The sequence below is a fragment of the Enoplosus armatus genome, chromosome 15 (genome assembly GCF_043641665.1).
Source record: "Enoplosus armatus isolate fEnoArm2 chromosome 15, fEnoArm2.hap1, whole genome shotgun sequence".
In the NCBI taxonomy this organism is placed as follows: domain Eukaryota; kingdom Metazoa; phylum Chordata; class Actinopteri; order Centrarchiformes; family Enoplosidae; genus Enoplosus; species Enoplosus armatus.
Genome location: NC_092194.1, coordinates 18633270 through 19207906, shown reverse-complemented (window position 1 = coordinate 19207906; position 574637 = coordinate 18633270). Strand labels below are relative to the sequence as shown.

The 574637-nt window shown below is 40.8% G+C and overlaps 31 protein-coding genes, 1 non-coding gene and 1 gene segment (V, D, J or C); 12 read left to right on the top strand and 21 right to left on the bottom strand.

The window, feature by feature from the left end:
* Positions 1-9523: 9523 nt before the first annotated feature.
* On the bottom strand, positions 9524-19955 carry LOC139297720 (stress-induced-phosphoprotein 1). 2 transcript variants are annotated; one of them, XM_070920497.1, is made up of 18 exons: positions 19837-19955; positions 19496-19548; positions 18739-18814; positions 17335-17486; positions 17045-17128; positions 16892-16951; positions 16592-16792; positions 15485-15688; positions 15022-15076; positions 14812-14902; positions 14585-14726; positions 14204-14308; positions 13624-13732; positions 13353-13539; positions 12752-12826; positions 12250-12352; positions 11006-11112; positions 9524-10571 (listed from the first exon to the last, which is right to left on the bottom strand). In XM_070920497.1, the coding sequence occupies exons 1-18, from the start codon at positions 19862-19864 to the stop codon at positions 10430-10432; spliced, it is 1974 nt and encodes a 657-aa protein (XP_070776598.1). In that variant the 5' UTR covers positions 19865-19955; the 3' UTR covers positions 9524-10429. The 2 variants fall into 2 exon arrangements, with proteins under 2 accessions (XP_070776598.1, XP_070776599.1); XM_070920498.1 differs by having other exon boundaries at positions 15485-15685.
* Positions 19956-23391: 3436 nt separating this feature from the next.
* Positions 23392-35867, top strand: alms1 (ALMS1 centrosome and basal body associated protein). Its single transcript, XM_070920763.1, has 17 exons — positions 23392-23395; positions 23542-23766; positions 23830-25385; positions 25606-25765; positions 25965-27161; positions 27413-27528; positions 27929-28856; positions 29222-29344; positions 30042-30197; positions 30970-31937; positions 32503-32620; positions 33372-33563; positions 33657-33919; positions 34211-34392; positions 34674-34715; positions 34941-35040; positions 35244-35867. Exons 1-17 carry the CDS (start codon positions 23392-23394, stop codon positions 35286-35288), a joined length of 6375 nt encoding a protein of 2124 aa, XP_070776864.1. The 3' UTR covers positions 35289-35867.
* Positions 35868-37790: 1923 nt separating this feature from the next.
* dctn1b (dynactin 1b) lies at positions 37791-74020 on the bottom strand. Of its 2 annotated transcripts, XM_070919804.1 has the most exons (30): positions 73988-74020; positions 69539-69790; positions 67744-67822; positions 65793-65806; positions 65420-65440; positions 62948-62968; positions 56081-56101; positions 54646-54813; positions 51752-51949; positions 50518-50722; positions 49748-49826; positions 49436-49595; positions 49073-49177; positions 48138-48329; positions 47896-48012; positions 47507-47659; positions 47223-47383; positions 46730-46898; positions 45929-45997; positions 45464-45676; positions 45112-45273; positions 44815-44946; positions 44590-44718; positions 44142-44284; positions 43866-44050; positions 42517-42668; positions 38947-39133; positions 38664-38737; positions 38458-38547; positions 37791-37928 (listed from the first exon to the last, which is right to left on the bottom strand). In XM_070919804.1, exons 1-30 carry the CDS (start codon positions 74018-74020, stop codon positions 37791-37793), a joined length of 3822 nt encoding a protein of 1273 aa, XP_070775905.1. The 2 variants fall into 2 exon arrangements, with proteins under 2 accessions (XP_070775905.1, XP_070775906.1); XM_070919805.1 differs by lacking the exons at positions 62948-62968; positions 65420-65440; positions 65793-65806; ... (1 more) ...; positions 69539-69790; positions 73988-74020 and adding an exon at positions 58520-58549.
* Positions 74021-79776: 5756 nt separating this feature from the next.
* Positions 79777-82419, bottom strand: LOC139298078 (probable N-acetyltransferase camello). The gene is made up of 2 exons (XM_070920914.1): positions 82336-82419; positions 79777-80779 (listed from the first exon to the last, which is right to left on the bottom strand). The coding sequence occupies exon 2, from the start codon at positions 80768-80770 to the stop codon at positions 80096-80098; it is 675 nt and encodes a 224-aa protein (XP_070777015.1). The 5' UTR covers positions 80771-80779; positions 82336-82419; the 3' UTR covers positions 79777-80095.
* A 1822-nt stretch (positions 82420-84241) lies between these two features.
* On the bottom strand, positions 84242-95160 carry slc39a8 (solute carrier family 39 member 8). The gene is made up of 8 exons (XM_070920474.1): positions 94936-95160; positions 94143-94305; positions 90015-90184; positions 89773-89895; positions 89222-89392; positions 87049-87256; positions 85682-85866; positions 84242-84388 (listed from the first exon to the last, which is right to left on the bottom strand). Exons 1-8 carry the CDS (start codon positions 95158-95160, stop codon positions 84242-84244), a joined length of 1392 nt encoding a protein of 463 aa, XP_070776575.1.
* Positions 95161-96549: 1389 nt separating this feature from the next.
* On the bottom strand, positions 96550-106371 carry manba (mannosidase, beta A, lysosomal). The gene is made up of 17 exons (XM_070920634.1): positions 106156-106371; positions 105167-105261; positions 104983-105088; positions 104714-104887; positions 104137-104260; positions 103386-103555; positions 103019-103129; positions 102601-102752; positions 102336-102453; positions 101923-102009; positions 101513-101680; positions 101129-101347; positions 100403-100567; positions 99604-99748; positions 99247-99389; positions 98222-98482; positions 96550-97438 (listed from the first exon to the last, which is right to left on the bottom strand). The coding sequence occupies exons 1-17, from the start codon at positions 106369-106371 to the stop codon at positions 97214-97216; spliced, it is 2679 nt and encodes an 892-aa protein (XP_070776735.1). The 3' UTR covers positions 96550-97213.
* Positions 106372-107728: 1357 nt separating this feature from the next.
* Positions 107729-114275, bottom strand: LOC139298147 (ubiquitin-conjugating enzyme E2 D2-like). 2 transcript variants are annotated; one of them, XM_070921026.1, is made up of 7 exons: positions 113866-114275; positions 112670-112733; positions 111997-112028; positions 111713-111790; positions 111228-111333; positions 110632-110725; positions 107729-108796 (listed from the first exon to the last, which is right to left on the bottom strand). In XM_070921026.1, the coding sequence occupies exons 1-7, from the start codon at positions 113887-113889 to the stop codon at positions 108751-108753; spliced, it is 444 nt and encodes a 147-aa protein (XP_070777127.1). In that variant the 5' UTR covers positions 113890-114275; the 3' UTR covers positions 107729-108750. The 2 variants fall into 2 exon arrangements, with proteins under 2 accessions (XP_070777127.1, XP_070777128.1); XM_070921027.1 differs by lacking the exon at positions 107729-108796 and adding an exon at positions 110375-110423.
* A 1739-nt stretch (positions 114276-116014) lies between these two features.
* On the bottom strand, positions 116015-124102 carry LOC139298146 (RING finger protein 145). The gene is made up of 10 exons (XM_070921025.1): positions 123934-124102; positions 122847-122955; positions 122126-122217; positions 121772-122013; positions 121415-121590; positions 121175-121315; positions 120264-120446; positions 119958-120105; positions 118950-119306; positions 116015-117379 (listed from the first exon to the last, which is right to left on the bottom strand). Exons 1-10 carry the CDS (start codon positions 124100-124102, stop codon positions 116468-116470), a joined length of 2529 nt encoding a protein of 842 aa, XP_070777126.1. The 3' UTR covers positions 116015-116467.
* A 3811-nt stretch (positions 124103-127913) lies between these two features.
* cpxm1a (carboxypeptidase X (M14 family), member 1a) lies at positions 127914-138993 on the top strand. 2 transcript variants are annotated; one of them, XM_070919766.1, is made up of 13 exons: positions 127914-128232; positions 129486-129595; positions 130431-130570; positions 130749-130833; positions 131965-132115; positions 132276-132364; positions 132540-132663; positions 133449-133645; positions 134407-134586; positions 136141-136435; positions 137147-137286; positions 137422-137524; positions 137970-138993. In XM_070919766.1, exons 1-13 carry the CDS (start codon positions 127914-127916, stop codon positions 138305-138307), a joined length of 2271 nt encoding a protein of 756 aa, XP_070775867.1. In that variant the 3' UTR covers positions 138308-138993. The 2 variants fall into 2 exon arrangements, with proteins under 2 accessions (XP_070775867.1, XP_070775868.1); XM_070919767.1 differs by lacking the exons at positions 127914-128232; positions 129486-129595 and having other exon boundaries at positions 130518-130575.
* Positions 129875-129946, bottom strand: trnae-uuc (transfer RNA glutamic acid (anticodon UUC)). The gene has a single exon. It is a non-coding gene; the product is annotated as a tRNA-Glu (tRNA).
* A 4561-nt stretch (positions 138994-143554) lies between the features above and the next one.
* Positions 143555-149481, bottom strand: wdr32 (WD repeat domain 32). The gene is made up of 7 exons (XM_070920459.1): positions 149015-149481; positions 147574-147687; positions 147093-147290; positions 146016-146218; positions 145490-145570; positions 145235-145380; positions 143555-143926 (listed from the first exon to the last, which is right to left on the bottom strand). The coding sequence occupies exons 1-7, from the start codon at positions 149479-149481 to the stop codon at positions 143555-143557; spliced, it is 1581 nt and encodes a 526-aa protein (XP_070776560.1).
* A 2714-nt stretch (positions 149482-152195) lies between these two features.
* On the top strand, positions 152196-159748 carry hhipl2 (HHIP-like 2). The gene is made up of 9 exons (XM_070920762.1): positions 152196-152555; positions 153455-154107; positions 154632-154775; positions 156034-156365; positions 156501-156627; positions 157377-157522; positions 157601-157682; positions 158478-158560; positions 159204-159748. Exons 1-9 carry the CDS (start codon positions 152196-152198, stop codon positions 159746-159748), a joined length of 2472 nt encoding a protein of 823 aa, XP_070776863.1.
* Positions 159749-163334: 3586 nt separating this feature from the next.
* Positions 163335-168369, bottom strand: marc1 (mitochondrial amidoxime reducing component 1). Its single transcript, XM_070920546.1, has 7 exons — positions 168101-168369; positions 167065-167235; positions 166185-166347; positions 165740-165880; positions 165336-165397; positions 165026-165097; positions 163335-163917 (listed from the first exon to the last, which is right to left on the bottom strand). The coding sequence occupies exons 1-7, from the start codon at positions 168349-168351 to the stop codon at positions 163791-163793; spliced, it is 987 nt and encodes a 328-aa protein (XP_070776647.1). The 5' UTR covers positions 168352-168369; the 3' UTR covers positions 163335-163790.
* A 6531-nt stretch (positions 168370-174900) lies between these two features.
* On the bottom strand, positions 174901-177740 carry kcnk3b (potassium channel, subfamily K, member 3b). The gene is made up of 2 exons (XM_070920519.1): positions 177350-177740; positions 174901-175793 (listed from the first exon to the last, which is right to left on the bottom strand). The coding sequence occupies exons 1-2, from the start codon at positions 177630-177632 to the stop codon at positions 174901-174903; spliced, it is 1176 nt and encodes a 391-aa protein (XP_070776620.1). The 5' UTR covers positions 177633-177740.
* A 1569-nt stretch (positions 177741-179309) lies between these two features.
* On the bottom strand, positions 179310-190056 carry ezra (ezrin a). 3 transcript variants are annotated; one of them, XM_070921076.1, is made up of 14 exons: positions 190045-190056; positions 188185-188268; positions 186925-187020; positions 186252-186526; positions 185878-185961; positions 184919-185065; positions 184456-184552; positions 183940-184103; positions 183693-183823; positions 182793-182953; positions 182188-182280; positions 180950-181030; positions 180716-180862; positions 179310-179717 (listed from the first exon to the last, which is right to left on the bottom strand). In XM_070921076.1, the coding sequence occupies exons 1-14, from the start codon at positions 190054-190056 to the stop codon at positions 179553-179555; spliced, it is 1737 nt and encodes a 578-aa protein (XP_070777177.1). In that variant the 3' UTR covers positions 179310-179552. The 3 variants fall into 3 exon arrangements, with proteins under 3 accessions (XP_070777177.1, XP_070777176.1, XP_070777179.1); XM_070921075.1 differs by having other exon boundaries at positions 180716-181030; XM_070921078.1 differs by lacking the exon at positions 190045-190056 and having other exon boundaries at positions 180716-180874; positions 180959-181030; positions 188185-188277.
* A 1617-nt stretch (positions 190057-191673) lies between these two features.
* On the bottom strand, positions 191674-193045 carry nenf (neudesin neurotrophic factor). Its single transcript, XM_070920964.1, has 4 exons — positions 192905-193045; positions 192753-192813; positions 192371-192474; positions 191674-191850 (listed from the first exon to the last, which is right to left on the bottom strand). The coding sequence occupies exons 1-4, from the start codon at positions 193043-193045 to the stop codon at positions 191674-191676; spliced, it is 483 nt and encodes a 160-aa protein (XP_070777065.1).
* A 1331-nt stretch (positions 193046-194376) lies between these two features.
* On the top strand, positions 194377-198981 carry pacc1 (proton activated chloride channel 1). Its single transcript, XM_070920665.1, has 8 exons — positions 194377-194490; positions 195484-195595; positions 195842-196051; positions 196748-196902; positions 197065-197207; positions 197517-197658; positions 197736-197843; positions 197932-198981. Exons 1-8 carry the CDS (start codon positions 194455-194457, stop codon positions 198091-198093), a joined length of 1068 nt encoding a protein of 355 aa, XP_070776766.1. The 5' UTR covers positions 194377-194454; the 3' UTR covers positions 198094-198981.
* A 2676-nt stretch (positions 198982-201657) lies between these two features.
* Positions 201658-215884, top strand: znf106a (zinc finger protein 106a). The gene is made up of 21 exons (XM_070920255.1): positions 201658-201711; positions 202117-202178; positions 203812-204006; positions 205627-207537; positions 207637-208108; positions 208375-208444; positions 208630-208784; positions 209317-209377; positions 209575-209874; positions 210345-211140; positions 211400-211449; positions 212133-212278; positions 212404-212538; positions 212879-212995; positions 213283-213474; positions 213724-213786; positions 213936-214055; positions 214209-214280; positions 214535-214606; positions 215424-215570; positions 215678-215884. The coding sequence occupies exons 1-21, from the start codon at positions 201658-201660 to the stop codon at positions 215729-215731; spliced, it is 5244 nt and encodes a 1747-aa protein (XP_070776356.1). The 3' UTR covers positions 215732-215884.
* Positions 215885-218704: 2820 nt separating this feature from the next.
* Positions 218705-230051, bottom strand: capn3a (calpain 3a, (p94)). Of its 2 annotated transcripts, none has more exons than XM_070920346.1 (21): positions 229800-230051; positions 229244-229313; positions 228033-228151; positions 227707-227840; positions 227125-227293; positions 226738-226821; positions 225927-226021; positions 225646-225723; positions 225218-225378; positions 224489-224658; positions 224195-224206; positions 223820-224028; positions 222348-222384; positions 221778-221903; positions 221562-221619; positions 221089-221153; positions 220584-220652; positions 220403-220481; positions 219716-219832; positions 219395-219453; positions 218705-218731 (listed from the first exon to the last, which is right to left on the bottom strand). In XM_070920346.1, the coding sequence occupies exons 1-21, from the start codon at positions 230049-230051 to the stop codon at positions 218705-218707; spliced, it is 2190 nt and encodes a 729-aa protein (XP_070776447.1). The 2 variants fall into 2 exon arrangements, with proteins under 2 accessions (XP_070776447.1, XP_070776448.1); XM_070920347.1 differs by having other exon boundaries at positions 221826-221903.
* A 1415-nt stretch (positions 230052-231466) lies between these two features.
* On the bottom strand, positions 231467-240631 carry ganc (glucosidase, alpha; neutral C). The gene is given in 26 exon segments (XM_070920027.1): positions 231467-231964; positions 232431-232534; positions 232728-232840; positions 232972-233085; positions 233398-233472; positions 233567-233643; positions 233732-233796; positions 234052-234120; positions 234451-234625; positions 234818-234919; positions 235014-235110; positions 235317-235460; positions 235697-235776; positions 236032-236158; positions 236260-236495; positions 236938-237082; positions 237332-237515; positions 237629-237725; positions 238081-238150; positions 238256-238277; positions 238372-238548; positions 238827-238954; positions 239362-239464; positions 240290-240352; positions 240508-240568; positions 240571-240631. Coding segments are annotated over 26 exon segments (2799 nt in total). The 3' UTR covers positions 231467-231854.
* Positions 240632-241715: 1084 nt separating this feature from the next.
* LOC139297539 (transmembrane protein 87A-like) lies at positions 241716-253932 on the top strand. The gene is made up of 20 exons (XM_070920254.1): positions 241716-241826; positions 243436-243493; positions 244460-244557; positions 246104-246220; positions 246350-246397; positions 246514-246555; positions 247609-247741; positions 247860-247921; positions 248236-248419; positions 248494-248593; positions 248749-248842; positions 250602-250673; positions 250811-250919; positions 251676-251734; positions 251885-251988; positions 252095-252171; positions 253069-253133; positions 253227-253279; positions 253617-253647; positions 253800-253932. Exons 1-20 carry the CDS (start codon positions 241716-241718, stop codon positions 253839-253841), a joined length of 1659 nt encoding a protein of 552 aa, XP_070776355.1. The 3' UTR covers positions 253842-253932.
* A 2516-nt stretch (positions 253933-256448) lies between these two features.
* Positions 256449-280600, top strand: vps39 (VPS39 subunit of HOPS complex). Of its 2 annotated transcripts, none has more exons than XM_070920242.1 (24): positions 256449-256567; positions 256786-256851; positions 256986-257050; positions 257498-257540; positions 257698-257792; positions 259170-259268; positions 259390-259482; positions 259953-260136; positions 262170-262290; positions 262907-263027; positions 263355-263484; positions 263985-264127; positions 264368-264508; positions 265615-265756; positions 267539-267625; positions 268344-268417; positions 268673-268889; positions 270520-270648; positions 270998-271100; positions 271464-271509; positions 272407-272556; positions 275735-275869; positions 277679-277770; positions 278271-280600. In XM_070920242.1, exons 1-24 carry the CDS (start codon positions 256495-256497, stop codon positions 278350-278352), a joined length of 2631 nt encoding a protein of 876 aa, XP_070776343.1. In that variant the 5' UTR covers positions 256449-256494; the 3' UTR covers positions 278353-280600. The 2 variants fall into 2 exon arrangements, with proteins under 2 accessions (XP_070776343.1, XP_070776342.1); XM_070920241.1 differs by having other exon boundaries at positions 256950-257050.
* An 8527-nt stretch (positions 280601-289127) lies between these two features.
* On the top strand, positions 289128-321039 carry galnt16 (UDP-N-acetyl-alpha-D-galactosamine:polypeptide N-acetylgalactosaminyltransferase 16). The gene is made up of 15 exons (XM_070920211.1): positions 289128-289328; positions 296305-296486; positions 297400-297498; positions 297592-297659; positions 302181-302246; positions 307350-307471; positions 312861-312948; positions 313181-313265; positions 313560-313663; positions 314670-314796; positions 315707-315799; positions 316075-316158; positions 317138-317264; positions 317927-318043; positions 320896-321039. The coding sequence occupies exons 1-15, from the start codon at positions 289128-289130 to the stop codon at positions 321037-321039; spliced, it is 1707 nt and encodes a 568-aa protein (XP_070776312.1).
* Positions 321040-324570: 3531 nt separating this feature from the next.
* On the top strand, positions 324571-361790 carry numb (NUMB endocytic adaptor protein). Of its 5 annotated transcripts, none has more exons than XM_070920080.1 (11): positions 324571-324704; positions 346279-346415; positions 351079-351153; positions 356290-356322; positions 357043-357117; positions 357900-358040; positions 358331-358535; positions 358713-359009; positions 359313-359456; positions 360205-360342; positions 360981-361790. In XM_070920080.1, the coding sequence occupies exons 2-11, from the start codon at positions 346290-346292 to the stop codon at positions 361739-361741; spliced, it is 1995 nt and encodes a 664-aa protein (XP_070776181.1). In that variant the 5' UTR covers positions 324571-324704; positions 346279-346289; the 3' UTR covers positions 361742-361790. The 5 variants fall into 5 exon arrangements, with proteins under 5 accessions (XP_070776181.1, XP_070776180.1, XP_070776182.1 ...); XM_070920079.1 differs by having other exon boundaries at positions 358710-359009; XM_070920081.1 differs by lacking the exon at positions 356290-356322.
* Positions 361791-365481: 3691 nt separating this feature from the next.
* exd2 (exonuclease 3'-5' domain containing 2) lies at positions 365482-371622 on the top strand. Of its 2 annotated transcripts, XM_070920507.1 has the most exons (9): positions 365482-365631; positions 365740-365904; positions 366593-366854; positions 366971-367092; positions 367416-367726; positions 367885-367991; positions 368635-368770; positions 369227-369595; positions 370171-371622. In XM_070920507.1, exons 1-9 carry the CDS (start codon positions 365509-365511, stop codon positions 370385-370387), a joined length of 1812 nt encoding a protein of 603 aa, XP_070776608.1. In that variant the 5' UTR covers positions 365482-365508; the 3' UTR covers positions 370388-371622. The 2 variants fall into 2 exon arrangements, with proteins under 2 accessions (XP_070776608.1, XP_070776607.1); XM_070920506.1 differs by having other exon boundaries at positions 365482-365919.
* Positions 371623-375216: 3594 nt separating this feature from the next.
* On the bottom strand, positions 375217-385392 carry LOC139298125 (BRD4-interacting chromatin-remodeling complex-associated protein). The gene is made up of 12 exons (XM_070921000.1): positions 385352-385392; positions 385092-385134; positions 384812-384877; positions 383072-384613; positions 381987-382220; positions 381223-381868; positions 380938-381095; positions 380205-380266; positions 378786-378934; positions 378001-378095; positions 377476-377578; positions 375217-375938 (listed from the first exon to the last, which is right to left on the bottom strand). Exons 1-12 carry the CDS (start codon positions 385390-385392, stop codon positions 375217-375219), a joined length of 3861 nt encoding a protein of 1286 aa, XP_070777101.1.
* A 4051-nt stretch (positions 385393-389443) lies between these two features.
* LOC139297984 (enhancer of rudimentary homolog) lies at positions 389444-393339 on the bottom strand. The gene is made up of 4 exons (XM_070920801.1): positions 393237-393339; positions 392346-392433; positions 391478-391598; positions 389444-389708 (listed from the first exon to the last, which is right to left on the bottom strand). Exons 1-4 carry the CDS (start codon positions 393237-393239, stop codon positions 389606-389608), a joined length of 315 nt encoding a protein of 104 aa, XP_070776902.1. The 5' UTR covers positions 393240-393339; the 3' UTR covers positions 389444-389605.
* Positions 393340-393598: 259 nt separating this feature from the next.
* On the top strand, positions 393599-402514 carry psen1 (presenilin 1). Its single transcript, XM_070920501.1, has 11 exons — positions 393599-393674; positions 394983-395068; positions 397004-397347; positions 397703-397844; positions 398488-398555; positions 398680-398900; positions 399829-399927; positions 400197-400289; positions 400382-400558; positions 401914-402032; positions 402246-402514. The coding sequence occupies exons 2-11, from the start codon at positions 395033-395035 to the stop codon at positions 402399-402401; spliced, it is 1455 nt and encodes a 484-aa protein (XP_070776602.1). The 5' UTR covers positions 393599-393674; positions 394983-395032; the 3' UTR covers positions 402402-402514.
* An 8447-nt stretch (positions 402515-410961) lies between these two features.
* On the top strand, positions 410962-434072 carry paplna (papilin a, proteoglycan-like sulfated glycoprotein). The gene is made up of 29 exons (XM_070920761.1): positions 410962-411011; positions 411111-411258; positions 414218-414280; positions 415094-415197; positions 418239-418299; positions 418567-418669; positions 418806-418936; positions 420404-420527; positions 420700-420780; positions 420867-421039; positions 421550-421673; positions 421795-421921; positions 422101-422166; positions 423532-423736; positions 424482-424658; positions 424762-424912; positions 425422-425502; positions 426548-426743; positions 427013-427097; positions 427363-427489; positions 428137-428653; positions 430336-430494; positions 430598-430725; positions 431623-431677; positions 431814-431960; positions 432404-432531; positions 432778-432886; positions 433419-433594; positions 433912-434072. The coding sequence occupies exons 1-29, from the start codon at positions 410962-410964 to the stop codon at positions 434070-434072; spliced, it is 3957 nt and encodes a 1318-aa protein (XP_070776862.1).
* A 3268-nt stretch (positions 434073-437340) lies between these two features.
* Positions 437341-464730, bottom strand: LOC139298171 (T-cell receptor beta-1 chain C region-like). The segment is given in 8 exon segments: positions 437341-437642; positions 437807-437913; positions 438096-438122; positions 438219-438578; positions 440557-440596; positions 450277-450281; positions 464239-464547; positions 464688-464730. Coding segments are annotated over 8 exon segments (918 nt in total).
* A 7144-nt stretch (positions 464731-471874) lies between these two features.
* Positions 471875-497648, bottom strand: LOC139297998 (immunoglobulin lambda-1 light chain-like). The gene is made up of 7 exons (XM_070920815.1): positions 497597-497648; positions 497148-497465; positions 476272-476307; positions 472729-473088; positions 472606-472632; positions 472317-472423; positions 471875-472152 (listed from the first exon to the last, which is right to left on the bottom strand). The coding sequence occupies exons 1-7, from the start codon at positions 497646-497648 to the stop codon at positions 472126-472128; spliced, it is 927 nt and encodes a 308-aa protein (XP_070776916.1). The 3' UTR covers positions 471875-472125.
* Positions 497649-507472: 9824 nt separating this feature from the next.
* LOC139297946 (solute carrier family 2, facilitated glucose transporter member 1) lies at positions 507473-512211 on the bottom strand. Its single transcript, XM_070920759.1, has 10 exons — positions 512197-512211; positions 511558-511656; positions 510748-510908; positions 510411-510651; positions 509788-509950; positions 509329-509513; positions 508961-509062; positions 508575-508676; positions 508258-508461; positions 507473-507652 (listed from the first exon to the last, which is right to left on the bottom strand). The coding sequence occupies exons 1-10, from the start codon at positions 512209-512211 to the stop codon at positions 507473-507475; spliced, it is 1452 nt and encodes a 483-aa protein (XP_070776860.1).
* An 8917-nt stretch (positions 512212-521128) lies between these two features.
* Positions 521129-564429, bottom strand: smoc1 (SPARC related modular calcium binding 1). The gene is made up of 15 exons (XM_070920559.1): positions 564340-564429; positions 547377-547542; positions 546840-546923; positions 544431-544543; positions 544155-544254; positions 542197-542247; positions 541567-541614; positions 538908-538997; positions 538365-538445; positions 533343-533535; positions 531385-531467; positions 528195-528300; positions 527295-527539; positions 526358-526391; positions 521129-521168 (listed from the first exon to the last, which is right to left on the bottom strand). Exons 1-15 carry the CDS (start codon positions 564427-564429, stop codon positions 521129-521131), a joined length of 1524 nt encoding a protein of 507 aa, XP_070776660.1.
* Positions 564430-574637: the final 10208 nt, after the last annotated feature.

The window sequence follows — 574637 nt, the reverse complement described above, 5'->3', positions numbered from 1 at the left end:
GAGAGCACAGAGGAATATATCAAACATAATCAGAACTGGGAAAAGGGGGCTCTTACACACAAATAAAACCTTGGAAAAAGGTCCTCTAAAATCTGCCCGGTCTATCCATCCGGACCTTCACCTACAGCCCAGATTCCTGTCATTCTCCAGTGAAGGTATTGGTCTCCAGCCGCACAGCCAGCCCTCCATCTGCCCATGAATAGGACCAGTCACATTTCTGATAGCATTTAATGAAAAATCCACCCGGGCTTTGGAGGGGAGGGGAGGGGAGGGGAGGGAGGTGGATGAAGGGTGGATATGGAGGGAGGGTTGGGTTGTGGGGGGGGGGGGGGTGGCAGAGGAGTGCTCAACAAAGACTGCCTTTCACTGGAGTGGAAAGCCTAGATTGGTCCCTCTCCCTCCCCACTCCCTCCTCGCTCTCTCATTTTGTCTTTTTTGATTCAACATCAAAAATGTGCCAAATGACTGGGCAGAAACCCCCAGAGGTTTTCAATGGGTGTGTGTGTGTGTATGTGTGTGTGTGTGTGTGTGTGTGTGTGTGTGTGTGTGTGTGTGTGTGTGTGTGTGTGTGTGCGTGTGTGTGTGCGTGTGTGTGTGTAAAGTGTCACACAAAGGGACAGGTGTCTTGCGGTTTAAGGTGGCAGCAGTGAGGACACAAAGGTAAAAGCAAACAATTGGTGAGGCCTCCATTGAGAAAGATCTGCTCCTTAACTTGTTCCTCCGCTGACGTTCAAGCCTGAAATCAGTGGAAGAATCCGGAGCTTGTTTCTGCATGACATAATCATAATCAAACATTATACCTGTACCAATATCCCTAAAACCTTAAAGGATAAGGATTTTTTTTTACAACAAATCCCATGAAAAGACCAAAAACAACAACATGTTAGTCCGTCTCTCCATACTTTCTGACATACTTCTGTAAGACCACTGGTTCTTACTGAACATATAAATCTTTAAAAACAGGTTGTAAATATATAGTTTCATTTGTTAAAAAGGTTTGATAATATCCTGAAGAAGCTGGGCATTGTAGTTTTTAACAAATGCTACTCAAATAGAAGTAAATACTGTATTTGATGGGGACTATTTTCATCTGTGGATTAATACACAGTTGGTTCTCCGGTGAGTATTTACGGCAGCAGGACAGTGTGTGTGTGTGTGTGTTGGATTATATCAAAATAAACTACAGTGTGTGTAGAAGAGGAATAAGATAAACAAAGACTTGTTAGTGGATCAATTGATTGATGGTTTTGATCTTTTTGTGTGATTTGTTGACATTAACAAAAATATAGAATATCACCAAACAAATCTTTTAAAGCAGTTTTTTACCCCAACTTGGTTGCCTGGAAAAAAGGATGAATGTATTTTTAAAAAAATCAAAAACACTACAGACAGTCAGCAGTAATATAAAGATTACTGTCCTCGTAACAACCATGTTTTTTTTATGTTTCTGCACATAACGTATGTTCAGTAAAACTGTCTGACTGCATCCATAATTTACATCCCTGCATTTCTTTTCATTTGACTGAATTATTCAAGTGTGTGTTCAAGGTTTTTATGTGTGTTTGTTTATGTTTATGTTCACACACGGGGACTGTAGGGTGACGGGGAGGATAATGGCGTTGACTCCCCGTCTTCCCTGATGAATGGCAGTTTAAAGGGTATAATCTCAGGATCAGTTCACGTTCAGTTAGCTTGGGGTGTTTTTATGGGATTTGTTGGCAATAATGTATGTCAAAGACTCACAACACTGTTGAAAGCTCCCTTTAAAATTTCTATTTTTATAACATTAGCACAAAGAGCTGATTTGGGCTCGAAACATACTTTTTTCTGAGCACCCAGACAAGAAAGATGTGTGAGTCTTCAGCACACTGATCTGTTGACATTAAGAAACATACAGAATATCACTTGTGTGCCGACATGCCGTCATTCTGTTCTGTCTAATTGACCCAAATCAGACGAGGTTCCTGGCTCCGTACCCTTAGATTACCCTTTTAGATTTCTTTCTGTGCATGCATGAGTGAGTCTGCTACACTGGATGACGACACTGTCAGGACATCTTCCAGCTGCTTCCTCCTTTGTATACAACACACAACCCAACAGGTGCAAAACAAACCTACCTAAGAAGAAAAGCTCTCTTCCCCTCTCTGACATCAGATAACAGGCCGCTGCGCTCACTCATTTCTCATTTCCGACAGGCGGGAAACAAATGTCTTCAGCATACTTTGACATCATCACGATCTCTGCTTTTTGTTGTTTTTTTTTTATCAAGGAAAACAAACAACAGCACGGTCTTGTTTGAGTTTGCTTTTGTTCTCCTTGAAGGAGGTCAACCAGACTAAAACTATCTCCTTGTCTGCTGCAGCCTTTAAGCTCTGGGTTTATCTTCATTCAAATTACAAACAACAAACCGCTGAGGGCACGTTTCGCTAATAGAACGGCACACATTGATTCTCTTCTTTGCTCATATCTGAAATGTTAATCAATACCCCGAGAGCTCGTGGCTGCTCTTTAGAGGAATGTGCAACAGATCAAGAGTCTTCACAGTTTCCCTTGATTCTCGTGTTTTTTTTAAATCTGCTGAATGGATGACTGACCGGATGCTTATTTGGGGAACTACAGCTTAGGAGTTTTGTTGAAAAAACATTTCTAAAAAGTGACACTTACCGTTAGAAGATGACTCATAGCAGAAAGCAAGAGGAACATGGTTGGATGTATTTAAGATAAGGTTTGCTTCTAAAGGAAAAATCCCCCTTAAAGAAATAAATGACTAACATTTAGAGTCCATATGCAAAGTTTTCTGTCTTAAACCTTCATGTTGCACCGAGATTCAACTGTCAAAATGAGAGTTGTGACCTTCAAACACACATTCTGGTACATTTCCTCCTTCTGTGGGTGCACACATTGATCTTTGTCTTTATGCCTTGGATTTCTCCCTGTTTCTCTCCACCTGTATGTATGAGTATAACCTGCAGCTCAGGAACATTCTCCGAATTAGACAAGGTAGTTTTAGGCAAAATGTACAGCAAAAGTAAAATGACAACACATATTAATGAGTAGCATGTACTGAGCACATTTCTCCTTTGTCCTTTTTTTGCAAATCACAGCAGTTTTACTGACTGTACATTTAAGATATATTGTTTGATAAATGATAAAAGTAAGGCTTTATTATTTCAGTATGGAAATTTTATTCCCCAGGGAATTATATGCAGTTTGCGTTATTATTACACTTTCAACTAAATCTACCAACAGCCAAGCTTGTATTCTTCTCCATTTCTTTACTGGGATTTGAATAATTGTTTCCATTCATTATAATAGTTTGGTCTATAAAACAGAAAAGAGTGAAAAATGCCCATCACAATTTTCAGAAATTGCTTGTGTTGTCCGACCAACAGTTAGAAAACCCAAAGATATCAAGACATAAAGATATTAAGACTAAGAAAAGCAAATATTCTTATTTGAGAAGCTGGAACCATTAAATATTTTACCATTTTTGCTTAAAACAAGACTAAGACTCTACAGCTATCAGCTCTGTGAGGCTGTACTTAGGCACAGCGATACTTTGAGCTAAATGCTAACATTAATGTTCACCATCTTGATTTAGCAAGCTAACATTTGCTAATATGCACTTAACATAAAGTAGAGCTGAAGCTGATGGAAATGTCATTCATTTTGCAGGTTTTTGGTCATAAAGTATTGGACGGATTAAAGTTCTGATGGCACTAGTAGAAAAGTCATTAATGTCTGTATCAAATTTCATGGCAATCCATTCAGTAATTGTTTCAGACTGGACCAAAGCTATGCTGCTAGCACGTGTAAAAAATCACTTAAATATCAACATTGTTAAAGGATAAATATATTGATTAAATGAGTTCTAAATATAAACATTTCCACTATCATAGCTCTCCATGTTTTCAGTGTCAGTAGGAAACCCTGGGTGATGAAGTCATCCGTCTCTGCGTGTCCCTCTGCAGCTACAGATGGTCTCTTTCTGCTTGTTGCTCCTGAAAATCATCCATCTTGTAATCTGTCCATTAATCACAATCATAAACGGCAGGTGAACAGTAGGCTCCAGTAACTGTGCAGCACTGACAGCTGGATAGTGTAAATGTTTGGAGGGGGCCCGGGGAGGCGGAGTCGGGATGTTTACTTGTTTGTACAGGGGACACAACTGGAGCCAAATCTTACTGGACACAATTACCAAAACTCTTGCGGTTCAGTTACCAGGACAAAAAAAGGAAAAAAGAAAAAAGGGCGTCTTTATGGTGCAACTGGGACGCACAGTTACAGTTGGAGGAGGGTAAACAACAGTGTAAGGGGGTAGATTTGCCCCTGCATGGAAGCCTCAGAGGAGCCCGCACGTCTGAATGATGATTAACTGTAATTACCAAAGCAGTACCTGGCCTGCATGCCAGGAGGCAGCCCAAGATTAATGGGGCTCTGCTGAAAACGGAACAAAAGCTCACATTTCCGAGGTAATGAATCGCTCTGGTACTAAGGCGTCTTCACATGGTGCGCCCGGGCCCCCAGGGAGGTTCATTACAACGGGAGGAATAGATGGATCCTCTGCAGCACTTTCAAACAGGGAAGGCAGGCGAGCGGGAGGAAGTCTTAAATCGTCCCAGACATCCTGGTTGCTACACAGCCTCTATAACCAGAAGAGAGATAAACAGCCTCCTCAGTGCAGCTTAAATGGCTGATAAACATTACACAGCAAACCCCCTTGTTTGCGTTGTCTCACTCATACACAAGGTGATGTAACAATAAAGCTTAGCGTTGTTCAAACTGGTTAAGTAACAAAGATACATTTAACTAGATTGATGGTTTTAAGGAGTGAGTGACAAAAATCAGCAGTGACTTGTATTTCCACACCCATTCACAAACACCAATCCTTTTTCATAGAGGACTTTAAACTGACGTGCCACTCAGCATTATCTGTATTAAAGGAAGCAGGTTTCATTTGTACAGGAAGCACGCAATTTGGTAAAGCCTGGAGGGCAAAGTTTTATTACAAGTGTCTCCTGTTATAAATCACAGTCATAGGAATAACCCGTAGATTAACGGTGACATTATTTTGTTCGGTGTTGCAGAGGTTAATCTGTGGTTTGGAAGACAGCCACTGGACAATGTGTGAGGTTTTGCATAAAGAGTTCTGCAGGAATGAAGGTGATGTATGGAAATAGGCATCAATTATCGGAGGTCAAACTCCTTGAGGCAACAATGAGAGGATTTACAGGCCACGACATTTTTCATGCCCTTGAACATGTTACCTCCAGATATGTAGGTCGATAGCAAGATGAAATACAACCTGACGGGAGGTTTTAATGATTACAATGCACACAGGACCCATATTTCTTGCCCCATTAAGTCACGTAAATACTTGAAGGAAACACAAGTTGAGGCATGCCCAGCTTTACATTACATTGTGTGTGTGTGTGTGTGTGTGTGTGTGTGTGTGCGGTGGTGCCTTTAAAACCCAAAGGCCTTCTTTTTTGTTTACAAGCTTCTAATCATGTTAATGACACTTTGCTCCCATGCAGGCCATTTCTCAATCGATCACAGAGAGAAAGACCAAAATAAAGTGACAACGTGTAGGATTTGTGCCTGTGCACGTCTTGACGGAGATGAAAGAGATGTGAGATTCAACCTTTAAACTGCCATTCATCAGGGAAGACAACAAAGGGAGTCAATGCCATTATCCTCCCCGTCACCCTGCAGTCTCTGTGTGCGAACATAAACATGCACATATACACATAAAACCCTGCACACTTTAATTATTCATTCAAATGTAAAGAAACAGAAGTGTACTTTATGGATACTTTGTGGTTGTGGTGAACATACTTTATGTGCAGAACCGTGAAAACATGGGTGTTATAAGGACCATACCAATGTGTTAACCCATTAACTACAACTAGTGTAATCATTACATAACTGCTGACCATTGTTTAAAGCATTCTGTAGTGTTTTTAAATTTTAAATTTAAAATTAACATTGTCAGCTTCACGATGGACAGTTTTTAAAAAAGAAGTATCAAAATCATGCAGCAGAACCGGAGATCTTTTATGTTCTTCTTCCTTGTCAAAACCTGACGCCTACATTACCCACAATGCAACTCACCTGCCGACAGTTCAGTCAGAGATTCGTGTGTTAGTGTGTTATGCCAGTAGCGGCTAATGTAGCCTCAAGCTGCTAGCCTCATGCAGAGATGAGGAGCGGGCTTCAGAGGTCTGGTACGCTCACTTCTTTCTAATTCAACACCCCGAGATTTATTTTCATTTTCAGACTTCAGATTTTCAGATTTTCAATCTTCATCACTTCAAGTCACATATGTCACTTCCCGAGACCTGTAAACAGACTTTGTTGTGTGAAATTTGTGGAGTTCCCCTTTAAGATGAACATGTGCACCGTTTATTTTGACTCAGTCCCACATTCACCATCCTACTGCTGTAAATAGTCCCAGTGCACCTAATGTGTATTAATCCACAGCTGAAAATAGTCCCCAACATATGGGCGATTTACTTCTATTTGATAAGCGTTTGCTAAAAACAACAGTGCCCAGCTGTTTTAGGAAATTACTGAGCCTTTTTTAAATGAGAGTAAAATTTACATATTACGTAGGAACCGATGGGTTTAGGGCTCGGTGCCATGGACAGGGCAGATGGACTAATGCATTGTTGGTTTTGGCCTTTTCATGGGATTTGTTGAGAAAAATGTATCCTTGAAGTCTCTACAAGTGTAGTTTTGTTATCATAGTGAAATTAATGGAAACCACTAAATATGATTATTACAATTAAAACCTGTAATAAGCTTTTAAATGTGGCTGGCAAAGTATACCTATGCTGAATGGTTGTGAACAAGCTAAAACACTGATATTGCTCTTTGAATTATCTCATTACCATAAAAAAAAGTCTATTTGTACAGCAGTGTGAAAGAGTGAGGACATTTTAATCTCCTATAGGTCTTTCTTTCTGTAGGTGTTTAACAGCAGATTATCAGAGATGAGTTCGTCAAGAGTCAAGAGACAAAAGGCTTTTCTCCTGCTCATTTCTTAGCAATAGATACTGCACAACCAGGAATGACAGTGTGGACAAAAGACCAGACATTAATTTATCTTCCCTATATGACCCTGATGCAAATGAGGAAAATGAAAGCAAGCAATCAATTCCCTAATTGGGTTTGCGCTATTTTAACTTGTTAAAGGGGCCTCTGTCGAGATTAAAGAGAAGGTCAATTTCTCATTGTGACAATTACTGTATTCATTTCACAGTGCAACAAAGGAATCCAGCACGGGAAGAGGGGAAGAGGCTGCAGTGAACCAGATGCCCCATTGTGTGAGTCTACCATCATAACATCTTGTTGATCTCAGTTATCACGCTCTTTACAATCTGCAGACACAACAGTTTGGTCCAAAATGACATGTCAACATTTCAAAATAAAGATTACTATAGGTCGCTTTTTAAATTATTTGTCATGTTGGCATTTTTATAAAAGACGTTTGACAGAATTTAAAGTAGCAACAAACCAAAATACTGATATATCTTCAAATATTTTATTATATTGAGGAAAATTCTGGATATCTCCAATGAAGAATGGGCAATGTTGTCTTTTCATATATGATGTTATGATCCAAAAAGATGAGTTTGGTGTTGACACAGACTCCAAGCTAACTCCTGGGACTATAATAAAACCTTAAATCCCCTAAATCCTTGGTTTCATCTCGAGTACTCCTCTATAACAGTAAATATTCCTTATTAACTAAATTAAAATGTATGAAGAAAAAACACTCATAAATCCATCTTATCTTCTTCTTTGGGACTTTGTGGATGTGTTGCGATCACATTTGACTAACAGCATTAGGTAATATCCCTACAACTGGTGGCAGATTTTGATTTAAATATTGCAAAATCTTACCCTGCCCACTTTAAACCACTGAGCACAGACAAAACAGTACAGGCAGACGTTTTCTTCTGTGAAATAACCAAAACTGTTCCAACTTTATCGTAAAACGGCGAGCTCATGTCGGACCACATCACTCATAGTGAGAAGCTGATTGAGAAAATATGTTTTCGGGGGCCACATTGTTCAAAAGTGTACTTCGGTGTGCTGCTCCAAAACACACACACACACACACACACACACACACACACACACACTATGTTTTGAAGTGTCATTCCTTTAAAGAGGACAAGCAAACAGCAGCAGCCCCGCTGGGAAGGTTATGAAGTTCGAGCAGAGGCCTGAAAGCCGAGCGACTGCAGCGGAGCATTTATTTTGGCTTCCTGAGCAACAAATCAGACTGTTGATATACAGCTCGAGTCAGCTACTCCCTCATGTCACATCAATAGTTTATTTACTGGCGGAGAGAAAGCACAGAATTAGAATAAAAATTAGTTTATGTATCCCTGCGCTAAAAGCGATGCATTCAATTACTCCAACTCAAAACCTCTCTTGAGGAGGAGTGAGGAGGATTTCTGCTGCATAGCCATATATCACAAAGCAAGGAGTGGGAGAGCAACATGTCACGTCTGCTGGTTAATTTCTGTTACTGCGTTCCTTTTTCCTCTTACTGGGAGGGAGAGAAATCTGCTAAAAGCTCTACAAACCACGCAGCCTTTTAACAAGATGCACTTAATCTTGCTGGTGTTTGCTTTAGTTAAGTGAGGGATTGGCTCTGTCCGGGCCCGGAGTGGCGGGATGTTGATTCCAGGCGGTTTGTGAACCCTAACCTCTTATCAGCCTTTATCTGCATGTGAACAGGTTTCCAAGCAGGGTAAAGCCAAGCGGACCAATAAGATTTAATATAGACCCATATTGCAAGTTGGTAATGTATCAACTGCTTGTCCCAGCGCTGCCTATGGGTTCAAGCAGAGTTCATGTTATTAGTATTACAGGCCTTTCATGCTCTCAAATCTCACACAGATCAAAAGGGCTTTGTGAGGTATGCCACCATCAGCCAATTAATGCCCACGAGTGCAGCTGCTCTGTCTAAGGTTAAGACTAAGCACATTTCACAGCTAAATGCCTCAACTTCTTTCACCGCTCCAACCTCATTTTTAGGCAATTATTCAGCTCTTTGGGAAGGTTTTGTAATTCACACCCCACACATTGCATAACAGGAGTCACAAAAATGACCTTGAACCGTTTGAGTCAAATAACAAACCTGCTGGGCTTTAGCAAAAAAAAAAAAAAGGGGGGGGGGGGATCTACACAAATCCCACCCACATTAACGGCAAGGAGACACAGTCAGGGAGATTGAAGAGAGGTATTTTAGGCTTAGAAGAACCTCGCTTTAGATGAAATCTCAGGGACAAGAGTTACTTTTCAGGCATTCAACTGGCGCTCTACTCTTAACTCAGGCTGGCCTGAGACGACCGCAGAGGGCTTCGCACTCAAGGACACTGCAACAGGATCCACAGCTGCTGCCAGCATTAATGTGGTGATGTTTTGGTGGTGGGACAGCGGAAAATCAGTCGGCTTCTCATCCTCAAATCACGGCTTCCTCTGACCGCACAGTGATGGCCCAAAATCACACAGAGTTACATGCTGAGGCTTGAATAATCATGCTCACAAATCGTGCTTTGGCCGATTATGCAGTTTATCATGAGGCTGACATTATTATTCTTTGTAGTGACTCACATCCAGGCCCATCTATAATGTTCCACCTACACCCAGTCTTTGGTCTTGTACTGTATATATTAATGTGCATGGCACGACATTAGTGCTCTCAACGTCGAGGCTTTAATTCCCTCTGGGCTGACCCGTGATAAACTGCAGCCACAGTGCTACTAAAAGGCACTTATTGTTTGACAGTTTATGTCCACACATCACTACACTTGAACAGATTCTCCAACAGACATGGCATTACAAAATGTACACATAATGTACATAACTACTGAATTGAACCATTAGGCACCCTGCACATTAAAGAATCCCCCAGCAATCTAATTACAGAGTACAGTTTCAAAGTTAAACATGGCACATTAAATGTGCCTTCCTAATCATCAATCACAGCCTTTAAAATGAAAGTAGAACAGTTTGCAGCCCCAAAGTTAAGGGATAAAGGTAACAGTGCCACCTCTTGGTGACTGAAAAATCAACAGCAAAATCTGTTTAAATTAATTTTAAAACTGTAAAAATCAAGTATTTTAACACAATCTTTAAACAGATCAGATAATCACATAATCCCTGACAAAAAGCTATTGTAAAGGAATGCTCAAAGCTTGACGCACATGAATTATTACTATAACACAGTAGTATAATGTAGTTTGGCCTATCATTTGCATTCATACAACAATGTTGGGCCATCATGGAGCAAACATTTCCAAAAACAGAATGTGACAAATCCAAACAATCTTTCTTTTTTGAAGCCAAAACTTCAGCCCAGTTTGGTACCATCAGTGTGTTAAATGTCAAAGGAAACCATGCATGCTTGTCATTTTTGATAACCTAGATTTCCCAGTCTACTAGTGAATTTGTCCTTGTCAATGTTCTTGTGCTCTGGGACATGTTTGTAGGTGCAGTCCTGCCTCGTGCAGCCCGTGGTCCTCCAGAAAAAGCACTCCTTCTTGAACAGGCTACAACAACAGAAAAATAAGAGGCGTTAAAAGCACAATTTTACTTTGGTTTATTTTCATTGTTGAGATCAGGAGGCCTGAAATTGTTCCTTTTCAGCTCTCAATAATAGTAACAATCAAAATAACTAAACAGAACATGTAATACTAGTTACTTCATACTTTGCATTTAGAGGTATGTTTTTTAGAACAGGTTTTGAAAAACTAATCTTGTCGAGCACTGGAAACTATAAGTCCTCAGAGTGTGAAGTTAACCATTAATGAATCTCATGCACATGTGGTCAAAACATCCACTGTGTTTTAAAGTTGCAAAACAATAAAATACGACTGACAATAATATAATTTAGAATATAATAACATTTCTATGATTTTAATCATCTAAACTCACAACCAAAGCGAAACAGTACCTTTATGAACACGAGGCAAAATGTTCTTACCTGAGGCGTGAAAAGGAGTCCGTGGCAGCCGATTTGGACATACCCAGTCCAGTGTGGAATTTACTGGGGTGTCGCACCGACAGTGGAGCCCCCTCTACCACCATCCCCTGAAGAGGAAACATTCATTTAACGTCTGACACACATGTTCAAATAAACAGCAGTTAAAAATCAGTAATGACGTTCTGTAAATTAAAACTCCTGGCCAGAGCTGGACTTAGGTTTCCATCATACCAACTGATTCTGAACATCTGCTTCACTACTGCTCCTCCCTGTAGTGTGTCTTGCTCATGAGGCCTATGGATACTAGTATTTACTGTGCTTTATCTAGGGCTGCAACTAACAAGTATTTTCAATGTAGATTAATCAGAGTTATTTTCTCTAATAATCGATTCATCATTTGATCTATAAAATGTTAGAAAATGGTGAAAAATATCCATCACAGTTTCCCAAAGCCCAAGGTGACGTCTCTAAATGTGTTCCCCGAAATTTCAAGACATTCAATTTATTATAAAAAGGACTTTAAAAAAAAAAGAAGAAGCAAATATTCACATTTGCAATCAGAACGTTGAGGCTGTAGCCAATGAATTATTACTTTAAAAATGACTTATAATAGTTGCAGATTAAGTTTCCCTGTTTCAGCTCTAGTTTCTTCCATCACGGCTTAACAATTATTATATTGCACTAATTTACACAGCAGTGCACAAAAGCAGTCAGTCACAGCTGGGACATGGCTTAAGTTCAGGATTTATGTCACAGTGGATTTGTGTGATGGGAAAATAATGCTTCAGTTTTAGAGAAGCAGACATTAAAGCAGGAATAACTTTACCGTTGTCAGTCACTGCTTTAATAACACACGACCAAAATAAGTTTTCCCCAAGTCTCCAACTTCCTGCTCTACTTAGAACCTGCCAAGGTGTGAATACAAACAACCTAAAATATTTTCAGGTTTACTTCTTAACTTTGCACTTCTTACAGGAATACAAATCCTTGTGCCTTTGTGGTCTGTAATGTCAAGGGAACCTACACATTTTTAAGTTCAGCAATTTCTAAGTTCAAAACTCTGTCAAGGCCTTTGTTTTGTAGCTCCAGCTGAAGATTTTGGTTAATACCACTCCCTAAATTAAGATTACTGTCAGGAAATATCACAATATGCAACTATTTTAACATGGCTAAAGATTGACACATAAGCTAAATGCCTGAACATATATGTAAATAAATATAATTCAGAGTAAACAGATACATACATTAATACACTGGATGGCTCTGTCACAGTCTTCCTTTCTGCCGTAGTTCACAAAGGCACACTGTTGTTCCAGCAGCATCTTGATGCTGTAGACAGTCCCAGCTCTGAGAGAGAAAGAAAAGAGTGTAAGCACATGAGCCGAAATCTTTAATATCCCTGCGGGGCAATTTGCTTTGCGGCTTGGAGTCAATAACAGCAAATCAACACATCAATTCAGCAGCAACAACACATAGCGAGCTCAGAGTCGACACATTCGAGCCTTCTGGTGGTCATATTCCAGGAACACAGCGTCAATATGTCAGTGTGTGTATATTGAGATTTCTTTATCCAAAATATTTCATGGAGTCTAAATCAAATGCTAAAATGTGCCGAAACCTTCTGTATCTACTGTGAAACTGAACTCAGACAACATCTGATTCTGACAAAGTGCTGAATGACATCCTCAAAAAAAAACAAAAAAAACCCTGCTCAGGGGCTTGAAGGAGATCAGACTGGTGCTTCACCTGCTAAAGAGCTCGTGGAGAGTCGTGTAGGTGACAGCAGGGGCCAAGGATCCAACCCAGACGGAGAAAAGCTCCCTTTATACAAAACAGAAGAGATAAAACAGCTATTTAAAATGGTGTATAATTCAAATTATCCTTAAAACCCTACACCCAAATCTGTCAACATGCCACATTAATGTCTGGTGTTGCAATTAAGCACCACACTTCCTGTTCAAGGCTGATTATTACTGCAAAAAATACAAATATACAGTAGTGAATGGATGATCTTGTGGATCTGTGCATATTTCAACATTTCAAGTGAGACAAAAAAAAGTAAAAATTGAGATCTGCAAATCAACTGCGGTATGCAAGAACAACCCAAACCAACAGAATATACATCACAGCAACTTCAAATATTACACATATACAATAGCCATTAGGGCAGTTATTCCCAACCTGGGGGTCAGATCATCCCAAGGGGTTGCACCATAAATCTTTTAAATTGGTTTCTAAAAACCTGCTAAAACAGATCATTTCCAATTTTTCTGACTTTTTTCGTTTTAAAAATCGAGTAGTTAATGGTTGCAGGCCTTCATAAAGAGGTCACAATCTGTCAACTTACGGTTTCACAGAATTCCTTGAATGAGGGGTCGGTGACTGAGATTTCGATCTGCTGTGGTCAAAAGCATCAAACTCTCTGACCTGCTGCGTTCTAGGACGGCTCGGTTGTTGGACAATCCACTCTCCTTCATCGCCGTCATCGTCCAGCACCACTGGTTGGTCTGCATTGTCGACACTGGCACTGGCATCTGAAGAGAGCGGAGACGCAGTCAGAAAGTTCAAATACCAGGACATCACTGAAGTGACTTTGAGACACATTTTGTGACATTTACCTCCAGGACCCGGATTACTGTCAACACCGAACAGGGCTTCAACAGCTTCCTCCAGTGTGGCGTGGGTTTTCAAGGCCTCAGAGCTCTGCGCCCAGTTGAATCCCATTTCCTAAAATGGAAGTCCAAAAACAACCTCCTGAGCTGCCATGATACCAGCATACAGACATTAAAAGCCACGAATGGCCGATAAACTGACTTGGTTGATTTATTAGCATCTGAAACAAACAAACTAGCAGTAGCTTAGCCTTGTAGATTCACCCTAACTGCATCACAGCGTTGGACATGTACACATCTCCATCCGCAGAGACATAACAAATTAAACTTGTGTGTCCAAAACAAACTGTGTGTTGGAAACATGAAGTGAAACTACTGCATGGTGAAATATGAACCAGGCAGAGGAAACACACGGATCCAGAGGTGAGTAAGCGCTCAGTCTATGGAAAGTTGGACTCTCTGACAGCACTTCTTTTTTCTGTTGGGGATCCTCCATCATTGAGGATGCTGTGTCATATTATCTGACATCACACTGTGTTGAGTTTTTTTTTCCCCTTGTAAAGTGTTGTACATAAGCATCTCCTACCATGAGGTGCAATGTCTGTGCTCGTTTCAGCTCTTTGGTGGCTTCAGCGCTCGAACTTTCCAGCTTCAACACCTCCTTGTAGATCAGCGAGGCCTCGTAGTATCTCTGTGTATTTGCCACCAGTATAAAATGAAAATTATTGACTTGCAAACAAAAATATTTAGTAACCATCTCACACCTGTATATTGTATTGTAAGTTTGATCTGTAGGGCAGGTTTTACCATATTGTTCTGAAAATGTCAAGCTGGTTGCAACATAAAGAGATATATACATGAAATGAAAACAAAAGCATCTTGAAGCACAGACATAAAAAAAACAAAAAAAACAAAACAAGCAGCACAGTGTAAGCAAGGTTAGCTGGATACAGGATCTGTGATTTACCTTGAGCCCACAGAGAGCTTTTCCTTTCCTAAATAAACCTTTTATCCAGTTTGGCTCCATGGAGAGAGCTACGTCAGCATCCCTGAGAGCGTTTTCATACTGCTGCATTCTTTCATAACAGAGGGACCGATTTCCAAATAATCTGAAAGACGGGTAAACATAATTCACGGTCATTAATGGCCACTGCCTCTGGGTGTTTTAATGAAGTCTGAAGTCCATCTTCTTACTTTAATTCCTTTGGGTTGTATTTTATGGCGTCTGTAAAGCATTTTACTGCCACCTCATACTGTCCAGAAGCAGCCATACGATTTCCAATACCTGAAATGAAGAGCGAGGTGAGTTGAGTCTGCTTCAGTACTTTTACGTTTGTTTTGTCAAAGTCTCAATAAAAAAATAAAATAAAATATACATATATATAAAAAAAAAAAAAAACTTACCAGCAAGCTCTCGACTTCTTTTTGCCAACTCTTCTGCAGTGGAATCCACTGTTTTCTGTTAAAATTACAGTTAGCACATTAGTCTGTGAAGCATGCCGAGCACTGCAGGAAACTGAATTTGCTTACTTTCTGACACCTAATCCTAACACCACGTTATGATGATTTTAAAGCTCCAACCAGTTATCATTTGACCACATAAAATACAAAAGGCTACTGTAAGGGAAAATACACATATTGCACATGTTAGAATACCTTCATGCAATCATGTTGATTTCCTAAGTTTGGTCTTGCTGGATCTACACGTTAGGTGTTAAAACCACATACAGACACTCTTGAGAGACTTCTCACAGAGATGTTACTAGATGAGCCCTTTGTTTTGAGAGCAGAAGTTGGGGGTTGCATATGACAAACTGACCTTTACCTTGTGTACCATGTGTGACAATACTGTAAGAGATGTTCCCACCTCTTTATTTGGTTCATGTTTCTCCTCTTTCTTCTTTAGAACTTCAGGTTTCGCAACAACTTTTGTCTTTTCCTCCTTCGACTGCTGGACTTCCAGAAATTTTGTTTTTTCCTTTTTCCTCTCTTTTGCAGGCCTCTGGTTACACGTCTCCTCAGGCACAGGTTTTGCCTTAGAAGCATATAAATTACTTAAATCCAAATCCTGCTGAGGATAATGAAATACAAAAAGGTGGTGGTTTTAAAGACGATCATCCACAATTATTTTGTTTAGATGCAATTACCTAACACGCTGATACAACTGGGCCAATATTTAAAAATCTGGAAGTGGTTTCACAAAGACGGACTTTGATGATGGCTGAGATCAAACTAATAGTAAGACGTCTACACTCATCCGTTCGAGCAACTGCCTCAAAAGTCTCAGTTCCCATCGCTCCAGCAGAAAATGTTTGTCTTCTGGAAGAACTCTTACAATGACATTTTATTGGTATGAATTCAGCGAAGAGTGTAAAACAAAATACACTGAACCGACTGACCATGTCCTCACTGCTCTGAGCTTACTGCAGTCTCTAAAAACGCTCTTTTTTGTTTTACTGGTCAGCAGGTGTCACTGACTGTTACCATGGATATTTTCCGTGTATATATTTATTTTGTTCCCCATATTTTTTTATATCTGTATTTATTATATGTATATTGTTTTTTTTTAAAAAAATACTTCTGGTTTTTATCGACACAGTGCTTGTCTGCTGTGTGTTTCTGCACCTTTCTGTCTTTGCTGCTGTGACTTGTAAATTTCCCCGCTGTGGGATAAATAAAGTTTATCTTCTCTCTTATCTTATCTTACCTACGAGCTAGCCTGGGCGTAGGGTGGCTAACGTTCTAGGCTCAAAATGAGTCATTATTTTTATGTTTATTTTTCGTGAAACTGTCTAACTTACATTGGACTAAACAAAGAGCAAATTTATGACTGGCCGATCACCACAGACCAGTCTAAAATATCAGCCCTTGTTGTCATCAGCTGCTGCTGCTGCTCTCTGCATGAAGCAAAATACAAATAACTGTAGAGTTCACAACCACATTTAGAAGAGAACAAACAGTAATCTCCACAAACCTTTTGCTCCTCATCTTCTTCCTTGTTCATCTTCACAACATTGTCTTCTTTATTATTACCACTGCGGTCATCACATCCCGCTGCCTCAGTTGCATTTTGTGTTTTACCAGATTCAGGAGATTCATTTGCTTCTTTGTTACTTTCAATAACAGGATTTTCTTCCTGATTTTCTGAGGAGTCTGACTTCCCTTGTTCTTCTTCCTGAAATGACAAAAAAAAAAAAACCACACATTACAAGTGATTAGCGTGGCTTTGAAAAAGACCTTGCAGTCACAGCAATATGAGTAAAACAAGACTTACAGGTAAAATTGTGTCTTTAACTGCATTCTCTTTTTCTAGTCGTTTCTTTTCTTTTTTACGCTGCAACAGAAACAAAATGTGTTGTGAGCCACTGTCAAAGAAAAACCCCGAATCAAAATGACGATAAATCCTAAAAATTATACCAACACTGACCAATTTCTTACGCTTGTTCTTCTCTGTTTTCTCCTTACGCCGTTCCTCTTCTTCTATCAATTCCTTTGCATGTTTATCAGCCTCCTGAAAAAAGAAAGCCAAGCGTTGAGCCAATGTTTGAATTTGTTTAATTTTGTGAAATTCACAAAAGGATAAAAAAACAACAACAACACACTGTCTGAGAATAAAACACCACATGAGTTATATCGTGTTACAAACCAGTGATAAAAAAAAATAAAAAGGGAAGTTTTTGGTTTCACTTTCAACAAAGTGTAACAGAAGAGTAATACCTCGTCAGTGAGTTGTCTTATTCGTGGATGTGGTTCTAAAGGCCTGTGAGCAACACTGTGTGGATAGAAATGATCATCGTCCTCATCATCTTCATCAGAATATATGAGGTCGTCCTCCAGGCCTCCATTGAAGGTCCTTAAAAAATCGAAACCTGGGAGATTTAGACAAACGCATGTATCATCACCGAGATTTTAATATTAAAAAACAGTACATAATCTGTTTCATCACTCTCTTCGAGATATTTACTAAAAGTCTGATCTTGATGGAGCGTGGTCCGACAGTCAGACCGTGTCCCACAATTTCGGCAAACTTTCTGAAAGTCAATCTCACATTCACACGCACTTTGAACTTCTCTCTCTAGCCCTCGTTTTTATTTGTTATACAACTATGTCTGTATGTCTGTCAATTCTCATGTGAACAACAAGTGCAACACTATGAGCGCCTTCAGGGGGAGACTGTGTGAAAATGTGCGTCATTATCCCCACATTTAAACAATATCCTGTCACCCCCTCTCTATGACAACATGCTTTTCCCTCCACCTGAGAGCGTAGCCGTTGATTACAGCTATAAACAATTTTGCCTTCCAACAAGGTCGGACATGTTGTACCAATTCCTCCTTTTGCGTTTGTCTTCTGACTCATGTTTTCCAAATGAATTAAGGCCTCATACTCTCATCTCAACATTTCTCAATAAGATGAAAGGTTAGCCCACCCCTCTTAACTGAGAATGCAATGCACATGGTATCAAAAGCTCCCCATAACCCTTGAGAAAAAAAGAACATTAAATAGGATGCAATCTGTGGTTTTCCAACACAAGAAGGTGGTGATTGCCTTCCACACCCTCATAATTGGTCTCCATGCATGACTGTTCTGCTGTTTACTTACAATATGTAGAAATCAGTAGTGCTGTCTAATAACCTAGTGGAGATATTCTAGCATTACTCCTTGTAGCTCTAAACTGATGTTGACCCAAAAAAGAAGAGAAGGGTTAAGTATATGCTTTTAATGTTACCTTCTTTTAGATCTGTAATGAACAATTTTAGGAAGCATTGCACTGCAATAGAGATCACATCCTGACCTCTTTTGTACAACAAGACTTACCGGGTAACCTGGTAACTGGGGTTTAGGGGCACAAAGCAATATGGATGCAACAGATATAACTAATATATTCACAGAATGATTAGGGAACTAACTAAGAAGGAACTATATTTTTGTTTCCTGCTATCAGCCTGTCTAACAGTCAGCATTTTAACTTATGTAAAGTTTAAATGAGTACCAGCACACTATTCTGTTTTGTTTCCCTGGTTTTAGATCCAATAATGCTGCGAAGTGTTTTATCTCCAGTTCTCTTCTCCATCATCACTTTGAAATAACTTTCAACGGCCAGTTCAGAAAATGCCTCACCTAATAAGCCAGAGGCAAAGACATCCAGGATAGAGCTCCCAGGATGACGTCCATTTATGAAATCTACCATAGATTCCTGAGAAGGAGAAAGATCAGTGACTTAAAATGCATCCATCACTGTGCCCATAATACAATCGCACTAAGGCTTGTCTACTGTGCAAAAGCATTAACTACTTACTGCCATAACATACATCATTTGATGTGTGTGAAACAAAGCAACCTGGAGATGTCAGCTTTGTGCTTTAGGGAAATTGTGATGGACATGTATCAGCATTTTCTGACATTATGTAGCCCAAACAATTGATCAAATAGTGGTTAGTTGCCGCCCTACTACTGTGCAAAAGTGTTAACTGCGTACTGCTGCAATACACTGTGTATTATTTTATTCATTTATATTCTACATGACCTTATGTTCTGCCTGCTTTCTGCAGCAATTACCACAAGAGATGGTAGTTAATATTGATGTTATAATTTTGAGATATGATGTCCCCTTAGATTTTATTCTTTGACACACATAATACAACGTAAATAGTGTTTTCCTTCTTAAAGGCTGCATTACAGGTCATTTTTACCTTTTATCTGACTGTTGTGAAAATAGCTGCCATAACTACCCACCTGATAACAATTAGTCATATTCCAATGACTTATTGTGTTAGCAGCGGTAGAACTGGTGGCATTTTCCCAGCATCACATTACAAACTGGAAAGACCCGTTATGCCACAGCAACAATAAAACAATCTGCTTCAATCATACTCACATGTGTGTGCATGAGTCTCGAACTTTCTCGAATTCTAGCTATAGGAGCTCCACCTGAAAGGTAAAAAGAGGGTAATGATCAAACACATAAAATACGTGGTTTAATTCAGACCATGGCTTCAACATTACAAAGCTACGGCCAGAGTCAGTGGTCAAGGTATTCCAATTAGCTGACACTGACACTGTTTTGGTGCTCACCATACGTCACAAAGTTAGCTGGCTAGCTAGCTAGAAAGCTAACTAGCAACACATTAGCCGAAATAGGTTGTGTTCTCAATAAACGAAACTCAGCGACGATTAAGATATCAAATTACCAAATGAAAATCACTGGTTTGTTCTTACCTTTAACATTGTCTTTCTTTTTTGGCATGATGTTAGCTTATTTCTTTGTACTGGTGTCCCGCAGGTGTTTAACGTTATACGAGTCTTTCTGAATGCAGATTTTTCAGAACCGGGACGTGTGTTTCCTTCTTTCCGCGTTTTAACTATGGATATTTCGTGTCCCTGGTTTAGGGCTATGATTGGATGTCAGGCCTGCCAATCCTGATAAAGAAGGCGGGATTTGAATGTGGCGTGCTGCCTGAATAGAGTGGATAGGGCAAAAAGACCCAAAACAAGGTCGGTTTGTCTGAGCTGTCATGTGCCTTTTAGCTAGGTTTAAAATAATGTCAATAATAAATATGACTATTAAAACCGACAGTGATGTAAAGTACAAATATAAAACTATAACTGCAATACAAATAGAAAATATAATTTATATATTTCTATCAGTTGTATTCAATTTAAACTCATTGGTTCATGGTAATCTGGTTAAATGCAAATTATTTTGGGAATATGCACTGCTAAAGCACAATATCAACTCAAATAATGAGGCCCTTAATTATTACCTGGCTTGTCTACCTGTTTTGGTGGATTAACCTGTTAGCAGGGCCTGAGGTAAAGATTTTATGTCAGGGCCCCTTACTGACTCCCTATTTACCGCCCTCTGTGCAATGTATACTGTTGTTGTCAACCAGTATAAGACAGAGGTTCTATGCCGACACTTTTTCTTATACAAAATACCCCTCTAATGTATATAAAGTTAAAAATTCAAAAGATTCATTTGAAATGTTAACAGATAAAATATTCTTATTACATCTAATTAAAAGCATGTAGCTCTAATGTATTATTCTAATTTTAATCTTTATGAAGATATAATACAGTTTTTGTTTCACTCTAGGTATTTCTAATATTTTATCATTTGTCCACTATTAAACATTTGGGAACATGTTTTAATGTTTTATACCATATAATAGCAAACGATTCACTACAGCAACACCAGAAACCACTTCCTCAAAAATTACAACACACAGTTTGCACAAAAACTACATAACTTCGTCAGTGACAGGACATTACCAGGCTGTTGGATTAAATTGTACAGGACTTTGTATTTTGTTGATTAGTCAGGGTATTTCACAGTCTATGGTATTTCACCAGTAGCCAGCTTAAATGTAGGACAAAATGTATTATCTTGTATAATAATACACAAAAAATAAATATAAAAACAATTCAGGAATGTGTGAAACATGACAAAAACAGTTAAACTCATTGCTGCAACTTTTTTTTCAATTCTGAGAAGGGCAAAAAGTAAAGAGCTTCACTCTGTTTTATTTTTGATACATGATGAGAAACGTGTTTCTGCATTTCAGCTGCCAAAATAGAGTAACTGAACAGTTGACAACAATCACAAAATAACAGCATATTCAAATATTAGGTGAAATTTAACAGTGACAACAGAAACTCGAAGGGGGGTGGGGTCGATTCCCACTTTAGAACCGGAAGAATTTCATTTTTTTTAATGAAAGCGAGTGATCCATCTGTTTAATAAACGATCTTTTGCGTTCATCATTTCAAACGTCTCTCGCGCCCGCTCGAGTTTCCGGGGGTACTTCCCTACATTTCCTAGCAACGCACCCTGGATACGAGCTGGAGGAAGCACGGTCGCTGTGGCGGACTGACAACAACATCGACAACATGGAACCTCCAGAGGTAATTGCTTTAACTTTAACTCAATTCCTGGTGTGAAATTATGTTAAAGTATGTAATTTTTTACTGTCGTTCTTCGGCGCCCTTTCACACAATTCTGAGCGGGGAAATCTGGCTAAAGTTTACCCAACGTTGGCCGTTGTCGATAGCTAGCTAACTGCTAACTGCTTTGCTAGGTTGTTAGCTAATGTATCGGCGTATTAACACACAGTTAACCCAACGTTACTCCTTTTTAAAAGTTATGTAATTGTCAGACAAAATATTGCTTTTCCGGTGGTAACGATGATAGCATAGACGACTGGCGGCTACTCATTTGCATGATAACGTTAGCAACTTATTTGCAGATTGTACAGAACATAGTCATGTGTCTCACTAAGCTAGCTAAGACTAACCTGTTGCTGTTAGCTAACTTTTTGCTACGCTTGTCAACTAATCTATAAGATAATGTGCTTAAACTCCTCATTGAGAAGAACTGTAACCATTGCTATAAAGGTGGATCAAATTAAATTGACTGCCCTTTATTAGCCCTTGACAACTATTCAAGAGGTCTGGCAGTCATCGATCTCTTTAACTGTCAGAATTCCAAAAAGAGCTGATCTGCAACAGAAGTGCAACAGACAGAACTACATAACTGATGACAAACTGTATAGATGAAGAGAAACAGCAGTTTCAAGCTGAAACTAACACTGTTTACATTATTCTGTCTGTCATCATATGTAAGCAATTGAGATTAGTCACAGGAATATTTAGATAGTCAAGTTAGTTTTATTTATGTATCCCAATATCCCAATTAACACATTTTTGAACCCGCACAGCATATGACACCCTCTATCCTTAGACCTTACTTGGATAAGGAATAACCCCCAAGAATTATTTAAAAAAAGGAAGATATCTCAGGAAGAGCAACATAGGAGGAATGACTTCCTGTAGTGTACCTTAACAAGTTTCTTCCTGAATGTACTCTGCTGTTTGACCGGCAGGTTGTGTGAGACATCTTCCAGGATGGATAACCTTTTATGCAGCATACTCTCCACTACCAAGTCCAGAGGCTGCAGAGTTGTTACCAGCTGTTATTGTTTTAAGCCTCCAAAGAAACTGTTATATGTTCTCATGTTTTAGGTTACACAGCAGCAGTGTTAAATGGCTCAAGAGGACAGTAACAGTGAGTTCTGTTATTTGGTCATTTGGTTCACAGAGGGTGGCGACGTCTCCTCAGGAGCCAGCAGATGAAGATGTGAGTCAGTCTGTAGGAGAAACATCCATAAACCAACTGGGTCAAAGTCACAGCCGTGCCAGTCTGGATCAGAAACAGCCCCAGATGGAAACAGATGGCTGGGAGCTTCAACAACCATGGGGGCACTGTTTGCAGCCAGGTGTGTTCAGTGAATAAAACAATGAATTTCACTCACTCTGCTGCTTTCTTTTGTCACAGTGTTGAATATGATTAGGTTATTCAGAACAAAATGTGTTATAGGAAATCTGTGGTTCTGAAAAATATATCATATATCATATATTCAAAATATAAGCTATTCTTTATGGTATGTATTTGAAATATATGTTTGTCTCATGATTTCATGATGTGTAGGTATGGAAAATCCCATTTCAAGTTATCAAGTTGATAATTCATCACATTGGATCTAATGATAATGGGGAGTTGAAGGCTGGTGATGGTTTGCATAGATTAAGTTTGTGGGATCTATACTTCAGTTGTAAGCTGTAAACATGATGACTGTGCCTGTGGATAACATTCAGCATTTTCTGTATAATCAGAATTTCAGGACAGTAACCTGTCTCCAGCCCTTCCTCTGTTTCCTGCCCACTCTGGAGCGGAACACATCTTTACCGAATACTCTTTATTCCAACAAAGTGACAATGAGTTTGCCCCTTTAAGGTAATCAATTAACAGTCAATTATTGGTTATGTGGACATAGTTTTCTACAACATATCACTTTAATGTTATCATTTTATTTATTTATATTTTACTTTTTTAAAGGGCGCTCCCTGACATTTCCATTGCATCAGAGAGGTTTCACTTTCCACCCCAGGATCGCACCACTCAGGCCTCTGAGGCCTCACTGTCCCAGCACCCTTTGGCCCAAGCAACCATTCTGTCCGAAGAGGGAGTGAGCAACTGCTGCTCTCTGTCCCAGCACAGTTGGTCACCAGGGGACGAAGGCAAACACAAGGAAACTGATCACTCTCCACTGATTGCCACCACCGACAAACAGCGAGTACCATCCAGAGATGGTACGGGTAGCAGAGAAAAGGACTCAGAGACACTAACTGACCCTCCAGACAAACCAGTAGGAGAGTCTGCTGAAGATGAGACATTCTTTCTGAGTAAGGATATTCCTGCCCAGCATCTTCTGGAGCTCCTTCAGAAAGATATCGGCATGCCAAGCAGCAGCAATAGTGCTGTGTCCTCTGCCTCTGAGATCTCTGTGAAGAACGCTTTTGCCAAAGAGTCTGAAAGCACTAAAGTTTGCAAACCAGGCATTGACCAAAAAATGGTTAGAAGAGAAGGTCCTCCAGGTGAAGCCTCTCTTCCCCAGCAGCAGACACAACAACCTGAGACAGATGTATACCCTGACAAATCACGAACATTTTCATCTGAGGTCTGTAACATCACCATGGGGCTCCGCAGCACTCAACCTGATGACAGAAGTGAAGTGTTACATAGAGAGCTGCTGTCGGAGGTAGAGAGGCGCACCAGCCATGAAGCTGAATCTAAAAACCAACGGTGGAAAAATCCGACACCACCTAGTCAGTCTCTCACACCATACCCCACAGAGACGTCTGAAGGAAAGCCAAGTGTGACCAGAGCAAATCTTGTGCCATGGACAGGGCCGTTTTCAGCAGGTGTCGAACGGGGTCACAGAGAGCAAGACCTCTGGTCCTCAGGGAACCAAACAGGGATTGATGGGTCCTACCTGGGCTTCCTTCCACAGTCTCAGTCCACTCCAGGGGTTTTTAAGGCCCCACCCAAATCCAGTGTCAAGGCTAAATTAGGGCAACTTTCTGCTATAGAGTCCGATAAAGACAACTCCTATCAGTCAAAAACGGGGATCTCTCCACAGCCAGCTGTTCCTGTGGCTGATGTCCATTACCCAGACACGACAAATCAGTGCCAAGAGGAAACTACCTCTGCAAAAGTCCAGTCTCTCCCAAGTCTCAACTATATGCAGAAAGTAGACGCTTGGAGGGCAAATCACAGTTCAGGCAAGACGTCATTATTTGATAGCTTGGCACTGCAAGGATTTTCTGGCATCTCTCCTAAAAAGAAAGCTTACGATGCAGTATCTGACTCCCTGAATCGCATCCTGAGTCAGCAGGTGAGGAGTTTACAACAGCCTGCCAGTGCTGCCAATCAGAATGTCACACAGAGCTCCTCCACGGCTCCCTCTGCCCCCACTTCTTCAAGAAGAGGGGAGGCTGTGGGCAGTGCTCCCAGTGACAACACTGGGTCTGCAACAAGAACCTCTGCCTCACCCTTTGGCAGGTCACAGTCCCACTCCTCTCTCAGCACGGTTGTCATGTCGGTTCAGAAAGATCAGCAGACAGAGAGACGTGTAGAAAAAGAGAAGAGTCAGACTCAGGATGATGTCCATCGTCAGCCAAGCTCTACAGTTCAACCCTCGCCTCTCGTGAGCCTCGGTCAGTTCAGTGATGTGTCGCTTGATCGAGATTTGACACTCTCAAGTTCCCAAGATAGTAACAACAGTGGAATTAAATTGGGAACTTCCATTGGAGCTTCTTCTGTTGTCAGCCTAGAGGTCGATAACTACGCCCCGTACTGGACTTCAAAACTATCAACACCACCATGTCTGGCCAGGCCTCGAGAGCTCAACATTGAAGAACGAATTCCGGTAATTGAAAAACTGAAAATTGTATATAAACAAGCATAGGATTTCTTTAGAATATTATTTGAAATATGTTTAGTATCTGTTAGATTGTCTGTTATTGCAGATTCAGTTTCAGCAGATAATAAATAGAAATATGTAGCAGTAAAATCTCAGCATGTAGTGCTGTAAAAGCGTAGAGTTGTATTCCTGATTCTGACATGTTCTGTATTTGTCTTTCTTGCAGTTATATCTCCATAACCTGGGTATTGACCAATCTCCCTCAACAATCTTAACTCCATTTGCACCCAGAGGGCCAATCAGAGAGCCGGAATTCTCTCCAACTGACCTGTGTACAATTAAAGGATCTATTGGAACCCCAACCAAGAGCACCCAAACCTCTGAAGGTACCTTTGAAACTGATGTTCCAAACAGAAAATATAACTGATGTTTTAATTCCAACCACTATGTAGGCATGTTTTTCAAAACATTTATTATAATTTTAAAAGATGAATGGATCATTTTTATCAGCTGCTAATTGGTAAATGTACCTTTTATTACCCATAATGAGCTAGTGTGGTTCATACTCTCATATTGTATTTTCAGGGGGTAGTCCCCATAAAGGAGAGTTTTCCAGGTCCAGCATTCTGTCTGTGGACTCCAGTATATCCATACCATTCAGCCTTGACAGTCTTGGCCCAGCTATATCTATCCCAGAGTGGACCAGGCGGCCTTCTCCTTCATCAGATACAGAAGCTTTCCAGAGTGAATGCAGACTGGCAACCTCCAACCAGCGTGATGAAGACTCGTATCCCTTCACACTGCAGACCACCCAGCAACAGCAGAGGCATAGCAGCTTATCCAGCAGCCAGAATACCATCCAGCTTGGAGACAGGTTTGACTCTGACCCCTTGTTAGCTGCTGAGGCTAGGTGTGGGGATAGAGACTTGGAGTCACCCTTGCAAACGAGCCGTAGTTTGGAGCAAAGCGCAGAAGTTTCTTTTGTTAGCTCCAAGGCCTTGTTGGAGATTCGTAAACTACTCTCTCAGGCAGAGAACGTCGTATCTGCTGAGAACGTCATATCTGCTGGGTCTTCCGTGGCTTCCTCAGCCTCCCCTGCAGCACCCCGTCTGCTCTCAGATAATGACATATTCCTCTCACTGAGGAAGAAATCCAGCAGACTCCCGGACTCCTCTTTCTCCTCTTCCTCCTCCGCTACTGGAGATCCCAGAACTCGATCCTCCCTGCTGTGGGCCAGGTCCTCGTCCGACTCCATGCTGACCTCAGAGAAACCAAGAGAAAGCTCTATTGGTCAAGAGAGTATGACTTCAATGGCGCAACCTAATTATCCATCCACCCAAGCTCTTATCACTGCACCAGCCACAAGGCCACAAGGTAGCACTGTTAGTAGAGGTGCAGGGTCGTCCCTTGTCCTCTCCCAATCAGCCCAGCGGGCAGAGCCTGAGGGCTGCAGTGCTGCTCCCCCTGACAGCACAGTCCCACCACAGCCATCAGTCATCCAGCCTTCACCAGCTTTGAGCACACAACAGCTCACCTCTACTCCTACAGAGTGTGTTACAGAGTGTGTTACAGAGGAGGAAAACCAGACTACTCAGGAAGGTCCTGTACAGAGTGGCTCCTCCTCGCCCATCCTCGAGGACACTGATCAGGGAGTGATGAGTGATGGGAGCAGCGAGAGCTCGCTAGCCGTCAGAGTGGCCAAGTTACTGCAGAGTGAATCTCCGGCCACCATGGTGTCCAGTACACCCAGCATCACTGACCAAGAAGAGAGCAAAGCCAGAGGTAAGAGGATTCACATGTTACAAACTAATCTCGAGTGATAAGATTAAAACATCCAAAACAACTTTTCAAACAACTCCTGCAGCATAATTATCTTCCTTGTAGTTATGTAGGTCTGTCTGTCTCATTCATGTGCATTGCTTTGGCCTCCTGTTCCTCTTGAATGCTATCCCAGCTCACTCATTGGCTGTGTATATTGACATACTGTCAAATAAACTATCATCTGCACAAGCGTAAAAGTGTCTATGTTGCAGAGTGGATTAAGCTGAAGATATCGGGACAGCAGTGTGAGCCTCTGGAGTTGGACAAAGAAGACAGAAAGCGGATTGAAGAGATCAAGAGAGAGCTGCTGTTAAAAAATCCTATAAAGGTAAACCACTGATGAAGAGCTGTTTGTCATTACACTTCACATAGCAATCAGTCATATTGATAAAAGCTTCATTTGTAGCAATTTACTACATTTATAAAGGACTGTAAATTATCAATAATAAATGTTTATTGTCACATTTTAAATCATGTAAATATTTAAAAATGTATTTTATGTCTACCTCCAAACTCTGGACAGTACAGGTCTTAAGGTAACTGGTGTGTTGCAGGCATGGTGTGTCAACAGGTGCATGTTAGACTTTTGGAACATTTGAATTTAAAATGTTTGCCGTGCAAAAGGCTTTTCTTTGGTGGATGAATTGATTCACAGGACAATGTAAACTTGGATCTTGCCTGGTCTCTCAGTTTGACACAGACCTCTTGTTTTTTACTTCTCTGTTCAGAGTCAGGGGAGCACAGATACAGAGAGCAGTGCAGCGTCCAGTGTTAGTGTCCCAAGGGGGCAGGATCCGCCTCACCAAGCGGAGACATTCACTGCCCTCCATGATGCTAACAACCAGCCATCCCAGCTGCTGCAGGGCCTCAGCACAGGTCTTGAGGCTCAGGTACGTGAGATCGCTGCCAGAGAGGGGGTAACCCTCCCTAGGACAAACCCTCTGGCCCTCACATCTATCACCATTGCCACACGCAGGCGCTCCACCTCCCCTTCTCCCTCCACGTCGCCCGCACCTCCTATCAGTCCGTCATCAGAGCTGCTCCACCTGGCTGAGCTCTCCACAGGAACAGTCGAACACCCTAAAGCTAATAGGCAGCTTCCCCCTACCATGGATGAAGAGAAAATCACAGAGCCTATAGGAGCTGTAGGAGGCCAGTTTGAAAAACCTCCCCCGGCCTCACAGGGTTTAGGTAGAAAGGATGTGAATGCTCACGACGACAACACACAGTCTTTGAGGCAGGATGACGTGTTATCCGTCCAGAACAGCTCTGTTTCAGGTGTTGGTCATGATTCTGAACAGACCACAGGTTCATCCACCTCTGACTCTCCAGCCAGGACAGGTCACGTCTCACATGTCCATCTCACTCTGTCCCCGAAAGCTACTGATCACAGCTTGGCCTCTGCTGTCCACTCCAGTCGTGCTGATGCTGTTACGGGGCTGCCACGTAAAGAATTTGTCCCCCTCAGACACGCCTCTTCTCCTGCTAGCAGTCCTGATGAAGGTGTCGGTTTGTCCAGTCCACCAGAGTGGTACGACACCAGAGAGCCAATAAGACAGCAGGGACCTGAAAGAGCCGACACCTCCACATCCTCTCAGTCTTTTAAACCACTTCGAGTTGTGGTGTCGCCAAGACCCTTAACCACTGAAATACCAGGTAGGTTTGTTGTGTAATATAACAGTATATGATAGACTTTACTCATGTTATTTTTAGTTCTGCTGAAAAAGAAAACCAAACCTTCACTATACTGTTTATTATTTATTTATCACACTATAAATGAGAGCAGAGGTCTGTTCTAGGGGATGGATGAGAACGTACAGTGTAAGTTTATTTGTGTTTTAAAACTTTTGCTTCCATGTGGCCAGTGATTAAGAACAATACGAGCTTATGGTGTGACAGCAAAAATAGAATTTGCCGTTCCACTGAGAAACACTTGACTTGACTGTCAACATGGCTGTAGTTCAGATTATCTGTGGTAGGTAAAGATGATAGCATGTTCCTTCTCACCTTTCCTCTTACAGCAGTGCCTGTTCTATTGCCTTATAAACCTCGTGGGAGTGAGGAGCTCTTCTACATCCCTCAAACAGAAGCTGACTTCTCCTCTACCAACCCTTCTGACACCACTATGGAGAGCTCCCACACAGGTACATTTGTCTCAAATATAACCTTATTGAGCAACTTGGATCATATTCAACATTGGGTGCACTCCACAATTTCCACTCCACTCCAAATTGTAGGCCCCCCTAAAAGTTTGAGCCATCTGTCAAGAAAATCTGAGTCAAAATGTATTTTGTCAATCAAATCAATCAAATATGTTTGTAGATAAGGTGCATTGAAGAAATCATCTGTAATACTGTTGAGTGTTAAAATGATAAAGAATTATGTAAAAACATGTCTGATAAGAAAATGCATGAACCAATGAAGACAAAATGGTCTTGGAAAATAACTGGACTCAAACAAAAATAGAGCAAATAGAAAAAAAGTTATTATTAAATTATTTAAAAATTAAAAATAGAATTGAATTGTCAGTTGAATCTGCGATGAATGGGGAGGCTCTGCTCTCATTTCCCCTGTGCCTGTATGGGTAGCAGCTGGTCTATTGTAACATACACCAGGCAGAGCATTAATTATTCATGTTCAGGGCCCGAGTGAGACAAAGGCAGAGCTGGAGCCTCCTGAGACGGAGAGAGAGAGAGAGGACTATAGACTCCATGTCTTTGAATGGCTTCTGTTCATTTCTGGCTGAAAGTGAAGGATTTTGGTCACTTGTCCAGCAGCGTTATTCATCTGTTTTCTCAGAAATCATCTTAAGGTAACAAGCCACTTTTAAATTCTGACCAGGCTCAGACGACGCTGTGCCCCCTCGCTTTAGCAGTGAGGTCCTCGGGAACCGTGACCCGGGGTTGGACCGTGGCGTCACCATCAGACACGCAGAGGGCATCTACAGCAAGAGGCTGAAAGCCACCACCTTCAAAATGCAGGAGCCAGGACACAGAGGTGAGCTGAACATGAAGACAAACCGTATGCCTATTCACTGTAGTTACCTCCTTCATTTCTTCGGTTGTAACATAACAAGAGTCATCTGTCCATAAATTGCAAAAATAAATAAATTGTCTGGTTAATTTGAACAGATGTCACTCTGGTTAAATTAATTCACTATAATGGAAACGTGTTTGGAAATCCAGAAAATATAAAACTCCTTTGGGAAGAGGTAAGAATTACCGTGGAGGAACGTATTTATAAAAGCTTTCCAATGGTTGCATCCAGCAAAACACAATTTAGTGATACATCTTTGTTTTCTGCAAGCAGGTTTTACTGTTTTAAAAGACGACAGTGGGCTTCAGTCCCCCACCCTCACAATGGTTCTTTACGTATATTAAAGGAAAAACAGGATATGTTTGAAAAGGTTTGGGGACTATTTATTGCTTTTGTGAAGTGTAAGGAGGAGAAATGAATGCTCCTTGCAGCATGTTTTGTTTGAGCTCTCTAAAAAGTAACTGTGTGAAGTTAATTAAAGAAATATTATTTGATCATTTTATTTTCATTTTAGAGATGTTTTATTTGGGATTGTATAAAATTTGTCTGTGAAGCAACTTTGTGTTCTGTGTCGCTTTCTGTTTGTTTGATTTTAAGTTTGTTGACACAGCTTTACTTTGTTTTTCTATGTGTTTGTGTGTACATGAGGCAGTGAATAATACATATATTGTTTAGAAAAAGTCTGATCCAAGTTCAGTCTTAACACGTGTTATCTCTCTCTCTGTATCAGCAGCTGGGACCTCAAAAGCTAGTGTGACTGGAGCTCCAGAGCTGTCCTCTCATGTATCAGTTGCTTTTACCAGAGTGCCTCTTTCGAGCAACCAAGAAGCCTCCAAGAGAGACCAGGGGACCAGCCCAGTGCAGTTCCTTAGCTATGATCAACCAGAGCCAAGACGTCAGAGATTTCAGCCAGTTCATGTGGACATGGACTACAAGGTGAGCCATCACCTGGACCAAAGTCCTCAGACAGGAGGGGAGGGAGACCAGGAGAGGAGGGACTCTGACCTCCCTCACCCCGCAGCCCAGCAGAGCAGCAGCACTCTGGACCAGCTGTGGCAGAGGTTCTGTGATCGGTGGAGTCTGGAGGAGTCCCGACCGACCAGTGACAGAGAATCATCGCTGCTGGAGCGGCTTGAGCGGCTGTCCCGTCTTATTCACAGCACAAGGGCTGCTAACACGTCAGAACTACAAGAGGGGGCACGTTGTCATCCAGAAGAAAGGCCAGGAAGGAGAGGAGAAGATGCTACAAGGAAAGAAAGAAAGACACACAATAGAGAGGCCAGAGACATGGAGTGGAAAGTCAGAGGAGGCAGAAAGATTGAAGGTGAACCTCGTCAGGCCTGGACTCAGAGGCTCCAGGTAGAAGAAGCTTCTAAACCTGCAGACGAAGACCGCCGTGACTCATTCACCTCCAGCTTCTCTCATGACTCCTCCCAGAGTCAGCACCTCTGTCCTGCAGACAGAGACGAGTCAGAGACTCTGTCCACCATGTCCGGCTCCATGTCCACCGTGGACACGGCGCGGCTGATCCGAGTCTTCGGCGCCCACAGAGTCCAGCACCTGAAAACCAGCTCCAGCCTCAGTAAACTGTACAGCACCATCAACAAGCAGAAAGAAGGGAGGGAACCGAGGAGAGGACGAAACAAAGAGCCGCCTCACATCATCACACTGTCGGAGACCACCGGCACTGATGAATCCACAGTAAGTCGTTATATCTGCATATTATTGCCCTCATTCCCATTCTGAAGTAAATATGTCATATTTAAATGTCGCTCTCTCATCACCCTTCAAAGGTTGTGGATTTTAGAGGCTTTAGGGTTCAAACTTTTATCAGAGACAAAGAAACATTTATCAGTACACCTTTCTCTGTGTTGAAGATCATTCAAAAGTCTTTGAATTTTATGTCTGACTGGAATAAATGAATAAAACCACAAACATCTATGTAGGTTGCATTGTTGCAGAGGTGTATCATCACCTAACAGGCCTTTTGACTTGTCATAATAGGAAAAGCACAGGTGTTACATTAACAATGGCTCTGTTGTAAGTGTCCCAGTAAATCATGGCAGTGTGACAGTGAGCCAGCTGAATGGAATTAGATGTACTTACAATTACACCTGTGCTTTTCCTACTGTGACGTGTGAAAATGTCCTGTTCCTGTCAAAAACACCCGTTGGAGCACAGAACAAAGTGACTCACAAATGTACCAGCTTGTAATCACAGGTATTGAACAGCTCTAAAGTTTTGATGTCATTGCATTGGTCTTCAGATTGCTGCTGATTCTACATCGTCAACCAGCACTTACACCCTCCCGTCACACCGTGGCCCCTCCAGGACTCTGGCAGCCAAGAAGGCTGTTAAACTGGTCAGCAAAGGCATCCAGGCAGGTCAGTCCAGGAGCCGCTTTTCAGGAATTTATTTACTACAAAACACATCACACAAGACACCACCTTATGTTAAATGTTAAACTGAGCTTAATTACCTCTTTTAGCGTTGACTAACTCACACAATCAACTGAAACTCATTCGCCAAACATTACGTTACTACAAACAACCCATAATGCATTGCTGTGTAGAAGCTGCTACTCTCTCAAAAAGAACGTCTACTGTTGTGAATATATGTTGTGCCTAATCCTCCAAAATAAGACGACCCCAACTTTTTCAAAAACATTTTCAACAAATAATATCCTCTTACATGCGGGTGAATAACATTATTAAAATTATATTATTATGAGTTCTTTACAAATGTAAAACATCTTGGAGCCTTCATTCAGATTCATTTTGTTATCAGGGGTTACCATTCAATTTATTCAGATTTTACTTGTTGAAAATTGTTAAAAATGAAGAGATTGTAAACTGTGACTTTGTTTGCAAAAATCAATAGTTTATTGCTATCCTAGAGTTACTAGTCTCGTCTTCCTAAGATGGAAGAATGAGGCAAATAATTCATTTTATTTATTTAAAGGGGCAGTGCATATTAATCAATAATCAATAATGACATTCAAGAAGTAAATGTGCCGGAGTTAGCTCAACAGCTAATTTATGTCTCAACATAACAAAAAATTGACAATGGATAAAAAAACATTATACAAATAAAGTTGCAATGAAAGTAATTCTTTGTTGTATTCTTTCTCCTCAGGTGACCTGGAGCTGGTCAGTAATGGGACTCGACGCCACACCAGAGATGTTGGAACCACATTCCCTTCGCCTGGTGAAGCCAGAACATCATCTTCGTCATCCAGCTTAGAGAGAGGAAGAGGAGGGCGGAGGACTCAGGGGCTACAAAAGCAGAGAAAGAGCAAGAAAAGCCCGTCACAGACCTACCCTGAAGGTACGAGGCTCATATCTATATACTACATTGTTTTACAGTAAAACGAAATCTTTGTATTGATTTGGCTGGTTTGAATTTCTGGTCCTCTTCCAGCTGTTTCATGGTTCATCTCTGCTGACGACGTGAGGTCAGAGGCAAGGAAGGAGAACCGTCCAAAGGAAGAGGAGTTGGCGTGGAGGCCGAACACTGCCTGGTTTGAACCGTACAGCAGAATCGATCCGTGGAGAGAACCGCTCAGACAGAGACAAGTCCAAGAAGACGGAAACAAACAGCCCAGTTTAATACATCAAGCTGAACCCGATTTAGATCCAAGAACCAAAACGATGTCGACTGGTCTGGCACGGATCTCTCTCCAGGTTGGTTTGTATTTGTCTTTACAAAGCATCACTTAACAGGCTGTTTATTTGTAGATTTATTCATAGAAGTGAGAGACTTGTTACTAATTGGCTGTTTGAAGGGAAGTGTTTCAGTAAGTAAAAAAAACTTGGATATTTAGGTCCGTGCCCATTCTAATCTAAGAATAAGATTTGAATTTTACCATCACAAGACCTTTCCAAATCGACAGTAAATGGTGCCCTTTTTATAATCTCTTACTGTTGTCTCTTTTTGTGGTTTAAAAACGTTAATGCTCGTCTTCAATCCTGCAGGAGGCGCTGGAGATGCGTCGTCCGGAGTTCATCTCTCAGTCCAGGCAGCGGGTGAGGCGCCTGGCTCTGCAGGCGGAGGAGAGGAAGCTGCAAGACGTCTTCAGCAGAGAGAGAGACCAACTCTTTCGCTGGCCTGGAGGACCAGAGAGGCTGCCGAAGCCTGCAGGTACTCGACCACAAACGCCAGGAGGGAAAAAGAGCGACTGTAACATCAAATCTGATGAATACTTAAGCTCATGGCGGCTCACAGAATCACAAATGTCTCTATTTTCTCTATACTCCTGATACATATTCTATGTATCCAAACTGTGTCCAACATTATCCTGTGATTGACTGGTGAACTGTCCAGGCTGCACCCCAGCAGTTAACATAATGAATGAATGAATGAATGAATGAATGAATGGATTAGAAAAATTTAACTTATTACTTTTTCTGTTATCTGTGAAGGCACCGCTCTGCTCAGGAGGGCTGTTCCCAGGAAGGAGATGATACAGAGGTCCAAACAGTAAGCGTTTCATGTATTCAAATTGTAAATTAAGAGGATTCATTACACTTTATTGTAATAAATGTTTTGGGAACTAATAACATCCAGATGTATTCAGTGTTCAGGTATTATGACTGAGAGCTGTGATGTGAAGTTAACAAAGATGTTGCAGAAAGGCCTCAACTATATAACGATATTAAGTTTGGCGTTGGCAGACTTTTTGTCTTAACACCGTCTCTTCGCCAGGATTTATGAGAGTCTGCCGGAGGTGCAGAGGAGGAAGGAGGAGGAGAGAAGACGAGCAGAGTATCGATCTTACCGGCTGAACGCACAACTTTACAACAAGGTACAACACAAACAGCTTTTCTCATTCACAAAGTCTAAAATGTGGATCTGACATTCCGGTAATAAGTCACATTTCTTTTAAGTGGCTTGTAGACATTTTGACCAGCAGAAGTGAGTCAGAATTAATTTCCTGAGCTGTTCTCAAAGTGGATCGAAGACAAAAATACATTTTAATAATCAAATGAACCGTTTTCTGTCTTTCAGAGAATCACCAGCCGTGTCCTCGGCAGACGAACAGCGTGGCCGTGATCAAACTTTTTACTGTAGATCAAATCAGTGATGTGAAAACATTTTTAGTTTTAATAGCATTAATAACAAAACTACCTGACTAAAAATGAGCTTTTATTTATTTGTGACATTTTTTTAGTTGCTATTTGAAAGATTATGTAGAAAAGTAAAAATCTACTCATTAGATAATTTTTTACTTCTTACTTACAGACCAGTGGAATGTTTTTAATTGGTTAAAAACTTGAAAATGGGTTTTAATGTAAAAATAAACCATGTTTCTTTAACAGTCTTGCTAAATTCCATGTTTTGATTCAAGGCAGTGAAGGCTGACAAAGATACACTGGCTGTAATGTCTTTATTGATCAGTTATCGGTTGTGCAAGAGAAGGAAGCCACAGGAGGAGAAGGTAAGACGAGTTAGACAAGCTGCAGATTCAGCACATCAGCTGCTCACTGAGAGAAAAACATAAATAACATGATGAATAAATAACATCTGCATTTTCCCTACTACAGTTATGTAGATGCACTATGCCCATTAATTAAATTAATCATAAAATAAAACTTCAAGTTATGACAATACTGTGTAAACATAAATACTCACAAATCATTCAATAAAATAATTAGAATTCATTAATAAACTAAAAGCCTTTTAAAATCAGCCATGGCAAACGTGGTGAACAGAAACAAAGGTTCTTTGGCAAAGATGTCGTTTTGCTTTAAACAAATCAGAAATAAGGCAGGTGACCGCTCTTAACCACAAGGCTCTCTGCAGGTTTAAGGCTCGGACAAAGTTTAAGTCTGAAACAGCAACAGGAATCTCAGCAGAACAAAGGTAATACAGTCGTCTCTGGATCGTTTGTAAATCAGTAACTTTACCATAATACAACCGGTGTGTCATTTATATCAAGCATGTAAAAGTAGACTAACGACATACTGGAATTTACACCACGAGTGTAATAAATACTAAATAATTTAAACCATATAATGCTTCATCTGTGGTTTTTTTAAATAAACATGAAAAATCTGCAAAAGCAAAATAATTTTTTCGGCGTTTTACACAGTAAATCCCTTGAGGTTAATCAGCTTTTCCTGTTCTGTGCAGTCCACAAGGTTTTAATCAAACCGCAGAGCAAAATACAAACTCTTCAACGCACACCGTGGTTCGCTTGCATGTGACTTTCGACCGTTGGTCAAAGTTACATCAAAGCAAAGCGACTGTGCAGGACTTTGTTCTCCTCTGTGGTTTCTCCGGTCACTCAGGACTCGTAATATGTGCAAAAAGTCTCTTTGATCAAACCGCAGTAAAATGCCCACTGCTTTAACTGGACAAAGCACATGTTTGTTCAGCATCATTTCAAAATCACATGACCGTTCTTTCCCTTTAGACAGTTACGTTATAAAAATGGAGCATACGACAGTGAGGCCTGATTTTAAATGTACAACACAGTCATGATCCTTCGTATCCTGTGTAGTGGTAACAGTGGCGCCAATAGTGTAACATAGAAACGTGGAGCAACATCCAATGTTGTGGCCTAATATAAACCACACTGCAGGTTCCACACCAGGGCCGAAGAGGACTTTGATAAATACTCTGCACAGCTAAAGCAATCAGTGAATCTGGGCAGCATGCAGTGCTGTTGTATCTCGACTTCTTTTCCTGGTCGTAACACTAAATTTCGATGTGTAAGTTACGAGGAGATGATGGAGTTCTGATCCCTCACCCAGTCTGTGAGTTACAGTATGCAGGGCTGCAGTCAAGAGCACAACAGCCTCATCAAGTCGCTTCAAAAACCAAGTTGAGTCGAATTTGATTTATATTAGTTTCAGGTTCCTCAGGAAGGAAAAGGAGATATCCGATGGTGGTGGTCTAAATAATAAACAAATATGCCGTTTTTTTCAGGGGATTTTTGCTTTAAAATGTTCAGAAATTAACAGTTCTAGTTACGCCTACAGGTAGTGATTATTTTCATTAACAAGTCATCTCCTGATTATTTTCTCGATTAATCGTTTGCCAATAAAACGTTGGAAAACAGTGAAAGTTTCCCATTAGAATTTACCAAAGTGGCATCTTAAGGTTTCGTGTTTTGTCATATGACAAAATCTTCACATTTGAGAAGCAGCAATCGGGATGATGAAAAATGACTGAAACAAAGAATCAATTAGCACAATAGTGTCCAATTCATTTTCTGGAGATTGACTAATCGATTAATTGACTAATCATTTCAGCTCTAATTGTAGTCCTCACCCAAAATGGCTGAGACCGGCAGCGTCAAAACAGGCCCAGACAGACCACAATCGTTCTAGATGTCTAAAATCCAAAGTGACATTGAGTTAAAACTTGTTGCACACCTGACGCTCACAGATCAACTTGCTTGATTTCCTGCAGGCTGTAATCTCACCACTAATGATCTGAAATCCTGGATTGACTCGTTTGGCCCTGGAGTGGAGACCAGGCTACCAAGCTGATGATGGGGGTGGGGGCGTTGTGTTGGTGTAGCAGGCAGGATCGCAGGGCAGGTGAAGCTTAGGTCCGCAGCAGACTGTGAACTCTCTGCAGCTGAAACTGTGACAGGACGAGGCGGTGGACCTGCTCCTGACCGCGGGGACACGGCACCATGACCCGACCCACCAGCACCGCGTCGCCCTGCTTCTCCTCCTTCGCCTAGAGACAGAATAGGGTTCAATATTAGATCTGCAGAGAGATGGTGTAAGAGTGTGGTAAGTCCCCTGAGACTGAATCCTGCTCTTCTTCACTATTCTCTCCTTTGAGACATTGAAAACAAAAGTTGCCGACTGGATAGTGTTTACACAAATAAGTACTGACAAAGCTGAATTCAGAAAAGGTTTATGGTCTCTAAACGGCAAGTGTGAAGAAGTTAAACAGCTGAAAATATAATTTAGGAACACTGGACTTCAAAATAAATGTCATTATTTGAACTAAAGCCTTAGTAAACATGATTTAATCATTGTTGACTTAATCATGTTAGTTCATTTTTATACTTTAGAGCTGTCTTTTTTGTGGAAATGTGTGGTTAATTCTTAAAGTGGCTTGATGTGTGTAAACAATTCAGAATAATCTTCCAAAACTCTGGTCAGGAAAAACCTGGATAAGCTTTCATTCACCTCTTTACGAAACCCAAAGAAAGAGTAAAATAAGTGATGATCTTTGACGGTGGCAGCGGCGCTCTTACCTTCACAAACGAGGTCGAAGGGAACGTCGCAAAGTCAGACGAGACTCGAGCTCCAGGTTGCTGGTTGACGACGTGCTCTGCTACTTCATCCTGACAGAGAGGAGGCAAAAGAGAAGAAATGTGGAGAAAGAAATATGAATTATCACTGAATTAGCCTGTAAGGTGAGTATTTCAGGTTTGAACACAGTGATGTGAGCTGTGTGTACCTTCAGTCTGCCCAGAGTGTCACTCAGGGACTGCAGTCTGGCCGTCTGTTCCAGGAGCTGAGCACTAGGTGTCACTGCAGGACAAACAAAAACACATCTGTTATTAGTACAGGGAGTAAACTGTGATAAACTCTTCTTTTCTCTCATCTGGACTTTGGCAGCTGGACAGTCAGATGACACCATTTACAGAGATTTTAGTGAGTAAGTCAAACAAACTGTAAAACAAGACAAAAATAGGATTTTGAAGACATTAACACGTCTGCTTTATGGTGCACTCGCATACCTGGAGACTTCCCAGTGATGTCCACCACTTTGACGTTGGCACTCATTTGCAGCAGAGTCTCCAGGAGCTGGTCGGTCTTGCGGTAGAGGGCGCTGGAGAGCACTTCAGGACGACCTCCGTCTCTGGAGGGAAGTTTGGTCACATGAAGAGGAGGCAGAGAGGCGAGCTGAGCGCGCATCTTCTCAGCCTGCGAGGGACAAGATGTTACTGCAGCCACGTGGACGCACAATAGAGCCAGACATAACAGCAGCAAACAACCTGTCTAAATTTCCACAGAATCCTTTGTTATCGGACCATTATTTAATAACTTTTGAATTCCTATTGGACTACACGCCATTAGGCAAAAAAGTCTACACCAGATATCTATCTGATAGTGCTGTAGCTAAATTTAAGGAAGTGATTCCATCGGCATTAAATTCAATGCCATGTCTCAATACAACTGAGGACTCCTATGCTAACCTTCGTCCCTCTCAAATAGACAATGTTGTTGACAGTGCTGCAGGCTCAATGCGATTGACACTTGACTCTATTGCCCCTCTTAAAAAGAAGATAATAAAACAAAGAAAGTCAGCTCCATGGTATAACACCCAAACCCGCAAATTAAAGCAAACAGTGCAGAAACTTGAAAGGAAATGGCGCTCCACCAAACTAGAGGAATCACGTTTAATTTGGCAAGATAGTCTTAGAACTTATAGGAAGGCCCTCTGTAAAGCCAGAGCAGCCTATTACTCATCATTAATAGAAGAGAACAAGAACAACCCCTGGTTTCTCTTCAGCACTGTAGCCAGGCTGACAGAGAGTCACAGCTCTATTGAGCCATGTATTCCTATAAGCCTCAGCAGTAATGACTTCATGAGCTTCTTTAATGATAAAATTCTAACTATTAGAGACAGAATTGATCACCTCCTGTCTTCAGGTGGTACCTTACCTTCAAACACAGGAATCTCAGAAATAGCTGTAAAACCTGATGTATATTTAGATTGCTTTTCTCCCATTGACCTTCACCAAATTACTAAAACTATCTCTTCATCTAAGCCATCAACTTGTCTCTTAGACCCCATCCCAACTTGGCTGCTCAAAGAGGTTTTACCTTTAGTCAGCACTTCTTTACTAGACATGATCAATCTGTCTTTATTAACAGGCTACGTACCATAGTCCTTTAAAGTTGCTGTAATTAAACCTCTTCTTAAAAAGACCACACTTGATCCAGAGGTTTTAGCCAACTATAGACCTACAGTATATCTAACCTTCCCTTTCTCTCCAAGATCCTTGAGAAAGCAGTCGCCAACCAGCTGTGTGACTTTCTACATGACAATAGGTTGCTTGAGGACTTTCAGTCAGGTTTCAGAGCTCATCATAGCACAGAGACGGCACTGGTGAAAGTTACAAATGACCTTCTCACTGCATCAGACAAAGGACTTGTCTCTATACTTGTTTTGTTAGATCTTAGTGCTGCATTCGACACCATTGACCATCATATCCTATTACAGAGACTGGAACATTTAATTGGCATCAAAGGAACCGCACTAAGCTGGTTTAAGTCGTATTTATCAGATCGATCTCAGTTTGTACATGTTAACGATGAATCCTCCATGTACGCCAAAGTCAGTCATGGAGTTCCACAAGGTTCTGTGCTTGGACCAATACTATTCACCTTATATATGCTTCCTTTAGGGGATATTATTAGAAAACACTCCATACATTTTCATTGCTATGCTGATGATACCCAGCTATATTTATCGATCAAGCCAGAAGAACCTCATCAGTTAGCCAACCTCCAAGCATGCCTTAAGGACATAAAGACCTGGATGACCTGTAATTATCTGATGTTGAACTCAAACAAGACAGAAGTTATTGTTCTTGGCCCTGAACACCTCAGAAATACAATATCTAAGGATATTGTTACCCTAGATGGCATTGCCCTGGCCTCCAGCGCCACCGTGAGGAATCTCGGAGTTGTCTTTGATCAGGACATGTCCTTTAACTCCCACGTAAAACAAACTTCACGGACTGCCTTTTTTCACCTCCGTAATATTGCAAAAATCAGGAAGATCCTGTCTCAAACAGATGCAGAAAAATTAGTCCATGCATTTGTCACGTCTAGGCTGGATTATTGCAATTCCTTATTATCAGGCTGTCCCAATAAGTCCCTGAGGACTCTCCAGCTGATCCAGAATGCTGCAGCACGTGTACTGACAGGAACCAGGAAAAGAGATCATATTTCCCCTGTATTAGCTTCTCTGCACTGGCTCCCTGTAAAATCTAGAATAGAGTTTAAAATCCTTCTCCTCACCTACAAAGCTCTTACTGGTCAGGCACCATCATATCTTAAAGAGCTCATAGTACCTTAGTACCCCACTAGAGCACTCCGCTCCCAGAATGCAGGGCTGCTTGTGGTTCCTAGAGTCTCCAAAAACAGAACAGGAGCCAGAGCCTTCAGCTATCAAGCTCCTCTCCTGTGGAATCAGCTCCCAGTTTGGGTCCGGGAGGCAGACACACTCTCTACTTTTAAGAGTAGGCTTAAAACTTTGCTTTTTGATAACGCTTATAGTTAAGGGCTGGCTCAGGCCTGCCTGGACCAGCCCCCTAGTTATGCTGCTATAGGCCTACACTGCCGGGGGACTTCCCATGATGCACTGAGCTTTCCTCCTCTCCGTCTTCATCTTTGCACATTCATCACAGTCCAATGCATGTTACTAACTTTATTTCTTCCCCGGAGTTTCTTTGTGCTTTGTCGACTCGTAGGTCGCTGTGGATCGTGGTCCTGGTACGCCTGGGTGCTGCTGCTGCCATGGGCCTGCCTGACTCTCATCACTACAGTTATTATGTTTAGTCGTAGTTCTGTCACTATTAAAGCTCCTATTATTAATCTCAGCTAATATTACAGCTATTTCTACTGTTAGTGCTGCCATACATCTTTGCCTACCTATCTGTCTGTCTGTCTATCTGTGTCTCTATGTCTATCTCTCTCTCTCTGTCTCTGTCTCTCTCTCTCTCTCTCTCTCTCTCCCTAAAACCCAACCGGTCAAAGCAGATGACCGCCCACCTAGAGTCTGGTTCTGCTCGAGGTTTCTGCCTCTTAAAAGGAAGTTTTTCCTTGCCACTGTCGCCAAAGTGCTTGCTCATGGTGGGAACTGTTGGGTCTCTGTAATAACATTATAAAGAGTCGGTCTAGACCTGCTCTATTTTGTAAAGTGTCATGAGATGACTTTGTTGTGATTTGGCGCTATATAAATAAAATTGAATTGAATTGAATTAAATGTAGGTGTGATGGTCATAATCTGACAAATTCAAAGAGATATTTATGTGACTGTAGAGATCAAGGTGCCATTATATATTAGCTTGTCTTAGCCTTGACAGTGAGACAATCAGGTTGGTTAAACGGTATTATAGGATTCATTCAAGAAAAATGATTCAACACTAAGAATATATCTTGCGAAGTTTGTTAATCGAATATTGGCTACTTTTAAGTAACTTTACTGGTTACTTTTACTATTGTAAACTATTTCCATGTCTTTGAGGGGTCAAGTGTCAAATCTGTTAAACAACTGGTGGAGAGATGATTGGTACCTTCAGTCTGTTGTTGTCGTTCTTCAGGTGTTTGATGCAGAGTCTCTGAGCTTCAATCTGCTGAGTCAGCAGAGGAGAGTCGATCACCTGGACACCTGAACCTGAACCGACGCCGGACACCATGTTTGCTGCGGGAGCGAGAGCAGGTATACGTCAAGTGTTAAATACAAACTCTATATTCTCGGTTTAAACAAATGAAAAATGATGTTGAACTGTTCTTTGACTGCAGGACCTTTTAGATGTGAGGGAGTAGTACTGTAGTACTGATACTTTTACTTAGGTAAAGAATCTTAATACTTCTTCCACCACTTTTTCTATTAGTTCAGAAGAAGTCGAACCACCGTCAATCAGTTTGTCTTCCCCTCTGGTGTAATTATCAATGATTACAGCCAACATGTCAAAAACAAAGAAAATAGTGTTTAACTGAACAACTTGATATTATTTTCACTTATTTTTAAAAATACTGAAGCTTGTAATTGACTCACATCCTGAGCAGAGTTGCTAAATATGGATTAAGACCATGCAGGGAGATGATGTGCATGCAGACTTATGAGATGAATATCACATTAATAGTTATAATATACACATAAAACCTTTTCAACCTTAATGGTTTAATAACATAGTTTCTGCAGAGTTTTCCAAGTTAAATTTAATACCGTTTTCCACAATTATACTGTCCAGTATGAAAGTATGATGGAGACCCAGTAGGGACGACATGGCCTAGATTTATTTAGTTTTTTTTATAACAATAATTCCTAATGATGTACTTAAATTAACGCGACCTGGACCCAGACAAGCAGCGTAGTGACAGTGTTTGTATCCACTGTCACAACTATTGTACTTCTAGTTTATAAGTATGCAACGTCCCCTGAAAGCCTGCAATCAAATACAAAACCATTTTATAACTTGCATAAAGAAAATATTTAAGACTTCTGTAAGTTATATTTAAGACTTTTTCACACCTTCCAAGGCTTTTTTATTTTTGAGAAAACTGGATTCAGTGCATTTTAAGGATCTGCAGATACTCTGAATAACACATGCATGTAGTATTTAACTGCCGTCAAACCAAGCAACACTGAAACACAGGCAGGTCCTTTTTGTGACAAAAATGAGCATGCGGGACCAACAGCAGATGTCAACACAAGCAGGTAGATACCTTTTTGTTCCTCTGCAGAAGGTAAAACCAGACAAACAGGAGGTTTTTAAGGTTGTCAAAAGGAAGAATTAAACACAGTCATTGAAGTTTAAAATTAGTTTTTTTTAGCCTCGTTAAATGAATTGCTAAAAACAACAATGATATACAGCCACTAGCATGTGTAGTAATGTTGTTGGTAAATGTACGGTCACATAGTTTTCCTGCCACTCACCTCCCGCCATTCCTGTGACGATGGAAGCGATTCCTGACGGGCCGGTTCCCCTCAGCCCGTCAATGGTCATCTTTGATTGGCTGTTGATTCGCTGCTTCAGCTCGGCCTTCTCTGACTCCAGCTGGTCGATGTCGGCCTGCAGAGCGTCCATCGTCTCCTCAAACTCCCTGCAGAGAGGAGGACAACACGGCACAGCTGTAGACGTCCGTTACAGAACATGACTTTGTGTCTGGATCTACGGTCAGACGTCGTTCTTACTTCTCTTTCTTCTTCAGCAGAGTCTGAGCTTCGTCCAGTCGAGTCTGAATCTTTTCAACGCGCTCGTCTGCGTCTTTGGATGAACTGTCCAGCTTCTTCTCTAGCAGACTGAGACGGACGTTTGCCTCGCTCAGCTCCTCTCCCTGAAACACACAAACACAGGTTTCATTCACTCTTTTTTCATTTCTTCTTCATTTGGTCCTTTGGATGTCAGAAGATAATTAAAAACTGCCCGTTGTGGGGTCTTGTTTGGTCTTATCTGTAGATATCAGAGACTAAAGTGTTTATATTTGCTTTTAAAAATGGCTTGGACGAATAATCAACTATCCAAATACTTGCAGATATTTTAAAATACAGGTATTCTGTTGATGGACTGGTTTAATTTTATGTACATCATAAGTACCTAAAGCTGTGCCTCTGTGCCACCATCAACTCAGTGTTCACCTACCTTGATCTTGAGGGACTTCTTCAGCTCTTTGATGACCGTCTCTCTGTCCTCCAGCTTCAAGCCGAGACCTTCTGCGTCGGTGATTTCAGCTCGAAGAGCCGCCGCTCGCAAGTCCACAGGCGGAGGGTTCTGACGACAACAGAAATCATGTCAAGGTGAGAAGTCAAAGTGCTAAAACACTTCCAGACCTGCACAGTAACCCCACACAGAGCTAGTTTCTGACACCTTGTTTTGAGGCTTGTCTGAGTCATATTCTCCCTCCTGCATGGCGGTGGCCATCTTGTTCATGGTTGCAATGACGAAGCCACAGGACTGCCGCAGATACTCGTAGGGGTTGGCGCCCTGGGATCCATAAATCTGAAAGTGATAGTATGCTTGTCAATAACCAGAGCAGTCGGATCATTTGCGTTGGTCCTGTTCTTGTTTTGTAAGTAAATACCAGTTCGTTTAGATTGAGACACTTCACTCCTCTTGTTTTTTTGTGTTTTTCCAACACAGATAAACTGAAGTATTACAGTATACCTGCTCTCCTGCCTTGAACGCCACATCCTCCAGTTTGACGGCCGACAGTCCCTCCTGTTCACCAAGAGGCGACATCATCTGAGCTCCAGCTGCTGCCACTTCCTGCAGCACCGCCACCACCCAGGTCAGGTGTTTCCTACAGTCTGAGAGGGTGTCTGACACCTGCGGGCCACAACATGACTTCAGTTATCACAACCAGGTGAAGACAAATCTATATATTCTACTTAAGGAGTTTTGGTAAATCATAAAATACTATAACTGAAATGATAGTAATGGAAGCTTTGATTTGAACGAAAACGTCGACCAAATCAATAGCCAGTGGACAGTTAAGAGGTTTGGTTGCCTTGGTTACCTGTTGTCCGAAGTTGAGCGCCGCTGGGATGCCCGGTGCGTCGGTTCCTGGCATCCTGCGGCGAATCTTCTTGCAGAACTGTCGGATGTCGCTGCAGGACGTCTCCAGGTCCTTCAGCAGCACGGCGAGGTCGGCCTTCTCCTGGCCCGCGTGCAGGAACGCCCGCAGACGACCCACCTCCACCGCCATACAGTCCAAGGCACTCTGGGTAAACTGCACGTGGACACAGCAGGTGACGTTCAAATACAAAGCCATAAAGTTCATAACACACAAGCTGATTGGACTCAACAGAAGACGCAGCATCCAAACTCATAATCTACAGATAAAAAATGTGACGTAAACAGAGTAACCCTCTGAAAAGTCCAGGAAGAACCAGGAAGGAGCACATTCACAACAATATATCAAAGAGCGTGTCTACTTCCTTTATTTTAATGGATGAAGTGGGACGTGGTTGTTGATACTCACTCTGATGTGATCAGCCAGCTGCATGGTGCAGTCCTCGGTCTGATCCGTCAGGTGGATGCTGTACAGGTGCTGAGAAAGGAGTCATTTTGTAGATAAGTTTAAATTCACATACAGTATATTATGATTTGTGTCCAATGATAACATATCTTTTTCACACTGGCACTGTAATGTACTTAGGTCCAACATGGTACATTACATAAACTACTTCTCTGCTTAACAGAAAATCAAGTCATGACTACTCTTTCAGACAAACACTTTTCTTGATAAGTGAGGTTCCCAGTGGAGTTTTCTTGTAAACAAACAAAACTTATGCTTTATTCAGTGTTTCTCACCAGAACTCAGTGTGTGCATCCTTGAGGTCAAATAAACATGTTGAATGTATTTCCCTCCTCATGAAGCAGATTTTTTAAGTACATTAAATCCTGTATGGTTTAAATCCATGTTTACGACCTGACATTCTTCTTCTTTCCTGTCTTTGTCAGTGCATTGCAGCATATTTTGGCACATAACCACCACCTGTAATGTCCTGTAGGACAAAAATAAACTGCTGCATAGCTGCTACTAGGGGTCAAAAACTCCCCAGCGAAGCTTTGAGTATAAACAATTTTCTGTCAGTTGACAAAGCTGACTGTTTGAGCTCTAGCTGTATGTCTGCACACACTTTATGTAAAAACAACACAATAAACACATGGAGAGATGGACCTAAATACCATATAAATATGTCCTCTTTTCATGTGAAATTGTCACTGCACTGAGCTAATCATCTGTAACAGTGTGTGTTTGTGTTATATGTGTGTGCACCTGATAGTATTTAATGGCCTTGGTGAGCGGCTCCACGTTGACCGTCTCGTCCAGCTGGTCTTTGTGCAGCAGGTCGATGAGGAAATCCAGAGATCGTTCGTGGACGCTCATCTCCGGGTACAGAGAGCCGATCTTCTTATAGACATCAACGCTGCACTGAGCCAGAGCCCTGACACACACACACACACACACACACACACACACACTTGAATATCAGTTTTAAATGTAAGTGTTAAAAGGTGCCTTCATATACACTTTTTCACATATACATGAAAATACATTTTTAGAAATGAATCTGCATTTTCAGTTAATGTCATGCACATATTCATTAATCCTCGTTTCCAATGCTTGATTTTAAGTTATGTGGTAATAATCAGAAATATATTAAATCCAAGGAAACCATTTAGACTGAGGTGCCATGGAGTTTAGTGATTTAGTGCTCAGATTCTCTCCAGCCGTGTTTCCTTGATTTAGGGACCGAGGTGAAACGTACTGCTCGTATTTATGTAGTGTGGCCTGCAGTAGACTGAGCGAGTAGACCAAACCGCCGGCGAAGCTCAGCTGCTCCCCGACGGCTCCCTTCAGCCCCGCTCGCTCCACACAGTTCTCATTCAGGTCAAACTTCTCCTGGGCCTGTTTGCTGATCAGCTCGGCCTGCGGACGCAAACACGTCGTTCAACATCATGCAGAAATACACTTTGCAGCCCCCTGTGGAGCAATCCACATCTCAGTTGTCTTCAGCTTCTGAAGTCCCACAATGCATTTGTCTCTACTGACCTTGCAGATGAGCCGGGGGATGAGCAGCAGCACCAGGATGCAGTCGTGGTCTCCGCCATGACGAAGGAAGGACTCGGGCATGAAGGAGGTCAGAAGAGAAACATGTCTGTTGGCCTGACCCACCTCCATCTTCCTCAGCTCCATCTCAATGGCCTGAACACACACATAACATAAAACACACCTTAGATCTAATCTATATAGTACACATTTGACAGACATCAGAAATAATATATAGACCCTGAGTTACAATCTAGCTGAGGTGCTTTTCACTTTTAAAGTTTTAACTTTTAAAAAAAGGACATTCAGACTGATACTAAATCACATTTAACGTTATCGCACCACTTACAACTACTCATTATTCAGACCAAAGAGCTCTTATTGTCTCTGACCTTGGCGTAGGCCTTTGTCTCTGCAAACTTAATCTTGAAATCAAACATCTCTGCTGGCGGCTGCTGCTGCAGCTCTGCTGAGGCTTCCTGCTGGCTGGTCAGCTCTCTGTTCACCTCCTGCAGCAAACACAACGGGAGAATCAGGACAGGTCACGAGACAGAAACGTAGGCTCAAACAACGTGCTACATGCTAAATATGCCACAACTAGAAACTAGGTCTAACCCATTTTGAGTGTCTGTACCTGCAGGTGAGCCGTGAGCTCGCGGTACTTCTTGATGGTCTGCTGGTAATCAGCTACAGTCTCTTGTGCAGCTTCAACGCGTTTCTCAGACTCTCGGACTCTCGCAGCGCCCAGATCCAACATCTCCCTCAGCTCCAACTCTGTCTCTCTGGCGTTCTCTTGCAGCTCGTCGTTCATCTCATTTATAGCTTCCTGGAGGGAGGAGACAACAAACAGGATCAGTCCTTTGCTGGAATACTTTCTCATACTTTCGAGTTTTTCTGCTGCACCGCTGGATGATCACCTGACTTCTGTTGAGGTTTGAGTTTCTGTAGTTGCTGTTCACACTAACTACCTGACTCTTCCTCCGTTTAATGCAAACAAATTGTTAACGTCTGCCAGAAATGCAAAATATTTCTACTCCTGGATGTATTTAGTTAGTTTTTTTCTAGAAAAGCTTAAATTTCTTTTTGCTGGTTTTTACTATCCTGCTGATCCCACTGATGTTGGTGAAATGCTCTAAAATGATTTAAATTACTTTTTTAATCTAATTTTATTTTAAATTTAAAGCCACAATGTGTATAATTTGAAAACTCTCAGGATTGCCACATTTTTCTTGCAACAAAAGCTATAAAATTCTACGGTGTCGTTTGCTCCAACAGAAGTGGACTTCAACCTAATTAAAATAGTAGCTCAACAATGACTGCAGTGATGGCGAACACCAGAGGGCAGCACACACATATTAACGGCTGAGGCCCATATCAATAATGAAATGAGTCAGCAAACTGTGGCACTTTAATTTTCTCTGACCTCAGTCCTATAAATATACAGAGGGGCTGAGCAGGAACTGCATGAATCTCTCGTTGTTAGTGTTGGATACTGAATCATCATCATGTTTCTGTTAACTTAATCTCATATTAGCGTTTGCGTATTTGCTTGACACAGAATGAACTCACCAGGTCAGTGACCGTCTCTCTCATCTCCCTGACTTTCTCCTCCAGGTCCAGGTTCCTCTCTGTCAGCATCTCCACCATCTCCTCCGCCCCCAAGGCCGCATCCACCTGAAGCAAAGCACACATCAGCTTAATCAGAAATGGCAGTATTTTCTGTCTCTTTGGCATTTGACCCCTTAATCGTCAATCACCTTGCCAATAGCAGCTTTAAAAGAAAAACTGCGAATGTGAGAAAGAAAAAAGAGCCACTAGTGAGTAAAGAGGTGGATGCTGGTGGCCAGCAGACTGATTTATGTCACTGCATAGCTGCAGCAGCTCAGCCAGTCAGGGTTGAGTTTTAAACAGCCTGTGCGTTAAAACTCTGACCTGTTCTTTGAGCTCGTCGATGGTCCTTTCTGCCGCCGTCATCTCTTCCTGCAGTTTTTCCTTCTGGCTCCTCAGAGCGTCCAGCTCCACGTTCTTCTTCTCCATCTGCTTCTGCAGCTTCACGTGTTCCTGCTTCTCTGACGCCGACAGGTCGCGCATCCTGACACGCAGGAAAAATAGATCTTTGTTGAATTTCTTTCCCTTCTCTCTTTTCTCTATTTATTGTCAACTTTAATGAAGCACAATTACACCAACATAATCAACTTCCCTGCAGGTTGAAGAGTCCATTTAAGGACGTGTCGACACACCTACCTGACCAGCGCTTCCTTCAGTCTGCCATTCTGCTCTTCCAGCTGTTTCACATGGTAACTGGAGGCAGCACCATCTGAACCTGAGACAAACCCCAAAACACAACTGAGCTCTAGAGTATCCAGCGAGTGAAATATTTTCTGCAGGGGTTAAAAACACCAAGAACAACTTTTAATTTATGTCACCAAATGACACTTGAAGAGAACTGATGTTGCTGTGTGCTATTGCCAAAAGAGACGATGGCAAGTTTCAATTAAACAAATGGGACTGTTCACTCAACTCGATAAATCAGCCATGATCACGGTGCACTTGGAGGTCGCTGATGACAACATTTCAACAGTCTAACCATGTTGTTGGCCAACATTTGTTATTTCTGCTGCTTGTAACTGAACACAGAATAACTCATCCATATGTATACAACCTTGATGTTTTAAACTTCAGAGTGCAGCTCAGACAGAAACTCCCTTCTGAACAAAGCATTTTTAAGCCTTTCACTATTTTTTAACAGCTCACAGGTTTATTTCTGATACTGTGTTAAAGGTTTTCTTATTAAGGCCTTGAAGATTGAAACAATTACGTATTAAAGCAGAAGGAATGGCCTATATCGCCTTAATAAAAATGTTTTTCAGTCACTACCTGCAGCATGAGATGACTGACGCAACATCAACATGTAATAAGAATTATTTTGGGAAATATGCAGGGTTAAGAAACTGAGGCTCTGTTGTCATAAAATGATATTAAAACGTGTTTTCATCTCTGTGTCTTAGCTGTACCTTTCTCCTCGATCTCGTGCTTGAGGATCTCCAGGTCCATGGTGAGCTCGTCCACTTTCTCCTTGAGGGAGTCGACCTCCAGCTGCAGAGACTCGGCCCTCTCCTCTGCCATCTCCTTATCCAGTGTGGCCATCTCGATGGCGTCCGCCGTGTCCGACATCTCCTCCATGTAATGCTCCTTCGCCTCCAGGGCTTCTTTTGCCTCCTACACACACACACAGGAAAACTCAGTCTATATAGTCTTAATACAGTCTTTAAAACCTGCAATAACATTTTTCATACATTTTATTTTTTAGTTCATAACTTGCTTGTGTTAAGTTAATTATTCATTTAAAGGCAGTTTAATGTTGGCCGTGGTTGGCCATTCTGCTAATATCTAATCTTCAAAAAATTAAATTAGTGTGGGTTCACCTCATATTAGTTGATCTTGGATCAATACTCTTTCAAGGTTACTTGTCATTTGTTATATAAAAATGGTCATTGTCTGCCATCAAAAAGTCTTTTTAGCTGAACTCTAGTACATCGTTTGATGAAATTATGTTACCTGCATGCTACATATTGTTTTGTATGTCAGCCCAAAACCATAAACTTTGTTCGTCACTATTAAAAGTTAACACTTAAAGTCCTTGAAAACGTACTGGTTTTTGGTCTTTCGCTATAACATAACATTATATATTCATGAAAAACATCCATCCTTAGGTGTATTAAAACTCAGCTTCATCAGGACTGTGTTGGTGTGGTTTGTTCAGATTTGATTGACAGTACCATGGCAACATAAACAATCAGCCCCGCCCACTTCAAACCAGACAAAAACACAAACACTGAAATCTCTCATGTAAAATAACCAATACCGAACATGTAGGATCCAATTGTTCATAGTAAGAAACTGATGGGAAATTTTGTTTTTTAGGTTCTTTAAAAGCAACAGCACTGCAAAGTATCAGACATCAGATTCTCCGATATAAAATATCAGCATCTGTCTTTAAAACCTATTTTAAGCCGAATCCTAGCATATGGTTTGGAGAGATCATGTGATCTTTACTTCATAGTCAACACATAATTATCAATTTTTACACTTAAACTCAGTTTAAGCTTCATGTCCATCATCTTGACTAGTTTCTGCAGCCATTTTGTGGATGCACTGATAACGTGTACTTCCAATCCAATCCTCCACCCATACGCTCATCAAGCAACATCCACCCATCCATCTACTCCTTCATCTGTCGCTCCTTACCCTCTTGGCCTCTTTGAGTTGTTTCTGCAGCTCGGCCTGCTGCTCCTGCATCTTGGTCTTCCACTCCTGCAGCTGCTCCAGCTGGATCTTGTGCTTCTCCAGCTCCTTCAGCTTGGCCTTGTCCTCCGTCCGCTTCATCTTCAGCGTCTCCAGCTTCTCCTCCAGGTCCTTCACCTGTGCTCGCAGCGCCTCCTCCTCCTGGATACGGGACATATTTAATTATTCTCAACACATGATGCAGCTGCACAACTCTTTGATGTTTCTTTAAGCGTCTCACTTTCATGATTCCTCAGGTTTTTTTTCTCGGTGAATAATGAAACCAACTGATCAGGTATAAAGTTTTCACTCCGACAGCACTTTCATCTTTTCATGTGTTAGGAAGCTTTAATTTCACTTGCCATGCAGTGACTCAACCTGTGGAGAGGAGGACGTCAAGACACAAACATGCCCTGTCGGGGAGGACACACAGTACAGTACGTATCTGCACACACACATAATCACACACAGCAGAAGATCACTCAATAAACTGAAATAACTGAAATAAATGTGCATTTTTGTTTTTAAATCCAGCCTGTGAACAGAGACGGTGCCACCTCACACACCAATTAAAGAGGAAGTCACACTTTTGACAGCCTGTTAAAATGTTAGTGAGAGGAAAACAACACTTCAGTATCAAGCGCAAAAACATCACGCCACATCACTGCACCTGTGTTTCCATAGTGACGTCCTCCTGTGGGGATAAAATACGAATCAGGCTGATTATGTCCGCCTTGAAATTAAAACACCAGACGTCAGCTGACTTTTACAAAATGTTAAAGTGATAACGCCTGGCATTTATCTACAAATGAACGTAAATGTTGCTTCCCTCTATTGCCAGCACAAATAACACGCAAGAGATTCAACGTGTCCCCCGGTTCGTGATTAATGAAGAGTTCACAGAAAATGAAGCAATTTTATTGGTTCAAATCGAGTAACATTTGGGTCTTAATCATGCTTAACTGGCCGTGTGCTCCAGAGCTAATCACTTCAGAGATTACTGCTTCATCTCATTTCTGAGAAGCAGCAGACTAAACTGCATCAGCTGCAATGCAGACGCTTCCTCTTTATCTCTAGTTAATGGCATTTTTTGAAATGTACTACACAAAACACAGTAGCAGTAGATTGTACTATTGCATGCAAAATGTATTATAGTTAAGAAAGTATTTATTTATGTAAATACTAGCTGAGTAAACTGTGTTGAGTGTGGTGTCTCTCAGAGCTCAATTCTGGGCCCACTTCTCTTTGATTAATATGTTTTATCACTTGGCAATGCTACATTTTCACACCTATGCAGATGACACCCCACTGTATATCCCTGAATCTCCACATGATTTTAGTCTAATTAACGCCTTAGTTGAATGCATTCATAATATATATTTTTGGATGACTCAAAACTTCTTACAGCCCAAAGGGACTCTTTTGAAGGAAACCTTTCGACATGCAGAAGAACCACATTAAGATTGCTTTCAGCTAAGGTGCTTTTTGCCCTTTTACCAATTATTTAATTAAGAACTCCACACTCAACCTCCAAATAACTAACTAACCTCTGTACACTGAAAGGTAGGAACATTTTATTGAACCTCAGGTGTGGTCTGTTGTACTTGTGACCACAACCAGTTGAACCCTATAGCTCTAAAATCCATAAAACCTACTAATTCTATATAGTGTGTAGTATGTACTAATTGTCATAGTATGCCTTTTTGGCAATTAGTATACAAAAATGCTTTTAAATGCTTTACCATTTTATACTAACAGGAAATGATATAATACATGTGACGTCAGATGTCAAGCAAACTGCAACTTTGGAAAGCTGCTGGCAATAAAACTGAAGCTGTTTCATCACCACAGGAGCAGATCCTCCATTTCCTACACATAGTATCCATCAACAGCACAGTACATTTACTTTGTCGCTTTTCTATTGTGAACACACAACATACTAAAAACCTGCTTAGAATCACAATGTAGTATGGACTTGGGAAATGGTAATTGTCTCACATGTATAAACAACACGTTTTTCTGTCTGAATCACTTCCAGCTGAACACAGTGTGTGGAGAGAGCACTGATTCACCACTAGTTGGCAGTACAAGCAAGTTGCCTGCATGTACAGTTACTCACATTAATCTATTTCTATTTTTTGCTATTTTAAATTAGAAATAATAATTTAAATAATAATCAGCCCTGGATTTACCCTGCCTCATACCCAGTGCATGCTGGGATACGCTCCAGCCACCTGTGACCACAAAGAAGATAAGCTGTTTGGAAAATCACTGGATGGATGGATTATATGACTAATTACAACCAAATATTAAGTGTTTTTCCGTTTCTATTCGACTGAAATTTCTTTGATGGTTTGTTTTATGTTACCTATTTTAAGACACCAGTTAAGGCCTCAGGCTCATTTCAGATCTTTTTTTTTGATGACTCTTGGATGACACCAATACAAAGTGACAGCTGTGTCAAAAAAGCTGTATATTTAGAGGAGCTATAGCAAAGAAACGTCACATCTGATTTAACTGCCACACTTCTGCTACTATGGCTTACTATGGAGTCCTAAGACGTCTTTGATCTGGTTGGCACATTGTGGCACTCTGTTACAAAACCACAGTGTCACAAGCCATCGTCCTTATTCCTGATCACAGACGTATAATCATTGTCTTTTACAGAGTAAAATGTATCCTCATAGCTGGCATTAGTCACCTGTTTCCTACAAAACCAAAAACATCTCTCTGTAAGCAAGTACTGCATAAAGAATGGAGACCTGGTGGATTCAACTTGTTCTTAATTCATTGACAAGCGGCCTTTCCCCTTTTCATGGAAAACATCAGATCTGTGAGAACTGAGATGTGATACTGACCTTGCTGGGGACGGGGGCCGGAGGGTTTCCAGGGGAGTGGAGGGTGGGGATGACCGGAGCGGCCAGAGGGGTCTGGGCCGGCGTGCTGGGCTCGCTGCTGCTCATCTCCCCAGCAGAGGCCGAGGCCGAGCCAGACGCAGCCCCCTTCCCACCGGCAGGTCGGCTGGGCTGCTGAAGAAAGCAAGAGGGAAAAGTAATGATGAGAAAAACAGTGTTTACATAAGAAATGTGGATAAAAAGACAATGAAAAGATCCCACTAGGTACAAATGGATGTCCGGTGATGTAATAGCGGCCATAATGGAGGTCCCTCAGTATGTTTACATGCACATAGTATCCTGGTTTTGACCTGATTCAGGATGTGACTGAACATCGTCACTGTCCAACACCGTTTAATCTCTGAATGCCTGAATTTGGCTGGATTTAGCTTCTACAACTGATTACAATGGAAAATAAAGAATAAACCAATACAATTTATATTAATTTATTTACCATCGTATCTTTTGTTTTACTGGTTTAGGACCATCTAACTGAAGTTGATGACGCACTTGGCAGGAAATGATCAGATCCAGATATGATGTTTACATGAGCAACATATAACCAGGAAACTAATGTCCATGTAAACACAATCATTATAAAAACACTTGTTTTGCACACCTGACCTTAACACATACTAGCATCAGTAGAAGCTAGCAGTTGCAGGCTAACTTACATCACTTACTTTCCTCGATCACTCGCTAGTTTTCAAGCTAACTGGCTGGTTAAGTTGTTGCCTCTCAAGCTACAACTGGTGAACTTTAACAAGGACTAGGACGGCTCACAGCCTTTTTCACAGATTTACACATTTAAGCTATTCACTGTCCCTTATATACTTACCAAACTGACCTATACCCACCCACATCAACCCATTTTTATTTTAGATATGCCTTATTTTCTTGTCATGTTGAGAAATTAACTCTTTTATGGACCTCCATGATAGCCACACACCTGATTTAGGACGCAGATACAAAACTGCAACAAAAAATACACTCAAAAATGAAAGAATACATAAAACCAAAATAAGAAAGCAAACAAAGCAATTAATGTGTTGAAACTAACAGCAACAAAAAAAAGGACAAAAGTGAACAAAAGCAACAGTAACTACACCTGCTTCAACAGAAAAAGGAAATGTTGAACACATGAATGCTGGATTACTCGGTGGAGACGGGACACAGTGTTTGTGCTGTAAATATCAATGTGAAGAAGATGGATGACAAAAGGAACAACAGCAATGTGTCTATGGCATAACTAAGTTGAAATAAAATGAATTGTCACTCTTGTCTTGGCAACACTCACACACACACACACACACAAACTGCTGCATGAAGTAAAACAACAATCAAGTGATTAAAACTGATCGCGATGGGAAGCCCTGAAGACGTTGAAGACTGGGCTCACCTTGGGCCTTCTGGCCGTGGTCTGAGGAGCAGACGGAGGAGAGGAAGTGGAAAAGGTCAAAGGGCAGCGGAGGAGGATAGGAGGAGAGGGGAGGAGAGGAGGGAAGGAAACAAACAGCCAGGGTTAGTATTTCAAGTTCATATTAAACTGGAAACCACAGACAAAACGACAAAATGGATGCATGGAGCCGATATGACCTGGAAGCCTGCTGCTTTACCAACAATAAAAACCAATAAAAGTCTCTCTCTTTTTGCTCTGAAAAGTTCCACAATGAACTCATTATAATGCGACATCCCTACAGATCTCTGCTCAGTTGTTTTCCTCTCGGATCTCTCTTGTCCTGGCTGGTCTCCAGGGCCTCGTCTCTTCCATCCACGTGACCAAAACCCTCAGTAACGACATGGACACTGAGACTGGTACGGCCGCTGTGACCTAAATGACTGCATTGTGTCTCAGAGGACGGGAGAGGGAACCCAGTTCTGTTGTGCTGCCCTCAAACTGTAGACAGCGCTGAGATAATAGCTTGTTATCCTGCGACATCGCATGTTTCAGACATTTCACGCAGCCGGCTGGATGAGCGGAGTTTCACTGAAGTGTGCTGGGAGATATTCACACTCTTATCTAACTTCTACAGAGTCGGTCCAGCAGACCTGGGTCACATTGTTGTAACTTTGGAGTAAAAACCTGCATCTCTATTTGTGATTGATTTTTATATGTTAACTCATATTTAAAAGACAAGCCAAGCTATTTTTACAACCTTTAGGTTTATGAAATCTTTCCACATTCAAACTGTATTACCTTCATCACGCATGGGTGCAGGGCCAGACAATTAATCCAAAGTATAATCTGTAATTTCTCCAAATTATTTTCTGTACAAATCAGAAATAAACTCTGTCACTGGGTAAATGTGGTCTCTGTTATTACATTTGATGAAATGTGGTGAAAATTAATTTGAATTTGCATTTCAAAGTTGATTCTTGACTTTGGATCTCACCTCACAATCCGTTTAGTAGCTGTTCTGGAGCTTTCAATCTTATGAGGGCCGCTAACTAACACATTTTCATTACTGATTAACCTGCAGATAAGTTTCTCAATGAATTGTTTAGTCTATGAAATGTCAAAATCCTAGTTTACCAGAGTCCAAGCTAACTTCTTCAAATGTCTTGTTTTGTCCGACCAACAGTCCAAAACCCAAAGATATCCAGTGTACTCTGATATAAAACTGAGAAAAGCAGAAAATCCTCACACTTGAGAAGTTTTTGGCATTTTTGCTTGAAAAAAATAAATTAGCAAAAAGGTTGCTAATTGGAGTTTGCTCAGTTGTCATGAATTTGCACTGTAGATGCTCTAATTATCACTATCTCTAATTTTAAGTTAATTGTTAATTGTATTTATTTACAGGAAGTGAACCAGTTGAACTCTGTCTCTGTTTTATTTATGATTAGTGCCAAATTACATTGTTCTCTCAAGGAAATCTTCTGGGACATTATCAGAAAATGTGAGGAATTTCTGGACCCATTAAAAAAAGTGTTACTTAATAAATAATCAATAATGAACTAACTCAATCTACAGATAGCCACAACAGCCACTAAATGGACAATGAGGTGAGAGTAAATGTTCTTTGATGTTGAGGTGAGTCTTTGAAGATTATCGCTATGTACATTTTGTCCACATAAGCCGTCACTATATGGTGATTAAACTAGAAACAAGTCTATTCTGTTAGTTGTCAAACCAGGTCTGTGCAGGCACTTCTATCTTTTCTACATTTATGCAAAATGATCTGAAGTCCTTCACTTCTCCTGTCCTTTGCACACTGACTCTCTCTCTCTGCCTCAGCTTGGGCACGGCCATCACTTTGGCTAGTTACCCTCCTTTATTGGATTAGAGCTGGACCATTCAGCAGAAATTAGCCCAAGCTAACAGCTGTACCAAATAAGAGCTGACAGCCCTCTTAAGCCATAGTGTCGTGCTGTAAATACAAGAACAGGCTGTACTGAGATCACATCAGCCTGTTTGCTAAATCTGTAACCAAGAAACGCTGTGGAAGGCATGACTTGTGCATGCTGATGCCAAATAAAAGGTAAAAGCTTGCAGTGTAGACAGAGAAATACAACCCAACTCCAAGGAAATTAAAAAAGCTACTGCACACACATGTATAGGCGTGAAATAATTCTGCAAAAAAAGGCACTGTGAGTTAGCAAAAATCAATACTGAGAAAAAGATCAAAAATGAGCACAACCAAGCTGCAGGTACACTTCTACTTCCTCACTGGGAATATCAAATACCACTTGAGAGAAAACAAAAGGGCGATTCCCACCAAAACGAAATGAGGATTAACTGAAACTTCCAAGCATGACCTGTTACAGCAGCAACAAAACAAATGCATGGTGACAACAACAACATCCCAACAGAGAAGGACGATCGTATGGAGTTCAGTACCTTCCGGGGTGCTGGAGTCTGTCTCATCATATTTGCAAGAGAAGAAGACACACACACACACACACACAGTCACCAAGAAATACACACACACACAAACACACAGGAAGGTGATAAAACGGGCAAAGATGCTGGATCCACGGACACCGGGTTTAGGGCAGACAGACAGACAGCTGAAGCCGGACAGTCAGACAGGCAGCCACTCAGGCCGGGAAGCTGCAGTGGTGCAAATGGCCGCAGCAATTTTTTCCCAGGCTCCCCCTCCCTGCCTCCGTCCGTCCCTTCCTCCTGCTGTCGTCCTCCTTTATGTCCTCCTTCTCAGCTTCTCTCATAATCCATTTGCCGGAGCCTCCCTTTCCTCTCCGCCCCGATTACGACTCTGACATCTTGCTGCCGCGAGCCTCCGACCTGCTACTGACGCCTCGCCTCCCCTCTGTCTCATACCCCCCCGCCCCCCCTTCTCACTCTGCTTATTGTGATTTGTCAGCCCAGCCAATGCCCTGCTCCTGCATTACATCACTGTGCACCCTCCCTCCTCCCTCCCTCCTCCCTCCTTTCACATGCTCGCTGCTGCTCACCCACTCATCGCCACCTCTACCACAGACAGACAGGCAGACAGACAGACAGACAGACAGACAGGGAGGGAGGGATGAGTGAGACTGTCTGTGTGAAGCAGTGACTGGAGACAGACAGATGGGAGAATGTGAGACGGAGGAGGGCGGGGCTGTAAACGGAGGTGAGCATCAACGCTGATGCAAGCCTCTCTTGTCTCCTAGCAACACTCGCAGAGGCCTCCTATGGGCTCATTAAAATGAGACAAAAACAGTGAGGAGACCGACACCTGGTCTGCATCACAAATGAAGAGAAAGAGATTCAAGTTGTTGTCTTTTTACATTCTTACTTGATTATATTTAAAATGTGCTGCTGGAAGAAACACAGAGGGACTTAACATAGTTTTTGTTTTTGATCATTTTTGGTGAATTAAAGTCAATTTTAAAGGGTGTTTGCTTCTGAATTGTTGTTTTTACTTAATTTTGATAGTTTTCATACCTGTTAATTGTATTTATTGTTTATTAGAAGTTTATTAAGTCTTTAAAAAAGACATTTTTCTTACCTGGTTATTAAACAAAGGGAAAATGAGAAATTAAGCTATCATGTCATTTAATGTATTATATGTATTTTTTTCAAATCGAGATTTCCTCCTGACTTTAGTCTCAAGTATAAATCAAGCCTCCCCAAAAACGGGATCCTACATTCCTACATTTCCCATAATTCAATTCAATAGCATCTTTAGACCCACACTGCCGGGTTAATGCCCACATCATTCAGCCTTAAAGAGTGCAATCTTTGAGGCCAAGCCGACATTTTAACACTTAACACAACAGTTAATCAGTGGAGTCCACCTTTAAATCCAATACTGGCCTGACACAGAGCTCGTGGATTTGCAACATTGATCACAATGGCCTAATAAAACCAGAGATATTTAAGGGATCACTACCACAGCCTGGTAATCACACTGAATTGCCATTTTAAGTTTGCTTTATTATTCATACATTATGCTACGGGAAACACTGAAAAAATCTATAATGCGGGCAGCAATCTGGAACGAGGCTACCACGGATATAAAAAGTACATGTTGTCTCATGGTAAATACCCTCAGATTGCAGAGTCATATTGTTTGATACTGGTTACCTGTTCTAATAAAGGAGAACACAAGGAGGCAAAATGGGTGAAAACATCCAGTATCATAGCAGCCAGAGTTAAGACTCAAACAAAACAGCAGCCTTGAGCTCTTGAGATAAAACTGCTTGTAGTAAAAGGAGTTTTTAGTGTAAAAAAGGTGATTTAATAGGTCAATTCCTTCCTAAACGTTTGAGTAGCTATCGTAATATCTTCCCCAGCTCCACTAATCTCCTTCTCTGCACCATCAGCTCAGCAGGAAGAGAGAGGGATGTAAGAGGATTAATTCAATGGGGATACTCTGATTAGCTGTGAGCTTTAAACCTGAAATACTTTCACATTGTGGGCATGACAATTGGCAGAGGCAATTTGAGATGGCTGTGATGAAACTCGCCGTGTCGCGTGTCTTCGTATGGTTAAATGATAGCGAGTATTTAGGAATTGATTATAGAAGAAAAGAGGTTATTATGAGAAAGATGGGAGCAGAACTTCTGAGTCCGGGCTGCTGAAGCAGAAGGAAAAACTGTTTATGTGTATCCATTACAGAGCAGCAGAGGGAAATCTGTCCTGTTGAAATATTAAACATCTTTCTCTGTAATCCCCTCAGTTTCTCTCCACCGCACAGACTAAGTGCTGCTCCGAGAGAGACAGACAGACAGAGAGGATGATGGGACGGGTGGAGATGTATCAGGTTCCTGCTTTCACAGCACAGACAGGGAGGATGGCTGCCTCAGAGGTCACCGCTCTGCAGCCTCCAGCAGCACAAACGGGGATAAAATTACTGCCCAGGAAGCAGAACACAGCACGCTCGGCTTGAACTGCCCGGACAAAAAAAAAACTGTTACTTCGCGTACTCGAGGAACCGTGAGAAAGACTGAAGAAGTTTATCACACAGGACAGCAGTACAAGCACAAAAATCAAGGTAAATTATCTGAAAGTTATATTACTTTCAGATATATTTCCACTGGGGATGAGGCGGACATGTGCCCCTCACTTTTTAATGTCTTATTGTTGTCAAGAAAGCATGAAGTGTCACCATATTTATAGCTAAATGAACACTTTGGGGCCCAACAAGCAATATATACACTGTACCCCTCTATCTCTTTAGAAATCCCATCATCCTCTCTGTCCGCATGTCCCATTTTCTGAAGTTTCAGTTAGTGATTTACTCACTAAAATCTCTGCAAACAGCGTCCTTTTACCGCCAGCATCCAGAGGAGCGAAGATGTGAGTTAGTGAATGTTGAGTCACCTTCAGTTAGACTTTTTTCGCCCTGGGTTTTCCCTCTCAGGCACCATAAAGGTTGCCCTGTCTCATTTAGGGGATATGCAGTTTTTTATGTACAGTAAAAGGAATAATATGACATTTTTTGAGTTTTATTTTTATACTTTTAGAGGACAAATTAAAATATAGTGATAACGAGGTCCCACCGTATTCACTTGGCTTTTTCAGTCCTATGACCTTCAGCTGGAGGATCGACTTAGTTTTAACTTAGTGGTGAACTATTCCTTTTAGAGGACAGTTTGCAATTCTTAAATTTATGTTTTTCAAGAATTAACTGAATTTGGTACATTTCTGTCTCGTCGGTAAACAGGCTGCATCATCTATTTCCACATTTCCCTGCATGTTCTGAAACTCTTATGTGACATTTACTACCGGCATCCTTCAGTTAGATCTGGACTCCTACGATTGAACCGAGCTGCTTATTTTTAAAGTCAGCCTGCTGAGGAGGAGACGACAAAGTAGAGCCGAGCTGACAGGAAATCCATACTCTGCAGGTCTGTTCTCGGATTTCACCTCGGTCACAGTCTGACATTTTCAAGACATCGCAGCCGAGGAACGCCTGCATGTATGACTCGGCCCAGGACGATTGTTAAAGAGCACTGGACTGTCAGCATGAACCCCAGGTGGCACGGCATAAAAAGTCTCAATATATTAGATCATATTGTGTCACTATATTTTTATTGCATCTTGTTCGGTGTACGTTCAGCTGAAAGAAGATCTGATCAAAAGTGACATTAACAAAGAAGAATAAGAATAATTGAAAAAGTAAAATATGCTCATATTCTGGATCTAAACACTGTCAAAAGTCCAGCTGGTAGGATACAACAGATGTGTCTCAGGGACAAAAATCCACTACTGTACTACTAGCCTCTGAATGTCCCTTCACAGACACTAAAAGTTATCTAGAGCTCAGCGCTGAATATTATGGGAGGAACTGACAAGCAGATTCTCTCAAAACCTCAAAAATGTATGTGTTCTCCTACTGATACACCACCAACAGTTTTATCCTGGAGGTTCTTGGTTTTGCTGAAAAGAATAAAAGGATCATTCGGTATATCTCCATGTGACTCGGCAACCAAGATGAACGGTGACTTCAACATGCTTTAAAATGCACAGAAAGCTGACAAACACAGAGAAAACACACCACAGAGCTGAACCGACGCACACGGACTACAGCAGAGAGCACGGCGAGGTGATAGGTCAGCTGACAGGAAGTGGGCGTGGCTCTATGGCGGACACAGGCGTCACCTCTCGCTCTTCTCGCCAGCTTCCATTCACTCTCACACAAACACAGAGCAGCTCGATAACAAGATGAAGGATGGCGCTGAGAGGAATCATGGGTACATGAGGGATGGGAGGCGCTGTTGCCATGCAGCAGCGAGGCCATTCAGAGCCACGGTTACCACGGTTACTACGGTCATCATCATAACATTACCACTGTACGGAGGTTAGAGAAACATGCACCACCTTTTTGGGCTTCAGTCCTCGCTGCGTGGTCGAGGGAAAGAAGGGAAGGAAGTGAGGAAGGAGAGGAGGGAAGGAAGGGAGGGTGGAGGTTAAAGGTCAAGACTTGGTCAGAGGCATGCTGGAGGTGACGGGGACGTCGTGAGACGGTGCTCTTCACTGGCGCATCAAATACCTCAGTCAAATATACAGTGCACACATGTTCACATACACACCTTCATTTCATTTTCACACATTTCTTCCTTCCGTTCATTTTCACACAAACATAAAAGATCCCATTAAAAATGTGTCAAACATGACTTTAAATAGTCTCTCTTCACAGTAATTACACAAGAACATATGATATGACTCACATAATGATGCATTTATTGCATAGATTAAATTTTCCTCCTTATAATACTCAACACATTTAGAGCTCAGTGAAATGAAAATGTTTTTCACTCAGCGTCAACTTGTTTTTTACAGGACAAACTGATAAAAGATCAAACATATTGAGCAGGTCTGTACAATGACACGTTTGGTGAGGAGAGAAGATAATGAAGGTGTTTATATACTGTAAATGTCCATATAACTATTTACTGTTATTTATATTATTTTACATCTAATTCTAATATCTCTGTTTTTAAACAACTCTCTCTCTCTTTCTCTATTTTTCTGTTGATAAATGGGACTCAATGAGACTTTTACCCTGTTAAATAATGTAAAATGAAAGAACATAATACTTCTGAGTTTAAAAAAGAACTGAAGGTTCAGTGAAACATCTAGCAAATGTCAGGTGTAACATTGTGAAGGTTCTGACATTTAATGAGACCTGATTGGATGTGATAAACTTCAGGAGGGCAGAATACTTATTTCTTTTACTAAATTTTGAGTCAAGAAAGAACTGAAAATTAAAAAATAATGGACACTGGCATTAGATCAACCATTTGAGATTACAGTATGTTAAAATCTATTAACCTCCAAGGGTCAGGAGGTGAGGTAAGTCTGGCTGTTAAACTCCATATTTTGTATTTCTGACGCATAAAAACGAGGTCAGAAAATTAAATAGTTCGTGAAAAGTGAACAATGAATACATGACAGTGTGGGTGAGCATTTAATCAGCATGTTTAATTCAAAGAAGCATCTTCCAAGTTTACTTTTAGTCCTCTATCCTTCCAAAAAATCCACTTTGCTGCATATGTGATGAGGTTATTAGTATTATAATTCATCTAAAACTTTTGTGTTAAAAAATTACATGGTGCAGTTCAAACTCAAGGTCACCAGGATGTTTCAGGTCTCAGAAGAAGAGATATTATTATCTACTGAGAAGAATAATGGCTGCTGTGACTCAGCACAAAGTTTCCTCTAATAGCGACACAAATCTTTTTATATTCATAGCCATGAATATAATAATAATTTTAGTAATTTCTGTGTCAAGTAACTACTCTTTTCTTGTGTGATTCTTATAGTCTTTTGGTTTCACTGTGTCATCTCTGGAATATAAAATCTAAAATTAATTAAAACATTTGAAATTTAGCTGCTTTAACTGCTGAATCTAATTCTTGGAGATTATTTATTTGAATTTTTTTGTCCAAAAAAAAGAAATAATTTGTGGCCCAGATTCATACAGAAAATAATAGAATAGAAGAATATTAAAGGCGCCACACATTATTCAGATTTAAAAGGTTAAACTGACTTCTATTTGTTTCACCTAATAAATAATCAATCGATGTATTGCAGTACACAGCTGGTGTATTTATGAGTAAACGTTGCCCCCTGCTGGTCATATAGAAAAACAGAACTCCGGATTTAAGAAGATCTGATTTGGTGTAACACTGTTGGTCTAACAGTTTGTAAACTCACAATTTTAGGGATTCTTTAAGAAATACTTATTTTGTTAAACTGTTTCCTTAACTTCTTTCTTAAAATCTGTATTTTAATTATGGAGGAAGGCGATGTGTAATTATGAATCTTACAGATTCTTTTATGTATAAGGCATGTATAAGAGAATCTATATTACTCCTTTGTACTGTAAGTTACCATCTCTTAGCTGCACATTGTCAGAATGTCCACCTCAAAATACTGAACATTTAATGCATTGAGAGATTTTCAGTAACTCTCTTTTAGACTGAATTATAAGATGCTATTGAGCAAAAGAAAAGCACTTAATCATAAAAATACTAAAAGTAAATGTCACCATAGTCATTGAAGAGCTAACAAGCATCTTGCCACACAGTTAAGAGATTTTTTTTGACAAAAGCATCCAGAAGTGGCTGAACTGTGGCTTAAACAACAGAGCAGGTCATTATTTCCTCCAACAGTCAACAGGAACACACAGGGTTTACTGTGTGTGTGTGTGTGTGTGTGTGTGTGTGTGTGTGTGTGTGTGTGTGTGTGTGTGTGTGTGTGTAAACGTCCAGGTGTCTGCTGCCTTATCTGCTCCTGATTTCCTGCAGAGAAACTTTGTGTGTAACAGTGCAGCGTGATCTGACTCACCAGTTTAGTGGACTTGGGCGTCTCCAGGATCTCTGAGGAGATAAAAAGAGAAAACAAAGAAAGTGAGAGGCGAACTTCCATATTATCATCAATGTTTATCTTTGCCTTTTACAAGGTTTAAAGTCCTACAAAGATCCCGGTGCAAGTCAGCATGATTTATTGTCTTTTCCACCAGGTGGTCAACACTGATACTGAATTGAATGCTGTCAGATTGATATCAGCTCAAGGTTAAACATGCATGAGAGAAAGAGAAATCTGAATCTAGTTCGATCCTCTAAGGACTGTAATAAATGCATTATCTCAATCTTCATCTTCTATGCACAAGAGCTGCATTCCCTCTCATCCTTGGTATTATAATATTTTATCTCTCCACTTTGTCTGCTCCCTCTCAAGCACCAAGTTTGTAATGACTATTATTATATTATTATAAACGTCCTGTCATGTCTGAATGAAGCTGTAACCAACGTTAACGTACGTCACTTTGACTGATGAAGATGAAGCCAGCTTTGTTGCATGTATTGCATTCTAAGTTGCCCTGGAGACGAGCGTCAACTACACTTCTTGAAGTGTCGACATTAAATTATACTCTGTCGTTGCTTTAATCTGAAGAAACATCTCATTACCATCTGAATCAACTACTGCGCCTCATCTTGGTTTCCTGTTCCTGAAACATCAACCTTGCCCAGTAAAGCGCCTTGTATGTCACCACTCACAGTCCCTCTCTCTGCTCCAAGAAGTGGACTAAACTGAATACAATGCACCAACGAATCCCCCCCCCCGCCCCGAGGTGTAACCATGGAAACAGAGAGCAGCTCCATCCCCTGGAGGATAAAACGTATTGGTGACCAGATGTGGAAAAGATTTATTTTCTCCTGTTGAAAGTAGACAGAGGACAATAATTCAGTGTTTATCAACTTTTAAAAGAGTAAATTTAAATCTCTCTTACAATTAATTAGGTAGAACATATACTTATATATATTATGTATGTATAGTATAAATAGTACTTCTATATATAGTAAGTAAGAGTTATCAAGTATTTAAAACATACAATTGAATCGTTACAAACTTTATAATTCTTTCAAATCAGTATCATATCTTGTTGAGATTTAAAGCGCATTCTTGGCCTTGGAAACAGCAGTGGACAAAAAAAACTCACCACGAGGTCCATTAGTAGCTGTTCTGGAGCTTTCGACTGTATCACAGAATATTCCTCAGCAGATGAGATGATGATGATGATAATGATGATGATACAATCAAAAGCTCCAGAACAGCTACTAACGGCCCTTGTGGTGAGATTATTTCCTCAACTGGTGTTAAATTAATTTCTCATGACTTTAATTTTGTCCTGCAGCCCTTATTGAAAGTGAATTACGATGCTTAAACACTTCTTCTAAAAAGAGAGATAAATGTGTCAACACCAAACAACTGTTGTTTACTCTGACGAAGATGTTTCCCGTCAACAGGAAGCCAGATGACGTGATTTGTTTGACATTTAAGAAACATTTACAGCTGGCAGACACGCTTTACTGGACCAGGAGTGTACAAAGAGGAATTCAAACCCACAACCTTGGCAGTGTTGGAGCCACATTCTGCTTGATCAGCGACCAAAATGAAACCAGATAGTGTCCCTGTAATGAGATATTTTACTGAAGCACATTTATATTTCAGGCCTTCCGCAGAAACTCTAAACCACAGCGACTTACAGTGGGTGAGCAGGTGGGGTTACACTGCCTTGCTTAAGGACACTCAAACACTGATGGCTGATGTGGTGATCATCGTCACATCTTGTAGAAAGATCTTACCTCTTCAGATGCAAAAATAATCAGTTTATTTCATGAGAAAAACGCGACACGAGGTGAAAAAACGTGACAAAAAAGTGAATGTCATGAATAGGCTATTACATAAAGAGCCAATCAGGAGAAAGGAGCTAAGATGGAGACGGTGTTTTGCATCGCAGCTACCAGATGGGACTGTTTATTTTGGCTAAAAGCACCTGACGCTGTTTCTTGAAAACTGGATCTGCATTCAAGAGCGTTTCACAGCTGTGGTGATAAAAGCAGTGACCTGTCAGTTACATAAAGATGTCTGTTTGACCAGAGTGTCCGGACCGTCCTGTATCAGCTGATATTGTTCTTATCAATGTCACAAAAACATGATCTGTTTACCTTCGTGCTCTCATATTGCAGAAATTTTCATATGTCTTTGAAATACCACTGCATGTTTAATGTTCTGAGCACGCACGTCCCCCCAGACGACTTCCATTTCAAGAAGGTCAGGACTGACATGATGACCAAGGACAAAACCACCTGAATGTGTGTCTTTACCTCGTTTGGGAACCTTGCCGGTGCCGGGCTCAGGTGTCTCCGGAGACGTCGTGTCTGCCCCATCATCAACCAGCTGGATCTGAGACAGAGACAGAAAGAAAGACGGCAAGAGACACTTAGTCATGTCTTCAACTATCTTATTCATCAGCAGAGCTGGCAGAGGGGAAGTCACAGATGTTAAATAGGAGCCACAAAAAAACAAAATTGGCTGGTTTATTAGTGTTTACTCAAATATAGCACTCGCTAAGTGAGTCGTAATTGTTCCATCTCCATAGCAACCTCTACTTTAGCAGCACACGGACCGCCAGGGTCAGACAGTCTTTTACGACATAATGAAGAGGATTAGAAATACACCACCTAATCGATTCTGAAGCCGAGCAGCTGGGTCACAGGTAGCGTTAACACCGTTTGTGTTGTCGTGAAGTATTTACTCTCACTCAACAAAGCGGGCCTCATGCAAGAACCACTCCAACAAATAGATTCTTAAGTGCCAGGTGGAAATGATTCAAGGCATTCGCCAATTTTCTCTTTGGTACGAACGAAATTCAAGTGAGGTCCAGACCTGTCGTACACGCCCACTTGTTCGGCTTAAGAATTATGCACACATCTATAAAACAGGACACCGAAATCAAAATCGGTGGTAATTGGTACGAGTATTTTGGAACGAGAACTTCTACGATTTATTAATTACTGGTAATGTTCTCACAGTCCAACAGCTGCCTCGGGGTCTGTATGCAGGCCGTTGCCCACGGTAACGTCCTCTGCTGCTCTCAGCGATGTAACATCACCTGTGATGGAATATCTTCTCTGTCTCCTTGGCTGTCACATTCCCTTGACTGCCTCTCGTTTCAGTGATGGACTGCTTTGCTTTAGCTTTAGACGTTTTCTGTATCCAACTTCACGTCAGACCGTGATGACACAGCATTTACAGCTGTAGTAACTTCAAAAACGTCAAAATGTTTATGGTGCCCTTATGCCACCACTGATACTGCTACATGTGTTCTGTCTGCTGATTTCCTCCTTTTGTATTCTGACATTTTTGCGAATGAAACGATTATGCTAGCAATCAAATCTCCAGCAAAGACAGGGAAGAAGAAGACTGCTAGGTGGCAAACATGGAGGTAAACAATGCAGGATTTAAAATACTTTAAGATTCAGCTTTGCAAATGTTTTATGAAGGAAGGAAATGCACTCAGCATGTTTGCTAGACCTCAAGGATACACACAGTGCATTTTGGTAAGTAACACTGAATGTAAACATAACTTTTGTTTGTTTACAAGAAAACTCCACAAGGGATCTTTAACTTTTACTGTTTGCTTTACACCAAAACTAAATATCTGCTATTTCAAACAATTAAAACAATGAGAAAGTAGTAGCATTAAATGATATTTCACCCATTTTCCTTTTTTGGGATGTATTTGACTGTCCCCTCCAGGCCACCATAGCTAATCTATGGTCACTGCAACACTCAGGGACAATTTGCAGTATTTTTCTGTTAGAACAAAATAGAGCTGTTTTTGATCAGAAAACAAGCAAGCACGCAGCCTGAAGCAGCAGAAAAATGCTGGCATCATTCAGACAGCAGAGGAAAATATCAACCCCCACACAAATCCACTGCGTCAGATAAAAAGAAAAACAAAATCTCAAACATCTTACAAAATAAGGACCTAAACAATAGATAGATGATGGGGGTACTGGGTACGACAATGGTATCATCCTCTGCTTTAGGTTTCTAGCACTGGACATCAAGTGTAATATAAAGTATATCTTCATTTACTAGTAGTTCTGTAGTTACCTGTGATTGTCTCACAAATATTCCGCGATTCTCCTCGCAGGTGAAGTAACGCTTGCCCTGCACGGTGCCGTCGTTCTTGCCCTTGGCCTCGTCCAGGATGACTCCCACCCATTTTCCGGAGGCAAAGAGCGTGTTGCCGATGTAGGCCACCGTGCCACGCTGCCCCTTCCCGATCACCTCCACCAGGGAGCCCACTTTGACGGGCCGCCCGCCCCCGTCGGAGCTCATCCTGCTGCTGCCGCTGCTGTAGGTCTGGGTGGGACGAAGAAACACAAACACATACAGAGGGGGCTGGAGGGTTAAAACAGGAATTCATTTCATTTGTACATTTAAAGGGGGCACTCCACTAAATATACATATCTGTGTAGGTTTACTAGTCACGGAGAGCACGTCTCAGGCTGTGAAAACAGTTGTATAATATCTTCATCTGAGAGTCTGAGGACATAACCCTGATGACGTCATAGTGATGTCATCACCTTGGGCTTGCAGACAACAAATTTACACAAGGCGTTACAAACTGGAGAAGTGGAGTTTGAAAGATGTGGGTGTTTACCAGACAGGGAAGGCCCAACGAAAGACCAGTTGTGTTGTGGATCTAGTGTTTCTGAAGCTTGATGAAAACCAGGGACTAAAAGTAGCAGCACCAAATTTAACCATTCCTCTTTTAAAATCTGTGTCACGAGTTCCCCAAACTTTATGGAAGTGCAATATTAAATAGCTGTAGCAACCCTTCAGGATGGTCTCTCTGACTCTCTGGACATTATGAATGGGATTTAAGATGGCCTCCAAAGAACGTTCAATGTTTATGAGGACCGTCCTATCACAACTAAGTACATATCTAGACTTTCCCAACCAGTAAATTCCTGACAATTCAATTTTAGCTTCATGTTCCTGTTAAGACCCAAGCTGCCTGGTCCATGTGTGTTCCGCTTGCATCTATGGTCAGATCAGTGCGCAAAAGTTTCTTTGCATTCATGAAACTTGTATTGAGACAGTCTGCATTTACACTTTTTGTCTCCAAATGCATCACTTGAAAATGTTCTCCGGAAATAGTTTGGGGGAATCAGATTATAACTTGTCCTGAGTGCATTTATAGGCGTACTTGTGCTGTGCTTGAAACTGAACCTGACTTCCATCGGTTGTTATTAAAATGTCCAAACCACGAGAAGACGTCTAACTTCAGACGATAATGTTTACCATATGGATTATATATACTGTAAATGTTAACAGCTTCTAACACATGTTGGGTGTTCATTTCTCTTAAAGCACTATCTAATACCAATCGGATCACGCTAGACTTGCAAGAGTTAAATGAGTTATGTTATGGTTATCACAACTTTACAGTAACAGTAAAAAAAAAAAAGCAAATGAGAGAGTAGGCTATGGTACATACAATGACTACACTGCAAAGTATCACATAGTGAAGGTGTTCAGCGGACATTTGCAGTAAAAGGGGCCAGCTGCTGCGGGAAAACACAGAACAAAAAGTAGTTTTACTGTCATTCTGACCCACTGAGCTGTTCAGGACCACACAAAAAGTCGACGCAGAGCCTTGTCCTGCACTCTCTAAATGTCAGTGCATGCTAAAACAGCACTGCTCTTGCTTTCTAGCTGAGAAGACACATTTTGTTTTGGTGATAACTCCATGACAACAATGAACTGAGATTTCATAAAGCAGCTCTGATGTTTGGAGAACAAATCGCACAGTAAAACGCTCCAACAGGGGCAAATTTACTTGAGCTGCAATATTTTGTAATCAAATTATCCCAAATAACCCAATTTACAGTGTGATGTCCTAGAACTGATGGTGACTCAGCAGAAGAGCCGAGAGAGGAGCAGATATTATTACACTGTGAGAGAACATGCTCTGACTCTCCTTGAGCTTACTATAAACACACAGTGTCTTTGTGCTGCTGTTAACTTAAACAACCTCCGCAGGACAGTGAAGTAAAACAGACAGAGAGCAGCAACATTTAAAGCATAAAATGTTAAGTATTATATGCTAATCTGTCCCATCCACTGCAGGTTTCTGTGGTCACGTTACACCGTTCTTGTCGTATGATCCAAGCAGTTTTATGTCTGACACTACTTTGAACAAGTCTCCATTGCTAAACCTGTTGACAACTTATAAATATACCTTTTATTAACTCTACAATAAATATCAAACCAAGCTTCAATAACTCATTTTGTTCATATTAATAACAAGTTCCTTGGGGCTCCTTGGATTTTTGAGGCTAATGCCAATATTGATAGTTGAGATTTTTTTTTTAATGTGATAACATATCAGCCAAGGACCCCTTAAATAATTGTGAACATTTTACAGTTAGAAAATAAACTTGCTCTCTGGTAGACAAAGTTTCTGAACAACCTAAAACATATCCTTTACATTTCTCTGCTACAATTTCTTGTTCCATGCCACATACACTAATATATCTGCAACAAGCTAATATCTGTCAGACGTTTCAGTCTAGCTCTAATGACCATATCATCACAATAAAACCTGACTAAAAGTTGATAAGCAATAATACTTAATTATCGTCCAGCCTTACACAGGTTCAACCCCTGGCAGCGGTACTTCCTGCTTGGTCATGTGTTCAAATTAACTTAACTGGCAGTGTCCACACATCAGGGGGAAGCCAGTGAGGGATCATATCTTTGCTCTCCTTGACCTGCTGCTGTCCACTCCCTTCCTAAGCCAACAGTGGAGACACCAGTGACATGGAAAGCAATACAAGGGGATTGGCCATTCCAAATTGGAAAGGAGAAGAGGTCAAATGTAATATTTGGTTAAACCGCATACCTAAAGGCCTTAAGAGTCAGGCATCCATATTGCACAAAGTGAATCAAAGGTATTAAATCTAAGCAAAGTATAGGCTGGAATGTGGTAATATAAAGATCGTTTTGTTTAACATAAGCTCACTTCTTAAGATTTTGAATTGTTTACATTTCTCAACCATAGCCACTGAACAATGGATTTACTGGTCAATATACAGACATGTACATAAAGACAAATGTTCTCAGGGAGGTGAAACCTAATTGGTTCTCTGCTCAGACATAACTTAAATATATCCACACATTTTGTTGCCAACAACAATATTATCAAGATAAGAAGAAATTATCAGCTCTTCCTCTGGCAGCCATTTATCTTCACTTTCTTACTGCTTATATATAAAACCAGACATCATATATTAAACCAGACACAAGATATTCATCTATGTAGCAGCAGTTATGAGAGCCATGAATTCCCATGATTGCTTAAAGTTGAATTAACCCAGTTTATAATTCATGACCAACATGGAAAGAGACATTTTAACTCGTCATGTGCAGCGTCCTTGAGACTTTTGTCTCTTTGTCAAGTCCTCAGATCTTTTATTCAAGCTTTAACATCTGTTTAAAGCCAACAGAAGTCCTTGGTTTACAGGGCTGCACAGCTCAAATGCACCTGCCAACAATCTGCAATCAAACATCCATTGGGGTTTATAATTCATGCCTTCCTTAAAGTCATAAAATAATTAAAACTAAGCGTTGTGAACGGGCTGCCTTACTCCTTCCAACAGTCTGTAATGAAGCTTTCAGTGTTGTTTCAATCATTGCTCCGACCTGTTTGCCATATGCAGAGAGGACCCGGCGAGGACGTATTGAATTATTTAGTGCCACTCTACTCTTAAAACACACGCAAGCTCATACTGACTATAATGTTAAAAGAAGATAAAAACACTCACTCTGCCTCATTTGCTGCACTGTAACACTCATGATGCTATGATGAAGGCGCTGATGAAACTTGTCAGCCTGGTGACGGTATTGCTTTGTTTTCTTAAAAAAGTAAGCTACCGACATGCCGTCCTGCACATGGTTTTAATAGATTATCACTTTAGGCAGGCAAAGTGTACAATCTAAGGACTGATCTTGATAATAAAAACGGGGTTTTCTGTGATCTGAAGGAAAGAAAAGAGTAGCTGAAAGGTACTGTATGTGGCTAAAATCAAAGAGCGAGCACTGATGTCATCCCTCCCGGTGACAGGGAAGCTGCCTGACTCAGAGACGGATGACAAACAGGAAGTCTTCTGGGGCTCAAGGATTGTGTGTCCAGTGTCTAATGATAACAAAAAGCCTCATGAACCTGTAATGTATCATCTCTGTACTTCACAGGTCCACAGAGTTGAGTCATCACAGAGGTCTGAACCCTAACATCACAGCAGCAATGTTGAACCCGGAGGGGCATCTGAGCCGAACAAAGAGGCGACAATTCAGACAGAAGAATGCAGCGCTGAAATGGATTAGAAACCCTTCTATTCAAAGTAGAAATCGACATGGAGCAGATGACAGAGTGAAACAAATTGAACAGACGTAACAGGAACAATGGCGCACCGATCAGGACTAACTTAAACACCCCAGTCTGGCCCATTCATTCAGCTAAATGGGATGTATAAACACCTTGTACACACTCACCCGGGTGTACGTGTTCCTCCTAGACTGTGACATGTTTCCTGGTCGCCCCCAAACCGCCTGTCTTGACTGAAGGAGCGTGTTATTGGAGAGAGCGTCAGCCAGACAGAAGGGGGTCTGGGAGAGGGGTGGGGGGGATTCGGTGATGCTGCTGGAGCGTCTCCCTCTTCCTCTCTATTTCTCTCTGTCTCTTTACAGAATCACACCATCCCTCTCCTGATCCACACAGCGCAGCCGGAGCTCTTAAAACTCCCCGTCACTCCTCTCTGCTGCTCCCAGAGGAAAGCCAGCAGGAGCTTTCAGCTCTGTCAGAAAGTTTCTGAGGGGCGGATGGCGCCGATCCACCCCTCCGATGAATGGACCAGAGGAAAACAGCAGAGCAAAGAAGGGGAAAAAAACAGCCAGGCTCTGGTCTGCTGTGAGTGCATCAGCTGAGCGGCAGCACTGCGATGCGCTAGTGTCTGCGCTGGCTTCTGCAGGAGGGAGGGTGCTTTAGGCCCAGACTGAGGTGCTGGGTCCTAAAGCCTGCAGATACGCCTCTAAAAAGCTTCCCATGCATGTCCTCCTAATGTGGCATGATGCAGAGGTTTGACGTTGTTTTGGACTTCTTCAGGACTTCTCTGCGGCTGATCAAAGAGCATTCTCCTGACAAGACAAATCATTGAAGTACAAAATCCTATGATAACCACTACAGTTGCAAATGATCAATGAGTCAACAAACACAACTCCTTTATGGCCATCAATACAGCAAAGAAATGTTGTAAAAGAGCCCAGATGTATCCTAAAACCTTGCGCTGCAAATTAACTTTCTTTCTTTTGCTAAAAGCGTGAACGCGGGGAGGAGACAAAATACATCTAGCCTCGAAATTAAAAATCCCAAAACACAAGCATTTTTCGACCAGAGGGGAGTGAACCAGTTCAACTCAATCTGATGCCGTTTCATTGTGGTTGAACACAAAAGGCCCAGGTGATGCTCTGTAATGCAGCACGCTGTAAGCAAAAGCCAGCAGATTGCATTAGGGCCCCGCCTGATGCTGTGGCCCGTCACAGAGCGAGGATTAACTCTCCTTTATCAGCTTTTATCAGCTAACTGCGTGGCTGGGGCTTTTTTAACTCTTAGTCCTCTCTATTTCTGTGTTGTCATCTTTTTGCAATGGAAGCAAAGGCTGCAGGGTTTCTGTGTAAAAGCTTTCAGCTTAGAAGCCGACAAGAGATGTTGTAAGAGTACGCATTTCAGCATCAGAACAAAAGAAACGCAGCCTTCAGGAGGGGGGAGATATTTCCCCTCCCGAATAATGCATCGCTCATAAAGCTTCAGCAACCAAACATGGACCAGGACAACAAAATGTACAGTCTGTAGGCTCAGTATTATCCCTAGGGATATACTGATTGAGGCAGTATATATGTTTGCGGCTTCAGGGCCTAGATAAAACTCCAAATTTGCATATAAAGTCTAGAAAACAGCCTAAGATTTCAGACGTGGGAGAGTTAAACACAGTTGGGGATGTTTAGGGACACAAAATAAACCTCTGCAGTCTCTTTGCACCCTTTTATGCAAATGACAAAGGCAGAACCAAAAGAGGGGGATTTGTGGGAGGAAAGGAAAGGGGGAGTCCTTATCTCTCACAGAAGAAATAATAAGGAGATGACCAGCCAACAGCCAAAATCAAAGAACTGCCTCTTTACAGAAGACGAGGACAATGGCAGAGAGGCGTCACAAGCTCAGCCAAACGGCGCCTGCTGCTGCGAGTCTTTTCAGACCGGTGCACAGGAAGGTTGCAGGAACGGAGGTGACACACAGGGATTTGAGGAGGAACATTACGACGAAGCGGTCTGCCGATCCAGGAGGAACAAACAGACGTCACTAAACAAGGTAAAGACGAGCATGTTTACGTCCTGGAAGCTGGCATCGATTAAGACTATTTAGGAGGAAAAGGATTGAAGTTTGGCATGTGTGAAAGCGATTGTACCTACATAGATAACTGAATCGTGGGCTGAAATGCAAACTGCTGTGTCAGGAGTGACCAAGGTATCATCATTATGTCACCAAGGTAAAGAATTCTTCAGTACATCACAAAAAAAACAGTTTAATTTAGGGCTGCAAATAACAACTAAATTTAATTTCTTCTTTTAATGAAGTCAATGTTTAGTAATTTGTTCATTTTAGATAAAACATAATGATAAATGCTGAATGTTAGCTTCCAGATCTCAAAGTGACGGCTATTTAATAAGACCTACAGACGTAAAAACCAAATGATTCAGTGTATAAAGATGTGAAACTAGCATCTTTTCACCACTGTTAACTACTAATATTTGTGCTTTTACCTGATAACTGGTATAAACTATTGATTAAAATTGGAATCAATTCCTTTCTAGTAGTAGTTGTAGTAACTGATGTCACTAAAGTTCAAAGTAAACTAACATGTATTCACTATTTTGATTAACTGATTATCTATTATAATTATTTGGTCTATAAAATGTCAGGAGATAGTTAAAAAAGTTCCCAGAGCCCAAGTTGACATATTCAAATGTATTGTTTTGTCTGACCAGCAGTCCAGCACACAAAGATACTAAGTTAATGATCATTACAGCTTAAAAAGACTAGTAAATATTGATATTTGAGTAGCTAATCATGTTACTCAATATAACCATGTAGTCCACATAAATTCAATACTTCATTGGAAGGCTTATATGTAGTGATTTCTAAATAAAGGAGTTGGGAAATTATTATGCAACAGTTTTGGTTATCAAGAAATTGCCTCTCTAACAATAAACATTCACTGGCTCCAGTGTCTCAAACGTGAAGATTTACTGCTTTTTTTATTGTAAATTAAATATCTTTGGGTTTTGAATTGTTTGTAATCTGAGGGGCTTTGACATTTAAAAAAACATTTATTTTATTATTAATTAATTTTAAAAAATTATAAATAGATGAATTGATAAAGAAAATAGCTCTGCTTACAATAGTGGATAAATATGAGCTAATCATACGCTGGACTTCTTCTCCACTACATACATACTAATAATATCAGCCTGGTCTCAACCTCTCAACACTATAGCATGCATACACTCACTCCAGTGTGTATCAAATTATGAAGGTTTCCAATTTAACAGCATGGTCAATAAAATAAACATACAAAATATAAATAAAAACATCAAATGTGACATGTAAGAGCTAAATCTGTATTTTGGTGCCATCTAGTGAGATCAAAGCCGAGAGACCACTGCTCCCCCATTGGCCAGAATAATGTTATTTCAGTCATTTATTTAACATAGTGAGCAACTACTAATCCAAAAAAGAAAAGCGAAATAATACTAATATTTAGCCTGTTATGTCTGGTGGGAATCAAAATAAATCACAGCATGGGTGTGGCTGCAGCCTGACATGACATTTTGACCCGACAGATTAACCACATTGGATGAGAAATTAGGGAAAACAATCAGGATTGGAGGTTAATTAATTTAAACCAGAATAAAGCCCATTCATCTCATTAGGGCTGGATATCCGGATCCACACCGCCTCCATTAATCACCAGCCAACGCTAATTAATTATTTGTAATGGCCTCGACTCAGTAATTAGTCGTTTTAATGCGCAAATGTTGCCTTTTAAACAGCTTTGACTGGTATTAAAACCATCATTTTTAACGCTGATATTTGGTGCTGTCAGCTGTCAGTGGGACACTCCCTGACCAGCTGCTAGCAAAAGTAGCCGTTAGCCTCGGTTGGCTTTCTCAATAAAAAAACCTCTTACCGAGTTAATTTTAACAAGACACACACATATATATTTCTAAACAGGTCTGTATATGCACTTTGAATTTATCTCCCACTGTCCAGGTGACATATGTGTGCTAAATCGTACCTATTTGTGTCCTGAAATCCGGCTAACCGCTCAGCTTCGTCCCTGACAGGCTACATCCATCCATGGAGGTCTGTCCGGACACATCCGTCCTGAGGTGTCCGAGCTGCTGCCTGACCCAGCCCGCCTCACAGAAACCGAGGAGCCGGGTGATATTTTTCACACTGTATCAGACTATAAAGATGTTGAGTATATTACTGTGTTCACTGGTGAATAGATAACAGCTGGTGATGTTTAAACGCAGACAGACAAAGTCGTGTAAATAATATATTTTTATTAGGAGATAATTTAGCAATTCCTCTGAAATATGTCTCATTTTCCTGAGTAGCTACAGTAGGTTTCTCCTTTGGCATATGAAGCATTTCTCGTACAAGTGTGGGTAAATTAATGATGTTTTATTATGTAAAAAAATATTGAAGGGGTAAGAAGATGAAGGGGTAAGAAACCAGAGAATCAAGGAAGGTAGCAGGTGAAGTAGACAAGGGAATATCACAAAAAACACACCCAATGAGAAGTAAAACAAATCATTAGAGAATAAAAATCAACAGTGGAAATGAAAAGGTAATTAAACTAGAGCACTCATGTATTCCCATTTGTTTTATGTTAGCGTGTGTATGGTGTTTCAGCAATTGGTTTACATATTTTTGTAATAAGTTTTATGTATTTTATATTTTTAAGTCTGAGTGTGTTTCACCTTTTCACCAGGCTGTAAGACAAATGTATCTTTTGGGACAATGAAGTTTAAGTTGAATGTTGACAGCCCAAACTCTTACATGTACCTTGAATCCCAACTGAAACCACAAATTTCATATGAAGATATTCATGAGACAAGTTCACAGCTTGTGAGCATCAATCTGTAACACCCTGTATGCAAAACAAGCCCGAGGGGAGAACCTCAGTATTGTCCGAACACATCAATATCTGATTCAGTTCCTGGCAGGACTCTCGCCCTGTGGCCACAACCTTCCTCTGGCTCTCATAAAGAAGGAACTTGTTCTTCCTGTTTGGCTGAATTCTCTTTTAGGCCTCCAGCAGCACAATTGTGGTTAAGGAAAATATGAAAAATCTGTAGCTGTAGGGCTCAGTTTCAGTTTCAGAGTACTGAAACACATCATTCAGATAATCAGAAAAAAAACACTAGAAAATAGTTCCCTGACCACATTACATACCTGAGCCTTGTATGAACAAATCTAATAATAGGTCATCGAGATTGTTCTGGAGATATAACAAAGCTCACTGGCAGAAAAAAAAGAACTGTGTGGGTATATTTTTAGATGAAAGGGTGAAGTACAAAGTACACATGCATGTCAAAAACTATGTCAGAGGACAATACTGTTAAATATCTAAAAAAAGAAAAAGAAAAAAAAAGAGTAACTTCTGCAAAAACTCACAGTTGAGAGCAGCAGAGGATGTGTTCCCTCAGGTCACGTTTTTGGTTGATATGAAAAGAATATGAAACAAGAAGTATGCTATTAAAGTAGGCTATTAAAACCCTAAAATCAGACTTATGACTTATCATTTATCTCGAGCACCTTTGTGTTCACAGATTCACAACCACCTAATTTCTATTGCAACATAATCTCATACATGGTTTGGGTAAATTGACCACATGACAATAACAATACTAGGGATGCACCAATTCAACTTTTTCTCTCCTGTTATCTCCAGAGTGCTGATCCGAGGTAACATGAGGCCACGAGGGATTAAAGTGGCACTAAAAAGTGAGTTGGCTGCCTGCCACGATTTAACAAATCTAACCGATAGCAGAAACACTGACAAAAACTATTTAATGTGGATTGGTCATGTCGTGGCCGATACCTGATCCGCTTAATAAGGATCAGATCCCTAATGGTACTGCCCTAATGGTAAAAAAAAAAAAAGAAAAGAAAAAGAAAAAGGAAATGAATGCTACAAAATTGTAGAAGCATGTTCAGATCTATCAATTTATTCTTAGTATCAGGTAGAAATTAAAACCTTTACAAAATTAAATAATCAAATGACTTTCAATAAGCTCGATCAACACAAACTCTTTAACTGCATGACCAGGGAAGGAGAAGATATCTCTATCAACTATGAAACAAAATACAATGATCAATCTGTCCTGTGTGTGTTTGTAACAAGAGAAAACATGCCTACCCAGCTGAGTGTTTGGTTGCCTTAACTGCAGTGCATGCTGGGTAAACAAAAGGGTGAATGGACGGTACTGTTGCCCTGAAATGTTACACAGTCTTTGTGTGTCTAAGTTTAAGACCACTCAGTCCCTTTTATCATCTCTCTGTAAATCGAGTCTGTACTCAAACAGAGTGAAGTTTGTGACTTTGGCAACGAGCTCAGGAACGACAAACTCTCTTATCTTCTCGTAGCCCATGTGCTCATAGAGCTTCTGAGCGTCCGTCTGCACCACAGAGGTGTACAGGAGGACTGCTGCATAACCCCTGTCACGAGTAAAATCAGCTACTGTCCGACACAGAGCCTTAGCGATGCCCATCCCGCGGTGACTGCGGCGTACAGACATGCGTTTCAACTCCAAGCACTGGGGCGCATTCTCATTAGGGAGGCAAGCCACGGTGCCGACTACCCGGCCGTCACTTTCAGCCACCCAAAAACACGAGTCCTTGTGGTTCAGGTAGGTCTCACTGATGCTGTTGAGGTCCTTCTTGAGGGAGGTGTCGATGTAGCTGTTGAACATGTAGACGACAGACTGCCGGGCCCCGGCCAGGAGGAGGGTGACGGCCAGGATGGGTAGCAGGAAGGACTTGGAGCTGGTCAGGAGGGCGCAGAACGTGCACATGAGCACCATTTGGGTCAGCGGCTGTTTCAGAAGGTGCATGAAGGACGACGGCACATGCTCGCTCATCCCCAGGGTGAAGATCTCCTTCACTGCCTCATCATCGTCATCCTGATACTTCCGGATCTGAATACTGGCCATGACTCAGCCCTGCATTTTAAAAACAACAGTCTGCAATCATATGTTCATTCTTTTGTTCCGTCTTGTTTCTTTTCAGCATCACAGTGTGCTGAAGTCTGTCCCTACGTCTCTAAACCGTAGTGCGTAATGTATAAAATCATTACTGAGATTTTTTAAGTAAAAATAATAACCATTTGCTAGCATATTCTCCATTTGAGTCATGATGAATTGAATCATTTGGATTTTTCGGTTGCTGGTCCAACTAGACATCACTTCGTGCTCTGGTAACTTGTAATGTATGTAACAGAGGTGTTAAGTATACAGTGCCATATGCTGTGGTATATTTACTGGCACTTATAGACTTCTTTCACTTGACAACATTTCATAGGAAAATACTGTACATTTTGATCAATTCATCTGACAGCTGTAGTTCCTACTTACTTAACCGATAAATATTTTCCATGCTAAACTAATAATTAGCTTGTATGCTGGGAGGCTTTGCTATTAGAGCCTGACTGATAAACGGTGCCAGGAAATATACAGGCTGATTTCAGCTCATCACAGACATATATCGATGTAGGTGTATACGATAGCCGATGAGTTACAATAAATTGTAGAAGTGAAATGCCAAAGATCAGCTTGAGGTAAATGAAAAACAGTGTCTCCATTACATTGTTTGTCCCCGCAGGAGCCCTGACATGTATGTCAACTGTAAAATGACTGGCTCTGCACATATATTGGTCAAAATTCTTTAATAATTCAATTTGAGGGATCCCCATCAAAAGAGTTTATGTCACGAGTTTATGTTAAAAGAGTAATCAGTATGGCTCTTATTGCTATAGTTTAAAGTACCCAATAGTGGAGTAAGTGGGGTACTTAAACCACAAAATATAGATAATATAGAGCTTACATTGCAACACATTAATAAAGGTCTTAAAGGGACCCATTTCAGAATAAGACCATCTTTTACTGTAACAGACAAACTATTAATAAATACTTATTTTCTTTTACATACTGTATGTGACTTTATGAATGCAGGACGTTTACTCTTATTGCGTATTTTAGACTTTTTCCACTCATCCGTCCTTTTTTCTATTTTATAAACTCAATAGTCAATCAAAACGGATTGTAATCATTACGTGCAGCCCTGTGTTGTGCGGAAGGCAGAGAAACACTCATTGGGGAACCAACAACTTACAGTAAACACTAAACCAACCATGAAATATCATTGCTGCAGGCTGAAGCATCACGTTTCACCTGTGATCCCAATGACAGTGGAATGTCACGCGAGAGTCAGTTTTAACGGTTTAAACAGAATAACTATCGTTAGTAACGCTAACTTTGCTAGCTATCGACCATCTTTAGCACGTAATCATTCAGCATTAAACTAAAAGAATATTCAGAGCATACTTTAAGACAATGTCCACAGACGACAAGACTTTAATTCCACTGATTAACTGTCAGCTAACAGCAGCTAGCATTAGCGCTAGCCTCACAAAGCTGCTAAAGATTTGATTGCGCTGCTTTGATTTGATTTGCTCCGAGATTCTCCGGAGGAACAAACTGGGTGAATAATCATGACTTACGTGTTTTATTTCACTGTTTGACAGCAGGGTCTGAATGTGCTGAACGCTGCAAAGTTGCCAGAAGTCAAAATCGTCTCATATCAGTTCACTTCCTCGCCTCGGGTTTGCTGCGTTCAACAAAATCAATCGTCCCGGACTTCCAGTGCGGATCTTCGTTAGCTTAAACTCCATCCATTTTGCCATATGATTCTTAAAACGTCTCTAACTGTCACTGTTAAATTTCCTGATATATTCGATGCAGAAAGACAACCAGGCTGCTGATGTGAAGTGTTTTCCCACTGGGCTGCTGATAATTTCACCACGGATATAGATAATTACGAGCTGTACGATATGACCTGAACGCAGCTTGATTCACTTCCTGTTAAATGCGGATTGGCTGCCGCTTGCTGACCAACTGTCTGCATAATTTTGTTATTGTGAATGGGAGATAAATTACCAAGTGGAACATCTGAACCTATTATGATGTAACTTTACATGATTGGTTAACACTGGCACCGTGTTCATATTACTAGATTAACAGTTAATATTTTGTTGTTGCTATAAAGACACAAGTCTAAGTATAAGTTTAGCTTGTGATCCTTTAAATCAGACTAATGTCTACTTGTAAGCCCTTGTCACCTGTTTGTTGGCTGTGACCGGTTCAACCAAGAATTGTTTTTTTTACCCTGTTTTTCTGTTTTAATTGAATATTTATTAGAGACCTGAAAAGGTAAATTATCCAATAATTCACAAAAAAAAAGGCTAACACTAAAGGAAAGTCTAAAATGAATGTAGCAGAAATACACAAAATCACCAAATTTGGAGATACAGAACCACTGGCCTACAGTACATGGTTGGAAATGTATCATTTTATAGAAAAAGATATCCACAAAATACTATGCATGCTATAAAACAGCAATTTTACCATTTGTTTTTACCTTTACAGGTAATACAAAATAAAATGAAAAACTTTAGTTTAAAAAGTTTAACAAATAAAGTGGTTTGCATACGAAGAGAATATCATTTTGAGAGAATTGAACGGAGTACATAGAATAAAGGGGGGAGGCCCAGGTCAGAGGTCAAGTATATTACTGAAAAATGCACATATTGTACATAATGGGTCCATTTGCATTGTGTCTTTAATTTGTCTTTAGTATTTGTGGCGTCCCATGCTGGTTATTGTACTAATCTTACAGCCACAGACAGAAACTGTCAACTTAATAAAACCCTGAGGGTGGAAACTCAAACGATACATAATATAATGGATATATGGCGACCTCTGATGTAGAGCAAACACTGCCAGGTTCATGTACTTCAAACCTGGCAACAGGGCTCATCAAAGTTCATGTCATTTGAAGTCGTGGTGGTGATTTGTGTTATATTTTGCCCTACGGGAGTACAAGGTTCCACACAGGTTTCATTAACACCTTTACAGTGTCTAAAATCTGACAGACAGCAAAATACATACTATGTTTAAAAACTCAGGACTCAAAAAAAGCCTGTGAAGGACATGGAGGTCACAAAACTCTGAGGTCAAACACTGCTGCCATAAAAGGCAAAACAATAACTGTTGTCACAATAACACAGCTCATGTTAGTTTACACTACAGCACCAGTGAGGTTGTAAATGTAAGATGTTTCACACTATATGAAGACTGAAAAAATAATTTATTGTCTTGACTAGAGTTCATACATCAAATGATTGTAAAGATTTTCCCTTTTTATACGTAGTAAACATCCCACTAAATTGATAGTCAAAAGATATAAAAGCATTATTTTTCCTTTAAACATTTGGTTTTGTTTGTACAAAACATTCATTTTATATTCACTTTCCTGCCCAGCTGAGTGAGCTGTGAGCAGAAACAGAAGCAGCTCATATTTTTATTTATTTTTCTTTCCAGTTTGTGTTCCTCTGTCTCGCCTCCCCTCTAGCCCAGGTTGATCTCCCCTGCAAACAAGGTGATCAGCAGTATGATGGTGAACCCGGTGAGCAGCCCTGCGTTCTGGATCAGGAAGAAGATGATCTTGGTGGATGTCCGCTTCTGTTCCCGTGCTATGCTGTCCATCTCTGGAAACTGAGATGAAGAATGACAATCAGATGTCTGTCTCTCGCACAGACAAAATACAATGACCGTATTGTTCAACAGTACAACACATAATGGGAAGTAATAGTATACAAACAAGAAGTATGAATCAGTTGGTTTGTGTGAGCTACAATTATTATTTAGTTCCCATGTGATGAAACTGGAGAAAAGATGTTGACTGCTGATGTTGATAAAATTACGGTGGGCCTGATGGGAGTCAAAAAGAGGTCATCATTTTATCAAAAGGACATTTTTTCTTATTGCCAACAAATTCCATGAATGAATTGAGCCTACCATCGATAATTCTCTTTGTACCCAAAGCCTGAGGTCGAGAGTCGAGTAACAAGTTAAGAACTAAAAAAAATTTCTCCTCCATAAAATCATGTTTATTTTTTAGGATATCTTTAGGCCTCTTAAGTTATTAAAATGAACCAATCTGAGACGGTAAAAGAAAAATCACTCTGCTTGCTTGAAGTGCTCACAGCTTCGATGAGTTGACTTGGTGTTATTTTGAATGTACTTCTTTTTTGAGAAATGTTTCCTAAAACGGACAGTGCCCAGCTGTTTTAGAACATTTGAGCCTATTTTAAATAACAAAAGGACGTATTTTTGCTCAATTTTAAAGGTCCCATATTGTAGAAAGTGAGATTTCTTTGTCTTGTTTGATTACAAAGCAGCTCTGGGTACTATGTAAATACTGTTTCAGACAGAGGCTGAACTGACGGGCTGCATAAAGAGCCAGTATAAGATAAATCAGGACTTTTTTGAGCTGTGAATCATGCAGAGCTACTCAAGTGAAGTCCCAGAATAAAAATATAGAGCTGATATGAGCTTAACATGGGACCTTTAAACTAGCATTCATTTATATTTTTGGCCACTTGGGGGCAGCACAACAAGCTGCAAACACAACATTGACGTGGTATCTCTCTAGAAAGTTGATATGTTAGCAAACAGTTGCCTATTTACAGGCATAGAGCAACATTAGCATTCATTTGGAGTCGTGTTTCAGGCCACCCAATGAATGTAAGTCCAATATTTCTGCTGATATTTCTGTTTGGTGCTGGGCAGGTAGTGTACAGTGTGTTTTTTCCTGAAAACAGATGAGAGATTTTAAAGATTTTCATCTTGAGTGCCACAGACAGAGAAGGGATGTCAGAAACTTTCATGGGATCTGTTGACAATAACAAATATATAGAATAACACTAAAAGAAGATTTGCAGAAATAAAAATGCAAACATGAACCGCAGTCTGCACTTGTAACTCAGGTGGCGTAATCTAACTCACCATGTCAGCCAGTGCAATATACAGGAACATTCCTCCTGCGATGGCAAAGATTGCATTGGGGGCAAAGTTGCTCCCGAGCAGGATGCCGAACACGAGACCGATGTAACACGACACAGCTGACAGCAGGTTGAAGAAAATGGCTTGTGGGACGCTCATACCAGCATTCAGCAGGATAACAAAGTCGCCTGCAGAGGGAACAAAACACGAGGTTGATACAACAATAATGGGCAGTTTGAACATTATATCAAAAGCAATGTGTGTCATTTTGCTCTGGAAAATAGTTTGTAATATAACGGCTTATCTTTATGCTTTCGACTTCACTTGAAACAAAGATACTGACATTATTTCTGTAACAAAGCAAACAGCGAGCCATGGTTTTAAAACAAGCTAAATGTGACGTCAATTAAACATTCTGTGGATCATTTTTGCAAACATTAGGTTTGAGTTTAAAAGTGCAATTCGTAAGACTTGTAGCCCAAACCAAAAAATAATTACGAGGTGTTGGATAAGACTATACAGGAATGACATTTTCAACATGTTTCAGCTAGAAGCCTCGCTCTCATAGTAACATGAGTCCATCTTTTCTGTAGAAATACACATTATTCCTTCTTCAGCAGACATTTCTGCTGAGTAATAATTAGCAAACACGTGCATTTTCATTTAGAAAAAAGGTGCGTTGCAGGCGTCCTGGTAGCTGAATGTTCAGAGCGAGTGATAAGACGCAGACCATATAACCACAATGTCCCCACTTTGATTCCAGCTAGAAGCTAGAGCTATCTCATTTCCTGTCTACCCTGCATCAGCTGTTCATTAAAGCTGAAAAATGCCTTTTTGTTATGTCACTTGTGTTATTAAGATAAGTCCAAAGCATATTCTCTGTAGCATCATATTTAAGAGACCAGAAGAACAGAAACTATGGTGTTGTGTTGGACTTAATATTCAAAGGTGTTTCTAATATTGTCCACCTCGTTTACATACATGGAAGAGCAAAAACATCAGAAAGAAATAGCCTCAAAAATAACCTTTGAGTTGAATTAACACCTTTATGTCAACAACAATTCAAGCACTATATACATCTATAAGTGTGGGGAGTTGAAACACACCAAAGAAGATAAAAGGTTTTTGTGCAATTCTGTAGCATGTCAGTAGAGGTCGATAAAGATCATAGATTGCTAAATGGCCCTTTTAGTTTGAGATATAACCTGCTTTTTGTTTAATTTCCCCTTAAATGGCTTGAAGTGTGTAAACATGTGATGTCTTGTGTCATTTTATACACATTTCCCCAAAGTTCAACCTGAAATGTCTTTGGGGACTCTGGGATCTCCACCAGCCCACATGGGGTTGAACAGGATAACAGACTCACTCACCCAGCTCATGGGGAAACTCCTCACACACAATGGCGGTGGATGTACTGAACCCCGTCAGTACCGACACAGTGAACGAGGCACCGATAGCGAGACCGTCAATGAAGTTGTGCAGCGCGTCGCTCAGCGTTATCATCCACGCCACCGTCTTGATGTTGGAGATGCGCTGCCCTCGCAGCCAGTAGCACATCACATCAGACGCCTGGACGTCCTGGAGGAGTGACAGGACAGGTTAAAGGCATACTCGTGCTGCTGTTTGATCGTAATGTGGAAGAGTCGTATGCAAACAATAACATGTGGAGTCAACGAGCCGCAAAGATGACACACAATGTTATCTCTATGTTTAGAACCCAAAGTTCAAATCATCCAGAAAATAAAGGACAAAGTTGAACATCTTGCTTAAGGTATTTTCTCATCAATATTACCAACTAGAGCACAACAAATGTTCAGATTTTAAGTTAAGATTGGACGTGATTGCTTTAATACCTTACACGTTTAGGTTGCACATCACTGCAGAGACAAAAGCTTGTTTTTTTAAACGGCTGTATTCAAAAATGGATCTCGATTTTAAACAAGACAAAGAGTCTACAGTCATGCCAGCAGCTCTGAGGCTAACATCAGCATGTCAGCATGTTAACAGCTGCTGATTATCACCACACACAAGGTAAGGCTGAGGACCTTGTGACCGAGATACCTACTTAGAGGGCCATTTTACAGTTGATAAATGAAGTTGTCAGTGGTCTCTGGTGGAGAAACTATGTAATGGTGGCACTGATTGGCATTGCCTATTTACTGGTCCACCTCCTCTGAGGAGTCTTCTGAAATCTCGTCCTGATGATGGTGCTAGATTTGGTCAAGAGATCAACAAAGTTATAACGATTCATCCTGAGGGGGACGTGAATGTCCACTACTAAATTTAATGGGAATCCATCCGATAGTTGTTGAGACATTTCACACAAAACCTCATGGTGGTGCTAGCGGTACGTCAGGGGATCACCAAAGGGATTCATCCTCTGGAGACCTGCAATGTCTGAATAAATGTTTCACAACAATCCCTCTTAGTTGGACCAAAGCGGTGACAGACTGACCACCAGTCACTGCCATCCAAAGAACCATGGCTCCACTAGCATGGCTAAAAATAAAGACTTTGAGGAAATCTTACTCACTAAAGGCTTTAATCAGCCAGGCATGTCCATCTTGGATCCACAAAACGCAACAGATACTGATTAATCAACTACAGGAAATATTTTCCCTAAATGGACGTGCAGCATTTGCAGCAGAACTCTTCACTTACAGATATAATGGCGCAAGTGTGTTTAATGGGAAACCTGAGAACAGGTGGACATAAACAGAGCCTTTGGGCTTCGGTTGAGGATACTCTGCTGTGACAAAATGCCCCTTTTATTAGCAGCAGCCAAACAAGGAGTCTTTGTGCTCAAGTCAGACAATTCCAGCATTTAGCATGAGGGGAAGGAACTGAGGCCTTCAGCTCGGTTTCGCTGCTTGATCCGTCTGTGACACCGGCATGTCTGTTTGTTTAGTATTTTGATCCCTTCAGAGCCAGACTCCTCCATAGGACACGCGAGATTTCACTGTTAAATATTAACAGCGGCTCTAATCGCCCTGTGTCACCGATAACAGCTCAATAAATTACTCTTAAGCAAAAGCTAAACATCTGAGCTTATTAGAAAAACAAAATAACTGCATTAAAGTACAACCTCTTTCTGTGGGCTTCATCTTCTTTGGACACATTTTGACTGGCCATATCATTTGCACAATTTCACTCTTTGCTTGACAACACTGTAAATCACACCCGTACAACTGATGAGATGTTTTAAATACAGTAATCCATGTCCATGATGAATTCCTGTCAGGTGTGTCAGTGATAGTGAACCGTGGTGAGGAGCAAATCTCTATCAAGCACACAATGACTTAAAGATAAGACTTCAGGGAAGACTGAGTGTTTCTACAAACTTATCTCAAGAGTTAACTACTCATTAGATAAAATTATTGAGTACAAGGTTGATTGCTCTCTAGGTTAATGTGACATGTGCGTAGAGAGAGTTGATCAATCCCAAGAGGTGGACTTTAAAGTAAAATACAAGTATAATGTACTGTTTAATTCAGCCTCTGTATATTATCACCGTTAGAGATGACGTGGCGACGGCACTGGTACCTCAGAAGCTGTCACGTTTGTGTGTGGAGGTTCGGGGTTTGGGCTGCTCTTGTCTGCGGCGATGGTGTTGATGCTGGTCAATACGATGGAGTCCTTTTTCTCCAGTATGTCTCCGTTGTGGAGGGAGTTTTCTTGAGGCGGCTCTGCGGGAGTGAAGTGGCTGTGGCCATGCTGAGGACAAGAGAGACACATATGCTAACATACTGATGTTTAGCAGGTATAATGTTTACCATGTTCACCATCTTAGTTTAGCGTGTTAGCATGCTAACAGTTGCTAATTACACTAAATACAAAATACAGCTGAGGCTGATGGGACGTTAGTTTAGCAGGTAGGTCACAATCTGTGACCCTCGTGTCCCTGACCCCTAATAATTGATATATATTAGCAAATAATGTACGTGACATAAAAGTGTAATTGCCCTGATGGTAGTCACTTAAAGAAAATTAGCCAATAAACCAGCTATTCGCTGGCAGTTATACAACTGGAATAAATGATGCAATAAAATTTAAGTGCTTTGCACCTAAACTCACTCACTGCACTTTTATCTTACCTCATGCTCAGCCCCGAGAGCCATTTTCAGTATCTTCTCCACGAAGAAAAGGATATAAAACCCTCCAAATATTCCAACTGCATTTGCCACATAGTTATCCAATTTGGGATCAAACCCCAGGGCCTGTGGATCAACAGGAGAACGTGAGAGGCATGTTAGTACACGACAGCTCCCCTTATGAAGCAGTAAAACATCTTCAAAACATGGACCTTCTTGATCTGGTGGCTCCACTGCTAACAAACCTCTGGTATGAGCTGGAGCACAGCGTTGGAGAAGAGCGTCCCGATGGCCAGGCCAATGAAGTAGGTCAACACTTTGGGGAAATAAGGCTTCTTGGCGAAGGGGATCAGTAGGAGACCAAGAAGAGACGCCAGGTTGATCACAGTGACCGCCAGAAACCCATAACCCCAAACTGTCAGGGCAGAAATTAAGGATAAACAGTGACTTAACATTATAATGCTAAAGTTTTGTTTACAGCTTTAATGTTTTAGGCTCATTGTTGTGGTGTTCCTGCATCCTTTTTGGGAAGAGACATCATCTAACTTGAATGTTCTCATCTTTTCTACCAATTATTCTTCTATTAATCAAAAACAAACTGTTGTTGCTGCTGCGCCACTTTTCTCAGAAATGTGTTTAAAACGACAAATGTAAAAGATTTTAAGAACTGGGCAAATTACTTTTGAATGTAGAGGATTTAGGGTCATGCAGGACATCTACTGGTGGCCATATTGGAGGTCCTTCGCTGTCTTGGGAGTTTTTTTTTTTCCCTGAGTTGAGTCTAAGAGTCAGGACATCCTTTCAGGCTGCATTTAAAATCCTGCCTCCTTTGCCAATTTTAGCAGACCCTAAAGCTAACCATGGACCTGACCCCCACATAAACAAAGAGGAGCTGGGGGCAGTGCACAAGCTGAGTAACTGCTGCCTTTAAGGCTGTACTCAGGGCGCCAAAGTCTCTGTAATCCAGCTCTTAGATAACAGTGACTGAAGTGTGTTTCTTGGTGTGAAAAGTCAGACATGGTTAATTTCATTGTTTGTCTCATTGATAACTGATGAGTAACTTGTCTGTTGATTAGTCACATAGATTTTGTCAGTTGGCTCACAGCTGAGAGCATCACTGTCGCTTTTTAAACATATAAAATAAACATAAACATATTTTCTCAATCAGCTTCTTACTATTAGTGATAGGATTATACTTAAACACACAATTATCTGCCAAAGTTAGAATAGTTTTAGTTATTTTACATGACAGAGGGGTTTTTGCGCCCCACACAGTCCTGATGGATCAGATTAGATGAGTCTTTGAACTCTTAATAAACAGTATATGAAATTTAATGAAATCCAGTCATGAACATTTAATGTTTCGGAGAAATACTAGATTTGAAGCCACATTTTTCAGGGTCTTTAAACACATCTGACTGTTTTCATAAACGTCTTAAAATATAAATATGAAAATATCTAGTTCTTGTACACATGAGCAAAATTAGTTTTGGCTCAACAATGATATTTCAGTGAAAGCTTAATATGCAAAATGTATCTGCTGGTACTAAGAGTAAATATTAGCATGGGAACTAGCATGTATAGCTAGTGGCTAGTGAACACTGTTTAATTAGCTTCCTAGCTGGTGAGCAAACAAAGACTGAGCTGACTCACACACGACTCAGTGTTTTCTGTGTGATAGAAACTAAATATATCTTCAACTACAGAGACCATTATCAAGGCATCTATATACTACACTCTACTCATACTATTATATCTTATATTCTGTTATATTGCTTTTACTATACTATATATTATATTATACTATATTACAACATTTCACCTTATATTTTATATCCCATATTATATTATACTGTACTGTATTATTCTATATAATGTTAATATGACATACAGTCTGTTTTTATTACATTGCATACTATATTTCTATATCAATACAGACAAACGCTGACTGTCATTATTCCAATCATATTATAGATTATTCTGGTGTAAGCTGTTTACATATACTAGACTTGCTATGACACCACTATGTCACTCTCAGCCTTGTAATTTGTATAGTTTATATTTTTATGATTTTTATTTTTGATTCATATCCCTCTAATTACTCATTTTTTACTTTCTCTAATTATCTGTACTTATGTAAGTCCTTGTGCTGCTGCAACAACTGAATTTCCCTTCTGGGGATCAATAAAATCTTATTTTATCTTATATAATTTGACATTATTTGGGCAGAAAATTAAAAAAAAGCACCTCCATGATGGAGACATTTCCGCTGGAAGGTTTCCAACTTGAAAACCCACATTTTGTTTCCAACAGAGTTTCCAAACAGATGTTTAACTCAACAAATGACGCAACACTATTTATTTGCAGAGGAGAAATTGTGTTCACGAGGCCGCTGAAGAAACAGCATGCATCATGAACAACACACGAACAACAGTCACAGTTGGCTGTAACTGTGTCAACAGCACGAGGAGGACTGTTCGACGGTGAATCTGAGAGGTCAGTGGCTCTGTGAGTCAATCCAGGACATGGTGGAGCGTTAAGGCTCCTCCACAGGAGGTGACGGTGTTTTTGACTTTGACAGTCGTGAGTGAAGACAGACAAGTTAGACTGGGAGACAGAGGGTGGCCACCTGCGACAAAAGGTCCAGATTCAAACATGAGGATCCACCAGGACACCCATAGACTAGTTAGGAACAAAGTGAGGACTTCAGATTACCAGTAACTGAGCCATATTACAAATCTACTCCTACAGTAAAACCTTGTGGAATGAAACCCTAAATATTCGTTTTTTTGATCTACATTTTATCGACTTGTGCGAGGACACAAGGGGACGAGAGCAGAGGTTGAGGTCAGAGAGACGTCCTGCTGTCTTTGCACCATATTGTGTCCGTATGTGCTTTAATTCTCTGTCCACATACTGTACATCTACTCAAGACAAATGTCTGAACATCCATTAAACCTCCATGTTTAAATGTTTCCAGTTTTGCTTTCTGGAGACAGAAGTAGCCTCAGACTCAAATTTCATTCTTGACCTTGGAAACAGCAAAACAATCTCAGCACGGGGTCCGTTTAGTAACAGTTCCAGAGCTTTTGATCGTGTCACACGATCTTCTTCAGCAGATGGAACTGGCCCAGTTTAGCCCAGCGTAGATGTTCAAATGTCCTTCATTTCTTTCCTTCCTTCTGAGCTCTTTCGGGACTTGACATTGAAAGTTTGCTCTTGACCTTTAAAACAGCAGTTGACTAAACAATCTTAAATCTTGTCCTTAAAATGCACAAAAAATAGAAAAATACATTCCACGACAAGAGGGCAACAGGGAAGATTGTGTGATACGATTGAAAGCTCCAGAAAAGCTACAAAATTAGATTAGATTAATTTGCAATGTAAAGTAGGATCAATTGTCCTTTCTTTTTCCATATCCTAATTTCCTGATTTGATTTTAACAGCTATTCTGTGGATGAAATGTATTCCTAATATTATCAGGAAATGTGGGGAAACAAAAACTGGGAAAAACTAGGATTGTGACACCATATGTAAACTAAGATAAAACATACAAGTTTTAAACTTAACAAGACCTGGAAAATACCAGACTTTAGTTTATTGACTTTATGTAGTAACTCTAGCAGTAGTCAATAAAGCGTAATAATCTAAAAACATGTGATGAACTGAATTACTATGTCTCCTGTCATTTGCTTCTTGCAGTGATGAAAAAGTAAAAGAGTCTATAAAGAAAAGCTTGTTGTTCAGTGTCATCGGTTTTAGTCGTTTGTTATCGGGGATTCTGCTGTAAAAAAAATAGGACAGATCAGAGACAGAGAGAAGAAAAGACCTCTGACAGGCCGGATTTGAACCCTCGACTTCACATCTGAATCAAGGGAAACTTCAGCCAACACACATCCTCTTGTTTTTTAGGGTTTACAAGCAAAACCCGATTGGCAGCCACTGTCCTCAATGAGCGTTTCCCACCCACAGTGACTGTAATAATAATCTCTTTGGGTCACAAGTGTCTGTCTCAGGAGAGGACGTCAGAGCTGGTTGGCTGAACCTGCTGTCCCAGGAGCAGCCAGGACGCCTTCCACGTGGCTTTCGCTTTAGTTTGTTTTTGTGTTATTTTCCTTTACTTCGACTCCCCCCCCCAAGCCCACATCTGATGCCTAACATTCCCATATTTCACAATCAGTTGTTATCCTTAGTTTAATAAATACCTTTGTGGATTTTCTTAGTTGTTGCAAGTTCTGAACCAGGTTTGTAACACCGAGGATTAAAGCACTGCCAGATCTAATTCAAGGCAACAAACCCTCCCATGAACTTGTGAATTATTTGAGTTGCGGGGGTCTTAACAAATAAACCAACGTTGTGATGAAGCAACTCACCAGTGAGGTCGAGAGGCAGCAGAGCCTTGGGGGCGGTGTAGGGGCAGGAGGGCAGCAGCACCTGGGTCAACACAGCGGGACAGATCCTCCCCAGATGTCCCACAGTCAGCTGGCTGATATTACTGAACCCGAAGTGGGACAAGATCTGCTCTGCAGAGGGACACTGAGGGGCAGGAGGGCGTTATTAGACGTCTTCCTGCTTTGTTTAATGCTCTTGCATCTGTCTTCTCTTCATGTATATTTCATCTTTTGCATGAAATGTGCTATATAAAGCTTTATTACTATTATTAATGGCAGGGGATAAAACAGGAACCATTAATGGCATTCATTATGAAGTTAGCCTAATCATACTGTAAAGCAGAGAAGAGCAAAGGTAAAGCATGTAGCTTAATGTGATTATTCAACCTAATTCAATACAGAAGGGCTTTCTTGCATCTTTAAATGTATCAGTTACATCAAAAAGCAAAAACTATTAGCGACAAAACAAAGAAATAATGGAAAATATGACATAAAATATGCATTAATTACATCAATTAGCCCAATCATTTACCTACAAATGCCTACAGATTATTTATAATATTAGACAGGCACTATTACAGTATTTATTACTATACAATGTCAACAACAATTTAATTTACGACTAAATTTAGATTTCCATAAATAAGCCTTATAAACTGGGTAAAACTACATGTTACACTGTAAGCAATGAGTGTTGTGCGGTTCGGTAAATGACCATTAATCTGTTTAAACAGTAATAAAAACAGTAATAAATATAAATAGTTCATGTGCTCACCTCTTGGTTTGCCAGTGGATTTTCTTCATTCATTGACGCGGGTCTCCTGGCTGAGATCAGCAGCAGTAAATCATCCAGATTCTCCGTTGAGATGGTTTTATTTTCTCCATAATATCGTAAAATATTGTCTAGAAAGCTCTGCGCATCCCGCCCAGCCACATGAGTACTCTGAGACTCTGAGATAAACACCAACAGGCACGAAATAAAACATCTTAAGTTAAACATATCTGGGTTTTAAGAGTCGTTTCCTTCAGTTAATGAATCTCTGAAAGCATTTCACTCAAAACACACAAGTCCTGATGTCCCTGGAGTTTGTCCGCAGTCCAGAATCACATCCATGACAGAGTCCGAGAGAAAAACCGGGTTTGTCCTTTTAACGTCTGCAGCCTGATTAACTTATTTTTTCGGGAGCAGCGGTCCCCCTTCTGATGTGGTCTGAGTGATCTATCGGGACTATCTGAGGTAGACCAGGTTCAAAGATCAGTCTGCAGATCCATGAAGGAAAAACATGGAGGTGACCGACCGCGTGCACTCAAAGTTTCAATGCTTTCTTTTGTGGCTGACTTTCTCACTTGGTATGCAACGTGCTCACAGACACACGCACACACACACACACATGCACGCCTACTTGTTTAATGTCTCCTCGTGTGTGTGTGTGTGTGTGTGTGTGTGTGGGGGGGGGGGGGGGGTAACAGTGTTAAATGGGAAGAACACGCAGGATGTGTGTGTGTCTCAGTTTACAGCTGTGTCCCCCCGTTAGTTCAGTTATGAAACAGCTGGAAAGAAAAAAAAAATCATAAACATGAGAACATGTGAGTGGACGGTCGAGTTTAAAGGTCCCTGTCGCCGCCTAGTGGCCGCTGGCGATCAATGCAGAAAGTCTTAACCAGTGTCCATTCTAAAATGCTCAAATTAAAGCTGCTGTATTGAGAAGCGCGTTTGTTCCCTGAGGTGGAAGAATCTGATCATTTACTAAAATAAAAGTAGCAGCATCACACAATAAAAATAAGTAATAAGTAACTTTAGCTGTTAAATTAATGTTGCGCAGTAAAAAGTGCAATATTTCCCTCTGAGGTGTATAGAAGGCAAAGTATTCAGTAGCAAAGTTTGTAAATATTAAAGTAAAATACTAAAAAGTACCTCAAAAATTGTACCTGAGAACACTACATGAGAAAATGTACTTGGTTAGATTCCAGTATTGTAATGATCAATACAAATCAATTGAACATTGTGATGCAACATAGAGCTTAAACGATGAATCACCTGGTCCATCAACTGAAATAATAATAATAATAATAATAATAATCTATCAAGCAAGAACAGCAATCTCTGGTTCCAGCTTTATCATTTAAATGTATTCTGCTCTCCTCTGTTTTATATGATTGTAAACTGAATATAATTGAGTTTTGAACTGTTGGTCAGACAAAACAAGACATTTGAATATGTCACCTTGGACTCTGGAGACTTGTGATGGCCATTTGTCAGCATTTTCTATTGTTTCATAGACTAAAAAAGAATCCATTATAATTAATTTATAATGAAAACAATCATTAGTTGCAGCCCTAATTCAAAATACCGTATATAATACTGTGCATGCCTTAGATTCTAAAAACGTCTAATTAAGAGTTGTTTATTTGAGCAGAAAGTGTTTTTTACAAAAAATACTTGTCAAATCAATAACTTAAAGATGTAAAAATCATTCAACCCCACGACTGATGCATTGAGCACTGACTGACAGAGCAAACACGGATTAACAGCAAAATACTTCAAAGTCAAAAAAGAATTGATCTGAATTAAAGAATCAGTGTAACATAATACAAAGCAGATTTTGTACAGTAATGTGTGTATAATGATACTTCCAAGATGTCAAAAGTCTTATTTATGATGTGCAAACAAAAGCAGAAGGAGAAGGTTCGGGTTAGGGTTAAAAGCTACAGTACAGCTGTATTTGATGGTAGCTGTATGTAAAGGCCTGATGTGTCCCAGAGGTTCCCGTCTAGTCAATAGTCAGTCTGTTGTTAACAGCTTGGTTTGGGGTAGATGTTTGGACATTTTCAATGAAGAGTTTTAGTGTCCCACGATGGTCTGAGTGACGTCATCTGAGGCTTTTCTGCTCTGATAAGAAATGACGTATGGGGACAGAAACTCTCTCCTTTGGCAACAAAACCAGTTTGGAAAATATCAGCTTCACCAGCTACAATCTGAAAATACCAGTCTGGCCTTCAAAACTCCAAACCTCAGCCATAGTATCTCAACATGGAGGCTGGCTGGTCTCAGGTCAGTACACGTCCCTTAAAGACGTGATGGTGAGGGATCTGGAGAGTTCTGCGACGCTTGTGGGACGCCACGCGTTAAAACTGACCGTCCTGTTTCTAGAAACCATCAGGAAGCCGTTGGAGCTGAAGCGTCCGGGGATGTTTCCCACGTCGAGCCAGACGAAAGGAGCCACAGAGGCAGAGTGGAGGGTGACAGAGTATCCGGTCTTATCCTCCTGCACCTTCGCCTGCAGGGGGGGAAAAAACACTGCATTTATAACAAGTATAACTCTACTGTCACAATCAAAATAAAATAATGTTTTGATGGACAAATTAACAGATTAAATGATTTGTCTCTCTTTGAAATTCATGATGAGGGACAAAAATGATGAGTCTCATTATCAGTATAATAGAGGAATCCTGTTCCTGAGATCAGGAAAGCCACGAGCACAGATTAAAATTCATATCCTTCCATTATAGTAAAGAACTTCCTTTCTTTGCCTGTTATTACATTGTTATTTCTTCAGTTTTGTCTGCTGCTATACAAATATCCCAACTAGAACATCATCCTTTAACTCTACAACCAAATTCCTTTCATTATTTTACTGCTTTATACAGTATTGTTCGCTTAATGACAAATTCTGATAAACCAAGTAATTAAATTAAGTATTTATTTATCTTTGTGTCCTCTAAATGAAATGTAGTGACGTTGTTGTTTGTTTTTCTGCCTCGTCTTCAGGGGCGGCCTTCACCATTAGGAACCAACTGCCACGGGCCCCTCAACTACGACGGCCCCTAATAGCTATAGATTTGTAATGTTTAGATATTAAACATATATAATCATGTTACTATTCTAATTCATATAATGTTTACGCTCTGCTGTAACTTACAAAGTGCCCTCCCTCAATGTGTCACCCCCCCCTACGCACTATAGAGTAATGGACTATTCCATCACTAGACAAGCCCCACTGCTTCGAGTCTGTGTATAAATAAAGAAAACAATGGTCAAACTCTCTTTAACAGTGTCTCACTGTGATGTTGGGTCTCTGGAGTCCCTGAGCGTCTTTGAGTGAGCAGAGGAAGTGGTGGTTGGTGGGACCCCGCTGGCCGCCAGCGTCCTCCTCCAGGTGAAAGGTGAGCAGGCAGTTGAGGCGGCTGCAGCGTCCACATCCTGCCAGCAGGGCGGCGACCGGCTGTTTAAAAATGGCCACGGCTCTGCCTCCAGGGACCAGGAGCAGGTCCGACTTCAGCGTGCACACTGGATCCAGATCAGTCCACGAGTACAGGGTCACCTGATCCACAAAAGAATAGACCCGTTTCTGCCGATGTATCAGACCAACGACCGCACGTTTAAACCAAAGTGAGGATTTAAGCAAGAAACTGTTGTTGGCATCGACTTGTAATGCAGAGTTGAGGTGATCTACAGTTTTTACAGTACATTTTCAGGTTGAGACCTTTTAAAATTGAATGTAGGACTGAGAAATATTTCTTTCTACTTTTTTTAATTAATGAGAAACTTTCTCACAAAAAGAGATTTGAAACTAACTTGGCAACAAGTACAGTTAGTACAAGTACTCCACCTTCATTTTATTTTGCCAAACACTGCAACATATTAACTAGATTTTGTGTTATTATTTAGCTCTTAGTGGATAAAGTGAGATATGGATAACAAAGTAAAGGCTGCTTTGTAATATGAATTTAGCCTCTAGTGCCAAAATTGAGCCTTGAAATGTCAACATGTAACCAGTCTCATTAAAACTTCAAACTTCAAAAATAAGTTAGTATGAACTACACAAGGAGGAAACTGAATGAAACTCATTATGCTGCAAACTTTTGATCATTTCTATCAACTGAGGCAAGCAATTAATTGAAGGATTAAATGTTTTTTAATCCTGTTTTCTATTCGTGCGTTCTGCACAGAAACTGTGAGCACTTCCGTTTTGTTAATGACATCTAGCTCTTGTTCCTTTGGAGTTTAAAAGCACTTATTGCAAATCATTTGGTCAAAAGCGCCTGAACGTAAAAGTAAAGACAGTGTGAACTACTGAAAACACACCACAGCCCTGAGCTTCAGGTCGTGACTCAGGTCCGAGACGGCGTAGATGAAGAGCGTGTCGTCATCCTCAAAGCCGACAGGAACGACGGCGGCAAAGAAGCTCTGTGCAAAATAATGCAGCATTTTCCACTTCCCACCGAACTCTGCGCACACACACATACACACAAGGAAATTACACACGATTATTATAACAGTGACATAAGCACATTCATTCCACCACAAATTATTTCCATTGATCATAAATATATTTCCATTGTAACATACTTAATACTTAATGCCACATCTCTACAAAGAGCTGAGTAAATATAAACAAGTTCAACCTGAAAGTGTGTGTCTGCTGAGTGGGCGTTCACTCACCGATCGACGACCAGGAAGGCGCCTGCCAAATATCATTGAGCTGCCAGTAGAGAGCGCCCATAGTGTGACCTTTGCCCTCAATGATCTCACTCCGACTTCGCAGATAAAACTCGGTCTGAGTCTTCACACACTGAGCCTGCATGACCTGGACATGAAATATGAATCATTACTACGTGTCGTGGAGCGTTTACGTTATCGGTTTGACGGTTTACAGGAAGGAACCATTTTAATATTGCTCACAAGATCTGGTGAGGGAAAAAACGCAGCACAGGATGCTAAAAGATCAAAGTAACTACCACAGAAAATACCCTGAAATACCCTATAATGTTTTTTTGTTCCCAGCCCAGAAGCAAATGTTCCGAAAATGTTTACCCCGATTATATTCAGTTGTTTGTGTATGATGTTCTGAATATCTCTCTGTACGAAGGAAGCATAAAACCTGAAGGAAAACTCCTCAAGAGAATCTATATTTTTAGTATTTACCTCTGTAATTATATTCTGAAACTGCAGCAGTTAAATGGAATTCAGCCATCATTCATTTGATAATTAACACCTGCGCTTTTCCTACTGTGAGACGTCAAAATGTCTGTCAATGCCTGTCAAACCTACAGGGGTGAGTGTTGGATACTAAAAATAAACATTTTGAATATTGTTAAAGCAAAATGCAAAACGTTCTTTTTTACAGGAGCGAGGACGCTCCACCCAGAGAAACAACATAATGGGTTATATACAGAACAGAACTGCCCCATGCAGCTTTCAAAGTATCAGACATGAGGTGAGGGTGTTTTGTGAGTTTCACCTGAGTGATGTAGAGAGTATCTGTAAATCTCTTCGAGGGATCTGTGGAGTTCGGTAGGTTGAGGTGTAAAGCAGCCTGCTGTAACATCTGCCGGTTCCCACTCTCATGGTGTTGACGATGGGAAGAGAAATTACTGTTGTAGCTCCAGTCTTCTTTTATGGAAACCTGAAACATCACAAAACAGACGGAAACTTTACACCACCTAAAAAACAAACAAACAATAAAACTAAAGAGTTCTGTGGGCGTGATGGACAAAGGCAGCATCATCCTCTTTATCTGCGTCTCCTGTTTCAGTTTGTAACGCTTTAACCTTTCTTATTGTTTAATTTTCATTTTATAACTTTCACATTTTACCTTCACTGTTAGTCTGTTATTTTCTCTTCCTGTGTTGATATTGTGTCTTTTATTACTGTAATGTACAGTATACAAACATTACTATAAACAATTAGGAGCACTAGTACTTGTAGTCGGCATTTTATTCCAAAAGACTGGATTAAAGTAGCCCAATTAGGTGTTTCTCAAAGCACTGCAGACATTTGACCACGGTGGCATCTTTGGTCTTTAATCAGTTAAAAAGAAAATTGAAAAAAAACAACAACAGAAAACTAAAAACTAGCACAAAAGAGACAGAATCCTATCATGTCTGAAATTCTCTCCAGTGAATATTTAAGAGGATGTCTCAGATTTTAAATACAAATCTTCAGGTAAAACGGTTCATTCAGTCACCGGCTGCAGGGTGGAGAAGGAAGGCCAGGACTGAAAGCCATATTCAGAGGCGAAACGCGTTCGAGGGAAAGTCCTCCAATCCCAGCAGTCCAGGATGTAGCTGTAGAAATGCGTGTCCCCGTAGTGAGGGTCGTAGGGGTTCGCTGCCACCCATCCTTCCTGCTCCGATTCAGCACCGTTTGTCGGACTGGAGACGAGGAACGGGCGACTCTGGTCCTCCTGGAGGAGATATCAGACACTTCTGAGCCTTTTGTTTCTACAGGGTTTTAATACAATTATAAAACAATAAAATCACCATACTGCATATCATCAACCATCAATAATCTTTTAAAAACAGGAATCCTGGCAACTTCTCTTAAACATGACATGTGGTTTGACTCTCACCTCTTCAACTGTCGCCTTTATGTTGTTCACATACAGCGTCACGTAGTCTTTCAGGTACGTAGGCCTCTGGGAAACCGGGATGCCGAACCAGTCTGTCGCCAGAGCAGCTTCGTTTTCATTGTTCCCACTCCAAATGATTATGGAAGGATGAGACTTGAGGCGCTGAACCTGATGAGTACGTTTACAGGATGCAACAACTTTTGGGAAACTTAAACTGACTTGAAATGCAGCAACTCTCGTTATTTTTGTTGGCTGTTTGGTTAATTTTGTGTGCTTTGATTTAACATACTTTGGATAGAAACACTAAATATAAAAGTACCCCTTTTCTTAATCCTTCCATGTGTGTCTATAAAGTGTCCAGATATGACATCTCCTAAAATCAAATCAAATCAAATCAAATCACTGTTTACCTGTTGGATGACCTCTTCTCTTACTGTCTGTATGAAGTCGTCCTCGGTGGGATACATGGCACAGGCAAACATGAAGTCCTGCCAAACCTAAAGACACATGTCTGAACACTTTGAGCATCCATCTGTTCTACAATATGTTCAGGAGTCATGGTGGAGTGTTACGCAATCACAATCAGACAGAAATATAGTTGTCTGTCCTAAAATGGCACCACGTGTCTCCAGTGATGATACGTAACAGGGATGCTTCAGGGGCGGGTTTTACTTTTGGAGTTAACCCTTCCTGATTTATCACTAAATCAAAACAATAAAATGCTTTATATTCTTTATCAATCTGTCAAAAAGATGAGAGTCATTGATAAGTAAAGTTATACTGATACGTAATATTGGTATCACTAGAGGATGACAGTAGTTACCATGATTCCCATCTCGTCACAGATGCTGTAGAAGAGATCCTGCTCGTACACCCCTCCTCCCCAGACCCTGAGGGCGTTCATGTTAGCGTCCACGGCCGACTGCAACAAGTTCCTTAAGCTGCAGGACAAACGGAGAGCAGGTGGCTTCAGAAACAAAGACCTGTCCTGCGATTACAATATATCATTATCATTATTAGTGATCAGTATTCACCAGGCAGGACTCAAGTGCAACAATTTAAAAAGCAGATTTTCACATTAAACTCACACAGCAGGCTTGACTTGGTCCTGGAAGGAGTGGGCCGGGATCCAGTTGGAGCCTTTGAGGAAAATTGGTTTCCCATTGATGCGGAAATAAAAGCTCATGCCTGGAGACCCAACAACTGGCTCCTGGACAAGTTCTACTGTGCGAAAATACACCTGCAGGAGACCTTTTCATCAAACACTGAAACACTAGAGCTTTATTCAGTTTCAGTTTCATCTCTGAGGCACATGTGCCCAATGTAAAGCCCAGGCTTGGAGCATAAACAGGACCAAACAAATACGTCACGTTGGTGAAGAAGTGTGCAAAACAACACCAGAAGTTTAAATACACTGCAAGTCCACTGTAATGGATAAATACATCATCTAAATGCCTAAATAGAATATGAGGAGGATGTAAGTGTTGACAGGCAGTGAACTCTGACCTTAATTTCTGTATTCAGGATTAAAAAGCCATCCTGAAAACCTCTGACAGTGAGATGGTAAAAGGGTTGGTCGCCGTGTCCGTTGGGCCACCACAGCTTCACCTGGTTACTCTGGAAGAAGAAGTGGTTAACAAAGTGAGATACTAAAGAAAGTCACAACTGTCACAATAGTTTCAGTATTGTTTAGTAAGAGTGTTGCTCACACAGTTGCAACAACATACATTTCTTAAGATAAAGGTAACCAACATTTGAACATTTCAGTCTCTTTAAAACTTTAATTCACTGCACTGCTTCTTTGGCAGGAACCTGAATGACACACAACTTCAAACTGAAAATATAAAAATCTATAAAAAACTGTTTCGAGTACCGTGTTGACGTGTAAGGTGAAATTGTTCTTGGTCTTTCCTGCGAGAAACTGTGTCTGGAAGGTCTGCTCCGAGTCCAGCTCAGGTACGGAGAGCGTGATTTGGCCATTTGTTGTCTGAACCGCATCAACAAGAAGCTCAACCTGGACCATCCACTGAGAGAGGCTGAAATCTAGACAGACACACAGATTAATAAGTAGACTTTAAATAAAAAGACAGAAAAACACTTTTCATTATTCCACAACATAGGGTGAGACAATGCTGGTAGGAAAAGGTGCAACAACTTCTAATCAAGTCATCAATCAAGTACTTATTTCTCGGTTATACAAGTACACAAATATTTGTATTTGTATATTTGTAAAATAAAATTCCCATCTATTCTCAGCTGCAAGTTTATTATGAAGGTTATAATGTTTAGTTGTTGTTGAAACTGTTTTAGGGAGGCGTTGATTCAAGGCTGCAGGTTGTTGTGCTGTTGAACAGTACAGCGTTATACTGACAGGTGTTTCTATTATTTTGTTCACCCCATTTATATCAATGAGGGTAGGCAACGTAACAGAAACACCTCTCTGTATAATGCAGTACATTTTATTTCATTTCAAGGCAACACTCCAGAAAAATCAGACCACCTTTATTTGTTGCAACAGATAAATAATTTAAATTCTTTTAACACTTAGAATGCAGCTTATGCCTCAAAGCATCTCTGTTTATGTTTAACAGTATTCCTTTTTTTCTGTAGTAGATGGGACGTACTGTAAAGAGGAACAGAGGAGACCTGGATGACATGCAGGACATCAAACGCCTCCAGCTGAACTCCCTTCCACAGTCCCATCGTGGGGAACGAAGGCCCCCAGTCCCAACTGAAAGAGCTTTGCTCCTTCGCCAAAACAGAGACACTGAATTTTAGATGAACAATGACGGGAATACTGTTACAATGTAAGTGTGAGACTTTGTTCTGCATGTTTAGTTTCCTTATTAAAATCAGAAAATGAGGAAGAAAGTGCTGGTCGGGGTCAAATGAAGGTTATTAAATAAGTTAAAGGTGGGTGTCCAAAAATATAAAAATATTTAGTAAATATTTTATCTACAAGATTTTTTTTAGTGCTCTGAATAAAATGTGAAACTTGATGACATGGTGTGTTACTGGCTATACATGAAGCCCTTTGTCTCTAAATTCACGCTTCAAATCAGATGGAGATCTTTTAGCATCAGAACCATCCTCTTCCCTGCCTCATCATTTTGGGGAAAAACTGATTTAAAAGAACAGGATCTGGTGGATAAAGATGTTTCTGTTTTGACTCAAAAACAAGATTCAGTTGGACATACTCACTTTTCTGATGAAGTTGACATGACATTCCCCCTTCTGGACATCTGGAGGACACTCAGGAGGAACTCTGTAGGCAGAGTGAGCTTTCCTCCGCTCAGACGCGTAAAGAACTGGAGACAACAAGCTCACTTTCAGCACATTATCCCCATCCTTCAGCAAGTCTCTGACAGGGAAGTCCTACACACCAAGAACAGATGGTATTTCAAAGAAAGCTAACAAATGATGCACTGATGTAGAAGAAAATGTGTAACTTAATTTTCCAGTAAACACACATATCTACGAAACATGTTGTCCGTCTTCCCGACGATGAGTCCGTTGAGCCAAATCGATGCTACGGTGTCAACGCCGTCAAAGACAAGCAGCACCTTCTGTTTGGTCCTGTTAGTGCAGAGGAGGCGAGTCAGGAGCAGGAACCAGAAACAGCTTTTAAAATATAATATAAATCCTCATACTGACCTCAGCTGGGTAGAACCAGTAAACGTTGTTGTGTAAGTCCAGTTGTCAAAGGCGACCCACCGATAAGACACATCGTTGAACCTGAAATATGGGTCCTGAAAGAAAAGCAAAGGACTTAACTGACAGATAAACTTTAAAACATTTTTAATTAAGTTTAATATGACTTTTTACTGACATCTGCTGCTGATACTGCAGCATGTGTTGACATTTTCATGCCAAAGAAAAGGGCCGTAGCCAGGATTTAAGAAATGCTGAGGTCTTGAGGTTTGCGTCTGCACTATACCACAAAAGAAATGTGGCCACACACCAAACTTTGTTTTAAAAAGTCTCTAATATGTATAAATTATTTTTGTTGTTCCTCAAAATTATTAAAAATCTTCAGACGCTGGAACCATGAAATGTTAGGGCCTGTGTCCACATGGCAGTGCAGCGCTTTTCTGCCAGAAAAAAAATGCTATGTGGATGCAGGCCCTTAAATGATTATCAAAATAGCTGCCAATTAATTTTCTGTCAATCAATTAATCCATTAATCAAACTGTACTTGTGTAAATTGTTGGGTAGTTTAAGTTTTAACAAAACATCACATTTTAAAATCTTAATCTGCGAAGTAACTAAAACTGTCAAATAATTATAAATTATAAAGTAAAAAGTACAATATTTCCCTGGAGTGGAAGTTGAAAGTGGCATGAAAAGAAAAAGACAAGTACAGTAAGTACAAGTACCACAAATTTGGGCTTAAGTACAGTACTTGAGTAAATGTACCTTATGTAAAATGTTTTACTTCAAAATAGCAACTAGAGCTGTCAAATAAATGTAGTAAAGTACCCCAAATTCAGTACTCGAGTAAATGTACTTAGCTACTTTCCACCACTGCTGCCTTCATAAAAAAAAAAACCTTCAAAGTAAAATAGTTGAAAACATGAAGATGTAGTTATATTCAGTTATTATTATTATTATTATTATTATTAATAAGTCATTCATTGATCTACCTGGATGAATCCCTGTTGCTGCAGAGCTGAATGGACACATCCGGGCACCTCTGCAGCCAGAGACAGTGAGCCGTTGCAGTTTGAAAGACTCCATTTACCGTTCAGACTCACAGTTTGTTGCTGTTCTGTTACTGAAGAAAGTCCGGATAAAACTCCGGAAAACAAACACAACAAAACGCCAAAAACACAAACACAAGTGTTTCCAAACAGAGTCATCGCTTCCGCTTTGTTGTAGACGTAGTAAGTAACGAGAATACTCAAAAGTATATTCAAAAGTGTACTATCCGGGGTTTGTTGTGTTTACTGAGCGGGCGCTTCCTTGTTTGTCATGTGACCCCCCCACGTGCCAGTCAGCTGACCGGAGTTGTTGCACGAGGGACTCGGCGCGAAAAGGTTTGACTTTTTCGGACATGTTTGTCTGAACTTTAAACTTTAAAGACAATCATGTCACGAAGAAGTATTCAGATACCTTTATTTAAGTAAAACTGAGATATTAAGTACTAATATCACACTGTGAAAATACCCCACAACAAGTAAAAGTATGTCAGCATTATCAGCAAAATTCAAAAGTAAAAGTACTCATTCTGCAGAAAAATGGTACCTGTCAGTGTTTTACTATTATATCTATATCTTACTATTATATATTATATTTATGTTTTTGCCAGTGGTGGAATGAAAGTACATTTACTACATTTCCATTTTATATATACTTCTACTGCTACTTAAATTTGAAGGCAAATATTGTAATTTTTACCATTTATGTGGAAGCTTTAGTTAATTTGCTATTACTCAACTATTATTAATACAAAATATAATCAACTAATAAATGATGGTGTATTATTATGATCACACTACCCTGCAATATATAAAATGAGCTCCACCTTCACCAGCAGCAACATTACTGATGCTTTCAAATTAATGCATCAATAATTATAATTCAATAATAAATAAAACTCATGTAAATATTTTTTTTAAACTACAATGAATTAGAATTTGTGTTAAAGTTTTTGCCATGTGGATCAACTGTTTAAGATTTTTAAATATTAAAGCGGACTAAATAAGGTAACCAATAGAAAAGAAAGGGCATTATTTATCTTTATATTTAAAACTACCCTAATGTAACTAAAACTGTCAGTATTGAGCCATAACAGAAGGTGTTTTACAAACTGGTGTACTTATACTTTGTTGACAACAGATGAACTGGCTCTTGTACAACTTCCAGATGCGTCTTTGGCCCAGTTATCAATCAATTCTTTATACTCCTTCATAAATTAGTTATTTTTTTCCCCATGGAAAAACTGAAATTGTTTTTATTTGCCAGAAATGTATTTAGTTATCTTTAAGAGCAAATAAAAATATTCAAACCAGCCTCGACATCGGAGGATATTTTCTACATGTACACAAATGTCTCCAAAACATTCAAGACTTTACTACATAAGACTGAAGATGACACTACTCCTTCAAAAAGGTTTATGAAAGTATGAAACAGGTATAGACTCAACTTCAAAACACATGCACATTAACAAACGTTCACTTTAAATGAAAATCAAAAAGAAGCGCCACTCTTGATTAGTTTTATGGTTTAAGTAACTTTATTGAAGGGAAAAGTAAAAAGAAACAGAGCCACAAGTTGATTATCAACCATCAGCTTTGCATCAATATTTTAGGGCTACAAGAAGACAGTGTTTGAGTGGGCATAAAACTAAAAGCTCATCTACTGGCTTCTAAATAACGAAAAAGAAATAGAACGCCTTTGAGGGGAACCAAATTTTTCCAACTTCCAGCCTTACAATCCACTTAATTTTCAGAAACATATCAGATATAATAGCCTACCTTTATTAACATGCATAAAATACAACATTGAAGTTCTTATATTTTGTTTCCTTAACATTGATATATACTGCTGTGCTTCTCTGTACACACTTTGATAGTGGAATAAGATACAAATCTTTCCTCAGGTAATAGATTCCTATACTAATGATCAGAAGAACATATGGACGTCACTCTAGATCCAGGAGCCTAATCTTTCAGAGAACTGGCATTTTCCCCCCATTTGAGATTTTAACATTTTCAAATAAAAATGCAGCAGAATTTTGCCAATTTTGAAACTTTAAAATTCTGAATTTACGTGTGACAAAAGACAGGCTCCTCTACAAGTGCTCTGAGAAATCCAGTAAATATCAACCGCACAGGATCCAGCCAGTTCACCAGCCGGATCATGATGGGGTTCATACAGTGTTCAGTCGCATCAGATTCTACTAAGTGTGTGCAGAGTAAATGACTATCACCAATTTTGGGTTGAAAAACTCTTACTGGTGCATGCTCAAGCCGAGTGTTCAGAACCATGGTGATTTTTTTTTTTTAACTCCATACAAAATGGGAGCAATAACTTCACAGAAACTGGCACATGTCCTAGAGAGAAAACACTATCTTCTTATGAGCGCGCAGGTGGAAAAAGGAGGGGGTAAAATGCTCTGATTAACAAAAAAAAAACAAAAAAAAAGAAAGAAGAAAAGTGAAAAAGAAAAAAACAGAATCCCAGAATTTTGTTGGAACCAGCAACGACATTTTCCACCAGCTTTCCAAACGATGCCATCACATTGCGTATTTGTTTGTCCATTCTTTTGCCGTTTTGGTGTATCTGCAAGGAGAGGAAAACAAAATTTACTTTATGAAGTCTCAAGCCAACACATCACTGATCAAATTATGGCATAAAAACCTATCGATAACTTCTATAGATGAAGTGGCCTTTTATTCAAGTACATGCACTTGAGCACACTGCTTTTTAACACTGCAAGCCAAGTTAGTAGCTCAACAAAAACATGTCCGTAATTGCACAAAAATACTGGACACTTTGCACAAACTAAACGTTGTAATTTTAAACAACTTATGACAACTGTGGTTACATCTATTTTTACAAGAACAAACCTTTTCATGCTGGAGTTAGAGGCTGCAATTACATGCACGGAAAACTCTGCTTCTAAATTTGTGACCCAAGTGATTTGATTTTGGGTTAATCTGCCATTTTAACACTTACAATAAGAAATAACTATGCTCATACCCAGGTTATATGAAAAACTATTAAATGACTGTTAGTTCTGTTCCCTTACAGACTGAATGCCAAATACATGACCAGGGCCGTATGATGAAAGCCTTGACGGCTGCATTTCCATGGAAACTGCTCTCACGCGAAATATGACAGCTACAGTAGCTGGGATAATAGCAGTAGTTGGTGGTTATGTGCCCCATATCGCTAACTGTAGCTGCTTTTAGCTAGTTAGCTCATTTAGCCAAGCAGCTAGCAGTCCAGAATGAGGAGCGAGAGGGAGGTTGGGCATAAGTTAGGGCCCACCCTAACGCCCAGGAAAACTACCTCAGTCAACCAACTGACAACCACACAGTTAAGGTTGGATTGATTACGTTATCCATCATGGTGATCAGTTGAGTATTTGTTTTTGTGAAGTAGGAAGTTATTTATTCCCATGTTTGCATGCATGACGACTTGTGTAATGTTATACGGCGTTGAAATAATGTTCAGTCCCCTTGCTGGTTGTTCCGACACATTCAGAATCATCACCGCTTTTAGTTAGTATTAACAGGCGGCTCAAGTCGTACATGCGCTTGTAAAATGTAAATTTGACAGGCTCATTTCTACGGTTTTGTATTTCTCTGTAATGTAGCACAGTGTTAACGTTATAACATTCTTTCTCAGCTCTGGAACTCAAACCATTTTCGGATGCCCCCAAAATACATATTCAAGTAATTAAATTAATATCATAAACATGTGACGACTAATGGCTTGAACCAACGACTACTAGTGGACTAGGAAGGTCTTTGGTGGGGGGCATCTCTAGTGTGTTGACACATGGGGAGGTTCGGTCTGCTCGAACAGCAACCTTTTCATACAAGAAACCCAGTTCGCATCATGCTTCTTGTTTGTCTGCAAGGCTTCATTTTCAGACATCATAGCTCATGAATGCAGTTCTTTTTGGCAGCCAAATGTTGGCGTGTCCTCAAATGCACCACCAAGAACATTTTTCAAGGTCTCTGCTGACAACTGCTGAGATTAGTATAATCACAATCAAATCCCACACTGCAGTCATATACTTCATAACAGAGATACAAGCCTCTGGTTATGCCAGTCAGACCAGACCATCACAAAACAACTAACCAGTCCCATAACACTAGCCAAGATGCAGCACTGCCTCTTGGCCTTACCCTAAAGCATGGCATACTTTGTTGTCCACTCCTGAGCTAGTTTATTGTACCTGACGGAGTGAGACTAGGTTACATAATAGGCTCAGTTAATTTAATTGATTCATTGATACAAGTATCCATGTTGGATAAGGGCCTATTGTGGATAATGTACCATACAAAATATACTACAGGGTGTTCTTTTTTTTTTGGGGGGGGGGGGGATAAGTGTTATTTCACATGTTAAGAGAATAATTTCTCACATATGGATTATACACTTACTTCGTAGTATCTGTTTTGTAGATTCGTGCGATCTCTGGCACTAGTGGGTCATCGGGGTTTGGGTCACATAGGAGTGAGCAAATGGAGAGAAGAACTGCAAGAAAAAGACAGACATTAAACCAATTTTTCCTGCACAATTTTCCAATGAAATAAAATTGTCGCATTTTAACCTTTCTACGCAACTTACTTTAACCTTATTCTGAGAGATTTAATGCTGAACTTATCTTCTTAGATCAAGGTGTCTATGAATAGCTAACCCAAAACTGTGCATATTTGTTATTGTTAAGAAATTTGATAATAAATAAGTCAATTGTACTACTTCCAGTGTCCAAAATAATTAAACGTATGTTTTAAAAAAAAAGGCTTCCAAAAACATAGAATCAGATACTGTTTATCTAAAACTCAAACTGCAGTAAAAGAAAATGAAATCTACAGGAGAGTGTTTTGAGACTTGCATGTTGTTACTAGCCAGTATCCTCCTTCATTTGTCCCATCAACAACCTCTATATGTATTTGGCAGCTTGTGGGTGTTCATTTCAGACACTGCCGTCAACTAATAATTAACAGGTTTATTGTCCTTTCATGATTATCCATACCTTTAGAAATAGTAAGTGCAGGAGACCACTGTGATCTGAGAATATCCAGACAGATACTGCCATTACTGTTAATATTTGGGTGGTAAATTCTTGTTGTAAATGCAACCTGAAAAGAAAGAAAAACATAAGTGAGGAGAAGTAAAATAAGGCTCAGACAGACACCAGGTCAATGTTATGCAATTCAAATTCTAGGCAGTGACGTTTGATGCTCATGATTTCTGGAATGACTGGTATTACTTCATGAGGACTGTCAACAGATAAACGTGTTCATGGTGTCAAACTGCTGAGCTCGGTTTCATTTACAAGAATTGTCTTTGTTGTTTCTCTAACTTTTACAAAAATTTCATGTATAAAATAAGTTTCTGAATACTGAAGTTGTGAGGCTTGATAGACAAATGACAATATATCTTTAGTTACCCAAATGTATCCAAGCAAGAAGGAAAAGGAACGTGGAAAAACCTTCTTTCAGGTGTGATTCAGCTTACCTTGGGTGGTTTGAATGGGTAGTCTGTTGGAAAATGAATTGTCAAGAAGAAAACACCTCCCTGATATGGACTGTCGTTCTGAAAGCAGAAATGACATTTACATATTTCAGAGAAGAGTGATCTTTAACCTCCTGTCCACAGTTTCCCATTATCAAGTCAAATTTCAACCTTTATCTCATGAATACATTTAAAGCAGCCAGGAACACAACCCCAGTGACTTATTTCAACATCATGCTGCTTTAAAGTACAAAGAGAGCAACAATTATGTCAAAATATCTACTCACAGGTCCCATGATTGTGGCTTGCCAGTGAAACACTGCAGAGAACAGAAAGTAAATGTTAGGAAACAAAGTTCACAGGTATGTAATCTGACAGGAACGATGCTGCTACTGCAACTTTCTCTGCAGATTTCAAGAAACACTGTTTCCCTTTTTGTATCATTCCATAAGCATATTAGTTTGACTGTAGTGTCCATCACTCTTATTCTACTCTACTCTAGGGTGGAGGTATTCATGTCCAATATAACCAGTTCCCAGCACTGGACCTACATCCATCTGTGCTTTTAGTGTTAATATAATTTCTCTTAAATTCTAACTTTCTGAAAAGTTGGCTTTCACCCCAATCTTCAAAATGTAGCTCATTCAGTTTTAGTTTTGCATTTAATTAATTTATGCCATTGCTATATTTGCTGTTTCTTTGCTTGCTTCTCAAATGTGATTTTATGTTTTTCTTTGCCATGCATGGTAAACTGAATGTCTTTGGGTTTTGGACTGTTGGTTTAACAAAACCAGACATCTGAAGAAGTCACCTTAATCTGTGGGAAATCAAAAATGGGTATTTTTCACTATTTTCTGGCATTTTAGAGTCAAAATGATTACTAAAAAAAAAATGGGCCGTTTAATTGATAATAAGTTAATTGCTGTCCTAAAAACTTTTGACCAGTTCTAGGACACTTACTGTCATCACCCACTGGGCCGGCTGAGCACTGTGCTGGAGGGTCACGAGCCAGGTCATTAAGCTCCTGTAATGAAAAGAGGTTTAGAACAATAACCAATTAGACCACAGTAATCTTAAGAGACAAAAACAATGAGGAGACAGATCTGAAATCAATGTGCCAGACTGAGTAGCACTTAACATCCTAAGTATAAATGCCAACATGGGAACTGGGAGATGCTACATGAGAAGGTCGTGTGTTTCATTTCTTTCACAACACCCGCCGGTGTTATCTACTGCAACTCTCCTCCAGGTTCAACTCTGCCCCAGCTCAGGGGGCCACCTTGTAATCGTCTCCACAACAAGATGAGCCCGAAGCACACACACACACTACAGCCTCTACTGTTATTTTTAGGTCTACAGCTACTTTAGAGTTAGGTGGAGGCCACTGCCCCACCCCGGCCTTCAGACACACACCATTTCACAAGTAAGTTTATGTATTTCCTTAGAAGACGACTATAGTCAACAGCAGAGTGAAGAAATTATGCCACAGTTTGAACACTTACTGCCATTCTACTACTACAACCACTATTACTACATTTAACTTCCAGAACACACCCTCTGAAGAGCACAGGCACAGAACAAATACGTTCACATACCAAGGAAATTCATCATGAATACAGCTCTGCTAACAGATTCTGTGAGTGATATGAGTCATGGGTTCTGGTAACTGAGTATCGCCGATATTATGAAATGTTTAAACGATTGGCTAGTTACCAAACACACATCCACTCGAGGCACCAGTAAAGGCGTAACGTTAGTACTGTAACCCGACAGCATTCAAATGTGTGTGTGTGTTTATGTAAAGGTATGAAGTGTTGGGCAATTCATGCGGCCTCTTTTTGCCGTCAAACCACTTCGACGAACACAGGGAACCTGTAACTGAAACTGCTAATGTTAGCCGGCTAGCTGAATGGTGTTCGAGCGTTGAGCCGTGTCCGTGTGTGCTAGGGGTGCCGAAAAATAAAAAACTATAGTCAATTCACTCAACCCAAAGCACACCAAATGATTGTACACACGGATGATCACAAACTTAACACTTCCGCGAACATGTTTCACCGCCATGTTTCCCAGGATACAGTATCAAGAACAGCGCTACATTGTGGGAGGCTAGCGCGGTGAGCTAATACAGTTAGCTAAGGCTAACGACGTTATCTTACCTTGTGGATCCTTTTCAGGGCCATCCTCTCTCGATGATGTTCACTTTAATTTCAAGGTTTTCCGATCCAAGCAGAGAGGGGCAACCGTGATATGCCAGGATGATTCGCTATTTCTTAAATGATTGACGCTGGGTCAAGTCGACGGCCTTTCTTCTCGAGCTAGCGTAGTTAGCTGGCTAGCGAGCTAAAACTACGTATGCGCGGAGTTGGTAACAAAGCTAGCTGGCGATCTTAACCAGCTTATTTTCGCCGAGCGACAGACGTTACACTGCCCTTCGATAACCCTCACTTTCCGCGTAGTGGATTATTTGTATCCCCGCTTGAGGCTGAATAAGTGCGTGTGCCAGGTGAAGTAACTCGGGCGACAAAGCTCCTCTTCTTTCGCTTTCGGTCGATACCGTTAGCTAACTAGCAGCTGTCTACACGTATTTGAAGCTTTATGATGAGAAGGCGGTCCGGTTGGCTGCTGAGTGACGGGGCGGATGTGGTGGCAGATTGGTTACCAGCCTGCTGGAAAAAAAAACAACATGCATGACAGACCAGTCAGGACATGTCAGCGTTTAATTGTTAAATTAGTTTATGTCATGTAACTTAAAATGTAGCCACATATTCACAACTTTAAGAATATTATCACAAAGCCGGATTACCATCTGATAAAAGCACCATGGCCCCCAGAACCTCAGCGGGCCCCAAAAGTCCAGGGTTGGCTTGTGGTAATAGGCGTTTTCACTGGATTCATTTTAACATGTAGTAGCAGGAAAAGCACAGATGTAATTAATAACATTAATGATGTCTGCAGCTCCTTCATCCCGTTGTTACAGGCTTGCTTACTGTCACGGCCAAGTGGGACAATAAATCATCATCAGTGTTATTTAGAGCTGCTATGATGGTCAATATCAACATTCACTGATTCTAGTTTCTCAAATGTTAAGATTTTCTGCATTTCTTTGTCTTGTATGAGTGTAAACTTAATATCATTCGGTTTTTAACTGTTGGCCTGACAAAACAAGTGATTTGAATTTGTTAAATTCGGTTCCAGGAAATTGAGGGGCATTATTCACTGGTCTATGACATTTTACTGTCAAAACGATGAACCCATAATGAAAATAATTGTTAGCTTCAGCCCAAGTCTATTTTATTAATTGTAACTTTTTTTTGTGAATATGGGTGTATGCATTACTGAAGCAAAATATCTACTGGCATGATAAGGGCCTTTGGGTGGGTCCTGCTTTATTACCTGATCTTGAGGATCTTTTGGGTTTTACACTTCAACTCCTTTCAATGCTTAAACTGCAACTGACACTAAACTCAAACTTCAGTGTTTCAACTTAAGCTCTCATTCAATATTTCACATGCAATGAATTCACACACAGTTGAAAAGGTTGGCAGACGGATTTGTCTTTTTTTCCTAAACGTATTACCTTAATTTCATGTTTGATGAAATATACATGTTAAAAATCGACATTATTTATATTTTGTCAGTTAAGATCCAACAAAAAGTTAGCAAAGACGTTGAAAAGAAAATCCTTTGTATGTTACTAGCTGTTATTTCCACATTGACAAAGCTCTGATGAGCGTATTCTATCATGCTTTTATTGAATCAATTTTATCTTTTTCTTCGGTGTCATGGTTTGGAAACCTATCTTTAAAGAACAGGAACTCTGAATCAAATTGTTGAATGGTCTTGTAGGCTGATAGGTGGGTCACAGCTTAACCCAGAGTCCCTGTACACCAGACAGTTACAGCTGATAACCAGCTCGACTCCCACCCTTTGCACAGTAAATTATATCTTCTTCCTTCTGGACAGAGGTTTATAGTCCCAAGCTGCTATTTTGTTATCATTGTTATTTTTCTCTTTTTAAGTCCACTGGAGCCTTGAGTAATTTTATCATGTTTGTCTATTGTCTGTGTTGTTTTTAAAATGTGTGTCAAGATGGATGCCTCGTCTACAGCAAACCAAATCTACCTACGGGTACAAATAAAGTAACCTGACCTGAGCTGTGTGTTTGGGACGACATGGCAACAATACAATCTGACTTTTGCAGAGTTGTTTTGAGAAAATGGCTTGGAGAAATACATTTGATCATGATTATGATTATTAATATAGAAACTACAGGAAAAAAAAAGAAAAGTACATGTTCACAGCAGTAATTTAATACTGGGAGACAGAGAAGCTTTGCAGTACAAAAGGCTGATTCATGAATAACAAAGACCGAGTGCTGAAGCATTTCCTTTTGCAACACTGCTTTCACAAAAATGCTAAACGTGAACTACCAGGACACTGGAAAAAAAATGAAATCAAAATGCCATTTCATTTCTCTAAGTAAACATCTTTACTTGTAACCTGCTAGAATTTAGTAAATATTGACGAAAGATAATTGCTTTACACATAATTTCTATGATGATACAGTTGTACAATAAGGGTATTATTTTAACCCAACACAATTTAGTCTCCATATTCAATACCAGATGCATGTTATTTGCTCCACTGAAGCACATTCAGTACACTGTCTGGTAAAAGACAGAGAGAAGGCAAATGTGTTTAATTCCCCATTATGGAGAATCACCCTTTTTCACCCTTCAAGGCACTGAAGCAGGGCAGTCAGTCACTGTTGTCTGTGCTTGTGCAAGAGAAGGTGGCATCAGTTTCTGCCTCTCTGAGCCTGTCCAGGTCCAAGTCTGAACATGCGCCGTTATCTTTATGACTGTGAGGATCGTCCGTGCAGACTAAGAGTTCTGAGTTACGTGATTTGACGGACATTTGGCTGTCCACAAGGCTCGTACCAGATGCCTCAAGATTTCTATCAGCATCGTTTGATGATTCAGGTGAATCGAGGCTGTTCCATGATTTAGGTGTCCCATCACCACTGTCATGTTTACCATCGCCGTTTTGTGGCACTCTAGAATAGAAAGTAACTTCAAGTTCTGCTCCTTTAGAGTCACATGGGGCCTCCAACGTGTTCTCATTCACAGCATTAGGAGTCAATGGCAGAGGGGAGTCCTTGTCAATCTCCTCACCTTGGTCGTGCATGTTAGGAGGAGAAGTTTTACCCAGCAGCACATGGGAACTAGAAATGCCCCCTGAAGAGCAGCTTGACACTGGGCTGACAAATCCAACAAAGTCTCCACTGGAGCTGAAACGAAGACCTTGGACAACTTCCCTGTGAGGTTCAGCTGGCTGTTCTTTGTCTTCTGTCCCACAGTGTCCATCCCCAAAGCTTTCCGTCACCTCCTGCTGCTGCTCGGTGGGATCAGGAGTTACAGCATCGCTCTGTGTCTCTTGGGACGTGCCGTTGTCCTGGTTCTGATCCTCCTCTTGTGCACCCGGTTCGGGCCCTGTGTCGCTCTGAGTTGGAGCTGCCGGAGCATCGCCTGAAGCCTGGCTGTGACCTGGCGGGGTGGGTCGCACCGTTTGGTGGCACATGGGGCAGGTCTCTTGCACATACAACCACTTGCGAAGGCAGTTGCCGTGGAAGAAATGTCCGCAGTATGTTATCACAGCAGAGCTCATTTCCTGTGAGGAGAGACACATTTGACTTGAATAATACCTGTGAACCAGTATTTGGCCTAATGTAGTAGTATAAAGTAGTAACATATCTGTAATACTATTACATGGTATAATACACACACACACACATATATATATACACATATACATATATATACATATACATATATAGAGAGAGATATTGAGATATATATATGTATCACCATACACATAACAATACTATATTATATTATTGTTGTGGTTTTATGTTATTATATTATATGCTATATCATAGTATTCTTTTCGATTTCCATTATATAGTGTATAGTGTGTGTACGTATATTACACTTTTTGTATAATTTATAGTATAATTCATACCTATACCTATATATAGTTCACGCATCATGGCCGCCAGATTTGCACTACTAGACTTCTTTTGCACAAATAACTTATATAGTTTAAGGTAGTGTAATGTGTGTATTTTATGTTTTTTTTTTTAATGTTGTCTCTCTTCATTCTCTCTTCTTCTTTTATTTTTATATAAAAATATTTTTATTATATGTTTTATTACCTCTCAGTTTGTCTTAAACCAGCAAATGGCAGGGCTAACATCATCACTGCAACTGTTCTCTGTTATGTCATCAAGATTTTTTTCTGTAGCTGCTTTCTTGATAACAAACTCGACATAAAAAAAAAATGTATGAACCGGTTTTAACAAAAACCATGGCTGAAGGCCAAAGCATCGTGCCTGAACAGCGCAGGTAGAGGAAGCTAAACTGGAAGAACAGGAACAACATGCCATAAAGCTACACCCAATGTTGAGTATTACATATACATAGTACTGTATGTCACATGTTAGGCCACCTGCTGGGCAATACTGTCAAATATCAAGCATCACAAAATGAAGAACACTACACTAATGTTGATATTGTGATGATATGAATATATTTTGGGATATAGATGTTCATACAATGATTAACATTTAGATGGTCATTAGTTTCATATTGATACTGTGGTTTCAATATCATACTGATATATCTCATTCACACCAACAGGAAGCCTTGACTGTCATCTTGGTACAAACTCACGATGAAAAGATAAACATCTTAACATGTCACAATGGTGGCCATGACAATTTTAATTTAGCTGTTTGTTGTAATCTCTGTTTGTCACACATTAAAGCTCTGTGTGATAACTTCGGATAACAGCGGCAAGCTAGACAGACATCACTGGGAAAAAGTTTGATATTAACTTTAACTCTTCTTAATTCAGAGAGAATCAATAAGTTTGTAAGTCAATATTGTAAGAAAAAGTGTGAGGGACCAACTAGATGACTCATACAGGGGCAAAACATTGGCGTGTATTAACTGAACTGACAAATAAAATTCAACATGGATGATATAATTATGGCACTACAACTGGTCTGAAGCTGAGCCAGTAGGCGATGAGTTAAAAACCAGTACAGCCTACCCTATCAGTTGTCATGGCCAAATCAGGGTTCAGATGGGGCTGGATTTTAGAGTGTGTTGTAGTTTGTTCCCAGCCTTAAATACACCCCACAAACACTCACTGACCTGCCCATGACAGTGACACTAACCTGGAAGCAGATGGAGCAGACGTCATTGTGCTGCTGCAGCTGTTGAGCCGTGGCTCTGGGGAGGGAGTTGATCTTCTTAGCCGCTTCCTGTCTGAGCAGGAAGCTCCTCCAGCCGGACTGAGCTCTGAGCCAAACGTTGAAGTAGGAGTGGATGATGATGACGGAGGCGCCCATCCAGCTCCATTCCCCAAACAGGGACTCCCAGGTGCCGTAGGCCACCACGCAGAGCGCCACCACAAACTCCAGCACCCGGCTGACGGCGTTCACCCAGTAGATCACTTCGTCCAGGCTCTCGATCGGGTCGCTGCGAAACAGCTCCACCATGAAGAGGGAGTAGATCAGCATAGTGCCTGTAACCTGGACAAACAGTACACATGTCCATTCAGAATATTACAAATAATCGACTTCATGGGGGAAATGATGTGACTTGTCTTTTTGTTTTACTACACAGGTGCTGTATGTACAATTTAACATCTTTCATATTAAGTTTTTGGTTTGTAGGTGGTTCACTGCGTCTGCCACAGTGTCTTTTTTGATAAGACCAAAGTCAAAAAAACTACCATGACTGCACACATAGTTACCTCACATCATGAAGGATTAGTACCATGGGTATTCACTGAGCTGCACAGGTCCAAATGAAGGGTGTAGGGTATGGCGGGTATAAATAAAAAGAAATGAAACACTGAATCTTTCACTGAATGAAATGCCACTGATGAAGTGTTTTAAGTGTGTCATTGACTGAGCAGACTGCAAGAAAGCCATCGAGAATAGGTGATGGAATAAGTCTGACAAATGAGACCTATTACTCAGTTTACAGTAAAGTGCTCCTGAACTGATTGAAGTTGTTGGAAATAAAACAGTCAGCAATTCAAAACATTACGCATGTGAATAATGTGATGCACTTAATGCCAGAGTCGCTTTATCAGTTGATTAGTTATTTTACTTAATTTAGTTGTCATGGAAGTTAAATTTTATTTCATTTTATTCAGCGAATGTCACTGTTCCTACCTGAAGGGAAGTCAGCATGCAGCTAGACACCAGTATAAGGAGCCAGAAGTCCATGTGGAAGAACTGGGAGATTTTATAAGCCATGAACACCGGGAAAACCAGCAAAAGCAGACACATGCTGAGGCCACGGAAGTGTTTCCACAGACTCCTATAAGCGCAGAAGAAACAGAAAAGAAGGGAACAATGCGAAATCCTCAGAGAACGTTTGACAGCTTTTGTACTTAAGAATAAAACTTCTTCTTCTAACTCTGCAAGCTTCACTTGCATCTCGCCAAAATAAATGAAATTCACTGTTGTTGCTGTTACCTGTTGCGTGATGCACCCAGGGCCAGAATAACAGGATCTGTTATTTCGATCATTGACTGCAGGGTTGAAGTCACCACGATGAAAAGGATGATGCTGAGGAGGAAGGTGCGCTGCAGTGCCTGCATATCTAACAGGCCCGTCTGAAGAGCGAGGAGGAGCAGCGTGACGCCCTCGGTCACACCTCTGAAGACGAGGAGGGTTTAGTCATAACAGAGCAGAAGTAACACAGCACTCCGACTTTAGACGTGTACAGTACATTTATGATTTCAGCTGCTTTTTGGAAGATCATACATAAAGAAACGATACAACACAAAACTCCCTTCATATGAATCAACGAACAAAAAAAACTCCTGCAAACGTAATTTTTGTTTGCACCAACTACAACACTTTATCCTTATTATTACTTTTGTACATTGTTTTGCTTAATATTATATATTCTAAATTGACAGATAATGAATCAGCAACTACCTTTACAATCAATCAATAATTAAATTTATTTTTAGGCATACATATCTGACATTAACAACTTCCAGCTTCTTCATCTTAATGTTGACAATGACAGTAATGCTGCCAGGTAACCTATCCCTGAGCACAATTACAAGTAATTTGTTCTTGGAAATCGCCTGCAATGTTTGCTGCCACTATTTGACTTGGGCGCCCCCAAGTGGTCACTAATAACACCAGAAAGATGCTTCAATCACATAAACACACAGGGTCTCTAAACAAAGACAATAAAACACAAATATTGAAGCAGCTGTTGAAAAAAAGCTCCAAAAACCCACAGACACAGTTAGAGACGAGCTGGTGAACAAAATGGTGTACTTAGCAGCTAAAGAGACTTATTTCCCTCAGAAAGTTTAAATGTGGAGGAGTTAATTGTTGACAGTATAAACCTGGAGACAACATCTCACCTGTGCATGACGTTCTCGTTCTGAACAGCTACATAACCTCCCAGGTAGAACTTGCATAGGTTGAGCAGTCCAAGAGCGAGATAGGACACCACGAAGGTCAGACCCAGGAGAGAGTACGGTGTGGCACAACATTCAGAGACACTGTAGGGTTCAATAAATGAAGCAAAGAAAACACCACATTATAAACAAAATACAATGTGTATACTGTCAGGTACAAACATACAGTACACATAATCACACCTTGTGAGCAGGAAGAACATGATTCCCTGATGGCCTGCTGAGGGGTTGCTGGACATGGCGTCTGAGCACAGCTGGACGATGAACAGAACAAACCAGAAGACACTGAAGAGCACTGGGACGGCAAACTGGTTCCACAGAGAGATTCCCACAGCCAGAAGTCTGTACAGCTCGATCACCTGAGGGACAGGAACCCAGTGACGTGATAAGGAGTGTAAAAATAGGGAGAAAAGTGTGAGTGTGCAGCATATTTTCGTCTTGTGTGACAGAGAAATTATGGATCACGTTCCATTAATGAATAAATAAAAATCCAATGTGCTAAACCATAGAAAACTAACAGGGATTTCAGAATAAGAGTACCTCCAGCTGAAGCAGCTCTGAATAGGCAGCCCTTGCGAGGCGATATGGCAGAAAGAGATGTGAGAGGAGGAACAAGGTGATTCCTGCTCCAGTCAGTCCCATTGAGAAAGTGTTGACCGTTAACAGTGTGGCGTGAGGAGCAGCGCAGAGTCTGGCCACCAGGGGGAGCATGTGGGCAGAGAACAACCACACCTTTCTGGTCTTCATCAGGAAGGCACACAGTGTGCTGAGAATAATCTGACCTGGACAGAAAATAACATTTAGAAATATTGCAAACAAAAGTAGTCTATGAATATGAACCTAAATGAGCCTACATGCTATGTATTTACATGGAGGTTTGGTTTCAGGACTCACTAGTCATTGCAGAGACAAATCTGTTAAAGGCCAGAGAGTCAAGGTACACTGCTCCTTCATAACCGTACTGCAGCTCCTCACGAACATAATCCCTGTAAAATGAAAAGAAAAAATATATGTACAGTGTATGTTGTCTGTTTTCAGCAGAACACACAGCAACACATGATTGTCTGAGCTGTTATCTTACGTTTGCATTTTGCTCACATTGGCTTGTTTTTTTGGAGTTAGTATCTGTCAAACAGGATTTATTATTTAATATATTTAAAGAAATTAAAAATAAATGAAATGCTCAAATAACTTGTGCAATTCATAAATTAATTAACTGAGCAATACATGAGTAGATGCACAAATATTTGAGAGGAAAATATCCTCAGGTGGCAGTAAAAGATCAAATTTACAAATCTAATTTCTTGTGGACATTATTAATTCATGCATTTGTTTATCTCTTATTTTGATTAATTCAGTTCAATTGATTTATTTCTGTAATAAGTCAGGCTTGGTTTTTTATAGTAACAAGCCTGAAGCCTTTAAAGGAACCACTGCTTGTTCTCACGTTACATGATACAGTACTCTGTCTCCTAAAATTAAGTATCAGGCTGAAGGACACTTGATACACAGAGGAGGCGTTGTCAGGAGAGAAAACTGATCCTGGTACAATAAATTTAGGAAGTCTAGTAGTAGTAGTAATGTTAGTAGTAGTAGTAGCAGTAGGGCATCTCACTTGGAAATCTGATGCCCCATGTATAGAAGAAGGGCAGCGAGGACATGGAGGTAGAGCGTCACAATGTGTCTCAATGGCAGAACCAACACCACCACGTTTATCAGGTGACCTGGAAGGGAAACGGGAAAACTCATGTTATGTCTTTTGTGTTTGATTAAGCCAAGAGTGAAGATTGTAGATACTCTTTGAAAAGTATAAAAGATACACACTAGAAAAGGCACACAAGGCGGATTCACATCCAACCTGTTGACTTAACTTAACAAGCAAGGAAGCAAGACTTTATTTATATAGCACACTTCATTCCAGGAGGAAGCACACACTTTTTACGATTAAACACTTTGTCAATAAAATAACAGAAAATAAGAAATACATCTGTTATAACTTCCCACAGCCCCAGGTGATGTGTTCAAATACAGTTCAAAACCCAAGAGAGATTCAGAAAATCCTCACATTTGACGATCTATAACCAGAAAATATTTGACATTCTTGATGTTAATGAATTTTCTGTAGGTCAACTAATTTATTGTTGTTGCAGCTCTAGTCTGCTGCAGTCCACATACTGTACATGGTTCTTAAACCATAGAATATAAAAGGTTTTACACAGAAACAGAATGGAAACACAATATAAAAGCTACTTAAACTTTCTCTTCCTGGTGACCAGGAATTGTCCAGATACTAACAATGCAAAAGCGTCCTTTTCGAAAATAGTCTTTTTAATAATTCAGCGTCTTCCAAAAGTCATATTTTTAGTTCTACTGAATGACTTTAGGTCATGACATAAAGGACAGTATAAAACTTTCATTTAACTCACAGTTGACTGACAAAGCCTATCTTGGTCATCAATACCAACAGAGATACCAGATACCACAACTCAGTTGGACACACAAAACCTTTTAAAGTCAGTTCTAAACTCCGTTTTGATTCACCCATATGTTATAATCTCTGGCTTTCATTACCGGATGCAAATACTTATTTTGTTTTCTTTCAGGATGTAATTTCTTTTGAGGTAAAACAGCATTTAGAACATCACCTGAGCACATGGGTGACATTTCCTCTGAACCCATTACTTTATCACATGCATTCTTACCAAGGTAGTACATGTTCCAGATGACATATTTGTATTTGAAGAGCATGTCTTCATTTTTGGCCTTGAGGTGCTCCGTCAAACCTTCAATGTCACATTTATACAGCAGGTCCAGGACCAGTATGCTCGGCACCCTGAGGGCAACGTTGGCCAACTCTTCCAGACGAGGCATCTTTGAATACCAACTTTTTGGTGAGCAGAGAGCTTTTGTGTCACATGCTGTTAGCTCACTGTTTCATTAGCAGCTTCACTACTGTTTCGCTCGTCTTCTTGTCATCTGAAAAACACAAAACAGACCCACGTTAGGCTCCTCAGAGGACTCCTCTATGAGCAACCAGGCCGTTATTCAGCTGTGAATTCCTGCTTTGGCGTCAGATTTGAGCCATTAATGAACATGAGAGAAGTGCAGAAGTTAGATTGTGTATTAAGATATCATCGCCACAAAGCTTTGAAGCAGCTAGTGTGTATAAAGTGACAGTGGTTCACTTACTTTCCACAGTGACAGACATCACAGCCGAACAGCCATTTGCTAGCTAGTTGCTGCTGGTGGTTAGCTTTCACAGCGACCAGAAACATGTTTTCATAGCACTGCGCGCCAATTGTTTTTGTTTTTCTGTAACTTCCGCTTGTCAAAGATAGTTAGAAATAGCCGCCATGGGGGGAAAGCGAAATTAAATGGCTCAAATTAAACGATATAAGGATGTGTAAAGAGACTTCAAATGCAATGTTATGATTCCGCTCGCTTGCGTGGCCATTTCCCGTGTACACGTCATACCGAAATGCACCAATCAGGTTCAGGTGTTCTCGATTTCAAAATAAAACCACTGTAAAGATACTACAGCCGGTACTATCACTAATAATAATACTGAGCATTTTTATACTGCACTTTCTAACAACGTGGTGCAACTTACACATTCTTAGTTGGCATTTTTGTGTACAAAATCAAGAAATTTCAATGAAAAGTATAGAAATGAAGTGCCATAAAAGAACACTACATATGTTGGGAATAATGTATTGTCCTTATATATTATTATTTTACAGTGGTTTGGATCCCAAGATGAATCTGAGGAGAAACAAGATGATTAAAGTTATACGAAAGGAAAAAGAAACACACAAAATGAATCACATTTTTGCTGACTTTACTGTTCTCTCCTAGGTCGAACTGCTCACTGCCATGAGGCAAGAAGACACTGATTTGTTTTAATGAGTCACAAGCTAAAAAACATGGGAACCACTGGTCTTATATACTTGTGGAGAGTGTAGTAATAACAGACCAGTTTGATAATTTCACACATAGGACAAACATGTTTATATAACCAATTTATTTTTTCATAGTTCTTTTGATTAGATTTTGAATGGATAAAGGAGAAGGAGTAATAAAGCATGATCAAAATGGAGTATCCTTGAATGTCAGTTCAGTCAGCAGGAAACTACAGAAGATATACTTCCTGAACCTCCTAAAGCAAGAGACGCCATGCTGTGATCAAAGACAGAATGTTTCACAGAAAATCCAACTTCACGCATCCATCATCTCGTAGGATCTCTGAAATTTCAGAAGGATTAAGACTGCTTTCCACATGTAGAATATCTAAATGTTTGTGTGAATTCATTTTTCATCCATTTGTCTGATTTCTCTCAGTCCCCAAAGCAACCTCACAGCTGTCTCCACACAAGCTCTCTCAAATAGAATATAATTCTGTCTATCCAAACAGAGAAATCATAAAGTTAAATTCCCAGAAGAAGCAGCAGAAATTACAGAGTGAGTTATCTCATGACTCGCTTCTCAGGATCGTGACATTTGACCACGAAGTGCAGATGCTCTTACTAACACAAAGAAAGAACGTTTCCTGATTGTGTGGGTGAGAAGTTGCCTGACTCTCTGAAAGGAAGCGTTACTCATGTCACATTTTTTATATTTGATTCCACAAAGATATCATCACCTAAAAGTCACTATTTTGCACTTCTGCAACTCTTAAACTTCAGATGTGAAACAGAAGTTCTTACCATTCCTCCTGTAGTTGATCATGATCTATAAAAAAAAACTATATCTATCTATAAAACAGATCTATAAAACTCCATATAGTTTCCTCCCAAAAGCCCTGACACATACAGTAATTACTGATGATTTATTTGCCAAAGACTTGTACAAGAGCTATAACATTATGGCATGTTTACACTTCGGACCTTCACTGTGTTTATGTCTTTCATGTTAATACTTTCATGCCACATCCTGATGTTTCATTGCCTCATCCTGTCACACTGTACCTAAACTGCACTGAAGTTAAAATTACTTTCTCTGTCTCTGTTATTCTTAAAGGTATAATTACTGACATTAAACTGGTAAACGTTATGGCAGTGGATGAATTCAGAGCTGTGCGGGAGACTCTGTGCTGAAGAGAAGATCATTAAAATGCTCTCAGAGAGACTGACAGCATGAAGCTGAGCCAAACCTGGAAACACAAACAGAGTCAGTGTATACATGCATACATCTGGGAACAAGTCACACACGGCTCAGAGAGTGACTACTTGTTTTTCTTGATGTCGTCTCTCATTGCAACATCATTAATTTTACCAGATGTTGACAACCAAGTGAGTAAAAGCTCACGACAGTACAGCTTAAATACAACACAGATGTGATGGTTTGCTGACAATCTAAAAACATGTGGTTTGGATGGAAGTAGGCAGTGAACAGGTTATGATGTGTTCCCTTTCAATGTGTTTGTCACATTCAAAATAATAATAAATCTCATTTTAATAGATATAAGACTAAAGATGGAGGACAGGAAGAGGACAGATGCATCAACAATCACTGAGGATGCATTGACTGTCTCAGCTGTTTTGTATAATGTGGCAGGAGTTCTTCTGAAGCTGCAGGTCATTATTCAAGAACACAACAAGCTGGAGACAAAGTTACAAAAAAGTACAAAAAGAAGTTTCCCAGAGAGTCAGCGCAGCAGAGGGAGATGGAAATTAAAAGGTTATGTCTGAACGCAGAGTGGAGAGAGAAGATTTGTAGCTTGGGAGTTAACTGAAATGTCAAAAGTAAGGAGAAAACTATTCCTTCAGAATAAATGTGCAGGACATTGGGTCTTAAAGAGACATTTCAGTCCGTGACAAAGTAATCACAGAGTCACAGCAACCCAGGACATATTCTTCATATGTTTTTCAGACTTTCAGACCCTGAACCCAACAGGAAAATGGAGAAGAAACAGAAGCTGGCCGTGGCACAAGACAAGATTAAACTCTGCACATGGAAGATAAAACATGTGAAACTACAAGCAATTAGAATGAAACTCAACAAAATATACTAAAGTGCCAAAGGCAGCGCTGGGGAAACGTAATGTACCTGTAACACAAAATTCCCTTCCCAATGGAAGATCTTCTGACACATTATGATTTGTTGAAACATCAGTGACAGGATGCACCTGCCAGACAGAGTCTGTACTTTCATGTAAACAACACTTCGATCAATTTGTGTTGTTTTTAAATGTGCGTTGAATCTTCATCTATAATATTACACAATAATGTATTTGTTAATTATATTTTTGTATTATTAATCTGAACATTCGTAGTAACTAGTGACTAAAGTCATCAAATAAATGTAGTGTAGTAAAAAAGTACAATATCTTGTGTCTGAAATGAAGCGTAGAAGTATAAAGTAGCATAAAATGGAAATACTCAAATAAAGTACCTCAGCGAAAACGATTGTGTGTACATGAACTTTTCACATCACATCTTTGTACCTTTGTTTATGTGGCAGTTGAATATTTGGGTCACTGATGGACACATAACATGTAAACTGCGATGCTGCAAGAGTCTTTTTTGAATCACAGCTTTTTTCGCGGGACTTTGGCTGGAGTTTGGGGAGGGAGGGGAGGTGGGATTGAGGAGGAGGGATGTGGATGGAGGTCTGGCTCTGTCAAATCCACATAAACTGGCCCAGGAATTCCCCCCCGACTCTGCAGCAGCAAACAAAGAGGAAGATGGAAAAGTCATTGTGCGTGTTGGCTGCGGTGATTTTTCTCGGTGGATTTTTAGATGCAGCCGGAGCTCTGAGAGACGATCCGACGACGGAGACTTCTTCATTATTAAACAGCACAACTACAGCTGAGTCCGTCACTGTGGAGCCGCAGGATCTCAGCACAGACACACAGACTCCAACAACTGCACAGACAAAAGTGCCCACCACCGCTGTCAGAGGCAAACAGCTGGACACCGAAAACACCAGCCAAAACAGCGAAGAAGAAAACAACAATAAAAAAGGAGAAGAAGAAGAACCAGAAGATGAGAAAACAGAACTGGGTAAGACAATAAATAACTTCTCAGCTGAGCTGCGAGAAGCCCGGGAGACTTCAACCCAGTTATTAATGTTAATTAAGGAAGCAGTTAAGTGCAGTTAATTAATGAGGCCTTCAGGGACCCATTGAGCTCCAGATCTTAGTGGTGGAAGAAGTACTCAGATCATTTACTCAATTAAAAGTAGTAATACCACAGTGTAGAAGACTCTGTTACACTTTCACTCTTAACTACTTTATATACAGCTATGTAGCTTAATCTTTAATAATATATTACATTTTATTTGTTGATTATATTTGTATTAACAATCTGAAATCATCATCATCATCAAATAAATATAGTGGAGTAAAAAGTACAATATTCACCTCTGCGACGTAGTGGTGTAGAAGTACAAAGTAGCAGAACATGGAAATACTCAAGTAAAACAAGTACCTCAAAAATGTACTTAAGTACAGTACTTGAGTAAATGTATGTAGTTACTTCCCACCACAGCCTGATTTAAATAGCGCAGCTTAGAAACCTGTGAAACATAAATCGAGTAACATCTAATGTTTTAATAATTCTGTTAGTCTAATGCTCCAGAGATTCTTTACAAACAATTACTTTTGTTATCAATTATTTACGCAATTAATCGATTGTCAGTCCAAAACCAAAAAATATCAAATTTACTCTCACAGACGACTAAGAAAACCAGGAAATATTCACATTTGAGAAGCTGGAACTAGTGAATATTTTCTCTAATTGATTAATTGACTAATAATGCTAATGCTAATGCTAACGTGAACCTCCCTCACACAGACATTTTTATTTTGCTCCTTTTTCTTTCATTTTGAAGATGTTCCAGTTAAAAAAAACAAAGTTGTTTTGTTCTGCCAGTACTGGTAGTGTTTGTGATTAATGGGACTGTTGTTTCTTCTTCCCAAAGCCATAAAATATCCTGCAGCTGTAGCTTTCGTCTCCCTGCTCTGCTGGACGTTTGACTTTTCTCTCACTTGGCCTTCAACTTTGTCTCAAATTACATTCAAACCCTCTACGGATTCGCTTATCTGCAGTTTCCTTTGGAGAGAGAGATATTCCACGTAACAACCGCTGGGACGGCTCATTACATAAGTCATGTGTTTGCTTACTCAGAGAAACCAGAAAGAGAGTTTTTAACCCCTCAGTGGTCTGTTTCTGCAGACGATCAGCGTCTCCAAACAGGCACAGACACAAACCCAAAGAAGATTTTATCTCCTGATTGCTTTTCCTTTTCCTCCCAGACTGTCCTCCCCTCGGCCTGGAGTCCCTGCGGGTCGATGACAGCCAGATCCAAGCTTCTTCCTACCAGCGGACGGGTCTGGGTCCTCACAGGGGGAGGCTGAATATCCAGGTGGGTCTAGATCTGGATCAAACACAAAGTACAGTGAAGTGCCCCTCATAGAAACTCAAAGAGACAGAAGAGCAGGAAACGGGAACTCGTAAAGGGAGTGAGTAGTCAGAAGATTAGAAGATATGACTCCACTTGATTAAACTGAGGCTTTGGAGAGATCCTGTTGAGGTCTACAAGGTCTACCCTAACCCTAACCCATCCACATTCTTACCAACCGACTAGTTCCCACTACAAGTCCTCATCCACAGAGTTTATTTTAATGATGTTTAAAGGTTTTGCTTCCCATACCGGGAGTTGAACCCGGGCCGCCTGGGTGAAAACCAGGAATCCTGACCGCTAGACCATATGGGATATTACAGGTGTAAGGAGGATGCAAATCTTTGCAAAAGTCCATCCAATAGTTGTTGGTAACTATGTATGATAATTTAGTAATGGACTAATTGTTTCTAACCCTAACCCTCTAATTGAAATGACAAAATAACTTCAGTAAATATGCTCTTTCTTAATTCTGAGTCTCAAGCCGTTCCTACATTATGTTCTGAATCTAAAGATGCACAAATGATTTGAACCCATTGGCAGAGTGTCCTCACTCATTGACTTCACATTATCATGTTTTATTTCTGTCCATAATTTCTGCTGCTTTTATTGGCATGTAAAAAAGCCCGCAGTGCTGCTCAACATCCCGGCCATCCCGCTCATGTTCTGCAGTCTGAAAGCAATTATTGTACAATCAGGGTCAACAGCAAAACCTTATGCAATGCTTCACTTTGAGGCAGAGCCAAGAGTTTAATGGATTCTACAGTTGACAGAAAACTTCTGTGCAACATGTTTTTAGTCTGGCATTGAGGACGGAGACCTGTACGATGGAGCCTGGTGTGCTGAGTATAAGGACCAGCACCAGTGGCTTGAGGTGGACGCCATCCACCTCACGCTGTTCACTGGAGTCATCCTGCAGGGCCGAAACTCCATCTGGAGGTCAGGTAGTATCAGGATTCATATCTGAGTGTTTTTGTTCCTAAATGAAATGTATGACTGCTGCTAAAAACGTGTCTGAATTCAGTGTTTTGTGCAACAAAGACAGAGTCCAATACTGTCTCACTGCACTGAAGTCTGTTAAAAATGTATTTCTTGACAATCCTGGTCTTCATTACAGTTGGGACTGGGTTCACACCTACAAAGTCCAGCTGAGTAATGACTCTGTGAACTGGGAAACCTGCATGAATGGGACAGAAGAAGCGGTAAGAAGTACTTTTTGTATTCTCTGATATAAGGAATGTCCCAGCCGTGACTGGTGGGCCTCCTACAGATGGAAAACAGATTTTGAAGAGTTTGTGCCAAAGAGAAATATGTGCTGTGAACAAAAAAAGTGAACTACTCTTACAGAAAATGAAAACAAATAAAGTATAGCAAGAAACAGAAACCGTTTAACTGACTATATGACACTTTATATATTATAAATACTTTTTCCATATGTCTAAATAGAGTCTATGACAAAATCAAAATGTGTATTCAAACTAAACTGCACCTCGGTGGAGGCTGCAACATGTCAATGTGTTGGATAGTTTTTTGGAAAGTTTGATCTCGTTCCAAGCAGTTGGAGGTGAAACACAAAACATTCTTTGCCCTGTTTTCTTATTTTAAGGTCAACACCTCTGCCAAGGAGGTCGTGTTTTCAGTCCTGTTTGTCTGTTAGTATCTCAAAGACTTTTCAACAGGTTTCAGTCAGTCCTGGTTCAAAGCTAGTCCAAGAAAGTGATTAGTTTTTGGTGCAGATCCAGGACAGTTTTGACTCTTTTCATTATTTTATTCATCAGCATGCTAACATGCTTTCAGTGACAATGCTAACATGCTGATGTTTAGCATGTTCACCATCTTAGTTTAGCTTTTTAGCATGCTAACCTTTGCTAATTAGCATGAAACACAAAGTACAGCTGAGCCTGATGGGAATGTCATTATTTTTGCAGGTATTTGATTACAAACCAAAGCACTGGACAAATTAAACTTTTGACATGATGATGGCACTAGATGACAAGTTAAAGGATCACAAAAGTGATTTAAAGTCATCCTGAGGGGAACATGAATGTCTGTACAAAATTTCATGGCAATTCATAGAATAGTTCATAAGACATTTTAATAAAAACCAAAAGTGTCAACCTCATGGTGGTGCTACAGAAAAAGTCAGAGGATCACCAAAGTCAGAGGGATTCACCCTCTGGGGACCATGATTGTCTGTGCGAACTCTCATGGCAATTGATCCAAAAGTTGTTGAGATATTTCAGCGTGGACGGAAGGAGGTGTTTTTACATGTTAATGTTTTGCAGGGGATCCTAAAATGTTTCATACTTGTAATTCTTCATTGAATTGTACAGATCTTTAAAGGAAACCAGAATCCAGAGACTCCGGTGCTCGGACTCCTCCCCGTTCCCACAGTCGCCCGTTTCATCCGCATCAACCCTCAGACCTGGTACTTCAACGGCACCGTCTGCCTCAGGGCTGAGATACTCGGCTGTCGTGTTGATGGTAACTGATAGTAATGACGATTTGACCGGTTTACTCTCAGGATGATCAAGATGTTGATTCAGTGACTAATATATAAAATACATTGGCACGGTTTTAAAGGCTTGGTGCCTTTTCAGTCTGTCACTCAACAAAAGGAAGTAAACGAGCTCTTTCCTCGTAGATCCAACGGACATCTATTCCTCAGAGCGAGAACCAGGATCGAAGGACGCTCTGGACTTCAGACACCACAACTACAAAGAGATGAGAAAGGTTAGAGGGTGATGAATGGCTGCGAGGCCACACATGCATGATGAGTAACTTTGGTTCCCCTAAAACTAACACCAGAGTTTTTACTCGGACTCTTAACAGTTTGCAGATTTCCTCAGAGTTCAGATTTAACCCTTTGAAGACTTTTAGTCCAACTTGCCTTGTTTTAACCCTGAAGCTCATGAAGTCTGTGACCGAGGAGTGCCCGGACATCACCCACGTCTACACCATCGGAAAGAGCTACATGGGCCTCAAACTGTACGTCATGGTGATCTCAGATAACCCCAGAAAACATGAACTAGGTAAGAGCGATGAAACCTTAAAGTCTGAAGTTTCTGGACCAGAGTTCATCATGTTTCTCAGGGGCCCAGTCCACATCCTCCAGTGTTTATACAGGCTTTTCATTGCAGCTGCAGCAGCACTACACAGGGAGGCTGGGGTGTCTCGTAGTGAAGGCCTCTCTTGTGTAAACAAACTGATAACGGTTTGAAATCTGAGACGGCACTCTCTCCACCAAACAAGACAGATTTCTTTGTGATCTTGTCTCCAGATGCAGGCCACTCTACGTCTGCCAGTCCAGCCTTTTTCTCCTTTCTTCTCAGACAAATGGCATAAACACATTTTAAAATGGCTTCACTCCCAAGAGGTAATACTGGGAATTGTGGTTATTTAAGTGTCAACAGCTGATTTAGATTTCAGCCGTTTCATGGTCACAAACACTGAACACTGGTGCCATATCCAAGAAGAAGAGGGCCAGACGTTGCAATTTTTTACATTTTTGAGTTACAAGAAGTGCAGATGTATCGTGCAGATTTTGGATCTTTGGAGTTTTAGCTTTAGGAATGTCTGCCATCAAGTCTGGCCAATCCATGTATGATGACTGGCAAAGTGCTGTTAAACTGTTGCCTAACACAATACAAACGGGTTGAAAGTTTTATCTGTTCCTGCCGTGCCTCTGGGATTTAACTTAGACCTGCTGAAAATGTCAGGTGCTTCATGTTTAGTGAAGTTGATGCTGACCCAGACCGATTCCTCTACATTTATTGCTTGGCAAGTAATGTGACTTTCTAAATTGTCCTCTTGGCAGGTGAGCCGGAGTTTCGCTACGTGGCGGGGATGCACGGCAATGAGGTGCTTGGCCGAGAGCTCGTCCTCAACCTCATGCAGTACTTGTGCAGAGAATACAAGAAGGGCAACCAACGCGTCGTTCGGCTGGTGACTGAGACGCGAATCCACCTCCTGCCCTCCATGAACCCTGACGGATACGAAGCAGCTTATGAGAAGGTGGGTGAAGTTAAAGGGACTTTGTGTAGTATTAATACACATGTTTCTCGTATTTTGTCTAAGATGTGTTACGGGGGAGAGAGCAGATGTGCTTCGTTTGTATTTTCTGTCCATCGCTTGATGATAAAAGAGGCAGAGTTGGACTTCAGGTTTGGAAGGATGGTGGATAACGAGATTGGTGTAATTGCTGGCATTTCAAACTAATCCACAGATTAACTTGATGGGAAAGATGAAATAAAAAGATTAACGTTTGAAAAGCCTTTGAAAAGCCCGAATTCCTTCTCTATAAAATGTGATTGAATTACCAAATTAGCAATATCTCAGGCATGACAAATATGGTGGAATTGCCCATTTTTGTACGCTGTTATAGCAATCTTTACATCTTTAATTTATGTATATCCTGTTGAAAAAGGAAGTACGTGGTAGGATCATTCTAATCCAGTAAACCAATGGGCTATCAGTTAAGGAGAAAAGGCAGTTAAATTGTATAAGAGAGGCAGAAGGAAGTTTCTTGTTTACCGTTCTGTTTTCCAGGAAGTTGATGGGATAGCTGTAGTCAAATCGAAAGTCTAAATTTCTGCTACACAACTAACCAACAGCACGTTTACACATTTCTTTATTGAGGCTGCAGGAACAATGCAAGTAGCACACAGTAGCATTTTGTACTAGATATTATTGTTCCTATCTCCTGATAGCAGCATGCTTCATATCAATCCATCCATCCATTGTACTCTGTGTCTTTGTTGGCTGATCTGCTGCAGGGCTCAGAACTGGCCGGCTGGGCCGACGGACGATACAGCTTTGAAGGAATCGACCTGAATCATAACTTTCCAGACCTGAACAACATCATGTGGGATGCCCAGGAGACAGCAGCAGATACATCTAAAGTCTCCAACCACTACATCCCCATCCCAGAGTACTACACTAAAGAAGACGCGATGGTAAGGACATGTAGCAAGTATAACAACTATAACAAGTATTCAGATCCTTTACTTATGTAAACATACTAATGCCACACTGTGAAAATACTCTGCTAGCAAGTAAAAGTCCTGCATTCAAAACCTTACTTAAGTAAAAGTATGTAAGTATTATCAGAAAAATGTAAGAATCAAAAGTGCTGTAAAATTGTCCCTGTCTGTGTTTTACTAATATATATGTTGTTTCTGTATTAATGTTACTGCTGCAGATGTTTAAGGTTGAGCTAATTTGAACTACTTTATATACTATTGGGTAGTTTAATCTACCACAGTGCAATATCTTCTGTAAGATCATTATATGTTTGTAGCGTCGCTGTCCTATGAGAACACATGTACCTCTAAGAAGTCAACTTTTCATGAGCTCAGAAAAACAGCCATGTTTTCAGCTTTGTGGCTCATGCAAGCTGGAAATAAAATAGTGTATTTAGCTGAAGAAGGAGGAGAATTTTCTCAAACCATAAAGGAACATTGAAATCCTTCAGTTTATAAGATGAGATGCAGTGGAGTAGACGTATATAGTGGCATTAAATGGAAATACTAAAGTAAAGTACAAGTACCTCGAATTTGTACTTAAGTACAGTACTTACAGTACTTCCCACTGCTGCAACAATGTAACAATCAATAGGTTTTGCTGATCAAGTTTAGTTTGAATTCAGTTGGAGCCACTTTGTGTAGGATTTGAAAGCTTCCTCACTTTTGTGCCATCTGGTGGTTTTACAACACAACACATGTTAGTAAAGAAACTAGAATCACATAATAATTCAGAAGTTAACTTTCTTGGGGACTTTGAAAACAGACTTCACTGTCAGACAAAAGACTAATATCCTAATGTAGCAAATATTAGAAACTAATGAATTTACTGTTTAAATTACAGATTACTGCACCAAAGGACCCGACTCTGCTACTTAAAAAATGGTGACATGTCATAGTTCTTAGATCTCCAGTGTATTAGTGCATAAATGTAGGTCACACTGAAAGGCAGTTTTTGAGGGTAGTGTGTGGACAGTTTGAGGAGAGGAAAATAATGTTTCCACTTTAGTGGCATGCGAGACTCGGATCAGGAAATCATTTCAGAGCCAAGAGAACTGAGGTTTCCCTAGAAGCTTCTTTGTTAAAGGAAAACAAACTCTGCCTCTATTGAATATTCACTTTAAAAGATTGTATATGACACAATGACTGACAACAGACAAAGAAAAGAGCGCCACCTACAGAAATTAAAATGTGCTGCGCTGTTTGATTAACAAATTAAGTCTGGGAAGCCAAAACCATCACAAAACGTCCACATAGCACTAAAGTTAGAGGTGAAATACTGTATGAAACACAGATCTTTAAGTTAACTTTAAATAAATTTAATCTTTATAAGCCCAGTTGTTTCTGTTTTTCTTTACCTCGCCTGCACAATTAAAGTATCTGTGCAAATAAATAAACTTTTAAACTAAACTTGAAACAAACACTTATTTTGCTGCATGTTTTGTGACATGACAAAGCCAGATAATCCATCCTGTCCATCCGTCCCAGGTTGCACCAGAGACCCGGGCCGTCATCAGCTGGATGCAGGACATTCCCTTCGTGCTCAGCGCGAACCTCCACGGGGGGGAACTGGTGGTCACGTATCCCTTCGACTGCACCCGGGACTGGGCCCCTCAGGAGGACACCCCCACGGCGGACAATGCTTTCTTCCGCTGGCTGGCCACCGTCTACGCCTCGACTAACCTGGTGATGGCCAACCCCGACCGCCGCATCTGCCACTACGAGGACTTCCAGTCACACAACAACATCATCAACGGCGGGGCGTGGCACACCGTCCCCGGCAGTGAGTCACCTCAGAGAGCCATCAGGTGGTAACTTGAAAAAATGTTACTACAGGTGGACAAACATCCTTTCAAAACACATACCTCTTCATTCAAACTAGGGTCCCTTTAATTTCTGATTTAATGCTTCAGGTTTTCTTTACTTTTCAAGCTTAAAAAAAGCCTCTCAAATACCTTAAATTAAGTTAACTTTTAATCACTGATGCGTGTGTGCTCTCCGATGAGATTAACAACCTTATATGGGTATCATTTTGGTCTATCAAGAATGAAATTTAATAGTTTTTACCCTTTAAACTTACTGATTCTCAAGACATTTCACCATAATCTTTATTTGAAATACTGAAGGGTGTTTTAAGGTCTACGATTTAGGGATTTCTTCCCCCTAGTGTACTATTTTGTTTAACAAAAATTCAGTATTAGTTTAGTTCAATTTTACAGCAATGGTATTCTGTCTGTTAAAGTCATCACATTTAGTGAAATAGTTCATATTTTTTATTTTACTTTAAATGATCATCGAGACACATTAACATACTCAGATACATAAAATTCTGTACTTTATTCAAATTCGATCTTTTACATCCTTCCCTGCAACTGTATTTTTTTGAAAACAAAGGCTTTCAATCAGCTTCTTTGGAAAAGTAAAACTATTAAATTAAAACGTTCTCCTGAAGACTTTCTGATGCACATCATATACTTGTGTGTCTTTTCTGCAGGTATGAATGACTTCAGTTACATGCACACCAACTGCTTTGAGGTGACGGTGGAGTTGTCCTGTGATAAGTTCCCTCATGCCAGTGAGCTTCCCATCGAGTGGGAGAACAACAAGGAGTCTCTGCTGGTTTACATGGAGCAGGTCAGTCTGCAGCTGCAGCCTCCACCTGCTACGTCCTGAGCAGCGGCTTTCAAATCCAGCATCATTTTTTTCTTTTTATTTCTGCTTTAATTTCCTCTTTGGGGCCTCACAGTGCAGCATTTCCTCTTCACTCAGGTTCACAGAGGCATCAAGGGTGTAATCAGGGACAAGCTGACCAAACAAGGAATAGCAGACGCTATGATCAAGGTGGAGGACCACGACCATGACATCCGATCAGGTCAGACACAATTTTATTATTGTTCATTTTTATCTGTTAGCTTTCCTTTCTAATGACCTGGGTGATAATGCAGAAAATGTGTTGGTCTAATTGAAACGGAGGGCGAGAACAATTCAGCTGGTTGAGGCGGCAGATATGGACTTGATCAGACTCCAGATGCAATTTTGAAAATGAATAGTGAAAGAAACAAGTAGACATTGCTTCATTTTAAGGTATCACAAGCTAAAAGGACAAGTTCACTCCTGTTCTCCGGGGGCTTCTTGCCAGGCATTCTGGGAAATGTAGGAAGTCATGAACTTGCATTTTACTGTATAACAAAAAAATTAGTAATAGACATTTTGAAGTTACATGAACCACTAAACCTTCATAGAAATGTCACTTTTGGGAGGATTAAGTTTACGTGTTGGCTGTAGAGACATTCAAATCAATCATTTTATTTCCTTAGCTGCTGACGGGGACTACTGGCGTCTACTGAACCCGGGCGAGTACAAGGTGGTGGTTTGGGCCGAGGGTTACTTCCCGTCCATGCGTCGGTGCCATGTTGGAATGGAGCCACATCCCACCATCTGTGACTTCACCCTGACCAAAACGCCCATTCAGAGGCTCAAGGAGATCCGGGCCAAAGGAGGGAAGATCCCCCAGGACCTTCAGCTGCGTCTTCGTGCTCTGAGGCTCCGCAAGCTCCGTGCCAGCACTAAGGCCATCAACCGGCGCAGGGAGAGTCAGCGGGGGCAGCTGCCGCAGGGGAGGAAAGCTCGGTCCACCGGAGCCCAGAGAGCATGAGGGCAGGCTGGACGAGTTGTTGAAGAAGCCTCAGAGATGAGCTGGATTACAGGTCGAAGAAGTTCAGTTCAAACGGAGGAAACTGACCTCTGGGAATAGTTATAGACATGTTCTTACAAATAATTACTATTAAAGGGTCAGTTCACCCAAGTTTTCTACATATAGCCCCAGTGATATCAAGACGTGCAGTGGTGAGGTTTTAAAATATCTATTTAAAAGAAGATTTCTGTTTCCACCTATACGGCCATCACACCCTTAAAATGTTACATTAAAAGAATCAACAGCAACATATTTGGGTGAACTGACCCTTTAAACCACGACAGACACACAAACTCTCACAGAAGTTGACAGGATACTTAAAAAGCAGGGTTTTTATACAAAAACAAGAACTGAATCGCCTCCAAAATGTTACACAAACATGGAACTTTTTGGAGGATAATGGACATCTACACATTTATGGACAGGCATTCACTTAACTAGTTTTTTTTATTTTGGACATTAACTGTTTTATTCTACATTATAGCTGATGATGCTGTCGTGTTTGTTGCTTATCTGTAAAACGACTGAGTTGAGGATTTAACTGTCAGCTGGTCTGATATGTGACATGTTTTTTCTAAGTTTTTTAGTTTGACTAAAGTCCAACAGGACCAAAATATCAAATAAATATTACTTATTTGTGTTATCTATATTCTAGCATCTAAATCTGTAGCAAAGAACCCAGCAAGTGTTAGTAAATTATTTTGCAAAGGTTAAGCATTAATTCCCATACCGGGAGTTGAACCAGGCCGCCTGGGTGAAAACCAGGAATCCTAACCGCTAGACCATATGGGACATGACAGGCCATACAGTGCTTCAGGATAAATGCTAACATACTGATTAGTTTTAGTTTAGCATGCTAACATTTGCTCAGTAACGCTGATCACAGAGTACAGTTGAGGTTGATGGGAATGCCATTCGTTTTACAGGTCTTTGGTCATGAACCAAAGCATTCAGCAAATTAAAATGTTTGAAAAGTGATGAAAAGTCAGAGGATCACCAAATTCAGTAGGATTCATCCTCTGGGCACCGTGGATATCCGTACCAAATTTCACGGCAATCCATCCAATAGACGTCGAGATATTTCAGTCTGGAGCAAAGTGGTGGACTGCCACTTCAACCAGTATGTGATTCTTCCTCTTCATATTTGCCGAAGAGGTGAAATTATCCAGTAACTCACAAGACAAAAGCATAGATTAGAAGAAAGTGTGGAAAAACAACAACGTGTTAATTCATCTCACGACCCCTTGAGGGGCCAGGACCCCTATTTTGGGAACCACTAGTTTCGGGTATATTGCAGGCTTTGCTGCCAATGTGTTTGACTGCCATCTAGTGGTCGATTCTCAGCACTTCATGTGTGGAAGTTTTAATACTGGACTCAAACACCAAACAGTCAGCAGTGCAAAAGAAGCTAACCTTTTTATTTCAGTGATAATAAGTACCATTTTAGTATCATTGTTGGGATTACTTGCTGTGTATAGCAATTTAGGAAAGAACAGTGCGAGCAATTCAACATGTTTTCGTCTCTTATCCACCCCTCCTCCAGCTGTGGCCAGCTGTGGTGACAGTGCGCAGGTAACACCAGAACTACTGAGAACATTCAATGAATCCACAACAGAATACAGGTTAAAACCCAGAACAGGACTAACCAAAAAACAAAAAGAAAGAGAACAAATTCATAAAAATGAACCCGGTTTTTTAGTTTGTATACCTGAAGTGAAAATGGCAGGTAAGACACTTCTCTCCGAAGAGTTTGTGAATACAAGTGAAATAAAAGCAGCATTGAATATACAGCATGGCTGGTCATTTAACCTTCAGCTCAGTCAATTAAAACAACTATAAATGTAAATTTACTATGAAATCACTAAGAGTATTTCTTCATGTCTAACTTGGGAAATTAGTTATTCCAGAGGGGGAAAAGTCCCTGAATTGACTGAACTGAAAGTAAAATGGACCCCATTTGTGAAACATGCACATATTGAGCAGTTAACTGAGGTACAAAGTGTTGAAAGGATCCTTCCTCAGTACATACAGGACCGTGTTGTGAGCTGGGAATTATGAAATCACATCTCAGTTCAGACAACAACATATTTAAATTCATTTCTCAATCGTGTCATTTTTTTGTTTTCAAACATTTTGGGGAATACACTTATTACACTTTCAGGCGGTGGGTTAGATGAGAACACTGATTCCACTCTCATGTATAAAAGGATTAATATGGAGCAGCCGGTTAGCTTATCTTAGCACAAAGTGGAAACAGTTATCCTGGCTCAACAAAGCCCACCTACCAGCACCTATAAAGCTCACAAATTAAGCAGAGACTCCAGAAAGTTACTGGTCCCAGTCAAGATATAGTTCGGTACATAACCACCCACAAAAAACGCACATTTTCTGTTTTACACTTCGGTTTTAATACTTGAATAATCCAGTCTTTAGCTATGCTAGCTGTAGCTTTATATTTAATGGTATGAGACAAGTATGGATCTGCTCATCTAACTTTTGGCAAGAAAGTGATTAAGTATATTTCCATAAATGTCAGTACATTCTTTAAAAATGTAAGCTTTTGCCACATGTGAAGAACAGTTTTTTTAAAATCCGTAATAGCAGATGTTCAACTTCAGTTCTCAGCTCACAACTCCACTACAGAGGAGAAGCACTGCCTTGTCCAAGCAAAACATATTTTGGCATCTGACAGCTCCACACAGAGCATCACCCTCGCATAAACAAGGAAGGAGAATCTTCATGAAGGCTGGTATGCATAGTAGTATACGCTAATGTCTATCTTTTGCTTATGCAATATCTATTCTGCAGTCAGTCAGTATGTACTATAACCAGTTTACATTACGGTGTAACATCCACACGTGCTTACAGCAGCTAACGTTATACTACACTGGTTGAAAACACAAAAGCATTGCAGATACTAGAACAGTCAAAGCAATCCATTCGGTCCTTAGAGAGGACAAAACCTGATTGGTCATCTTTATGAGTGTGACATTGTGAAAATGAGAACGTGGGTGTGAAAAAAAAAAAAAAAAAATCAAACACTGATGTGGATCAACACTCTCTTCAAAAACCAACAGAATGAAGCACAAGGTCGAAAAACAAGTCAAATGTTTCTTGGCAACGATTTAAACGAACAATGTTGAGGCAACTTGGTGCCCGAAAAGTCAACAAAAGGATGAGGCTGGCAATATTCTATATTTCTTTAGTGTCAATAAATCCCATGAAAAAAACAGAATCAACGGTGACTGGATTCTAGTAGCTAGTATCGTCTGTGTGGCCAAACACTGATGTGTCTTATTCCTCGGTGCCATAGAGCTCCATTGTTGTCAAAAAACATTAAAAACACATCAATGAGACGCTCAGTTGCATTGCCTGACATGTTCCTTCATTACTATCAACATGGGCACTGTAGGTTTTTTTTTTTTTGGATCAATCCCATACACTGTAATTGTGTATTACTCCGCAGCTGAAAGTAGTCTCCAACAACTTCATTATTTACTCCTGTTTGAGTAATGTTTGCTATAAACTGCTGTGGCCAGCTGTTTCAGCAAATCACTGAGCCTTTTTAAAAAATGAAACTACGTATTTGTGAGCTGTTAGTAAAGATTTACGTCTTCAGGAGGAACCGATGGGCTTGGGCTGAGTGCCACCATGCTCTATGTAAAAAATACAGAATAATGCCAGCCTGATCCTTTAGGGAAGAAATGTAATTGCATTAGTGTTTCGCAAAAGTATGAAAATTTTGTAATAGTGGTTTGTACAGAAAGTGGGTCGGGAAAATGTCTGGGTGGGATACTTTGAAAACTGAGATATTGACAGTAGCTGGATTTTGGATCAGCATAAAGTTTCCATTCACAGGCTTAAGATAAAAACATACAAACTGTGAAGGGAAATGAGAAGTCCTAAAGCGGCCTCAACGATGGCTAACAGTGACCGTAGAATCAAATCAAACGCTGTGAACAAGTAGTGCCAACATTAATACACCAATAAAACCACTAAAAACCAAACCAGTAAAGACCAAGGTGAAGGTGGAAACAGTGGAGATGGGAGGAAAACAAAAAGGTAGGTAAAGCGGAAAGGCGTTGATGATGAGGTCAAAGTTCAGATTGTATGAGCAGAGAAGCAGCACCTGTAAAAAAGGCATGAGCAGAGCGGAGCAGCTGAAAGCGACACGGTCCGCAGCAGAGGACGCCGTGTCAAGACGACAGACGACAGACGACAGACACAAGCGCCCGTTTCTTGTTTGTCTCGTTAGAATTAATCGATTAGCATCTGTTTGTTTGTTTGTTTGCATCCTTAGTGTTTTTGTCCTGAGACAGCAACATCTGGTTGTGCCGAGTCTCGAAATAAGTCAAAGGTTTTCTACTGCTATAGAGACCAAAATTAATCTTTAGTATGAAAAAGAGCCACAGACGAACTGCAGAGTTTGTTTATGACAGACGCCATGTTGCATCTCTTGTTTTAATTAGAAAGAGCTTCAAGGTTTGGACGTCTCCTCGGTCTGGATGGGAGTCTAGTTTTCAAAGCCCAAGTGCCCTTTTTTGTTTTGTTGTCTTTTTTCCCCCCATTTTTTTCCTTGAAGTTCAGCGTCAGAGAGGCTTAAAGTTTTCATCCACTACTGCAGCCTGGTCAAGGGGCCACAGCTTAAGTCTTCTCCTTGTTTCATTTTTTGTTTCCAGGTGAGTGGTCTGTCAGCGGACAGTTAACACCCACACAAACGCAGTCTGCTTCACAGCTGCAGACCTGGATCTAGAGGTACTTTTTAAAGGTTATCCCTTCAAGGTGCCAGATAGGTGGAGTTTTCCCTACAGATTGTCTGACAGAGGGTCCAGAAAAATCCCAATATTCCAGTAATACTGTGCATCAGACTATTTGAAATATCTGTATACAGTAAATCCCACCTTCTGGTCCACTTCAGCACTTTAAAACAAATGCTAAGAAATGTTATTCAGGGTTCCTAAAGATTCAGATTTTTCTTTTCATTTAATTTCCTTTGATGGTTTTGATATAATTTATACCAAAGGATACCAAGAGGGCCATATTACTATGTAGATATAGTCTTCGCACAACACAAATCTGCATATATTGGATGATAGGAGTTTAAAATGAAAATATGTAGTTGTACGAACAGTATTCTGGGCCATTCTGAGGCACAACCACTTCTTTACCCAGGTCTGCAGTGCACCATTCTTTGAGAGCATCGGGAGGCTAAAACTTGGGCTGGTAAAGGGCGACGCGTCCACTGAGGCAGCCTGAGGCCAGCTGGCAGTGTGTTGGGGAGAACTTGGTGGTGAGCACCACGTCGCTGTGCGAGTAGATGGAGCGGATCTCCCTGAGGCAGCTGGTCTGGACGGGCAGGCAGTCGGCCAGCTCGCCGCAGTTCTCGTCGAAGGCCAGCAGGCGGACGCCGTAGCCATACGGGGAGCAGATGAGTCGTCCGTCCGGGCTGAAGCACAACTCTTTGATGTAGCCCCTACCGACGTTGGCCTCCTCGATGTAGTGGGTGAGGCGGAGGGAGCAGCGGGGGGAGACCAGCGGGCGGGTGGGCGCTCCCTCCTGGAACTCATACACACACGTCCACTGGAGAGAGACAGGAAGAAAGGTGGACACGCAGGTTTAGGTGCAGTCAGTGTCACAGACTAGAGCCTGAAACTATTAATCATGTTGGTGTCGTCGCTGGAAAGACACTTGACGTTGGTCCAGGACCCGCAGAGACACCAACCAACCATTAGTGGCTTTGTGCTTGTGATAAGACACCAATCCACATAATCGTACAACAGTAGAACTGCACTGAAGGCAAACTGTAAATAAGTTAAAAAAAAGTTTTTTTTGTGGTCAAATGTTCTTACATTTTGTTCCTGGTGGTTATTTGAGAATGAATTTGGACATAAAGGCAGAGCAGTATGACAAACTGACACCAGGTCTAGGATCCAAAACAATTTCAAGATGCGTGACGTTTTGACACAAGTAACCACGACAAAGGCAGCTTTGTCTTGCAAAACATTGATAATGTCCTTGGATCTTGGGGTGGACACATAATAATGTATAACTTATTCTTTTATCAAACACTTCCTGATTTAAAATGAACATGTTGCCAATTTAAGATTTTATTAAGGGAAAGTTCTTACATGGCTGCTTGTGTTTAGACAATTAAGAAGAGTATTGTAGTAAAACATGTTTATAGAATGTATTTTTAAATGTACTGGAAGCTAAACTCAGTATACACTAAACACTAAGTATTATTACTTAATCATACTATATATTATTCAGTTGTACGCTGTTTAAATATACAAGACTTTCCATCATGTCACTCTCACTTTAGCTTCGTAATTTTGTCTTTAATTTGCTACAGTGTCTATTTTTACTTTCATTTTATATACCTCTTATTATATATATTTTTTGACCATGTCTATTTATCTGTACTTGTTTCTGTCCTTGTGCTGTTGCAACAAACCGAATATCCCCTCTGGGGATCAGTAGAGGTTTGTCTTATCTTACAGGCCACTGCACATCAAGGGCAAGATCAAAAGTACAGGAGGGCTGGGAGCTGAGGCTGCGTCAGGGACTAGAGCAGGTAAACTTCTCAAACCACTTGCCATTAGATTAAATTGTAACTGTTGTGCTCCACAAAGAACTACTATACTCAATAGATCTATTTTTGGTGCAGTATGCCATTAAGTTCAAGGTGATAATGATGCAGTTCCTATAGTACATCAACAAAGGGTCAACAGAGGACATAAATTACTTCATAGATCTAGATTCTAGAAGGGGTATCTCATTTTGCTTTCAGATCTATAAAACATGAACATGCAGCGAGGTAATTTAATCAACAAAATCTAAGATCATATCTTAAAAACAGCTTTGAGACAACAGCTGAGTGTTTCTCACCTCCTGGTCGTCCATGTTGCTGGAGCATCGGATGAGCGTGGCCCAGCCTTTAGGATGGAGCTGCAGGGAGGTGATGCAGTTCCCTCGGTCTCTCTCTCCGGGGATCTCTGGAGTCAAAACCTCTAGGCTGTTCCTGGGAGAAAGACCTGTGAGAACAAAGTAGGTGAGAACCTCATAGTCCGTCTTTATTACTTTGGCAGAAGAGAACCTCAGCTGACATCTATTTTTCAGTTTTACACCGTGATAGACTTGGACCTTCTCTATGAGGGTGGAGCTTGCTGGAGTCGTTTCCCTGGCGAGGAGTTCCAGCTGACCTGGACGCTGATGTGCCTCCATCTGCAGGATCACGACAGGGTCAAAAATCATTTTCTTTAATCTGAAAACAACAATAACTTTCTAATCTAATGACAAATACCCATCATACGTCAAAACTGCTTAATTTGTGCAATGGCTAAAAAAAGAAATCAGATGGACATAACCAAGTAACTCTTTGCATTTATGAATCTATACTGAAATGTTTTATATTTTTACCTGTTTACCGATTACTCAACCATCAAAATTACAGATCATTAATTACGTCTAAATGAACTAATCAACCAATTGCCTTAGCACTAAATAGGTGTAAGTTTCACAGAAAGGAATTAACAGAGATAATATGGAGAAAAAGAAAAAAGGCCACAAAAAAATCAGGTACTTTTCAGTGAAAAAAGGTAAAAACAATTGCGTGAAATATGGGCAGATTATTATTATTTTTAGGGAGATGACGATGATGTGATCTGACCTGAGCTGAGGGGAGTCCGACGTGCTCGCAGCATGCGGTAGCTGCCCACCTCGAGGGACTGGGTGAGGTCCAGGTCGTGGAGGATGAGCAGGTACCCTGAGGAAGTGGAGATGAGCATCTTGGAACAGTCGGGTGTCAGACGCATCCTCATTAGGTAGCGGGTGTGGAAGAACTTTTTGTGCGGGCAGCCGTCCTCTGTAAACCTGCAGGGGAACAACAATTACAGAGGACTTAAGAGGCAGTTTGATGCCATTTTAGTTTTTTTTTTTTTTATAATTCTGTGTAATACTGGTTAAAAGGGTTGCTCAAGGTGGGGAGGCAGACAAACAATCCATGGCAAAACAGCTTGTTGTAAAGTTACAGAAACCTTCACCTCTGGGTGGTTCTTTTGGAGAATAAATTAGGTTTTCAGGGTTGAATTACAGCCAAGAATCCCATTTACCCCAAAGTTATAAAGTTGCAGTTTCTATTTAATGGAGGGATGACGGAAAGGGGGACTGTTAAAAAGTCAGTGATGTATTGATTTGACTTCTATGCAGCCTGACGTAAACACCAGAACAGGACATTTTCCAGGAGGTAAAAGTGATTGTGACACAAGAGACAAAAAAATAAATTTTCCACATTTACCAATCAACAGAAAATAAACCAAGTGCAATTATGATACCTGATAAAAGATAAAAACGACAAAGCTTCACTGGTTCCAGCTTCTCAAATTTGAGGATTTGTAGCTTTTCTCTGTTTTGAGCATTTTTTCAATTATTTGATTCATCAACAAAAAAAAAAAAAAGAATATATGGATCAATAATGAAAATATTAATTTGCTGCAGCCCTAACTAAAACCCAAACAAGGTAAATAAGTAATTTATTTATATCTCATGTGAAAAACCTTATAATGTATGTTTCCTTGTGATATCGTAAGGCAATATAATGTACACAGTCCATATGCACACATATTAAAGCACACTCATCATCTCACAAAAGGTGCAGAGAACACAAAGACACAATCACCACATTCACCTTCAGATATTCATAATTATTAATTATTTGATGCTCACACATCTACGCACACACACAAACCTGTTAGTGTCCCATGTGATGACGTTGCCGTCGAAGCCGGACGTGACGAGGAGACGAGTGTTGGTGTCGTACTCGATGTTCTTCACCCAGCTGGCGTGGCCGTGCAACGAGCAAACCTTTGAATTCAGCTTACGGAGGTCCCATAATGCAATTGTGGTGTCGTCAGAGCAGGTGGCAAACAAACGATTGTCCAAAAACCTGCAGAGGACAGATAGTCAGGAGAACATTTTTTATTTAAGGTTGTCTGCAGGCGTGAATCTAGACGGCATCTTGGTCCCTTTAGTAGTTTTTATTGGCCTCTGTACTTCATATCCTGACAAGGAGCTTAATCTGACGTACTTTGACCAATAAAGAAGATTTAAGGGGTCATGTTGCCCTCCTGAATCTTTTTATGTTTCACTGCTTTGAGCTTCAACTCCCTTGGTCCCTTCCCTGCTGTGGATGCAGGATGTGGCAAGATTTTAAGATTAGAAAAATGCACCTTATGTTGTTGACACAGTCCTCGTGGGCCTCGGTCAGGGTTTTGATGTGTCTGGATGAGATGGGATCAAACAGCAGGACCTCGGTCTGCTCACAGGCCACAGTCAGCACAGACCTGAGCAGAGCAGACACACAAATCAGAGACGCTCGTAAACATACAAGAGCAGGAAAGAGTTGATCTCTTTGGACATGTTGCAGAGGAATTGTTTTTAGTTTTTTTTTAACAATATGCTTACACAAACAACTTCAACAAGAACGAAACATCTGACTTGGATCTTTGATATATGATGTACACATTAGCACATGACATACCCTCAGACATAATAGACACTCACATAAGTATGTTGCGTAAATATAAATGGGAAAATATCATAATATCTATGTATATATATATATATATATATATATATATGTATAAGGAAACGCTCAGTCCCATCACAGTCGTCAGCGATGCAACAAAAACATCTAGAGAGAAAGATGGGAAAATAAATAATAATAATAATAAAACATGTCAACATTTACAATTAAATCTGTATGTTAGATGTTGTTAAATATTCCATTGGTATTGGTCAAATATCAACTTGTGCCATCCTGCATTTATAGATGGTGTATTATCAATCCATCTGAGCAATATATTCTCCTGAGCAGCAAATGTAAGAATGCTGAACAGCTTTCTTTGATGAGAGCCTTTAATAAAAGGACTGAGGAAAACAAGAAGTTCAGTGTCAAGCTGGGTTACAGAAGGAATTCCTCTTTCACTTTCTGGACGCAAACTCTTTGATCTATGACACGATGTATGGATCAAGAGCATAGACTCAGAGGTAAATCAAAAGATAAATGTTCTCTTGGATGTTGAGTTCAAGGCTGAGTGGGTTCAGGATGTTTTCATCTCCTGCAAAAGAAAATGCATTTTCCACAAAAAAACTTAGTTGTGCAGTAAAAGCGTGTGTGTTTTGAGCTGCTGTCACATGAGCCCACAAACAAATTTGACCCAGACTGGACACAGCTTGACCTGGTTTGGATGCAGGATTTACTTCCTAAATCTGCTGTCTGTCACCGAGGCTTAAACCCTGTGTGTACACTTTAGTTGTGCAAACTATGAGTGGCTTTTCTTTCAAGGTTTTGTTTAGAGGACTGTCGGTGTATAGCTACATCTTTACAAGTTAATAAGTCAAGTTGAAGATTATAAACTATTGCTGTTTAAACATAAGTATCAAATCAGTGCGTTTTCCCCATGCATGTGAAATGGTCCTTGGATGGAGTCCAGGGAGATGAAGCATGTGAGGGTGAATTTGATCATGTAATTCAAGCACTTTCCAGGTGCTTTATCCAATATTTTTCAACCCCTTTCAGTGCACTGTTCCACATTTCAAAGATTTCAAAGGCAAGTGGGAAGCCTGTGCACATGGATTCAGGGTGAAAGGCCCAAAATGATGTCTTACCCGTCTGGGGAGTACTCCAGGTTAAAGACCGCTCCATGGGTCTGAGTGCTCAGGTTAATAGACTCCACAGCCGGATTCATAGAGCAGTATAAACTTGTCATTGTCCTAAAGTTATCCCTAGCTGGGTCCACAAACACCCCACGTCTTATTGTCCTGCTCTGCAACCAAGAAAACAGGCTATTCCCCCTGCGGCTATCGGCGCTGGAGTCCCCGCCGCTCCCGGTCTCCGGCACGGCGGGCGGTTGGCAGCTGAGCTCTTGCTCCTCCGGTGCCGGAGTCCTCGCACTACGCTCCGGCCGGTCCCCGCTGTTCCCCGGCGGTGAAGGAGAAGCCCCCGGAGCGATGTCATCTTCCACGTCCGAGTCGTCGATGTCAGGGTCTTCCTCTTTGTCGGAGACGCTGCCGCTGCTGGGCCTGTCCTGCGACTCGTCGGCGTCCTCACTGTCGCTCTGGTGGTCCGAGCTCATTGTAGCTTCTCCAGCTTCTCTAAACGGCGAAAAGTTGACTGACTCCGGTCACCTACCAAGCATGAATCCGTATCTTCCTCCACCCCCTTTAAGAAGCCATGGTAGTAGATTTGAGCTGCCTAGGTTACGTTGGACAAATTATATTTTGTTGTCGGACTTGGCAGCGCCTTATCGCCGCGCGTCAGTCTGAAGATGGTTAGCTAAAATGCGACCGGAAAGGAAACCGATTTAGCCTTCAAAATAAACGCGCAAATTTGTTTTTCAGAAGAAATACTACGCCTGCGTACTAAATATAAACAAAACACATTAGAATTATTGCTCATTAATTTTTAATCGCAATTGTATTTATTTGTTGCCGTTTTTACGAATCAAATTACGTAACATCAAATCCATTTCATCAATTAATATTTTAAGCTGAAGCGTCCAGGCGGAAGTGCCATGTTTTTATTCTAAGTAACTTGACACTTTTCTCCTCACCAAAACAAACGCAAAATAAAAAGAAATGACGAAGTTCCGCTTCCTTGTCCACTTTGAGGCGCATTCGTTCTTTGGTTGCTGCCATCTGCTGGATAAATACTGCAAGTTCTTTAATGTATTACCTTTTTACATCCATGATGGAGATAACCTAATTGGTTATAATGTAATGCACTGGCCTCTAGGAAGTATAGTCTTATTTTAGAGTGTTGATTCTAACAAGGTTGTGAGGGACTGAACTGAACCAGCATGAGGAGTCACTGGTGGATTTTCTAAAGGGTTCAAGGTTCAAGGTTCAGCTTTATTGTCATTATACAATACAGGATTGCACAATGAAATGCGGTTGTAGCCCCCTCCATGCTACACACAAAGAAATGTATAAACATATATTCAAATATTTGAATTCAAATAGAATAAAAACAATAAAATAAACAATAGTGGCATATAAAAGTAGCACAAACAAAGGGAAAGAAAGGAAAACGAAATTATATTTACAAGGAAGATGTACAGTTTCAGCATCCTTTGGGTTGTGCGCAGGCACTGACATCACTGATGCTCGGTAGATGGGTACCAATAAAGTCCTGGGCGGTTTCTCTGTGATGCTGATTCCCAGGAACCTAAAACTGTTCACATGCCCCACCTCAGCTCCACTGATGTAGACAGGGGTCTGTGAGAACTAAACTGAGCTAACAAACTCTTCTTATGATGTTTTAAGACAGTTGTCATCCTTGACGTTGCATTACTGCCTCCTTGTGGCTATCATCTTCCTCAATGTCCCTTTTTAAAAAAAAAAAAAAAGGGTGGAAAAAAAAGCCATTTAATTGGTCCAGTAGCTCTCATAAAACCAAACAGCCATTTTCTGTCCTCCACACTGTCTCTACACTCTAATACACCTTTTATATTGGCCTCTACATGCCCGGTTTTCTGTTATTGTGTGATCATCACAGTCATAATAAAAGTTCACATATATATTTGATAAAGTTATTGTGTCTGTTGGTCAAATACATTCATAAAGCCAGAACGCTTCAATTTCTACATATTATACTGCTGTTTTGTGTTGAATTACAAACGTTCTGTTATTCTGAGTACAATTTTAAATCATAAAAAAAGCCTTTAAGGCAAGGAATATTGTGGATAAGACCTTTTGATTTTTTCATTTACTTTTGACACTTGTATACATTACTACACAAAACTTTTTTTCTTTTTTTTTTTTTTTTTAGCACAGACCAGTTGACACAAGACTGATGCTTGTGTGAGGCCTGGAGTTATGGGGCCCCACACAGTTACCCAGTTGATAAGTCAGCATTGCCTTCAGGGAAAAATAGCAATGGTGCTATGTTACTTTTTCCAAATACAATTATATTTATTGTGGTATTGTATATTTAATTAGTGTGGCTGTATTGTTAATAGTTAGTTAGTTGATCAATAGATGAGATTAAATGTGTCAGGAGTTGGGTGGATTTTCTTGACTCTGCAGTACCAAATGAAAGTACTATATACTATAAAGCAACTTTAGTAATTCATAGATTACACTATCGGCTAATTCAAATACACCTAATATTCAATATCCCATCAAAATCATAACATAGTACTTTATGTTGTTACTGTTGTTGGTCTTGATTACATGTGTGGTATTTGTTATGTAAGCACAGGGGTTTGTTGAAGATGTTTCTTTTCCCTTGGCACCACTAGAACATGATGACAGACTGTATATTCAAATGCGAGCTGACATGCCGGGACAGTAGATCCATATGAAGCACAGCTGCTGCCAAGTTGCTGCACAAACACGCTGCCCGGAGGCGCTTTTACGTGAATGTTTGACAAAATTACAGTTTGCGTAGTGGTAGCATGTTGATGTTTGCATGCCTCGACACTGTGCCCTTTGTTAGTGTGTGTGTGTGTGTGTGTGTGTGTGCGCGCGTGCACGAGTTAATTGTGCGTATTCCTCTGCCAACTTCGCTGAACAGCTGTGCGTGTCGGGGAATAAAGTATAAATCCAATTAACTTGACCGCCATTACGAAGCAGTTTTGTTTTAATTGCTACTAAATAGGCTGATGGGCGACAGACCCGGCGACACGGTGCAGGTGGCGAGACACGGGGGGCAAATGAGGTAGGGGCTGACTGATGGGGCGCACGGTCAGTTACATACCTTTGCGCACGCGTAGCATCCACATGCACGCGCAGACCCATACATAAAGGAGAGCAAACAGCTGAACTCTTTCGGGGGCAGACGGCAAAAATGACAAGCACGCGGGATGCTGCGCTCCATCCGAGCGGAGCCGGTGGCGCGTTTTTACGCGCGGTGGCAGGTTCGAGCTCATCCACAAAGACCCCGAGCCTTCCTGAGTTTAACCTGATCATATCAGTGATGTTGCTCGTCCTGGTCCAGCCAGCATCAGCTCATCCTCAGTGTCTGGACTTCGAGCCACCTTTCAAACCTTTGTGGCACCTGGAGTTCTGCACGCAGTACGAGCAGTTTGGCTGCTGCGACCAGAAAACGGACAACATGATCGCGGAGAGATACTGGGACATTATTGACCAGTTGGAAGTGGCGGGTTATGAGCTGTGTGCAGACACGCTGAAGGAAATCATGTGCCAGGTAAATGCATCTCTAAAGGTCGGGTTGTGTGCTTTTGAGGACGCTACTGTGATAAATGGGTGTAAAAGTTATTTCACATAATAAAACATTTTTCAGAGTGACGATAAATTATTGTTAAATTATTGTTGTGGTTCACTGCAGTCTCTTCACTCAGAAACTCTATATACAACATATCTGTTTATAATTTACCATCTCAACTGTCTATCACAATCTAACCTCTCTGATAGACTTCTGAATCATTGAATTAATCATTAAGCTTATGTTAGACACACATTAGTGAAGAGATCAACGTTTAGGCATCCTGCAACTTTGATTTTGTTATAATTGAATAAACATACAGTACTCCCATTCTTTTTAATTTAATCCAAACTTTAATTAACAGTTGGGGAGAACTCAACTCAGAGGAAGTGATATTTTGATAGAGACCAGTGATTTTCTACTTAAAATTAGCATTTCACAAAATGTTGTACCTTAATTAGGTTAAATCTAATAAGATCAATCAATCCTGAGTGTTTATAATGATTTAAAAAGAGCAATCATCTTAAATTCCCATTTACCAATACTTCTAGCAACCAATATTGAGGTCTGGAAGGTCAACATCTTGACATTAGATGAATATTACTATGAAATATTTCCATATTCCTAAAAGAGTGGCGTGCATAGAGGAGGACGGGGGGAAACTTGCTGAGTACTGATGTGCCCTTTTTTGAAAACCATAATGGTGCATAATGGAAACCATAATATGTCTTTGTCCTGTAAGGGACACCTCCATGCTTCAACTTTGATCTAATGTCAGACTTGTGCCGGTCAAGTCCCTCTCATCAGTCAAAGTGCCCCTTTAACTTTCACCTCCTGCCTTACCAGTGCCCTAAAATGTCTCCCGTGTTTGCCTGATCCAGGAGTGCTCTCCATATGCCGCCCACCTCTACGATGCCGAGGACCCGTACACACCTGTCAGAGAGCTACCTGGCCTTTGCTTTGGCTACTGCTCTGAGTTTCATGGCAAATGTCGCCATGTGGTTAAATATTTAACTGAGAACCAGCTGCTGCAGGACACCTCTGAGCGAGATGTGTCCACGTTCTGCAGCATGGTCGACTTGTCAGACCAGGACTACTGCTACCCCAACGTTTTGAAGAGCCCTGACCTCAACAGCAACCTGGGAGAGGTGGTGGAGGACCCCAGGGGGTGTCTCCAGGTGTGCCTGACAGAGGTGGCGAACAATCTCAGGAACCCCGTGTTGATGCTACACAGCGGCGACGACACACATCGCATGTTCATCGCCGAGCAGGTGGGCTTTGTGTGGGTTTACCTACGTGACGGCAGCCGGCTGGAGCAGCCTTTCCTGGACATGAGTGGGGAGGTGATGACCACGCCCTGGCTGGGGGATGAGAGGGGCTTCCTGGGCATGGCCTTCCACCCCAAGTACAGGGACAATGGACGCTTCTTCATCTACTACTCTATCCAGGTCAACAGCAAGCTGGAGAAAGTCAGAGTCAGTGAGATGAAGGTGTCAGCCCATGATATGAATTCTGCTGATCCTTACTCAGAGAGGTACGCAAAGTAGGAACGTCTGCTCTTTTTATAGCATCAAAGTGTGGTTGATGATTGGTAGATCTGCAGCTATACTGCAATTACCCATTGAAAGAAAAGTAGGACTATATTGTCATGAACCCCCTCGGCTGTAATCGTACCAAAGCTTGCATAAACATGTTCTGAGCTTAATACAGTAAATCACTTTATGGTCGGCCCAAACTTATCTTGGCCAAGAAATAGCCTGTCAAACCGAAGCTTGTTGTTTTTACACTCTGTACAATTTTTGTACAGATTAAACAAACAAGATATTAAGTGTTAATTGTTGAACTTTACAGGTAGGTGGATTCTGTTACCCTTGGACAGAACCAGGCTTGTCCCCCTGTTTTCATTCTTCATGTTATGACTTCTCAGTGCTGAAGAAGTACAAAGGCTGGATGAATCCTGACCTGAGGACATGCTTAAGAATCACAGCAATCAGATATTTATGTCTGAAAAACAGGAATATCACCTCTTGTGGTGATCTGCTTTCTTTCTACATTCAGGGTCATTCTAGAGATCGAGGAGCCAGCAGCAAACCACAACGGAGGCCAGCTGCTCTTTGGTCTCGATGGATATTTGTACATCTTCACTGGAGATGGTGGAAAAGCTGGGGATCCATTTGGGAAGTATGGCAACGCACAAAACAAGTAAGGTGCTTCAGGTTCATACAAGTGTGAGGAAGAGTGAGGACTGAAGCAGAAAGCAGTGGTTCTATCAGATGAACTCATACATCCCTTCATCATTAAACTGGATGTCATTTAACACTATTGATTATTCAAAAGTCACGTTACAATATTCTTTTCATGCAATTGAAATGTCAGTGTCAACCACTTATCTGAGCTAACTATGTCAAACATTTATCCACTACTTTTAGCTAAATATTTCAACAATTTACCTATAGCTATTTTAACCATTTGTTCATTACTTTTAGCTAAATATTTCAACTATTTATCAATAACCTATAACTATTACAACCATTTATCCATTACTTTTAGCTATGTCAACCGTTTACCCATTACTTTAAGCTAATTATTTCAACCGCTTTAGCTAACTTTTTCAACTGTTTATCCATTAAGCTAACAATTTCAACTGTTTCCCATTAGCGTTACTTAAAGCTAACGATTTCAACAATTTATTAATTACTTTTAGCTAACTTCTTCAACCACTTATTTGAGCTAATTATTTCAACCATTTATCCATTACTTTTGGCAAACTTTTTCAACCATTATCATTATTCTAAATATCTATATTAACAATTTATCCAATACTTTTAACTATTTCAACAGTTTACCCATTAGTTTAAGCTAATCATTGCAACCGCTTTAGCTAACTTCTTTAACTGTTTATCCATTAAGCTAACAATTTCAACTGTTTCCCTTTACTTCAAGCTAACAATTTATTCATTACTTTTAACTTCTTCAACCACTATAGCTATAGCTATAGCTATTTCAACTATTTCAAGCATTTATCCATTAGTTTTTGCTAACTTTTTAAATCGTTTACCCACAACTTTTGGCTAAATATTTAAACTTTTTTATCCACTGCTTTTATCCACTATTTTAAGCTAACAATTTAAACTAAAGTTACGTTTAGCTATTACCTCAACCATTTATCCATCACTTTTAGATAACTATTTATTTTTAGCTATTAATTTCAACCACTTTCCATTACTTTTAGCTAACTGCTGTTTTCGTACAGTTAGCTAAAAGTAATGCACTTCAACATGTAGTGTTCTGGTGTTACAGCTGATTTTTTCATCAAATCGTTATTTCAGTTTTCTTCAATTAGTGGAACTACTCCACAATCTTTCCACATACGTCCTGGCAACTGCAAAAGTACCCCTGGATGAGAATCACTGCACTAGAAGGCTTCTCATCTTGCTAAATCCCATTTTTTCCTACCCAGGAGTGCTCTGTTGGGAAAGGTACTCCGCATTGATGTAGATGGAAGTGACTCCAGTGGGAAGCAGTACAGGTTCCCCCCTGATAACCCATTCCTCGGTGACCCAGATGCCCGGCCAGAGGTGTACGCGTATGGGGTCAGAAACATGTGGCGATGCTCTGTGGATCGTGGAGACCCGGTCAGCCGCTATGGCAGGGGCAGGATATTCTGTGGAGATGTGGGTCAAAACCGCTATGAGGAAATTGACATTATTGTGAAGGGAGGAAACTATGGATGGAGAGCCAAAGAGGGCTTTGAGTGCTACGATGTGAAGCTGTGCCACAACTCCTCCTTGAGTGAGTATTTTCTGTTCATGTGAAACTTCTCTGACTTCACCACCTGTTATTTCCGCCCCTAATGTGTTGTTTTCAATCTAATTTTGATGCTTCAGATTTCAGTTAAATTCAGTGAATCTTTCTCTGCCACAACAGATGACATCCTCCCGATATTTGCATACAGCCATCATGTTGGGAAGTCTGTGACAGGGGGATATGTGTACAGAGGATGTGAATCACCCAATCTGAACGGCCTGTACATTTTTGGAGACTTCATGAGTGGGTAAGATTTTCTCCAACTGTTGGGTAAAAGAAAATCTTGATTTTCTGTCAACTTTTCAGTGGTGAAGGAAAAACAGACTTGTTTTCTTAGCTTGTTTGCTCGGCTGTTGTTTGAATTTATAGAGAAACCTGTGCAATTTTGAATGAATTCAAGCCACATCACTTGAGTCCCCAGGCTGATATGACTACACATAGGTTCTTGCATCAGTATTGATCCACTGACACAAAAAAATGAACAAAAACTCAAGTGTAAAAACAACAATTCACTGTTTTACAGGAGGTTTTATTTGTCGTCCGGGAGCAGTGACTTCCTGCAGTCTCCACCAAGAAATAGTCTAGCACATGACCCCCCTTAAAACCACAACTTGTTTTTACTGTTTTCTGTGTTTAAAAAACCAATGAGATATATAGTTTCCCTCTGTTTCCAGTTTTTATGCTAAGCTCAGCTAACTGGCTGCTGACTGTAGCTTCATTATCAAGCCTCTCGTCTACGTCTCGGCAAGAAAGCATATTTCCCTAAATGTCTTTATTATTTAGACCTATACTTGCAGTAATGGATTCCAGAGTTTCTCCTACTAGTAAATAGTGAAAGTATTGGTTTAGTGGTGATTTCTAGTTTCCCATAATGGTCTACATGCTCTCTCAGTGGCTTTTCCACCATCCTCTCTAGAATAAAGTCGAGAGATGAACTATTAATTCCCCCATGTTGTTTGGTTATAACAATATACGTGATTCCTGACAATCTTGCAGTCGAATCATGGCGTTAGAGGAAGATAAATCAACAGGAAACTGGAAGGAGAGGAGTGTCTGTATGGGTGACACAAAGACATGCTCTTTTCCTGGACTCATCAATCATCACCACAAGTTCATCATCTCGTTCGCTGAAGATGAAGCAGGTAACATTCATTCGGTCTCTCACAGCGTTTAGTTTTGCATCAATTTAACGTTACTCATGAGCTGTCTCTGTCTTTTAGGGGAACTATATTTTTTGGCCACTGCATACCCCAGTGCCATGTCTCCTTTTGGAACTGTTTTCAAGTTCATGGACCCCTCCAGGTGCAGTATCAGACACAGCTTACATTAAACCACGCAATGTGCCTTTAATCATCATGAGGCTACGTTAACGTGTTATTAGATGTACCATAAAAAACATGTTGTCACCAACATAAACACCATCTGTCATACATGGTGATAAGTAGGATGTGTTGGAATTTGAACATGATGTCAAGTAGAAGTAATCTTACTTACACTTTATTATTATATTATTATATTTGAATCAAGGACTAGTACTTCTATTAGAGATATTTAAGAAAGGTGACCCCTTTTTTCTACTCAAATGCACACCTGTGTTGCAAACATGCCTGCTTGGAGCAATGATTCAAAAGAATCTTTTTTCTCATAAATCATACAAGATGTTGGAGAATATAAGAATACACCCCTGCAGCCAAATACACTTAAAAGGGGCACATCACCCTTAAGGGCTGCACATGGGGCAACAACGAGAACCGCTCTTCCATTGGAGGTGTTCAGTACATGTGCGAACAAATCTTTATCATTAAATTAAATTTTCAAAGTGAACTGACTGCATCACCATTGTCACTAACCGAATCAGCAACTTTTATCAGTGGAGCTGGTGACTGAGAGCGCCTTGCATTTAAATGCCTTTTTGTATTGTTCTCATCAATTAAATTTTCAAGTACTTTCAAGGCATGTGAAAAAGCTCTACAACATGAGACACCAATAATAAAAAAAATCTGCATAAATGTGCATCATGTTTTGTCCTGAAACTAATAAAGAGCTGTTTATTAGCTTCACATTACCCAATTTATGACATGAACACAACTTTTGCAGGAGAGCTCCTCCAGGGAAATGTAAGCAGAAGCCGCTGCCTGTCAAAGTGAGGGGGAAAAAGTTTCCCTTCGTGCCCAAAGAATGTAAGTCACCTCAGTTTACCTCTGCATTTTTATCACTTCTTCTTCTTCTTCTTCTTCTCATAACTTTATGTCTCATTTTTATGTGCATACCAGACTTGTTGAAGAAGCCATTTGAAAGGGACATTTACGTCTGACAAAGTGGAGCCTCTGAAATTGTACCTTAAACTGAAATACGCCCGTGGTGTTTTTCATTTTTTAGAGTAGAAAATAGTTTTGGTTCAATCAAGGTGAACTAAATACGAACAACATATACACACCATATTATCAAGCCACTTACACTGATGTTAGAGGTTAGTGTAAGAAGACATCTGTTCTGGCAAGCCAACAAAATGCCTACATTCACTGTAGTATGTTTGTCCTGAGCAGAACCTGCTTTTTTCCTCCTCATTTCATGCATGTATACTGCCAAATTGTATAATTGCATTGAGGTCATATATAAAACTATAAAAAGCAGCCTCCCGTTTTACATCAAACATACTTAAAAAAGAGACAAAAGAGGAAAGCATTTCAAACATTTAGTTCGTTTGATGTTTTTTCAGAGCCAAATATTCAATCCAGCCGTATAAATGCAACATATGTGGCTGCAGACTTGAACAAGTACAACTTTGAAAATGGGTACTTACCGACATCTGTGCCATTTCAGTGACTGTGCTGGACACAAATGAAAAACCTACGAGACCACCACCAAGAAAATTCAAATTCACCACCAAACCACCGGCGACGAGCAGCCAGGTCAGACCTACAACGTCTGCAGCCAGCGTGACAACGACGACGACGATCGCTGCCGTGACGCCGATACGGAAATCATATGATAAGAGACAGAGGAAGAAAAATAAGCTGAAACCATGGAGGAAAAACAAAGTGCTGAACAAGCAGACAGCGAACGCACAAATAAAGAATACTTTAAGACAGAAATCCAAGGAACAGTCAAAAAAGACCACCGTGACAAAGCCTGTCGGTGACAAAGTCAAACCAAAGACCAATCAAACGGCTACAGCTGATTTAAGAAGTAACGCTCTACAGACCCCCAACAGCCTGAAAGATGACACAGTCCACACCAGGAAACAAATCAGACATGAGAAAAACAGCATAAATCTTGCCCTCGTCAATAAAACTAAGACAAGCTTGAATGTGAAAAGGAACAAAACAAAGCAAAACAAAAGAGCAAAAGATGACATAGCACTTTGAGTAATTTCTTTTGTATATTTTTGTTTGTCAAACAATCAGTGTTGACTGTCACTTTTTTCAAGGAACAGTTTGACATTTTGGGAAATGTGCTTATCCGTTTTCTTGCAAAGAGTTAGATAAGAAAATGAATACCACTCTCATGTCTGTGAGGTATATATGAAGCTACTTCCAGCAGCCGGTTAGCTTAGCTTAGCATTAAGACTAAGCGTATTTCCTAAAATGTTGAACTACTCCTTTAAAGAACAAAACACTAACAGTTCATTATGCATGTAATGACACTGTTTCCTTTATTTTTTATTCTTGACTGTCGTAAAATCATTGGTCCAACTTAATCACCACCCTGTCTGTATTTAAAACATATCAAATAGGTTTTAAATGGAAATAAGCAGCAAACAGAAAAAAATCCTTCTAACTATACCAAAGCCCAGTTTTGTTTAATGGCTCTAATTTTACAACACATGCAAGTGTTAAAAATAAACATTAGAACGTGTCTGTGTGTCTCAAAAGCTCTCTGTAATTAAACTCCACACCACTGATCATAACTGGAACCACAGTGACTGTGGCTTACATAACGACTGCTGTAAACGTAAAGCCGTCCTGACTGCGGCGTGCACACTAAGGTTACATGAAACTCACGATTCAGCGTTCTCTCTTCAGCCAATCTCGAGACCTACATTATGTTTTTTATGATTACTGGAAAGAGGCTGAATGACTGAGGCTGAATTTTGTAACTCTGTTGTTCTGGTTTAAGGATATACGCCCTCCAGTCAACTACTGTAACACGTAACATAAGATGACATAACATGACATGACGAGCATCTTTTTGCATATTCGAAGGTAAAACACACATTTTTCCATGATAGCTTGTTTGTTTGACAGACATGACACACACTTAACATACCATACAATAGCATGTCATGTTATAACTTATTTGTTTTACACTCTTTTGTAACACGTGACATAAGATGATACAACACGACATGACATTAATATACCATACCATACTATGACTTGACATTAACCACATATACCATGGACAAGGACAAGAGAATACAAACTATTAAACCTCAATGAAGATCATGCATAGAAAGTGCTACTGCTAAAATATAGACATATACGAGGACAACAGCAGTCACATACATAAACAACAAATGTTCCCTTGACAAATCCCCCCAGATCAGCTCTCTTTACAGGCAGATTTTATTCCAGCTAGTCCGGACAACTCATGTGTTAGGACGCTTGGAAGATTCCAGTCAAGCCGTGTTTCAAAACCGAGGCAGTGTAAAATAAAAGTATTTCATTTGTTTATTTTTACTCCTCTGGACAAATAAAGCAATGCTAGTCTGGAAACTTTACAGGTCCTGCCCTATTACAGGACCCCCAGTACTCATAACCCCTCACATCAAGTACCTCACCTCTTAAATGTCCCAAAGCACCTCTGCAAATGCGGTGTGAAACGTAAATTATATATGGATTTGAAAAAGAAGTATAAGACTCATTTAAGGCGATGGTGGGTGTAGATTTGTAGGTCTGAAAATATAAAGGGTTGCACTCTGATTTAATTTGAGTCCACCATGTGTCCTCTATATGGTGTAGTGTACGTTGAAGTTCTTTGAACCCAGGACCCTGACAAATTACAGACCTACATAATTATGCATTTGTGCTAAAATGTCACCAATTTAGAAAACACAGCTCTGCTTCTTGGACCTTTGACTCTACCCAAAAAAGCCAATGTTTCCTCTGAGGTGCCCATTTTATGGAGGTGCAGAGGGCGGACAAACGTTTGGAAATGGCTCTTTTCCTGTTGTGCAACTGCTCCTATTAGCTCCGTTTGTCATTACCCGCGGCTGTTTTGCTGGAGGGGCGACCCTTTGAAGTGCAAGAACCACGGCGCTTTTCAACTAACAAGGCACTCTGGTGTCACAAGAGACGACACACAACATGATGCTTTTCTCCGCTTTTAAAGAGGGTGTTTGCAGGTTTCAGTGTTTTTGTCATTTTTGTTGAATTCCTTGGAATAGAGTTGACATGTAACGAGCTGCGCAGTACTGAAGTAAGTGGCTGAGTTAGGTACATTTAGGAAAAATGTAGAAGCTCTCTTGCTTACAGAAACCCATAAACCCAAAGGTCAAAATTTGAATTTGTCCGATTCTTTGGTTTGTGACCAAATACCTGCAAAACTAAAGACATTCCCATCAGCCTCAGCTGTATTTTGTGTTTAGCGCTAATTAACGAATGTTAGCATGCTAACACTAAACTAAGATGGTGAACGTGGTAAACATTATACCTCAGCATGTTAGCGTGTAGACTCTGTCCTGTTTTTTAATAAACACGTATTCAATCATGACCATTGGCAGTATTAGCTCAACACTCACAGCATAGCAGATAGAGTAAGTGGTTGACCCTCCTCTTTAAAATGAAACTGGAGTGCTCTTGCTTTAACATTAACACTAGTGAAGACCTCTCTCATCTTTGTGAGAAATGTAGCACCATCCCACAACTTACTCTTAGTGTAGAAATGACGATCTGTGACTGACCGCAGAAAACAGTCTGTTTGGGTCTATTTTAATTTTGGAGTAAAACACGGTAACTATACGAGGGATTATGGTCCAAACTGACCTTAGAAACGTGTTCCACATTTTGTAAGAGAACCCCAAAAAGGAATATTAATGAAATGTTGGAATAATATAAGAGAAAAACAGGCTGTTGGATTAGAATTATTGATTTGAAAAAAAAAAAACATTTGAAAGAAATATAAAACCTACCAGGCTCCACTGTCAATCATGTTCATACAGAACTGAAAAATGTCATAATTCATAAGATACATGTTTTTAAGCATTTGTCAATTAAAGGACATGGGCAGCAATGCATATACTTTTCTTTCTTTGGTTTTTTTTTAATAAGAGTTTCTGTCGGTGACACTCTCTTCTTTTACATGAGTAACAAAGAGGTTAATTTATATAGAAACACATTGCTCCCTACTGGTCATTGTATGTAACTAAAACTAGATCTCACTGGGGCCTCATGGCACTCTTAGGAGATTTTGGGTCAAAGAGACCAAACCTGTCAGGTCTAAGAATCGTGCCTTACTCACTTACTGGTCTAAAATGCTGACAGGGAAGCGCAGATCGCCCATTAACTGAAAGGTCACAGGTTTGATCTTTGTTTCCATCAGATGCTTCAGCGTGTTTGTCCTGAACAAGTGACCCACTGACCCTCTGCTGGTTAAACTTGTGTCAAGTATATGACAAACAGGGAGGCTGCGAAACATTTACCCTGACAAGTGATACAGAACACACAGGTCTCTGTTTTTGACAGATTTTCACAGACGCTAGAATCAACTTTGTTATGTAATCATATAGAATTAAAAAAGAAAATCTAAACTGAATCTAAAAACGTCATTTTGTGCTACCAGTCCACTTTAAATTATTTGGCTGTTCCTTTTTTTAATAACAAGCGCATGCCTTAAAATACAAAAACATGAAATGTTATGCAGTATTAGATGGGAAGAAAGTTAATTCAAGTGAATGAAAGATTTATCAGCAGTTCTGCTTTGTTTTAATACCAGAGGTTGTTGTTGCCCAGCAGAGTTTCTCTGCGCCGTTTATTCCAGGAATAATCACACGTAAAGTATTATATTACAAAGACTTTAGGCAGTTTCACTTCTCTCTTTAATAGAAGCATGTACTTTCTGTATTTAATTACCAGTGAACTCAATGTGCAGTTGTTTGAAATTAGTTTAATTCAGGCACCATTAGTGTGACACAACAGCCCAAAGGCATGACAATTAATAAAAAACTACAAACTATAAAAAATTATTATTATTGTTATATTATGTGAATTTCTCAATAGATTGGTATCTCTGTGAATCAGTGCCTCATGTTTTTTGTCATTATACGTTTTATTTCATTCATTATTTATGTATCTCATCTATTTAAGTGATTTATTTTGTGCGGACTAGCAGAGTGATTATACCGTTATAATGCTCATGATAAAGATTTCTTCCTCCTTCAGACAAAGTGACTGAATGTTTTTCCCTCTATTAACGGCTGATCTTGTACACCACATCGCCGACCTGCAGGATCCCTGTCTTCTTCACAGTGTGCAGCTGTCCAAACAACGGAGACTCTTTGTAGATGTGCTTCTCGGATGGTTTGCACAGACGATAGCTGTGAAAGAATTGTCATCAGTAAGAGCTCAAAGGCATTAAGGTGAAATAAGATTTATGTAATTTTTCACTTCTTAAAATTGGACTTCTCATCGAATTTACAAGATAGAAATCCCATTTAAATTAACAAAAGAAAATAACTGTTTGAAGTCATAGTTAAATTAGAAAAACTCTCAGAATGATCACTGACAAAAGTACAATTTCCAGTCTAGATACCTAAAAAATGATACAAAACTCAATGAAGCTACATATGAATGCTAACTCTTATTAACACCAGGGTTGCCAGGTTTTACTGACATTAAAAAGCCCAATCAGAGCCTTGAATCTGCCTTATTGTCATAAAAGTAGCCCAATTTTTAGCTTTGAATTGGAGAGGGGGGGTTTTTGTCTGTCCAACATTTGTATGCATGAAATAATAATTCTTTTTTTAGGCTGAAGCAGGATGCTGCTGATGCTGACATACTGTTAAAGGGGAACTCCACCGATTTTATACATTCGAGTCTGTTTACAGGTCTTGGGTAGTACTAAATCTGCAGGCGTGGAGTTAAAAAGATGTGAGCTTATTAGACCTCTGCAGCTCCTCATCTCTGCTGCAGCGTAACACACCTGAATCTCCAACTGAACTGTCGGCGGTTGAGTTGCATTGTGGGCAATGCAGACGGCAGGTTTTGACAAGGAAGAAGAATGAGAATAAAAGAGGCGATATCTCTGGTTCTGCTGCATCGATTTTACTACTTTTTGTCTGAAACTGAATGTAATTTAAAGAAAAAAAACTTTCAGCATGGTTGTAATGAAGTGAAATGGTTTAGTTGGTCATCAGTCCTCTGTCGTTCTGTCGTTGTGTGTCAAGCAGTCGAGCTTTCTGAACTCAGTCCTGTGAATCTCCTCCTCTTCATCTTAAAGATGTGGTGGACTGGACAAAGGGACAGCTACTTTTTATTACGACTAGTAGGCCTAATTGGACCTACTTTTTGATTAGGTCTCAAACAAGCTGCACAACCCCCCCCCCCCCCCCCCCCCAGTCAAATAACCCCAATCAATCTGGCAACACTAACTAGCACCAAAATGTAAAATATCAACCTTCCCCAAATGATGAGTTAAAACTTTACCTTTTCAGTGTTTCCAGAGGCTCTTTTCGGGTAATTATACCAGTTTCAGGGTCAACTGTAGTGAAAACGCATCTGGAAACAACAAAGGTTACAGGTGAGTTATCATCCATCCTGTTAACCCTGAATCTCTACAGTTAGAAAGACAAATTCATGCATTTTAACATCAAATCGACAATCAGTGGTGAATTTAATTTGTATCCAGGGAATCAAACCCCAGCCGTGACTGCATGGCAGCTTTAGATTGTTGTTGTTGATAAATTAAGAGATTCTGTCTCTGATTAAAATCTGAGTGAAGCATCAACTGTGTTACCGTCCACATGACATTACACGCTGCAGTCTCACGCTGCCAATCTGGATCTCTTCCCATGAATCCTGAAAAAGCAAAGCAGTTGGTTTTTTGAGTTGCAGATAAAATTAGTCTACGCTGCTCACACTGAAAAGGGCGAGGTATTAGTCACAAGTAAAGGACGAAATGATCACTTTTCCAAGCAGGAGGGAAAAACAAAACAAAACCTCATGGGCTGCAGCACAGAGACACACAGGATTTGTTATTTTCAAGACCTTTTGAGGTTGTAATCTTTATATGACTGTTTTTCTTTGTTTATGTGATTAAGATTAAGAAATATTGTAGCCAAACAGAGGAATCAGCAGGGAAAAGAAATCAAAGCAATGTTTGTAGATGTGCTTCTTGTTGGCAAAAGCTGAACAACGCACCTCATCGAATGCTTCACAGCCACTTATGACAATGTTTGGGCGGAAACGCTCCACCGTGACATCCTTCTCTAACTTGCTGCTGAGATCCTTGACAGAAGACTCGGACAGCAGCATCACCGGTCCAACATCTGGGTAGGCCACCTGTTGGATAAATGCACCACAAATACAATCACAAATGGAAATCCTGTTCTCCTGTATGCAACAGGTTGTTTCTGGCAGCACCTGGACACTGTGAACAGCTACAAGTTCACCAAAAAAGACAAATCTAGTTTTGGTTTTATTGTGTTTTTTTTTTTATAAATGTGAAAAACTTTTGGGTATTTCAATGAAGACAAAATTAAAACGGACATAAAAGGACAAATATATTTGCCTTAAGTGGAGACATACAGTTAGAGCATTAAAATCTGGGAATAAAAAGCAGTCCAGCACATAGTCCTTTTTTTACCTCATACTGTGGGAAAATTGGCTCGCTCTCCACTGGCCTCCTGGCCCTCATCTGGGGTTCAAAGTGCACCAAGCGAAAGGTTTTCTCTGCCCCCAGATAACGAGTGAGCCAGCGAGACGCTTCGTCGCCACAATCCCGTCCCTGAATGTCAGCTCCAAACACTCTGCAGCACAAAAACAACGAGAAGCATTCATACAAGTCCGAAAACAGAGCTGGAACACACTTTAATTTACCATTTGAAACAAGTGTTATCAACAACATCTACAGTATCTGTCATGTCCCCCCTTTGGGAATAAAAGGATATACAAAGTTCTTAGATATTAGAGCTGCAAAAATCTCAGACTATTTTGATCATCAGTTAACAGTTTTAGTTATTTTTCATACGAATATGACGAACATTTACTGGTTCAGGATGCTCAGATGTGAGGATTGCCTTATTTTTTCTGTTTTATATGATTGAAGCTGAATATTGCTGGTAGGACAAAACAAGACATAGCAATTCATCGATTAACCAAGAAAATAATATACAGATAAATCAATAATGAAAATAATTGTGAGTTGCAGACCTAGCAGACTTTAACTGTCTGTATCTTTTTAATACTTTTAAAAATCAAGATAATGAGCTTCAGGTCATGAACATTTTTATAACGTATGGTTGATAGCTTTGGTTAAATCTTTAATCAAATTGCAGACTGAGTAGTGCTCAAATTTGTTTTGTGCCCTCTGAAATCTTCCATACCCGTCTACACAGTCGACTGTCAAATAAAGACAAAAAAGGCCCTAAAAATAATCTTAGAAAATAAAAAAAACAAGTAAAACAAACAGTTATGGATTCAGTCAGAGAAGATTGTGGTGCCAAAATGAAAGCCTGATATAAAACCTGCAGTTGATGACGGGGTTGTTGGACTGTTTGATTGGGAATCGCAGCTCCTCCATGTTTGGGCCGTTCAGACAAACATGACCTCCCTCGCATGTCAGAGCCGCCAACACCAGACGAGGCTCCTGTCTGCCCGTCACCATGTGACCGTCTTCTGTGACCACCAGCCAGTGTCTGCAATCAAAACCAACAGAGCCGTGGGTCTCCCTCATCTGCACCATTTGGCATCCCTGTTTTAATACTATTTAAGACTATAAACTAAACCTGCACATTGAGCTCTCACAGATTTTAAGCAAAGTTACAGGAGAGGGTATAAAGGAAAACAAGACAGGATTGGTGACATCACATGTTGCCATGGATACAGCAGTGCTGCTGACTCATCCAGAAATCCCAGATTTGCTTCACATTTTATTTGTATGCCTTGGTTAGATATTGATCTGGGAATCACATACAACACGTTTCTGTAAGAAAGGCTGCACTAGTGATGTAGAAATGTACAGATACTTCATGTTTGTGTTTTCAGTGTTTGGACAATTGAGTGAAACATGGGCAATTCCCTCACTTTCAGTTTATAGACCTGCTTCCAGTCTTCATGAAAGCCTCCACAAAAGTTCATAAATAAGCGTAATATTGAGACACAGACCCAATTTCCGAACCCCAATGAAGCAAGTGAGTGTAACTGAAACAAAAGCAAGCTGCTTTTACTTGTGCCATTTTGTGTCCCTGAGTGAACTAGATGTACACATGGAGGCTAGTGGTGCAATAAGTACAATATTTCCCTTGGAAATGTAGTGAAGTAGTAGTGTGAAGTAGTAGTATAAAGTAGCACAAATTGAAATGATTAAAGTAAAGTACCTCGAAATTGTACAGTACTTGAGTAAACTGCACAATAATGACCAGTGATGGTAAATAATGCTTGTGTGACCATTTACTTGAGTCGATTCCATTGTTTTTGTCTGAACTGGTCAGTAAACACCTGACAGGTGATACATTGCTCTCTGAACATGACAAACTCACATCGTTTGTGCTCGACACTCACCGATCCTGCAGTTCTCCAAACTTCAAGCCGATTTTCTGGCATTCTGCGAGCGCCACAGACACCGCTTTGCCAGACTTGAGAGGGTGAATGAGGAGCTGCGACACTACGCCTACACGAACAACTTTTTCTGGCTTTCGCAGGTATTTATATCCGAGAGCAAGTCCCAAAACAGCAACGCCAGCTCCGCCGATCAGAAGAGCGGCTTTCTTATTCTCGGCCAACGCATTCACAGCCAGCTCTCTCATGTCCATTTTGAAGCCTAACTGACTTTCTTGGACATTGAACTTTCGTTAAAGAGACAGGAGACTCCATGTGTAACGTTCACTGACGCTCGATCAACGGCAACTCCTCCCCGGGAGGCGAGCCAAAAGGACAGTTTTTCTTCTTCTTCACCCCCAAAATGAAAGAAACAAATAAGCAACAAAAGTCCTGGAGGTCAGCTAAACTCTACGATAACTTAAAATGAATAAAACTGAATATATTTGAACCAAACCAAACTAACAAACCGTTTTTGTTACCGTTTCTTCTTCTTCTTCTTCTTCTTCTTCTTCGTAGAGGTTTTACGGCAGTTGGCATCCTTAACGGCCCTCTCCTGGATATACATTAGTCATCAATGTCCATTATTTAAAATGTAATTAGTCCATTAGCTCTCATAAAACCAAACAGGTATTTTTCTTCCCTCCACATTGTCGTCATTATACATTTTACGCTGGTCTCTGCTTCCCCTGTTTACATTTCATCACATTACATTCATTTTTTCCAAAGCAACTTAGCAATAAGGTCATTTAGAGAGTTAGATGAGAAGATCAATACCACTCTCATGTCTGTCCGTTCAATATGAGGTTACAGCCAGCAGCCGGATAGCTTAGCTTAGCATAAAGAGTGAAAACGAGGGGGGAAACAGCTAGACGGCCAAGAAATAGTCCAGTACATACCCCCTGTAAAACGGCTAATTGAGGTTTTTACACTTCATTTTTTGTACAGATTAAGCAAACGCGATATAAAGTGTTAATTAGTGATCTTTAGAGGTGCTGGTAGGCAGATGTGGTAGCCAGGCAAGCTGTTTCCTCCTGTTCCTAGTCTTTGTGCTAAGCTAAGCTAACTGGCTACTAGCTGTAGCTTCGTATTTATTGTAAGGGCACAAGAGTGGTATCGATCTACTAGCCTGACTCTCAGCAAGAAAATGAACAGTATTTATCAAAATGTCAAACTTTAAACGTTGATGAATGACGGTCTTACTGCTCGGGCCTTCATTGAAGAAATTTGCCTTGCTTAATTTTGTAAAATATAGTGGTGGAAAATCTCTGTAGCATACATATAGCAAATACACAAGTACACTTTAACACTCAGTTAAAATTGGAATAAATATGTGTGTAAATATGACAGACACCTGCCCAAAATTTTTCTAAAAACAGAGAAGAAACCAAGTGACGTAATGGCATAGTTGACCTTCTCAGTAGAACTATTTTTGTCTTTGACATAGATACTCAGGTCTATGGCCAAAGTAGAAAACAGCAGATGCTCCAGCTACAGGGGGTCAATACAGGGATTTGTCGAATGGATACTCCTTCTGTTGCTTTTCTGAGCACATCTAATGGCTGAAGGCAGATTCACAGGCACACGGCCAGGCCTTACAAGCTGGTTTGATGTTGCAGTGGCAGGCACATTTTGATAACGAGATACAGTCCTAATTGCTCTATTCTCAGCAACTGAGACTTTGATTGTAATTCCGTTCTTAGCGCGTACAATTTGATTTGTGGTTTCATGCATTTACAGCTTCATAGGACTATTTTTTTATTTTTTATTTCCTTGATCATTATTCACTTTATTAATGTTATTTCCTGCATCATTGCCACACTACGTTTATATAGAGTCACATAAGGCTGTGGTTCCCAACATAGTCAAGCTCTCCACCACCGGTGTGCAACCGGTGATGAGGGGTCACAAGTAGACATTGCTTCGTTTTGAGGGGTCACAAGTATGGAGCATAACCTCTATATACAGTATTTTATTCATTCGGACAAAGCATCTGAGAGACTAACTGGCCTTTAATAAAATAATAATAAAATGGTGATTTAAGACCTCAATTTAAGCTTATACATATTGCTAATTGGTGTTCAAATAAAAATAACTCCCTTGTAAAGCACAGAAAACACACATATATAAAAACAATACAGTATTTTATGGGTATGTAATATCCACAAAGAAAGAACTTTGTAATATGGTACCAATTATGGAGAAAATAACAAGTTATTAGTGTGAAAAGCTTAATAAAATACCCATCCATTATTTATTTAACATTTTAAACTTTTTATTTTTCCCATGTGTTAAATTGTATGCTTGCCTGTGGACAACTGATTGGAATTAATGGTGGAAGTTTACCAAATTTCCATTTAATTATTTTATAATTAGAACCAAATTACACTGTTCTTTCCTGGAAATTATTTGGATATTATGCACCCATAAAATATAGAGTTAACAAATAAATGAGCTGAATCAACACCTCTGGCAATCTCAATAAAAAACAATATTAGAGATGTTCTTTTGGCCTAATTAAAAACGCAGCATTAACACCTTTTCCAAAACAGCCTTTGCTGCTTTCTGTTATTTTGTCCACCCCCTGCCTTGCCGTACCACACGATGATGAGTTGGATATAGCAAATATATATACTGCCACAAACGATGACATAATGATACACCGCCATACTTTCCGCTCGTGACTAACCTGCTGTAGGTTGTCCGGAACTGGACTTCAGTCAGAATTCCCAGGGGGAAACCATCTGGACCAAACGGTCATTTCTATACATTCAGCAGGCTTTTCTCACACCGCACATGTTGAGAAACAGCATGGAGAGGGTACCATCACATGATTACATCTTATACAGCACTTATATTGTGTACAGAAATGAATTTCATAAATCTTCTCTGTAAATTATAATTCATTTAAGATGGTTATCTGGTGATCAGTACATCCAGCAAAACAACAATAAAACTAAAAAACAGTCAGAGGTTTTCGATAAAATATCCATGTTTTCTGTGGATGTTCTTTTCTATACTTTGGCAAAATAGTACAATAGAACTACTTTGTTTGACTTTTTTTTTGACAGACAAATGAATTCTCTCAACTCTGCACACATCCCTTGGCAAGTAAAGATAAAAAATGTTCTTAACAGTTATTTCAAATACTCCTTATGAATTCAAGTACAAATTGGCCCCCCGGACATCTTTAAAAAACCTTTTATTTTCCAAGCAAAAAACAGAGAAACCTGTTAATGCTAGTGCAACATGATGTAGTTCTACTTTAAAACTAATACAGTACTTGCATGAAATATACAGTAGGCCGTTGTTTTCTGGGTCACTTATTGTTAAAAGCAAGTCAAAAGCAGAAAGCATCATAATCATCCTTTTTCTTCCATTATCATGTGCAAACATTACTTATGTATTTCAGGAAGGTGCAGTACAGTCCATCACAACAGGTCCATTTCCCTCACACACATGAGATCAGTTTCTCTGTGGACACCAGAACTGGATCAAGTAGTATTTGCAAGTAATTTTTGGCACTAGTTTTTTTTTGTCCACTATGTGTCACATGGGTGGTTCACCCAACAAGGTGAGAAAGTCAAAACCTTTAGACTTTACACCTTTATCTTTCAGAAAAGTAGCTCCACCTCGAGCGACTTCAACAGTAAAATGCTGCTTATAAATGAATGCATCAGTCATAACAATCTCATATTGTAAAATAAAATAATATAACACTCACAGGAAGAATGAGTGGGCTACTTTTACTTTCGTTACTTTAAGTACATTTTACTGATAATAATTATGTACTTAAAAATAAGTAAGATTTTGAATGCAGGATTTTTACGTGTAATAAAGTATTCACATTGTTGTACTGACACTTTTACTATGGTAAAGAATCTGAATACTTGATGAGTGAATACCTATATTTCCCAAAATGCCTTTCAACAATCCAAAGAGAACAGGTAAAAGCTCGCTGCTCTCGGTTGTTGGTCGTAAGCAGTGGACAAACAACGACGAAAGGGTTTTCTGGTGAAGAAAATGTGCTCTACAAACCAGATATATTTGTTTCTCTGCATCCTCCATGATGGACTTCTCACCGTATGATTGTTGAACTATAGTTTCAAAATTAATCAAATCCCTGAAACTCATTTGCAGCTGCCAGAAAGAAACTTAGTGTGACGTCACATCATGTCGCCTACAGAAAAAATACACCAATAAACCCCAAAATAGGCCCAGAAATACACGGAATAGTATCTGAGGGTGGATTTTTGTTCCCCCTTTTCCATCAATCAGAGAGAGTCTATTGTGGCATACTTGTGTGTGATTGACAGCCAGCTTATTATCCATTGTCCAAATAAAGAAAACCTCCTCCCATCTGCCACTCCAAACTGCTGCTAAAAATGGTTTTGCATGTACAGATTGATCCAGATGTGATGTTTACAGCTCTGTACTCTTCATATCTGAATAGCTGATGTGACTTCTGTGAAGCTTCAGGTCAAAAGAGCAGAGGGGAGAGAAATATAGTAGATTCACACTCCAAACATGTACTTTGATAGATAATCGTCATCCATGTTTAACAGTGTAATGATTTTTTCAGAATTCATAATTTCAGTTGTTCTGTATTTTCTGTTGCTGTTGACAAAGAACAAAGTGTGACTAGGTGGCAGGGTGTTGAATGCTAACAGTCAGAGGGATCGAGAGTTAGCTTTAAAAGAATATTTCAACAATTTGGAGAGCACACTCCTTTGTTTTCTTGCTGAGAGTTAGATGAGAAAACTGATACCATCTCATGTCTGTGTGTTATGCATGCAGCTGGAGCCAGGAAGCTAGGTTAGCCTAGCTTGGCTTAAAGACCGGAGCTAGCTTGGCTCCATCCAACGTTCAAAAACCCACCTCTCAGCTCCTCTAAAGCTCACAGATGAACACGTCTTATCTTATCTTAAATCAGCACACAAACGGAAATCTAAAAATGTGGTTTCAGTGGGTGTTTCGGGCTACAACTATCTCTTTGACAAACAACAGTTTGTCCATCCACCCAGCACTTATGTGCACGTCTCTGTTGGGTGCCTGGCAACCTCGCTATGACGACAAGATTCCAGCTGTTGTTCCCCCAGAAACAGCTACAACGCATAACTCCCCGAAAAAACACAAATTGTCGTTTATACACATATTTCACTTTAAAGGAATAGTTCTACATTTTGTTTTCTTGTTAAGAGTTAGATGAGGAGATAGATACCACTCTCATGTCTGTATGCTAAATATGAACTTGGAGCCAGTAGCCGGTTAGCTTAGCGTAGCATAAAGACTGGAAACAGAGGGTAAAAGCTAGCCTGGCTCTGTCCGTAGGAAACAAAATCCATCTACCGACACCTCTAAAGCTCACTAATTTCTCGTTTATTTAATCCGTTTTTGGTTATATGGGAGGCATTAACATCCTGAAGACAAGAAACGGTACACACATAAAACCACAACTTGTTTTTTACAGGTGTTGGTCTTTTGGAACATACTTCTTTTTCCAGTTGTTATTCTAAGCTAAACTAATACTTAATGCACAGACATGACAGTGATATTGATTTTCCCATCTTGTATTTCCCAAAATGTTGAACTATTGCTTTAATAGTGCAAAACCTGTACCTCACAAGTATCTACTCCTGAGGGACCGATGGACACATTGGAAACACCATGAAGGAGACCAGCACCTGCTCTGGACTGACCTCTGGAGCCAGCAGTGCCAAACAGCCACTACTGTAACCAACCCTCAGCTACAGGGGTGGACATAGTCAGAGTTGTTGATTTAGCCTGATGGTCATGTTTAAAGCAGTGCTTTGTGGAGCTGTTAAACAAACGCAGTTAAGTGTGTTTCAGTCAGTGCTGGTGAGTGTCTACTTGTGATTACTGTACTTCTTTCCAAATGCAGTTTTTACAGTGTTTGGGATATGTCATCGTGATTCTTTGAACTTCTCCACTTGTGACGTTACATAATTTAGCAGCGTTTGTGACTGATGCACCAGCAACTTGGACAGAGAGCGCTGAAAAATCACGATAACAGAGGCAGCTACACAGGGAATGAGTCATATTGAGTTATCAGTGTGTGCCAGCTATAATAAAGTTCTGACAATCACGATTTGTTTGGATACGTTTTTAGGGCAGCACAAGGCACCTTATACGAGGCCAGAATTGGTGCTGCATCAGTCACATATACTATGGTGGGGAACGTCTAAATAATCATCAAGATATATGCCTAACACAGGACAACAACTGACAACACTACAACTTTAAGAAGTAACCCCTGAGCTGAATCAGCACCTCTGAGATTATTAACAAAAACACAAAATTGGAATTTACTGCAGAGCTGCTGTCGAAGAGGTTTCAGTTATTTTATTGCCGATGCTCAACTGACTCGACCTGAACCTCCTCCTGCAGCCGTCCTTGCGTTGTGTGCACTGTACACCACCTGTACTGCGGCGTGTCCGTGTGTAGTGACCCAGATGACTTCCTACACGATTTGTCAAAGCACACGGGACGCCCTTGACTAAGACCTCAAGTCAAAACATTGTGTGCTGTGCTCTCTCAAATACGTATGTGAGTAAGACTTTGCTGTTTACAGTACTTAATGTGCTTTTCCCTTTTGCGTGTCCTACTGTTGGTTTACTGGGATTATAGCACCACAAACATCTACCTGCAGTCATGTCTTTTGCTGTGAGGACTGCCAAGTATCTGTTGTCCACTTGGCAGTATAGACGCATTGTGCTGTACTGAAATCTGCTGTATTGAAAAGGCTAGACGGAGCTGCGTCTCTTAAACACCCTGAACGGAGAGAGAATGTGTAGGCCCGTTGTTATGGAGCTTATGCTCGAACACTGACGTGGACTGCAAACGCAGCCTGTTGATCCGGGCTCCATGTAATGAGGACAGTTACTGTTCTGCTGCAAGTAGGCATCAGAGAATGTCAGCTCCTGAGGGATCATAGTGGGTATGGAGCCCTGCAGCTTCTCCTTGCTTCGGTACCACAAGCAGGAGCATATAGTCTGGAAATGCAGCACCTCAGTGTAGACGCCTTTTAAATCTTTAGCCTTTGTAGTGTCGTCTGCTACGGGTGTGGAAGAGGTTGAGGCTGAGACTGGTAACAGGCGAGCCACCTCTCCTCTGGGCTTACTGACGGACATCAAGGCCCTCTGCTTGGCGTCCCTGCGCTCGTCTTCTGTGTTCATGGTCAGGAAGCGAAGCACCACCAGGTTTAGGAACGCTCCGATCACAGTCAGGCCCATCAGGATGTAGACAAAGCAGAACGCCACGTACCGAGGGTCATTCTGCAGCGCGTCGTCCCTCTGCAGAGCCACGTAGTCCCCAAACCCGATAGTGGTGAGCGTGATGAAGCAGTAGTAAAAGGCGTGGAGGAAGCTCCATCCCTCGCAGTGGGAGAACGCCACGGCCCCCACGCACAGGGTGCTCATGCAAGAGAAGAAGCCCACCGTCACCATGTTTGCCATGGAGACCTCAGTCTGACGCATTCCCAGGCACTTCTTGGCTTGGTGCAGCAGGTACCTGACGAACGTGTTGATCCGCTCACCCAGGCTCTGGAACATGACCAGGGTGAGCGGGATCCCCAGGAGGGCGTAGAACATGCAGAACACTTTCCCTGAGTCGGAGCTGGGCGCCGCATGGCCGTAACCTGAATGAGAGGACATGACAGCTTTACACCCCGGACACACGGCTTTACATGTTGTATGATGTGGCTTTGTGTTGTGGTGAGGCAGTTTGACATCCTATAGAAAAATTATCATCGAAAGTTGATTTAAATCCACAGAAAACCAACACACACTCCCACTAAATCCTCCCATTAATGGAGAACTCACTCACACCATTGAGCTCGACTTCCATGTTGTGAATTAACAGCTATGTATTTATAACTCCCACGCTGTTGTCAGCTGAGATGTTGTAAATACTGGAAATAAATCAGAGAGGCAACATTTTCTTCACCTACATTACCCTGAAGTGGCCAAATCTTAATGACGGATACTGAGCCAGGACTGAGACCTGCACAGACATGTTGTTTCAGTAATGTGCTGCTTTTAGCGACTTGAGTAGGTGTTTTTCAGTTACACACAAATTACACCTTGTGTTATTAAGACGGATTCTGATATTTTCTTGACTCAGTATTCTTGACTGTTTTAAGCCAAAAAAAAAAGAAAGAAAGAAAGAAAAGGGAATTAAGTTTTTGTCCCACCAAAATGACATTTATTCAACCAGGAATGCCTCGTTGCGATACAATTATTCTAATAACGTCCTGGCAAATAAAGGCAGTAAAAACAATGACTTATACGAAACACGAAATATGCCACAAAATCAGAATTAAAAAGAAATGCGATTATAAAATCATGAATTTCTTCTCCTCCACTACAGTTCAGAGGCAAATGTTGTACTTTTTACTCCACTATATTTATATGATGACTTTAGTTACTTTCAGATTAATAATACAAAATATAACCAACAAATAAAAGAATGTATTATTATAGGTTAAGATAAGATATTCACAAGCTAGCAGTGTTTAAAGTAATTAAAATCACATTTATCAGCTGCAAAGTGATGAATGAATGAATGCATCAACAAATATAATCCAGTAATAAAAATATACTTATTATTATTATTCTGAAATGAAACTACTGATGCTAATACTGTAGCATACTTTCACTTAGCCGGAGTAATATTTTGAATACTTGTAACTGAGTATTTTTACACTGTGGTATTGCTGCTTTTACTTAAAGATCTGAGTACTTATTCCACCACTAGAATGAAGGAGATTATCTTTTGTATTTGTTGTTTTTAGAAGGAGCGTTTTATTAACATGGTTTAATGTTAATGTAGACAAATATAAGTGAAAGTAAACTTGTTTAAATTTGGTTGAAGTTGTACAAATTGAGCTAAGAGATTAGTTTGGGTTAGAAAGCAGTGGCGCAGCTTGAGAAACGTTTTATTGTGCAGCAGACAGAATAAGTCCTCATCTGGATGGTTAGAAGTAAATAGCTGCACTACATGTTGTTTAACAACCTGCCAAAGATCACCAAGTCCGATGCTGCTCTCTGTGACTCAGATGTAATTAAGTTAATGGGAGGCACAAACTGAAGGAAGGGGGACTCCACAATCCTGCCTACGACCCTGCACTGAGCATCTTTCAGTGAAATGGCTTCAACGACGTCCTCTTAATGTGTGAATGAAGTCAGTGCTCACCTATCGTCGTAATCACAGTGATGGCGAAGTAAAAGGACCCGGCAAATTTCCACTGGACCCCTGCTTTGTGAGGTTTGAGCTGCAACACGACGTGCTCCAGCTCCTCGAAGTTCTCTTTGGTCAAGTTGTATTTGCGCATGAGTTCGTACTTTCTGGCGTCGAGCTTCCTCTTGTGACTCTTCTCCTGTTTCGACTCCAGGGTCTCGAAGACGGCCGCTCCGACCACCAGGTAGGTGAGGATGCTGATGATGAGGGCGAGAGTCCTGGCGTTTTGTCTCTTCATGATAATAAAGAGGGGGGGAGAAGAACCATCGAAGTGCAGGTGGGAGCTGAGACTCTCTGCGACCTTCTCCCGGCGGACTCCGGATCCAACAGAGGGGGGGACTTTGGAGACGGAGCTGTTCGCTCAGCACCACCCCCACATCACAGTTGGGCTGCTACTGTATTTGGACTATTTGTCACCGACTTATATTTAGATTCTGCAGAAAAGAAACACAGGGCAATCCCACAGACTGTCAGAGGCGGCTTCTTGGAGTAGTCAAATCAAGCGCTCACCTTTCCGGAGCTTTTGCGCCCGCACACGCGCAGCTTTCTTCCCTGAGGCCAAAATAAACAGTTTGTCTTTCCTCCGACACATTTCTTCATGCAGAGGTGGTTCAGCCTCCCACAAGTAGCCCGTAACGTCGTCAAATATGACTTGCTGTATTATTCAGGTGTTCATTCACAGATAAAATATTTACCCAGCGGCTATTTAAACAGACCAGCTCTACTGGCTTCACAAGTTGTCTAGCAACCTAATGATAACCATCCTCCTCAGTGAGTAAATATTTAAAAGCCACATCCTTTTCACAGTGAGCAGGCTGCAGGATTCTTCAGCTCCAACACAAATCTAGTCACAGACAATATGCTTATAAAGAAAAGGGTGGCGATGTATAGCTTTATTATTATATGGCAGGGGAGAGGACAATATTTATGAGATATCATACATAAAACTTTAATAATATCATCTGTGGCTCTATACACAAACAAATTATGAAGACATAATGTCACCAGGGTTGTCTGAGCTTGGGTTTGAGACTACTAATCTATTTAAAACAGTAAGTCTATGTTACAAAGTGGAAATCTGGGTTTGAGGGCATTTGAAGAGGCAGGTTCGGTCTATTGGGTTGCATTATGGGAAATGGAGGGTCCAGTGTTTTTGGAGTTTGACCCACACGACTACAGACTACAAATCAGGATATATATTAGATGGCTTCTTTAAGAGTAAAGCTGACGATCTAGACTTCATCAGAAATATGTAACATTACATAAACAGGATGTTTAATTCAGACACTGGCGACACTCAAAGCAGAAAGTTATTTAAATAACACCGGGGCCCAAAATGTCCCCGTGTGGTGAAAGCAAAATCAGCTCCCATCAGAAATAACTAAAAATGTTCCTCTTGTATCTCTGATGTTTAAGATGTATTGAGTGAAATCATTTTAAAATGATGTGAGCTCATAAGCGAATTAAAACTAGTTAAATAAATTGCAATGTTATTTACGTTACACAAAGAAGTAGACCTGAAACTATTAATCGATTAGTTGATCAACAGAAAATTTTGCTAATCGATTAATTGTTTATCAAGCAAAGATGCCAAACATTCTCTGGTTTCAGCCTCTCAAACGTGAAGAGTTGCTGTTTATTTCGGTTTTATATTTTTTATAAATTCAATATGTTTGGGTTTTGGACTGCTGGAATATAAAGACACTTTTACATTTTATAGACCAAATTATTAAACATAAAAACAATCAATACATTAATCAATAATAAAGATTAATCGTCAGTTGCAGTTCTACAAGGCAGTCATTGCAATAAGGGACATTCATTAAATAAATCTAAATTGAACCACTTCACTTTGGTATAATAATAAAACTGCAAAGCCAAGTTGCAATAACTTTTTTGATCGTTTATCTGGGAATGTTTTAATGGGACACAACAGCACATTGGAGGTGTTTGAGTGCTACAAAGAAAAAAAAACAAAAACAAAAACAAAACAGTGCTTTCAAGCCAAAGTTAAAACGATAACATAAAACTCATGCAGGTACTTTTACACAGATCAGCTCCATGCTTTTCTGGGTCTTTAAAATCACTTAAATTAAAAACATTGCTGATCAGGGCCTTCACGAGGTATTTGGGAGAGATCTGCAGGTCTCTGAGGTTTCTACAAGGCCTCAAACTCATCAACCCTCTGCTTGGTGTTGCCCTGACGGATCTGACGCAGGGTCTTGTACTTGTCGCGGCCGGCTCGGACGTTGTCGTCGTGGAGCAGATCGTTCTGGGTCTTCTTGTCGTTGTCTCTGGCTTTTTCCAGCTCTGAGCTCAGGGCCTGTGGAGAGAAGAGACTCCGGTTATTAAACCACAAGGATCCACTTTGGAAGAAAGAAAAAACAGGTTTGGATATTCTCAGATTGGTGCATTCCTTCCGGTTGTGATGTTTGGTGAGTAACAAGACTTCTTGAGTAGACTTTGTAACTCTATACTTGTTACTCACATGAGGTGTTATCAAAACACAACCTGTCTGGTGGCTCTCTTTGTATGTCTGTTGAGTATCAGTGCAAAATGCTGAGACCAGATGGAGACCTTTTCTCTTTGACAGGGGCGTCCTGAAGTTTCCCATCAGGTCTTAGATAACTGAGATTATTCCAAGCTACTAAACAATTGTTTTCCTGTAGATTTCTCTACATTTAGGCACAAATTTGCAAGAATATGAAAAAGTTAAAAAACTGGACCTAATGTTAGTGTTTTAGTGTATATTTTTTTAAAGTCTTCCTCCAATTAAAAATGTGTAGACATTTTGTGTCCAGCAGTTAAACTTTTGAAATAAAAAGTATTTGCATATTCATTGATTCTGGATTAAGGAGAAGGGATTGCCCTGTGTGTCTGAAGGAGTAGATGTAATTGTAGTCAGAGTATTTTCATGTCATAGGGGATCTTTAAACTAGACTTCAGGCTGTAAAACCTAAATAATCCCCAATTATAGCAGCTCTGTGTGCATCTTGACAATCAATTTAGTCCCTCTAATTTCATCAAATCACTATTTTTTGGTCCAAACTGAGAATCGACCAGCACTGAAATTGTTATTTTATGTTCCATCTAAGGAAAATATAGAAATTAATTCTCTTTTTTTGGGGGTGGACTGTTACGTAGATCATTATCAGGTACTTTTAAATTTCCGAAATCAAATGAATTCAGTGCAAACTTGTGTAATATGAGTTCTACTGTGTATTCAAATAAGAGCAGGCATGTATGACAGCCACACTGTGGTTGACCATGAACAGATTTTAGGACCAGAGCAGTAATCTCACAATCCCACACTGAACTCACCTTCAGCTGTTTCTGCAGGCGCTCGTTCTTCTCGGCCTCTGTGAGTCGCTCCTCCTCCTGGCGGTGGTCGTTGATGCCCTGCGTCTGCAGCTCGGCGCTGTAGGTGCTGTGCTCTTCGCTGTGCTCTTCGCTATGCTCTTCACTGTGCTCTTCACTGTGCTCTTCGTTGTGCTCGTGGTCGCTCTCGCTGTCCGAGGAGGAGGAGGAAGAGGAGGAAGAAGAAGCAGGAGCGGCGTCAGGAGCTGAATTAGTAGAGGTCATCACACTGTGCAGCTCCTCCTTCGTCCTTATTAGATTCTCCTCCACTTCAATAGCCTGGGACGAAGAGGAGAGGTTTATTTGACAGGGACAGTGCTCAGTGATCAACAGAACAAAAAAACTATAAAAGAACCAGAGTTAGCTTAAAATGCAGATTTTCCTCTGTTGTTCCTCGGCAGATGTTAAAAAGGTACCACCATACAACATCTGATTGCATTGGTGAAGTATCAGCATGACTGGGACCAGTTTATAGACAAATGAAACTAGCAGGCAGAGCTGGACTCTGATCCCAGGTCTTAATTTTGCTTTTGCTTTACTTATGTTGCCTTGACTAATTCCTATAAAACAAATTGGGTCATTTATTCAAGGATTATCAGTTTTATTTGTCACATATGTTAGTGACATGTGGGGAAATGCAATGTGGTGTGCTCAAGGACGAGTGTCAAAAATAAGGATTCGAAAAAAGAAATATAAGGTATAAAAATGTAATATAAAAAAGTGTAAATATATGTAAAAACAAGTCAAATGTACATACAGTAAGTGCAAATATGAAATGCACAGCGCAAATAATTTTGACATGGACACTTGATGTGGACTTATATATTTCTTCCATCACTACAAACAATTAAAGGGACTTTCACTTTAGAGAAGGGTCATTCATGTAATAATTAGCTGGGTGATAAGCTGTCACAATAAATACAAAGTCCCTGGAGATATCTGTTGATCTTTACACAGTACTTTTACAGTATTGCCCTCAACAGGACTCAATTTAAGGTAACACTTTCTAATAATAATAAGGGTTTCTAATAATGTAGTTGTACATTTATAAGTTCTTATTGTGTTTTACTATCATGTCATTTCTTATATATTTATACACCAGCATGCTGTCATGGGTGCCCCCAGGAGGCTTTATAGTTGTTGACAAATACATTAATAAACATTTATATCAGCATACTACTACATTACAGTGTGTTATTGACCATTTAGTAAGTATTTCTATGTTGCTTATAAATGCTAAATAGGGGGACTTAATATAACCTGAGTGATAAAACTCACAAAATAAGGAAAGAATTGCACCGGTGACATAATGAAGAGGCTTGTGATCAAAAAACAACCAAGTGAGAAGGTGACAAGTAGGAGATGGTGTGTTCTGACATTTTCCAGGTAATCCCTGAGACTTCAGTACATCCTTTGATCACGTGTTGGAAACTCACCTTGCTGTGCCATGTCTCAGCCTCTTCCTCCTTGACTCTCCTGGCCTCCTCCAGCACGGCGATCTTGCTGCCGTACTCGGCCAGCTCTGCAGCCTGCGGGAGGAGGCACGAACCGTGTCGTCAGAAAACACCCAAGAATAGACACCTGTGCACCTCGGCAACCTCAGTTATCTGGACACGGCGTCATTTCACGAATGGATGGACAACAAAAACTGAAGGAGATCAAACACCCGCGACTGGAAATCACCATTAATTCAATAATACTTTAAATGTGACGTGAATAATAAATGTAGTACTTTTAATTCCTGTAGTTACTACTTCCTTTACAAATTCAGATTTCAAAATATAAAAACATAAAAATAGCCTTGTTTTAGCTCAATTTCTTGAGAGTGTTAAAGTGAGAAAGAGTCTTTGAGAATTTTCTCAAGCTGTAATAGAAATGTGATCCCAGGAAAGCACGAAAATCCCCCAAACAAGGATGTCTTAGTTCAAACAGTTAATATGTGTTTATCCTGAACGTAGGAGATTTGTTTGTAATGAGTGTTTTTCTATCACGACTTTTTCTCACGTGAAGGATTTGAGCATTTCTTGCACCGTGTACTCACCAGCTGCTCCTGGCTCTTTATCTGGTCCTCAGCTTGCCTGGCCAGCTCCTCCTTGGCTATTATGGCCTCCATCCTCTCAGCCTCCAGCCGGGCCGCCTCCTGCTCCACCCTCCTCCTCTCCTCCTCCAGCCTCATGGCCCTGTCCAGCTGCTCCTGAAGCTCTAAAGTCAGTGAAACACAGACATCTATCATGTATTGTACAGGGTGAAAGTACTCTATACTATAGTACTACTATTTTTGCTGCATTCTGGGACAATTATAAACCTGTTAAAACATACATTTGTATTATTTAAGGCAGTGGTTCCTGACATTATTTGGCTTATGGACCCTTAAAATGAACAGCGTCTACTTTTGACCCCTCATGATAACAGTTGTGAGCAGTGAGCATTTTTTCTTCTTCTCAGAATATGCAGATTCACAAGAAAAAAGCCCAAAATTTAGCAAAAAGTGTTTCCCTTTAATCATGTGGGGACCATTTTAGATTTTTAAGGACCCCTTTTGGCACCACCGACTTAAATCATATGAGTGTTAGCATTTCCAGTCCATCTTGTAGCTCGTGACTCTCATCTGGCAGCATTTTCTTCACCTGCTGAATGCATGTTGCCACTATTTTCTTGTGCAGGAAGCTGCATTCTCACTTGTTTTATGAAAACACTCAATTACATCTTGCCCAGAAATCAGTCACAAACATACTTCACAACAAAAAAGTGTTCAGGGAATTTTAAAAGACTTGCAAGCAAATACAAACACGTTCCCTTAAGTAACTCTTTCTTAACTCCTTTTCACTTTTTCTGTGTATCTCAAGCAAATAAACAGAAGAGGGCAGTGAAGCCATGTTACATGTTTAAATCTATAATACGACATGAATTACTGTTGATGCTAATGTTGACTCTGTCTCACCTCTCTCTGCTCTCTTGGTGGTCTCTTCAAACTGGTAGAGCTTCATCATCAGCTCCTGCTTTTCTCTCTCCATGTTCTCCTTCTCTTTCTCGATGGCCTCCCTCCTCTTCTTCTCACTCTCCAGCTGATCCCTGCACAACACACGAACAAACGACTGATTATACGTTTTAATCACAGCCTGAATTCAAATCCTAACGTTTAGTCAGTCTGAGGCCAGTACAGTAAATTAGTATTCCACTTCCCCTACCTCTCCATCTTTTTCTGCAGCCTCTCCTCTTTGGCCTGAGCCTTCATCTGCTGAACCTCGATGGTGTCGGTCTTGCGGCGGCGCATGTACAGCTCGTGGTTGCCCATGCACAGCTGCAGGATGCGCTTGTTGACTCGCAGTCGTGGGGCGTAGAATATGAAATCCTTGGAAAGAAAAATGAAAAATAAAACATCAAGTCAGGGACAGTCTGGTTTCATTTCATTTTAAATAACTTTGCAGATGTTTTATCCACACTAATAGATTTTACTTTAAGTGTGTCAGTTTTCATCTGTCTTTGCACAATTAGTACAAGCTAGTCACTCTAAAAAAAGTACATACAAATTTAACTAAAATCATTCTGTAAATCTGCATTTTCAATAAGATTTGTACAACTTTAATCTCATTTTTTTCCTGGAAACCTGCACCACATTAATGCTGCTTCAAGTCTGCATCTAACTTATCTTTACACATTCACTTTCACTTGAGATGCTACTGAGGACTGTAGGAAATACTTACATTAGCTTTCTTATCTATGGGCTTGATGATGAATTTCTTATCATTGAAAGAAATGTTTCTAATTTCACTCCAGGGGAATCCAATCTTTGGAGACAGCCTGGCGGACGGAGAAACAGCATGTTTAAAATATATTCACACTGTGAGGGTTTCACTGAACATCCTGACACACATGTTATCAGAGCAACAGGCCGGTGAGACCTTGTGTGTTCCTGTTGTGGTAGAATCAAAGAGAATTAGGTCAATGGCCTCTTCAAAACAACAGCCATGCGGTCAAACACGTTATTTAAAACTTGACTGGAAGGGAAGGTAGCAGAGGTCGATGACTGCTGGTGTGTTGCTCTCCCGTCTACAACTGCATGTCATCAAATCAATACACGGTTCACATATGATGTTAGTAGAGACAATAATAAGTGAGTACTGCACTGTATAATAAGTGAATTAAGTCACTGATAAATTGACTTACCGGTCCTGCTTCTCATAGATGTTCAGACCCAGAGCGTCGACTCCCAGCCACAGGTCGGTGCCCTTCTTGTTCTTGATCTCAAAGTAGTTGACGCCGTACATTTCCAGGTCCTGAGCAATCTTCAGGTACTCAATCATGGCCTCTTCCCTATTCAGATTAAACCGGCGGTTAGACGGTAGACAGATGGAAAAAAAATCTACACAAGCTTAAACGCAAATTATCTTACAGTTCATAATATCATTTCCTTCAGTTAATTCATTTATCTTTTAAATAGGTGAGACAGAAAGGTTGATTCCAACGACACCAGGCTGTGTGTGACCTCAGAAAAGGAGGATGTCCATTGGATGTCTAAAGCTGAACCTAAATACAACAATTAAGAGATTCTCAAAGATATACATTCAGCAAGTAGATTCAATACTGCCATTCAACTTGCAATGTGTTCATTCACCAAATTGTCTGTTTTTGTTAAATCTATTACTACGTCAACCTGCACAACACTGTTTGCTTCCACCCAGCGACTGCAGATGAAAAGTTAAATTTTGCTCTATATGGTGCAATAAATGTATGGTTCTTCTTTAATAAACAATAAAATTAATAAATAACATTTTGATTCTGTAAAATGTTATCGAACCAAAGCAAAAACACGGAGGTGGCGGTGCTTCACAGCAAGATGATTGAACTTTTGTGCATCAGTGGCCACAAGTGGCAATTACAGGATCCTGACACACGAACACAAACTGACTCAGTATCAGTCAGTTATACAGCAATATATATCTAAAGTTAGCAAACAAGGCTACTGGTAATACCAGATCAAGTCAGGCTGTAGCAGCAAAAGTGTGCTGAATTGAGTAAGGGTGTGTTTTACTGCTTATGATTTCTCCTTTAAAAGATGACATAGTCTTGCTTAAAAATGAATATAAATACATGGTAGAGTTGTCAATATGGTATTTTTCACTTACTTCAGCATCGATCTGTGCTCCTCGTGCCAAATCTGGATTCTCTCTTCCCACTGCTCCTTGGACAGCTTGTGCTGCTCCAGCACTCTGAGGGGAGAGACGAGTTATCAGCAACCCACTGGTGAAAATGTAAACAGTATGTGTGTACCTACAGAGCTACATCAAACACATGCTGCATTGTCGTGTCTTTCCCATCCTGTTATATCTCTTGTTGCCAATTGTGAGAACGTAATAGGACATGGGTTCATAACTGAGTCACTGAGGGAGATATTCAGCTGGATGGTTTACAGTTTAACAGGAATCAGATTTTTTTGTGGCAGAGAAATGACCACCAGCTGCAACAGAGCTCATAGATTCTCCGACTACCTCACACTCACCTCTTGGGCAGAAGGCGCTCGGAGGACAGGTAACCTAAATGATGCGCTGACTTGTCGTACTCTCCGTACTTGACGTGGACGGCGTAAGAGGCCAGCAGCACAGCGGTCTCTGGAGGGCAGTACACATCCTCTCCCAGGACGTCCTCCTTCACCTGCAGGAAGAAAAGCCTCCTGGTGACGTCCTGGATCAGCTCCTCGGCCACGTCCTCGGGGTGAAACTTGGCCCTCAGCTTGAACTGCAGGGGAGACTCCCTCTTCACATCCTGGGCCATCACCTGAGCAGAGCAGAGATTATGATAAAAGAGGTATGGTAGACAGAGTAGATTAAACTAATCTGATAGGACTGTGGGGGTATGGCTGTACCTTTGCAGTAGAGTACAGTAAAAGAGAGCACAGTTAAGTATGTATGTACTTAAGTATGTCAAATAAAATTAAAAGAACAAAGTAAGATTAAGTTCATTAACTTATATTAGAATATTTCAGGATAGAGTTAAGTTCAGTGGATCAACCAATAAAGTAAACAGCGTAAGATCCATCAAGTAACATTGAGCAGATTTGAGTAGCATAGTGTGAAGTAGAGTGGAGGAACACGTCAGGTTAACAGAACAGAGTGATGAATGAGAACAAGATGTCCGTTCTTGTCACACTCACTCATCTGAAACCACAGATTTACCTTCTTTTCAGAGTTCAGCCATGTGATGAATCCTTTGGCGTCGACAAACTGCAGCCCAAAGTACCAGATCTCACGCAGGCCGATGGTCCTGGCCACCTGAGACACAGAGAGACATGATGACAGAGGGGACAGGATCTCCACCTCCTCTCCTTCACTTTCTTCTTCCTCCATTTTCTTCATTCATCACACACTTGTGAAGAAACAACCTTTGGACAAGCTGTCATTAACAGCGCAAAGCAGGATTATGCAAAGACTGTAGATCATGTGCATCAGTCTCACTCATGATAATGTCACTCTGAACAACTATAACATTGGCTGAGGAGGTGAATATACTTTATCACGGAGCTGCCTTCCTGTCCAGTACAAAGGTTTAGGTAATTATACGCTCTACAGTGAGCTCCAGGGAAAGAGGGCGAAGTACTGTTGGGTGGTGATGTCACCTTTCAGTACAAGTTGGCTGTATTAATATGTAAACTTTTCAGGCACTGAGAAGGCCGACTCATCGATTGTACATTTTTGAGTTTTTCTAACAGGGTTTTAAAAGATTTAAAGAGACAGACGTCGTAAGAAGGGACATGAAACCATCCATCGTACGTTAAAAACATGACATTGACAGAGAAAGTCAACATAATTCGAGTTTTGAAGTTTTCACTTGACAATAGAAATGTGTAATTAGCTGCACGCACTGTACAGGTTTCTGCAGATAAAATGAATTTTATGTAACTTATTTTTAACTATGGTATGATATAATACCACCAGGATACATTTAAATAAAGTATAATCAATAAATAATTAAAGTAATGGGAGTGTCTGGAAATGGCAAGGAGAGCTACTACTGTACAGTTTTTAAATATATTTAATATAATACCACTAGTGGTGGAAAGTAACAAAGTACATTTACTTAAGTAAAAAAATTTTTGACAGCTGTAGTTAACAAAGTTACTTTGCTGATGAAGACTACTCTCAAAACATATGATCAGCTTATAAAAGACACTACTACTACTTATAATGACGTATTTTTATACTGTAGTATTGCTACTTTTACTTAGTGGTAAAAAGATCTGACTGAATACAACAGCATCAGGAGGGTCAACTGACTGACTCACTACAATCAATTACTTTGCTATCAAAGTGTGTGATTAGACGTGAAGAGAACATTATCAGGTGAAACCCCTGAGATCGAAGTTCTCAAGGTCCCAACTATGATCCTATGAGTCAGTGTGAACTCTTCTAGTGCTTCTCTCACTGTATCATACAGACCTGGTCAAAGAGTTGCTTCCCTGTGGTGTTGGAGTTGAAGGAGAACTCCAGCTCCGCGTCCATGGTGGTGACGCGAACGTTGACCTGCAGCAGAAAAAGGTCATTTAGTCACTTGAGGACAAGAGATTTTCTATAAACACATAAACCCTCTTATTTCCATTCACTTCAAGCATGTAGCTGTTTTCCCCATCCGTCCTGCATCTCTCATATTTTTCTTTAAGCACACATCTTTTATTTTAATTTTGAAGGTTACATTATAAAACACAACCTGTTTCATCGTAAAAAAAACATAAATAAAAGAGTCAGTTGTGTGAAGAATGCCTGTGAGCTGTGAAGTGGATTGTTCATAAACCATAATTGCTCACTATCTTATTAGACTTTGGACTATCCTTGCGAGGTGCCACAAGGTTGCACATAACGCAGATTAAAATATCAAAATACTCACTGTTTGCCAAGTTGCCTTTTAGCATTGTTTGTAAGATCCTCTATAACAAGAGCAATTTAACTCGCACAGAAATATGACTTTCAAGTGTTTCTAGAGTGAATTTACAAGGAGAAAAAAAAGGGTTATTCTCAATATTTTCCAAAGAAAAGCACGACAAACATACGACAACTGCGTGACCCCGGCCTGCAGGCCAGGCTGGATTTGTAGCAGTTACACAATCATTTTATGAAGTTACACTCGAGCACACCCCGGCTGTCATAAAGATAAACCCACTGAAACTACACTGGAACAAACACTGGAACATCCATTTATGAAACCTGACATGTTTCTCAACTGTTTCCACTTTCCATGATCACATGCGTAAAATAACTTCTTAACTCCCTGGCATGCCACTGAGGCATTCCTCACTGCTCGCTACCACAGCCCGACCTTTTCTCAAATCACTGACTGTGAAAAACTTTATTATGCAAGCAGTAATCCATTACAATCAATCACTATGTCCCCGCCTTGAACTTTCGAGGGTTTTTTGATTGACTTATACTTGGATTGTACTTTTCAGAATCTACCAAACTCTTACTTTCCTGTTTGACTGTTCAAATCTAAGCCACAATTCAACTCATGAATCACATTTTCAGCATTTTCCAGAGCAACACAAGCAATACCCGCTACCATGACTCATACATTTGTTTGATCTCAAGTTAGTTTAACGTCAGTCAAATGGAGGCAGACGTCAGCATGACCTCTCAAGAGAGGCTTTCTCCTTGGAGTGTCAATATGAGCACAGAGTTGGAGTCGGCCTTTCTTATCAGTTTTCCTACAGACTGATGCTGAATACTTAAGTAACTCTAATTGAGGGCATTCAGGACTATAAAACATAAGGGTTCCTTTTGTTTTGGATGGAAAATTGATTATTGCTGACTGTCTTACAAAATCAAAAGGAGAGAATAAATCAATTACACCATTCAGTCATGAGCTGTTGGTGAAAGTCACTCTTGACATTTAGAAATCTTTCCGGTGTCACCAAAAGTAATTACCATGATTATTACCAGCTATGCACAACCCCACGGACAACATACCGCGCAGTTCTGGCCATGAAAAAGCATTTTAGTAGCATTTCTTTCTGCCAGGAATGTGTGCAGCATGGGTCAAACTCTACATTTGGTTAATGAGTAAATGCCAAGAAGGATAGGTGCCTCTTGGAAATAACTCTCAAGCTTGAACGAAGAAAAAAAGATGTGACAAAAACTTGATAAAAATCAAAATATACATTATTGCCTCTTAGATTTGGTTATATATTTCAACAATCATTATAGGTGAATCTATAAACCCACCATCCCCCTTTCAAAGTTGGACCAGGAAGAGACATTTCAGTGACGCATTTGATTATCTCATCAAGAAAATCATGAGAGTCTTACTGTTTTGGGCATCTTGGCTCTGGTTGGTGGGTGAGCTCCAGCAGAAGATAGTGTTTCCCAGGATGACCGAGACTGCAGTGACCAACTCCCAGCAGAACCTCCACCTGATAAAGAACGCAGTTCCGCTCTCGCAGGCAGACTCAAGGGCAGGGCTTGTGTCCTTTGAACTGGGCTGTAGATCACTCGCAGTGACGTGGGAGGTTCGACTTGGTTACTATCACACAAACTGACAGACTTACCTCCGCTGTGACCACCCGGCAGGACAAGACACACAGCTCCACCCAAAGACAATCACCTGTCTCAGCACCCTCAAAGGCTGTGACCTTTGATCAGAGGGTATATAGGCCCGTACGTATTATTTATGTTGCCTGTTTGGAGGTGAAATAAGTGAGTCATGGGCTGTCATAAAGAGATCAAGATAACGTCCGGACGGCAGCATGTTCTTGTGGTAAAACTCAAGTGAAACAAACTCTTAAGAAGTTTGAGATTTACAGACTTTAATGACAAATTACAAAAACAAAATCAGGCAGAAAACAAATGGACTGATTCTGATTAAGTAAACATTCAGTGGTTTTTAATTACATAAATATCCTAATAGATAACGCGTTTAATTTAACAGCTGAAACAATTAATTGAATAGTCAACTAACAAAAAAATTAAATCTGCCACATATTTGATAATAATAAGTAATTTATCAAACAACAAGGCCAAATGTGACCCTTTCTGTTTTTCTTGACTTTAAATCACTATAAATTCAATATTTGGGGGTTTTGGACAAAATAAGACATTTGAAGACATTACCTGTGGGAAACTGGGTTGAGCAATTTTCACTATTTTCTGACATTTTTGAGACTAAACGATGAAGCCATTCAAGCCCTACTAAAATCTAATCGAAGGGAATGTGAGTTCTGATATTTCATTAGTTTATTGCATCTGGTCTGTCAGCTCATTCCCCCTTTCTAAATAGGTAGATGTTATTTAATTTGACTTTCAAATAAATATATCAAATAATGTTTCTGTGTTCATTAAGTTCATTTGTTCTTATTGCTCTGACAAATGTAGAAGACTATAACTGTAACCACATATAATGCACTGCAGCTGTTTGTAGGCTAGAGGTAAGAAATCAAAGTCCCTCCATTCATGTATTTTACTCATTGTTACTTCATTTGGATGTTTGAGCTTCGCTGTGCAGAGTTTGACACCAGAAGGCTGTTTTTACATTAATCTGCTGACAGGGGAGCCTTTCTCTGTGCTCATTTTAAATCTGAGTTTAAAGCGTACGTATGAAATGATTTTGTGGCGTCACAATACATTTGGAAGCCAATCACAGTCCAGTATGCAACTTACACAAGTTTGAAACTTCCAGCACGCATACGCTGAGAATGGACTTTTCGGTGAAGTTGGAGACATCTTGTGTCCAGCAGTTACATTTTGAAATGAAAAACATTTGCATAATGTGTTTAAAAAAAGTGTGTAAAATAAGTATTTAAATGGTTTCTTGGGGACTCATCACATTAATAAACCTTTAGTTCAAGTAAATTGGGTTCTGATTCTGGTCAAGTAAAGAGAAAGTATTCAAAAAGTCCTCCATAACAAGACGCTTTCACAACTACACTTTACAAAATGAGATTAAAACTCATCTCTGATTTGAAAATGAGGCTGGTCCTCTGGTTTGAAGTCTTTGTTGGGACTTCCATCCTCGGTGAGGATGCGTGATGCTGTGTAACCCACAATGGGGTACTTTTTTTTGTACGTGCCTTCAAATATACTATCCAGAGACTTCAACTGCTCTTCAGTAAGGCCCGTCTGTGGATGTAAAGATGGAGAACAAGAACTTTTATTAGCACTTGTGGGGGGTGGGGCGTCTTTTAACGCTTGCAGGAGGGAAAGCAAAGAGTTAGTATTAATTTTCTAGGAAATAGTGTGAGTGAGTGTTAAAGTGCTGAGAAAGTTTTTACCAGTAAATCATTGTTTCGCACACTTTTTCCTGCACTTATGTGGGGGGGTCCCCACCCAATTAGATTATTTTGTTTTTGTTTATTATTTTTTCCTTTCAAAAGTCTACGGTATGTATAAATACAGATGGAAGTGCAGAATGATTGAAAAGGTGCATTCATACGAAACTCTAAAGTTTCAGTATAATTATGCAGCTTTATGAATGCAATGCTGTCTTGCAGCCGACACTCAGGTGTCAGATGTCGGTGCTCCCCACCCATGGGAGCCAACCACAACAAATACATTTGGGAAACACTGCAGTCCAGATAATTGGTGGTTGAAATGGTGTCAGGACAATAAAATAGCTTGCGAATGTTCACACTAAACTTACAGTATCTGATGTCAGGTCTGTTGGGTCCAGGGACATTTTAGCCACAGCCCGAGTGGAGTCCTTACCAACCATGGCATTGTATGGTGCGTCTTTTCCATAAAACTCTGCAAAGGGAAAAATGAAATGAAAACATCAATTTGAAACCAGAATCAGTTAATTCTGAGTAGATAAATGTCTTGTTTTGGGTTTAGATTTTCAGTTAATTAAGTATACTTCTCTGGAGAGGCACTGGAAAGCTTTCTAGAGGGCATCAATGTGCAAGTTTTACTTTCATTTCACAGTTTTGTTTAAATGAATAAACCACAACAAATTTATCAGACAGTCGTTTTTTATTTATTATTATAGTCTAATTTCCAGGGAATGAGTGGTGGCCTTCATGTACCTTTTCCCTTGGTGACATCAAACACCACTCCTTTTACTGCCATGTAAATAGGCTGTCCCTCCTAAAACAGGGAAAAGAGATAAATCGTTATCACACATACATGGATGCACATTCAAACACACTCTGGATTTTGGGTTACAAATAAAGTTTACCTCGCTGCCGTCGTATCTCTTTAGCTCCTCCTCGGTGAATAATCGGACAGGTTTAGTGGCTGGTTTATATTTTAATTTAACGTCTTCCGATAAAGTCGTAGAAAGGACAACTAACAGGACACAAATCCGTGTTGTTGCCATGGTAGGATCGCTGTTTGGACGAGTTTGATGCGGAAACTCTCTCATCCACTTCCCTGTTCCCTGCTATATGGAGTTGATGCTGCGTTTACAGACGTCGGAAATTTGGAGAAGTAATGGTGGGGCCTTGTACACAGCAGAAATGATTAGCAGTCAATGACAATAGCTATCACTCTTAAGGGAAAGAAACTGGGAAAACTTAACAAAAAGGTGTCATACATGAAATTTCATTCTCTTACTGTGAAAACTGTGAAGAACTGCTTCGGGAAAAGCTAACGTTAGCCTTGTGACTGCTCTTGAGGTGGGACTGTTTTGTCAAGCTACTGTCTGTCTTGCTTCACTTTTAAAGGAATAGTTTGACATTTTGGGAAATATGCTTATTTTCTTTCATGTGGCGAGCCAGTGCTGGCTCGCTAACGTCAGAGGAGAAGATTGATACCACTCATGTTTGTAACGTTACAGTAGCTAGGTTAGCTTAAAATATGTAGTTAGCTGATTGGGAAACAGCTAACAGGCACCTCTAAAGTTCACCAATTAACACGTTATATCTTCTTTGTTCATTCCGCACAAAAACCAAAGCGTGAAAAGGACAATTCACCATTTTCCGGGGGCAGTTGCTAGGCAACCAGTGGAGACTTCAGGAAGTTACTAGTATCTTTGGTTACTACTGCCGCCAAGGTAACCGCCTGTAAAATGGCGACCTGGGTTAGTTCATCTACATCAAAACATTTTTTTTTTCAGTTATCCTTTATAGTATCAAGCCATGCAAATAGTTTTGTTTTTATGTGCTGAGGTTAATTTCAATATCAATCCAATTTCAATACAAAAGTTGACTTTTAATTCAAACAAGTTCCCTTAAATTGATGAATTTCACATAAATTGTAGCATTACAGGTAAATCAAGTAAATGAACCTTAAAATTAAGTTATGCTTAATGTGGCCTGTGGTGCTTCACTTTAGTCTTTCCCCTACAATCTTATTTGTTTAATGTAGCCCGCCTACATTTCACTTTTCCCCAATATGAAAAGTTAAATAGACTTTTAGGTGAATGTAAAAAGAAAATCATCCGTCTTTTACAAGTAGCACCTCAAGGCAGCACTAGGTATCAAGCTAAGGAAAGGAGGAAGGAAACAAGGAAACGTCAAGGACACATGGCTTCCTATTGGAGCGCGGGCTTGTGGGTGCGACCTCACTATCATGGGACGGGCCTTTATCATCGTCGCCAGGATCCCCATGGGTGTGTGGTGTGTCTCCCTTTAGAGCGGAAACAGGGACCTGAGCACGGGCCAAGGGGGGATTATGTTTCCTTAAAAATGCATATTTTATTTATTAGAACTAGTTTTCAGCCTTCGCACAAATAGCCCAACGGCCCCCCTTGAAGAGCAGAGATAGTTTTGAAAGAAGAGCAGAGGAATGCTCGGTAAAGAGAGATCCCGGTCATACCAAGAGGTAGGACAACGTTACAACCTCCTTTGTGTCTCTGTGTGTGTTGTGTCACAGTCGGTTTGTTGTCTTTAATGTTTGTCTCATTAAACTGAAGGCAACAGTTTGTGAACTGTAACTTCCTCGCCATATGAAGGGTCCCCAAACTGCACAGCTCCCTTCGCATCATGTGACAGTACAGCTGACGGCCGCTGTTGAAAAGCAGCTTCCTATAACATGAAATTAGCTGACTCCATGCTTTCTTTGATTCTGCCTGGTAATGAATTTGCACCTTGATCTTTTAAAGACAAACATGCTGCAAAACAATCTTTGAAATGTCTCGTTATGTGTCGCTGTAGGAGTGTTGTCATTTTGGAGGCTAATAATAAAGATAAAATGCAATATATGTTAAAACACTGTAAGTGATACCTTATAAGCCCTAGTTTTTAATACTGTACAGTACAATTACAGATGTACACAAATGTAGCAGTGATGGAGGAAGTATTCATATCCTTTACTTGAGTAAAAGTACCATTACCACATGGTAAGAATACTCATTTACAAGTAAAAGTGCATTTAAAACGTTACTTAAGTAAAAATATAATCATGAAAATGTACTTATATTATTAAAAGTAAAAGAAACTGTGATACTATTATATCAGTAGATTATTATTACTCATGCATGAATGTAAAAGCACTGTTGTAGTTGGTTGAGTTGGAGCTATTTTGTTTAGGACTGCAACTAATGATTATTTTCATTATGCTGATAATTTTCTTGATTAATCGATTGATTGTTTGGTTTGTAAGAGTTCAGAAAATAGTGAGAAATGCCGTCACAATTCCCCGAAGAGACACCTTCACAAAGCTTTGAGTCCAAACCTCAAAATGATTTAAAAAACATTTAAATGAAATAATTCGTCACGTTTGAGAAGTTGCAACCATGAAATGACTTAAACGATTATCAAAAATTAATCATCTGTTGCTGCACTCTACTTAAATGTCCTTTTCTTAACCTCACAGTTCAATGATGATTATGACGATGATGATGAAGGTGACACACAGTCTCCAGGCTTTTTTGACGAGGCCACTGAAGACCTGGAGCGCGAGGAGCCGAACGGCAGCATCTCACAAGGTGATAACCGGCAAAGTGCCACTCTTATCTAAAACATCTCACAGTCTCACGACTTCACACATTCTTAATTGGTCACTCTGCTTTAATGAGCTGCTAACCTCAGGAGAGCTGTACTAGTCTGGGTTTTAGTGTCCCATGTAGGTCCACATGCTGTCATAGAAGCTGAACATACAGTACATAGTTATTACACTTTAGTGTGTGAGATTGACCTCCCTCCTGCTCATTTCCTCTCTTCATTTATGGCAGAGGATGACATCAGAGGAAGCAATCCGTCGGTGAGATTCAGTAAAGCCTGCCTGAAGAATTTCTTCACAGTGGCGCTCATCTTCATCTACGTGCTGCTGACTGCGGTGGCGGTGTTCCTGGCCTACCAGACCATCTCTGATTTTTTGGAGAAACTCAACCACCCCGTTATGTCTGTCACCTACAAAGAGGTTGACTCGTTTTCACCTCCAGGTTTGTATGAGTTATACATACTGCAGGGCGGGTGATTTGAGGATAATTTGGGATCATGGCCGGGTTAGTTGGAAACACCTAATGTGGTGGAAATATATTCAGATAGTTTATTTAGGGTTTACTAAACTAAAAGTGCAGAAATATTAACATGAAAATCGACTTAAGTATCAAAAGTCAGAGGACGCGTTATACAGATTGGTCCCTTCCAGAGTGTATAATATGTTTTTGATTCATTCTGATGCATTTTGATGTTGCAGCTGATCAAGTGGAGACGACTGTAACTACTTAATATACTGTTGGGTTGTTTGATAGAGATTATTTCGTCATATATTGTTAACTTATCATGTGTTTTGTAAAGAAAATGGAAATACTCAACTTCCACAGCTGCTGCAAAGTAATAGAAAAATATATTATAGCTGTTCTGTCTTTAAATCTTTGTTACTCTAAACTTAGCAAAAGTCAACTTAGTTAACCTGATCAAACTGTTTGTTTTGTAAAAGTCAAAAAGCCTATGACATTTTTGAAAGCAGGACTCATAAAAGTTTACAGTGTTATGAAATTTAACTTATTTATTTGAGTTGATACTGAACACGAACTTCATATAAATCATATCAATCTAAAGAGGCAGTGTTGTATTTGAGTCTCAATAGATAATGATTCATTATTAATTGTGTTTTTTTTGTTTTCTTTGCGCAGGTATCGCTCTGTACCCCGGCAAAGCTCAGCTGTTGAGCTGCAGACATCACTACCATGACTACATCCCTCCTTTAGTGGACCCAGGAAAGCATCAAGAAGGAGACTGTATGATTAAAAAAGTGACTTACTTTGGTCCATTCACCAATCAAACTGAGGTCAGCCATAAAAACGTTCAGCTGCTGATTTCACAGACATGAATGACATAAACAAAATCAACACACAACTAAGTTTGAATAGATAGATCTCGCATTGTGTGAAAGTGACCCACTTTTTGTTTTAAAGAAAAATGATATTAAGTCTCAGCTTTGTTTTGACAGAAAAGAGCCCTGGTGGTCCGTGGCCCATCTGATGTCAGAAACAAAGAGCTGATCTTCATGCAGTTCAGTCATAACGAAACTGAAGAGGACTTCAGCGCTATCACTTACATGCTTTTTGCCAAGTTTACAGACTTGACTGACAGGTAACTGCAAACAACAAGTATTGATCCTGTGGTGTCTGACTGGTGTGATAGCTGAAGTAGGTCATGCAGGATTTGCAGATACCATTTTGTTTTTCTCTAACTCTTTTGAGGAAGAGGCTCACAACACAGATAATGCACTGACAGCTTGACAGTTAACGCTCTGTGACAACTTATCTGAAATACTACTCTGCCACTTCATGCCTTTTAAAAAACCGTGATGTCTGATTTCAAAAAGCTGTGTGACGTGTCTGACAGCAGCGTGTGTTTGCTCTTCAACTTCAGTGTTACGTGTGTTTTCTGACTCTCTAGTGCAAATAAATCAGAGTTTATGAGGGACTGTGAGATGAATTACTCCATGTGGACCTTCTCTGGAGGATTCAGAACCTGGGTCAAGATGTCTTTAGTGAGGACGTCTGGGAAAAGCAACGAAGCTGTCGAGTTTCGGCAAGAGGTAGATTGACAAAGAGGCAGACTGATGAAAGTGGATTTTGAAAGCATTAATTTAATCATTTATGTTGGATTTTCTAGTCCGCTGTGGTGAAATTCAATGACAAAAGGCCTGAATCAGAGAAAACCAATCAGCTCTTCTTTGCTGTCTTTGAATGGCGGGATCCTTTCATGCAAGAAATCAGACTGGTAAGTTCCCCCAGACATTTTATCCTAATGAGAAGTGATCTGTCCATATCTGTGTTATCGGTCTGTATCATTGCTTTCTTCCAAACAGATAGTGACTGCAAATCCCTGGAGCTCTGTAGCCATCCTCTGTGGCGTCTTCATGGCTCTCTTCAAGGCAGCTAATTTTGCCAAACTCACAATTCAGTGGATAATCAGGATGCGTAAGAGGCATCTGAGGAATAAAACACGGGAACTGAACCCAATAAGCTGAACCGCTGTGCAGAAAAGCACTGATGACACAATCTGACAAGATCCAAATCGTCCAAGTGATTGAGTTGTATTTTTACACAATTGTTGTTTTTTGAGGTCACTACTTACACAACATGCTGTAATCACTGGTAAGGATTATCAACACTAAGGAATGTTTATCTTTAACAAAACAGACAGGGATATGTTCTAACTGAATATTACTGCTAGATTCAAAATGATCAGTTTGATTTTGTTGTTGCATTTCAAAAGAAGAGGTATGTCATAAATATAAAGCAGTTTTTGTACACACATAAAAGAAAATGTTGCTGAAAGCTGAGACACTTAGACACTGAGCTTTTTTAAAGGGTGTTTAAAGGTATGGCTGTTTCTGGTGTAAAACTGAGAAAATGTGAACTTTTGGTCAAAATGTTTCTCGTGTATAATCTTATTCTAAAGGGAGTATTTTATGTTCGTGTTGTACTTTTTTCAAGAATATATCACATTCATGTCACAAGGCATTATAATTATAGTGATAACTCTAAAGGATTCCCTTTTTTGTTTTTCCTCCACCAGAGTGATCTGCTGTTTAAGCTAAATCTGTTCTGGCCGGACTTTGTCTTACTTCTGCTGTTTTTATTTGATTTAAACATAATGTAAAATGTATCAGTGTGTTCATTGCTGTTAAAAAATTACTTGAATTAATGTCTTGTGGTTGTTGGTCAATATTGTTTTTTTTTCTTCAATATTTTGTAAAATAGAAATATATTTTTATGCCTGAATTTTACAGTTTGTGTTGAAGATCTGAATGTGTGATTTACTCACGTCTCTTGCCTGAAGCTGCCCAATTTGACATTGTGTAGATCGATAAATAAAGTGGACTTAACTTTGTTAAGAAGTGAGCTTTAACCAACTTTGTTTTGTTTTATCGTCATTATTATTATTTTCTTGAGCAATGTACAACTAACGTGCAGCCAGGGAAGTACACACATCAATTTCAGCAATTACAGTAATATACGGTATTTGTTATATATATATTATTTCAAGGACAAATACGTGAGGATTGTTATCATAATACTGCTCCAAAAGTCAGATTATCTACTGTCCAGCGGTACATGTGCAACTAGCTAACAGTGAACGCGGTGGGCGGTTTTCCCGAACATCGACGGTCGTGAACGCATCATGGGTTGTAGTTCAATTTGGGGGCGAGGAAGAGGATGTTGTTGTTAGCTTCTGCGGTGGATGAGAAGATGCAGTAGTCCCACACACATTTGGGTGTTATAAAGGTAGCCAACAGCCATGTTTCAGTATTTATAGTGCATAAAAACATTGTGTCTTAGTTGTACTCCGTCACGCTTTTATGATTAGTAAATCAGTTAACTACATTAGCTAGTGGTGTACCGTTGGTGTCGCTGGCTAGCATGCTGTTGCTAGCTTGCTAACCAACTCGCCGAGCTACTAACTAGTCTATATCTCTTGCCTAACAGTTCAAGTTAACGTTAATTCTATCAGGAGTCATAGTTCGTAGGTTTGCTGATCTTGTTGTTTGCTTATCGACTCGATTCTTATGGAGACGCGAGAATCTGCACTCCAATAGAGTTGAGCAGCTAGCTGCAGCTAGGCTAACAACAAACAAGGATCTAACCCTTCGCTAGCTGACCCAGTTAGTCATAAGGTAGTTTTTCACTGTGATACAGATGTAAAGTAAGAGTTGTTGTAGCAGCGGACGAACATTACTTGCGTTATAACGTCGGATGTAATTGTTTTCGAAACTCCAGATGTTCAAATGTTATGCAACTTGTATAAACTCCTGCACTGGGTAGCCAACTGTTAGCAAGCTAACTTAACAAGCCTGTTGTCAGAGTGGTTTGGGCAGACGTGCTTTTATTGTATCTTCCTGATTCTGCACAATTCAATGCTAATTAGCTTAGAAACTTTTAAGTTACGTTTTTTGTGATTTTAACTTCAGAGACAACTGTCCTTCTCAGTTTATGCATGATGCTTGCAAAGGGAAGCCCTGTGGTGATTAAACATTTATACATTAATCCTACATCAAACGTCTTCCTCTGACCCCTGTCTGTTTGCAAACATGTGGGGCAACCAGTAGCTAACATCAGTGTTTAGCGACTGGTTTGATATCTTGCACTGTCCTGCCTGCTGCCCCCTAGAGATTCAGTGGCTGAGAGGGAATATGACCCTTGGATCATACTATTATTATAAATAGCTGCCCTCTGGTGCTTTTGGCGTGAAGAGAAATGGTGATGGAAGTATTGTGAAGCATTTAATAATGTCATAAGCAGAATATAGGCCTACTTAATGACCCTACCCATGGTCATTATTAGACTTATTCTAAACTTAACAAGGCACTGCCATAATTATAAGAAAGCCATTTCTACATTTCTATCATTTCTGTTTGAAGCAGAATGTTTCAGCCGGGTTGGCTTTCATCAGGTAAAATAGACACAAAACCCGGGCTTCATGTTTATACGCAATTATGTACAAGTTTTCTGAGTTCTGTGTGTTTTTACCCAATGACAGCCAACCTTGCCGAAATTTCATTCTCAATCGTAACAGCATTTTGATAATTTTCTAATTTCTACCAGGCCAAGTGTTGCACCTCCTTTCTTGTTCTTAACTGATCAATATCCCCATTAGAGCCTTGTCGGATGTTGGCTGCAGGGAGTTTAGAGTTTTTCTATATTACGATAAGTATTCTGTTTGTCTTTGCTACCATTCAGATTTGAGTCAGAAAAAAACACACTTAAATGACATTATGTTCTCTAAGTGCCAATTAAATTGTTGCTTGAAGAGGGACTATGTGGCCAAAACATTGCAGAGATCAATTACTGGGGCTACTTCCACTTCATGAATTGATTTTACTTCATCCTGCTACAGTTAAATTCCCAGAACTTCAACTATACAACATTTTTGTCGTTTTTTGTTAGGGTTTTGTTGACGGCAACAAAGCTATTATGAAGAAAATAGAGTACTTGAAAACCTTTCTCTGAACTTTTATCGATCCCAAAATGTATAAACCTGTAACATTTTAGAATAGAACAGGGACTCCACGTGGTCAGGGTCTCCAGTTCTCACCTTGAGAAGGTGATGTTAGTGTAGAAAAAGCCAACAGCCTCAGGCGTAACTTCACCAGGCTTTGACTGGTGGCTGGCCTTGGTTTCCCACCATGTTTGTGAACGTTTAACAAGTCCAGACATAGCCCTGATGCTGCCATGGCTCTGCTGCCTCCTGGCCACAGAGTTGCGCGATCAGCAGACTGGAATTAGACCAGTGTCCAGGTTGAACTCTGCTGGCATTTGGGCTGCGGCACTGAGGCATGTTGTTGAATAGCTAGATGTGGATGTTTAGAAAAAATGAGCCTTGAGCTCCCTCTACTGTGTTGGTTTGATGAGTCTGAGTTGTTGCTAAGGTTGAACCACAGTCACCCCACCACATATATTATATTTACAATTCAGGATGGTTTTACAGAACTTTGTTGCTTTGTCCTTTGTAAGCTGTGATTGATGATTCATTTTACTTTATTAAATGATCTCTGTTGACAGTAATGGGCTGATTTCCACTTGTGTTCAAGATGGCAAGAAACAGAAAGTGCATCCTCTGTGAAACCGTCCACGTCTCCAAGCAGGTAATTCAGCCTCAAATGTGATTAACACTATACATGTGTATGTTACGTACATGCTGTATTTGATACATTCAGGAGCTCATTGTCACTGGAGTTACACAAGTTGTTTTGTTAATATTAAGGGTTTGGCAAATAATCAATGCAGCAATATTGCATATATGTTCTGTTGGGATTTGTTGCTATGGTTTTGTGTGTATGTACTTTAATGTAAGTTTGTTATACCCATGTTTAAATACCTTTTGCACCCGTCAATTGCTGTCCAGAGAAAATCATTTATCTCTCAAATGTCAACTACTGTCAAATGTCAAATACTTTATCTGCAACCTAATTAAACAAGGAAACTTGCAGGAAATTGCCAAGTTTATGGATACCAAAAAGAAAAGCCTTATTTTCAATGTATATCTGCAGGAGATGGATGAGCACATGAGAAGTATGCTGCACCACCGTGAGCTGGAGAAGCTCAAAGGCCGGTGAGTAGTTGTGACGTTTCTCCAAAAATAAAGAATATCAAGAGAAACAGATATCATGTAATCATATATTTTGACTCTAAATTTCACATTGATTTTTGCAGAAATTAGTAATAGAGGAACGTTTTGTTACCAAAATAATCATGGATATGTATTTCTGATGAGTAATCGGGGTCACAACATTTAGCAAAATATTTAGTATCAGAATTTTGACTATAAATGCATCTTATTCAATACACTGTTTTTAATTGAACTAGTACTGTTAATACAAAAACTTTGTCCAAATATATTTGGGTCATGAGGCACGTGTGCACTCGGGCACGTGTTCATCACGGTTATCGGGCAAGTGGATATAGGGGCAGCTGTCTCAACTGTAGCACATATATTTAGAAACAATCTCTCCGGAACAACAGGCATGACCGATAGAAGGCAACTGGCTATCTTGTGACTCCCATGTAGATTACTAAAAGTATGTGGCCTGTTGCTGAGATGGAAGAATCTGGAGTGGAGCAAATACTGATTAAGGGCCTGAGTTGTTGCTAAGTTACTAGGATTTCATCTAAACATTGATGTGAAAATGAGGCACATTTTTAAACGTGATGGTCGCTTACATTTATAAAAAAAAGTTGATATGAACAGTGTGCAGCAAGTGCCAAGTTTTACACTTTCATAAGAGTGCATGATGATTTAGAAAACATCCAGTCCAGGAATGGGAATGGCTGAAGCTTGACGTTAGATACAGCTTGACGCAGGTCTGCGTGAGGTCCATGCAGACTTACAAATTGCAATTCCATGAATTCATCATTGAATTTGAGAAATAACGTGCCAAAAAGAAAAAGTAACCCTATCTCATTGATTAAGAGTTTGCCAACTGCACGAGAGGTCAGAAAATGGCAGCATGCCATGACACAGATCTGAAAAAGAAATTGAGAAGGAGCCAGCGAAGTCAATGCACCTATCAGAATCATGGGATGACATACTTGGGAGAGGTTTTGAAGTGGAGGCTGTGAGCAGCTGCACAAGGCTCCAGTTACACAGGTTTTGCTTGGGATTGGTCAGCAGGATGCTCAGGCCTGTTCTAATAACACATGCTGGCCTAGAGGGGGGCTGGGTCCTGGCTCTCAGAGAGAAGTGTGAGGTCAAATACAGACATTGCCTTCTGTAGAGTCTCAGAGCGCAGCGGACATCATCATGAAAGCGCAGTAGGCTGAGGGCGCTGTGCCTCGCTCCCCTCCACGCGTCCCAGTGCTGTGCTGCATGGCTGGACGTAAACAGCTAGATTAGCATGCTGCCTGGGTCCAGCCTGGCTGCTCCTCCTGTCCTCGCCCTGCCACCTATGGCCTGCTGAAGAAAAGAAAAACAAGATCAGGAAGATAAAGATTTTAACTCTTTTTTTTAGCAAGAGAAAATTATAAGTTAGCTACCTCCTGATCTGTGACGACTAGAGAATTCGGACAAGTTGTTTTCTAAGGATTGTTGAGTATTCTCCTTTCCTGATTTTTATTTTGACTTTGAAGTAACAGAAAGTAGAGCCAGAGTACATTGTTGTCGGCTCTGCAGGCAAGAAAACCAAACCAGACTAGATCAGAATGCCTGAAGGAACGATTGAACGCCCGCTCTCGCCTTCCCTCCCCAGGGACTGCGGTCACGAGTGCAGAGTGTGCAAGGTAACGGTGGTGAGCCTCACTGATTATGCCAGCCACATTTCCAGTCCCACACACAAGCAGAATGTGGAGGCTGCAGAACAAAAGCATGCTGGGAACGACCACAACGAGGAGTACTTCAATCAGACTATGGTGGACCTGATAGTGAAGAGAAAAGAGCAGGTCAGGTAAGACAGTCATGCTAATGAACACATGTTTTTGATGTTATTACCTTTTGAGCTGCTGTAGTTTTGATTTAAAACAACCAAAAAATGGAAAAGAAGTTGTTTAATGCTTATTTATTAATGAGAACAGTTGAAAATGAAGTGCTTATTATAGACTGTTTATTCAATAGTTTGTGTTGCGAATACAAGAAATTAAATTTTTTTGGGATATTTTTTCGTTAAACCAAACATATTTGATCACTAGACCGGGGCCTATAAGAAATATTGTAGTTTATAAATATAAACTACAGTGGGCAATATTTCCATTACAATATTTCTTTGATTAACTGTTCAACACTAGCCTGTTTATAATGTTTTTATGATTTAACCATGAATGTAAAGGTAAGCGATAGCTCTCGAGCTCTCGTTTGTGTGAATATACGCCATGTATAGTCACATTTTGCTCAGCGGTGCTCACTGGCCTGTTTTAGCTGCAGCTTCAAGTTGAGCTGCGGCTGGAGTCGTATGTCAGGACTGCAGCCTATAAAAAAAGCATGACCGCACATACAAAGTTCAGACACATGCTGCCTCAACTTTACTGCCCTCTAGAAAAGGTAAAACACAACCAAAAACCTTCACTCCAACCCTGTGAATCTCTTCTGGAATAAGTGACATAAATTTTCCTTTGATATATAATTGTGGTTTTAGGATTGTAAAAACACAAACCTCACATTAATTGTCTTGTAAGACTACCTCTTCAAATGTGCCTTTTCTGTGCATGTTTGGCTTAACACATAATGTTGACCTCACTGTCTTACTGGAAACCTTAGAAGAAAAAAGCTTAGAAGCTTTTGACTGTTGAAGGCAGAAAGCTGGCATTCAGCGGTCAGCTGTCAGCTTGTCGGAGCTTTTCCCTCTGCAGGTCAGAGCTGTAGGTCACACTGAACCAATCTTTTTAAGTCTGATTAAATGGTGTTAATTCCTGTGTATCTGAAATTATTATGATTTTTATGCAGTCTCTGGTTGTAGCCAGTCTTAAACCTGTGTTAACACATGTTTGGCCACTTGGGGGCAGCAGAAACAAGCTGAACACAACTTAGACATTTTACATCAAATTGAAGTTAATATGTCAAAATTGCTTGCAGACAATCGCCTATTTACACATCTCTCCATTCATTCATGAAAGCAGCTGCTGGCTGCAGCTGGAAATTATGTTGTTGAGTGCAGTGACAGTGAACCAAAACAGTAAAGTTAGGGCCAGAAAACCAAAACAAACACTCTAAAACTCACCGTAGAGCTTAAGGGGAATTGCAGTCCGGTGATTTTGGATGCTACCTTTCGTATGAAAGAGGTCATGTGATCCATTGTGAATATTAAATTTAGTTGGAGTTTTTGCTTTCTTTTTTTTTTTACCTTTGTATTTTTTCACGTTTGTTGTTAGGGCATTGTCTGTTCGGGCATTTTCTATCCTCACTACTGACCAGTGAGCTTTACTACAAGTTACCATGTGCACTCATTGTCTGATTCTCTCTGATTCTTCTGAATGCCAGTTGCCTGCCTGACATTATGAATGGAAAAGAATGTAATGCATTTGTTATATATACAGTGTGTGTGTTTATATTCATAGCTGTGTTTTGTTTGTAGAAAGGAAAAGGAGGCTGCTGCTGCCAAGCTGGCAAAAGAAGAAGAGGATCGAAAGAGGAAGGAGGAGTTTCAGCAGAGGTTAAAGGAAGCTAAGGAGCGTTACCGGCTGGAGTGTTCCTGGCAGCATCCATCACAGGGGTTCAGTGGATCCAGTCACCACAATTCTTGGTACAGGACCAACCGATATAATGGCAGACAAGGGGAGGCACGACCCTGGCACCACAGTAAACAGGGAAAGAGCGCCACCTGGCATGCTCAGGAGCCTCCCAACTTTCAGAGATGGGCGTCAGGAGAGTTTGCTGGTGGAGGCTTGCATAGCAAGGAAGGTTTTGGCAACAAACAGTGCGATCAGGGTGCATTTTCTGGCAATAAACGAAGTCTGCCTTGGCTCAGCAACGGAGGCAGTAGTAACGGGGTCTATGGTCGAAACAATATTCCACAGTACCCACAAAGGGGCCGGCCCCTGAACCTCCTTGGGCCTCCTTTGTATCCACCTCCACCCACTTTTTTTGCCCAGGCTCTTAACCAGTTTCAAAATACAGGCAGTGACCAGGGAGGTCAGCAGGGTGATGGGCTTCAGAATGGGGAGGGACAAACAGCAGAACCTGACCACAATAGTAGTAAGAGCTCGAAGGCCTTTGGTAGCAATCCAAAGCTGGACAAAGCCTGTCGCTGGTCACCCTATCCAGTTGCAAAGGGTTTTGAATCTGTACCCCATAAGGATTCCAACCCAAACTCATCAGAGAAGTACCCCAAAGTCCCCAAACCCAAGAATCAAGACAAGGCACCAGAAACCTATAACAGGCACTCCCGACCTGAACAGAAACCAGGGAAGTTGACCTCAAGTGGACAAAGTGTGGAAGAGAAAGGGAGGCATAAAACAAACCCCAAAACCATACCCAGAGATAGGAGTAGCAGCAGCAGTAGAAGCAGCAGTTCTCACAGAGACGGCCACCAGAACTCTGCGTCTGGTCCTTCCAGTCAGAATGCAAATAAGTCATTGCAACATAAAGATCGGAAGGTGTCCTCAGTGTTTGGTCTCAGAGATAGTGGAGCTCAACTCAGCAAGGGCTCCAGTCAAGCACATGCACAATCAAAATCAACCGCAAAGCAGAGTGCACTCACGTCCCAGGCTCCACCTATTGGGCCCCTTCAATCAAGGCAAGAACGGCAGCTCCCAGAAACGCTCAAGAAGGCCAGACAGATTGTGTTAGAAAAGAGGGGCTCTTTGGATAGCTCTAGAAACAACAGGGTGGAAATGGCACTGCACATTGTGGAGGAGCAGCAGCGGGATCATGTACAGAGTCAGATTGGAGTGAACAAAGAAAACAGCTGTAGGCAGAATGCAGCTAAACCAAATGTACCTGACTCAGTCAGGCCAGAAAAGCCTACATTGCTGTGTTCAGACAGCAGCCAGTTTCTCCAATCATTGCAAGTGAGCACCTCTACCATGGAGAGCTCAGAGCCTGCAGCCTTGAACAGGGAAGACGAGGAGAACAGGAAGAAAGTGGAGAAGGATTCATGCCCAGTGGCCCCAGATGAAGCCATGCAGGCTGTTGAAGCAGGGCAGAGCTCAGAGAGTGACACCTCCAGAAGTGGTGAGGCACAGACAGTCTCGGGGTCAAACACATCAAGTCTGTCCAAACTTGACCTGCCTCCTGTGTTAAAACGTGACCTGACCAAACACATCAGCTCCAAGAGCAAAACAGGTAACCACGAGCCCAACCTGAACATTGCCAGACGGGTGCGAAACCTGAGTGAGTCGAGGAGAAGTGACACAGAAAAGGACTCGGGGCTCAAACCAACTGTACGGCAGCTCATCAGCTCCTCTGGGTCCCGACGCAATGTGAACTGGGAACAGGTGTACCAGGAGGTCAGGAAGAAGCAAGACAAAGGAAAAGGCATGCCAAGGTGAAATCTTACATTTAGAGTCTGAAGTGATAGATTCTTTGAATGTTTTGTTTTTGATTTCAGTTACTTCAAGCTCATGTTATGTCTACTGTCCTCCAGGTTTGGGATAGAGATGGTGCCATACGAACAGGAGGACCAGAGCCAGGAGGAAGACAACATTCCCCTGCTAGAGGGTTTCCAATGGGAGTCGTTGATGGACATCTCGGCCGCGGGCACCTCCCGAAAGCGCTCCTTATCGGAGAGCAGCCTCGCCCCTGCATCCACTCACTCCCTGTTTACATCCCTGATGCCAAAGGAGACGGCACAAAGAGAAGGCCTCGCCTCAGAGCAGCAGGGATCCTCCGTTTCTCCCAGTCCCATATTCGCAGAAGGGAACAAAGACAATCGGCGTCAGCAAGAAGTAGAGCAGATACTTGGTCAGTTTGAGGCTAAAGCACAGAAGCAGCCAGACAAACTAACATCTGCAACAGTGAAGGCCCTCCAGCGGTCTGATTCAGTGCTCGGGGACAGCAGTTCGGGGACGGAGCTGTACGACGGCCAGGGAACAGGAAAGAGGCGAAGAGCAGCTGGGGTGAGTAAAGGAAACCACCTCAAAGTCTCTTTACAGGTGCCCACTCCTCACCTTTAGCTGCTACTAGCATAACATCTGTATCTCCAACCAAACTGTCTGTGGTGGGGATGCATTGTGGGTAATGTAGGAGCGAGGTTTTGACAAGGAAGAAGAATACATCGAATAAACATCATATCTCTTGGTCTGTTGCATCAATTTACTACTTTACTAATACTTTTTTTGTGTCTATGTGACCAGAATGTGACTATTTTCTTTCTCCCTTGTAGGATGTTCCAAGTGCAGAGACGTCTTGCTTGGAACATAATAACAAAAGAAGGAAGGTCAAATCCAAAAAAGGTTCGTACCTATGAGTTCTGTTGCATTAATGAAGTTGTGTGTATACTGTATCGTTTTACTGACACTATTTGGGAGTGATTTCACAAAGACTACATAAAAAGTTATGTTGTAGCTTGTGCCACTAGACACTACACTACACGCTTGTGCTACTGATGGTTCCTAAATATCTTCTGGGCTCCGTGCAGAGCGTTTACAGATCGACCAGCTGCTGGCTGTGTCTCTGCGGGAGGAAGAGCTGAGTCGCTCCCTGCAGACTGTGGACACCAGCCTGATCCAGGCCCGGGCTGCACTGGAGGCCGCCTACATGGAAGTGCAGCGTCTCATGGTGGTTAAACAGCAGGTAAAAAAAAAGAAAAAAGAGTCTCTTTGCAGAGTTGTATATCCTACATGTACGGGGAGATCATAAAAGCACCTACATGCCTGACCTTCACTTTTCCTTTTGATTCCACGAGAGCAGATTGTTTTGTATGTGTTTTACATACATTTTTGTTTCAGTTTCTGAGTGTAAGACAGTGTTATAGTTCCCCCCTCTTAGTGTCTGATTCTCTCCTGGAGAGCTGCCTAGTCTTCCAGTGCAGTTGAAACAGATGTCCAAGGTTTGCTGAGCTTAGCAAGTATTTGTTGTCTTGCCAGCCACTCGATTATTTCTATTGCTGAGGTAGTGAAGGCTGTCCAAAAATGTCCTCACTCAGATAACCACGATTACATAACTTTCTGTAACCTTTTATGAGTGTGTGAGAAACTTGATGAAAGTTTGGTATGGATAGTATTTGGTAAATAAGTTTATTCATGTTTAACCACCCAAATATCACCCACTTACAAGCAGAAATACTCACTTTCTGATGGCTTCTGTATGATTTTGTCTTACTCAGATGACTGGAGAGATGAGCACACTGAGAAACAAGCGCATCGAGTTACTGAAAGGGATGCAAGGTAAAGGATGCATGTCATAATATGAAATATATATTAGAACAAGTTGACCATAACACAAGTTGTTATCATTGTAGCTGTCATAGCGCACATACAGTACTTTACATTTTAGGCTCTTTTCCAGAGCGACCTCTGATGAGTGCAGTAAATATAACAGAAATAAACAGTGGAATTAAGTTTGTTGTGCAATGTTTAAACAGGTAGTATGGAGGAAGCACCTCAGGTCAAACTGAAAGAAGAAACGATGGATTCAGTAGAAGCTGAGCCACACATGCCCTCCCTCATTACGCTCTCCTCTGTCACGGAGACTGCTGCTGCCCCCAGTCCTAGTCCTTCTGCCGAGCGCGCCTCCCCTCCCTCTTCCAGCCTGCCCTTCATGCCTGTAGTTATCAAGCAGGAGCCTCAGTCTCCTGTCCATGTCAGCTCAGAGCTGGACCCTGTGGACAATACAACCCTCTGTGCTCACAGCACCACTCCAGAGCTGCCCGTCTCTCCACCAGGTAACATCACTCAATGCACAATTGGAGTAAATCAGCGTTCACAGTGATTTGATAACAGTGCCCCCACTACCTTCTTTCTTTATTTGACATTGTGAGCTTATTGATCGCTGTCCTTGTTGTTGTCACTACATTCCTTGCCATGCTGACTCCAAAATATCCACAACATGTTTATAAGGAAGGGAACCTCAAAGATGTGTTTTGGTGAAACTCATTGAACGTAGATATAATGTTGTATAACATATAACCCCATGGGGCTTTAACCTTTAAAGTCATATATATAACCAAGACTGCGTGGTCCTATATCATAGAAAATATTCAGAAATGTTTAATCTGCAATACATATAGTAATAGACAATCATGACTTTTACCTGCCAGATTTTTTACATTTAGATAAGTGCAGAAAATGCTTAAAAATGTCCTGTCAACTTCTATTCAGTTTACTGATCCACGTGCATCTGAAACCCTTGCAGATCCTGCCCTTAATTTCCAGCCGCCTCCTGAAAGAAAGCCTGAGCTGTACCAAACGAACCCAGAACATAATTGGGAGAACTTTGTCGAGCCTGCAGACTGCAAAGAGAGCCTGTCAGGACTGGTTGAGACAACGGAAAAGGCCACACAGGCATCGAGGAACTGCCTCACCTCTTTGCCTGACTCTAAAAGTCCCATAAAGCTTCTCTCAGCCAGCAGGAGGGGCTCTGAGGTTGAGCCCCCCTCAGTCCCCTCAGTCCTTAATCTGCCTTCCTCTCCATCTGAACTGAGGAGTGGAAAGCGTGTAAGGAAGCTGAAGAAGAGGAAGGTGTTGAAGAAGGCCCAAGGGACAGAGCAGCCTGAGAGCAGCGATACAGAGATAGATGGAGAGGCCTTGAGGCCGAGGTGGCTTCGACCACGTAGGAGACCCAGTGGAAGCTCTCAGGTCAGCACCTCCACTCAGCCTTCAGAAGATAGAGAGGGTGACATGAACATGGAGGGAGGCGAGGAGGCCTCTAGGCAGCTGTTTCCGACCGTCAAACACGACAAAGTCGAATTCAAGACCCCCAAAACCGTGGTGGATCTTCCCCAGGTGGCCCCTGCTGAACTTACAGTGAACTTAGATTCAGAAGAAAGCATGGAGGTCACCGCAGCCTGCCAGCAGCCCCACATGGATGCCCCGATTCCAGCTCCCCCTCCAGCCCAGGTCCCAGACTCCTCCAGACCCGAGCCACAGAGCCTGGCCTGCAACGAGGTCACCTCCACCAGTGACATGGATGTGTGTAAATCCTCTGAGAGGTGAGATTCGACCCCTGACAGTTCATTCTTGACCTCTGGAAACAGCTGTTGACAAAACCGTATCAGCTAAAGGTCCTCTTATTCTGTTGATCTAGAGCTTTCAACCGAATCATACCAGAACTTCTCACAGCTTTTGTTTAGTGTCAGTGCTAAAGAGCAGTGACGACCTTTTTATGGAGTCTAATCACAGATAAATTTAGATTAAACTTTAGCAAAAAAAAAGCAAATCATTCATCATTTCCACCTTTTCTCCCCACAGTGACGTGCAGATTGTCATCACGTTACCCAAGATAACAAAGACCTCATCAGGTAAGTTCATCTCTGGGCAGTTGCTCAAAAAGAACCAGTTTACAGGGCTTGCGGAGGGAGGCGAGCAGGGAGATGTGATATTGTTTAAATGTGTGGATAAGGGCGCACATTTTCATGACAGTTTCATTGTGTTGCACTCGGTTATTCACTTTAAAAGTGGCTGCATGAAACACAGCGTTTCCTTCCTGCTGCAGTGGCACTTGTGGGTAACCTTTTATACATACATTTATTACATTTTTTGTATAAAAGTGTTTATCTTGTTTACTTTATTACAAATAAAGTAGTAGTATTTTAAAACATGAGTAACACACCATCACCAAACCAATCCAGAGACATTGGACCCCACTGTTTGTCTAACATAAAATTGTACCACGACCTGAGGAGCCAGAATTAGAAGCGTTAAAATAGACTCCGGAGTGCCCAATTTACTTTTTATGGGCACGATATTCATAGAGCTACTAGTTGACTTTCAGTGACGCTGTACAGCAGTGTGTGATGAATGTGTATATTTAACCTGAAGCTGATCGCTGGTTCATGTTCCAACTACCATCTACAGAAAAACATACAAAACATACTCTTATAAAACAGTTGGTTGGGCATTTGTTTAATTGGGTGCGTTGAAAATGACACTTATATAAAGCAGATGCTCATGTTTGTATTTTTGTGTGTTTCTTGTTTCACAGACGTGTCATCTGACCATGGGGAGGACGATTTGCCCACTGAGGGTGTGTTCGAGGGCCACCAGGAGGCGGTGAACGCCATGCAGATCCACAACGGGCTGCTGTACACGTGCTCAGGAGACCGGACAGTCAAAGCCTTCGACCTGGTGGTGGGTGTTGATTTGAGAAGTTCTGCTGCTGGTTGTCAGGATCTCAGGGGTCTTGACTGTGTGAATTCCTATTTTCTGTGAAAGCAACAACTGAATAAACGTCTTTATTGTCGTTCTTGTTGCAGAGTCATAAGTGTGTGCAAGTGTTTGAGGGTCACAGCTCCAAAGTGAGCTGCCTGTTGGTGTCCGCGGCTCCCGGCCTGCATCATCGCCTTTATTCTGGATCCAGTGACCAGACCATCCGCTGCTACAGTCTCAAGGTAAAACAAAAAGTATAATAATAATTGATTATCTTTGCACTACTCAATGACTGAATTCGCCATTCTCTGTTTGATCTGGTCGAATACACATGATAGGATTTGTTGAGTAATTCGTTGATTAATAACTGGACTGTTTTTTAAGTTTAAATGTAAACATTTCTTTTATTGTTACTCTTTATTGTGTTGGTGCTATTCTTCACTCTACTTTTATAAAAAATGTGTGATTGTGACCAAACTTTCACCTGACAGCAAATCTTTTTCTATGTCTGATTCAGTTCAGTGCACCAAAGCAGAAAGTAAGTCAATTCATTTCTGGATTCATGTTCTTTCACGTCCACAGACGCGAGAGCTCGAGCAGCAGTTCTCGCTGTCAGACCGAGTCCTCTGCCTCCACAGCCGCTGGAAGATTTTGTACGCTGGTCTGGCAAACGGCACAGTGGTGACCTTTAACCTCAAGGTGAGAGATGCAGTGTACCACAATGTGCATTAAGTAGTTAAAAAGTCTACAGTAATACTGTTATTACTGTAAATTTAAGGCAGTTATTTTGTAGTAGTATGTTATGGACACAAAAAGTGATAAATTAGATATTAAAGTCAAGTTATCAGCTGTCTTGAATTCATATTTTTACATGAATCATATCAGAAACTGTATTCAGCTCTGTTGGCTAGCTTTGAGGAGAAAAGGTGGAAACGAGTGTCTCAATCCAGAAGCTTTCATTTTCATTTTGCAATTAATTTGTTTAGACAAACAAGCAGATGGATTCGTTCGAGTGCCACGGGCCGCGGGCCGTGAGCTGTCTGGCCTCGTCACAGGAGGGAGCCCGCAGGATCCTGCTGGTCGGCTCCTACGACAGCACCATCAGCGTGAGGGACGCCAAGAACGGACTGCTGCTGCGCACACTGGAGGGGCACACCAAGACCGTACTCTGCATGAAGGTAGGTCCAGTCTGAAGTCTGAGCTTCAGCAGTGAGACTTCATGAAAAAGCAGGCAAAGTAAACAACTTACAACTAGTACTGTCATACTGTCAGGAGAACTATGCTATTATTATTATTATATGATAATAATTGAGTATCTATTCCTATTTCAAGTCTTGATTCTCTCATGTTTTACATTTTATTGGTGCTCAGAGTAAATCTTTTTAGAGTGAGATGAATTCCTCATTGTTTCTCTCCTGTGTTCTCAGGTGGTCAATGACCTGGTATTTAGTGGATCCAGTGATCAATGTGTCTACGCACACAACATCCATGTGAGTCTACTTATACACACGTTTATAATTCTAGTTCTTTTGATGTGAGAGAAGCAATGTGCACCGTTCAGCTGAATCACGAGTTATAATGTTTGAGAAACTTGTGAATTTATGTGAATCACACTTTATTTTCTGTGCCGCTCGTACAGACAGGAGAGCTGATGCGGGTCTATAAGGGCCACAGTCATGCTGTTACTGTAGTGGCCATCCTGGGGAAGGTGATGGTGACCGCCTGTCTGGATAAACGTGTCCGCGTCTACGATCTGCAGGTCTGCATCCTTACACCATCAGCCTTTAGTCTTTTAATCACTCTGCCTACGGAGCCCAGGAGGATTTTTGTGTGGAAGCCGTTTTGTTCATATATTTTCATGTGTTCACACAAGAAAATCTGAAAGGATTTCAGCCTGTTATTCTCTCCACAGGCTCACGACCAGCTGCAGGTCTATGGTGGACACAAGGACATGGTGATGTGTATGGCTGTCCACAAGAACATGGTGAGAAACCTGCTTATTCCAGTGCCATATCAGAGGAAAACTGCGAAATTAAACAATGAAATATATTAGAGACAACTGTAATCTGTTAAAGAATAAACTATTGTTTATTGTTTGGCTCCCAAACACAATTGTGTTTGCTGTCACATTAAAACGTTTGTATTAGATTATAACCAGCTGACGTTATGTTGCAGATATTTGGAAAAGATAAGCTTAAAGATCAGATCTGTTATTAACCTGTTAATTGTGTGTTTCAGATCTACACAGGCTGTTACGATGGCAGCGTGCAGGCCGTCAAGCTGAACCTGATGCAGAACTACCGCTGCTGGGTAAGATAAGGGATGGGGAGCAGAGCCGAGAGGTGAACGGACAGTTTATTCAGACGATATGAGAGTCATTTTCATTTTGGTGCATTTAGGTTACTGTAATAGAAGCAATCAAGGGAATTCAGGAGACAGCTGCCTCTTTTAGAATTGATTTCGGGCTTCTGAGGGACTTGACAACAAACCCTGATCTTCACATTAATATCGTAGATTTAAACATTTTTGCTGCCACCAAACTCCATTATTGCAATCCTGGAAAAATGTAATGTCACCCGCTTGTCCTGTGATGAAGTGAAGGATTAAAAGAGTTTTAAGGTGGACTTATAGGTGGATGCTGTACTTTGTCAATGTAGGCATCCCTGTAGTGTAGTGCTCCCAACCTTTTAAACTCGTGTCTACTTGGGACACATTGTCACCTCTTGCAAAGTCCACCAGTTCAACCTTTTTTCCCCTCTCATCTTATTTGAATCATTTTTAGAGGCCTGAAGAGGAAATATTATCCAGTACTTCACATAAAAAAAGCACAAGAGGAACATACCGGTACACAAATACATAACTTTGTATAGTTTCCTTTCCTATCATCATCTTCCCACCCCTCAGCCCCAGGTTGTATATTTTACAACTTTGTGGACTGCTGTTGGTAGCCCACTAATCGTGATATCTGCCATAGTTTGTTTACAACCCTACCCACGCTACGTCTTGTCCCACCTGCTTTTGGCAAAACCACATGAGTAAATTTTGCAAAATCTGATCGCACCGTGAGCCTGTTGAGATGATCTGCAGTCCCTGGTTATGAGTGACTAAAGGTGTCTTGTGTCGACAGTGGCACGGCTGTTCGCTGGTGTTCGGGATCATGGAGCATCTGCAGCAGCACCTGATGAACGACCACACCAGTGCCAACTGCCAGACGCTCAAGTGCCGCTGGAAAAACTGCGAAGAGTTTTTCTGTGCACGCAACAGCTCCAAGCAGGTATAAAAATGTTTCCATTTACACCATTGAATTGTCTTCTTAGTGTGTAGCTGAGTTCATGTAGGTTTTAGAACTTGATGTGGAGGATATTTCTTGGTCTGTTGCAGGGGATGATGGTGCACATGCGGAAACATGCTGAGGAGACTGAACTGGAGCCTTAAGGGCTGGTGGTGGGAACATCGTTTCTCCCTGAGTCCTCTTCCCTTTACCCCCATCTTTACCCCCCCCTCGTTAACCTCCCATATTGGGGGGGATGTTCTTGGGACCCACTTAGCAGTGCTCCTGTCGAGCCTGATGAGTGGCGTCTGACGACTCCATCCTTTATGTTCGGTGTTGGAATCCAACCATAATACAATCATGAAAGGAGGGTTGGTTGTGCTGTTGTTGTTGTTGTTGTTTTCTACGTTCTACAAAACACGCCTTCCTCTCTCTCTGTCTGACCACTGCAGTTCCTCTTTTCACTGACCAAAGTAAGAGAAAGAAACACGTGACTTTTGTTAATTGAAGAAACTTCAGCGTTGCCAGCATCAGAGGGACTTGTTATGCTTTTCTGTTGAAACTGCAGCAGAAACCAATAGTCATCTTCCGGATTGGCTGGCTACAATATGGCATGGGTTAAGAGATGTTTTTATTGTTGTTGTGCAGTTGTGACGTGTCATGTTGAGCAACCTTTAGTTATTTTCCATTTATTTTGTTTGTTTTCTTTTATTAAGTTGCCATGATTCACTCAAAGAAACTTTATGTTTAATAATGAGTGAGTTTAAGTTCTTAGAAGTTCATGGCGTCGTCTCCCCGGCCGTGTTTTAGTTCATTATTTGTTTTGAAGGAGTTTCATTGACGTGACACAATTTATTTATTTTCGGTTTGGTTTTTATGTTATTTTCAGACTCAGTTTCTAACAATCTCTTTGTGTTGTTCGTGGTTTAGGATTACATTCATTTTTTTTTTTTGTTGTTGCTCAGTGATATTAAGGCGTTGAGGGACTTTGGTGCAGTGTTGTGTGACTTGGCCTGAAGTTGCCATTTGAGAATTGACATTTGCAGTGATAACAGAGCCAAGACGTGGTTGTGTGTGTGTGTGTGTGTGTGTGTGTGTGTGTGTGTGTGTGTGTGTGTGTGTGTGTGTGTGTGTGTGTGTGTGTGTGTGTGTGTGTGTGTGTGTGTGTGTGTGTGTGTGTGTGTGTGTGTGTGTGTGTGTGTGTGTGTGTGTGTTCCTACATGTGTTTGTTCTTCCTAAACGTTGAGAGTTTAACTCCGTTTGGTGAACCCTGTTTTCCATGAGTGAGTGTGAAGTACTGTTTTTATGACACAATTTCCTCCTCGGAGATGTTGTTTTTCTGGGAATTTGTTTTATATTTGGAGCATCGAGCAGAAGTCGCTGGAGCTGTATTTTCCACAGTGAAGATCGTTTTCTAATGAAGTGTGGAGGTGAAGGATGTTTCGAGGAGGTGTTTGATGGAAGAGCTTGAAGGGAAGAATTAGGATTCATCTCCCATGCCATACCTCACCCCCTAAAAACAGGCAAGTTGGTAACACAAAGCCACTTTTTTAAAGGCATATTCAACCCGTTTTAACCAGTATGAAAGCCCAGCCGATGCTCTCTTTGGAATACTTTGGTGTGGTTACAGCTCTCTTGGTTGTGTCCTCTTCTGAGGATCAGTTGTCAGCCGACGTTCTCACAGCCGCCATCTTCCGCTCGTTTTTTATGGCCGAGGAAAGCATGCAGTTCTCCTCTGACCTGGCATTCCTGAGTTTCTTCAAGTTTTTCAGTTGTTATCAAAGTTGTGAAGAGATATTTTTTAAGAAAGTGCAATCTAATACATTGTTAATAATAATTAAAAAAATTGATGCAACATCATGAAACAATCTTCTGTGTCTTCTATATGGTGCTTTTGATTTATATGCTGATTTTAAATGAATCTTATGTGTCAGAAAAGCCCAAATATGAACAACAAAGCACATTTTAAAGGTCAAAAACACCACAATTTCACATCAAATCTACTGGTAACGCAGTCAAACCAATAACTACACATTTATTTATTTGGTTAAAATGGTTAAAAATGCAGTACACTCATTTGACCAAAGCCTTTATAGGAAAATCACAAAAAAGCTGCAGTCCAACCCATTAGCCATATTCTTTCAAATCCACATCTGAACCTCGAACGTCGGTGTTGAAGTAAAAACCCGTCAGCTCCACAGTTTTGTTCTTGAATCTCATCCATCCACATGAAGAGCTGAAAGACTGGCAGACTGGACAGTTGAATGTGTGTGTGTGTGTGTATATGTGTGTGTGTGTGGGGGGGGGGGTGTAATTCCTACTGGTTGGACCTGAGATGAAGCCTGAGTTTGTCCACCAGGGAGCGCTATCCATAAGACTGGAGCTCGAACCTGGCACAGTCGCTAGTTGGCTGAAATGTGACTGATCCTCCTTGAGGCCCACAAAAATTCCAGCAGGATAGTTTTATTCACAAAAATAAGTTGGGGGGGGGGCAGAGTGATATTTGTTCAGGAGGTCTGGAAATCCAATAGAAAGTGTTTGTTGTATTATCAGAAATATAACAGGTGTGTAGGAGTGATTCACAAGTTTATTCACTGTCCACCAGAGAGCCCAGTTCACTGGAATGAATACAGGAAGAATGCCCTTGCTGCTCAGTTTGATAACAGAAGAAGAAGAAAATGACATGGGGGGGGGTGGGGGTGTGGTAGAAGGAGCTCTGTGAGGTATTGTGACAGAAAAAAAAGAGGTTGTGTGTGTTTGATGCCTGAGAAAAGTACCGTACATGTGTTACGTAAGGGTGTCTTTAAAAAAAAAAAAGAGAAAAGGCTAATGGCTGAAAGGAGAGACTGATATTTCGATGATAATTGAAGGACAAGAGCAGAAGAAGAAGTGCAGAAAGGGCCTGAGACCTACTGTAGATAGAGGGAACTAGGAAGAAAAACTGAAAAGATAAAATGGAAGAAGCATGTTGAACATTTCGGAGTAGAAAGAGCAGAGCTGTTGTGACTGAGGGAGGGAAGGCTGGAGGTGAAGTGGATGAGAGCTAACGACGATCGGGCACACTGAATATTGAGGTAAAGGCTGGCAGGTCTGGTCCTCCTGCGGAGTGGAGCTCACCTGGGAGAAGATGGGCCTCTCTAGGCGTACATGGTCAACTGGAGCCACTGCAGACGGAGAGGAGGAAAAGATTCAATAGATCTGCTTTATACACCTTCTCACGGTGGCCATTTTTTTACCTTAATTTACGCTCGTGTACTATGATGTACAATTATACAATGATATATTCATATTATATATTATATTACCCATTCAAATTACAGCAAGAATTCATGTGATTCCTTGGGTAAATTCTTTAACTCAAATATAGTTTTATACATGTGCTAATCTTCTTGTGATATAATTTATACATTTCAGTAATAGAGATAAGATCAGCAGTACTAGACAGTACTACTGTATAGTAGTAGAGTATTGGCTCCCGACATTTTTTGCTCTCAATGTACACATTTGTGCAAGTTGTGACCACTTCAATCAAAGAGGTATTCACTCTCAGACTGTTTTATTTGTATATTTGATGCCTGAAGGAGTAAAGCTGCTTTAACTGCTTCTTCTATTTAAAAACAAAATGGCAAAGATTAGAGGAAAGTCTGAAAAATTAACAATTTTGTGTTACTGAAGGTTGTTTTTTCTTATTTCCTTCCACGGTAATCATCTTGTGACCCCTTGTGGAGGATTAGATGTTCCTTTACACAAAGAGACAATGTTCAGAAGACGACGAGGTTTCAGTTTCATGTAGTCTAAATAAACTTTAACGTCGTCGTAGCTCTTACCTCCAGGACACTGAGTCTGATTGTGCCATCTCCATCCTGATCAAAGGCCTGGAACGCCCCTGGAGAGAAAAAGAAACATCACACTGCATCTTTGGTTCAACACAAGTGTGATACACTCCATCCACACATCCTCACATCTGTACCTGACACTAGAATGGGATGTGGCAGCCCTACTTTATGAATAAGGCTGATAAGAGTGTATTTTAGTGACGTTAAGTGCCACACCAGTTTTAACTGAACTAAAACATGCAAACTTTATGGATGAAAAAAATCTATAAAACCACACCGATAAGATACTGATGTGAGGCTGGAAAGACTTACTGAACATGGCTTCGAGCCGAACCAGACAGCTGATGAAGCTGTCGAAGTCGATGTTCATGTTCTCGTTTGCGTAGCGCATGGTGATGATGTCGTACAGCTGGTTGTTGAGACGGAAGCCTGAGCGGGACATAAGACACATGGCTGTACAGTGACAAGAACATTTAGAGGATTTAGAGTTCATCTGCAGCACAGACTGAATTCATGCTACTGTCTACAAACAGCACGTTTACATCACAGCCCAGAAAATAGGATTCAATATAAAAACATAGCACAACATCAAACAAATAAGCTTTTAAAGACCGATAAACCACTACTGCTCTCAGATACCTTTTTTTTAATATTTTAGGGATCAGGTTGACAGCAGGTACTTTTTTGTGTTTAATATATTAATATTGTAAACATTAAAGGATCAGTTAACAAAAATTACAAAAACCTCTCGTACTATCTGGCCGTTCAGATAGTTTTGGTTTTATTAGCTGAGGTTTTGAGATGTCTGCCTCTGAAACTGGATAAGGTTCAATTTTTCAAAGCTGTGAGCACAAAAAACTCAATTCACCTCCACTGTATTAGAACAGCAGCAGAAATCTAAGACAGGTATCTCAAAACCTGGGCAAGAAAAGACCAAAATATGTTTCTGTAATGTAGATGAACTGAAATAATGTCGAATTCTTCTGTAGGAGCTATTACCTGCGTCATTGACAGCATTCCTCATCTCGTAACTGTTGATGCTGCCGGACTGGTCAGCGTTATAGTGCTTAAAGATTCCCTGAAAGAGAGACAGTGTGAATTTCTCTCTCTGAGACGTCAGACATGTGGAGTGTAACTACCATTATATAAAATGAGAGAGAGGGAAAACGTGCATTCCCACCTGCCACTGTTTGATCTTATTCCACAGATGTCTGAACTCCTGAAGATTGAGTCTACCTGTCCCATCCATCTAAACAGAGGCAGTTAAGATCAAATCCGTGTAACCTATAATTCAGTGTCCACTCCCAAAACAACTGGCTTCATATTCCGGTGTTGCTCTATGAGCCTAAAACTGACATTTCAGTTAAAAACACCAGTTCAGTGTCACATCTGAGCGGCAAAACAACACCGGCTTTCCCACAAAGTGATTGCAAGTTTTGTGTCTAATAATTTAGTGTGTCACCATGTCCCAGAGCGCCAAATTGTCAGGATTAAATACACACCCAGAGGTCAAATTCATATTAGATAGTGACAAATATCCTTTAAGTGAACATATCACTGTGTTTGTGCAGTGACATGAGGCCTAGACCCTGTGAGCGTCCATCACAGACCCTGCCATGGGTCTCGGCAGGTTGTGCCTCCTACAGACAACACAGCCAGCCTGATGCACTCGATACAAAGGATACGTCCATCAGAGCAATCATGCTCCTGCAGCTCTCCAGGCTGAAGCCCTCAGTGTTCAGGTCCTTATCTGGAGGGAGACATTAGAGGACGATAAGTGAAGACAGAATGACCGTGTTATATCTGATTTTCAAAACTCACTTTCTAACCTATAAAATGTTTTCGGAATTACAGAAAACTGAATTTCACTTCTAAAATAAGCGACATGGGAGGCGTCTCAGCTGGTTTCAGCAACTGATACGAATCACTAAATGTCGTAGAGACATTCTTTGTTCTGAGGAGGTGTAGGACGTGATATAAACGTGTGAATTAACTGCTCTACTCTGATACAAGTTCCCTCCTCCGTCTTCACTTTGTGTCAACAGCCAAACTGCAGCACTCCATCTTTCAGAATAACAGAGAACAGCTTAAGCCGAGTGTTAACACGGCAACGACGGTGTGAAGCAGTGCAGTTCAGTTGATCTAACGTTTGACTCACGTTTGGTGATCACTCTGTTGAGAACGTTTTTCAGTTCGTTGGCTGTGATTTCCATGTCCTGTGAGAGACACCAGAGGGGAGCAGGAAACAGTAGAAGAAAAGATGAGACAACCATTAAAATGTGTCTTAATTCATAACTCTCCAATACACATATTCACTCAAAGAGGACACGTCTTTAGCTATCAGTTGTAGGAGGGCTACGTTGTTAATCAGGACCATTTGAAAGTTCCTCTCCCTTTGACTTCCTGTCCTCCTTATACTCACATCGCCAGCTATCTCCTGAAAAATAGTCCTGAACTGCTGGTCCTCCTCGCTCTCTTCCCCCGCTGAGGCCGGCGCCGGCTGAGGCATCATGGAGCCACAAAGTAGAAGGAGATAAAGAGACGAGAGGGAGAAGATGTGAAAGGAAAAAATGTGGAGATCAAATTTGTGAAAAACTAACATTTTTGACCACACACACACACACACACACACACACAGCATAACTGCCTTCAAGTACGAGGCACTTTGTTTATATTATTTATTAGGATTATGATGCGTGGTGAACATGAACAGGAATAGCTTTAATATATGTTTTAATGCGGTATGTACCTGCAGATTGTCTAGGACACAGAACTATACTGCACTATTTTCAGTGGCTTTTATTAAGAACAGCTTTGAATTGCTGAGATAAAGATGGGGAGCTGTACGCTTGTTGGTTTGAATGAAGAAGAAGTCAGCCTGTCTTGGAGAAGCCCTAACATCCTAATTTTGCAAAGTCACAAAAAGAAAAAGATCGTCACTTACCACTGGATGATCGGCCTCGATCCTGTTCTCTATCTCCCTGGGTGAAGACGAACAAACAGCAGTCACGATGGTGACAACAACATCTCATCTGGACCACAAGCCTGTGCACTCATCTGTTTGCTACAGCCAGTCATGTTGTTCTCATCAGACATTAAACACAGAGTTAAACAAGTCTGAAATCCTGAGCTCTCCGTTCATTATACCATTTCTAAAGGCTTATAGTCCCATACTCACGTTGGACTAAAAGGACAAAATGATTCCACAAACTCTTCATGAAGCTGTGAATAAAGTGTGTTAGTTTAGTACCACCTGTTGCTTCTTCCAGTCAAGAGTATTTTCTCTTGATTTTTCTTATTTGGGGAAATCTTGGTTGTAGAAGGCGTCGTCTTCTTGCTTTTGCATTTTGCATTAGATGGGGTTTAAGTAACTTTGTCCATTAATAAATGACTATGTGATAACCCAGGCACAAAACTACAGGTATTAATATTATGTAATTCAGCGCCCATCGCAGTGAGCTGTGTGCACATCCATCCCACAGCCTGATTCACAGCTGGGTCCTGGTCCATCAGAGTGCAGGCCGGCTCTGCATGCTGTCTGGTCCTCCAGGGCAGCAGGCGGAGGGGTGGGGGTGGGGGGTGTGGGGTGGATGTTTGTTGAGGCTTGAGCATGCAGTATTGAATATTTTGAAAGTTTACCGGATCATGCCCAAATCTGAAGTCGCTTGTCCTAAAAAAGATTCCATAACAGCTTCGAACTGGGGCCGATTTCTTCCAGTTCTACAAATCAAATCGCCGTTAAAATTGTTTGTTCTTGGTGGTTTGTGTCCCACCCACCAAGCACCCCGACAAAACCCCACCCTCATTAACAAACACATGCCCCCACTGTAAAAATGACATGGAGGGTGGATAAATCCCCATTAATCTTGGTGTTTTCTAGGCTAGATCAAAGCTGCTGCTGCTACTTCCAATATTATCAAGTAGGGGTGGGTATTTACCAACAATTATTATCTACAGAGGCTACGTTTTACAGAGCTGAACAAAATACATTCATCATCTACAAAAATAACATTTGAGACTTTCTCAGTGTGTAAAACACACTGAAGGCAGATGTCTTGTCCAAAAAACTCTGTTGTGATTTCTGCCTCACAAAGAGTCGCAACTTTGTCGAACACTTTTTCTTAAATTTCTATTCATATATGAATATGAATGTGAAGTTTTGAACTGTCAGCTAATGGGGAGAAAATAAGCTACAGATTAATAAATAACCAGTATGGTTCTGATATTTGTTGTATTTTCATACCCAGCCCTACTAAGAAACATAGAATCAACATCAATGGACTGAAATAATCATCTACTAACAAACATATCTGACTGTAACTACATTACTCTAACAAGGGGAAAACTTCGCACCCATTCCCTCCTCTTACCCAGCTCGCCCCCTGCAGGCCACCCTGACCGCCCTCACCCACTCACTCTGAGGTGTTCCTCTTTTCAGAGAAGACTCGCAGGATGAACTCTCCCTCCTGGTGCGGCTCGTACGTGGAGGGAACGATGACGTACTCCCCGGGGCTCAGGCGGAAACGCTGGGTCACCTCGCGCAGGTTGATGTAGGACTTGCAACGAGCTTTGGAGGAGCTGAACAGGAAGAAGTCCTTCTGCATGTGCTGCTTGTTCCCATGCATCTGGGAGGGGGGAGTCACAGAATTCCCTCATAGATTAAAGTAAAGTCCAGGACTATTGTATAAAAATTGGTGACGATAATAGATTTGATGGAAACAAACAGTGTAGGGTGTAATTAACTTGCAAACTGCTGCTCCGCTCTGAGAGTTTTGTTTACACCTTCCTTACCTCCTTTGGCACCTGCAGAGAGACAGAAGCAACATCAGTGTTTGTGTCATTTAAGGATGCAAATTAAAACCAAAAGCTATTTTTTTTTTCCTTATGGGAAACATCCAAAACAATTAATACATATGTGCATCTGAACAAACGGCAATTCAAATAACCTTTATGATTTATTTCATCATAGTTTGGTGCTGCAGAATTATGGAACATGCCACAAAGAAAAATGCTATAAATGAATGCCGTATGTAAGTTTTAACAAAGTGTTTGACCAAAGTCTGTTACACAACAACAACAGGACACCTCATAAATGGCGAATCCGATGGTGAAGAGGTTGGCTCCCATCTTGCGCTCTTTCCGCCTGTTCTTCTGCATCAGAGCCACCACGAAGGTGCAGCCCACTTCGTTGTCCTCGGGATCATCATCCTCCTCCAGCAAGCGGAGGCGGTACTGAGGGTTGGTCCAGAACGTGTCTGCAGGAAAGTTAGGAAGTGTTTTCACGGGGGTCAGTTTTTGTATTTTGTGATTTCGTTTCTATGTTTTGAAATGAGTGTTTTTCTGTGTTGTCTTATGATATCTCTTGACAAGGATTGCTGTAAAGAGTAGAGATCCAAAACTTTAGAAAGGAGACGTTCAGGCTCTTTCAATGCAATTATGGTGATATTTCAACCTTTTTCAGACTTTGAGAGTAGGCTACTAGATTCTCTTTTAAATGAACACAGATAAAATATATATTTGACATATTTTTATATATTTTTCATATTTTTGATTGTAAATTTCTATTTTTACGATAGATTTATGATTATTGACTTTTGCAGTACTAGTTTTTCCTTTTCTCTTACTTTGTTGATTGGTATGCACCAAACTACTGAGACAAATTCCTTGTATGTGAAAACCTTATGAACCTGTCTCTGATTCTGAAAATACATTGATACAAAAACTGGGACCACCTAGTGATCAAGCTCTTCCGTCTGAGGGGTTAAAAACATCTGAGAAAGGAGTAAATTGCTGTTAGTCTATAGATGGAGGTACCTGGGTAGTTCCTGCAGCCCCCAGCAGAGCAGCCTCTCACCCAGCGGCCTTCGTTCACAGAGACCGTCCACTTGTGAATCTTATCGTCCTCCAGGGCGTCAGGGGTGAGGTTACAGATCTCAATCTTAGTGTAGTTCTTCTTGAAGTCCTCAAATGACATCCTAGAAGGGCACAGAAGAGATCTGGCTAATATCTCTGCTTCCTGATTCCCTCTAAATACCAATGACATGATGCTGTATTACTGTGGTGACACACTCACACTGGTGGTGATCAGTAGATGTGTTGGTTGGAAGTGATAATGAAACAAGAAAAACTCAACAATGTGTTAAAATAAGTGCCTTTTTCTGTACTTTAATTATTTGTATATGCAATTTGCCTTCTGTTTGTATTAATTCTATAAAGATCCTGTTAATTAAATCCTCATTTACCAGAACTCTCCATCCTCGGCACTCTGGTGCTGCAGCTTCTCTTTTTCAGTCTTGGAGAGTGTGGTCCACTCCTTGGAGCTGTTGGAGGTGGAAGTGGAGAATAGTGACATTTCCTAAAGTTACGATAGATTCAACTAAAGATTTGAACTTCATGTTTTAATAAATAAAAAGGAAAATTAAGGCATCACTTTTTGTACCTTCGTCAAACTCCTCTGTGACAGAAAAGTAGGGCTGAAAATAAAAGATTTAATTATGAGAAACGGTGGTTAAAAAGTCCTCACTTGTCACTCCAGGGGCCGTTCCACTCCACTTGACCCCACGGGTTCCTGAGACGCACCAGACGAACTTTAGAGTCCTTGTGCTGAGACGATTTACACTGCGGGAAAACACGAAGTTGAAAACAGTGGTAGGAAGCAACTAAGTACATTTACTCAAGTAATGTACTTTATTGTAATTCTGAGCCACTTTTACTATTTAGTATTTAAATATTTCTAGTTCACAACATTTCATTTACTTTTTAGTCCATTTACATTTATCTGACAGCTACTAGTTACTTCACAGATTTTACAAACAACACATAAATATAATACTGTGCTCTAGATTAAACTATCCAGCAGTATGTATAGTAGTTAGAATGTGCTCCGGCTCCACCAGCTGTAACATTAAAATACTGCTTACATGTTAAAGCATCAGTGATAATATTCTAATAACATGATATATATAATAATATAACTCTCTGAACGAGGCCACTCAGCCCAACATGTCCTTTTCCTGAAATATTTTAAGTACATTTTGCTGTTAATACATTTGCACTTTTACTTAAGTGAACTCTTGAATGTAAGACTTTCACTTGTAGTATTTTTACAGAGCAGTATTGCTACTTTTACTTAAATAAAAGATCCGAGTACTTCTTCCACCACTGCTTAATTTGCTGTTTTAAAATGATGAAATGCAGCATTAGTGACCCCGGACTAACACTGGCATTGTAACTGTGTTGTCCTGCTTGTTGTGCAGCTCTGCAGGCCCACAGAGTTGGAACAAGCCCAGAACATTACACACAATGCTGTTTTGTTTGTCGGTGACCAGCTTTACCTCCTCCACTGCCGTCACAGAGTAGGCGTGACCCTTCACAAGTCCCGTCACGGTACGAGTCTCAAAGCGAGCAGGAACCAGGGACTGCACATACACAAAACACATGTTGTAGCCATTTAGAAGAGACAGATATTATAAACACGGCCAGCTTTTTTATACAAAGTAAAGCTCTTAATTAACTAAATAGAAATTACATGCAGCTGGTACATTTTGCCTGCTAACAGATGCAACAGATTTCAACATGAAGAGCTCAGTGAGACAATGTTTGTCAGTTTCTTCAATTTCTCCTGTGATAAACCTCTGATGATACTAGAAAAAGCCCCGTTATTAATCGTAGTCCTCATCCTCTGTCCATCCTCCGCGGAGACTTAAACATGTCTGACTCACATCAATGGAGCAGCCCATGAGGGAGCCTCTCTCCAGAGCTTTCTTCATGATCTTGTAGAGCTCTTTGGGAGCTTCCTTCAACTCGTAGAACTCAGTGACTCCACCAGTGAAGTCCTCCATGGCCTCGGTGGTGTTTCCACCCTTCAGGGCCTCGTAGGAGCCGTGCAGCCTGGACAGGGAAGAGCACAGAACAGTTTTTTTTTAAACTTTTTTATATTGTGTTGTTGTATGTGCTGCGATTATCTTGGCCCTCATTTTTAATCCCAGTGAGATACTTTCCTGGTTAAATAAAGTTATTTCTATTCTTCTCCCTGTTATTTAGCCCTGACCTGAATAGTAGTGTATTTGTAGGCCAAGAAGGACATATTACATGAGACAAAGACTGATGACGCAAAACTGCAGCCCACAAATTCAGCTTGGAACAAAAGTGGCTGATATATTTAGGTGCAGATGTGTAGTAGCTAATGTATGTAGCTGCAAAACAATTACAGCTACAGTACAGCACTTCCTAACTGCAGCTGCAGCTGAGTCCTGTTCTTGCATGGAAGTATTCAGCCGAAGGTAAACTTTCAGAGTACTCACTTGGCGTAGGCCTTCTCCAGCAGGGCGCTCCAGAACTCGTTCCTCTCAGCGGACTTAGTGAAGACCAGCTGGTTGTTGAAGGTCGGGATGCGGTCGTCAATGACGACATCGACCCAGTCGCCATAACGCCAGAACTGAAGGACAGAAGGAGGTGAGGGAGGAGAAACAATGCTGATTATTTCGTTATTTAGTTTGCCAACAACATTTTAAATTAATGTTGCACGTCCACAAATGAATAAACTTGATTTTAAGATGCTAAGGGAAGGACTGAATATCAGGATGGAGACTATGTGGGAACACACAGAGCTTAGGTGGTTGTTTCTGACCTGGAAGTGAAAGATGCCGCCATATCCCTCCGAGTAGCTTTGCTCCTGGGGAACAACTCGGTAGAGAAGCTTCTCATTCAAGGTGAGACAGGCGATGGCAGCCAGCAACCAGCAGTCACCTGAGCACAGGAAATCATTTCATTTATATTCACCTGAATATAATTTTAATGACTTTTACTGCAGCAGAGCAATTTTTTTCTTGACAGACACAACAAATAGTAACCACAGCTGGGGTGATTTCATCAACTCTTGGGCTTATAAATGATTTTAAAACGTGTACTAATGGAGTTCAAAGTGCGAGGCAGATGTGTTGAGCAGATCAGGATGGGAACAGATTCTGATTTACATTTGGTGTGATTTCTAAAATTCTGCCTTTTCCAAATTCCTACTGTGTGGATTTGGTTGGAAATATATAGTTTTTCCTTCATACAACAAAAAAAACAGCTGCCACAGCAAAGAACATGTACCTTCACTCACAACAAAAACAAAGACGGACTTCTCTGCTGGACATATTTTGTTTTGCTGGAGGAAAAGATCGCCGCTGAGTGCTGACGTTTGTGTTTTCTGATTGTCCAGGTGTGTGACAGGGTGTTAGCTGCTGGGCTGGAAACAATGTAAGTTTTTCAACAGGGAATAGTGAACAGTGTCTGCCAGGACCTTTGTCCCTTTGGTCCCCTTTATTTGCAGTCTGAACTGAACAACAATGAGAAGTGCTGCTTGTTGGATTCCCTTCCAAAAGAGTAAGCACAATATGGGGAGGCCGCTGCAGGGGATCGATGGGATGTTTGCTGCCCCACAAACTGCCTGAATACAGACTGTGACTGAATGTTGAATACACTGAGAGTGGCTCCATACAGTATGTATACAGTCCAGTCACACTGTATGTGTTGTAACCACTTTTTTCTCCCCAACCTGCCGTGTATTTTTGCTTCAGTCAGTGAGTTTCCACAATGCAGATAAGCAGTCAATACGACACCAAACAATGAAAGGACAATGTTTAAGTGTTTTAACGTGGATTTCTTCCTTTTGTCATTCCACAGATGTGTTGTTCTTGTTATTCTAACTCATCAACATTAAGCTGGGGTTGATTTCAGTCCACTGTAAAGTCAAAAAATAGAAATGAAACCCCTCCTATCAGTGTCAAGTGTGAATGTCAGCCGACACTGTGAAGTCACTGCTGTGCCTGAAGTGTCAAACGAGGCATCATTTACCCAGATCTCCCTGGCAGATGTCTGTCCTACTGGCTCCTCCGACAATGAACTGAGGGTTCTCACAGATTTCCTGTAGACAATAATAAATAAAAAGAGTTAACGCCAGTGCAAAAGGGAGCAATAATCAGTCTCATGTCAGCTATGCATCTGATTTTGTTAGTCTAAAGATTGAGGGTGTCGAATACTTTTTGACTAATACTGTCTGCGGCTAAATTACAGTCGTCTCTAAGTAGATAAGTAATAAAACGTCCATTATATCAGAGCCATTAAGCAAAAAAATAGGAAGCAGACACATTATGGTTGTGTGGCAATTCGGTAACTTAATTCCAGTCCGTCCATGTAGGACTTGTGAGCAGTATTTCGATCCCATCTGCACCTCCAGGTAAAATCCCACAGCAGCTGTTAGTTTTCCATTCAGGTTTGATGTTGCTGTATCAAAAATAACGTCCCACCTCCCACATGTGTGATCCAACCCCTCTTTATTTAACTTTGCGATCAACGTGCCTCTCCATGTGCCAACCCGGTCACCCCCCACTCCCCCCCCCGCCCCTCCTACCTTGGGCCTCTTCCAGACGATGTTCTTGACCTTGTTGGACTTATGTCCGAGCTCCTTGAAGCCCAAAGACTCCACAGTAGCCGGGAAAGACTCATCCTCAAACAGGCTCTTCCTCTGAAGGCACTCCTGTCTCAGGGCGTTGTAGTCCTGGCCGTTGAAGCGGACGGGCTTGTTCAGAGACCCTTCCCCATCTCTCCTCTCTCGTTCCCGGATCAACCGGTCACAGAAAAAGCCAGACGGTGTATAGGGCATTTTTTTTTTTTTAAAACTGGCTTTTGCCACTTGTACTAAAGTCTTACAAGCCTAAAAACCCTGGCATAAATCCAAACAGCTAATGTCTGATTGGCTCTTTCTTTGTGTGACGTCCCCCTCCCCTTCGTCACAGAGTAGATGCAAAAGCTTGGTGTGAAAGACACATTCAGTCCACATGCATTCACCTTTGCATTACCATTCACATACACACACACATATGCACAGAAACTCACACATCACATAAACGTCTATTTGTTGCTTTCCCATTGGCTGAACTGGACAATGATCTCTCCCTGGCTGTGGTGCTCCGGTGCCATCATTGTTGGGTGACACAAAGGCCAGCGGGCCGCGCCAGAGGGCATGTAAAGAGTGGTCGGTAGATGCCCTGCCTCAGCAGAAGGCATTCAACCCCTTTAAACCTATTCTCAATGGAGCTCAGCATTGAGCAGTCTCAGCAGAACTAGAGCAGGCGAATGCTATCAAGAGGAGTATCATCCATTTTTAGCACTGGTCGGTAAAGTACAAATTAGATGATGATCACCAATAGGCTGCCTTTGTTTACTGTATGCAGTGGATCAACCCGTCTTAAGGAGGTAAAAGAACCACAACGTTCAGTCTGACGTGATGGTCTACCTGCTGCTCCTGAGGCGGGTTTTCCTTTCAGATATGAAGGACATTCTGGTGGAAAAACTCAGAATACCAAACAATCTGGGATGGAAATAGAAAAAAACACAGAATATCTGCACAGACGACTGATATCAGTCTCATCACTATCTGGTATTATTACTGTTGTCGCTCCTCAACTCTGGAACAGCCTCCCGCGAAGAGAATAAGATAATCCAAATCAGTGCACGAAGCATCTTTAAACTCATTTGTTTTCTTGTGGGTTATACACTTATTTCCCCCTGATTTATATGTATATTGTTTTCTGTCTCTTGTGTCTCCCACTTTCTCTTTTTTCCTCCTATAAAGCAGTTTGTAACATTTGTTATAAAATCACTACATCACTTAATTGTTCTTGCTTGACAGTCTAATATCTTATTAAACTAAGAAGTTTCAACATCTAGCAACATTTATATAATAACTCTCATAGCACTTCCCTATTAAACATTCCAGGAAAATAAAGGTATATTACAAGGACATGTTTCAGTATCAGGATGTTTTGGCTCTGAATCTTGCACTCGCTGCTATTACGTCATGTCTCACACAGGAGTTCGGCTTATTCCAGCATTTCCTATTGTGCTATTTTGTGTCACTCTTAAGTATGCAAACATCTGGGGCTAGGAAGAGGTCAGGTCACACATCACACCAACACAACACAATGTTGTTGAACAAAATATACGCTTTGTCACCAAGTATTACCTAAAGAGGGTCTGTTACAACGAGTAACACTGGAAGCTGCACGTCAGTTCGTCATTTATTCAGTTAACTTTCACTCCACAACCACATGTCATTTCTCATTATTATTATTAATAATCAACTATCTCAATAATTCAAGAAACAACATTGTTCACAGATTAAAATATGTTTCTTTTGTTCTATAGACCTAGATTCAGTCAGCAAACTCATTTAAAAGAACTTTCATTTCAAGTTCAATACAGGTAAAATAATTATAATATAATTATGGCGACTGTAGCTATATAAGTGCCAGTATGTGCTGTGAACTCCAGTAAAATAAATCTCCATTTCATTTCAAATCATCATCATATCTATTCAGTCCAGTGTAAAAAATATTTTTTAGATTTACTGGACATTCTTCTCACATGAATAATAAATCCAGAGGAGGGACTGGAACGTTCCCAGTTAACATATCTGTATCTCCCAGTCCGTCGCCGCTCTGAGGTTCAGGTTGCTCACTGTCAGCATGCAGCAGGTCTCCATGTGTTGAAATGCAGCAGGCGTGTCTTCAGCACCTGGTGAGAGAATTAAAAGATGTTATGCTGTGCTGTGGCTCTTTTTTTGATCGTCACTGAGAACAGCAAAGAAATTCCTCAATTTCCAAGATTCTTTGTCACAAATAGTTTTCACCTGTAATTGCTTCATTTGATTATTTCCGACAAGAGATGGATTTCTTCTTTTATAATTGTTGAAGAGTACAAAACGGTGAGTCAATAAAGATGTTTTTGATCTTTGACTTTGAGAGATTATGTCCATATACATACCATCAAACGATGAAATAGACCTGAACATGAGTGTTTCAGGGAGGGTTTTTCTTTTAAACCTCTTTCCAGTTGGACCCCACCAGTGTTTCTCTCGTTTAATGTTGGTTGTAATGGAAGTGACTTTGCTTGATGCATTTGAGATGCTGCTGCACTTGTTAATGTCAGTTGTTACAGTCCAGCTGTGAATATATGTGACCGTAATGGCAGAGCTCCTCACCTGACACATGCACAACCACTGTGGACGGTTTGCTCTTCACCCCCAGGACGGTGACTGACTGTACGACGGTATCACAGTCAAATGTTCCTTCTTCACTGGCAGGACTGTGAGACGCAACAACAAATGTCAAATCATGTGTTTTCAGTTCAAAAATTCAAACTATTTGAGGTTCACTTCAGCCCTTAGCTTTCATGTCAGTCATTTGTACAACCCAAAAAACATAGAAAGGTTTATTTTTAGTTCCTAGACGTGTGGTCTAAACCTGGATCCCTCTTCAGGAGGTGAGTTATGACTCACCGGCAGAGCAGACGGCCTGACAGCATGTTGAACCTGCGCAGGCAGAAGGCCTTTTTGTCCCGATAGCTGAAGGAATGGCCGTCGTCCAGGTACAACTCACCATCAGCGACGCCCTGCAGAGAAAATGGACTGCAGTCAGGATTTTACTAATTAAATTATACAAATGTCACAAGTATAAACCAATATAGAGTTTCTTTACTAAGGGTTTTTGCAAGGTATGGTTCCCACATCAGTTGATGCTCACCTGAGAGTTTAGGGCCACAGTGATGGAGAGGGGGAGGTGCTGGAGTTCGGCTGTACAGGAGCCACTTCCTGCTGACCTGCAGACCACCGAGCCGCCACGCTGGAACACAGGAACCTGTACAGAGGACACACCAGAACATCAGCTTTCCTCCATTATCTACTATTTGGCATTTTATTATGTATGAAGGAACCATTTACAAACACTACAGTTCTATAATCTGCACGAGAAGCAAAACTGGAATCCAATGAATATAATCAATAAGAAGTAATTTCTGCAGAAACATCCTTTATCAAACCAGATAACTTCCCATTAATTAATCTGGTCCTTTTCCTGCATAAATTCTAAGTACAATCTGTTTAAAAAAGGTAGTAGTATGAAAACTAATGACAGTGTACATTACATCACAAAATCAAGACAAACACTGACTGTGTCCAGGGTAACAGGAAGACTCAGAGTCCTGCCTCCTTTATACGCCTTTGCAGAGTGGACATCATACCAAACCTAAAACAGAAACAAGCCTCAACATAATATCCACACTGAGGTGTTTCGTCAATACATTACAACATATAAATATGTTACCTGGTGGTTGATTTACCTCGCCAGATCCAGGAAGTAGGACTTTGACTTCTTGAACACCTGGTTCGGTTACAGGACAGGCCAGCAGTGCTCCTCCTACATGAAATCACAGACAGTTAAACTAAGAAAAACAAAAGTGCAATAATTCTGTGTAATAATGCAAAAATAAAACTGCATTCATCACCAATCATATACTGGTTGTCCACAGTGAAGGTGCTCTGTTCTCTCTGGAACTCCACCCACAGAGGTCTGTGGAGTTTTAAATAAAATTAGCTTTTCTATAATGTTTTGTACAGCTTTTAATTTTATTTAAACGTATCTATCTGTCTTTTAATTAGCAATCTAGAGTTAAATTCATGCTTGCCAACATTACATAATCAAAACATGAGAGACATTGACCTCTAGTGCCTGAAAAACCTCAAAAGTAAAGCTACAGAGGGTTTACTGATAAAAGCTGGTGGCCTGCAGAACTGCCACTGAGCAGCAGATGGAGGCAGCACCAACCTGAGTGGAGGCAGACCAGTAGTGTGAGCCTGGTGGAACAGAGTGTACCAGTACGGCAGCAAACAGTACCTGAGTACAGAAAAGACAAGAGCGAGACAAACCTTTTCATAAGCTCACCCATTATCCCAGCTGGGACCATTAAAACATCACTTTGTCTTATCAAATGCATCAGAAAAATCAAGAAACACAAATGAACTATTTAATAATATCGATCAATTTCAGCTGTCAGACAAGACAAGACAGCTGCATTGATAATTTCAACTTTCTTTCAAAGCAAAATGTGAGGCTGTTAAATTTGACAACCACCAACCACTGGTGAAAATTTGTACATGAAAAACTGATGTGTGATTTTCACTAACAGCTCCCATTATCTTTGCTTCTCTTCCTGATTGAAAGTACCTCTGCTGGATCACAGTGCGGATTGCGGCGGTGACTTCCTCCCCAAACAGCCAGGGCTCCCGACGCTTTGTCACCTTTGCAGAGTGACCTCGGAAAAACGGCTGCAGGGCGGCTGCCTGGTACCAGCGCACCAGCAACTCCGGCTCCGGGTCCTGAACAAACCCACCGACATCGGCTGAAACACAGAGGGAAAAGGATGTGAGAGGCTGCAACTTGAAGTGTTAAACAACAGTGTTAACTAAGCTTGCCAAATAAAGTCCAGTATTTCTGTCTCTCAATAACAATTCTAGTTTTTCTAATTTTAATATTATATATATAAATTATATATAATAAGAAATCAATCCGGCATGTGCACTGCTGCGCTCACCTCCACAAAACACTATGCCTGCCACACTTAGAGACAAAAGCATTGGAATCGAGATCTTCAGATATCCCCAACTGGCGACGTTGTCACCCGTCCATATCGCTCCTGCATCCCAAACAAAAGTCAAAATCACAACATAAATATATGACCATGAAAACATCACAGGGGATTGAGTTCGTTTTTCATTTCAAAAATGTACCAAATCTCTGCGACCCAGCGAAGAAGGAGCGTGAAAGGACAAAAGGTCTCTCTAAGCCACCCGAGCGAGTTATCAGACCCTCCGCTGTGGCCATGTGCTGTGAGAAAACACAAGAAACCAGTCAGAAGCATTTTACTAATAACTGTCATTTAGTAAAGTTGTACACCTCTCATATGACGGAGGTGAAGATGAGATTGTACTGTAATCTGAAAAATCTGCAGCACCACCTCAAGAACTCCAGCTTTAATCCAAAAAGTATTGCTGTCGGACCTGTATCAAGGTAAGTTAAATGATCTCGCTCACCTGGTAGAAGCCGTACAGGTTGTGTAACTCCCGGTGCTCCCAGCCCCCACAATGCACTGCGTCCTTTGGCATTGTCTGCTCTGGCCCGCCAAACACAGACGGTTCGTTCATGTCATTCCACACAAATAACGACGGCGTTGATCCCTGCATCAGACATACACACTTCAACATCAGCAAAACTGCTTGCTGCGAGTTTATGGCTGTAAAACTACTCAGTGAGTGAGAATATGAAATATATATAAAAACATAATTATATGACATTTCACAGCCACAGAGAAGAGTGTTTTGGCCTTCATCAGGGATCAGTATATCGATTCTCATGGATAAATTAGGATGCATATGTACAGTAGTATTGATTTGTGGATTATTTTTACACTTACCTTGTACTTATCCAGGCCGAAACATCTGGAGTACCACGCTCGGGTGTCTGGACTGCTGAGGTCAAGGTAAGAGGACTCACCTATGAGAGAAGTTAATAAAAACTCCACATAGAAAGAACAAAAACCAGGTATCAAGACAGGAACTCATAATGACTCAGCGTCATCAGATGTTCACAGGCGATAACATCCTGAGAAATGTTTCTAACTTGGAAGTAAAGAACACACAATATGACCAATGAACGAACTATAACATTCAGAAATTTGGTTTATTTTTTATGTCACATTTGTTAGGATTTCATTATGTAATCATGTAACTCTATTTATAGTAAGATTACCAGGCCAGCATGAGCCCCGATAGATCTGCCCCTCTCTGTGCTTGACAAAATGCCCTCCGTCTCTGGCCTCACAGTACAGGGACCAATCAGGATCAACCTTGAGGTGGGGATCACTTATAACAACCAACTGAAAGATAAGGAACATATGTACGGTAAATAACCTACATTTGTGACACATGACAACCGAAAAAAAGGCAGTACATATATACGGTGCGTCCTAAAACTGACCTTCCTCTTCTTCTTCTCTAGGTGGCGCTGCAGAGCCGCTGGTTCAGGGAAAAGAGCAGAGTCCCAGGTGAAATAACGCTTCCCATCCGTGTGCTCAATATCCAGCCAGATAACGTCATACGGGATGTCGTGGCGATCAAATCCAGCATCTACAGCCTTCACATCAGCTTCATCGTCGTAGTTCCAGCGACACTGGTGGTACCCGAGAGCAAACAGAGGGGGTAAGGCTTGATATCCTGACAGAGAGAGGGAAGAGAAGTACAGTTTTGAGTCATGCTGATGGATAACGTACAGGCACATTGTCAGCATCACATTTAACATCTGAAGGATAAAATTAAAAGCGGTCAACAAAATAAGACTGAAATGATACAGTATAGTATATAGTATAAGGTACAGTATTAGGTTTTCTTCCAATTAATTTCTCTTCTTGCTTAATTTTCCTTCTATTTTCCATGTCAACATGCAAAGTATTGAAACTATAAATGGGAAGTATAAGAAAAAGGATAAAACTAAATGACTTTGTAATTTGTTAAACAATAACTGCTGTTTAATTGAAGACAGAAATTACAAATAGATCTGACAGAGTAAGGTAAACACCTCCATGATAATCCTTTTTAAGATCTTAAATTGTTAAGTCCAAATAAACACAATAAAGAATATTTGGTGCTGCAAGCACACCTGTCAGCTGAGCGTACTGGGTGAAGAGCTGCTGTGGACTGGGCCCCAGCAGAACCACGCAGTCAATCACACCACTTTCTGACAGCCAGTGGACGTCAGTCTGAGGCTGCATCTGCCTCCTCTTCACTGGGGGTGTTTGGTCATCCTGGGTAAGGCAGGGGGTTGTTATGTGGTTATGAATGCTTTACCTTGGAAATGGTTTCAACCAGGAGGACATCAAAAGCAACACCAAAAGCAGGACTGGACTTCTTACTCCAGCCATATTAAGTGGTAAGTGCTGTTTCAATTTCCCCACCAAATCTTTTACAGTGTTCGATCCAAAAATTCTGCCTCTCTAACTTTTGGGAATAAATAAGCAGCTCAGGAAAAAAAACAGCACTGGAACAAAGGTCACCTGATGCTCAGATGGGCTGTAATGAACGTTCACAAAAGTTTCAGATGCATTCAGCCAAAATACGCCCAAAGTCCTGTCAGGCTTGTGGGCCACCAACAGCGGCACGGACCCATACAGGCCGCGGCGGCTGTACAAGTCATACGCAAAGACGTCCAAGTTATACAGACGATAAGGTTCACCATCTCTGTGAAGTGACATTAATTAAAGACACGATTACCAACATAAAATACCAATACATATATCTTTATGGCCTAAACTTCCCTCTCTGGCAGTTGCGTTTTGTTAAAATGTGCGTACCTGGTGTCTCTGAGCTGGAGGCCGTCTGCATGCTCTGGTAGACCGTACACATGACTGAAGCCATAGAGACTGAGGTCTGACCCGATGCTACTGGGGCCTGGACATGAACAAGAAGTTTTTATTTATTTATGTATATCTGAATGTACAGTATGATAATGATGACGTTTTGTGTAATTTATTATCTAAATGAGCCATAATGGAGCTACGATGTACAAAGGACGTTGACTGGTTTTTGTGTTAGGAAAGGTGCTCTGTAAATATGGATATTATATAGTTATGAAATTCATTTAGAATTTAAATATTTAGAATAGAAAATGTAACATTTTGACAGAATAATCTTCTAATAATAACAGGAGAAACACAAACAGCATTCCTCTCCAGTCCATTGCATTAAAGTTCTGACATGAAGAGAACAGTCTGCTTTTTAAAACGATACGACAGCAGAAACAAACCATTAGCTCTGACATCCACAAACTGCCTGGAAGTCTCTTTCCATAATAAACGTGTATGGTCCTCTTGAAGCTGTCAGTGGAACAAAGCAAAAAAGAACAAAGGCATTTATAGACCGGATTAGGCTTCAAGGAGGAGTAATATTACATTATATGAACAGCGTTGGTATTCTCTTACCTCACTACCATGAGATGTGGCCCTGAAGGAGAAAGACACAAAGAAAATATGTCATTTAATTCACTTTTTGTGTGTTGATTTGTTTCCAGTGCAGAACTCTTCCCGGAGGTCCTCACCCGGGTGGATCCTGCAGTGTCTCGAACCACAGTTTGCCTTTAGAGTTGAACGTTACCATCACTTCGTCTTCGCACAGGATCTCCAGTCGGAAAGGGAAAGGCCACACACAAACCTGGTGACGTCCTGAAGACCAAGAAAGGGTGACGGAGTCCTTAGACTGTCTCTCCACTCTCAACCTGCCAGATGATTAAAAGCTATTTTAAGATGTTGACCTTTCGACTTAACAAACAACAGATGGAGAAGAACTACCACTCCCAGAGAAGCTCTTAAACAGCCTAAACTGATTTCAACAATAAATAATTTAGTCGACATGAGAATCACAGATGTGCAACACAACACAGACACAAAGCTTTTAGTGTATCAGAGAAAAGCCAAAGAGAGGAGGAGTAGACTTTTTTTTTGTGTAACTAGATATCATAGGGAGGTGGGGGGGTGATGCTGATGCAGCTCTTACTGTTCACACTGCGGCTCCCCCGTTATCACATCTGGGACTCGGTAGCGTGCTTTAATGGGCTGGACTTCATCTATTAATATCCTCACAGTGTCATTTTTACAAGGTGACACAGAAAGAAGCAGTTTGGTCTGTGAAAAGAGCAAAGTCAGAGTTTTTTTTGATGTAGAATTAAAAAGGGTAGTTCAGATATTACAACAAGCCAATGTGCTTTACTATAAAATAGGGAGTTCTTTTATGCCCTTGCACTCTTTTTTTTTTATCATTGAGGTACTGGGGGCAGATTTTATTTGTTTTATTTATAAGTGTGCTAGTGAAGGTTATCTGAGATAATTATATTACACAACTGCTACATAGATAGCTAACTTATTGTCACCTATTGGGGATTATAGGGCACTCTTTCTATATAACTGTGTAGTCGAACAAATTCTCCACGAAAATGCAATGAACAGTGTGTGGTTTTGCACCCCTAGTCAAATGTGAATAAAGAAATATATGATTGCTTGGTTTTGATGAACAGTAATACTGGTATTAAGACCTGTGTGTCAGGCTCCAACAGTTCAAAACGAGCCCCCTTCTCTGTGAGCACCATGGTGTCCAAAAGGGCTCGGTGCCGCATGCTTGGGCCCTGGATCTGTCGCCTAAAAATAAAAAGTGACAATAAACATCAACATTACAATGCAATACAATTTTTTTCCCCCACCAAACTAGTACTAGTTGCCTCCGTTGGTTAGTTAAGGTTAGAGTTAGGGTGGGGTTTAGGACTAATTTCTGCAGTTCTTTGTGATTATATGGCCCATCCCAGGAAACTAAATATAATTTATACTAGCCCCTTGCTTGGTAACTTATTTCTATTTTTTTGTTTTAATGGCTCAGCTTCCTTTACTTGTATATTCCTTGTATGTTATTTGATTATTCCAATATTTAAACCCTGTCCGTTTTGAGTTTTTCCTCCACTCAACAATAACTAGTTTGTTATAACAACTTCCTCAGAATCAGAATCAGAATCTGTTTATTGCCAAGTAACATACATTACAAGGAATTTGCCGTGGTCTGAAGGTGCTGTTGTTTTGACAACGAACAAATATGTAGAATATAAAAGGTAAAATAAGAATAAAAATAAAAATAAGATAAGATAAGATGAATAACAAACAGTGCAGTGACCAAAATAAAGTAAAGTGTCCAGATAAAGTGTCCAGTAGGGGGTGGGTGTGTTAATGTAACGCAGGGGGGACAGGGGTGATGTACGTTAATATAACATGTAACGTGTTCCTGGAACCAACTGAGGTTTAATTGTACCCTGCGGATACATCTAAAACATTCTTCTTAGGAGGTGCGATTCTGATTTGAACAGGAAACCTTGTTTGAATTGTACAGCATTGAGTTTGTCAGAAAAAAATAAAATGTGTATGATAGCACTGATATTATTTCTCAGCTGACCCCGTGATATTAAATGCCCAACATACCTGTAAAAAGCAACATCACCACTTTTCTTGAACTTTTCTTTCCCTTCATCATCAGGTATGACACTGAGGAACAAGCAGAGAGAAAGCTAAATATATATATATATATGTATATATCATATACACAGACCTCCGAAGTACTTCAAGTGGCTTTCTTCAAAAAGACCCCATGTGAAAAGTCAAAGGTCAATAATGTGAAAAGTCAAAGGTCAATAATAAACCTTGTCACTGCTGAAAAGCCAAGTTTTTACCTAAGGGGTTGGCTCACTTCCGCCATTTCGAGCAGAGAGAAAGACATAAAACACCAGCCGTTGACAGTCGGTTGAGGTCTTCTCGTATGCGCATTAACTACATTATTTTTCGGTGTAAAACTTGTAAGTTTGTCTTTGACGTTGACGGGACGAGCAACCGGTCAAATAACACACAGGATGTGAGTCGTGAAACGAGCGCGTCAAGCCCACCAAACCACACTTCCGGTTTGCGCTTTCAAAGTAATCTTCCTGCTGATGCGTACCCAGAGGGCGCATCACCTCCGCCTAATCAGTGCACTAGTTTGTGAGGGAAAAGCCAAACCAAAATTGTTCTTTCTTGAAACGTTAGGGTGTGATTTAAAACCGTCTTGGATTGAGTCCACTTGCTCCATGGCACAGAGCCGAACTTTCCACAAAATGTAATTGAAATAAAGGCTGGGGGTTGATTTAGGGACCATCAATAAAATACTGTTTAAATGACACAATACCAATGTTTATTTTACAATTCCTTCATGCTGACTTATTAGTGAACATTTTGATTGAAAAATTATATTACGTTCATGCAGCACACTTTTGTTGAATGCTAATGTGTAAACAATTTATTTTACATAAATATCTTAATTTAAAAAATGGCGTTTTTTTTCAATAGCTTCTATATATTGTGACCCAGTTACTTAAAATCAGTACTAGAAATGACTTTTACACTGGCTATATATATGTAAAAAAAACTCCTCTTCACACTGAATTTTAGGGCTTCTTCTAATTTTATTTCCAATTTGTGTTTAGGTTTCCAAATTGTTTCTCCCATTTAGCTAATGGTTTGAGGCTGAGTTTTAAGAAATTGATAGCCTACCATGCTAACATTAGCTAGCTATAGCTAACCATAGCTACACATTTAGGAACATATACTTTTGCTTTAACAAAATAATTTGTTTTAAAATTGCCTTAATGTGACTAATTTTGTTCAAAGCTGTGTATAGTCTGAGAACAGAAGTAAGTAATACATATATATTTAATAAAATAGTCTTTAGATCTTACATGAACCTCAAGACGCCGTTTTTCCAAGCTAACTGCCGTTCGAGCGTTCTGTCGCCATCTCGTGGTGACAGTGTGAACTACAACAAGAAGCACCCCGGAACTGGAGGCGGATACGAGTCTGACCTGTAGTAGATGCACAAATGAAGATGCCAGATGCTCGGGCGCATCGGTTATGTTTGCTGCTTTTTGCAACAGTTTTCCGTTTAGGGACAGCGACAGAGGTCTCCGTATGGAAGGTGGACATCAACTCGGTCAGTGTTACACCTTCAACCTATGCGTTTTTACGGTTATTACAAAGCCTGTCGTGCTAAATATTCCATAGCAGCTGTTAGCCAGGATAGCTAACTAGCCCCGAGCAACCCTTCATGCCGCTGTGTTCCACCTTTTTAGACACAGTATGCTTTGACAGTTCTGCTTTAGCTAGTCTGACAAGATGAGCCTGTCATTCGGAACGAGCTAGCTTACATGACACCAATTTAAAGTCATAATTCTGCCTGTCAATCATGGTATCACCCCCTGCAAGATAGCAGTGCACATCTTAATATGCTACCAGTGGAATTCAGTAAAGGCAGGTAATCTGTCAGGACATAATGTTATTTGCAAGCGCGTTACAAAGGAAAAGGGAATGTACCTCTACAAACAGATGTGTAATTAAAAGAAATGTACGGCATCCTGTCAGAAAAGATACGTCTATCATAGAGCTAGCATAGAGGGTGGCGCAACCGGTTATTACCTCCGTGCATGACAGAAGGGTCCACTGATAAAAGTGCTGTAGTGACAGAAAGGGAAACATTTATCAGAGTAAGCTACTAACCAGTGGTGGAAAGTAACTAAGTACATTTACTAAAGTAACATTATTGTTCTTAAGTACATTTTTGAGGTACTTGTGCTTTACTTTAGTATTTCTGCTACTTTATACTTATACTCCACTACATTTATTCCATAGTTTACTAGTTACTAGTTACTTTGCATGTTCAGATGAATAGTACAAAATATAATTAACATGTAAGTTAAGATGTAATATTATAGATATAAGTGTGTCCAAGCAGATAAAGTATATAAAGTAGTTAAAATGACCTCCACCTTCACCAGCCTCAACATTAAAGTGATGTATAGGCTAACAGGCTGTTGTCCTGGCACCAGAGTGACAGGGCAGCCCTTTCCTCCAGGTAGGCCTTCTCCTCTCTGTCGGAGATCAGGCCAACCACCACTGTGCCATCAGCAAACTTAATGATGGAATTGGAGCTGAACCGGGTCCCACAGTCAAGTCTGGCGGGGACTACGGTATTGAAAGCTGAAGTGTAATCGATGAACAGCAGACTCTCATAGCCCCCCTTCTGGTGTTCTTGCCCTCTGAAAGAGACTGGTGTGCTGAATCTGGGAGACCACATAATCCGGGTTTCTGCTGCAGGTCCATTTTAGCCAGAAGCTTCAGGTTCCTCATGTGGAAAAAATACAAAAATGTTCGCACATTTTATTGTGTAGTTTGCACATCGCTCATGAAAAAGCGGAGGCACACTCACAAAGTAGTTGACAGGAAAAGGCTGAATTACGTTTCACACATACTCCCAGAAGCACAATCTTACATGTATTCTGTTGATCCATTAACAGGGTTTGCCAGATTTGTACATTTGTATTTGCAGTAAATGCAGTTTTCATCTTTCAACGGTTAATAACTACCGTCAGTTTAAGTTTTCATGATTCATCTTGGAAAAAAATGTAATATTGTTGTATTCACTTGGTATCATATTTTGCTCCTCCTGAAAATGTATCCTGATCCTTGTTGATATGTTGTGATATATGTCATAGCCGAGCTAGAGATGTTAGATAAGAACCTATTTGTCTCTGTTTTGTTTTCAGACACAGGATGCTGTGATTCGAAAGACGCTGTATGCCAACACCACCATCTTCATAAAATGTAAGTAGCCTGACCTCCTTGTCATTTATAATAACAAGACATTCATTATGGTGCTGCTCAGGCAGGTTGTGAGTCACAGTAACGTAGCAGTCAGCCACAGTACAGGTTTAACATTTAAATGTCAGCCGAAATTGTTGGCTGAAAGTCACAGCTCTCAACTGCCACTGGCTAAACTCCAAACATTACGTGTAAGCCGGATGACCTGCAACCTGCAGGGAAGATTTTCCTGGAAAACAGGGAACCTCTTGTTACCATGAACCAAATGTCATTGTTTGAAATGATAAATAATGTTGGAGAGTGTCTTATCTGCACCACACAGACAAGTCGCGGTGGTCATGGTAGAAAAGGCTCCTCTTCTCTGCATCTGCATCCTGGTTTTCACTTGCTGCCACTCTCAGTCATTGGCATGACCTATGCTGGTTTGGTGTATTATTTTGTAAAAAGCACATTTCGCTTTCAGCAATCTAAACATTTTAAAGGTAAAATTCACCCTAAAACTCTTAAACACAATGTAACTTTAATTTCAGGGACAGTTTTATTTATTGTTATACCAGGCATGGATTATGATGTTTTGCATATTTTGTATTTGCAATGGAGTTTGGTTAGAGGAAATACCAGTTTGTATCAGCATTCAGTCATAAAGTGAGAAATCCATAATACTGTAAATTAGGGAGAGATACTGATTTCTACTCCCACAGTAGCAGAAAATAGACCAGGATGTAATGCAGCAACATGACGTAGGGAAATAGCGAAAGTCACCTTTTGAAATAGAACTAGATAAGGGAAAGTATGTCCACAAATAAATAGATTACAACACACAGAGTAACACCAGAAATGCTATGAACATCACAAATGAGCATGTGATGATCTGGAACAGCTGCTGGGACCTACAGTAAGGCCTTATTGCTGTCTAATAACCCAGTGCTCCACCCTTTGAGCAACCGTTTGTCTTTTATGTCTCTGCAGTCCAGGGTGACACAGCGTCATGTGATAAAAACTTGGCCTTCAACATCAGCTGGTACCTGCGCTCCTCTGTTTGCTACAATGAGGTCTTTAACACACCAGTGAGTATTGACTTTTGTCTGTTGACGTCTGAGTCTCAACTGTTTGTTAATATCACACACAGGTACTGTAGATATAGTAGACGGAAACTGGGTTTTGAAAAGCAATAGAACTTAAAATCAAATCAATCGCCTACTTGCTTGGTGGATTTTCTGCAAGAAAGACAAGTTTATCGACATCTTTAAGCTTTTAAGCACTCTTTTGTCACTCTCTTAGAAAGTTCACTTCATGGACTTTTCACCACTTCAGGGGTTTTGACTTCACATTCAGAATCAACAATCTGTCAGTCAGAGCAGCTGCTGTGTCCTATCTGACAGGGTTTTCATGGCCTTGGGCTCCACTTCTGTCATTGTGCCAACGCTGGCTCTTTGTCCAGAAGTGTCTCAAACTCAGCTGCTGCTTCGGCTTTGATGTACTTCACCTTGTCGCTGTCGGTCTTGAAGCGAAAGTTCAAAAAGCGAGGATATATGAAGGTCACCTGTAGTCTGATCAGGACATATTTCTTTCAGATGTGTTTTGAAATGTCAGTGTCTTCATCTGTCGGGCTCAAAACACTCTCCAAAAACAGACTGACATCAAGCAAGACGAGCAACTGACATAGTTTTCTTCTTTGTACTTCACTTTCTGGCAGATGATAAGAAAGTAGCTGAACACTTTCCTCCAAAAAAGAAGAAGACATACAATATAATATTTTAATGATTGATTCCTGGATTCCTCTGTCAGACCAAAGTATTTCATTTAAACTCCATCTCCATCACTCACATCTGCACATCCATTTCCAGTTGTCATAGATAAAGTGCGCTGACAAGCTAATGTGCAGCTGTGTGTGATTTGGATTTTTGAGACTGTATTTACCGTATTTAGCAGGTTGTTTGGCTGAAGCACTACCAGGCCTACTATCCACTGTCCAAACAGGAATCACATGCTTAGATTCTCAATATTCACTAAGTAGTTCAAGTTGAGCAAAAATGTTATTTCCTCCTTTTGCAGTGTTTTTTTTTTAACCAAATCAATCCATACAATGGGAAGTCAGTTGGGACAAAAATATTCACTGGTCTTTAGTCCGTTTTTCACTACTCCACACATTTTATTTTGAAATAACATGCAGTGTCGTGTGTGGTTTTGGTGATTTGTTTTAAATAACTTAGTTGTTGGTTTCAGCTTTTATTCACAGCAGTCTATATAAAATATATACTGGATATGTGTGAACAAACTACGGCCACGTGCTGTTTTTAATATTTAGCATGCAATGTGCATTTTAGATATTTATAGTAAAAATGCACACATATGCATGAAGTCATTGTGATATACACTGACATTAGGTTTACCTCCCATCACTTCATGTAACCTTAAATATACATAACACACAAGATATCTCCCTGTTATTGTTATAACAGTGTTTATTCCCATCACCACTGTTCGTATTCTGCCTGTTTAGTCTCCAGTCCTCCATTAATTTGGTATAATGTTGCGACGTCAGTATAGTTTTAGAGAATTAACTGACTGCATTGTGTAACTGATTCCCCCCCCTCGCTGACCTTTTTGTAGGACAACAAAGCGATGAACATGTTCGGCATGGACCACATGCTGAAAGACGGCTGGAGTGGCTTCTACAGTCAGGGCTACATGTACTTCGACAACTGCTCCTCCCTCTTCTTACCGAAGGTTTGTGACCAAGACAAAGGTGTTGTCTTACAACTGACAGCACCTGAACAAGGGGCTGCACAATTAACCATCACTACCTCAGTGCTTATTAGTGCTGCAGTTATCTAATGTCTTTACTCTGTCACCTAGGTGTATTATGCTGACTTCAACCCCTATCAGCCCCTCACTAGCCCAAAGGTGAGTCACTGATCATCGATGGATTGACCATAATATCTAAAAACTCTATGATGCATTGCTTTTTTAATGTGTTTGTGTGGTCTGTTCATCTGAACTCTGTTCTGTGTCCTGTTTAGAGCGACCCATTGAATCAGAGCCTTATTTGGCCTGACAAGCCGGTAAGACATGTTGTTATTCATTTTAATGTATTTAAATATATGTTTTTATTAGAGGTCACGTCCTACAGAGCCACCAAAAGGTCACGGTGGGATTTTTGTTTCTGAACTACTTTTACTTTCCCTCGCAATAACTTTTCATTTCCTCTCAATACTTTTTGAATTCCTCCTGATCTATAGGACCAGTTTGTGTGTTGGCCTAGTCCAGTCATAATACATTGTCAGTTTAGAGTCATGTTTTGCATATACTGCAGAATGGAGAGATGATCTGGCACTTTACATAATGCATTTATTGCTCATAACTCCTTTCAAAAGGCCAATCTACTGTCTGTGGCTGCAGCGGTATCTGGTCCGCTTGACTGGGGGTTGAGCTGTGGCATTGGACATGGTTATTGATAATGCTATGGCTGCAGTTATAGTTGTTTTTGTGATGATATGGATATGGCTACGGTAGCTTTACTGTGACTACTCTTTACTGTTCCTACTAATATTAGCAGAGAAAGCATTGTAAAGCCAGCATTTAAACCTGGTGCTTCTATCAGATATGGCAGATGTGTTTTCATACAGGAGTTCAGGAATAACTTTACCCGCTCAGCACAGCCACGTCACACACACAACCCCTGCACCCATTAAAAAAAATGTCACAGCCTTGGCTACATCCATAATCACAGGACACAGTGTAGAGAACTAGTTTAACCAGCTTCCACTAGTTAATTTAACATTAGCTGCTGTGATTCAGGCTGAATCAGCCTCAGCTCATGGTGCGCTCACTTTAGCCTCGTATAGCGAGGTAACCCAAATTAAATGCGAAGTAATGCCACATTTATTGCAAGTTAATGCAAAAGTAGTTCATAAAAAAAAAACAATCCTACTGTGAGCTTTCAGGGGCTCCGTATCACGATGTCAAACCATGACCATGGAAACTTTCAGTTCTGTCTGATGCAAATACTGTTGGTCTCAACATTTTTGATTTAGTTTTAGTGGGTGACCACAAAACAGCATAAAAATAAATAGTGTAACCCTTATGATTCTTTGCTCACGAACGTCTCTTTGCAGGATATCAGTGCGGTGGCCAAAGCTTGGGAGGACAGTCCATATCTGTTCATAGTGAAGGTGCATCTTCTTCCTCAGCTCCGTGGAGTCGAGGATGAAGACATCGGGGGAGAGCAGCTCAACTTTGCTTTCACAAGTGAGAAACAATACCATTCAATTCAAAATACTGACTCAGTAGATACGTTGGTAAAGACAAAAAGGAATGAAAAAATTGAGAATTTTAAGAAGTGACTTTTTTATTTTTCTCTCCCCAGTGAAAGTAGAGATGAAGGGACCACATGACTACTCTTCTCCAGCAGACTGGCCCCTGATGATGGTATGTGTTATCAATTAATTGTATAGTTACGACTGAATCAGAAACAGAAATTGTGTGAACAAATGAAGTTACAGTCTGCGGTAAACAAACCCTTTGGCCATAATAGTTTTCAAATTTAAACATACAGAATATTTAACAAATAAATCAAAACACAAGATCCAACTTATTGTTTCTGGAGCTTTCAACCACATGTTGTGGCCTTCCTCAGCGGTTGGAGTTGCTCAGTGATGTGGAGTTTGTGTGGTTGAAAGAAAGTCAGACCATGGCTCAATATATATAATATATTATACTTTTCTCTCTCCTGTCCATCACAGTTCTTCATGATCATGTGCATTGTGTATGTGCTGTTTGGGGCTCTCTGGCTCTTCTGGTGTGCCTGCTATTGGAGAGACCTGTTGCGGATCCAGTTCTGGATCGGCGCCGTCATCATCCTCGGCATGCTGGAAAAAGCCGTGTTTTACTCAGAATACCAGAACATCCGTTACAAAGGAGACTACGGTTGGTTGATTGTTATATATTTGCTTGTCTGTTCTCTTCAGTCTGTTATAATCAGTCTGTTTTTGCCTTCACAGTTCAAGGTGCTGTGATTTTTGCTGAGCTGCTCTCTGCACTCAAAAGATCTCTAGCCCGAATCCTGGTCCTCATTGTCAGTCTTGGTTATGGCATCGTCAAGTAAGTTTACTCTTATACAGTGGACCTTTTAAAATGATCTGTTTTTGTTTTTTTTCTCCTTTTAAAGTTAAAAACCAGTGGGGGACTTGCTGCTTATACCCCCATTTCAATCATTTGTCAGTATAATTGAACAGTTTTTCCCCTGTCTTGTGAAGGCCCAGGTTGGGTACCACAGTGCACCGGCTGGTAGCTGTCGGGCTTCTCTACCTGCTCTTCTCCTCTGTGGAAGGTGTGCTAAGAGTGACCGGTGTAAGTATCAACTAAGAATAAACTCCCCCAGCCTCTCGTTTTGTCACCACCCAACAGCTATCATTGTCAATATTTGTTTTAGCCTACTTGGAGTAACAGATGCCATGTGGGACACATCCTGGTTGTAACTCCACTCATCAGGAAGTTCAAGCAGCCTAAACACCAACAATGATAAACCTTTTGCTATTCTGGCATATTAGTTTTCTCTTATTTGCATTTCTATTTATTTTCTTAGTGGCTCTCTAAAACAGTGTGACAAACCTGCTCGATGAAGTTGTTATCCTTAAGATTTCAGGCTTGGTTGATCTAGCGACACCCATAATAACCCATAACCCGTGGTAACAGGAAGTGCGGTTTAACACCTCAGCAGACACTCCTTGAGCAGCTTTTTTGTCAGAGAATTGAGGAGAAACTGGTGTGTTTACAGTGCAACCAAACAAACTCACGTTGTTTCAATGAAGAAGTCATTCAATAATCTGCCTTTTTTCCATCATGCTGTGATCTGATTTCATGCTGAACACGGTGCAAGTCAGCGCTAACATCTGCAATAAATACATTACATTTTCTTCTGCTTCACAATAAAAGTCAGCCTGTGTTTTGCCAGTTGAATACTTTTATTGTGAAGCACCGGCAGGAGGAAACGTTTGGTTTGTATTCACAGTGACTAAAAAGTAAACAATGAGGCTGATATCAAATTAAAAACAACGACGTTGGATTGACATGCTGCATCGTTTCCCGTGAATCCCTGGTGTGTTTAGAGGAAATTAAAATCGTGCATGCTAGTGGCGGACTCTGCCACTAAAAGAATGTCATTAAATGGCTATTGCTGAAAAAAATGCTGACCATAAATAGTATCAACTGTATCAATCTTAAGGATGACAACTTCTGCACAGTTTCAGAGGTAACTATTTTTGAAACGGAGATCCTGTTAGGGTGCATAAATAGACTGCACAGGACACTAATATATATCAATCAAACCACCCTGTGAAGATTTACTTTATCCCAAAATATACCAAATGGAGGAGAGAGGAAAAAGATTTAACACGGAGTCTAGCTTTCTCTGGGAGGCACACTCTCTCACTGCTGTTTAGGAGACCATTTCCATTTCACTTAATTCATCATTTTCTGTGGCCACAGATGAATTTCATCCAGGCAAAAATAATGAACCCACTGCATTTCAACTAGTGCAGACAGGACATTATCTGTTGCAGCCTCCACAGGCTGATTGAAGCTGATAGTGGTGGTGTATTTTTACATAAAACTCTTGCCTGGCACAGCTTTCAAGGCACTCTGTATGAATACATTTGATTTGAGCAGAGGAGACGATAGAGAGAGAGAAGGTTACACAGGGATTCAGTCTCTGGGAGGCAGACAAGTGATGATAATAGGGAGTGACGATTTTGAGAATTTGAGAGTGATTGTCAAAAGCAGCCAAAGACACTGCAGCAAGTCCAAAAAGTCATGAAAACACAAAGTTACACGAACAAACATAAGATAAAGACGGTAAGAAGAATGGAGAGAGGTTGTGTAGTTTGGTGAGCAGATGTGTTTTGTCAGGAGGCAGCTCCTAAGAGGGGAGACTTGGATCTCCAGCAGATCTTAACTCAAGCTTATCTTATGTTTAAAAAAGCACTTCCCTCATGATTAAGTCATTCTTCTCTCTCTCCGTCATGTTTATACACACACACACACACACGCCGTCCTCCGGGCTCATGTTTTGTCTCGTATGTAAAATCCGACTCTTGTCTTCTTTTTCCAGGGTTTCTATGGGACGGTTGCCCTGGTGGCGAATCTCAGCCTCTCCCTTATTGACTCCTGTGTCATGTGGTGGATATCCTTTACCCAACAAGTCAAAACAGCTACTCAGAGCTGATCAGGATTTGTGTTTTGAGAAGCGTTGCAGATATAAGCTTTTGATTGTGGTTATTTGAATGTATATACACTATCTTCTCCTTAATTTGCATCTACATTTTCATCAGTCTTTCTCAAACCACTCGTCTCCTCAAGCTCCGCAGAAATGTAGTGAAACTCTCTTTGTATCAGCACTTCACCAACACTCTCATCTTCTCTGTTGTCGGTGAGTAGCAACTGCTCTCAGGTGGATTGCCTCTTAGTAGAGCTGTACCTAGTTCAGAATGCTGCTTCATAATGATCAGTTCAGTTTCTACACACCACTGCATATGTGAACAAAGTTTTGTCAAAGTTTTGTGGCTCTAGAGGCGAAATCTGATCACTTATATTGAGGCAATGTTGGTTTGAAAATGAAAAACATCTGGGGGAGTGGAGTGAGCTTACCAGACCTCATCTCTACTTGAGGCTAGCAGCTCGAGGCTACATTAGCCGCTACGAGCACAACACACCCGAATCTCTGACCAAACTGTTAATGCTTGAGTTGCATTATGGGTCATGTAGGTGTCAGGTTTGGACAGAAGAAGAAGAAGAATGTATGGTATTAAAAAGACAATGTCTGTTTGTTTTTTTGTTTTTTTTTTAAATAATACATGTTTCAGTTTCTTTTTTTTCTGTACAGATTAAACAAAGCAGAAATAACGCATTTAATAGTGAGCTTTAGATGTGCTGGTAGAAGGAGTTTGTTACCTTTAGACAGAGCCAGGCTAACTGTTGTCCCCCCGGTTCCATTGTTTATGCTAAGCTAAGCTGTATTTCATGTATTTAAGTATGTAAATGCATTGATGTCTTTGCCAAACCTTTGGCAGAGCTAACCTTTTCTAATTTTGGTTCCACTTGTGGGAGGTTTCATGTGCAGTTTCTGAGCATTTGCATCTTGTTTACAGACATCAGAGTGAGACCCGTGTTTACTTTGTGTCCACAGCTTCCATCATATTCATCATCTGGACCACCAAAGTCTTCAAGCTGGTAGACTGCCAGACGGTCAGTTTGTTTTTTGTTATTGATTGATTATTGTATTGTGTTCCGTCATTAGGTTTCCATTTCTTGTTTGTACAGAGATGAAAAGTGAACTTCCAACCTGATAACAATCATCTCTGTGTTCACTGTTTTCTATTTTTATCCTTTCCACAGGGCTGGAGGGACTTGTGGGTAGACGATGCCTTCTGGCGTCTCCTGTTCTCCACCATTCTGCTGGTTATCATGGTGCTGCTGCGGCCCTCTGCCAACAGCCAGAGGTCGGAGTCAGTCTGGAGCTTGGGCTGATCCTGGAGCCCAAAACCATTTCTGTCATTTTAAGTTTCCAGTTGTTGTATTTCATTTTTGAGTTCTGTTTTCTCTCAGGTTCTCCCATTCTCCTCTGATTGATGAAGATGATGAAGAGGAAGAGGCCAAGGAGCCCATGCTGAATGAAGCCTTTGGTAAGACTTTCCATTGCGAGACCAGCCAAAGGAAGGTTATCCAAGAATTGCTTTTTATTGAGGACACCTGCGTCACACAGTGTTATATTAGTGGGGGGGGGTATGTATCTTAACCACTCAGCTACCGGAACGCCCAATCCCTGACTGAAGAATGACCTCTGATAATTACGATTTATAGCATTAGTTTAATGTAATTGATTGTCAATATTTGCTGTCAAGCAACGCTATCTATCCTGCCAGCTAACCAGTATTGTCTTCTTGTAAACATATCTGATATGCACGCTAGCTGAAGTCTCCAGTAAAAGCTATCATTAATAGAACTAATATTTGTATATGAATATAGATATCAGCTGCTTGTCTAAATGTGACTGAAGGCCAAAAGCCAGGTTTTGTTTCAGGTGACTTTAATGGATGCTTTTTATCTACAACTCGGTGCTTAAATAGTAGATAGTGTAGATCCCAGGGCCATAAGGGCCGCAGTGATAAAGACAAGACAGTTTGATGTTTGTCACATCAACACTCTAAATGTGGAAACACTGAAGTCACAATCTTTTCTGATGATTATTATTTCCTGTTCTGTTCTGATGGACCTCAGTGATAGTGCCGGCTGCAACTGCAAACCTTATACAAATATTCTGGGTCTGCTCACAGTTTGCCTCAGATCCTATAAAGACGACCACGTCAACTGAGGTGTTGTGTTGTGTAATCCGGTGTGACTGAGGCCACGATCTAAATCTGTTTACGCACAGATGTGGAGAACAGATTATTTTAGAAATGTTCATCTTATAATCATATAAGAGAGTACAAAGGGGAAAATGTTATAACGTAGTTATCTTATAATCATATTATTGGACATGGGACTTTTGTGGTCTCAATGGGCTTATTTTTCTTTTCTAGAGGGAATGAAGATGAGAGGCTCAAAGCCTGACTCTAATGGCTCCCAGAAACTGTTGAGTAAAGAGGTGGGTCGACTGTTTTCTGTCAACATCTCCCTTCTTTTATTCATTTATTGTTTTTTCACACATGATTTAATCATTTTGTATTTCTAAACTCAGGATGAAGACCTAAAATGGGTTGAGGAGAACATTCCTACAACTGTTGCTGATGTGTAAGTGAAGTAGATTTGAGCTGACACTCTTAGGGACAGTCTCTACAAGCTCAAGGCTTCCTAAAAACATACAGTATTATGCAGCCTGGAATTTGCTTAAAAATGGTAATCCTTCTCAATATGTCATATTGTCTCAGCTTATGTAAGCGTATGAATGTAGATTAACATTACCTGATCAAGGACGGCTCAGACTAGAAAGATGTACTGTTGATACTCAAAGAGCAACACTTTGGAAGCACAAACAAGCTGTAGTGAGTATCTTAACATGTTGTTTGACGCAGGCCTGGACTGTGTGAGTGCATTCACTGCCTCCTCCTCTGCTTTTCTCTCTATACAGAGCTCTCCCTGTAATGCTAGATGAGGAAGAGGTAAAGGATCCTTTTACTTTCCCACTGCTAGTCCTGTGATTTCCAGTCACATTTTTGTCTATTTAAAATGCTCCTGGTTATGACCTTTTACTGTGCTATCGTTCCACAATGCCATTACTGCACATGCATTAATCTGAGTTCTCTTTTTCCAGGAAATCTTGAAAACCAAGATGGAGAGATCCAAAATGGAGTAGAAGTAAAAAGGAGAAGACGATGTGAGAATGAAAAGAAGGCAATTTCACTGAGGCAGCAATGAATGCGTTCTGAGTGATCTGATTACCAAAAAATGTGGGCAAAGCTAACTGTTCTCTCCAGACACTTTACGTTTTTAGTTTTATTTCACAGCTATTGTGTAACACTATAATAAGCTCAAAGAAGCATTAATAGTGTGTTTATATGAAGTACTGTGCAACCCGTAGTTGGATGGGTTGGCTGTTGATGTCAAGATCGGCATTCTGTGAGGCATTTACACAACAGAGCACTTGATGTTTCTTCAATGTCACAAACGTGGCCAAAGTCAAGCAGAAACCAGGCATTTTATACAATGCCCTTGTGGAAAATAGAATATTTATCAAAATCCTGTCCTGAGGTATTAGACTTATACAATATTTAACAATGTGCGTGGTTTCTTGAGCACTGGGATGTAAGACAAAAAAGATTTCTCACCCGCTTCGGGGTCACAATTGCAGAAGTGACCTCAGCGCCAGGGGAGGACTGATTTCAAACTTATTCGGGTAGAAATCATGATGCTTGGTGGTCGTCTCAGCCAAGAAATCAGATGATGGAAAACACATGCTGAAAACGCCATGTTGTTCTTCATAATAAGATTATATTTAAGCCAACACAACAACAGACACTTGAACATCTTCAGATGTGTGCTGTTCATGATGAAGTATATTTAATATTGAAATAAGCGAGCAACTGTAACTGAGTAATCCTGAATAGGGATTACTCCATGTAAACACTCCATAAGTGATTGATACTTGAAGCATATCGCAGTTGTCAGGGTAAAACATGCTACATTTGTGTTTGGGGGATTCTCGTGTTAACCGAAACACACTGTTTTCTGGGCTGGGGGAATGTAATGGCCCTCTTGGTCATGAAACTCAAAGCCAAGTAAAGTAATTATTGTAAACACAGTGTCAGCAGAAGTGTCAATTTTGTACGCACAAGCGTTAAACCGGATCACTTCTCTGAGACGTCATTCTTTACACTGAGCAGTTCAAGCAACTGAAAATATGACTCTAATATTGGTGATTTTCAAGCTTTTACTGACGAATGAAAGACTTCTTGGTTCTTAGTGAGTGGGGAAGATGTATGATCCTTGTAAAAAAAAAAAAAAAAAACCTGTTTTGAAGCAAAAGTAGTCATGAGTCTAAACTTAAGGATGTTTATTTTCATTTCTATAAAAAGTAACATTTTGTAGCTTTTCACATAACTGCAGTGATTTAGGTCCACTTCATGTTGTAGTCACCAAAGTGAAAACCTTTTTCTAGCTACTGACTCACAGAAGCCATTGACAAGCCTCACAGATGTGGTGTGGGCCTAAAGTCAAACATACATGTCATTTACTGTGTGTATGTAATCGTTTCTCACTCCCCCTCCACTAACTGGGCCAGAGTTTGTTAAGGTCCTCACCCAAATTTAATAGCACAGGATAGTTAAAAAATATATACTGTACATGCTAAATGAATAATCTTCATTTCACCACATTTACAGATTTTTTGAGCCTATCCCATTCACACTGCAAAATAATCTTGCCTTCTCTGGCAGAATTATATCCCTGTCCTTGTGCAATCTACTGTAGTATGTGTGGATATTCTAAATTCCTTTATTTATGTTTTTTTTTAATATTTGTCCAAGTTTTGTTGAGGATATTTTATTTTAGAGAGACACTAAAGCCCAATTTCTGGATGTGAGTCTGCATTGTAATGTGAAGCTGATGATATTGTATGGCTTTTTGCGTATGTCCTGCAAATAAAATTTATATTGAAACATGGTTATGATGTCTGTTTTTGTATTTAGGACAAACCTTTTTAATATGTACTTGCCAGAAGGAAGGAACCATATGTAATCTAATCAGTAACTGAAAGTATTATTTTATGCACTTTGCATTCTTAAAATGTAATGATTAAAAGTTAAAAAAAAAATCATCTCAGATGTTTCAATATCACACAGACTATACAACAGTTTTTATTCTCATTAGGTAAATTATTGTAATACCTCCACGAATAAAATCTCGCGAGAACTGTTTTAGCAATAACTACAAATTAAGTCACTGCACCTTTAATACTTTCCTCGTGAGTGCGCTGACTTTTGTCACGTGCCTGTCAAACCCCATTCTCTCGCGCAGCCGTCGTCAACACAACTGAGGAAGTAGCAAGAAGCTAACCTGGCTAACGAAAACTAACCGCGACGGCCAATACAGCGTTTACTGTCTGTATTAAGTTAACCAAATAACTGCGTTTGTCTTTATCGACAAGGAAACTGATTGCCTGTGTTCGCCATGGAGTGAGAGGGAACAATGTTTGGGAGCAGTAGCCGTTGCTTTGCTAACTTCTAAGCTAGCAGGCTAGCAATCAGCTGTTGTTTTGGTCGGAGAGATAGCTGGCTAACACGCCAAACTGCATAGCATTACAGAAGTCTGCGGTACAGGGTTTACCAGACAAGATTTCCTCATCGCCTGTCACTTAACACTTAACTGCTCAGTCGGTTAATGGCGACACATAAAGGCGTACCACCCTGACAGATCAGTCAGTCAGTGAGCTGTTGTCCGGCAGGCGTCAACTCCGTGTGGGATTGATCCATCAGAGCCGTCTGTAATTGTATCTGCAACATTGCTTCAAGATGCATGACGCGTATGAATCAGTGCCTATTTTGGAAAAGCTCCCTCTTCAGATTGACTGTCTTGCGGCCTGGGGTGAGTAGTTGACACTTTATGTATTGTGAGATATGTTTATGCCACTTTATTAATCTTTGACATTGAAGTGGTCCCGCTGGGCATGTATTGAACTGCAGTGTCAGGTGTCACACTTGTCTAAAAGTGGAGTTTGACTGGAAAAATGTTTGCATTTGATAGCATAACATGTCTGAAATGAACTGTCAGACCCTGATTCATGAGTTTTTTTCTTCCCACAGAGGACTGGCTTCTTGTGGGAACCAAGCCAGGACATCTTCTTCTCTACCGAATAAAGAAGGATGCAGGTAGGAAGAGCCAAGGGGATGTGGAAAGCAACTAATTGATTTGCAGACCTTCTCAACTTACTTTTTTTCTTGTTTTTTTTTTTTCTCATTTCAAAAAGTCATTTTTGATGAACATGTCTCTTGTCTCTCCTTAGGCACTAACCGGTTTGAGGTGACACTGGAAAAGTCCAATAAGAACTTCTCCAAGAAGATTCAGCAGGTAAATAGCAGCATGAGATTTAGGCTGTCCACAGACTCACTTCTGCAGAAATCAAAAGCTCTGTGGGGAAGAAGTCTGATGAGAGAAGTCACAATGTGTAATTGTGGAATCCCGGATCAATAATGTATTTCTGACAACTCAAATACTTCCAGATAAATACTACATACAGTATTGCCCCATTATAATTAATAATAGGACTGTCTGATAGTAAACATGAACCTCACTTCACTCTAAATTTGGCTCTTAATTGCCAATGGCCAACATCTCAGGACCCGTCCATATGCCAACTTAGAATACTAAAAAAAGATTCTTGTCAGATCAACCATCTCATGCTTACAGATAGCGGCAGGAGCCCCAGGCAAAGTGGGTTAAACAACAGTTCTAGTGTGATCCCAGCCCAGGTGTGATGTTTCAAACCTTTGATTGTGTTTCTTACTCTTTCTACAGCTCTACGTTGTCTCACAGTACAAAATTCTTGTCAGTCTTCTTGGTAAGTTTCTCCCCCTAATATATATGTTTCTATCTAAAAGATCATAGTCTTCATCTGTTTATTGTTAAACCCTTTCTGCCTTTGTATATTTACGAAAAAGCATAGCATTAATCTGCATTCTCTTAACAGATGTAGAGTAATCAGTTTTTTCCTGCAGAGAACAACATCCACGTCCATGACCTCCTGACCTTCCAGCAGATCACCGTGTTGTCCAAAGCCAAAGGAGCCACACTCTTCGCCTGTGACTTGCAGGTCGGTTACAGTCCCCTTGTGTTTGCTGTTTAGGATTTCGGGAACTATTGCGGCAGTATTGTTACTGTACAGTATTGCTATCATATTCTTGCATTTGTATTACTTCCCATTCTTAGTCTTTCTAGTGAGAACAGTTTTCACTTGTACAGTACTGCAATCATACTGCTGTAAGTTAGTGGGCTGGTTAAGAGGAAAGGCAGATGAGTCAGTGACTTAATGGGAAGCTGTAGCTTTGAGTGATCTGGTTTGTTCAATTTGATCAAATTAGGCATAACCAGTGTTTATGTTTCGACCAATTTACTGCAACACATGTACAATATGATTTATATTACTGCTCACTGTTTCCTGGAACTTGTTATTGTCTTTCAGTATTTTGAATGTGTGTTTTCTGCGATCTAGGCGGCCGTTTTCTTTTTTGCAATTCATTTCAATTCAGTAAGGGAAAAAAAGAGACTTAAAGGATTAAGATAGTAATCCATCATATTAAACATTTTTAGTGATGCTTTAGCAGCGCTTGAATTAACAAAAGCAAATAAAGAGCAGGAGACGTAAGAGTAATTACAATCCTATATGCAGATTTGCAGTGCATTTCAAGTTCATTGCTTTCCTTCCACATCTCACACACTGCTGCGTCCCACCAGCACATAAACACACCTCACCGATTTATACTTTTTAAATCAGCCCCCTATTTCAGAGTTTGCTAACAAACGAATCCTTGACAAGAATAGAAAGCAGTATGTGATGATGTCATTGTTATGGATTATCAAGCTCAAGTATGTTTCAAGTTTCTGTTAGCTGTTGCTAAAACACACAAAAAACTGGTGTGATTCCCTTATAATATGTAATAATCTGTATCTACCTCACCTATTCATACACCACCTCACTATTTATTCAAAATGTTTAAGTGCAATACATATATAGTCACACACTTTAGTGCAACACATACATACATATACATTGTTATTGTATATATTTTTACCTCATTTCACTTAAATACTGTAAATGTGTATATTTTGTATTTTCATTTCATTTTTCATTTCACCTCATTTCACTTAAATACTGTAAATGTGTATATTTTGTATTTTCATTTCATTTTTCATTTCACCTCATTTCACTTAAATACTGTAAATGTGTATATTTTGTATTTTGTATTTCTTATTTTTATATTTTGTACAAACTTTTAGTTCTAAATTATGCTACTTTCTACTCTTGAATGGGAGCACCGGTACTGTACAATTTCCCCCCGGGGATCAATAAAGTATTTCTGATATGACAGCCATAACAATGTTTTTTGTTGTTTCCACATTTCTGTGTTTTACTCATATTTTCCCTGATTTGAAGTCATGAATTGTATATTTTTTGTCTCTTTTGTCTCAGCAAACCAGCTCAGGAGAGGAGAGGTTGAGAATGTGTGTCGCAGTGAAAAAGAAACTCCAGCTGTATTACTGGAAGGACAGAGAGTTCCACGAGCTGCAGGTAGAAAAATATATATTTGAGATGTGACTCACTGCAGTATGGTCCAGCTTTAAAAGTTTGTTTTTTTTCCCCAACCCTTTGACACATTTAGACATCTTAATGTTTTCTTTTTGTCTGTCAGGGGGACTTTGGTGCTCCAGATATTCCAAAGTCCATGGCTTGGTGTGAAAACTCCATATGTGTTGGTTTCAAACGAGACTATTACCTCATTCGGGTATGTGCTACAGGAAAAGATAACACTGAGCTTTTTACATTCAGCTTAACTTATCTGGAGCTGCCTACAACTTAAAGTGATCCTCCACACGTAATCTATCTTGTGAATATGAAAAACTGATCCCTTGTAGTCTTGCAAGAAGGCTGTAAAAGATTTGTAGTGTTAATGGAGAAGAGAGGCTGTAACCAGTTTGAAGTTTTGAAGCAGGCTGTTTATATAATTATGTCATGTCTGTTTTGTTGTCCTTGAATTTGTTTATTTCTTTCCTTCCTTAGTATTTCTCTTGTTCTCTTCTGTTATTCTTACTATCAACTAGTGTTTGCTAGTGTTATTGCTAGCCTAATCAGCTTCTCTTTAATGTTGTTTTATTGTTTGTCCAAGGCACTTGACCGTACAGATGAAGTTTGTGAGATGTTATTACAATGTTCTGTATCTTCTGACTCACTCGTACTATCTCTCCTGTTAACCAGATGGATGGCCGTGGCTCCATCAAGGAGCTCTTCCCCACTGGGAAACAGTTGGAGCCTCTGGTTGCCCCACTCGCTGATGGGAAGGTGGCCGTTGGTCAGGATGACCTGACTGTGGTGCTAAATGAAGAGGGCGTTTGCACCCAGAAGTGTGCCCTGAACTGGACAGACATCCCTATAGCAATGGGTAAGAAAGAGGCACAACAACTAATACTATGAATTTCATATATCCATGTGATTCTACACTTGCTGTAGTTACGTCTTTAGCTGTGTCCATTTTCTGCAACCATTTTCTTCGACCATTAAATCCTGAGTGGGTGTTATATTTCTGCTTACATGGAAAACAAGGTACTACATACCCAGTCTAAGTCGCTGTTTCTGTCCCTTTATGACTCCTGATGCTTTCGCTAGATTTAACTTGTATTCGATATCAATAGGAACTGACAGCAAAGTCAAAGGGACACTCACATGCTGAACAACAAGAGCCAGAAATCCTCCCCCAGCTCTCTATGTGGGTTAGTCTTCCAGATAACACAGAAGGTGGTTTGCCAAAATGCGTCACCCCTGGCAGTCGATTTCACTTGGGATCAAAATGAGCTTAATTTTTCTCCTTCTAAACAGTAAAATATTCACAGCATGGCACAAACTTAACGTAGCCATTTTGTTAGCCATGAATTTGATAAACAGATATTATATTTCATCAGCTATAAATTACTAGACTGGTGTAAAATTGACAAATCTAATTGCAGATTCTTTCAGCACAAGTGTGAGTACAATCTGAGATTAATCTCCTTCCTCTTTGGTGAAGTTTCCATCATTTGATTCAGTTTCATTTCCTGTTCTGTTCGTAGTAAACTGTTGGATTATTGTTGAGTTCACTATGTTGCTGTTTGATTGACTGGTTGAGAAATGTTATGTATATTTATTATGCCTGTAACAGTACAGTTTATTGTCTTCTTGTCACACTGATTGAGCAGGTTTGTTAGTAATATAGCAGTATATTAAATAATAGTATATAATAGTAGTAATATAATAGATATTAAAACAAACACCTAAGTGGCGTAAATGCTGCCATTGTTTTGCCAGCTGCTGTCTGTCTTCTCTTTTCTCTTCCTTAAGCTCTCCGTCCCCTGTGCAAAGTCTTTCTTTCCACTCTGTCTGAGCTGTGCTGCTGTTTTCCACACGTCAGGAGAGGAAACACAATTTTAGATCAGCTTTTTTTATTCCGTGACTAAGACACCACAGGTCTGGGTTACTAATGAGCTTTGTGACAGAAGTGATGCAGATGAGCTTTCACATTGTTTTACCGGCGCCTCTCTCTGTGCTCATTGGAATGCAGAAAGGAACAATATGAAGGGGAAATGAAGCCTCCAAGCAGAGGTTTCATACAGTTTGCAATTTCCTTGTGTTGATACAGTCAACATGGTGGCTTTGGCATGCATTAGCAGAGGATGAGTGCTGGTCAGTTTAAAATATTTCCAACAGACCGTCCCAAATGTTCATGGCTGGAGCAGAGGGCTGTGGTCTGCCCTGTGGTCGTAGTCTGTCCTCCAGTGAGTCCAACCTCAGGCCTGTCTAGATAGCTCTCTCTAGCTTCATTTCCTGCCCCTTTTAGCCTCAAGATCTTCACTCCATAATCACAACTGTGGCACCTGTTCTCAAGACAGAGAGTTTAGGCTGGGTGGACATCAAAACTCACAAATGTAGTTAGAGCCGAAAACAATGAAGTCTATTAACTTTTAATGGATCGACAGAAAATCAATCAATCAACATTTTTCAAGCAAATATGCCATACATTCACTGGTTCCATCTTCTCCAAAGTGTGGATTAGCTGCAAGAAAATCTGATATAAAATATAATGTAGGAGCGCCCTGGTAGCCAGATGGTTACAGCACACGCCACATTACCATTAAACACCCCAGCTGAGGACCTTTGTCGCATGTCACACCCGTCTCTCTCTACTGGTTTCCTGTCTGCCTCCTCTCTGTCGGCTAAAGGAAAAATACATTTTATAAAAGTGTTATGTTATTTCAAAGAACTTAAGTTACCTATTCTCCCTCAAAAAGTTGAACCCTTTGTTTAGGTTTTGTTGTATTTTATTCATTTTTTCAGACCCATGTTTTCACCAGTTGTGTTATATTTTTATGCCACAAACCTACTTGTGGCAGTTCTGTTTTGGTTGATTTGGCACACAAAGTTTCTCTGTTCAAATGTTTTCAGAGCACCAGCCTCCGTACATCATAGCTGTTCTCCCTCGGTACGTGGAGATCCGGACCTTTGAGCCGAGGCTGCTGGTGCAGAGTGTGGAGCTCCAGAGACCTCGTTTCATCACTTCAGCTGGGTGAGGCAGTCCTCTGTGAAGTGTTGTTGTCTCATTAGTAAACTGTAATCTGTATTGGTTTGTCTGGCAACTTATCCTTGCAAAGGGACTTATGCCCACTTGATTGAAGTTAGAATACTTAATTCTGACTGAACAGACTTTGTATATCATCATGTTATAATGGCAACTGTTTATTGTTTTAATAAAAATATGTTGATTTTGTGGGAAAGTTTATTGATGTAACAAGACAAGATGATATGCTGTTATAACAAGAAAACGTTCCTTTAAAAACTGAACAATTTGACATGTAATAATAAGAGAATTTGTCAGAATAACATGAAAAATATCTTGTTTTAATGTGAGAAGGATCTTCAAAAAGAGAAATCTTTCACGTTATAATGAAAAAATTAGCAGATCATGCCGTATTTACGGTAAAAAGCCAGCAGTGACTCCCAGCTTTAAGTTATACTTAACATCCTGAAAAGAACGTCATGCGTGATTTGCCGCTTTCATCAGCCCTCCGGGTTTCTATTTCTCATGATAATGATCCTGATAATGTCCGTTCCTCCTTTCAAAGAAAACACTTCAGTTCCAACCTATTCTCTCTAATCTTGTTTTCTTCTCTTATCTTTCTCAGGCCAAATGTTGTGTATGTTGCCAGCAATCACTTTGTGTGGCGCCTGGTGCCCGTGTCAATAGCCAGCCAGATCCGGCAGCTTCTTCAGGACAAGCAGTTTGAGCTGGCTCTTCAGCTGGCGGTGAGCAGCAGAACCCCTCACTTCACTATTAAACCTTGTTATTAAATTACTCAAGATTCACTTAGTGCTTCAGCTCGGAGGATGGAACATTAAAATCCCTTATCTTGATTAGGAGATGTACGTTAAAACAGTAAAATGCTCACGGCTTTGTACGCTATGGTCAGCCTATCTAGCAATCTAACTTTCCAGGGGCATTTCCGAGAATAAAAAAAGGCCATTCGCTTGCTTTTCACATTCCTGGAAGCTAGCATTCTGATAAATGAACTGTAGACGTTTTGCTGTAGCGTGATGAATTTTCTTTGTTTTTCTTTTTTCTTTTTCTGCCAGAAGATGAAGGATGATTCAGATGGTGATAAGAAGCAGCAGATACATCACATCCAGAATCTCTATGCCTTCAATCTGTTTTGCCAGAAGAGATTCGATGACTCCATGCAGGTGTTTGCCAAACTCGGCACAGGTAAGGCTTTCCTCCCTCCCGGTGGACATGGATTGCACGTGTTGCAATGGCCCATAGCTCAGACATCTTGAAAGTAAATGTTTTGTACTGTTAACTTTGATGAGATGATCAGATTTGTCCCAGTGTGATAAACATAATTTTACTGTCATGATCCATGTTTATGTATTGCAGCCTAATTAAGGTGAATCTGGTCATAATTTTATTCTGCCTACTTTTTTTTCGTCTTTCTCTTTTGTTGAACTCATTAGACATCTGTTGCTTATTGTGTATATTGATGGAAATATTTTTATTCACATGTGACTTTCACATGTAATGATGTCAGACGTTTCCTTGCTCTAATGAGGTCTTGATTTCAGGTCTGTTGTTGTGGTCATTTTCTTGTGTTTGTATTATAAATTCTGTCCTCGAATCACCCTTCCCCTTAATCAAAGGCTAATAAACAAACTCAAGTATCATACATGGAATAAAGTACGACAAATTTCCCCTCCTGTGCTCTGCAGATCCCACCCATGTGATTGGGCTGTACCCAGACCTGCTCCCGTCAGACTACCGCAAACAGCTGCACTATCCCAACCCTCTGCCTACTCTGTCCGGGGCAGAGCTGGAGAAGGCTCATCTCGCTCTCATCGATTACCTCACCCAGGTGTGTGTGTGTGTGTGTGTGTGTGTGTGTGTGTGTGTCTGTGTCTGTGTGAGATGTCCTTACAACACAGAGATAATTAGAACAATCCATTGACATGAAAGATTTAAGCTGTGAGTGAGGCTCTACTTAGAGGAGAATTAACATAAACCCAAGGGTCGTATCATGAGAAAAGCTTACCAAGGCTGAGGATCAAGATAATTGGTGTAAGTCTTTTTTTTTTTTTTTTAATTGTCCTCACAGAAACGCAGCCACCTTGTGAAACAGCTGAATGACTCTGACCCTTCTACAACGTCTCCACTCATGGAGGGCACGCCTACTATTAAAAGTCGCAAAAAACTCCTGCAGATCATCGACACCACCCTGCTGAAATGTTACCTGCACGTAAGGCCCAGACTATCTTCCTTTTCTTTCTTCATGCGTGTTGTGATTCAACAAATGGAGAAGTTTCAGTCAAAACCGCCACTTTTGAGCAATAATTATTACTTGATAATGATAATTTAATGTCTTACAGAATATTCAGCATACACTCGGTACAGTGTGTTGCTCTTTAGTCAACCAAACATTTTTTTATTTTTAACTTAAGCTGTTTCTTTCTCTGTTCCTTAATGCCACTCATGTCACACTTTTTGATTAACAACCAACCTGCAACTGTCAGTGAACCTAATCCAAATGTTTACTTTTCATGATAAAAGTTATGTCAGCTCTTAAGAACTTGGCAGTCTTCACCATCCAGTTTCAGCAAAATGGTATGATATCACAAGAAAGTAAACAGGCATGAAAACTGGCAGAAACACTAGGCAGTTAACTTTACCTCACACGGAGACAAATGGGTTCTGTATTAGGCAACTCATTGGTCGATTTGCTTTGAAGTACCAAAAACTGAGCCACAGTTAAAAGTAGTGTTAGTTTGTCATCTAGGTGGAGAAGCTTCAGTTATGTGGGTCTGGAGCTGATTCAGGGAAGTAGATGCCTGGGCAACGAAGCTAAACCTTTGATTTACCAGGCAATCTGTGTCAAACCTCGTCTATGGTAAGAAAAAAAAAGCTTGTGTTGGAATGAGATCACAGATGTAAGCAGCCTAAGTAAATTTCTCCACAGGAAGAAAGGCTTTGTGTGAGGAGCAAAACAGTCTAGTTGGACTTCAGAGTCTTTCTGCCGCTCCTCCACATTTCGACGAGCCAGATTATGTGGGCATCCAGGAAAAAAACCACCAGGTGCTTCCCTTTGGAGGTATAATAAGCACTATTTAATCAGAGGAACTCCTCGGCCAGGTCACACTGGAGGGATAACCTACGGTTGTCTGGAGATCCTCTAAGACTATGTGAGCTGTGGAGTGCCAAACATCTGCTCCAGATTATTTAAATGATAAAATCACTGTGAAGTCACCTGCCTGTAGTCAACCTGAGCTTTCAAGGGGTGAAAGGATTAAAGTTTGAAATGTTTGGCTTTCATGTTTTGTAATCTGCTCTTATCCTCCCCCTGATTAGACCAACGTGGCCCTGGTGTCCCCCCTCCTTCGTCTGGAAAACAACCACTGCCACATCGAGGAGAGCGAGTACGTCCTGAAGAAGGCCCACAAGTACAGCGAGCTCATTATTCTCTATGAGAAGAAGGGCCTGCACCAGAAAGGTAAGGGTCTGCTTGTTGGTCAACCACGTGTGCTGCAAACCTGATGATCATGTCACAATATTTTATGTAGTATTAAATTGTAAATTCAGATAAATCTTTAAGTCTGCATAAGGGAGCTGTGTATAATTATGGGAAACAGAGCTTAAGCATATGCACATCATATGTAGGTGCAGAGCTATTGGAAAGTCTGCGCATTTCAAACCACAGATTTATTTATTTTATAAGTATATATATTTAATGTATTATTGTCTCTGGACTCCTCTCCTACTCTTTATTAGTTAATGTTTGGATTAATGTTTTTCTGGGCAGCAGATCTAAAAATGTTAAAACTTATTTGGCAGGTCCTTTGAGATAAAGACAATGATCTACCAGCACTTATACATACAAATCACGCAATTTGTATTTATAAGTGGTCTGCCTTACTTCAAGCGGACAATTTATTTACAAAGAGATTTTTACTTTTCACCCAGCTGTGTCTCAAAAACATGCTCTTAATTCCAAGTCCGTATTTGTGTATTTTGTACTGAACTGTGCTCGCCTGCAAAAACAATTTGAATTCCATTTCATTATGTGTGATTTGGGGCGTAATAATTCATTTGAAATGGTGGGGATTTATACACCTCCTTCAGCTGTTGATGGCTCCACTCGAGAACTGGCAGATATTTCGAGATCAAGTGCAAGTTCAAATATGCTTTTTTTGCATGACTTCCATTTTTAGCTGCACAACATATATTAAAAAAACAGTGAACAAGAACATACATTAAACAGAAGTGGATAAACCTATAGTATAAGTTAACATTCAATAACATGAATTAGTCAAATTGAAAATATATCATACATAAAGACATGTAGTTAAATATGCACAAGAAAAAGTAAGTGGGACTTTTACTTGTATCAGAGTGTTTTTAGAGTGGTATTTTTGCAATTAGAGCTGTGTTGTATTCAGCTTTTCAAAGGAAAATTCAATTTGGAGAATCACTTTCCAAGTGGGGAATTTATCATCAAGCAGCAGACAACAGACACATCAATCAACCAGATAATGACTGATATCAGAGTTCAGTTTTATTTGTCAAACTGTGGTTTAGCTGTTGAGGGCCTCAGCATGACAACTGAACGTACAACAATAAAACACAATGAAACATCTGTTCCCACTTTCAAATTTAGATGTTGAATTTGGGGTTTAGTATTTAAATTACGGATCAGTTGATGCCAGACCTACGTCAGCCTTTGTCAGCGGTCTCTTCATTAACTTCCAATCCAAATACAAGTGCCATTGTGAGCTGAATTGTTCCATTATGTTTAAATTCAATAGGTACCCGCTATTTGCTTGTAACAAAGCTGTCTTCTGGGCACAGGGTGGATCAGCTCAGTCAAGCTGCACAGTTTATCTCAGAGGAGATTTCCTGCATGTGGTCGACTCGTCATCCTCGTAGATCAGAGCTGTCTTAATGTCATTTGCTTTCTGGCGGTATTCTGCAGCAGATTCTGGGCTGCTCTCGCTGTGAGCGCGGCTGGTTTTAATCGGCCTGCTGCAATTTGTGCTTGTGATGTCATGCTGCTCAAGTCTGCCTCTCTTTATCGCTGCCAATTCAAACCAGCTGCTCCGTCCACCAATTAACACAGCATGTGCTTCATCCAATTTCTGCTGACAGAGGAATTATGTAATGCAGTGCACACCAGAGTAGATGACATGTTGCTACGTTCCATCACTCAGACTGATCTCACATTTGCTCTTGCTCGCCTCCCTTTTCACTTTTCTTCACCCTGTCTTCCCCTTCGCAGCTCTGCAGGTGCTGCTGGACCAGTCCACCAAGGCCAACTCTCCACTGAAGGGCCATGAGCGAACAGTGCAGTACCTCCAAAGACTGGGTAAGGATCAACGGCCAATTCAAGTCTGGTTTAACTTAGAGTGTCAAAGTTGTCATCTCTGCTAGATTAAATTCTAAATAAATTCTGTCGCATGTCATGGTCTGCAGTCTTTCAAACGTCTGGCACTGACTAAATTAGAGGGTTTTGCACCATATGTGTTGGTATTTACTGTGTAAATCGTTTGTATCTGTGCACCAGTGATGCCAAGAAAAAATCATGTAACTATCAATGGTAGTTGGCAGTTAAAGGTGCTTTGTGTGTTTTTGCTAAATGTAACCGTATCATATTAATTTTGACACTGTGGTGTAATGAATAGGTAATTACATTGTCTTTTGTAGCCCGTGATGGAGACGATTAGAAGCCTGTTTTGACACCAGTTTTATTGTTGGTTCCCATGTTTTGGTATTGTTTAAACCACTTTCCTAAAAAGCATTGCATTTGGTCACATAGAGGATGTTATTTCTTCAAGTTGAAGTGTTTCTCTTAGCTGTAGAAGAAAAAACATGCTCTGAGTTTTTTTGTTTCTTGAAAATAAGACCTAGTGGCAAAAAACATCAACAGCTGTGTGGAGGCTTTCAACCTCCTTGGCAGAGGTTTAATTTGTTAATGGTAGCAATGCTTTGTGGTGGGCAATAAAACAGTACCAATAATGGGTAACAAAGCAATAACAACAATTATCTGCCTTGGTGAAGTTAAACTTACTTATCTGTTGTAACAGGAGTGGAGAATTTAGGAATCATCTTTGAGTTTTCTCCCTGGGTGTTGAAGATCTGTCCTGAGGATGGCCTGAAGGTGGGACACAGATTTCAGTTAAATAAGGCTTCAGTTATTTGTTTTATTCTTTATGCACATGAATGTTATAAATTGCTTTACATTTTGTATTTATTGCTGTTTGGTTGTAGATGGAAGCTCATTCTTTTTTAATTCACATAACCTCCAGTTATCACAATGACAGTCAGGAGTAAGAGCAGAAAAATGACCATACTAAACTATATTTCATGTCCACTTAGCATCCTATAAGTTTAAAAATCCCTCCTCTCTGTCCAGATCTTCACCGAGGACCTGACAGAGGTGGAGACTTTGCCCAGAGACAAGGTACTGAACTTCCTGAAGGAGGGCTTTAAGGAGCTTGCCATCCCATATTTGGAGCACATCATTTACGTGTGGGACGATAAGGGCCCAGAGTTTCACAATGTGCTGATCCAGCTCTACCTGGAGAGGGTTCAAGGCCTCATGAAACAGTACCTCAACTCACTGCCAGAAGGTACGAGCAAGAGAAAACTAATTTAAAGTGAATTTAAGTTTAGTTCTCAGTATTTGAAGGCCCTTTTTAAAAAGTCCTGGAAAGTTTTACAGTAACTTGTTTTTACAACTTTAAAAAGTATGGAAATGATGGAAGTAATGTTTTTACAAGTTTCAACAACAATGAAGGGCTTATTTTTTATTCTCATCCTGATCCAGTTATGTAATTAAAGGTACTGACAGATACTTAACTTTCAGTGATTTCTACCTGAAGCAAAGCTAGAGAGTAAAGGGTATGATTTAAATGGAAGTGTGTAATTGTCTTGTGAGAGCTGCAGGGCAACGCGGCCCTCAGGTTTCAATATCTTCTTGACAAAATCCTAATTTCTGAAAATCAACTTTATGCCAAAAGAACGTAATTCTAATTTATCATAGGATTTGCATGTGATTACATCACTGCATGTGGGTTCAGTTGGCCCTGTATTGCTCATCCAGATAGTTGTCTCTCATTGCTTTGCAAATAAAGCTTTTGTCAGGACTTATTATGAAGTCCATCTGTCTCTCTCTCTGCCTTTTTAATGATCATCCAGGGACCGTGTTTTGAAATGAACCTCCCAGCCAACACGACTACATTTGCAGGGATGCTCATGAATGTGCACTCTGTCTGAATAACTAATAAAATAAATAAATCTGTCCTTGTCACAGCTTATCGCTTCGCGCAGCGCTACGAAGCATATTGCAGGACAGCTTGTGATATTAAGATATCGTTGATTGATTATTTTGATTCTCAACAATGAAATAGGACTTCGTTCAAAATTACAGCATCCTGACTTTGTAAAGCCTGTTTCAGCAGCAACTGTACAGTTTTATATACATTATTTATAATGCTGTATTCAGTAAAAATGTTAACTAATGTGCCCTGTTGAGTTTTCTTTTAGAGTTTTCTTGTAAAAAGAAAAACAAAAAAATGATGTTTACATTCAGTGTTTCTTTCCAAAACACACCGTGTGTGTCCTTGAGGTCTTACAAACATGCTGAGTGCATTTCCTTCCTCATAATACATTTGCAAAGCCGATTTTTAAATATCTGAAAACCAGCATTGTTTACATCCATGCAGTCTTCTTCTTCTCTGCCTTTTTGGCGTGTTACAACCACTAACTGTCAATCAGTGGGACAGTGTGAAACTGTTGGCAGACAAAACAGGACAAAAACATCCATCCATAGTGTTGATATTATTAGGGTTGTAACCTAGATTATTTTCATTATTATATTAATTATTTTTCATCATTAAGTTATCTGCCACTCTCGTAGTCTATTACTTGATTAATCGTTTGGTCTATAAAATGTCAGAACATTTTGAAAAATACCCTTCACAGTCAAACGTGACGTCTTCAAATTGCTTTTTTTGGCTGACCAACAGTCCAAAACCCAAAGAAATTCAATTTACTATCACAGACGTCTTGAAGAGCAGCAAATATTCACTTTTGAGGCGTGGAACCAGTGAATTTTGGGCATTTTTGTTTTTTAAAAATGACTAGAAATATTAGTTGACTATCAAAATTGTTGCAGATTACATGTTCTGTCAATCAACTAATTAATGAATCAACCAATCTTTGCAGACTCTATAATTAAAACCCCTGTGCTGTTTATAGGAGTTCCAGCTGTTGCTGCGGGGAAGGAGGAAGGTGATCTGGGAGAGTTCAGGAACAAGCTGCTGTCTTTCCTGGATATTTCTACCAGCTATGAACCAGCCAGACTCATTAGTGACTTCCCATTTGATGGTAAGAACTGAGATTAGTGGACAAACAAGACATCTCCTCTTTTTGTTTGATAAATACAAGCAGGGGTTGTTTTGTTTCTTATGAAGCTGACATTTCACTGTGTAATCCTTTGTGATGATGTGAAAATAATGTCTTAACCATGTACACCTTGAATATGAAAGGAAATCAGTTGTACATCTCAGAAATCTTTAGAAATTCCTGTGCATGAGAAAACAAAGTATTTTGTATATTTCCCATTACCTCATGTACATATGTTCTCCATTATAGAGGAATGTGTTGCCAAAGTTTTTATATGTTTAAGCTGAAGGGAGTAAACTTGCACCCTTTGACCTTGTTTTCAATCCCCAAGGCCTGCTGGAGGAACGGGCTCTGCTTCTGGGCCGGATGGGTAAACACGAGCAGGCGCTCTTCATCTATGTGCACATCCTGAAAGACACTCGCATGGCAGAAGAGTGAGTACTCCTGCAAACACCACAGCATCCTGCATCACTGGGTGGGACATTAACACCAACCATCACCTTAATGTTTGCAAACTCCAGCAGCTAATTTGACTAATGAGGTACAATTAATTTCTGACTGTAAAACAGTACATTTGTGAAAGCAGTAGCATTGAAATCATATTTAATTGCAGGCTTGTTCTGGAAGACAGCAAATTAATTTTGGGCCACAACTGAAACAGATCACTTAATTGTGTCATCCTGATTATCTTACTGTGAGCATGTTGATCAAATAAGGGCAATTAGTCAACATCAGAAAAATATAACACAACTTTCATGTTTTATCTTTGCTCATGATTTTCTTTGTGTGCTCTGCAGATACTGTCACGGGCATTACAACAGTTTGGTCGAAGGGAATAAAGATGTAAGTAGCTTTTAATGTGATTTCATTTTTTTGTTTTGTTCCTGATTTGTTTAAAAAAAAATGGGTTTCTTTGCCTTGTCCTCTTGGATTTTGTTGTTTCTTGTGTACACAAGGATTTCATTGTACCTCTGTTGTGTTTGGGGTTTTTGTTTATGACCATTTTTTTCATTTTGTACGCTCTGCTGCCTTCTGTTAAGTGCTTTTGTGTCTGCAGAAATTGCTATACAAATATAATGTATTATTTATGGCTCGAGCACCCAGTGACAGGCACATTGCCAGTTCTAACAAAAAAGAATGACAGCTGACATTGTCTGTTATCTGTATAAAATGTTGCTCGACTCTGCGACCAAACAAGACTAATATTAAAGTATTGAAAGTTAATAAGTAAGCATTGGATTGGAGGGAAAAATCAATGAATTGTTTCTGTTCTTGTAAAGGTCAGAAAGAAATAAGATCCCTGTTTGGACACTGAATCCTGGATGCCTGTGTGTAAAGTCTGCCGTTAATGTTAAACCAACTATTACAGGCTGACATTTTAGGAAATAAGCTTTCCAAGAGTTAGATGAGACGATCAATACCACTCTTATATCTGCACGTCAAATATGAAGCTACAGCCAGCAGCCGCTTAGCTAAGCATAAAGACTGCAAAAGGGGAAAACATATATTGTTTTTTTTATCTGTAATTGTTTTTATTTGTTTTTTTATTGTCAAACTATTTCTGCATATTTCTTGCAAATATTATATCTTGTTTTATCTTACTTACTGTTTTAAGTCAGTACCTTTTTTATAGTTGTTTCTTGCTGTTCATTTTGCAATCCTGCGTATCCGTGGCAAATTTCTGATTGAGATGAAATGTGGACCAAGCGATGTATTAACAGCTGTATTTCCTCCCTTCAGGTTTATCTGTCTTTGCTGCGAATGTACCTGTCACCTCCTGACGTCCACTGCCTGGGGCCCATCAAGATGGAGCTGTCGGAGCCTCAGGCCAACCTCCAGGCGGCCCTGCACGTCCTGGAGCTGCACCACAGCAAACTCAACACCACCAAGGTAAACGACGACGGAGCAGCACTCCTCACCAGGGGAGTCTGGTGATACTCATAAATAATTCTGTTTTCATCTCCTTAGAGTATAACATATGTATGTAAGTTGTCAGTCACAGAAAGGTACTTTTGACACATGCATAAAATTCTTGCACTTGAATTCAACTTTCCTACATGGCAAACTCCATCTGGTACTTCAAACTGCTCATGAAATCAGAAAGCAAGAATTAGCTCCTAACTCAACCCAGGGCTTTATTATTATACGTTGACTCTTTGCCATCTCACAAATTTAGTAATGATTGGTAATTCAGACACAAGACGTGTCAGTGAACATGAAGCTGATAAGAGTCGGCTTGTTTAGGCTGGATTAAAAGGAGATTGGCTATAACATGATTAACGATGACACGAGCTCGCACAAAATTAGTAATTTGGCATTTGGTGTGAAATTAAAGCAGCCACTGAACTGAACACAACTCCTTTAAAGATTTGATTTAGTTTGTTTTTAGAGCGAGATGAGAGGGGCTTGCACTGTCGGGGGTAATCAAGCTGCCGCCTTTGTGATAGAAAAGATCCAGCGAACCAAAAAAAGATTTCCACCAGGGTGCTGTTCTCCCTCGAGAGATGTTGCAATGTGAATATCTTTGATGAAAGTCCTTTCATATACCTGTTTCGACTACCTGATCCCAGAACCAAAATAGCAAAGAGTTAATTGAATAAAAGCTGTTCTGTTCAAAACTAGCTCATGACCTATTTTGCTTGTTAAACCTTCATGTCGCAATCCACCGACTGCTGCTGTCTAGTAAAGAAGATAACCCGTAAGAAACGCTTTATAAAGCTATTTGGTTCTGCGTTTTTCAATACAGTCCAGCTTCCAGCTGCAAAAGAATCTTTCCACACAGTCGACGTTGAGGAGAAAACTCAGTTTGATTGTATATTCTTTCTCTCCGTATCTTATCACAAAGGAACAGAGGCAGCCTTTGAAACACCTCCACTGTGTCACTGTAGATATTTTAATACAAAAAAACAGTGGTGGAATGTAACTAAGTACATTTACTCAAGCACTGTACTTAAGTACAAGTTTTAGGTACTTGTACTTTACCTGAGTAGTTCCATTTTATGCTACTTTATACTTGTACTCCACTACAGTTGGGGGGCAAATACTTTTTACTGCACTACATTTAACTGACAGCAGGTATGAATTACTTTGCAGATTCAGGTTATTTCAAAATATCCAATTAACTAATACATTATGATGAATTATTATAGATATATATGTTTATAAAGTAGTTAAAATTACCAGCTGCAACATTAATGATGCTTACATATGACCAGCAATAATTTTATTCCATTCTGCAAATGAGTACTTTTAAATATATTTTGATGCTAATACTTTTGTACTTACTGAAGTAAAAATTTGAATGCAAGACTTTTACTCATACTTACTTATTTCTACACTGTGGTCATTGCTACTTTTCCTCCACCACTGCAAAAAACGAGCCAGTTAATGTGTTCCGAGTTATATTCTCGTTGTAAAATGGGCCGTAATAACAGAGTGTGTTGTATCTTAGATTTAAAGAGGATATGATTGTGTGTGAAAGGCGCCACTGATCTGTGTCCAGCCACAGACATGTCAAATTAAGAGTCTCTCAGTGGGAACACTGCAAGTTTATATGAGTGTTTAGCTTTAGAGCTCTCCATCTTGTCTTTCTGTGCCATTGTGCCTCCCTGCTCTCCCTCATTGACTTTCATTTCCCCTGGCCTCGCTCCCAGACTCTGCCTCGCCAAGAGAGACAAGACAAGACCGTACAAAACTTCAGGCCAAACTTCCAACATGAAGCAGTTTTTTTTTTTTATATACGACGATGTCAATTTTTTTCAATTCAAGTTTAGTCTTTTTCAGCTCTTTTTGAACCATTTCTTGTCTAGAGCTGCAACCAAAGATTGTTTTCATTATCAATAAGTCAATTTATTTTTATATAAATACAAATATCTGAAAATAGTACAACAAATACACTCAAAACAAGTTTGTAGAGCTCAGGGTGACATCTTCATATTGTTGGTTTGTCTGACTGACTGTCAAAGAGAAGAAACAGCTAATGTTAGACATTTATGCTTTATTAATTACTTAAACGACTAACTGATCATGAAAATTGTTGGTGATGAACTTTCATTTGATTGACTAATCGTTTCAGCACAAATTCTTGTCTCAGAAGTCAGTAACGTCGGTTAATTTGCAAGTAGTTTGAAACAAGTAGGACCTCCCAAGTAGGAAGGAGCTGCCCAGCACTACCTCAGTCTTCTTCAGTTGGCTACTGAAGCCTCACAAGAGCAACAGGGTCAGGCTCCTTGTTCAACAGCACTTCAGCACAATAGATGTTGATGAAGAGGAATTTCTAGAATTCCCTGAACAGTCGAATCTGCAGTTACAAACCTGTATCCTGAACATCGAGGCTGCAGCAGCCCGATCCTGCTCTTTGTTCTGCTAAACCTCCTCAAAACATGTTCTCGATGTGGTACAGACATTGTTGGGGCTCTCAAAAAGGAAAATAGTAACTGCTGGTGGCAGGGAGCATGTTGTATTCAGAAATCTAGCTGTAATGTATATTATTTGGTCTATTACACAAGCTGCTCATTGCTCAGCTTGTCTTTTGTGTAGCAATAACATTTTTGTCTTTAAATAGGAGTGAATTAACTCACTGTTTGGACGTATCAGTTAGTCAATTAAACAGAACAGTGAAGTACAAGTTGATTTTTACACAAAGTCAATCCCAGCTCTGTTCCTCAGTTGTTTTTCAGCAGAAAACTCTCACAGCTGGCTGTCTGAGTGTAACTAGGCTATTTGTGCTAAATTAATTAAGTCGAGCAGGAGGGCCACAGGGCCTTGATTGTGTTTGGTTTAACAGAGAAGCACACAGGGGAGTTATTTAGATTTCTAAAGGTAAAGAGAAGATGCTGTTGGGGAAAAAGTTGGGGATGTCATGTAAGAACAATCTAACAAGCAAATTAGTTTTTCCAAGAGGGAGTAATTTAATTTCATATTATCAGTTCGAAGTGAATAATGAGTATGTTTTATTATAAGAATGTGGAAATTACTCTATTAGAAGTCTTTATCTCTGTTTCCTCTGAATTCACACAACATGAAGGTCTACAGTGTTTAACAAGCCAGTGTTTTTTGTCTCTTCCAGGCCATGAATCTGCTCCCAGCAAACACCCAGATCCGAGAGATCCGGGTCTTCCTGGAGAGCGTCCTGGAGGAGAAGGCGCAGAGGAAACGCTGCAACCAGGTGCTGAAGAGTCTGCTGCAGGCGGAGTTCCTCAGGGTGAGTCCTGGAGGATTTGTTCACATGGTAGTTCATGTAGATTAAATTAAAATTTCAGTTGTAACATCATTGATGTGACTGACGGTTGATCGAACAATTAGAGAGGAAGTTGAAGATTTGAACAATGTGGATATATTCAGCAACTCTCTAGTCGAGTGTCTGATGCTGAAGTGGAGCAGTGTGGATTGAGTTTGTAACTCATGGCCTGTACATACTGACTGTATGTCACGTCATTTCCAGTTGATGTAGCACAGTACTGGTTCTACCTGCACCCATGAAACCGTGTATATAATAGTAGCACAAAGGATCAGATGAGTTGTTCCATTTGCATAAAGTCATCAACAGAAAATCAAAGATGATGATGCAGTTGCCTGATGCAGGGGTTCCCAGCCTCTTTTGACCCCTGAATACAAAGCAGCGTCTGTTAACTGCCCCTGGTCACAGGTTGCATGTCTGTTAGTTGAGAGCAGTTCAATTGAAGATTGATTTTTCCTTGTCAGATTGTTTCATTTGCTTCCCGCTGAAATTAGTCTGTTTCAGCATACGTGCTCTGTGAGTCACACGTCATCTGTTCTCCTTTGAGAAAACACAATCAGAAACTGTTAGTTTTCTGTCTACATAGATGGAGAGCTTGTTTCCATGCAGCCAATCAAACCTTTGCATAAGTGCTTTGCAGTAACGTCAGTGATCTATCACAGGCAGACAGTCACACTGACTAACAGCAAACAGCAGAGCAACAACCCACATTAGCTTTCCTGCTAAAGTCTCCATCTCATCCAACTTGGAGAGATAAAATAAGAAAAGAGACTTTAGTGTCACCCATCTGTATACAGTTCAGTACATAGAGGAGACAGTTCAGTACATAATGGAGCAATACTGTGTTTGTCCTGGTCCCCGGTGCAAAACAAAAAGAGTGAATGATGCAACATTCAGTGGGAGTGAAGCAAACATTCGGACTACACATAAGGTGCAAGGTACAAACCAAGGTACAAACATGAACACACGTCTTGTCCTGGAAAAACTGCTAACGTCAGTTTGCAGGTTTGATAGCTCATTAGCTGCTCAGCTGTAGCACATTAAACAGCATGTAAACCTGCAAATGTCACTGCAGTCTGGTTACATGCTGTGTGGTCCTTACTCTTCAATACCACTAACAACACGCTGTCTGCCCTGCAGGCTGCAGCGCAAGTTTGTTTACTTTTCCTGAAATTTCCCTGAAGACCGTTTCCCTTCCTTTTAATAGTAAAAGAATATTAACTATGCATTTAGAGAAACACTTGTTTTGGATTGACTAAATTGGGAAGACTTTCAGGTGGACTGATTTTCAGAGGCCTGAAGAGGTAAAAGTATACAGTCTTTCACAAGAAAAAAACATTTATTGGAGAAAAGTCCCAAAAATAAACATGATGTTTGTGTCGCAGCATGTTTTTTTTTTCTTATTTTGGTTTCCTGTAATCATTTCTCAACACCTTCGAGACATTTTGAGACTCCGTTGTGGGGGCTGAGGAAGTACTGGTCTGGAGCCCACAATGCTTGATCAACAGGTGACAATGAACTAATGATGTTCCTCAAAAAGAGAGGAGCTGGGATGAAGCTGGGATGAAGCTGGAGAGGAGTCTTTTTACACGATAGACTGTCATGATGTATTTTTGAATGTGAGGGTTGGCAAAAGGTTTCAGGGTTAGAGATGAAGGTTTTGTACCTTGTCATCAAACACACAGGTAACTGCCCCAGAAACAAGATGTTTAACCTGATTTGCCGCCTGTCTGTCTCTGCTCACCTGACGTGGTCTCTGGTCTCTGGTCTCAGGTGCAGGAGGAGCGCATCTTCCACCAGCAGGTTAAATGTGTGATTACAGAGGAGAAGACCTGCAGAGTCTGCAAGAAGAAGATAGGAAACAGGTAAAACTGTCTCTCAGTGTTTGTTTTGTTTTGGCATAAGTAGAAAAATATGCACTTTAACTTTTAATACTTATATTACATTTATATATCATTTATTTCTTTATTTCTTTACTCGAAATATTATTATTGCACATGAGCCTTTTGCACATCCACTCGAGTATCGTCATTGAATGACATAATGACATATGACATATCAAATCTTGAAATGGTGGACGGATTTTGAAGCTTTCTCAGAGTTATTGATGTGTGTATTACGACACTGTCAGTGTATAGTAACAGCATCCTCCATTTTATATCTTTTATCTGCTTTTTTGTGTCTGCAGTTGCGGTTTTATTAACTCGAACACGATTTTATTCCCTAAGCTGCTGTTAATTTCATACCCTGTTCATTTTTAGTTTGCTCTTATAAATTTTAATTAAACTCTTGTTTATCTCCTGTGATGCAGTGAGTAATAATCCTATCAACAGTTAAAGATCCTCTATTTATCTTTCTCTTTCAGTGCGTTTGCCAGGTATCCCAACGGCGTGGTGGTGCATTATTTCTGCTGCAAAGACCGCAACGTGTGTCCCACTGAGCAGTAACAGCTCCACCTGACAATGACTGTTTACTAATAAATAACACCCCCCCCCCTCCCCCTCCCTCTATGTGGATTTCAATGCTCGGACATCTTTGAACTAGAAATGTAAGGCTGGACGTGCTGGAGTGAATTTCCAGGCTGTGGAATCAGATGCACCTTACAGAACAAGTGCAGACTTTCTTTAACCCGAGTTAACCCTGGGCACAGTACCTGCTGAGCAGAGCAGGACGTCCTCCAGGACTTTCTTTCTCTCTGTGCATGAAGTACCCGGAGGAATGTCCGGGGTCGCTCTACAGGAGGGGAGAAGTAAAGAGGGAGGTAGACTCTGACATTTGAAAAGCATGTGTCACTGTAACGCTAGAAGGGATTCATTGCCCTACACGTCGCCTCGGAAGAAAATGGGCACTATTGACAGACACCCAGAGGAAGAGGAGCTGTAACCACAGAAGTTAGTGCTCGTTCTCACCAGGAGGTGATAACAAGCTTTGGTCGGCTGTTTTATTTTATTTTGTCTCTCTTCCTGCCTCTCGCTGTCTCCCACCCCTCCTGTAACACTGTGTAGGCCTCAAACACTGCTTGATATGCCATATACGCTCTGCAGGAGTGCTGTTAAATGCCTTTTGTGACTCTGAAGATTGTATTTACAGAGAGGTCAGATGTCTGTCAGGATGTCTTGTTAGCATGTGCTGGTACTGACTAAGCAAAACAGCGTTCGTCTAACTGTGTGTCTGACGCTTTTTGTATTTTATTTAAACATTTGAGGCGGCTTCTCCAACTAACTTTTCCTCATTTATTGTCTTTACAGTTTGTGAATGATTGCTACCAGACATTATCCTCTCTTTAATGCATTTTTTGAAGTTGTCGTCTGTCTTTTTTGTACTCATGTTTTGTTTTTTCTTTCCCTGACATCAATGGTTTCTGAAGTAGAACTCATTTAAAGTCAGACTATGCAACTTTTGAACAGCAGCCAAGGTGGCCACAAGTGGCACTTACAGAATAATCACACAGTTTCCCTTAATCAATTTGTCAATTGACAAAATAAATCTGCAACTATTTTGATTGTCAGTTAATCGTTTCAGTCATTTTTCAAGCAAGAATGCCCAAATTCACTGGTTCTAGCTTTTCAAATGTGAGGATTTGGACTGTTGATTTTTTTTTTGCTGTTGATTTGAAGGTTTTACAGACTAAACAATTAATAGAGACAATAAACGACAGCTTAATTGAAAGAACATAATCATAAGTCACAGCCCTACATCACTGTGACAAGGAGTTAGCATTAGCCACCATAAAGCTATTGGTCATCAGACCAGACCAAGTCAGGCTGTAGCAGCAAGAGTGTGTTGAACTGAACAAGGGTACGTTACATTGCTTATGAATTCAACTTTTTATTTATAAGAGGAAGATTGTGTTATTTCTTCTTTCAAAAGTTACATAGTCTCGCTCTAAGACAGATCACAGAAGTACAGCACTTTAAAAGTGGATGGATGTCAAATCACACGTCCGTGTGATAAGAACTGGAAGGTATGTGAATGATTTGGAAAGTATGATTGATGTGTGCATTTTAATGGCAATATTGTTATAAAATGCGTCTGTTCACCGTCCGCCTGGGAGGTAATTCAAGCAGCAGGACTCCCCAGTTTATTGAAAATGAAATGCAAGCAATGAATGTATGCTTTTAGACTGAGTTGGAGTCCACGGTGTCATTCCTCAGTGACACTCTGGACAGTTGACTTACATGACTCGAACTTGTCTTTTTAACCACTAAGTCTTGGTCTGAATTTTTAAGTGAACTTTCTCACAAGTTGTAGCATTATCTGCATCTCCTGCTTCTTTAAATACGCCCTCCTCCTCCTCCTCCTCCTCCTCTTCTGCTCTTAAAGGTTTGCACACATTCTCTGCTAAGACTGTTTCTGATTTTTTTGTTTGTTTGTTTTTTAGTGGTGACATTTGTGCCACTGTGTGTATAATGTATAAAGAAGTGTTTCTCTTTGAAGTTGTTTGATTCTGAGGGGCGACCCATCTGTCTGTCTGGCTTTAATCAGTAATAAAACAAGCATTTCCACTCATGTTAGTGTCTGTGTGGGTCCACTCTGTGTGGCAGATGTTCATACTGGTGCAGCTGGTATTTACTGTGTCGCTGTTAACAGCTTATTTCTGCTTACATTTAGATTTAGTTAATGCAAGAGTGAAGCTCAACATTCATGAAAACCCATAAAAAAAAATTGGTCCAAAACGTACGGAAGCTTATTAACGGCAGGAGGAAAATAAGTAAATAAAGTAAAAGTTGAAAGATTCTTAATCAAAGTCAAATTTGTTCTTAATCAGGTCAAAATAATGAGATACTAAATCAATAGATATCGATACAGTACTGCTACAAATAAATTATAGATGCTAAACAAACATTGAGATTTTGAATGATTTATTAGTAAGTAAAATGATTAAATGATTTATTTCATTATTTATTAGTTATTTATAAATATGAACTATTTTTATGTCATAAGATATTCATGACTTAGAATCTTAATTTCGACTTAATCCAATTGTGACTTAGTATCTACATTTTGAATTAGTACACTACTATACCAAGTCATGATTGTTGAAGTCAAAATGTGTAATTAGTCAAAATTATCAATTTGTAAATTTAAAAAAGTTTCCTGTATATATTTAAAGCAATTCTTTTTTACTAGTAAGTAAACATTTTTTACTTACTTATAATTTTAACATGTCTTAATTACAACCCCTTATTTCATAGCTTTGACATCGTGACTCAGACATTTGGCATAGTCTAGTCTTTGCATAATTTTATCTTTATTTTGTCTAAGATTTGACTACTTTCTAATACTACTGCTGTTTTACTACTGACTTAGTAACAATATTGACTAAGTATAAGTTTAATTCTATGATTATTTTATTATTAATTTTACTTCATGAATATCTATTTTTTATTTTGTATTTTTGGCAGTAATGGACTTCCATAAAATTCACCTTACAGGTATCTTTACAGCCTGTGCACATTTGCCGACTGAATTGTGAACTTGTTAAAGATATTGATATTTTTGTTAAATGTTTTGTGGAATATATTTTAGATTAAAGCACTTCCTCTTCCTCTTCCCACACATGAAGAAGAGTAGCTATACTCCACTTATCTATTCATAGAAAGCCATCGTTCCTCTCTCTCTCTCATCTGGAAGTCCTTTCCCAGATAGGCCCTGTTATCCTCGGGGGCTGGGGCGCTGGAGAATACCCACACTGCTGTTACTTGTCCTGCTAATGGACTTCCTACACGGAGCTGAGCCAGCTGGAGTAACAGAATCACAACAGCCCGACTGCTCGGCAACGCATTTAGTCACACACCCTCACGGTGTCTGCCAACTGCTCTCTACATCAGGGCCTCGCATGGATCCTGATGACTCCCTCGTCTGGGCAGGGAGACAGGACCGAGCCTGAGAAATCAGCCCAAACCGGCAGAATATGTTCGGCTGATAGACGCATCGCGGGAGCATATGGAGAGCTCCGACGTGATCGTCCCCTGTGGCTTTGAAAAAAGCAGTGTCCTTGAGGCTGAGAGAAACACTGAATAATTCATCACGCTCCAAATTATTGTAGCTCTCTTCTTTCTGAATGTGTGTGTGAATGAGCGTGTGTGTGTGTGTTTTTTTACTGGGATGCTGTAATGTCTTGGAATGGTGCACCAGTGTGCAAATGGAAAAGATGTTCCAGTTGGAAGCTGTGAGGCCAGCAGCAGTTTGCCCAGTTTAACTCAGCCCACCTCGGCTTTATGTTCTGCAGAGCTGGCAGGGAGAAAATACCTCCTCAGTTTTTATGGAGGACTTCTTTGTGTGAATACTGAGCTGATTATGAAGATGATGCTGATGTGATGAGTGATTTTTAAGATGTTCCAACCTCCATCTGTTTGTTTTTTTTTAGCTGGTTCCATGGATGACAGCGTCGGTCCGTCGGTCCTTCGTCTTGTTGTCTGTGAATACCAACCTCTGCCAGCCTGCAGCCTCAACACTGATTTTCACAGTTTGAGGATTTTTTGCTGAACTTATTCTTTGCTGACTGTGGCTTATACAACCACAGACTTACTATAACACACACTGACAGCTGCTGCCTGCTAAGCCACAGCAGGGTAGAAAGTGGGGTATTATTGCTCGTTTCATAGAAAGTGAGAGCTTTGAATTATAGCAAAATATTTTTTCCTGGGAATCTATTTCTCTGTTTGTCATCAGATGTCGTCACAAGCATTTTTATATCTTATCTCACCAAGATATGATTATCTCCCCTGCATTTTATTATGTTAGAGATGTGTGTTTAGTAGGTGTGTGTGTGTATAAACACTGCCGCTGCCTCTTTTCTTTTCTCCTAATCCCCCTTGTGCCTTGTGACAACATGGCCTTCGGTGACTCCCAGCCGGCCCTGTCGGCTCTCCTCTGGCAACCCTGTGGCGGATGTTTTGTCCCCTTTGGCAACAATAATCTACCTGGCATACCTGATGTGCAAATATTTGTTCATGGTTTAAAACAAGAGTTAGTGGCAGGGTTTGACAATAACTGCACTTCAGGTTTAGTGTACTTTCCTGCTCTGTATCCTGTCGCTCCACCCATCTGGTGTGACTTGCATGAAATAAACCACAAATGATGCTTTGTTCCATCACACATCACTTTGGAAAAAAGCTGTAAGCTGCTGTTTCAAAATGACTGATTAAGAAAACAGCTCTTATTGAAGGATAGTTGGTGGTACAGTAACTTACAGAGAGAAGCCAGCCTGAGAATAACAGCGTGTGATATTTTACTTTTTCTTGCTGGTAACTGGCCAACAGTCGAAGATTTAAGGTCTTGTTGAGTTATTTCCAGCACAGCTACACTGTTTGGTATCAAAGATCTGCAACATAGAGGCTTTATGTCAGGTTTTGGTGTCAAGTTCCTCAGAATCAACAACCAACACCTTCTTTCAAGAACGATGTTCAGCAATCACACATCAAATCTGTGATAGACGAGACAAAGATGCCAATTTGGTGCCAACAGGTTGTTATCTCCCCTCCACTAAACATGTTAGCCTGCTAACATTTGCTAATTAGTGCTAAACCCAAAGTACCCAAAGGTCCAGGCTTTATGCTAAGCTAAGCTAACAAACTCCGAGCTGTAGCTTCATATTTAACCGACAGATGAGAGAGTGGTATTGATCTTCTCAGCCCAAATGTGGCTCAGGAGTTGGAAACATAATGAAAACATAACTAATAAACAAGACAGCACCAAGCAGGCCTCGCAAAGCCCCAAACCATAATTATTCAGTTGTAAGACCCGTGCATTGAAAAGACTGAAACTCCTCATAGAGACAAATAGCGGACAAGAGTTTGAGACGTTTCTGTGGACGTTTTTTTCCTTTTTTCAATGAATCCAGTGTACAATCTTTGTCAATGAGGGAGCTGCAAAGTTTTACAGCCCTCTCCCAGCTTCATACTTCATAAAAGATAGATTCTGGATGGAGTGTGTCTTTAAATCTGGAACGTGGTCTGATGTAAAAAGACTTAAGTTGTCCAGAGTTGACTCTCTAAAGCTGCTTATTGTGAACCATCCCCTCTGGACTGCAGTGAAGCAGCATGGGAAACCTGCGCTCGTTCCCTCCACATCAGGACAGAAGCTCAGATAAATTCCTGCTCGCTGTGTGTGTGTGTGTGTGTGTGTGTGTGTTTGCTCTCTGACACTCCATGTTTGCATAATGCACACACGCAACACACACACAAGACTGAACTTGTACATCGCAGAGCTCGATGATCACTGGTTACAGCCAAGAGGCGATTGGCTGAGTTTCCACTATTATCATAATGGAATTCCATAGAGGCTTACCGGATTGTGTGTGTGTGTGTGTGTGTGTGTGTGTGTGTGTGTGTGTGTGTGTGTGTGTGTGTGTGTGTGTGTGTGCATTTACACTAAGACCCCTGTGTGTGTGAGTGTCTGTGTGTATGTGTGTGTGTGTCTTCGGTCGCTTTTTCTGGATTCACCATTTTGGCATAGTTGTCTGAAATGCCAGCAGTGATTCTCGGCGGAACTAAAAAGCCAGTGACGGTGTGTGGGAGTGTCTGCAGAAAACACACACACGCACAAGAAAATACAAAGCCTTGTCTACCGTCTTACTTTCTGCCTCAGGATTTGTGCTTTTAACAATAATAACAACATTTTTTGAAATTCCTGGAGGTAAAATATCTTCTCCTCAGAAGAAGTTCTGATCAGAACAGAAACTTTTGAGCTGGTCAAGATTTTTGCTCCAGGACAGTGCAGAGTACACCCCCCCCCCCCCCCCCACACACACACACACACACGCTGGATAACTGTTACCAGTTTGTACCATTTAGGTGCAAATAATTAAAAAATAACAAATAACAAGGGGGGGGGGGGGGGGGCTCCAGGAGTAGCAGTCTGTCCGCTGCTTTCGTCCTGAATTAAATATCAACAACTTTGACTTTTCATCTGGCAGAAACCAGACATCAAAATTTTAATTTGGCCAATACGTTGGTTTATTTATCATCTCAGCTGTGCTTACTCCTAATTAGAAACTGTCATCATGCTAACACGCTACATTAAGATGGCGAACATGGTAAACAGCATGTTAGCATTGTCACTGTTAGCATGTTAGCTAGCTTAGCAGGACGTCTGGACCAAAATGAATTTATTGACATCTCAACATTTACAACCACACAGTTATTATTAAGAAACATTTATTCATGAATTATTAGCATCTACAGATGCTCATGAGCCTTTATTAATGATTTAACTGCAGATTGATGTTTATTACTTTACAACAATAACTTTGTGATAACTTTCTACTAAGCCAACAGACTATTAATGACTCAACAGTCATGAGCCATAACGTGTTCTAATAATTGATCTGTAAGGCAGTTATTAAGGATTTATTAACATTATCAAATACATTAATTACACCTCTCGTGCCTTGTGGCCCTTTTTTTCAGTCTGTTCCTGCTAAATATGTAATTTTCTTCAAGAAAATCAAATAATCTTTTTTTTCCGCTTGTTGTGATCAGTGTGATGACAAGTTTTAACAGGCCAACTTTTTAGTCCTGGTTCCCACCCATACATGTTTGACTTTGGAAAGTCTCCCATTTTTTCCGTTTTTTTACTGCCGACATGGGAATGTGGAGCTTTGTCTTTCCATGAGTCTCAGGAGAGGAATTGTTGACACGGGTGGTTGACTGACCCTGCTGGAAACTCCACACGCGGCCCTCGTTTCCTCTCTGCACCCAGTAATCTTGACATAACCAAGCCAGTTAAGGGCCGGGTTGCCAGGTCCAGAGGCTGTGAGTGTGCAGTATTCCCCACAGAGCTGCCACTACCAACACCTCACCATGACTGCTGTGTGCTTTTATCCTTCCCTTGTCTGAATATGTAGAGACTTTTCCTCCCTGCGTCGGGGCGTCACTGTCTTTCCCAAAGATAACAGTGACAGCAGCGCCGCGAGAGGCGCAGCCCTGTCCGTACGAATGAAGACAAATATCTCCCAGCCTTGAGCCAGATGTGGCTCTGACCCCTGTGACCTTCCCTCTCCATATACACAAGCTGGATGCGGGGCGGATCTCGCTTGCTGAAGAGAGGGAATAGCAGCTTACATGTATAATGAGATTAACCTCCAAGTGCGAGGCTTCAGAGAGACAGCAGACACAGTGGATAGACGTCTGCCTGCAGCCGGTTAGACTCTTTGATTTTTACAAAGTGCATTTATACGTGGTGATTACATTAACTGGAGAAGAAAGGAGGCTCTTTTCAAACAGATGACTGATTTGCTTGAAATAAAATCCAACCTGCAACAACTCAACATCGTTGTTGGTGATGCAGCGCTCCTTTCTGTTGCTTGGTATTACATTATTCTGATCCCTGCAGATAACTGGTGAAACACAGGCAACAAACTGTCACATCAACATGTTTTTAGCAGCCAGGGAGTTCATTATTATTTTTTTTTTTTTAACAGTTGTCAGAATAAAAGAGGATTCACCCTTTTGCACCAGCATTCAATAATGAAACATAGTCAATAAGTCAAACATAGAAGAAACTTAGAGAACAATTTAAATGAACGCAGTGCTGCAACTTGAGATGCAGCACTTTTTTAAAATACACAGTTTTTATTCTGTTTTTAACTAAAGAAAGACAAACAACGCAGCTCTATGGGGGTGAAACAGTACAAAATGCACAACACAATACAGTACACCATACAGTACAATCATATATAAAAGCTTATATAATATATATTCTATATATGAATAAATGTCTACAGGTGCAACTCTTGCCTGGGAAAACCTTTTGATCACTAACTTTAATCAGCAGCTGAGTCCAAAACCTTCTCCAGGCTTTCATAGAGAAGAGAAGTCGTCAAAATTAAGTCAGCGGAGCTTGAGATATCCCGACTTTTAGTCCTCAGTATATAAAGCTCCAAAAACACTGGATCCTACGTTTCCCATAAAGCATAGCGTCATTCATTAGTTTGTAAAACAGGTTTTCTGTAAAAAAAAAAAAAGCCCTAAATTTAGGAGAAAAGGAAGCACATGAGGCAATTTAAATGAAAATAAAGTTACATTTATCATCACAAAACAGTTGCTTGAATGCGTCACAGATGGATGACAGTGAACAGTGTGCAGCTGCAGATCTATTGATTGTTGCGTCTCCCCCGCTGACTCTGGATCAAGTTTCTTTATGCTCAAACTTTGCATTCCTAATTCCTGATGTTGTGGTGGTGGGCCCAGCTGTGTGGACGCCTCACACACACACACACACACAGACTATATGGCTGTTAGGTGGGGTTGGATGAGCTCATACTGTGGGCTGTTTTTATGTTTCTTCTACCAGAGAAGGAATAAGATGAAAATATTTCAGCCTCCTCAGCTCTGTTATGCCTCTGGGGTGTTATTGCTCTGCTCTGATTTCTTTGCTGGTCTGTGCAGCCGTTTAAAGGCCGTTATGGATTTCGGAGAGGGGGTCCTCTCAGTCTAATGTATTCTGACATTTTTTTTTACGCCTCTGATTTATTCGTACACTGAATAAGTCATAGTTGCAGAGGTCATCTGTGCAAATCCAGAATTAACTCAGGAGGAGTTGAATATTCATGATGCTGGTGTTCAAAGACTGCAAAGGCCTCTTCTTTTCCTTCATGATCAATTCAGCTGCAATGCTTAATTTGCTTTGTGTGAGCTGCAGGTTCTTAATTTAAATGTATAATTTAAATGTAAATGCATAGGCAGGATAATGAGTCTTCTTATAGAGTGAGAATAAATGTGTTGCATTAAAAGTGCTGTGTGCATTTTGATTCTGGCTGGAGGGGAGCAGTATGGAAGAAACTAAAGGATCTATAGTGGTATAGTTTGTCCAGGTTTTAATTTCATTTTTTATTGGAACTACTTTATACAGAGGAAAGCCTGCTCACAGCGAGGCCTGAGGATTGTTCGGAGTCACACTGTCACTGTTAAAAACTTTGAGCACCACAAATTAAATTCCATTCACTTCCATTAGAATGAGGTGGAAGCAGAAATCTCAGAAACGGATGTGTCAAAAAACGGAAAATAAAACCAAAACTATATGCATGGATACTGCAGTACTTCAGGTAAGTGACAAATATATATTTTTTGCAACTCTGTTCTAGAGCTGCAACAATTAGTCTATTAATTGCTAAGCCGATGACAGAAAATGTACTATTTTGATGATTGATTGAGTAATTTTCAAAGTAAGAATTCATAAAATGTGCAGGTTCTAGCTTTTCCAAGGTTATCATTTGCTGCTTTTCATTGTTTTATATCACAATAAACTGAAACACAAAGACATCTGCAGGCGTCACCTTGGACTCTGAAAAACTGTGACGTACATTTATCAAAATTGCAATTTGGATATTGCAGTTGGCCATATTGTGATTTCAATATTTTGATTAATTGTTGGGCCCTAAACAGAAGTATGGGCAACAAAATGTACTCAAAAGTATTCCTTGTGCAGAACGGCCCCTGTCAGTCTAATAGGTCAGGGTGGAGCTAATTAACTGTTTAATATACTTCTGTGTATTTTAATCTGTAAAACTACATTATACTTTATAAAGTGGTCATATGAGTTGTGTGCGGACATTTAACTGCAGCTGTCAAATACCTGTATGGAGCAAAAAGTACAACATGTTCCTCTTAAATGATTAAAGTAAAATATCAGAAAAATGGAAGTACTCAAGTAAAGTATATGTACCTCAAAACTGTACTTAAGTACAGTACTTGAGTAAATGTACTCTCCACCTCTGCTTTGAATGCATTACACAGTTACAATGTTCTTGTAACTAAAACCAACCACCGCCTTCAGTGACATGCAGAGGGATTAAAACAAAGGATGACGTGCATCAGAGGTTAAAATGACCTGAAGTGGAGACATTTATCTCTCATCATCTCCTCCTCTGGACTGTCCAGCCCTCTGATCTGCACCTGCATGTGGCTGAAATAAGGGCCTCAGCTGCTGGATGCAGATTGGACAGCTTCCCCTCGTTGTAGCCATTGGATGGATGGTGTGTGTGTGTGTGTGTGTGTGTGTGTGTGTGTAAGGGGATGATATGACTCGGCGCTAGGACCGCGGCTCTGTCAGTGCGCAAATCCCAGCAAAGAAGCAGCGGAGAGCCTGTGCGAGGAGAGATAGAGGCTGTCTGCTGCGCTGCGACTCAACCCATCACCGGCGGTGAGGCTGCACCTTCTGCCGAAGACGGACCTGAACCAGCCGGGCTCGCCTCCGGAGCCCTCCATATGGGCTCACCATGCGCAGGATACGGGCCAACGCCATCGCGATTCTGACCGTTGCGTGGATCCTGGGGACGTTTTATTACCTGTGGCAGGACAGCAAGCCCCAGTCGTCGCCGTCGTCGTCGGCGTTGCAGACCCGCGGCAGGGGCCATGGGCAGAAGGTGGTCTCCGGTCGGCTGGAGATCCACCGGGACGACAGGACCATCCCGCTGATAGTGAGTGAGCGCGGCTGAGGGGGATAAAGAGAAAGGGGAAAGGAGAGCGGCGCTGCGCACGGCGCTGTAGCTGGAGGCGCCGAGCTGCAGGAGAGTGTGTGCTGCATGTTGATGTGCGTGTGTGTGTGAAACCATAGGGTGATGAGGATGGTGGAGGTGGTGGTGATGATGCACAGCTGGGTGTCACGGCAGGAGTATGTTGCTGTGACGGACATGTGTGGCGTTAACACGCATCATGAGCACCTCCAGCCTCCCGCCGCGCAGCCACATCATTCTTCTTCTTATTATTATTCCACAGGCTGAACAATCAGCAGCCTGCTTATGTTTGTCGGTGTTTTCCGTGCCCTCCCCGAGCCCGAGAGAACCTCAAGTGCATGTAAGAGGCTTTCCCTAAGTCCCGTGCGCGAACGCCTCGTAAACCACATTATGCTGAGACCTTTCTTGGATCGCACATGTGAGGTGTGAAAAACAGGGACTTTCAGCTCGGACGGGACACAAGAGGAGGCATCTCTGCTTTGTCGTCTCTGCACTTCACTCCGTCATTAAAGGCCTATTTCAGTCAGGTCAGGTCAGGTCTGTATTCGCCTGCTGTTGCCTGCGCCAGGGAGGAGTGAAAATAACCTCTGGTAAATACTGGAGGTGCGGTGGTCGCCAGGCTCGGCGTGCACTAACCTATAGACACAGCCTGAACAGTGTGTGCTGGGACTGTCCCTGGGTGCACGCCAGGCTACTTGGCTGCAGGGTTATCTGATGCATTAAGTGTAGCCTAAAGAAATACAAGACGTGTGACTTGTGCTTTTAGTAACCAGGGATACATTCAACAGGACGGACTGCAGGATAATCGATTTGTCCGTTGTTGATCAGACAAAAACAAGCAATATGGAGATGTAACCTTGTTCTTTGGAAACGTGAGATTTCAACATTTTTAACATTTCCTTGACTAAATGATCTAAATAGCTCATTTCCATTAGCCGTTCATCTGCTTATTATTTTCTTGATCAATTATTTTGTCTCTGAAATGTCAGAAAACAGTTTCCACAGCTCAAAACTGTAATAAACCATACATTTATTGTCATGTGTGACAAACAAGGCATCGAATCCTCACAGAATCCAGTGAATCCAGTGAATCCAGTGTACCAGCCTGATAAAAATCTGTGGGACAGAGAGATGAAAACATAAATCAGTTCTTTGCTGAATTACTGCTACTACCACTCCACAACCAAGCTGACAGACAAATTAATTAAACATGTATATCCAATTGTACGTTAGTTAGACAGGTGCCGCTGAGGGAGTACTGCACACTGGAGCCTCTTTCACAATTTACTAGACCAATAAAATAGTCTCAGCTGCGGCTGAGGATGTGTGCCAACATGTCAGGACGTTTCACTCCGGCAGCAGCAGAATCATTAAAACCCTGTTCACAAGATTTAATAATTCAAGGGCAAATGCCAAACGGTGGAGCTGTTGTGGCATTTCTGCTTGCACGCCTTCTTAAGAAGTCTCCTCATGGATAAAAAAAAAAAAGGAAAAAAAAGGAAACTGTGGTCTGCATCAGTGTGCGAACGCAGGCCAAGAATATGGTGATGATCAGAAGATGCCTGCAAGAGATATATCGTCTCTCCAGGACTGTTTACGGGGCTGATGTGGTAAACTGCTGCCGAGTCTCAAACAGACTTCTAATCAGATCGTTCTTTGAACTGTACACTTTGAGTGTTTCCAAGTCGAGCTCTTTCTTTTGCCCGGCGGGGTCGTTCACCTTTGTCACCAAACTGAGATTTCCTCAGTTAGTTTGTTCTGGTAATCTGACCCGGAGCTCACAGGCTGCCAGCTTGGCGCTGCAGGGTCCAACAGTCCAGCAGGAGGAGGAGGCTGGTACAGAAAGGAGGGCTCCACTGAAGGGGTCTTTCTTTTCTTTTCTGTCTGTCCTTTCTTTCATTCTCTTATTTTTTCTTGTCTTTCCATCTTCCTACCTTTGTTCCTATATGTTCTGTCCTTCCTTCTTTTCTTCCTTCTGTATCATTTCCCCTTTTTATTTCTTGTATTCCTTCTGTCCATTCTTTATTTCATCCAAGTTCGTCCATTTTCCTTCTTCCCTCCTTCATTCTCTCCATCTTCCCTTCCTTCCCTCCTTTGTGTCTTCATTTCATCCTCTATCTCCTGTCGATCTGTCCTTCCCTTTATTTCTGCTCTTTTTTTCTTTTCCTCCTTTGTCCCTTCCTTCATTACTTCCTTTCTGTCTTTTACTGTTTTGTTCCTCCCTCCCTCCCTCCTTCCCTCCCGCCTTTTCTTTCTTCTTCTCTCCCTCTTTCTTTTCCCCTAAGCCTGTTCATTAGCAGCATTTGATTCACTAATGACATCATCTGTGAAATCTGTTTGCACTGGCTCCCCTCTCTTTCCCTCCATTTCCTCTGTTGAGTGGTCTAATTTCCCAGCCCTACTTTTCGGTCTCTCTCTACAGTAACAGAGTGTGTGTGAACACTGTTGTCTTATCGTAACATAAGCAGTAATCAGCAGTCTCTCTGACCTGCACATCTGCTGTCATGGCTCTCAATATCAGCAGTGGACATGTTGTAAACATCGGACCGCAGATCCACATCCAGCTAATCAGTTTGTCTCCCACGTCTTTTCATATGTGTGGTCGAGTTTTTCCAGGACAAATACAACTTACTGAAAGGTTATATAACTTCTCTGTTGTTTGATATGAAGTAGTTGTCAGAACAGGTCCTCAGATCAGGCTGTGACTGCTGGTTTAAGCGCTGAGACTTTTGACTTTTTGGTACTTTTTTCTGACTAACCAGGCAACAGTTTTTTGATTTGACATGTGACCATATAAACACTTCACAAGAGGATTGGGTTAAATGTGCCGTTAACAATCTTGCCTGAACTAGGATTAGCTACATTTTCCATTACAGTAATACATACAGACCTTGAAGGTATTAAACCTCCACTAATGCTTTAAAATAAGTAAAAGCAGCAACACCACAATGTAAACATATTTGTATAGCACCTTTCAACAACAAGGCAATTCACATAAGACATATAAGGCATTAAGAAAACAAATGCAAGGCAATATGAACAGACACATTTAACTTGACTGAATGTAAACGTGAGTGGACTACTTCTATTACAGGTATTTTGAACAATGCAACTTGTACAAAAAAGTTATGCAGCCCCTTACAGGCTGGCTGACATGTAAATGGATCATGAATAGGACTCAAACCCTCCACATCACCACTACATGACACAGTATGCCGTGCGTCCTCTGTGGGACGCCATCGACTGTCATCACAGAGTCAGAGTCACAGCAGCTTCATCTCCACCCAATCAGGCTGATTTGACTTGTGTGTGATTTTCATAACTCAAAACTTGAAAGAGCCAGCAGACATGTTCATCTTCCAGACGAGCTTCATATTTAATTCAGTGGACCGAGCCTCGAAGTGCCTTCTGTTATTTTTGTCTTATTATCCTCGGAGTGCCATTTTTTAAAGCTTTTAATATTTAGTCATGATGATACTTGCGGATTACCAAGGGGTATAAGATGCAAGATTTTGGAAAGAGGTCTTAAATATGAATAACAGTAAGACCTCTTTCCTAATGTTGCTGGTGTAAGAGGCTCTGATGACATTTAGGTTAGGGTGGAAGAAATAACTTGTTTCATTGTGTTTACTGTTGATGATGATGTGTCCTCTTCTTGCTTCTTGTTTTAAAGTCTTTCTAGTTCATGGACGGACTCTGCCGTCTTAGCGCTCTTGGTTCCCGTCAGAAAAGATAAAGCTGCTTTAATTGATAGAAGTGATGAATATAGCAATGCAGCCCTGCTTAGTGTCTTGTCCGATGTCATTTGGAGAATGCTAATTAACAGATTTTAATTGTTTATCTTCACATATGTTAAAGAAAACTGTTTGAACCTTGAACTGTAGGCAGCAATAGCAACCGGAAGCTAAGAGAAAGCCGGAAGGGAAAAAGGTCAGTACAGGTGGGCGTTGAAAAGCTTTGTGTGCCTGTCACTTTAAGAAAGCATTGCATCATGGGTAGTCTGTTGCTATGCTGTTGTTAGGCTAGCTTGTTTATACCTTTTGTGTTATATATAAAGTATAAACTGATTTACAACCTAAATCCATGGTTTCTACCCAGCTGTGACAACAAAGTTAGTCGTAAGTTTGTGTTAATAAAGTGTCTAAAGAGCGCCGGTTAAAGTGTTGGAGCTAATGTATCTACTAGCTAGCTTGTGTTGTTTGCTAACACTGGCATAAAATAACCTTTTTGTTCATGCGTGAAAGTGTCTCTTAACCTCCTCACCACAGAAATAGACAGTAAGTGTTTGTTATCGGCTAACGTTAATAGCCAGGACGATTTAAACCTGCTTTTATTGACTTTTGGCCGGACACGAGCTGTGAACATTGAACACAAGTTGACATGGGGAATGTGTTAGCAAACAGTTAGCTAGCTATTTAAGCATCCAAAACACAGCACACATTAGCATTTATTTGGAGATGTGTTTCTGGCTACCTGATGAATATAAGTCCAATATTCACTCTCTTTTAGCACTTTTTTTTTTCTCACCAACTCCTGAAATCTCTGTCTCTGTAGTTGCTTAACGCTCCACTATGTTCGCCTGCCTGATGCTTGCTTTGTCTGTCTGCTGTTTGGTACTGTGCCGGTAGTGTGCAGTGGGTTTTTAGAGCTATATCACACAGTGTTATCAAACTTCATGTACTGTACTTTCTCTGTAGCTGTGCACTGTGGACATGTTTGTGTGTGAATCCTTGAAACTTTCACGCTGCCTCTCTGGAGACTGAAAATGGGGTCACTCTCACCTGAACCTGGTGAGGAGCTTTCTCTAAATCCTCCAGCTACACCGACCTTTAATAAAGCAGCACAGAACAAAGCTTCATCCTCTCTTTTCATTTTCTCTTTCCCATCTGTCAATCCTGCTGTTGATTCTCTTTGATGAGGGCTACTCTCATCTGCTTTTATGTATTCATTGGCTGTTAAAACCTGTCAAAGCTCCTTGTGGGGGAAACCCATCAATTACTGAGGATTTATCGACCGTGTATTCACATTTGATGAGTGCCCATCCCATTTTGCCGTGTTAGCACTGACACGGTGACCTGAATAAGAAAGTAGCATTTACATTTTAATCATTTGGCTGATACTTTTCTCCAGACTCACAGTGAGCGCAATAGACGAGCAAGCGTTTAATTCTCAGATGAGCGGTGTTGCAGCAGGATTGCAATTCAACACCACAGCAGAGGACTTGTTGCACATGGCTTTTAGCCTTTTCAGACATTGCCTGAATATAGAAGTGGAACAGTTTATTGGTTAATCTGGGCTGCTGCAGGAGGTAGAGCTAGCTGTCCTTTATTCTCAGGGTTGTTTTTATTCCCCAGCTCCTCCTGTCCACATGTCAGAGTGTCCTTGAATAAGATCCCCAAATTGCTCCCAATGGCCAGACCAGCACCTCGCCACGGTGTGTGTGTGTGTGTGTGTGTGTGTGTGTCTGTGTGTGTGTGTATGTGTGAGAATGAGACTGTGAATCGCTTTGTTCACTATGGAAGAAAAGCATTATGTAAGTCTGTTGAATGTTAATTAATTAGTTGATCAACAGAAATTGAATCAGCAACAGTTTTGATAATCTATCAACCGTTTAAGTCATTTATCAATCAATAAGGCCAAACATCTTCAAAGTTTTATAGATTTATGATGTCAGAAAATAATGACAATGCCTATCACAAGTTCCCATTGATTGTTTGGTCCAATCAAACATCCAACCCCCCCCAAAAATGCAATACATATATAGTCACACACTTTAGTGCAACACATACATACATATACATTGTTATTGTATATATTTTTACCTCATTTCACTTAAATACTGTAAATGTGTATATTTTGTATTTCTTATTTTTATATTTTGTACAAACTTTTAGTTCTAAATTATGCTACTTTCTACTCTTGAATGGGAGCACCGGTACTGTACAATTTCCCCCCGGGGATCAATAAAGTATTTCTGATTCTGATTCTGATTCTGAAAAAATATGTATAGAACAAAGAAAAACAACTAAATATCCTGTCTGAGAAGCTGGAACCAGAGAATGTTTTAGATTGTCCTTTTAAAATGACTTGAAAGTAGTTAACTCAAAGTCCACTTACTAGCTTTTTCCAGCGCTTTCAACCACACCTTACAGTCTGCAGTTGATTTAAGTAAGTTTTGGATTGTTGGAAAAGCTGATGGGCATTTCTCACAATTTTCTGACTTTACGTTTTAATAAAAAAAAACAATCTAGAGATTAATGAATGATGAAAACCATCATTAGAACAGAAAAATTGAAATTTGAACATCTACAGTTCCATGGGCAAACAAGATCATGTGATGTGATCAAAAGCTCCAGAACAGCTACTGCATGGACCTTGTGGTGAGACTGATCTGTCAGCTGCTGTTTCCAAGGTCACCAACTTTCAATCTCTAGTATGGGCATGTAGCACAACAGCTTTCATAGGAAATCATCAAATGTCATGTTTGAACAATATTTCTGTTTCTACCTCAGTCAAAGGTTTAGTTTCAAAGGCTTCATATGCTGAGAAAGATTCATGACCTGAAGGTCTGTGAAATTTATTCAGAACCAACAGTGGAATTTAGAAAATGAAATGCTGTCTGTTTTTATCAACAGCGTATTAAGAGAGACAGTTAAATACAACGTACAAAAACAAAATCCCTTTATGAGGATGTTGCACGTGGCATGCAGCCATTTCACAGTAATAATAGCTGTGACAGAAACAGTTTGTTGACAGAAGTGAGGGAGTGTTGACACTAAAAACAACTGGTGCTGCTGTGTTTGCCCCTCTGTGTTAACTTGATTTATATTCATCATCTTTCTTTGACTTGAATCTTTTACGATTTATCTCTACTTACATGTTGCCCTTGTTTTTCTGGCTGATGTGAACATGTAAACACACCTCGTTGTGTCCTCTGCAGGTGACCCAGCCCCCGCGGGCGGAGCAGCAGAGCCAGCTACTGGGCGGCCTGGATGAGAAGGCCTACCTGGCGGGGAAGCAGCTGAAGCCGGGGGATGACCCGTACAGAGACCATGCCTTCAACCTGCAGGAGAGCGACAGGCTGGGCAGCGAGCGAGCCATCAGAGACACCCGACACTACAGGTGAGCAGGGTTAACTCCTCAGGCCAACTGCTGTCTGTCTGCTGTGATCTGCACAACAAGATCGAGGACTAATCTCGCTTGAGCTCCACATGGACTTGTGCTTGTTTAGAAAAATCTGTCTCGTACCCTCCTTGACCTTTAGGGGTCAAATCAATCAATCATTTATTGAAATAGGGTGATTTTATTGCCAAGTCTTGAACTGCTGGCTTCACTCCGGGCTTTATCCCTCACATACAGGGGGTGGACAAAAGATACAGATACCAAGAGGTTTATGTCGAAGAACTGGAAATCGGTTTCTTCCGCTTGTTTTCAAACTGTTGAAGATGAAATTACTCTCTCATCACACCTATAAAAATGTGTCTGTGGTGAAATATGTAAAAAGATTTGGGGTCCATATTTGAGGGATTTGGATAAAGACAGACTTTAAACCGTAACAATACGCTTGTGCTTGTGACTTATTGTGGCTTTTTAATGCTTTTTAGCGTATATTGATCAAGAATAAGCCCAAAACACATATTTTTTGTAGTCTTAACTTTTCTTCTTTACTACAAAGCAAGAAACAAATGTTATATAATAATAATTAATAACATAACAAACAATAGTTTACAATTACAGAATCAGTGATGTGTGATAGTTCATCTTCATGTCTTCTGACCAGGGCTTAAAGCTCCCAATAGGTAGCATGTTAAAGCAAATGGTCAGAAATCTGTGCAATTGTTGCCCGGCAACCAGATATTTCGATGTCACTACAGCAACAATGCCGAGGCGACTCCACAGGGCACCGCTGCAAATCACAGCTGCCTAAAGTGCTGCCCGAGATGTGTGTGTTCAAGGACCAGATATTTCTATCACTCTGAGCCATTTAACACGTACATGTGATTTCTTCCCGTGTGACAAACTCTTCTCTCTATAGGTGTGCATCTCTGAATTATGACACAGACCTTCCCTCCACGAGCATCGTCATCACTTTCCACAATGAGGCTCGCTCCACTCTCCTTCGCACCATCAAAAGGTAAAGAGGTCGGACACAGAAGGCCTGATTGGACAGGAACAATGACAGTGGCTTTTGCTTTCTTATCTTCGTCTCTCTTTCTCTCCCTCCCAGTGTTCTGATGCGAAGTCCTCCACCTCTCATTCAAGAAATCATCTTGATAGACGACTTCAGTTCTGACCGTGAGTTTCTGTTCTTTTCATTGCACACAGGTGAAAGTTATGGTTAAGGTGTGGCTGCCATGAGCACACTGATGTTTCGTCCTCTGTGTTGTTTCTGGGAATTTGATGAGGTGTTTTATAATTACACAAATTACATATGATAGTTTTTTAATGGTTGATTCATCGTTCCTTAATGGTTCATCTTTAAAGTGGCTACACTCAATATGTTTAGATTAAGAATGGCTCACATGAGTACCAGTATATGAAAGGTGTTGCTCATAATGATGAACCCACAGGGAATTATTACTGAGCGTTTCAGTGTCTTTCAGCTCATTGTTTTGGGTTTACAGTCCTTTACTGTTTAGGTTCACTCTCATCGCTCTTATCAGTGTCATTCTCAGCCGCAGCAGGCAGTTTTCAGTAAAAAAAATGTCAGAGAAAAACCCGCCGTATACTGCTCACTTAGCACCAAATGACAGACAGACAAAGTTAGCGACTAGCTGCTGAACAGAGACAAGAGACAGACGTTTCCCTCAGGAGTTGGTGGACACTTGTGTTACAGCTTGTTTCTGCTGATTGTGGCCCCAGAAATCCCTTATTGCAGGTTTAAGGCTGATTTAGATATTTTTTACGCTCAATATCTTGTAATTTAACTGTTATAGTTAAAAAGAAATATATTGAATCGAACAAAATAAAGGAATTTAGGATGTCTGGCAGTTTGGGAAGGGCTTTGAAACAGTATTCAGACCTTCATGTAGGGAGATTCGTCTTACAGAATAGTTTATTTCACAATTTTACAGACAGGTGGCTCGGGACACTGAGGGAATTTAAACCCTCGACTTCAGTATTTTTAAAACCCTGGCTGCGGCCCTGGGTGCAAGGTGTTACGCTCTTTTCATTCTGCCATCTGCTATGAAAATGTGCGATGCAAATGTCAGAGGAATGTTCCAGCAAATGAGAAAGCCAAATAATAGGAAACTGTAGGTGGCGGGTTGATGTCAAGAGACGGGAGTGGCTTTGAAGATGCGTCACACTGGCGTCTGATATCCCAGAAAATCAGACATTGAATTGGAGGTGAGAGCATCCTGATGATTTGCTCACTTTTTATGTGACTGATCTGTGATGCCGCAGAGGGATAAAAATACATTACCAACACAGCCAATAACAGAAATGAGCTGGAGCTGCTGCCACCATGAGAAACTGCTTAGTATTTATGTAAAAGCGAATCAGTAATCTAATTGACCTTGACATTTAGAAAACAAATCTGCTAATAGCACCATAAAGTGCGGGTTATGTTTTTATGTAGCTGACCAGGACTGTGGAATTAGAGGATAACCACGTTTTGGTAATTATTCCCCTTTGTCAGCATTAGGCAGAAGAATTACATGAGCTCATGCTTCACACTGTCCACAGCGCTTTCTGTAATTACCACCACATGCATCTTCTGTCTGTGTGAACAGCACAGCGACCTACATTCAATGTGTACGCGCACACACACACACACACACACACACACACATGCAGACACACACAGAGGTGTCAGAGCTGGCCAGACATCTAAACAGTAGTGTCTCAGCAGCAGTAGCAGCAGGAGCTCTGTTAGCTTACTAATGCCTTGTTTACTCCCCCTCTGCTGCAGCCAGTCTACCTGCACCCACATTGAACCGGTGGCCCCATGAGGTCAGAGCTTAAACAGTCTGTTTCTTGTCCTTGAACAAGACTTTTAACCTCCTCCTTGTTTTGGATTCAAATTTTCAGCGTTAATTATCGTGTGAAACAGTTTCAAACACATTTTGGTTTCGTTTTTGGCTTTTAGCTTTGACTCAGTCCGACTGTGAACCCATAAGCCTCCCATCAGGCGTCTGTTTTGTTTCCTCCAGCTCTTCTCTGTGGTCTCCCTGTGTTGCCACTTTATAATGCTGTGTTTTATTAAAAGGCTCAGTAATCCCCGCTAAGAAAAGTAAAATAAAACTGCTGTTTAAGCTGCGGTTTAAAGGCATGAGGTTGAGCCTGTTCTCTAAAACCCCAAATCACTACACGATGTTTTCTCTCAGATCACACACAGTGAGGTGCAAGCTCTACTCCAACATAACATGCTTTATATCCCAGACAATTATTGCCATTTTTTATGGCTTCTTATGGTGATTTTTAAGACACATGACTCAGATGCCGCCCTGATGGAGGCGAAACCACTGGTTAACAACTGTTACTTTTACAAAATTAATTTCTTTATAAATCATTGAAAAGTCAGATTTTAAGTCTAGTTTTTACAGTAAATAATTGATTTTATGATGTTGATGCAAGACTGTCAGAGAAGACAAACACTTGGTAGCTTGAATGTACAAAGGTCAGATGTGTTGTGACGAAAACAAACGCTCATGTTTTGCAATGTCCAAATTTTCACACCAACCTAATACAATATATTTTCGTAGTGTATTTGTTTTCTGTTGTCTTCTTTCAAAGTGCCCACATTTTCAGAATATTCATGTATATTCAGACAAAGAGTTGCTTCACAGTTGTGTTTTCAAATAACTAGCAAGACAAAATAGTTGTATAATGAATAAATGAATATATTTAAGTCATGGAGTTGGACAGGCAGTCAGCTGAGGCAGTGAGAGTGTGAGCTGATAGATCAGTAGATGTGACCCGGCAGACAGACGGCTGGAGGAGGTGGTGGGGGAGCAGCAGGGGGAGGGATCGTCCTGCCTGAGTGTAATCCTATTAAGGCTTGCCTTAATCATAAGGACAGGGTGCTCAATCAAGGACAGTGATCTTTACTGCGAGACCAGACAACAACATGTGACTCCGACAGTGTCAAGACAGGAACACACACCTGTAAACACTATTTTGGCAGTTAGTGTACAAGAAATGAATGGCCTTTACGGTGTTGCACTAATAACATCAGTCAAACTCAAACTAATTTAAATAATTTAACAAATTAAAACATAGAAGTCAATTTCTTTCATGTTTTTATTACTTTACTTTTTTACTTTATTTGTTTGTTGTTGTTTGTTTTAGTTTTAGCTGGGAGAAAGTCTTTTATTTCCATTGTGTGCAACATTGAGGAGCTCTCATTGACAAAATCTTAAATTTGTTATTTTTTGTATGTAGTCTGGCATTTTAAATTATACTTAATTTAGTAATTTGCCCTGAACACACTTCATATTCAAAACGTGGATAAAAGTAGCACACAGTATGCTGTTGCGTGCATGTAACTGCATAATGCATGCAAGCACAAACACATGCACGAACACACACACTCATACACAGATGCACATGCACACAATCTGGCTAAAAGTGTACAACATCTGCTCAGTGGGTGTGATCTGTGACTTTCTGCTCTTCTTCCCTGAGTGAAAGCCCCCCTCCTCTTCACTGCACACACACACACACACACACACACACACACACACACACACACACACACACACACACACACACCAGCTGTCCCCTTCTTAGGAGCAACACTAAAGCACTAAAATACACTCCTGATCTCACACACACACACACACACACACACTTCCCCTGTGATACGACAGCTTAAATGCAAACAAACAGGTTTGTACACACAACACTTTTAATCAAGAAGGATTACAACTTGTCATGCTTGTTTCTGTCAGCATAAGGTCATGTTGCTGCTGGGGAGGGGGTCTGCTGGAAATACCCACAATCCCTCAGCAAAATCACACTCACTCTCTGCTGCTAATGCTAATCCTCTCAACGGTGTGTGTGTACCTGTGTTTGTAATGATGTCCGTCCGTACGCATTAACAAAAGGTCTGTGCTAGAGATCCCTCATGTGGAGAAGGGAGTGGATGATGGGAATGAGCTGCTCGCTTGATCTGTTTATGGAAAAAGGATTTTGAATTTAATTATCCAGTGAAATGAAGCTCTTTTGTTTGAGCACTCAGTCACTCTGTGCTTTTTTGTGTGTTTATGTGTTTCTGGTTATTTGCAGGAATGTGATGGAGCACTGATGGATGCTGTGTTTGAATGTGATGTGTTGAGCTCATATCATACTGTGGTGAAAGTGGCTTTTACAGCCAAGGATGTAATGCTATTCTATGAAAACAAAAATCTGAAAGTGCAGCGGACAGTCAAGATATTCATTTCACTGGAGAAATTTCACATCCAAGCATCCAAGTCCTCGAGGTCTCGCCCATCATTTGAACCATTCAGGATCAAATTTAGGAACTACTTTAAATCCATCCAAATCCTAAACAATAAGAAATGTGCTCATACAGTTAGTATGCTACAAGACTGCTTTATGTTTTATGTTATCCTTATTCCATAACAGTGCCTAAATGTTTTTTAGTTTTTCACATGTTGTAAGTGATGATTTCCACAATAAAGAGATGGGGAAAAAGAAAAAAAGAAAGTGGCCTTTAACTATCTCCTTGTGTGACTGTTTGCGTGTGTTTAAGTGCACTAAATCCATGTATGTGTGTGTTTGCGGGTGTGTGAGAGACGAGGAGGTATGTTTTTCTCCGTGTGTGTTCTGCTTCCACTATAACATCCCATCTCCTCTGCTCTCCTCCTCCAGCTGAGGACTGCCAGCTGCTCGCTCAGATCCCCAAAGTGCGCTGCCTGAGGAACGGCAGGAGAGAGGGTGAGTGTGGAGGGGCAGAGGGGGGAGACCGGGGGGAGGCAAATTGGCTTAATGGAAAAGAGACTGGGCTTTAAGGTGCTGTGTGTGGTATGTTTTTAAGCAGTCCAACATGAAGGCATAACTGTTACACATAGAGATGAATAAAAATTAAGGCAAAAAGGCAAGTTTATACAGCAGCTTTTAAACACGGAGGCAATTCAAGCCGCTTTACATAAATACATAATGCATTAGAACTGTATTTAAAAACATAATGAGGAGGAAAATGAAATCATTCATAAGATCAATTAAAGTAAAAAAAAAGCAGACCAAAAAAATAGACAAAGGAATACAGTTTCAGCGCATTTACCAAAGAAAATGTTTTGCTAACCAGGCTAACTGACAATCATTTTCTTTTTTCAATTTATCAATTAATTGTTAAGTCCATAAAAGGTGAAAAAATCTGAACCCAAGGTGACGTCTTCAAGTTACCCATTCTGTCTGATCAAAACCCCAAAATATTAAATTTACAATGAAAAAGGAAAAGCAGCAAATCGTCAGACTTGAGAAGCTGGAGCCAGAGAATGTTTGGCCTTCTAGCTTATTACTTCCATTTTAAAAATAGTTTTTGATTAATTTTTCCATCAGTCAGTCAATTGTCTAATCATTTCCACACCACAAGTCACAAAAACATAACTTAGCCAGACTGTATAGCGTATATATCAGAGCCTTAATCAACACAAAACAGTCTACATGACTGAGACTATAATGTAGAGTGGAAGTACAGTAGCTTTATAGTACATTTGAATTTGTCACTTGCCATTGACAGGTGCTCAAACCTGGCATGAGAAATTCATTTGGATATTGACTCTGGCATTTATTTCCATTTCATCCTCGTATTAAAAACGACAACATGTAAAAAACAAAAGTAGAAGAACATGAAAGCATTGTTTGACATACCCCCCCACAAAGGTTCTGAATTGAATTAAACTAATCCCTGAATTAGATTCAATCCTGGACCTACAAAAACAAGAAAGTTCAGCCAAACAAAAAGCCAAAAGAACCAGTGTTACTGATTAGTTTGGATGTCTGACAATAATCCCTCTCAGGTTGCTGCCTGTGTTGCTGCTCTCGCTGCAGACTAAAGGCTTTGTTTGGGTTTATGAACCACATGCTGACAAAATATAAGCATATTGGATTTAGGCCAGCAGTTCCCAACTGGAGTGAGCTCAGGTTTTCTTTAAAATAGTCTCCAAATCCATGTCGCAGAATAAACCGACAAGTTTAACTTTAATCTTTTTGTTAGCTTTTGTGGAAGAAGATGTACAATAATAAGTTTTTAACTGGATGACACAAGAAATACAGAGATTTTATCAGCACACGTAAAAGAGAGCAGTCCTTGTCCCTGTGATATTAAGAATCGATTTTATCTCTACTTTACTCAACTCTCAATGGTTTCACGCCTTCAGGCATCGTTGACTTTCTCTCCTTTAATGCGTCAAACTGCTGCCTGAGGTCATCAAGTATCAAATGAACCCGCAGTTACAACAAACAAGCAGGAGGAGGAATAGACCACCATAATAAAAAGTTTGCAACTCACCTTTTTAGTCTTTCTCTGAAGTAGTCTGGTATGTAAACGATTTGCATTTTAAAATGTTTGTTTTGTGAAGCTCCTTGGGTTGCATCTTATGTATGAAAGAGGCTTTACAAATACAGCCTAGAATACTATGGCTATAAGTAATGATTATATATGTCCCAGAGCCCAAGGTTAAGTCTTCAAATGTTGCTCTGTCCAGCCAACGGGACAAAATCCAAATATATCCGCAATATTATAAAACACAGAAAAGCAGCAAATGCTCGTATTGGATAAACTGGTCACAGCACATGTTTGGCTTTTTTGTTTGAGAAATGACTGAAAGATTCATCAGTTATCAAAATAGTTAGATTAGTAATTAATTGTCAACAGACCAATTGATAAACCATAAACCACCAAGCACTGAAGAATTAATGTAGGATTAGGATAAATGGTTTCTGTAGAGTCACGCTCAGATGGCACCAGGTTTACCACAGGTGCATTTTGGGATATTTGGGACGACCGTATGACCAGATTGCCACTTTGGGGCAAAGTGTCCTATTTAAGCTAATATCCCAGTTAAAGGATATTTCTGGGGATGATATTATTATTGTCAACAACTCTCGTGAAAAAAACAAACCCAACAATAACTTGAACCTAATAACAAGAAGTGTCTGTGTATCCAAAGCCTGACGTATCTTATCCCTCTGTTCTCGTCCTTTGTTGTCCTAATACAATTAAGAACACATCAGTGTGTGGTGTGACGTGTCCCTTCATTACAATGAAAAAACACACTGTAGTTTATTTTGACCCAATCTTGCATACGCCATCCTGCTGCTGGAATAGTCGCTAACAAAACGACTGAGCCATTTCTAAAAAGAAAACAACGCTTGACAATGAACTGTTTTTAAAGATTTATCTTCAGTAAGTCAGAGGACTTGGAGCGACTTAAGTAAAGGTTTAGAAAAAGACACTTTGGCAAATGTTTTACTGGGACGGTGTGCATTGTTCTGTACTGCTGGTAATTCATCAAGTTCTGTTTGTGTTTGTATAAACAATGTACGGCTTTACTACCAAACTGCAGCGAGCAGCACTGAGCCAAGCTTCTTCATACCGCTGTTTCTGTTAAATCCTGTATGTTCTCGTTGTTGTTTGAGGCTGTCTGAGGCAGGACAGCCTCGTTACAAAGTGCCACAACCTGTTTGAAAAAAAAAAAGATGTGTACAATAATGACTCCTTCCCTATGACTCATATTTCTATACAGAACAAATAAATCTAACCTTTTCATTTGATTACCCATGCAAGATGTTCAAGTGGGGCAAAAAATAAAGCTGAAATGAATCATCTCAATAAATCTGAGAAGCTAAAGGTCATCAAGTTTAGTACGGATAAACTTAAGGTACAAATAATCAGCTGGAAGTTAGTCTCCAGTTAGACAATTAGCTTTTCAAACAATTTCACACTGTTATTTTAATGATCTCAGACTTTGGAATAAAACTCTTCAGATGATGAGATGCATCTGTTTAATTAACTGTAGATGCTGCAGGAAAAAAAAGATAATTAACCTCCCCCACAGTTCCCTGTGTTAAATGCAAATGGCTGTGATTGTAGACAGACTTTTGATGAAGAGAGACACCTTCATTCCCATCCCTCCCCTGCCTGTAGCGATTCTCTTCTTAGCTTGGTGTCCTTTAAAGTAGATTGTACTGTGGTATCTATTTCAGACTAATCTAATTAACCATTTTCTGTAGAAGCTTTTCCACCTAAAAGTCAAATGAGAAACACAGACGATTCCCTCTTGAAGAAAAAAACAACTATTTAATGAGTAAAGGTCTTCAAGTTGCTCAGAAATCAAAGGGAAACTTTGACCTGTGAAAACATTTTGGATGCAGTTTAAATGTTTTGCAGCATTTAAAAGCATCACTTGTAAACATGCTGCGAGTCACCTGTAATCAAAGATCAACAGCTTTTGCAATAATAACACAATCCGTCCTACAATCCATTGTAGAGGCAGATAGACTCATTTCTCTGTCAGTAGTCGCCTTAGTAGAAAAACTTTACTACACTTTACTACACTAAATAAAATAAAACTAAAGTAGACAAGGCAAGGCAGGGAGGGCGGGTGCATTAATCAACACTTGGTAACAGTGTTTTTGACTTACAACGGATGGTTTGTAAAAAGAATGGTCATAAATTAATGCAGCAGAAGTCAAAATATTCAGAATTTTAGTTCCTAATATGAGTCAAATAGTAAAAAACACATCCTGCATTAATGATAATCCTAACGTCTTTAGTAATGAATGGTTTCTGTATTCTCATTGAATCTGATTAAGTGTTGAAGACATTGCTTGTGAAAGAAATAGCTGTGATAATGTGCTGAAAGGGTGGAGGGCTTCACCACACACAGCATTTTGTCATTGCTCTGTGACATTCATTAACCCTTTCCTGACTCATTTTTCCTTTTGCTGCTCCTCGCTGGGGGGATGTGCAACAGCTGCAGAAGCTGTAGAAGCTATATTTAAAACAGCACAGTGGAAATAATACAAATTCTACTTAATCGCAAATATCAACTGAATAAATTGTTGATTTCTCTGCATGCACAATGAAGTTAACATTACCCGAAGGCCACAGGCAGTAACGCCGGCGGAGGTGGACCGCTTGAGTTATGCCCCAAGTTCTTACTTTAACATGGACTTGTCGCGAGTTCCCTCCAGCTAATGTTGCATCTGGCAGTTGCTTTGTTGACTCTGGTGTATTCACACTTTAAGGCATTTAATGTGGTCTTCAAGGTTCAGTCAAAAAAGACACGAGACACAAAAGAGACTATTCAAGAGAGATTGTGAATTAAAGATTCAATAAGGGATTAATTTGCAGCGGAGCTTAACAAATCTGGGTATTTTGCCAACTTGGAACCAGATCCAAAATGGAACCAGCCATCAGAAGCTGTTCTTATAGTCACAAAGTGCTTCACAATAACAAACAAGGCAGCAGATATGATTTCCTCAGGGACCTGCTGGTGATACAGGGCTAAACAGAACCTAATTAAATTCTGAATTAAATGAGGAGCCGGTATAAAGAAATCTACATCTGTGTCACGAGACCTTGTAGAGGACTTGTTCAATAGATTAACAGCAGTATTTTGGACCACTTCAGTCCAGGGTTTTGCTAAAGCAGGTGAAGAGGGAGTTGCAATAGACGAGATGAAATAAAAGAGAGAATAATCATCTTTATCTCAGTTTAAGCCACAGTCTGTAATTTTCTCAAACTTGACGAAGCTCCTACAGAGCCACAGAAGACGTTATACTTCTGTTAACAGACAGAGGAGGAGTCATTGCGACAAGTAAATAGACTGTGACGTGTTAAATCAGTGGAGTGTATCTTTAATAGTGTCCCTCAATGTGATTTAGTTTCATGCCAGCAGTCTCTTTGCAACATTAGGCATCAAAAATGTTGGAATCCCAATTTGCAGTGAAGAAGCTTCCAATTTAATCAAATTTGAAAATATTGGACCTGTTTCAGACTTAAGTATCATTTCTTCCCTGCGCCTCACTCAGGTCTGATCCGATCACGTGTGCGAGGAGCCAACACGGCCTCGGCCTCCATCTTGACCTTCTTGGACAGCCACTGCGAGGTCAACGCTGATTGGCTGCAGCCGATGATCCAGAGAGTCAAGGAGGTACAGACCCACAGTCTGCCGTCATTCACACTCTCCAATTAGACACTTAATACCTGCAGCTCACACACGCACACGCGCGCGCACACACACACACACACACACACACACACACACACACTGTGATGTAATGCTTCGGGGGATTTTTCTCCTTTTCAGTATAGATTTTATTGGCTGTGATGTAATACGTTGGCATTGCATGTTGTTAAATAAGCATTCAATTTGTTCAGCTAAGATTGAAGTCATACTACATCAGATGTCTCACTCCACTTTGCCAACGCTGGAAAAAGTATGGTGCCATTTTCCCAACCAATCCGTTAGCCACTTGATTCTCGAGTGTTTCTCTGTATTAGTTGGTCTGTTTTGTGTTTCAGTGGTTTGTGTTGCTGCGTGGTGACAGTGTTTCTTCTTGCTTCAGGCTGCATGTTTGGCTTCTTTTCTGATCAGAAACAGTCTTTTCTTTTTTAATGCAGTGGGAAGATTCTTCCCATTCACCGCATCCTACGAATTCAATTATGCAGCCCACCAGGGACACTACCATCACATTCACACATGAATGTTTCACAATTCAAAATGAAAATTGCGGAGGAAATGCAAAATCAGCCACTCTTCATTATCAAGGGAATTTTTTTGCCCTGTCATTTTCAATTTCGCTGGCATTTCCGTGTGAACCCTCAAGGGCATTCTGGCTGTGAGCCCTCACTGTTTCTGTCCCAGTCTGCTGCTCCGTATCACTTTCACAAACTCACACAGGCACAGCAGCTCAGCATGTAAATATATGATTTAGAGACACGGAAACGTCAGAGATGAGATGAACGTGTGCACTTACTGAGACATCAGTGTTTTGATAAAGACAGGTGTAACTGTGGAAAGAGACCTTCATCACTCACTAATGAGTTTGCTGGCTGTCCCCTCCCTCCCTGCCCTGACATTACTAACCTGTGACTGGGCTCTAACCAGCACAGCTGCTCCCTAAATCCACTGCCATCCCCCATCACAGGCAAAGATTTCCCACTGACTCTGCAGGAGGAGCTGTTTCATTTCAGATTTTTCTCAGCAATTACTTCTCCTCTCATGTGTGCCCCCACTAAAGTCTGACACTCAGACAGAGCCGCCGCCACTGTGCTTCATTTGTTCGTCCGCTCCCTTTGGTTTCAAGGAAGCACTGCATCTGCCTCGAATCGCTATACTATTTATTCATAAGACAAAAACAACTTTTATTCACAAACATTCTTCTCCAGTCCTGTCAGTGCACAGAAAAGACTGTTTATTCACTTTCTTGCCTCAGATTTAATGAGAAGATTGATATCACGCTCGTGTCTTTATGGTCAATATGTTGCTGGAACCAGCGGCCGGCTAGCTTAGCTTAGCACACAGACTGGAAGCAGGGGGAAACAGCTAGCCTGGAAAGTAACCTGCAAAGTTACTGCTTTCTTTCACAACACAACCATACAGTCATTTTCCCTGAAATGTTACTAGGTCCTGAGGGTGGAAATTGTGGTACAGATTTCCCTGAAAATCAATACCTGCTCGCATTCACACATGACCCCATGCAGGTAAGATGGAGGGATATGTACAACAATCTTCTCATCAAATTCTCAGAAAGAAAGCCAGTATATCTCCCAAAATGGTCAGCTATTCCTTTTAAAAGAAGAATAAGTATTAATTTACGGGACAAAAAGTTAGTAGTAGTCCTTTGCTGAAGGCCAGGCGTCTGCTGTTTGCTCAGAAAGTACATTAGACAATAACCCAAACTAAAACTCATATTCAAACCACATATTCAGAAGCCTCTACCGTACCAAACCCCTCAATGTTTTATTCAGAAGACTCTACACACTGTGTGCACATCGTGTTTGTGTTTCCGTACACTCATCCTTGGCTCTGGGCAGCTGTGACTCATCCAGCTTGCATTACAATCTTTTAGTCTGGCATTCATGAGACCGCCGGGCTCAGTGATAATTCACCAGTTACTCGGTCCGGCTGCGTACGGTCCTGGGTTCATAAAAGCCTCTGAGAGCAGGAATACTGATGAAGGATCACCGTCCAGTATGTCTTTTAATGCAACATAATGACGCTTTTCATTTGCTAATTTGAAGCAGCAATTTAAACTGCTTGAATTTAATTAGAAATGAAGTACCAGTAATGAGCTCTCTACTCACAAATGTTGGGGGATTAGAGAGATTTAATTTTGGTGAAAGGTATCATATGCACTCTCTCCAGAGCGGCCATTTTCTGACCAGGTTGGGGTGACGTTTAATGCCTCTTGGGTGACTTTATTTCTTAAAAGTCATGGAGAGTAATTGTTATGTGCTGCAGGAATTTTGCCACAGTAGTTATACACTTAACAAGTAGCTAATCATTAATCACTTTCTCTTCATTGACCATAATTAAAGCGGTGGCCCCCGACTTTGTTTGGCTTGTTGCTCCATAAATTGAAGCTACTTCACCAATTGCCAGTTATCAGCAGAGCAGCCAATTTTGTTTGTTTTATTTGAATCATTTTAGAAGTAAAATGATCTAGTAATTCACAAGAAAATGTAAAAGATTAGAGGAAAAACAAATCCTATCGTGTTAATCATCGTGCGATCCCACAGCCCCCTCATATTTATCGTGAACCATTTGTTGAATAGACCAGAAAGCAATTAGCATTTTAGCTAAGAGAGCAGAAAAAGTCTCGTTGATCAAGTTAAAGCTGGTGTCAAAATGATTTTAATTACGTTAGCATGAAATGCAATGAGAAAATCAAAAGAAGAGGAAGTTAATATTACCGTAGCCGGGACATATTCTAGGTTAGCTTGTTGCCTTAACTGTAGCCACACAGGCCTATAGCCAGTGGTGGAAGAAGTGATCATTTACAGAAGTTAAAGTAGAAATACAATGTCAGTATTCAGTATTCTAATGTTGTGTCTCGTAGAGATGAAGCTAGAATCAACTTCTATCTATACAGTTATGTAGTTTTATCTTAAAGCAAAACATCATATTTATGAGCTGTCAAAATATCTCCACACGGTGTGTGAGTAAGGATCATGAAGATGTAAGTCTGGCTCTTGACCTTTAGCCAGAGCTGGACAGTGTGTCTTCTGTTGGTCTCTTACTCAGAGACTGATGTGACATTATTGGGCGATGAAGCAAAGGAGAAGAGATCTCCTCTCGTCAAATGGCATTTGGAAACTGTGAAATTCATTGTGCGTAAAACACAGTTCCAGTTATGGAGGGTAAAGCTTTTTTATTTTATTCTACAGTCCATTTTTCAATGTTCTCTTTCCTTTTTTCCACTTCCATCATGTAAATCAATTCACAAATCCACATACAGTAGCACAAAAATAAGCTTAAATTCCTGTATCAGCTGCATTAAAAGCAGTCAGGTGTGAGGGACAGAATCACAGCACTCTGACAATAAATCCAGACACAGAAAGAGGGAACAAAAAGAGGGAAAGAGGGTCGAGATACTGTGACATCCATTTTGGAAGTGCAGCCTCTTCATGCATTACCAATTCACAAGGCTCATTAAAAGCCCAATAAATGTCTATTGCTTAAAGCTGTTGAGAGCATCACTTTCCAAATTGCTCTCTGGCAGAGTGGCATTTCACACTCGCTCTTCCCCCGCACTCTTTGGTGCAATGAACGCAAAGTTCACGACGGGTTCAATCTCTGAGCAAAGAGAGGGACGGCTCTAATTGGCAACAGTCATTTGGATTGTCCCGATGCTAAACTGTGCGACTACAGAAACACACACACAGATGCCTTATGGGCAAACAGCAGTGTTTGCACAGACACACATTCACAGACAGATGCAGTCAACACTCACACACAAGCAACCGTTCTCTTCTCCACGGTGTTTCGAGTTTATTTGTCATGAATTCATTATGAACTCTGGGGAGAATGGGCAGGTTCGGCACATTCAGAGGTGCTTATGTTCTGCGCAAACTAAGCAGTAAATGACTGGTTTTTACTATTCAGTTTTTATTCTAACTTTCCATCATATACCACTGCAAACTTACACCACACAGCTCAAAAAAAGGGAACAGTTGAAGTCCATTTTGAGGATTGGTACTGTTCCAGTTCACTTCTTGTCAAAACCAGGCAATTAAACCTGTTTTTAGGCACATATTCCAGTGGGTGACTAATTCACTGCCCCCAGAGCACGATGTGATATTTAATATTCATTATTCATTATTATTCATATATATTGATTCATTTTCTTGACACACACAAAGAAAACTTAATTACTTTTCTGAACTTTTACTTGATCCTGAGGAAGGTTCTTGTCTGACTGAAACATTGTTCAAGAAGATGTAATCCAGAATTTCTAATTTATTGTTTTGTGTAAAAACAGCAGAAGGATTGAGTTCAATGTGTGATCGGCTGCACTGACCAAATAAGATTTCTGGAATTTGAGGCTGTTAATTTATGACAGTTATTGAGACGAGGTCAGAAGTTCAGCAAGAACAACAGTTCGTTTCGGTTTGTGGCCGTCATCAGGGTCATCATACAACACAAAGAGAACCGAAGAGATAAAAAGAGAACCAGCTCTGAGAGATATTATAAGAGCACGTAAAATATAAGCAAACATAAGCAGATAAATAGGTTTATTAATTCACTTAAAAAACAGTGACAACTTGAGTAAGCGTCAGTAACACTACAACTATGTTATATTGTGATATCAAACATAAATGATCTGTTGAAACATTTACAGATGCATCATAAGACTTACAGTCATTAATGCCTTTACATTTCTTTACAACTACATTATAGTGTGTCATCAACATTTATTAAGTGTTTATATGCTGCTTATTAATGCTAAATTATGGGACTAAATTAAAGTGTTATTGATAAACTTCTGAGAAATTACATCATTGTAAAAAAATCCAAAATGCTTCTCTCTTCTCATTACCACCTCTTACAACCAGTGCTGCACCTCAGAGAAACAAAGATGAAATGCGACGCTTCATTTCATTGAAACGTCTTGAAGCAGGATTAGTTACATCATTCCTCTTGATAGAAGAGTTTTGACCTCTTCAGACTATTCCCCTTCTGCACCTGACTACTAATTAAAGTAGAGGCAGAAATTCTTACTCTGTAATTCATCTGTTATTAAAAAAGAGATTTAAGTTCCCATCCTACAGTAATTATTCGGAAACATAAGGCTGTCGAGCTATTTAACAGACAATCTGGTTAACATAAAGATAATTACTGCTATCAGTCTGCTATCTGATGTTAACCTTTCCACCGCATCACCTCTGTGACTTAAATGTAAAGGATATATAATATAGAATATAGAAAACATACAGACTTAAACCTGTTGTGGTCCCATTGTAGCAGAGCAGTTAAAAGCAGCATATAAATGTTTCTAAATAGTTCAAATATAAAATGTCCCTTTCCTCCCATGCAGGACCATACGCGAGTGGTCAGCCCCATCATTGACGTCATCAGCCTGGATAACTTTGCCTACTTGGCTGCCTCGGCTGACTTGAGAGGAGGTCAGTACACAAAACACAGTAACAGCTGATAACACACAGCTGCAGTCAAGGAAAACCCCTGTTTTACAAAACCCAAAGTTTTCATTCAACAGCTGTGAGTTTTCTATGAAGAGTGGGCAAAATGAGCAGGATATTATTATCTGTCTTCTTGGCTGCTTCAGAACTGACGTCTGGACAAAGCGGTTGTAAATTTAACTGCTGGATGCGACTTTTTGTCTCTCTTTCTCTTCAGGATTTGACTGGAGTCTCCACTTCAAATGGGAGCAGATTCCCATCGAGCAGAAGATGGCGAGGAGCGACCCCACGCAGGCAATCAGGTATCGTCGTCATCGTTCCTCTTCCTCTTCCTTCATGGTGTAGGGATCCATAGTGCCATAGTATTGATTCCATATAGCTCTTATAGGTGGCGATGTAAGAATTCAGGCTCCGTTACCTACTTTGATTTGTTGTTTTCTGATGGAAATCTTACCTGCAGAATTAGAAATCATCATCATGCCATATTCAGGCTTATACACACTTTCCAAACTTGATGAGCAAGACTCTCCGAATAAGAGTGTGAGTTACAGTAAGTGTAGAAAATGTAAATGACTCCTTCCCTCGCTGCTCTGCAGGACTCCTGTCATCGCTGGTGGGATTTTCGTCATGGACAAGAGCTGGTTCAACCACCTGGGCCAGTATGACACCCACATGGACATCTGGGGAGGGGAGAACTTTGGTGAGCTCGCTGATGATCTTTAACTTTTATTGAATCGGAATAATAACTTTTTATTAATCGTCCTCCATGGACATCCCACTCTTTTCAATACACAAAACCAAGGTTGGAGATACTGTAATTCTATTATTCAATACAAAATCTTTTACTCTATTTATGTTCAATAGGTTTGAACTTGAACCCTTTATTTGCAGTAAATGTTCCTAAAAGTAGGATTTCATTTCATTTTCTTAAACTTTCCTTTTCTAAAAGATGTTTATATTTTGTTAAGTGGACTTTCCAGAAGAGGAGAAGCATGTGGACAGGAGATGACACACTTAAAATAAAGGGCATCCTGAATTGGGATATTCAACCAAACCCCTGTATGTAGCTGTCTCTAAACTCAAACGTCCCAAAGTCACTGATTTTAAAAGGGAAATCGGTGAGGGATAATTGGTTTTACCTGGTTGCACCCCACTAGTTTATTTTACGATAAGAACAATGTTTTTTTCCATTCACTGTAAATAAATAGAGTCCTGTGTTCACTTGGATGAATATCACAAAAATAAACAAAAAGGAATGAGGAAAAGAATCGTTCGCATTGACTGCTGTGTTTATTTGGAACGTGACTGTCAGGAAACTAAACACATACATAACAATAAAAAATTCAAATTCAAGTAATGAAACTGGACGTTTTAATGTCTTCATTTTATGTATATATTGCGGCAGGCCTGGCTCTGGACATCTGCAGGTGCTTTTGAGTGCTGCAGAGGTCCAGCAGCTCGCTCTCTCTCCGAGATGCCGATGGTGTCCTTGGAATTTGCAAGGCAGCAGGGCGTTAAATTATCCGCTACAACAGCTCTCATACTGCTGATTTACAGCTTATTGCCATCTGCTGCAGAAAGAACGTAGCAGGTGAACATGGCCAGACCGACATTGGGATGATGCGGCTCAGACTGTGTCATTTACAGACAGACAGACACCACTTCAGATAACTTGACCACATCCTCTGTGTCCGTCCCCCCTGCAGAGCTTTCTTTCCGGGTGTGGATGTGCGGAGGAAGCCTGGAGATTCTTCCCTGCAGCCGCGTGGGTCACGTCTTCAGGAAACGACACCCGTACGACTTCCCAGAAGGCAATGCCCTCACCTACATTAAGTGAGTGGGTTGATCTCTTGACAGCCTGACATCCCGTCTGCTGTACTGTGTTATTACACCGCAAAACAAAATCACAAGTGTCACATGGCTCAGCGCGGTTCAGTGTTACGTTAAGTACTTCACCTGACAAACTTCACACCTTTCACACGTTTTAACTCAAGCAGCAGTGACAGATGAGTAAGCAAGTTACTGAATTTTGAAAAGGTTTGCAGAATGTCTTCACCCTGACATCACATGACATAAAACAGTGAACTACTTAATCCTCGTCTTGAAATTGTTGTTCTTAGTATCCAGGATGGACAAAGATCCAGCTTTCTCTGGATGAGATTTCCAATTCTCTTACTTTTTCTACCAGACTGCAAGGAAACAACATGATCCAGCAACTAAAACAAATGATAAATATAGAAATGTATAGGTCTTTGAAGTTGTAATCTGAGCTGCATTTTTCCTCATTACTTGCCGTGACGCCCTCACAAACTGTAGAAGAAGAAGTAAACTGATTTCTAACCACAGTTGGTTGTTAGTATGCAAAGCAACTGTGTGCTGATTTCGCTCTTTAGTGCTATTTCATCACCTGCTGAACACAGACAAGATTTACCACCAGTGTACTGTACATATATCGACTTAGGCTGGAAATACGGCTGTAGTTTTGTATAGAAGTCTTGTCTAAAAGATACTGCTGCGGTCAAATTCTTTAAACAAGGAATATTGGTCTGGAACCAAACTATCATCTGTTTGTCTTCACTTGCAAATACACCTAGAATTTAAGGAAGAAGAAATTCCTGATGGAGATGTTTTTTCGGCGTCTGGATACTCCAGTGTGTGACGCTGTCATTAGAGTCGCCTGCAGGAATGCCAGCAGCACTGTCATTACCGTGTCTGAGCAGGTGTTGTGTCTGTGTCCATGCAGGAACACCCGGCGGGCTGCTGAGGTGTGGATGGACGAGTATAAACAGTACTACTACTCTGCAAGGCCGTCAGCCCAGGGCAAGGCCTTCGGCAGGTTTGTCCTATTCTCATCGTACATACAGACAGCAGCTCAGATACAGGTTTGGTCATGTTTCATACAGGTTAGAGATGTTGTATTGTATATCTCAGACACCATGTTTAATATTTCAGTCAGTCAGTCAGCGCAGTAAGAGTTGTTCTAGCCATGCTCGTAATTTCAATAACAGACAGTTGGTTGTCGTAAAAACTCTTGTGATAACAGAGCTAGTAAGATTATTTCTCCATGTTCATATGTGCACTCTGTTTAACTCGTGTGTTTTCTTTTTGTAGCATTGCAGACCGTCTGACACTGCGGCGGAAGTTGAACTGCAAACCTTTCCGCTGGTATATGGAGAACGTCTATCCTGAGCTGAGGTACATTCATACTATCCGAAAAATATTTACTTATAATACATAATTATTTGTGTTTAATATGTTTTTTCCCGCAGAAAATCCAGAATCTATGAATATTAAAATATTTCTCTCCTACTTCACTATAACGTCCATTCTTAGTGTATGTGACCTGGAGGCTTCACCTTTCCACATCACACTTGTGTTTGCTGCATATTGAACCACGATTGGTTTAAAAATGAGTTGTGATCTCAAACGCAGATTTAAGGTGAGCACAGAGAAACGTTCCCTCTTCAGCAGAGGAATGTGAAAACAGTCTTCTAGCGTCAAACTCTTCACAGTGAAGCTCAAACATCCGAGTGAAGTAACAATAAGCAAAACACTTTTTTGAGTGCAGGTGTACTGTATGTAGGCGGGTTATCCTGGAATTTGTGGTTGACTTTAGTGGCTGCTATGTAACACCAAAGAAGGCCAAAGTTTCCTTCCAAATGCCATTAAAAACCAACAAATGGAAAAAGTTGGTTCGCCTGTGTTTCTTTTGATTGATTATTTAAGGAGTCTTAAGAACTGAAGTGAGGCAGAAATCATTTTCAGCCTTCATTTTATTTCAGTACATTTGGAGAAAGAAAAAAACACAATGATAAATGCAATAGGAATCTCTTTTCCCCAAGCACTTAAATCAGAAAAAACTCCTTGGGGTGTCATGACCCCAAAGAACCAGTAATCTAAATATATCTGATCTGGATGGGAACCTCTGAGTGGGGTATCAGTGTGTGTCCCTCAGCCCCCGCCTCGATGGGTGTATCTGCTCTATGTCTACATAACTGTGGTCTCTCAAACTGTAATTGTATGTTTTTATAAGTACGTGTTGTAATAGGGCGCATTACTTGTGGTGCGATTCAATTACTCAACAGGGCAGCCAGTCAATTCAATCCATCTGTTCTTTATTGTTGTATTAAGACCTTTCATTGGCCTCTCTCCTCTCTGTCAATGGTTCCCTCAGGGTCCCTGAGCAGGAAGCGGTGTCCAGTGTGCTGAAACAAGGCGGGTTGTGTCTGGAGACCCGTGGGACCGACACCCTCGGCCTGGCAGAGTGCAGGGGCATCGGCGCCAACAGGCCGCAGTCGCAGGTCAGGACTCTGCCACTAGGGGGAGACTGTTGGTTGTACGCTTAAAGTGAATTATTGCCAGTAAATATGAAAATGTGCTGGAATTTGACTCTGTTGTAAAGGCATATTGATAATTAATGCACTGGTTTGAGTATAAAGAAGGCACAGGGACGACGTAAGAGCTCAGATACTGTCAAAGGGGCCCAAGCGATAGTGATGAGTCAACATTTTCACAGCTGTTGTTATGTGTCATGTTTGTAGTGTACAGCCTGTGGTTCAGATTAAAGCAGTCAAGAGATACAAAGAGATTCAAGAGTATGTCGCTGACAAGGAAATGTGGTTCAACCCAGTGAATGTGAGAGAAACTTGGAACAGTTCTTCCCTTTCCAGGAAGAACACCCAGTCCAAGTACTTTGATTTCAGACTGCACTCTTTAAATCCGTCGGACAGAAACGTAGTGGTTTCTGGTTGATAGCAGAAGAGATAACCAGTAAACCAGTGTTAACACAAAAGTCATTCAATGCAATTCATTGTGAATTTAGTAAACAAGCGTGAAAGGCACTAAATGTTAAATGTAAGAATTGTACATTATGAAAGAATAAATGAACCCGAACATGTCCTCTCAAACTTTGGATTGAGATGATAGTAGCCTCCACAGTTATCAGTTGTTCTGTATTTTACAGAGATGGGAACTAATAGAGCCACTGATCCGGCAGCAGGACCTCTGCCTGGCCATTTCAGCCTTCACAGCAGGGTCAAAGGTCAAGATGGAGCCCTGCAGTACAAAAGAGCCCAGACAGGTAAGAAGAAACAGTGTTAGCCTTTCAAAATACAGGTACAATTCAGTTACACTTTGAACATTTTTGTATAATTTATTTGAGCTATTCTGTGACGTTATATTGTCGTCTAAGGGTTAACAAAATAAACTGGAATTTGCTTTAATCTTGCACTATCAGTCATTTTAAAAGTAGGTCTTCGTTTTTTCCAAACGGTTATCTCATTTTGGAGTCAAGCCGCTCATTTGTCCTCGATGTGCCACTCACATTGTTGAGCTGAGACATGAAAGACTTGGAGATGAGAGGTGGTTCCGGGACAGATGCTAGGCAGCCCGCCTGCTGATGATGATGATGCCAGGAGGCTCAGACGATCTGAGTGGTCTTTTTGCACTGATGCAGCTCACGCCAAAAAGGAAGAGCAGTTGATTTTTATAGATGCAGTAGAACAAGCGCTCCCATAATTTCAGACCCCACCCTTCTTAGTTCTCCCCTTTGTGAATATTGAACACTCACATCCCATGTGGACCCTCTTTGGCTGCGCGGTTGATTTATGACACAGAAGAGGGAGTTATTAACTCAAACCATGTGTATGTGTGTGCGGGACTCTTGCCAGGCCATCCACTCATCTCTCTGCAGGCCCTTTGCAGTCCTTGGAGAGGTCTTTGGGAGGCTGCCCATCAACAAGCAACCGGTTTTTGCTGTGGGAGACATTTGTGCTCTTTGTCCTGAGTGTTTAATCCCAGAGAAAGGGGGAAAAAAGGACTTGACTGAAGTGAATAACTCTTGGAGAAACAAGTGATGGTGGCAGCTTATTTAAAGGCGTATTTCGACATTAAATCTGGTCAGAATGATGTTTGAGTTCATTGACGTGACACTGACAAGTCTGATCCTTTCATGTCATCCATCACCAATATGACAGAGGCTTTTATTTTCCCGGCATTAATGTTTTATTGAAAATTTCAGTTTTTGTATGTATAAATTCTTAATTTAATCCTGAAAGAATTTCATTACTTTGGGTTTCGCTGGAGAGATTACATCCAATACTGGTCTAAACGTTGCGTTAGAAGCCTGTCCAATAAAATCAAATTTAATGAAACACTCGGAGATTCTTTGGCATGAATTAGCCAAATTTAAAGACACAGAGAACTGTCTATATCTGCCTTCAAAAATCCATATGAGTTCATGTTGCACAACATAAACACTTCTTGTACTAATCTTTACTACTAAACCATTTTCACTTTTCATTTCCTCCTTGTCTTTGTTGCACAAACATGCACAGGCACACCACACAGTACATGTTTACAGTATGTGACACACACACACGTAAACACAGGCGCACTCTCTTTTTAAGATTAACCTCCCTTTCACCTCCAGCCTTCGATAAGCATCCAAATGGCTCCAGAAATCTGCACTTGGCTCTCTCATTCTCTGCTGCTGCCTGAAGTTCAGCTCTAACTATTTAATCAGCAAGCTAATAAACGAACTACTTACACCTGGTGATTTATAGACAGCCTGTTTATGGGGAACACACGTTCTCACTCTCTTTACTTCAGTCTCAAGTCTTCTTGTCGAACTTGTTCCAGCACTTTTCACATTAGACCCTGGGGACTCTCGCCGCTGAGAAGAATATTAGATTTATGGAGAATCAAAGAAAGCTGACTTGTTACTGTGTGTGGAAATCAAGTTACAAAACAAAATCATTATAACATGATGTGTTTGTTTGCAAGAACTGGAGTTAATCTGGCTCCCTTGATGAACTTTACATTTGAATCCCTCTTATCAGAAGATCCTGTGAGTGATTTGTGGAGAGGGAGTGCAAAAGGTTTCATGATGACCATAAATAGATATTAGGAGAAAGTACAACTATAAAAAAGAAATACAAAACCAATTTATTCCAGCTACGGTGATAAATATGAGCTTGTGGCCTTTTGGTGATAAGCTGACTCCTCTTAGCTTTAGCCTTCAGTCAGATATACCTCTGCACATTAAGTGTTCAGATCCTTTATTTAAGTTAAAGTATACTGCAATATGCACTCAGTTGCCAGTTTATTAGGTACACCTAGCTGAAACTAATACAGCGGTCCTGCGATAAATCCTTCCTTCTTGGAGGTTATGATGTTTTTGGTTTTGTGGGGCTGTTGATTTATGTTGCATCATTGTCCAACCCATTTAATCCAATGAGGGTAGATTAAATAATAGAAACACCTCTCTGTATAATGCAATACAGTTCAACAGCAACACAATCTACAGCCAAAATGATCATTAAGTTGAATCAACATCTATTATAAGAGATATGAATGTATGTACACCCACATATATATATATATATAGAGAAAATACAGCTAGAGTGATAAATAGGCCAGGCTGATATATTGGCATTATTATTATCTTACAGGGGTCAGTATCAAGCTTGTAAAAGTAAAGGTCAAAAGTAAAAGTACATGTAACAGAAGCATGGCCTGTGTGAGTGTTACAGTATTATATATTATATTATTTCATTATTATTACTGGTGTTAGTAGACAGTAGTACACTCCACTGCTGCTGAACTCAGTAACAAATGGTTTACAGAAAGGACATTTTATCAGCAAAAACAAATTGTTTCTTCTCTTGTGGGATGGCAGGCTGCCCAGTGCTGCAGCTGGCTGCTCTGTGATTTTTCCTCTGAGAGTTCAGCAAGTCAATCATTCATGTGATTACTGTTATCCAGGTCTGACTCAGTCCATTACTCACTACTAGCATGAACCTCCTGCACTGATACACATCATTTATGAGCAGCAGAATAACACAAACCAGAGACTGTCGAAGGACGTCGATGCCTAACTGACAGAGATGAATTCATGTTTCCATCTTTTGGTCTTTTTCTCTCTTTCTGCAGAAGTGGAAGCCAAAAGGCACGGCTCTGCAGCACATGGTCAGCGGCCTCTGCCTGGACAGTCAGACCCCGACAGGCCCTCCGGTCATCACACAGTGTCGCCCCCAGGTGGCCAGCCAGTCCTGGGAGCCACAAATTATCACCTGAGCCACGACGGACTGGGGGGGGGGGGAAGAGGAGCAGATTCTGGACCCTCCTAGCGGAAGGACTCGAGGGGGGGATCACATCTGCACACTGTCAGTCTCCTTGCTGAGGGATGAAAGGAGTGAGAACTGTACTGTTGTGATGTCAACTTCAAGCTCCTGCTCATTGTGTCTTGGTGACAAGAGCGTCGCTGAAAACATTTTAAGGCCTTGTTGAGCAAAACGTCTGAGGTCTTTTGTGTACAGTGCTTCATCCCTCGAGGATGCTGCAGTTCTTCTACGTAATCTAAGCTTTTCACTGAAAACTGTTGCACATTTCACTTTTTAATTTCTGTATCTATCCTGGTCAACAAGTTGCTTAACATTGGAGTAGTGAGGATTGCCTCAAAACAAACGAGTGCATACTATACTGTAGCAAATGTGTTGAGGTGCATCTGACCTGCTCTGAGTAAAAGTCATTGCTTGTCTTGTTGCCTAGTTGTAGGTGGAGGCATTTCTGATGACTGTGTGGACCAGGGCAGCTTTATGTATAGCCAACTAAAATCTGAGCTTTTTTTGTTTTTATTGCTGAATAGCAGTCTTGAAAGCACCATGCAAAGCACCATCAGGAACATTATTTATTGTTTTGCATGGTCAGACCCAAAGAATGTTTTTCTTCTCTTGTCTCTCTACAGTTTTATGTAAATATTTGAAGCAGATAATGGCTTGGTTTTTGTGTAAAGTACTCTATATGTTGTTTGAAAAATAAAATGTGGTAACAAAGGAATTATTGCTCTAGTTGTTTGCAAAATAAGTTGGAATATTGTGCTGTTTGGTCTTGCATGTGATAATGTTGCAAAGAGGAGTGCCTTTCTAAAACACAGTATCACCTGAGCATCAAACACAACTAGTTTCATCATTTTAAACAAGAAAGACACTTTTGTCATTTGTGTCATTTTGTATTGCAAATACGTGTTTACAGTAGGAATGTCCTATAATTCAAATTCTTTACAAATATGATTGGCAGCTAAATATTTAAATTTTAAAGTGCATCCACTTTGAGACAAACATTTCAAACATGTAATAAAGCAAATTTTAAATATTTTAGTTGTGTGTTTCAAATGCTGGTAGTGTCGATGGATTAGTCTATTCTGTCCAGACTGAAATATGAAATTTGGCATACACACATTTACTCAAGTACTGTGCAATTAAATATTTACATTTTATGCTACTGTATACTTTTACTCCACTACATTTTAGAGGGAAATATTGTACTATATATTCCACTACATTTGGTACTTTTTCTTAAGTAAAAGATCTGACAAACATGTCATAAAAGCAGATTTCGAACGAGGAACTTATGATAAAGTGACACAATGAGTGCAGACGCAGCTAATTAAGCACAGTTTGTGAAAACACCTGTGCACACAGTGACCACAAGGGGGCAGAATATCCTCACAGATGTGTTAGAGGATCACCAGCTACATTTTATGACGAAAAGACCTTGACAGGTTGATGGATGAACGCTTGTTGTAAAAAGAAAAAAAGGGAGTCATAAAGATGATTGGGTTTAAGATAATTAAGAATAAAAAGAGAGTGTTGTGAAAAGAAGGAAGAGAAAATGTGTGTGTGTGTGTGTGTGTGTGTGTGTGTGTGTGTGTGTGTGTGTGTTTGCATAAGAGAGACTCATCACAGCTGCATGGTGCAAAGAAATGCATTGGCATGACGATAATCAGCATAACAGGCTTGACGGCTTTGTTAACCAAGAGTTTTTTTTTTTCCTCTGTTGGTTTTGCAACCTTCCAGGCCACAACAAATGCCACACTGCAGCTTAGTAGGCTTTGAAGCTATGCGAGGAATGCAACTTAATGCTGATAAACTTCTGGCCTTTCAAAGGGGGCCAAGGTTTCGTTATCAGGGGTAAGAAGGGGGTGGAGGCAAACGTGGCAGAAGCTGGACAAAACCCAACATGACAAATAAATATGAAATCAGTTTTTCAAATACAGCATGGTGAGTGTCAGTCATTAGAAACGTGCTTTCCATTTGGGGACTGGTGTAAGAGACAACAAGAAGACTGTGTTCGAGATCACTCATGTGAAAACAGGAAGGTCATTTAGACTGTGGCGTTATCCAAATGGGGCTATGAATTATTTGGTTTCGGGACTTCCTTCACTGACGAGGCCGTGTTTATATATCAGCTGGATAGAGAACATATAATGAATAATCGATAAGTACATGTACTCACACACTGCACTTAAGTACAGTTTTCGCATACTTGTACTTTACTTGAGCATTACCATTGCATGCTACATTATACTTCTTCTTCACTGCGTTTCAGAGGGAAATGTTGTACTTTTTTACTTAATTTCACACTTTCAGTTACTGTGCATTTTGATTTTACATACAAAGATCAACTTCATGTCAACTTGAACATCTGAACAACAAACAAGTTGATGCGTTGTGTGCATGCATCCTCAACCAAATACAAAAGTAACATGCTACATACAGGACACATTAATGCAGAAGTAATAATGACATAGATAAAAATAATGTAAGTAATATATAATTATATAGCACACATGGGGGGCTTTTTCTGCATGAGTACTTTTACTTTTGAAACTTCAAATACATTTTTCTGAGATTTCGAATGCAGGACTTTAACTTGTATCTGAGTATTTTTACATTGTGTTATTTGATCAAATCATTTTGTTTTAAGATCTAATAGATGTGAATATTTCTTCTACCACTGCTGGAGCCTCACTATACACTCATTGCATGGTATTATATATTATTTCCAATGTGCAAAGAGCTAGGACAGAGAGGATAACTCCCAGCCAAGTTCCCATCTTTCAAAATAAGACAACCTGGCCAAACACAACTTGAAGTTCTTCTGAGTAGTTTAGTTTGAAATATTTGTCCAATCTAGCAGCTGATCTCTCCCTCACAGTGATAAGTCTACAGGAGGAGTGGAGGAAGTATTCAGATCTTTAACTTACGTAAAAATAGCAGAACGACAGTATAAATAACACTCTGTTACAAGTAAGCATTCTGCATTCAAAAATGAAGTAAAAACAAGTCTTCAAAATATACCAAAAGTACCAAAAGTAAAAGTACTCATTATGCAGAAAGGCCTATTTTAGAATCATATATGTTTATTACTGGATTATAATTAGTAATGCATTAATGTTGCAGCTGGTAAAGGTGGCGCTAATTTACTTTATTGCTTTATGTACTGCTGGGTATCTTTACCTACAATAATACATAATTATTTTAATTGATATGTTGTATCAATAATCTGCGAAGTAACTAACTATAGCAAATAAATGTAATGGAATAAAATACTAAAATACAAGTACCTCAATCTTGTGCTTAAGTGCAGAACTGCTGTAACTGCTCTCAGAAATGCAGTGAGAGTCCAGGTTTGATCCAGGCTGCGCTGCCGTCTATCGATCACCTCCGATCTGCACGCGCCGGCCAATGAGGTCGCGCGGAGGCGGTCCGTTGCTAAGGAGGAAGTTTGGTTGAGTCTCCGCGTAGCAGCCATTCAGCGGCGGTGGCTGAAGCGATTGGACTGCGAGCGTCAACCCCAACACTTTCTGTGGAATTTGAATTATTTTGGCACTGCACGGTTCGTGATACATAGGTGACGGCATTAACGGGGCATCTTCTGGGTCGCAGCGGTGATCACAGGTAGGTTGAAAAATGTGTAACGGTTTATTTCAATCAGCCTGCCCGGTAATGCTGGTTAGCTCACCAAGCTAAGCAGCACTAGCTTGTGTTTTTCGGATGCGGCACACGCAGCTATGTTAGCTCCACGGCTGTTAGCTCCCTGTAGACCCAATTAGCGTTACATGGCATTTGGGTTAGCTCGCTTGCTAATCTGACAAGAAAACAGAAAAATTAGAACTGTCTAGCACCCCCCACGGGTGTTGAAAGGGTCTGCCTCTGCCCTACCGAATGAGCTAAGAGGTTAGTTAACTAGCTAGCTAACGTTAGTTAAGTCGCTGTCGATACTCAACTTACATGGTTAACTTTAAGAGATGGATGTTACTCAGCGATATAGTGAACCCAACTCGCACTCAAATGATGGAATAGCTATCAGCTAGCACATTTTCAGATTGTCACAAGGATCACTTATGTGTTATGTCATGGTTGCTAATGAAGGCTGTCATTAACGAGGTGTATTCATTTACAGCTAAGTTTCGTGACTTGACAAGTTTGCAACAACAAAAAATTTGTGTCACAAGCTAGCCACAGTCGTAACATATGGTTAGAAAGACAGCTGCTTAGACGTTCAGCACCAACCATCAGGCAGGTTGATCGCCCTCAAGATATAAACTGTGACTCACAGTCTCAACACTGTGAATTTTTGTGAAGTGTGATAATGTGCCCTAGATTCTCTTATTTGGTAATCATATCATTGCTAGACCTTTTAGCTTGCATGGGAGTTTACTCCTTGTAACAACCACAGAGCAAGAGATTTCCATTCTGCTCTGCCATCCGCGATCAGATAAACATCAGTGGTCAGATTACCTTCCACATGCAGACTTTACAAAGATAGGTCCATGGTGGATTGTGTGATAACCACAGCAGCACACCCATTCGACTGAAACAACCACATTTGGATGCTCTCCTCACACAAAAATTGTTGAGTCACTACTGTTAATGTGGTGGTGATGAAGTTTGTGACTTGAATAATACAAGCTCAGTTATCCATTTTGCCATATTTAGTTGTCAGCATAAAGTATGTAAAACATTGTTCACGCCACTGTTTTGTACTTTTCATTGTAAAGAGAAAATGTATAAAAGCCATGGTAGAAACTGACAGTTTAATCTGAATAAAACTGATGCTATGTTATTTTCAATATAGATTAATTTTCAGATTATTTTCTCGATTAAGCAATAAATTGTTTTAGCTAGTAAATGTCAGAAAATAGTGAAAAATGCCCATTATATTTTCCCAGAGCCAGATGATGAGTTCATATCACTTTTTTATCCTATCTACAGAACAAATCCCAAATATATTCAATTTACTACCATTTATAACAACAAAAAGCATCAGATCCCCCCATTTGAGAACCGCAACCCAGCAAATGTTCCATCCGTTAATCGGTTAAATAACTGGTTACTTCAGCTCTTATGTCACAGAGTATTTATGGTGATGGTAGAAGGGGTTTCTGACCATTTGGAAATGATGTATGTCTTTTTTTAATGGAATTTGATGTCTCTACCATACAAAGTGAAGAGAAGAGTGATTTGGGAGTTTTTTCCTTCCCTAAATTCTGAAAGTAACTCATGGCATAGCTCATCTCACAGAACAAGGGAGGCAGGATTGGCTATCTGCCACCAAACCCACTGTGCAAGTCTGTCAGCTGTTTCAGAGAGGAGGAGAATACAAGAAGAAGTCGCTGTCCGAAGCTTTGTGATTCACTCTGCGGGAGAAACTAGCGTTACTCTCAGCACTTACTCTCAGCAGTTCGCTATGTTCTCTAAGGAGAGGCCCTTTTTTCTTGGCAGTGAGCTGTACATGTGAATGCTGAGTAATGATGCAACATGGGTAGATAAACTTGCTGTGCGATGACGACGCAATCAAAGGGCTTCACTTTTGTCCCCTGATAGCAGCGAGATAGTTGAGCTTCTTGCTGCTTATGGTGAAAGCTGTGTGAGTGTCAATATCAGCTTAGCTTTCAGTCCAGTGGTAAATTAAGTGATATGAGATGACAAGAACGGGAGATATGCCTCTGTGTTTCTGTTCTCCTTTTACAACATCAAATGGTCTCCATCAGGGAAATTTGTCTTTGACCATCTCTTGACTGGCTCACCTGTCCTGTTTATTTGTCATGTTAATCCTTACTTTCTGCCGTTTTGATGCGGACCATTGAATGTGCTGGCTGACGTTGTCATCCATAACCTGTGGGTTTTTTTGTCAACAACACCGCTCACTAGAAGTATGAGAACACCAAGCATATTTGGAGTAATTTAATAAAGTGCTCAAATATTTACTTATTCAGTTTGATTTGTGTGGGAAGGTGAGAATAAGGACATGTAAACTCAGGTACACTGAGATGCCTGAAAATCCGGTTCTAGTCGAAGTTAAGAGTGGTATCGTTCATTAGGAGTGACAATGTAATTCACATTTGTGTGTTTTTGATGGCATGAATGTCAGAGATTATGACAAAGAATGCAGACAAGTCCATTATTAAAGTTACAGGAACTACAGTGGGATTTGTTTTGACACTCTCCTCTGCCAAAAGTTCTAACCTTTTGGGATGATAAGTTACCAAAACACTGCTCAATAAAAGAGCTGCAGTCTTGAGATTTTTATTTACAAGCACAAGTGCACTTAAAGTTGGACAGAGTTACTCAAGATGAATTGTGTACTAAAATGCTGCTATCTGCTATGGCGAAATGGCCTGTAAAATTGAAATTACCTGTAAAATTATTCTAATGATCCCTTCAGAGGACAAATGTCCATGTGAGCATCTTTAACATCCAGTTCAATGTGGCATCATTAGAAAGAAGGCATACCGTCCACACATCCACACACTGAGCTCCATATTCTGAGCGGATTGGGACTGGATCCAACAGAGACACTCTGAGAAGATTCAACCAGAGGGGAGGTTTTAGAATCAGGATCTCAAATGTGCAGCTGACCCCATTTCAACATAAGTAGCCTAAAATAGGTTCTGTGGAACCACAGAGTTGGCTTGAACTTGTGTCTTTGATGTGTTTGTTGGTAAGCAGTGTTGTCCTCTACCACAGAGGGAAATTGTTGGTCATGACTTTTTCACATAAATCAGTCACTTTGAAAGATCAGTTTCAAAAACTGTACACAAAGCCAGAGTTAGTAAACCTCACCTGTTTATACTCATTGCATTGTTCTGACTGCTCTTAGCCCCCCAGTTTCCATAGTGCGTAGTTGGTACAATACATTTTCCCCAATCACCCCCAAAAACAGACCTCATGTCATTATGTGCACACTATTGTAGCCAGACGTGGACTGTATGAGATGACTGTCCATTAGAAGAAATCAAAAAGTAGCAGTCACAACCAGAGCAGCCTTGTAACATTTTTTTCTCCACTCACTCATTACTTTTAGCATGACTCTACATTCTTTGTCTGGGTATTTTTATTGCACATCACATAAATAAAAACTTGTAAAAATGTTTATGGGATACATTGGCACGAATCTGTGTTAACTAGTGTAGTCTCTTTACCTGATGAAGCAAACTGAGTTTTGCATTCATATGAATGTTTTTGAAATCATGCTCCCACAGTCAGTGAAGAATGGTTACGTTAATACAGTGCATTTAGTCTTGCTGTTTTATACAAACCATGCAGTATTTGTATCTGTAGGCTTTTTCTTAGTTGCAGTATATGGCTTTGTCAGCACTCATTTAAAAAATGAACGTGTGTGAACAACAGTGCAAGGGTGGGGGTTGCATGGTGTTTTACTGTGTTGAACGCAGCACTTTGAGGGTCCCCATTTGGGACAATATCTTTAGCTTAATTAGGTCCAAGGGGCATTGAGCTCCTCATTTTGCCCTGGCTGTGTAAACTGTGGATTAGGGCTGGGAGGGTTGGGGGTGCGTCACTGTATGCAAGGAGTTTGCTTTCAGGTTTGCGTCTGTCTCACTCCAACCTGGGTATGGTATGGGGCTCAGGGACTCCTTTTGTCTCTCTTGGCCCCTATATAGAGTGATACCTGAGCCTCCTGGACTGAAACAGCTCATGCTTTATTCAGCCCTCTGATCTCTGGTTTAATTACGAGTGACCCAGGATGGAGTGATCGGTGGTGTATCTCCCAGGGTGGGAACTTTGTACCAGCTACTGGTGCCAGCCAGAATGCAAGACATGTAAGCCTTTTGGCTGAGGTGTGTTTGCCACCTCACAAAGATGCAAGTATTTATAAAACAAAACAATAATATTGATCCCAAAAAGCCAGCAAAAGGTTGCAAATACATTGACTTAGCTATAAAACAGGAAATCACGCGTTTCTACTGTCTTTTCTGCTAGCCATTTCATTGTATAATCTGCCAGTGGCTGTGGTTTCAGTGTAGATGTGAGGTGTTTCCCACCCCAGTAGCATGACTAAAAACGTGCGATTTGTGTGTGTAACACAAAATCAGATTTCGGTATTAGCTTTAAACAACCACATCAGTGCACCTCACCTCTATGTTCCTCTGTATGCACTAATGTGAACATCTCAGTGTGTGGTTGGTGTAATAACTCCCTGTCTCGAAACTAAATGTCGTCTGTGTGTGTCTGTGTTTATGTCTAATGACTCCCTGTCCGTAGCATGGCTGACACTGATACCATTCCCTCACACATTGTGCACAATTTCCATTTGCTTGGCTGAGCAGACAGTCTGCATGTTGCTTCCACTATAGCTCTGTCTAATCTGTAGTATAGCCACGGCCTTTCTTAGCCCCGCCTACTGTCGTCACCCTGGACTTGTAACAACGTTGCCGTGACAGTGGTTCCCTGGTAACCACCATAACGGTTGCTGGGTGATGCAGCGATAATAACAATATGACCCAACTAAATTTTTGGTTCCTCGTGTCAAAAAGACAGGGAAGGGAAAAAAAACTCCTCGCTTGCAAAATGTGAAAATGTTTATTAAAGATTCTGATGCGCATACATTAACAAAAGCACACACAGTGCAATAGATGAACATCAGACTGTCTGTACCAAAACATGCAGATAGGTAGGAAACGCACCGCAAGCTCATCCTTCGGCAACACACTGCCTAGACTTGAAACACACTCTGTTTGCGTTTTTATTAAGATATGTGCATCAGAATCTTTAATAGTTATTTTTATTTTTTGCAAGCAAGGAGCTTCTAAATGTTTTTCTCTTTGTCTCACTGTATTTGACATGAATTCCCCTCAGACCCACCAGTCATCTCCCCTCTGCTGAGCAGGTTGTGTTTAGGAATTCTCTGACAGCAGTAGTGATGTACCATACCAGATTTAAGACAGGTCAAAAGTGTAGAAGTATAACTATACAAAGTAAAGTAGCTTCAGTGTTTTGTTTTTCCACACAGTGTTAGTTCTATGAAATGCATATTAATGGTTTTCATCTACAAAATATTGATGAATGATGAAATTGATCAACCCACACTCTGGGAATTAGAATCAGAAGTTTGGCTTTGTATTGAATGTCAATTCTTAAGCAGATCCTTTTTTTCCATAGTTTTGTTCAAGATCGAGCAATGTAGTCATATTCTTTGCCATGTTTACATATTCCTTGATTAGATGACTTAAATCATAATTTTGTAAGTTCAGCGCTGTATTTTATTCAGGCAAAGTTCTTATGCAATTGATGGTATTAAGACAGCATTTTACACTAGTGGATTTTGGATGTTTGGCTTAATTTATTTAATGTAAAAAAAATAAGGCATCAAAAGAAATACAGCTTTCGTATCAAGACCATAACACAAGCTTTGAATCGGCAAGTCTGAAAAGAATTAATTGATATCCATCTTTAATCAAAATGGCCTTATAAACAAGCTCTCTCCCCAGTGTAACATCTCTTGTTACTCCAGGCCTCACTGCTTTGAGATCAGACTCTTCTGCTGACTCGTGCTTTACAGGGAGGCTCCTTCTGGCCCATATGGGTCTATTTGGACCGGCGCTGACTGTTGTGTAACTGCCGTGTGTCTAATCCAAAGTCCGCTGGCTACTATGTTTCTGTTAAATAACTGTACGGTATGAGTAGGCAAAAGATTCAGAGATGAGACACTCAAGGTTGATGTTGTAATGGAGTTATTACGTTATTGCAGCAGTGACTAAAGACATTGTTGTGTCGGTCTATGAACTGTTTCGTGTCATTGTATTGTTGACAATGGAGAGAGGAGCAACACAGCAGCCAGCATTGTAGCCTAGCCTAATCGATGATGATGTTCCCCAGCACAAGAAAGACGTCAATTATTAATGAGCTGAATATCATGTTCTGCCTCAAGTAGGGAGGCTTACTTTGTGTTTATAAATCATTGCTGCTACCTTTGTGTCACACACCAGACTGTAACACACAAAATGAAACACTTAGGTCACAGTTAGATTTACTTAGTTTTGTCAGTCCAGATTCCCCTCACATAATGTGAAGTAAATCAGGAGCAGGTAGCTAAGCCTTTTTCCTGGGTAGGAAAGGGTTATCAGTGGAGAGGGGCGGCGAGGAACGTGTTTCCCGGGTGTTGCATCACTGTGCAGCAAGTGCTGCCTTGAGCACTGCAGGTTTTTGTTTACCACAGAATTACAGGGACAGGTGTGTGAGCAGCATGTGTGTGCACATTTGTTCTACGTATGTTGCGTATGTTTAATTGCAGAGAGAGGGAAAGAGTGTGAAAAACCCGAGGCATGTGCAGTAGCAGGTTCATACACTCCCCACCATTGCACCATTCCTCCACCACCAAGCGGTCTGCGGAGAGGGATGTCTGGCTTGTGAGAGTGCCACTGTGCTGAGTCGACAGGAGGGGAACAATTGCTTCACTGTGCTGCTTGTCCGTTTGGCCGCCTTCATGCTGCATTTCAGCGAGGGGCACCGTCGGCTTTTGGCTCTGTGAGGCTTGTTGACCAGGCCTTTGCCTGCTGGTCACTGACCCGTTGTGCCCACAGTGCCTGCAGCTCGTCAGGCCTCTGAGGGGCTGCCGATTATCCCACAGTAATTGGTGCCTGGGCTCTGGCTGATCAAAGGTGCCCAGCTGATTGTAGGGCCCTGGTAATTTTCCATTCTCTGATGCTCTGCAGTCCTGCCTGTTCGTCTGTCTTCCTGCCTGCCTGCCTGCCCAGACCCTGTCTTTGGCAAAGGAGGGAAAGGCTTGACGTCTGTATGCTTTATTATACCTGCTTTTCTCATAAGAGATGACAGGGCAGAGCTGTCCTTTCCCTACCCTTCCAAAAAGAAATCGTCTTCCTCATTCCTCATTAAGTTCATGTGACTTGGCAAAGCTTCCTTGAGCAGGACACTTACACCTCAGTCGTGCCATGCAGGTCCTCTTCGCTCGCTGATTTTGCTGATTAGTTTCTGTTCTCTGCTTGAAGGTGTGGTGGTCAGGGACATCGTCTGGTTTCGTCCTTGGTTGGAATGAAAACCTGCAAGCTAACCAATCAAGTATGATTAAATGATACATTAAAGCTTGCCCAAGTCCTAAAATGTAAAAAGATTTTATTGCCTGCCTGAGTTCCACCTTTGGCTGCAGAGAAAGAGCTTGATTGCCCGGCTCCTTGGCTGTGTGAATGGACATGGTGAAATCACTTCTTGTGTTCATATTACAGCCTTCTACTTTGGACTCTCTTACAGAAGAGTTGTCCAACAATTTTGGAAAAAGAAGGCTGCTGAATCATTCCTGGCACTGAAATAAAAGTGCACCAAGGAATACGTTGCTTGCTATTTAGAGACCACTGCTTACATAAACATTTGTCTCTATGGGGTTTACGTTATGTTTTGGAGTGAAACTTGTCATGATATAATGTCACACATACTGACATTCCTGGAGTTCATAGTCCAGCCTCACACCTTCACAGGTGCTTTCCTGGCTAGTTTTACACACCACAGAACTTAGATTTTCCTTTTTGAAATCAGCAGACTGAAATGTTCCCTGTGCTTCCAGACTGCCTCTGCTGTGTTCACTAATCTAATTTAACCACACAGCTAACCCAATTCCAGCCATTAAGACTTCAGCCAGTATTGGTGCCAATAACATAGCATAGTCTCAGAAGGTAAAATACACATATATATTCCCATAAGTTGAAAGTAGCTGCAGACCTCATCAATGGCATTTTCTAGAAAGTAAGTCCTGTTCCACCCATGCCTGAGCTGCACCATAATTCTGCTGGGTAAATAGCCAGGTAGCACTAGCAGTTTGGCTTAATCTGTTGTGTAACTTGGTATTCTACAGTCATCCTCGGCTTGACAAATAGCCCAACCAGGGTACAAAGAGCGGAGCTCAGGTACGTGGAAAGAATTCCTGAAATGAGTGAGCAGCTCAACAGCTGCACTAAATACTACAGCTCCATTTACATTCATGCTCACAAGACCTGTTTGGTTGGCTGATACCTGACGTCAATACAACCCACTTTGCATCATGTGGACTCCAATTACTGTTTGAGTCAGTTTTCTTTTCCCTTTTGAAGGTAAACGAAGACACAAGTAACTGTGTGGTCACAGAAATGTGTTTTTTATTCTTTTTTTTCATAATTCAGCATGTTTTAGATCACCTGACCTGGAGGGTGAGTGAGGTGAACAGAAAATGATGTGTGTGTGTGTGTGTTTCTGTGTGTCTTGGCCTGGTCAGAGGTGCAGTGTAGTGATTCCATGTCTGTTCACTCAGCAGGAAGTTCCTGTTCCACTCCATCCTCTCATCACGCCTGCTGCTGGACAAACACTGCTACTGATACACACACACACACACACACACACACACACTGTAAGGGCCACTGACCATTGGTACTGTGCTGCCATTTACCAATAGTGTTGTTTGGATGAAAAGCTGTGTTATTGACAACACATTGACTCAGCAGCTGGGACTATGCAGTGGGTTCTCTGTGTGATATTGATCCTTCTGTGAGTATTTTTCCATGTAATCTGTTTTCTTTCTCTCTCCCCGTCCCCGTTTTGTTGCTCATCTCCCTATCTTATTCCTTTTCACTATTTCATTCACCCTCTTCCATATCGTTCTCACACTGTCACTTCTTTGTATGTCTCTGTCTCTGCATCTCTGCCTTTAACTCCCTCTGTCACTTGTGTGTGTTGCCCTCTCAGTCTTACTCTTCCTGTCTGTGTTTAGGGCGTATCACAAGTGACACGCATGTTCTCAAGTGTACATGTGATGCATCACAAAGTGTCAAAAGTGTGTGTGTGTGTGTGTGTGTGTGTGTGTGAGAATGTCGGAGGCCAGCAGTGCAGCGTTTAAAGCCCCAGCAGAATACATTTACCCTGCAGCCATCTCTAGATGATGATTGGGAGAGCAGTGAAGAGTGACAGGACTTCATCACTCAGTGAACACACATACTGACACCATTCCTCACTGCGGGGCTTTCCTCGCCTCTTATACACTTAGATAGCCTACTTAAACTATCTTTTTCTGCTCTTGTGATCACAATCTGTAACAATCCTGATTGATTATTTACCAACATCGGACTACAAATTATGATTATTAATTAAAAATGTTTCAAATTCTTTTGCATCCACATCTTTTCCTATCTCTATTAGCCTACAGACTCATTTGCATCATATCAGAATCAGAATCAGAATCAGAAATACTTTATGGATCCCCGGGGGGGAAATTACACAATGTAATATGTAGAGTCACTGCTTAACCTACTGCTACTGTAAAATGTGTCTGTCTGCTCTATAATCTTTGTTTACCAAGAAGGGGGATAGTAATTATGATAATGGCAAAAACAGCCAGCTTTTAGTCATCCCTAACAGTTGCCAGGATAGCCGCCACTTAAAAGCGTAGTGTAAAAGGTCTGCAAACCACCACCGACAGCCCGATTTATCTTTCCCTTTATGCATTAGCACCACGCATAGGATAGAAAAATTATCCCCATGCAGTTTAATTCCTCCCGGATTGGCTCGGAAGCTCATTTGGGGAGCAAGTTAATTGGCTCTGATCACTGCATCATTTTTCCTTCTTTGTAGTTTTTCTTTGATGCCTAAATTGACTCACTTTGTGCATTTGCGATCACACAACAGTTGCTACATTTAATCGATAAATGTTGATATTAACTGAGCATTTGCCTGCAGCTGTCAGGCCAGTTACATTGCCGCGAGTCAGTGCCCTATAATCATAGCTTTTTTAAAGAGGCAAAGTCATTTGGCAGCTGCAGGGCAGACATCTCCTCTGGGCCGCCTTAACTGAAGGGAAAGGAGAAGGATCAGAGGACTACAGGGAAGAGGATAAGTAGAGTGGGGCAAATTGGGGGCCAATGACTTCTCACCATTAAAGAGACGCTTGAATATAACTGAAAAGTAACAGTAACCATTGAGCAGCATGCTTGTACTCACTGGAAGTTGTCAGTATTGGATGAAGGACCAACTTGTGGTCACAAGTAAAATAAAAAAGGGATTTGAACTTCACTGTTTTATTTTCAGGTCAGTTCATTTAATGAAGCTGTTGTACTTCAATTAATCTGGCAAAATGTTCCAGTCAGCCCTGTTCAGATACTTTATTAGATCTTTGCTTACACTGATTGCCTTTTGTGGTCCTGATCACTTTCTTGAGAATTAAACCGCACTTGAGATTTGTGGTTAAATTTAAAGCATTTTTACAGTCCAGAGCAGGGAGGTGGTAGCAGGCTGTGCATGTCAGCAGTAATGACTGTGTTTCAAAAACCCATGTATAGACTGTCACTTGCCCTGATGTGGTTAAATCAGAAATGACTGTGCTGCTGGCGCAGAGGAAGTGCTGAGTGTTAACTGTGAGATCTCTGGCTGGTGATTGCTGAGGACCAAACCAACAACTGTGCATGAAATGTGCCACAGACTTCCCAACACAGGGCTCTACTATTGATAACATCATCTTTAATATTTTATTTTTCTCTTGTGAATCAGCAGCTCTGCAGGAAGTGCACCCTGGTGCCTGTCTGTCTTCATGTCTATGCCCTGCATACTAACTTGCCCACACTGGGACAACCAGACCTGTTTAACTTGACACAAACAGTGCGTCTGTCTGTGTTGGATATGATATGACGCAGTCTAAGTTATTCGTCTTGGGGAAATGGCCTGTCAGTTTGTGGTTCAACCCGACCATAACAGTGTTACTTCGCATTTTCTGTGGTTGCTTGTAAAGTGAATGTTATCACATGGGACTTTAACCAAAGTTCTCAGATAGTGACATTCTCTACCTACTCACTAATCCATGTAGACCCTCTGGGCTCATGTTGCACCAAGTTCAAAAAATCACACTAGGAATACTGATCCAAGAATGGTCAGCTATCAGTTGTTGGTTGGCAGGGGTTCTGCTGGATTAGTAAACTGTTATATATGAGTATAGCAGCCTGGGGATATAAACTGCAATCTTAGATCAGCATTCTTCCTCTGAGACTCTATAAATGTGCTAATGCTTGCTTTTTTGTTGTGAGTAAGCCATAAGTAGGATTAATAGATCATGTATTAACAGCACTTTGCTGAAGCCTGGTGAATATATAACATTGTCTGTGTTTCCTCGGGTCAGTGCAGTGCTCGGGTACAATACAGAGTGTCTGGTATTTTGGCCTGATTTCTCCACCTTGCTGCAACTCTTCTAATGGCACTTTACTTCTCTCAAGAACACCGAAGCTTAATAATAGAGCCATTTTGGCTCTGGGGCCTGGAGTCGTCTGTCTCACTTGTGCACATGTGTGTCAGAGTGTGTTTTCATGAGCATTGTGTTTTTGAGAGTGTGTATTGTGTTTGCATTTGTGGGTGTATGGCAGGTTTGGGTTTCTGCAAGTGTCACTTCTGCTTGTGTGTTTATTCTGCTGCTGCTGCTGCTGGTGTGTGTGTGTGATGCAGTGATGTCAAGGGGAAAAAGTAAACATGGTTTCCATGAGTAGCTTTTTCGCTCCGAGGTTTACTCAAAGTTTCCCAGCAGAGGTCATTTCTAGAGTCAGGGACAATGTGTTGCAGTTCACTCTGAGTGATTGCCTGTGAGGAGGTTAAGCTTCTGTCCCACAGTTTGCACACTAATGTCGTCCCAACAAATAGGGAAGATAGCGATTCTTCTCAACTTAAGAGAAAGGAACTCATGGCTGTTTTAGGTCAGCCGGTGTACAAACTAACAGCCACTTTATAAACACATATTCCCATGGCTGCCACATTAGTGGACACCTATTGTGGTCTGCTATAAAGAGGGACCAGGATTGATGGAGTTGGAGCACTCAGACCACTACATCAAACCCCTCCTAGCAGACCAATGCTTTCAGTCCGCAGCCCCTCTAGTCAGCATGACTATAGTGTTTACAGCTCTATTCATTTAATTGAAACTCCACTCCATTTGTCATACCATCTCCTCTGGCAAGAATATTCTTAAAAACAATCACAAAAATGCGGAGGAGAATTTGAGGCAAATACAATTGACATGAATCTTAAGGATGCCTTCTTGATTCCCTGTGTGGCCTTGTGGTGGAAACTAGGCCAGATCCTGCCTATTGATTCAGTCTGTGAATCATCGCTGGGGCACGCCTGAGGGGAGACGATACAGTGACAGTGATTTGCCACTCCCTGGTGCCAGGGTACTGCCCTGGTCGTTTAAATGTGGCCTCAGCTGTTGCCCAAAGTGATGTGTGGCTCACTGTGTTGAATGGCCGGCTGGCTGGTCGACTTGCTGTTGGGCTGGGCCCCCTTAATACCACGCCTGGCCGCTCTTAGACATACACACACACACAAACACAAGCATGACCACACACAAAAAGCCAGATACACAGATACTGATGTACACACAAATTCTCTTAGATTGGCTGGAGAGAAAAGCAACTCAATATCCCCTGTGCAGCCTGGGCCCTATTTTCTTTCTCTGTCTCAACCCTAACCCAGGTCAGTCATGTGTACTCAGGAAACGGAGGTCATCATGTCTTGCTGGGGGCAGGGAACAGATTGAAGGACTCTGAAATGATTCAGTGGCAGACAGCGAGCGAGTGAGCTGTGCAAACAGTAGCCAGCACTCCTATTCCCACCATTTCCTTCCTCTGTGGAGTACCACCCATTTGTACCTCATCGTTCTCTCTCTGGCTCTTGTTCTGTCCCTTGAACATCTTGAACCTCCTAAAATAGATGCTTTTCAGGAATCAAAATACTGACTCATTTTCCCACTGACTTGTTTAAGTATTTTTATTAGTTCAGCTAGCTCTGAAGTCAGTAATGCTTTCTACATTTGGCTGACATTTACAGTTGTGCACTGCAGCAAAGAAAAGGTTAAACTGCAGGTCATGACATTACGGTCTCCTGATTGTAGTTTGTTTTGCACTTGTCCCTTGGATCTGCATCCATCTTTTCATCAAGGATGTGTCTTTGGATCACTGTGTAGACACATGCTGTACCTGGCAGATAAAGTGATTATTGTGGGGACGCTGATGATGCAAAGTGTACAGATCATCGAAGCAGAGAGCGGCATGCTGAGCTGGAGCAGCTGGCGATGAGTTACACTTGTTTACTGACTCTCTTTCCACCAGCTTGGACACACTGTTACTGCTGCTGTTATTTTATGTTCAGCCATTTGAAGTCAATTATAGTAATTGGCTATAATGAAGGCAGGAGTGATCCTAATTTTGGGGTCACAGCTGTATTAAACTGTTATGCTAGGTAAAAGAATTGTTGACTTTGTTTGTGTGAAACCCTTTAAATGCCATTACATTTGCTAAAAAGTGTGATGATGTTATACATAATCAAAAAAACAACTTATTAGGAACCTTCTCAACACGCATATATAGAAAGATAATGTAACATAACACAAATATCTAAATCCCTACTCAAACTAGTGCTGTTTTACTTGTTGTATGTTTGCAGTTCATTGCACATTTTGGCACAGAAACAGATCATTTTATTGAAACAACATTACCAGAATCATTAGATTGCCAGCACGGTACATATGAGACATCTGGACCAAATGTGGCTCTCTTGAGAAACACAAACCTCTATTTTGGTTATTTGTTTGGATACTCTGGGGAAAGCTATCTCTTTGAACAGAAATAAAACTCAGCACAGATTGAATAGTGATCGAGAAATAAACTCTGGTAGAGGGGAAAAAGTCAGCACATTTTCAGCAGTGGTACCATTTATTTAGTGTAGACAATATCACTCAATAGACTCCATTTAGATCAAACTGCCCCTGAGTGGCAAACTGTGATACAGTAATTACTTCTGTACTGATGCATGTGACCCAGAATATCACATTTAGGGGTTGGCATTAATGATTAGCATTAATGAAGGCAACCAGATGGACACCCAGTCTCACATTTGTTCTACTGCACTTGAAAATGTAATGTCGTTGCCACACTGTCATTAAATCAATGGCAGCCCTGAGCAGTAACGTTACATGTCTGTTGTGAATTTTTCAACTCCAGTTGTTGACAGTTTTATTGTATTTGTTGTGCAGTTATTGGTAATAAAAACACAGAGAGAATAGCGGGCTATCTCGTTTCCCACTGTCGTCATCGTAAACTCACCAACCAGGATGCCAGAAAGCAGATTGCCCTGACCTCTGACCCTGATCCTGGTCCCACAGCTTGTCCTGGACATTTGGGTTCAGCCTTTCCCTTGTGTCTATAGCTCAGCTTTCCTTTTGATGCACTGCACACTTTCATCCAGATTTTCTCCTTGTTTTTTTTCTTCCTCTACCCCTCTTTTTACATAAGCATGCCAAGCTACAAACCGGGGCCCGTAAAATTGGATTACCACGGTAACAGCATTTTTCAAATTCTCCCTTCATATGGCCGTTTGGGAGCAGAACAGGGGCACTATCGCCTCAAGTCGGTCGGCTCCCCGATAACGGGGCTCGGCAGATATGCCGGCCAGGCATGCTTTGCTTTACGGATGGCTGGCTGGCCTTATTTATTGAGGCTATCCTATCTCGTTGTTGCTCTCTAAACTATAAACTCAGTCTGAACGCGGATAACATGGAATTCCCTGAACAGAGCAGTGTAAAATAGGATGAACAGTAACGACTGGCACAGTGGTGGGGCAAGTCATGAAAGGAGACAGTGGGGCCTTTTTGTCTTGAATTGCTGCCCATTCTTTCTTTTTCTTTGTCTCTTGCTCTCACGCTCACTCGCTCTCCTAGCTGTTCCCTCCCTCCCTCCCTATCTGCTTTGAAACCCAACTGCTGTACTCATCCCTAGGATCCTTCTGCAAGGATTAATCAGTTTTCCATTCCTGGAGAGATTATTCAAATACTGTTACATCTACAGTCAGAAGCAGCACTCTCTCCCTCCTTCCCAGGCAGCAGCACAGCCCTGACTTGGGGAAAAATCTATTTTTTTCTCCCCATTTTCTTCCTCTATCTCTTTTGTTTTGTTTCCTGTTTGTCCCATGCGTGTGTGTCTCTCCTCTTCTGTGTATTTCTGTCTTTACACTTTACCATCATTGTTGACTGTGTGTGCGCTTATGTCTGTAATTATCCACTAAGTACGTTGATGATATTGCATGTGAGAGTCTTTAGAGAGCTCCATGCTTTTTGTCATTCACTGTTGCTTGTTTCTGTGTACATGAACACAGAGCGAGTATAAATGGTCCTTGTGTAATTGTCCTCATTAGTGCTGGTAGGAGAACAGCCAGAGATCCTCACGGCAGCAGACTATAGGAGCTGTGACAGCTCCAGCAGGGTTCAGATCCTGCTTTCCTGCACTAAAGCCTTTACCTCCCCACCCGTCTTTTCTCCCTCGAGTCCCCCCTCCCTCTCCCAGTCTCCCCCCTCTCTGTTCTCCATTCTCATCTCTTTGTAGTTTTAAAAAAGTAAAATAAAAACTACCCAAGTATTGTTTTATTTGATGCTTATAGGCGGGTCATGTTGCTGCCTTGTGGCATGATTTAGACAAACATGTCTCAATGCTGCCAGTGAGTGAAATTTTATTTGTGATCTGTGATGATTACACTTGTCATGCAAGTAGAAAGTACTCTTCATTTCTGGCTTATTTTGTTTGGTCTAACCTTATGTGTAACTGGCCAAACATAGGTATACGTATTCTGGGATATTTGTTGTTTTATGTATGAAAAACAACAGTCATGTGTTAGTCACTCAGAATTTGTTGTTCAACAATAGCAAGAGGTAAGGAAATAAATCCAAAGATAGTAACGTCAATAAACCAAAATAAAATGCCGACACGAAACTCTGCATGTTGCATGAAGAGTGCTACTCACTTTTCTCAGTAGGAAAACAATGTTCTGCTATGGCTTTTGCTATTGCTCTGTAGATGTACCAACAGGAAAAAGTAGAAGTCACTATATTTAGCTGTATTTGTCTGCTTCACTTGAAATGATAACACCAGTGTAATCCTTTGTACTATTGCCATTAATGCCTACGAAGATCATAAACTCTGTGAAGTATTTGCCAGAGACAGAAGCTATTACTGTCTGTTCTGCTGCAGGTTTACTTTACCTCCTTAAGGTCGTAAAGTGGCATTGAATTGATTTTTTTAATCCAGTTAAAAACAACTTTTGAAGACTGTTGCTGTGAGGAACATTATCCTTATTTTTAAAGAGTCTGGAATAAATTCAAACCAAAGGGAAACTGTGCTAATTCATTCCTCCACCTCACCTCTCAGCTCTGCCCTGTTCTCTCTCCTCTATCTTCACTTAACTCTTTTCCATCCCAATTATTTTACTTCCCTCTGTCCCTCCTGCCACTTATCTTGACTTTTCCCTTCCTTAACCTTCTTTTCACCTCTCCCTGCCTGAATTTGCTGCTCCATCTTTGTCTCTCACCTTTCCTCCTCCCTTCTTTCTGGCTCATGGCCAAACCAAGGGCTAAACCTACCTCACATGACCCCCACCCATCCAATCACCCACCCCAGCACTCTGCACCAAATGAACACAACCAGACTTTTCCCCTCACGGCCCATTCTGTGCTCTGCTCGCTCTGGCCTCCATCCCTGTCACTGCTCACCTTCGTGCCAACGCTGCACACACAATACCTAATGCTGGTGGTACTGCTGCTGATGCAGATTTCATACACAAATGCCATGTTTGACATTTAACATGTATTCAACCTGCATTTGACCTACCAGTCTTCTTTTACAGGTTAATCCCTGGTTGCCGCTGTTGACACAGACCTCCCTCTGCAACTGTTGTGCATTGTGCATAAATATAGTCTAAATATTTCACTTGATCAGTTTATTAAAAGCTTTTGCTGCTGTTTTTTCACTTGAAATCAACATAAGGGTTGTCTTTATTCTATATGTATCATAAATGCTCTCATACCAAAGACAAAGACAAAGGACTCAGGTCCAGAGCTTGGTCGAGGAGTCAGGTTTGGATGGTCGATACCGGCTCAAATCAATGCCAAACGTGGATCTATCCCAGGTCATTGTGTCTGAAAGGGGGTAGAAGGAGTCAAAAGTACAATTGTTGTTGGATGTAGGCCCTTGTTGGGGTATTCAGATTTTCTAGTAGTGCTCATTCCAAACATGTTACATTTTCTCAACACTACTCATGTCTCATTCCTGCAAATGGTTATACATATTGTACACACTTGTAGCAGGCGCAAACATTCACTATATATAAACAAGTACAGCAACCGTCCGCTTTCTTTCCCACGCACATGAGTAGTATATGTGCTTTCACTTACATTCCTGCTCTCTCCTTTTTTGTCTCTTTTACACACTGCAGCACGCAGGAGAGAAGGTGTGTGGGTTGTAAGCTGGCAGTAGCATAAGTGTTAAGTGATTTAGAAGGTGAGTTTGGTAACGTGCTGTTAGAAGAGGCATAAAAACTATGGGGCAAAAAAAAGATTCCAGACTAATAGTGTTCGACCTCTGTCTGTCTCTGGGATTCATTCAAAGAGACTCTTTCCAAAATGAGATTTCCTGTCAGGAAATGTCCTTCGTCCCTGAATTTACCATCGACTATTTTAGAGGTTTTTCTCAGTAACCCGACATGTCAGAAACCTCTTTAACATAAAAAATACATTAATAAAGTGGAAGGTGTAAACACAGACATATTATTACCTCTTAAAAGTTGTTATGGTGAGCAAGTTAGCAAAAACTTGCCTATTTAGACATCCAGCAGAGACAGAGCAACATTAGTATTCTTTTGCAGTTGTCTTTGAGTGAATGTAAGTCTAATATTCACTCTCCTTTTACCTCGGTTTTGGTCTCCGCCACCTCCTGAGGGAAATATCTGACTCTTAAGCTGCTAAACACTCCGTTACGTTCACCAGCTGGTCGCTAACTTTGTTTGGCTGTCTGTTAGTGGTGGGTAGGTAGTGCACAGTTGGTTTATGAGAGATTTTTTGTGGCTGGAAACAAGGCTGGTTGACTTGTGGGTCAGAAGGCCAAAACGATTGGCTGAAAGATGCTAAAATCCTCTGTGGAGCTGAGAACTGCAGAGTTGGTCGATAATTCTCGGTGGGTTTGTCACTGCGAGCGACCCCCTTCACATACAAATTGTCATTTGATCCATTGTTTATAGAGAGATATTGATTAGTGCAGCTTTAAATAATCTGTCAAGCAAAAAGGCCAAATGTTTCCTGGTTCCAGCTTTGATTTGATTTGCCTTGTTTCTCTGTTTTATATCATAAATTGAATATATTTGGGTTTTGAACTGTTGGTTGGTCAAAACAAGTAATTTTGAGATGATTCCTTCCTCTGACATTTCATCAACTTAATACTTTGACTAACAGAAGAAATAGGCGACAGATTAATAGATAAATTATCAATCTTTGCAGCTCTAACCTCCATCTGGTAGATATTTGCAGAAAATGTGTGGTTGTGAAATTGGCAGACTTGTTTGCCAGCACCAGAACATGGCTGTTTCAAATTCTGGAAAGGCTATAAGAAATAGGGATGCCTATTTTGTAAAACACTGCCTACCTAAAAGTATAACTCTCCTGTGTACCATTCTACAGTATCACCAACAAACTGGTTTTCTTAAAGAAAAAATACACTAGCCCTGTTTGCGTAATTGAAAGATATGTTTAACAACACTGGCACTGAGTGGTGTCTTGTGTCTGGTGAGAGAATTCAGGGTGACAACATTTACTCAAAATGTGTGCATAACATATTGGAAACAAATGCTTTAAATTGTTGCACCGAAGACGAGGCGCTCAAGAGCAGACAAATCTGTTTTCCTCCTGCTCCTCCTCTTCACTCTGCAGGCTGGAAGCATGCAGCCTGTCACTGGCACTGCAGTGAGCCCAAACATGATATGACCTAAATAAACGAGTGTGTTAGGAGAGAGTGGGACTGAGGGTTGAAGCAGTGTTTTCTCCTTCTCGCTCAGTCGTCTTGTTTTCAAACACTTCACTCTACTGCAGGCTACAACTTGTGTATGTGTATGTGCATTCAAATGCATACACACACACACACACACACGTTTTTATACACACTTGAGTCAGACTGGGTGCTTTTATATCGTAACACCTGCTGAGGTATTGGGCTCCTACTACAGAGCAGGTGCTTTCACACATCTAAGCACCTGCTTTACACCTTGTTAGTTGTTGTTTCTGCCCCTTTTTTCAGACAGCATCCCTACCTACAGTGTGGCTCAGGGGTCATGATTGTCTTTCTGCGAGTGATGCCGTAGACAACGAGCAATAGAAAAGAGAGGTGTCGGCTGTACCACAATAGTCAGAGTTTCCATTACAACAGAACATTTGGGAAAAGGGAGACAAAAATCTACCAACTACAGCCAAAATCCCTACTTGAATTTGGCCACACTATCACTCATTTGGCCAAATGACTAGCCGTCATTTAGAAGTCGTACTCCGTTTATAAAATGTAGTCTTTTAAAATATAATGATGTAATAACAGCAGGTTTAACTTTGTTTTGTGTGTTTTGTTGGTGCACTCAATCTTTTTGAGCTATTTGAACTGCTGAAATATGCTACTGCACGTGACAGATTCAGGGTCTTGAGACGTTTCCATGGTCCACTCCAGGTCCCCCTTTAGTGGGAAGTTTGATGTGTTTATGTGTGTTTTCAGTGGCCTGGTCAGGGCTGAAAGCTTCATTGTGTGCTGCCCACAGAGCTGAAGCCTGGCACGGACAGATAAGAGAGCCTCACCTCAAGCACACTTTCTACCCCCAGCCAGTACCGGCTCACAGGACAGGTTTCACTATGCAAACAGACAGCTCTGTCCTGTGTGTGTGTGTGTGTGTGTGTGTGTGTGTGTGTGTGTGTGTGTGTGTGTGTGTAGATAAGTAGGTACATATGTGTGTGGTCGCTGTGAGCATGTATGTTAGTGAATGCTGCTATGTTGCTGCCTGTTCTCGTGTATGTGTGTGTGTGTGTGTGTGTGTGTGTGCGCTGACACTCAGTTCTCCTGGATTAAGGACCTTTAATCCCGGCCGATCCTCATCAGCTCAGAAGTTAATGGGTGCAACTTGTTAGTCAAAGAGTATGCGCTGCTCACGTGTTAAAAGTTAGAATTGCATGGCTGGATGACTTCTGGTCCTCAGTTACGAGTTGCTAGGGGAGACGTGAGCCAGACTTTCGATGATGGATGCACCTCTCAGTTCTAGTTTGGATCAGCAACTTTTAATTGGGTCTCTGCTTTTCTGTGCCTCCTAATCTCCTCCCAAAGCCAAGAAGACATACATGCACCCTTTTTAAAGTAGTGCTTTTAGCCTAATTAATTGTGCTCTTTTCAGAGATTTTCAGTGTTTGAACCTGCACTAAAGTGAGACCTAGACTCAACACAAAGAAAACATTATTGATTTATTCATTTTTATTATAACTTGGGTTTTATTTTCATAGCTTCAGCTATATATATGATAACATTGTACTCCAAAATATTTGCTTAGCTCAAGGGCAACAAACATGAGTGGTCAGACGAACAAACAGTTTTGGCAGATTAGCTACCACTTTATTCGGAGGTTAAACCAAAAGTAAGCGCACCTACATTGTTGCTAGTAATCCCTCATTGTACAGGACAAGCTGACAAGTATGGCAGTTCAAAGCTGAACCTGGAAGTGTGGGTGGTGAACAGTGGTGGGTGTTTTAGACAGTTTGGGTAGGTAAACTGTCTATGGAAATTATCCAGATTGTTATGTATGTAACTGTAATCTTGTAGCCTCGGTATTCTCAGCAGGTAAAAAGTTCTCTCAGTAGGAGCAGCAGGGCAGTCTGCTCAGTGTCCTCTGTTCCCTTTTCTTTTTGGGCCACCTTGACTCCTAACACTACAGAGACTCAGGCGCCAACTCTTTTGTTCCTCCTTGTGAGTCAGAGAGACAACAGCGTACTGTGTTGTGCACTGATGTCAGTATTTAAAGCATTCCTCTTTGCAGGCACTAAACAGGACACGTGAAAGTGGTAGTCTGGCACTGTGGTTCAGCTTCTTATCCGTTATCAAACACAGGAAGTTGACTCATTTCTGTGTTGACATACATCATTGACTTCACGTGAATTGGTACTTTTCCCTGACTTACAAACCTTTATTATTAATTAACACGTTTTACTTTCGCATTTAACTGTTACTTGTACAATTTCCCCCCTGGGGATCAATAATAAAGTATTTCTGATTGTTTGTTATTTCTCCAGTTTTCCAGCCAGTGCTGCACCTCTTTGTTTATGCTGCTGCTGACAGCCCAATTTTCACCCTGGGATTAATTCAGTGTCTCTCACCACTCACAGGGAGCTCAACGATGAATAAGCTACGGCAGAGCTTCCGCCGGAAGAAAGACATCTATGTGCCGGAGTCGAGTCGGCCGCACCAGTGGCAGACAGACGAGGAGGCGGTCCGCAGCGGCAAATGTAGCTTCGCAGTCAAGGTGACTCTCCCTCACACATAAACACACCTGCATACAAAACCTCACACACTCATTTCACAAACTCACACACACAGAGTGCAATGCTGACCTTACAGTGGCACACTCATACCTCTGAGAAACTTGCACTCTGCTTGGCTCCCCAAGGACGCTGCTTGTGATTAATCATAAGCATTCAGAGACTGTGAGCACAGCTTTTATCTAGGTTGCAAGATTATCTGCTGTAGCCTTCCAAACCTGTGGGATGTGTGTGTGCACAATTGATTTCTGGCCTCCAAGAGTAATGAGAACCACTTGAATCCTGAGGTAAAATATACAATATTAAAGAAAATGTTTCATTATAGCTGACAAATTGCAATTCAGGGGCACTGCAATGGGGCAGCGCAAGACACAGGACTCAGTAGGCGATGCAGTTTCTTTCTACATGCAGTATTTATCTTCAGTGTTTCAAAAATGGCCAAACTGGACCTGCTGTGCTGCACTTGATGGAGTGGAGAGTTTGCTGTGTTTTGGCAACAAAACCTTCCACTTTTAAAAACAGAAGTGCAACGGTATGCTTCCTCTCATCACATAGGTCCACTCAGAATAAAAGGGGAATTGAAAACCTCAGAGTCGAGAAAGAGAAAGTTTTCCTTAGAATATATGAACTTGGCGGCTCGTCAGCAGATGTGGATTGTATATTACCAAGTGTGCAGGTTATGGTTTGATGCTGCCTGTGTGTTTGCTTTATCCTGTTTCCTTTCAATTAAATTTTATTTATATAGCATCAAATCATAACAGACATTATCTCCAGGCACTTTTCATATAGAGCAGGTCTAGACCGTACTCTTTATATTATTATTTACAGAGACCCAACAATGCCCACCATGAGCAAGCACTTAGTGACAGTGGTGAGGAAAAACTCCCTTATGATATAAGAAGTTTTATTAAAGTACTGTAGTTTTTTTCTTTTCTTAAAAAGCTCTGCCTACATAAAGCAACAAAGAAAGCTAATTCAGGTTGTGTAAGTGTAACCAGCCAGTACGCATACCTTGCCAAATTTTAAGCTCAGGTAACTCACGATTGCTCAATTCTACTGTAAAAATCTTCCAGTGGATTGTTAAAGCAGTTAGTGGATTACAGATCAGCCAATGTGGGCAAAGGAACAACTAGCTTATCTCTCATTGTCATGCTTTCCTTCTTGTACTTCTGCAGCCACACACACACACACGTCTCCACCAACATTTTTTTCCCTCTGCACTGGCTTTCATAGTGCCGGTGCAACCTACCATGCTACTCCTCTGTATCCCTCCTCCCTCTCCTGCTCCCTGTCTCCCGCTCTAGGTGCCTCAGAGGAGCCCAGTTGTGTGTGGGTTGGAATAGTTGCAGTGAAATTATCACTGACTACTGCACTAAAGAGTAACCAATAGAGGGTAGGAGAGGACATGCAGGGAGAAGGAGAAGAAGAAAGGCTGTTTCAAAGTGGTGTGGAGGGAAAAAAGGGGTTTTAGGGTGGTGGAGGTGTCAAGGTGGGTGAAATTAGTCTTAAATGTTGTTGCCTGGGGCCAGGGGCCTTTGACAAGTATAGTATGAGCCCAGTTCTACACTGATTACCACATCTGAGTTTTTAACTGACTGTGCTCAGCCTGTTAGGGATGGGTCATGTTAAGCAGCATTTGTGTTTATTTGTGTGTACATTTATGCTTGTGTATGTTGTTTTCAAGCTGAAATTGCAGTGACAGACAGTTATTCATGATTCAAGGTGATTGTCAAAGGCATACAAATGTAGAGTTGCTTTTTTGTATGGAAATATCAGTCTTAAGAGACTGCTGAAGGCTGGAGATGGATGTGAGATTAGATTAAATTGCGTGTGTGTGTGTGTGTGTGTGTGTGTGTGTGTGTGTGTGTGTGTGTGTGTGTGTGTGTGTGTGTGTGTGTGTGTGTGTGTTGCTTGCCAACTAAAACAGATGAGAGGCAAATGTATTTGTATGTCCTTGGTACGTTTAAACTATGTAGACGTATTTATATGGAAATGAATGTCTGTATGTTTGTGTGCGCTTGTTTTCTGCAGTTATTCACACGTTGGAAAGCAGGAGTTTGTAAGGCTGCGCACAGCTTGGACTTTCTATTGAATCTGACAGAATTCTTCCCTGAAACTGATTTATGGCCAATACCATGAATTAATTCCTGGAATCCACCTGGATTACATCCAGAGGATTTACACCAACAAAGCCAACTCCAGTTAATTGATATTGATGTGGTTTGATACTATAGGCTAATATGTATGTGAAATGCCACCTTGAGAGCTTCTGAGTTAGAGCTGCTGGTAGACCTTTTGTTACCTTTCCCCGTTTCCAGTCTTTATTACTAAACTGAGCTAACCGGCTGCTGGCTCCAGCTACATATTTACCGTACAGACTTATGACCAGTATCAATCTTCTCGTCTAACTCTCAGCAAGAAAGCAAAAAAGCATATTTCTCATGTATTTCTTCAAGATAAAACCTGAATATTCAAACAATACAGGACTGTTCTTTTTTACTGTCTGGCCGTTGTCTTGACCCCTGTCCTCCTTATCATTGGCTGCTTCAAATGTTTACAAAATGTGAATTTAACCGCAGCCCAGGGTTGCACATGGTGGTTCTTTTGTTTTATCTCTGCTTGCCCTTTTACAGCTGGAAAATCCACCCCAGGGGCAGGAATTGTAAACACAATATCTCATCTTGTGTCTTTCCTCATCAAACACAAACAGTGGACAGGAACAGCACAATAATACAAATCATGATATATAAACTGCATCTAATCCTAGCCCACTGTAGGATTAGTGGCAAGTGGAGCTAATCCTGGAGTGGACCCACAAGCAAACCTGGATTTCATAACCATATTACCCTACACATGTACAGGAGATATTCATTTCATTTTATAAAGTTGCTTTGGTTGAGCGCATTTGTTAGATGTGAATGTTTCCGCCTCCAGATTGTTGCTGCCAGCTTGTTACTAACAGGACAGAGTAAGATGCTACAATGAAGCATCTGTTGTGACACTTCAAGCCTCCCCTGCATTTACTCATCTCACCTCAGCCTCGTCTCCGGGCTGATCCCCTATTAGTGATGCTGCTGCTTTCATTGTCCTCACTACACACAGCTGCCTCCTTGCATCAGTATTGCCCTTAGCACACATGCTGTGTGCATCTCTGTGTATTTAAGTGCATGTGTGTGTGTGTACACATGTGTATTGTAATATGCCAACAGTGTGACTCACATCTGTGCCGTCACATTCTCAAAATAGCAGGGCCAGAGGGTGGGGGTGGCAGGCGGGGGTCAGCGTCACTCTGTGTGTGTGTGTGTGTGTGTATATCTATAAGGAAAGGGTTAGGACTTCCTCCCCGGCCTCACACACACAATGGCTTCTGGGGCGGTCAGGGTTGTGACTCTGGAGCGACACACAGCAGGGTGTGATGCTGCTTCAGGTCCAGGAGGGGAGGTTCGAGCTGGAGGAGGCGGCCTTTTCCGTTCATTCAGTCGCAGTTAAACTCACTCACGTAGGATTTCCAAGTAACTTCTGATGTAGGTTGTTACATGGTTGGAGCGCAGGGTTCCCCCCAGGAAATTGGTAATTGGAGCAAACGTATGTTGTGATTGATCATTCACTGCAATTTCCTGAACTGAATCTGACAGATCCTGACACGTCTCGTCTCTTGATTAATTCGTTACTAGATAACAGACTTAACAATTATCACAGTCATTAAGTATGTGGCATATATGGTGATATAGCGCCTCGGCCCTTTGTCGTTGAAGGTTAATGTTATATCCTGTATACTTTTTAAAAAGTCGACTGATTTGTTTGTTTGCATTGGTGGAGAGAGAGCAGTTAATTCTGGCACAACTCTACCAACTTCAAAGGTGCATGGAGAAGAGAAGATGTTAAGATGTCTTAAGATGTCAAAGCTCCAGCAACACTTGGAGACACACCAACGCATTTCGGCTTGTGGCTTTCAGGATGAGTGTTACCCTGAAGCCAAAACGCATTGGTCTCTCAATAAAGTTGTTCGTTGTACTGCAAGTGTCAGTGGAGGCAGTTTTTATTAGTACTATATTGTTTGGACCATGTTGCAGAGTGATTTATGAATCATGCCAAAAAGATTACACAATCACCAGAAAAGTCAGTTTTCTGTGACTGACAGCACTACCTGGCCTGACATATCCAGTGTAGGTCATGTTTCCATCACCTCAAAGTCCTCAGGAACACAAAAGAGCTGGCCGCATGTTGACCTTGCTGAGCGTACGAGGAAGGAGCAACTTCTTTTTGCCCTTTCATGTGTTTCTTTTGTTTTTCTTGTGTAATCCCTTCCTCATAGAATCACACACTTGCTGTTAGATTCACCCACTTGCCCGTTTATATTTCTTTGAAAACTGTTCTGCATTTTCTCTGTGGACAAAATTAGAGATCAACTAGGGAGCAATTGAACTGCGATTGACCTTAAAATGGTAATTAATTAGCCGTATAAATCACCAGCACCAGCCTACCAGGGGATATTAGACAGTCTGGACTTGATTTAAATACCTGATCTCATTTCAGTTTATTATTGTAACCTTAGTTAAACTTCAGTGACGATAGCCACAGGAAAGCTTTGTCACAGCATTACTCACTCTCTCTCCTTCTGTCTCTCTGCCTCTCTCTACCCTGCAGTACCTGGGACATGTGGAGGTGGAGGAGTCCCGAGGCATGCACATCTGCGAGGATGCAGTGAAGCGGCTGAAAACGGTAGGTTTCACTAGAAAACCCCTCCGTACTTCGAGGAACGAGACTTCTAAATATCAGACATCCTACTTCCTTTTTGTCTGTCTCTTATCTTTTCCTTCATTAGTTTCCTTCACTGTGCTACCAACATCCTACTGACTCCTTCTAACATTTCCTTTATTCCGTGGCAGCCCTCCTCCATCTGTCACCAAGCAGTTTTGTTCTTTTAGTGTTTCGTCGTTGTTTATTCCTGCCTAGTTTACTCTGTACATGGAGGCCCAAGTGTGGCTGATTGTTGCCATTTGTCTGTGAGGGTCTCCACCCATCTTGACCCTCAGACAACCTTCAAGGGGGTGAGGGTCTGATTTGAATGTCTCTTCCTCTCTCTCACTCTCCCCACACACTGTCTCAGCCAGAGGAGATAGGCCGGCATGTACTTCCTGCTGCAGTGGATTCCGGCGGAGTTGCGCAAAAAGAACAAATTCCAGTTTGGGGAGAAGGGGAGGGGAAGGGGGAAACCATGGAGCAATTGCTTTTCCATGCTGTCAATTGTTTGCCAAGACCCCACCCAGGTCATAAACTCCAGCGGGTAAATGACACTCTGCAGTCGGCAGGTCTGCTTCTGGGGTCTCTCTCTGCATGATCAGTGTTCATTCAGGTGGATCAGCACATCACTCTCGGGACAGAGCTAAATTTGAATTCCATGCCAACAAAGGTTACGAAACTCCTGCTTGAAGTGTCTGCGATTAGCTTTCAGTTTCAGTTTAAGATGACTCAGACTAATTGAGAATTCACACCCTGTTTCCTGTGTTATCAACACCTATTCTTCCTCCCTCATAAAGGGCCTTTTAGTCACTTTGCATGTTCAACTCAATGAGCTGTTGAAGAGAACTTGAGCTATTAAGAGCCATTTCTTAGTATGATTATACCGTAGAACATGCTTGAGAATAATTCCATATTTTATGAGTATAATTTAACGGACAGTAAAACACAATTTTCATTCCAGTTAAAACAGAACAGTATAGCAAAACAGAAGTTATGTAACACAAATGAGAGAACACACGTGCGCACACACACACACACACACACACACACACACACACACACACACACACACATACACGTACATTTATACAGAAGCACATTTCTTCACACTTTAAAACAGAAAACACATTTATATTGCATTATATTATTATATCACAAAAGCAATAGCATGTCCATCACTTTTGTGAAAAACAGTGCCACACAACACACACGCATGTGCACACTTGAAGACACCCGTAGCAGCATGTGTGTGTGCGAATTAACACACAATTTCACAACCTCACACAGCGGTACAATCACACATTTGTAGGAAACAGAGGCACAACAAACACACACTCAGATGGGGCTCACAGGAAAATAATTTGTATACACAGGCAGAAGCACACCCAGAGGCACAGCTGACAGACATACTGTATACACACACAAATACACACACATATACACGTACACTCTGGTGCTAGATGAGGTCACATGGTGTACACGGAGCCTGAGGCTGTGAGGTCTTATTGAGTTACAGTCATTTTAACAAGGCGGACAAAATGGAGCCAACTCAAAAGGAGAGGCGGGTGCTTCTGCCTCATGTCCTCCTGCAGGCAGCGACTATCTGACCCTCCTCAACCTAATGACATTTCTTCCTCTGTCTCCTCCGCTCCCTCGCTTTCTCACCACCCCGCGGCCTTATTCGTAAGCCAGCACAGGCATGGCTTCATTGATCCATGTTTACAAGTAGGGTGGGAAATTAACATTTACCACATTTAAAATGTGAGTCAGGCTGGCATCGTTTCAGAGTCCTCTTCTACACACTGTCTTTCTGAAACATTTGAGCCCTGGTCTGGACGTAGCAGTTTACCTGTGTGCCTGAGAGGCTCACCTTACAGGAAACAATCACTGTTGGTTGAGAACTGCATACTGTGTTCAAGATGGTGCCCATTCATTCTGATGAAAGGAGCTCACACACTGCAGATTGGGGTTTTTTCTCTTCCAGGTTTGTTTCCTTGTTGTGCGACCCCCCCCCCCCCCCCCCCCCCCATGAGTAATGTTGTCTCCTTCCCTTCCTAGGTCTGCCGGCTTGTCCCATAGACTTTACATTGACATGCTCAGCCCTTTATTTTCGAATAGTTTTGTAGTTAAATGATTTTTAGACAAGGGTAGGATTGTAAAGTACATACCCTGCCATGCTGCTATCCTGTCTCGCTCTGTCCACAGTAATGCGTCTGACAAATGAGGTTTGTCTCGGGGGTTCTCGACTGATGATTTGACTCATAGACATTCTGAGGGCAGCCCTAATACAATTTGAGGTCTCTGTAAACAGTTTTACAGGCGTCTTTGTTATAATGGCAGTTTATGGGGAAAATGGAGGGGGGGGTTGGTTGGCAGCAAGGCTGACTCTGCTGCTGAGCAGAATATAGTGGTGGTATACAGTATGACTCCCCCTGTTGCCAGTTATCCATGTTAAAGCCAGACTTCCCAGACTAGACAAGGGCCAGCTTTAAGCAGATATACAATTAGTGAGGCCCTGATAGATCCCAGTTCATCCTCACTGACTCTTTAATAAGCTAACTGTTGCCAGGCAACAAATACAGCTCCTACCAGTGGAGCAAATGTCATTTAATATTGCTCAGCAGTAAACTCTATTTCCAGGAACTAATAAATAAATTGGTGAGGAACCAGGCCCTGAACCTGTAGGCACTTAATATCTGGTGATGGCTGGTGAGGGCTGTTTCCTGAAAATTAGCCAACAGCAGCCACAACACCAACACAGCCTGGCAGCCTCGGCTCTTAAAGTCTTGGAGCGGGCAGGAGAGATGAGGAAGAAGAATGTTAAAATATGTGTGTCCATGTTTCCCTGTATGCGCCCTGTGCTGGAGGGTGCGTGTTGGTGGTCTAGCTGTCAGTCGTTGTGTGTCTGTGTGTATGACAGCTACAGCTCTCAGCCGACTCCATTGTATTCCCAGCAGCCTTTGGGACGGTAATGAGAGTTTTCTCACAGCTCTGCGACCCGTGACTCAGAGGGGAGGATGGAGGCGGGTGGAGGAGGAGGAGGCTGCACTGCGGCACCGTCAACCTCCAAGCTGCCCTTTTGCGTTGTCATCATGACATCACTTCCTGCTGCTGCTGTTGGCCCATGGCCCGGGTTTGGAGGTGTATTCTGTGTTCTAGCAGTGGGAATGTTTTTGCTGTTACTCAGGACCTCATAGTGACCTGGAGTGTTTCCTCTGTGTAGTCTGGGTGGGGCACCCCACCAGGAGATGCTGACATGCTGAAAGAATTTCAATTGTATTTGTACATCAACACCCAGTAGCCTCGGGGTACATCATTGGCAAAGTATCCAAGTCCATCAGGCAGTGTGTATATAATCTGGTGCTTTTAATTAAGACTTTTAGTGTCACATTGTAGGAAAATCTGCCTTAAAAGCCTTTCCACCTCCACCAGAGATATTTGCTGAGTAAAAGTCAAAATCAAAATAAACACTTGTTGTTAGCACTGGGAAATGCCAGGTGGTGGTTTTAGCTTCTTTGACAACCTGTCAGGTAAAGTAACATCTCTACTGTCCATGATAAAGCACGCTCTCTCTTGCAGTTGATATAGCTGTCTAATGATTTTAGCAAATGTTGCAAGGTGTGCGCTGTTGCACAAAGTAGGCTTTTGTCAGATGTTACACAAGATGTGTGATTCGTCACACATCCTGCTGGTGGTTAGTGTTGTTTTTGGGTGCAGAAATTACTGTAAGCCACCAGCTGGTAGTACCACACTAAAATGTTTTGGATGTGGGGTGCTAGGTTGTCTATTAGAAAGAGGTAAAGTATGCACGACAGTTTTATCATTACAGAAGTAAGGCTTGCTGGCTGCTTCAGTTGTTTCATTTTTGCCTTGTTGGCTTCACCTTGAGCTTTCAAAACTCAGCTTTCCTTTCTGCCCAGAAAGCTTTTCCCCACTGTAGTTTCATCCCAGTTCACACATTGAATACCTGAATATTGTATTACCTTTTTGTTCGTGTTATACATTTTTTTTTTGTCTTTTTAAGCAGGTTTTTATTGTGGTGTTGCAGAGAAATACCTCCAAACCCCCTCCCCCACACTGCCCTCCTATTCTAGTTATCTCAACCCTTTAGAGATTTTCTCCCCTAACCATAGCTTACTAATACTAACTGTGCAGGCTCTAACATCATCTGCATGTCTGTGTGGTTCTCACAAACACACACACACACACACACACACACACACACACACACACACACTAACAAATGCTTAGCTCATTCCAAATGAATCTCCAGTGCTGGTTAACACATTAAATCATGCATTAACATGGTGCTCAGGGTGCCGTCTCCACCATGGCTGTGTAACAGGAGCAGAGTGGCACTCCTTTTCACAGCTTATGGGGAGGAGAGGAACTCTCAGGAAGTGGGGGAAGAAGGGAGGATTAAGACTAGGCCGGGTCTGGTTGTGGTTTCTTTATGTGGTTGTGGCGGCCTAAACTTGACCCCTGACTCTTGCTGATCGGTTATAATAGTCACAGGCTTGACTCAGAGGTCAAACTGCCGTCTGTGGGAATCCGTCTCTGTCTGCTGAACAACCATGGAAGGACCACGTCTCAGTCTAGGAATCAGACGAGGAGGAGTAATATGAGATTTGGGGTTATCTCCTCCACATACTGGCACAGGCACACACCTGAAGGTCTGCCATCTTTATCCCCTCTGCGTGGGCAGCTTGATATGCCGTCTTAGCTGGTGGACTCTTGTAGGGTTGTTGTTTATTTAAATCACAGAAGAACGTAGGGGTGTCCCTTCTGCCTGCTCCGATGGGATCAGTAATATGGTTTACCGGCTTCCAGCGTGATAGTACTAACAGTTATCATCATAAAGACAATAACAACCACAGCATCACCCATCACAACATCCCTCAGTATGGAATCATGTGGAGCTTCTTGATCCATTGCCTCACTCACTCACTCATAACCCAGCTTCACCTCCACCAAAAAAAAACTCAAATCAAATCCCTTCCTGTGGGCTCCAGACAATTTTTAGACTTCCTAGGTAACATTTTCATGCCTTGTTCCTCCCCCCCGTGTCCTCCACCCCTCTCACCCACCCTCCCTTTTTACCACATCCACTTCCAGGACAGGAAATTCTTCAAAGGATTCTTTGCAAAAGTAAGTTATTGCTTTATGTGTCTGAGTGTGTCTCTTTTTATTATGAGCATTATTATTATTTTTCCTCCTCTCACGTAACACTTCACCCTTTGATCACGTCTGAAGGCTGGAAGAAACACACACACACACACACACACACACACACACACACTCATACACAGGGAAATCTGTCTGGAGAGAGACAAACACAATGATGCATGTGTCTTTGAGCAGGTGGGGTGGTTTAGGCTGGGGTGGGGCACTTTTTGTGTTTTTTTGTGTGTGTGTGTGTGTGTTTTTGTATTAACAGGTGTGCCATCTCTCTTGAGCCCTTCTTCCATGAACCAAGAATGGAACAATGAACAGTTTGTGTGAATGTCTTCTGTCTTGTGCACACACAAATATTTTATCGTTGTTATTCTAACCAGCGGGGTCCACCACTGTCGACTGCATCAGAGCACCAGTTCTCATACCAACCTTCTTGCTTCTTTCATTAAAATATGGGAACTACTAAATGATACAGCACTCAGAAAAACAACTCCCAACTTGTGTCTTCTCTTTTGTCTCTTTCCTGGAGCTTTCTCTTTATTTACAGGTGTGCTTTGTGTGAGTGTTGACTGATTTTCTTTTTATGAATAGGTACCAAGGAATGGTACAAAGGGAAGTCATTTTATTAGGGCATGGAGACACTGGTTTCCTCGTTTCTTACTCGTACCTCTCCCTGTTGTGTTTTGTTTGCAGGCTGGGAAGAAGCCAGTGCGGGCTGTGTTGTGGGTGTCGGCAGATGGTCTTCGTGTCGTAGACGACAAAACAAAGGTAATGAGTCCCTTCAGTCCTCTGTCACAGGCTCAGAAACACCTTGATCAAAGAGAAAGAGCTGCCAGAGGAAGTACATGTGGCTTAAGTTAAGGCGGAAGTTGTTGAGTTAATGACAGTGAAGCTGCATTACTTCTGGTAGATATGTACTCAGTGCACCTGCAGGAGTAGATATGAGTAAACAGTAAGGTTGACCCCTGCTGGAATAAAAGGGTACTACATCAACAACAAAAAAGTTAGAACGTACAATTTGTCATTTTCTGTTCTTTCTTTTCTTTATTTCTTAAACCATTAGCTATTTAAGTTTGTTATTAATTGTCTTGGTATTGATTACTATCAAGCAGTTAACTTTGCTAACAAGGCAGGCGACCACACTAACTCTGATTCACAAAATGTTGGACTGTGAGTCTAGTTTTATTTAAAAGAACCAGAAGTGGGTTCACTTCTGTGTATACGTACTTGTATCCTTTTATTATTTTTGACTTTATTTGCAATTTTATTTTCCCTGCTTTTCCTTAAGTGTGACATGATTTTTCAGTGTTGCTCTTCTGTGTGGATCAGGGTTGTGGTGTGGTCAGGGGGGTCAGCAGGGTTGGGTGCAAACTAGTTCCTCTGGAACTCAATCTTGTAGTTCAATCTTATTTGAGCACCCTTGAAGCCAAGCCTTCATATTGAAGTACTGTTCACTATGCAATCATTCAGCCCACGACTCGATTGAGTGTTACTTAACTCTGACCAGAGTTTTTAAGCTCATTATAATGAAGTGAAAATGCTTTTTGCAGGATCTGATTCTGGACCAGACAATAGAGAAGGTGTCGTTCTGCGCTCCGGACCGTAACTTTGAGAGGGCGTTCTCTTACATCTGCAGGGACGGCACCACACGACGCTGGATCTGCCATTGTTTTATGGCCATTAAGGACTCAGTAAGTACTAATTTTAATACTACAATACAATTTTCTTGATTTAATCTCACTCTTCTGATTAAAATCTTTTCATTGACAATCTTCGATGTCCCTCTTCAAAAGCCTATGATCTTATACAACCTGCAGTGTATTATGTGTCATTTGAATGATGTACATTACATAGGTGTTGTAATAATGGTTTTTATACCACATTTACAATAGGAAAACTTTCATTTCTGTACATCAGTCCTATGCCAAGAGCTTCATTCTTTGGTCGAGGAGACCTTCATATGTTGCGTTGTCTCTTTCAGGGAGAGCGGCTCAGTCATGCTGTGGGTTGTGCATTTGCTGCCTGTCTGGAGCGAAAACAGAAACGGGAGAAGGAGTGTGGGGTCACGGCAACCTTTGACGCCAACAGAACCACTTTCACTCGTGAGGGCTCATTTCGTGTTACTACGGCAACAGAGGCGGCGGAGCGGGAGGAAGTCATGAGGCAGCTACAGGATGCTAAAAAAGGTCTGTATATGTAGCCCCGTCTATAGACTGCTATTCCCTGACCTGGGAAATTGGTCGGCCTGTTTAACCTCCACACTAGTTCAAAATAGTCTTTTTATTTATACTCCCACTTCCAGTTATTGCTTAATTTGTTCATTGTTGCTTCCTTGCTTGAACGTTGCCTTTCTCTAACAGCAGAGACCGATGTGATTGTTGCTGGGAACTCAGCCACCAGTGTGACAAACTCCTCAGCACACCAGACGGGAGGTTCACCATCCCCCTCGTCCTCCCCGCCTCTCTCTGTGTCCGCCCTGGGACCCCAGGCGATACCACGCAGACACGCACCAGCCGACGTTATTGCCAGGCAGGGCTCCTTCAGAGGCTTCCCGGCCCTCAGTCAGAAGACTTCTCCCTTCAAACGACAACTGTCACTGCGCATGAACGAGCTGCCCTCCACCATGCAGCGCAAGTCTGACTTCCCCATGAAGAACACAGGTGAGTCTGGATCCTGACCAACTGTCCGTGTCCTCAGTTAGTTTGTTGTTCTACACAACCTGCTGCTAACCTTCAAGTGCAACTGTAGCGTCTGTATTTGCAAGGATCCACCTTAAAGATAAAAAGAAAATCAGAAACAAAGAAGGCCTTGTTGTTTTTTTTTATTTGTAATATACATGGTTGTAGTTGTTGAACAACTATTACATGACCAAATTCCCAGAGATGAATTTTGTCCTTTCCTCTAATACAGTAATGTCTTTTAGATTTGCCTCTATTAACTTTTCCCTGGTGTGTCCCCTTCAGTCCCTGAGGTAGAAGGAGAAAGTGACAGCATCAGTTCGCTGTGCACTCAGATCACCTCAGCTTTCAGTGGACCCCCAGAGGACCCCTTCTCCTCAGCACCAATGCCCAAACCAGCTTCATCCCCACAGTCTCCTGTAGCACCAGGTAACACCAACAAAACCTCTTCCTAAACCCTTAATATCTAACACGTGTAACTGTGCATCTACCCTGTGATGAACTCAGCCGATGGGTTACTGTGTCCTGGACAGCTGTGTGTAGAGTGAGGGGCTCTCATTGGATCTGTGTTGTGATGTGATTCAACCACAAAGTTTTAAATAGACAAATCACATATTTTTGCTGCTCCAGTCTTAACTGTCATGAGGTTTCATTAAATTAGTTCACAGTGCTAGCTAGAATTATGTAGTATGTGTGTGAATCTAACTACTGACCCAAACAATCAAGTTTTTAGCTTCTTGCACTTGTAAAACTAAAAGTTTAGAGACCTTAACTTAGAATGACTCAAATGAGCTTATTGTCTGTTTTCTGAACCTGCCACGATGAGTAGGGGAATGAGGAAGCACACACTAATAGATTGGTTGTGTGCAGCCAAAAGTTATTGCAGTCTTATTCAGTGCCCACATTCTGGCTGGATTTCTTGGTCGTTCGGCTCTGTAGGAGATGAACAGACTTCCAGTGATCATTGTGTGCTGCTTGCAATTTAAATTTGCAGTTAGTGAATGTGTGCCTGCTCATATTTTCTCATAACTACGTTTGTAACATTTATTGTGATTAACACTCGTTAAGACAGCTAATTAACTGCACGGTAATATTGAGCATGTCTAACAAAAGATCGGTCCATGTCACCCGACACACAAGCTTGCTTGTATTAGCTGCTGTCTCTTATTTGCTGTAGTGAACGGCACAGCTCCCACCTTCTCTGTTGCTGCTGCTGCTACTGCTAACCCCCCAGTTCTGCCCCCCGCTCTGCCTGCTCGAGACACTAACCCCTGGGCTAAAACCCCAGCAGGGGCCCCGGCCTCGGCACAGCCAGGTAAGTTTGTGTGTCATAGGGTGCACTGAGAGTGTACTATTGAATTGAAAAATAAGTGAGAGGGACATTACAATGTACCTTTGAGTTATTGTAAAAGTTGAAGGTCCTCTTATACTTGCATCATGTGTTTGAAGATGAGGACACAATAACTGAATGTCAATAAGTTGTTGGTGACACCAAGACAAGTTCCTGTACCTTCATTGTACATTAAGAGATTCATGAGTTGAGACTTTCTCAAAGCAATAGTTCAACATTTTGGTAAATACGCTGAGCTTTAGATGTGCTGGTGGGTGCGTTACCTTCAAACAGAGCCACGCTAGCTGTTTTCACTCTTTATGTTAAGGTAAGCTAAGCTAACCGACTTCTGGCTGTAGCTTTATATTTAACGGACAGATATGAGAATGATATCGATCTTCTAATTTAACTCTCTGCCAGAAAGCCAATAAGCATATTTCACAAAATGTTGAACTATTCCTTTGAACCAGCAATCGCTATGAACTGGACTGATGAATCTTTACTGTTATTGCAACTCTAAACTTCATCAGTATTTCTTTGTCTGACTGATATACTGTGTCTGTTCCAATTCAATGTTTGTTTGATGTGTATTCACTCACTTCCTGTGTGCTTTCTGCCAACAGGAAGTAACTGGTCATCCCCTACTCCAGTGATAGTGGTCCCCCCCACATCCTCCCCAGTCATGCCCTCCCACAGACGTACACCATCGGAAGCAGACCGGTGGTTAGACGAAGTCTCCAAGTCTGTCCGAGCCCCGCAGCCTAATCCAATCATGGCAGCTGCCACGCCTCCCACCCAGCCGTTCACTGCCCCTGTGCCGATGCCAGTGGCGTCTGTTCCCTCTGTTCCCCCGGTGGCCTTCATGTCCCCTCTACCCTCCGCCGTGCCCATGTTGCCCCCTCGCCAGCCCGCCTTCCACGCTCAGGCTCCGGCCTCCTACCCAATGCCGAACGGGCTGCCGTTTCCTCAGCCCAGCGTGCCTGTGGTCGGCATCACTCCTTCACAGATGGTGGCTAATGTATTCGGCTCAGCCACGCAACCCCAGCCCTTCCTGGTCCCGGCCTCCACAACACCCCAGCATGATGCCCAGGCTGTCGGCAACGTCAGCCCGTTCATCAAACCCCCACCACAGCACACCGCAGTGAACCCAGCTCCCCTCCAGCCATCCAATGGCAGTGTGACCTTTAACGGGGCAGACAGCTGGGCTGCTCCATCCCAACTCGCTCCATCCTCCCCAGCCTCCCAGCCACCCCCACAGCCGCAGCAAGATGCCTTTGAGGCCCAGTGGGCAGCATTGGAGGGCCGCTCACGCCAGCGCACCACACCCTCCCCGACAAATCCCTTCTCCACTGAGCTGCACAAGACCTTTGAGATCCAGCTCTGAAGACTGTGTTTGAGATTAGGAAGTGCTGGACAATAAGGAGGCCACTCTAGTTGAGGGAGCAGATGGGTGATTGACTAAAGAAGAGAGGAGAATGTCCTCCTGTCTCTCTTCATCTCGGTTTCAGTGGACAAGCTCAGCAGGGCCGAAAAGAACTGGACAGAGACAGTGGAGAGCCACAGGTGAATCAGCAGGGAGCAGCACTCTGCACAGCAGTGAGGGGAGAAAAAAACAAAACAGGTTGCTGTTAACAAGGGTGACGCTCCCCAGGCATTTCATTAGCATTGTCTGTATTGTTTTGTTTGTGCTGTGGAGCGCAAGGTCGTCATTACCCTGTGGAATATCTGTGCCGAGCCACACCCCCTGTCGGCCCCCTACCACCCACCCAGGTGTGGTGGCTCCTGTCCCCTGCCTGCCTTTGCTCGGTCCAGCTCCCAGCGCCCCCTGTTGACAGGATGAGACCTCCCTCACCTGGCAGAGGAACTGCAGCACTGAGACTACTCAGCTTCCAGATGAGAAGTTCTCATTAATAACTTCCCAATCAGAAGAATAGAGTGAGACAATGCCAAAATCTTTATTTTTATGCATTAAGTATATTTTAAATAGCTTTGGAATCTAACAGAAGAGTTGTAAGTAATCGTGCCAAAGGCACAGGCTAGCTACAATGAGTTCATGTTCGTGTATACAAGAAATGGCCGTATATATTATACATAAATATATATATATATATCTATAAAGAATCTATACTGTACACACAGCTCACAGCAGTGCTAATTTTTAATGTGATGTAAAGAGATTTTGTGAAGGGACAGCTGCTTTACTTTTTTGTTTTTTTGTTTGTTTTATTTTTGAAGAAAAATCTCTTTTTTTCCGTCTATTGCATCCTGTGATTGGATGTGAAGCATCTCACTGTAAATAGGGTATCATTGCAGCAACAATCAATGTGGACCTAGCAATGGTGGTGGTGCCCAACTGGTTGCCTCTCTTACCTGTGCTCAGTTTTTACTAGTTTAGTACACATCAGTACTTCTTCTGTCTTCATTGTCATTTTTTTTCTTTTTGTGTGGTAACAAGCTTGTTTTTTTTATTTAACACAGTAGGACGTGTCATCTCCTGTTTCTCCACCTCTTGTTATTTTTTTTAAGTAGTTGATTTCTAAATTTTTATTTTGCACAAGCACTAAAGTAGATGATTTGACCTCACAGGTCACCTTGATCAACATGGGTTAGTCAGTTGTGGTGCTGCAGTAGCTGAGAAGCTGCATGCTGACCTGCCCTGACCTCCGTTAGCCTGCTGCGGTTCTGACGGCAAAGCAAGAAAACTACAGGGAGATAAAACGGTTTCATCTCTCACTGTCTGATTTCTCTGTCATGTTTTTATTTTTTTAAATCAAACCTGTGAATATGATCTATTATCTGATCTATTTTTCCATTTTGTAATTATTTCATTACTTTATTCCACTTCTTTGGAGAAATATTGAAGCTAAAAGATTGAATAAATTGATGGTGGTAGAGGAAAAAGTGGTCTGTGTTCTTGAGTGAATATTGTTGTGTATGTTTTGAATGTATACAATGTATAGTGAAACCTGTTAACATTGATAATGAAACTGGTACTATTCCTTGGGGTACAAGCTAGAGCTAAAAGGATTAGTCAATTCATCGATCAACAGAAAGTAAACAGCAACTATGTTTATATATTTATCAAACAAAAATGACAAACATTCACTGTTTCATCTTATCAAGTGTGAGAATTTGCTGCCTTATTGTTTTATGTGATTGTGATTGAATATCTTTGGGTTTTGGACTGTTTGTCAGACAAAACAAGCAATTTGAAGACGTCACCTTGGACTCTGAAACTTTCATGGGCATTTTTCTCATTATTTATTGCATTTCATAGACTAAATTGAGAAAACAATTGGTCAAATAATCCATAGCAAAAATGCTTTTTAATTGCAGCCCTAGTACAAGCACATGCATAATATACTTGTACTGAATGAATATCAAGAGAAGAATGAATAGCAAGGTCTGGGAAATGTTACAGCTGAGTAGATTTCTTTTCTGTTGACAATTCACGATTTTACACTTAAACAATTAACATCACCGCAGCATGTTGGATGAAATTATATTTTCAGACAAATGAGATTATAAAAACAATGTAACTGTCCAAGTGGACCAAATTGTGTCTTGTTTGGACCCAGCAGTGACTCTGTGGCACCGGTCTTTTCTGTTGTTATTCCATCCTTCCGACAGGTGGCGCTGGCTGGAGAGCTGCGCCCCGGTGCAGCAGCGTCGATATAAATAGAGCCCGGAAGACATGGATCAGTTCAGTAAAGAAAAGCAAGTGTACATGTGTGTGAAACTGGCGTTGTGTTGTTTAAAAACGTAAAGGTAAGACTCAAACTGCACATACTAGTACACAAAAGTACTGCTCTGCTGTTGTGCAGTAATATATCCATTTCAGGCCAAGGACGCCGGACTGCACAAGCCGTTGAGGTAACGAGCTAGCAGGTTAGCCGCCTAGCTGTAGTTTGGCTAACCAGGCTGGCGTTGGCTTAACTTGCCTTAACAGATAAAAACTAACCAGAATAATGGCAGAAACTATTCCTCAGTCTTGCCTTTTTAAAACTAGTTTCCAAACGGTAACCCGGTTTAGTTTTTGACGCTGTTGTGCCACAACAAACAGTCAACGCTAAGCTAGCAGATGGCTTGACGTTAACTTCAACGGTTGAATGACGGCACACTCAAGAGCTCGGTGTTGAGGTGGATGAACTCGTATGAACCCTACAACTTACTCACGAAACAGCCTTCAGTTGAACGAGCGCTGCTGTCAATATTATGTTTTGAATTAGCATAATGTAGCTAGCTGGCGTTGGCGAAACGACCTAGCTAACGTGATACAACTTTTTTGACCTATGATCTGTGTTACATCAAATTATTTGACCTAGCTAATTAGGAATGCTAACGTTTTTAAATCATACTTTATTAGATACTTATTAACTGTTAATCACATACTTTGTTAGCTGTCCTCCATAGCATTTAGTTAGGGTTAACGGTTTGATAGCTGGAAGTTACAGGACTTTAGTGTGTATCTGTCTATTTCCACAGCACTAACACCTCACCTGCCAAGATCTGGGCCACCCTTTGGTCTTCATGTCGTTAAACTGACGTCAGTGTTACAGAATCTGACAGGTCACAGCTTTGATTGCTATCAAAATGTGTCTAGATACAATAGTTGCACCATGCTATAATAATTAATGATACAATAAAAGTATGATTTACAAACTTGCAAGAGCTGAAATTCCTGTTTCACTCACAGAAACTAGTGAGGGATCAAGGTGAAGGTGGCCAAGGGTTTCCAGGCTTTTCCAGGCCTTTCAATGATATCCTGTGGATGATGATGGTTTCATAAGAAGTGTATCTGTTCTATTAAATATGTCTGGATTTAAAATATAAAACAAGAAGTATTGCAGTTGGATAATATCAAATACAGGGTAAGATTTAATGTCACTGCTTGTTTATAAATTAACTGAAATGTCGTGTTGCCTTTTTTTGTTGCAGAGAGATGCAGTGCCTGTCCAGATCCCTGAAACAGAGCCACGTTTACATGGGATCCCACTGACGCACAGGAAGGGTAAAACATCACTTACCTTCTATTAACAAACGCACTGTTTTAGGACGTGCAGATCTGGCCACTGAGGAGCAACTGGGCTTGTGTGTTTTTTGGCTCTAGGTTTGCACTTTTCAGCCAACTGAAGATCACTACAAGTCGACATGTCTCATCGAGGGCCTTTAGCTGCTGTCATAACAACAGTATTAGGGGCAACCTTGGGAGGGCTGCTCATATGGCGAGTTTACCGAACAAAAAGGAAGAGGCTGCCTTCCATCCAGAAGGTGGCAGATCCTGTGGAAGCTCCATGTCCTGTGGAAAAGGAGTTTACAGCCGTGGAGCATCAATACACCCAACCGCCACATCTTGTGGAGAAAGAGTTCAAGGCTGTGGAGTGTCAGACCACTCAGCTGCCCCCTCCTGTGCAGATACCATCATCTGAACAGCTGCTGGGGGTGAAACCAGTGATGGTGAGCTCTGAAGAGGAATGGCAGCAGCTTTGGCCACTGATGCAAAAGGAGCTGTCAGTCTTCCCTGTGCTGGGGCTCGACTGTGAATGGGTAAAGATCAAAGGCGTAAGATACCTTTTGCATGTTTTTATATATGAAGAGGAACAATCCACCTTGAATGATTCAGCACTGTTCTGTATTTTTTGCTCCTGTAGGTAAATGAGATAATTTCATTTAATGAAGAGTAGAGTTGGTCAATTAACCAGCAATTTGTTTTTATAATTGTGATTTTTCCATCAAAAACATTCTGTGGTTGTAGCTTCTCAGATGTGAGGATTTGCTGCTTTTCTTTGTCATATACAATAGTGACTTGAATATCTTTAGGATTTGGACTGATGAAATAATCAGGAGATTAATCAAGAATGAAAATGACTCAGTTGCAGCCCTAAATTCAAGCTGTCAAATTCGCTCTAGGAAATTATGATGAGCTTTTTTTCGCTATTTTCTGCACAATTAATCAAATTTAAATAATCAAGGTAATCAACAGATTAATTGATAATAAAGAATTGTCAGTTGCAGTCCTATTGAAGATCCCTGCTAGACCACAATGCAATTCACCCGCGAGTAAATCGCAATGCCTGGTGCAAAATGCCAATTATAAACAACTCCTAAAATGCATTTAACATCCAATTTACTAGTGTTAAGATTATCAGAAGGGTGGAACTTTCCTTTAAAGATCCTCCTTAACATTTCAGATTTCTCATGGTTTGTCTGACCTGGCTGCTGTTTCCTGTTGCAGGTGTCTGTGAAAGGCAGAGCCTCTGCCGTCTCCCTGTTACAGATGGCTACATATTCAGGTCTGTGTGTCCTGGTGAGGCTTCTGACGTTTCGCAGCAGCCAGCAGCCGTTCCCTCTCAGCTTAATGGAAGTCCTCCGAGACCCACACATCTTGAAAGTTGGCGTCAGTTGCTATGAAGATGGAAAGCGTCTGGCGCGTGACTACGGTCTGTCGCTGACGTGTACAGTTGACCTGCGCTACCTTGCCTTAAGACAAAGGTACAGTCTGTTTGATGTGTTGGAAAGCAGAAGAGTTTTTCCTCTTGTTTGTTTGTTTGTCATGATGTGACATGTATGTACATTGCGATCCTCTTAATATCTGTCTCCATTTTCAGGTTAGCTACAGTGAATAATGGCTTGAGTCTGAAGTCTCTGGCAGCAGATCTGTTGAATGTATCTCTGGATAAATCCCTGGAGCTGCGCTGCAGTGACTGGGAAGCAGATCAACTGACGCTGGAGCAGGTGGTGATTCATTGTATTACAGCGCTCTTCACATTTTTCATATTTGCCATTTTTCAGATCTACTTCAGTGATTAGATTGGCAATTTAAGATAATATAAAGTTGTGAAGTTGGGGGTGGGGGGCTATTTCAGGTGCCCCCGGTTCTACTAATCAAATTAAATTTCTCCATAGAGAACGTTAAGTGACTGACAGTTGGAGTACTTCCTCGACCAGGGCGGCTGTAAACTCTCCTGGTCTACTTTCTGGAAGCGGCGGCTCTACCTGCTTTGCTACTTGATGCTGTTCCTGTTTTCCTCTAAATGTTTGTCATCTGTTCTCTCCAGATGACTTATGCTGCCAGAGATGCCCAAGTGTCCGTCGCTCTCTTCCTCCATCTCCTCGGCCTCCACTCTGAAGCCAGTCCCGCCTCTTCCAGCGGGAGTTCTTACTCTGAGTTGGCCGCCCGCTGCCAGGGCCTGGTGGACGTGCCCTTCAGGGGCCGAGGAGAGGGAGACGACAAGGCATCTGACGGAGAGAGGAGGCGGAGGTCGCGGAAACCGCCCACTTATGAAAGCCCGGAGTCTGGAGATCAGCAAGTCCCAGACCCTCGAAAGAATAACAAGAGGAAACCGCTGGGTGTGGGCTATTCTGCCAGGTGAGGATGCACCACACACCATCAAAGCCTGCAGGACTAATAAAAAGTTCAAATGCAAGATGGCAGCTCCACACTCTTCTGTCCGTTTTCAGTTGTATGATCTTGTTTCGTAAGAGTGAATATTGTGATTCTGTAACCCCTCTCTCTGTCTGTTACAGGAAGTCTCCTCTCTATGATAACTGCTTCCTCCACGCTCCCGACGGCCAGCCTCTGTGTACCTGCGACAAGAAGAAAGCCAAATGGTACCTAGATAAAGGAATAGGAGGTACACTGGATAACTCCACCGTGTAAACATTAAAACACATTGTCAGAAGATACTTTAAGCTACAACATGCAACTTTCATGCCTTTTGAAATGTATCCCTCATTAATTTGGTTGGAAAACTCAAAACTTAAGATGGTCTCGTCTGCTGAACATTTTAGGTTTGCAGCTCTTTGTCTTCCTGCAGCTTTCCGGTCCATGCACTTCCTTCACTTCCTGCACTGTGGCTGGCTGGTCAGTTGTTTTGCCCACAGCAGCTGGTTTGTGTGTTGTAGCTTTAAATTTACTGTAAATTCATCATCACAATCTGAGGAAATAAGAATGTTGTTATCCGCTGTGTCCAACGAACACCTTGTCTACAACAGCCACATGGTGAAAGTACTGCTGAGCTCTAAAAGCACTCAAAGGCACTCGCATACTAATAAACACTCAGTTTAGGTACGCGTTTAGGCAGAAATAAAATGGACTTAAAGCTTTAAAAACACTTGGTCAGTGTTACATGAAGATATTCAACATCTGTAAGAAATGCGGCTGAAACGTGTCTGCTGAAGACGGGGTGTTGCGCTCCACTTTGACTAACTAGTAATCTTAATTCTGCGTCTGTATCTCTGAAGATATTATCTACATCATCTGTGTTTCTGATCCAGTGCTCCAGAGTGAAGATCCTTTTGTAGTGAGGCTGCTGTTTGAGCCGTCAGGACGTCCCGACTCCCAACAGGACTATTATCTCACCGCTAAGGAGAATCTCTGTGTGGTCTGCGGCAAAGCGGATTCCTACATCAGGTTTGACTCCTTATTATTTGAATTCATCTGAAATTGAGGGGGTTATTTTCCAAAAGCTGTCTGCTTAGGAACATCTGTACATTCCTTTATTAGAAAATGATTGTTAATTTCTTCTCTAATCTGTTTTGTTTTTTTGTTTTGTCCAACCTGAAGTCCAGGTGCCCATTTTCAGTGATATAAAACAGAATCAGTGTTTCAGAAGCTTGAACCAGTGTTTTTTTATTTTTTGCTTGATGATGGTCTTAAAGAGGATTATAAATACATTAACTGATGTAGTCCTGATACAATTATTCAAGTGGAAAAAAAAAGTGAAAGCCCTGTTAGTTGTGTTACATGTTCCTGACAGCAGCAGCTTTTAAACAGTAAAACATAATTTAATGCTAAGAGTTGTGTTTATTTCCTTATGGAGTGACGCTTAATTACATAACAGATCTGGTTAATTCATACGTCCCACAGGAAAAACATTGTGCCACATGAGTACAGACGGCATTTTCCCACCGAGATGAAGGACCACAACTCCCACGACATCCTGCTGCTCTGCACCAGCTGCCACGCCGCCTCAAACGTGCACGACGGCTTCCTGAAGCAGCAGCTGGCCGAAGAGTTCGAGGCACCTCAGGGCTGCGAGGACGGAGTCCGCATGCTGGAGGACTCGGACCGGCGGCGGGTACGCTCGGCGGCTCGGGCTCTGCTCACCGCCGGGGAAGGACTGCCGGAGCAGAGGCGAGAGGAGCTGCAAGCTTTGATCAAGAGCTTCCTCGACGTGAACGAGGAGCAGGAGCTGACGGACGAGGCGCTGCAGCAGGCTGCCGGTTTGGAGACGAGGTGAGTTTCACTGTGTCATTACAGATTTACACTCAAACTAAACACTCAGTCTATTATTTTGAGTTAAATGTTTTCATCAGTGTGGTTATTTGGTCTCATTAGAGTTTTAAAAATGTTTCCTCACCTGAACCAAACTAAACACTTAAACACTCTAGAGATAAACTGAGTGTGAATGTACCCAAACATCTTGTTCGGCTAAATATAACTTGTTGTGCACCTTTCATTAAGATTACATATTTTTATTGTGAAGTACTGAGAACATTTTCAGCACTGCAGCATAAATTAAAACGCACAGAGGCGTCAGGAGGCTCATGAAAAGATAAAAGCCAAGCGCTCAGGTGAATAGTTTACATCTGTGGGGCTGATTGTGCGGTCACTGTGGTTTAACTGTTAATGTTAATACTAATAATGTTAATGTTAATACTCAAGTCAGTAGTTTACAGTTACGTTCAGCTGTTGACATCAGACAGGTCGTGTTCGTCTGCTGGGTTACGTGCAGTCTTATAGTCAGTCAGTTATAGTTTCAGTTTGTACAGACTCTGCTCTCACCTCCTGACTGCTCCCCTCTCCTCAAGGATTTTCAACGAGGCGTACGTGCCTCACGGTCTGAAGGTGGTGCGAGCCCATGCAGAGCAGGGCCTGCAGGGCCTGATGGACCTGGAGCGTCGCTGGAGGCAACACTTCCTCACCACCATGCAGCCCAGCCACCTCCCTCCACTCTGGTCCGTGGACCACAACCACAGCAAGTTCCTCCGCAAATACGGAGAGGACCTGCCCATCAAACTCAACTGACCGTCTGTCAGTCTCAGCAAGGACCACAAGCAGGACCAGGACAGGAAACGCAATCTTCTCATCTGTCGGTCAAAGTGCCGGTTGGATCTGAAACCTCCACAGCCACTCTGTCAATTTTACAAGCCAAATTGCTTTTATTTAGTGAGCGAATGATTGAACAAATCTACCAGCCGGGACCCAAATGTCACCAGCATGTGGCGGCTGTTAAGGTCCCACTGACGTTAACGAGGCCGTGAGGAGTGTGTGACTGAATACACTCGATCTGCGATGGACGCTGCTACCTGGATCCTGAATGAACCAAACGAACTTGAGCAGAGACTCGTGTGGAGAAGATTTCCAGCACTGAATCGAAAAAAACACTTAACTCCACAACGCCGTGGTGGACATATGGCCACGTTTTTATCATGAAAAATATAGAATTATTTATGAAAGAAAATTAATATTGAAATTTAACCTGATTTGTAGAAAAAGCTGCACCTGCTCTTAATTCCCCCCAAATTTATGGACCCCCCCCCCCTGCAGGTTAGCAGCTTTTTCCTCCATCAGTCTGAGAATAAATGACTTGCTTTGCAGAGAGAGGGTCATTTTAATGAGTTTAAATTATTTGGCGCTCCAACCTGCTTTCAGTCTATTGTCTGTTTTAAGTCAATAGATGAAGGACGAGTTTCCCAGAAGCATCTTGACATCAGATCTCATCTTTGCCCTGTTCCATTTTTGAAACGATGAGTTTGGTGTGGTGCCTTTGGCCCTGAATGTGTTTTTGTTTATTTTTCTTTTTGCAGGCGGAGGCCACAGTAAACACGAACCACAGTAAAGTTGGCTGGTTTAGTTGATCATTAAAACTCCTGATGTTTATGTCCTGCTGCTGATTCTCCCGACGGTTGGGACACCTCCATGGCTCATGTTTTAATGAGCCTCTTAATCCCCAAACCTGCCTGGAGACTTGTCACAGCATCAGGACATGACCTCCTTTCAGTTTACAGCAGTTTCACTATGACGTCGTTTTACAGAATCCAAACTACACAGTCAAAAGGTGCCAACGCTAATGTGATTTGGAAAATTACCTTAAAACTAAACCCCCTTTTGTGAGGCAGATTTATCTATTTGAGCGTGATGAATTCATCTACAACACAGCTGCTTGTCTTTATTTGTATTTTCCTGGATGTAAGCCCTGAAGCTGTTTAGATTTCCTAAATTGTGAATGATACAAAAAATAAAAGTCATGTTTATATTAATCCTCTGTGACTTGTTTTTGTTGCCGAACCCACATCTTCACATACAGACACAACCACATTCACTGTTTGTTTTTTATTTCTTACAAAATCACAGTTTAATAAATAGTCTGTAAAAATGAGTACAAAAGCGGTTTTCTTAACATTTCATATATGAATCACTCGTGACTTTCAGGTCAAAGGAGTCTTCAGTTGGATTTTTTTGTCAGGAATGACATTTTTTTTTTTTTTTTTTTACAATCTAGTTTTGCTGAATTAAGGCCTCTTGATTTTGGCATCAGAACAATCTGTCAGTCAAATGTTTTGTATCTGAAGTTGAATTAGTGTAGAGTTATGAGCTCCCCTGGTTTCACAGTTCAGTCAGAAAAAAATAAATAAATAAAATAAAAAAAACACATTTACAAATAAATACCAAAATGGCTCAACATGCAGATGTAATCCTTTCTGTCTTTAAAATGCTGAGAAAACTAAGCACATTTCTAATGGTCAGTGTTCGACACTGCAGACATAATGCAACAATAACAATGGCACATGAGGCTGCTTCATTCAAAGGGTTTCCACCAAAGTTGACGTGAGAATTTCTTTTTCTGTCATCTTGAGCTTCTTTGACGTATTAAAGAGGAGAAACGTGGGCAAACATTAGGAAATACTTTCTTAAAAATAAAAAAACACATTTTGGTGGAATTCCCCTTTTTTAAGAAGTTTAGCGGTGACGAGGAGTGCAATCCTGTGTTGTGAAAGACACTCTGACATCTTTACTGCATTACAGTGAAACCTCTGAGGGCAGAGACACACCGGAACATTTCATGTTTTCAAACTCATTTATTTTGGGACAAATTCTGTCAAAGGAATAATTCAGGGAAAATACTCTGATTCGCTTTCTTGCTGATAGTTATGACCAAGATTGTTACTACTCTTATGTCTGTTCGTTTAATATGAAGCTAATGTTACCGCCAGTAGCTTGTTAGCTTAGCATAGACAGGGAACAGCTAGCCTGTCTCTATCAACCAAATCCACTTACCAGCTCACCAGCCAGTTTATATCTACTTTTTTCAATTCGGATAAAAACCGAAGTATGTGCCGGACTATTTCCTGGATCGGAAACTGTAAGAAGTGAATTTATTGGCCACTTGGGGGCAGCAGCAGATACGGAGGAACATTATTTTCAATGAAGTCCTGTTTGAGTCCATGGATTTAAGTCCAATATTCACTCTGTTTTAGATCTGTTTTTGGTCTCCAGAGGGAAATATCTGTGTCTTTAGCTGCTGAATGCTCCACTATGTTATAGTCCTATATATAGTCCCTAACTGTGTCTGTCTGCTGTAATGTGGGTTTCCGCTGAAAATAGCTGCCTGTTGCAGCTGAAAACTACCGTATGAGAGCTGCATTTGGACAGAGCCAGGCTAACTGTTTCCCCCGTTTCCAGTCTGTATGCTAAGCTAAGCTAAGCTCAGGCTGAGCTGTAGCTTTGTATTTAGCATGCAGACATCAGAGTGGTATCAAAGTATATTTCCCAGAATATCAAAGTAGTCCTTTATGAATCCTCAGTGTGTGTCCACCCTTACTACCAGAGGACTTCAGCACTAAATTACTGCATATTATACCTCCTTTTGTTCTTTCCAACAAAAGACAATTTTACATATAAAAAAATGACAACGCAATTCAAGAAATGAGAAGGCCTGTCTGATTTAGCCCCAAATCTCTGGAAGTGTTTTTTTTGTTTTTGTTTTTTTTCTTGTTGGAGGGACAGGTTACTTTCACAGTTCAGAACACCAGATGTTACAGTATTTAAAACATCACATTAATGATCTTTTCTTTGCTGAATCCATTTCCTTAAAGGTACACTGAATTAACAATAAGGCATATTCTAAAACATTTCCAATTCGATTCCAAACCTCGACCCCTAAAAGTATCTTCCAAAAGCTAAAATTTGAAGCACATATTCAATTTATATATTACAAAAATTAAAAGACATTTTGCAGCTTTTAACATTTTTGACCTTAAAGGTAAAAATCCATCTACAAAGAATATTTTGCACAAGTTTCATGAGGGAGAGTCGTCCCACCGATACAAATGGCCTCAACTCTCTCGCGTATTTTTCATATGAACAGAATTCACATTTTCACACAGACCGATAAGATTGTCACATTAACATAAGATGTTGCAAAAATCATATTGCTCCACAATGGCTGCGTGAAAATAAGTCTTCGGGCTGAGCACAGCGGCCTTCAAACCAATACTTTAATAAATAAAGAGAAAGTGTGAAGCGGATGATTCCTCTAGTTTTTGGTCAAAGGCTGTTTGATGATGCAGAGAGGCTTAAGTTCTGTACAGTGTGAAAACAACTGCAGTTTTGTTGTTTTTCCTTTCTCAGACTGGACATTTGCATGATCATTTAATGCCGTTAAGTGACCCTCAAACCCTTCAAACATGTTTGAAACACAATTTTCTAAACTCCACGGGCTTCGCTGACAAACCAAACATCTCTCATACCTGAAAAACAATCTTGGTTTTCATCCAATGACGGGCAAAGACCCCGCCCCCCCCCTCGTCCTCCTCCTCCTCCTCACTGCACCACCACTGCTCCTAACAACCCTAACTCATTATTGCTTGCATGTTAATACATAAAGTATGGGGAACCATTCTTGTCTCTGAAAACTAGAAATATTTCACATCAGACTCCGGCATGAATAACAACAAGGGTCCAAACTAAATAAAAAAGCACGACTCTGCCTAATTCCCTTTGTGTTCCCCTCAGGTTTTCTTTCTGCTTTAACATGGACAGACTCCAGTTTGTGGGAAGAGACACAACATGGACGTTTGCTGGTGTATTCAGGATGTAGCAAGTCACAAATTCTTTGGAGTTTCATTCGATAAGCCGAGATGATGGAGCCTGCGGGAGTTTTATGTACCGTCCCGTCGCAGGATGCAATGTTTTCACGCACACACACACACTCTTTTGATATCCACGCAAACTAATCCAAATAAAGACACACACACACACACACACACACACACACACACACACACACACACACACACACTCACTGCCTTTCTCAATGCAACTCTTCTGAAAACACAATTGGCACAGATTATCAAAATAAATACCCTGGAAGCTTGGCACTATGCAAAAGAAACTTCACATTTTTTGAAAGAAATCTTATAAAAAACTATTGAATAATCTCAGTCTACTCCACGTTTTCGTTATCCTCACTATTACTTATATACTATATGCTGATGAAGGTTACACCAGTGTCGTAAACCTCTGAATGACTTAACTACCACTGAAACAATATAGCTCCTATTCAAATAGATTTTTTTTTCCACAAACGTACATCAAAATGAAGTATCTAACATCTATCGGACTATAGATAGTGCTGTTGTCTGGTATGCATCTCTTTATAGTGCCTCTTAATTTTTTTCTTCCTCCCTCTTCTTTCAAACAATCAGTTTCTTAAAAGTAATCTCTGAAACCCAGAAACTAAATCTCTTTTAGTTCTGGGAACAGATAAGAAGTCAAGTACACCTTCCTCTGTCTTGTCCCGCCTCAGACAGATGTTTCTGTGTCTGTGTGGACGTCTGTCAGGGCGGATTACCTCACAGGTGTCCCTCCAGGATGCTGGTGACAGCCTGGTCCAGCGAAGGGCCTGACGTGGCCCTGGTCGGGGCTGCAGAGGGGCCCTGCAGGCGCTGAAGCTCCAGGATGCTGTCAATGGCACTCTGTAGATGTTCACTGAGCATGTTGTCCTCTTGGAGGGGGGGAGGCGGCGGGCTGAACCGCTGCTCCGGCCGAGGTGACGCATCCAACCTGTAGCATTTCAGTTTCGGGGCGCTGACATCTCTGGGAGGCAACTCAAAGCAACCAGCCTGTGGCTCTGGCATAGAAAGAGGATTTGGGGCTTTTATTTTGGAATTGGGTGCTGTCTGTGGGACTTCCTTTGCAGTGTTACAAGGCAGAGCTCCGTTGGAAATCTCCTTGACATGCTGAGGACCCTGGGATGCTCCGTTGGGTGCCTGAGAGTGGCGTTCGTTCACAGCTCCGCCGCCGTTGGTCAGCTGCCCCATGTGGTCCCTCTTCATTCCCGGGTCGCAGGCCGAGTTGTGAACCACCTTACGGGAGCCGCACTCCTGCTTGATGGTGAGTCTGAGAGCCCCGCGGGAGCTTGAGCGGTACGTCTTCAGTCCAGGGGGCCGGTCCGAGAGTCTGGTCCAGGCTGGTGGAGAGGAGGGGCTGCCAGAGGAGTACAGCTGGGAGGGGCCGGAGGACTGGGCGCCATGGGGGGAAGATGCTGATGTAGCCAAGGCCATCATGAAGGACTCTGGAATAAAGAAAGACTGAACAACGTCACTCATTTTGATTCTCATTTCAAACCCAAATCACTTCATCTCTCCATGCAGGTGGTTTTTAGATATCGGTATCTGAGACACCCACAAACATACAAAAACGTGAGTCCAGTTTTCTTCATTTCCATGAAATATCTGGTGGTCAGATGATCATAAATTAGAGCGTTAGTCAGAAGTGTTTAAGTTTGCTAACTTTGTCTAAAAAGCCTGTAAAAGAAGGCAAGATGAACGTATCACACAGAACATGTCAGCGATGCAGGCTTATAAAAACCTTCCGTGTCTTGTAAGACTGGGACATTTTGTGCATTACAATAAAAAATGTATTTATTCTTACAATGGCAGTGAAATGAATGTCATTTAAGAAGCACTGAAAATGTCAATGTGGATCATCTATACTGTCGTCACTGTCAACTGTTCATATTGGCACTACTTTATATCAAATATTCAATATGAATATATATAATTATTATAATTATTATGTTCTAATTATTAATTTGGTTGAAAGGACCCTTTAAATTCTAGTCAAAATCCACGAGGATATCAGATATACCCGGCTGAATTACAGGGAAGTGTGTTAAAAAAGACGCACAAGAAGTTTGATGACAGGAACAGAGTGTATATGTAATGTTGTAAAACAATGTGTGAAAAATGTTTTATTCAATGCTGAAGCTACTTAAGGATGAATGTAAGGGGATTTTGGGGAAGATAAAAGCTCAAATCCAAATCTTTTCACACGTATTACCTCCTACATCCTGCTGTGGATGAGGATTAACTTGCTCCTGTGCTTGTTCCCATTGAGTCTGGTCCTGTTCTTTTACCTGTCGGCTGTCAAATCCTATTATTTTTCCAACAAAAAACATTTTTATTTTTATGTATTTTTATTGTAACACACGTTCAGGGACTATGGATGAAAAACACATTTGCACCAGTGTCTAATAATATTCACTGTTTCTCCAATAAAATAAATAAATGTAAGGGCTTTTTGTTTTAGCTCGCTTCAACTATCACTTGCAATTTGCATAATAAGGGACTAAGTTCTATATTTGTATTATTATTCCTTCAGAAGTCCCAGCAGCCAAGCCTGACATTTAACAGTTTTCAAGAGCTTCCTTCCCCTTTCCCAACTTTTTAATTAACATAACAACCCTGCCTTAATTTGCTCTTAACCTCTCACATGTAATTTTTTCGTCATCATGCAGAGTCTCTCTCAGCACGACCCCGCTCCACATTTACACAGCTTAATTACACATTCACACCTGGGAGCTGCTCGGGAGCAAATATGGAGGTTAAGTGCCGCGCTCTGAGGCACAGCCAAATTAGTTTGGAAGAAAAAATAAAGAGAGCGTGTCACTAATTCACTTTTCCCGTCCATGTTTTCTGTTTCAGTCCTGGGATTTGAAACGGCATCTTTCTTTCTACACACACACACACACACACACACACACACACACACACACACACACACACAATAAAGTAGGTGTTGATGGTGGTGTTTCCTGCTGGGACACTGACCTGGGTCTCTGCGGACTCTCCGCCTGTCCTCTGCTAAAGCGCATCGCTCGGCCTGGAGGAAGAGACGCTCCAGCATCACCATCTCTGCTGACGGACTCTCCTGCTGTGGAAACCAGTTCATATCCCATCACACACACACACACATAGCTGCATCTGTCTGCTCCAGACAGTACTGGGACGATGACTCTTTGGATTTGGTTCATTTAATAGTCTCGCTGCTCGATTACAAATGAATGAGGCCTCATAAACAAAAGACACCTGCTCTCAAGAATAGCTCATTAACTGGACAGTTACAGCGAACTGGTGATTTATGATAATAAAGTTACGTTTTTACAAGAAAGAAGATAAAAAAGTCAGAGCACTTTCTAAATTGACTCAACTGGAGTTTCATTAATGTCCCAACATAGTTTGGATTTGGAAGTGAAACTAGATACACAAGATATTATATATATATATATATATATATATATATATATATATTATAAATACAGGTACAGAGAAAGAAGGCAGTGGATTGTGTCTCACCTGGGCCTCTCTAACCAGTAGCTGCCTGTATTTGTTGACCATGTCCTTGGTGCGTTTCAGCAGGAAACCGGACACAGAGTCAAACTCCTGGTCCACTGTGAGAAGAGGAACATGATCGTAGTCACATTGACTGTTAATGAAGTGATTGCATCCCACTGTGGGAGGTGAAGAATTAGCAGAGCGGTTGTTTTCCAACAAGAGGCAGTTTGTTTATAGCTCTATTGCAGCTATTTAGATAATCGGCTCATCGTTTAAGTCACTTTTCAAGCAGAGATACCAAATATATTCCCTGTTTCCAGCCCCTCGAGTTTGAGGATGTGCAGCTTTTCTCTATCATGTGTGATTGTAAACTGAATATATTTTGTTGTTTGGCTGTTAAAACAAGCTGTTTTCATGACTTCAGCTTGCTGGCAAAGTAGGGCTCTGAAACATGATTCTGATGACACGACACTAAAACTCTCCCCTGAAACCCAGAGTGATATTAATCATAATTATTTACAGTATACTTCAGTGCAAAATGTTGCATTAGATTATGTTCAGGCTTTCCATAGACGTAACACTACCAATAATATATCAGAGGTGGACAAATTGACTGACACCAATCACCCAGGTTATAATAATTATTTGCAGCATGTCCCTAATTTATGTTTGTCATTTAGCATCTAAGATGTGCTGTATGAGTTCTTCTGTTGTTACCAGCTGCTGTCACTTTTCATTTTGGATCTTTAGTTGAAGTAACAGCTTTATAAATACGCAGAAATCATCATAAACCAGAGCTCACTAACCTAGATTGAAGTCATCCTGAGTGGGCAGGTGACCAGCGCAGGTGTGATACGGCAGCAGGCGTCTGACAGCGTCCTTCAGGGTGGAAAAGGCCGTGCCGGTGAAGGGGGTCTGAACCGCCGCGTGGTCCAAACAAATCTGCTGCTGGAACCTGAAGACCACAATGAAAACTGTGCGTTAGCCTGAGCTGCTGCACAAAACAGCCTCGAGATACAGACTGGCTAAGTAATAACACATGACTGTAGTGTTTTAATTTACTTTGAGTACTGACTGATGTAATGCAACATGTTACTCAATTCAAATTTGCTGTCGTAGGTTTCTTATACACATTAGCATGGTACGCTACATCTTGCTGAAGGTAGGAGGAGCAGGTGGTAATGTTAGCAGTGCTGGTGGGGATGGCAGTAGAAACAGTAGTGTGTGTAATGTGTGTAGTGTGTGCAAAGATGTGTTGCCTCAGAGTTCCCATAAAATACAGCGCAGTAATCCCACTACAGCTTCTTTACATGTTGTACAGAGACCAACCAACCAGGACTCATGTACAGGAATGCTACTTTCCTTTGAGGTATTTTGATGAAACATGATCTTACTTAGGAAAATGCACCATGTGAGTAAAACATAAATAAAGGTGTTACAGCTCGATCCCTTCAAGCTGTCGTACGGAAGTAGAGCAAAATCCTGGCAAAACTTTTGAGTCATCAAATTACCAAAAAGCAAGTGACACACTGTGAACCTGGGGCTTTTGGAGCAGTTGCTCTCCTTTGGCCTTTGTAGTACTTCTAGTAGTATCTGAAGCAGTAGATGGTTAATGTACAGGTGGTAGTTGTAGTAGTCACAACAGTAGCCACATTAGCAGTAGCTGTTGCAGAAGTAGTAGAAAAGTCCTGGAGGACTCGGATTAAAAAACATCACTGAAGGATCAGACTTAATCCGTGTCTGTGAAACCAGCCAACTGTTGATGAATTAATAAATGAACGGGCTGATTATTACGGAGGTAAGAAAGCTTCTTTGCAGTAATATGAGCAGTACAGTCAGCAGGAGAAGACACGTCAGCTTTGGGCTCGTATTCATCTGCTTTAACTGATAGACGTAAAAAATGTTTTTTGTTTTTCTTTTGAAGGATAAAAGTAAAAATCCTTCACTTTTACTCTTCTCCTGATAAAAAAATGTATATATATATATAAAATATATATATAAAAAATAAATTTAGTAAAACTTAAAGTGGTGAGAGTTGCCTGTGAGGGTCCCACATGACTCCTTTTACACGGTTTTGTGTTTTTATTTGAGCCAATTTTCTACAATTTCACGTCTATTACATCAATTGAAAACTTGTGAAGAAAATCAATAAATAAAACGATGTTGATGTGAGTCTGAGGAGAATCTTTTCTGTCTAAACGTTTCATCTGCTCGCAGCCTCTTACCTGTGCCTGCGCACTGCTGGTGTGAGCCTCTCCTCTCTCGGCTGCTCCAGAGGACCTGCCAGCTGGCAGCCAGATAACATTTTGGATGAGATCAAAGGACGGAGACAGGGGTGCATTTTGAAGTCATTAATAATACGTTTGCTGCATTTAACAAATAAATAATCATTTCAAAGCCTGCCATCTCTGTTTCAAGACCGGAGCCAATTCAGTTTAATCCACAGAGGAAATGATTTGACTCATTAGAGAAATTATAATACCTGTTATTCTCAATGCAAAACAAAACACACAAGTTATATAATATAATTAGAGCTGAAATTACTAGTTAATTACTAACTCAGTTAGTCAGGCAGAAAATTAATCTGCAACTTTTTCAGGTTTCAGCTTCTAAACTGTGAATATTTGCTGGTTTTCTTAGTTGTTTTATGAGAATAAATGTCATATCTTTGGGTTTTAAGACAAAACAAAGACACTTAAATATGTCAACTTGGGCTTTGGGAAATTATATTATTACAATTTTCACACTTCTATGACATTTTATAGACCAAACAATCATCAGATGATGAGCGATGCGGCCCTAAATCTTATAATAATGGAAGAATAAACCAATATATTTATCTTACATAGTGTTATTTTTGGATTACATGGGAGATTTAAAGGTTTTTTCCCAACATTCAAATAAAAGTTTAACATACAAACATATTGCCTTTCTTAAATCAACTGGACTTTAAGTAACCTTGGTGCCGGTCTGCTGGCCCGTTAGGACGGGGGCACACTCTCTGGGAGCTGGGGGCCCGTGAACCTGGACACCCTGGGCTGCAGGAGTGGTGGAGGAGGGTGGATGGACATCGAGAGTAAACGCTTTACTCTCCACGACCAAGGCAGCTGTTGGCTCTGAAAAGGGAGACAATGATGATGATGATGATAATCATAATAATGACAGCAATGATTACAGTGACGATGAAGAGCAAGTGATAACGGTTTATTATTCGCTCTGTGTCGTATTTTGGTTGAAGCTCACTGTTTTGTGTGTGCTGCTGTTGGACAGCGGAGTCGTCTCCTCCTTTGGAGAGACCAGCAGCTGTGAGATCAGGCTGCTGCTGAGGCACCGAGACGCTGGCACGCAGAGGGGAGGGACTGCTGTGGACTGAAGCGTTGACCGAGGACTGAGGCTGGGAGGCCGACGAGACCTGGAGCTGGGGAGCCGAGGCCTGGACCTGGGGCAGAGGCTGGGAGACAGATGACTGGATTTGTACCTGGTTCTGGGCAAATAAGGCCTGTGAGACCTGGAGCTGATGAGCGACCTGGTACTGGACTTGGGGCTCGATGCAAGGCTGGGGTGCTGTGATCTGGGGGACTGAACTCTCAGGTCCAGGCAGAGTGATCTGAGGCCCAGCCGGAGGGGAGAAACTCGTCGGAGCTGGTCTCTCTGAGTCCTGAACAGGAGGGGAGGAGCAGATCAGCGGTGTGTCCTCTGGGTCCGAGTGAAGCGGAGAAGCCTCGACGCACTGGTCGGACATCACGGCGCGGGCGTCCTGACCAGAGACTGCGTGGGTCTGCGATTGGGTCTCTCTCTCGTTGGCGACCGGGGAGGCGAGCGACTCCATCGGCACCACCGGCAGCGCTCCGACCAACAATTCAGATGTGATGGGAGAACTAAGTGCTTGCTGTGGAGGAAATGATGAAGAAAGAAGATGAACAACTGCAGTTAGACAGCTGTTAAACTAAACAGCAGCATATAAAGTGAATAAAGCCATGGACACGATTCTGAATGCAAACTCTGACCTGTTGCAGATGTTGCATAAAGGCCTCGTTCTGACTCATCGAGTGGGTCACCTCCTCCACTACCTGGGTCACGTCTGCTGGGGGCATCAAAAGTTTAGGGATCTCCACAGCTGGATCGGGGGCCAGAGGTGGTTCAGGAGGAGGCTGCAGGACTGTAACTACAGGAGGAGAGGAGGACTGCAGCCCTGCAGGGGTGTGCTGCACCGAGACATGCTGGAGAACGTGTCCGTACGGCTACAGCAGGAGAAATAATAGACATCAGAGTTACTTAAACCTGAATTTAATACTTTTCATGTTTTTTTTCAGTATGTTGAAATTCAGGCGGCGCCTCAGTCAAGTGGTGTAAACTCAGGTGTTTTCTATCATCTGTCTTCAGAAAAACACCTGTTTTCACATCACAGATTGGGGTGCGGCCAGGAGGGCAACATGTGTGCACGTTTAACCCCTCGAGAGTTGTAAGGCAGCACTTTTTCATCCTTTTGTAATTCAGTGTTTTAGCCATTTAACTACAAATCCAGCATATTCTACATTGTCTGACCATTATCAAATACATGCTATACAGTTTTATTTATGTTTTTGGCTGTTTTTTTTCTACCATTACAAACATCCCAACCATCCATACTCCAGCGATGTAGTATTGCACTTCCACAAAGTTGCAAGCGTCAGAAAACAGTCAAAATCAAAGCGGCAAGCTTTAAAAACATCCTACATTTCCCACAATGCACCTCAAAAACATCCTTTCATTAAACCCTTTCTCACTGGTAAATGACCACAACTTTCAAAACTCCATGTTCCCAGTTTGAAACATTTTCTGTTCAGTATTTTCCTCCAAGCCAAGCGAGCCCTGATGACATCAGCAGGGGGCTGCTCCGTGTGTATAACTGTATGCAGACTTCATGTTGACTGGATTAAGTAAGTTTCACGAATCCGCTAACTGATTTTCATTCTGCACGGATATGAATGGAAACCAACGTGTGCCAGCAACTGTAAGAAAAATACATTCAAAGGACTGAAGCACAGCAGCATGGTTTGTCACACTGATAATTAACACACATCACGATGGAGGATTTGATCCATAACCTCACCTGGGATAGTTGGTGGAAGGCCTCCTGTGAGCTAGTCCGCTCCTCTTGAATGGCTCTTTCTGGCAGCAGCACCACGGAGGCCTGCTGGAGGCTCAGCTGTCCTTCTGTCACTCCTGTCTGAGGACCCGGGGCCTGGGCAGCAAAAGGAAGCCCCTGAACTACTGAGGGGCCATTAACGATCGAGATGGAAGTGAGATCTGGGGAAAGCATTCCTGAACTGTTGATCAAGGTAATGTGGTTACCAAGAGCGGGACTGTGGACCAAGGTGGCCCGCTGCCCCTGCCCTCCTGGAGTGTAGGTTCCAGCCAGCTGTGCTGGCATCTGGAAGACAGTAGGGGGCGCTGACTGTAGCTGCAAAGGTCCTGAAAGCACAGTGGCCTGGCGGAGCGCTAGCTGCCCTGTTGGGGTGGTGAAGACAGGGCTGAAGTTCAGCTGTCTTTGGGGCACAGTTAGGATCTGAGAGCCGTCGACGAGCTGTCCAGCGGAGGGAGTCAGGCTGTGGACCGACGGGCCTTGGTGACCAGGGGTCAGCAGCGGTCGAGCTGCACTGGCAGGCTGGGAGATCGTAACAGGGGACTGGCCTGGAAGAAGGAACTGGCTTTGGCCTTGGAAGAGTCCCTGAGGCTGGAGCACAAAGGAGCCACCCTGGTTGACCAGCTGCAGGCTGACCTGCTTGTGGAGCTGCTGGGTGGGCTGCGGTGGCGGAGCTGCAGGCTTTTGGCCTGGAGGTTGGGAGAGTAAAATATTTGGTGAGGCAGTCCCAGGGACAAACGTAAGACCTGGAGTGTGTTTTTGCCCAGAGGGCTTGGGGCTAATTTGAACCAGTCTGGGCTGAATGCTGATAGGCAGCTTGGGTTGGATGGGAAGAGGGGCACGCTGCAGGAGGATGCCCGGTGCTGCTGCTGCTGTTGCTCTCAGGGTTGGGGTGATAAGAGGACGACTGGTCACACTGGGAACAGCCTTGTGGATGATCATACTGGATCCCTGGGCAGGACTCAGAGAGAATGAGGTCTCTGGAGAAGCGGCAGGGAACACGTTTCCAGGCAGGAGCCCCATCAGCTGAGGAGGGGCAGCAGGTTTTAGAGAAGGGCAGCCCGGACCGACAGCCAGGAGAGAGGGCTGAGGAGGCTCTACTGCTGCCTGGGTGTCTCTGGGCAATGCTGGGGTGACGGGCAAGGTCACAGACTTGGGTAAGAATGGTACGGTGGGTGGAGAGAGGAGAGGGGCAGGTGAGTACAGGGACAGGCTGTCCCCGGATTGGGCCAGACCTGCCTCCAGAGCCATGGTCTGCTCTGTGATCTCAGCCTCCTGCAGGCTCTGCTGGAGAATATCACATGCCACCTCTGCCTCCTCCGCTTCCTCCACTTCTCCCTTCTTTGCCTCAAATCCAGCCTCCACAGGTGTCCCGCCCTGCACCACCTGTGGGTCTTCCCCACCCTCCGGCGATGACAGAAGGGCCTCCTCCAGGAAGGACAGGTCCACACACCCAGGTGGAGGCGTGTCTGGGGAATCCCTGCCATCTCCCAGCAGAGAGACGGGGCTCTAGAGGAGGAAACAGTGGGAGACAGAAAGAGGGACAGACAACAGGATAAAGGAGGGAGAGTGAGAAGGAGGGGAGAACTGTGTGATTATCAGGAGTTTACAGGAAGCAGTTTCAGGCACAGGAGAGAAAAAAAAGTCATTCTCATGGGGAAAATGCTGGTTGTTGTGACGCTGCCGGCTGTGGATCCAGACACTCACCGGGGCATCTGTGAAGAGGGAGGGCTCCCCAGAGGAGGAGTTAATGAGCAGGTCCTCAGTCTGCAGCTGGTGGGATGAAATCAGTCGATTTTAGGTTGGGCTCGCAAAGTCGTGGTGAGAAATGAACGCAGTATTACATTACGACTCTTTTTTACACTGTCAGCCTTCCTCCACACATCTCACACGACCGCGTGCCAAGAAATAGTCCCATCTCAAATTAATCATTTGCACTATTGATTTTTTTATTTGAGTCCCTCTCTATTTAAGACTCTTTTGTTACCTCATTGGTCCCATGAAGGAAGTCGTTCAGGGCTTGGGGGTCACTGCGAAGACGGAGAGAGGGCGGAGGTTAAAAAAACAATCGACATCAGTCAAATCTCTGAGAATATTTGGTGCAAACCAAAGATTTTGCACATGATAAAGTTTAAAATGGCACCACATTAAATCTTACATAGAGAGCAACAACAAAGCCCTGTCCAAATACTTAATATTAGCTTACTTTCAATCATCTACAGGATCATTTTTATTCTGAAGACTCACCACAAAACATCAAGTAGACAAGTCCCATCTTCATCCTCCATGTCAACTAAGAGGAAGAGGAGGACAAATGCAATCATGTGAACAACATTTAAACCAACCAACACATTTTACTGTTGCATTTTACTGCAGCTACTGATTGTTTTCATTATCAATTTTTAGAATCATATGAGCAGCATCACTGAGGTCGCTATTCACCATTTAGGAAATCTTATCTAAAAAACAAAAGGCTGCTTCAGAAAGCTGCTGCACAGACGGCATCACTCTGGTCCTCAGAAACCGGCACTGACAACCCATTACTTTATGAATTTAAAAAAGTACGCACGTACAGTATGTACAATATATGTATTTATATGCCGGTTTTATTGTTGTATTATTCTGTAAAGCTTCTGTATGAATTGTTCTTCAACTAATCAATTTGTTTCATCTATAAAAAGGCACGAACTTGTGAAAAATGCTCATCATAACTTCCCAGAGCCCAAGGTGACATCTTTGAATTGCTTTTTGTGCACAACCAACAGTCCAACAATCCAAAGAAATTCAGTTTACAATAACATAAAACAGAGAAAATATTCGAGAGTAGTAACTCTTGTCCAGACCAGTGGTTCCCAACCTCTGTGACCTCTTAATGTCTGAGTCAGTGTGGATGAGTTGTGAGAGGTTGAACCAAAGACACCAGAGGACATCAAAGTACCCAGTATTTCACAAAGAAATATTTTGTGTAACAGACCGACCACAGGATGAGAATCACTGGAACATTTTGAAGTACTTTGTCATCACTGACACAGCAAACAACGTGAACTCCTCAGTCTCATTCATGAGTCCACTTTCCAGAAGGGGTCAGACCACAATATGGACCTACTTCATATGTGAGAGGCCCCATACAGAGCGGTCAAGCTGAGTTCTGGTGGTGGCCTCATGGGAAGTCGTGGCCGGGGTTCAGTGTCTGGAGGCGGAGGGATGCCAGGCCGAGGCGGCGGGACGGAGACGGAGACGGGTCCTCCCTCTGCTGGGGCATCGCTGCGTCCTCACGGTGCGGGAAGCCGGTGGAGAGTCTGGATGTGAGAGAGGGGGGCACAAACACACACACACACACACACCACATGCTGTCAGGTCACTCGAGGTTACCTCCAGCCAAAACATATTCTCAACCCAGCGGTGAGACACAAGATCAATATATGATTCATCAGTTTCTCCTCAGAGCTGGTGTGATTCTGTTGCAGACATCTGGGGAGAGCGGACCAAATCTTTACCAATAATAGCATCATATCTTTCGGACTGTATTGATCACGCCTGAGGGCTGATGAGGAAAATGGAAGCTATTGTTGTGGCTATCACAGACATGAGAGAGGCAGATCTGAACGCCTCAGCTGTAAATAGACGGCTCCCTCTGCGCCTTGGATGTGACTTGTCCTCTCCTCATGGCTGCAAAAAAAGAAAAGCAATGTGGAGAAGCTCGGCACAGTGCAAGCCAATTATAACATTACTCACTGCCTTGCGCTCAATTTCCCGGGGAGGTCCCTTAAAAAACAAGACAAACCTCCCTCTCCGGTCCCGCTGACATATATTTGTTTACAACACGACAACCGCATTAACACCCTCAAGGTTCCGCATCGCCCAATGAAATCCAGGCAAACGACCCTCATCTAAACCTGCAGCGGCAAGTGCATGCAATGCTCTGGCAATAACAGGACCAGGCTCCAGTGATGCATTTATAGGTTACGTAAGGTGAATGTGTTCCTGTGAAATGAATGTTCCACACGATGCAGGATGCGGAGCCGCTGTTTGCTCCTTGTGGTATTTTTCTCATTTCTTTTTCTCCCCCCCCCCCCGCCCCCCCTCCCTGAGTGGGACCACGGCAGCTGACGCCTGCTGTAAATCATATCGCGGTAACAAAAGATGCCTTGTGTTAAATATCATTTCCACACAGCCAGCCCCGAGCGATTCTCTCATCGTTGTGCCATTAGAGTAATTCCGCAATTCAAAAAAAACAACCAAGAGGAAGAGGAGAAAAAAAACTCACCCCTTCTTTGTGGTTTATTGTCCTGTCAAGCGGGCCTCTGCGCCATCGATTCTCACTCAGTGGTCTTTTCAGATGCTAAAAGGAGGAGAGGGGGTGGTGGTGGAGGGGGTGGTGGATGGGGTAGGGTAGGGTGGGATGGAGGTGGGTAGAAGGAGGGGTGTGGGAGGGAGGGAGGGGGGGGCGCGGGTTGGGTGTGAGAAACAGACTGGGAGAGCCGATCACAACACAAAAGGTGGAGAAAAATACAAGTGAGAGGCGGCGAGGATCCAGCTTCAGCAGCGCGACTGCAGGAGACGAGACTGGCCGCCTCCTGCGCTCCGCCAGGCGGCAGACACTTCAACTGTCCGCGCACTTCAGCGTGGGGCTCTTTCACCCCCGTTACAGATGTTTCTGGTAGATTTTAATGATTATTTGCTTTTTTTTATTCCCTTAAGTCCAGAAAACTGGAAATACTTTCCCAGAGAGTTAAATCGATATTACGAGACGTGATTTGTATTGTGCCAAAAGGAGAACATTAACTATACTATACTGTTAATGGGGTGAGAGTGGGAGAAGGAGGAAAAACAGGACAGAAAGAAATCAAACCAATGGAAGAAGAACACGTTATTGCCACTTCTGCAAAGCAAACTGACACCTTCTACAGTCAGCAGCAAACTGAAGGAAAACATGGAAAATAAAATAAAAAGCAAAAGGAGACAAGACATGAATGAAGAACAAACAAAAAACCTTTTCCTAATCTTAATCCCACAAGGCTCAACTATTTATCTAAATATATTTCCCAATCTATAAAAGAAAATCTATATTTCCAGACTAACTCATTTGCCACTGTACTGAGAGAAACGAGGATTACCATGTTCATGCAAATTGTCACTGTTACAAGAAGCTTTTAAAGTTAACTTGTCCAAGACAAACCAAAAAGACAAAAAGGATGGAAATCACATCAGGCACAAAGTCAGGGCAGTAAGGAAACAAGGTCCGTCTTTAGGCTCATTTATTTTAAAAGTCCAGGAAGTATTTTTTCCAGGCAGTTATAGAAAAACAATATTTTCAGACCTTATTTGTCACTTGAGCAAAAACTGAGGATGAAAAGCCGAAAAGAAAAGAGGAAGAAGGCAGTAAAATAACAAAAAAATAACAAAGGACAAAACAAAGAGAAAAGACAAGACAGAAACCAAAAGGAGGAAAATTTCATTTTTAATCTTATTCTCACGAGGGTTCACGTTTGTTGTTGTCTGTTGTCAGGAAATTGTAGATATTCTTCCACAGCACACAAAAAAAACGATTCAATATTTCGAGACGTGCTTGTTTGCCACTGTATTGAAAGAAAAAGGAGAAAATCACCATGTGGGCTACAGCAAAGCAAATTGACATCCTCAGTAGCACCTTCCTAGTCAGCAGCACACAAGTCCAAGAGGGAGGAAGGGTGACAGAAGGAAAACGTTTTAAAAAGGACAGAGAAACAACAAAAACAACAAAAAAAGAAAGCGCGAAAGGAGAAAGGAAACTTTGGAAGGAGGAAAATGTCTTTTTTTAGGTCCAATTTTCAATGTCCAGAAAAGAAAATCCATATTTTGAGACACGGATTAGCAGAAACTGGGGAAATTACCTTGTGCCAGACTGCAGGACAAACTGTCATCTTAGCACTTTTCTAGTCGACAGCAGACTGAGTGACAGGAGGAAAAAGATGGAAAGATACAGACTAACGAGGAAAAAGACAGTAAAAGAAAAACAGAGTAAAAAGGAGAAAAGAAGGGAGCCACTGAAGAAGGACGGACAATTTAGTTTTCTAACTTTCATTCCCAAAGTGAGGGAAGTTACCATGTTCAGTAAATAGTCAGGTTCAACTACAGTCAAAACAAACTGTTCAAGAAACAGAAAGAGAACAGAAACAATAGAAACACAGAAAAACAGACAGGAACATGGCAGGAAAAGAAAAGACAGGACAATAACATGTAGGATAGAAAGACAGGAAACCAATGGAAGGAAGGAAAAAAGAAAGACGTAGAAAAGAAAAAGGACAAATGAGACATAACAGGAACAAGAGAAAACAAACTCAGTTCAGAAACTTTTGCTATTGAAATGAAATTTTTATTAACAAGTCAAACGTTAAAATACAAAATACACCTCCCCTCGATGAGAAAAAAAACTGTCAAAAACAACTTAATCAAACCAAGTTACTTGTAAGAAACTTAACATTGACCCCCGCCCCTCCATCCTTCAGCCCCTCAGAGGCTTCACTTTGCTGCCTGCTGGGCCTGACGGCGAAGCAGCACGTAGATTTTCTCCTTTATCCAGTCCTTATTGTACGGCTGGTACGTCTGTGTGTCGGCGCGGTACCTGAAGCAGCACGAAAAAATGACATTCAGTTTCAAATTTCTCGTAGGCATGGCTGCCCTGGATGTTCAGTCCCTCTTGATGCACAGTTTGCACGCAGGACGTCAATTTATTTAAAAAAACAACCGAATGAGACACTTTCCTTCTCAATTTCTCTGTTTGCTTGTCGTCAGTCAAGTTCCACTACTGGGAGAGAGAAAGGCACCATGGCTGGGCTCAAGGGCACTTAAGCAGAGTGGTTGCTTGTATACACAGGGGCTTGAACCCCCCACTTCAAGTTTCATCTGCTCTTACAGGTTATTCGCAGCGGTGTGCTCTACATCTCTGCAAAGCTTAACTGCTTAGCTTTCTGCACTCACTAACAAGGACCGCCTTGACAACGAGTTACAAAGGGTTTTATCCTAATACATACACATTTGAAGAAAGAAGAATGAATGAATAAGGGTAAAAACAACAAGGTGGAAATATGAGAGGCTGAAATCTTTAGAAACTACTCATACCTAAAAATGTGCGTATTAAATCAAATCACCATCATCATCATCATCAAAAGATGTCCTTGTAGGGCTGTTTAATGAGTAGTATACATGTTTTGGTGGCCTTGTGATGGACATATGAAAATACAAACAAAGCACACCTCCTGATGACTGATCAGAAAAATAAAAAGATGCCAACAGATAGCGGATGAACTGAAGAGAGACGAACAACAGGGCAGTGTTCTCTCATGTGGTTTCATCGTCAAAAAATATTTAGGTTCTAAATAATTACATGAAAGCTTTTTGGCCGGGAGAGGTTAATCTATCTAAATATGACAATCAGGTGTTCCTGTATCCCTGGACGACAAATGCAGATTCCCACGGGGGATTATGGTTTTAAGGGATTCAGCCCATTTCCCCAAACTGGTCCCTCCCCACCAACAACTCACTATGGAGTAACTCCAGTAACTCTAGAGGGAGGGTGTAAATAAACAGGTAGAAATGTGGGACACACGGGCCAAGCTCTCCCATTAGCAGGAAACAGCAGTTGCCATGGATACAGATAAAAACACAGTTCACCCTACAGTTGTGTTATGTGCCACTTCCCCGCAAACATCTAAACAATGAGCTTGTGCTGCAAAATAAACTGTGTAGATTGGATCATTTTAAAAACTGATGCATGCATATAGAATATTTTTATTATTATTTATTATTTTATTATATCAGTAGTGTAGTAGTGGCTACACATATCATGTATAGTGATGTATCATGAAGTATTGAGAGCTAACTTTAATTTGAATGGTGTTTCCGCCAGTTTAAGGCATGGGTGCTTCTGTTGAGGAGCACTGGAGAACCATAATGCTGTCGGAGGATTTTAAAGTGCACTTCTACTCCTGACGAACTGGTTTGGGACGGCCCACAATATGGTGAACCCTCCACATGGAAGTGCAGACAGAGGCAGAGACAATAAACCTCCCATAAGACAGAATTTTGCTTATTGCTTTGTTGCCTATAAATGAATCAATCACAGCACAAGAGGGAATTTCACTAAACATTGTGCTTCTATACAAAATGTCTCTAACAGTTATTTTGTGTTCAACATCTTCATGGACTCCCCTCAAAATACAAAAGCCTCTGGGACACTACTTAAAATTACAACACATGTAGTATGAACAACATACTGTATCTGTGCATACTTGTGGAGTCCAACCAAAGTCTTGTATTACAATCACATCAGATTGAGAGTCGCCTCATTTAAAAATCACTAATGTCATGAGTTTGTTTCCTCGTCAAACTTACACCAAACAGCTGAGGTCAGCCAGGTCATCGATGAAATCAAACAGCTGGCTGATGTCGTATGTTATCGAAGGACTGTTGGGGTTCATTCTTTTCAAATGTTCCTCGTACATTTTACACACGCCTGTGCAGAAGACAGAGGGTACAGTGCATTACGCTCCTGGATGTAAAACATGTTAACCCAATCACCAACATTAATTAGAGAAAAAAGACAAATAAGATGCAAAACAATGACAAAACATTTTCCTATTGACTGGACAGGGATTTGGTAAACTGTCTGACAAATGTAGTCCCTACCTACATAGTTTCATTTCTATATCTCGGGCCAATCAGACCACAATAAACACTATTTGAGTACTCAACTTAAAAATCTATGATCTGGCATATTTCAGTGAAGACAATGGGTATAACAGATGCTGCATATCAATCTTTCATAATTTAAGTGTTACTGTCATATTTCATGTGCTTTACAGCAGCACACCAAAATCTTACAATTACTACTATTAATAGTTCATAGAAAAATAACGATTAGAATAATTTAGAAATTATGACCATGCTACATGCATATTTAATAATTACTTAATATAATAATGTAGCTGGTGGAGGGTTTTATTTGTACTGTCTTACTCAGAAGAACCATCATTTCCTCATGCAAGTATACACGAGTTGCATACATTTTACAGATTGCGACTTTTACGGAAAGGTAGCTCTTATTTAGTGTTGCAGTGGCAGGACATGCAGCAAAAGTCCTGAAGGACGCAGGGAGAACATCTACGTGGAAGCCAAAGAGGAGTGGAAATGTCACGACAAGTCACTGTATGAGTGCACTAGTCCTTCAGAAGAACCGGGCACAAACACACCATCAGCTTACCTTCCATACACTCGTTGACAGATTCATAGTCAGCGTATGTCCTTCCCTCTGGCCTCTTGGTGGGCTGCACCAGCAGGATGGTGTGAGACTGAAAAACCAGACACATGTTGTTAAAACTGTGGTTTAAGTATTCATTTCAACATCTTGGTAAAACAATAATCCGGAGTAGCCAAAAAACATCTATTCTGAGTGTGCTGAATTAATGAACCACTGTTGCGTTACATATTCAAACATATACATACGTGCAAGCTTTGCTCCACAATATATAAATGTAAACTGAATATGATAAGATTTTAGGGGCTGTTTGTACAGACTAACTGTTCTTTATTCACTGCTTTGATCACTGGTGGTAAATTAATCCAATGACGGAAAATTGTCACGATGTTTAAGGTCTTAAAGAGGTAAAGTCGCAGCTAATTAGACTTATTTCGCCGTGATTTCGTTCATTTAACGCGTAGCTATATTTGTAGAAGATAATAGTCTGTAGATATTAAACAAAAAAATCCGTATTTTCTCTGCATGTTCAAAGATTCAAAGACTAGCTAAGTAAACAGACGCACATCTGAGACTCAAGTCTTTCAGTGAGTTAGCTGTGTTAGCCAACATTGACTTTAAGCGATAAGAAAGTAGCAGCTAACTAACAATGTACCAATAGCTATTGGTAAGCAGTAAATCTGAGCTTTATTAGCCCGAGTCAGTCAGTGTGGTTCACTGCAGCTGCTCAACTGCCAACCGCCATTCATGCTAACTTTAGCAGAGAGCTTGCAGCCTTACTAAACACCTGCTTAATGAAATAAAACGATAAAATCGACACATTTCGTTGACTACTAGTGGTCTCACGTGCATACATAAAACATATATACTCTAAACATTGTATCACGACGTACTAACCATGTTTTTAATCGGTTTTTAGTATGAGTCGACTTTCTTGGATCCTTGCTTCTTCTCGGGACGAGTTGACCTTTAACACCGGAAGAACAACTCACCTATTTTATTTTCCAACGGTTCTGTTTTTTGTTGCTAACTGGAGACTGTTGTCGGTTTAAAAGCTAATATTGGCTCGACAAGATCCGATGCATGCTAGTTTGATTTATTTTTACCACCAATATTATTATAGCGTAAACAAAACAACAAAAAGTCCAAACAAATCTGGAACAACGTTTTGATCCCGAACGCTCCCTGAAGGCGTGCGAGCAGGAAGTAGTTTACACCAGCGGCCGGATGTTCTGTGAGAAGACAGGAACAACAAAGAAGAGAAAGTGCCCGGGTTTTAAACCTACTTGAGAACACATTAGAACACCAAATCAAGGAAATTAACAATTGTTTACAGTAGGTAAGTTTAATTATTTCAAGCCTGCTGTTCAGTAACTATATTTTGTTTGAGCTACGGAAGTTATGTACCGTTAGCCACCCAGCGCGGCCGCTGCCTGCTCTGCCGTTATGACATTATTGGCTAACTAGCCTTTTTAGCCGTTCGCTAATGATTAAATACATCTATTTGTAATGAAGACAGTTAGATAATTAACGTTACCGCCCACTAGCTTCTGAATAAGTACCAAGTAACGGTGGCAATAAGTCGTATTTAGCCTTCAGCAGTTCAACAAATAATTAATTATTATTTTACCGGCGTTTAATCAGTAACGTGAATGTTACATCCCCACTGGAGGTAATGGTTAAGAATCTCGCTTTTGTCATTCTGATGTCCATAGGATGGTATACTTTAGCACCATGATGAACGTTATTAATGTAGTTGCTTGCATCTTTGTTATTTCCTAGTCTACCTTTTATATACAGTGTAGTTGTTAATACTCATAGAAAGAGTTACTGGTCACTGTAATCATTCCTCCTGTTCATACTGGGTGTGAAGTGATTCCTTCTCAGTGTAACTCCAATGTAAGAGCTGGGAGACGAGACCCGCACTTTTTGTTTTGTGCAAAAATGCATTTTAAAGTTCAGCCAAAGCCAATATTAGTCTTCAGCAGTGGGCACCTCCCAAAGTTATTGTCTTTTTAGTACAAAATTCCCTCTTTGTGTTACTATCCCTCCACTGGAGCCCATCAAGGGAACACTGTCTGGTGAAACACAAAGAGGGAATTTTGGGAGATATCCAGCCCAATAATGTCAGCTTTAGCTGGTCTTTAAAATGCAAGAACAAGTGTGGATTATGGAGTCACATTAGGAAGGGATCGCTTTATGACCATTATGTGGGTATTAATTTAAGATAGTAACTCAAATGTTTTATGTTTTAATTATCAGTGGATCGTTAGGAAGAAATGTGAACCTATCCTTTAACGTGACGGATGAACACAGATTGGTGACAGTGTGACAGATTAACATGGATTATCACCATTAGACGTTTACTTTTTTTTGTATCTAATATTAGTGTAATTTTTTGTAACAATAACACAGCTTTTAGAAAAACTCCAGAATAAGATGTGCGCTCTATGTGTTTTTTGGGTTTTGTAAATCACTGTCAAGTCAATTTCAAATCACAAATTTGCCTCACAGGGCTTTACAATCTGTACAACATATGACACCTTGTGTATTTACAACCAACTTGGTTCCATGTTGTCACTGATAGACCTTTTATTGTTCTCATTTTATATGCCACACACTGAAAATGTCCTCTTTCATCAGGGCAAAAGAATTTGGGTTGCATGTGAGGACAAGTGTCTGCCGAGCCAACCATGGCGAACAATGCAGAGGATATTGAAAACAACATGGTCAGTATAAAAGAATGCGTCACAGTTGCTCTAACATTATTTCTTTATCTCTGTCCGTGTTGATGTATTGGGTAATGATTACCCAACAGTTTTAGTTGTGTGCTCTCCAGTGTTTCAGTCAGTGATGAAAGAGTCATCTGTTTATTTGTCAGTTTGTGACGCCACGCACTGTGGGAGAGTTTGAGTCTGATAACTTTGATAACTCATAAGGAAAGAGGTCTTTGAACACTAAGATTAGGAACATTAGGAACGTGAGCATCAGCTTGCTACCTTCTTGTTAGCATTTGGCTCATACTGTAAATACATGTGTGGCCTACCTAGCCAAGTCAAGAACTCAAAGACCCCCTTTACTGTCATAGTCCACTTATCAACTCGACAAATGTTTTGTTTACCCCATAACAGTTGTGCGTGTACATTACAACAACATTTCTTGGTCTTGGAGAGCTACAAAACATGTCATTTCTGTCTTGAACGGCATATTATGGTCAGCCAGATTATCAATGAGCTCAGACAGCTGAGTCAGGCCAGTATGGCAAGAAGAAGTTTTTAAAACACATTTTGGTATACTACTACAGTATTGCAACTCCACAAAGTAACTGGTTAGTTTAAGACAAATCAGTTAAGAAGTCTGTATCTTTTGTGTCCTTGGGTCCGACGTTGGCCCTATTCCCAGGCCTGAGAAACAATGTGGTGTACCACACAGTGAGGTCATTTTGTACAGCAGCTTGTTTAAGAGCTGTGGCAGCTTTCATTATTCAGAGCAGTGTCTAGAGCTGCCTCCTGTCTTCATTTCTGTGTACCTGAGATTGCTTCATGTCTGGGTTGCCGCATGTCTTGACTCGCCTGGCAGCCTGGCAGTTTTAGTTCACCCAGTTTCCTTGATTTGGCTTTTTATTTTGTCCTGATGGGACAGATCCTCGGGGTGAGTGAGAACGAGCGCAGAGTTGTTATACTTGGAGGAACTGGTCTAGTGAGTGTGAACGTGCCAGTTAAGCTCCGAAGTGCAAACATGGACGGCCTGATAACAGTTTGCAGTAGTGTTTGTCCAATTTGTTTTGCCAATAAAAACAAAACGCTTGAGTTGGTGTTTCATATGATATCATGATGGTCTTGTTGATCCAGAACTTTAACAGAAAGATAGATTTGGACTATTTATGTGACAAATTCTGGGGTCAGACAAAATCTCTGGTTTCTCAAGCTCACATGGCCTCTAAACATAGAATTTAAAGACAAGATTGAAACCTTGAACCACAGTGTCCCAGCTTTGAGTCTGGTGCCCGTTTCACAAAAGTGAGTACTGCAAGTCGCAAATTGTGGCAGCATCACGTGTCACAAATGATTGTTGTTTGCTAAATCTGCGAGTCCTACAAGGCTCTTGCATGCTGGTCCATGAGTAGCAAGTATGGCTTTTGCTTTGAGTAGTGAAACTTGAATAAATGGGAGAAACCAATGATCTTTTGTTGCAAATCACAGCATGCAAATATGGTGAAATTGGCCCCTGGCTGGGTAATTTTTCTTGCATGCCATTCCTTATCTCTCACCAATCATTTCCTGTCATCTCCATATTATCGACTCTTAAATAAAAACATTAAATGTTAATAGGTCACAGTAGGGAGTGTACTTTGTAAACTGTATGTCTTAGACTGTTGGTCCATCAAGATATCCTACATTATTCATAATTTATCACTTGGTGTGGCTGTATTGGACCACACCTAGATGGAAGATTTGATAAACATGCATGTTCTTGCTGAATCTGAGAAATCCTTGAGCTGTTTCTGCTGTTCTCACTGTTCTTTTGATCTTATTAATGTCTGTATGTACAAATAAGTTATTATAGAAATATGCTACTTAAACTGTCCCTATGCAACTATTGTACAAATTCCTGTTTTTTGAGTTTACTTAGAAAATAAAGTGACTCTTCTCCCATACCCAAAGGACCAACAGGAGACCAATGTGGCCCCTGAAGTCACCCAGCAGCCACAGGAGGCTGCGGTGACCAGAGCACGGTCCAGAGGAGGCTCAGGAGCTGGTGGAGGAGGAGGAGGTGATGGTGGAGGTGGAGGTGGAAATGGAAGTGGACCGGAGCAGAACGGACAGGCCCCCGCCGCTCGGCCTCCACGCGTGGTGGAGGCTGAGGAGGACGAGGACGAAGAGTTGACCTTGAAATACGGGGCCAAGCACGTCATCATGCTGTTTGTTCCCGTGACCCTCTGCATGGTGGTTGTCGTGGCAACCATAAAGTCCGTCAGCTTCTACACCCAGAATGACGGGCAGAGATTGTGAGTGTTGTAACTCTTATCAGACAGAGAAACAAGATCCAAAGCTCATCAGGTCAAGTGTTTGAATGAAACGCAACATGGCCGCAGTGCCACTAGGTGGAGTTAATGCAATGTATATCATACCTACATAGTTTGAATACCTAGACAGTACTGTAATTGCATAAGATCATTAAGGCAGAGTTTGAATCTGGCTCAGGGAACATAAACCTAACATTTTATATCTTTAGCTCTTATCCAGACCAGAAGAATCACAGTGAAAGCCACTCCACACAGACAATATATGACAATATATTTATTATGCATTTTATTCTGTGCTGTTTGACTGAGATGTGTCCTTTTAAAATGTCACCCCCAGGATCTACACACCATTCCCTGAAGACACAGACACAGTAGGACAGAGAGCCCTCAACTCCATCCTGAACGCCACCATCATGATCACTGTGATCATCGTCATGACTTTGGTGCTGGTGCTGTTATACAAGTACCGCTGCTACAAGGTACATGCTACAACTTGTCACACTGCATCACACATGCTATAGTCCAATTCAGACCTGAGATGAGTGATATAATAGTGTTTGTTTGGGTTTTTTTCATAGCAAACATACTATTAAAATGGGTTAATTCCATTTAGGTGTGCTAGTTCCAACCCCCTGTCCTCCCCTGTTCTTTCTGCATGCTGGCACACTGTCATGGCTTACTGAGACACTTCATTGTAACAAAGCTGTCGTTAAAGTTATTAGTTCCACTTGTGATTTTCCTGTCATGTCAAACTGTCAGCTGTAAGAATGGTGTGTTACAGATTAGTGCAGAAATCAATCAGGCACAGTCTGTGAGCAGTCCTGAGAGCGGGTTAATCAGGCAAAATGAGTGGAAACACCTGTAGGGGCTTTAAATAATGGCAGTTTGATTCTCAGCATTTAATGATTTAAACTCGTTGAACTCAACTATGCAGGTGGGGCTGAGCACATCAGGACAATGGATTTTCATGTTGTCCAAACTCTATGCCCTCTTTTGTAACCCCACCCGACCTGGTTGTCCAGGTAGTTTAAAACAAACACTAGTAAAAAGTATTTGCAGGTACTGATCTGTCGAAACAGCGTTGTACATTAAATCCCATGACTGTGATCTTTGCCTCCGCAGGTGATCCAAGGCTGGCTCTTCCTCTCATCCCTCCTCCTGCTGTTCTTCTTCTCCTACATCTACCTCAAGTGAGCCAACATTTGATCTCATTTCATGAGGTTCCCGTACGTTCTCCTGAATGTCAAGATGTCTAATTCTTTGTGATGGTGGATGCAAGTCTTTCCTGGTCATGTCTCTGCTCTGTCCAAACAGAGAGGTTTTCAAGACCTACAACGTGGCCATGGACTACTTCACCCTGGCGATAATAATTTGGAACTTCGGAGTGGTGGGCATGATGTGTATTCACTGGAAAGGACCGCTGCGGCTCCAGCAGGCCTACCTCATCATGATCAGCGCCCTCATGGCCCTGGTTTTCATCAAGTACCTGCCAGAGTGGACCGCCTGGCTCATATTAGCCGTTATATCTGTCTACGGTAAATCCTCCTCTCTTATGCTCTGACATCTTTACCTTTATCCAACCTTTTGAAGATGTTATTTTGTGCGTCGACGTTCAGTCATCTGGTTCCTTTTAGTGCTTGAGGAGAAAAAAGGGAAAATTAAAACGTGTAATCTAACTTTCTTTCTAAAATGTCAGTTCAAAATTCAGATTTGATGCACAGAATCTTTTTTTTATTACAGAAAAGGCAACTAAGGAAAAGAAAATTTGCACTTCAATATTTTCTACAATCAACTTGTTAACAAGCACAAAACTTTTAACATAATCATTCAAATTCAAATTTGTTGTGAGGATTGTTTTTCTGTCTGCGGGAGATAAAGCTGAAAGCTGAATTTAAGAACGCCACCGTGCCTGTTTTTCCTTACCTGTGAAGGAGCAGTAAATAATTAATATACTTTCCAAAACACTTTATTGGTCAATATAATGGACAATAAGTTTGCAGAGGTTCAGTTGCTGCCATGGTGTGTAAATGCAGCACAATCAACAGCTTGTTTGAATTGTTTAGTCTTGAAGACGGTGCACACAGGCCTTCAGGGTCAAAGACAGAGGATCTCCAATCTATTCAAATTATGTTGCATTACCAAGAGTTTCTAGTTAGTGTGGCCTATTTCTGTTGTTTAGTTCCTTTCCTCAAGAAGAAATGTTTAACTGGCAACTTGAGTTTAGTGGAAAGAGATATTAGATCAGTCTAGAGTGATTCTCGCATACTCAGACATTTAGTGCGCTTGTTTCATTAAACTCTTTAGAGAAGAAAGACAGATTTAGAAGGGATCAGACCTGTAGACCGGCTCTCTTCTCTGCCTCTTGTTATCTCAGATGTCATGTCAGGGTGCTGTTTATGGTCTCTCACAGAGCCCTCTGTTTGGTGGCTAACATCTGGCCTCTTTCTTCTTCTCCTCTCTCAGATCTGTTAGCGGTGCTCTGTCCCAAAGGGCCTCTGAGGATCCTGGTGGAGACGGCTCAGGAGAGGAACGAGCCCATCTTTCCAGCCCTCATCTACTCCTGTAAGACAGACCGTGATTATAGACATACTTTTATTAACATTCTATTGTAAGAAAACAACCAATTTTAAGACGCATTGAAGCTAAAAAGTGCCACTTCGACTTCTTTCAGTGCTTCTGTTTCAACTAATTTTAGTACTTCAAACCATACAAATACACGTCAAAAGCTGCAAACAATCAACATTAAGACTTTTAATGGTTTAATGATTAGTGGAAGCTTGTAACACAAATGTTGACAGCGTATTATTTTGACTCTCTGACTTCTTCCCCAGCTACAATGGTGTGGCTAGTCAACATGGCCGACACTGACCGGCCAAAGAGGAACTCGACAGAAGCAGCGTCACCTCAACAAGAGGCTCATGAAGGTGAGAGCGGGGTGTCAAAGTGTTTCATCTGGCGGTTTACCTTTCAAGCAGCGCGCTTGTTGTTCAGTCTGACTGATATCTCTTGTCTGCAGCCGTGGCGTCCCCGGCTCCATCCAGTCTGTCACAGGACGACGGGGGCTTCACCTCCACCTGGGTCAACCAGCAGGAGCACCAGCTGGGGCCGATGCAGTCCACCGAGGACACCAGACGGGAGATCCAGGAGATGCCCTCCACTCGTCCTCCTGTTGACGACGACGACGACGAGGAGAGTGAGTGCTGACAGCCCAGTATTTAACATTTTGGTCATTTATCTGACATTTGAATTCTATTTTTCAGCTTTATTTTAGTAATTTGTTGAAGTTATTGATGTCAGTGAAGCTTCAGTGCAGTAGTCCAGTTTAAGCAGCTCTTTAAAACGCATCATGTCTCTCTTAACAATTCTACAGAGCGATGGTTAATGAAAAATTCATTTCAACACTACACACTGTCTTTGTCTGATTTATTAAATAGCTTGGTATAGAACCCTTGGATTATTATTTGGTAATAGAAGCCATTTTGTTTCACATGGGTTTTATATTGATATAGTTTTATCACAGTAGATTAATAAAAACATGCTTTAAGGTTTTGTAACCTATAAAAGGGCGGAATACTAAACCAGAGTTAGGCCTTGGACCATCAACAATATCTTAATTATAGAAATTGATCCAATTAATTGAATTCTTAAATGTGCATTAATTGATTGTTTTGGCCACTTATGACGCAGTGCAACAGGCTGTACACACAACACTGACATATTATCACACACACAGAGCAACATTAGCATTCATTTAAAGTCTTATTTGTGTCCATCTGATCCTTTTAGCTCAGTTTTTGAGGAAAATATCCGGTTCTTCAGCTGCTAAACGCTCCACTTTGATCATCGGCTTATGGCTAACTGTGAGCAGGTTGTGTACAGCAGGTTTTTAGAGCTGTTTCACTGAAAACAGCTGGCTGCTGATGAGCGCAGTGAGAGTGAACCAAAACAGTAAAAGTGTGAGCTGTAAACAATCAAGTTTAAAAAAAACGCTAAAATGCTCCTTAGAGCTGAGAGAAACTGCAGAGTCAGGAGATATTCTCTGGGACTGTCAGATATTGTTATACCGTCAAATCCAAGGGTAGCACTACATTATGATCGTTTTAGATTTACCTCCCAGCACTAATATGAGGCCGAGCTCTGTAATTCAAACTCGTGAATTCCCAGATTGTGTGACTGCCTCCTCTCAGTGTGTAATCATCATCTTTCAGTTCCCTCTTCTCCGAACACATAAAACCTCTTGGGAATGTTTTTATGTGTTCTCTTTTCTCGTATGTGAATGCGCCTACATGTTTGGCTGCAGACTGTTTTTAGTCAGAGCAGATTAGGAAGCGATTATTCATGGCAATTGCTAGGTTTCATGTCCGTACTATTTGGGGGCCTGCGCCCTTTCTAACTTAAAGCCTCAGTAAATATGGGGTCGGAGCTCTTGTTTGTACAGTAATTACAACTGAGAAAAGATTTCTATGGGGGTTGGAGGGCGTGGGGCTGAAGCGAATACAGTGTTTGAATTGACTCCACCCTGAATGTGGTGTCCTCCTGTGTTCTCAGGGGGCGTCAAGCTCGGGCTCGGAGACTTCATCTTCTACAGCATGCTGGTGGGAAAGGCCTCGGCCACAGCCAGCGGCGACTGGAACACCACGCTCGCCTGCTTCGTAGCCATCCTCATTGTGAGTGACCACAGCTGCTTATTTTGGTGTCAAGCTTGAGTCGCCGCAACCTCGTCTCTGTCTCTCGGCACACTATCTAACCCCACTTTACGTGAACCACTTGATTGTATAACAGGCGGTGTTTTTCCCCTTCATAGTTCATTTTGTTTGGTACGCAATCTCCCAATGTGCTATTTCCTCTGTGTTTTATTTTGTCTGCCTCTGTCGCCGCAGGGCTTGTGTCTGACCCTCCTCCTCCTCGCCATCTTCAAGAAAGCGCTCCCCGCTCTGCCCATCTCCATTTTTTTCGGCCTGGTCTTCTACTTCGCCACAGACAACTTGGTACAGCCCTTCATGGACAAGCTGGCGCTACACCAGTTCTACATTTAGCAGGACGCTGCCCCGATAACCCTCACCCACATAGCCCTCCGGCCAACAACACGAGAGCGGTCCCTTCACAGCCGGGGAACAAAGGGTGATGCCGGGGCCCCTCCCGCCCCCACATCCCCTCCTAAGAACTCATGATGACGGAACACAAGTTTTTGTTCTGCCTTTTTTTTCCCGGCGCCAAGACAGCTGTTCTTAAAATGTTTTATTTCTGTTTTAAACCAAGAAGTGACATTTCTCGCTCGACTTGGGACCTCATCATCTTCAAATTGCCGATCACCGGTCTCAGGCTCAATCCAAACCAGGAGAAGTTAGTGGGAATATTTTATTTATCCAGGGAAGCTTTACAGGAGCTCATCTGCTCCTTTTCAGCAGCGCCCTGCTTCACATCTGCACACATTCATACCTGGGGAGCACAACCACAGTCTTCTACATCCGGGGCTTTACAGTAGGTGCCTTGCTCAGGGACACCTCGGCGGTAGCTGTTGAGCGAAGGGAGACGGTTCCATTAAATCTCCCTTCAAAGACTTTCATAAAACATCTTCATTTTTATGACATGTGAGCTACCACCGCCCCCAAAAGTAAACCCAAGATTAAAAAGCCTTCATTGATTAATGGACACTCTATGATGATATTGATAATAGATGGTAAATGTGTAGTTTGATTGTGTATGAGCTGTCAGTCACCAGATGTGCTTTCCTCACCGCTGTTAAGAATGGTTAAGATGTGTTTTTCTTTCCCACTTTAGACACACGAAAACCAAAAGCTCTGAATCCGGAGCAATTCACACCCAGAAAGATTTACACTGAACGGACGTTTTGAACATGTGAATCTTTCTCATGAGGAAAAGTAGAATTAATTGTCTCTAGAATTTAAATATGAGTGTAATTGTGACACTGACTCATCAGAGATGTCACCATGTTTCTGCCCTTAATTTGACCTTAAATCACATTTGAATTCACAGCCTGCAGAGGGAGGAAAGTTCACACACACTGACACACTCACACCTAAGACTTGCCTGCCATGTCAGTCACGTACTGTCAGCCACTGAGCAGTTCTGCTTCAGCAGTCGGAGGTTCAGTGCCTTGCTCAAGGGCGTTTCAGTAATAGTAGTTGTTGTTGTTATTGTTGTTGTGGGACAGAAATGTGCTTTTCATTCTCTTCCCTGACTGAGATTTGATTTTTGATTTTTCAACCTGTCCAGGGATTGTAACCTGTGATCATCTGGTCACAAACTCTGAACCTTTAGGCTATAGCTGCCCTCATGACGCTCGCCTGGTGCTGTCTGGAACTATGCTACATCAAACACTAAAATTATTTCGATTATACACAGATACAGTTGTGTGTGTGTGTTTTTTCTTTTTTTAAAGATATGCAGAAGAGAAACTTTGTACTTTTTGAAACATGAGAGTAAATGCTAACAGGGTTCCTACACAGATCAGGACAATCTGGGAAAGTGTGAAAACAAACAAAACCTTCGACAGAAACTATTGAGGAAAAAACACTCAGTCCTGATGAATGAGGGGGTTGTAGCTGTAGTTTTAATTTGATGCTTGAACATTTTTGGAAAACATAATCTCCTGTTACCAACTGGCTATTTTAATCAAGTTAAAAACAAACCAAAAAGTTTAAATCAAGGTAAAAACATAACAGGCTAGTGTGAAATATTGAGATGTGTATGAACCCAAACTCTCTGGCTTCTCAAATATGAGATAATGACTGATGGAGGAGGACAAGCTGCACTGATTGCTCTTTTGTTGTTGCACTCAAGTTTCATGCTTGCAGAGAAGAAACCAAGAGGGAACAATATAGTAATATTTGTTTCTTAGTCTCCTTTTTTTCCTTCCCTTTTTGTTTTAAGGGAATATGTTGGGTTACTGGCTTTTTTTTCTGTCCTCCACATGCGTGTGTTATGCAAGGTTATTCAATTCAGATTTTGTTTTTTAATAAATAATTAAACTTAAAATACTCTGTTTTGTTTATTGAGTCTGACACGTTTTTGTTTATTGAGACTGTTATTTTTTCTCCGCCTGTGTGGCCAGCGTGCACCACAATATAGCACAAGTGGTAATCTTGGTTTTATTTTTTGACTCTTTGATGAGTCTTTGATGCCAAGTGGTGACTGTGCTGCTGTTTTTGCTCTTTTGCAGTCAGTTAAACTGTCAATCCAAAGTTTGGGTATGTCCAGAGAGCGCGGTTAACCCCCCCGTCCACACATGAACATCAAGGCTACTGAAAATCAACATCTATGAAAAGAGTAACGCCTGAGTCGCATGGCAAGGTGCTGGCGATGGTTTTAACACACAAGACATCAACAATGCAGAGGTAGGTCTTGATCATGCATGTACATCTAAGTATTTAGATCCTTTACTTAAGTAAAAGTATTCTAAGTTCTGTGTTCAAAATTCTACTGAAGTAAAAGAAGGTAAATATTATTAGCAAAATAGGATAGTATCAAAAGTAAAAGTATATCAGTATACGATATATTATTCGATTATTACCACCGATGCACAATCTTGTAAACAGCATTATAATTTTAATTATTTTATAAACTGTGTATGATTTGCAAAGTAACTAATAGCTGTCAAATGTGGTGGAGTAAAAAGTACACTGTTTCAATGTACAGTACAATGCTGAATGTCGTGCAGTACCAGTATAAAATAGCAGGAAATGGAAATACTCAAGTAAGGTACAAGTACCTCAAACTATACTTAAGTACAGTACTTGAGTAAAAGCTGCGTGAGGTTTTACTTCTGCAAAACCCCCCCCCCCACACACACACACACACACACACAGAGGTCAAAGGTCGGTGTCATCTCCCACGGAGCGCTTTTTATCTCAACACTGTTACAAAATACTTTTGTCTGTCCTGCATCATCTGCACTGATTTCCAGCGAACAAACCCTCCGGGGAATTGACGCAAAGCATTTCTGCAGACGGTGGGAACATTGTGGAAATTCCTCGGCGTGCTGGTACATTGGCATCCCGCGCTCGCCGTCCCCTGATGCCAGCTGGCCGACGGGCGCAGTTGGCACGTTGCCTGGAGCGCTGGACGCATTAGCTGTCACCATGGGGACCGTTTGGCCTCGCTGGCCGGGACAGTGGCACAGTATGGCAGAATGTTTAGCCTCATACTGTGACTTACCTAACGAGCCCTCAGCGAGGCCTCATTCTGGCATGTGAATCCTGCAGCTCGGCTGGTGAACAACTACAGAGTTAATTCCATAAGGCTTCTCTTGCACCTTTTCCAGACACCTGTTCTGTTCAGATTAGGTTACACCAAGCACTTGAAGCTGTTCGGGCTTCTTTCCCAGAAAAGATTAAGACTTGTTTTTTCCCCAATGATGAAGAATCCCCACTGAAAGAAATTTGAATCTTCTGTTTCTGTTTTGTTTCTCTCCTTGCGGATGTTAAATTAGACGTCACATTTCTTTGTAGGCATTTAAGCTTGTTCACTGACAAGAGGATGAGACTAAAGCGTTAACTGAGGCAATCTGTCAATCACTTTCATCCTCTGTATGGAATTAAGCAGGAGACGGTGTGGCTGTGTGTAACACCTATGTGCGTTAGAGGTTTCCCAGGATAGCTCTGCTAAGGGGATTATTGTGCACGGAGCGATGTGTGCTCCATGTGAGACGTGGAGAAACTGAGGATTAGACTTCAATAATCGCTCTAGACCGGCAACAAGCGCAGACAATCAACAACCCACGAGAAAGAAGACGAAGCTCAGACACGAAGAACAAAAACCCTGTAAAGGTGAATAAAAACGTTTCAGAGATGTCTAAGGACAAGCTGGAGAGCCTGGTGAAGCACATGGAGGAGACGCTCTCGGAGATGGAGCAGCTGAAGGTGCACTGCGGGAAGCAGAGCGAGGAGCTGAACCAGCTGGTGGTGGAGCTCCGGAGAGAGAACCAGGAGCTGGTGGAGAAATACAACCAGCTCGCTGTGGAGATGAAGGAGGCCAAGGAGATTATAGACCAGCTACAGGACACAAAATATGCATTTAATGCAAAGGAGAGGCAGGCGCAGAAGCTCAGCCGGCAGCTCTGAAGGCCCACGAGGAGGATGGAAACACGACCGTAGGTGGATGTTACCTGGGTGTACTGAAAAGTCCTGGAGGAAAACAAGAGTGGACAAGGAAGATGGAAAAAAACTGCTTGTTGCAGAAGTTTTCTAAATACTGGGTGGGCATGAATGCTAAACTGGGCACAGCTGTTTTCTTTAACGTATAGAAAGTGTGTTTTTTTCTGTCTGCATATGTGTACATTTTAGGTTTGGAGGGGATGGATGTAAAGCTCAGTAATTTGAATGTTAACTTAAATCCTTGTGGCTTAGGGCTCCTTTTACAGCCATGGCTAGACTTAATGACCAGGAATCAAAACTGGAGGTCTGTAAGAAATGTGCATGTGGAAAATGTGGAGTTTTACAAAAGTGGGCAAAGATTGTGCTCAAGGCATTGTGCTCATTAGGTGTCTATAATTAAAACAAGAACATGCCTGGAAGCTAGCGCGCACTGCCCCTGTAAATATTTTAGTCAACAACAGCCATTGGATATTATTTTTAGTTGTTCAGTGACCAGAAGAAGTGGGTGGTCATCTATGTTTGGTCTTTGTAGAGTCAAAGTGCTAAAAATACCTGATTATCCCTTCCTGCCCTCAACCTTGTGAGACGGGAGACTTCAACGTGCCTCCCTCCACGCTGGGTCAAAAGACATAAAATAACTGAAAAGAAAGAAGCAAATGTGGCTTAATGTGTATTATTCATGTCCCCCAATAAAGTATTGCGAATGTTCAGTACGTTTGAATCCTGAGAACATTTCTGAAACGGACAATCATGGCTTTTTGCATCATGTACAACTGAATAAAGACTAAAGTTGGGGTTTTTATTAAACCTGAATCTGGTATTAAATGTGCTCATCTGAATCCTTTTGAATGCCTTTTCAAATATATTTGGGTTAAATATCTTAATATTCAAGAACTAAAATTTAAAAAATAATTCAAAGAACTCAAACAAGCAATAAGTAAACATTTTATTTGCTCTGTTGCCGAGAGTTAGATGAAAAGACTGACACCGCTCTCGTCTCTGTACGCTAAATATGAAGCTACAGCTAGCAGTTGGTTAGCTTACCTTAGCCTAATGGGAACAGGAAAACAGCTAGCAAACAGCTCTGGCTAAAGCTAACATAATAATCCAGTATTTCACAAAAGCAAAAATTAGAGAAAAGTCAGAAAAATACTTAATACGTAATAATTATCCTGGGACCCACTGGGTGGTTCAGTCCTGCATGTTGGGAACCAGTTCATAACACCAGTCCAATTATTTCCAACCTCAACAACAATAGAATAAGACGATGAGTGACTCAAATGATTTGACAGTAACTCTGCACGTCAATAGATGTATTTCTGGTGGTACACTCATAGATACACACTCATCAACAAAGGGAAACTCTGCCCTGATGATGGCGACAGAGGAAAGGTAATCAGGTAACCAAAGACAGCAGGTTTCTTCTTTCCTTTCCATTTTGGCTGAAAAGTTCAGGGTTCAAAGTTTATTCTTGACCTTGGAGACACATCAAGTCTTTTCTCAGTTTTACATTTCTGCAAGAGGTCAAATATTTATCCCATTATCTCCTGACATTTCCATACAACAGTGGTAGAAAGTAACTTTGTGCATTTAAGTACTGTAATTATGTACAAATTTGAGGTACTTTACATTTTATGCCACTTTACTTCACTACAGTTCATGGGTAAATATTGTAATTTTTACTCTACTACATTTATCTACTTTACAATTTTAAAAACATATGATCAGTTAATAAAATATGATGCATTGTTATAGATTACACTAACCAACAGTATATAAAACATATATATATATATACATATACATATAACAATAGCTTCACTTCAACCAGCTACAACATCAAAATGTTACATTTTTCTGCATTGAGTACTTTTACTTTAGATACTTTACTTTAACAACATTTTCAATCCAGTACTTTGACTGTAACAGTGTATTTTTACAGTGTGGTATTGCTGCTTTTAGTTACGTGAAGGATTGGAGTACTTTTACCACTGCCTCATACTAGTAGTGATTGTGCAGTGTACAGAAATTATATTGTACATGTGCTGCAAACCACTTGGATTGTACTGCACAAGCTGTTTGGACAAACTGGCTTTCTGGGAACTATAAATAAATGACAAGTTGACTTTCTTTACGAGAAGCTTAAGATGAGACTGCAGGAGGTAAAACGCATCAGACACAGTTTGATGGTCCATTGAACTTAAGTGGTGTTTTGGTTTGAACTTTCCTTCCCTTTAGAAAGGTTATGGTTACCTGTGAAGTGCTTTGATTTTAAACATTTATACTGGTGCCTGCTGTGAGTCATTCAGTCCGGCCTAAACATGGAAAAAGATCCTTCGGTGGAACCAGATAAACAAACATGTGGCCTGAATGGGTTTTGGGGGCGTTGAAACTGTTTGTTCATATGTGAAGGAAAAAAATGGCTGTCCAGCTGTTTCACGCACCCTTTCTGAATGAATCCCACACACATACACAAAAACATCAAAGATTTAAACAGTAGAAAGTTAGCTCAAAACAAGTACACATTACACCCAAGATGTATTTTTATGTGAGCCCACAACTACATAACTCGGCACAGTGTTTGATTTTAGAGGCCAGTTGGGATGTTTAGTAAAACCTCACCCCCAAAAGAGAAGAGAGGGGAGGGGAGGGGAGGGGTAGAGGTAAAATCTTTTTGGGAAACATATATTGGCAGATCTTTAAACATAGCTTTGGTAGTGGTCGTGGCGGTTTCCTCTTTAAAACCCAAAATGATCACTTTTCCATGTTGCTTTGATGCAGTTTGAACATGTTCAGGGTGATTTAGCAATTTAACTGTCAACTTCTTCTGAGCGCCTTTGTGTTATTGTTCATCTGAGATCAGACTTTTGAATTATTGAGAAAACAAAATGGAAGATTAACTTCAGGAACTGATTTGTTTTTTTCCCCCCTTTTTCTTAGAACATTTGGGGTTCTGGAGACTGCGGACCATCTGTAACAGCTCGAAAAACATACTTAACATTGTTGACCTGATGTTTTCAAAAAGTCTGTCTCAGAGGACTCAGCTGTAACATGTGGTTCAATACAATGAATTTCAATGTGCTCTATGTCTGTGATTGGTGCTGATGGTACTTCTTATGCTCCCAAAACCCAAATGAGGGTGTTTGGATTTCTGTTTATTGGAGTTTTATAACAGTTTGTTCATAAGAGGTCTAACAGGGTCTGCAAATGACTTTTTGGCAAACAAATGGCATATATATATATTTCATGTGTAGCCCAGATAACATAGAGAGATATAATATTTATATAAATATATATAAATACATGAATTATTCCTAACAATGCATTATGGTAATTGCCATGTTTCGTCATCAAATGTGCAAGCCCAGTTTATGACAAAGGGATTTATTGGATTTTAATAAAGTCAGAAGAAAAGAAAAAAATATTTTAAAAGAAAAAATGGCTGATTTTGCAATTGTTGTTTATTCTTAGCCAAGTTAGCAGCCCGGCTCCAGGAATGACAATGTCTCAGTTACATATCTCAAAATCTCTGTGTGCACCAAAGACATTAATGTTTCCCACACAATGTCTCCTAATGACTTTGGTGATCATCTGACACTTCCTCTAGCGCCACCTAGGATCAACATTTTCATCTAGCATTATCATCCGGTAAAAAAAAAAAAATTCACTTTGTCTAATACTTTAGTTTATGACCAAATACCTGCAAAACGAATAACTTCTTCACCAGCCTCACTTGTACTCTGTGTTTTGTGCTAACTAGTGTAAATGTTAGCATGTGAACCACTAAACATCGACGTGTTAGCATGTTGATGTTAGCCTTTTCATGTACCTCAAAGTCTGTTTACAGGTGTTGAGGAGGGGGAAAAGTTGTTTAAAGACTTTTTGTGGCTCCAGGGGGAAGTAAGAGTTAGAAAGAAGTGAGTTTAACAAACTTCTGTCGCTCATCTCTGCTTGAGGCTAGCGGCTCGAGGCTACATTAGCCGCTACTAGCATAACGCACAGAACTGTCAGCAGTTGAGTTGCATTGTGGGTAATGTATTAAGTGCCTAACAAAGCTGAACTCTTTGGAGTCTGTAAAGCCGACATCAACAAAACAAAAGGTTAAATCCTCGTACTAAACATACTTCTTTTTTTTGACAAAGTAAGGTAACATTTGGGAGCCATTTTCAGCTAAAGATTATAACCCTGCTGCTCCATTAGACCCCAAACTTTCAGAGGAGATGATTTTGGATGAGCACCCTGGAATTACATGTTCAGTGGGAGATCATTATCGTGACGAGTTGGTTTTAGCAAAGTGGGAATAAACTCAAACTCAAAACCCCATCGAGGATATTCTTATTGGGGCCTTACGACAAGCGAACACGTTCATTAACTGTTATTTGTACGGTCTGAAATTACAGACTGCGCGTAAAAGGATCCCGGTCTCCGTCAGGAGGGGCTGTAGGTGGGCTGGATGAGCTGCTGGTTAAAAAGCGCGCTGATGACGCCGCGGAGGAGGTTTAACCAACAGGACTTTCTCTTCTTCTTCTGGTCGGCTTCCTGTTGGACAGAAGACATATATATGTATATATATATATATAGAGAGAGAGAGACAAAGGTTTCCAGCCATAACCCTCCTCACATATCCAGGACACTGCAGCTCTTTTCAGACGCATCTTCAGGTCAAAGCTCCGGAGAGAAACCAGCTGTCAGTCCTGCTGCGCCCTGCACGGTCCTCCGCAAGGATCCACCGGCGGTCTGGGACTCCAAGAAACCGCATTTCAAACCGCTGAACAGGGTGAGTAGACTAATGATTCCAGCCAAATGACAATGAAGGTTTCTTCTCATGTCAGAGTTCCTTTAAATTACAGATTTTTATTGGACTGAGGAGGCTGCTCTGCGAAAAACATAAAAATATACATTAAGTTTCAGAGTGGGGGATTAAAGAGAGAAGGTGTTTTATAACTTGACAGAATCATGATTCAGATACACGTCTTTCACGAGAAATAACAAAAGTAACCCTGTAAGTAAAAAGGGATATCACGACACAGGGATCATTAAAGGGACACAATAAAAACGAACCTGCTGTTGAATACCATAGACATCTGTGCTTACTGGAATATTATAGGAATATTATGGAGATATAGGCGTTGAAATAGACCTGTAAGGTTAATTAAGTCATTGAAAACTACAATAGACATAGATAAACAATATATAGTTGATTTATTGCTGAATCTTTATAGAAATATCATAAATGTAATAGTTTTTCCAGACTGACCAGGTGCCCCAGACTAGGCCCACACACGTATTTACAGAACACAAGACACTGCTTGCCCTGATGAATAATAGTTAATTTGGTTGGATAAAAGCTTGTACAGCCTCGAGGCTGAAGGCTTTATGAGTTGGTACAATAAGAAGTGAGGGATGCAGGAATCTCACAAAGAATGTGCTTAATGGTTGATTGTATTCAGGGTTAAGAATATCATTTGTACTGAGAGGATATCAGAGTGACTAGAAAGCCTTTCAATCAGATTAATTCATTAGAAGTTAACTGACAAGATTCTTTTATGGCTGATTATTAATTCGAGGGTATTTATCGAGCAAAAAAAACCTGCTTACTGTTTAGCACGACTTTCTTTAAAGTTCCCCTCCACTCAGAAACGTGTTTGTCTTCTTGTTCCTACAGTTGAATGTTTGAGCTTCACTGTGCAGATTGATGCATGTGTAGAGTTTGAGTCTTAAAAGTTTCTATCTGCTCATTGAAAGTCCAATTTTCAGGGGCGGGCCTACGAGCATGATTTGTGACATCACTAATCAAATCCTGGTCCAATATTCAACTTGCAAAAGAGTGATGTGGAAACTTGAAGCCTCCATTCTTGATTTGAAGAGTTTCATTGCAAAACACAATGATTTGCATCTGAACTGAAGAATGTTTACCTTATGTTTATATCTCAAATATTTAAGGTCATTTCTCAATTAGGCTACAACACTGATGAAATGATCAGTCGATTAATGGATTTGTTGATGGGCATACAATGAATTGACAACAATTTTGGCATTCAATTTATCAAGCAAAAATGTCATTCACCAGGTCCAGGTTGTCAAATTTCTCTGTTTTACATCATTGTGAATTGATTATCTTTGGGTTCTGTCTTTTTTCCAACCTTTTATGGACTCAACGATTGATTGATTAATGTAAAAAGCCAACCTATTAATTGGAAATGAATATAACCTATTGGCAGCCCTAATCATCAGGTTGGGGATAGCTTACTTTGTCTGTGCAGAGTTGTTGAGATGTAAATGAATGCTGTTGGACAGTCTCAGATTACCACCTCCCAGGGATGATGACACCATGAAGTTGCTCAATTTGGGGCTTTTGGTGCAGTGAGTGTTTGTGTTTGAGAGAGAAGGATCAGACATGTCTTCTCTGACACAATCATCCCTCTGACTTCTTGCCTGTTTCCCTGTCGGGTGTTCATGGCTGCAGGGTAACTTCCCTCACTGCCGGGGCATTTGGTCGTCCTGGCAGACAGGGTCAGAGGTGGTTTGGCAGCTCAAGCCGACCCCCTTCTCTCTCTCAGGGGGGCAAGAAACCCCCCATTTGTGCAGGAAAAAACAAACAAACAGCCTCTCCACATGCAACAAAGGAAAGAGTTTTAGCTCAGTTAAGGAATTAAGTGATGAGATTGTGGAGGGAAATGATGCAAGTGTTGGTCACAAAAAGCTTTTAACTTTTAGAGATTTAAAAAGTATTGATGAAGATACATTTCAGCACGTCATTAGGCCTTAATATACATGCTTGTGTTATCTTTGTTGGAATGGGAAATGTTAGTGACTTTAGGGCTGCTGATTGTGTTCTCTATTCATCATTTATAGTCCATAAAATGTCAGAAAAAATGTCCATCAGTATTTATTATTTAAGTCCATGATGACATCTTAAAATGTTGTGCAACCGTCCAAAACTCAAACATATTCAGTTTACTGTCATAGAAGACTTAAGAAAACCAACATATTTTACAGTCTGACACTGAAGTCAGTAAATGTTTTTCCATTTTTGCTTAAAAAATGGAAAAAAGATTATCAAAATTGGTGCTGATTATTTTCTGTCAATCGACTAATTGATTAATTGACTGATTGTTTCAGCTCTGGATTACTTCCTCTTCTTTGGACTGAAAAAAATGTACATTTCCTTCTCCGAAACCTCTCGGTAAACTGAGCCATGTGTGGCGGTCGGACTAACTAAAGCTGAAATTGACATCCTCAACATACGAGGTTTTCATCAGACATAAACTTTACCAACTAAACCCGCAGATGCAGATCCAGCTGTTGATTATCTGCCGTGGTTGGTGGCTCCAAAACAAAACCACAGAACATGCTGTTGCATCAGTCACAATGTTCAGTTTGACGATCTTAAAGATCGAAATCTATCTGATTTATAACTGATTTATATACTTGGCAATATTTCAGGAAACGCTGCAGGGCAACAAAACTGATGTGAACAGAACGTCAGCCAAAACTGAGGCTGATACTTTGGTTTTTATTGTTTTGTGTTTACTGTTGTTGGATGAGATAAGAAAGAGGTTTTGCCCCTTTCAGTCTCTTCAGTCCTGTTGCATATGTTGGCCTGTGTCTCACATCAATTATAGTTTCCGCTCTTGTTATACTGACTTGTTTCCCAAAAAGTTGCTCAATGTGTAACAGCCTCTATTAGTCACAGTGACTAACTATGTGTGTCTCATTTTGTTTTCTTTTTCCAGGGAACAACGAAGATGCTCCTGCTTCTGGTAATCCTTCAGCTGCTCTTGGCTCCAGCGCTCTCGGTAAACTCCCAGTGGATCCACTGAAGACATCAATCTGATTTTAGAAACCTAAATCAGTGCGGTTTATACTCTGTTTAGAGCTGCAGCGATTAGGCCAATAATCGATAGTTGATCGCCAGAAATTTGATTCACTATTCTGATAATCAATTACTTGTTTAAGTCATTTTTAAAGCAAGAAATGTCTGTTAGGACTTTTGGGTGGAGAAACTAGACATTTAATGACGTCATCTTGTTTTCTGATGTTTTATAGACCAAATGATTAATTGATTAATCTAGACAATGATCGGAAGCTAGGATTGGCTCCAGCTCCCCACAACCCTCTAAAGGATAAGTGGATATAGCTAATGAATGGATGGATGGGTAATCGAAGAATAATCAAGTATAACTGTAAAGAACTAATAATCGTTAGTTGCAGCCCCACTGGACCCAATGTGTGTACACAATGTAATGATAAGTATAATGACAACTGGTGTATCAGTGTCATTTTGGCTGAAACATATAAGTATATTTAACTTTTTGGCCTCTATCTGATGGTCACAACAAGAGCTTTGGTGCCAAAGAAATGTTTCACGCTGAACAAAATGTAATTAAAGGACGACGCTAATCTAATAGATTTTCATTTTTCTGAGCACTATAATGATCTCTCGTCCATGTTGGCTTAAAAATCGAGTTTCAAAGTTTATTCTTAAACAGTTGCTGTTTCTGCGGCAAAGAATGAACTCAGCGAGGTTTGGTTTGTAGAAGAAACTTGGATGGGTGAATGTTGCGTTTTTACAGGGTGATGTTGTGTATAAACTGCTGTCCTGTGTCCAGGTGCCCAGTGTGGATCACTGGGACCAGTGGGGTCCTTATGGAGAATGTAGCCGCAGCTGTGGCAGCGGAGTGACCATGAGAACCAGGCGCTGCGTCACCCACAGGTACAATATGTCTCCTGCCTATATCCATCTATTTCTAATGCACCTACATGCCTACACTCGTGTATTAACACACACACTGCACAGGAACGCACAGTCAGCCTCTCTTTGACGAACTCAGCTCATTGTGAGGCCCTGAACACACACACACACACACACACACACACACACACACACACACAGGGTGAATAAAGCTAATTGTGAGGTTCATGGGTACAGACTGTATCTTGATTGTAAAAGAATGCCTTGAAGTCTGGAGGACGTGGGCTTGTCTTACATCCAAAACAGACTGCAGGGAGGGGCCCCTTAACATTAAAAGGACTTCTCTTTGCTGGGTGTTGCCCGTTGGCTGCTGAAGAGGATCCGATGGGGAGAGAACATTTCTATCTGCCCCTTTTTGGCTGGATAGACTTCAGAAGTGGTTTTAAAAAAACCTTTGCTGCACATCGTGTCTTGGCTTTTTAAAGTATCATTTCATTAAATATGGCTTTCTGTTGGTTTGTAAAGCTGCTTCTCTTTACCTCTGACCGAACAGGACACAGTGAGGAGGGATGAAGTCATGCTTGCTGTTGTTGCCAGCTTACAATGTAAATGTTCTTCTCAGAGCTCGTATTGCTGGAATCCAGCCGGCATGTTGCCTCATGTAACACAAAGAGTGTGTTCATGAGGTGGAAAGTGGAGTGTTCAAGTCATTCAAAACCCTGCTTCAGTAGAAGTATTAGCAACAAAATCTACTTATAGTATCAAAAAGTACTCGTTCTACAGAAAGATGTCCCCTGTGACTGATGTATTATTATATATGACACTATTATATTGTTAATACTGATGCATCAATGTGTATGCAGGTCAGTAGATTAGTCTCAATATGCATCAGGTGTCAAGTTCTGCTGAACCAATGTGTGTTCATTTTTTGGACTTTTCTTCCATCTTTGCTTTATTTATATTGTGTACTTTTACCTTTTGAGCAGCTATAAGTTTAGAGGACATATAGGACTCATAGACATCTGAAACATGAGATTTCAGATAAGTTGTAAGTCACTGGTTTAATGTTTAAAAAATGTTTTATAAGCTGATCGTATGTTTATAAGACAGCAGATGAATGTCAGAATGTAGTGCAGTAAAAAAGTACTATATTTAGGAGTATAAAGTAGCATAAAATGGAAATACTCCAGCAAAGTACAAGTACGTCAAAATAGTACAAAATAGTACAGTAGTTAACCTCCCATCAAAGGTCGCTGCTGCTGTGATATCTTCCAATCTAACGTGATATACCGCCGCATGCGATATGCGACAGTCAAAAAAAGCATCTGTCATTCATCAGCTGCATGTTCTGAGTTTACAGTCTTTCTGGCCATAAAGTGCTCAGCAGGATGTAAGTGTGCCTCAGTTATTGAGCAGTAACTCTGAGGGAATTTGATAAAAAGGGCAAGTTTGATTTGTTTTGCCTTTGTTTTTGGAAGAAAGATGCCCACCAGCCTGTCGTCTATAATGAGCTGTTTCTCTTAACATGTTCAAACAGTTTTCTGATTCATGTTGTTTGTTGCATTTATGTGGAGGCAAAATGTAGGAAAATGTAGTTTTTCACATTGACAATAAGGGAAAGAGAGCCCTGATAGATCGACTGTATCCACTGATCCATTGATCTGGTTTCCAACATGTCCATGCAGTCAGTCAGTGAGTCAGACAGTCTGTCAGTGAGTCTCTTTCTCCTCTTCAGTTCAATGATGAATAACAGGGAAGAAGTCCTGCCCTCTGCTACCTAGTTGGATGAACTCTGTCATATCTTGTCTGCCAGGTTTGCCAGAATCACGCCTTTAAATACTATGATTAGACTGCTGTTGACTCATTGTGTGCTTTACAGGAACTCCCCTCCATCCAAAGGCGTTGCAAGTGGCATTAAGGTTGTCAGTCATGGGCTATAATCTATTTTAATTTTGTGTGATCAATAATTTTACGTTATGTATCGTTTTAAATTGAAAGTCCTGTCTGGTGCTCCAAATCTTTATTTTCCGTTCCCAGGTAAAGAGTTGAAGGCTGGATGTTGTCATGTTGAGTGTTTGGACATGTTTTAGTTTTTGGCGTGCTGACAGGAGCGTGTCTTGTTTTCAGGCCTAAGGGCAGGTACTTTTGGAGGTGACTTAATCATGAGTTATAAGGATGGCTGGAAGGGAGGGTGGCAAAACAATCTGCTGTCTCACCGGCGTGTGCGCGGATGTATGTACCAGTTTTGAGCTCAGCAGTGATGATGAGGCTTCTCCTGTTGCTGAGAGCTTGTTTTTTTTTTACAGGCACAGATTAAAGAGGAATGCCACTTAATGTCAGAGCTGCAACTTGTTATTTCTGTGAGTGCAGTGCAGTGCATACATGTGCTGAAGCCTCACCTAGTCATTAACTGTTTCAGCGTCACAACACAGAAAGTTTTAATGAAACTTTAGTCAGAAAAGATGCAGAAGCAGATTTTTAAAGCACCGATCAGGCTAATGAAAACACAAATCCCCCGATTTTACACGTGAATGTCAGTTTCTACTCAGCAAGTGGTTTTTTGTGTTCTGTGGCTCTGGAGGAGCTTTCTGAAGTCTGGGGTTATCAGGGTCTGGTCTGCTGAGTTAGGAGGCAGAGGGGAGGTCTATTGAAAGATACTATCCTGTTGCATCATGGGAACTGTAGGATTTCATTGTTTTTGGAGCTTTACCTATAACATCTTTGCTTCACTTTTGACCATTCCTTTTTGAAATATATCGTAATGATACAGACTTTATTCGAAGTGTAATGCTTAATCACTGGAGCACTCCTTTAAAAGTGAGTGGATTAATATATCATATGAGGCTTATTTGAATCAGCTCTTGTAGCTTCACAAAGCAGATAAGACATCACAGATTTATTACTTTTCTTCTCGGTTCAACTTTCACATAAACTACTTTGTACCTGAGTTTTTAGAAGATAATGTGGAAAATTCTGTCTCCACATCTGGTCAAGCATCAGGGTTAATCTATAAAAAAACATCACCCAGCGTCTCATAGTGATGCTTCATATCCTACATACAGGGCTGATGGAGGACACAACTGTGTGGGACCAGACAAGTCTTACCGCTCCTGCAACATCCAGGTGAACAAACACATCTTAAGCTCTTTTCTCTTTGAAATGTTTATATGTAAAGCTCATCAGCATCATTTTATAATCATTGTATGGCCTATAAACAACATTATTGATTGATCCATAATGTAGCTGTCACAAGGATGAATGACAGCTAACATCAAAGTAAATTAATTTGACTCTCTCTGTTTGTGGGATGTTTCACGTTGTTTTAAACCTTTAAGTATTTCTGCTTAATTGTCGTTTGACCTCTCCGCCGCCTCCCATCGTTCCCCTCAGGACTGTCCAGAGGGATCCAAGGATTTCCGTGAAGAGCAGTGTTCCCAGTTTGATGGGACTGACTTCCAGGGGAAACGCTTCAAGTGGCTCCCATATTATGGAGGTCAGAGGCAAAGTAAAAGTAGTAGTGGAGTGGATGGTTTAGGCATCAACAGTAACGTGGATGAATTGAGGTCAGATTGTGAAATGAATTGAGAGAACTTGCCTTTGATCTAACATGAAGCTCGTCTCTTTGACAGCTGAGAACCCCTGTGAGCTGAACTGCATGCCAAGAGGAGAAAACTTTTTCTATCGCCACCGCAGCTCCGTGGTTGATGGTACGCCCTGTCACCCTGGACGCAGGGACGTCTGTGTGGATGGAGTCTGCAAGGTAGGCTGCACAGAAACATGAACACATACAAGAGATGAGATGAAATGTTAAACAATGAGAGATCAAATCTACTCTATTAAGGTGATAAACTGGGGAATTGTTATGTCACAAAACAATCATTTCTCAGATCAGTACTTAAAAAACCTCAGGTTGAAGTGGTAGTTGCGAAATCAGATGTCAGTCTCTGAAACAACGGCCACCAGCAGCTGAGCTTTAACTTTCATTTTATTATCTGAAAATGAAACCTCACACACTTGAGATACAGTATATTTGTTTCTAATTAGCATCTTTTGTCAGACGTCTTTAAGGGTCAGGAGTTAAGAATTAAAAGGGGGATCTCTACGTCACACAGGGTTACGGTTACATTTAGGTTTATGGTTCATTTTAGCCTTAATATTACAACAGAACTAGATCTAGAGCTAGAGTGGTATTTTGGCCTGAGCACTCCCAATATAAGTGTGCTTTAAATTGGAATTAGCCTCCTTAAAAGGGATTTGCATGTTTTCAGTGGATCCGGTGTCATAATCCAGATACATATATCTTAATAGCAGGTGTAAAAGTCAGTCAAATCTCAAATATCAGTAGTGGAGGCTGTTTCCTGTGCACGACCCATGATCAATGATTATCAAATTCACTAATTTGCAAGGTTTTCTTTTTTTTTTGTTTCCCTATATGTTTTGTTATTAATTGTTAAAAAAATGTAATCACATGTAGATTTGATCTAATCACATGATTAGTCGGTCTATCCGTTATTTTTTTGTAAATCAAAGTCACAGAAATAAAACATCTCAGAGGTTCAGATCACACAAACTCACTTCATTAATCAGAGTGGACACAGTCGGAGGATTAGTTTCACTATGTGGTAATGTCAAACACTTATTATCGCAGCAATTTTTTCCTCATGAAACACCTCCTCTGTTTAACCTCTGTCATCATGTCTTCATCACCTCCTCTGCGGGGAGCAGCGTCCCAAAGTCCACTCTGTTCTCAGGTCTTATTTGTGAACCTTATTGTTGCTTTACTTTTTTAAACCTCCACTTATTTAACCTCCAGCTCCTGCTTGATTTTAGGATTGCTACTTTCACAGAAACATTGTGCTCCCACAGATTTCCCCTTCTCTTACACCTTGTTAAAGCAGGTCTTGATCGGTTTGGCCCCTGAAACGGCTATTTTGAGGGTTTATTTTTTTATGTGCAAATGTTATTTTTGTGTTGATATACATTGTTAGGATGGGAAACTGTCTAAACAGCCTTTAGGTCATCACTGGACACTAAAACTTTGTTGTCTTGGACTCTAAAGAGGAATGAAAGACAAATTACATTATTGGCAGACAAAACACATCTAATCATTGTTGAAAGTTTTCAAACTGTTTATAAAGTTTGGAGTATCTGCGTTCAGAGTCAATTTCAGCACCATATAGGAAGTAACAGTGCTAATGAAATGTTTCCCTGCTTTTTCCGTCTTCAGCGTCTGGGCTGTGACAACATGTTGGAGTCTCCTCAGCAGGAAGACCCCTGCCTGCAGTGTGGGGGTAGCGGACAGTCCTGCTACAGTGTCAAGAACAGCTTCTCTGTTCGCGACCTGCCAACTGGTACGCTGCACAATTTTAACTTTAAATCATCACATTTGTCATTTCTCCATCACTGAAGTACCAGAAGGCTCTAAGAGAGATGTCAGAGATGTAGATTTTTCTAAGTTTGTCTGAGTTATAGCATTTTGTAGTTGGGGTGTGTGAAAGAAGTTATGTCTCATGTTCATCTCAGGCTACAACCAGATGTTCATCATCCCTGTTGGAGCCACCACCATCAGCATCAGAGAAACAGTGGCCACACGCAACTACCTTGGTGAGTTTGACGTTTTAGAACACAGCTTGTAGTATGTTTGACTGTATTCTGCACACGTAGTGACTATAACCTCTATGCGTGGCCAGCTATCAAGAACCTGCGTGGTGAGTACTATCTCAATGGCCACTGGGTAATTGAGTTTTCCCGGGCGACACCCATCGCTGGAACTATGCTGTACTACCAGCGAGGAGCTGAGGGTGACAACGTCCCTGAAACCATCATCGGCCGCGGCCCCACCACTGAGCCCCTTGTTGTGGAGGTAAGATTGAACATAAACTGAGACAGCTTTTGTCTTTCATGCTTTCATTTATTTTCTTTGAGGTTTTCCTTATTTTCCATATGAGGTGATAATATGCCAGTGTTGCCCCCAAGTGGCCAAAAAAAGTTATTGCAGGTTTAACTCAAGTCTCTTAAGCTGTGTTTACGATGGTTCGTTATACCCCACAATACAAATCAGACTGAGCAACATATTGATAACTTTGATTTACTGAGCGTTGCCATGTTACGTTTGTCCTGCGGGTGGCACTAGACGAAAGGTCATTGGGTCTTTAAAATCAAAGGGATTCCTCATTTTGGGAACACAACTGTGTTTTATGTTATTTTATTGTGATATATTTATTCTTAGATATCATGTCGACAACTAGACAAAAACAGGAGGATTCATCCTCCCCAGGACCAGGAATCTGGCCTTAAGTCACTTTAGACCAAAGTATTGTACTGACTTTGAGTGAATGATCTCAGTCTCTGTAAATGTAATCTGTATGTACAGCTGATCAGCCAGGAGCCAAACCAAGGAGTGGAGTATGAATTTTATCTTCCTAATGGACGCTCCAGAGAGGGCTACTACTGGAGCTTTGGATCCTGGTCTGCCTGCAGCAGAGAGTGTGGATCAGGTCAGAGTCAATAATTTAAACATGCCTGAATGCAGATCAGTACTTGTTTAAAGCTTTTTTTTTTTTAATCCTGCTTCCTGGAAAATTAAACAAGTCAGTTCTCATTCTCTTCCTTCATTAGGCTACCAGTCTCGTTTGGTCTTCTGCACCATTGACAACGAGGCCTACCCCGACTATCTCTGCGCATCTCTGCCGAGGCCGCAGACCAACCGCACATGCAACCCCCATCCATGCCCACAGATCCGCAGGTAAACATCCGTCAAACTTCACTGGTAAAATGTGACATTTCAGTAGACTTTGGCAGAACTTTCTAAGGTGAACAGCATCTAGAGTTCATTTTTGTTCCATTGAAAGTTATTTTTTGTGCCAAAAATAACCTTCAGAGCAGCTTTTTGACTGTTGACGGTGTGTTATGACTATCTGAAAGGATGGCGTACCAGTATCCACCACAGTTGTGGAGATCCTCAGAAAGACCCAGGGCCTATGTATTAAGGTAATCCAGGGTCTATAGTTGTAGTGAAGTTTTAGGTGATAGCAAACACAGGGGGAGATCTAAATCATTAAGTTGTTATTTTCTCTGATTGCCGATTCCCTGAGCATGCACGACTGATTTTAGTAATGCTCTTAATTGACACGCATCCACTTTGACACCTGGAAAATGAAAACATCTTAAGCTACTTTTCTCTAAAAAGTGCCAAAATTCATAAATGTTGATTGAAATGTCTGTCACAAACTCTCCCCCGTCAGATGTGTTTGACTCTAGCATCTGTGTTTAGCGCAAAGCCTGTTCCTCCATGTGGGGTGAGAACGAAGGCGTGGGGCAACTGTCCAGCTCAGAGATCTCCTTTCAACCTTTAAATGATCCCCATTTGTCTCGGACACACTTAAAGTCTCTCTCCAGGGAGACCGAGTGGTGATTTGTCGCCAGATTTCCATCAAAGGCCTCCTCCTTCTTTAACCTCCCAACCTGTGGCCCCTGTACCTGATCCCTGAGCTGGGCTGCTGCCTGATTGCTTTAGCAAACTGTAAAACGCTCTGTCCCTGTCCATTAGTGTAGCTGGTGTGTTCGTAGGTTAAAGGTTGTCATGCAGACACAGCAGCAGCGGTGTGATAATAAAGAGCCAGGGCTTCAGTCAGTGACTCTCTGGTATTTCCTGCTTCTTTTCTTTGATGCTGCTGCTGCTCAGAAACCTGAGATGTTTATGAAGCTCGGGTGACGCTAACCGCACCCTCATTATCCCTCAATTGAAAGATATACTGCACGGAAGACCAGAAACAGTACATGTGTGAGATTTGGGAGATAAAATGTGAGCTTGCTGGTCAGAGTTTCTGTCTTCAGACCTGCTTTCAGTCTGTTTCTAGTAATCAGTGTCTGTTCAAACTTACCAGGAGGTGAAAAACACTTTCTGTCTTTCAGAGACGCTCAAGTCTCTAAAAGGATGTTTTTCACATAATCATGTGTCTAGTAGTTTGGTAGTTTTTTTCGGCAGCTGTGTTGTTAAAACGATGCATCCTTTTATAAGCATTGCATTTGAAGGTTTTCATTCCAAAACACTGATATGTATCTGAACTAATGAACGTTTAGCATATGTTTATTATGGGAATATTGATGGATAATATTACATTACTGCCTTAAAACAAGATTATCAGGAGTTGTTCAGTTGCTCTTTGATGCTGCACTTCCCAAGAATTTATTTCTCATGTCATTGGCCAGAAATATGAAGAGGAGCTTCAGCAGGAAACCAGGACATTTTTTTTTTTTTTTTTGAATGAAACTCTCTTCATTTTTTCTGTACTACATTACTACATCTCCTGACTTCTGCGTCCTGTCTCTCCTCCCTCCTGGTGGGATTCCCAGCTGGAGAACCGGTGAGTGGAACACCTGCTCGGTTACCTGCGGTGGAGGCTCTCAGGTGCGCAGAGTGGAGTGCATCTCCCACGATGCCGCGGGCCCCCGCGTGGTGGAGGATGCCATTTGTGCCGCCTACGCTGAGGCACCACCCACTCTGCAGACCTGCAACATGCACAAGTGTGCAGAGTATCGTGCGACTCGATGGAGCGCGGTGAGTGAAGCACCAAACTGCAGGAGACCACAGAGAGGTGAAACTGATCCAAACTGAACAAACAGTTTGGGCCAAACACAAGATTAATGGTGCAAAATCTGCACTGCTCTGTATTTACAGCAATACTACATTTATTAGCACACTTAGCTTAGCATAACTAGCTTGACTCTTGTATCCAACTGGAGTGAAAAATATTGCTGCAAAATATAGAAACATTTTTAACTAATATAATGATAATAATAAATATGTCATATAAGACAAGCAATTCGATGTGTGACTTTGCTTCTATCTCTTGTGGCTGAAGAAGAAAGGATTGTGAAGATCTTGTTAACAGGTCAAACATCTTATTTAAGTAGCAGACAAAATATCCTTCACTTCAGCTGTAAAGAAGAACCTTTGTGGGATTTGAAAATGTCTTCAAAATAGCAGGTGGATGAACGAATGCTTAACTCTATGACTTGAATGTAATCATCAATCCAAGATTACATGAGAAGCCCAAACTGAAGCTAGACGAGCCCTATAAGCCTTGAAGCACAACACTAGACGCAAACTTTGGACACATTTGAATAGCGAGCACATTGGATAGAATTACAGACTCTTAAGAAACACCAGCTGCAGATTTTAGTCTAGATGTGTCTTCATTTGTCTGACATAAACTATGGTTTTAAGTTTATCTTAAATAACATTTTCACATGCAAGAGTATGTGTAATCTGTGTTATAAAAGCTGTGCTGTTGTGTTTGCAGTGCTCAGTGACCTGTGGTTCAGGTGAACAGACCAGGGAAGTCACCTGTGTTGGTTCAGGAGGAATGAGGCTGGAGGAAACATCCTGCAGCACTTTGCTCCGCCCGATTGCCGTCCGCCCCTGTGAGATGGTGGCCTGCCTGAAACAGATCAGCTGGCACGTCGGAGAGTGGGGACTGGTGAGCGGGATGGGGAACGGCAAACACAAACAATGCAGGGACACTTATGTGCATTTATCGTGGGTGTTTTCATTGGTTGTAATCTCTCTCCATTTTCCTCCAGTGCACTAAGAGCTGCGGCTCCGGCTCTCGAGAGCGGCAGGTGATCTGCTCAGACCAAGAGAGGAACCTGTACCCGGTGGACCAATGTAACGTCCATCCCAAACCCACCACAGTGGAGCGCTGCAACTCCCAGTCCTGCTACAGGCCACAGGGTGAGTACATGCTAAATGAGCTCCTAAATTAGGCCTCTTGCTCCTGCAACATAAATTGTCATGCTCTATTGTTGTTTTTTTGTTTTGTACTGTATTGCAAGAGTGTACATGTTAAATTAGATTTTGCATTCTTGCAATGTTATGTATAAATGTTTTGCCGTACTTCACATGACGTTTTAATGAGACTAAATGTATTTCATTTCTCTACACACCGGGCCATAGCAGCACTATCATTAGAAAAATCCTGAAGTACACTCAGAAATTCAACTTTTCTGCTTGATTTCTGGAGTAAAGAATAAATGACTGAGTCAATAAGAACTAGTTAGCATGAGCATCAGTAGCCTCACTGGCTGAGCAGAGTAGTCACCTGCTGAAAATTCATCAATAAAAAGTCAAACACATGACAGTATTATAGTTTCTGTCACTGTCTACACCAAGATAATTCAACCACTCACACATATATTGTACACTGAGCTCTCATTGTTTTGTGTTACCTGCTCTTTGTGCAGTGGTCCCCAGCATTCAGGACCCACAAGGACACGACAACACACAGACTGTTTTCCAGCCCTACGTGCCGGACCACGCCACAGGTTGGACTCTATCTCAAAGTTTATGTGTCGGTTAACGGCGTCTCCTGGTCATAGCATCATCGATCTGTCTAGGAAACTGAGGATGTGTCCACAGCCAAAACATTTTGTGTTGATGACAGATATGTCCTTTTAGCCACTACTAGTTACTCAAAAAGTCTAAAGCAAAAACAGTCTGAGGCGCATGTTGTTATTGTTGTTGTTGTTGAGCACCAAAGAGGGTAAAATATATAATGCTGCAGACAAGCCCATCGTGCTTAAGATGCATCAGCTGTGGATTTGTGTACCAAACAATTAATAGTTTATGAACTTTATTAATTTTTTGCTAATTCTTTTGTTTGCTATCTCTTTTTTTCGCCATCAGCAAAACCTCTCTGGAACTGCAACTTGTTCGTTTAAAAAAAATCTATTGTGGTTTGGACCAAAGAAATTCCTACCCTTTAGTTCCCCTGTACCCCCCCCCCCCCCCCCCTCTGCTGATATAACTCCTGTCACTTTGTGCCCGTCAGCCCCCCCCCCCCCCATTTACCCCATCCAGCCCCTGTCCCAGCACTAATTATCCAGGCCTTATTGACATGTTTTCAGGGGTCCATGGGCACTGTCAGCCTGATTAAAATATTTCCGAAGCACTGAAGTGTGCAAGTGCTGGCTGTGGTGTTTTTGGCATGTTCTGGCATTCTGCGGCACCGTCCCAGTGGTCAGGAATTTCAAGTTTGAGGTCTAGTGTTCATTTCCTGTGAGATTGTTTATTCTGATCACTGGAACTACTTGTCCCAATTCATTCTCCGCCGTCCCCTGCTTTATATTTCCATAAACACATTGTTTAGTAATGTTTATTTTTTTGGGTTAATTATGTGTTTTGTAGCAGTTCTTTTCTTTTTGCATTCTTTTGTGCTTCAGCCTCCTGTGAAGACTGCGTGGCCTCAAGCACAATAGCTTCGACTCTATTGTACATTTCTAAAGCGATGTGTAAACTTCTCTATTGGACTGTGGGGTCTAGTCTGCATGTACAATGTGTGAACTCTCCTCCCGCTTGATTTCATCGTAGCCCGCAGGCCGGAGACGGATCCGACCCAGACGAACACGGTCCACGACCCTCACAGCTCCGCCCCGGCCCTCCACTGCAGCCAGTCCTATTATGGCTGCTGCCCAGATGGACGCACTTCAGCCGGGGGCCCCCAGGGTCTGGGCTGCCCACGGGCCCCAGCTCCCACTCCTACCCAGCCATCCTGTATTCAGACCAGGTATCCAGCTCCAACCTGTCATTACACCGTGGTTGAGGCTGCATATGGAGTCTGTTTTAGAGCCTTTGTCTGGGTGTCACTTTTATGTCTGTGTGGCCACTCTAACCAGAGATTGTTTGTCATTACGCTCGACCACAGTGTCTACCACTAAGTGACCAGACCGAGGACGAGGTTTTCTTAGAAATGTCAAAGTAGCATTTGTGTTATTTTTGGCCCAAACTTTCTGTACAAAGTGTTTTATTGTTTGTGCCTGCTCCCTTCTGTGTCAGTTATGGCTGCTGCGAAGACGGAGTGAGGGCTGCTCAGGGCCCCAACAAGGAGGGCTGCGTGGAGTATGTGGCCCCTGCACCCACTGTAAGCAAATATACATGAAATACATACAGTTTTTTCACAGGCTTGGACAGACTGTTCTATATATGATATGGGAGACAGTGTGAAAAAGATATTTGCTTTTAAAAGGTATCGTCTGCCCCGAATGAAACAGATATCAGAAAGATCAGCAGAAAAATGTTTATAATTTGTATTTCTTTTGGAGGCATATACAATTTTTCATTGTTTCTCTAGCTTGTTTAATGTGTTCATTTTTCTTCTTCCACTATGTCATGTCACGTTTCCTCAGGCTGCTTCAACGATTCCCACTGAGAATGCAATACAGTGCCGTACCACCACCTACGGGTGCTGTTATGACCGCACCACACCTGCAGGAGGACCCAACGGGGAGGGCTGCCCCAACCCACCCAACCACAGTAAGAGACTGAGAAGTTACAAATACATTATTACACATTCATTTTGTGCATAAAAAAAGAAGGTTTTGCTGCTTCTTGGTCATCAACTAGTATTAATTCACATGTGGATCTGTTCAGTACGACCACAGTCTTCTGCTTTTGGCCACTCAGAAGCTCCACTGCCAGTGATTGAGGGCTGTACTCACAGGAAGTAGTGTCAGCAGCTTTCCTGCCCAGATATCGGATTTGAATCTTCAGCTTAATGATTGTGATCAATTTAAATCCAGTTTTTCGGGGGTTGTAGTCTTGGTTGTAATGAAAGATGTGGAGAACTAGAGAACTCATGGGCTTCGATCCAAAATCTATTTGTTAAAAGCTTGATGAGAAAAATTAATGAAAATGTTTCCCTCAAAGTTCAATGCTTGGATAAAATAGAGATAGAAAAGCATTAAAGTTCCTTCTTGGCCTTAAAAGTAGTAGTATGACAAAACAATCCCAACTCAAGGTCCCCTCACCAGCTTTCACATGGTCTTCATCAGAGGATGATCTACTGAGCAAACTGTATCTATGAATGAAGATCATGTGATATAGTTGAAAGCGCAGGAAAAACTAAACTTTCACAGCCTGGAGACTGCGTGTTGGTAACTTCACCTTTTTCTCTGCTGTAGTCGAGCGCTCCATCTGCTCCCTGCCTCGTGCTGCTGGCTCCTGCAGCAACTGGATATCACGCTACCACTACGACGTCATCACCTCCAAGTGTGTGCACTTCTGGTACGGAAGTTGCCACGGTAACAGCAACAACTTCATGACCCGAGCCGAGTGCCAGAGGGTGTGCCAGGTGCCTGCACCGAGCCAGCAGGGCCCGAGGCCGGTCGCCCCCGCCGGAGAGCCGACTCCTAGAAGAGAATCCACCCCTGGGAGGACCACATCTGGAGGAGGCACCGCATCTGGGTCAGGCACCGCAGCTGGAGGAGGATCTAGAGCAGGTGGATCCACCTCTGGAGGGTCAACAGGTGGGGGGTCACGCAACATGGGGAGGATTTTCACAGTCCAAGGAGGCTCGACCAGCGGCACCGGCAGACAAGCCACAAGTGCCGCCACACATGCCCACAGAGGTAGAGTCCAGCTGCGCCTCCGCCGGCCTTCCCCTGCTACTGCTGCACAGCACACCGGCCCAGCAGCGAGGTAAGACCCTGAAGACCCAGGGAGCACAGCGAAACGCTCACTCCCTGCCCCAGCCCCGCCTCCGCTGGCCTCATAATGCTGTTAACAGCCTTTCTACCCCTGCTGAAGGAGCCCCAATCCACTCAGCCCTGCCCTGAGTGTGAGTAGAGCCAAAGAGTGAGCTGAAGGAGAGTGAAACACCATCCACAGTCAAATCATGTGCATCATTCACTTACCCCCAAAATATCATGAAGAAGTTGATCTTAAAGTTGTGTCATGTATACAAATATTCCCAGCCCGCATGGTCCTACAAGTCCTACACGACAAAGTTATATAAACCAGGTCCAGACTTAGGTACAAACATTTTCTATACTATGACAAAAATGTAGAAAGTGAAGGATACCAGTTCACGTAATTCACACAATCAGGTTTTTAAATGTCTTCAGTAAAATTGAGCAATTACTAATGAAGCTGTAATTGTAAAACGCAACAGAAGACTGAATTAATAGTCTATGTTGCCGTCTTTTCCAAGCTGTTGAGACAAACTTAGCTAACTTAAAGAGTAACTTAACACCCCCTGAAAATCTTGTTTTGGTGACCTCTGGTCAGGTGGTTTAACTCCTCACTTTGCTGCAGTGATGTAGAAGTGTACTTCAGGGTGTGTCAGTACATCACAGCTGGGTGTGGTAGCTGGAGGTGAAACACACCCGAGACTTAAAGCGTAAAACAGGCTGGTGTTAAGATACTCTTTGAAGACGACCATTCCCATTTTCATTTATAACAGAATATTTCCTGTGTTGTGCTTTATATAATGCAACATGCTCTTTACAGTGTGTAGACTCACATCAAGCTTGTGTTGCTAATATAATATAAACCCTTGCTTTGTAAAATACACCACAGCTATGCTACTGTAGCTCCACAGACTCTCGCTCTCACGCTTGCCTAAGTAGCAACACCTCATTTCTTCCTTTAACCTCGACAAAATGTGTGGAGAAGTTGACAACCTCACAGCGAGCCTAAACGGACAGCTCTCCTGTTTAATGCTTCTGGGACTCATCACTGTCTGTCTACAGTCAAATGTTTGTCGTCTTGTGCTTATTTGTGCCTGCTACCTCACTGTGTCGGTCGCCACCACCTTCGGGCTTTGTGTTGTCACCTTGATGTCATCAGACCAAACTAATAAAGGTTCTGCTGTGATGCTTCATCTGTCGTTGTTTGTGTGTAGTCACTAAACTCTGTCTGTCTCCACGTTACATCTGTGTGGTTGTGTGTATTAGCTACATCCTAGTTTTTAGCTTTCTTTGGGGGACATTGCTTCTTGCTGGGAACTCACTTTGGGGGTTTTTTTCTGGTGTAAGGAACATTTGTCTCTGTGTGTGTCACCTTTGATTTTTTACCTTTGAATTTGCTGTTTTGTGGGTGAAGGTTTGTCTTGTCACTGTTATATGTTGCATGTGTGTCAAAGCTGGATTTCTTCTCTGTCTTTTCTCTCTGAGCTTTCTCTATTAAACTTCTGTAGCGATCTTTATGCTTGCTTTGGTGACTGCTAATAAAAGTACCAACAGTAGAGCATAAAGTGACTCTTTCGTTCTCTTCCTCCCTTTAATCTTCTCGTTCTTTGTTTTCCAACTTTCTCCTGATCCTCCTGCCTTCTTTTCCTCCTTTCCTTCCTTCCTTCCTTGTATCCCCTCCTGTTTCCTCAGTTTGACCCTGGGAGAAGTGACCATCGATAAGACTGACCCCTCCACAGTGGAAGCTTTAGTCGGCCAGACAGCTGTGCTGCCCTGCAGAGTCAGCCCGCCGCCGTCGTCCACGGTCATCGTGGAGTGGAGGAGAGACGGCATCCCTCTGTCTACTCACAGGTCAGAAGAAACACACACACACACACTCTTAATATACATTTAATTTTGCTTTCTGTCAGTGTTTGTGATGATTCTCTACCCTCTTTACTTATTTGTTCTTCAGGCATCACCAGCAGCCCAATGGCTCCCTGTTAGTTGGTCCTCTCACTAAGTTAGACTCTGGTTGGTTCTTGTGCGTGGCGACTCGTGAACAGGAGAGAGACCACCGCTACATTTACCTGTCCGTCACAGGTAATGCATCTGTATGAAATCATTTTATGTAGTCGATTTATTGTACAAGAATTCCTTAACCAGTAACTCTACAGTGAGACCGGAAATAAGCAGTTTGCACCCTTGAACCTTTTACTCATCTGGTTTAATTTTGATTTTGGTGTTTAACGATTTTTTCCTTTAAAGTGATTGTTGGAATTTTTTGCCATGCTAGCAGCAAGCTATATATGGATGGCAATGTCAGTCTGTCTGGCAGTTGGTTGGTCCAAAACTTTGGTCCGATAGCTCAACAAACATTTGACATTTTGCGATCCATGTTCCTCAGAGGATGAATCCTACTGACTTTGGTGACCCCCGACCTTTCCTCGAGCGCCACCATGAGGTTGACCTTTGTGACTAAAATTGAAATAAGTCAACAACTACTCGATGGATTGCCATGAAATTTGCTAGAGATATTCGTAGTGCACATGAATTGTAATAATGTTTTCTTGTCTCTGACAAAATACCTGCAGAACCAATTTCATTCCCATCAGCCTCAGCTGTACTTTGTGTTAAGTACTATTTAGGAAATGTAAGCATGCTAACACGTTAAACTAAAATGATAAACATGGTAAACATGTTAGCATGCTGATGTTTTGAGAAATAAAACGTTCACCCAGTTTGCAATGGGCTAATTGGGGCCAGATTCGGTCAAGACCTTAATTTGACCTACTTTAACCCCAATTAGTCCGTCACACAAAAATCCAGACGATTGGGGTGAAGCCTAGTCATAGATGATGTCATAGGTTGTGTCAGAACATGCTGACCCTGAAAAGTTAGCCAGGCTTTACGCATGATGTGTTAATGTGACATTATGTAAGTGAATTCACCCAGCTGTGTGTGTGTGTGTGTGTGTGTGTGTGTGTGTGTGTCTCATAGAGGGATCATCTCAGCCGACTCCTACCTTGTTGCCCAGAGATGGTCCTTTCCCTCGGTAAGAACAATCTCTCTTCTCTCCATACAGATTATAGACACAAAATACATCTTTACGATGTCCTCTATATGTATATTAAATGTGAATGATGAAACGATCTCAGACATCAGCTCTCGGTTCCTGTAATTCCCCTCAGGTTCAGTATCGAGAGGTCAAGCTCATCTTTGCTGGAAATGCGAGCAGGACAAACTGCCAGACTGCCCTGCAGGATTGTGCCTCCCTCTGCACTTCAGTCTGTAAACATTCAGTGGACTAAAGACGGACAGACGCTCAGTGACCTCAGGTAATAATCACACCGCTCTGCTAATTTATGTACAGTATATCTGACCGTGATTCTAAGGAACTGTAACTGAAGTCTAGAGAAAAGCAAGTTCATATTTTCCCTTTCAAACGTAGTTTACTTACTACTAGACACAAGATGCCTCCTACTTCACTGTAAAGTCTATTCTCAGTGTGTGTGCACAGAGAAACTTTCCCGATTCAGCAAATGACATCCATCCGTTCTCGTGTCAAACAGACATCATTGGTTTTTGAATGTAGGACTTTTACTTGTAGTGGTATTGATGCGTTTACTTCAGTAAATGATCTGAATACTTCTTCCACCACTGTAAGCTACACACACACACACACACACACACATACACAGCGCTGCGTAACTGTATAAACAGAAGTATTGTGACTGTGAAGGTTACCCTTCAGGTGTCTTGACTTACTGCTGTGCTACAGGTATACCAAACATTCAGACGGCACGCTGGTCGTCGGCTCTCTGAAGTCTGAGGACTCCGGTGTCTTCACATGTACGGCCTCCTCTCAGCAGCAGCTGGAGCAGAGACAGCTGCAGCTCAGAGTCCAAGGTGAAGTTTACTCATGCCATCGAGCTAAACGGATGTTTACCATGCTCGTTAGTACTGTGTGTCCAGTAATCAACAGACTTCTGTTGATGTTGTAATTTCACTTACTCACCAGCAGAGGTCAGTATATCTGAATGTCATTACGATAGACGGAGTTTGATATCCAGAATAATTCAGTGTGAACTTATGAGGGTGTAAGGATTTTTAGGTTGAAATAAATCACTGTCGTCTTCTGGTTTTATTGTCCAGCGGACCTGAAGATCACCACAGCTCCTAATAACATCCAGGTGTCGGAAGGCAGCACAGCTCTACTCCCCTGTGTGGTGTCGGGAGACAACGTCAATATAGGCTGGTCCAGGTAATCATTGAATTATCAAGCTCAAGTGTTTATCCTGTTAGACCTGATGATGAGCGGATGCTCAGTTTTGTGCCCAAGAATCATCAGCACAGCACAGAACTGCAGAGTTTCAAAGTAAGATATAAATGTGACACAAATTAAACAAGAATACTTTCCTAATAAAGAAAGCAGTTAACTTTAAAGGGTTTTTATTTGAAAGATATTCAGGTGATATTTGTCTTCCAAAATAAAACAAGTGAATGGGAAGTTAACTTTTCTGTCCAACTTCTAATTAACTTTTTATATGTTTCATTTGTTTTCATAAACATTTCCATGAACACAAGGTTCATAAATCATAAACCCAGTAATATACATGAGATAGGAGAAGTTATATTGTCTTCTGTGGAGTTACTCTAAAATCTAGATTGCTTTATAAGAACATTGTAAGATAAAACCAAACTGTGCTGGAATTTACATACAGAAATATGACTTTTACGAAGTAGAAGTCATCTTCTTCTTCAGTTGAGGTTGACGTGAACCTCTCTTCCTACAGAAACGGTGTACCAGTGCGTCCAGACGGTCGTAACATCCTGATGTCTTCTGACGGCAGTCTGATCCTGAATAACGTGAAGCCTTCAGATGAGGGCACTTACACCTGTAACGCTTACACTGGCATCTACTCTGTGAGCGCCACGGCTGAAGTCAGAGTCACTAAAGACACAAAAGAAGGTGAGAATCATACATTAAACTCAGCTGTTTTTTATGCACCCATTTGCAACATACTGCACATTTGAAAAGAAGCATTGTTTGAACCAGATTCACCAGATTCTACCAGGCGAATGAGGCCAATGTTTTCAGCAATGTTAGAACAAAAAAAAAATCCAACACAGAAAACACAGATCTGTGCCATGCAGGTGAACAAACAAGCGGAACAACACTGGCATTGTGATTTAGTCATTTCAAGAGTAATTTGCTTCACAGAACGGCACACAACGTTCTGTGTATTGAACAGATTTTAAAAACGTCTTTCAACTCTGCTGTTTCAGGTGTTGATGTGCCGCCAGAATGCGTGGACCAGCCTGAGCTTGCCAACTGCGAGCTGATAGTTTACGCACGGCTTTGCTCCAACTCGTACTACTCCAGTTTCTGCTGTGCCAGCTGCACCAGGCACTCACAGAAGAACGACAGGTTTGGTCGGCTAGGCTAAAGCCGCAGAGGGTTTGAAAACTCTGGGGCGGGTGGGAGAGAGGTAACAGGGGGGGGCAGTGTTTGAAAACATTGAAGCTGTTTTGGAGGACTGCATTTTGAAAACCGTCCAACACTGAACTTCTGCAATTGCCAAAAGGACTCAAAAGACTCATATCTGACCAGGTTGTGCAGAATTTACAATTCAAGAATGCAATGAAAAAGGGACTGATTACTGTAGATGTAGTTAAATCTGTGAGCCAAGAGTTCAGGGAGTCTGTTTGGACACTGCTGCGTTAAACACTGAATACGGAAACATTAAATAGGGGCCTTAAAATTAAACCTGTAAAGTCTGTTGAATGCGATGAAGCAAAAGTCAAACTTTCTTTGTTGTTCTTCCTCTGCCACGTCTTTAAAATAAGTTATTTACTCACTGGACCTTACTGTACATTCTCTGTTTTCTAGAGAATTATGAGGAGTTCAGTTTCAGGTCATTAAAAGGATTTAACATGTAAATCCAGTAAAACTCTTCACCTGAGAAATGATTCCATTCAATCGGTTGTACTGTTTTGACCTCTGCTCTTTTTTTAAATCAACACCTCTGATAAAACGGTTTGTATTTTCTCTTCGTATTGTTTATTTTTATGTAATTATTTGATAATAAAAAATAATATTTTGATTAAAGCTCCTGGTGGTTTGAGTTACTAGAGGTGAATCAGGCATGACTTGATGTTCCAGTTTGCACCACAGGGGGTCGCTCAACATGACAAGTGAAATGTCTCCTTCAGCTTCTTGATAACGAACATCTGGGCAGAACTTTTTCTTTGTATCCAGTTGCTGAACTGTGCAGATGAATCGACGATATCTCTTAGATTACATGACAATTCTATATGTATTGGATTATAGCGATACCACGCTGATATTTTAATGTTCTCAGTTTAGTTTTAATACCGTCATCTGGAGGTCGAGGTGACGCTAATTTACATCAGATGATTTCTTAGTGGCATCAATTGATGTCACACGACTAGACACAGGTGGTTTGTAATTAAATGAACAACTTCATGTCTTTTCAGGCCTTTATCTATGGAGGGGGTGATGGCTGAATTTACTTTTAGCTGCTTCAGTTTCAGAGTCATGATATTGTGCATGCTGGCTCACTGTCGCACTGTCAAGTCTTACTGGGACACTTGAATAGAACAGAGCCATCGTGAATGAGATGACATGGTGCATGTATTCTCTTCTGATGTCGGAGGTCTGTGATAGGTTTGTTCCACTAATAGTTTCATGAACAACTTCACTTCATTCAAAGGTTTCAGGCCAAGAGTTTATGTCTGTTGATGGAAAATGTCACAGAAGCTTTACACACCAAACATGCCTGTTGTTGTAGAAACATCAGTGTGATGTCTGATGTTTCATCCAGGACTCTGCTGGTTCAGCTCTGTTGGCTGGGGGATATTCTGCCAACAAGTACAGAACTACAGCGAGTTCTAGTCCTGCTCCAATACAGAATTCCCATATGAAAATCTCAGATTTATAAGGGAGCATTTACTGTGTCACAGGTTGCAGTTTGTGCACATTTTTTTTTACATCACATATTATGGTTTGTGAAAAATAATGTGCACCATTTTGTACTGCACATAGTCCTATTTGTATAAATTGATAATGTAATGAACTTTTTCGGTGTACTTTCATTCATCAGACAGTTAGAATTTTCACCCTGACTTTGAAGATGTACTGTAATGTGGCTCCTTCAGTATCGCATGGCACAAATACTGCAAATACTTTGTCAGGGAGTTTTAAATAACCACATAAATGAATTATAGGTCAGGGTTTGCAGCAGGAGATGCAGTTATGAAGCTCACAGATGTCAGACACACCATGTTTCTGTTGCGGTCTCACAGACATCGTTTCCTGTTTATCTGACTTCAGTTAGCGCAAACATGTTTTTTAAGGAAACAAATGGAGAAAGTAGAAAGTGTCCTTAAGATAAGATAACGGGGGAAATTCACAAAGCAGCAGTGAATAAAGTAGTTAAAATTGGCTGCACCTTTAGCAGCTGCAACATTAAAGTGATGAGCACATTAATGCATCCACTAGTATAATATACATTACTCTGAAATGGGCCATTCTGCATGATGAGTGCTATATTTCAATACGAATACTTTTGTACTTTTACTTAAGTAAAGTTTTAAATGCAGGGCTCTTTCAGTATTTCTATGCTGTCGTAATAAGTAAAATATCTGATTACTTCATCCACTGTCAGTATAATATCATAAACACTGGTTCACATGAAGATTTTGAGACTGCTATTTAAAATGACACTCTTACAGACTCTTTAACTGAGCTGTTGATAGTTGTCTGAAGTCGACTCGATAATGTTTTAATCTCTCACTGCAACAAGATTCATTTTACACCACTCGCGCTACCTTAAAACATTCAATGCAAATTTCTGCACTAGATCACAGTAAACAGCTGTTGTATGTCATATAACACACATCTTTTTTCACTCTGTAGCTTCAGTTGACACAGAAATGTAAGTTTTCCCAGCTGTTTGCTCAGAGATGTGCAGTGTGTGGGGGTGGTGCAGAGATGCAGGTGCGCTCTGTGCGCCGGAGGTTGTGGTAAAGTGGAAGGTTGCAACTTCGTCATTTCTCAGCACAGAGAAATATCTGCAGGCTGCTCTGTGACCACATCCTCTCCTCTGCTGTCGCTCTCTGCTCCTCTGCAGGGTTTCAGGCCCCGGTTTGTCTCCCTCACCAGCAACAGCTTTGACCTTCTTCTGTACACAGATGAGAACGTTGATTTCCTGTTCTGTGGTAGACTCACTCTCTCACATTTACTTTCCTACTGACAGTGTTTGAACTAAAGACTAACTTCTTTATTCATAAAGTAACGCGCTGCTCTCATTGTGCCAAAGTGGAAAAACTAGAAATGACTTAAATAAACCCACTTTCATAAGGTCAAGTGATTTCTGAAACCAATTCCATCCACTAATCTCTAAAATACAGATTAGTGGGTGGAATTGAATTCATCAAATGTCACTGGAGAAACTTTAGTCACTTCTCAGTTTGCTCATTGGAAAACAGCTTGTGAAGTTTTTCTAAGCTGAAATGTTCCAACATTATGTATGTAGGTGAAAAACAGTTGCTTTCTCCGAAACCAGATAAGATAAGTGAGCAGCTAAAAATACCTCACGCTGTCGCTAGAAAAGAGTGCAGGATGAGACGTGAGAGATGTCATGAGAATCATAAAAGATCATAAAACATTTAAAGAGAAATGAAAGCACACGATTGACGAGATCCTCTAAAAGACTTTTATTGAGAAGAAAATGAAGCAAAGGAGTGATTCACAAGCACACAGAATTATTAAGTAGTTATAAAGATGCGATGCCAAAGTAGCTTTAAGATTGTGACCAGAATATGCACAGAACTGTAATGAATACAAATGCACTGCAACATACAAAGTTGTGGAAAAGAACTTGTTATAACAATGTTTTCAAGCTTTTCTTTACAGAAACCAACACTATTGATCTCCTAGAATCCATTTGTTCAGGTCAGCTCAGCTCTCAGTTGTTCCGCTTTCCATTTGAACCCTGCAACAGACAGAAAGGACACAATGTCATAATGTCATGAGCTCTTTTTATGTTATGTTGATTCACATATTAAAATGTACACAGACAGTTCTTATGTCAAGTGCACTAAATCAAAAGGGATAAGCGGCAGAGACGGGTCACATGCTCCACTGTGTAGAACAAACCTGAAGCTTCCACACCAGAAACGCTACAAAGGCTCCATAGATGCAGCTCTTGACGATAAACACACAGTAGGAGAGTTTGGCACCTTGTGTGACCCTCAGAAATGTTTCTGCAGAAAGTTCAAACATTTACATGAGTGACAGGATTCAAAGAGGAAACAGCTTCTCTTGGCTTACTACCACGAGTGTATTCTTTTCCAAATATGTAGGACACTACATGTTTTCAGTGTGATGATAACCACAGTAGAAGTGATGCATTGAGGTGTACGGAAGCACAAAATGATATATTTACCTCTTGTTATGCTTCTTGAAGCTTTAGCTAAGAAAAGGATTAGAGGACAGATGGTCATTTACATGTATTTCAAATAGCAAACAGATCAGGTTCAGGACATTACTGAGTTCTAAATGAACATACCTTCTTCACCAAGAATAGATTCTTTATGAATTTCATCGTGCGTCCTATTGAAGAAGCTGACAATACAGGTGAATGTTTTTGGTTGGGCTGGGCTGGGTTGGTACCAAGTTTCTGCCGGGACCCTCAACCTGCTGGTGATCTTGTAATAACCGCCATCCAGCAGGGCAGCGCTGTCTGTCGCCACCTCATCTGAGTGTTTGCGGCCATCGATCTCCCAGGATACACTGACATGGTCAGGGTAGAATCCACTGGCCACACAAACTATGGTCTTCTTCCGTCTTTCGTCTTTTTTGTTTCGACACTCCTTTGGCGAAGGTCGAAGCACTTTCACTGTTGGTGGGGTAACTTCACGGTTCGGTTCTGCAAAGACAAAGGACATAAATCACTAAACTAAAGCTGCCTGTAGATCTACAGCAAACCAATGTCCAACACCTAACTCTCATGTACAAGTGAGATCTTAATACCAGAATTTAAACGCAGGAGAACTTTTTCACACTGAACATAAACCAAATAAATCATGATCATTACAGATTGCAGAGCTCACACAGAGTCATTGAAATGTTATTTCTTAAGTGATCTTACCAAGAACTGTTAGCCTGGTTCCCTCTCCAAAATAAGCAGGTTGTGTCTGAGCACACCGCTGACTGTCATGTAAAAAACTGACAAAGATCTACAACGGCTGAATTAACTTTTAGTATTTTAGTAAGTATTCTTAATTACATCCTCTGAATGCCACTTTTCACAGCTTGAAAGTAATGCAGTAAGTCTGGTAACGATTTCAAACACAGCCGTTTTGACATAGAACAGAGAGATTTATCTCAATACATAAATTTCACATTTTCTTTGGCAGTTTTGACAGCAAACACAGCAACACGGTGCTGCTCCAGGAAGTCACTAAATATGACATTAGAGCTGTTTTTACAACCGTAAACTCTACAATAATTCTCAGATTGAAGTTTAGAGAAGGTCAGAAGACGGACAGTAATGTGTATGATTTTTATAGTTGTCTTACCTAACACTGTCAGTCTGCTGCCACTGCCAAAGTAAGCAGGGTCGTAGTTGTTCACACTGATACAAGGCTGCAGAAAAACTGTTCAACCTTTCAGCACTGAAAGCTGTAAACTGTCTTTGTGCTCTTTTTTTTCCAGATAAATATAGATTGATACTTCAGATAAACTAAAAACCTTAAAACACACAAAAATGTAGAAACAATACATGTTCATACCAAATTAAATGAGTTTCTAACAGCGTTAAACTTGTGATTTAAGGTCCATTTAAGAGCATGAGATTAAAACCAACCCTCCACTCTAACCTGGTAGTTATCAACGAGTTTGCTATTATATCCTGTGGAACATTATATTAGTTCATGTTAGTTTTTGCAGTTGTCTTACCTAAAACAGTGAGTTTAGTTCCAGCTCCAAAGTAAGCCTCTGACTGTGAAGTCACAGTGTTTCACAGAGCTGATAAGAACTAGCTGTGCGAGTAATAATCTGGGCGTAAAGCCAAATGTTTTATTGCTGCAGTCCTTTTACAGAAGAACATAGACAACACTTGTGTTTTCTTTAGCACAAACTTCCACCATAAGCTTTTTAAAAAGACAATACTTTGTTTACTAGCATCAAATAAAAGGTCTAAAGTATATTTTTAATACTGGACATATTTTCTTCCTCACACACAAACAAGCTGTGAATCATGCTCAGAGAGATTTTTCTTACCTAAAACAGTGAGTTTAGTTCCAGCTCCAAAGTAAGCCTCGTTGTAGGAGCACAGAGACTTTCAACTGTAACAAAAACTCTTCCTGCTGCCTCTCTTTGTCTGTGCCACTTTAAAATTATTCCAACTTTGTCAGCCATGTCATGTAAAGACTTTAACTTACAGTTTACAAAATAAAATAAAATCCTCCTAGATTCATTCCACCATTTAAACATCTGTTCATTTGTTTTGTGGTTATTTTATGATAATTTAATCTAGTATTGGCTAAAACATTGGTGTTCAGGACTCATTTGAGCAGTAGCTCAAGCAAGTCCAAAAGCAAGTAGCTTTACAGTATCAAACTCTTCATACCTGAACAATATTTAATGAACGTTAAAAGTATTTCTTACCTAAAACAGTTAACTTTGTTCCTCCTCCAAAGTAAGCCTCTGAAGTACCAGAGTCACAGTGCACTTGATCTTTGCTCAAAACAACCAAAGATGCTGCATTTACTTTGCTTCTTTAGTTTGTAGTTTTGGAATAAACGCATCTTGTCTTTAAAACCAACAACTACAGCCTGTTTGTACAAGTTGTAACCAACACAAACCTCTCAGTTACCACCCTGTCAGGCTTCACGTTCACTTACCAAGAACAGTGAGTTTTGTTCCTTGGCCGAAATAGGCTTCCTTCTGACACAGCGTTTAAGCTTAAGAACAAAAACCTCTGAGCTGAACTTAAGATACACATGAGTACCGTACGTTTCTTCAAGAAACATCCAATTACAATGATCTTTTTGCATTTGTTTGATTTCTTACCTGAAACAGTTAACTTTGTTCCTCCACCAAAGTAAGCCTCTGCAGCACCACCAGAGTCACAGTGCACATGATCAGTGCTCAAAACAGCCCAAGATGCTCTTTTACTTTGCTTCTTTAGGTTCCTAAACTAAAAACCAACAGCTGCTACAATATATCTTTACATTTTGACGTCTTACTTACCAAGAACAGTGAGTTTTGTTCCTTGGCCGAAATAGGCTTCTAACTGACACAGCGTTTAAGCTTGAGAACAAAAAGCACTGAGCAGAACTTTACAGAGCTTGAGTACAGTAAGTTTGCTAAAGAACTACCAATTACAATTTACATTTGTTCTGATTTCTTACCACAGATTTGATCACAGACTGTGCGTACAATATGTTTCTTACCTAAAACTGTTAACTTTGTTCCTCCACCAAAGTGAGCTTCATAACCACCAGAGTCACAGTGCACTTGATCAGTGCTGAAAACAGCCCAGCATGCTGCTTTTACTTTGCTTCATTACATTTAGTTGCTTTTAAATGTTATTGTATTAAATGTCACTTGTCTTTGTTTTTCTTTTCCTTAGAAAGATTGATGTTTTACTTACCGAGAACAGTCAGTTTAGTTCCCTGGCCGAAATAGGCTTCGTAATTGGCACAGCGCTTAAGCTTAATATCAAAAAGCCCTGAGCTGAACTTAGACTAGAAAGACCCAAGTACATTATGATTCTTAATGCACCACTCCAATTACAAAGCTTATGACTTTTGTTCTGATTTCTTACCAGACTTTATCATAGACTGCATACAATTTTTGTTTCTTACCTAAAACGGTTAACTTTGTTCCTCCACCAAAGTGAGCTTCATTACCACCAGAGTCACAGTGCACTTGATCAGTGCTCAAAACAGCCCAGCATGCTGCTTTTACTTTGCATCTTTAGTGGCTTTTAAGTGTTTATTGTATTGACTGTCACTATTCTTTAAATCCCAAACCAACATTTGCTGCATTGCAGTCTGTTTTATACAACACAAAACAAGTTAAAGCCTCGTGTCTCACTTACCAAGAACAGTCAGTTTAGTTCCCTGGCCGAAATAGGCTTCAGCATTGGCACAGAGCTTAAGCTTAACATCAAATAGCTCTGAGGTGAACTTAAACTATAAAGACCCAAGTACATTATGATTCTGAATGCATTACTCCGATGACAAAGCTTATTACATTTGTCCCATTTAATCATTCTTCACTTACCCAAAACAGTGAGTTTTGTTCCTTTTCCAAAGTAAGCTTCGTTTGCATTGTCACAGTGCAGAAATATTGAGCATGAAACTCTTGTGTCTTTCTCCACCAGAATTCTCTTTGGGCTAATTTTTACTGATACATCTGTTTAAACTAAGACTATAAAGCAATGTGACATTCACCAAAACACAGTAATAAAGTGAAATATTTACCTAAAACCGTCAGTTTGGTTCCTGGGCCAAAGTAAGCAGGCTGATTGTTGGTCACAGTGTTCTCTGTTCAGCTCAATACTTCAAACTCTACATAACAACAGTTCTTTACTTTCATACCAATTACTCTACGATTTTAATTTTGCTGCAGTGAACTGAAGTTGCGAGTGCTCCTACTTACCCAAAACAGTGAGTTTTGTTCCTTTTCCAAAGTAAGCTTCGTTGACACCGTCACAGTGCAGAAATACTGAGCATGAAACTCTTGTGTCTTTCTCCACCAAAATAATCTTTGGACTAATTTTTACTGATACATCTGTTGAAACTAAGACTATAAAGCAATGTGACATTCACCAAAACACAGTAATAAAGTGAAATATTTACCTAAAACCGTCAGTTTGGTTCCTGGGCCAAAGTAAGCAGGCTCATTGTAGGTCACAGTGTTCTCTGTTCAGCTCAATACTTCAAACTCTATATAACAACAGTTCTTTACTTTCATACCAATTACTCTACGATTTTAATTTTGCTGCAGTGATACTTACCCAAAACAGTGAGTTTTGTTCCTTGGCCAAAGTAAGCAGGATCAGTGTAGGTCACAGTGTTCTCTGTTCAGCTCAATATTTCAGCCTTTTCATAACTGCAGCTTTTTCCTTCACTTTCATACCAGCGGTTTGACTATTTTAAGTTTGTTGCCGTGAACTGAAGGTGTGAGAGCTCCGACTTACCTAAAACAGTGAGTTTTGTTCCCTTTCCAAAGTAAGCTTCAGCTCCAGTGTCACACTGAACGTCTCCCCTACCATAAAGTCACAAAAGTCTTCATAATCAGCGTGTTGAGACACAGTCTAATAATCCAGAGGATGAAGAAGGTTTAAACATGCAGGATGAGCTTCATATTGTCCAAAGTTATTTTGTGTATTGTCAGGATGAGTAAAAGAGGCATCCAAATGCTCCACATATGAATTTAAAGTACTTTTCAAACATTTCTTCCAGCAGATTTTCTGCATATAAATGAACTTTTCAGTGCCAAAGTGTTGTGCCGTCCTACACGCCTTCAGATTCTGCATTTTTCTGCTCTCCCAATTGTCCCAGGTAGCATGTAGCAGTCTACACAATGGGTGTTAACGGGAGGAGGTTTTTGTACGGCGGCTCTATAGGATTGTATCACCGTGGCCCCCTGTCCCCACGGTGAAAAAGCATCACACAAAAACCTGAAGTCTCTTTCGTTCTCCCCTCTCTCCTTCCCCCACCCAGCTCCTCCATATCTCAGCCTCCATCTCTGTCTGTGAGAGCAGCTGTTCAGGTCGGGCTGACTGACGGCTTAACACGCTCCAACCTGACTGCTGCTATTTCTGTGACAGCTAAGAAAAGAAGCAAGAACGGAGGGAAGGAAAAGGGGAAACTGGTCTTTGTTTGTGTTTGTTTGTTGCTCCTCAGAGGAAGTGACATCACTGCTGGTGACACCTCTTTATCCACCCAGCTATCAGTGAACTGAGGAGACACATTCACTCAATAACATTCACTAACAGATGTAAGTGATACTGTTGGCGATTCTTAAATTGTTATTTTTTTCCCTCTAAGTTGGAGCAACAAGTCTTTAAAAAGGACACTGTGCAACATGTCCATCAATAAATGATTCAAAAATGGCATAAATGCAATTTATTTCTTAACTGCAGACGATCACATCAAATTTGTATTATGACATCATAACTGGCTTAATACATATTTACGTTATGATGCAATAAATTACCAATGCGGTCATAACTTACAGGAGGAAAAGCATTTGTCATAATGGGAGTTATTATATTTAAGTTTTATTTCATTCAGTTATTCAGTCATAACATTATCGTCAACTTGATTGAAATTTCATCAAAGATCTTTGTGGTTGAAGCTTTATTCCAACCCCCCTCTTAACCATCTGGTGCGAAACTATTTTTTCTTCCATGTTTTCATGGAACTATTCAATTAAAGAAAAGATCTGCATATTAGCAATGATGGAAGAATTCTACTTTAGTAAAAGCAGCAACACCGCAGAGTAGAAATAAAAAAGAAGTACAAACGTTAGAAGTAAAAGTCATGTAGTCAAAATTTTACTTAAGTCAAAGTACAAAAGAATTAGCATAAAATTATACATACATTTACTCTATGTGCAGAAAGAGAAAACAACAGAATTAACATATTAAATTTAACATATTGAATTCCTTTTTTAGATCATAACACAGTTTTCTGTTTTCTTGAAAACTGTAAATGTATTTTGTTTTTAATTAAAAGTATTTAACCAAACGATTGGAAGTACAACCAGTGCTCTCATACTTAAAATTAAACCTTTTATATCTTCTTAACGGTGAGACATTAAAAGCATTTCTACAATGTTATGTCATTGTTGTTCTGCAGAGGTCACTTATATGTTATATGTAAATTGCATCTTATCAGCCTGATTCTTCAATATAATTCCATTTTAATACCACTTTCATTATATGGCCTCCCTTTGACACATTATCCTGATGTCTGAAAAGCACTTTGTTTATCTAAGTGTAATCCCACAAGAACCCTGTAGAGGTCAGTGTATGATAACCTCTTAAACATCCTTTCATGTCGTCGGGCTGCACACAGAATTATAGTAAAATAAAATTAAGACAAAAGCACTAAATGACGCAGATTAGAGAAACTGTACAGGACAATAATACTGAATGTGACAAGTAATCTTTACCTTGTTAACACCTGCTCACTTATCGGAGCCCATCAGCTTTGTGGTGTTGTTGCAGACTTGTGGAGAAGCATTTGTTGTATCTTTAATGAATTAATAGCTCATCATTCTGTTTTTTTTTTAACATGTTTTCTTTCATATTTTCACATTGTATTGATGTTAGTCTGTTGTCATGTCAACAAAATCCACCTCAGACTTTAAAACATTAACCCTTGTCCCTGTCATCTCTTTGTAGTTTGTTCTTGGGGTTGTTGTTTAGCTGCTGAGGCTTTTTGAACCATTGTGCTCTACTGGAGGCACAGTAATACACAGCTGAGTCTGCAGCTTCGACAGGGTGTATCTGCAGAGAGGACTTAAGCACTGCAGGTCGGGACATGGTGTACTTGGATTTGTTGAAAGGAGGTTCAATGTTTGATAAGTCTTTATTGAGAGAATACGTTACTAGCTGCATTTTCCCGCTGCTGCTTTGTCTGTACCAGTACATGTAGTAATATTGATCATCATCTTGGTCACACTGCAAAGTTACAGCCGGGTCTCCTTCAAGGCTGAATACAAATGGAAGCTGATTAATTTTTACACCAACGGTGGAATCTGGAAAACAAGAAAGAAGACAACAAGTAAATCAACAATGTCAATGTGGAAATCTGTAAAGAAGAAAAACATTTGACTTAAATTCAACTGAATTTAAATGTTCTTACTGGTGAAGATGAGAAGTACAACCAAGAGCAGCTTCATTTTGACATTGATCAACTCTGTCTTCAGGCCTTACTGCACTGCTACAGTCACAACTTCTGAAATAAGAAAGGCTGTAGGAGTTTCTCAGTACAGCTACAGTCTCCTAGTGGTCACTGAGCAGCAACTGCAGGTTACGGTTCTTCTCTTAAGAGCACTGTGACTGGTTCTTTTAAAGGAGAGTTTACAGTAGTTGTTGCTTCTACAATAGATCTGACTGGCATGAAGCAACACAGACAATCATCAGACTGTTAATATGAGGAAATATTCATTTCTGTGGTTTCTTTTCTTTTCTTATCATTTGTGCACAGAGACATCATGATGAGTTGCGCTTTAGTTTTGCATTGATCAACCACTTTCTGACATTAAAAATAAAAGCCCAATATTGGCGCTTTATGTCAGTCTTATCCTACTAAAACTACATACTTACTATAAATTGTGAAGCTTTGACTATTCTGGATCCATCTCATCATTGTTCCACTTCCACTATGGCAACTATAATCGGACTAAACAAGCCACAGCTCCTTCCTGCCTGTGTGCCATCTGTGACACAGCCTTGTTATTTGTATGACTGTCTGGTCTGAGTGCATCACTGTGACTGGCAGCACAGTAGTAGGTGCTGCTGTCATTCAGGAGCAGCTCAGTAATTTTAAGAGAGAAGTAGTTCTTGGATGTGTCGATAGACGACTGGAAGTGCCCCTCAGTTTGGTCGTACTCTTTGGTGAGGAACTCCAGTGGAGCTCTGTAGTGGTTTTGTCTGTACCAGTACATGGTGTAGCTGTCCATGCTGAACCCTGGACCCATGCTGCACTCCAACATCACTGCTACTCCTGGGTGAGACATTTGATCTCCAGACTGAAGAACTACAACAGTGAGACCTGCAGCACATGAAGGATGATGTTTCATTGTGTCTCACCTCAATATGCAGAACAGAGAATTCACTCAGATGTACATTTGATGGGAACTTGACCCTTCAAGTACTGGTTAGCTAGCACGAGTCAATACACAAAACCCACCTGAGTGTGAAAGAAGAGCCAGATAAAGGAGAGTGACAAGCATGTTGGTGTTGAGCCTTCTTCCAGCTGAATGATGCAGTCAAACATTACTGAGAATAAGAAACACAAGGTCACATGCTCCTATGATCACATGACAGGAGGGGAAGTACTGTCTGTAATTTTCACTTACTGATTATTAGCTGACACTTTAAGGCGCATGGAAGCTTATCTTTGAGGTGCAGAAATGGTCTGAAAACCAATATGGAATCTGATATTTTCAATTAGAGGTTGCCAGTGTTTTGTGCTGTTATTCTGTGCCATTTAATTGCATAAATACAATACTGCAAATATCAAGCATTCAGTGGTCAAAATTTAATTCTGTCACGGGGGAAAGCATCTGAAACAGCATTGACACCATCATGAAACACCAGATCGCTATACTTAAAGTGAGACTATGTAGGTATTTTGGGAAGGTGACAAACCTCTGTTATTTGATTTGACCAAACCTAAAGTTAAAGTTAAATGAATTCCATAAAATAATTGAATGTGATTACATTATACTGCTACATTAACCAGTGACCTACCTAATGATGTACTGCTACATACAGCATTATACAATATTACATTTTTCTTATCCTCACAAGATGTTGCAATATTAGTAAATACAATTATGATGTTATTACTACAATATGTAGCAGCTCTCATGATGTCATAATTGTCAGTTAATGTAATTAAGAAACTCCCAGGATGTATTTAAAATTCTATGTACTTATTATATATTTATTATATATTATTATATTTTTAATGAAGCTTTAATATATATGTGATTACATTTTGGTACATTATTGTGATTTATTTATGATATTATAAAAATAGGATTTTTCAGTAACATGTACATTAGCAAAAGCTACATGTTCAGTTACATCATCATATACTCAATCAAAGATCCCATCAATTAGCAATACAATACATAATATTTTCAGTACTCAAATAACTAAAACTCTGAGTAACAGCTGTTATTAGTTTCCATGTCGAAGGAGGTTTTTAGTGAAGCAGTGGTATTAAACCACATCACTGTGTGCTAGCAGCGCAGAAATACACAGCTGAGTCTGTTAGATTCACTGTGTGAATGATCAGAGATCCTCTCACTGTGTTTTCTCTTTTTATTTGGAATCTGTCTTTAAACTGGCTCTCGTAGTTTGGATCAGCCAGGAGGACCGTGAACCCAATGAGGCTCACAGACCGACTGCTCTGTTTGTGTTGGTACCACAGCATAACTTGGAGGTTGCTGGCATCGTGACTGCAGTTAATCACGAGCTCCTCAGTCCCGTCCTTCACGATTTGAGAAGAGGACTGTTCAAAGGTAACACTCTCCACTTTGCCTGTAAAGAAAGTCACTTCATGTCAGGTAAAGTTTAAATGCAAGCAATGTATTTTTTCACAGTGGTACAAAGAGACATCAGTACTTAATATTCAGAGAAAAGTCATATAACAATGATTCAAGCTTACTTATAAGCACGAGCAGTAAAAGTCCAAATGTGAATAAAGCTTGAGGCATCCTGGAAAATAAACGTAAATCAAGGCCTGTGCAACAGAAAAATAACAAAAATACATTTACAATCATTTCCACATCAAAAATCAATTACAGCATATACTGAAATCTGGCATCAGAGCTGGAGCATTCACATGTTGTTCCAGTCTGACAAACTTATTACAGACCAAATGAGAGACGACTATCTTCCCTTCTCCAAACGCCACACCTCCTCTTCCACACCTTCTTCCTTTGCTCACAGATGATCTTATTAAAAAAAATGTTCTGCCTGCTTCTGCTTCTTCGCTGCACTTTTATTTCTGATCACAAATTACATACCTATACATACATACCTATATTTTGTCATGAATTATCTTGGTGTGGTGGTTTTAAGCCTTAAAGTCATTCGACATGGATGACTGTAAGGCTGGCAATTGAACATTTTAAGTTTTTAAAATTGCACTAGTAATATGTTGTAAGAGTGGAAACTGTGAAAACTAAAGCTGTGATGAATTTATCTATAATTCGTAATTGTATTGTACCCCAGAAAACGGGTGGTGTATGGTGGAGTGCAGAAGATTAATTAGCACAATAACTTTATTTTTTATATTTCTCCTCACTGAAAAAGATGAAATCAAAGGTCTTAGAATATATAAGACCATGTCTCAGTTGAATATATATTCATTTAAATATCTTTTTACCAAATCATTGCTTTTCCTTTAGTTTAATTTTGTCTTAAATCTGCCCCTAATACCCCTTGTGATTGTTTTATGTTGTTTTACTGTTGACAATATGATGTTTTATTGTTGACAATAAGTAAGATCCATGACTTGCACTATAAATGTGTTCAATTAAAATCACCTGCTGAGGTGATTGGACGAAAACCTGCTGATTGACGGGCCTCGGTGGAACATGATTGGTCACCACTGAATTAGGCGGTCTTCTGTAAACTGACGATGCTCCGCCCACTCAACGCAGTTCGTTTTTAAAATTGTTTTAGCGCTAACTTCCACTGGGACAAATAAATGAAAAGTACCTCGCTAATGCAGTGTGTAAATACAAGTTAACTGCCAACAGTTTAATAATGTTGCTTCAGGACGGCCATGTGGAGGAATTATAATGTTTTCGCTGAGCTCCAAGCTTCCGACGGAGTCCATTTGTCGATTTCTTCCTCACACCAACGGTTGGCCTCAAATGCGCACTTCAGGTTTGAACCGGGAGTTTTCCTGTCCTGCTTTTGGCTGCTTTGGACTCTTTCAACTTTCAACTTCAAACTTAAATCTTGTTGGAATCGCCAGGAATCACAGCTTCGTCTCACCAAGGTAAGAATGTGCTGCTTTTGCTAACGTCTATATTATACACGGTATTTGTGTCCTGTAACGGTTATAACGTTTAGTCGCGAGGCGGATGTTAGGATTAGCTAACAGTTATGGAGCTAACCTTTTGATAGCTAACAGTGATAAGGCTGCTGGTTAACTGCCTTTGCTTTCCTCCTGTCTTGTTTGATATGTTGGTATAGGCTGGCTGGGTGATAGCTGCTGTTTTTGCCCACAGAGGTAGCCAGAGATGTCAGCAGCATAGCTCTACCGCTGTGTTCTAGCTAGCTAACATTATGTTCAACATTCACGTTTTTGGTCACATCAGCTGTTGTTCCGAATCCTCACATCAACGGTCGTCCACGAATAACGTTACGCACTTTAAGCCTGAATATAGTCGGTTCTGCTTTAGGTTTCTTGGGTCCTTTGAAAAAGTTTGCTCTTCTTGGAGAGGCCATAATTAACTTACAGCATCACCTCCGAAGGTAAACGTTTGCTGCTCGTGCTGACATGCAACTATTCAAGGTGTTGATGTTTTGACTTTGTTCAGTCAGTGTTTGTGTGCCTGGTTAAATTAACTAATGGTTGGCTGCTGGCTAACATTTTTGCTCTTTTGCTGTCTTGCGTTTAATGACTGAACATCTTGGCTTTAAATGTTTTGCTCTTATTCTTTTGTCATCTCCATACATATAGCATTGGGATTAATTGTGAGTTTTTTCTTTGAGTGGCTTTGTGCTTCTTCTTTTGGTTTGTTGTTTGGCACTTGTTTGATGCTTTCATCCTGTAGATTTGGTGAAATACTAACACTCATTGTTGAGTATATTGAGTGTTGGGGCTGAATTGGTAATACAACATTACAACAACCCCTGTTGGTTGTGGTACAAAATAAAACTTTCCTTTTTTGGTCATTTATTGTTGAGTCAGCTTTTCTCTAAATGGCAGCACTTGCTCACTGCAGTTGACAGTTTGTATTTTGAGCTTCACCTTTTGTTGATTTTTTTTTTATCTGCTGTAGATGGTAAAGTTTGCATACCTACACCAGAACTGGATTTGGATAAATTGGGGAAATCTGAAATAGATGGGATTTTTGACCGATGAAATGAGTTTGTAATTGCACCCCATTCCATTGTGTGCTTTAAATGTTACTTATAATTAAAGTTGAATGCTTTCATATGTACATGATTCTTTGAGATGGTGTGACTGTGAAGAGTCACATCCTTTTTTGTTTTTAAATTGCTGTCTGTGTTGTTAATGTCAGAGCAGTAATTTTGAGTAGTTTTGAGGCCAGTTCCACTAGACTGCCTCACAGGATCTTGAACATGAAAACAACAGAGAAAAAAGAGATCAGGGCTTTTAGTGAGGGAGTGGCATTAAACCACATCGCTGTGTACTGGCAGCGCAGAAATACACGGCTGAGTCTGATGGATTCACACTGTCAATGATCAGAGCTCCTGTTTGGATGTCTTTTCTTGTAATCTCAAACCGACCTTCAAACTGCTTCTCATAGACGGGGTCACTGCCACTGTAGCTGTATCCAATCAAGCTCATCAAACCTCTAACTTTTTGCTGGTACCAGAGCATTGTATAGAGGTTGCTATCATCGTGACTGCATTTAATTTCTATTCTCTCCTTTTCGTTGATTATTCTTGGATGAGACGGCTGAAATGTCACACTCTTAGCTCGATCTGTGGGAAAAACACAGATTTTAAAAGTAGTTGATATGGAAGCCACTGTGAAAGAACATTATAAAATTGGGAGCACAATTAAATTGCTGTTTTTGCAGCTAATGTCTTTACATGGAAGCAAGATGAGAAGAAATCCGATTACAGCTGGAGACATCCTTCAAGTTTGTGCTGTTGCAGGAGAAACACAGCTTCATCCAACGATGTACTAAGAGAGACACCGCCTCTTGTACAAATGCACATATCTCATTACAGGGAAAAGATCAGGGTTTTTAGTGAGGGAGTGGCATTAAACCACAGCTGAGTCTGATGGATTCCTCTCGCTCGCAATTCAAGCCACTCTTGTCAGCTTGAATTGTTTTTCAAACTGACCCTCATAGTTGGGGGAACCTTTTCCATATTCATACCCAATGAGGGTCATAGACAGACTGTCCTTTCCTTGCTGATACCAGAGCATTAATATAAGGTATTCCTTATTATGACTGCAGTTGATCTTGAGTTGATCAGTTTTCTCCTTCACTATCTGGGGAGGAGAATGCTGAAATGTAACAGTGCTCACTTGACCTGTGGAGGAAACAGATTTAGAAACTGTTATTGATGCAGAACAAAAATGAGGAGAAAATATTTCTTTTTATCTTTGATTGTTCAGCATGTTCTATAGATAACGATATAAATAACGACCATTTAGTAATTGAGGATGAAATTTGACAACTTACAATAAAAACAGATGAAGAGAAAACTAAAGGTTTGCATGACGAAGACATTGTCAGGTACTGATGTGAGTAAACTATTGCCCTGAGAAAAATAAGGCTCAGGGTAAAGAGGTAGGGTGTCGTGTCTCTGTGTGAGTTAATTCACCACCACATCCTCATTATAAAAGCTGCATACCATGTGCTGTGCCTCCACCTATTGGTTGACTCTGTTCTTCAGGACCTTGCTGTACTGTGTTTTGCATTCTTAATTATAATTAAGTGAGGTTCAACAGACCTTGTATGCCCACGTAACCCCCACCCAACCTCCTCCCTAAGACCTGATAAAAATATCACCCTGAGTAGCCAAATGGTTACTGTGCATGCTGCATAAACGTAATGTCGCTGGTTCGTTTCTAGCCGGTGACCTTTGCTGCATGTCATGTCATGTCATGTCCCCTCTGTTTCCTGTCACTTTTCCTCCAGTACCTTTGCTTCTGAGAGGGAACAGTCATTATTTGTATGAGGTCAGTTGTCTCAAATGCAGACATGAACAACATTATTGTATAAGTCATCCCTTTTTTTACATACTAGTCTGTCATGAATTATGACATATGATTTATAGGTCCAGCTGCAGTCCCAGCCAGTAATGCTAATCAGTTATTTCTTGTGGGCTCTTTAACCCAGGGTCCCTGTTGGGCTGATGATGATGCAGGACGACAGTCACAAAAACGACCCAGTGAATTAGTTACCTGTCAGTCCAAAGACCTCTGTGTTCGTTTGAATTAAGTTGGTGGAAATTAGACATAAAAGGATCATAAAGTATACATTCTAATGAGCCAGTCATAATGAAGACTTTTTTTCAGAATTGTGTCACGTGGTTTCCTGTTGGTGTGCTGTTATCTGCAGGATCATTATGGAGGTTTTTGTATGAGAGAGTCACAGTCTTTATTACTGTGCATACTTGCTGCTCCAAAATATTCTCCACTGTGTTCAGGGTGCGTCAGGTTCAGGATGTGAAGATAAGCTGTTTTCTCTCCATCTCCACTCACTTTAAAATGGCGTTGAAATGCAGTCTCAATATTAGGACTGGTATAACTCATATAGCCAATCAGCTTTAGGGAAGTATCCCCTGCTGAACGCTGATACCAGAGAATAGTGTCATAGCTCTGGATTTGATGAGTGAAGCTCAGGTTGACTTCACCATTTGTTTTCATCAGCAGTTCAGGTGGAGTCTGAAACACTTGCTTTTCTTTACTGAGATAAACTCCTGTAAAGAGATCAATGTTAGTGCTGTAATGTCTTGTCACTAGTGGAAAAAAACATATTGTGCCTTTTGATTAAATTAAGCAATCAGTGATTTGTGGATGTAAATATTTCACCTCAGTTGCTCCACCTATAAAGATTTTTCAGGGTTAATTCCAAATTAAATGTAAAAAAATGGCTTCATGAATGTATAATACCTTTAAACCAGAAGACGGTGATGATGGAAACGATGAAAAGAGATGGCATCATGTTGAATGTGAAGAACCAGCTCCACTCTGCTGTGCTTTGTGGATCAGAGGGAGGGACAGGAAGTGATGTAGAGAAGTCACAGCATAAGTTGACACTGAAAAACTTTCTTCATTCAGTCTCTGCCTTTCTTTTTTGTTAAATACAACAATTATACTCAAGAGTAAAATATACATTAGCCTCCCATTTACTCTTTAATGCAGCACAAAAGTATGTTCAGGTTTGTTTGACTGCTTTTAGATCAATTGTGGAAATTGAACCATTTTTTGTTTAGTCTCCATTCAAATCTCTCTTCCATTCTGTCATTTCTTTAACTGTACATATCCATATCAACACATTTCAGAGCTTTGTCCATGTGTGCAGACAAGCTGGACATCATCACCATTTCTGATGACAGCAGAGGGAGACTGATGGACCTGAACCCCAAAGTGAAAAACCTACAAAAAGAGACAAAAAACAGGGTTTATTTACTTGGAATATGAAAACAATGGAAACTACACTCTCATTGATCCAGAGAACAGACCACATTACCTAAAAGGTGACAAGAAAGTGGCAAATCAATTTTTGTTCTTTGTCCCATGCAGATTAAATTCTCCGTAAAAAGGTTAATGATAATGAAGGTTATGAGATGGCTGCTCTGGCTATATGATTGGACTGAATATGAAAAAACCCAGCAGAGACATGAGGAAGTGAGGTAGACATCACATGACGGAGACCTTGACTGCAGCTGGCTGGTGAAGGCCTTTTCAAGACTCCTCAAAACCACAGTTGATAAAAGATGGTGTTTTAGTTTGTGTGTAGTTGAAAGGAGATCTGCCTCAACGTGTATATCGGGCTGCACAGTAGTACACTGCACTGTGCTCAGACCCTTTCAGAATCAGAATCAGAATCAGAAATACTTTATTGATCCCCGGGGGGAAATTGTACAGTACCTGTGCTCCCATTCAAGAGTAGAAAGTAGCATAATTTAGAACTAAAAGTTTGTACAAAATATAAAAATAAGAAATACAAAATACAAAATATACACATTTACAGTATTTAAGTGAAATGAGGTGAAATGAAAAATGAAATGAAAATACAAAAAATACACATTTACAGTATTTAAGTGAAATGAGGTGAAATGAAAAATGAAATGAAAATACAAAATATACACATTTACAGTATTTAAGTGAAATGAGGTAAAAATATATACAATAACAATGTATATGTATGTATGTGTTGCACTAAAGTGTGTGACTATATATGTATTGCACTTAAACATTTTGAATAAATAGTGAGGTGGTGTATGAACAGGTGAGGTAGATACAGATACGGATTCCAGTCTCTTCCTGAGTGTCTGACATTTAGATCCACTAAGAACAGAGAACCATTCTTTGCTGTAATTCCACCCAAATCTCCAGTGATATTGAAATGCTCTTTATATAATTCTTCATAGCTTATTCTATTATAATCTACATATCCAATGAGTTTCAGAGCTTTGTCCCCAGGTGACTGCTGGTACCACAGCATCACTCTGTAGTCAGGTTGTCCGTGTGTACAGACAAGCTGGACATCATCACCAGCCTTTCTGATGACAGCAGAGGGAGACTGATGGACCTGAACCCCCAGAGAAATACCTGTTGTCAGGATAGATTATTGATTTTAGATGTGAAAATAAATACAGTACATTTTACTGCTGAATTAAGCAGTTGTTACCTGTGAGGAAATAGCAAAAGAGAAATCTAATCATCATGTAGAGGTCTGACATGGAGCTGAGTTATTGTAAAGTCATGGGTGAAATGCTATTTTAGTTAAGTGATGACAGTTTCTCTGCTGTTTGTTTTCTCGCTGAACTGAGTCACGTTTAAGTAGGAAGCAAATGTGATGTAGAAACGAGGAGTGGCTTCATGTGATTGCACATCAAACTGATATCTGTATCCGCTCTTCCTGAAACCTGACTCCCCCCCAAAAATGTTTTTGTTTCATTATATTTTAGAAAATTGTGCTTGTGGTTTTAATTAGAATGAACCAGTAAAATAGAAACGCAGTTGCATTAACGGATGATATGATTGCGTCCAACCAAAATACAACCTCAAAAGCAGGTGTCTGGGAGCAGTTTATTCCATGTCTTATTAAAAACCACGTTAAAAGATTGTGCAGAGTTTTTGTAAAGTTCAGAGGGCATTTTTGTCAGTGTGCTTCTCTTGCTGCACAGTAGTAAACTGCATTGTGCTCTTGTCTTACAAGTTTGATTAAAAGAGAGCCATTCTTTGATGTATTTGCCCCCAAATCTCCAGAGATATTAAACTCCTCTTTATATGGCTCTTCCATTTTGACATCTTTAAAGTACAAATATCCAATAAGTTTCATAGCTGTGTCTCCGGGTGACCGCTGGTACCAGAGCATCATCCTGTAGTCAGTTTTATCATGGCTGCAGAAAATCTGCACTTTGTCACCAGGTTTTGTGATGAGATCAGAGGGAGACTGACGGACCTCAAGACCCAGACAGACACCTAGAAAAGGGAAAATCAATAATCAGTGCAGAAACTATGAATAAAGTGGTATTCCTGAATAATAAAAGTGATTACCAATGAGCCAAGATAAAAAGAATAATGTTGGCATGTTGACCTCCTGTCTGAATGAACACTGAGTTGCTCTGTTTGCTGTAGACTCTTCATCAACGCCCTCCTATCAAATCTATACTCGCTACATCATATTTCATAGTGCGTTAGACTGTATTAGTATTTCTTGAGCCCTGGTGCCACCTACTGGAAAGATATAAAAAGTCAAAACGTGGTTTCTAATACTCTCACCAAATTTATTATCAAACAGTTTTTGTTCAGCTGCTCAGCTTCTCACATCACTGTGTTTGCTGACGGCACAAAAATACACACCGCTGTCCTCAGGCTGCAAGTCTTTCACAGTAAAAGCCCCGCTCTCAGTGTTCTCTTTGATGGCTGAATATTTGATTTGAGAGAGCCCCCCGTAATCTGGCTGTCCTCCAACAACTGTGTAGACAATGAGGGTCATGGTCTCCCCTGGACGCTGCCTGTACCAGTACATCTGGTTATGAGAAATATCTTTGTTGTGGCTGCAGTTCATCTCTGCAGATTTGGACGCATAACTCCAGCTGATTTCAGGATATTGGGTCACACCCTGGCTCTGAACTGTGTGGAGAAAATACAGAATTCAATATAATTTGTATTCCCTCTGAAAAAGTTCTTTCAACAGGGTAACAAATTGAACATATTGATTTTGTTGTTTTGTAAGATTTTATTGATTTAAATATTCAGTGAGCCACAATCTTTGTGCACTAGTTTCTTAGCGCAAGCAAAAACATGTAGACATTGGAAAAGATGGTAAAGAAAAAACACTGGTGTAGTCAACATCATATCGACATGTAGGCCTCCATCAGAATATATGCTGCCATGGCAATAATACTTGTAATCAATTAGTCTTCCTATATTTCACTCTGGTAGAAAATAAATAGAAATTTATATCCTTGTACCTTGAAGCCACAGAGACGACACTACAAATGCGATGAGAACTTGAGTCATCATCGTGATCCTGCTAACATGAGGTGCAGCCACAGCAGACATGATGAATATCTGAGCAAGGTTAAAAACTGCGTTGCTCCACAGAAGGAACCTCCCATTAACATCTCTGATCTGAAGAGGGAAAAAAACGTAAGGGAAGAAACAAAGGGAGGTTTTGTGGTGTGGAGCAGTGGTACATAGCACGGTGTAAACTAGCAGCGCAAAAGTACACTGCAGTGCTGGTCAGGCCGAGTTCTTCAATTGTTAAAGTTTCTGCACTCCCTTCTATCTTCACACCCAGTCCAACCCCAGTTTTACCTATGTTTGTATGTATCCCAGGAACTGTAGTGGCCTATTCTTGGATTGCTTGTACCAGAGGATTCGCTTATAGTTTACAATACTGTGTGAGCAGTTAATTTGGCCTTCTTCCACCCTCAGTAAAGATATACTGCCACCTTATGAAAGGAAGCAAAACAACAAAGACCTATGATAATCCCTACAAACTCATGTACACAACAACCCATTTGTTGTTGCATTTAACTACTAATATTACTTGTCTAATAATGCAATAGAAGTTGTTAGTTTGTTGAAAGTCCAGCACTGAGTTTAAATTTTACAGAGTTGATTTTGTGGACCTTTTTAATTGATGAAGTAATTCATTTTTTGCTGTTATTGGCACATATCTGTTGTCACAGCAACCAGTGCTTTGACGTAACATGCAAGACTACGTTTTGCAACAAGATGGAACACGTTAATCTTTTTACCAAGGGCAAGTTGAATTCATAAGCAGTAAAGCACACCTATCTTCAGTTCAGTACACTCGCAGGTTTTACTGCGACAGCCTGACTTGTTCTGATATTACCATTAGTTAAATGGTGGCCAATGCTAGCTAATGTTACAAAACTTTAGATATATTGCCATATACCTTGGGTTTCTGACTTCGAGATTATTTTCTTCTTGTGCTACTGTTATACTAACATTTAAAATGACTCCATATATACCACAAATGACATTCAGCAAAAGTTACGTAGTCTTGCCTGAAAGTAAAACATCATAACTGTCAATAACAACCTGTCTTTAGGTTCAGTAATTTTTAAACATTAATCAATTTGGATGAATATTTTTGCTTGTTTATTTGCTTGCCTATTTACCATACACCGCCCCTGTCCCCCCGCGTTACATTAACGCACACACCCCCTACTGGACACTTTATCTGGACACTTTATTTTGTTCACTGCACTGTTTGTTATTTATCTTATCTTATTCTTTTACCTTTATTTTTACATATTTGTTGTCAAAACAATAGCACCATCAGACCACGGCAAATTCCTTGTAATGTGTGTTACTTGGCAATAAACAGATTCTGATTCATACCATGAAGACTAATATTTCTTAATTATGAGCTATGGACAATCATCAGCAACACTAAAACCTTGGATGTGAAATATGTGATGAGAATTTGAGTCACCCTGTAAAATAAGATGCAGCCACAGACATACTGAATTTCTGAGGTTGCTTCAAATAAGGAACCTCCACTTAATATCTGATCTGGATGAGAGGAAAGACCAACATTGGTTTGAATGGGTTAATACAGCTGTAACATGGAGAAAAAAAACATGTACTATCAGGAGGTTTTTGTATTGAGAAGTAGTGATATGCAGCACTGTGTATAAGCTGCACAGAAGTACACTGCACTTCCATTCTGTCCTTTAAATGTTAATGTGCAGTTCTGGTCTTTAGTTGCACTCCCTTCCATCTTCACATCTACTCCAGCTTCAGGATATCCATCGTTTACATTCATGTATCCCAGGAGCTGCATCTGTTTGTTCTTTGATTGCTTGTACCAGAGGATTTGGTTATAGTCCTGAATCCTGTGTGAACAATAGATTTTGGATGTTTCTCCAGGCTTGTTGTACATGTTGGCTGGAATCTGATAGACTTTGTCGCTGAGCGAGGAACCTATTAAAAAGGTATTAACAAACAATATCAAACAATGTATAATCACAAGTAAGATTGAGTGCAAATAAATGGAAACAATCAATGCAGAGTACAGGCATTTCTTAAATCTTTGGCTGTACATGTACAAATTTTCAATTTCGGTAATCCCAGAATTTACATGTCAGAGAAAATAGTGTGCAAATTAATTATCTACAGCAAAATTGTTTGAAAAATAACTGTAAATACACATTTTAAAAGAACAAATTCGACTTTTTATTACCTGAAACCAGTATAACTTTAATGGTGATACAGAAGATAAATATCATGTTTCATCCAGAATATTTAGGATTAGTCTAGTTTATTGGTACTGTGTTTTCATCACAGAAATTATAATATACTATCTGCTCTCCTGAGTAAACCCTCCTATCAGGAAAACAGGCACAAGGTTTTAAGGCGGCTGGTGTCACAGTGCCTCCTCTTCTTCTTGATATTAAAACCATCATGTTAACTACCACCACTCACCACTGGCTTAGTGAAGATATACTGCCACCTTATGAAAGGAAGCAAACCAACAAAGACCTGTGATAACCCTCAAGGACTTTTGCACTAAACAATCTTTTTGTAAAAAGTTGCAACTAACTAGTAGGTGTTATTATAATGTAATATAAGATGGTTTTGAAAATTTGAAAATCCAGCAGTCTTACTTTAGAGAGTTGATCTTAACTTGGACCTTAACAGATGATGTAATGCATCTATTTGTAATAGGTCATGTTTGTTTTTGTCTCAACATTAAAAAGAAAAACTGTAATTATCAATAACCATCTGATGTTAAGTGTAAAGTCAATGTGAAGTGCAGAAATTTCAGCTATTTTCTTCTTCACCGTATAATTGTCATTGTAAAGTTCTCCTTTCTTTGGAGGGTATTATAGTTGTTTTTTTTTACCTAAACCTTTAATAGTAGACTTGGATGTTGCCTAGTTTTAGTCTGAGAATTTGAAAGAATCTCTTCACTTATTTGGCAGTAATAGAAAGCTCAAGCTGCACATAAAGAACCTTCCATTATAGTAGCTGATCTGTGTGAAGGGGAAGACCAGCATTTGTTAGACTGGCTTATTCCAGGTGTAAGTGGCTGTGAGCTGCAATACAGAGATCAAAAGTGTGTGATGGGGACCTTTTTGTACTGAGGAGCAGTGATATGCAGCATTGTGTAAACTCGTAGCACAGAAGTACACTGCACTGCTGTTCAGGCTGAGTCCTTCAATTGTTAATGTACAGGTCTGGCCTTTATTTGCACTCCCATCTATCTTCACATCCACTCCAGTCTCTGGAAATACACTGTCTCCTATCATGTATCCCAGGAACTGTAGTTGTCTGTTCTTTGACTGCTTGTACCAGAGGATTCGATCGTAGGTTTCAATACTATGTGAACAGTTTATTTTGCCTGTGTCTCCAAATTTGTTGTAAGTGTGGGCTGGGGTCTGGTAGACTTGGTCACTTAAAGAGGAACCTGTGGAAAAGCCATCAACAAAAACAAAACACAATATACAATCACAGTAATTAAGGATGAGTCCTCATAAAAGGAAACGTGACTGAGTACAAGATGCAAGTTTAACTTGGAAAGGAACTGGGAAGAAAACCCAATGCTTTCTTTGAATCGCTGGTAGTACATGTGCTCATTGTCATTTTACTGTATGTAATTGAATTTTCACGTCAGAGCTCATAGTATGACACTTAAATAGCAACAGACAAAGAATACATTTCTGAGAAGACTTTTCATTACCTGAAACCAGTATAATATTCAAGGTTATGCAGCAGACAATGATCTTCATGTTGTGTTTTTTGGACGGAATTTTATGTCAGTCTTGTTTCTGGTCTTGTCCTTTTCTGAATAAGTCCTCCTATCAGAAAACCACGGTGGGTGGTGTCATATTGCATTCTCCTCTTCTAAACATTAAAACCACCATGTCAACTACTGCTACACACCACTGACTCAGTATAAGGGGTAGAAAAACACACTCCCACCTCATACAAAGAAGTAATAAATTGCAATTTTAATAATAACAACAAATAAATAACAATCAAACATACATACTTCAACATATTTTAACTGTTATGTTGTTACTGTTACAGTCTGTTCACAGTGCACTAATTGTGCTGTGAATTGATCATTTTTTGACCATATAAACTACACATACATAGAATTTATTCATTTCTAGACAGAAATGTGTAATTTTGGTCAATCCTGGCCTGTTTTATTCCTGCATTAACCAACAGTATGGACATACAAAAACCCTCTTTAACAGCATGAGGAAACATACGTCACTTAATCTTGATCTCCTGTGTTGGTCTGTGTATTAAATGGCCTATCAGTAAATTTGGAGGTGATAGCATATGGAATATTTGTCATGGACTACCTTTTATATGTGCAATAGCAGCACAAACAACAACAGAACATGAGGATTCACACATCGACACACATTGAATCCTCCAGCGCTAAGACCGCTGTATAGAACGTGTAAAAATATTTTATAACTTATTAAAACAAATAGCCGAGCAAGCAGGAGCCAGACTTTTGTAAAAGGCTAATTAATGATCAAAAGCAATCGACTGGTTAACAAAACGGAAACTTTTAGCCGCATTTTTCAGACCTCAAATAGTCCTAAAATAAAATAAACAGGCCAGGCCTACCTCAGTCCTCACTCACGGACAGCTTGTCTACTGGTTTTTATTCAGAAATGGCATTGTCGACATGCTGTGGGGTTAGTTTGGTGCGCCATCTGAGACCCGCATGGTGAATACCCGCTCAGATGGTACCGATGTCCAGGGAATGCAGAGATAGTGCCTTGCTAGAGCGGCCAGCCTCAGGAAGTGCATCTGAATACTTCTCTGTCTCTCATACAAGTGTCCACCTCTGCCTCTGGGGCATTAGCTTGATGAGGGGTGCTGTAGTTATCTCCCAGGAGCAACATCATGGATATTCTTTTTTTTTTTTTTTTAACTGTTGAACTCGGTCAAAATTCTTTTTGCCTATTAACGGTTAAACAGTTAATTATTAACCTCCCTAATTAACATGCTTAATTACAGTTGAATTGTGGTTCGATTGTTTTGAAAATATGATCTTTGTTCTGCTGTATGTTAGCTTGTAAGCGATGCATTCTTAGAAACATGATTGGTAAAAGTAGTACGAGTAGCAAAGAGAGTGTTTCAGCACTCTCCTCTTCCTTTCTGAAATTGTGATTGCACTTATTGTGTGATTTTGTGTTTTTATTTCTGACAGTGAATGCAGTGTTGGTTTTTGTCGAGCACTCTTGTGTGCTTGTGTGGCTGAGTAATATGCTGCATTGTCTTCTGATGTGAGATCAAAAATGGTGATTGATGGTACCACATTTACATTCGTCTGTCCTTTCATTGTCTGTCCTTTCATTTCATTGTTTTCCAGTGAATCCCAGTTCAACGCTCTCCTTGGTGAGTTAGTTTATGACTGAGTGAGTTTTTTGTGTTGTGTTGTTTTTCCAAGATGCAGTTTGTCAAGAAGAAATGATCACACATCAAAAGATCTGTGGAGAAACACTGCACCCTAATGGATGAAATAAGAATCTAGCTGTCTCATAGTGAGCCAGCTGTCTGATATCAGTCACTCACCATGTGGTTTATTTGTCGTTCATGTGGTAATCAGCAGGTGAATGATTATGATTATGTAACTGGCAGTATCAGAGATAGTTTTTGTTGAAGACGGAGGGTTAGCGTAGCACTGTGCTCTACTGGCAGCACAGAAATACACTGCACCGTCCTCGGATCGACTCAACTTTGGAATATGAAGACATGCCAGACTTGACCCATGACCACTCACATTATAAGTGTCTTTGAATTTATCTTCAACAGTTGTGGAAGAGAATCTTGCATAGCCGACGAGAGCCATATCATTTTTCCCAGCAGACTGTTTATACCACTGGATCATATCAAAATCAGTGTTTGAGTGGCTGCAGTTCATCAGGGCTTCTTCTCCAGGATGTTTGATCACGGCAGTGGGAGTCTGATGAACACTGTTTTTTGAGAGTTCTGCAAGAGACATATAAAATAAACAGTTTTAGTGATGAAAATAAACTTCCCTGAAAATATTTAGGTCCAGTTTTTACGAGTTCATGTAATATTACCTGTTAAACAGAATGGCAGAGTTGCTAAATGTATGAGGAGTCTAATCATCATCCTAACGCAGATGAAAACAAAACTATAATGCCTGGTTGTAAAGGAGGAGGAGGGGTCGACATTATGCCTATGACTGTCACATGTCCTCATCAGTGGATTTACAGTATCCTGCTGTGTGGTGAAACACAGGAAGAATGTTTTAAGGTCGATATCGGCGATTATTTCTGTCACAGGCTGCATGCAGCTGGATGCAGGTGTGCTTATCAGAGAGGGTTTTTGTAGAGGCGAGAGGGAAATTGAATCACTGTGCTACTAGCTGCACAGTAATACATGCCACTGTCTTCTGGCTGTTTTAGTACATGAAGTTGCGATTTCGCCGAGCCATCTCCAGTCACATTGAAATGCTGTTTGAATGGATCCTCAAGGACTGGGTTAGCATATTGAATATATCCAATGAGTTTCAGGCCAGAGTCACCAATTGGCCGCTGGTACCACAATATTACATAGTATGAAGTGATTGAATGGCTGCAGCTGATTGTTGCTGAACCATGAGGACTTCCTAATATTGATGATGGATCCTGATGGACTTTAGTGCTCAGCGAACGACCTGCAGTTAAAAAGAAAAACATTGAGAAAACAGAAATGGTTGTGAAGAATGTAACTTTTAGCAAACAGTTTGAATTCAAACCTACAGGAGAGCCAGAGAAGCAGCAGAGTGATCCTGTTGAGGTTTCTGATCATGATCAGATTCAGAATCAGAATCACTTTATTGATCCCTGGGGGGGAAATTATATGAAATTATTTGATGTCTTTATCTTCCTCTCTGTCTCTGCATTGACTGATACACACACTGAACGGATGTTATGGGATCAGCTTAGAGGGGAGGAGACACAGATTTTGATGATGTTAAGGCACCTTCCTCTTGAAAATGTATTTTATATGGTGGTATTAATCAATTTGAACAAGTTGATGAACAGAGAATGAATTATCTCCAATTCTGATATGCAACATAATTTATTAAGAAAAACAAAAAGCCAAACATTATCAGGTTCCCTTTTCTGAAGTGTGAGGACTTTCTGCTTGAGTGTTGAAGTTTGGGCTTTGTTTGATTTGCAAAAGAAGTAAATAAAAGGTGTCACCTTGGGCTTTGGGGATTGATAATTGGTGATTTCTGACATTTTTCAACCATATGCTGCTACACTCCAGTGTAAAAGCCACTGTTAGCATGTAGTCTACAGGTCCCAAGCTCCCCCTACAGATAATTAAAGACACTAATGTCTTCTATTCACTGTGAAACCAACAGTTGGGTATTTGTGCAGCTGTCTGAGTCACCTGTATCACTGTGTTTACTCACAGCACAGAAATACACTCCACTGTCTGCAGGCAGCAGCTTCTCCACTGTCAAAGATCCAGTCTGAGCATCGTTCTTTGTTGCAGGAAATTTGTCCTCACTGAAGCCACTTTCATATTTATGATCGCTGTATGCTGTTGTGAGAACTATTTGCTTCATCCCCTCCCCTGGTAGCTGTCTGTACCAGTACATCTCTCGATATGTGCTGTCCTTAGTGTGACTGCAGTTGATTGTGGCAGACTGACCCTCGTCCCCCCACAGCAGAGGGGTCTGGGTGACATCACTCCCATCAATTTGACCTGTGGGGGTCAAAAATCACATGTCATGTTACAGGACCACCAGTGAGTCCTTTGTCTGCTGACAGAAAGATGAACATAAAATCATTAGTATGAATTTAAAGTAACGGCTCCTCCTCTCAGATGTACAATACCTATAACACAGAGCAGAGCTGCAGAGAGTTTGATCAGACCAGCTGTGATCATTATTGTGTTCTGAGCCAAATGATGTTAGAGACCAGAGTCACTGTCAGTCTGTGTGATGGGAGGAGTGACATCACAACAGGGATATGAAGAGATGCAGAGGGGAGTGTCTCTGTATTATGTGATGTTCTGTGGTTGTACTTGAGGTCCCCCTACAGTAGAGCAAATACAAACTGTAAGTCACACAGCATCAGGGTTTTTGTTGAGCTTTCACGTGTGTCTGTATCACTGTGTTGACTCACAGCACAGAAATACACACCACTGTCCTCAGGCAGCAGCTTCTCCACTGTCAAAGATCCAGTCTGAGCATCTTTCTTCGTTGCTGGAAATTTGTCTTCACTGAAGCCACCTTCATATTCATGAGCACTGAATGCAGTTGTGACAACTATTTGCTTCATCCCCTGCCCTGGCTGCTGTCTGTACCAGTACATCTGGTTGTATTGAAAACCCTTTGTGTGGCTGCAGTTGATTGTTGCAGTGTCGCCCTCTTCTTTCCACAGTATGGCAGCCTGGGTGACATCATCACCAGCAATTAGACCTGTGTGTATTACAGTATATGAGAGTGTTTAAAAGTTACCACGAGTAAACATTTGAACTGTCATACAGTAGACCATGTTAGGATTCCCTGAAATACAAGTAAGTTAAAATGTAGTGAGTGGTTTCTCCTGGTCGTTGGTTCAAGAATTTCACTTCTGGACAGTAGAATAGTATCATGATGATAGGGTCACACTCTGTTATCAGTTTACATAATTCAGTGAAAAAAAAAAAATTATACCATTAAAAATTCACTTAAAAGGTTTGTTGTTTTATATATGAATAGTTTTGCTGATGTAATGCATAATAGTTGAACATATAGTTCATTGCATTAAAAAAAACAATTATTTTATGTGATCTTACATACATTTGCCATACTGTGATATATTATAATTTCAGAAGAAAATACCTTATTTGAATCATAATATTGATTTCAACCATATTGCCTAGACCTAGATCTTTACCTTTGTTCCAGAGCAGAAATAGTAACAAGCTGAGGAGACCATGTTTGATAATGTCCATGTTCTAAAGGTCCAAGTGTCATATATAATTGTCAGTGTAGTGTGCAATGTAGAGATATGAAGAGTTGCGGGTGGGAGTGTCTGCAGCGTGTGACTCTGACCCTGTTGTACCAAAGTGTAACAGGGAGTATATATATGGTACTTGAGGTCCCCCTACAGTACATGAAATAAAACACAAAAGTTATGCCAACAGTGCACTGGGGTTTTTGTTCAGCTGTTAAGTGTGTCTGTATCACTGTGCTCACTAACAGCACAGAAATACAAGCCTTTATCTTCTGACACCAGATTCTTCACTGTGAATGTCCCCCTCTCAGCATCAGACTTGGTGGCTGAGAATTTCCCTTTGCTGAAATCTCCAAAATCATGATCTTTTGTGGTGGTTGATGTGAACACTATTAGTTTCATTGCTTTTCCTGGCAGCTGTCTGTACCAGTACATCTGGTAGTATTCAGCACCCTTTGTGTGGCTGCAGTTTATTGTTGCATCTTCACCCTCGTCTTTCCACAGTATGTCAGTCTGGGTGACATCACTTCCATTAATTAGACCTGTATGTTTAACAATAAAGGATGCCATAGTGAACTTTTGTTGTTGGTTTTTGCAGATATCCTCTGACATCACATCAAAATGAGATTAAATTATAATAACAGCAAAAACATGAAAATAAGTTTATGTAATCTTGTATCACTGTCAGTTGATTTTATCTAAATTACCTGTAGTCCACAGCATAAAGACTGACAATCTGAGGAGGCCTCGTTTAATGATGATAATATCCATGTCCTTCTGTCAGACAGAAACTACCAGAGTCTCATATAGTTGATATGAAGAGCTGCAGGTGGGATCGGCACTGCATTGTGTGACGTGATCCTGTTAGCTGTTGTGTCAAAGTCTTCAGTAATGTTCTAAGTATAGATGGTAGAAGTGGTACTGGGGGTCCCCCTACAGTACATCACTGTACATTAACTTTAATTCTGATCAGTAAAACTGACAAGCTGATTTGGCCTGGTTTGATCATGTGATTTACAGTATTTAGTTACGTTCCAAGTTGAAGACATTTTACCTCGGGGTGATGTAGCTGGACTGACAAGTCTGATTTTGGAGGGATCAAAGCAGTTCTGAGGACTGTGACTTTTAACAGCCTCCTGTTCTTTCAGATTCTGTCATTACTGAACCTGACAAGTTTAAGTTAATTTTAAATAATAGTCAAATGCTCAAATAATCTAAATGTCACACACAAGAATGTGTGTTGTCAGTAGTTTTGTCCCCAGAGTGAGTCAAAGCCTGAACATATAGAATTTTTGTTTTTAGTCAGGCTTGAATGGTTACAGCCGTCTCGATCAAAGTTGACTTTTCCTTTTATATTGTCCTCGAGATTTACACAATTTAGCTATATTCATTCAGATAGAGGCACCTGTGGGGGAAAAAACAAACATTTTAGATACTAAACCCATTAGCAGTGCAAAGTCTTACTTTATCTGGAATATTTTTTCTCACCCTTAATCCATGGCAGAAGCAAGAAGCAAAGTATGAAGACCATTAACATGTTAAAGACAATATGACACTAGTTAATCTTTATGTTCACTTATCTGTTACAATATAATGAACAGGGGCGGTGTCAGTTATCAACATCTCGGCTAACTTAATTAACAGGGAACAGGAAACAGCGCTATGTTGATATTGTCAACTTGAGTGCAAGTTGTTATCCTCATTTCATTTGTTGAAGTGTGTCTCCCCCTGCCGGTGTGAAAAATACTGTATTCAGTGAGGGAAAGCTTTGTGAAGTTGGACCATGAAAAAACAATGGCTGATAGTAACTTCAGATAAGTGCAGCAGTACGTGGGAGTGTCATATGATTGTAAAACTTAAAATGCACGATTTGTCTTTTCAGCTAGCTCTTCACTTCATCAGGAAAACACCTCCGACGGACAGTTTGATCACTTAACCTCTGGAAATGACCGGCTGATTTTCTTATTTATATAACTGGACGCATTTATGAATGATGCCTTAGAATTCATATTCTACCAAAGATACTCTATAAGAGAAGATGACATTACAAACTGTGCCAATGGTATGAAATTGTATACACTTCCTGTCTCCTAAGTAGGCGTGGTCGCCTCCCTGCCGCCTTATTTTGCTGCTCATTTTATCTGTCTAATAATATTCTCTTTTTTCCCCCCTCCAAAAATAGTTAAATAAAACAATAATTCAATTTTAACTTTTAATTCACTGCCGGTTCAGCACCAGCAGCGAGAAGTGATATCTGTGTGTGGCTGAAACAGAGACAGGTCTTGTAAACAAAGTAAATTTTCTCCTGATTTATTTATCTGAAAAATACCATTTTGGTGTCAGAATGTTCAGAAGAGATGTGGCTTGTGGATAATTGGTCCAATATTTACTTCAGTGACTACGGGACCAAAGAGTTGGTCATAATCTGTTCTCACTTCTCCCATAAGAGTGAATAGACTCAGGACCTGCCGCTAATCTCCTAAAGGGGCGGGGCAGTGGCGAAACCCATGTGACACAGATACAGGAAATTACTCTGAGTTGAGCCGTCTCCTTCCTAAACTGTTCTACTCTTATGTCTGATTGTGACTCAAAGGCAAAGTGCTTGAAATCAAGGTTCACAGTTTTGTTCCTTTACTGTATTATAGTTCTAACTGTCTGCTGTGTTGCAGGTTTATCCAGCAGATGGCACCCTGATAGTCGGCCAGCTGTGTCTACACATGAACAGCTTCCACCAGCTGCAACTCAGTCCAAAGTGAGTGTTAGTCACATCTTTGCCTTCATGCTAAACACACAATACTTTTTACATTAGGGCTGCAACTAACAGTTATTTTCATTATTAATTAATCTACAGAATTTTCACAATTAATTGATTCATAGTTTAGTCTATAAAATGTCAAAGAAATTTGAAAAATGCTCATCACAATTTCCCTGAGCTTAAGTGACATCTTCAAATTGCTTTTTTTTGTCCAACCAACAGTCCAAAATCCAAAGACTCTTCATTTACTGTCTATACCAGCAAATGTTTTAGCTATTTGCTTTTTGCTTGAAAAATGACTGAAACGATTAATTGATTATCAGAATCGAGATTGATTAATTGACTAATCTTTGCAGCTCTGCTTTACATACATTACATAAAATGCATGCAGACATGGTGAATGTGAACATGTTCACATCCAATAGTTGTTAACATACTTGTCAACATGCTGACACTCTTAAGCCAAGTATAGAGACTATTGAAGTGCATTTTAAACTGATGAAAAGTGAGCAAAGTCTCACAATGAAGAGCTGAGCCTGGCAAACTGAGTCTGAGCCAGATGAGTGATAAAAATGTAGGAAAGTTGTCAGCATTGTCTCCATTTTTCATCATTTCAACACTTGATGTTTAAGTAGCTTTACAGCTTCATGGGTTCACCGGTGTGACTATCTCTGTTTCCTTATTTTTAGAGTTAGACACTGCACATCCACCTGTACCACAACATACCCATAATAAAGCACCAGTGTACTGTGCATCCAGTATGATTTCCCTGAAACTTCAACTGGGAACGAGTTTGATTGGTGTTGTAATTTCACAGAGTCTCCAGTAGAGGTTAATAACAGTTGTAGACTCTATGATGCCCCTCAGTGCTCAGTTTTAAATGGATTTCCTTTCCAATTCTCCTTTGTTTCTCTGCCACATCATTAATGTAAGTTATTACTCATTGAAACTGCTGAACCGGTTCTCTGTTACTTCTCAGGTTATTAAAAGGATTTCACATGTAAATCCAGTAAACCCTTCACTTGTGACATTGCTCCACATCTGCTGTTCTGTTTCAACCACAACTCTTTTTATTTATCAATATTATTACTACATTTCACTGATACAGGGTTGTACTTGCTTACTCACACATACAAGGAGCCTCTCTTTTTTTATTTATCATTACATTTCGCTTTAATTTTTTGATAAAGACCTGTCTTGGCCTTAATTACTGTATATGAATCCTACAAATTACTTGATATTCGATTTGTACCACAAGGGGTCATTCAACATGACAAATGAAATGTCCATTCAACTGCTTGAAGCTGAACATGTGGGTTTTTCTTTGTATCTGAAATGTATAAACCTACCACTGAAAAATAGTCATTAAAATCTACAAGATCTGCTGTTTCTTGTTGCTGTTTAATCAACATTTCAATCCACGACTAACATTATCTGTCCAGGCATAGAGGTTAATATCCACATTAAACAGAGTCCTTCCAGCCTGGTATTTAAACAGAATCATGTTTGCTGTTTCATCACCAACTGCTAATAATGCATATATCAGGTGTGCCAGATGATTGCTTGGTAGTATTAGTAAGGCTGATATATATATATATATATATATATATAAATGTCCCAACATATTTGTTTTGATCCATTTCAGTGTTGATGAATATTTTCCATAAACATAGTTGTGATGATGATGGTTTTAAATAAAACCAGTAGATTGAAACTGAAAACATGCATCTCCAGTGTGGCTGTTTCTTCTCTCACAATGATGGCTCTGAGCTGTTCAGCTCTGAGGTTTCATCCTGGAGTCTTTTGGTTTGGCTCAGCAGTCTTGTTTAGGTCCAATATAAAATCCCATTATGAAAATATCAAATTTATGAGAGCATGAGACTTAAAAAACTTTAAAAAGAACTTACAAAGATCAGAGTTTGCAGGAGGAGATATAATTATCTAGCCCACAGATGTCAGACACACCATGTTTCTGTTGCGGTCTCACAGACATCGTTTCCTGTTTATCTGACTTCAGTTAGCGCAAACATGTTTTTTAAGGAAACAAATGGAGAAAGTAGAAAGTGTCCTTAAGATAAGATAACGGGGGAAATTCACAAAGCAGCAGTGAATAAAGTAGTTAAAATTGGCTGCACCTTTAGCAGCTGCAACATTAAAGTGATGAGCACATTACTGCATGATGAGTGCTATATTTCAATACGAATACTTTTGTACTTTTACTTAAGTAAAGTTTTAAATGCAGGGCTCTTTCAGTATTTCTATGCTGTCGTAATAAGTAAAATATCTGATTACTTCATCCACTGTCAGTATAATATCATAAACACTGGTTCACATGAAGATTTTGAGACTGCTATTTAAAATGACACTCTTACAGACTCTTTAACTGAGCTGTTGATAGTTGTCTGAAGTCGACTCGATAATGTTTTAATCTCTCACTGCAACAAGATTCATTTTACACCACTCGCGCTACCTTAAAACATTCAATGCAAATTTCTGCACTAGATCACAGTAAACAGCTGTTGTATGTCATATAACACACATCTTTTTTCACTCTGTAGCTTCAGTTGACACAGAAATGTAAGTTTTCCCAGCTGTTTGCTCAGAGATGTGCAGTGTGTGGGGGTGGTGCAGAGATGCAGGTGCGCTCTGTGCGCCGGAGGTTGTGGTAAAGTGGAAGGTTGCAACTTCGTCATTTCTCAGCACAGAGAAATATCTGCAGGCTGCTCTGTGACCACATCCTCTCCTCTGCTGTCGCTCTCTGCTCCTCTGCAGGGTTTCAGGCCCCGGTTTGTCTCCCTCACCAGCAACAGCTTTGACCTTCTTCTGTACACAGATGAGAACGTTGATTTCCTGTTCTGTGGTAGACTCACTCTCTCACATTTACTTTCCTACTGACAGTGTTTGAACTAAAGACTAACTTCTTTATTCATAAGGTAACGCGCTGCTCTCATTGTGCCAAAGTGGAAAAACTAGAAATGACTTAAATAAACCCACTTTCATAAGGTCAAGTGATTTCTGAAACCAATTCCATCCACTAATCTCTAAAATACAGATTAGTGGGTGGAATTGAATTCATCAAATGTCACTGGAGAAACTTTAGTCACTTCTCAGTTTGCTCATTGGAAAACAGCTTGTGAAGTTTTTCTAAGCTGAAATGTTCCAACATTATGTATGTAGGTGAAAAACAGTTGCTTTCTCCAAAACCAGATAAGATAAGTGAGCGGCTAAAAATACCTCACACTGTCGCTAGAAAAAAGTACAGGATGAGACGTGAGAGATGTCATGAGAATCATAAAAGATCATAAAACATTTAAAGAGAAATGAAAGCACACGATTGACGAGATCCTCTAAAAGACTTTTATTGAGAAGAAAATGAAGCAAAGGAGTGATTCACAAGCACACAGAATTATTAAGTAGTTATAAAGATGCGATGCCAAAGTAGCTTTAAGATTGTGACCAGAATATGCACAGAACTGTAATGAATACAAATGCACTGTAACATACAAACAATGTTTTCAAGCTTTTCTTTACAGAAACCAACACTATTGATCTCCTAGAATCCATTTGTTCAGCTCAGCTCAGCTCTCAGTTGTTCCGCTTTCCATTTGAACCCTGCAACAGACAGAAAGGACACAATGTCATAATGTCATGAGCTCTTTTTATGTTATGTTGATTCACATATTAAAATGTACACAGACAGTTCTTATGTCAAGTGCACTAAATCAAAAGGGATAAGCGGCAGAGACGGGTCACATGCTCCACTGTGTAGAACAAACCTGAAGCTTCCACACCAGAAACGCTACAAAGGCTCCATAGATGCAGCTCTTGACGATAAACACACAGTAGGAGAGTTTGGCACCTTGTGTGACCCTCAGAAATGTTTCTGCAGAAAGTTCAAACATTTACATGAGTGACAGGATTCAAAGAGGAAACAGCTTCTCTTGGCTTACTACCACGAGTGTATTCTTTTCCAAATATGTAGGACACTACATGTTTTCAGTGTGATGATAACCACAGTAGAAGTGATGCATTGAGGTGTACGGAAGCACAAAATGATATATTTACCTCTTGTTATGCTTCTTGAAGCTTTAGCTAAGAAAAGGATTAGAGGACAGATGGTCATTTACATGTATTTCAAATAGCAAACAGATCAGGTTCAGGACATTACTGAGTTCTAAATGAACATACCTTCTTCACCAAGAATAGATTCTTTATGAATTTCATCGTGCGTCCTATTGAAGAAGCTGACAATACAGGTGAATGTTTTTGGTTGGGCTGGGCTGGGTTGGTACCAAGTTTCTGCCGGGACCCTCAACCTGCTGGTGATCTTGTAATAACCGCCATCCAGCAGGGCAGCGCTGTCTGTCGCCACCTCATCTGAGTGTTTGCGGCCATCGATCTCCCAGGATACACTGACATGGTCAGGGTAGAATCCACTGGCCACACAAACTATGGTCTTCTTCCGTCTTTCGTCTTTTTTGTTTCGACACTCCTTTGGCGAAGGTCGAAGCACTTTCACTGTTGGTGGGGTAACTTCACGGTTCGGTTCTGCAAAGACAAAGGACATAAATCACTAAACTAAAGCTGCCTGTAGATCTACAGCAAACCAATGTCCAACACCTAACTCTCATGTATGTAAGTGAGATCTTAATACCAGAATTTAAACGCAGGAGAACTTTTTCACACTGAACATAAACCAAATAAATCATGATCATTACAGATTGCAGAGCTCACACAGAGTCATTGAAATGTTATTTCTTAAGTGATCTTACCAACAACTGTTAGCCTGGTTCCCTCTCCAAAATAAGCAGGTTGTGTCTGAGCACACCGCTGACTGTCATGTAAAAAACTGACAAAGATCTACAACGGCTGAATTAACTTTTAGTATTTTAGTAAGTATTCTTAATTACATCCTCTGAATGCCACTTTTCACAGCTTGAAAGTAATGCAGTAAGTCTGGTAACGATTTCAAACACAGCCGTTTTGACATAGAACGGAGAGATTTATCTCAATACATAAATTTCACATTTTCTTTGGCAGTTTTGACAGCAAACACAGCAACACGGTGCTGCTCCAGGAAGTCACTAAATATGACATTAGAGCTGTTTTTACAACCGTAAACTCTACAATAATTCTCAGATTGAAGTTTAGAGAAGGTCAGAAGACGGACAGTAATGTGTATGATTTTTATAGTTGTCTTACCTAACACTGTCAGTCTGCTGCCACTGCCAAAGTAAGCAGGGTCGTAGTTGTTCACACTGATACAAGGCTGCAGAAAAACTGTTCAACCTTTCAGCACTGAAAGCTGTAAACTGTCTTTGTGCTCTTTTTTTTCCAGATAAATATAGATTGATACTTCAGATAAACTAAAAACCTTAAAACACACAAAAATGTAGAAACAATACATGTTCATACCAAATTAAATGAGTTTCTAACAGCGTTAAACTTGTGATTTAAGGTCCATTTAAGAGCACGAGATTAAAACCAACCCTCCACTCTAACCTGGTAGTTATCAACGAGTTTGCTATTATATCCTGTGGAACATTATATTAGTTCATGTTAGTTTTTGCAGTTGTCTTACCTAAAACAGTGAGTTTAGTTCCAGCTCCAAAGTAAGCCTCTGACTGTGAAGTCACAGTGTTTCACAGAGCTGATAAGAACTAGCTGTGCGAGTAATAATCTGGGCGTAAAGCCAAATGTTTTATTGCTGCAGTCCTTTTACAGAAGAACATAGACAACACTTGTGTTTTCTTTAGCACAAACTTCCACCATAAGCTTTTTAAAAAGACAATACTTTGTTTACTAGCATCAAATAAAAGGTCTAAAGTATATTTTTAATACTGGACATATTTTCTTCCTCACACACAAACAAGCTGTGAATCATGCTCAGAGAGATTTTTCTTACCTAAAACAGTGAGTTTAGTTCCAGCTCCAAAGTAAGCCTCGTTGTAGGAGCACAGAGACTTTCAACTGTAACAAAAACTCTTCCTGCTGCCTCTCTTTGTCTGTGCCACTTTAAAATTATTCCAACTTTGTCACGCCATGTCATGTAAAGACTTTAACTTACAGTTTACAAAATAAAATAAAATCCTCCTAGATTCATTCCACCATTTAAACATCTGTTCATTTGTTTTGTGGTTATTTTATGATAATTGAATCTAGTATTGGCTAAAACATTGGTGTTCAGGAGTCATTTGAGCAGTAGCTCAAGCAAGTCCAAAAGCAAGTAGCTTTACAGTATCAAACTCTTCATACCTGAACAATATTTAATGAACGTTAAAAGGATTTCTTACCTAAAACAGTTAACTTTGTTCCTCCTCCAAAGTAAGCCTCTGAAGTACCAGAGTCACAGTGCACTTGATCTTTGCTCAAAACAACCGAAAATGCTGCATTTACTTTGCTTCTTTAGTTTGTAGTTTTGGAATAAATGCATCTTGTCTTTAAAACCAACAACTACAGCCTGTTTGTACAAGTTGTAACCAACACAAACCTCTCAGTTACCACCCTGTCAGGCTTCACGTTCACTTACCAAGAACAGTGAGTTTTGTTCCTTGGCCGAAATAGGCTTCGTTCTGACACAGCGTTTAAGCTTAAGAACAAAAACCTCTGAGCTGAACTTAAGATACACATGAGTACCGTACGTTTCTTCAAGAAACATCCAATTACAATGATCTTTTTGCATTTGTTTGATTTCTTACCTAAAACAGTTAACTTTGTTCCTCCACCAAAGTAAGCCTCTGCACCACCACCAGAGTCACAGTGCACATGATCAGTGCTCAAAACAGCCCAAGATGCTCTTTTACTTTGCTTCTTTAGGTTCCTAAACTAAAAACCAACAGCTGCTACAATATATCTTTACATTTTGACGTCTTACTTACCAAGAACAGTGAGTTTTGTTCCTTGGCCGAAATAGGCTTCGAACTGACACAGCGTTTAAGCTTGAGAACAAAAAGCACTGAGCAGAACTTTACAGAGCTTGAGTACAGTAAGTTTGCTAAAGAACTACCAATTACAATTTACATTTGTTCTGATTTCTTACCACAGATTTGATCACAGACTGTGCGTACAATATGTTTCTTACCTAAAACTGTTAACTTTGTTCCTCCACCAAAGTGAGCTTCATAACCACCAGAGTCACAGTGCACTTGATCAGTGCTGAAAACAGCCCAGCATGCTGCTTTTACTTTGCTTCATTACATTTAGTTGCTTTTAAATGTTATTGTATTAAATGTCACTTGTCTTTGTTTTTCTTTTCCTCAGAAAGATTGATGTTTTACTTACCGAGAACAGTCAGTTTAGTTCCCTGGCCGAAATAGGCTTCGTAATTGGCACAGCGCTTAAGCTTAATATCAAAAAGCCCTGAGCTGAACTTAGACTAGAAAGACCCAAGTACATTATGATTCTTAATGCACCACTCCAATTACAAAGCTTATGACTTTTGTTCTGATTTCTTACCAGACTTTATCATAGACTGCATACAATTTTTGTTTCTTACCTAAAACGGTTAACTTTGTTCCTCCACCAAAGTGAGCTTCATTACCACCAGAGTCACAGTGCACTTGATCAGTGCTCAAAACAGCCCAGCATGCTGCTTTTACTTTGCATCTTTAGTGGCTTTTAAGTGTTTATTGTATTGACTGTCACTATTCTTTAAATCCCAAACCAACATTTGCTGCATTGCAGTCTATTTTATACAACACAAAACAAGTTAAAGCCTCGTGTCTCACTTACCAAGAACAGTCAGTTTAGTTCCCTGGCCGAAATAGGCTTCAGCATTGGCACAGAGCTTAAGCTTAACATCAAATAGCTCTTAGGTGAAATTAGACTATAAAGACCCAAGTACATTATGATTCTGAATGCACTACTCCGATGACAAGGCTTATTACATTTGACCCATTTAATCATTCTTCACTTACCCAAAACAGTGAGTTTTGTTCCTTTTCCAAAGTAAGCTTCGTTTGCATTGTCACAGTGCAGAAATACTGAGCATGAAACTCTTGAATCTTTCTCCACCAGAATTCTCTTTGGGCTAATTTTTACTGATACATCTGTTTAAACTAAGACTATAAAGCAATGTGACATTCACCAAAACACAGTAATAAAGTGAAATATTTACCTAAAACCGTCAGTTTGGTTCCTGGGCCAAAGTAAGCAGGCTGATTGTTGGTCACAGTGTTCTCTGTTCAGCTCAATACTTCAAACTCTACGTAACAACAGTTCTTTACTTTCATACCAATTACTCTACGATTTTAATTTTGCTGCAGTGAACTGAAGTTGCGAGTGCTCCTACTTACCCAAAACAGTGAGTTTTGTTCCTTTTCCAAAGTAAGCTTCGTTGACACCGTCACAGTGCAGATATACTGAGCATGAAACTCTTGTGTCTTTCTCCACCAAAATAATCTTTGGACTAATTTTTACTGATACATCTGTTGAAACTAAGACTATAAAGCAATGTGACATTCACCAAAACACAGTAATAAAGTGAAATATTTACCTAAAACCGTCAGTTTGGTTCCTGGGCCAAAGTAAGCAGGCTCATTGTAGGTCACAGTGTTCTCTGTTCAGCTCAATACTTCAAACTCTATATAACAACAGTTCTTTACTTTCATACCAATTACTCTACGATTTTAATTTTGCTGCAGTGATACTTACCCAAAACAGTGAGTTTTGTTCCTTGGCCAAAGTAAGCAGGATCAGTGTAGGTCACAGTGTTCTCTGTTCAGCTCAATATTTCAGCCTTTTCATAACTGCTGCTTTTTCCTTCACTTTCATACCAGCGGTTTGACTATTTTAAGTTTGTTGCCGTGAACTGAAGGTGTGAGAGCTCCGACTTACCTAAAACAGTGAGTTTTGTTCCCTTTCCAAAGTAAGCTTCAGCTCCAGTGTCACACTGAACGTCTCCCCTACCATAAAGTCACAAAAGTCTTCATAATCAGCGTGTTGAGACACAGTCTAATAATCCAGAGGATGAAGAAGGTTTAAACATGCAGGATGAGCTTCATATTGTCCAAAGTTATTTTGTGTATTGTCAGGATGAGTAAAAGAGGCATCCAAATGCTCCACATATGAATTTAAAGTACTTTTCAAACATTTCTTCCAGCAGATTTTCTGCATATAAATGAACTTTTCAGTGCCAAAGTGTTGTGCCGTCCTACACGCCTTCAGATTCTGCATTTTTCTGCTCTCCCAATTGTCCCAGGTAGCATGTAGCAGTCTACACAATGGGTGTTAACGGGAGGAGGTTTTTGTACGGCGGCTCTATAGGATTGTATCACCGTGGCCCCCTGTCCCCACGGTGAAAAAGCATCACACAAAAACCTGAAGTCTCTTTCGTTCTCCCCTCTCTCCTTCCCCCACCCAGCTCCTCCATATCTCAGCCTCCATCTCTGTCTGTGAGAGCAGCTGTTCAGGTCGGGCTGACTGACGGCTTAACACGCTCCAACCTGACTGCTGCTATTTCTGTGACAGCTAAGAAAAGAAGCAAGAACGGAGGGAAGGAAAAGGGGAAACTGGTCTTTGTTTGTGTTTGTTTGTTGCTCCTCAGAGGAAGTGACATCACTGCTGGTGACACCTCTTTATCCACCCAGCTATCAGTGAACTGAGGAGACACATTTATTCAATAACATTCACTACTTCACGTCGACTGTGTGTATTGTGAAAGTTGTCATTCATCGTGATGAAGCTACAGATTATTATTACCTCTTTGAAGTACTTTAGCATCCTTAATCTCATTGTTTTGGTTTTGTGGCATCTCTCTCATTACATTTGTTTCCAGCAGCAGTCGGCAGTAGTTTTTAGTAATAAGCCCTGATAAACTTTCTGTCTACTATCTGTCATCACTGGAGAACATAGTGAAAGAATGAGACATTCCCCTTAGGAGTTGGTAGAGACCAAAACAGAATGATAAGAAAATGAATATTGGGCCGGCGGCGAGAGACAGAACTCCAAATGAATACTAATCTTTAACTACTGGATGTGTAAGTAGTTTTTCTGCTGCCCTGAAGTGGCCAACAAATCTGTCAGTGCAGGTTTAACAACAAAGAATGACCTCAAATGTATTTAATGATATCATAATTGGCCACAACAAGTTTTAGGATATGTATTTACATTAATTAGTTAATGCATAACAGGTCATAATAATCATAATAGTCATAATAGGTTTTTACACTATTAAACATTATTACCATCATGCATCATCAGCTAAAAATATCTTACATCCATTATGATATCAACTCATGTTATACTAAATTATTCTGTTAAGAACTTTTTGTTAAGAATTTCCAGATTTTAATACAGCGTTCATCCCTTTTTTTTTTTTTAAACAACAAAATATCTTCTGACTTAAAACCTTTCAGTATTACATTCTTCCACCTTAAGCTCATATATAAACGAGTTTCTATGAAAATGTTAAATTCTCTGTTAGATGACACCTGATCTAAGGGCAAGCTTTTCACATTAACATTTAGCTTAAATTCCATGACATGTGACATTTGTCTGTTCACTGTGTAATCTCTCCCTAAATAAAAAAAACAAATCATAACATATCACTCCCTGTCCTTTTTATTAATAGTATTAAGTACATGAATGGCAATAATAGTTTGTCTCTTTATTCCTATTTAATAAAACTGTAGTATGAGACATTTACTTTTTTATTTTTGTAAACCGCACCCTATTCAGACCACTTATACACACATCTATACAGCTCAGTTTAATAATATGGTCTACACACTATGTAAAATGAGGGGCCAGTCAAATTGTTTAACGACCACATCTAATTGTAATCCCACAGGAACCCTGTAGAGGTCAGTGTATGATAACCTCTTGATAACTTGATATACTTTCATCTTGTCAGGCTTAACTCAGAATTGAATGATTAGAAAGTGCAGACTTGAGCACAGAGGGACAGAAACAAGACGCTTAACAGGACAATAATGTCGTATTGGATGTAGAAACCTTAGTGTTGACACCTGCTTACTTATCTGAACCGATCAGCTTTGTGGTGTTGCAAGAGCGTCACTGACGCTCTTCTATCTTTAATGAACTGGAGTTTGTCATCCATTTCCAATTCGTCATGTAGTCTAAGTTGCCTCTCACGCCCCTCCAGATTTTAAAACATTAACCCTCCTCATTCATCTCTCCTCCCTGTCATCTCTTTGTAGTTTGTTCTTGGGGTTGTTGTTTAGCTGCTGAGGCTTTTTGAACCATTGTGCTCTACTGGAGGCACAGTAATACACAGCTGAGTCTGCAGCTTCAACAGGGTGTATCTGCAGAGAGGACTTAAGCACTGCAGGTCGGGACATGGTGTACTTGGATTTGTTGAAAGGAGTTTCAATGTTTGACGCATCTTTACCAGGAGAATACGTTACTAGCTGCATTTTCCCGCTGCTGCTTTGTCTGTACCAGTACATGTAGTAATATTGACCATCATCTTGGTCACACTGCAAAGTTACAGCCGGGTCTCCTTCATGGCTGAATACAAATGGAAGCTGATTAATTTTTACACAGAAGGAGAAATCTGGAAAACAAGAATAAAACGATAAACAGTAAGCAAGAAAACCGTAGACGCAAAAACAGTTTTAACTGAATTGAAATGTCCTTACTGGAGGAGATGAGAACTGCAACCAAGAATATGTTCATTGTCGCAGTGATTATACAGAGCCGTCTGCCCATCTTCATTGAAAATTATAACTCTATTGTCCTCTATTGGGCTGAACAGCTGCAGGTGTAACTTAATGTGCTGCTAAAATCCAAACTTCTGAAATAAGCTCCGATCCTCCCCCTCCTCTCGGTTTTTCTTATACCAGGAACTCTCTGCCCACATTCTTATTGTTTCTCAGGTTCATACAGGTTTCTCAGTACAGCCACAGTCTCCTAGTGGACATTGAGCAGAAACTACATGTTTTGACTTCCTTGCTTAAAAGCACTCTGACAGCAGTTCTTAGAGGTCTTTACAGGATAGTTTGTAGTAATTGTTGCTTTAACAACAGATCTGACATGAAACGTTGCTGCAACACATGGACAAAAGCCTCTCATTTCTCTCTTTATTATCACATTTATGAGTTTGCCAGACTTGGATGCATAGTTGTATAGTATAATGTGCAAAGTGGTATAGTGATTGTGACCCCTATCATAGTGGTGGTTGAAGACATGACCAAATACTATCTTATATAAACTAAAAGCCTAATATATGCCTAGTGTGTCTTTCCAGACTTACCCGATCAATGATGCAATTTCCTTATTGTTCCACTGTAATTTACAGTAGTATGAAAAAAAAAAACAAGCCACAGCTCCTTCCTGCCTGTGTGCCATCTGTGACACAGCCTTGTTATTTGTATGACTTTCTGGCCTGAGTGCATCACTGTGACTGGCAGCACAGTAGTAGGTGCTGCTGTCATTCAGGAGCAACTCAGTAATTTTAAGAGAGAAGTAGTTCTTGGATGTGTCGATAGACGACTGGAAGTGCCCCTCAGTTTGTTCGTACTCTCTGATGAGAAACTCCAGTGGAGCTCCGTTGTGGTTTTGTCTGTACCAGTACATGGTGTAGCTGCCCATGCTGAACCCTGGACCCATGCTGCACTCCAACATCACTGCTACTCCTGGGTGAGACATTTGATCTCCAGACTGAAGAACAACAACTGTGAGACCTGCAGCACATAAAGGATGATGTTTCATTGTGTCTCACCTCAATGTACAGAACTGTAAATTCACACATATGTGACGTGTTACTGTGATGGGAACTCGACCATTCAAGCACCTGTTAGTTAGTTGGTGCATCCTTCATGAGATTATGCATAAAACCCACCTGAGTGTAAAAGTAACGCCAGATATAGGACTGTGATGAGCATGTCAGCAATGAGCCTTCTTCTACCTGAATGAGGCAGTCACATGTCGCTCTGTTCAGCACAAACAAACCATGAGGTCACATGATGACTGTAATTCTCATTCGCTGAGTATGAAATGAGACTTTGGAGCATGTGAAAGATGATTTTTTTCTGTCTTTGTGATGTTTTTAGACTAAGGTTGCCAGTACTTAATGCTGATTTTCAATAACTGTCCATTGAATGGATTTGATGCTGCAAAGGTCAAGCGCTCCCCCAAAGTTTATTCAGGTCAGGGTTGAAAAGCATTTGAAACAACATTTATATCACCATCAATGTAAATTCAACATTAAAACTAATTGTTTCAGTATCACTAGTAGTTAGCAGCTCTTGTGATGGCACACATTTTTTCATCATTTTATTTTGTTGCTGAAACAACAAGCTCATTAATTTATCGATCAAGTAAAAATGATTCGATAGCAATTTTGATAATTGAATAATTGTTAAAGTCAGTCGTTTTCAGTTCCTCAAATGAGAAGTTTGTTTTTCTGTTTTCTATCATTGTAAGTTCAATATCTTTGGGTTTTGGACCGTTGATCGGACAAAACGAGCAGTCTGAAGACATCATCTTAGTCTCTGGGAAATTGTGTACATTTTTCACAATTTTCTGACATTTTATTAACTAAACAATTACATATTTTATATATATATAGTAAAATGTTTTTGATTTAAAAACAATGAAACGAGTCAATCAACAGAATTTTGATAACTGGTTGAAGTCATTTATCAAGCAAGTTTTTTTTACCATTGTAAATTGTATATCATAAAATTGAATGACGAATTAAGCGATAATGAAAACAGTTATTTACTAACTTTATTATTATATGCACCTTTTCAGCATATGTGCCCCGTAAACAACTTTGATTGGAATGAATGAGGTGCTCTCTCAATACATCCATGATGAACACCTGCAGAGTGTTGGGCCTTGGTGGAACGTGATTGGTCACCCTTGATTAGGATATTTTTGAACTGACAATTCTCCGCCCACTCTTTCACGCCGCTCAGTTGACAAGTGCTGAATGAGCTGTCACCAGGACAAATAAAGGAACAACTCAGTGTTAAACCTCCAGAAATGCTGCTACAAACACTTGCTACAGTTTCTGTCGCATTACATAAACCAGCTTACTGCCAGCAGAATGAGCGTTTTTCAGGACTCTGTTTGCTGGTTGTATCTCACACCTATGGTTGGCCACTAATGCACACTTGAAGTCAGAAATTGATTTTCTTGTCCATCAGATTGAGACTCTTCTCAAAGATTTTACTCCTCTCTAAGATGCCAGAAGTAACTGCTTTAGTTTACCAAGGTAAGCCTTTGTTTCTTATGCTAACATGTATATCACGAGTTGATGTTTAGGCTTTGTTCACTTGCCTAAGCTAACAGTTGTGCTGCTGGCTAACGTTTTTGCTTTCCTGACTTGTGGTTGATGTCTCGATGTTGGTTGCAAATTTTTGATTTCATCCACCTATGTGTAGTATTGGAATTGGCATTGATTGTGAATTAATTTCTTATCGTGCCTGAACATATTTTACATTTGGTTTGGATGCTGATGGTTTAGTCAAATATGAACTCTCATGTTTTAGTACATTATTGAGTATAAGCATTTTGGGCTGAATTTGTTTTGTAGCATATTTCCCCCAAGGTTGTTGTTGAAACTGTTTTAGAGAGGTGTTGATTCAACTTTGTGGCTATTTCTGAGGCTGTAGTTTGTGTTGCTGTTGTATTGCATTAGTCTGAAAGATGACACAATAGCAGTTTCTTTCCACACGCCGTCACACTCATGAACAGTTAAATTGGCTGGTTTATTTCAAAACCATTCCTGTGAAATAACACTGCAATACTAGATAATCAGATTGCACCCCTTCTGTATATAGATGAACTTATTATCCTTGCAGTATTTATTACATGCAACGTTTTTTCAATGCCAGCACTCTGCACTACATGTACCACAACCCTGAATGCAACGTTCATAGTAATTAACAATCTGACCTGTATATATGCTGCTCATAGTTGTCCAGCTCTTACCTCTGTGTAATAACTATATGTTTAAGTTTGCTTATATTTGTTTAGTTTTGTAAAGCTTTTTGTCTGTATTGTATCCTTATGTAAATTTGCTCTCTGTGTATCCTGTGAGTTACTGAGAACCAGAGTCAAATTTCTCATGTGTCAGCATACTTCGCCAGTAACTGTATTGAGGCTAATTCCACCAGCCTGCCTCTCAAGATCTTGAACATGAAAACAACAGAGAAAAAAGAGATCAGGGCTTTTAGTCAGGGAGTGGCATTAAACCACATCACTGTGTACTGGCAGCACAGAAATACACGGCTGAGTCTGATGGATTCACGCTGTCAATGATCAGAGCTCCTGTTTGGATGTCTTTTCTTGTAATCTCAAACCGACCTTCAAACTGCTTCTCATAGTTGGGTTCAATGCCAGTGTATCCGTATCCAATTAAATTCATCAGACCACTCTCTGTTTGCTGGTACCAGAGCATTACATTGAGACTGCTATCACTGTGACTGCATTTAATTTCTACTCTGACATTTCTGTTGATTATTTGTGGATGAGACGGCTGAAATGTCACACTCTTAGCTCGATCTGTGGGAAAAACAGATTTTGAAAAACAGAAGCCATGGTGAAAAAACAGTCGTATAATTGCTGTAAAAAATTAGCAACACAATTCTATTGTTATATTTGCAGTTAATTTAATTACATGGCAGCAAGATGAGAAGAAATCCGATGACAGTTGGAGACATCCTCCAGGTTTGCTCTGCTCTCGGAGAAACACAGCTTCCTTCAGTGGGAGGCTGTATTAAAAGAGACACCGCCTCTTGTGCAAATGTACACATCTCATTTACTGGGAAAAGATCAGGGTTTTTAGTGAGGGAGTGGCATTAAACCACATCACTGTGTACTGGCAGCACAGAAATACACGGCTGAGTCTGGTGGATTCACGCTGTCAATGATCAGAGCTCCTGTTTGGATGTCTTTTCTTGTAATCTCAAACCGACCTTCAAACTGCTTCTCATAGTTGGGTTCACTGCCTGTGTATCCGTATCCAATTAAATTCATCAGACCACTCTCTGTTTGCTGGTACCAGAGCATTACAGTGAGACTGCTATCACTGTGACTGCATTTAATTTCTACTCTCTCCTTTCCGTTGATTATTCTTGGATGAGACTGTTGAAATGTCACACTCTTAGCTCGATCTGTGGGGAAAACACAGATTTTGACAAACAGAAGCCATGGTGAAAAAACAGTCGTATAATTGCTGTAAAAAATTAGCAACACAATTTTTTGTTATATTTGCAGTTAATTTAATTACATGGCAGCAAGATGAGAAGAAATCCGATGACAGTTGGAGACATCCTCCAGGTTTGCTCTGCTCGGGGAGAAACACAGCTTCCTTCAGTGGGAGACTGTATTAAGAGACACCGCCTCTTGTGCAAATGTACACATCTCATTTACAGGGAACAGATCAGGGTTTGTAGTGAGGGAGTGGCATTAAACCACATCACTGTGTACTGGCAGCACAGAAATAAACAGCTTGACAGGTTTGCTCTGTGAATAACCAGCGTTCCTCTCGCTGTGTCCTCTCTTGTCAGCTTGAATTGTTGAACTGGCCCTCATAGTTGGGGGAACCTTTTCCATATCCATACCCCATGAGGGTCATGGGCAGGCTGTCCTTTCTTTGCTGATACCAGAGCATTAATAAAAGGAGTTAATCTGGACCTCGCCGCTCTCCTTCACTATCTGGGGAGTAGACTGCTGAAATGTAACAGTGCTCACCTGATCTGTGGAGGGAACAGATCTACAGAGCTCTCAAACAGAGCTTTAGTCGAGGCTGTTATTGAAGTACCAGACAAGGAGACAATACAGTATTTATGTTATTTATATAACATGATTTTTGAGTATCTTAAACATGGTTAATGAGTATTTTTGTGTAATTCAGGATGAAATTTTGAGATCTTACATGAAAACCAGATGAAGAGAAAACCCAAATGTGTGTAGAGGTGAAGACATTGTCAGGCACTGATGTGAGAAAAATAAGGCTCAGGGTAATGAAGGAGGGCATTGTGTCTGTGTGCGTTAATTCATCACCACATTCACATGATAAAAGCTTCATGTCATGTGCTGTGCCTCCACCTATTGGTTGAATCTATTCAGGACAGTAATTTACACAACTGCAGGTTGTTGCTTCTCAGGAAAAACAAACGTTGAAACAAATGACCAATAATGTCATTTTTTTTTTTAGAGAGCAGTTTATCCCTTAATCACCTTCTTTCCTCCTTCCCCACTTCCATAAATATAAGTGGAACAACACATGTAGTAAAAGTCACTGATATCATCTCCTCCACAGTGTGGTTGAGTTCCTTCCTACATTTCATTATAATTAATGTGAGTCAGGTGTCAGAACAGTAAACAGCCGGTGTATGTTTTTGTCACAGACCTGAGGTCTGCCACAGCACTGTGTAGACTGGCAGCACACAGATAAACAGCCTCATCTTTCTTCTGAACACTGGTTATTGTCAGAGACCACTGCTTCTCCTTCGATTTCACTGCCTGAAAACCAGATTTGAATTCCTCTTCAAAGTTTGCATTGCCAACTATTATAGACACCATTAACTGAAAACCTTTTCCTCTCAGCTGTCGGTACCAGTACAGATATTCATAATCAGTGTTATTCTGGTAGCAGTGCATCTCTGCCAAGCCACTGGGAAGACTGGAGATGTAGTGGGGCCACTGAGTGATCAGCACAGACTGAGACTGAACATCTGAAACACAGAAAAAAACAGAAACCACATACCAGCATGATAAACAAATATCTACCAAATTATTTCAGTATTCGCAGTATCTTTAAAAAATCTTTTAAAACAGGTGACACCAACATTTAAGGAAGCCAGATTGTGTCTGTTTTTATCTTTATAGATGTTACTGTTACCTGCAGCCCAAAGAATAACGAAGGTCAAGGCTTTGAAGCCTGGGATCATTTTGAGTTAGGAAGAGGAAGTGAAATGAATGAAAATGCAATGAGCCAATACTTGAGATCTGAACAGAGGAAATTACATCAGAATTTCCGTCGTGTTAAATAGACTAAAGGGGAGACGTCCCAAAGGGAGTTTACGGCTTAGGTTTGATGCAGGTGTGTTTGATTCTGTGGGCCACCGGCTTTTTGTAAAGGAGCCAGAGGAGTTGAAACACTGTGCTGACTCGCTGCACAGAAGTACTCTGCACTGTCTGTTTGGTTTATGTTGGAGATAACCAGCTGAGCTCGGCCCTTTGAATGGCCCGTTATGTTGAAACGAGCTTCAAAGTTCTTCTCAATGTTTTGGTTGTCATAATGAAGCAATCCAATCAGCTCCAAGGCCCTTTGGCCTCCTGCTGCTGACTTGTGCCTGTACCAAAGCATGTAGGGGTAGTTGTTGTCTCCATGGTAACAGTCAAGACGGGCTGCTTCTTGTTCAGGTTTTATCAGATAATGCACAGGTAATTGTTGGATGATGAGCAATGATAACACAAAGTCTAGAGGACAAAAAGAAAAACTGAAGCTAAACAGGTTTGTTAGCATCATGAGAAATTACACACATTTTGTGGCTCTTACCTGTGAGCAAAGACAGAGAAAATAACAAACTGACAAACATTTTTTTTTTTAGAGAGAAAATCCTCATGAAGCTATAATGTTCTCTGTGGTAGCTCCAACTCTGACTTAAACAGAGATGCAAAGTCATTAATGAAAATACATTGGTGTGAAATGTTCCTTTTATTGTACATTTGTAATAAGGAAGGAGGAGCTTACATCTGTCTTCATGTCTGCGTGTTATCACTGCTCTCTGCTGTTCAGTTTTGATTCTGATTCATAAAGTGATGATCAGTCACCTGAGGGAATCTGTTAAACATGAAGCAAGTTAAAACATTACTGTGAAATAACTCGAAATGTCCTCGTGCCTCTATCTGCACAGTAGATAAAGCTGAACAGCAAAAGGTAACATTAATCTATGACTGTGAGGAGTTAAGGTATTTTTTTTTTTTTTTTTTACAAAATACACTTATCAGCCGGTTAAAATTCTCAGTTATTCTCATAACTCCTTTTCTCAGACTTCTCTGAGATGTTCATAGTTCTGTATATTATCATTTTGGTTGGTTTCAGTGGTTTTCTGTTGGTGTGCTGTTATCTGCTTGATCATTATGGAGGTTTTTGTATGAGAGAGTCACAGTATTTATTACTGTGCATACTTGCTGCTCCAAAATATTCTCCACTGTGTTCAGGGTGCTTCAGGTTCAGGATGTGAAGATGAGCTGTTTTCTCTCCATCTCCACTCACTTTAAAATGGTGCTGAAATGCAGACTCAACATTAGGAGTTTCAAAATACATATAGCCAATCAGCTTTAGGGAAGTATCTCCTGCTGAACGCTGATACCAGAGAATAGTGTCATAGTTCTGGATTTGATGAGTGAAGCTCAGGTTGACTTCTCCATTTGTTTTCATCAGCAGTTCAGGTGGAGTCTGAAACACTTGCTTTTCTTTACTGAGATAAACTCCTGTAAAGAGATCAAGACACAATGTTAAGTAGTGCGTACCTATATTGTATAAAGTATAAAGTTATTGAAACCCTATTAAATCATTGTGCACTTTCAGTTGATTACACAGTAATATATTTCACCTGGATTCCTCCACTAGCACCTAAGGTTTTTTGAGAGTTAATTCCAAATTGAATAGGAAAAAATGGCTTCATGAATGTACAATACCTTTAAACCAGAAGACAGTGATGATGGACACAATGAAAAGAGATGGCATCATGTTGAATGTGAAGAACCAGCTAGAGTCTCTGCTGTGCTTTGTGGATCAGAGGGAGGGACAGGAAGTGATGTAGAGAAGTCACAACATGAAGTGACATTGAGAAACTTTCTCTCATTCAGTCTGCTTGTCTTTTAGGAGACAAACATCTCGCTGAACAATGGGAGGAGGACGAACCTGTGACAGTAACTCCATACGTACATACAACGTATTGAGGCTTTTCTAACATGGTGTGCTATACAAGTTTGCTACACAGAAATACTGCCAGCAGGCTTTAGGGTGCTTCACTCCAAGAATATGAAGGGTGGTGTTTCTCTTTCATCACCACTCACTCATTGTAATGAGCCCATATGCATTTAACATGTGGGATAGAGCAGCTTTAGAAAATAATGTGCAATTTTTGATGCTGTGTTTGAAGTTCAGTTCAACTTCAGCTCAGCTCATCAGTTTCTGCGAGCTGATCAGCTGGAAACTGTTGAACAACTTTACCTTTATTGAGTGATGTTCCTGTAGAGAATACAATTCAAATTCAGGAGAAGCCAATTCACCTAAGGATTTAGAGCCTTCAACTTTGGCTTTGAGAGAAGAAAAAAGACTAGATGTTTAATCTAGAAAAGTGGGGTGGTTATTGTTGCTGCTCTTGAGTATGAAGGTTTTTTAGCGGCAAGCTGTTGTTACGTCTAAAGCAGGAAAAAAGACAAACCACAGAGCTCTTTGGGCATTATTTACTCTAACACACCTTCAGATGAGACGGGGTGGAGGTTTTTGTCAAGAGCAGGTGGGTGTTTGATATACTGTGGCTTAGTAGCAGCACAGAAGTACGTTGCGGTGTGCTCAAGTGCTGTTAGATTGATTATGTAAAGTGAACCATTTTTTTTGTCTCCATTCAAATCTCCAGCTAATTTGAAATGTTTTCGAAACTTCTCTTCCACGCTGTCATTTCTGAACTGTGCATATCCATATCCAACAAGTTTCAGAGCTTTGTCCCCAGGTGACTGCTGGTACCACAGCATCACTCTGTAGTCAGTTTGTCCATGTGTGCAGACAAGCTGCACATCATCACCAGCCTTTCTGATGACAGCAGAGGGAGACTGATGGACCTGAACCCCCAGAGAAATACCAGCTGTAAAGATAGATTATTGATTTTAGATGTGAAGGTAAATACAGTATATCCATATTTATGCACAGTGAAGCAGTTGTTACCTGTGAGGAAATAGCAAAAGAGAAATCTAATCATCATGTAGAGGTCTGACATGGAGCTGGGTTATTGTAAAGTCATGGATGAAATGTTGTAAATGTTTTCGTTAATTGATGACAGTGTCTCTGCTGTTTTGTTTTCTCACTGAACTGAGTCACGTTTAAGTAGGAAGCAAACGTGATGTAGAAACGAGGAGTGGCTTCATGTAATTGCACATCAAACTGATATCTATATACGCTCTTCCTGAAACCTGACTCCCCCCCAAAAATGTTTTGTTTTTGACAGATTTCATTATACTTTGTGTGCTTGTGGCTTAATTAGTATGAACCAATAAAAAAGAAGCACTGATGAATTAACTAATGATGATATGATTGGGTCAAACCAAAATACAACCTCAAAAGCAGTTTATTCCGTGTCATATTCAAAACCACTGATGAGAAAAGATTGTGAAGAGAGTTTTTGTAAAGTTCAGAGGGGAGTTTTGTCAGGGCGCTTCTCATGCTGCACAGTAGTAAACTGCACTGTGCTCAAATCCAGGTAGTTGCAATATAAGTGAGCCGTTCTTTGCTGTATTACCCCCCAAATCTCCAGAGATTTTGAACTGGTTTTTATATGGTTACTCCATTGTGACAGCTTGATAATACAAATATCCAATACGTTTCATAGCTGTGTCTTCAGGTGACCGCTGGTACCAGAGCATCATCCTGTAGTCAGTTTTATCATGCACTTTGTCTGCACTTTGTCACCAGGTTTTGTGATGAGATCAGAGGGAGACTGACGGACCTCAATATCCAGACAGACACCTGGACAAAAAGAGAAATTATTTACATTGTGATAGATTATAATAAAACATTTCCACATTCAAAGGAATAATACTTTTGTAAAGGTATTGCCTGACAACAGATAACGAGAAGGCAGATCATTTTGTCTTCGTCAAAATAGAACGTATGTCTTTAGATGACATATTTTTGTGGATGTCAGTTTCTGGAATCTAGGATCACACTTATTGTCACTATTCATGATGAAAACCAACTAATGGCTCTGACTGAGGTTTAAAGAGGAGAAGGAAGTGATGAAGAAACTGTCACTGTCCACTAGTTGGCGAAGATGAACACTTCAAAGTAAATGCAATTTGCTGGGAGGAGATATTTCTGTGACTCTGTGACAGCATTAACTGTTCTGATCTACACACTGTAATGCAAAATAGATTTATTGGTAAGCTACAAAACAACAACAATGTGACAGATAAAAATAAACTTTGACTGAATATCCCCATAAGATTTATTAAATAGTATTTCACAAGCATTGATCTTGCCCTAGGATGCCTTACTGCATTCAGAGTAAGTAGTGATGAGAATGTGTCTTTGTGACTCCTGGTGGCAGAAAAGAAAACACGTCAGCTTGCGTAAGGCTGGAGGATAGCCTCTGCTGTTGGTGTTGTCTCTGTAAGTTAAGGAAACAAGTGCTGTGGAAGGAAGGAGTGGCTTCACTTATTTGTAACTATCAAATTGACATTATCATATGTTCCTTTCCTGATGATATAAATTGTACTTAAATAACTTTCCTAGTTAAATTAGAAACAGTCACATTAGTTGTTGATATGATTGCATCAAACCAAAGTACAACCACTAAAGCAGGTGTTTGGGGGCTTGTTTTATTTAAAACCACTGATGATAAAGAATTGTGTGGAGGTTTTGTTAAGTTCAGAGAGGATTTTTATCAGCGTGCTTTGCTAGCTGCACAGTAGTACACTGCACTCTGCTCAAGTCCAATGACTTTGGTGATTAGAGATCTGTTCTTTGCTTTATTTGCCCCCAAATCTCTAGAGATATTAAAATCCTCTTTATATGGCTCTTCCATTTTGACATCTTTAAAGTACAAATATCCAATAGGTTACATAGCTGTGTCTCCAGGTGGCCACTGGTATCAGAGCATCATCCTGTAGTCAGTTTTATCATGGCTGCAGAAAATCTGCACTTTGTCACCAGGTTTTGTGATGAGATCAGAGGGAGACTGACAGACCTCAAGACCCAGACACAGCAAATGATGTGTCACAGAGTTGTAGGGTTTCAAGTTGTTGGGATCTCCCTGACTGTGACTGTGAGCGATGGAGATCTGACTGATGCCAATACTGAGCTGACTGGGGAAGTGAAGATGAAGCAGCATCACTGTGGGTGGCTGGTAGCGATAATGGCAAAACATCAAGAGCAGCTGGCTGGGAGGGGTCTGTTCAGGTTCTAATTCAAAACCTTGAATGTTGATAAAAGTTGGTTTAGGGTTTTTGTATAAAGGAGAGGGGATCTGCAGTCAGTGTGCATAGCTAGCTGCGCAGTAGTACACTGCACTGTGCTCAGGTGCCTTTAGGTTGACTATAAACAGAGAGCCGTTCTTTGCCGTCTCTCCACTCATGTCTCCAGTGATATTAAAATGTTCTTTGAAAGACTCCTCATGTTCTATGTTGCCGTAATACACATGTCCAATGCGTTTCAGAGCTCGGTCTCCAGGGGATTTCTGGTACCACTGCATGAGTATGAAGTCAGTCTTTTCATGGCTGCAGACCAGCTGAACTTTGTCTCCAGGTCTTCTGAGAAGAGCTGGAGGAGTTTGGTAGATTTCAACACCCAGACAAACACCTAGAAAGGAAGAACATGAATGAACTGTGTAGAAACTATAGATGAAGTTATATCCCTGTATAGTAAAAGTGATTACCAATGAGCCAAGATTTAAAGAAGAATATTGACCGCATGTTGACCTCCTGTCTGAATGTGCACAGAAAACTGAATTGCTCCCTCTGAACCAGCTACGTTAAATGTCATATTGGTGCATGTTTTGAACTAAAGAGTATTTCTGGAGCTCCAGCTCCACCTACTGGAAAGAAATACAGTCAAATCATTGTTTTCATAATTCTCTTGCCAAATTCATTGTCAACCAGTTTTTGTTCAGCTTCTCACATCACTGTGTTTGCTGACGGCACAAAAATACACACCGCTGTCCTCAGGCTGCAAGTCTTTCACAGTAAAAGCCCCGCTCTCAATGTTCTCTTTGATGGCTGAATATTTGATTTGAGAGAGCCCCCCATAATCTGGCTGTCCTCCAAAAACTGTGTAGACAATGAGGGTCATGGTCTCCCCTGGACGCTGCCTGTACCAGTACATCTGGTTATAAGAAAAATCTTTGTTGTGGCTGCAGTTCATCTCTGCAGATTTGGACGCATAACTCCAGCTGATTTCAGGATATTGGGTCACACCCTGGCTCTGAACTGTGTGGAGTAAATACAGAATTCAATATAATTTGTATTCCTTTTGAAAAAAGTGTTTTGCTTTAGGTATTTCATGCAGACATATGAAAGATGAAAAACATTCATTGTTAAAGTCCACTGATGCTAAAAGATTATCAGTCCAGAATTTGAGGCTACATGTAGGTCTCCACCAGCCTGTTTCCATTTTAATAGATAATTAATAATAACTAATAAATCACTATAAAACCTACACATCTATTACACTGTTTAGTCCTTGTTACCTTGAAGCCACAGAGATGACACTACAAATGTGATGAGAACTTGAGTCATCATCGTGATCCTGCTAAGATGAGATGCAGCCACATCAGACATGATGCTTTTTATAATGGGAGGTGGGAGGTTTAAGACATTGCTCCACAGAAAGGACCTCCCATTGTAATCTCTGATGTTGATCAGAAGATAGACCAACATTGGTTAGACTGGCTTATTCCAGGTGCAAGGTGCTGTGAGCTATAATACAGAGATGAAATGTGTGATGGGGGTACTCTGCTCTGCTGTTCCTTCAATTGTTAAAGTGCAGGTCAGGCCTTTATTTGCACTCCCATCTATCTTCACATCCACTATAAGATCATAATCTTGTTGCTATGAATCATTGTGTTTTCTTCAGTGTATCAGCAGTTATACTGATTATTTCCATCCTCCTCCTCCTCCTCCTCCTCCTCCTCCTCCTCCTCCTCCTCCTCCTCCTCCTCCTCCTCCTTCTTCTTCTTCTTCTTCTTCTTCTTCTTCTTCTTCTTCTTCTTCTTCTTCTTCTTCTTCTTCTTCTTCTTCTTCTTCTTCTTCTTCTTCTTCTTCTTCTTCTTCTTCTTCTTCTTCTTCTTCTTCTTCTTCTTCTTCTCAGCAAATCAACATGAAGTAATTAGGTGGGTGGTGTCATAGTGCATCCTCTCCTGTTAACATTATAACCAGTATGAGTAAAGATACTGAGAGGAAGGAATACAGGTGCAAGAGGCTGTGAGCTGTGATGCAGAGATAAATAAATGTGATGAGGTTTTTGTGCTGAGGAGCAGTGATATGTAGCACTGTGTTAACTAGCAGCACAGAAATAGACTGCACTGCTGTTCAGGCTGAGTCCTTCAATTGTTAATGTGCAGTTCTTTTCTTTTTCTGCACTTCCTTCTATCTTCACATCCACTCCAGTCTCTGGGTTTGCAATGTTTGCCAACATGTATCCCAGGAACTGTAGTTGTCTGTTTGATTGTTTGTACCAGAGGATTCGGTTATAGTCCTGAATCCTGTGTGAACAGTTGATTTTGGCTGTTTCTCTTGGTTTGTTGTACATGTCAGCTGGAGTCTGGTGGACTTTATCACTGAGAGAGGAACCTGTGGAAAAAGGATCAACAAAGCATCAGACAAAATACAACATGAGCATAATCACTGGTGGATTGAAACACTGAATCATATGAAATGTAAAATAATGCAAAAACAGCTGAAATAGCAGCACTGCAGGAGACTGGCTGTACACAAGCAAATCTATAAACCGATTTAGTTGAAAACTTGAAAAAGAAAATTCTAAATTAAAAATGATTTTGACGTTACCTGAAACCAGAATTGTGTTAAAAGTAAAGCTTAGGAATAAGACGATCATTTTGTGTTCTCCGAGTGTTTGGTTATATTGAAGAATATAAGATCATAATCTTGTTGCTATGAATCATTGTGTTTTCTTTAGTGTATCAGCAGTTATACTGATTATTTCCATCCTCCTCCTCCTCCTCCTCCTCCTTCTTCTTCTTATCAGCAAATCAACATGAAGTAATTAGGTGGGTGGTGTCATAGTGCATCCTCTCCTGTTAACATTATAACCATCATGTCAACTACCACCATACGCCACTGTCTCAGTATAAATGTCTGAGTAAAGATACTGAGAGGAAGGAATACAGGTGCAAGAGGCTGAGAGCTGTGATGCAGAGATAAATGAATGTGATGAGGTTTTTGTGCTGAGGAGCAGTGATATGTAGCACTGTGTTAACTAGCAGCACAGAAGTAGACTGCACTGCTGTTCAGGCTGAGTCCTTCAATTGTTAATGTGCAGGTCTGGCCTTTATTTGCACTTCCTTCTATCTTCACATCCACTCCAGTCTCTGGGTTTGCAAAGTTTGCCAACATGTATCCCAGGAACTGTAGTTGTCTGTTTGATTGTTTGTACCAGAGGATTTGGTTATAGTCCTCAATCCTGTGTGAACAGTTGATTTTGGCTGTTTCTCTTGGTTTGTTGCACATGTCAGCTGGAGTCTGGTGGACTTTGTCGCTGAGAGAGGAACCTGTGGAAAAAGGATCAACAAAGCATCAGACAAAATACAACATGAGCATAATCACTGGTGGATTGAAACACTGAATCATATGAAATGTAAAATAATGCAAAAACAGCTGAAATAGCAGCACTGCAGGAGACTGGCTGTACACAAGCAAATCTATAAACCGATTTAGGTGAAAATGTCAATTAAAATTTCTATAAAAAACAATTATGATATTACCTGAAACCAGAATAGCGTTCAAAGTAATGCACAGGAATAAGATGATCATTTTATTTATTTATTTATTTTTAGTATTTGGTTATTTTGAAGATCAGATAAAAATAAGAATCAGCTTGTTGTTGCAATGGGTGAAGCAGTTATACTGATTATTTCCAACCGTCTTTCTGAGTAAAACCCAAGTCATGAGGTGGGCGGTGTCATTGTGCATCCTACTCTTCTAAAAAAATATAACTCATGTTTGCTGCCACTTACTGGCTCAGTATAAAGATTTGAGTAATGATATACTGAAGGAAGGAACACAGGTGTTATACTCATGGGGAAGTTTTTGTACTGAGGAGCAGTGATATGTAGCACTGTGTTAACTAGCAGCACAGAAGTACACTGCACTGCTGTTCAGGCTGAGTCCTTCAATCGTTAATGTGCAGGTCTGGCCTTTATTTGCACTCCCATCCATCTTTACAGCCACTCCAGTCTCTGGATATCCATTGTTTACTAACATGTATCCCAGGAACTGCAGTTGTCTGTTCTCCAATTGCTTGTACCAGAGGATTCGATCATAGTTTTCAATGCTGTGTGAACAGCTGATTTTGGCTGTTTCTTTGGATTTGTTGTACAAATCAGCTGGAGTCTGGTAGACCTGCTCACTGAGAGAGGAACCTGTGGAAAAAGGATCATCAAAAACACTCACAACACTATACAATTATGGGATATGAGGGTAAGTCCTGAGTTTTAGATGATAAGCTGTGAAAAGAACTTTGGAAACTTTTGTTACATTACCTGAAACCAGTATGACATTAAGGACTGTGCAGAACACAATGAGCATCTTGTTGTGTTTTATAACTGAATTTAAGAACGTCCTTGTTATTGGTACAGTGTTTTCATCACTGTATGTGCAGCTCTACTGAATATTCACGCATCTATTGCTGGGTAAACCCACCCATCAGGAAAACAAACTTCTTTTTAGTTGGGTGGCGTCATAATGCATTTTCCACTTCCCGAACTGCCACTACACACACATTGCCACCTTATGAAAGGAAACAAAATAAAGTACATGTTTGTTTGTTTTTGTGAGGATGTTACTTTTGTCCTGACAATGAATGCATTAACTTTACATTAAGTTGACAATCTATTGTTCATAATGCACTAATTGTTTTATGAAAGCTCCAGTCAGTATATTTCTGACCATATAAACAAAACATATAAACTGTATGTACACATATGTAGATAATGACTTCCTGACATTTTTGAGCATCACTGAATGTGTAACTTGGACTTAGTTGCTTGGTGCTTGGCTTGGTGTTTGTCTACTAAAGGACCTCATAAAGCTACTATGCTTGGATTTTTCCCTCTTGTAACATTTGTTATACATTGACATGTTTAATTACACTGCACAATGGTTTAAATGCTTGAAATGTGATGATTGTTGTTTTGTTCTGCTGTATAGTAGCTTGTAACAAATGCATTCTTTTTTATGTTAATACCCTAGACAGTATATAAAGATGGACGACGCATCTTCACTTCCCACTGTACAAAATGAAGCCAAAACATCCCAGATACGGCTGCTACCATCTTGTGCTGGTGACGTCATTTGGAGCCAGTCTGCACAGTGGTGATCGGTGAGTGGAGCCGCGGGATCGACGTCCCACCCATACACCCGCTCAACCCAATCGCAAGCAGACCACAGTCACTCACAGCTGTTAATCATGACGTTTCACCCCCCTTTCACACTTGAATTAACTGAAAATTCCCTGCCAAAATTTCGCACGGAATAGGTTTGAATGTTTAATGGAATTAAAACAGAATGAAAATATAATTTAACATAGTGGACGTTTTTTCAGTCACATGTTGAAACGCTGTTGTGCACAGACCAATATTAGTATCATTAGTCTAGAGCTCCCTCTGTAGCCCATCAAAGAGCCCGTTATCTTCTGTTCACATGGGTATTTGTGCAGCTGTCTGAGTCACCTGTATCACTGTGTTTACTCACAGCACAGAAATACACTGCACTGTCCTCAGGCAACAGCTTCTCCACTGTCAAAGATCCAGTCTGAGCATCGTTCTTCGTTGCAGGAAATTTGTCCTCACTGAAGCCACTTTCATATTTATGTGGCGGAGTTGTAGTTGTGAGAACTATTTGCTTCATCCCCTCCCCTGGTAGCTGTCTGTACCAGTACATCTCGAAAAAACTAACATCCTTGGTGTGACTGCAGTTGATTGTGGCAGACTGACCCTCGTCCCCCCACAGCAGAGGGGACTGGGTGACATCACTCCCATCAATTTGACCTGTGGGGGTCAAAAATCACATGTCATGTTACAGGACCACCAGTGAGTCCTTTGTCTGCTGACAGAAAGATGAACATAAAATCATTAGTATGAATTTAAAGTAACGGCTCCTCCTCTCAGATGTACAGTACCTATAACCCAGAGCAGAGCTGCAGAGAGTTTGATCAGACCAGCTGTGATCATTATTGTGTTCTGAGCCAAATGATGTTAGAGACCAGAGTCACTGTCAGTCTGTGTGATGGGAGGAGTGACATCACAACAGAGATATGAAGAGATGCAGAGGGGAGTGTCTCTGTATTATGTGATGTTCTGTGGTTGTACTTGAGGTCCCCCTACAGTAGAGCAAATACAAACTGTAAGTCACACAGCATCAGGGTTTTTGTTGAGCTTTCACGTGTGTCTGTATCACTGTGTTGACTCACAGCACAGAAATACAAGCCTTTATCTTCTGGCACCAGATTCTTCACTGTGAATGTCCCCCTCTCAGCGTCAGGCTTGGTAGCTGAGAATTTCTCATCTCTGAAGTCTGGTTCAAAGTCAGGTTTGGAGTTTGCAATAGTGAACACGATTAGTTTCATAGCTTCTCCTGGCAGCTGTCTGTACCAGTACATCTGGTAGTAGGCAGCACCCTTTGAATGGCTGCAGTTTATTGTTGCATCTTCACCCTTGTTTTTCCACAGTATGGTGGCTTGGGTGACATCATCACCAGCAATTAGACCTGTATGTATAACAGTTAGGGTAACAAGGAGCATTTTAAAGTAGACCAATTTAAAACCATTGCCACCCTCTGCTGCCATCCCCAAGATAATAGTTTAACACTGTAAAGCAATGAGTTCTTAACTTAATTCACCTTTCACCCAGAGCAGAAATATTAAAAAGCTGAGGAGACCATAATTGATAATGTCCATGTTCTGAAAGTCAGAGTCTCATATGAATCTGTTAGTGTAGTTACAGAGATATAAAGAGTAGGTGTGTCTGTGCAGTGTGTGACGTTCTCCGATCCTGTTAGCTGCTGCATCAAAAATTCAAACTGTAGCTGGGAGCATTTGCGGTACTTGAGGTCCCCCTACAGTACATGAGACGGAGGGATAGAGGTTTGCCAACAGTGCATTGGAGTTTTTGTTCAGCTGTTGAGTGTGTCTGTATCACTGTGTTCACTGACAGCACAGAAGTATAAGCCTTTATCTTCCGGCACCAGATTATTTACTGTCAATGTCCCACTGTGAGCATCAGGCTTGGTGACTGGGTATTTCTCCTCGCTGAAGTCTGGTTCATAGTCAGGCTTTTTGTTTTCATAAACAAACAGTATTTGTTTCATTGCTTCTCCTGGCAGCTGTCTGTACCAGTACATCTGGTAGTAGGTAGCACCCTTGGTGTGGCTGCAATGTATTGTCGCATTTTTACCCCTGTCCTTCCACAGTATGTCAGTCTGTGTGACATCTTTCCCATCAATAAGACCTGTGGGTATAATAGCCAAAGTCACCAATTATAAAGGTTTACTCAGCATTTTGGATTCTGTTGTTATCTGAGATCACTTCCAACAAACTAACAATGAATTTATAATGAGAGCAAAAACATGAAACAATAATTTAATGTAAACTTGTAATTACAAACAGTTGATTTTATTGTAAATTACCTGTAGTCCACAGCAAAAACACTGACAATATGAGGAGGTCTTGTTTGATGATGATAAGATCCATGTTCTATTAGTCTCATATAGTTACAGAGATATGAAGAGTTGCAGGTGGGAGTGTCACTGCATTGAAATTGTGTAGATGGGAGTATCAATGGTCGTGTCGGTCCCCCTACAGTTCATCACTGTCTTGAATATTACCTGTAATTCAAATCAGTAACACTGACAAGGCTGAGGATAACAGATTTTATCGTGATGTGTTTTGTGATGATCTTTAAAACAGAATATGGAAGATATTTCTGTATTTGCAGTGCTAGTGCTGCAGTGAGTTACTATGAAATTGTTGACAGGTTTTTTGTTGACGTGTTTTTGTTTTTTAATACCAAAAGATAGACCTGAAACAGACTGTCGGAAGCAGAGTAGTTCGAATGTCTGGCTTTTATCATCTCTCTCTGTAGTTCCAGACTCAATCAATCCTTCAGCCGATAAGACAATATCACAAACACTATGTTCTCCACTTCCAAGGATTACAACAATTATATATTGTTGAACTGTGGGCCTACAGCATGACCTCAGAAGAGATCAACATTGTGTCAAAACAGTTGATAAAATCATCAAAGGCTCTGTTCAGATGGAGGCTGGCTACAGGTGTTCAGGAGACACATAAAGGAGAGTTTTTGTGTTGAGTTGAGGGGAATCTGCAGCACTGTGCTGACTGGCAGCACAGAAATACACACCACTGTCAGCTAATGAAACATTAGAAATAGTGAGGCTTGAATGTTTACGGCCATCTCCATCAAAGCTGATTTTTCCTTTCACGTCGTCCTCAGGATATGGGAAGTTCACATTCAGATATCCCAGGAGCCTTAGTGCTTTGTGCTCGTCTTGTTTGTACCAGAGAATAACATCATAATTTGTGATGCTGTGTGAACAGTTGATCCCACTGACAACAGATTCACCGGTTCTCTTCAGGACGAAAGGAGGCGTTTGGAGGACACTGTAGGTGTTAGAGGCACCTGTGGAAACAGATGCTATTTTAAATACTGAAATTATTAGCTGTGCAGTGTCTTACTCTGTTTGAGTACTCACCCTCATTCCTCGGCAGATAAAGGAAACACAATATGAAGACCATAAACATCATAGTAAAGAAGTTTAAATGTGAGACTCTACGATTAGCCTTCCTTTCAGGTTCTTTCAGCTCAGCACCTGTGGATGAAAACACATCACTGTCACAATATAAGAAACGGGAGTTATCTACATCACTACATAAAGCTTTCACTTTATCAGCAGATTAGAAGTCTTTAACCTTCATTGTCTGAGGTTTGTCTCCCCCTGCAGGTGTCAGTAACTCATTTGTAACACATTTTGTCCATATAACAGATGTTTACAAACTGTATGACTTTCAGTAATTGCAGTTCAGTGCAGCAGTTTGTGGTAGTCTTTCTGACAATATATACTGACCACAGACTCTTAAAAATAAAACCTGCAAGTCACTTTGTCTCTCTATATTTTCTTTATTCATAATTAATTATTTATTATTATAAGATGAAAATAATTGTTACTTGCGACTCTATTAATATCATATTTACATAGATCCATACATGCCCCTTTGTCATTCATAATATTGGTTTATCTCATATATTTTAGTGAGAACAAGAGCTAAATTTCAGAAATTACTGCAGTACTGCATTTTTACCATGTCAAACAATCTTTAATTGTTGTAATGCAGTTTCAGTAATAACTGTGTTGCCAGGTAATTACACAACTTTTAGATTAGATTCTAGTACTGAGGTTTTTGAGCTGCCTTGCAAGTTTACTGTGCCACTGTGGTCCCTGACCCACTGCACAGAAATACAAGCCTTTATCTTCGTCCCACTGTGAGCGTCAGGCTTGGTGGCTGAGAATTTCTCTCAGCTGAAATCTCCAAAATCATGATCTTTGCTGCCGGTTGATGTGTACACTATTTGTTTCATTGCTTCTCCTGGTAGCTGTCTGTACCAGTACATCTGGTAGTATAAATCACCCTCTGTGTTTTCTGCAGGGTATCGTTGCATTGTTACCCTCGTCTTTCCACAGTATGGAGGTCTGGGTGACATCACTCCCATCAGTAAAACCTGTGTACATTGCAGTAAGGGTTAACTTTTAAACCATTGTCAACTTGTGCTGTGATCCCTGAAATAATGGTAGTTGCAGACTGTAATGCAGTGACATTTTCCTCTACCTTTTGTCCAAAACAGAAATAAGAATAAGATGTGGAGACCATGTTTATTGATGTCCATGTTCTGAAGGTTAGAGTCTCAACTGTCAGTGTAGTCACAGAGATATGCAGAGTTGCAGGTGGGAGTGTCAATATGTTCTCTGACTTTCTCTGATCCTGTTAGCTGCCGGGAGTGTTTGTGGTACTTGAGATGCCACTACAGTATATGAGATTATTAGTTTTGGTAACGGTTATGCCAGCAGTGCACTGGGGTTTTTGTTCAGCTTTCACACGTGTCTGTATCACTGTGTTGACTCACAGCACAGAAATACAAGCCTTTATCGTCTGGCTCCAGATTCTTCACTGTGAATGTCCCACTGTGAGCGTCAGGCTTGGTGGCTGAGAATTTGTTTTTGCTGAAATCTCCAAAGTCGTGATCTTTGCTGGTGATTCTTGTGAACACTACTAGTTCCATTGTTTTTCCTGGCAGCTGTCTGTACCAGTACATCTGGTAGTATAAATCACCCTTGGTGTGATTGCAGTGTATTGTTGCATTGTCTTCCTCGTCTTTCCACAGTATGGAGGTCTGGGTGACATCATTGCCAGCAATTAGACCTGCGTGTAAAGAAGTAAAGGTTACTACAGCTAATCTTTTTGAATCGTACGATATTCTTTTACACTTAACTGTTCTATTGAGAGCAAAAGCCTGAAATGTAAACTTGTTTACAGTTGATTTTATTGTAATTTACCTGTAGACCACAGCACAAAGACTGACAGTCTGAGGAGGATAATATTCATGTTCCTCTGTCAGACAGAAACTAACAGAGAGTCTAATGTAAGTACAGACACATGAAGAGCTGCAGGTGGGAGTGTCACTATATTGTGTGATGTGATCCTGTGAGCTGCTCTATACAAATCTACATTGTCATTCAAGGTGTAGTATAAGTGGTACTGGAGGTCCCCCTACAGTACACCACTGCCCTGTAGAATACCTGTACTCACACTAACACTGACAAACTACTTCCTTACGAAGCAGTGAGGAAAAATTATAACATGGTCAGATTTTGAATTCTTAACAGTGCTGTTTCTTCATAGTGTAAACCTGAAACCGACTGCATGAGACAGGCAGTTTCAGATCCAACACTCTTCAGTTCACTCAACTTTTAAATTCTGTCATTCCTGTAGTTCATGAAAAAAGTTCACAACCATAGTAGAGTCTAGTAAATTGCTAAAATAATTTATTTCATACAACGTCATAACGACTGTAGTGTCAGAAGAGGTCAACATTGTCAAAACAGACGATAAAATCTTCAAAGGTTCAGATGGAGGCTGGCTGCAGGTGTTCAGGAGACACATAAAGGAGAGTTTTTGTGTTGAGTTGAGGGGAATCTGCAGCACTGTGCTGACTGGCAGCACAGAAATACACACCACTGTCAGTTAATGAAACATTAGAAATAGTGAGGCTTGAATGTTTACGGCCATCTCCATCAAAGCTGATTTTTCCTTTCACGTCGTCCTCAGGATATGGGAAGTTCACATACACATATCCCAGGAGCCTTAGTGCTTTGTGCTCGTCTTGTTTGTACCAGAGAATAACATCATAACTTGTGATGCTGTGTGAACAGTTGATCCCACTGACAACAGATTCACCGGTTCTCTTCAGGACGAAAGGAGGCGTTTGGAGGACACTGTAGGTGTTAGAGGCACCTGTGGAAAAAGCAGACACGATTTTAAACACTCATTAATCATTAGCTGTGCAGTGTCTTACTCTTTTTGGAATCATCTTGTGTTTCTCACCCTTATTTCCTGGGAGATGAAGAAAACACAATATAAAGACCATAGATATCATGGTCAAGTTTTGATTTGAGACTCTACTACCAGCTTTCCTCTCAGGTCCTTTCAGCTCAGCACTTGTGGCCTCACTGTTAGAGGTTAATGAACAGGGGAGGTGTCAGAGAGGGGTCTGCATCATAGCTTTGACTTCAGCAGGGAGAGAGTAGTGTTATCTTGACATTGTAGTCACTGGAAGTGTAGGTTGTTATTTGATTTGTTAAAGTTTGTTTCCCCCTGCTGGTGGGAACAATACGGTAGGTTAGGAAGTAAAAGTTTCGTGAAGTTGCATCCTAAAACTTTTTTTCCATTCCACAGATATTTAAAAACTGTGGCTGATAGTTATTTCAGTTCCGTGCTGCAGTTTGTGGGAGTGTCACGTGGTTCTATACCCTGGTCTCCTCTAGAGTTACATATCTTCGAGATATATATATGTGAGATTCTGACCACAGGCAAATAAAAACAGAACTTGCAACAATTATTTTTCTCACTTTACTGTATTCTTCATTTAGTCCCATCTCGGACTACTCTTGAGGCACTTTCAGAGGCTTTTCAGTAATTATGATTCAATGACTTCATATGTTCACTATACTCTATATCCTCTTCTAATTTCTTACAGGGTCCATACATGCATCTTTGTCTTAATAATAATGGTTTATCCATATAGTTTGTTAACACAACAGCTGAATTGGCTAAACAGAAACGTGTTATGATGCTTTAAAAGATTAAAAAATAAATGAGTTTTTACAATGTCAAACAATCTTAACTTGTATGTGTTGTAACGCAGTTTCAGTAATAACCATGTTGTCAGGTATTTACACAACATTTAGAGAAACTCTAGTACAGAGGTTTTTGAGCAGCCTTGCAAGTTAACTGTATCACTGTGTTGACTCACAGCACAGAAATACAAGCCTTTATCTTCTGACACCAGATTCTTCACTGTGAATGTCCCACTCTCAGCGTCAGGCTTGGTGGCTGAGAATTTCTCTTTGCTAAAATCTCCAAAGTCGTGATCTTTGCTGCCCACTCTTGTGAACGCAATTTGTTTCATTGCGTCTCCTGGCAGCTGTCTGTACCAGTACATCTGGATGTAGCCAGCACCCTTTGTGTGGCTGCAGTTTATTGTTGCATCTTCACCCTCGTCTTTCCACAGTATGTCAGTCTGTGTGACATCACTCCCATAAATCAGACCTGTGTATATAACAATAAGGGATACACAAACAAACCTTCATAATCAACCAATTTTGGGGATTTTCTTGTTATTTTGTGACATAACTTCCATTTAAAATGATCAAGAACATGATCAAAAATAAGTTTATTTAAAACTTTTATTTGTGAGTCCACAGTTGATTTTTATCTAAATTACCTGTAGTCCACAGCAAAAAGACAGACAATCTGAGGAGGCCTTGTTTAATGATGATAATATCCATGTCCTTCTGTCAGACAGAAACTACCAGAGTCTCTTATAGATACACAGATATAAAGAGCTGCAGTTGGGAGTGTCACTGGATTGTATGATGTAAAGTGGTGTCGGGGGTCCCCCTACAGTCAATCTTCATTAATTACAATTCCTATCAGTAACATTGACATATTTTGTGATGAACAGAAGATGAATGATCTTTCTGTACTGGCAGTACTAAAAAGTGTGAAATATTCTAAACTCCCATCAATTAGACCTGTGTGAAAAACAATTAACATTACCAGAAGTGAACATTTTAACTTGCATGCAGCAGAATATTTACAGTGTTTTGAACGTTTGCTTGTTAATATTCTAACACAACATAACATATTCTAACATCTGATCAAATGTGATTTTGAAATTCTTGACAAGATCATTTGTTTACGAATACTTAAACCTGAAACAAATTATAAGAAGAAGATACTTGTGAGGATTATAACCTTAATTTTTATAACCATTTGATGTAACTTTAGTTCTCATCATTGGAACCTGACGAAGATTAGATGAGTGAAAAGATAAACTAAAGTCAATTAAAAAATTCCAGCTACCGTGTGCCTAGCATTCACAAACTTTAGACATGTTTTTTCCCATTCGACTGAAAATGGTTAGTGTAGCACAGACACGTTTGTGGCTTTTACATCTTCCAAAAATGGTGGACAGCAATTTTGGTGAATTTCATTAGTTTTGTTGCAGAGTAGGAAAGATTCTCTTCAGTCATTTCCATGTTATGATCAATGTGCGGTTTGTTCCCGAATAGACAGCTTTAAAAAGAAAGTTACACATGTTTAGATAAAAATGTAAAAAGGTAACAATGAGACGTACTGCCAGTAAGAAGACCCTCATTTTCACAGCGACATCCTGTTCACATTCACTGTCATAAATTTGCTGTCTTCTCTCACACTGGACTTTAACTCACTGAGCTTTTCAAAACTGCGATACAGCATCTACATACTGCACTCTGAAACCACTTTCCTCTTTCAGTCTGACTGCTGCCCAGTCTACTAAATGTAGCTGCTAAAGCAACCCAGAAGGACCAAGTATGGGTGCAGATTCAGAGCTGTTTTAGTGACTCAAGTGAAAGTAATGCAGCCCAAGAGGTTGCTAGATTTGTTATTAGGCTCTTTCTTTTTTATTCTTTCATTTTTCTCCATTTCTAAAGGGATACTGTAATACAGAACTGTGCTGTAATTAACATCTATACAGTTTGGCCCAGTAGATGGCACTGTTTTCATACCTTTGCATAGAGTCACAGAAATCTGGGAATTTAGACAGATTTAAATCTTGTTCTACTGTTTTTAACCCCCCTCTCCCTTAAACTTCCTCACTGTCAATTGTTAGAAATATTTTGTTCAATTCTAAAACAGACCATCAATAAACACATCCTTAAGAAGCTAACTGAGTACAGCCTGTGTGTCATGAGTTATTAGAAGCTGAATTTGAATGAACCAGTGCAGTAATTTTACATTTAAATTTGATTCTGCCCCCTGGTGTTTTAAAACCCAAACTTGTCCTCTGATCTCCTGGCTGCTCTTCCTTCTGTGGTTCCTGCAAGTCACAGTAGATCATATTGGATGAAATATTTATTCAGACAGCTGTGGTTGGTTTTCACAGACATCTTACAAGTGTACACAGTTCAGAGATATGTGAGATTTCACAGACCAATAATGAACTGGGTGGCTGCTGCGTCTGTGCAGCAGGAATCCGAAATTCAAGAGTGCTTGTTGGTTGGTGGGACTGGTCCGAGGGGGGATCAGGAACAGCTGTTGGCATCTGCTGCCATTGAACAGATGTATAGAAATGCACGGCTACTGTATAATTTAGTTTAATGTAATCAAGCATAGATACACTATGGCATTTAACTTCTGAAATCTGATAATCTGATAATAATAAACCCACAAAATGATTACAATAATAATGTCTCTTTTAAAAAAAGTCATTTTAATTGGTCAATCTGATAAACTTAACCACGTCCATGTCATCTAAGATAATTCATTTTCACTGACTATTTTGACTCACACGACTTAACAGTATGTTTATTTACACAAATAACAATGACATCAAGTGGTGGTGACACAAACTAGTGTTTCTGGAATATCTCCATAATCCTTTTTCAGCTGAACCCAATGAAACAAATGAGCACAGTCAGAATTTCATGGAAGTTTTCAATGACTGAGTTCAGCTGTCAAATAAACCTCTGAAAACCTGGTTGATTTAGACAAAACAAATCAGATTTTAGTCCCTGTAACCTATGTGAAGAAAATTCAGAAAATTCAGTGACACAGACACTTTTTTAGTTTGTAAGCATCCTCTGTCTGCCCCTCAAACGGCTCCATCTTTACAAAATAGCAATACAATGGTTACAAAATGCCTCAAAATATACAGTATAAATATCAATCAGTTTACACTTTCAATTCTCATAATCAGACCAATGTTGCTGGAAAGCCAAATTAACAACAGTTTGTCCTTTGGCAGGAACATTAGGAAGGTTAAAGGGTCAATTCACCCAAATTATTGAAAGGAAATTCATTTTTGGTGCTCTTGAGTTTTGAAAATGTCTTTCCAGAAATAATATTGTGGTTACTGAAGATAACTCCCAGGTTTCTTTGCTTTAGGAAGATCCTTCTTAATGAAAACTGCTGCCATTGAGATTTGTGGATTATTCTGAGTAACCAGGACATTGTTTATTAAAATAACAATTGCTGGGTCAGTTTTTCAATTCTGTGAGCAGCACAAACTCAAAGTTCAAAGTTCAAAACTTAAGAAAACCAAACCAAAACTGTTTGGGTACAGTCCAGACTAATATCTGTTAAAACATGCAGGGATTTCGGTTGAACTGAGCCTTTTAACAGTATGACCATGACCAGATCCAGTCAGGGTTGAAAGGTCGATCAGGGGAAAGTGTTGAATCCAGTCTTATTGTGCAAAGGAATGCCCTCAGCTCCTCTGAACTCCTCTGCAATGTCATCAAATGTCCGACCTTTTGTCTCTGGGAGTCGAATCCAGGTGAAGGTGAAGGCGACCAAAGCTACAGTCATGAAGAGGAGGTAGACGTACGCACCGCAGATTTTCTGTGTGTGGGAGAGACAGACGGGTGTTATTACTTGATCTATATTTAACCAAAAAGGGTCTCTTGAGATCAAAACCTTTTCAGAATAAGAGGGGAAATTGTACAACTTTCTTTTGGAGAAAGAAAGAAACATAATTACATGTGAACAACACACTCACATAAAGAAGAACAACATTCACAAAAAGAAGAAGAGGGAAAGTAGGAAAACCTAAAAGGCATTAAAACACATTTACACAAGAAAAGAGAAACAAAACGGTTGTTAGGTTTGGTTCCTTGGTTTTAGTTTCAGGTTGGCTGACATCTCTGCAGAACTATAGCAAACAGATGTTCCCCTGGCTAACTGTTAATTTAATTACTGTTATTTCAACTTGATTTTAAAGGATTTAGCAATAGATTTATACATATATAACATTAAAAGATTTATGTCTGTTTTACATTATACAGTACCCGTTTGTATGTAACAGATTGAACAGATTTATAGCCTGTATTTAACAGCCATGTCTCAAAGGTGCAAGGGAACATGCAAAAGCAAACAAGAAATCCACCTCTACAGTTTCCCCTGAAGTTTAAACTCCTACAGCCTGTAGGCCAACAGTATAAACCCACCAGTAATGGAGGAAAGAGGAGCGCCAGGACAAACTTCCCTCCCCAGTTTAGCATACTGGTGAAGGCCATGGCGATGGGTCTGCCCGGCTGGTCGAACAGCTCAGCAGCGATGAACCAGGAGATGGGACCAGGGCCCAGCTCGTACGCTGAAATCAGGCAGAAAACTAGCAGGACCTGCAGGCTCCGCAGCTCCGGGACCAGGTGCTGCATGGTGGATAGACAAGTTTCTCTTTTAAGGATGGGTGTAGGTCAGTCATCGTGAGTTTTGGGGTAAATCTAAGCAAATTAACATATCAATCATGCTAAGATGATCTTACCAGGACAGAGTCGACTATGGTCATGAGTAAGTTGCACACTGCTATGGAGATGAATCCTGTCAGAAGCAATCTCCTCCTTCCTGCCCTTTCCATCAGGAAGAACTTAAAAGGAAAAAAACAACACAGTGGTGACTCTGCTCACATTTTTTCCCCCTTGAAACAAAAATGCAACATTATCGTGATGTGGCTCAAGCTGTTCAACCATGTCTATCTTTAATCCAAGATTTTGGTGCAATTTGTGGCAAAATCTACAAAATATGACACAACTTGTTTTTTCAGTAGTAGATATATTAATAATATGATAATATTGTTACTCTTTAATACAGCTACATATAAGGAAAGTAGAGAGCTGAATTGTAAAGGTTACCACTAGATTTTGTACTCACTGCCACCAAAGTGAAGGTCACATTGACAGCCCCCACGCCCAGAGTCAGGTATTTGGCCTGGTCAAACTTGGCCTGGAACATTCTGGTGGAATAATTGATGATCTGGAAGAAAAGAGCAGGGACTTTTAACCAAGTGGGTTACTGGGACATCTTTCTGGATCTCTGAACAGGGGTATTGTCCTGACACAGTGCCCCAGAATAGGAGCCAGAGAGGAGTGCTGAGCCTGAATAACTTATTGAATAAATACCACAGCGCTCCAAGTGAAATATTCATCAGAGAGAAAATCTTTGTTTTACCCATTGCATCTTCGTCTTATGAGTTTTGCCAGAAAACTTTTCACAGACAAACTGCATTTCATAAGACTGACCGCATTGAATCCGGACAGCTGGCTGCCCAAGTTGATGATGAGGACGATAATGATTGGCTGCTTGTAACGTCGTTTCTTGAAGAACTCGTGGATAGTGACACCAGCCTGAGTGTGGGCGGCCTCTTCCTTCATCTCTTCCAGCTCAGGAAACACCTTGTCTGCGCTGCCTCTCAGCCTCAGCAGGGCTGCAGGGTTAAAGCAACATCGTCTTTTATGGAGCCACAAAGCTGAGATATTAGAGTGCATTAAAAGCATTTCCATGTTTTGATTCCTGGAAGTCAGCCATGAATCTAAAAGCTGATCTTCAGCTCATCTCTGATAATAGAAGAATCTCAAACTGCAGGATTATGACCCTGTTGGACATCTCTATGATTTAACTCCACATTATTTCCATTTTGTCATTAATCTGTCCAGTCATGTGAACGGTTTATTCAAACACACACAGTCAGTAGGACCCACCAGCCTCTGCCTTGCTCTCCTCTCCCTGGTTGATGAGCAGGTAGCGAGGGCTCTCAGGGCAGAAAGGCAGGACCAGGTACTGTGTCAGGGCCGGGATGAGAGACAGGGACAGCATCATGGCCCAGTAATGCTCTGTACCCAACACCGTCTCCAGACCAGCCACCTGCAGCAGACAAATACAGGAACCCTGTTTGACAGTTTTACTACTTAGTATCCAGATGTTTACATGTCCACTATATGGGAAGAATTGTGTAGTTGTTGGTAAAATACTGGAACTTCCTGCCCTGCAGCAAGTTAGATGACAGGGAAAGAGTCAAGAGGACTATGCCAACACCATCAAATGTAGACCCTCAAGTATGCCTGACTAAACTCCCAAAAACACAAAATGGGAGGAACAGGCAACACAAGGCAGAGAGAGAGATGACAGCCCTGGTAACTGTACATCTTTGTTAAATAAACCTCTGGGATCTTTTTTGGTCCCTGTCTTCTTTTGTTGTCATACTTACAATTATGTTTAGTTGAATGTAATACATTATGGAAGAAATGACAGGATCCCTACAAACAGCTGTACCATACCCTAGTAGACAGAGCTCAAAGCTGAGGATTTCCAGCAGAGTCCTCACCATTCCAACCAGGATGCCTGTGGCGAAGGACACCTGGTTGAGTGTAGCGAAGGCCCCTCTCAGGTTTGTGGGGGACACTTCCTGGATGTAGAGTGGATTAAGACTCATCACCAGGCCGCAGAAGAGACCAAACACCAGCCGCCCCAGGATGAGGACCTCAAATGACTTGCTGGCTTTGGACGCGGACATCAGACACGCTCCCACCACAGAGAGACAGTTCACTATGAGGATGGAGTTGCGTCTGGAGGGGACGAAGACGAGAGAAATGAGACCAAAAATTATTTAACATATGCTGGAAATGATAAGAAAGACAGGCCTTCTTTTTTTTTTTTTTTACCTTCCATAAGAATCTGCCAGGTATTTGACTCCCAGTGAGCCCAACAGGGCTCCAAAGTCTTTAATGCTGACAGAGACTGACCACAGTAGAGTCAGGCTGTGATCTGGCATCGACTGGTTGTGCCTGGCTCTCCAGGTGTGGTTGAAAAACTCTTCGATGATCTAAATGGTGAAACCAAAAGAAGACCAACATCAGGACACAGTAGAAATTCAACAATCTAAGTCACCTTTACTGTCAATATTGTACTAACCAGACAAAATATATATGGGTCAAGTATTGTGAGGAATGTAGACAATAAGAATGTGGGTTTCTTTAAGGTTAAATGTAGAAGATCTGCCTCACTTGCGAACGTTTAGTGCAGCGTACCTGTGAAAAAGCGAAACCCTGCCAACCCAGCAGAGCCAGGCCTGGAGCTGAGCCGGAGTTTACTCACAGTTTTATTGAGACTGTGAGGCGGGTTTTTAGCATCTCCTTGTGCATGATATTTTGGGTTGATATTTGGCCAGGACGAGATTGTTTGCTGTCTATTTGATGATGTTTTTTTTGTTGCAGTTGTAAACTTTATTTTCGCTGAAAGACTATTTCTCTATGAGACCGCTTGGACACTTTGTGGCCTTTCTGTAAATGCTTGTAAAATGCATTTGCATTTTTTAACATTATTTCAAACGAAGGGATTTGTATTTCTTTGTTGAGAAAGATATTCTCAGACACTGAAGATGATATGAGGAACTGGAAAACCAAACTATTGGTATCATTATCAACCAACATAGTGTAACATCTCCCCCCTCAGCTCCTGTCTTTCCGGCTCACCTTGGCTGGAGCGTTGACGTTGCCGGTATGGTAGCCAATCTGCAGGGAGCCAAGCACCGCTGCCAGGATGGAGGTCAGGAGTGTGGCTGTCAGATGGCTCTGTGTTGGGGTTGGTGACATGTTAACTTAAATAGGCACTGGTTAACCTTTTCCAAGTAACATTAAAATGCTCCATGTAATTCTTACTCATATCAAACACATTCAAGACTCATTTTATCATTTTAAATAAGCAACATGTTTTCCAAACGAGATGCCCTGAGATTGTCACTTTTTCCTAATCTGTATTTTCACAACAAAAACAAAGTAAAGTAAAATAAACTGTAGTTACTGTTCTCTTATTTTGTTTTATTACAATTATTTGAGAATTAATTTAAATTTAGATTATCTCAGCACACAGACATGCTGTGCAGTACAGACTTTAAAAAAGTATGATCTGAGCTCAGGGACTAACCTCACTCATGGTTCCCCAAACAAGCAATCCTATGACTATTTGCTATTTGTAAAGGTCAAGGATGGCAGGAACCACAGTATTTTCACACACTGGCAAGATGTACAGAATTTTAATTAGCACATGTGAGTGTCAGTGCACCTTCTGTCAGACTGTGTTCATTCGTAGAAAAAGAGCTAAAACAAACAAACCTCCTTGGATGCCATTTGTTTGGGTGAGACAGGGTATCACTCCCTCAAGATACTGGTGCATTTATCTTCTTCTGACTTGCTCTGCTGTGAAAAACCCAAATTATGCCAAAGTTAGAAAGCACCAGGATGTATAGTGTCATTTATGTGTGATGACATTGTACCATGTGATGCTATAGCAAGGAGACTAATTTCACACACACATTATAGTAAATATTTTATAGACTTTTACTTGTTGACAGATAAGGTTTTTTTTAACTTGGGGTTCATTATAATTATATAAAAAGTCACTAAGATTATACACTTACAGCGTAGAGTTTTTTGTTTCTTTTTATGTCAACTTACCTGTGCTGTGGAGTAAAGCAGACAGCTTGTCTTGTCCAAAATATAAACGAAAAAACTTTCGACAAAGAAAGAAGTCCAGTCAGTTTCCAGAGTAGATCAGGAGTGGTCGTCACAATATCAAGGTAAGATTAACAATGTGAGTAAACTTTGTGGGTAGCCAGGATGTCTGGAGGTTTTGCTCCCTTTGCAACTAGTCAGTCCATTTGAAAGTGGACATCACGACAGGTTTATTCTTTAACTTCTCCATTTGAAAAATCTAAAGTCAAAAAGACTTAAGCACAATCCCTCAACAACAACAGCTTTAGTAAAACCATGATGGTAATGTATAGTAACACCTATACCGACAGTTTATAGACTATGCAGCATATAGAAAAGACTGCATATCTGCATCTGTATCAACGTCTATATGTACTTTTTCAGTTCTCACCACTGGTCCTGAGTGTTGTACGTTGATCCCGTCTTCATCCCTGAGTTTCAGATATGACTGTAAATATTCCTGAGTGAACACGCCACCACCGCTGGAAACTGTACACACACACACACACACACACACACACACACACACATATATTGGACCAGTGAGTCCAGTGATGAAGTCACACCCAGCTGGTGAATTTGGGGCAGGCCTGACAGAATGGCAACCGCGGGCCACCTCTGGTTCTCATGGACCAGCTGATTGACATCCTGAGCTTCAACTGACTGAGGATCAGTTTATCTGCTGCATCCAAAACTTGAAATTAACTCTGCTGGAAAAAATACAACTGGTCCCAGGTCAGGGCTAAAAGGCCACTTGTTTCCATTTGGAGTTGGCATTGTGGCAATAACACAGCCACGTGCTGTGTGTGTGTGTGTGTGTGTGTGTGTGTGTGTGTGTGTGTGTGTGTGTGTGTGTGTGTGTGTGTGTGTGTGTGTGTGTGCTGTAATGGTCACTGAAATGGAAAATTCAAGACTGTTTCATGAACTTGCGTCCCCAAATGTCTTTCTAGGAACTAAGAAGTAACTATTAACTTATCCAACTAATGCTGACATTATTTTATTAATGAAGACTTTTCCAAACATATACAAGAGTAGGAAACCCTACAACTGACAATGAAATATGAAAATGATAAATATCATCATAACTTTCACTCAAAAACAGTGGAAGATGGAAAAAAGTAAAGCCACTTTGTTACACTGTAATAGTTAAATAATCAACTTTGTTATTACATTAGCGTTAATGACTAGGTTCCTCCCACTATTCTTTTGTAGTGTTTCCCCAAGAGCAGTTCTGCTTATGCATAATTAAACACCATTGACAGCTTCATCCAGTTTCACTCCTGAATTGAATTACTTGAAGATTTAACTAGCTGTATAATGTAATGAATCTAGTTTTTAGAGAAATGAAATCGTAACAACAGAGATAAATGTCAACAGCAGTGTACTTCACTGCAGAGATACTGTGTTGTGCTTACAAGGATAGTCTTAAAAGGCAACACCCATCACACAATGCTGTGACAATTTAGTGCCTCAAGGATTTAACAGACAGTGCCAGGATGAAGTATATGTGTGTGCATACACTTCCCCTCTCCTCCTCCTCTTCCTCCTCCTCCTCCTCCTCCTGCACCAACAACCCTAATATTGGCCTAAAATGCTCCCTGCTATCTGTCAGCCTGAAGCTCTGGACGCATCAGTTTCCATCATCTGTCCGTCCATCCTGGAGCTATGACAGAAGCAACATGCACATATTAGAGTAATCCCAAAACCAGACTGATCCTGATCAAAGAGATAAAATGAGCAAAGATCACATGGGGAGGGGGGGGGGGCAAATAAATGCATGGAGCATTAAGGGCTAAAACCATCTTGGCCTGATGTGGTGTTTTTCAATTGTTTGTATAATTTGGTCATTCATGTTCATTGTAGTGAGGGTGATTATCTGTGTTTTAAGTTTTCGCTTGAATGTGTTTGCATGCAGATTTGTGTGTGGGACTGTGGGTGTTTTTGTGTTTATTTGGTCGCTATATTGTAATGAATGTTTGTTCCAATAGTGTATCCATAAATTGTTTGTGGATAATATGTAGTCCCATTTATGAAGTAATACAGTACTTAAAGTCTTACTTACATGTAAATCTCATTGCCTTAGTTACCTTACTGGCATGTCCTGTGTTTCTTCGTTCATTCCCTCACTGCAGTTTAATCTAATCCAGTCTTACTGAATGACTGTTACACAAGCGTGTGTTTTTGTTTGTGTGCATGTTTGCACGTTGGTCTGCGTAAACACATCTCTATGTACAGGCTATATGTGTGCACAAGAGGCATTTCCACTAGTAAAATACAGGTTATAAGTGACTCTGCAAAATGAAATCATGATGTTGATGCACACAAACACACACACTTTCCTCTTGAACAAATCCAAATGGGCAGTAACTGCTTTTCGCTGCCGAGTCGCACGAGCCAAATAAATAACAGTATGAAGACGAAAGATGAACTTAATCATAATGTCGGGTGAAGAAACGTTCTCCAGCCTCTCCGCAAACCACATCATTTGTGCATGAAAATAATCTTTTTCATAAAACTTAAGTAAAATATGTACAAATAAATATTAAGTGGCCCCTGAGGCCTGGAGGTGATGAAAAGCAGATAATTCCAATCCACAGAAAAACCTGTGCTGCACTGACTCATATGTGAAATACTTGAATTGTGTTGAAGACAGAAAACAAAAGACCTCCCATGAAAACTGTACACTCAAACACATTGTTAGTTTCACATTTCAAATCTTTATTTCTTAACTTTGTAAATGATGTGTCGCTACTTTCCAAACTTCTGATAGTCATAATTAGATTTCATATTTTGTACTCTGTGTACTTTTTTGTGAGTTATTTTCAGACCTTTGATAACATACCATACTGTGCTTTTAAATCACCTACAAGAAAGTAGAATTTGTCCAAGTTGTCCAAAGTAAATGAGAAATACAGTCTCTGTTTTTTTCCATTTTGTAGAACTGAAGTTCTCTGAATTCACTGAAAGCAAACTGGGATTTATCACTGAATGTACTTGCCCCCTGCTTACTTTCATTCTTTTTTTGCAAAACCACCCTGATGTCACAGGACTATATTTAACACATATCTGTAGTCCTCCAGAGCAAGTACAAGCACAAAAAAGAGGGAAAGAATAGTTAGCATTAGGGGATAAAATGCATCGTCCACCTGCAAGCTCTGTTCCTGCAGCTGAGTTCTCAATCAGGGTGTGGATATGCCTGTCTGGAACATGACCTCTGAGCCCTGGCCTCCTGGCAGGCAACCCCCTGACCCTGCGCTCAGACTGCTGGGCAGGTGCTGCTGCAGGCGCAGAGGGCATCAGGCACAAATGGTGAGCAGTGTGCACCATCATCCCCCCACCGCTAATGTTTAGCTATCGCACAAGCTAATGGTCCTCTCTAATTACCTGTAATGGTGTTTGATCTGTTTCTAAGTGTTTCAATGCACACAAGGGACAAAAAAAACTACACAAAATTACTCATCACTAGCAGAACATGTGGAAAATGTAAAGTAATAGGCCATTGTGTTGGGCTCCAACAGAACAACTCCTACATGTACAGATAGCCCATATTTCTCCATGTTGTTAAGTAAGATTTTAAGTGAATGAGAGACTGGATCTTCTATATCCAGACATGCTGAATTAGAATATTACTTAGTCATTCTGTTAATATAACCACCAAATTATCTGCACATTGGGTAGATGAGTAGTGCAAAATGTTAGAAAACACAAATTATAAACTTCCTGAAACAAACAGGCAGCACCTGTACTGCCCACACGTCACTTTCAAAACCCAAAATTCCAGTTCTCACCTATGAAACCTCTTTGGCAACCCGCCTACCCTCCTCCCCACCTCCAACAAAGGAGAAAACACACACACACACACACACACACACACACACTCTCTCTCTAAAACACACACACATGCACATACATCCCTAAGCAGCTGCGTCATTATAAAACTCTTTTGAACTTCACACTGGAAGTCAAATGCCACATGTGTCAGTACAAGACAGATGTACTGCAGCTGCCTCTTAGCTCCGATTTCATCTGTGATACAACCCTCTTTCCCCTCCCTGCCTCCCCCATTTCCAAACCACCCCCATCACCAGCGACCTCACCCCGAAGCCCTCCACCTCTCATCATGCCCTGACAACATCCGCACCTTTGAAGTATCATCACTAAATCGGAGTATCTCACACCACACACAGATCACCCGGCCAAACAGAGTGTATCTTTGTTTCAACATTCAAACAAGGAGACAATTAACCTTGATTATTTGCAGCTCCAGAGAGTCCATCTTTAGTCATTTGTAATGTTCAAATAATGACATTCGCCAATTTTATGTCAGTTTCCATGATATACAAGCTTTAAACTAATTACACTTCAGTAGACGAGTATGAGTCCCCAGTAAAGTTGAAAAGAAAATTGCAAGAGATAGTCCTTCTTTAAAATTATTTATTGTCTGTTCATGAAATTCGATTGGCTTGGTCGACAATGTGTATTATGTGTAAGCTCCTCGTATGTAACAGGGTTCAATGTGTGAACTTGCAGACTGCAGTGAACCGTCTTTACCAGTAGGGGTCAGTATTGAACACCTTCTCCCCACAGAGAGCTTGTCTTGTGTTACACCTCTAAATGTTTTTCCATTTCACAAGAGTAAGTCCAAACTGAGCATAGTTTGAATAGATGTGGTATAAAACAGTTTCAGGATCAGCGCTAAATTTTTGTTTCTTTTGTTGTTTTCTGGCGTGATGGTGCCACATGTACAAGTGCAACTATGGTGGGTTAAGACAAGTGGGAAGAGAAGAAAAACATTGTAGTTCTGGAAAAGAAAAATCCATCTGGACATTGTTCCTATTTCATAATTAACAAGCTTTTGAAAATACTTGTGCATAGATGTATAATGCCAACTTGAGTCAAAACAGTTAGATGTTTGAAATAGTGCACAGTAGCCCTATAGTGTATGCACCTTCAGTCTTTTCAATACCTCTGCAAGAGATAAATGATGGCTTTACGTGAGGGTTTTGGTGCTCTGATAGCCAAAATCAACCCTTTATTGTGTCACACTATCGTGAGGTGTTAAAAAAATAACTGGTATGTTTGTTTCTCAGTTGTTCTGAATGTACTGCATCTACAGACCCTTTTCTCATTATGGCCACTTTAAATTTATGTCACAGTTCAGGTGGGAAAAAGCACAAACTACCCAGAAAAGTGATACAACCCAGGTGTAAGCTTCTGCTGTGTGCCAAGATGCACTTCATAAACTCAAGTATTTTATCAGTGTAGGTTTCTCTCTAAATACTGTTTTTATTTTTGGTCCTTTCTGTTGTTTAACCGTGTATGTGTCTATTGTGACACAGGTTCAAATAGCTCAGGAAATAAGGCCTATGTTAAAGTGGAGAAGCATTTTCATTTTCATTGCTTAGCCAAACAGCTGCACCTCAAGCCACACAATTTACATCGACCAGTTTCACCCAAAGACAACAGGTCTCAGTGTTTTGTTTTCCAACAGATCTAATTTCTTCAGCCATGAATAAGAAATATTGTTAGCACATTTTGAGATGGTCTTGACAAGCCTGTTGGGGCTGTGCAGTGGAAAAGTGGTCGGCGCAGAGCAGGACAGTCTGGGCTTCTTCCTGTCAGACTGACCGTCATCTGTAAGTCTCCTTCACTATACGTCCCCCATCGTGATTAGCAGTGATTACTAGCCTGTTAGGTTGTTTTAGATTTGTCATGTGATCTGCAGCTCTGCAGCGTCTGGAAACACTTCAGCAGACACACAAGCCCAGTGTTCAAACCTGGACACAGCAGGCACTCAGGAGAGACTGCACAGCCGTCTAAGAAAGAGAAGTTTCTTTTCTCTGTCCAGTTCAAATCAGACCTGACTGGACTTGTGATTATGGTGGATTAAGCACCAGATATTGTATACATTCTTGACCGTGTATAGTGATGATGACAGGAATAGTAAAACACAAGCTGAAATAGTCAAATAACCCCATCACAGATAAAATAAACAGCGCTCAGAGCTGATAACATCCAGTCTGATCTAAGCATTTCAATGTTGTGAATTAGCTACTGTAATGTTTGACATGATGTAAACACAGTGAAATGTATATACATTTCTTTTACAATAAGCCAGAATGACAGTGAAGTAAGTGAACACCCATTTGCCCCACAATGAAATTTAGTAAAACAAACAAACAAATAAAGGTCATTGTACATATTTACAATAGGAGCCTTTTTTGTCTCACGTTCATGAGCCACTGCAGTGACTCTTGGGAATATGCTGCTAAAAAATGCACAACTCAAAACAAATACACAAAGCATTCAGACCACAATAGCAACTCATGATTCTCCAATTTTGAAACTCAATTGTTCACAAATGTGAGGAGGACATTACATTTTTCACATTCCAACTCCTTTTTCTAGTGTTTTTCCTCCCTGCTCAGTCATTTTCCTATTAATCAGACACCCTTGGGGGTGTTTTAAAAGACTTACTGCATTGTCTTACATAAGGTGGCAAAGCTCCAAGTCTGTGTGGTGGTAAGTGTTTCACAGAGCAGGACTGACATCAACTGTTGGAGGACAGACACTGAAAGTGTTTACATACAAAAAATGTACTCTGATATTACTGGGGAAACTCAAATATTTATTTTAAGAACTGGCATTTGTAAATGCCACATCTTGTTTACAATAACTGGGATAAACGTGAATATGAGCTGATATTAACGGGATACTGAGCCAAGTAAACATCTTACTACATTTACGGGTTGGGTTTAGTCATCTGTGCCACCTCTTTTTCCTGGTACTGTTAAGTATATTTCAAACTCATTCTCTGGACTGTAATCTGTTTTGGAAAAATAAAATCCCCACCAGGGGGTCTTTGTCAGAGATTTGTTGATGTTGTTATAATTTGTAACGGTAGCCAGTAGAGCCTGAGTAGAGAAATACCAGACTCTTTCGCCGTTTGATTGTGTAGAAAATGAATTGTAACATAGAATTGTAACTTAGAAGATATGTGTAAACCAATGGCCTTCATTATGGATTGAACTTAAAGCTGCATTAATCAATATTTTTATATATCAACATTAAATCCAATGAAATGTGAAAGGGATCTCTGGTACAGATGAACCCACAGAGAATTATCACCCAGCTCTGCAGCTCTTTCAATTGTTTCTATGGCACATTTACTGTTTAGTTTGGTCTCTCACTGTCATGAAGCGGAGTGTAAATATTGGACTTGGGATGATTATGTTGCTCTGTGTTGGATACATCTGTAAGGAGGCAACTCAATGCTAACATATTAGCCGTAACAACTTTTTGAGGCAATAATAGTTCAGGGTCATGTGTGTCTAGTTTTGGAACGCCTCTGCCCTCTAGTGGTCAAAAATTCATTAATGCAGCTTTAATATGTTCATACTGCCACGTGCATGTAGACATGTTTTACCTGCTGTGTGCTACAGTGTTAAGCTGTGTTAGTATACTGCTAGGACTGTATGTACTGTACCAGTGTTGGGGGAGGGGGAGCATGCATGACTTTATATAACCTTTGTTATTACTGATAACTGCTACACATCTTTCAATTCTCACAATCTGTTACTATTTGCTTTTTGAAAGTTTTTTTTTAACTATAATTATTATTTTTTTGTTAGCACAAACCTTATAAAAAAAAGTAGAAAAACAATTAACCTCGAGGCATCTTGTGCCGACAACATGCTGATAAATGAGAAAACTACACGCAACATAATGGTTTTGGGTTGCACAAAAAGTACACCTTCAAGGAACTGTGTGGTAAACAAGTAAAGTAATTAATTAGTTACAGCTAGCCCTCCCCAACACTGGTATGTACTGAACGAAAACCAGACATAACACATCTCGGACATAGTTCACAAAGATCTGATTCTTAAGCCAAAATGTCAATGCATCTATAAAGTTCTGTACAGTGCAAGGGGATTCATACAGCTAATTCTGTGCTGATAAATTAGACTTCATGTGCTGTCACAGTTTAATTCTAATACATGCCGTTCACTTAATATTGCATGCTCACATACAACATTACACATTCGTTTAAATTGGTCTACTTCCTTTTGACATTTGGGCTGAATATGACTCACTGTAAGCTCCTCTTTAGTGAGTTACCACTGGCCTGTGTGCTGCTGTATGTAACAGGGTGAATGTAAGTTGAATTTAATAGCCAAAAAATGTGTGTTAGTGCCTGTTCCTGTTTATCTGAGGACAGAACGAATCACAACAGCAGACTAAAACACAAGGGGAAATGTGGTAACATACACATCTTCCAGTGGTGAGCCTGTCATCTTTTTACAAATATATTCTCATTCTTACCTAGACCTTTTCAGTCACTTCAAGAGAAAAAAAAACACGTACAAACAGATAAAATGTCAAACATAGGGAGGAGAAAGTGCAAATATTTTGGCGCCGCTTCGTTTTCTTGTTTTTCTGTTCCTTTCTCTTTTTTTTTTTGAAACTCAGGAACTTCTTAATTTTTCTGCTCCATCTTTCTCTTTCCTGTCAGCAAGCGTACAGATGCCTTCCCTCTGTGCCCTCTGCTCTCGTCTCAGCTTCTGGATCCTTCTCTTCTCACACCAGACGACCTACTGGGAACAGACAGACAGACAAGAGCAGGAAAGAGGAAGGAAAAAAATGTATTCACTCGTCTGTTTTAGTGTTCAGCATACAGATGCGCTCACACATAGCAGTTGCGTGACAAGACAATGGCAGTGCTTAAAAGGCTCAAGCTCACTTTGACGGTCTCACACACAATTTAAATAATGTTTGTAACATCTAATATAGTTTAATAAAATTCGTCTCTGAATCACCATGTGGAAAGCAGATCCATCCTCTGCAGTTAATAACATTTCTCTTCCATTAAAACTCATCGCCTTTCCTTCACATCTCAACAGCATCATTTTCCTCAGTTAAACAATGAAACAGACTCCAGTCTAGACTGTATTTAATTTTGCTTCTAAAAAAGATTGCCTCTATTTCATCCTTTTAGCATTCTTATTTGCCTCACAACAGTGAACCCTGATCAAAGTAACTGTTGTGTGTAAAATGCAATGGAAAGCAAAAGCAAAGCAAAAAAACATCAATTTACATCAAGTCTATTTAAATTCCTTATTTTAATATTTTTTTCCCATCAGCAACATGTTGTCTGAGATGTCACTACAGAACAGGAAGGATAAAGTCAGTGTTTACTAAGGATTGACTGCTAAGCAGCTGCACCCCACCTACACCCAAACGGTCCACACGTACCATCACATGTGCTGACGTTATGTTACAACTAAGCTATAACTCAACAGCTCTCTGAAGTTGTGAGTTGTGTTGCATTCGTGCTGAAACTGCATGGGACAGTCAGTGTGCGGCAGAGGGGATGGACTGCTCACTCATCAATCAGATGAGTGGGTGATGGGGGCAGAGAGAGAAGAAGGGAGAGACAGAAAGAAAGAGGGAGAGGCCTGGGAGAAAAGGAGATGGGTAAAGAGCTTAGATTGCTTACAGATGGCTGTCAGAGGGGAGCAGAGGTCCTCCAGAGCCCCATGAGAGCTCAGGCTGTGTGAATGTGTGTGTCTGGCTGTGTATGTTTGTGCTCTCAAAATGGGGTTGTGTTTGTGTGTTATGTCTTTCCATCTATCTGTATGTTGTCTTTGTGCATTAAGTTGTGTTTGCAGGGGGTGGGGGGTGTGCAGGTGCACTCCCTGTCAGTGCTGGTTATGTTAGCCATGAAATAGAAGTCCAGCTGATTTCACTACACGCTCTGAAAGCTTCTATAGTCTCAAACGATGCTTTTGCTTCAGAGTCAGGTTTTCTGTTCAAACTTTAAAGCATCACAACCCCTCCTGCATTCCATAAATCACAGCTTACCGTCCATATGAGTCCTGTAGTGAATGCTTTCACCTGTACTTTAAGTGTATAGAATAAAATATTATGGCCACCTATTTCCACCATGACCAGTTGGACCCAGGTGACTACTGTTTGCAGTTTAAGCTGTGACATTTTTATGTTTTTTGTTACTGTCAACTTGTATTCACCCAGTTCATAAAATATTATCTATACACAAGAAGTGATGTGGCTTACATGACCAGCCACGGCAACAACAATGTTGTCATACAGTACGTAAAGAAAGACTATCTTTCAAAAACCTTTTAAAACTAAATTTCAAAGAAAAACATGTTGTAGACGGTCGTGTTGCTAGATTCGTTGAGTGATTTCTGCAAAATGTACCTCTACCGCATTAGGGCCGTGTTGTACCTGTTAAACTGTGCAGTACCACAATATTTTCTGATAACTATTTCCAGTGAAGTCATGTTGTTCCTCTCTTTGGCTCCGATAAATGTCTCTGTTGTAAGGAGCTGAGCTACAGTAGCGCTGATGAATCGGCTTTGCAATTACCAGGCTCCAGAGCAACGAATGGTCCTCTCCCTCCTCTCCTCCCAGTCACTGAGGACACTGTCTGTGCCATTAACAACACAAAGCTCCCTGGCCTCTCCCTGGACACCTTGGCCCCACTTGTGATAAAGAGCTGAAAGCAGATCCTGTCTAGCGGTGAATCGCCTCGCCTCACCTGGGACCGGCTAATAAAGACACTTAGCTCAAGAGCTGGGAATCATGGTATACATGTACATGGTGGCAACTGGGGAGAAAGGACTTGGCTAAGGAGACAAATACACAGGCCTGAGTCAGCTTCGTAGAACAGCCCATGAAATAAGGATTTTTGTAGCAAACTCATCACCAGAGTAACAGGTAGAGATGGTGAGTAAAGCAATGCTTATCTAACTGTCACAGTACTCTCTGTTGACGTCTTTTACCTTTAACACAGTACAGTGTGTCGAGCTGATGTCACAGTAATTAAAACACAAGTGGTGTGGAGTAATTGCTGTTGGCTCTGAGAGGACAGGGCTCTAGGCTCTCTAATGGTCCTGCAGCCTCTGTGCCAGGCCTGCCTCATAATGCCCTCCTTTCATTCCTGCTTAATGACGGCCACAGCCAGGACAAACAGGAGAGGAGAGAGCAGGAATGGAGACGGGAAAGGAAGAGAGGAGAGGAGTTTGACATAAAACAGCAGACAGGACACAAAAAGTGCACATCTGACATCTGTTTTTGTCAACGCAAGCTTCACCTGCAGAACAGCAGGAAGTTTGAAATGGCCATTGTCAGGTGGAATCAGCCCCTAAATATCTTCAGTGACGAAGTGGCAATATTCCTCATATTCCTTCTTAGTCATCAGTACTTAATGACATCAGATCATTTATAGGATTATAATTAATACACACCATCAGCCAATGAATGGTTACTGTAAAAACAGTTTTAAAATTATTTTCAATAAGCAAAGTAGAAATCTTTCTTTTCAAATGTTGCTTTCTCCCTCCTCTTACTGTCCTACAAATCTCCAGCTGAATGCCTCACTCAAAACCTAAAAATGAAAATTGGTTGTTTCTCCGGAACACTATACTATCTACACTGGACCATGTAGATATCCTGTACGCTTGCTGCTGTCACTACCCTTAAACCGCTGGACGCCATTTACCACAATGCCGTTTAGTTCATTACTCAAAACAGCTCACTGCTGTGAGTTATATAAAAAGGTTAGATGTTCACCACTGACATCTAGAAGGCATCAGCATATCTGTATTTCATTTATAAGACCTTGCTATGAAGTTACCAAGATATTTAACAGCCTTTGTTGAGTTCACACTGAACAGCTGTGACACCAGATCACAGTGAGACTTCCTGAATAAATGAAGCTTAACTAACTGAATTGTGATGGTTCATTTTTGAAGCAAAGTTTAAGAACAGCCAACATTTCTATCATCCACCATCAAACCGATCCAATGGCTGCAAAAGCACTAGTCCATTAGTGTCCGTCATTCAACCCCTTTATAAATGAATGACTTTTAGTCCCTGTCAGTCTGACTATACCTGAAGTTGAGCATGCTGTGACTGTAGTGCATAGCAGCACGCACTGTAGGTTGCAGGATAAATGTTATCCAATACACAACTACTCATGCTCAACAACAGCTGATGCATCCTGCAAACTAAACCCTCTGTAAGCACTCACAATAGATCCTCTAATATCTTATAATTGTGTATGCCCATGTGCGATGTGTTTTTGTGCGTGCAAGCATTCATACTTGCACACCCGCATGTGTTTGTACTTATTCAAACGTGTGTTTACATCTTTTCTAAATGGAGTTAAGACTAAAAAGAACATCATGAACCCTGCTGCCAAAACCAATTGCAACAAGTTTAACAGTGAAGCATTTTTGTATTTTGTTCATTACAGTGAACGAGACTTAATGCTGGGGCCGTCTGAACTACCAGACCTGCTGCTCACCGATGGCCTGACTGTGAGATGGGTTTACAGAGAAAATCACTGCACTGGGCTTCTGTTGCATATCTCATCTATAATGAGCTTTCCAGTCTCTTCTGAGGATGGATGCCACCCTCTCCAGCACTTCAAAACTCACACAAGGTATTCAGATGTTTTCCTTTGCTGTTGCAAACGTGTCGAGAGCGAGGAGCCTCGTACAGATGTGCTCCACTCTGCCCCACGTGCTCACAATCCTTCACCAAAAAGCACATACTGTAAACTGTAAATATGTCCAACAACACTCCAGTGACGATCCAAAGCTGCGACAGAGCATGATAAGATTTAATGCCTGGCAAATGCAGCTTGACTTAAAGGGATCCAGGCCATTGAGGATCAGCTAGGCATACCTGAACACAATGGCCGTCTATCTTTGTCAAGACAGAATGCTGCCATATGTTTCTAACAGACTCCTGCTTCTCCTGCAGGCTTTCTCTGTCTCTTCTTTTCTACATACCTCACTCTCTCCACAGTCATCACTAGCTCAAAGTGCCTGAGTGGCAGCATAAGGAGCTGTATAAAGCTGTCAGGCCCTTTACCTCCAGCTCTTAAGCATGAAGGTGAGAGATTTGGTGACCAGAGCAAAAACAACCCACCAAGCCTCCTTCTTTGCTCTTCCAGTACGGGGGCTGTTTATCCTGGCTGCCGTGCCCGCGGTCCGAGAGGCCTGACGCTATGCCCGCTCCGAGCCACTGTTCTCCAGGCGCCGCGGGGCACCGCCAGGGTAAACACATGACCTCAGTGCTATGTGGCGCTGAACCGGCCCAGTGGCCAGAGTCAACAGCACCAACGGGACCAATATACGCTCAATGGGGTGAATATATGATATTAGACTGATGGTCCGATAAATTTGAAGATGACACCTTGGGGCAAATTATAATGGGCATTTTTCACTATTTTCTGACATATTATAGACAAAATAATGATTAATGGAGAAAATAATCAGCAGATTAATCAATGAAATGAAAATAATTATGAGTTGCAGCCCCACAAAAGTCATCATTAGAGTTGGCTTAATTTTCTGGCCTGTCAATCAGAATAAAACCTCAAATCTCATTTCTATCTTTATGGTCATAACATGAGATGAGATGTCACTCACTGCAGACAAAACCACTCTCCAGCAGAACACACACACACACACACACACACACACACACACACACACACACACACACACACACACACAAACAAATAACTACACATCCATACAGATACACAAGGACACACACCTCAAACTTTCTGTGTTCTGTACAAAGCACGTAAATCAAATGCTGCTGTGTCAACTAGTTGTAAACTGCTGCATTTCACCGTGTGCATGTTAATGGGTTACACAATAAGCCAGCTACAGCAGTCAAAGCCAAAGCCAGCCAATTAGTAAAAGCGTATTAGTTTGCCTTACTGAACAATTTTGTCCCTTGCCTTGTCCCTTGGTTGCCACTTGTTGTTGAAGTACCTGCAAAAGAGAAAAAACAAGGATTAAACTGAATGGAGGTGGACGTGTTCTTGAGTCACTGAAACTTAAAATGTGCCGTGAAAAGAAAATAATTATAGTACACTTTAAATATAGCATACATTTTTTTACATCCCATACATCAGTACAGCTACCTGTCACTTTGTTCATTTATCTTTCTTGAATTAAAAGTTTACTTTGTGTGTCACAACTTCTGACCATCTTCTAACTACTTAATACCTCATTTCATCATTTCTTCTGATTTTCTTTTCTTTTGGCTGAATGATATTTTGGATCATAGCTGGCAGCAGCTGCTCACTGTAAGCTGCTTTGACAGTTGTTAATGATCTCTATTAGGACCAGTCTGTACACTCATGATGAGTAGTTTCAGTTTTCCGGTCCAGACAGCGTCTAGGATCCACTAACACATTAGTCTTGTCTAAATATTCATCAGTGAGTGGAGCGGTGCAACTTATTTAGACTGCCAACACATCTGTTTGTCACATGCATCACAGCTACTTCATCCCTTCCTCTAAACCACTGACTGACTTTTTAAAACTATGACTTGATGATTATATTATTAAAAATCTAATGTGGGAATAAATGTAAATGGTTCACACTTTCGAGTTATCATTTTAACACAACCAAGTACCTCTTTTATTCTCATAAATCCTCAATTTGATAATTCTATGATGATATTTCATTTGTTTTGTATTCGTTAAAGTAGCTGTTAAACTCTAGAAAATGACTTCTGCATGGCAATGGGCAAGACTCTGTATGTAGATTTCCCCAGCTGGTCTGAGGTTCATACCAGGGTCATGACCTCCTCTATGACCCTGCCAACCCACTCCCAACCATCCTGTTTCCTCCCACTCAGTATTTCCCCAGCTTTCCCTTTCCTCTTACCCTCCTTGCTGACGCCCAGGCACCCTTTCAGCTCCTGCAGGGAAATGGCCCTGTCCTTATTCAGGTCACAGTAGTCGGTGAACTTGCGGGCGCATTTCTTGGGTTTGGCTTTCTTCTTCAGGTACCTCTTAAACGGCTTGAGTTCCTTCTTGTTGATGTCGTGGCTGCCATTGTTATCCAGCTGGGCGAAGTACCAGTGCACTACCCTCTCCTCTAAAGTGTGACTGGGATCAGGCTCAACAAACCTGGTTAGAGGAACAGATGGGAGTGAGAGCATGGATGTTTCAAAACGTAGAATGACTGGCATAAAGGGCAGTAGCAAAATATGATCTGATGTAAACTTCTCAAAAGGTAAATTAAAGGCAGAAATGCTTTTTCAAATGTGCATTTAAAGCCTGTTAAACGTATTAATCCTGCATGACTCACTTCCATTTAATGTGTAATCACATCACGTCACACTCAAAAAGATTGGTCCATTTTGTTGATTTCTCATGAAATGAAATGTACATTTGGATACTTTGGGCAGTCTTGCTTTCTGTCAGAAAGTGACATCTTATTTTATTTCAGCTTAGCTTGCAATAAAATCACTTTAAATCAACTTTCTGCTTTGCTTTGCAGAAGGAAAGCATGGACAGCTTTAATGCAAATACCTTTCAGTCCCATCAGGGTATATAGTTCTAGCATTGATGGAAAGTGAACACCAAACCCTGTCAGTGTCTGTGCCAAGATCTGTGCGTTGCATGTCACAGATGAAATATGTGTGTTCAATTCCGAAAACCAGTGGGAAGGAATTTTTGAGAAAAACCAGAAGAGGTGGGAGTTTCTACAAAGAATGAGCCATGAGGTCTCCTGCTCAGGTACAACTCTCTTGGGTCTTCAGTGGTACGTTACACTACTTACCTCCCACCACCAGAGGGGGCTGGTGAGGTTATGGCTTGCACCATGTCTGTGGTGAGGGCATCTAACAAGCTTGTAATGAATTCCACTTTCTTCCCCTCTGGGCAGCCTGGCACAAATCAAAGACAAAAATACACCAAAATTACCTTCCACAACTAATTTGAGTCATTACGGCACAGTGAAGCTGAAGTGCCTCTAAAGCCTCAACACCAGTGAACCAGTGTGACAGATGTCAAACGGAAAACGGCTGTTACACGGTAAAAGAAAGCATGCAAACCTTGCCCAGAGCATAATGACAAACCAGGTGTATCTGGCATACGCTCACAGTTACTGGTGAATCACTGTGAACATATTTTCAATAGAAGTGAAATACATAGTTTGGCTGTTTTGTAAGAGTTCAGAAAAGCAGAGCTGAGGCACATGGCGAGAGGTGGAACAGAAGTGTGTGGTGATGAGAGAGTTTTGTTGAGCAGTGCAGACCTGTTAACTTTTATGACACAATTCTGAACACCTTGGGTAGCTCTCTTTAATTGCCCAGATGTATGGTTTTAATAGCACGCTAAACCAGTGCAAATTTTTCCCTCCTAATTGTGTCTCTTAAAGGGAAACTTCAAACGCAGCTGCATAGTAAACTAATCTTCTCATTCTTTTTTTTTTTCAGTCTCTTTTGCTCAAGCTTTCTTAGTCGATCCCCTCCTCCTCTTCCTCTGAGCGCTTGTGGCCTCCTTGTTCTCTGCTCTGTTCATGTCTTTTCAATCCTTTTGTGTCGGCTCAGGGGGTTCTGTGGGAGGTGGGCCGCTGCCCCGCCAGGTGAATCCAATTAGCATTTCCTACGACACGACAAGCTCGGAGAAGCACTGCCTTGCTGCGCCTTAATCCATGTGTTAAATTGGGAGGTGTTATGAAGCGCAAACCGTTATGTCGTATGCTGCCTATGTGGCAAGGTGTTAAGGGCACAGTGTGGTGCAGGACCTCTGGCGGCGTCAAACAGGCTCAGGGCCACTTCAGATTTGGTCTTGTTAATCTGAAGACTGAAAACACATTAAAGCTGTATTAAAAACGTTTGTTTCTCTAAAAATACTCACATCTCATCAGGCATAGACAGAGGGAAGGTCCACAAACCATTAAATCAAAGTAATGTTCACTTATGGCACATCTTCGCTGGTTGCATATGTTAATAACCTGTGAGAAGCTGAAGTACGGAGATTTTTCTTCTCAGTTTCTTTATCTTTAGCGCCTTAAAAAAGTTACAACCAGATAAAGCTGTTCATACAAAAATGCACGGGTGCTTAAATTATTTCCAACTGTCACTCCAACATCGTAGGAGACTGTATTTCATTCCTGGTCTTTGTAGTGTTATGACAGGACAGGAGCAAATGTAAACAGAATATTTTATTTGTTAATAGACTAGATAAGACCAAACTATTTTCACCAAAGGCTTTTAATATATAGATTTTGAACAAAACACAGTTCCTGAACTGACTGAACTGGAAGTTAACAGATCCCAGCCTTTGGTCTCAGGGGAAGAGCTCTTATCTGCTCCTCCTCACAGAGGTGGTATTGTGCCACTTTGTGTACAGTGAGATTGAACCTGTATCTGCATGCTGCTCATAGACTGCCCTCTCAAGCATTCTTTTCTCCTCTTGCATTGATGTGACAACCATGAAATATTGTGCTTTGTTGTGGCGGTTCAGAACATCCCTCTACAGTACATAAAAATATCTCCACTCAGCACCCTGTGGTCTCCAACACCCCCAGCAGCCCCCCCCCCCCCCCCCAAGCCTCACCACCACACCCCGCAACACTCACACCTTCCATAAAACATGCCACACATCTGCTGCACAGTCAGGAGTCATGCTTGACTCTGTAAACTCACCAGATGGGGAATTAAATAAGAGTTACAATGCAACCTTAAATGATGGGGAAACAGAGGGGCAACAAAAGTAAGTGAGCAGTAACAAGGGCAGGGGAGTATGAGCCGAGGTTGCGACCTCTGGTTCAGAGGAGAGTCTCTGATCTTTGCTGTCAGGGAGTCCAACACCACAAAGTGAGGTTTAGTCGATTCTTAATCAAATGCCTCTATCTGGTCAGTTAGTATGACAGTGAAAAAACAGACTCTTCAAGTCTCCGAGCTGCAATGCTGTAACTAAGCACCGCAGGTCAAGCTTTGTATTTCTCCACATGCTGAAGCAGTGTGCATGGGGCATTTGTGAGAGATTCTCCGTACAAGAGCAAAAGTGTAATAAATAGCTCAAACAGTGTGTTTGTCTGCTCTGGCGTAAGCTGCTAACTAGCTTACTACCTACAATGGTGACCCAGTGGTACCTCAAGGGCCAAGGACTTTTCATACTACATAAGTGTGTGTGGTTACAGGTCACAAGCCCCGGTCACGACGGGCACATGCACTGTGTAGTATTTCACCATTGTGTGGAAACTGGGCCTGGATGCTAACAGTGTTTGCGGTAACATTGGCAGCTCTGTCCCGCTCTTCATTGGATTTAGGGAAGTTTACACTCCAGCAACTCCGGCCAAAGTCATTATTCAAGATAGCGTTACGTTTTCCACAACACATCGGGTAGTCCACATCTTGAAAGCCTTTTCTTTGGTAACAGTAAAAGTGAAACATACAGTTGCGAACAGTGAATCATAAATTTCACCTTTGTGCTACTTATCCAAGTATGTAAGCCCAGCAGCCAACCAGCGTTATGTTAGACTGAAAATAAAGTCTCATCTTACCCTTATTCTTATTAGACTAACTACTTCTACACTGCAACACAAGAACATTGCTGCTGCTTTTTTATTTCCATGTCTTGTTCGTGGATCATCAGTGTTTTCAGCCAACTCACAAAACATGTTAGCCTAATTAGCTAACTAGCTGCAACTGCCAACAACAGCAAAATCGATGGTCACCAGCTAGAAACGAGAAGCCGGCTTTTTGATTTCAAGGTTAAATCTCCCACTGTTACCACTGTAAACTGCATATAGACATAGCAACAGTAACTCAGGAGGGCGGGGCTTAGCAAATGTCAACAATGGTTGTTTGGATTATTAGCATATTTGAGGGAGTGCCAGTGATAATTTACTCCTCCATTTGTTAAAAATATGTTTTGACACAAGACAATAAATAAAATTCGGTTTCTGCAACCCCCCAAGCCCCAAAATGAGTATAACTGCAGTGAAAAGTGAAGAAAACCTGTCAGGTCTCTGCCTTGGAAGGGATCTTCTGTGTCTGAGACGCGAGATCCTGCTGCACCGTCACACTCCGGCGTCTGGTACCTGTTACACAGAGAGGAGAGGACAGCAGGAACATGGCTGCATGAGACTGAAGAAGAAGCTGAAAGAATAAATCTGTTTTAGCAATGTTTGGAAAACCTTGACATCCAAGTAGAAGCTCGTCCATGATGACAAATTTGATCAGCCATAGGAAATAAAACAAAGATTGACTTGACAAAAAAAACAAAAATACAAAAGATTTCCTGTTTTCCCTCCAACAATCTGAGGCGGGGCTCAAAACCAGGAGACGTTATTGTCGATCTGCGTTATGAAAACATGCGCTCTCCCTAATCTCCTCCCATTCATGCTGTTCTGGTTTCTTTAAACTACAACCTGTTGCTCTTTGGCTTTAATATGTGTATTCGTTTTTTGATCTGTAAAGAATTATTGACAGTGATTAACCTCTCTCTTCATAAACGCTTAATAAATAAATTTGATTTGACGTACACAAAGCTTTGTTTCAGAGCCATGACAAACTGTTCGGCATTATGCGTGGCATGACTCGTTTTCTCCTGGCTATTGTATCAGTGGTTCTTGAATAGGATGGAAAATTGAGCATGTGTGTCTCATTTGGTTCTTTTTTTTTTTCAAAGTAAAAGCAAGTTGTCATTTTTTTTTCAGTCTGCAGGGCCACTGATCCAAGATGGGATGTCTGATGTATGACTGCATGTTGCTGTCCAGAGGAAAGAAATTGGGATGAGTGACATGAGGTCTAGTCCAACATACATGAAATTCTCATATGAAGAAATAATTGCTTTAAGTTGAAATGCAGATGAGAATTTGGTTTGTGCAAGTTTTGCTACTATGCATGTAATTTATTCATTATAAATATGCTGGTATCTCATTGATTTGAAATTAAACTTGGGCTGTCCTGTATTCAAATAGTAGCAAGACCAAACTAACTTAAAAAAATGTTTTGATTGGAGGAAAGTCTGTACCTCATCCCGTAAAACATAAACCCTTTGTGGATTGAGAATGATGAAGCCCCTTCAGGAACAAAAACAGCTCATCTATTTACCGGTGCATGCTTGCCGTTTTTCAAACATCCTTTTCCTTCTCTTTCCCTTTGTCCAGCGTGTTACAAGTTGTAATATTCACGTTCTAGATACAAATCATGAAAAGCTTTTAAACAACCAAAACATGAGCAATGGGCTTCATTTATTCAGCATTTTTCTGTTGCCTCATCTCCATCCCTGTGATATACAGCTCTTGCAAAAACCCATTGTGCCTCCGCCATTTCCCTGAAAGCAATATAAACAGCAGCAACTGCACTGAAAACAAATGTCTTACCAGTGTTTATGGCCAGCTAAATGATATTCCCATCAGAGCTTGAAGCTAATTGCTTTGCCAAGTGAAACCAGCAATTTGACAGCTTGGATCCAGAATTCCTCAAGAAATTTAAGGTCTTAGCAGCGGGAGTAGCTTATAGCCATTAGCTCTAGGGATGGCAATGTTGGTCTGTTGGTCCACCACTTTTTTCCAGACTGAAATATATCAACAATTATTGATGTCTTGCCATGAAACTGGGTGCAGATATCCGCCCAGGCGTTTAATCCCAATGACTTTGTTGATTCCCGGACTTTTCCTCTAGCCCCTCCAGCAGGTCAAAGTTTTCATGCATGCTAACACGCTAAACTAGGATGGGGAACATGGTTAACATTATACCTAAATAACATCAGCATGTTAGCATTGTCATTGTGCACATGTGAGCCTTCTGACATTAGCATTTAGCTTGAATAGATAGCCTCACAGAGCTGCTATGACTCGAGAGTCTAGAGACACCTGACAACTAGCTCCTGTATGTATGTAGTAACGGCACTTTGCATTAAAAGTTGATTTCAAAAAATAACATTGCTTCCAAAAAATAAATTACATTACCTGGTGGAGGTTCCAGGAATGGGCCGTCCCGTGTCCACCAGAACACACCAGCAGTAGCCTGTGGACTGGTGGCACTGGACCGGTTTGTAAAGGCCTCCGGGCCCACAGTCGGGGATGAAAATGGCCTCACGAGGATTCTGCCGAGCCTCGTCCAGTGCGCTCTGTCGCTCCTGGTCACAAGAGGGAACTTTCTCTAAAACCATGAGAAACACACTCAATACAGAGGCACCACAGTCGGGAAAACAGAAACCCACAAAAAAGTTATCTGTCACAAGGTTCATAGGGGAGGGTGGAGGATAAGATGGAAGAAAACTCTGTAGGATGTGGTGAAAGCTCTGGAAAAGAAGTGGAAGTTTTTTTTGTTTGTTTGGATTTGGTCTTGGGTTCCGAGGACTAAGCTTCAAAAACGATCCTTCAGAGACCTGAGGCTACAGATGCTGCTATGGACACAAACAAACCTCACCAAGCTGTATAAATGAATCTGTATCCAGCAACATATTAAACATGAAGCACTGCTACCACAAAACCTTTACTAGCCCTCCCTCAGGTTGTATTAGGAAGTCTTTACCCACCACGATCTGTCATATCTGTCTCAACAACAACCGCTTGGCCCTTGAGAGATGCTCCTGTAACACCTTGTCCCACCACACTATATTTACATTCACATCCATTTAGTCCATTGCTCACTCTTAAGCCAAGTACAACAGAGCTGCATGCTAACCTCGTTACCATGGCAATGAAGTGTGCTTTTGCCACTCCTTATCCATCTTTCATTTTACATTCAAGTGTGCTATGAAAGCATTAAGCTACAATGAGAGGTTGATGCTAACCGTTTGGAGCCTCGTCTTCAGGGTGGTGACGTGGTATTTTCACATTGTGGAGCTGATTAGTGCCTCAGCCGTGCCGGTAGTCTCAGCTCACACAGTTCCAGTAACCAAAGCATAATTAAGACAATACGACACAGTCGCTGCCTGATTCAACATCAGGAAAGGAGCTTGTGAAATTAGATGTGAGGCTTCTCCTCTACAGAATTTTAAGTATATTCTCGACCCCACAACAGTGGTGGAGGAGGCATCATTTACTTAGACTGGCTATAATCAATCGTTTTATATTAACACTGGATCAAGTGCGTACTTGTATGTGAAAGGGGTCGCTCTCTTTAATCGAATAATCCTGCTGTCGGTCTAACACATGTTGCATGAGCATTCATACCTGTCAATCCATGGCACTCACAAGAACAAACTAGTTGATTTTCAAACTTTAAATATGCAGGATTTCATCAAGAATGAGATAAGTTAATAGTTTCTTAGAGGACAGAAACAGGAAGAGATTGAATTTATTTCACAAATCATGATCTACAAATGTTAAGCACTTTGTCATCCTCCATGGTAATCTTAATAAGGATGGAGTTGACAGTGGTGGCTGGTTCAGCAACAGACCTGAGGCCTGCCGAGGAGGGTGGGAGGTGTGTGTGTGTGTGTGTGTGTGTGTGTGTGTGAGAGTGTGTGAGAGAGAGAGAGAGAGAGAGAGAGAGAGAGAGAGAGAGAGAGAGAGAGAGAGAGAGAGAGAGAGAGAGAGAGAGAGAGAGAGAGAGAGAGAGAGAGAGAGAGAGAGAGAGAGAGAGAGAGAGAGAGAGAGAGAGAGCGTTCATGTTTTCTGAGCATGGCTGTCAACAGAGAACTAAATGTGTCCCTACACTAAAGAACTTTTTCTTCTGCGAAGACTCACACAAGTGTTCTTAGCGCAGTGCCGTGGCTCTGGTCCTCGCCAAGGTTCCTTCACATCCAAATTATTTAGCACTGTTTATTATACAGAGGTTATGCTGGCGCCAGGCGCTAGGATTCCCAAAAGAAAATTGTTTTTATACATATAAATGGAAAAGGGCTGGACGCTTGCAATGTAATCCTCTCAGTTTTGTGTGGAGTTGAAATTCAATCTACGACTTCTTTGCCTGCCTTGCATTTCTGCTCTATTTACTTTTTATTTTTGTTTCTTTTTCAATTTTATATCTCTTCCCTTGGCAGGAACTGATGAGAAACGCAAACCCTCAGAAAACAAAGCCACACAAGTGGATGTCAGGAACCACTGTAACAATTTGCTTGTTGTTGTGGTACTTTTTCCTTTGGGGCAAACTGATAATGGACAAAAGATGACCGCCTGCAGTATCTTGGATGAGAACTGGTGTGCCCCATTTTATGCTTTTCACTTTGGCCCTCGTCCTCCAGGCACTGAGCCAAGTGAAACTATTCTTAAATCACTTCTCTTTTCCTTATTTCTCTGTTACTTTCTTTCTCTTTTTTTATAATACACATTTTATCACTTTCAATCCCTTCCTCCCACCTCTCTTAGCCTTTTGTCTCTCATTCTTTCACTTTCCTTTTCTTTCTCTCTCTGCTTCTCTCTATCCTAATACCTCTCTCTCTGAACCTACCCCCACCCCACCCAGCGCTCTCTCCTCTTCGCTTCACTCCAATGGCTTTCAGCTGTGGGGTAATCACTGCAATATTGTCTCTAGCAAGCCTTCTCTGCAGTTAAAATAGCGGAAATGTTAGTAATAGGGGAACTCTGTGAGTAGGTATGTAGGTGCGTGTGTGTGTGTTTATGACCTAAAGTGCAACAAAACCAGAGAAGATGGAGAATTCACTCATAAAATGGATGAATGTCATTTTCAACAATTGTTACTTTTCAACACATCATTCGTTAGCAACGCGTTGCTGTCGTCGCTTATTGTGCTGAAAAGTAAAACACAAGTGCATGCTGCCTGAAACTAGATATACAAAAAGGATTAAAAGAAACAAACACCCTTTTTTAGAGTGCAGATTTTTATACAAAATCATGCTCTTTGGTGACATGATCGCATTATATTCCTTCAGAATTTTGTTTTTCTTTTGTTGGCCTCGCCGCAAGGGAGGAGCGGCGGTTAGCGAGTTTCTAGTTCTGCACACACTTGCTAGACAGAGCACTCCCCCCTCCCTACAACATTAGAACAACAGCATGTCAAAGTCTGGCAAGAAAGCATCAGTTTGAAAAATGGACTTTGCATTGCTTTGCCTAAGCAAACACGTTTCACTAACACAATACCCGCATCGCTCTAAATCATAATTATGGAGTATCCAGAGCCAGAAAATGAATAATGTAGTTTATGTGCGCACAGGAGAGCTGATTTCTGAGCTCTCAGGTTTTCCAGCGTGTGGAGAGAAAGACAGGGAGGTGCTGATTCTGAGGAGTTTAAATATTGAGGATTTGGTGCACCAAATTTTCTCTCTCAAATATAGTTGCCAATTGCCGATCGAATGAGCTACTGATTGTTTCATCTCTAACTGAATGTACTCAGGTATCAGTGGTAAAAGGACTGGTTTTCAAATCAGTTGAGGATGAAAAGAAAGGACAAAAGTTTGAGTTTACCTTATGTTGGATGTAAAATGTGAATCTTTGAAGTAGTAAAGTGTAGTAACTATCGGCAGCTATCATATAAATGTAGTGAAGTTAAAAACACAATATTTCTTTCTGAAATGTAGTGAAGAAAACGTTCTACCACAATGAAAATGCTAAAGTACAAGAACATCACAACTGTATTTGAGTAGATGTACTTTGTCACTTCACACACAGGAACACAGCTATTTCTATGTACATGTGCATATTCACACACACAATCCTCACAATCACTCATAAACACACACATATTCACAGTCAGACATTGAATCTCCTTTTGATAGACACATCCACCAACACACCAAAACACACATCTACTATGCATCTACTATATGCAATCACATACAGATGCCGTTGCAGACGCACACATCGCTCATGTCTCAAACGTGATGACATCTCCCCCTCAGTCGGCCTTGTCACTTGTACTTTGAGGACACCGGATGCTAATTGGAAACAGGAAGCTGGTGTTTCCCCAGAAGTTTCAAAGTGCTGTCACAGTGAATATCTCTGAAATAAAATATAATCCTCAATGCCGCCCTGACCACAGTTTCCCCTGCCACATCCCCATCATTCAAATACCAAGAAACCCCATATTATAATCAACTGATTGTGTGTACTATTGTGTGGGAGAGAGTGAACTTTGTGTCCTAATATAACAAGCACACATTTAAGGTGGACATTGGACTACATCGGTCAAATCAAAAAAGATTAGCCTTAACTACGGGACATTACAACTCTCCTCTGCATCACCTCAGTGGCAAGCTAGGAGACATTACTGAAGCAAAGCATAACCGATATACCAAAATAAAAAAATGTTTTATTTAATAAAAGACACGAAACATCAGTCCTATATATCAGCTAACCAATATATCCGTCCAACCCTAACACACACATACACATACACAGACACACACACACACACACAGACACACACACACACACTCAACCCCCACCATATTCACTCATGGACTTGCTGCAAAAGCGTGAAAGCCGTCCAGCTGCCCAGAGGGTAGTGAACATGTCGAGGCGTAATTGAAAAGGAGACAGAGAAAGCTAAACAAATTACACCAAACGAAAGAGACCAGGAAATATAATCCCTGCAGTGCAGGGCTGTCCTCAAACTGGAAATGTTTTACATTTCATCTTATGCTAGTGGCTTTGGAACCAGTTACACCGGAAACAAGTTGATACTTTCAGAGTGTTCACTTTATTTAGGGTTAGGGCTACTTCTCTGGTACGGTTTTCATAGTCCTCTGAAGATCAATATATGGCTAATAATTGTATCCTGAAAACAGTGCATGGGTGATATTTGAGGAGGTGGTTGTACTTGGAGGAGAGGTGGGTTTATCAGTGATATGGTCAAGGACATGATCCCACACTGGCTCCCAACACACAAAAACTTCCACTTGTATTTGAAACAACTGTGTTGGGAATCTATGGCTACTGTGTTGATAGGTATTATATCATATTAATTAGGAACTATTGGCTGTTTCGACTGTAACACTATTGTTCCATACAATTTTTAGGTGAAAATTGAATGTGCATATCAACGTGTAAACTTCTCAGAATGAGGATGGGTGTCTGTCTCACCTTGCTTTCTGGAACTGGAGCTGTTCTGCTTATTGTCCTTATAAACCAGCTGTTTTATCCACAGAGTTGGAGCAGTTATCTCTGCAATGACAGGAAGACAGAGTATAGATCAATAACTTTCTGACGTTTAGATGATCTCCACAGAATTTGTGACAGCCAAGCTTTATTTAACCTCATCAGCCATGCCGCATCCACCAGTAACTGCATATTTCAAACAATCGCACAGCCAAACCAAAATTGAAATTGCATCCAAGATCCCAGTACTTCCAAAAATATCAAATATGTCATCTGGTATTTCTGACAGTTGAGTTTTCCATTTGATATAACGGTGCATTGTTAAGAAATGGCATCTTGAGTTTAAATATTAAAATCTTGACACACTGCGGCTTCACTGAAGTGTTGGAATAATCTGAGGATCCACAGCTTAAAAGTCCACAAAAGAGAAATCTCATGAGCCACATTTTAACCCAAAGTGGTCGTTATGAAAATGCTATGCACCTTAGCTGACTAGCTATAAGTGATCAGTAGTTAAAGGAGACTTACCATCACCCTCAGGGGGGACGTGAGTCTCCATGGTGGGTGTGGGCTTGGAGCCATCATCTGGGTTGAGGGTGAGAAAGAAACGGAAAGAGACTACCATTATTGAGGTTAATACAATCTACTCTCCAGAACTGTTGAATGGTTGGGATTTGCACATGGCCCGGCCAAGACAGATAGAAAAAACAGACAGATAGACAGATTGAATAATAGAACATGTGGCTCCACATCTCTCACATACACATCAATGAATCAACACCTCACACCGACATTCTCACACCAACATGATCAAGCTGCACATTCAGCACACTCCCCCACAATCGTACGGTAAACCATACACACACCCCCATCAGGACCTACAGGTGTAGTATGTGTTGATAGGGACAGAAAGGCCCACTCACAACTTATCCAGAGGTGAACAGACCTCTGAACAAATGAAGGAGTGTGAACTTCATCATTCTTGATTGTCAAAATAAGACGATTTGTCCAACTAACTGCTGATGTTGGTTCGGTCAGTCGGTCGAATTGGTTGGTCCGCCCCAAACGCTGGTCCAGTGTACGATCTCAAAAAGTAGCCAGACTGCACTGAAATTGGGCAGTGATAGTGATGGTCTCCTGAGGATAATTTCAAATGACTTTGGTGATGGTCTCCATCGTCACCCTTGACTCACCCCTTGGTCCATGAGAAGGATTTCTCTTAAACAAATGTCCAGATTTTGCAGAAATGTCTTATGGATATTAATGATATTCAAAAAATGAATTGTAGTATTTTTGGTTGTCCCCCTGACCTTTCCTTTAGTGCCACAATCTGCCCAACATTTAATTTACTGCATTGCTCCATTTGAACAGTAGAAATATAAAGACATTTATTCTCCCAAGTGGAACGCTTTACATTTTAATGGCCTTTCCAGTAGCATCAGGATAAACTTTGTGTGTTTCTAGCACATGCAGCACTGAATGAATAATGACTTCTGACTCTGATAAAATTTTTTTTTAAAAAAAGCGCCAACAAGCGTTGTAGTTTCTCAGTGTTTCTCAGTTGGATTTGGCCACAAGCAAACCGCATGACATACTAACCAAATTGTGTTTAACAAGTAGTATTATTAAAGATCTCTGTATCACCATATTTATGACTCTACATCCTAATTAAACTTTGTGAAAACTCTTAAAAGTTTGGGCTTCTTGGCTCCCAAGCTGCAGGCTGACTAAACTATCAGACTTTCTTTCATCCTGTTTTCTTAAGCGCTGTATGCCTTAGGGGAAAAACACATCAGAATTTGATCATGAAGTATTTCAAATTATAGAGTACTCTTCATAAACGTTGTCATTTTGGCAACCAAAATGTGTTTACAAGTTATTATGAAGTGATATTTGCTGGCCTTAATCTTTTAGTCAAAAATGTGTCACTACTGTAAATAAACATTATGTGGTTACAACACATAGTAAACATCATATTCTCACTGTCCTAACATCTTTCCACAGCTATAATACTGTGTAAATAAAGAGAAAATCTACATGAAAGCAGGATTCAAATACAAATGTTTCTTTGTTAAATTTGTTAGAACTACTGTCTTTTTCCCAAACATTTCTAGTGTTTGACACTCACACACATAGAATGACACAACTGAATGAATACAGTTCATATTCAGTATCAAACCTTTCCTAATTCCTAAAATTTTCTTCAGTCAGATTTGGGAAAAATGCCCCAAACATCATATTTTACTTGGTAACTCAGGCCAAAGAAAATATTCTGAAAGGCTGAAAGAGTCAATGTCCTGTTTAAGAATATGATAAGTTGTAATGGATCTTAGATGATGCTGTGAATTCAGCTACCTAGAATACTCACCCATGTGCAGTTTTGTAGCATCTGGAACACTCCTTAGGAAATAATTCAATCAAAAGCAAACCACAGAGAACTGGAGTCATTCTACAAACACTAAAGTCCTTAAATCAGACGGCTTGTCAGCACATTCAAGCACTTGAGGTCAAACTGACCTGATCTGGTCAAACTGTAAATAAAATACAACAGTTACTAGGTTGGTCTCAGACAAGTGCAAACCTGGGTCAAACAACCTCCTGCAGATATGCTACAGATTTCTTCTTTCTTTGACAACTTTCATTTTTTACACTTTCATACACTTTACATTTCTGAAGCAGCAGACAAGTAGTAGTAGTTTTCTTCAAATGACAGAATTACTTTGAGGAAACTAGAGGAAAACTGTAGAACTGCAATACTGTCATTCTTGACAGTTTTGGCATATTTTACAATTTCAGCAGATACAGTATGAAGAAAGACACGACTGGAGCCAAACCAGTCACGCTTGTGTAGTGTGTCCATCATTCAGCATACAGTACCGTCCCTGATGCATTTACTGAAGAAATACCTGAGTATTTGGTGTACTGTAGTGTCTGTGTCTGAAAAATGCTAGTTTTAAGATGTATTCTTTAACAATAAAGACCATATTAATCCAAATCCCCTTAAAACTACAAGTGAAACATCAGTCACGTAACTTTCTGCTCTGCACAAATATGGACTTTACACAGATCAGCTGGAACAAAATCAGGTCAAAAGACATTTTGAACTTTTGCTCTCTTTCTGTCTCTTTCATACAAATAGGAACACTCACTGGCATGCACACACAACCTACAGCGGATCTCAACTCACCTTTTCTACCCGAGTTCGGTGGCCCGGGAGGTTTATCGGTTACTGACCCTGTGGAAAAAAAACCACAAAACATGTACAAAGCAAAGACTAGAGAGCAGCAACAACCCCTCTGGAACATTTACGAATTTGACTCCAAGATGCTGTTTATCCATTTTAGAAACAATTTACCACCTTACTGAAAATGTAGTATTTTGCAAGAGCTTGAGTCACGTAATAGAATTAAATTTGATTGTTCCAACAGAACGCAGGCCAACAGAAGAACATCACTCCCACAGATTACCCAACGCTCTGACGTCTTGACTTGGAATTAGACGCAGAGGTTTATCAAAGCTTGATGAGTACATTCTGTTAGTACTTGATAGCAGGCACACATTGAAACATTATGCTAGTTGCGTTATCTTAACGCTGACCAGTCCAAATCTGAGTGATCTGCAACATCTGTGGAAAATTACTATCAAAAAAAAGTTGCACATTTCCAAATATCATCCTCGTTTGGTGCATGCAGGTAGTGGGTTTCATGCATGGATGCACGGAGAAAAAGAGCAAAATTAGACTTAGACTCATTACAATAGAAGGGCAGAGGGGAGACATTTTGAGTGAAGGCAACTGGAAGGAAATTTAATTTACTACCTGACAATCCACTTGTGCCAGCATGAGTTCCCATAAATTCACGGAAGTTTCCTGCAAATGTATGTGAGATGATTGATTTGGGTCATAGTGTACAGGGGCGTCTGAGCATGTCAGCAGAGGTTATTTGTTGTCAGCTTAGAGGGAAGGAGAGGTGGGCATGTTCAACTGTAACAGCTGTACACAGTACCAGGTTTATTGTGCCCACTTTCTGGCTCCAGTGCCATACATACCTTTGCAAGAAACAATGAAGATATTGGATCTTATGCAGGACAGAAAGGAGACTGAGTAGAGATTGTGTTGTGCCATAAACTACATTTCAGAATTTAACAACGACTTAAATCTGGACAACTGAAAATAGTTCTTCCATTGTGTGCTGGAAGAGTGCCGGAAAAGTCACCGTTCTCCAGACCTCTAGTTACTCTTCATCTGTGCATGAGATGTGTTTTTTTTCTTTTGGAGTAGGGCTGCTTTATTATTCCTTTTTTTTTATTATTATTGATTAATCTGCTGATTATTTTCTCGATTAATTGTTTAATCAGTAAAAACTGCCATCAGAACTTGCTTACTTTGTCCGTACAATGGTCCAAAACCCAAAGATATATCATTTACCATCATATATGACAAAGAAAAGCTGTGAATCCTCACATTTAGGAAGGTTGAAACAGCAAACGTTTGACTGTTTTCCCCAAATACCTGATCACACTGGGGTTCTACTGTGCACAGAAGGGTAATTCTCTAGATGCACACTTAATTGTTTGCTCCAAAAAATCTTTCATATCTGGTGCAGAAATAAGAAATAACTTGACTTACTGATTTTATTCATAAAAGGACTGAAACACAGCAGGTGCCATGGGAAACAATACAGGTGATTAGTGGCACAAGTGGAAAATGCAGATAAACGAGAAGGCACAGAAGATAGAGAGAGAGAGAGAGAGAGATAAAGAAATTGAGAGAAGAAAAGATAGAGAGAGAGCGGGAAGCCTCTGGCGGTCTGTTGAGCAGCTTCAGAGGGGCATGCGACCACTCTCACCACACAAAATTTGCACCATATGCTCTAGTGGCTGTGCAATCCAATTCTGGCAAATACCCTGGTGTGTATTATCCTCTGAGGGAAAATGATGGTGATTATCATAAAGTGTTCCCATCCAGGATGAGTGTGCAGAGCCCCGCTCTCTCTCCTCTGGCCTGCTGAGAGCAGTTAGACGAGGGGGAGAGTGGGAGGGCTGAGGGGCCCCTGGATGTATGGCCATTAGCCTTCTCATTGACCTTGCACCTGCTATATGCCACATGACATGTAATACAGATGTGCCCAGAGTATGGCAAGACAGAACCTCTTTAACTGTAACCCAAAGGCAGAGTTCACTCTTTCTCCTTCATCAGCACAGTCGGGTCATTCATTTCAGATGTAGGGTCAGTTCACCCTCAGTCAGTTTACTTAATTTAAGTTCTACCTCAGGGATGTACCCGCCAGTATACTAATATAACATCCACATCCATTTTCAATCTTTTCTTTGATTAAGGAACTGAAGCCTATGAATAAAAATTATTTCTAGTTGTTTTTGAATCATGAAATAAATCAAATTCCTAAAGTTAATTGGCCCAAACCTCAATGACTTGGCTTCCAATCACTCTTGGCTTCAAGATCCTACAAATGCAGCCACCATTGAAAAATGTAAATGCTTGTTACTGTACACTGCTTCTCCCCCCTAATAAAGACTTGTCGGGAAACGTCCTACCCTTCTACCGGAGTTTTAGTCATACAACCTGTTAAACATTACTCTGAAGTAGAGCTGCTCTAATCACTAATGTGAACAGTACTGAGGCAGGACAGATGCAAGCTGTGTTGGCAGCAGAGTCTTAAACATCGGCGACCTTGTACAGGACGAACGTTTTAGATTCTTTTGAAAAACTCTGGACATTTCATCCTCAGGTTGCCAGGCTGGTTTCCCCCCCAGTACCTGAACACACTGGGGTCCTGTTGTGCACAGAGGAGCCACTCACTGGCTTGCCGTCACTGGTGACACACCAGCAGTAACCTGTCAGAGTATGGCACTGGACCTGCAGAGGTAAACATGACAATAGCTTTGTAATACACATGATCTGGTTTGTATATTTGTAGTGTGTAAATACAGCAAAAGGTGATGCCTTGGGTGAGGGTGATGGTTCAAAGTAAGAGAAAGATGAAGAGTGAAAAACATTTAGGACAAGAAATCTGTGGAGGTAGCGAGACAGACCTGCGCAAACGTTCCATCCTCGTTGCATTCTGGGATAAACATGGACTCCTGAGGTCTCCTGGCTTGTTCCAAAGCCTGGTTCCTCTCAACACGACACTTGGACTGACCTGCATCTGTAACAGATTGACAGGACAGCCTGTTCTCATACACCAACACTACTGGAGTTTTTTTTTTTAACTGAAGATGCGTGTTCTTTGTCAACAGCTCCCTGTTCACACTTGGGAGCTGACTAGTAGAACCACACTTTACTACTGTCGGCCACTGAGCGTCTGACGTTTAAGAGCCTTGCTCAAGGGTCACCTTTTTGATAGATGCACAGGAGGAAGAGCATTATTTATTCACTTTCTGCACTGTTTTTTTCCCCCAGTCAAGTTTTGAGCCATTTTTCCAACTTTTAGGCCACCAACACTGTTTTTCTTTCCTGATGAGGAGCAGCCTTTAACACGTTTTTAGCTCAGGACAAGCTGCAGTGATGGTTGCTAAGCATTCTGAAAAAACTCTCCATCCAAACTGATTTAAAACCCTTTGCACTGCAGATACAAAGACCTTTTATTACACCATTCAAAAAATGCTAAAACAACACATTCCTCGACACTGACCATTACCAGTGCCAGAGGTAGACTATGAGCACCACATTGTTAGTGCGGAGGAGTGCGTCATGTACTCTACTCTGATATTTTGAAATGTCAGTGGAAACTGAGCCTGTGTTCCTGCAGCTCTGATGAGCCAGACCTGCTCTCAGGGGACAGAGATGGAAGTGGCTGAAAGGTCAGAGAATGAAGTGGGCTCCACACCAGCTGGTCACTGGTTCAAAATCCCATCAGCAACTACTGTTTTTATTGCACTCGCAGCCCCTGTGGAGTTGAGCGTCATGTTCAACTGTTAGTGTATACACGTTCACACCAGGGAGCTGACCAGTGCCACCGCAGTCCTCCACTTCTGGCAAACATTCTCCCTGGATAAATAAAAGTCGTCTCTGAATCTGAGAGGAGACAGACATGTTGTCTCCTCCAGAGTAAAAGACTGACAGAGCCAGAGCTGGGTGGTGAAGTCACCGAGAGGGACAGACATGGTTACGTGAATTTATAAACGTGGACTTTGACTGACTGTATATTTAGTCTTATTTTAGAAACAACGCTCATTAAACCTTGTAGTACTCGTGTCCTAAGTAGAACGAGCTAAAACAGTCCAATGTTATATTGCAGACCTCAACAACTCATTTAAATAAGTCATTTTAATAAGATTTATGGAAATGTAATGTCAGCAGTGTGTTCATCATGTCTTGCCTTATGCTTGTCTGTGCTTGTTAGTTGTGACAAGGCAGCAATAAATGCACATCCCAAGGTTTGTTTCTTTATTTTATTTATTTTGTAAGGCAAAAACTCAAACTTTAAGTTTGATTGACTGCAAAGCACATAGTACACGACCTGACTGAAAAAAGACATTTCATCATCTTCATTTTAGAGATTTTGAATAATGAGCTGGTTCGTGATGTGTTGATTCTACCCATGTTGTTTATTCACAGCTAGATAACATATAAACAGGTCTGCCTGTTGTAATAGCCATAGTTACTATGTGTGTTTGTTGTTGTTTGTGGTTGTTTGTGTACCTGTTAGCAATTTATGTGTTTTGTCGTCAAATTTCCCTGTTGTGTTTAATCTGAATCTCACGCACACCTCAACAAGCCTTCGCCAGGCTTTCCCATTGTAAACAAGGATTGGTTCATGAACTGCCTGCTTAAATAAAGCAGCACTTTCATTACAACAAAACAGGCCGGCCGCATCTGCAAAGACTGTGTGAGCTTTGCCCAGTCTCGTTTCCTTGGCACACCACGGATATTATGAAACAAAACCACGTACTACCATACAGAGGGAACAAAATTCACTCCAAAAATGGATTTGGTTGGGACTGATGTTTTCCTAATGGACAGTGGGGCTGAAAAAAGGGGAGGGGGGGAATGCCAACCTTGACTCTAGACCTATCAATCTCTGCTGTTGTTGAGTAGCTGGCATCCAGAGACTGAGGAAGTGTGTGATCCTGGTCTGTAAAAACTTACACGCCTACAGAGAGGCGGAAAATGAAAGACATCTTCTCATTCAGTTCCACTTCCCAAACTCTCTGGTGTTCACTTCGGGTGCATCTTAAAAATGCTCTTTGAGTCTCAAGTAAATCAGTGTATTCTTTTGCTTCCTCAGTTTATAATATATACTCTCCAAGGGACGATTAGGTTACAACTAGGTACAAAATTATTCCAGCATTTCAGGTAAAACATTTAGTGTTGGCTTTGAATCTTGGCAACACAGAACAATCTACCATTTGATCTCATCTCTTCATAATGACTCCCTGTTTGTAGGACTGTTCAAAATCAAATTCAAAGGTGTTCAGTGTGTGACGCTCCCTGGTCCATACCTTTGAGCTCCATGTCTCTCCCCTCAGATGTGAAGGTTGGTGCTGGAGCCACCGGCAACTGATCGATTTTCACCCAGTTTTTACCTGAAAGACGAGTCACATGAAGCTCTGTGTAGTCACGTCATGGTTAAGGCATACTAGAGATGAAAACTTTAGGCCATTAACTCATCATAATATTTGTTTTTTAGGCTGATTTTCTGTCCTGGAGGAGGGGCAGGCAATATATACAGTAAGACAATATACCTTTGTCCACCCTCAGAGATTTTAGAAAATTGTTTAAACCATGTAGCTATCTGTGCTGTCTGAGCTGTGTTGGATTTTTATATGATTGATTCATAAATGTTATGATGTTCTTAGATTTTTTCAGGCATTTAATTTGCTGGATTAGCCAAAAACACACATCCCCGTCCGGTTACTTTGTCCAATTGATTCTCCATGCACGTCATGAAAATGTGAATACCATCTGAAATCTCATGAAGTCTCTTTAAGAAGATTTTCGTAGCGTGCATGGGACTGTAACCAGAGCTGAATTCTCACCTCGACAGCGGCCGCGGTGTGCCAGTGTCAGTGTTTTATCTTTGCAGCGCGCCCTCTGCAGTTCACAGCCGGTCTCATAGCTCCGCCCGTCCGAGCCGCACACCGGCTTCCCCTGCGTCCGTGAGCAGATGACTCCACAGTGACTGTCTCTGTCTCCGATCAGCCACTGCAATGAGAAATACAACAACATGTTGGCATAACAATGAGGCAATACATGAGAAATTTAACTCACTTCAGGTTTCACGTAACACGACAGATACACACTGTACATACATACACAGAAGATTATTGAGCTTTTTTCTCATTCCTTGAAAAACACTTTCTTTCTTTTTGGCTCCTTTTCTTGCTTTCTAGTTTCACTGTGTTTGAACAAAGGCTGCATTCAGATGAATCTGAGATTATGCCAAACTAACCTACAAATTGGACTCATGGGTCACTTGCCCATTTTGCTCAAAACATTTCTTTGCTCCTCAAACACTTGTCGGCCGCTGCCTTTCTTTGTTTAGGCTACTGTAACGAGGGTGTAAGCAGCTCTGCACTGAAGCTCAACCTAGAGGCTAATTTATCTAATTGATCTTTGGCTCAAGACTGGTTGAACCTTGATTAAGTTTCAAAGGAGCCAAACCACATTCGGAGCAATGGGAATCTTTCCTCCTCCTCTCCCCAGATCTTTACTCATGATCTATTAGTGAGTCGATTCTACTCTACAGTTGGAAGACGGCCTTCTCTCTGACAGCAGTAATGGTTCTTGGCTTTGCAGCTGCCTCAAATATATTTAAGGTCTAAAGGATTTCAGGGGAGCACAAACTTTGCCAAAAAGATGGAGTTGTGGGTTAGTGAGGAGAGGGAGTAGGTGTACATTGAGCAGCACCAGAATCCTCTGTTGTGAAAAGTGGCCCAGCAGCATATCTGAGCCAACTGTTGTTGAAAATGTTTCAACTACTTGAAAAAACACAAGGAACTCCTGATTTGTCTTATCCCACAAGTGATGACCAAACTTTGAAGCTGCTCAAACACCTGTTTCATAAAAGACGGGGAAAAAAGGAAAATCAAGCAAATTCTCGAGTCGAAAACTGCATGTGAAAATGTTCTCAAATGCATTTTTCACCCAAGGCCTCTCAAGCAATTACCAGAATGCTTGTTGGAGCTCAGAATCTGACACAGGAGATCTCATTAAGGGCAGGTACGGAGGCAAGAAGGTGGTGGAAAATGAGACGCAGCCAGAAACAAAAGGCACAGTTTCCATCCTTCACGTGCCAAATCCTATCAGTCAATCTGAGGCAGTTTTCGAAATGATCCACAGTAGAAATGCATGTGGAACTTGCATGTACACAAGCACAACTTCTCTCTTTGTCATTCTTTCTCTCCCTCATCGCAATGCCCGACTCAGAAAAGCTGTATTTTGAACAACATCAAAAATGTTGCTTGGAAACAGATTTTCTCCGAACATATAAAGAGCAATCAGACAGACCTGAACAAAGTGTAAGATGGTAACGAAGCCAAACCACTGATGTCATGAATGAGCTGGTGTACAACTGGATCTCATATACAAATGAATCACCAGGAGTTTTCATCTAACGTGCTCTAAACAGATTAACTGCATGGCAATCTCTTTTTTCCTCTGTCAGTGCAGTACTGTACGTCCATCTGTGCCTTTGTGTTGGCATTATTATAAAGAAGTCGGACTGCTCCAGAAACCGTCAGTCATCCTGTATGAATTCGTTGCCTCTCCACCCACTCTGCCCTGTAACGACTGCCAATAAAATCATACTTTAAATATCCACCAGTGACACTTTTTTCCTGGACAATTTGACTTTCATAGATCAGGTGACACTTACACTAATCACCTATAATCTGCTCTTAACTGGAAGAGTTCAGCTTAATGTGAACACTATCTGAAAATCCTTTTACCTTACATTTGAAAACTGCTGATGTATAGAGAAGTAATAAAAGTCTGTATGTTGCATATTATAAATGAGCAAATCATCATTTTAAAGAAAGGGGACAAAATAACAAGAATAAGAGTCTACTTCAATGCTAGCAGCTCTGTGAGGCAGCACTTAACATGCTCACAATGACAATGCTAACAAATTCAGATTTTTTGCTGGTGGCGCAAGATGAAAAGTCAGTGGATCATCAAGTCATAATTCATCCTCTGGGAACCATGAATGTCTGAACAAAATGCTGTGGCAATCCATCCAATAGCTGTTGAGACATTTCAGTCTGGACCAAAGTGGTGCACCGACCATCCCTAGAGCCACGTCGCTAGTGTGGCTAAAAAATGATTCATCAGCCACATTGGCAGCATACTTTTACTACTTGAACTTCATATTTTTTGTCATATTCTGGCTAATACCCCTCTGCCTGACAACCTGGAAACAACACAGGAGTTGTTATAGCACGAATAAGAAATCCAAAATGTGGTGAGGAAAATGAGACACAGGTCAGAAAATAATCTATTAACAGTCCTTTGTGGGTTTGTTTTTTTTTTACTGATACCAGAGAGTATCTGCCAATGCTGACAGTTTTGACAGTCATGAACATTAATTTCTAAATCCCAGCAAAATGTCCAAAATTGAAAAAGGGGGAAATCTGCCAACTGGTGAGCTAATATCACATGCGTCCAATGCAAATTAACTGGTTTCAAGACTTTGTTTGGATAATTTTCATCATATTAGTAAAGAGAATGGTCTTTCTGGCTTGTTTTAATACTCTTACTGAAACAGATGAAGCCTCATTGGAAAAAATGTGGAATTATTTCTCCCCACAGGCAGGATATCTTAACTATGCCTGAAAAATATGATTTTTACAACTAAATATAACCCTATACTAGACCCTAGGTAGACTGTTTAGGCAGTTTTTGGCAGTGGAGAAATTATCATGGTAATAATCACATCTGTCACAGCTGTCAGCACAGGCAGATACTCCATTATCTGCAGAGAGCAAAGAGAGAGATTAGACTTTTCCTGAAATAGAAAAGGAGACTGGAGCTTCAGTATCTGCCAGATAAAATCAGGAGGTGGGGTGGCAGGGTGGTCCAGGGTTTAAGAAAGTGTCGTGAAACTGGAGGGTCATAGGTTTAATCCCCACATAAAACAATGTATCTGTTAAAATATCCAAGATCTGAGCACTTTGGCTGCTTTAACTCCTCCCGTTAAATGTTAATACTTCCCTTAAATTGATACAAAAAAAACCCTCGTATAACAAGGTGAAAGGAAATTTAAACAAACGGGAACAATACTTTAGAGGATACAGTGGAACACAAATCCAACTCTCCTCGCCATAACAATGATGTCCAGAACAAGACAGACGGTTTAATGTGATTTCAGCCTTGGCATTGAAGCATGGTAGAAAATCTCTTGTCAGACCGCTCAGAGTAAAACTAAATTATGATGTGCCTATTTATGAGAAAGTGCAGACAGGGAGGAAAACATAGCACATCATTTTCATTTTTAACTTGCATGTCGTCCTCCTCTTGGCTTCACTGAAGGACAGAAATAATTCAGAAAAAAGCAAGTATCTGCATTGTGTCTGTTTTTCCCCCAGAATAAAGAAGCATATGGCTAGTTTCTTATTAATGTCATTATACAGTTAGAATAGAAAACCACCATTTTAACGTTCTGTTTAAGTATAAGAACGAAAGAAAGCAGTTACATGTTTCTTCCACAGCAGAGGTGGTTAAAAAGAGACGACAAGACTGAGCCAAAGTACTGTGGATGGAAAGCAGTTTGTCTATGTGATGAACTGTTAAATCCTTATGCCTGTCTAAAAAAAGTCATTTAGGTCTATCCGGCCACTCCTCCAGGTTAAGAGCCACAGAGTCTGGCCTCTGCCCACAGACTGACCCATCTTCCTCATCCCTGACTCACAACCTTAATGGATGCAGCTCCTCTACCTCCACTGTCATAATAAAACATTAAATCACAGATTTTGAGACAGCATTGTCCGGTAAGTGGAAATAAACACTCCTACCTAGTCTCCCACATGTAGTCATGTCTTAGTCATACTGTCCCACCCACAGACTCGTCTCCCATAAAGGTGAAACCAGACACTCCGGCAGATCAGAAAAACGTTCTCAATTTATGGTTGGGAGTTCTTTTACTTGAGTTGAAGATTAAAACATTTAAAAGTACTCTTAAGAGTAGGAAAATATGGTTCAAACACTGACTTACACCGATAAGTACACGTAAAAGCATCTGCCCTGTCCAAAGGTAACAAAATCCATCTACCTGCACCTCTAAAGCTCACTGATGATCACGTTATATCTCAGTTGTTTAATCCATACAACAAGCGAAGTGTAAAAACAACAACTTCAGGTTTTACATGGAGTTCTGTGCTGGACTATTTGGGAAAACACACAACTTGTTTTTACTCTTTGGTTTTTCTGTGGATTAAACAAACTGGATATAAAGTGTTAATTAGTGAGTTTACAGGTGCTGGTAGACGGATGTTTTTAACTTTGGACAGAGCCAAGCTAGCGGTTTCCCAGTCTTTATGCTAAGCTAACTGGCTGCTGGCCGTAGCTTCATATTTAACAGACAGATGTGAGAGTGGTATCGATCTTCTCGTCTAACTCTCGTCAAGAAAGCGTATTTCCCAAAATGTCAACGTATTCCTACTAATGGCAATTGGCCAATTACTGATGAAATCCTTATGATGAGCTGTGTGATGTCCTGTACAGTATGTAATTCAAAATAACTATTAGTACATCATTTTCTAAACTCTAGATTGCTTGTGTGTAACAATACTTACCAAAGAACTGTTTCAGATTAAAACAACCGAAGCAAAAACATGTAAATGAATGGAGAAAGAAACATCAAGCCTCCTGGAGAGAATATCAAATGGCAGACGGTAAACTAAACCCTATCTAATCTATTCCGCTGACTCAGACTCTGCACTGTATCCCAGCCACATCTCAGGTCTGATCCAGTCAGTTTCTACGGAAATTCACACCAGCAGTAAATGACACTGAGCCTGGATCACATGGTATCTGAAAAACAACTCTTAACCAGCGAGGACAACTGGATGAGTGAGCTTTGTTTTAACACCAGACAAAGTAGTTTACAGGCAATCAGCAAAGCGTTTGACAACATTCTTACACTTTCCTGTTTCCAGCTTACCAAATACTATCTGAATTATCCTGATGTGGTAAACCCCACCCATCTGGGCACCTAAGGAGGTTAAAACAAACGGTAAGAGTTATTTTCAGTTACTGTCTGACCAAGGTCTGTTTGACAGCAATCAGTTGCTACAGTATTAGCGAGGATGACGGGACCTGGCATTATCTCCTGAGGGAAAACAGCCCCTCCTATTAGGCCAGTAATGGCTGGGGTTGAGACCCACCCGACATCCCATAATCAAAACCAAACAAACACATCTAAATTGAACAGACTAACGTGTAACAGGAGCTATTGCTGGACCTGCTGAGGAACACACGCTGCTCAAAATAACATTAATTACCTAAACCTGTGGGGAGAAACTCGCTCATACTCCCTTCATGCAGATCACTCAGCAAAGTTTTAAAGCAAAGTTGTTGTTTTTTTTATCATAGCGCAACAGGCAGCACGGCAAAGATTTAAAGAGAGGCCAAAGCTCCAAATAATATAATGGAGTACTGAATGCACCACTGAGGGAATAATCTCACTTTAACAACCGCTCAGAGGACCTTTAATTTCCAAATAGAAGAACAAGAAGAAATATCTTTAATGGACAGGGAGACAGCTTAGATATAAATCCCCTAACATTGTGAGGATATGGTGTCCTCCTCTGCCTGACGGCCCACCAGAGAGTTGAAGTCAAAGAGGAGCTGAAGGTAAATACCAGGGGAGTTACACGATGGTTTGGTACTGATATCTTGACCGGGAAACAATGAGTGCTGAGATTCTCACATTTAACAAGCCAAATTCCCCCTATACACACAAACGCACACATCTCAGCCAGAAGCACCCAGAGCCCCGAGCTCTCTCCCTCTCCACCACTCATAAAATAAGTGAAATGCAAACCCCATTGTGCAACCATTACAGCATTAGCAAAATGGTCTATTTTTTACCGTCACTGGCAGGGAATCTGTTCCAGCCCGAGCCACAGCAGTGAAACAAGAAGAATATGATTAGAAAAGAATCATTTTTATATATGCACGCTTAAAGGCCTGACGGGGGAAAAAGCAGCCAATGTGAAACGGAACAAAGGTAGTAAATAAACAAATCTGTGGATTACGTCTCCTAGATGCAATTAAGTTGAACTTTCCAACTGGCTTAATGTGGAAAGGGGAGAGCTCATTTGTTTGGGCAGATCTGGGTATAAAAACAAACGTATATCAGGACATAAACAGTTTATCCCACTTTCACATGTATTACACTTGTTGGCTTTTCCTTTAGTAGATAACAGGCTTGCTAACATGTCTAACAACATGTCAGCTGATTTATATCCCCGACACACCAGAGCTGTGGTGACAGGAATAAGAAGAGTGAGCACAAATACAAGTCCTGTTTCTGGGGTGAATACACATTTGTCTTCTATGTCAAAACCTGGTGCCTACATTACCCACAATGCAACTCCACCGCCGACGGTCAGAGATTCAGGTGTGTTATGCTAGTAGCAGCTAATGTAGCCTTGAGCCTCTAGCCTGCAGCAGAGATGAGGAGCGGGCTACAGAGGTCTGGTGAGCTCACACGCTGACTCAAGTGACGTCACAAAAGGTTCAGACAACTTTTGCAGTAGTATTCCCGAGACTACACCTGTAAACAGATTCTGATGTATAAAATCGGTGGAGTTCCCCACTAAAGGGCCATACCAGTGGTGATGCATGTTTTAGCCAACTAAACAAATCACTTACACTTTACATCTGCTAACAATTGTTCAAACTATGTGACTGTGTATTGTGTATGTAGTGCAGACCTCAAATCAATCTGCCTGAAAACAAAAATGTATTACCAAAACATTTAAGCTTACATTCAGTTTCAAGAGTCTGTTAATAGATATTAATATTGTATTTAAATTAATGGAACTAGCAGATGGTTGGAACAGTAGAAAAGTACATAAAATGACTTCACAAGTTCACTATGATGCATTACACAAGTCAAACAAGGTTTTGAACAAGAGTTTACATGTCAATTTTCATACAAATTGAAATAACTGGGTGCTTTTTATAGTCGAAAAAATTGGGCCCAAAAATCTAAAACGCTTTAACCTGCTTTTGAAAATGTTCAGAAAATACGTAACGTCTACATGGTTTGTAGCTGAGGAGCGAAAACTTGCAAACCCACTGGGGTGGTCCTTTGATTTAGTAATTAATGATGTTCGTAAGTACAGTTGCGGTAGCAGTTGTGGCTTGTCATTGGCTGACAATGAGTCGTGGTGTGTGCTAGTACGATACCGTTTATGAGCTGCAAAGAGAGATGAGGTTTCAAACCTGCAGCAAGGCCTTCCAGCAAGCTCGATGTTCTTAAGGCTGATGTTGTGGCTGTACTGCAGTCACTGTTAAAAGTCAAAATTATACTCGACCAGTCTACATCCATTAAAGCTACTTAATACCTACTGGTTAGTTTTAAAATCTTACTGCCAAAGCTTTGAGTTTTCATCTCCAAATAACTGTAACGGAAACATCTTAATTACTTAATAACACAAGACAATTTGGGTGAATACATTTTTAAAGACATGTCAGCATGATTTGGCGTCATTTTCCAGATCAGATTTAATCTGGGCTTCACAGTAAAATTTCCTTTGATAATTGAATTGAATGAATGATGATTTTTCAGGGGCGAGTGTTAATATTCATGCCTTGGAAAAAATATTTTGCTGCGTGGTCTATGTAAAACTGGAGGTGGAACAATACAAATACAGGATGCGGTATGTTAGTTATTATAGAGCGCAATTTTGCCAGTTTCTCCTGATTTTTCTGATTTAAACTCAATTTAATCAAAAAGTCTTTAGTTGGAGAAGCTCACTTCAATGACAGCCCTCTCCGCTTTGTTCTAACAGGAGTCGACTGAAGCTCATACCCTGCCGTGATCACTTGGGATGGTTAAATCACATCCTGTGTGGTTGAAAAAATGTCTGTTCTGTCTAACTAACAGGAACATGCACTTTGACATGAATGACATCACTGCTTCTAAGGAAAAGGCTTTTTCATGCACAGATGGAGATTCATTACAAGCATCAGTGTGTGTGTGTGTGTGTGTTTGTGTGTGTGTGTGTGTGTGAGAGAGGGAGCTGTTTGTGCCAGCTCCATGCTAACGTGTGACGGCCTCATTATCCCCTTTGGGCACAACAACAACAAACAATGCAACAGCACCAACACATACATAAATACATACATATATGGCCATCTGATGCATCCCTGTGTCATTAATCACCGGGCGTTTTTTTGGCATTCACTCACTAGCCGACAAGTGGATTAGTCAAATGGAGGGAAAGGAGAATAAAAGTGAGCCAACCACAGAGGTAACAAGCCAATGAAAGTTGTCCACCAAAGTCAGGGCTAATTGTGTACTGTTGTGTGCTTTTAATGGGCAGAGGTAATCACTTTTGTCCGATAATTAGCATTTAGTTTTCAGGAAATCTATAAAGCGAATGCCATCCGTCATGCTGTTTCCATTAACACACTTGACTTAACCGTGTTATAAAAAAAGTGGAGAAAATAAAAAGGAATGTATGAAAAGCTGCGCCCTTCCTCTCCTCCCCCTTATTCCTTTTAAATGTCTAATTGGGGTTGGTCTTGAAAAAGTAACCTGTAATTTAACATTTTCAAAGTAACCCTTTAAAACCCTTAAAACACAGTTCTAATATGTTGTGAACTGGCAAGCACTAAAGGAGCTGGACAACTTTCACACGGGAGGTGCAAAGTGTGTGTGCTGCTCGCAGCAGGAGGGTGAGGATTAGGCTTAAAACATTAAAGTGTAGTCTCCTACTCCACCATTTCTTTTAATTTGAGCTCTTTATGTAATTACTGTCATGTTTCGGTAAGTAAAGTTTTAGCAAAGTTGTTTTTTAAGTTGACTGGTGGAGAAAGCGCAGAGCAATAAAGTCAAGAAGGATAGAGACTTTAACACTAACAGTAATAACCTTTGGTTTTCTTTCATCTCTTTCTGGGCTGAATCTACAAAGACATGAAGGACTACAAAGAAAAATGAAGGGTTCTGTTTGTCTGTAACTTAACTGAAGTATCAAGCAGTCTGTTGTTGATTCTGCTGAAAACAAACTGACAGTTATCCACACGCTTAAAGGCAGCATTATAGTGGTATCTGTTTGTTTTTGGGGGTTTTTACAATTGGTGTAATGGAATCATCAAAGCATAAGTGCCATTTGTCAGCTATGCTTTCTTTTTAAACCTGAATTAATACTTGGGGGCAGCAGAAACAAGCTGTACACACAACATTGATATATTATTAACTTTTAAGCTGATATGGTGAATGTGAGCATCATTAGTATTTATTTGGAGTTATGTTTCTGGCCACCTAGCAAATGTAAGTCCAATATTCACTTTCTTTTAGCTCTGTTTTTGGTCTCTACCAACTCTACCTGGCTCTTTAGCTGCTAAATGCTCCCCTATGTTCACCAGCTAGTTGCTAACTGTGTGCGTCTGCTGGGCAGGTAGCATCTACCCACATCTAATTTGATTCATTGTTAATATACAAATATTTAATTTAGCAGCTTTTACGTATTGTTATGGTTGTAGACTCTAGTAGGTTTAGATCAGATTAAGTCGATGAAAAATGATTTCACACAACGCTGAAATCACACTTCCTCTTTAGATGATGTCAGGTTATTAAATACAAGATTAACGAGGAGGATGACTTCCTTATGTTCCTTTTTGAAGTGGTGTAAAGAAATCAAAATGAAGTAAGGCGGAGAGGGAGGTGTTCTTCCTTTTCGGAAATGGCTCTAAATCTGATTAACAACATTCCTTGTTTGTCACTAATGCTACATCCTGGCTACAGAACAGTCAGCTGTATCTGCTGTTCCCAGGAAGTGTGCGTGCGTGCGTGCGTGTGTGTGTGCACGCGCGCGCATCACACATTACAATAGATTTCACACCACTATTGCATACTCAAGCTGAGACCACACACTCGCTCATATCAAAGGAAACGATTAAATATGTGGCAGAGCAGAGGCTAATCTGCTGAGCTAGTTTGATAGGGAAGGGGAAGTGTTTCTGCCGTCCTGATAATCGGAAGGATTACAGAGAGCCATAACTCTTTCAACAGGCAGTATTCCTCTCAAACAAGCTCCGGTGCATATCTCTAACACACTGAATTTACATGGAGCAAGTTCCCATAGTGGACAAGACAATTACGTAAATGTAAATGCACCCCATAAACCAGAACTATCAGGAGGATCTGCAGAGGAAAGGACAGGCTGAGTGAAGTAGTGATGATCCGTGCCTGAAATCACAGAGTTGGACTGACTGCATTTCATTACAGTGATTAGAAAGCCCCGAAATTGAGCATGAAATGCGTTTGCTGATTACACAGTTATCAGAGGGAATCGACATATGTAAGCAATTTGATTGGTCACTGGGGGAGTCACCCTTAAAGCCATCTGTCAGTGTCCTGTGAAATATAAGTGGAGCCTAGGTGTCTAGTCAAGTCAGGCCTTGGCTTGTGAACCTGAAGTTTTACTGAAGTTTTCAGTAAAAGAAATTTGTTTGACATTTAATGGAATTCAGTGGTTATTTTGGGGCTTTAAAGTTGTCATTTAATTTCTTAGCGTGCCCCATTTCCCTCAACTTGTCTCGTTTATTCTAATTCAATTAGATTTCCTACATTTTCCAGAATGCCTCTCAACAACCCCCACCGAATAGATGTGATTTTTTTTTTTTTTTTTTTTGCTTTCAATGTTTCTTTCATATGAGTTCTTCCTGTATGATGATGATGTGTGATGCTGGGGCAAATTGTGTGACTAACAAGACTTAGAGTCTATAAAGTCTGTAAAGAAACCACAGTTTTTCACAGAGACCATGACTGTCTGCACCAAACTGCATGGTATTCCATCCAACAGTTGTCAAGACTACCTCATGATGGTGCTAGAGAAAAATTTCATGGCAACTTATCCAATAGTTGTTGAGATGTTTTCGTCTGGACCAAAGTGATAGACTGACCGACACTGCCATGCTAGAGCCATACCATTGATGTTTGAGAAACATCACGTTGATGAACAATTATTGCCCACTTAGTGACAGGACCCCAGGATGGCAGTTTTCATCTGTTTTACAATCCAACACTTTGGTCCAGATCATGAATTCTCAACAACTACCCAGAATGCCTTGAAATCTGTCATGACTATCCCTGATCCCCAGAGTATGGTTCCTATTTATCATGACCTCTTGTCCAGCAAATGTCCCCTTGACCAACACTTAGTCACTCACTTGAAAGGACAAGTGAGTGACTGTGAATATTCCCTCGAGGACAAATCCTGATGCTTTGATGAACCCCAAACCTTTCCTATAGCACCATCAATGGGCCTAAATTCCCACTTGTAAACAAGAAATATCAGTTTCTAATGGACACACTGAAAGAGGATAAACTAAAACATTTGCTTCTCTAGAGCACCACCCTCAATGTCATTTTCATACACAATATATTAAATATCACTTGCCAGATTCACTTAATTTGCTGTGAATATTCCTAATCCAACAAGGATCAATTTTAATGTTTTGGTGACAACCTGACCTTTCCTGTAATACCTCTCTACCTTCTGTACACAAGAAACGTCAAAATCTAACGGACGGATTGTCATAAAATTCCTCCATGATTGCATGAGATTTCCTCTAGCACAACCCTTAAATCTTTATACACAAGAAATATCAAAATGCTACAACTAGATTGCCATGAAATTTGCTCTCAATGTCAATGATCCTCAGAAAAAGTATGAGTTTTGTAATGCTGTGCCCTTTTTTCTTGCACCACCATTACACCATAATTCCCATGTGCACATACAATATTGTATAATGCAACAGGCTGGTTGTGGAGCACATTCATGATCCCCAGAGGATCCTTTTGAGTTTCCATCATCTGTTCAATAGCAATATACTAAGCAGGAACAGCAAGGTTCTAAGAGCAGTAAAATCATGCATATGTTTGTTGTTGCATCAGTATTCAAACTCACACCACCGTACAACAAAAGAACCCAAAACCACAAGCTTCATCACCAATAACTGTTTTAAGGGATTTTTCCTTTAACTGGCTAATCAGAAACTGCTGCTGTACAAAAAGTCCGGACAAAGTTAATCTGAAAGGTTTGTATTTCATGACTTCTCTTCACAGAAGACGGTGATGCCAAACTATGACCTTATCACTTTGCCAAGAATGTTTTTTCCCATAAAGACTAAATAGAGAAATGTGCACCACACATCTGCGTGATTATGGTCAGCAGCTCTTCTTCATCCCAGTGGTTTGATGCTTAAGGGACAAACTTCTCACTCTGTCCTCTTTAATATCTCTCTTTCCATTTCATGTCGATGTCTATAAAATACTGTGTAACACTTATCCTAATAATAGGCGTCCTTCCTTCCTTAATTGCACACACATGCTCCAACTCAAAACACAATATAACATTTTACATCGATGTGTTTTAACTATCCTGTGGTTTATTTTTTAATTCTCCTTCTTCAATCTGTCCCTCATTTCCATCAAAGCCCCCTTGTAATGACTTTTTTAGAAATAAAAATTTGATTCTGTCTTAATTGACACAACTTTATTATGTCCAGGGGTCAAAAGTAATTACAGCCTCTCTTATTGCTTTAGTTATGTACCTTCTAATGTACATATAATTCTATGTGCAGCATACTAAATCAGTAATTCTGCTTTCACGTACATTAAGTAGATTTTTGCCAAAATATTGCACTCATCTTCTTTTGGAAAGGCATTGATTACATGTTATGTTGTCAGAATCAGAATCAGCTTTACTGGCCAAGTATGTGTGCACATACAAGGAATGTGACTCCGGTTTTAAGTTTCTCTCAATGTACTGTTCCAAAAACAGTTGACATGATAAAATCATCCCTTTTTTAGTTTGCTTTGAACATCTTCTCCCTCATACGGTGATCTGTAAGAAAGCGTTCTTATTAAGGCAAGGTGGGTTTGTTGGGTCTTGGGTCTCTTCACATGGACTGCTCTGTATGTAGCTCAGAATATCCTCACTTTTCGCCCTTACTATCTAAATTGTTCTGGAGAGTTCTCATTTGAACAGCTGTCCCAAGTACTGACAAACACATTCCCAGCACATTGCAGGAATGGTTAGGATTCCTTAAAAGTCCGGTCCATTTGTTGCATTTCTTCATCATTGTTTTATCTTGCTGCTGTCCAGCCTGTTGGCTGCAGAATGACAACAGCACTGCTGAGTTGACGGGTTTGTAAGATGCCACTGATTAAAAGTTTCAACCAAGTAGTTCGGTGTAAATACTAAAGCTCCAGTCTGTTATATCCAGTGTCCAGTAGCCAAATACTGACAAAGAAAAAGCACAACTTTGGATACTTTTTCATTAATTCCTTAATCTGCTGAAGTCCAACACATTCCGTCTATTTTTCGTTATTCTGTCCATTGTTTAGCTATTTGGTGTTGTACCTGCTTTCTCTCAACCTGTCTCATCTGCAGTGGCAAATTCATTTTGACATAACGGAGGTGAGCTTGTTGCTTTTGTCTGTTTCTTTTAAGTGCAAGAGAAAACCAGGCAGAAAAAATGCTGTCTCTACCTCTTCTGCAGTTCTTTTCTCTCACATGATTTCTCCACATCAGTGAAGATGATGAGCCTATAAAGAATCACGAGATACTGACACCAAACCCGGAACATGTATGGCAAACCACTGATAGACATTTCTGGGGTGAATAAACCTTTTAAATGTCAGAATTCTTTTAAGTATCTGTTTTCTTATTCGTTTTCTCGCTGTCTTAAAGAGTCCAGTGCTCCATTCCTTTGTGCACTGTAAGCATAATTAAGAGTCATTAGCTGACCATACAGTAATCACACACATGCTTGCATGCATCAACACACACACATGCAGACCACTCACACCTGCACTGTGGCTGTGATCTACCTCACACCAATAAAAAGGCTTTCCTGCTTTTGAACCGGGGCTCTACTTTCCCAAGCTGGAAATATGCAGTCTTGGCTGCCTCACCGCTTGGGCCGGGCTGTTTACGTTTGTTTTTCAATGAGTTTATGAGTCTTCACTGATGCTGTCACCAAAGTATGCAGGTCGACTGCTCATCACGTCCCATCCCTGGCACTCAACAGGTTGATTTGATGAAGGGGATTAAGGATAGATGATTTAGAGTGGATGGCATCCTCATTTGTTAGCCCCCCCCCCCCTCCGGGAAAGTGTGAGAAAAAATGTAGAGGAAATAAGACTTTGCCTGCCTGCCCACCACCTGCCTTGTTAGACACATCATTGACACTGGTGCTAAGGACCAGAAAACCTGCAAAATGTCTTGTTGCAGTCATTAACACCTGCAACTTTGATCCTCTTAGACTGTAAAAAAAAGAATAATTTCACATAAAGATACATAAGAACGTTTTTGGGTGAGACCACTATTACTGTCTTTGAATTAAAGTAAACCATTCAGACTGTGACCCGGCAGTTTATGCAGAAATTGTGTTGCGCTACCATCATTGGACAATGTGTGATCACCATCCTTCACCATCATCACACACCTTCATCTTCTGAGTGGTGCTGCCCTGCCTCTAGCCGCTGAACAAGTTGCTAAAACAATAAAGGAGAAGTTACACTGAGGAGGGAGTGGGAAAGACAGACTTATCTGGACTGCACCAACAGCAACAATCACAAGGCAAAACGTTTATATTGTCTAAAGTGTCCCAATCACTCGTATTCCCCACTTTTGAGAAATGTTGGACTTGTGAACTTATTGCATCATGGAGCCTCCGGGGAAATGAGAAAGGAGCCGTGCTATGCAGTGAAGTTAGCTCAGGCTTTCACCCCTGATATCAATGTGGAAAGTGGGGGTGTGAATTCTGGTATAACGGCAGCTGTGAGCAATGTTAAAAGTATCTAGTGTGGTGTGAGTGGGGGTGTGCAGAAGGCCGAGTGTGACTATTCCTCCTCTGTGCCCAATCCAGGCCAGGCGGAGGATGAAGTGGATGCAGAGAGTTTAATCTTATGGCGATAAAGTTGATAAAGATGCTACAATGGCTCATCGAACCGTGGACACGTTTTCAGCATTTTATTGCTTCTCTGCTGAAAAGCTTTTGTCTCTAATGTGACAACTTTTCGAGGACTAAGAAGCAGCTTTGTTTTCAAATTGACATCACCCTGTGTGTTGGAGTTTATCCAGTGTGGTTTTGAAAGGGTTTCCTAAAGCTGAGGGTGATAGAGTTTCTCAGCCTGCAGAGGAGCATGAAATCCTTTACAGGAAGAAAGCAGCAGTTTGGAAAATTTCACCACAGCAAGACAGCTCAGAGAGGTCGTCAGTCACAGAAAAGTCCAATGAAATCACCTTTCTCTTTTCCGATCACCTGTTGTATCATCCTGTGTGGCTCACAACAGATCTGCCACCTGAATCAGTCACAAAATGAATATAGCAAACACCAAATTCACTTGTGTGAAAGTAAAATCACACACTTGGATTTTTTCATTACTTGGCCAGTAGGAAAACAATTATAAAGTGAGTAACAGAGAAGTGATTACGCAAAGACTCCATCGAGCCATCTTGACCACAGTGTCTTGTGTAGGGCGGGAGGGTTTCAAAGATGTTGTGAAATAGTTCCAATATGTGAGAGAGTGTAACATATTCATCCCCTCCCTGAGTCACCCCCCGACCACAAATATTACGCTGCATCTGTGAAACAATGCTGTTCCCCATCACTTATTTTCCTCTCTGCCTGGGCAGTGCCATGGGTGTACGCTTCAACAAGAGGGGGGACAAATGAAGTGAAAGAGCGTGTGTGAGAGGGGAGGGAGTTTAAAAAAGAGAGTTGGAAGGACATGACGGTGACAAGATCCGTCCCAGAAAAGTAGAAGGGATAAGAGTCGGGGTGCTGTGGTGAAGGAAATGCAGGTTAAACTCTGGTTAGTGATCACAGTGAACTGAACATCCTTTGTTTATATTCCATAGCCTTAAAAATAGCCTGTTATCATGTCTTACTCTGTGATTGCAGCATCATAAGTTAAATTTTCTTGACAAAAAGTACACAAGTTGTATTTTGGTGGGTTGAAGTATTGCTAAACCACCTGGAGAGAGGCGGCAATCAGGACTAGAGTCTCTTTCTGTAGTGACTCAATGTGATCAGCTGACAATTTGAGGAACAAGTCTCAAACTTACAGCCATCGACAGCCGGAGTGTCTTTTTTTGGAAGAGTAAAGCAGCTGATCACTGAGTAACCCACAGTGCTGAAGCATAGAGACTTGTTTCTCAAAAATAAATACAATGGAGGTCTTGAAAAATCCTTTGAAAGTTAGGTGGTTATAGTTTGTGGGTTCAAGAAAAACAACATTATGCCTCAAAGCATTAAGATTGTAAATATTACTTATGATTCATTACTTATGGCAGCAGCAGGGGTCCTTTACTTGACAAAATCAGTAATAACTTAGCTATTTAATTAATTTATGTCTCACTCCCACAACATGCTGTTTTTGAGTCGTTGAGTTTCAGTCTGGAAAGTCCTTGAATTTGACGCAGTTTGTTGACTTTATTGATTGCTTGGTGGGACTATTATTATTATTATACCAGAAAATCAGCAATCGCGGTCGTTTTATACACTTGGTTGTGCATAAAAACCTCATGAATTGCGTAATACACCTGAGCACTTATAATTTCCAGTAATATGGATCTCATATCCACGTCTTTCTATACTTCTATGAGTTTCTCTCACAGGAAGATTCCAGTTTAAACACCTGAGGACTGTCTGAGAAGTTACAGATTATAGTTATATTTTTGTTGGGAGGTGAAATATGTACTCTGAAGTATTATTCTCTACCTAAAAGAAAGAGCAGCAGACAGATGCACTCACCCGTGAACCAGGCTTCTGTGCGGACACTTGAGGCAGGTAACGGAGGAACAAGTGAGAAAAGGTGAAGAGAAGGAAACGTGACAATAACATAGTTGACGGTCAGTGAGCGCGGAGCAGGCGGCGGCAGGTAGACGGTGTGTGTCCGTCTGTCACACTGATGGCCAACAGGTCCAAACCGGGAAAATAAAAACAACAGCACGCTCCAAAAAACACTCCTTCACTCTACTTTAGCTGTTTTCCTGTGTCTACTTCTCCGGTAACTGTTCACATAGTGCCACGCGGGGGATGAGAAGTCATGACTCGGCGGTGACCATGGTGATCGGTTTTATCCACTGCGGGAGGTTCAGCTGTTCATCGCGGCTTCAACAGGTTGAGTCGCGCCTGTATCCATTGCAACTTCATTTAAAAGCAAAGGAGGGAGAAGCGGCACTGACTGACACTCGCAGCTGACCAATCGCAGCGAGGGAGGGGAAGTCTAAGAAAGCCACGCCCACCTTTAAGTGGTCCAAGATGAACTCTGCGGAGAGGAGGAAAGGCTGCTGTGGTCAGTCAGGACAGGAGCCGGAGACTCGGCAGCTGCAGGGACACTCGGTGTATTATCAGCAGTCTTTGAGGACAGGGACAATGGACGAGCAATTGTGAAGTCAAATTTTAGGTTCTCATCCCCATTCAGAGACACATAATGCTCTGTAACAGCCGAGGATCCTGCTGCCGTGACATTTAGCCTGTGTACTTGGGTTACAATGGAAAACATCTATTGAGGAAAGTCAATAGCTGTCACAAGCACTGCAGGGGGTCAGCCTGTGTTTGTAGATTTGTGTGTGTGTGTGTGTGTGTGTGTGTGTGTGTGTGTGTTGAAGGGATGAGGATTCAGAGGCTGATTGGGCAAAAACAGCTGTGTGTGCAACTTTATCCCTAATTATTGTTCACAATTTAACTTGCAGCTGATCAATATGAAGAACTCAGTGTGGAGAGATTTAATCAAAATGAATAATATGTAGTCCATGACACGCTGCAGTGCCAACACTTAAACTTATTAACACACACATTCATTAGTGTTTCTGGAGAGTGAGGATTTCTTGATTTGCGAAGATTGTCAGTAATAAAAATTAATAATGTTTGCTCATGATGCACTATGAATGAGAGTAGAGCTGGGCGATAAATCTGAAATAAATATAAAATTATCAATAAACATTTTAACCAATATCAACATATGTCACAATAAAGCAAATGTATATGTATCAAAATTACATATAAAAGAATCAAGTGTATTATATTTTTAATAATAATTTTTAGGGAAACATTTCAGGTGAAAATATTGTACGTTTTGATCCACTATGTTAATTTAACAACTAGTTACAGTTACGTCTTACATTCAGATTTTACACGTAAAACTTATGATAATCTTATAAGATTTGCACTTTTATCACTTGAACTAACCAAAACTATATAAAATGCTTACAACAGTAAATTGGTAATTACACATTAGTGCATTATATAATGATAATAATCCAATAGTACGCTGTAATGTGATAGTATAACACTGGCCAGGGGCCTTTTTTCTGCTTTAAGGGTATTTTTACTTTTGTTACTTCAAGTACATTTTGTTAATAACACTTTTAATGAAGTGACATTTTCAGTGTAAGACTTTTAATAGAGTATTTTTGTGTAACAGTATTTCTACTTTTTCATAAGTAAAGGATCCGAATCCTCCTCCGCTGATCATATTGCATTATTGTCCGTCCTGAAAAGCACTAGATGGACTCTGGTAACTGGTCCCACACTGTAGTCGTCCCACAAACTCTCAACTTCTGGCTCCCACGTCCTCTTTCCCTCTGTGCTCTCTCTCTTTCTCCATCTTCCCCTTTCAGATAAATTGTGTGGCCCATTGAGAGCCCGTTAAAAAAGAAGGTGGAGAGACCAAAGAGGGTGAGCGAGGGAAGCCGACTGTTGAGTGCAGGTGTCCGGCTTCAGTTCAGCAACCCCTCAATCCACAGAAACTGGGCTTTTAAGAGCTGAAAAGGGCCATCCGGTCACCCTTTGCTGGAATGGGTAACCCCCCCCCCCCTCCCTCAATCCCCTTCTCTCAGCCTTTGTCCCTATAGATATTTTTTAATTGTTGGCTATGACAGTTCAGCGGCTTTTTGAGTGCCTCAGTGAAGAGCCTTGTAATTAGAGCTATTGAGCTGCTGGAATTGGCACAATTAGGGTCAGCATTAATGCTTTCTGTGTGCACCAGGCGGTTTGAGTAAAGGCTGTTTTCTCAGAAAGGATGGAGAGAATTTGTGAAGAGGGTCAGGCCAAATGCAAGAGAAGAAAAACGAAGGGGCAGTTGGACATAAAGGGAGAAAAATAGAGGACTAAACGAACTGGAGACTGGGAATGATCTGGATTATTGTTTATTGGACCACCGTAGAGACTCAGCAGAGAGTCCGTGTGGTATCATTATCAGAGCTGTGAGAGGTGGGATGCGCTTCACTCCGGTGCTGTTTCTCACCCCAGGGGCGTCATCCCCCCCCCCCCCCCCTCTGCTCGGTGCCAGCTGGTCCACTCATGTCCTGGTGTGAGTGGAGAAATGCTGTGGGAGGTGAGGATGAGGAGCAGAGAGGGGGAACAGGAGTGTCTCTTGGAATGTTAACGAGATCAGTTTATATCTGCTCTTCCCTCTCGCTTCAACCCTCCACCCCTAACAAAGAAGACAAAGTTTTCTGGGGTGTAAAGCTGTTGTAGGGAAAGCATGGCTCGACACTTTAATTCTGTTGTCATTTGGCCGAGCATGAAAGAAAACCTCTGACAACAAAAACAAAAAAGGAATGAATGGACGCGCTGAAAGGAAATGTATTTCCCAATTACTGCAGCTTCCAAAGACGCCCCAGCCGCTGTCCCCCCGCCGGCTTACACCAACTATATACGGCCGAAAATTAGCAGGTGTCTGTAGACACAGAAACAGACGGAGCAGGACAGAGGCCACCCAGAGATCTGACGGCCGGAGGGGAGGTGGATTTAGCACAGATGTTCAACCATGACGTCACATGTACAAAAAGTACAATTTAGACACACACAGAGTGCACATGTGGTATGCTGAGTGTTGTGGGTAAAAGGAAATTATAAAGGAGGCACAAACTGGTTAGTTGTCCCATTATCTTTTACAGTTATTCATAGTATAATACTAAATGAACCACACTCTTTTCAAAATAAAAGCTCCATTTTCATTTAGCAGCCCCTCATTGTTTGTGCATTTCAATAGTTGATATTAGTTCTATGAAACCACATGACAATATGATATAATGTCTACATTACTAAAGCTTACTAAAACCATATATTTTAGAGGGCAATGTTACTTTCTACTTCTACTCTACTAGATTTCAGAGAGAAATATCCTATTTTTATCGCACTAGCTTTATTTGGGAACTGTAGTTAATAGTTAGATTTCAGATTAATTAATCAATAATTATTATACATTGAAAACCAACCAACTAATATATAATAAAATATAACAATATAACCACTTCATAACTTTGCACAATACATTTTTACACTGTGGTAATGCTTCGTCTACATAAGTAAGGAATCTGAGTACTTCCACCACTCACAAAAAGTATATCCCAAAAAAGTATCCATAATAGTATATATGGTGGTACTTGTATAGCAGTTTGTAGTAGTATTGTCGCATCCTCGGCTACAACATTGAAATGCAGCTTACAAGTTAAAGCATCAATAACTTATAACAATCAAAGGGCCAGCATGATAAATGCGTATTCATTATACTCATTACTTGTCAAAATACTCCATTACAAGTAAAAGTCATGAATTTAGACTTTTACTTGTGGTGTTACTACTTACTTAACTACATAACTACAGGATCTGAATACTTCTTACTTTGTGATTTACTTACATACGTTTCATACGTCACTTTCTTTTTGAGATGAAGATTTTACCCACGTTTTTTACTTGCATCAGTATCAATAATCCAGTAATATAATATAAATAACACTCTGCATGATGAGTAGTTTTTATACTTTAAAGTACATTTTGCTGATGATACTTCTGTACTTTAGTAAAACCTTGAATACAGAGTTTTAGTTGTAGTGGAGTATTTTGTGGTATTGGTACTGGAGTACAGGTCTGAATACTTCCTGTCTGTCCTGTGTGTCCTTAAAAAGTTAATATTGTCAAACATGACAAAACACAATTACAGCACTGAATGAAAGACAGACAGAGGGACGGGGGCTGGGTGGTGTGCTGAATGGAAAAATCAGAGGTCAGATAGAAAGCCCACTCCTTTTAAAGTGTCATCTGGATTTCATTTCATAAATTCCACATATTTTACATGTACTGGCTGCAATTTTCACTAGCTCCTGAAAACGAGGAGCCGTGTATAACCGTTGGCTGGCCGACAGTTCTGGCCAGCAGCAACCTGGCCTCTTATTACCCTCTTCACACACACACAGACTGAAGCTGATGTAGCAGCATGCCTAGTGACGGAAACGCACAGCAACAAATAAATAAGCCCACAAAGCCGAATTATCCGTGACATTAATCAGAGATGTGAGGGATTTTTACGCAGTGAGAGAATGAAAGAGAAAGTGGCAACAGAGAGCCGAGGGTGTGAAAAGGGCTGTTGAGTCTGGACTGGGGTGTCCCGCACCTGCGCTGTCTATTCACCCCACTGTTTACACACTGTCATCCGCAATTAATACCTCGTGGGGACTGGGCTGCCTGCCCTCTACAGGGCCCCCGGACCCATCCAGGGCCCTTATGGATGCCTAATTGAGCATACCGCTCTCCTGATTGAATTAACAGCTCTGTCTCTGGGACCTTTTCCCCTTCCACCGAGGAGGGGGACTATTCCACACCCGCATGGGACCCCTGTACCGTCCCACAGAAGACAGAGCAGAGGGAGAGGGAGGAGGACTGGTGGGGGGTGGTGGTGGCTGGAGAAAGCAAAGGGTCAGAAGGGGGAGTTGTTGAAACTGTCCAGAAAACGTGTCCCTTTCTGTTGGCAAACCGAGGCTGGAAATGTGAACTGGGGGCAACGAAAGGTCTCAGTCTTCACAGGACCAGTGAGTTCCAGCAGGACAGAACGAGTGAAAAGACGGGATTGTTGAGAACATACACAACATCAGCCTACAGTGCTGCAGCGCTGCTCGCTCACATTCGAGTGCTCATGTGGCACTTCTAACTTTCTCACAACCTGGTAGCCTGTTCTGTTCTTCTGTCCCTCTTTGTTTGATTGTTCTGTTTTACAGTGCAGATATTTATTATTAGGGTTAGATGTGTGGTTTTAAAGGATACAATAACACAATATACATATAATACAACAAAAAATAATACAATAACACCTTTTTTTTACAAGGCTATAATTTTCTGGGAAGATTCCAGGACAGAATGTATTTTGTAGCTGTGGGGGAGAGAGAGAGATTGGTGCACTTCCAATTAATTAATACCAATTAATTGCTAGTGTAGTGTAAGTGTTAAATTTGTCAACTTGCAGATGTACAGTCCAACATGTATGAATAATGGTTATTAATAATATATATATATATATAATACAGATACTACTTATAGAAGAAGATTGTATTTTGGTCCATTTATGTGACCAAAGAATTAAGAATCATGATTGAAAGAATTTTATTCGTCAATATTTACAAATGATTTTATCATGATAATTTACTGCAATGAGTTTAATGTTGGAGGAAATCTGAGGATACGTATTATAATAATGAATTTACAAAAAATATATAATACATTGTTTAAAAAATGAAATAGCAGAAGAAAATATGTTATTGCACTTTTAGAGACGGCTGTTCTGTAGCTGAGGTCAGGCACAAACCTACATAAACACCCACATATTAGAAGTGAATGATCTTCAAGGCAAATATCATATAATAGCCATCTAATTCTATAATTTATGATTTATTGTTCACATTTTTCTGTCTTTGGACAACAGAACAGTTTGGCTGTGTAAAAAGTGAATACATTTGAAGTCTTTCAATAAGACCAGTGTATCATCACATTTGGTTCACTGAACTTGTCTGAAAAGCGTTTTACACTCACTGAAAATGTTCCGCTCTGAGCGAACACCCCTACAGTGTCCTCTTGGCACGATCCGTTACAATAGTAGTAAAATATAATAATGTGGAAAATCAGTAGCCCTCTGGAGAGGGACTGGATCCCCTTTATTTCCAGGTCTGTAAAAGAGTTTGCCATGTCTTTATCCGTACTTGTCAAAATTCAGCACACATGTAGCGCTGAAAATCAGACCTGCGTCTTGAAGGGAAATGAAATGGGTGAATTCATCTCAGCTGAGGCTGCTGACTCATGTAGCCAAATGTGGTTATTGTCTGAGTTCCCTGAGTTTCTCTCCGTCTGTAATCTCTGGACTGGATTCATTTGTTGCCTCTGTGTAAAAATAGGGTTCCTTCAGTGGAGTGGAACGTCACATAGATCCTCTTAACTGCACTGATACTGCATACTTCACTTTGTTATTCTAACTTGAGACTTCCTAATCAATCATTTGCTGCTGGATCTCCCAGATGTTCCAAACTAGGAGAACTGACACAGAATCAGTTTGTACTTGGTTATGTTAATATTATTTATCTGATAAGTCTGTCTTATTTATCGAAGCACTGGACTGTATTACACGTTAACTGTCTGTTTTTGGTCAACCAACCAACATGACAGGCAACCAAGGAGACAAACAAACATGCAGGAAAATGTTTGCAGCCAAAGAAGAAAAATTGATTGACTGGTTTCTTTGATGAATATATTTAGGAAGTTGCCAGTTTTTTCAAAGACAAAACATTTATAAAACAGTCAGCAGCAGATTATAAACATATGTTGTAAATGATTGACTGACTGTTTAATTCATTGATTGAGTGCAGTCATTTTCCATTTCCACGATGTCTTTATATTTCAGAGAAAATAATAATAACTCCTTGCACTCACAGTCCTGTTTGTAAAATATAAGTGAACTGTTAACCTGTTATTTTAAAAACAGCTTTTCCTGTAATATGTTGCTGCACCATCAGCGTTGAGAAGGGGGTGAGTGGGAATCATGCCACGCTAAAGCTTTGGTCATTTAATTTAAAATACATGTTGAGGTGTAAATATGCCTCTAGGTTAGGCTTCATATTTATTATATATTTATATTAACAATTTTCTGCCAAATAAACTGCATTTTAAGGATGTTACAGTACCACATAACACATTCCTGTACACATATTGTACTTCAAAATGTTTTCCCCCTCATACTCAGAAAGACAGTTTTGGCACCTCTAGACTGGTTCCCACTACTAAACCAGTAGATAAGGGAATGCTTCAGGCCCTCACCACCAGCCGGGCATTGCAGTGAGTCTCCATGACTGCACAGAGCAGCTCACCTCTCGATGAACCCCCAGTCCAGCTTTGGTGGTGGGGAGCATGCCCTACAGTACCAAAAACAAAAACACAAAAATTCTGTCGAGCATACCCCTGCACCAGTGAACTGTGCAGCAACCACACCATGCCCCGCTCCCCTTTGGCCCCCCTCCCAGACCCCATGCCCCCGGTTAACAAGCCAGCCAGCACGTTCCCTGTTGTCACTTGTTACCCGCTGTCCTCCTGATACGGCTCACGGGCGGGGCCAATTAAACTCGCACTGTTCCCCACACCGGGTCAGGAGTTTAGTGGGTCATCATCACTGTGATTCTCACCCAGAGTTATCTAATCCTGATCCAACCGCTCCGACTGGACCAAACCAGACCTGTCTGTCTCAATAAAGTGGCTTTCATTCAACAGAGACAACTACCGTTCTTTTTTACTTCTTTTACCACTTGAAGCAGACAATAGTTGCATTACTACTACTAACAATTCTGCTGCAGCAGTACTAGTTGTAGTAGTAGGTGCTGTACAAGTTGTAGTAACGGCAGTTGTTGGTGTTACAGCAGCAGTATTAGTGATCATAGTAGAAATTGTTGTAGTTGCACTTGTAATGGCAAAGATACAAAATGTAGCAGTACCTGCAGTGGTAGTAACAGCACAGTAATGTTGTTGTCACGTTTCTCAACAAGACTACCTGATTAAATAAAGTTTAAATAAAACAATATGTATCAGAGGCTTCTTACAGCTCTGACGTTGCTGTCCTGTCTGTGACCCTGACCTTTCACCTCAAACACAGTCTCCTGCACATTTGCACGCATGTTCATTTTCATTAAATCATTCAATAAGAATAATTTATTAATTTTGAAAACTGTAAATATTTATTAAACACTCTATAATGTGTGTATAAAGTGTTTATTAATGTATTTGCCAACTCCTCCTGTGGGCACCTGTACGTGGAGGCTCATGTACAAACATATAATGAATGACAATATAGTAAAACACGTCGTAATAATACAAAATGTGCACATAGATCTGCTTACAACTGCTTGTAACTGCTTTTTTTTTAACTTATAAATGCTAAATAGGGGGACTTAAAGTAAAGTTTTACCAAGAAATCTTCTTTAAAATATTAAGTTGTTATTGTAACCCAACTATTACAGCCTGTCTCAGTGTTTAGAGGGTGGAGAAACAGATAATCACATACAGTCTGCAGGCAATTTAGAGTTTGTGCTTCACCTGACATAAACAGGCCATTTTCACAGCAGACATTTTGAACTGTCATTGTCGGAAAAGCACAGGTATTACTAATAACATCAACAATGTCCCAGTGAGCCGGCATGTACAATACCAGGACCCTGAAACTGAAGCAGCTAAATGGAATTCAGCCATCATTATTTTTATTGTTTACACCTGTGTTTGTCCTACTGTGACATGTCAAAATGTCCTCTGTGGAAAAAGGCCCATCGTGCAGAAAACGTACAAACTCCACAGGAGCAGCGCACGCCCAGAACAGTTAAAATAACTGTGATGGGTGCTATAATAAACTTTACAAGTACATGTTTACACATGCTGTGATGTTTTTGTGTTTTGTTTGTGTGAAATTAACCAAAAATGTCTCCACATTACAACCATCATAAGAAACAGTTCTCTATAACAATAAAAAACAAGAAAAGTTGGAAAAATTTAAATCGATTATGTAGATGCTCTTCTTGTTATTTTAATGTCTTTGTTTTTATGTTTAGCAAAACAATAAGAGTCTCGCATTTGATAATAAAACCTGTTGTGGTTAATCGCCTCTGAGCTCTGATAATGATGCTGATTGGCTGCTCACTCCCCTGACGCCGAGAAACCCGAAGCATAAATCTGTTGTGTTACAGTGACCCCTCGTGGCTGTTCTGCACCATTACAGCCTCTTTCATCAGGCAGGATGACAGATGGCAGCTGTTACACGGTGATGTGGCTCTTGATGGGCCAGCCTTCACGGATTAAACTAACGTCTCTGTTAGATAGGTTCGACTCTCATATAGATTTTTAATTAAAATTTGATTTTTAATTAAACATATTTTTGCATTTCCAAGCATATAAAACAAATTGTAAAGCAGTAAATAATTTAGCAAACTGAATAACAACATTATTATGAAGACACTTCCCTTCTATAGACACATACATGTAAAGCTATAGGAGGAAGTCTGCTCAAGGCAACACATTCAGCACCATCAGGCCATTGTTCTGTGACATGTTAAAAGCATGGAAGGCGCTTGGTTAATTGCAGCTTGCAGTCCGTATTTTTAGCATATTTTCCACAAGCGGGCGGAGCTAAGGAGGCTGAGATGGAGGGATGCTGCTGAACAGATAGCAGGTGGAGACCGCGGATGTTGACGGGATGCACTTTGCTCAGGGAGGATCAGAGGAAGCTGGATAGGAGATTTTTCTTTTTTTGAAGAGTGAATTTCACCCTCGGGACGGTTTTATATTTATTTTTAATCGCGCAGAGATTTGAGACCGACAGACTGCGAGAGGCTCCGTCTGTCTGTCGTGTCGCTGGAGGTTGCGACGATGTGAAGCTCCATCGTTGGGTCGACGGCCGAAGCCTTTTCCCTGAAGCCTGATATTATGCAGGGAACAAGGGGCACTGGACGGATTAAAGGGGAACAAAGCACCGGTTTAGAAAACGTTTTGCAAACTGGCAGGTCAGTGGATGTTTGTGTGGCGCACCGCCGCATGAAATACAACTGATCCACGGGATGAAACAGCAGTAAATATAGTAAATATGTAAACTGCAACCACGTCTGTGATGAAATCTGTCTTTAAAGTGTGTCCCTGAGTCGTGTTCAGTGTGAAAGTGCAGCTGTTTGCTGCCTGAGTCCTGCTGATAGAGAAAAGTCTAGGCCTTTACTGTTTGTAAGGTGTGAGTCCATGATGGGGAGCAGCTGTCC

Excerpts from the sequence above, each read along its gene's own strand:
- LOC139297720 (XM_070920497.1), bottom strand. The coding sequence starts at position 19,864 with ATGCCAAAAAAGAAAGACAATGTTAAAG. Across the intron at positions 16,952-17,044 it reads AGAACAAGCGTAAGAAATTG|CGTAAAAAAGAAAAGAAACG; the intron begins GTCAGTGTTGGT and ends TTTCTGTTGCAG. Across the intron at positions 11,113-12,249 it reads GAGCCATCCAGTGTATTAAT|GGGATGGTGGTAGAGGGGGC; the intron begins GTATGTATCTGT and ends TTTCCTCTTCAG.
- alms1 (XM_070920763.1), top strand. Across the intron at positions 33,920-34,210 it reads TGGCACGGATCTCTCTCCAG|GAGGCGCTGGAGATGCGTCG; the intron begins GTTGGTTTGTAT and ends TCAATCCTGCAG. Across the intron at positions 35,041-35,243 it reads ACGCACAACTTTACAACAAG|AGAATCACCAGCCGTGTCCT; the intron begins GTACAACACAAA and ends TCTGTCTTTCAG.
- dctn1b (XM_070919804.1), bottom strand. The coding sequence starts at position 74,020 with ATGTCACAGTCTAGGAGGAACACGTACACCCGG. Across the intron at positions 51,950-54,645 it reads CGGCCCCCGTCCCCAGCAAG|GAGGAGGAGGCGCTGCGAGC; the intron begins GTCAGTATCACA and ends TCCCGTATCCAG. Across the intron at positions 47,384-47,506 it reads TCCCCCGGCTCATCTGCAAG|GCCGAGCTGATCAGCAAACA; the intron begins GTCAGTAGAGAC and ends TTGCGTCCGCAG.
- LOC139298078 (XM_070920914.1), bottom strand. The coding sequence starts at position 80,770 with ATGGCCAGTATTCAGATCCGGAAGTATCAGGATGACGATGATGAGGCA.
- slc39a8 (XM_070920474.1), bottom strand. The coding sequence starts at position 95,160 with ATGTTTAACTTAAGATGTTTTATTTCGTGCCTGTTGGTGTTTATCTCA. Across the intron at positions 90,185-94,142 it reads GCTGCCTCTCGACCTCACTG|TTTGGGGTTATGGGTTTCTG; the intron begins GTGAGTTGCTTC and ends CTGCCCTGACAG. Across the intron at positions 89,896-90,014 it reads TGCTCCAGCTCATACCAGAG|GCCCTGGGGTTTGATCCCAA; the intron begins GTTTGTTAGCAG and ends GTTGATCCACAG.
- manba (XM_070920634.1), bottom strand. The coding sequence starts at position 106,371 with ATGACTCTGTTTGGAAACACTTGTGTTTGTGTTTTTGGCGTTTTGTTG. Across the intron at positions 105,089-105,166 it reads ACTGGTTCTACCCAGCTGAG|GACCAAACAGAAGGTGCTGC; the intron begins GTCAGTATGAGG and ends CTGCACTAACAG. Across the intron at positions 103,130-103,385 it reads TCACCTTACACGTCAACACG|AGTAACCAGGTGAAGCTGTG; the intron begins GTACTCGAAACA and ends TTCTTCTTCCAG.
- LOC139298147 (XM_070921027.1), bottom strand. The coding sequence starts at position 113,889 with ATGGCCCTGAAAAGGATCCACAAG. Across the intron at positions 111,334-111,712 it reads ACCCATTCAAACCACCCAAG|GTTGCATTTACAACAAGAAT; the intron begins GTAAGCTGAATC and ends CTTTCTTTTCAG. Across the intron at positions 110,726-111,227 it reads TGCACTTACTATTTCTAAAG|TTCTTCTCTCCATTTGCTCA; the intron begins GTATGGATAATC and ends TTTTTCTTGCAG.
- LOC139298146 (XM_070921025.1), bottom strand. The coding sequence starts at position 124,102 with ATGCCTCGTCTGGAAGAGTTGGCCAACGTTGCCCTCAGGGTGCCGAGC. Across the intron at positions 122,014-122,125 it reads ATTTGTCTCTGCAATGACTA|GTCAGATTATTCTCAGCACA; the intron begins GTGAGTCCTGAA and ends TTTTCTGTCCAG. Across the intron at positions 121,316-121,414 it reads ATGTTCTTCCTGCTCACAAG|TGTCTCTGAATGTTGTGCCA; the intron begins GTGTGATTATGT and ends TGAACCCTACAG.
- cpxm1a (XM_070919766.1), top strand. The coding sequence starts at position 127,914 with ATGGAAAAGTCATTGTGCGTGTTGGCTGCGGTGATTTTTCTCGGTGGA. Across the intron at positions 128,233-129,485 it reads AGATGAGAAAACAGAACTGG|ACTGTCCTCCCCTCGGCCTG; the intron begins GTAAGACAATAA and ends TTTTCCTCCCAG. Across the intron at positions 129,596-130,430 it reads GGGGGAGGCTGAATATCCAG|TCTGGCATTGAGGACGGAGA; the intron begins GTGGGTCTAGAT and ends ACATGTTTTTAG.
- wdr32 (XM_070920459.1), bottom strand. The coding sequence starts at position 149,481 with ATGAGCTCGGACCACCAGAGCGACAGTGAGGACGCCGACGAGTCGCAG. Across the intron at positions 147,291-147,573 it reads GACTGTGTCAACAACATAAG|GTTTTTGGACAATCGTTTGT; the intron begins GTGCATTTTTCT and ends TGTCCTCTGCAG. Across the intron at positions 145,571-146,015 it reads TCGGACTCCCCTCAGCTCAG|ATGGAGGCACATCAGCGTCC; the intron begins GTCAGATCACAT and ends GTGATCCTGCAG.
- hhipl2 (XM_070920762.1), top strand. The coding sequence starts at position 152,196 with ATGACAAGCACGCGGGATGCTGCGCTCCATCCGAGCGGAGCCGGTGGC. Across the intron at positions 154,108-154,631 it reads GCTGATCCTTACTCAGAGAG|GGTCATTCTAGAGATCGAGG; the intron begins GTACGCAAAGTA and ends TTCTACATTCAG. Across the intron at positions 156,628-157,376 it reads TTTGGAGACTTCATGAGTGG|TCGAATCATGGCGTTAGAGG; the intron begins GTAAGATTTTCT and ends ACAATCTTGCAG.
- marc1 (XM_070920546.1), bottom strand. The coding sequence starts at position 168,351 with ATGGACATGAGAGAGCTGGCTGTGAATGCGTTGGCCGAGAATAAGAAA. Across the intron at positions 166,348-167,064 it reads AACCCCGTCATCAACTGCAG|AGTGTTTGGAGCTGACATTC; the intron begins GTTTTATATCAG and ends TTTGTGCTGCAG. Across the intron at positions 165,098-165,335 it reads CGTGTAATGTCATGTGGACG|ATGCGTTTTCACTACAGTTG; the intron begins GTAACACAGTTG and ends TGTTGTTTCCAG.
- kcnk3b (XM_070920519.1), bottom strand. The coding sequence starts at position 177,632 with ATGAAGAGACAAAACGCCAGGACTCTCGCCCTCATCATCAGCATCCTC. Across the intron at positions 175,794-177,349 it reads CACTGTGATTACGACGATAG|GTTACGGCCATGCGGCGCCC; the intron begins GTGAGCACTGAC and ends CCTCTCATTCAG.
- ezra (XM_070921075.1), bottom strand. Across the intron at positions 186,527-186,924 it reads GGCTGAACTCTGAAAAGAAG|GTGATGGCCCAGGATGTGAA; the intron begins GTAAATCTGTGG and ends TGCTCTGCTCAG. Across the intron at positions 185,066-185,877 it reads GAGCACAGATCGATGCTGAA|GGAAGAGGCCATGATTGAGT; the intron begins GTAAGTGAAAAA and ends TAATCTGAATAG.
- nenf (XM_070920964.1), bottom strand. The coding sequence starts at position 193,045 with ATGGCAACAACACGGATTTGTGTCCTGTTAGTTGTCCTTTCTACGACT. Across the intron at positions 192,814-192,904 it reads AGAGATACGACGGCAGCGAG|GAGGGACAGCCTATTTACAT; the intron begins GTAAACTTTATT and ends TCCCTGTTTTAG. Across the intron at positions 192,475-192,752 it reads TGATGTCACCAAGGGAAAAG|AGTTTTATGGAAAAGACGCA; the intron begins GTACATGAAGGC and ends TTCCCTTTGCAG.
- pacc1 (XM_070920665.1), top strand. The coding sequence starts at position 194,455 with ATGCTCGGTAAAGAGAGATCCCGGTCATACCAAGAG. Across the intron at positions 196,903-197,064 it reads CATTCACCAATCAAACTGAG|AAAAGAGCCCTGGTGGTCCG; the intron begins GTCAGCCATAAA and ends TTGTTTTGACAG. Across the intron at positions 197,844-197,931 it reads TCATGCAAGAAATCAGACTG|ATAGTGACTGCAAATCCCTG; the intron begins GTAAGTTCCCCC and ends TCTTCCAAACAG.
- znf106a (XM_070920255.1), top strand. The coding sequence starts at position 201,658 with ATGGCAAGAAACAGAAAGTGCATCCTCTGTGAAACCGTCCACGTCTCC. Across the intron at positions 204,007-205,626 it reads AAGAGAAAAGAGCAGGTCAG|AAAGGAAAAGGAGGCTGCTG; the intron begins GTAAGACAGTCA and ends TTTTGTTTGTAG. Across the intron at positions 212,279-212,403 it reads TCAAAGCCTTCGACCTGGTG|AGTCATAAGTGTGTGCAAGT; the intron begins GTGGGTGTTGAT and ends TTCTTGTTGCAG.
- capn3a (XM_070920346.1), bottom strand. The coding sequence starts at position 230,051 with ATGCCCTATACACCGTCTGGCTTTTTCTGTGACCGGTTGATCCGGGAA. Across the intron at positions 229,314-229,799 it reads TCGTCTGGAAGAGGCCCAAG|GAAATCTGTGAGAACCCTCA; the intron begins GTAGGAGGGGCG and ends TATTGTCTACAG. Across the intron at positions 219,454-219,715 it reads TCGGCTCGAAGCCATGTTCA|GGGCGTTCCAGGCCTTTGAT; the intron begins GTAAGTCTTTCC and ends TTTTCTCTCCAG.
- LOC139297539 (XM_070920254.1), top strand. The coding sequence starts at position 241,716 with ATGAAGATGCCAGATGCTCGGGCGCATCGGTTATGTTTGCTGCTTTTT. Across the intron at positions 251,735-251,884 it reads AGCTGGTAGACTGCCAGACG|GGCTGGAGGGACTTGTGGGT; the intron begins GTCAGTTTGTTT and ends TCCTTTCCACAG. Across the intron at positions 253,648-253,799 it reads TAATGCTAGATGAGGAAGAG|GAAATCTTGAAAACCAAGAT; the intron begins GTAAAGGATCCT and ends CTCTTTTTCCAG.
- vps39 (XM_070920241.1), top strand. The coding sequence starts at position 256,495 with ATGCATGACGCGTATGAATCAGTGCCTATTTTGGAAAAGCTCCCTCTT. Across the intron at positions 256,852-256,949 it reads CCGAATAAAGAAGGATGCAG|TCATTTTTGATGAACATGTC; the intron begins GTAGGAAGAGCC and ends CATTTCAAAAAG. Across the intron at positions 260,137-262,169 it reads AGACATCCCTATAGCAATGG|AGCACCAGCCTCCGTACATC; the intron begins GTAAGAAAGAGG and ends AAATGTTTTCAG.
- galnt16 (XM_070920211.1), top strand. The coding sequence starts at position 289,128 with ATGCGCAGGATACGGGCCAACGCCATCGCGATTCTGACCGTTGCGTGG. Across the intron at positions 289,329-296,304 it reads ACAGGACCATCCCGCTGATA|GTGACCCAGCCCCCGCGGGC; the intron begins GTGAGTGAGCGC and ends TGTCCTCTGCAG. Across the intron at positions 317,265-317,926 it reads CCAACAGGCCGCAGTCGCAG|AGATGGGAACTAATAGAGCC; the intron begins GTCAGGACTCTG and ends TGTATTTTACAG.
- numb (XM_070920079.1), top strand. The coding sequence starts at position 346,290 with ATGAATAAGCTACGGCAGAGCTTCCGCCGGAAGAAAGACATCTATGTG. Across the intron at positions 346,416-351,078 it reads AATGTAGCTTCGCAGTCAAG|TACCTGGGACATGTGGAGGT; the intron begins GTGACTCTCCCT and ends TCTACCCTGCAG. Across the intron at positions 351,154-356,289 it reads CAGTGAAGCGGCTGAAAACG|GACAGGAAATTCTTCAAAGG; the intron begins GTAGGTTTCACT and ends ATCCACTTCCAG.
- exd2 (XM_070920506.1), top strand. The coding sequence starts at position 365,509 with ATGTCTCATCGAGGGCCTTTAGCTGCTGTCATAACAACAGTATTAGGG. Across the intron at positions 367,727-367,884 it reads GGTGTGGGCTATTCTGCCAG|GAAGTCTCCTCTCTATGATA; the intron begins GTGAGGATGCAC and ends TGTCTGTTACAG. Across the intron at positions 367,992-368,634 it reads CCTAGATAAAGGAATAGGAG|TGCTCCAGAGTGAAGATCCT; the intron begins GTACACTGGATA and ends TTTCTGATCCAG.
- LOC139298125 (XM_070921000.1), bottom strand. The coding sequence starts at position 385,392 with ATGGAGGATGAAGATGGGACTTGTCTACTTGATGTTTTGTG. Across the intron at positions 384,878-385,091 it reads TCCTTCATGGGACCAATGAG|CTGCAGACTGAGGACCTGCT; the intron begins GTAACAAAAGAG and ends TCATCCCACCAG. Across the intron at positions 378,096-378,785 it reads TCAGGATGACTTCAATCTAG|TGGACCAGGAGTTTGACTCT; the intron begins GTTAGTGAGCTC and ends CTCTTCTCACAG.
- LOC139297984 (XM_070920801.1), bottom strand. Across the intron at positions 391,599-392,345 it reads TGTCAACGAGTGTATGGAAG|GCGTGTGTAAAATGTACGAG; the intron begins GTAAGCTGATGG and ends TCTTCTGCACAG. Across the intron at positions 389,709-391,477 it reads GCTGACCTCAGCTGTTTGGT|GTACCGCGCCGACACACAGA; the intron begins GTAAGTTTGACG and ends GTGCTGCTTCAG.
- psen1 (XM_070920501.1), top strand. The coding sequence starts at position 395,033 with ATGGCGAACAATGCAGAGGATATTGAAAACAACATG. Across the intron at positions 400,290-400,381 it reads TCAACAAGAGGCTCATGAAG|CCGTGGCGTCCCCGGCTCCA; the intron begins GTGAGAGCGGGG and ends TCTTGTCTGCAG. Across the intron at positions 400,559-401,913 it reads CGACGACGACGACGAGGAGA|GGGGCGTCAAGCTCGGGCTC; the intron begins GTGAGTGCTGAC and ends CTGTGTTCTCAG.
- paplna (XM_070920761.1), top strand. The coding sequence starts at position 410,962 with ATGACGCCGCGGAGGAGGTTTAACCAACAGGACTTTCTCTTCTTCTTC. Across the intron at positions 421,674-421,794 it reads CAGCAGAGAGTGTGGATCAG|GCTACCAGTCTCGTTTGGTC; the intron begins GTCAGAGTCAAT and ends TTCCTTCATTAG. Across the intron at positions 427,098-427,362 it reads ATGTGGCCCCTGCACCCACT|GCTGCTTCAACGATTCCCAC; the intron begins GTAAGCAAATAT and ends ACGTTTCCTCAG.
- LOC139297998 (XM_070920815.1), bottom strand. The coding sequence starts at position 497,648 with ATGATCACAGCTGGTCTGATCAAACTCTCTGCAGCTCTGCTCTGGGTT. Across the intron at positions 476,308-497,147 it reads GAGTAAACACAGTGATACAG|CCTATTTCGGCCAGGGAACT; the intron begins GTGACTCAGACA and ends CCAATGCTGAAG. Across the intron at positions 472,633-472,728 it reads ATCTATTCTTGGTGAAGAAG|CTAAAGCTTCAAGAAGCATA; the intron begins GTATGTTCATTT and ends TCCTTTTCTTAG.
- LOC139297946 (XM_070920759.1), bottom strand. Across the intron at positions 510,652-510,747 it reads CTGGCAGATTCTTATGGAAG|ACGCAACTCCATCCTCATAG; the intron begins GTAAAAAAAAAA and ends CGTCCCCTCCAG. Across the intron at positions 509,514-509,787 it reads GGAGAGCAAGGCAGAGGCTG|CCCTGCTGAGGCTGAGAGGC; the intron begins GTGGGTCCTACT and ends TTAACCCTGCAG.
- smoc1 (XM_070920559.1), bottom strand. The coding sequence starts at position 564,429 with ATGTTATTGTCACGTTTCCTTCTCTTCACCTTTTCTCACTTGTTCCTC. Across the intron at positions 544,544-546,839 it reads GAGAGACATGGAGCTCAAAG|ATGCAGGTCAGTCCAAGTGT; the intron begins GTATGGACCAGG and ends AATCTGTTACAG. Across the intron at positions 527,540-528,194 it reads GCCCCCTCTGGTGGTGGGAG|GTTTGTTGAGCCTGATCCCA; the intron begins GTAAGTAGTGTA and ends TCCTCTAACCAG.